This window comes from Pleurodeles waltl, chromosome 1_2 (genome assembly GCF_031143425.1).
Source record: "Pleurodeles waltl isolate 20211129_DDA chromosome 1_2, aPleWal1.hap1.20221129, whole genome shotgun sequence".
In the NCBI taxonomy this organism is placed as follows: domain Eukaryota; kingdom Metazoa; phylum Chordata; class Amphibia; order Caudata; family Salamandridae; genus Pleurodeles; species Pleurodeles waltl.
In genome coordinates, this window is record NC_090437.1 from 305,828,814 (window position 1) to 306,405,529 (window position 576,716).

The 576,716-nt window shown below is 45.1% G+C and overlaps 2 protein-coding genes across 2 annotated transcripts; one reads left to right on the top strand and one right to left on the bottom strand.

Moving 5' to 3' along the window:
* Nucleotides 1-9,638: 9,638 nt before the first annotated feature.
* Nucleotides 9,639-29,235, bottom strand: EEF1AKMT3 (EEF1A lysine methyltransferase 3). Its single transcript, XM_069238516.1, has 3 exons — nt 28,873-29,235; nt 25,175-25,286; nt 9,639-13,593 (listed from the first exon to the last, which is right to left on the bottom strand). The coding sequence occupies exons 1-3, from the start codon at nt 29,017-29,019 to the stop codon at nt 13,202-13,204; spliced, it is 651 nt and encodes a 216-aa protein (XP_069094617.1). The 5' UTR covers nt 29,020-29,235; the 3' UTR covers nt 9,639-13,201.
* A 78,003-nt stretch (nt 29,236-107,238) lies between these two features.
* On the top strand, nt 107,239-455,618 carry SMC2 (structural maintenance of chromosomes 2). Its single transcript, XM_069238504.1, has 25 exons — nt 107,239-107,355; nt 162,727-162,932; nt 169,880-170,029; nt 170,396-170,518; nt 201,078-201,116; nt 202,886-202,996; nt 205,637-205,681; nt 207,830-208,063; nt 236,189-236,338; nt 249,764-249,997; nt 251,672-251,831; nt 256,241-256,358; nt 268,012-268,150; nt 288,103-288,222; nt 295,434-295,638; nt 302,151-302,286; nt 309,950-310,074; nt 310,711-310,904; nt 315,965-316,108; nt 344,675-344,869; nt 377,916-378,116; nt 378,917-379,033; nt 408,400-408,560; nt 431,266-431,413; nt 454,701-455,618. The coding sequence occupies exons 2-25, from the start codon at nt 162,765-162,767 to the stop codon at nt 454,869-454,871; spliced, it is 3,588 nt and encodes a 1,195-aa protein (XP_069094605.1). The 5' UTR covers nt 107,239-107,355; nt 162,727-162,764; the 3' UTR covers nt 454,872-455,618.
* The last annotated feature ends 121,098 nt before the right edge of the window (nt 455,619-576,716 follow it).

Sequence of the window (576,716 nt, forward strand, 5' to 3'; positions counted from 1 at the left end):
TTGCCTAATTGGAATATGTAAATTGTGTAAAAGCATACACTTGGAAAAGGCAAAGAATAATCAGAGGAGGGAAATAAAGAAAAAGGGAACAATTGTTTAGGGAAAATTTGAAAAGGAAACAAGGATTTGAAGGGATTGAAATGACAATGCAAATATTTGTGAGTGATAGTTTAAGGTGATGACATATTTAGTCATCATAGGAGGGATTGCTAAAGCAGGTGTTTTAATAAAATTATTAATGAATTTTCATGTATTTGGAGTTATAGATTTGCTTAGAAAATGTAATAATATAGAGACAAATAATGCACGCATTTGAAAATGTGTCCACGTGAGTGGCCACCAATGTTCACGAAGTATCCTTATTAATGGCTTATTAATATGGAACATGGAGCTTATATTTGATTAATGTAGCAATACATCATATTGAGGGTTATGCATTATGTATTAGCTTTATTAATTGTAGGCCTTAACTTAGCGGAGGACTTGGCCTAGCTGCATGGCCTCATGTCAAGCTGTATTTCTTAAACGTTTAATAAAATGGCTGTTCAGAGAATTAAACTGTGATTTTTCCACTGTGCTGACCAAATATGCTTGTAGCTAAAAGTATTTCTCATGAGAACCACTTGCTAGAAGATGCTGTTATTGCTAAATGTAACAATATCAGTGTAATGTGTGGAAGACTGGCTTTTTTAGGAGAACAATGAAGACACTGACTACAGTATAAGCTGCAACAATATTGTTACCTGACGAGCCGGATGATGAGGACATTACAAGAGAAGCCAATCATTGACATGTGAACCGAGTATTAGTAGAAATTATAGATTTTAAGTTTTATTTTTATTGGACAAAGAGTGAACATGCGATCCCTTGACCAATAGGGACTTGGGAAGTAGTTTTAGGAAATCTAACTTAGAGGGACTGCACCGAGGGAATACAAGCCATTTGCCCATTTTTCTTTCTCACCGAAAGGCCACCACTTTACTGAGTGTCTAGAGGTGTGCCTAAATTTACTGCTTAAAGACTTTGTGTCTTCTGAACTTTGATGCTGAATCCTGATACCTTGCTGACCGAACTGATGTCCTGATGACGAAGACTATCTTAGCTTGCCGGTCCATTTGAGGGGAGGTATATTATTACTGATATGTTTCTTAAGACTGTTTGCTTTTTCTTTCTAGGTACCAACCGCACTATTTTGATAAAGCCATAGTTAGATATTTTCCAAATTTGTGTTCACTAAATCGTTTTGCATGATGTCTAACATGCTGATGCTAATCTGGTGTTAGATAAGGGATCTTTACTAATGAAAGTCTGCTATAGGGAGTAATAGTCAAAGCCTTTTCTTTGCTGAATCTAAATGAATGTGCTATTGTTTGCACAGTTGTTCTTATTATTAATTTGCATTGTAACTTTAGAATGTGTAGTGGTTCAAGCTTTGATTAGATTACGCTTCTTTCATCACTTTGGACAGCCAGTGTTGTTTCTGTATGTTTATCATTTGATTTTTAGATTATATTACGTGACATTAGCATTGTTAATTTAGGGAAATACATATTCTAACTTTTATTCGTGACTGAGAGATCATGGTGTGTGACAATTATCGACTCCATTTGATTTCTAGTGTTATTGATTATCATTGACTACTACTGCTATTGAATATTGATGTACTGGAATTATGGTAGGAACATCTCAAATGCAAGTCAAAAGGTTCAACGACCTATTTGCGTCCCCTTGTAAGTTTACTTATTAAGGTCAGATGCGCTAACAAGGGTGAAGGCACAGAGGCCTCACACGCTTGCCACATAAACAGATTTACTGCAAGGCTAAGTATAGCCTCAGAGGTGTCATACAATCAACATTATCACTTTAGTAAGAGATGCACAGTGTTGTATTGGCGTTATGATTGTGTATATGTATCTTGTTTATTGTTAATGCGGTGTATCTTCTTTTAACCCCTTGTACGCCACGGACGTAATGGTTACGTCTGTGGCAGCTCCCGCTAAGGGCCACCCCCACAACCCTGCAGGTCAGGGTTGGAAGGGGAATCGCTTCCCCTTCCACCCCTGACCCCCCTACTCCCTCCATGACATCATCGCGCGCTGACATCATGAAAGGGTGCAAAGACGCGTTGGAAGCCATTTGCATCAAGAGGAAAGGAGGTAAGTTTTACCTCTGGGCGGGGGGGGGGGAATCCCTCTGAAAGAGGCATCGGGGGAAAGGAAAGGGTTTTCTTTTCCCTCAATGTCTCTTTTAGCATTCCTGATGCCCAATCGCTTTGTGATCCGGCAGCAGGAATGCCCACTAGACACCAGGGAATTAGTGTGTGCGCGCGCGTGTGTGTGTTTATAGTGTGGGAGAGCGACCCCTTGGGCAAGGATCGCTCTCCTTTGGGGGACAATGTATTTTTTGCCATTTCTGCCTCCCTTGGGGGCAGATCGCCCTTTTATTTTTAGGCTGATCTGCCCCCAAGGGGGGCAGAAGGCCACTAGAAACCAGGGATTTTTTTTTTGCTGATTTATTTGTGTTGGGGGTGGCCCCTTGGGCAAGGGTCGCCCCCAAGGGTCAAAAAGCACTATTGGGCAGTTCTGCCTATTTTTATTTAGGCCCATGTGCCTCCAAGGGGGGCAGAATCCACTTAGCGCCAGGGAGTGAGTGAGTGTGTGTGTGTGTGTGTGTGTGTGTGTGTGTACACCTTGAGGGGGGGTGGCCCCTGGGGCAAGGGTCGCCCCCCCAAAGGGGGACATATAATCTATGCCATTTTTTAGGCCCACCTGCCCCTGGGGGCAGCAACCATGAAGATGCCAGGGATTTTCTTTTTCTTTCTTTTGTTTTTTGTGTTGGTGGGGGCCCTCTTGGGCAAGGGTCGCCCCCCCAAGGGGCAAAAAGCACGAATGGGCAGTTCAGCCCCCCTTGGGGTCAGATGGGACTATTTTTTTTAATGCCCATCTGCCCCCAAGGAGGGAAGAATCCACTTAGCGCCAGAGATCATGTGTGTGCTTTGTGTGGGGGGGTGGGCCCTTGGGCAAGGGGCGCCCGCCAAAGAGGCAATAAATTGGCCTATTTTTTTAGGCCCATCTGCCCCCAGACAGAGAACACTAGACACCAGGGAAAATTTAAAAGTGGTTGGTGGCGGGGTGTTTGTCAACTGGCGAAGTATTTGCATTTATGATAATAACAGTTTATTTCTCCTTCTTGTTCTAGCTCAAACCTTTTGCTTCCTTTGCTGTGGCTTGTTGCAGTTTTGGCAGAGGTTGTCCTGCGGTTTGCGTAGTTGCATGTTTTAGGTAAGTAAATAAATTTACTCCAAAGGAGTATTGCTGCCATGCATGAATGACATGTTTGTAGGTGGTGTACTGAATGCAAGACTGTGTGTGAAATTGCCCTTAGATGTATGGACAATGATTCTTGTGTTGTCTTATGTCTAATTTGCTTTTTGTTCTCTTTTCAGTGGGATATCATTGGTGATTGCTGTGGCTGTGCAGAGTAGTTGCTGGTGAGCGGTATAGTTTTTGAGTTTATAACTCTTAGTGATAAAGCTACACTTTGTTACTTATCTTACACAGTGCTGGTTGTTAGTGGTGGTGCATTTGTCCAGTTAGTTTTTGTAGGAAGGATCATAGCTAGCCGTAGGATGACCGCTCAGCAGGTTGTTGGTGTGATTTATGAGTCGTCTTCTGACCATGATTATGAGACTGACTCTGCATCTGAGGCAGAGGAGGAAGTGCAAGATTCTGTAAGTAAATTTTCTGTCATAGAGGAATCATCTGATGATGAAACCACTCCCAGTGCTGATGAAGGGCCTGTTTTAGAGGAGGACACAGATGTGCCAATGGTGCAGCAGCCAGCGGCTGAAAGGCCTCCCATTGGAAGACCTGACTTGTGGGTTGCACCAAACAGGAAGCAGCCCCAGTTGCCTGCGTTTACTTGTTTCCCAGGGTGTTGAGCTAATAGGGGAAACTTTTTTTGAGTTATTTATGGACAGTATATTTTTGGAAGAGGTTGTTGAGCAGACTAATTTGTATGCAGAGCAGTATTTGAGGGACAACGCTGCCAGACTTAGGCCACACTAGCCGGTGGATTCCCACAAATCTGGAAGAGCTGAAAAAGTTCTTGGGTTTAACTTTTTTGATGAGGCTGATAAGGAAGCCATCACTGTCTTCATATTGGTCTACTAGTCCCTTGATGGCAACTGCTATATTTCCTGCAATCATGAGTCGTAACCGGTATGAGCTTCTTCTTCAGATGTTGCATTTGTAGATAATGCTTTAGCCTTCCCACAAGATCACCCTGATTCTGACCGTCTTTTTAAGATTAGACCTGCCCTTGGTCATTTGGTAGATCGTTTTTCAGAGATCTATGTTCCAGGCAAAGAAATATCTGTAGATGAGTCTTTGGTCCTGTTCAAGGGTCGTTTGGTTTTTAGGCAGTACATTCCTAGCAAGAGGGCACGGTATGGAATTAAATTGCATACGCTGTCTGAAAATAGTACAAGATATGTTTATAGTTTCCGGGTCTACACTGTTTGGGATTCCAATATTGACCCCCTCTGGTTGTCCACCCACCTTTGGAGTTAGTGAGAAAATTGTGTGGGAACTAGGTAGACGACTGTTTAACAAAGGTGACCATTTATATGTAGATAACTTCTACACTGGAGTTCAGTTGTTCAGAGTGGACACTGTTGCTTGTGGCACAATCCGCGCTAATTGGAAAGGCTATCCAAGAGAGCCTGTCTGTAAAAAACTTGAGAAGGGACAGTGCAGTGCCTTGCGGAATGATGAGCTGCTAGCTTTGAAATTTGTAGACAGAAGGGATGTGTACATGCTAACTACCATCCATGATGAGAGTACTTCACCTGTGGCTGTTTGGGGTCAAGTTGCTGAAGTGCCCAAACCCTTGTGCATTTTAGACTATAAAAAGCACATGGGTGGTGTTGATAGAGTAGATCAGACGTTGGAACCTTACACTGCTGCTCGTAAGTCTTATGTTTGGTATAAGAAATTAGTGGTTCACCTGTTCCTCTTGGCAACTTTTAATGCTTTTGTTGTGTTCAAGGATAGTTCTCCAGAGTCAAGGTTGACATTTGTGAAATCTCAGGAGTCTATCATAGTGAGCATTTTTGTGCTGGAACACGCAAGAGTTCCTAGAGAAGAAGTGGTGGAGGATGTGGCTAGGTTGAAAGATCGTCACTTTGCTGAGCACATTCCTCCAACGGCCCAAAAAAACGTTCCTGCTAAGGGATGTAGAGTCTGTGCTCGAAGAGGTATCAGGAAGGAGACTAAGATGTACTGCCCTGATTGTCCTTCAAAGCCTGGGCTGTGTGTGGGTGGCTGTTTCAGGAGCTACCACACACAGAAGAATTATTGGGAAATACTGGGAGCATAAACTGCTGTTTTATATTTTCATATGTTCCGTTTCACGGTTGGTATTACTGTCATGTATTCAGTTAGAGCTTTTGTGTTTGTAGTTTTGTACTTATTTATAATTAGTGGTTTCTTTGTTGATTAAAAACAAAAACAAAAAGTGATGGTGGTGTGCGTGGGGCAGCGCTTGGCTGGCAGTGTGCGTTGGGCGGTGCTTGGATGGCGCTGTGCATAGGGTGGCGCTTGGCTGGCGGTGTGCGTGGGGTGGCGCTTGGTTGGCGGTGTGAGTAGGGTGGCGCTTGGCTGGCAGTGTGCGTATGGTGGCACTTGGCTGGCAGTGTGCATAGGATGGTGCTTGGCTGGCAGTGTGCGTAGGATGGCGCTTGGCTGGTAGTGTGCATAGGGTGGGGCTTGGCTGGCGGTGTGTATAGGGTGGGGCTTGGCTGGCGGTGTGCGTGGGGTGGCGCTTGGCTGGCGGTGTAAATATTGACTTGCTATTGGCTACTGCAACACACTGCCAGGAAAACGCCAGTCCACGCCCTCCCATCAGCTGGTGTGATTGCTGTATCAGGCATGAGGGTGTATGTAAGTGCTGGGCCCTTGACTGGTGCTGTCTGTCGATGCAAGTGTTGTAATGTGCTGGGCCCGAGGCTGGCGGCGTGAGTGGTCTTGTGCATGTCGAGTATGAAAGGTGTGTTAACGGACTGTAAAGCGGTTGGTGCCTTGTCATGGCTTTACAGCTCACGAGCTGTGAGTCACTGGTTCAGTTATTTGGCCTTTCAGTTATTAACAGTGCATTTCATTTTTGTGAAATCTCTTGTTAACAAAATTTGATCTACTGAACCATCACCCATCCTCGTGCCAAATCCAACCAGTATGTGTGGTAAAAATAACAAAACCTGCTCTGCTGTAATCAGGCGTCGCAGCACACCCATGACACGCTAAGGGCCATATTTATACTTTTTGACGCAAAACTGCGCTAGCGCAGTTTTGCGTCAAAAAAATTTGCGCCGGCTAACGCCATTCTGAAGCACCATGCGGGCGCCGTATTTAATCAATGACGTTAGCCGGCGTTAGCCGCCGGCGCTGCCTGGTGTGCGTGAAAAAAAATGACGTTCACCAGGCAGCACCGGCGTAGGGGGATATGGAGCTTGGGCGCCAAAAAATGGGGCAAGTCAGGCTGAGGCAAATTTTTCGCCTCAACCCGATTTGCGCCATTTTTTGAGACTCCCAACCCCCATTGAAATGATTCCTGTCTTAGCAAAGACAGGAGTCATGCCCCCTTGCCCAATGGCCATGCCCAGGGGACTTATGTCCCCTGGGCATGGTCATTGGGCATAGTGGCATGTAGGGGGGCACAAATCAGGCCCCCCTATGCCACAAAAATTTTTTTAAAAAATACTTACCTGAACTTACCTTAATGTCCCTGGGATGGGTCCCTCCAGCCTTGGGTGTCCTCCTGGGGTGGGCAAGGGTGACAGGGGGTGTCCCTGGGGGGCATGGGAGGGCACCTCTGGGCTCCTTCCGAGCCCACAGGTCCCTTAACGCCTGCCCTGACCAGGCGCTAAAAAACGGCGCAAAAGCGGCTGGATGTCATTTTTTTTGACCCGCCCACTCCCGGGCGTGAGTTTTGCCCGGGAGTGTAAATACGGCGCACATGCCTCGGAGTCAATTTTTTAGACGGGAACGCCTACCTTGCATATCATTAACGCAAAGTAGGTGTCCACGCTAAAAAATGACGCAAACTCCATGGACTTTGGCGCTAGACGCGTCTAACGCCAAAGTATAAATATGGAGTTAGTTTTGCATCGGAATTGCGTCAAAAAAAACGATGCAATTCCGGCGCAAACAGAGTATAAATATGCCCCTAGGTGTCTCGAGTGGGACCCCGATGATGAAGCATGCCACCAACTTGGATGGTGGGGGAGGGGTCTTTTTAACATAACCCAAGTGTGTTTCTTTTCACAATTTTAGTGTTTGGAACATCACATAAGTACGTGGACACATTAAAATGATCTATTGCAAAACTACCTGTGTTTGTGGGGGGGGGGAGGGGGGCACCTATGTTTTTGGTCCCGGGTGTGGCCTTCATCTAGTGAAACCTACCAAACCCAGACATGTTTTAAAACTAGACACCCCAAGGAGTCCGGGGAGGAGTGGCTTGCCTGGATCCCCCAACATTTTCTTACCCAGACTCCTCTACAAACCTCAAACTTTGCTTAAAAAAGCATATTTTCCTCACTTTTCTTTGTAGGATCACTGCTCCGGCATAAATTTCCTACCACCCAGCGTTCCCCTCAGTCTCCCAAGTAAAATGATATGTCACTTGTGTGGGTCCCCAAAGCAGAGTAAGCCTAAAAGATGTATAAAAGAAAAATATGTGCTTATCAACTCGCTGTGCTAACCCCTCAATCTCTACAGGTTATTGGTATTTTTTCTGTTGCAGGCACCTGGGCCACCCACACAAGTGAGGTATAATTTTTATCGCGGACTTGGGGGAGCACTGAGTGGAAGGAAATTTGTGTCTCCTCTCAGATTCCAGAACTTTGTGTCACCGAAATGTGAGGAAGAAGTGTTTTTTTAGCCAAATTTTGAAGTTTGAAAAGGATTCTGAGTAATATAACCTAGTGAGAGCCCCACAAGTCACCCCATCTTGGACTCCCCTAGGTGTCTAAGTTTTAAAAATGTACAGGTTTGGTAGGTTTCCTAGGTGTCGGCTGAGCTGGAGGCCAAAATCCACAGCTAGGCACTTTTTAAAAAACAGCTGTTTTCTTTGGGAAAATGTGATCTGTCCATGTTGTGTTTTGGGGCATTTCCTGTCGCGGGCATTAGGCCTACCCACACAAGTGAGGTACCATTTTTATCGGGAGACGTGGGAGAACGCTGGGTGTAAGGAAATGTGTGCCCTCTCTCAGATTCCAGAACTTTCTGTTACCGAAATGTGAGGAAAAAGTGTTTTTCCAGCCAAATTTTGAGGTTTGCAAAGGATTCTGGGTAACATAACCTGGTGAGAGCCCCACAAGTCACCCCATCTTGGATTCCCCTAGGTGTCTAGTTTTCACAAATGCGCAGGTTTAGTAGGTTTCCCTAGGTGCCGGCTGAACTAGAGGCCAAAACCTACAGCTAGGCACTTTGAAAAAAACACATCAGATTTCAATGTAAAAATGTGATGTGTCCATGTTGCGTTTCCTGCCGCGCGCATTAGGCCTACCCACGCAAGTGAGGTACCATTTTATTGGGAGACTTGGGGGAAACACAGAATAGCAAAACAAGTGATCTTGCCCCTTGTCTTTCTCTTCATTTTTTCCTTCCAAATGTAAGACAGTGTCTAAAAAAGACTAACTAATTGAGAAATGCCCTGTAATTCACATGCTAGTATGGGCACCCCGGAATTCAGAGATGTGCAAATAACCACTGCTTCTCAACACCTTATCTTGTTCCCATTTTGGAAATACAAAAGTTTTCTTGATACCTATTTTTCACTCTTTATATTTCAGCAAATTAATTGCTGTATACCCGGTATAGAATGAAAACCCATTGCAAGGTGCAGCTCATTTATTGGCTCTGGGTACCTAGGGTTCTTGATGAACCTACAAGCCCTATATATCCCCGCAACCAGAAGAGTCCAGCAGAAGTAACTGTATATTGCTTTCAAAAATCTGGCATCGCAGGAAAATGTTACAGAGTAAAACATTGAGAAAAAGTTTGTTTTTTTCACCTCAATTTCAATATTTTTTATTTCAGCTGTTATTTTCTGTAGGAAACCCTTGTAGGATCTACACAAATTACCCCTTGCTACATTCAGAATTTTGTCTTCTTTTCAGAAATGTTTAACTTTCTTGGATCCAGCATTGGTTTCACACCCATTTCTGTCCCTAACTGGAAGGAGGCTGAAAACACACAAAAAATAGTAAAAATGGGGTATGTCCCAGTAAAATGCCAAAATTGTGTTGAAAAAATTGGGTTTTCTGATTCAAGTCTGCCTGTTCCTGAAATCTGGGAAGATGGTGATTTTCAGTGAAAAAAAACACAAGCCTTCTTCTGCAGCCTTCCCCACCCCCCCCCCCATAAAAAAATTAAAAAAAACACACAAAATGTTTGCTGTATTTCGGCTAATTTCTTGGTCTCCTTCAGGAGAACCCACACTGTCTGGGTACCTCTAGAATCCCTAGGATGTTGGGGGGGAAAAAGGACGGCAGCAGGCTATGCTTTAGTAGAGAATTAAAATGAAGCAATTCCAGTATTACAGCCCATATAAGAAGCAAATGAACTAAAAACGAGTGAAAGAAAAAAATAACTTTATTGAGATAAGACATGATAGCGAAAAAGTAAAGGAAAAAGGCAACTAAAATGTCTATTGATTCTATGCATTCAAATTAGTAAACCAGTGAAAAGGTCATAAAAGCCACATATATTCTATTGCACTTATATTGCCAAATAACCCCCAGGAAACCATAGATTAAAGAACTATTCCTATATCATCAGCCTAGATAAACATAATCTAACTAAAAAAGTAAACATATAAAACACATTTTTTTTTTTAAAACCATCACTTAACACCTATTATGCTGAGCTACTGCTGTACGGAGAACCTACAAAGAAACAATAAAAAAAATTAAAAAAACTTGATTTCAGGCTCTTCAGCGAGAATGTGTTGAAAATGATCCTTTTTAAGTCTGTTCACATCTGACTAAATGCACCCTTATCGTTGGTCCACACTTTCACAACATATAAAAAAGGCACATAAAGGCTTCAAAATAGTTTGTTAAAAAGTACAAAATGGGGAATGTTCAGAATCCATAAGTACAAAATGTCATAGGCTTTACAAGTTAATGGCAGTAAAGGGTGGCTTAATGGGGAGGTCGCAGCTAGTCAGTTCATTTGATACATTTACCATTATTACCAAACACATTCAAGAAGGCCATACAGCTCAGTGGGCTGAAGGGTAATTTAGGATTAGAGGGGGTTCAAGGCATCTTTGAAATCTTGAACAACATTTGTACTAACAGTTGTTGTTAATATGGTTTTCAGTGCATGAGGTCGTCAACGTGCCAACTGCTCTTTTGGAAAACTGGACACCTGCATTCTAAGATCTCAGTAAGTGACCAAGGCAAGAACAACTTGCAGTTCAAAGTCTTTTTTAAATTAAACTATTTGCAGAACACAAACAAACTTAATAGGGAGGGCGAAACACCTATGCTCCCTTGTTGAGTTCTTAGTCCCTTTGTCCAACCCAATTTTTGCAGCAATGGCGGGGTTTCGTTCAGTTCTCAATTTTGAGAGCTGAAATCTTCATATGTCCAGGTTAGACCAAAAGCAACAAGCAAGAAACATAGGACAACTTTCAGAGCGGAAAAAACTGATGTATCTCCCATTTTGGAATGGAATGAACACCTCTGTGGGACTGAAATGCACCCTCAGAGCAGCAATGAGTTTGGTTTACTTTTCTAACTCCAGTCCTAGAATATACGGAGAAAGAGCAAGCTTCCCGCAAATTTTCCAGGAGGTTTATTTTCTATTCTAAGGTCAAGGCGCCTGCAAGTAGTGGGAACTGTAGGGTAAGCTGAATGGAAAAGGACAGGAAGCAGCACATTTGGTAATGCAATAACCTTTCACTGAAGAACCACAAACCTTCCTGGATTGTTCTCCCCTTTGGAAAGAGCAAACAGGCTCTCCTAACCACCACTTGGCAAGGGTTGTCTGTGTTGTGACTGGGGACGAGTATGCAGGCGATAGTTTATACACACAAAACTACCCTGGCGATATCGCCTTTACTGCATTACTGATAACCAGCGCAGTGACAATGTGAACCCCAAAGCGATTCGGCAAAAATATGTAGACTCTCAGCTGGGAAAGCCACTATGATAGCACTGAGCTGGAGAAGTCACTACGATAGCACAAAGTTAGGTGCTCTTTACACAGAAGTGTGTAACCTGCAAGCCACCAATTCAGATCTGGACTGGCACTCTCTGCCATGCATCTTAAATCGATGACATTGTGGCACCTAACATAGCATAACTTGTGTACTGTAAAGCACATGTTCACCCCTTGCGGCACATTAGCACTAACTAGGTGTTTATGGTTACCCAACTCAATGGTACTCGTTATCAATCTCAGAAGGATGAAAGGCTGAGCGAGCCTGCCGGGATTCACACCTATTGCCATGAGGTCAACGAATGATTTATGGAGTGGACGCTTTAGTCTACTGATCCACTAAAACAAACATGAAATAGCACCTAATATTTATGTATTAAGAAAAATTTCAATAGGTGGTTTGACCTTTACAAATGGTCGTTATAACCCAACTCAGCTCTCTCTCATGATCAACTGTTTCAAGAACCTGAGAGTGGTCTAACATCTCTGCTATCAATCACAGAGGCCATACGAGATATCCCCTCTGCACTTTGACATACACATATATATATATATATATAAATATATATACATACACATATATGTATTATATATATATAAATATATATATATATATATATGTTCAAATAAGGTAGCAAGGAGTCACAAGGGAAGATGGGATACTGGCTTCTTTGTTAAACGTGGAGACTAAAGTCCACAGTTCTAATCAGGACTTGACTAACTGTTCACTAAACTGCACCACCTTACTAAAATTAGTAAATGCCCATGCCGCGGTTACCTTAACTGCAGAAATCAGGAGCACTCACGTATAGTAGAAGACCAGCATTGAGCGTGAACACAGACACCTTCAAATTAACACGTTTCTAGTAGTTTGGGGGAGGAGTAAAGCTGGTGGCGCCAACTTGAGTACATTGTTGCACATGTGTACTGAGAAGAATAAACCAGATAAAAATTTGCCAGCCAGGGACCTTAACTGCTGCTTAACCCCAAGCTCACAGTTTCTAGCTGAAGTGTGCTGCTTCCACTCCCTAGGCATTTGGGACTCGGTCTGCAAATGTCCTGTGTATGTTGACTGTGGTATCCCTTACATAAATCGTCAGAACCTTCTCAACTGATTTGGAAAGAAAACAGAACTCCAAAAGATTGACACTGCGCTTTTGCCATCCTTGAGAGCTTGGATAACGTACAGGCTGGGAGAGTGAAAGGTTTCTTACCACAGTGATTACAATGTTTCAAGTCCAGGCCATTCCTTTTACAAACTGTTGTGATATAGGACTCCACTAGGCTTGATGTGACCCAAGAATCTCCCACAATACAATAGTTTTTAAAAATTCAAGTCATGGCTGCCAATTTGGCGTCCCAGGGACATGAAACACTATCCTGAGCTGATTCGAAGGATGACCAGATATCATTTCAAAGCAGGCTCCAAAACATTTTCTTTTACTAACCTGATCAAAATATATTGTGAAAAGAATTTAGATGGCTTACAGACAGCCAAGCACACAGTAGACTGAGAAGGACATCTTCTATGTAGGCTGCAAGTGAACATGTTACACATTTCTCAGGTCCATAACATTGAACGGGTAACTAGTTTAAAATAGGAATCTAAAAATAATAATAAGTCTTCTCTTTATGTGCAAGGGACATTGGTCAATCATTAGCATAAGATTGTTTGTAAAAATATTAAAAATATCTGTTTCAATTACCCTGTTATAAAGAAACAATTCAATTCCCTGGTTATTTTCCAAGAAGTTCATGATCCATTAAAAACTACAGCAGCGAGTTCCTTTCCTCTTTTCTTTGGAATGGTTGATTGACTGAAGTCAGAAACACCCTCAAGAGGGAAGAAGGTATTATTCTAATTTAAAAAAGAAAAAAGCGGGAGAAGGTATATATACTTCCTTCTATCTCTCAAAGCATCTATGAAACCTCAATATGTAATCCAGTCTGGGCAAGGTTCGTGCTCGCCCTCAGCTATCCACTCTCAGGGTGACTTGGTAGATATTGATATCCTCATCTTCCTTCCTATAGACAAGTTTTACGTTGAAATGTAGAGGAAGGAGCCGCTGGTAGAAGTCAACCGTGCCATGGCCCTGGCGCATTTTGGAGGACAGGTAGATGGTGGCACGCGAGCTGCACAGGTGTTGCAGGGTCCTGAGTAGGGCAGGATACGTGTCTTGGAGGTATACAATATCTGCTCCTAGGATTAGGTCATAATCCTTGGGGAAATCTTCTTGGTCTTCTCCCCAACACAAGGCACACACCTGGGTCTTGCCTGAGCATGCTGGTGGCACATTGGCTGCAACATTCTGACGTATCTGCTTCAACGCCTTGGGGAGGTCTGTAATTGTCACGTTGGCACCTAATGAGATAGTAAAAGAGAGAAAGGGCAAACAAATTAAGAAACGTTAATTATGTTTAGAAAAAGTATTCTAAATTAAGTTTCATGTGCTCATTTGAAAGTTTATTATATGGCATCATATTAGAAGAAGAAACTAAAAACAATACAAGAGTGTTAGCAATCAAAAACATATTTTGTTTCTATTGTGCTTCCTGCCAAAGGTACTGCCCTTTCCCAGTGCTGTAAATAACAGATTGTTATACATACTGGGAAATGTATACTTATCTATGTGGGTCGTGAGTGAAAAATGTAGAATTTAGAAAACTAATCACGTGAGGTTTCAGTTTGAGCGAAGTTGTACCCTCTCCTCACTGCTGTCCGGGGGCTGGAGGGGTACCAAACCTGCTATTCATTTACTGCAAGTCTTCATCCTTTCACAGATGTTGTTAAAACCCAACGTGATCGCCATTATTTTGACGTCGAAAGGCTTTTATTGGCCGTGACAGAATCGGAACCAGAAGCGAAAGCTTAACTCTGTCAGCCATCTTGCTGGCTATGTGACGTAAACATATTAAAGCGAAGTGCAAAATACTAGATTCATAACATTTGGATGGCGAAAGTGGATGCAGGCAGACAAACTCTTCTGAGATGGTAGCCTTGCTTCTTTAAAATGTCTGCTTGACTGGAATGTGTGTTGTAAGGAACGCATTCTTTGTCCAGCTGATGACGCACTGAGCCAAGCAGCGCTCTGCGACAATGTCCCAAATTGTGTTTTCCTGTCCGTACGTAATCGGTTTTTATATCGCCTTACCACAGTTCTACATTTAAGAGCTTAAATAACGTGTTACTATTACCCACTTTAATGATGCTCATTTTACCGATGCCAGAATACTGAAAGGTAAAATTAGCCCAGATCAAAATTGAACTCGTGAACTGCAGATTACAGTAAGTGTACCTCACTGAACCAATTTTGGCGCTATCCATATATATATAGTGTTTTCTCTTCTCTCATACCCAATGCCCTCCCTAGAAAGTCTAATTCCTATACAAGGGAAACTCCATGCCAACCCAGTCTGAATTTAGTGTTATATCTGGCTTATTATTCATGAATATTATCCTTCCTCTAACAGTAATTTTTCTCCCAGCTCCCCGGTGTAGGTCCCTTCACTTTATTTGCTGTTTTCGTCTCCACTATCCACACTAAAAGTTTATCAAAGCATCTGTGAAACACAGACCACTCCTTACCCCTGATGTCTCCCCCAACCCCGCCTAAAATCATAGCTAGATAAAAAGGGGGTGCGGGTGGCACTCACGCCAAAACGTGAAGAAATGTAACACTACCACATTTACCGTCACAATTTTAAATGTGTAAAATACAACATGTGTACTATTCATGTCCAACGCATGTCTATGTGCGGCGAAAATATAGGACATAAAAAAGAAAATTAAAAAGATGTTTAGGTGAGGTTGAAATTTGTAATGTATCAAAATAATAAACTACACAGACAAAAATGATGGTGTTGTAAAACTGTTTTGGAAAAGTCATTTTAGAAAAATGCGTTTTGCAAAACGATTTTATCACGTGGAACCACATAATAGACCCTCTTTCACCAAATCACTAATTTTAAATCTCAAAGTTTTAGGTGGCATCGCTTTGTCACCCCAGACCAAAAAGCTAACCTCCACAAAAAGTTCAACTATTACTTTCCAGTATACTTGCATCTTAAACAAGCAAAAACGTATAAAGCACACTATAACTTAAAACGGCATCCTGGTGCTGGCTAAACAGAACTGTAAATGCAAACAAGCATTGGCAAAGTCAATAGGTCTTACCTATGCAAGAGCTACAGGCTTTGCCAGTGTGTTTTAACCATGTTTTTCACCAGCGTGGCTTCTGGTCAGCAGGACTAATAGCTAGTGGCATATAGGACAGTGACTTGGAGTGTCGTAGCATGGAAGGGTGAAGAGTGTAGTCTAGTGGCGTGGCAGAGTGTGTCGTGTATTGGAGTCACATAGAATGGAATACACTCGACTGGTGCAGAGTGCATTTGCGTAGAATGTTGCACAGTATAGCGGCATTGAGTGCAGGGACCTGAATGCCGCGTTGTAGAGTGGCAAAGAGTCAAGTGGCAGAGTGCAATAGCATGGAGTGGTGCAGAGCAGAGACGCATAGAGTGGTGTGGAGCAAAGTGCCATAAAGTGCAGAGGAGTAGAGTGGAGAGGTGTACAGTGGAGTAGAGTCTAGTGGTGTAGAGTAGGATACAATGATGCAGAGTACAGTGCAGTGGCAGGGTAGAGTGCATTGGTTGAGAGTAGATTGTTTCAGAGTACAGTGAAGTGGCGTTGAGCGGAGTGGTGCAGGGCACAGTGCAGATGAGCAGAGTGGCAAAGAGTATAATGTGGAGTAAAGTTGTGTAAGTGCAGTGGCATAGAGTGCAGTGAAGATTAGAGTGGGGTACAGTGGACTGGCGTAGAGTGCAGGGACATGGAGTTGAGTGTTACATAGTAAAGTACATTGGCATAGAGTGCAGTGTTGCAGGGTGGCATAGAGCAGAGTAGCATAGAGTGAAGTTGTATAGAGTAGACTGGTGTGGCCTAGACTGGAGCGGTGTAAAGTGCAGTGTCGAAGAGTGCAATGGAGAGGAGTGCAGGGGTATGGATTTGAGTGTTACAGAGTAAAGTGCACTGGTGCAGAGTGTACTGGCACGGAGTGGTGTGGTGTAAAGTGGAGTGGTGCAAAGTAGAGTGCAGTTGTGTGGAGCAAAGCAGAGTGGAGTGGCATAGAATGCAGTATTCAGGGTGTGGTAGCACACTACCATTTTACAGACAACACATTTTCAATTGAAATGACCATTACATTTGTGCAGACATAGAATTTTACTAATAAAACTATACAGTGCACAAAAGAAAATGTGTGGAAATTGAATCACCTAGTTTAATGATTAGTTTTGAACATATTAAAGTATGTTTCCAACACACTTCAGAAATTAAAAAAATGTGCCTCGATTGTGCTTTCATAATTCTGATATATTCTAAAATACTTACACAGTTCAATTAAACGTTGTTGTGTGCTAGAAAAAAAACAAATCTTTCATACCCCCAGTATCCAGCAAGATTATCACATAAATTCTCTCACTTTGAAGTCAGAGAAAGAAATGTAAACGAGCAACCTTGGAAGACAGTGCTGATATTTGACCTCGATCTTTGAATGCACAGCAAATGTGACGAGATAAGAACAAGATTTAGAGGTCTATTAACAGAAAGCAAGTTAGTGGAAGAATACAGAACATGGTTTAGGCAACAGGAGGGACAAACTAAACCTGAATATTCTAAAACAAATAAAGCCAGCAAATGAAAAGCCAGAAAGTGTGAGTTACAAACCACAAAACCAATAGTAATCAGCAAGCAGAATGTATTCCTATGTCAATTTTCTGAAAGTCCCCAAGATGTCTTTAGCAAAACAGATATCTGCACTGTTTGGTAGGCTGCGGCCTAAAAAGGGAATGAACTTGAAGTCAAGCCATATTTTCAGCAATTTCCTAAAAGCAAGACAATTGATTGGAGCCCAAACAGTGAGGGGCATATTACTCTATATTTAAGCCTTGTGAACCAAAAAGGCTTTTCCTTAAAATGATCTATCTTAAGCAAATTAGTAATAGTGGGCAGGAGGAGTCTGTGAGGAACACTGTGTTGAAATGTTTTTGACCAGCCCAATAAAAAGCCCTGTCAGCCATATATAAAGCCTTAAACTCCCGTGCACTGTGAATAAGCGGAGATCATTCAGTGCTGGAGTAGTGGAGGCTCCACATGGCAAGAACAACCCTAAATTAGCTGCGGCTGACTGAATCCTGGATAGCTGATTAAGAAGGTAAAGACAGGCTCCCAGGAACAGGGTGTTTCCATAGTCGAGTCTACTCACTATGTCACCATGCACTATTACCAGGTGCCGGTGACCGGGAAGCAGATAATCTCATCAGAGAAAAGCAGGAGGTGGACAGTTTGTTAGTATGGTATGCAAGCAAGAGATCACAATCCATTTGCACCCTCAGGTTCGGAACATAGGTTACTACTACGGGTGTAGTACTGTCCTCCAAGGGCTAAAAGCCACTGGGCAAAAATTGCATAGGTTTTCCTATATGGCAGAACATGCTTTTAGTTTGTGTGCTATTAAATTAAGGTGAGTTGGCCTCTAACCATTGCAAAATGTCCCTTATACAGTTGTCAAAGGGAATTATGGACACTGGAGTAGTGTGGTGAAAAGTAATGATCAATTGTGTGTAGATCGAATACTTAGCAAACCTTAAGCCAGGTGATCTCATCACAAGGGCTAATGGTCTAATATAAGACACTGAACAATGTGGGGCTCAAGGTAGAACCTTGAAGTGCCCTCTTTTTGACTGGTTTAAAAATCGACTGATACAGAGGAAGGTGTATTTCCTGCAATCTGCCCTCTAGATATGATTTACACCACATTAAGGCCAGCGCTTTAACTCACACCTCTGCCAACCTGGGCATAAGAGGTCATGACTGACAGTGTCAAAAGCAGTGGGCAGGTCCCTCAGCACAAGTACTACCTGAAGTCCCCAGTCCACTGCCGTGGAAAGGTCACCCAGCACTGTGGTCAAAGCCGTCTCAATCACATGTAATGACCAGAAGCCTCATTGCGCCTCGTCCAGTAACTAGTGGTCCTCCAGGTGTGCCGATATTGCTTGATAACAATAATAAGAATTTTGCCTGGAAACAGCAAGAGTGTTACAGTTTGGTAACTAGTAAAGTCAGTAGGATAGGCAGTTGCTTTCCTTAACAGAGGTAAGTCTAAGGCTTTTTTCCACGCTGCTGGAACTGTAGCTGTTTACAATCAATAATTGCTAATGGTCAGAAGAGGGACGGTTAACTGATCAGCTAACATCTTCCGTTCTTTAGGATGAAGGAGTCCAGCGGAGAGTCTGACAAGACAGAAATCCCAATTTCATTGAAGTCTGTAGTTTTGAGCAAAAGTAGATAATCTAGCCTATTAGATGATGGAGTTAAGTGGGAGGCGATAACATCATCTGAATCAAATCTGGAGGTGTTGATCACATTATGAAAGTCACTGTGTTGGGGTGTGAGCTGTTATAATTCTCGACCTTCTTATCAAAGAGTTCTGCTAGATAATAACAGAACTGTTAAGAAGGTGTAACCATGTGCGAAGTACAAGCAGGCTTATATGTAATCTGGGCAATGGAAAAAAAAGTGAAGGAAAAAACCAAGAACTTCCTAGCCACAATAGGTGCTTCAGAGATTTCATTCGCAGACAACTCTGGTTTAGCTACTCTGATAAATGTTCCTGTAGTTTATCAGAGCTTTTGGGAGTTCTAATTTGTCCTACGGAGAATAATTGTTGCACTAGGCTTTCTCGTCTTTTTTGCAGGACCACTTGTTACTTCCTTAAAACATCACTTACCAGGGTGCAGACGAACGAACTCCAGCAACCGTTGATTTTAATGGCTGTGCCAGATCTAATACCCTAGTAATCCAGGTTTGATAGTTGTCAAACTCATTTTCTGCACAACATGTGGTGTCTGACATAGGTGACAACCTTAATAGCTTCTGAACAGCAGACTGGGGAAGTTTAGTCCAGGGACGTACAACATTGGTCACTTTGTGCTTTGAAAAACTTGAGTCCCTGAGTTAACAGGAAGCTAAACCTGAAAAGAGAATGATAATACTAAACTTGAGGTAGAACGTCAAGCACCAAGAAGAGCCATTTCTAGGCAAAAACAAACAATTAAGTGTATGACCATGTGCCTGGGTGGGGCTAGAGACTAGAGGTTGAAGATTTAAGGCTGCGAGGGTCAAATCAAATGCGGTAGAATTATGAACATCATCAACCCCAAAACTGAAATCTCCGAACATGAAGAAGGCAGTGTGCAATAACATTATGGGGACCACAAATATGACTAAAGTTTGTGTAAAGCCCTCATGTGATCCACGGAGCGTAACAAAGTACCTCAAGGACAGAACAGGAGACTGAGAGTGACTGAGAACCCAAGGAGCTCTGTCTTGTCAAAGTTCCCTCGGTGAAATAGATGTAAAAGTGATGGACCCCACCTCCGCCAAACCCACGGAAGATGTAAGACTCTGTACCATTTGGAACAGGCCATACTTAAATTGGGGTTGGGAAAAAAATATCCAACTAAACAGAAGTTAAGAGACAGTGTGTTTCAATAGTGTGATTCACCTGTGAATGAGCATTTAAGCCACAGGTCATTTGACTAGGCAGCAGACGACTTGCTAAAGGGAGTGGAACCATCATGTGTTAAATATCAGACTAAGTTGTCTGGTTGAAAAATTAGTAAAGTTCCCCAGGTAGGTGGGATCCTGAGGACAGTCCCTATAGCTGTCCCTTAAATTCAGTAACTGAGTAGCATAATGGGTCACTATTGTCCATGAAAACTGACTGTAAATCAAGCAGTAAATGGGAAGCGTGTTTCGCACTTTCAACCTCTTTTGCCTTCCACAGTCCTTTAACATAATCCACAACTTCATTCAAAATTTCATTTCTTACCACCTCCTCACACCGTGGCTTTATATCACTACACACCACTGAATCATCCACCGTGGCGAGGATTCATTATTCATCCTCATTCTCCAAATCCTCATCATCCTTTACTTCCAGGGGAATCCTGGATAGGCAACCCACCCAACATCCTTGCCTCCAGGTATGGAATCTTGTGTCATGCAAATCCCGTTGCAGCACCGGGAAGTGAAGTTGAAGCACTCCATCCTTTAAAGGCACAGAAAACTCCTTCACTGGAAGCATGGTATTCTGATTCAGTGAGGTTACTTGCAAATCTGCAGCATGAGTGCTCACCAAGTGAGAGGTGACAGCTCTAAGAAATACTGCACCATACACGAGGGCATGCCTCCACCTGGGCCTGTAAATGCTGAGGGCCCAAGTTTACTGAGGAAGCATGTGTCAACAGCATTTGCTTGCAGCAAGTGATGATATTCAGACACAAACAAGTGGACAAAGTCAGACCTGTCCTTCAGTACGTGTGCCATTTACAATGACATGCATCTCACGGTAAATGTAAAAGTCTATGAATAGCCTGCAGAACCATCACGCTAAAAAAGAATGACAGGAGAAATGACTACAACTCCATAATCGGTTTACTGAGCACTGCATGCATTCTCGTGGCGTGCTTGAGCAAAATAAAAATAAAAATAGTTCACTAAAAGTAAGGAGTGGAATTATTGACATTCATGACGAATTCAAGTCCAAACAGTACTCCATATCAGCGCTACGTTTAGGTCGAACCTGCCAGACAGAGTAAGATCTAGTCTGCAAAAGACGTACAGTGGGCTCACCCACACAAGGACTTCTAGCCCATCCACTGCTTACCATTTGTTGGCTTTACTGCCACTGCTTCTTATTCACTGAATTGTCCTACAACAGCTTGTCAGTCTTGTGTTTCTTCCTTCTAAGAATAGCCTCCTTACCATCTCTCATGATGTCCGTCTTCCATGCTTCAATTGCCCTCTTTTGGGGAACTATTTTTCCTTTTCGCACTCCTGTAAGCACTCCATGTGACTGCATGTTCTTTCCAGTTTTCCACCTCACATCATTTTCCACCACTCCATTTGCTCTCTTTTGCCTCCATTTCTTCCTTTGTTCCTGTGTTATTACCCTGCATTGCTTCCTGCCCGCTGTGGTGCTTCATCCCTACCTACTTCACGAATCTGCTCCTGCAACCTGTTCAAGCAACTCAAATGCAAGGGTAAGATCCCTCAAAGTTTGGACTTCTGTCTCTGCAGCCTAAAAGAAATAAGAGACTCTGCAGTGTTGGAAACATCCATTTTTATATAGCCAACTTCCTACTGGTTTCAGTTTTATCTTAACTCATGTTTGGAAGGGTCGGTGAAAGACCCGTTGATATCGTGCATTAACACTTTATGCGCCTGTGTACCTCTCTCTTACGGGTAGGGATGCTAGTTGTGGCTGCAAGGCAAATATGTGTTGTCACTTGATTCATTTTCTAAGTATTTGTGGAAAATGTTTTAAGGTACTCATGTAAGGTTAAGACCCATTTTCCATAAATGTCTCATAATTTTGCAATTAATTTTCTGTGATTGGAGAATATTAGCCATTAAAATTATACTTCAGGACAAATGCAGCATTTTAATGAACACTTCATAGAAATACACCCATTTCAATGGAATGTCATGGTCTAAAGTAGACCGCAAACAACCAATCTGGTTGGTTCCAAAGCTGTGGTCTCACACTTGCAATGATGCACTCCACACCTGGCTAGTGGCCAGAGATCAGGGGAGTGATGCAACAGTACCTCCTTAGAATCCCCCAGTCTATGACTAATATCAAGGCACAAATTAAGATGAATCTCTCCCGATAGAAGGCCATGGGGTGCGGTAATAAACTGTTTTCAGTGTTATCTGTGCCTCACAGAAACCCAAACCGAAAACAAACTAAAATAACAAGGAATACAGGTTTGGTGCCACATTTATGAGTAGAAGAGTGGAATTGTGTGTGTGTACATGAGCTGTATGCTGGCAGTCTCGTTTTGTGACAAAGGTTTGGTACTTTGATGTAGACAGTTTCAAAAGCTTGGGCTGAAATTTGATTTATGTACTTTGTGTAATTCTAGGTTGTAACCTACTCTGTCTGTGATGTACTTTGTGCCTTTGTCTTCAATATAGAGAAAAAAACAACAATATATGTTTAAATGAAGAAAACAGAGTTTGTCCATTGTTCTACACAAGGAGGGGGTGGTTGTCAGACCATCTGCCATCGTGGACTGAATATCTAAGCCATGGGTTCTCACCAAAAAAATCCCCAAGGGCCCAAAAGTTTTGTCTGTCCTGTGACCAAGAGTTGCACTGATGCCAGCAGGCTTTTTTTTTGGGGGGGGGGGGGGGTGCAGGGGGAATAATATGGGTACAGGTGAAGTAAAGCATGTACATCTAATGGCTGAAATGCACAATATGAAACCAGAAAAACTGGGATCAATCCCGGCTTCCCCACCTGACCAAATTGTGTGATCCAAGGCAATTATTTTATTTGTTTCCCTCCTTTTTCTTCATTATCACATATAACAGAACATTTAAATACATGTCTCCAGGATTTGTGTTCTATAAAACCTTCTCCTGTGTTTTAATATCTCTCCACTCACCTTCAAATCTGAACCTCAATTTTCATCGGACAACCTCACAGATCTCAACTCCACCGACCTCCTAGAATGTATGGACAACATCGCAACATCGGCCTCACGCAGTTGGTCTCAGACCCCATGCACAGAGCTGGACATACTCTGGACCCCAACTCTATGTCCAGCAACGGAATCAAATTCAGCCACACTACAGAACTTACCTGGTCCAATCATTCAATCGTACACTTCACCATCACTGGAACCCCCTGCACCTCCCTCAACCGCTTCAGCACCCCTCTCCGTAGCTGGACCAAGGTCACCCAACACCAAGGCACAGACGTCCTCGGCTTCTCCCAGCTCAATATCTCCACCAACCTCAACCCAGCTACAGAGAAATTACACGCATGAGTTACCAGTGCCGCCGAACAAGTCACCCTCACCAAACACGCCAGAATGAACAGACCCACCAAACGATTCAACTGGTACACCCCAGAACTCAACGCGGCTAAACGCACATGCAAACAACTGGAAAGAAAATGGCGCTCCACAGGAACTACAGCGATCGAACCACCTTCAAGTCTGCCCTCCACAACTACCACTACCTCCTCAAAGCTGCGAAGAAGGTGGCCCTGACACACCACCTAGAGGCCAGCGCTACTCAGATCAAGGAACTTTTCACCATTGTCAGAGAGTTCACCTGTCCTTCAGCCGCAGAAAACAAAATCCTGTCCTCACAGCTCTGTGATCTTATAACAGACCACTTCCATACCAGAATAGCCACAATTTGCAGAAATTTCCAGCCCCTAGCCAACGACCTCCTCAGCATCTCAAACCCTGCAAATATACCCACCAACAACCCGCTCACCACATGGTAACAGCTCAACACTGCAAACACTAAAGCCCTAATGAACTCTGTCCACTCAGGAGCCCCTAACGACTCTTCAACCTCAGAAGCACTGAGGTCAGACAACAGCTCACCAAACTCCTCAACACATCCATCACCACAGCCACTTTCCCCGATTCCTGGAAACACACAGTGGTATGACCCCTCTTTAAGAAACCTTCAGCAGACCCCAACAACCTAAAGAACTATCACCCCATCTCACTGCTCTCATGTCCTGCAAAAGTCCTAGATTAGTACATCAACCACCAACTCACTGAATACTTGGAAAGATACCACCTGCTAGACCTCTCCCAATCAGGATTCAGAGTCAACCACAGCACCGAAACAGTCCTGATCGCCATGACAGACGGCATCCACACCCAACTCAACAGAGTAGAATCTGTCGCCTTGACCCTAATAGACCTCTCCACTGCCTTCGACACTGTCTCCCACCACACACTCATCAACACACTGCATAAGTGTGGAATCAAAGACGATGCCCTTAGATGGATGGCATCCTTCCTCTGGGGGCACACACAGAAAGTATGTCTCGCTCCTTTCATCTCTCATCCAAAGCACAACATCTGCAGCATCCCGCAGGGCTCGTCCATCAGTCTCACCCTCTTCAACATCTACATGGCGCCACTAGCAGACATAGTCAGAGCCCATGACATCAACATCATCTCCTACGCCGATGACACCCAGCTCGTCCTCCCAACCTCAGTGGACCCGACCACCACAAAACCAACCTTCACAACTGCATGAGGAACGTCTCAGCCTGGATGAAGCACAACTGCCTGAAGCTCAACAAGGACAAAACCAAAGTACTGATCTTCTGCAGCCACACATCCATCTGGAACAACACCTGGTGGCCATCAGAACTCAGACCCACCCCAAAAGATCACGCCTGCAACATCGGCATCATCCTAAACAGCAAACTATCAATGAGAAAACAAGTCAACACTATCTCCTCAGCCTGCTTCCATACACACTCCAGAATTTTCAAATGGCTTCCCTCCAAAACAAAAAAGAAAAACAGTGATGCAGACACTCATCACCAGCCTCTGGACTACAGCAACGCACTCTATGCAGATACCACCGCAGAACTCATGAAAAGGCTCCAGACGATCCAAAACACTGTGGTCAGATTGATCCTCAACCTGCTCAAAAGAACCCACATCTTCCACCACCAGGAAAGTTCGACTTTCTCCCCATCCAGAAGAGATGTAATTTCAAGCTTCTGACCCACGCATACAAAGCCCTACACAACGAAGGACCAGCCTACATGAACCACCAACTAAAATGCCACCAGTCACCCAAAAACCTCCACTCAGCCCACCTCACACTTGCACAGACACCTCACATCTGCTGTTGTCGAACCAGAGGACGATCCTTCTCCCACCTCACTGCCAAATCCTGGAACGCCCTTCCCCTCCACCTTTGTACATCACCCTCACCAGCAGACTTTAGGAAGGGACTCAAGACCTGGCTTTTCTACTAAGACCCTCAGCCCAGCGCCTGAATACACACACAGCACTTTACAAGAACTGACTGAAGACGACATTTTTATTACCTAATAAAACTGCCAAGATTCCCACAATGCCGGTTCCAGCTCCCAGTTCAATGACCTTTTTCTCATGGAAATCAAACTTCTGCTCTTCAAAGTAGCTGCAGAGGGCGAGAGCCTGCAGCAGAAACCAGACAAGAGTTAGTAATGGTGAAGCCTTTTCAGGTCAGTGCACTCTGTGGACTTACTGGCACATTTTTTCTAGAATTCTAGAACCCCAATATTGGACACAAAGAGCAAGGACTGGGGATGCCTTCACAAATATTTAGGGAACCGTGACCAGGGGGTAATATGAGAATATGTGTGTTTATGTAGCACTTACTAATGTCACTACGTTGTTCCATGGTGCTGAAAAACATACAGGACCAGATTTAGCAAAGTTGCCTGCTGCACTGCATGAAAGGGAGGGGGCAGGAATGTGCCATATTTACCAATAGATGGTGCAGACCTGCTCTCTGTCTGCAGTGGCTAATAATCTACTGCCTAGCACCAATGCAGGCACCCTTGCATCATGTTGCAAGGGTGCATGTGAGAGAGCGTAGCTTATATAATCTATATTAACATGAAATGTTTCTGAACTAATTTGTGATAATGCCGCATAGAAATTGTATTAGTATATTTTGTTAAACGTGCACTTGAAATGTGACCACAGGGAGTGGCCGCCATTGTATACGAAGACTAATAAAAATGACTAATGTCCTGTTAAAGAATGTTTTTTTACTAATTATTAATGATTATGTTATTAGAGTTTTTGCTACATAAATCTTGTAGGCCTTAGTTAGCATGAGTCGAGGCCTAGCTGCCTGGCTCTCATATTAAATGTGTTTTCTAAACAGGCAGTGTGCTGACTCGCAAAAGGACATGAACTCCTTGTTTTTTTCCTTCAAACTAGAAGCTGAATGTAACTATAGTAGATCCGTTCTCATGAAATTCATATTGCTTGTAGAAATGTAATAGTTAAAATGCAACAGTGTAGATTAGTATAATGTACAAGGTCATTCAAACCGGTACAGACAATGGAGCTACTGACCGAAGATGTGCAAAGAAATTACAGAAGGATGGAATCATACCAAGCGTGCTACCTCTGAAGACGTCAATCATATGGACCAATAAACTGTCTGAGAACTAATGTGGGGTGAAAGATTAATGACATAATCCGTTTTTTAATTGGCTAAAGATAGTGAGGTGCAATAATTGTCCAATCAAGTTTTAGGGGAATGTACAACGAAAAGTGGATAAAAACCCCTGTCACCAGGAAGTGAATTAGAGAATTAGGGAGCAGGAGACCATGAGAGATTGGTTAGGGAAATGCCATCGATTTGATCCAGAAACTTTGTCACTCTTTTTGGTGACTTATATGGTTTTACTTAAACCATCCTTGTCACGAGACTGTCCATTTTACACTTTACCTCCTTATGAGGGAAGTGCCCCGTTTTCCCCGTGAGCTGAGACTCTGACTGGTGACGAATCAACTGATGTCCTGAAGACGAAGAATGAACCTGGGTGCTGACCTAAACCTTGGAGGGTAACTATGACAATGAAATTGTGATTTGTCTGTTTGCTTTTCCTTTCTAGGTACCAACTGCTTACTTTTGACAGAGACCATAGCTAGATGTTTTCCAAATTGGTGTTCTAAATTGTTTTGCATGAAGCCCAACATGCCAATGCTAATCAGTGGTTAGGACAGGGGTTCACTATACCGACGCAAATAGACAAATGACTGAATCTATGTTTTGTTGAACTGACGCGGTAATGACACTCTGCTAAAGTTGATCTATGTTGACGCTGTGTTATGCTCTAATAATTGCATTCCTTGCTTTGGTTAAGTCTTATTCGAGTTGCCAAATTATGACAATGATATTGAGTGCTTTGCTATTAAGACTGACACACCTGCTTTTAGAATTGTAATCAATACGGAATAAAACTCATAAAATTCTATTAAACAGGTGTGGTTATTTATGACTGAAAGGTCATGGTGGTGTCTTGAGTTGATTAATGTCTTTGACTAAAGTAAAATGCATTATTGTAATAAATATTGATGACATTATTGACGTATTGATTGACATATTGATTAGCTATCTCGTCCTAAGGTGTCTCTCAACTGGGTCAAAAGATTCAGTGGCCTAAAACGAGTCCTAATGTGAAATATTTTATCATAAAGGGACGCGTTAACACCTGCATTGCAGATAGGCTTGTTTTTTGTGGACGAAGGGACACCTTCCTGCAAAAAAACAATCCTCTGATGTTTTTTCCTGTTTCTAAGTGTACTTCAGAATGCAGTACACTTTTAAAAAGAGATGACAACCAGGAGGAAAAAAATATATTTCTCATTGTTGCACTTGCCTGGCAAAGTGTAGCATGTTGACATATCACCAGGTTTACGTGTCTTGGTAAAACTGGAAATGTGCTCAAATCAATGGGTGGATAGGTGCATGAGAACACTTATGTTCTACCTATGTGACTCCTTCACAGGGCAGAGAAACGCCAGGCAGTGACTTGTGCTCCTTACATTACTCTAAATTTGCCAAGCCACGCAGGGCCAGCCAAGATGGCCTTGCTTTGCAAGGGAATGTGTTGACTTTGCGAAATGCTGCACAACACAATCCCTTGATAAATCTGCCCCCCAATGTTAACCCTTCCCACCGCATTGGGTACTGCGCCATGTTTTTGTATTTTCTTCTCCCAGATGAAAGCTGTGTTAAAACCGTTGAATTTCAAACAATGACCATCAGTTTACGCGTAGAGAACAGCAAATCAACCCACTAAGATGTACTGATGCCTTTTACGCTTATGGCTTTCCTGGAGTATCCCGCTATTTGATGCTGACGCTCGACTATGTTTAATAAATACATGGAAGAGACAGCTGCTTAAGGGGCAGCCTCCGACCAGGCGCCTAACCTTGTATTAGGTGCTCCACAAAAGAAGGTAGAGTATTAAAGCCTGAAGTATCTCAGCACATGCAGTCTCGCCTGTGGTAGTAGCGCACAAACTATGGTGGAACTAAAGGTCAGTTACTGCACTGATGCAATGGTGTCATCTATCTGACATGTTTACACAGAGATCGTTTCCGGTGCATAGCAAGGCTTATATTAACGTGCAACGCACGAGACCCTAAGGTACTGTTTAATGCATACTTTTATTTTACATTACAAAAAAGATGAGTAAATATGGACATGAACTATTTACTGATTTTGGGAGCATCCGCAACATACACGTTAAATGTAAATAAAAGTACACCACTCCCAAACATGACTTTGATTACAATTATAAATGCTAGCAGCTTGGTAAAAGGTGATCTACTGTGTTCTCGAATACCTCTACACCTACTACACTGAGATGTATGCATCGCATCTCCTTCGCTGCTTACTACTGTGCAACAGATCTCGATCAAGCAAAAGACTGCACACGTTTCAGCAGCTCAACGTAATGAATATTAACACTTGCCCTGAAGTTTCTCTTTTACCAGAATTCCATGGTCGCTATAATCTGCTTTAAACGTAAACGCAATCCTAATTTCGATTCAAGCACGCAGGGACCGGTTTGCCTATTACTGGTAAATGCACCCATTGCATTGCAGCAGCCATCCGGTGCGCACTTGTCACTTAACTCTACACTCCCGCTGCAAATGTACCCCTTTGCACTGGCACCACAGGCTTTATTTACACCAGTGTCCGTGCACATCTCCATTCTCTCTCAGCCCTCACCGCCTCCCAGACCGGGGCCGCCACCCCGAGGCGGGCCCCGAAGTTCTGGGTAATCCTCAACTCGCGTCCGCAGTACTGAAACCGGCTCTCCTCGCTGTACGAGTCGCAGAAAAGGCCGACCTCCTCCAGAGGAAACACATCCTCCATGCCTGGCGAGGTTTTCGTTTATCAGTTATTAGTGATGCCAGATTGTCAGACAATTCTCTAGCCCAAAGCCGACCAAAGGAGCCCAATATTGCAGCTCTAAGGAAGGAGGGGCCGGGGCAGCGCCAAGCAGGCAGTAAATGGAATCGTGGCCAGAGCGCTTTACAGACGTGTCCCGCTGCCGTCTGAAAATAGGATCCACCCTTGCACGAAAAAGGCAGAAGCAGCGGATCGCAGAGCGCTTTGCCTGCAAAATGTCAGTGTCCTCTTCTCACCAACGTAACTCTTAGCTGTGCTAGAGCAGCTTCAGTGTTCACGTTATCATAGATGGTTTATCAAAGTTGCCCCCACAACTCTGTTTTCATCACAAGTGTTTTATCTAATGTTTATTATTTCGTTGGGTGGATGGAGAATAACTGTTTTACTATAAAAACCGAAAAAGTAGAGACTTGTCATTGTTTTTATCTGGAAAATACTGACACATAGGAGCAGACCTTTTCGAAAAGCTGCGAAGCGATCAAAACGCTTCTCAATAGAATAAGGCCTTTAAAATTGCTTATCACCATCACATTCCTGTTGTACTAAGTATAAGCTTTCCCACAAGGGAACCATCTGGCAGACATTTAAAAAAAAAATGTAAATAAGTAAAAAGGCTTAAAGTGGGATGCAAAAAGTGTGTTCCTGTTTGGGAAGGTGGTCTAAATGGTGCATTGCCTGTGTAATTAAGGGCACAGCTTAACCCCTTCGCTGCCAGGCCTTTTACCCTCCTGTGCTGAGCCTTTTTTTTGGCTATTTGGGGCAGTTCGCGCTTAGGCCCTCATAACTTTTTGTCCACATAAGTTATCCACTCCAAATTTGCGTCCTTTTTTTCCCCAACATCCTAGGGATTCTAGAGGTACCCAGAGTTTGTGGGTTCCCCTGGAGGAGACCAAGAAATTAGCCAAAATACAGCACAAATTTTATTTTATTTTTAAAAATGGGAAAAAAGGGCTGTAGAAGAAGGCTTGTGTTTTTTTCTCTGAAAATTGCATCAACAAAGGGTTTGTGGTGCTAAAATCACCATCTTCCCAGCTTTCAGCAACAGGCAGACTTGAATCGGAAACCACATTTTTCAACACAATTTGGGCATTTTACTGGGACATACCCCATTTTTACTACTTTTTGTGCTTTCAGCCTCCTTCCAGTTAGTGACAGAAATGGGTGTGAAACCAATGCTGGATCCCAGAAAGCTAAACATTTCTGAAAAGTAGACAAAATTCTAAATTCATCAAGGGGTAATTTGTGTAGAGCCTACAAGTTTTTCCTACAGAAATTAACAACTAAAATAAAAGATATTGAAATTGAGGTGAAAAAAACAGCCATTTTTCTCCACGTTTTACTCTGTAACTTTTCCCTGCGATGTCATATTTTCAAAAGCAATATACCGCTACGTCTGCTAGATTCTTCTGGTTGCCGGGACATATAGGGCTTGTAGGTTCATCAAGAACTCTAGGTACCAAGAGCCAATACAGAAGATGCCCCTTGCAAAGGGTTTTGATTGTGTACTGGGCATACATCAATTAATTTGGTGAAATATAAAAAGTGAGAAATAGGTATCAAGAAAACCTTTGTATTTCCACAAAAGATAAGGTGTTGAGAAACAGTGGTTATTTGCACATCTCTGAATTCTGGGGTGCCCATACTAGCATGTGAATTGCAGGGCATTTCTCAAATAGAAGTCTTTTTTACACACTGTCTTACATTTGGAAGGAAAAAATGTAGAGAAAGACAAGGGGCAATAACACTTGTTTTGCTATTCTGTGTTCCCCCAAGTCTCCTGATAAAAATGGTACCTCACTTGCATGGGTAGGCCTAATGCTTGTGACAGGAAACACAACATGGACACATCACATTTTTACATTGAAATCTGACATGTTTTTTGCAAAGTGCCTAGCTGTAGATTTTGGCATCCAGCTCAGCCAGCACCTATGGAAACCTACCAAACCTGTGCATTTTTTAAAACAATACACCTAGGATCATGTTGGATGTGGAAATTAGAGCTGATTCTGTGCTGTGCACACAACGGAAACCATGTTGGGACAGATCCAACTTTCCGTTTGCTTGAAGGAAATCAGCAAGTTCCATGTTGAGGTGTTTTTCTAGCATTTTGGCTTGGATGGGTAAGAGTGAAATCGGGCGTAGATTAGAAAAGTCTGCAGCATCTTTACCAGGTTTTTTAGTAAGAGGGATGACCATAGATTCTTTCCAGATCACAGTGAAACGACCTTCCAGCAGAACCTCCGCAAACACAGGTTTCAACGCAGCGGCAATAAGGGTAGGAGGTAATTTTAAAATGTGCGGTGGGCAAGGATCGTTGGGAGAGCCGGATTTAACCGACAGCAGAAGTTCTGCAATTTTATTGACAGAGAGAGATTGAAAGCTATGTAATTGGTTTCCCTGGTTAGAGTAAGATATAGCCTCAAAAAATTGTATGTTTTGTGCTGTTCAAGAGGAGAAACCACTGCGATGCCGCAAACGACGACGCTGGCCTGCACCATGATCTGCCGACGCCACACGGAGTCGCATTGCCCAGCTTCGCACCGCGACCCTAGTCTCACCGACGCCGTCATCGGATGACTTCACCGAGCCGCTGCTTGCACCGCGACCTGTGGGCCCTGCACTCCAGGATCGCCTGATCACACCGCAGCCTGGGCATCCCTGATGATGCCGCTCCTGCTGACACCGGCGCCGTTGCCTGCACTGTGGCCTGTGGACACGCTTGTGAGGTACACAAAGCTGTCACGAATTACGCGTTGCTTGCGCCTTGAGTCTGCTGAACGAGTGACGAGGTCCTTGTTCTTGAACGTTCTGCCTTGGCCCAGGAAGGGGCGACTCTTTCTGGTAGCCACGGTGCTGCAGGCGATAGGAACGCCAAGGGCAGTCCGTGTCCTTCAGAAGTGGTGCCAGAGGGAAAAAAACTCAAAAGGAAAATTCCTGGAACAAGAGCAAAAATCAATACGTAGGATACAAGACCAAAAATGAACAGGAAAAAACACTGGAACGAAAGCGTAACCAGTATCTGACACAAGATATAAGGAGCAAAGACACCATCCAAACAGAAAGTGTTGCAGCGCAAGGAGAACAAGAATCACAGCCCTTAAATATCCATAGAACAGGCAGCGACCAGCAGGAAGTGTAAGGACACCATATTGGATTGGGAAAGATGCATAGAAAGTAATGGACAAGGAACCATAGTGAGTAGGGAAACCAATGCATGCTGGGAAGAGAGGGGAATAATGGGAAAAAGGAAAAACATAAAGGGAAGAACAAACGGGGCGACAGGAAAGAAGGACAAAAAAAAGCAGGTGAGTGGGGGGGAGGTTAAGTGTGTTTGAAGGTGCGCCGCGCTAAAAAGAAACGAGGCCCCATGCCCAATTTGGGGCCTCGGATACTGCAGAGAAGACTGGGGGCGCGGCGAGTCTCAGTGCCGCGCGCCGCGGCCCGAGCCAAACATTCGGCTCGTGCAGTGGCACGACAGAAGCACCATCCCATCCCTCACTGCAGCCCCGATTCACCGACGCCAGCACCATCGACTCCTGTGTCGTCACCAGGCATCCTGCCTTCACCGTGGCCTGTGTACACCTCTTGTGAGGGTCACGAAGCACCGTCCCGTCCTGCACCACTGGCTTGGGCCTACCGATGACAGCGCTTCAGCCGTGGGCACCGCACGTCACATCGTCCCGCTTCGCACCGTAGCCCCTATGCCATCCACGCCGGCACACCTGACTTCATCAGCCTGGAGTTTGATCTGCAACGCATGTGACCTCAAGGGCCCGACGACTCCTGCACCGACTCTGGAACCGACAACGCAACGTCAGTGACGCCGATCTCCAGAGCTCACCGCGAGGATCACAATGCCCTGCAAATCCAAGGTACTGTTTGCGAGTCTTCCCGAGACCATAGCTGGTTCGCAACGCCACAGCCAGCCGGAACTGTTGGTTTTGTTGATCACGATGCCGTGATAGTCCCAGGTGGAGCTATCGACTTCAAGGAACTGTAGTTTTGAGTAAATCTTGCAGAATTCATATTTTTCTTACTGTATGTTGTTTTTTTTTAATCGTATTTGGTCTTGTTTTACATAGATAAATATTGGCTATTTTTCTAAAACTGGTGCTGTAGGAAGTTGGCTCTGTATATACTATTTCAAAGTAAGAAATAGTGTGCACAGGGTTCCCCTTAGAGGTAAGATAGTGGCAAAAAGAACTAATTCTAATGCTCTATTTTGTGGTAGTGTGGTCGAGCAGTAGGCTTAGCAGAGGGTAGTGTTAAACATTTGTTGTACACACACAGGCAATAAATGAGGAACACACTCAAAAACTTACTCCAGGCCAATAGGTTTTTATACAGAAAAATATATTTTCTTAGTTTATTTTAAAAACCACAGGTTCAAGATTTACAAGTAATACTTCAAATGAAAGGTATTTCACTCAGGTATTCTAGGAACTCTGAATAATCACAATAGCATGTACAGTTTTGACAAAAATGGCAATAAGCTATTTTAAAAGTGGACACAGTGCAAAAATCAACAGTTCCTGGGGGAGGTAAGTATTTGTTAAGTTCACAGGTAAGTAAAACACTTACAGGGTTCAAAGATGGGTCCAAAGTGGCCCACCGTTGCGGGTTCAAGGCAACCCCAAAGTTACCACACAAGCAGCTCAGGGCCGGTCAGGTGCAGAGGTCAAAGTGGTGCCCAAAACACATTTGCTTCAATGGAAACAGGGGTGCCCCGGTTCCAGTCTGCCAGCAGGTAAGTACCCGCGTAATCGAAGGGCAGACCAGGGGGGTTTCGTAGGGCACCAGGGGAGACACAAGCAGGCACAGAAAGTACACCCTCAGCGGCACAGGGGCGGCCGGGTGTAGAGTGCAAACAGGCGTCGGGTTTCAGATAGGAATCAATGGGGAGACCCGGGGGTCTCTTCAACGATGCAGGCACGCACAGGGGGGCTTCTCGGGGTAGCCACCACCTGGACTAGGCAGAGTGTCACCTGGGGGTCGCTCCTGCACTGGAGTTCGGTTCCTTCAGGTCCTGGGGGCTGCGGGTGCAGTGCTGGTTCCAGGCATCGGGTTCCTTGTTACAGGCAGTCGCGGTCAGGGGGAGCCTTTGGATTTCCTCTACAGGCGTCGCAGTGGGGGCTCAGGGGGGTCAACTCTGGCTACTCATGGGCTCGCAGTCGCCGGGGAGTCCACCCTGTAGTGTTAGTTTTCCGCAGGTCGAGCCGGGGGCGTCGGGTGCAGAGTGGAAAGTCTCACGCTTCCGCCGGGAAACGTGGGGTCTTTAAAGTTGCTTCTTTGTTGCAGAAAGTTGCAGTTTCTTGAACAGGGCAGCTGTTCTCGGGAGCTTCTTGGTCCTTTAGATGCAGGGCAGTCCTCTGACACTTCAGAGGTCGCTGGTCCCTGTTGGATGCGTCGCTGTTGCAGTTCTCGTCGAAGTAGGGAGACAGGCCAGTGGGGCTGGGGCCAAATCAGTTGTCGCCTCCGTATTCACTGCAGGGCTTCAGGTCAGCAGTCCTTCTTCTTCTTTAGGTTGCAGGAATCTGTCTTCCTCGGTTCTGGGAGCCCCTAAATACTGAATTTAGGGGTGTGTTTAGGTCTGGGAGGGCAGTAGCCAATGGCTACTGTCCTTGAGTGTGGCTACACCCTCTTTGTGCCTCCTCCCTGTGGGAAGGAGGGCACATCCCTAATCCTATTGGGAGAATCCTCCTCCTACAAGATGGAGGATTTCTAAAAGTAAGGGTCACCTCAGCTCAGGACACCTTAGGGGCTGTCCTGACTGGGGGGTGAATCCTCCTTGTTTTCCTCATTATCTCCTCCATCCTTGCCACCAAAAGTGGGGGCAGTGGCCGGAGGGGCGGGCATCTCCACTAGCTGGGATGCCCTGTGGCGCTGTAACAAAGGGGGTGAGCCTTTGAAGCTCACTGCCAGGTGTTACAGTTCCTGCAGGGGGAGGTGAGAAGCACCTCCACCCAGTACAGGCATTGTTCCTGGCCACAGAGTGACAAAGGCACTCTCCCCATGTGGCCAGCAACATGTCTGGTGTGTGGCAGGCTGGCAAAAACTAGTCAGCCCACACTGGAAGTCGGGTATGTGTTCAGGGGGCATCTCCAAGATGCCCTCTGGGTGTATTTTACAATAAAGTGCACACTGGCATCAGTGTGCATTTATTGTGCTGAGAAGTTTGATACCAAACTTCCCAGTTTACAGTGTAGCCATTATGGTGCTGTGGAGTTCGGGTTTGACAGGCTCCCAGAGCATATACTCTTATGGCTACCCTGCACTTACAATGTCTAAGGTTTTGCTTAGACACTGTAGGGGCATAGTGCTCATGCACATATGCCCTCACCTGTGGTATAGTGCATCCTGCATTAGGGCTGTAAGGCCTGCTAGAGGGGTGACTTACCTATGCCACAGGCAGTGTGAGGTTGGTATGGCTCTCTGAGGGGAGTGCCATGTCGACTTAGTCATTTTCTCCCCACCAGCACACACAAGCTGGCAAGCAGTGTGTATGTGCTGAGCGAGGGGTCCCTAGGGTGGCATAAGACATGCTGCAGCCCTTAGAGACCTTCCCTGGCATCAGGGCCCTTGGTACCAGGGGTACCAGTTACAAGGGACTTACCTGAGTGCCAGGGTTGTGCCAGTGGTGGAGACAAAGGTACAGTTTAGGGAAAGAACACTGGTGCTGGGGCCTGGTTAGCAGGGTCCCAGCACACTTTCAAATCATAACTTAGCATCAGCAAAGGCAAACAGTGAGGGGGTAACCATGCCAAGGAGCCATTTCCTTACAGGTGTGGTGTCCTTTTGTAGTGTTTTCAACTAATTACTGTGTGTTTTTTCTGCAAATACTTTACACATTGCTTCTGAGATAAGCATGACTGCTCGTGCCAAGCTACCAAGGGGGTGAGCTAGTGTCACCTGCACAACACCTTCTTGGACAGAAGTACCAGGTTACTGATGTCAATAACTCCACTTCTCCCCTTAGCTATAGTTCAACTTAATTGGGGTGGAATTACTGGCTCTAAGCAGGTGGAGGTATCACCTAGCTTACCTGTAGATTGTCTCTTAGGGAATGACCTAGAGGCCTCAGGTTGGACTGAGGTAGAGTTTAATACCCATGCATCTATGCTGGGTATCCTTGAGGAATTGCTTTTCTCTCATTTCTGGTGAAATGAAAAAGCAAAGGAGAGAAAAAGGCCTGAAATCTCAGGACCCCTCTCCACCAACAGGGAAAAAGGGTATCAAAGTATCCCTTCCCCACCCTGCCACTAAGGATACCATTCCTGTGGTGGGAGAAACCTCTCCTGGGGTGGAACCTGTACTAAAGGAGCCTTCAGCTACCACAGAGGTACAAGTACTTCTCTGTGGAACTACTACTCCAGATGTGCAAAAATGCACCATTTTAGTAAATATGGAGCATCCCTCCAACCCTCCCAGAGAATCTTTAATGCAGCAGCCCTGCACTGCCTCTAAACACTTAGAGCCCTGTCCTGGTGTGGAGCTTATAGGACAGCAGCCCTACTCCAACTCAAGAGAAACAGCAACCCTGTTCTCTCTTACAGCCATATGGACAAAGTTTTTGCCCAGCTATGGCTTTATTGAGACAGCATCCCTGTCTAGCATACCCTGCAATCCCACTGCCCAACTTTAAAACATATTAATAGGAACTCTGAGAATTTACACTCACACTGTTGGTTAGGTAAAAATCTCCAAACAGGGTGGTTTACATCCCCACAGGGAAGTAACCATATATCTTGGATGATAAAGGGTGTAACCACTCTATTGCAGATCTACTCTCCACTTATCACCACTTAGACAATAAAGTCTCAACTGGCCAAGGTTAGCCTTATTGTCCTTTGTTTGGGGGTGGGGGGGTGGGGGGGTGGGATTGTGTAGGAAAGTAGCCTCTTTCTAGCATGGTTACCCCCCCTTTTGTCCTGTTTGTGAGTGTGTGTCAGTGTGTTTTTACTGTGTCACTGGGATCCTGCTAGCCAGGACCCCAGTGCTCAGAGATAAAAACCTATATGTCAGTATGTTTTGCCTGTCTCACTGGGACCCTGCTAGCCAGGACCCCAGTGCTCATAGTTTGTGGCCTAACGTGTATGTCTGTGTAGTGCCTAACTGTGTCACTGAGGCTCTGCTAATCAGAACCCCAGTGCTTATGCTCTCTCTGCTTTTAAATTTGTCACTGTAGGCCAGTGACTTAATTTACCAATTTCCATTAGCATACTGGACCCCCCTTATAAGTCCCTAGTATATGGTACCTAGGTACCCAGGGCATTGGGGTTCCAGGAGATCCATATGGGCTGCAGCATTTCTTTTGCCACCCATAGGGAGCTCAGACAATCCCTTACACAGGACTGCCATTGCAGCCTGTGTGAAATAGTGCACACACTATTTCACAGCCATTTTCACTGCACTTAAGTAACTTATAAGTCACCTGTATGTCTAACTTTCACTTGCTGAAGGTTAGGTGCAAAGTTACTAAGTGTAAGGGCACCCTTGCACTAGCAAAGGTGCCCTCACATAGTTCTGGGCCATTTCTCCGGACTCTGTGAGTGCGGGGACACCATTACACATGTGCACTACTTATAGGTCAATACCTATATGTAGCTTCAAAATGGTAACTCCGAATATGGCCATGTAACATGTCTAAGATCATGGAACTGTCCCCCCACTCCAAATCTGGTATTGGGGAGCCAATTGCATGCATCCTGAGGGTTCCACCATGGACCCCCAGTACTGCCAAACCAGCTCTCTAAGGCTTGCACTGGAGCTAGAGCTGCTGCCACCTCACAGACAGGGTTCTGCCCTCCTGGGGTCTGGGCAGCCCAGTCACAGGAAGGCAGAACAAAGCATTTTCTCTGAGAGCATGGTGTTACACCTTCTCCCTTTAGAAATAGGTGTTACAGGCTGGGGAGGGGTAGCCTTCCCCAGCCTCTGGAAAGGCTTTGAAGGGCACAGATGGTGCCCTCCTTGCATAAACCAGTCTACACTGGTTCAGGGACCCCTTCTCCCCTGCTCTGGTTTGAAACTGGACTAAGGAAAGGGGAGTGACCACTCCCATGTCCATCACCACCCCTGGGGTGGTGCCCAGAGCTCCTCCAGTGTGTCCCAGACTTCAGCCATCTTGCTTTGCAAGGTGTGGGAGCACTCTGGAGGACTCTGAGTGGCCAGTGCCAGCAGGTGACATCAGAGACCCCTCCTGATAGGTCCATACCTGACAAGGTAACCAATCCTCCTCTCAGGGCTATTTAGGGTCTCTCCTGTGGGTTCTCTTTAGATTCTGCTTGCAAGTTTCCTTCAGGAATCCTCTGCAACAACTTCAGCATCCTCTGACCTCGGTCAGACGCAGCCTGCTCCAAGAAACGCTGTAACTGCAACAAAATGTCTACAAGAGACACTTTTTTACAGCAACGTCAGCTCCAAATCAGCAACTGCAACAGTTTCCAGGGTGTGCATGCTCTGGGGACTCCCTGTCTTCATCCTGCACCAGAAGGACCGAAGAAATCTCCCGTGGAGTGACATAGTCACTCCCCTGCTCCAAGCAGGCATCTTCAAAGGCAACGACCGGTACCCTGGGACTCCTCTCACGGCGACAAGCATGCGCCTAAGAACACAGAGGGTGGACATCATCGACATAGACTGTCCTAAGGTCCTGCTGAAGCAATGTGGAGGAGGTAAGACCTCGCCTTCCCCGAGAACGACGATACCCCTGTGTTTTGTGTCTTCTTCGCATCCTGAGGCCTCTGTGCTCTCTTTGCAAAATTCCTTTGTGCACAGCCAGGCCCAGGTACCCAGCACTTCACCCTGCGTAGCTCAACTCGCTGAGTTGTTCTCCGGTTGTTCTTCTTTTGTTGTGCTCATCAACCGTGTTTTGCACCTCCTTTGAACCTGGATCCTGTGGCCTCTGGGGGTGCTGGCTGACATCCTGAGGGCTCTCTACAGTGCTGAGAGCCCCCTCTTCCTCCTCACACAGAGTTGAAGCCCCCAGGTCCCTCCTGGGTCCATCCCAGATCCATTTTGATGAAAAATTCACTTTTGTCGTAGCCAAGGATTGTTGGCACCTTCCAACACGAAATCTCATCTGCAACGATCTTCACGCTATAGGACATCTTTTGGATCATGCAGTAACCCGCGGGCATCTTCCTAGGGTGCATTTCTGCAGTCTTCAACTAACCGGGACTCTTCTTTTGCACCCTCTTCTGGGTTGGCAGGGGCTCCTGTCCTTCCTGGAATTTCCTTCGACTTCTGGACTTGGGCCCCTTCCTTTGCAGGTCATCAGGTCCAATAATCCAGCAGTTGTTCTTTGCAGACTTGGTTGGCTGCTGCAAAATCCCCAAAATGAGGTGTAGTGTGTCCTAAGGAAACTTGCAGTACTTTACTCCTGCTTTTCTGATCTATGGGGTGGGGTAATTTACTTACCTTTACTGTATTCTTACTCTCCCAGTGATTCTGCACACACTACACTTGTCTAGGGGGGAATTCGTGATTCACCTTCCACTTTTGTGGTATATGGTTTGTGTTGCCCCTAGACCTATTTTCTCCCATTGCATTCTATAGGATTTCCTACTGTTTGCATTGTTCTCTGACTATTTACTTGTCTAATTTTGGTGTCTAGTATATATATTGTGTATAATACTTACCTCCAGAAGGAGTATTGTCTCTAAGATATTTTTGGTACTGTGTCACCCAAATAAATATCTTTATTTTTGGTAACACTGAGAATTGTCTTTACTTGTGTATAAGTACTGTGTAACTATATGTGGTATTGCATGAGTTTTGCATGTCTCCTAGTTCAGTCTAAGCTGCTCTGCTATAGCTACCTCTATCAGCCTAAGCTGCTAGAACACTACTACTTTCACTAACAAGGAATACCTGGACCTGGTGTATGGTGTAAGTACCCAAGGTACCCATTACAAACTAGGCCAGCCTCCTACACCCTCTGACAGGTACTGTGAGAAACTTGCACTGTTTAAGGCCTGAACTTCAGAGTTCTCCATTGTGGCCGTTATAAACATATGAAGGCAACTCAGTTCATATACTTAGAGGAGTAATACGCTACACGAAAAAATACAGAAACATAACATTCTAGAAATAGCTAAGTTCAAGGGAAAGCAAGATTAAGTAAAACGTGACATTTAAGCAGTAACTAAATCACTGACATGGATTACCATGTTTTTACTTTAATTGTTCAGAAATCCATTTGTGGTATTTGACATTAATGTTAAGGACATGAATATGGGGCCTGTTAGAGATCCGTTTTAATGTCCTTTTTAGATGTTGTCTGAGACAGCACTCGTGCTGTCGGCAAAATCTTTTGAAACAACAAAAAGAGCTTAAAACAGGCTTAGTGCCTTCTAATTACTTACCACTGGTTGGCTCTGATGTGACTCTCCTTTTATTGCTTCTTATTGGTTAGTGCACTCTCTTCATCTCCGGCTTCTTCCTGGGGTTTCAGTGTTTGTCTCGGCTGTGAAGCATGGACCAAGTACTGTATTAGGAATTCCACTTGCTCTTTTACATTTAATAATCACCCTATACTCTTAAACCTGGCGTCGAGTCCTTACAAGGGGGTTTCAAGGAGTCACATGGAAAATAAACATAAATATTATATATTTATGACTTACCAATGGTATTATCAAAATCTTCAGGTGACCCTCCTATAGTTGGCGGGCAAAATAACCTTGTTTCCTTTATATGAAATACTGTAATGGACCAAGTACATCTTCATGTCTGCTGCTAGTTTCCTGCCACTGGCCACAAGCACCTTCAGACACTTTTGTTTCATTTTTTGGATGCACTCTTATAAAGTGCATGTGTTTGCAGTCCCTCTCTCTCCCCCACCCTGCTCCTGCTGTTGCTGCTCCCTCCCTCCTGCCACGCACCTGCATTGTGTTTCTTTGCCCAGCCCTCCTCCTGCAGCCCGTTATTACTTTCCCTGCCTGCCTTCCTTCCATTGTCTTTTGTTTCTTTCTCCAGTCCTCCTCCTGCAGGCTGTTATTACTTCTCCTGCCCTCTTCCCACAGTCTTTTGTTTCTTTCTCACCTTACCCCCACTATCCAATGTTGCTTTCTGCATCCTCCTCCAGCTGTCCATTGTTGCTACTCCCCTCTTCCCCTACATCTCCTTCATGTTGCTTGGCTTCCCGTGCTTTTTTGACACACTGCACAGCAGCCTGGGCTGCTGAGCAACATGACTTAAGGGAAAGTAATGCTATCACGTGGTCCACGCTAGTCACATCTTATCACTTTGCTTTACTTTAAGCCATGTTGCACAGCAGTGTGTGCTGCTGTGCAACATGTATAAAAAACATTGACAAAGCCAACAGACCTTGCATAGTCGAAACCTATTGGCTTTTCCCATACTTGTTTAATTACTACCGGGTCTGAGACGCAGAGGAACCAAGCTCACGTGTCGGCCCCAAATAAGTACGAAATTACAACTGGCAAAACAATATACAACCTGAGGGCCTAACAATGATTCTGTCAGTACAAATATTCTAACTCCAGGCTTTGTCATAGGGGATAACTAACACTTAAACCCTTGTCTACTGCAGCAGTCTGTGAAATTCCCTGTGAAAAATGCGTCCAAGTTTGGCTTTAACATAGATTTTTACACTAAACACGTTATGCCTACTTTTCAAAATAAAGAGAATAGACCTGTGACATCTGACATAACTAGTGAACTAACCATGCCAACAGCTTTTATTGCTGGATTGTTACCCTAATCAACTTGAGTCTGCTATTTTGAGCACGAGCTTTCCCACAAAGCAACCATTAGGTATACAGTCAAACAATTACAAATATATATAAAATTACAGCTGGCAAAACAATATACAACCCCTCCTAAAAGGGCCTACCAAGGATTGTCACAGTGCAGATCTACTCTCAGGTTTTGTCAGAGGGATCCACCAACCCCAAAGATCTTTCTTACTAAGGTGTGAGGTACCACCATGCCATAAAATACTGCTGCGGCAATGAGCACAGCGAGGTGGTCTTATTATTGCTACCACTCTGATTTAATTCACTATACACAGATTTTCAGTCAATCCAATAAATTGATACAGTGCATTCATTTGAGTACAAATATTTTTCAATTGGAAGAAATAATTCCACAGAAGAGTAAAAACAAAAACAATCACCTAAATAAATTAGTATTGGAAGCTTGATACAGCCAACACATGTAAAAAGGCTGTAAAAAGCAAATATGGATATCAGATTACTAAACATCCTCCATAAAATATTTGTTCCGTCTATCCATACAGACATACCTATTCCGAAATTAATCACCATTAATAGAATATTACCTTCAATAACTAATGTTAAACTTGATCCCACACATATACTTGGGGAACCTTCCACAGCATAAATAAAAAAAAAATTACAATTCATTTCATTATGTCTTATATAACTGATCTCTTAGTCAAAGTCTGAATGTAAGTGAAGAACCTACAAGTAAATAACATGTGAGTACATCTAAGTATGATGTTAATAATACTATTTCAAATGATTTTTAGATATGCATAGAAATCCCCCCAAATCGATGCTGGCCAAGGCTCTTTTGGATCCCAAGAAGGCCTTTGATTCTCTGAAGTGGCCTTTACTTATCGCAACACTGATGAGATTCGGCACCCCATAAAAATGTCTTAAGCTCACACAGCTATTGTATGGTCACCTTATCATTTGAGTCTGAGTCAATGGTCTAACATCAGACCCATTTCCTATATAAAGAGGCATTCGACAGGGGTGTCCTCCCCTGCGTGCGCTTGCTATGGACCCATAGGCCCAACTCTTACAGCAGCAGCACTTTCACCGTAGCATCCAGTTTAGCAGAGGACGCATCCTGCATTCAGTATATGCAGATGGTTTTCTGTTCACCCAGGACTCATCAGAAAATATGTTCTTGTTAGTTCATGAAATATGAGATTTCGACAGGTGTCTGGTGTATGCATAGATTGGGACCAGACTGAGTGGTTCTTCTTCACCCAATGCACCCAAAAGCCAGCTCTTGAGTACCATATACATTGGAGGGAAGACTTATCAGGTACCTGGCGGTGACCTTCCACAGAAGCCCCCGAAGAAGTCCTTTGATTAAATTATGGCCCGGTTGTTGAGAAAGTGTCCAAACAAGTAGAGTCCTGGACAAATTAACGACGGTCTGCTTTTGACCTATTAAAATTATTGCACTCCCCAGGTTTTTATACCTCTTCACAACTATATCCCAGGCCACTGAACAGGGCATTCTTTCGCACTCGAGCCCACCTTACCAGAATAATCTGGGCTGCCGAGGGTAAGTCTTGACACCATTGAGTTTTCCTACGGAGGGGGTGGGAGGGAGTTTGAGGTTTCAGATCTCGAGTCCTATTACTTGGTGGCGCAGTGCCACAATAGCTGACACTAGTTCCATCCTGACAGGCACATCCCATGTTACTACTTGATTGGGAGTGGGTTGAACAGGTGGCACTGGTGGCTTTACTACCGCTGGGGTGACACATCCACAGCTACCATTAATCTCGATGCTACAACCTGCTGGGTGTTGAGAGAGACTTGGAGTGCCCTTTCTGTAGTCGCCTTCTGTGCAGTTAGCAACCAATTGTAAGACGCTGGCTCTTAATATGATATATAGTATATCAAAATGAGATATATCGTATACAGAGTACAGAGGTTCCACTATCAGAGGACAGGGGCTTGCTCTAGCAGTCCCAAGGTGCTCTTTTGGGGGATAGTGTGGTCAAGAAGACTTAGGCTTATCAGATAGGAGTGCTAGACAACTGCAAATACACACACAGTCAGTAAATGAGACACATGACTCAAGAAAGAGATCCACGCCAGTTTACAAAAATAACAAGTATCTTTATATATGTTTACACATCAGAATCAATATAACCAGGTAAGTAAGTTTTGCAAGAAAAATCTTTACAGTTTTGAAAAGTCACATTGGGCGACACTGGGGCGGCCGGGTGCAGAGGTGAATGATGGCATTGGGTGCCTAATGTTACTCAATAGGGATTGGTCCGGTCAAAAAGATGCTACAGGTGAGGATTGAGAATCCAGTCAGTGGCATCCAACAAGTAGGTTCCAAACTTGAGATGTCTGGGGAGTGGGGACACCTTCAGTCCTCGTCTCCATAGGCCAGGGGCAAAGGGTGCAGAGGTGTCCTGAGGCGTTGTATTTTCTTACCAGGAGCACTCACGGTTGAGGGGGCCTGCGTGCAAAGGCTGCAGGCAGCGTCAGTGAGTCCGCAGTGGGCAAATGTAAGGTGGGCTTTGTCTCTGGGGGGCGGAGGGACCACTTTGTCACTGTTGGCCCACTTCAACTCCGGCTAAGCAGCGCGGGTGCCGTAGTGCTATCCGTTGTCGGGTTTTCTGTGGTCCTGAGTCCTTGCAGTTGTCTTGGAGTGCCTGCAAGATGCAGGGAAGCAGCTCTACTGCTCCACAGGAGTTCCTGGCACTTTGTTGAAGGCAGGTAGGCCTCCCAGGCTTCTGGAGGCAAAGCAGCTTGCAGGACGAGTTGACTTTGGCACAAACTGGCGGGAACAGCAGACAGGCTGGCAGGAATGGGGCCAAGTCAGGTGCTTCTTCCTTGGGCTTTGCTTTTGCAGCTCTTGGGTGTCCATCTTCTTCATAGGTCAGCAGGAATCTGCTGTCCTGGTGCTAGTGGCTCCCCTGAAAACTGCATTTAGGGGCCTTTTGGGGAGTGTAGGATATTATCCCTGGGGCCACTACACTCCCTATATGACCACTTCCTGTGGGAAGTAGGCATAAACCTGTCACAGAGTTCCTAAATCTGCCAACACCAAGATGGCAGATTTCCAAAAGTTGTGTTTACATCAGGTATCTCACCTTTGGGGTGGGACTAACCTGAGGGGCCGGATGCCAAATGGGCCCTGGGGCGGGAGAGTCAGAATCTCTCCTGTAAGTGAAGCCAGATCTGCATACCAATGGTGGTGGGCTTCTTTGAAGCCCCCTGCCTTGGAATGCAGATTTGCAGGTCATCCTGTTGGATGGGAGTGTAAACATCTCTCCCAGAGCAGGCTTTGTGATTGACCGGCCAAGAACAAAGGCTCTCACCCTAGGAGGTCAGACTTGTGTCCGGTGGTGGCAGGCTGGCTAAAACTAGTCCCCACACGGGTAATTGGTTGGTTTTCCAGGGGCACCTCTAAGATGTCCTTTGGGTACACATATTAATGAATCTGTCACTGGCATTAGTGAGGGTTTATTAATACGAGATGTTTGATACTAAACATCCCTAGTTTCAGTGAAGCCATCATGTAGCAGGGGAACTCATAGTGACCAGTGTCCAGCAAATGTACCCAAAATGGCTTCCCTGTTCACTCACTATGTCTAAGAATTGACAAAGACATGGCAGGGGCATATCTGCTCATGCAGACATGTCCTCACACACAATGTAATGCACCCTGCCTTAGGGCTGGAAGGCCTGCTGAAGGGATGACATATATATATTGCACACAGTGTTGGGGGACATGGAACACAGCAGTGTGCCATGTTGTGTTTTCACTTTAAGCTGCACGCAGCTTGCAATGGCAGTCTGTGTGTGCTAGGTGAGAGGTCCCTGCTTGGTTTCACAATTATAAGGCCTAGTTTGTGAGATTAGGCTGACTGGCGATCAGTGTTACAGACAGGCATGGGAGGCAGACTTGAGAGTTGAAGTCACAGATGCAACCTGGAAATATTGCTCTCTTCAGACGCAGCTGGTATCTATATACCGTAGGCATAAGCTACTACATTACAGATTTCTCTGTCGTGTCTATAACACACCTGAGAAACATCATACAACAAACCCAGGAAGTTCACACCATTGTCCTAGCTGCTGCACTGAATATGCAGGCACAGCTCCCATGTCCTGGTCCGTGCATCCTTATACAAGTATTGGGAGGGAGTTTTTGATCACGTAACACAAATTACTGATCACAGCATTAGTCTTGATCCTCTGATTGCACTGCTTAGCTATGTAAAGCTACTTCCAGCTACTTCCAGCAAACAACAGGAGATTTATTACCATGGCCTTATTACCTGCCAAATGCAGAATTGCCATACATTTGAGGGGGCGTACTCCTCGGATATCAAGTTAGCTGTGAGATATGGAGATGTGCAATGAGAGGGCTGAGGACTATGCCACTTTGCAGCCCCCCACTTCTAGGCCTAGAGACATATGAGACCCTCTGGCCTCATTTCCGGTGAGGAATGAGGCCTTGCTGGGTGCGGCTGGCGGGTGAAGCTTACAAGACAGCTGCGACTCTTCAAAAGATGATGCACTTGAGTGAGCACGCTAAGAGTTCCAGGCAGGACATAATGTGCCACAACCCACCCAAGAAAGGATCCTTGCAGTGTTGTGGAATGTGGGGTCATGCGAAGGTCTGGCAGATTTTCCCTTTTGATAAGATACCGTGCTGTTGTGTCGTAGCTGATTCATCTAAGTTGGGGATTTCTGTAAAAATACTGCTCTAATTCTCTGTGTATCAATGTGATGTATCTTGTGACACCATTAATGTGATTTGTTGGTTTTCCTATTCTCTTGTAGTGAAATAATATTTAAACAAAAAAGAGGGCGATAATATGGATAAAACTCAGAAGGACTCGTCCTCCTGCTGCTATGCACCAAGAAACAAAAGAGCCTGTCTGCTTTTAAGTGGACCAACCATCCACACGACAAAGAAAACGCTTACACGCCGGGGTTGGCCCTTGGTGGCATGCTTCATCATTGGGTTCAACCCGTTCCGCTGTGCAATGGGGTGTGCTGCATTCTACGATTTACATGGGAGCACTAACAGAAGTGTTCTAAATGATGAAAAATAGGAGTGGGGGGGTCTTATGTGGATAGTGAAAGTTAAAAATACCTGCCTAGTAAGTAGACTAGTCTGCCTCACAGCGGTATGATTAAAAACAGGGTAGATGGAAAGTGTAGGTGATAATGTACCCGCCTTTCTAGTGGTCTGGTCTACATTTTTCAAGCCAACCCCATGGCTTTTCATCAGGATCTGACTCCTTGGTACCACACCTTTTATAATGATGTATATAGCTGCACACACTCTGCATGGTAATGTTATAAAAAATTCAGCACCTACTAGGTCTTACTCCTTGATAATCTGTAATACATATGGGGAGAATTAGCATGCCAAAGTCTCAGCCGTAATACAGAATCAAAACACACTAATTATAATGAGCGTGTTGTGCTAATAAAGACACCTCATTGTGAAAGGTCTGGTGGAGAACAATACATTGTTGATTGAGGTTAGCACTTCTAGTGAAACTAATGAACCTTGTGACACACAACATAGAGCACAAATGATATGTAGAAACATAAAACATACATAAATAATGCAAAGTTTCTGCATCATGGGTTCTCCGGCGGAGAGGAAAGCTTGTAGTCACACTGCATATAGTGAAAAAAGGTGGGGGCGGGGAGAGAGACATATCGGCATGTCAAGATTGTTTCAATGAGGTAACTTCAAAACAGTAGTTGTGGCGGCTGTGCCGTACTTACTACTCTAAAGAGTCACCTCGGTGCAATGACCTGTGTATGCCAGCCTGGGGCTGGAACCTTACCGTCCATATGCAAATCAGTCTTGACCCTGTTCCACTTGGGAACAGTTAGCCCGAACTGCCAGGCCAGGTCCTCCCTGGACCGGAAACAAGCATCCTGGGACCAGATTTAGGGTGATATCCTTCCTACTTAGCAGTGGCGGTCGGCAGCTTTAGGAGGGAGGGAGGGGGGCGGGCGGGATACACACACACACACTCATTCTTCCACGCACGCATGCACATCCATTAACAACACTCATACTATTCAAACATGCACGCATGCACCAAACATTCATTTTAAAAGATCGCACACACTCATTCTTTCACACACACACGCATGCACATCCATTAACAACACTCATGACACTCAAACATGCACGCACGCACCAAACGTTCAATTTATAACATCACCCACATACACACTTACCTTCAGCCTCCAGGTCCCAGGAGGGTTGGTACTGCTGCCTTCCCTCATTGGCTGACCTTAGGTAAACTGAAGGATAGCATTTACATTCATATTTTTGAATGTATGCACGCATGCAGATCAGATGGGCATAAAAATCTGCTGCAAATACATTCACATCGCTATTTAGATAAGCTACTCGGCTGAAAATTTAATCTTGGAAGAAACTAGCTGCAGATAAAAACATGTTTGCTCTCTGAGACTCACATACACTGGACTTTGTTCTTTCCTCAATCCCTTTGGCCCTTGTTCTGACTAAACCTTAGATAACACACTGAAGATCCTCAGCTTTCTGGTCAGTTGTTGGAGGTGGACAAGGGATAGCCATCGATCTTCTAAGTGGATGGGCGTTGGATTTGTTTGTCGTTTCTTTCTCAGAGTACTCAGATTCTTTTGTGATTCACTGGTTTCTGCTATTTTTTTTACATTTTTTTCGGGGTTTTTTACATTGTATACGACTTGTAGCACTTGTTGTTACAATGCTAAAATATTTGTGCTTTTCACCCATCAGTTTCAATCTTGTGTGAACTTCGTCTTGCTGTATTTCTGCAGCATCTGAAACTCTCTTCAATCCAGCCGCCATTGATGTTAGCTTTTTGTAGGAAGTTGGCTCTGTATGTGCTATTTCAAAGTAAGGAATAGCATGCACAGAGTCCAAGGGTTCCCCTTAGAGGTAAAATAGTGGTAAAAATAGATAATACTAATGCTCTATTTTGTGGTAGTGTGGTCGAGCAGTAGGCTTATCCAAGGAGTAGTGTTAAGCATTTGTTGTACATACACATAGACAATAAATGAGGTACACACACTCAGAGACAAATCCAGCCAATAGGTTTTTATATAGAAAAATATCTTTTCTTAGTTTATTTTAAGAACCACAGGTTCAAATTCTACATGTAATATCTCATTCGAAAGGTATTGCAGGTAAGTACTTTAGGAACTTCAAATCATCAAAATTGCATGTATACTTTTCAAGTTATTGACAAATAGCTGTTTTAAAAGTGGACACTTAGTGCAATTTTCACAGTTCCTGGGGGAGGTAAGTTTTTGTTAGTTTTACCAGGTAAGTACGACACTTACAGGGTTCAGTTCTTGGTCCAAGGTAGCCCACCGTTGGGGGTTCAGAGCAACCCCAAAGTCACCACACCAGCAGCTCAGGGCCGGTCAGGTGCAGAGTTCAAAGTGGTGCCCAAAACACATAGGCTAGAATGGAGAGAAGGGGGTGCCCCGGTTCCGGTCTGCTTGCAGGTAAGTACCCGCGTCTTCGGAGGGCAGACCAGGGGGGTTTTGTAGGGCACCGGGGGGGACACAAGTCCACACAGAAATTTCACCCTCAGCGGCGCGGGGGCGGCCGGGTGCAGTGTAGAAACAAGCGTCGGGTTCGCAATGTTAGTCTATGAGAGATCTCGGGATCTCTTCAGCGCTGCAGGCAGGCAAGGGGGGGGTTCCTCGGGGAAACCTCCACTTGGGCAAGGGAGAGGGACTCCTGGGGGTCACTTCTCCAGTGAAAGTCCGGTCCTTCAGGTCCTGGGGGCTGCGGGTGCAGGGTCTCTCCCAGGTGTCGGGACTTTGGATTCAAAGAGTCGCGGTCAGGGGAAACCTCGGGATTCCCTCTGCAGGCGGCGCTGTGGGGGCTCAGGGGGGACAGGTTTTGGTACTCACAGTATCAGAGTAGTCCTGGGGTCCCTCCTGAGGTGTTGGATCGCCACCAGCCGAGTCGGGGTCGCCGGGTGCAGTGTTGCAAGTCTCACGCTTCTTGCGGGGAGCTTGCAGGGATCTTTAAAGCTGCTGGAAACAAAGTTGCAGCTTTTCTTGGAGCAGGTCCGCTGTCCTCGGGAGTTTCTTGTCTTTTCGAAGCAGGGGCAGTCCTCAGAGGATGTCGAGGTCGCTGGTCCCTTCGGAAGGCGTCGCTGGAGCAGGATCTTTGGAAGGCAGGAGACAGGCCGGTGAGTTTCTGGAGCCAAGGCAGTTGTCGTCTTCTGGTCTTCCTCTGCAGGGGTTTTTCAGCTAGGCAGTCCTTCTTCTTGTAGTTGCAGGAATCTAATTTTCTAGGGTTCAGGGTAGCCCTTAAATACTAAATTTAAGGGCGTGTTTAGGTCTGGGGGGTTAGTAGCCAATGGCCACTAGCCCTGAGGGTGGGTACACCCTCTTTGTGCCTCCTCCCAAGGGGAGGGGGTCACATCCCTAATCCTATTGGGGGAATCCTCCATCTGCAAGATGGAGGATTTCTAAAAGTTAGAGTCACCTCAGCTCAGGACACCTTAGGGGCTGTCCTGACTGGCCAGTGACTCCTCCTTGTTATTCTCATTATTTTCTCCGGCCTTGCCGCCAAAAGTGGGGCCTGGCCGGAGGGGGCGGGCAACTCCACTAGCTGGAGTGTCCTGCTGGGTTGGCACAAAGGAGGTGAGCCTTTGAGGCTCACCGCCAGGTGTGACAATTCCTGCCTGGGAGAGGTGTTAGCATCTCCACCCAGTGCAGGCTTTGTTACTGGCCTCAGAGTGACAAAGGCACTCTCCCCATGGGGCCAGCAACATGTCTCGGTTTGTGGCAGGCTGCTAAAACTAGTCAGCCTACACAGATAGTCGGTTAAGTTTCAGGGGGCACCTCTAAGGTGCCCTCTGTGGTGTATTTTACAATAAAATGTACACTGGCATCAGTGTGCATTTATTGTGCTGAGAAGTTTGATACCAAACTTCCCAGTTTTCAGTGTAGCCATTATGGTGCTGTGGAGTTCGTGTTTGACAGACTCCCAGACCATATACTCTTATGGCTACCCTGCACTTACAATGTCTAAGGTTTTGTTTAGACACTGTAGGGGTACCATGCTCATGCACTGGTACCCTCACCTATGGTATAGTGCACCCTGCCTTAGGGCTGTAAGGCCTGCTAGAGGGGTGTCTTACCTATACTGCATAGGCAGTGAGAGGCTGGCATGGCACCCTGAGGGGAGTGCCATGTCGACTTACTCGTTTTGTCCTCACTAGCACACACAAGCTGGCCAGCAGTGTGTCTGTGCTGAGTGAGGGGTCTCCAGGGTGGCATAAGACATGCTGCAGCCCTTAGAGACCTTCCTTGGCATCAGGGCCCTTGGTACTAGAAGTACCAGTTACAAGGGACTTATCTGGATGCCAGGGTCTGCCAATTGTGGATACAAAAGTACAGGTTAGGGAAAGAACACTGGTGCTGGGGCCTGGTTAGCAGGCCTCAGCACACTTTCAATTGTAAACATAGCATCAGCAAAGGCAAAAAGTCAGGGGGCAACCATGCCAAGGAGGCATTTCCTTACACTTTTCTTTCGGATTAGTTTGGCATATGACACATTTTTCTTTGTTGAAGGAGTCCTCAGACTTTGTAGATAGCAACACTTTGTCAGGAGGTAAAGATCCTCTGCTACCACCTGCTTTGCTCTTGTTTACGAATTTGGATCAATGGAAAACCTGAAACAAAAACAATATTAAACAAAAATAACAATATGATGGCTAAAACGTTTTTGGAAAATGGCAGAAGGGTTGCTCTGAGGAGTTATTTTTTTGTCCCTATAAGACTACTTGACCCCAAAACCAATGTTTTGACATCAAAATTAAGTATAGAGGTCTCATTGTTCCTGAAATATTACATCATCATTACAACACATCCGCAATTTTCAAAAATGTTATCCAAGAATAATCAACCCGGATTAGCAATGTCTACCCAAGCTAAATTACTTCTCTAATGATAAAAAAACACAAATCAAAAATGAAAATCTCGGGACAATTTTTTATGGAGGTAAATCAAGGGGCCACGAATAAATAATGCATCTGCACCTTTGATTACTACTTTTGATGGTCTGATTATATATATATATATATATATATATATAATTGTCTAAATATATAAGATCTTCTTTCTAATAATGTTTCCTTGATTACTGATATTTTATGCCTCCGTTTTGTCACATAGATTTTTTATATATTTTCCGCAGGGGAATGGGATGACCCCAATGATGAATCATGCCAGCAAGTGACAACCCTCATGGGTGAGGGTTATATAAGAAAAACAAACATTTTCTTTATCGTGTGGAGGACTGGTCAGCTTAAAAGCAGATAGGCTCTTTTGTTTCTTGGTAGTAAAATAATAAACAATCTGAACTATGTCAATGGATACTACTTTATTCAAAGAACAAGTTAGGCGCATATCCTTTGTCAGCGGCTTGTCATCATAAACAACTCAGGAATACTGTATTGACCATACAGTTTCACAAAAAGCATCTGTCATGTAAACAGTCTTAAAATTACAAACATGTACAACCTTACAGTTGGCAAAACAATATACAACCCCTCTGAAGATAGGCTAATAAGGATTCTCTCAGTGCAAATATTTTACATCCAAGCTTTCTTATAGGGCAAACAAGACCAAATTGTATTCTAACAAACATAGCTAGACTTGTTGCCTTTGCAGTAACTTTTCATAATAAATAGATCAGACTTAGGACATCTGAAATATCCTTTCCCCAGTAAACAAATTAATCCAACAGCCTTTGTTATTGGCTTGTCACCATAACTGACCCAGGATAATCCATTCTACATTAGTTGGCACCAATTAGGCATCCTGCAATTACAAATATGTACTGTCAGAAATTACTCTCAGAGGGCCACAGGGCACGCAGTGCTACTGGGCACAATGGTGGTGGTTGAGGACATTTGCTCCTGATGTCCCAAGGCCCGATCTACTGTACATCATGAGCAACTGGGCCAAGTACCACTTTTGCATTTGACTTTCAGGAGTAGCTGTGGACGAGCAGTGAAAGGCTTCCTCGGGCAGGGGGTTCAGAGGGGAGGGTGAGCTGAATAGTGTAGCTACAGGTAAGTGAACACGACTCATAACTCAAAGTGCCAACAGTACGAACAATAAATCAATCTCCAGCCCAATATGACTGATGTTATGGCGAGGGTGCATTGCCTTCATCGCTATCCCTGCAGTCTTCGGGAAGTCAGTCTGGTCCAGTGTGCAGGGTTAACCTGCTGGTCACGGAAGCAATGCTTTCACCCAGACCACAACCCGAACACTTGGCCACAGTGGTACCAGCAGCCCCTCCTGGCATACAGTGTTGCTGCTTTACTTACGATCTGGGCGCAGATCGCCCTCCTGGCCTTTGTTGTCACTGATATCAGCGGACACAAGTCTCACTCTCTTGACCTAAATAAGGTTGAACAATGGCCTCCTCTGGCATATGGGGTCACCATGACGAGGCGGTGCTGGACTGACCCTGCCCGTGCGTTGCATCTCTCATGAGTTAGATCACGGTGGCCTTCTGTTGGCATACAGGGGTCGTCAGACTGTTCCTGCATAGGCACCAACCTGATCAGTAGTGAGTCCTTCTCCACACACCTCACTCAGAGAGTCCTTTTGGTAGGGCTCCCCACAGGACCAAACTCCCTCCAATGCTCTCATCTTCCTCACAAGGCACACTAATCTTGGCAAGCAGGCAGGCTCTGGTGCTCCAGGCTTCAGGGCAGGTGATCTTGGTTTCCCCTGGGTGATGTCCCTTCCCTCAGCAGGAAGACTAGCAAATCTTTGCCCCCCAAGGCCTGGTTACAGATAGATGTGTTGCAAAACTTCCCCTTCTCCCACAGCCTGGCTGCTTAACAGATGACAAAGTTTAAGGTCTCAACCTCCCCTATTTATAGTCCATTTGCAGACACAAGAATGAGATTTAAGGTCTGAGCCTTTGAATTTTTATGTTGGGGGTTCCCATTCATTTGAAGTACCCACTTCTCATTTACTTCTTTCCCCTTGAAAGGATGTTTGTCACAGCAGGCAAGACTCCAAAGATGACTGACCCACAACATAATACCTGAGATTGACCAGAGTCTGGATGTCAGCCACAGTGACGTGGGCATCAAAAGGTTAATCCCAGGATTCAAACCCTTCTCTTTATGATTCTCTTATCGGCCTCATCTACTTTCTTAAGATGTGTCCAGGCCCCTTCCTTGGGATCACTAACTGAATCAAACAACAACGTTTTGAAGTGTACAGGAAGGGCCCTTTTCTCTAGTGCTTCCTACCCAGCTCAGAGGAATCCCACAATACACAAATCTGTCTGGGGGGATTCCACTACCACTCATATCTTCACCAGGCAGGCCTTGACTACCCAAAATGCAATGCAAGGTCCTCCATGCTATGTACCATTACAGGCACATTTGCATTTAGTGTTCTGTTCCAGTACACATGCTCTCCAGTAGTATTACCTCCATGCATTGTTCCACTACCAGCACACATACATTCAACCTGCAACGCACTGCTTGGTACTGTAGCTTTTCTGTATTTTACCAGGGTGTGGCTATTTGCAAACACATCATTGCCAGCACACACACTCACCATGTGCGTGCTGCACAACACTTCATTCACCGTTCATGTACTGTACTTCACACAAGCACATATACACCAAGCACATGCCTTTGTTGCACACCCATTGCACAAGGCTACATCTTTTATGTCATGTATTTCTCGCAGGCATACATGCACCAAGTACATGCACTAATCCCACATGTATTACACAGCACTGCTCTACGCCTGTACTTTACTCTTCCAAGGCACACATACATTCAATGCAGAGTCTTTACTCATGCACTGCACACAACTTCACATTTACCTGATGTAGGCCAGCAGTGAGTTAACCACACATCAGCTGAATTTTTAACAAGCATTAGCAAAGCCAATAGGTCACAGCTATGAAGGAGCTATTGGCTTTGCCAATGTGTTTTAGCTATGTTGTTCACCAGCGTGGCTGCTGTTCGGCATGCCTAAACGTTAGTGGCATAGAGGAGTTTGGCATGGAGTTTCGTAGAGTGGAATGGCGAAGAGTGTAGTAGAGTGGAGTGGCAGAGAGTGCTGTGTATTGGAGTGGCATAGTGTGGAGTCACATAGAGTAGCATACACTGGAGTGGCAAAGAGTAGAGTGGACTAGTGTAGAGTGCATTGGAGTACAGTGTTGTAGAGTATAGTGGTGTAAAGTGGAGTGGCATTGAATTCAGTGGTGTACAATGCAGCGTCCTAGAATGCAGTGGCGCAGATTAGAGTGGTGCATAGCAGAGTGCAGTGGTGCAGAGTGGAGTGGCAGAGAGTAGAGTGGGGCAGACTAGAGTGGAGCAGACTAGACAGCAGTGGCGAAGGGTGCAGTGGTGTCGAGTAAACTGGCATAGAATTGAATGATGCAGAGGGCAGTGCAGAGTGGAGTCGAGTGGGATGAAGTGCAGAGTAGAGTTGAGTGACAGAGTGCAGTGATGTAGAGTGCTGCAGATGAGAGTATAGTGCCATCGAGTGCTGTAGAGGAGAGTGGAGTACTGCAGAGTAGAGTGGCGTAGAGTTTGGTGGCAGAGAGTACAGTGTTGCAGAGAAGTGTGAAAGCGCAGTGGTGTAGAGTGGCGTAGAAAGCAGTGGCTTAGAGAACAGTGATGCAGAGTAGAATGCAGTGGCATAGAGTGCAGTGACAGTGTGCAGCTGTGTAGAGTGCAGTGGTTAGAAGAGTGGTGTAGAGTGCAGTGGTGTAGAATGCAATGGTGCAGAGTAGACTGTTTCAGGGCAGAGTGAAGTGGTGTAGAGTGGAGTGGTGCAGGGTACAGTGCAGCTGCGTAGGGTGGCATAGAGTTGTAGTGAAATATGTGATTTTGACCACTGACTTTGTTGCACCACTTTGCACCTGGATTAGCTGTCTAGTGTTCACCAATTGCAGACTACATTTTGTATTCAGTTCAGCTGCCTATTGACTTTATCGTAGCGTTAGACACTGCCATGTTAAATGTGTTAGTATTATTCCACATTGCAAACTGTGCTTGTTTTCGTATTCTTTCTCACTGAAGAGCTAGGACATATTATCACTGAACAGCTAGTACATAATATGGAGGAGGTAGGCAGTCAGCACAATAAGAATGTACCAGACTAATGTTTATAGTGCGAGCAGGGAACGGCTTAGGCTTGAGAGAGACAATTTGGGAAACTGGCCAGTTTCTTTGAACTCTGACCTACATTAGCTAGCATTTTTTAATATTTCTTTTTTATGGGAGGGGTTTTTCCAGAAAGCCCTTCTCTGGTTCTTTAAGATATAAAAAGACGGCTCCGCTCATTAGAGGTGGAATTTCTGAGACCTCGGTCACGATTAGACGTCAAATGCCTGACATCTGTCCCATGAGGGTGGAGATCACTTTCTTGCAGTTGAACGGGGTCATCTTCTTGCTGGCATGAGAAAGATGACGAGCTTGGCAGGCCCTACGGTGATTAATTTTTACTTAATTCTTTGCTTTGCAATTATAATATAATTTAACTGCATATATTTGCTGTGTACATTGTAGTTGAGAATCATTTTGGTATATTTTCCTTTCATTGCTGTGACTATTTTTAAACGTGTGCTTTCAATCTACTAAATTCCTTTTTTAGGAACCTCGTAGTGAAATAATATTAAATGTCTTCTTTGAACTGAGAAGTGCATTCCAGAGATTTTTGTCAGCTCGGTTATTAGTGAAAGCAAAACAAGAGTGTAATGTCATAGAGGAAAGTATTGTAAAGTGCAGTGGTGTAGAGGGCAGTGGTGCAGAGCAGATTAGAGTTGCGTACAGTGGATTGGCATAGAGTGCAGTGGCAAGCTAGAGACATGGCAGGAGATCCCACTTCCTTCTGAGGTTTTCGGACAAAGTTCCCATTGTACTCTTCAGTGTTTTGTTAAACTGCTCCACCAAACCACTGGTTTGTGGGTGGTATGCTTTGGAGAAGTGGCATGCCACACCAGCTTGCTCCCACATCTCTCTCATGTAAGAAGAGATGAAGTTGGTTCCCCGGTTGGAAATCACCTTCCTTGGAAATCTGAACCTAGAAAAAAATTCCTAGGAGAGCTTGCACTACCACCTTTGTAGTCATGCTCCTCAGAGGTACAGCTTCAGGGTAGCTGGTGGCGTGATCCGCCACAACTAAGATGTACTCGCTGCCTGATGGTCTGTGGGTGGAGGGGGGCTTAAAATGGACCAACAATGTATTTTCCCACCTGCCCACATGGAACACCTACAACTGGTAGAGGCACTACTGGTGCATTAGTCGTCCCTCCTGTCTTACCACTCATCTAGAAAGCTGGATAGGTCCTAAAGACCCTCTCTATGTCTCTGCACATCCCCGGCCGGTAGAACAGAGGGTCCACATTATTTTGTGTTTTTCTAATCCCTAATGTGTCCAGCTAGGGGCACTTCACGGGCCAATGACAACAGGAAGTTCCTGTACACTAATGGAACCATTAGCCTCCTGCTAGTTCCTGGCTCAGGATTCATAATATTTTCCGACCACTCCTTTGCTGGCCTGATACTGGGATTTTTTCAAAAGTCCCACAAGCATAGGGCACTTCTTCTGTGTGTAGGAAAGTACCCTCTTTTTGGCATGGTTACTCCCACTTTTTGCCTGCTGTCAGTATGTCTTTACTGGGATCCTGCTAATCATGACCCCAGTGATTGAGTCTCTCCCTCTAAATTTGATTGCCTAGGACTTTGCACACCCCTCAATTGGCATACTGGTGCCCCCATGTAAGTCCCTAGTATATGGTACTTAGGAGGGCATTGGGAGCACCAGGGGTTCCCCATGGACTGCAGCATGTATTGTGCTATGCATGGGAGTTCATGCAAAATGTGTCTGCAGGCCTGCCATTGCAGCCGGTGTGAAAAGGTGCATGCACCTTTTCACTAAAGGTCACTGCACCAGGTCACAGTAAGTCACCCCTATGGTAGGCACTCCTAGCCCAAAGGGCAGGTTGCAGGTACCTGTATGTGAGGGCACTCCTACATGAGCAGAGGTGCCCCTACAAACTCCAGCTCCATTGCACTGGACTTTGTAAGTGTGGGGAAGCCATTTTAACTGGACCTGTTTCCAGCTACATAAAGGTAACTGGGCAGGTTTGGTATCAATCATGTCGGAATCATACCCCAATACTGTTGCCAGTATTGGCTGTATGATTCCATGCACTCTGGGAGCTACTTATAGGACGCCCAGTATTGCTCCTACCAGTCTTTCAGGGTTTTGCAAGCAGCCCATGCTGCTGCCACCCTTCAGACGGGTTTTGCCCTCCTGCTGTTTGACCAGCTCAAGCAGGGAAAGGCAGAACAAAGGATTTCCTGTGGGAGAGGGAGGTATCACCCTCTCCTTTTGGAAATAGGTGTAACATGGCTTGGGAGGAGTAGCCTCCCCAAGCCACCGGGATGCTTTGAAAGGCACATTTGGTATCCTTCTTGAATAAACCGGTTCGCACCAGTCCAGGGACACCCGGTCCTCGTGCCCAGAGTTCCTCCAGGTGGCCACTTGGTTCTGCCATCTTAAATCCAAGGTGGGACCTGGCCCCTGGGAGCATCTGAGTGGCCAGGTCAGGCAAATGGTGTCACAGCCCCCTCCTAATAGGGCTATTTAGGGTCTCCCTCTTGTGTGGGTCCTCAGATTCGACGTGCAAGATTCCACCAGGACTCCCCACTATCGTTTACTTCATCTTCTGGCCACTTGGACTGCAACTGGACCCTCCAGGAACTGACAATCTTCAGCTTCAGCGACTTACGCTCTGCAACATTGTTTCACCAGCTCCTTCCAGCAACTGCGACATTTCCCTGGCTGTGCATCCTCTGAGGATGGCGAGTCTTCAGTCTGCACAAGAAGTAAGAAGGAATCTCCCTTGTAGTGAAGGAGTCACTCCCCCGAATCTGCAGGCACCAACTGCAACGACGACCAGCTGCGTGGATCTGCCCTCCGGAACTGTGTAGATCCTGCATCAGAGGTGGTGGTCTGGAGTGGTCCCCCTTAGATTTCTCTACCAGCTGTCCATTTTGGGAGACCATAAGCACTTGCCTATCCTTGCAGGACAGTACCCCTGTGCGCCATGACTCTTGCAGCTACCAAGGCTTGTTTGCTCCTCCTTCAAGGGATCTTCAGACTCAGTGTAGGTCCGTCCTCCAGCACCTCTTCCAATGCACAGTCTCCTGTCTGCTGCTCCAGTGAAATGGGACAGTCCTCCAGGTTTGCTGAGTAGGCCTCACTGCAACTCCTGTGCCTGCTGCCATTGGGTTACCTGTGGGAGCAGCCTCCTCTTTTTGTGACTCCCCCAGCTGCTAAGGCTCATCCCAGACTCCCCTCCTTCGGTCGGGTCCTCTGGACTTTGCTGGTCTCCTTCAGCCTTGCAAACCTTCTCCATGTTTTGCATTTGCCAAGGCATGTTGGTGGTTTTCCACCACCACTAATCAACTACATCATGACTGCCGACATGGGACATCACTTGCATCACCACTGGGACTCCTCCTCATCTCGGGTGCTGCACTGTTTACCATCTTTGTCCACAATCGATCTGGTCCTGCATCCAAAGAAGGGTGGGTAGTGGCTCCTGCCACAACCGGAGACTCTGTCACACTCTGGACCTGGTCCCCTTCCTTTGCATGTCCTCTTCGGTCATGATCCACTTTTGGGTTCTTCCAGTCTTGGCTGGATCTTGCACAATCCTTTTCCAAAGTCCTCCTGGTGGTTTTGGGGAAAACCAGGTGCTTACCTCTTCTCTCCTGGTCGTGGGGGTCACCCCAGTACTTACCTTTTGAGGTTCCTAGTTCCTCCAGCTCCCTTCTCCTGATTCCACATCCTTGGGTGATTTTGCTCTTCCCCAGTGCCCTCACTATTTGCTATTGCTTTTACCAATGCCTATTGCTTTCTATGTTCTTTACTGATTGCTAGTTTGTATATAATAGTGTGTTTACTTACCTCCAGTTGGGGGATTGCCTATTCAGTATTCTAGTATTTGTGTTACTATAATAAAGTACCTTAATTTTTGTAACACTGTGTGGTTCTTTCATGTGTGTAAGTGCTGTGTCACTGTAGTGGTATTGTATAAGCTTTGCATGTCTCCTATATAAGACTTGGCTGCTCATCCACAGATACCTCTAGAGAACCGTGGCTTCCTAGACACTGCCTACACTCACTAATAGGGGATACCTCGACCTGGTATAGGGTGATAACACCATAGGTGTCCACCACACAGCAGGCCAGCTTCCAACACTGTACCTCGAGGAAATCTCTCTTGTCAGTCCTCCAGTAGGTAAAAACACTCTGCAGCTCTGGAAATGACCCAGACTCCAGGAAATGGTCCACTGAGGGAGCCTCATCCTCCTCTCCCCCTGGAGTAGAAGCTGAGAGATGTTCCCACCCTTACCCTGAAACTGATGTTCAGCCTGTGCTCTGGTCAACACAGCTGACACTGTCCAAGCCATAAAGGCTTCTGTTCCTGGCACGAAGCCAGGGGCAAGCAAATCACTGCCCGAGGGACAACCAGCTACTTGCTTTTTCCCTTACCCCGACATTAATCATGGCCTCCTTGCCATTGAGCTCAATCTAAACCCAGGCAGGTGGATACTCCATGCTCTCTCCACTGGCTACAAAATCTGTATCAGTGGTTCCAGGGAGTGTCAATTCAGGTTTAAGGTACTTTCTGTCAACTATACTATGGAAGGCTCTAATATCCCTCAGGGCAGACACTTTCCTTCCACTGATGCTAACTTCCTGCATACATCCCATTGTATTTCGGATGTATGTGCTTCAGAGCATCCGGGTCCCTCTCCCAAATGTCTATAGCTACTAGGTTGTGCGCAACTAGTACCTTCACTGGTACCTTCACCCACATGTAACATGCTTGCCATCAACCAGGCAACAGGTACACATATTTAAGCATGCAGAGGACATTTCCATCCCAACATGTACAAAATTACAGCTGGCAAAACAACCTCTCTCAAAGGGCTTTTACCTAGAATTATCATATTGCAAATCTTCAATCAAAGAGTTTGTCATAGGAAGAAACCAACATCAAACCTTTGACTATTACGTTAGTAGGTGAGAATCTATATAAGAAAATACCTGCATACAGTCTTTAGCACCGGGTAATAAAAACCCACGCTGAAAGGCCATATGGCTTTATCAAAAGACTTTTACAATGCATAATCCAGGCCTACTATCATTGTAATAATGTTTCATGTTAAACACGTCATTTGCTTGTTTAAATAAACACTTTAGTTCTGCTATTTAGTGCATAAGCTTTCTCCATAGCTGCTATGTTTTTTGTGTCAATGAGTGATGACCTGGTCCAGTTCAGGTTTTTTTTTTCTTAGACTGCTGGGACTTGTAGTCCTGTTTTATAATGGAATTAACAAGACCCATGTCTCAGAATTCAAAGGCAAAACCTGTATTGAGCAGCACATCACATGTGGATCTTGGAAAATTGAAAGGGGTGTTTCCCACAAGATAAAAGTGCAACACACTGACTCTTTTGGCAGTGGAAGCACACCTCTTCTGCTCAATAAAATGCTGTATTCAATGCAATCAACATGTAGGTGCAGCCCCTCTTTAAGAAGTCCTTGGAAAAGCTCTTTTTAGTTTGATCACATATGGTCTAGGGACAACTATACTGTCACACTAGATGTAAAAACTGAATGGGTTACCAGTATGCCCAATTAAGAATATAAATCTGCAGGAAGAGATTACTGGGTGCGAAAATATCATAAATGATACATACAGCACAAGGTAAATATCATATACAACGATCACATGCAATAATGAATGCATTAGATACATCTTCCATGCGGTACATAAAAAAACTAGTACAAGACAGCAACCAGCCTGAAAAGCGTCGGAATTTAGCCGAGGAAAATACTTTCACGCAGAAAGTGATAAATCCCCTCCAGTTCTGTGTTGCATCACCACAAACAAGCCTGAACCGGATTGTTTTTCCAAAATTGCAAAATGGCACCTCTACACAAACACAAAAGCACCTTGTTGCACAACGCACTAATCAATTAAAAATGAAGCCCTTGGAGCTCTGGTCCTGGGCAGGCAGAAGGGGGACAAATCAGTGAAGGCTCCTCAGCAACAGAGACTATGCTTCTCCAGCTCCTTACTGTACTTAAGGCTCTAACACTAGCACAGGATGAAGCAAATCGTAAGACGGAAGTCCAACTCAGCCTCATAAATAACGACATACAGCAATTGAGCAATTGAGCACTCGTGTTAAAGAAGTCGAACAACGAGTATCAGACTTGGAAGATGGTGGATCACACATGGAAGCATCAATTGCCAAATATCAAGCTAACTTGGCCAATTTGCAGATCCGGGTCGACGAGGCTGAAAAATCGCTCCCGCCGCTTCAAGTTAACGTTCAAAGGGATACCAGCAGAGAGAGAGACTGGTCAGACGGTCATTAAATTAATCTCAGATCTGATCAAACAGCATGTTCTAATGGAGCCAGCCAATAGTAAGACGGATCCTACCATTACACATGCCCATTGAGTTCCAGGAGCCCAGACCCCAGGCGCAAAATTTCTTTGGACAATAGTGGTCAACTTTGGAGACTATTGCATTAAAGAAAGAATTCTTTCATTGGCCATCAAAGCAAGGGCCTTTGTAACTCCAGGAGATTACTAATTTAAAATCTTCTCTGATATGTCCGCACTTGCATCGCGTAGACGTTGAGAGTTCAAAGAGCTAATTTAGTTTTTTCAGAAAATAGGGGCACCAGCCCCCTAGTCCAGCAATCAAAATTGAAAGTTTTATATAAAGGACGGGCTAATATATTACATATGGTAGAGGCGGCAAAAACTGTTCTGAATTCTATTCGGAGTGCCGGATGGGAGGGGGTTGTAGAAAATATTGCATAGAGGATTAAATCTAAATGTCAGTAGCAATCTGCCTGCATGCATGGAACTGTGGGGGTTGGGGGGCTTCAGGGGAGGATAAATGGTTACCGTTCTTGGTGTGAAATTGAGGGAATATTCCCCGTGTTCTGTGGCAGGGGGATTATGAGTGGGAATGTATTGATGAAAGGTAATCAGGCGAAAAATGTTTATTTTTTTTTGTGAGCGTCCAAAAGGGGAAAGACTACTATGCCTCCCGGTTGTTTCGGCGTCAACTGTGATATGCCAAGGCACAACAGCAAGGGTAATGGGAGGGGCAGCACAACGGAATAGTAGAGCCAAGGCAGGAACATTGGGTGGGATCAAGAGATAGGAAGGGGAGTGCTCTGAGAGTCTCTAGACGGGAGGGCCTCAAGCCCAGAGCACACGGGGAGGGAGTGGGGAGTATGGGGGTGGGGTCATTGGCAGCGTCAGGGGCAGCATACGGGGGGGATTAAAAGGTTGATGAAATTCAGGTTTTTTCACAAAGTAGCAGGTACTAAGTACAGCTAGAAAAAGTCTACTGCTCACCCAAGTAAAAGATATGGTGAAGCTTAAGAATATTTCCTGCAATGCAAATGGAATCTCAAATAGGCAGAAATATAAGGCAATGCTAAAATGGTTGATATCATTTAGCCCCGAAATCATTTATTTTCAAGAAACCCATCTAAAAAGTAATAACCCCAAAGTATATATCCCAAAACAGTACTCAACAGCTCTATTCGCTTTATCTGGGCTGGCAGTAAGAGGGGTGGCAATATACTTAAGTAACAGAGTTGACTGGATCATAAAGGAGGTTTTCAGAGACCCTAATGGGAGACGGCTCTGGTTAAAGGTCATGCTATCAGGATTTCAAATTAATCTGGTCAATTACTACGGGCCACTCATGGATGAAGTTGAACCATTAGTACAGCTATATAATATAGCAATGAATGACATAGGCTCAGGGCTTAATTTGTGCTTGTTGTTTCTGGTGCTGAGCACCAGCACTTATTTTTGAGGGCCGGGGCTTATTCTTCTGCCTCAAGCATTTGCTGCGAGCAAAAGACACATATGAGAAAGAAGGACGAAGGGAAAAACAAAAAAGCGTCACAAAGGGAAAAAGCTGCAACAGTGAGCTGAAGGGGCAGGGAGTGGCTTTATATGGATTAAAGAGGCTCGAGATAGCTCCAGGATTACGCCGCCTCAGTATTCCATGTTCACACATTTAATTGCAGCAGCTGCATGTTTAAGAGAAGGGCTTTGAGCACCGGCACCTTTTAATTTACAAATTAAGCACTGCAAAGGCCCCTTTATTATTGGGGGGATTTTAACTATATTCAAGATATTATATTAGATACCTTTAATGGGGGAAAAGGCAACTAAAACCCAAAACTAAGAGAATTTTGAATACAATAAAAAGCGATTTTTAGTTAATGGGCCCTTGGTGAGAAGACTATCCAGCAGCCGCTCAATATACCTGCTTTTCACACTGTTATAAAACAGCTTAGATGATAGATTTTTTTCTAGTTTCACGTACACTGAAGGAGGTTCACTCGCACATATGTGCTAATGCTTTTTCTAACCATTCAGCAGTCATGGTGACGCCAGAATTAGAGGTAGGTAGTAAGGAGAGGCCTAGATGGCAGTTCGATAGATCCTTACTTAGTAATCAGGAGTGGGTCCCAGTTATGAGAAAATTCATACAGGAGTTCTTTCAGCGTAATCAGAATTCCGCATCCTTGTTCAACATATGGGAAGTGTTTAAAGTTATAGCTAGGGGTCAGATTATTTCCTTCTAAGCATAGCAGACTTGACAGCGAGAGCTTGAAATTAAAAAATATTACATGGCTATAGATAAGGCTTCAGACGATTGTATGAAAGCAGGGGGGCAGGAAGCGGCAAGATGTAATCTCAATCAAACGAAAGCAAAGTTAAAAGATTTCTTTATTTTTGAAGACGTAGCTAGCTCAAGGGCATACCAGCAGCAGGTTTATGAAGAAAGTCAATAAATAGGGAAATACCTGGTTTGGACCACCCGTATAAAACATGAAAGACAAACATTCTGTATCCCGAGACAAGTGCAATCGTTACTCATGAGAAGGATATTTCCTGGGTATTTATGCCACGTTATTCTAGAATTTATGAGACCAATTATGCTGTTTCACCTGACCAGATAGACCAGTATTATAAGCCAATCATGTTCCCAAAAATGCTGTTAATTGTCCAGAATGATATAGCACAGAAGATTACACCCTCTGAGATTAAGGGAGCTATTCAGAAAATGCCAAGTACAAAAGCTTGTGGTGGAGATGGCTTTTCAATAGAGTTCTATAAAACCTTCTGCGAGGAGCTAGTACCATTCCTAATGGATTTATGCAATGCAATATTCAGGGGTGTAGAAATACCTCCAACTTTCAAAGAATCGACAATTGTCAGTTTCTTAAAAAAAGATAACAGTCCACTGAAATGAGATGCATATCTCCCAATCAGCCTGCTTAATGCAGATTATAAAATCTTAACAAAGGTCTGAGCAGCCAGGATTACACCGGTAGCGCAAAAACAAATAAATAAAGACCAAAACGGCTTTGTAGCTGGCAGACTGAAGGCATCTAAAAAATTTTTATAATACAGGGAGTCGAGTATTTTTTGGTCAATGCTATCCCCGTGCCAATGATAAAGTTAGACGCAGAGAAAGCCTTCGATATAGTGAACTGGGAGGCCCTGCTATACAGTATGACCAAATTTGGCTTTCCCTTGCAATTTATGTTGATGATAAGGCTGCTGTATCAGGGTGCCCATGCCAGAATTGTTATCAATTCAGAGGTCAGAGGCAAAATTCAGATTAAAAGAGGCACTAGACAGGGTTGTCCTCTTTCCCCTATACTGTTTACCTTTTTTATCGTAACTCTAGCCCACATCATACGCAGCTCGAGTGAAATTATGTTGCCAATAACAGCTATGCCAAAAATTAAGCTATTTGCTGACTACATTATTTTATACTTAAAACCAGAGACTGATAACGTGCAAAGGGTGCTGGATAGAATTAATGAGTTTACTCAAATAGAGGGCTATAAAATTAATGAAAACAGGTATTTGGGAATATATATCACAAAGAACTCTGGTCATTTATTTAACGTTAACTATGCCAGGATGCTTAAAAAAGTGCAAGCACTTTTTGACAGATTCATGGTTCTCCCGTTGACTCTGATAGGGAGAGTCTCCTTAATCAAGATGTCTATTCTCCCGCCTTTTCTTCTTTTATTCAATAATGTGCCAATAAGAATAAATAGCTCCTATTTTTGTGATTTGGATTCCATGATACGAAGCTTTATATGGAGGAAAAAAAAAAAACAAGGGTGAGGCTCGCAGTTGTCCAGCTCAATAAAAACCAAGGGGACGTGGCACTTGCTAATTTTCAAGTTTATTATTAGGCTGCATTGCAGGACACAATGGCACAATATTTGGATAGCAGAGAAACCCTCAAAACATTCTTGGTCGATAGGATGGTTGCAAAATCAGCAATAAGTCTCCCAGCATTTATTAAAACCACTAAACTTCCAAAAAACACTCAATATAAGTATATTCACGATCTTAGTAAAAGAGCAGAGATTTTAGGTCAAATACATCAAATAACATCAGGTTATATTTATTTGCAGCTGCAGGAGTGTAAATATTTTGGCCTACACCTTCCAGAAACGATGATAGCTCAATGGAATAAAAAAGGGTTCAAAGAGATCGGGGATTTTCTACTTAGAGGCAGATGCATCTCTTGGGAGGACGTCGCAATAAGATTGGTGAATATGGCAACTAGACTCTTTTTGAGTTTTTTTCAGATCTCCCATTTTCTTAGTACTGATGTACCCAGGGTAATTACCCAAGAACACCCGATAGGGAGGGCTCTAATCAAGAGTAAGGTAGTGGGGACAGGAAATTGGTACAGATTGTTAGTTGGTCAATCCACCTGAATTAATTGCAGACTTCAGGGATAACAGTTTCAGAACAACACAATGTGTAATTTCTAGCGAATATTGGAAAATTATTTCGGAAGTTGGGTACAAATCTTCGAGGGCAGCTAACTATTAAAGAATGTCTTTCCTCTCCAGAAGGATGGCTTATTACACCCCTGAGATGATACATAAAATGTTTCCATCAATTTCTGATCAATGTTTTCGCTGCCATCAGGCGGGACAGGGGATATGGCTACATATATTTTTAGACTGTCCCAAATTAACTATTTTTTGGTTGGAGATAAATAAGGTAATACACTACAGCTCTAACTTAAGGATTGAGATAGAGCCAAGCTTAGTTCGGTTTGAAGTATCTCAGAAAACACGTCAGCTAGCTAAATATCAACAATACTTCATTATGATTGTTGATTGTTTTGCAGTAGCTAGGACGTTGCTATTGCAGTTTTGGTGGACCAAAAATATTCCTACACTGCAGAACTGGTGGGATAAGATGGTAAGAACCAAAAAATATGAGGAGGCCTACCCAAAATGTGTCAGGAGTATAAAAAGGTTTACAGCTATATGGCGGTATTTAGTGGAATAGTAAGCCAAGTACGGCTGTGTAACCAGTTGGAATATTGGGAGTCAAAGTAAGACCGGTTCGTTAATATTATTATTTATGTTAGCTTTACACAAAATGGTTACATTTAGGATGTGTCTATATATTGCAAAGTGATCAAAGGGTCGTTCTGAGTGTTTTGTGGATTCTACAATCAAAGGAAACATAGCAAACATTTCCTATAAATACAACTGATCGACCAATATGAAGGGATTAGAGGAGGATATTGTGAAGTAACCAGCTGAAGAAAATGACTTGCTACTGCTGAATGCTACTTATGTATAGTTTCTGGTTTACTCTTTGTAATATTTGTACCTGAAAAGAAAATATATATCTTTTTTTAAAAAAGAATGAAGTCCTCATGGAGCACCTGAATTGCAGACACCATAGTCACTTAGACAGAGAAGTACAGTGACCCACCCGTGTTCTAAAGAGAAATGCCTGAAAATGAACACAACTAAAATACTGCATGTGAAATTAAAGAGACACGGCACAGTAGTATGCATCATAATTGTTTTAATCCTTTTCTAATCGAAGACTTGAAATATATTGAGAAGGCTATTGTAAGGAAATGTCTCCTTGGCATGGTTGCCCCCTGACTTTTTGCCTTTGCTGATGCTATGTTTACAATTGAAAGTGTGCTGAGGCCTGCTAACCAGGCCCCAGCACCAGTGTTCTTTCCCTAACCTGTACTTTTGTATCCACAATTGACAGACCCTGGCATCCAGATAAGTCCCTTGTAACTGGTACTTCTAGTACCAAGGGCCCTGATGCCAAGGAAGGTCTCTAAGGGCTGCAGCATGTCTTATGCCACCCTGGAGACCTCTCACTCAGCACAGACACACTGCTTGCCAGCTTGTGTGTGCTAGTGGGAACAAAACGAGTAAGTCGACATGGCACTCCCCTCAGGGTGCCATGCCAGCCTCTCACTGCCTATGCAAGTATAGGTCAGTCACCCCTCTAGCAGGCCTTACAGCCCTAAGGCAGGGTGCACTATACCATAGGTGAGGGTACCAGTGCATGAGCATGGTACCCCTACAGTGTCTAAACAAAACCTTAGACATTGTAAGTGCAGGGTAGCCATAAGAGTATATGGTCTGGGAGTTTGTCAAACACGAACTCCACAGCACCATAATGGCTACACTGAAAACTGGGAAGTTTGGTATCAAACTTCTCAGCACAATAAATGCACACTGATGCCAGTGTACATTTTATTGCAAAATACACCCCAGAGGGCACCTTAGAGGTGCCCCCTGAAACTTAACCGACTGTCTGTGTAGGCTGACTAGTTCCAGCAGCCTGCCACACTAGAGACATGTTGCTGGCCCCATGGGGAGAGTGCCTTTGTCACTCTGAGGCCAGTAACAAAGCCTGCACTGGGTGGAGATGCTAACACCTCCCCCAGGCAGGAGCTGTAACACCTGGCGGTGAGCCTCAAAGGCTCACCCCTTTGTCACAGCCCAGCAGGGCACTCCAGCTTAGTGGAGTTGCCCGCCCCCTCCGGCCACGGCCCCCACTTTTGGCGGCAAGGCTGGAGGGAACAAAGAAAGCAACAAGGAGGAGTCACTGGCCAGTCAGGACAGCCCCTAAGGTGTCCTGAGCTGAGGTGACTCTAACTTTTAGAAATCCTCCATCTTGCAGATGGAGGATTCCCCCAATAGGGTTAGGCTTGTGACCCCCTCTCCTTGGGAGGAGGCACAAAAAGGGTGTACCCACCCTCAGGGCTAGTAGCCATTGGCTACTAACCCCCCAGACCTAAACACGCCCTTAAATTTAGTATTTAAGGGCTACCCTGAACCCTAGAAAATTAGATTCCTGCAACAACAAGAAGAAGGACTGCCTAGCTGAAAACCCCTGCAGAGGAAGACGAGAAGACACCAACTGCCTTGGCTCCAGAAACTCACCGGCCTGTCTCCTGCCTTCCAAAGAACTCTGCTCCAGCGACGCCTTCCAAAGGGACCAGCGACCTCTGCATCCTCTGAGGACTGCCCTGCTTCGACGACGACAAGAAACTCCCGAGGACAGCGGACCTGCTCCAAAAAGACTGCAACTTTGTTTCAAGAAGCAGCCTTAAAGAACCCTGCAATCTCCCCGCAAGAAGCGTGAGACTTGCAACACTGCACCCGGCGACCCCGACTCGGCTGGTGGAGAACCAACACCTCAGGGAGGACCCCCGGACTACTCTACGACTGTGAGTACCAAAACCTGTCCCCCCTGAGACCCCACAGCGCCGCCTGCAGAGGGAATCCCGAGGCTTCCCCTGACCGCGACTCTCTGAAACCTAAGTCCCGACGCCTGGAAAAGACCCTGCACCCGCAGCCCCCAGGACCTGAAGGACCGGACTTTCACTGCAGAAGTGACCCCCAGGAGTCCCTCTCCCTTGCCCAAGTGGAGGTTTCCCCGAGGAAGCCCCCCCTTGCCTGCCTGCAGCGCTGAAGGGATCCCTTGATCTCTCATAGACTAACATTGAAAACCCGACGCTTGTTTCTACACTGCACCCGGCCGCCCCCGCGCTGCTGAGGGTGAAATTTCTGTGTGGGCTTGTGTCCCCCCCGGTGCCCTACAAAACCCCCCTGGTCTGCCCTCCGAAGACGCGGGTACTTACCTGCAAGCAGACCGGAACCGGGGCACCCCCTTCTCTCCATTATAGCCTATGCGTTTTGGGCACCACTTTGAACTCTGCACCTGACCGGCCCTGAGCTGCTGGTGTGGTAACTTTGGGGTTGCTCTGAACCCCCAACGGTGGGCTACCTTGGACCAAGAACTGAACCCTGTAAGTGTCTTACTTACCTGGTAAAACTAACAAAAACTTACCTCCCCCAGGAACTGTGAAAATTGCACTAAGTGTCCACTTTTAAAGTAGCTATTTGTCAATAACTTGAAAAGTATACATGCAATTGAAATGATTCAAAGTTCCTAATGTACTTACCTGCAATACCTTTCAAACAAGATATTACATGTTAAATTTGAACCTGTGGTTCTTAAAATAAACTAAGAGAAGATATTTTTCTATAACAAAACCTATTGGCTGGATTTGTCTCTGAGTGTGTGTACCTCATTTATTGTCTATGTGTATGTACAACAAATGCTTAACACTACTCCTTGGATAAGCCTACTGCTCGACCACACTACCACAAAATAGAGCATTATTATTATCTATTTTTACCACTATTTTACCTCTAAGGGGAACCCTTGGACTCTGTGCATGCTATTCCTTACTTTGAAATAGCACATACAGAGCCAACTTCCTACATTGGTGGATCAGCAGTGGGGTACAAGACTTTGCATTTGCTGGACTACTCAGCCAATACCTGATCACACGACAAATTCCAAAATTGTCATTAGAAATTGATTTTTGCAATTTGAAAAGTTTTCTAAATTCTTAAAAGACCTGCTAGGGCCTTGTGTTAGATCCTGTTTAGCATTTCTTTTAGAGTTTAAAAGTTTGTAAAAGTTTGAATTAGATTCTAGAACCAGTTTTAGATTCTTAAAAAGTATTCCAACTTTTAGAAGCAAAATGTCTAGCACAGATGTGGCTGTGGTGGAACTCGACACCACACCTTACCTCCATCTACAGATGAGAGAGCTAAGGTCACTCTGTAAACTAAAGAAAATAACAATGGGCCCCAAACCTACCAAAATACAGCTCCAGGAGCTCTTGGCAGAGTTTGAAAAGGCCAATCCCTCTGAGGGTGGCAACTCAGAGGATGAAGATAGTGACTTGGAGGGAAATTCCCCCCCTCCAGTCCTACTTAGGGAGAGCAGGGCTACTCAAGCCCTGACTCCACAAATAATAGTCAGAGATGCTGGTTCCCTCACAGGAGGGACCAACAACTCTGAAATCACTGAGGATAACTCCAGTGAAGAGGACATCCAGTTAGCCAGGATGGCCAAAAGATTGGCTTTGGAAAGACAGATCCTAGCCATAGAGAGGGAAAGACAAGAGATGGGCCTAGGACCCATCAATGGTGGCAGCAACATAACTAGGGTCAGAGATTCTCCTGACATGTTGAAAATCCCTAAAGGGATTGTAACTAAATATGAAGATGGTGATGACATCACCAAATGGTTCACAGCTTTTGAGAGGGCTTGTGTAACCAGAAAAGTGAACAGATCTCACTGGGGTGCTCTCCTTTGGGAAATGTTCACAGGAAAGTGTAGGGATAGACTCCTCACACTCTCTGGAAAAGATGCAGAATCTTATGACCTCATGAAGGGTACCCTGATTGAGGGCTTTGGATTCTCCACTGAGGAGTATAGGATTAGATTCAGGGGGGCTCAAAAATCCTCGAGCCAGACCTGGGTTGACTTTGTAGACTACTCAGTCAAAACACTAGATGGTTGGATTCAAGGCAGTGGTGTAAGTAATTATGATGGGCTGTACAATTTATTTGTGAAAGAACACCTGTTAAGTAATTGTTTCAATGATAAACTGCATCAGCATCTGGTAGACCTAGGACCAATTTCTCCCCAAGAATTGGGAAAGAAGGCGGACCATTGGGTCAAGACAAGGGTGTCCAAAACTTCCACAGGGGGTGACCAAAAGAAAGGGGTCACAAAACCTCCCCAGGGGAAAGGTGGTGAGACAGCCAAAAATAAAAATAGTAAAGAGTCTTCTACAGGCCCCCAAAAACCTGCACAGGAGGGTGGGCCCAGAGCCTCTTCACAAACCAATCCTGGGTACAAGGGTAAAAACTTTGATCCCAAAAAGGCCTGGTGTCGAAACTGTAGTCAGTCTGGACACCAAACTGGAGACAAGGCCTGTCCCAAGAAAAGTTCCACTCCAAACTCCAATCCAGGTAACACTGGAATGGCTAGTCTCCAAGTGGGATCAACAGTGTGCCCAGAGCAAATCAGGGTCCACACTGAAGCTACTCTAGTCTCTGAGGGTGGGGTGGATTTAGCCACACAACTCCCTGGCCTCCTAACATGCAAAAATACAGGCAGCAGCTCTTTATTAATGGGACAAGTGTAGAGGGCCTGAGGGATACAGGTGCCAGTGTCACCATGGTGACAGAGAAACTGGTTTCCCCTGGCCAATACCTGACTGGAAAAACTTATACAGTCACCAATGCTGACAATCAAACTAAAGCACATCCCATGGCAATGGTAACTTTAGAATGGGGAGGGGTCAATGGCCTGAAACAGGTGGTGGTCTCCTCAAACATCCCAGTAGACTGTCTGCTTGGAAATGACCTGGAGTCCTCAGCATGGGCTGAGGTAGAACTAAAAACCCATGCAGCCATGCTGGGTATCCCTGAACTGGTGTGTGTAAAAACAAGGGCACAATGCAAGGCACAGGGTGAAAAAGTAGAGCTGGAGTCTGGAAAAATGGCCCAGCCTACCAAGAGAAAAGGAAAGTCAGTTGGGAAACCAACTGCAACACAGTCAGAAAAAGAGAACCTCTCTTCTCAGGAAGAAGTTCTGCCCTCTGAGGGAACTGAGCCTTTGGAGCTTGAACCTTATCAGGTTGAGCTCTTAGGCCCAGGGGGACCCTCAAGGGAAGAGCTGTGTAAGGGACAAGAAACCTGTCCCTCTCCTGAAGGCCTTAGGCAGCAAGCTGCTGAAGAGTCCAAGGGCAAGAAAAATGGAACACATAGGGTCTATTGGGAAGATGGACTCCTGTACACTGAGGCCAGAGACCCCAAACCTGGTGCCACTAGGAGAGTGGTAGTGCCTCAGTCGTTCAGAGAGTTTATTCTGACCTTAGCCCATGATATTCCCCTTGCTGGGCATTTGGGACAAACCAAGACGTGGGAGAGGTTAGTCAACCACTTCTACTGGCCCAATATGTCCCAGAAGGTTAAGGAGTTTTGCCTCTCCTGCCCCACCTGTCAATCCAGTGGTAAGACAGGTGGGCACCCAAAGGCCCCCCTCATTCCACTTCCAGTGGTGGGGGTCCCCTTTGAAAGAGTGGGTGTGGACATAGTTGGTCCACTGGAACCTCCCACAGCCTCAGGAAATATGTACATCCTAGTAGTAGTGGATCATGCTACTAGGTATCCTGAAGCTATTCCCCTTAGGTCGACTACTGCCCCTGCAGTAGCCAAGGCCCTCATTGGTATCTTTACCAGAGTGGGTTTCCCTAAGGAGGTGGTGTCGGACAGAGGTACCAACTTCATGTCAGCATACCTAAAACACATGTGGAATGAGTGTGGAGTGACTTACAAATTCACTACACCATACCATCCACAAACTAATGGCTTAGTTGAGAGATTCAACAAGACATTAAAAGGCATGATCATGGGGCTCCCAGAAAAACTCAAAAGGAGATGGGATGTCCTCTTGCCATGTCTGCTTTTTGCTTACAGAGAGGTGCCACAGAAGGGAGTAGGATTCTCCCCCTTTGAACTTCTGTTTGGTCACCCTGTAAGGGGACCACTTGCTCTTGTTAAAGAAGGCTGGGAGAGACCTCTTCATGAGCCTAAACAAGACATAGTGGACTATGTACTTGGCCTTCGCTCTAGAATGGCAGAGTACATGGAAAAGGCAACCAAAAACCTTGAGGCCAGCCAACAGCTCCAGAAGTTTTGGTATGACCAAAAGGCTGCACTGGTTGAGTTCCAACCAGGGCAGAAAGTCTGGGTTCTGGAGCCTGTGGCTCCCAGGGCACTCCAGGACAAATGGAGTGGCCCTTACCCAGTGCTAGAAAGGAAGAGTCAGGTCACCTACCTGGTGGACCTGGGCACAAGCAGGAGCCCCAAGAGGGTGATCCATGTGAACCGCCTTAAGCTCTTCCATGACAGGGCTGATGTGAATCTGTTGATGGTAACAGATGAGGATCAGGAGGCAGAGAGTGAACCTCTCCCATATCTTCTGTCATCAGACCCAAAAGATGGCTCAGTAGATGGAGTGATCTACTCAGACACCCTCTCTGGCCAACAGCAAGCTGATTGTAGGAGAGTCCTACAACAGTTTCCTGAACTCTTCTCCTTAACCCCTGGTCAGACACACCTGTGTACCCATGATGTGGACACAGGAGACAGCATGCCTGTCAAAAACAAAATTTTTAGACAGTCTGGCCATGTTAAGGAAAGCATCAAGGTGGAAGTCCACAAGATGCTGGAATTGGGAGTAATTGAGCGCTCTGACAGCCCCTGGGCTAGCCCAGTGGTCTTAGTCCCCAAACCTCACACCAAAGATGGAAAGAAAGAGATGAGGTTTTGTGTGGACTACAGAGGGCTCAATTCTGTCACCAAGACAGATGCTCATCCAATTCCTAGAGCTGATGAGCTCATAGATAAATTAGGTGCTGCCAAATTCTTAAGTACCTTTGACTTGACAGCAGGGTACTGGCAAATAAAAATGGCACCTGGAGCAAAAGAGAAAACAGCATTCTCCACACCTGATGGGCATTATCAGTTTACTGTTATGCCCTTTGGTTTAAAGAATGCCCCTGCCACCTTCCAGAGGTTGGTGAATCAAGTCCTTGCTGGCTTGGAGTCCTTTAGCACAGCTTATCTTGATGATATTGCTGTCTTTAGCTCCACCTGGCAGGATCACCTGGTCCACCTGAAGAAGGTCTTGAAGGCTCTGCAATCTGCAGGCCTCTCTATCAAGGCATCCAAATGCCAGATAGGGCAGGGAACTGTGGTTTACTTGGGCCACCTTGTAGGTGGAGGCCAAGTTCAGCCACTCCAACCCAAGATCCAGACTATTCTGGACTGGGTAGCTCCAAAAACCCAGACTCAAGTCAGGGCATTCCTTGGCTTGACTGGGTATTACAGGAGGTTTGTGAAGGGATATGGATCCATTGTGACAGCCCTCACTGAACTCACCTCCAAGAAAATGCCCAAGAAAGTGAACTGGACTGTGGAATGCCAACAGGCCTTTGACACCCTGAAACAAGCAATGTGCTCAGCACCAGTTCTCAAAGCTCCAGATTATTCTAAGCAGTTCATTGTGCAGACAGATGCCTCTGAACATGGGATAGGGGCAGTTTTGTCCCAAACAAATGATGATGGCCTTGACCAGCCTGTTGCTTTCATTAGCAGGAGGTTACTCCCCAGGGAGCAGCGTTGGAGTGCCATTGAGAGGGAGGCCTTTGCTGTGGTTTGGTCCCTGAAGAAGCTGAGACCATACCTCTTTGGGACTCACTTCCTAGTTCAAACTGACCACAGACCTCTCAAATGGCTGATGCAAATGAAAGGTGAAAATCCTAAACTGTTGAGGTGGTCCATCTCCCTACAGGGAATGGACTTTATAGTGGAACACAGACCTGGGACTGCCCATGCCAATGCAGATGGCCTTTCCAGGTTCTTCCACTTAGAAAATGAAGACTCTCTTGGGAAAGGTTAGTCTCATCCTCTTTCGTTTGGGGGGGGGTTGTGTAAGGAAATGCCTCCTTGGCATTGTTGCCCCCTGACTTTTTGCCTTTGCTGATGCTATGTTTACAATTGAAAGTGTGCTGAGGCCTGCTAACCAGGCCCCAGCACCAGTGTTCTTTCCCTAACCTGTACTTTTGTATCCACAATTGACAGACCCTGGCATCCAGATAAGTCCCTTGTAACTGGTACTTCTAGTACCAAGGGCCCTGATGCCAAGGAAGGTCTCTAAGGGCTGCAGCATGTCTTATGCCACCCTGGAGACCTCTCACTCAGCACAGACACACTGCTTGCCAGCTTGTGTGTGCTAGTGGGAACAAAACGAGTAAGTCGACATGGCACTCCCCTCAGGGTGCCATGCCAGCCTCTCACTGCCTATGCAAGTATAGGTCAGTCACCCCTCTAGCAGGCCTTATAGCCCTAAGGCAGGGTGCACTATACCATAGGTGAGGGTACCAGTGCATGAGCATGGTACCCCTACAGTGTCTAAACAAAACCTTAGACATTGTAAGTGCAGGGTAGCCATAAGAGTATATGGTCTGGGAGTTTGTCAAACACGAATTCCACAGCACCATAATGGCTACACTGAAAACTGGGAAGTTTGGTATCAAACTTCTCAGCACAATAAATGCACACTGATGCCAGTGTACATTTTATTGCAAAATACACCCCAGAGGGCACCTTAGAGGTGCCCCCTGAAACTTAACCGACTGTCTGTGTAGGCTGACTAGTTCCAGCAGCCTGCCACACTAGAGACATGTTGCTGGCCCCATGGGGAGAGTGCCTTTGTCACTCTGAGGCCAGTAACAAAGCCTGCACTGGGTGGAGATGCTAACACCTCCCCCAGGCAGGAGCTGTAACACCTGGCGGTGAGCCTCAAAGGCTCACCCCTTTGTCACAGCCCAGCAGGGCACTCCAGCTTAGTGGAGTTGCCCGCCCCCTCCGGCCACGGCCCCCACTTTTGGCGGCAAGGCTGGAGGGAACAAAGAAAGCAACAAGGAGGAGTCACTGGCCAGTCAGGACAGCCCCTAAGGTGTCCTGAGCTGAGGTGACTCTAACTTTTAGAAATCCTCCATCTTGCAGATGGAGGATTCCCCCAATAGGGTTAGGCTTGTGACCCCCTCTCCTTGGGAGGAGGCACAAAGAGGGTGTACCCACCCTCAGGGCTAGTAGCCATTGGCTACTAACCCCCCCAGACCTAAACACGCCCTTAAATTTAGTATTTAAGGGCTACCCTGAACCCTAGAAAATTAGATTCCTGCAACAACAAGAAGAAGGACTGCCTAGCTGAAAACCCCTGCAGAGGAAGACCAGAAGACACCAACTGCCTTGGCTCCAGAAACTCACCGGCCTGTCTCCTGCCTTCCAAAGAACTCTGCTCCAGCGACGCCTTCCAAAGGGACCAGCGACCTCTGCATCCTCTGAGGACTGCCCTGCTTCGACGATGACAAGAAACTCCTGAGGACAGCGGACCTGCTCCAAAAAGACTGCAACTTTGTTTCAAGAAGCAGCCTTAAAGAACCCTGCAATCTCCCCGCAAGAAGCGTGAGACTTGCAACACTGCACCCGGCGACCCCGACTCGGCTGGTGGAGAACCAACACCTCAGGGAGGACCCCCGGACTACTCTACGACTGTGAGTACCAAAACCTGTCCCCCCTGAGACCCCACAGCGCCGCCTGCAGAGGGAATCCCGAGGCTTCCCCTGACCGCGACTCTCTGAAACCTAAGTCCCGACGCCTGGAAAAGACCCTGCACCCGCAGCCCCCAGGACCTGAAGGACCGGACTTTCACTGCAGAAGTGACCCCCAGGAGTCCCTCTCCCTTGCCCAAGTGGAGGTTTCCCCGAGGAAGCCCCCCCTTGCCTGCTTGCAGCGCTGAAGGGATCCCTTGATCTCTCATAGACTAACATTGAAAACCCGACGCTTGTTTCTACACTGCACCCGGCCGCCCCCGCGCTGCTGAGGGTGAAATTTCTGTGTGGGCTTGTGTCCCCCCCGGTGCCCTACAAAACCCCCCTGGTCTGCCCTCCGAAGACGCGGGTACTTACCTGCAAGCAGACCGGAACCGGGGCACCCCCTTCTCTCCATTATAGCCTATGCGTTTTGGGCACCACTTTGAACTCTGCACCTGACCGGCCCTGAGCTGCTGGTGTGGTAACTTTGGGGTTGCTCTGAACCCCCAACGGTGGGCTACCTTGGACCAAGAACTGAACCCTGTAAGTGTCTTACTTACCTGGTAAAACTAACAAAAACTTACCTCCCCCAGGAACTGTGAAAATTGCACTGTGTCCACTTTTAAAGTAGCTATTTGTCAATAACTTGAAAAGTATACATGCAATTGAAATGATTCAAAGTTCCTAATGTACTTACCTGCAATACCTTTCAAACAAGATATTACATGTTAAATTTGAACCTGTGGTTCTTAAAATAAACTAAGAGAAGATATTTTTCTATAACAAAACCTATTGGCTGGATTTGTCTCTGAGTGTGTGTACCTCATTTATTGTCTATGTGTATGTACAACAAATGCTTAACACTACTCCTTGGATAAGCCTACTGCTCGACCACACTACCACAAAATAGAGCATTAGTATTATCTATTTTTACCACTATTTTACCTCTAAGGGGAACCCTTGGACTCTGTGCATGCTATTCCTTACTTTGAAATAGCACATACAGAGCCAACTTCCTACAGCTATCCTTTTCTATAATAGTGAAGTTGTTGTGTACAGACCCAGGGCAAGAGGCTCATGAATTACAATGTATCTGGTCCTGTTAATTTAACAGTGGGTACCAGATATGGCTGCCCCTGCCTCCACTGCTAATCACTTGCTGTTGAGCTGCTTGCCTGTATGCTGCATGAGAAGCGCATGAGAAAGAGGATATATTTCAGGGGCTGGTCAGTGCTGTTCTGTAAGTTTGCAGACAACATTTTACTATATATTATACACTCAGCAAATCTACAACCAATAATGGATTAAATGCTTTTCTGGTTTGAAGGTCAACTCAGAGGTAATGCTCCTGACAACATTGCCACGGTGACTGCTGGAGATCTGGGCTTCATATGCAAAACCGACTCCATTCACTACTTTGGAATTAATGCTAGTCTAGAGTGACCATCTGGCATGGAGGCACATTATGGACAGGACTGTAAACAAATAAGCACAAAGGGTCAAAATTCAAAACAGAAATTCACAACAAAAGGTCATTTTAAAGGCCACATCCTGGGAGAGGCAATTCCCCACTGCTTGCGTTTGTTTACTATTTGATTTATTTGCACTATGTTAGACGACTCAGCCTTAGGCTGATCTTCCTCCAAACCTTCTGCTTTCACTCCTCTTATTTGTCTGAATTTGTTTTTGTTGGCCTTAGTACTCTGTGCACTTTACCACTGCTAACCATTGCTCAAATGCTTGTGCTCATTCCCTAAACAAAGGTATAATAGTCTTCCAACTGATTGGCATTCTTAATTTAATTATTAGTCCCTAGTAAAGTGGTATACCATAAACCTAGGGCTGATTAATTAAATGCTACTAGTGAGCGTGAAATACTTATCATGCCATCCACTTAAGTAGCCCCTTAAGATATATCCTAGTCCCGCCATTGCAGCCTGTTGGCAGTTTTAAATTTCGTTTTGGTAAACTATCCCCCTTGCCAAGCCTTAAAATCCTTTTTTATTACATATAAGTCACCCTTAAGGTCGGCTCTAGACAGCCCATATGGCAGGGTGCATTGTAATTAAAAACTGGGACACACACTTTTAGGTTTTACATGTCCTGGTAGTGAAAAACTCACAAATTTGCTTTTCCCTACTATGAGGTCTACCACTGCAATAGGATAACATTGGGGTATCTTATTACATTTAATATTTGATAGCTTGATTAGAAAGTAGAAAAGCCATGGTTGGTGTCTGAGGAACTGTAATTTAAAATCTTCTTTATTGGCAAAGTTGGATTTTAGGTCACAATTCTCTCCAGCTCCTGATAGGAACTGAATCAGTGTGACATGCCTAGGCGCAGGATCGCACACAGCTTCTCTGGATGGCAGCTGCCCGACACAACAATCAACATCAAGGAAATTAGGTAAAATTCTCAGCGGACCTCACCTGGTCAATTTATCTAGCTCTTGCTGTACCACAATCAGCCTGAACTTGTGACTGTCCGGGTTCGGCATATCCAGATAGCCACAGATTTACAAATAACACTTGTAGAACCCAGTCTCCCTAGGAGCCCAGGTAATGTAAATTATAACATACAAAAAGGTTGTCTCAGGGGAAGCTAAAGACTTTGCTTCCTAGGTTAAAGAAATGAAAGCGGTTTTGAGCTGACTAAAAAAGGACCATCTGTTTAATGAATTCCCATATGTTTGAATGCACAAGCCTGTGCAGTCGTTGGATATAAACTTTACAAGTAATAATGATATTTACACAACAATTTTCTGGATAACAGTAGGTGCTTCTTTTAAACTGGGGCAGTGTTAGCAATTGTTGTGACAATGGTGAAAATAGTGCACAGTGATAAATACATGAAAAAACTAATTGTTGACTTAGAATGCATAAATCAGGGAAATTCTGGCACCCAGGTCTCAAGTGCCCATATGGGTTCCACCCTTAACACACACTGATTTAAGTCAACATGTACGTCGATGTTTCAACCCCAAAGTTTCAACTTGTAAAACAGTCTTTATCAGGACATAAAAGTAGACACCTACAAAAATGTTAATGACATTATACCTGCATTCATTGTGTCTCAAAAATCACAGTTTTCAGCCAGTCAGAAACTTCAATATACACTGAGGTAATCTTACCGCTTCCTTAGCATTTTATTAGTAATGCAAAAAAATCTTGAATGAAACAGAATATGCACACCGATCTAGAAGACAGATACAATAACAAAGAGAGTTGCATTTAGAACCTAGCTAATGCCATATTCTGGTATTAAAAATAAATGATTGTACCCTAAAACCCGAGAAGACACTCACTGGTGTCACAGATAACATTTCCAAAATGTACCACATTAATACCCTAGGAGAAGCCACTGAGAGGCAAATAGAATGTGAAGCTGATATAAAAAAAATCACGTAGTGAAACCATTCTGGAGAAAAAGAGATATCACTACTAAGGGGGTCATTCTGACCCTGGCGGCCGGTGACCGCCAGGGTCACCGACCACGGGAGCACCGCCAACAGGCTGGCGGTGCTCCCGAGGGCATTCTGACCGCGGCGGTTCAGCCGCGGTCAGAAAGGGTAAACCGGCGGTCTCCCGCCGGTTTACCGCTGCCCCAGTGAATCCTCCATGGCGGCGGTCAGACACCCCCTACCGCCATCCTGTTCATGGCGGGAAACCCGCCATGAACAGGATGGCGGTAGGGGGTGCCGCGGGGCCCCTGGGGGCCCCTGCAGTGCCCATGCCAATGGCATGGGCACTGCAGGGGCCCCCGTAAGAGGGCCCCAAAAAGTATAGCAGACACTGAAATACGCGACGGGTGCAACTGCACCCGTCGCACCCCTGCAACTACGCCGGCTCAATTCTGAGCCGGCGTCCTCGTTGCAGGGGCATTTCCTCTGGGCCGGCGGGCGCTCTTTTGGAGAGCGCCCGCCGGCCCAGAGGAAATGTTTGAATGGCCGCCGCGGTCTTTTGACCGCGGTGCGGTCATTTGGCGGCGGTACCTTGGCGGACGGCCTCCGCCGTCCGCCAAGGTTAAAATCACCCCCTAAGTGTTCATGAAAAGATGCGCTTGGGCAGACAAATGCGGGAAAACTTACGCCCGTATTAGATACAGTGTATAAATGCTACATCGTCTGGCCTGTGGGAAAATAAAAATTGGATCAGGTGGAACCATCAAGGCAAAAAATTTAAAAGAAACCAAAAATGAAAAACTGTAAAATGTTGCCATCCAGCAGTCAAACAATACATCAGCGCCGGGGCTCGTCAGTCTCTGAATGTGAGCATGCAGTTACAGCGCGGCCATCCACTTCCTCATTAAATAGGCTGTGCGCCATGTAGCTTGCAGGTGAGATCTCAAAGAAAAAAGAACCTTAGAAAAATCAGTAAAAAAGGTGGAAATGTGTTTTCTATTGAACCAAACCAGCGTAAACACCAAGCTGTTATTTTTTAAAATACAAGTCCTTGTGAGCAAAACGTCACGGGCAATCCACCTCAATTCTCTGTTCATAGTCCATATGTCCTTAGTGATCAAGATGTCTAACATGACGTGCATCCTGATGAACAGAGAACTGAGGGGGATTGACCGTGTGGATTCTATAGCAAAGGGACTGAACAGCCTTGAGGATTGGAGGCAGACCACTTTTCTATAACTACTGCATAGCTCTTATGACTTTCACATGAAAATTCGACATTATCTTTTTGCTCACAATCACTTGTATTTACGAAATTATTAAGATCTTGTGTTATCGCAATGTATACCTTGGCGGTGGTTAGGCACTCTGCATAGGCATGAGAAGGGAATTTTGATGTAAATTTAATTTTGAAAAAGATTATGAAGTATTTGTGATACGTCTTGACTTAATTAGGTTATACATGCATTTTTGATCTGTGGTGTTCCAATGCGCATTTTTTAATTACCAACAACTGAACAATTTTCATCACAGTTCTCAGACGATTCGGGTCTGATTGTGTGGGTACCTTCTTTCTCAGTTTCTGTGTCCGCTGTTTAAGTACCATATGGTCCCCTTTTATGCTTTATTAACCAGAGTCTTATTCCATACTGGGATTCTCACTTTTGCTTTCAGATCTTAGTCTTTGTTCAATTACCATAGCAGTTTTTCTTGTACTTCAGATACTTCTTTCCCATACTTTTTCCTATTTTTAGGAACAACAGCTTGGTATTTACAAGCTCGTTTGGTTTTATAAAGGGCATAATTCCCCCTTTTTTACCAATTTGCCTAAGGTACTTTTTCTTTGAGATCCCAAGTGCAAGCTACGTGGTGCAGTGTCTTTAATGAGGACGTTCATGGCGTATCCAACGACTGCAAATTCTTGTGCATTCAAACGTATGGGTATTAATTAAACAGCTGGAGCATTGTGTTTTTAAGCACTATTTTTACCTAACTTTAAAAAGCTCGGACATATCTCTGGTTCTGCTTCTAATTTTGTTGTTCTAGTGTCAAATAATTTATTAAAATGTACCCTATATTCTAAATTGGTGTAGGATTTTTCTTGTGTTGTGTTTTTACTCTGTACTGTTTAAGTACTGCATCAATACTCTACAAATTGTTTCTAAGTTGAGCCTGACTGCTTTTGTGCCAAGCTAACAGGGGGTTAAGCACAGGTTAATTTAGTGACTTTTTGGGGTACACCTTGACAAGGGTTGTGGCTTTTGCTTGAATAGGGTTTCTCACCCCCCAAAACCCAACAATCAACAACCTAATTTCTCACCGTTCCTATAAAAATTGCCCCATTTGAAAACAAAAACAATAATACATTCATGATATGTTACATAATTACTGTCCTGTTAACAAATTAGGGGCAGACTTGCTCTATAAAACAAACTGCATGATTTATTACCCACAGAATGAAGTGACAATTTGAATGCAGAACAAGGCTTCTGAATTTAAAATAAAATCACAAGAGTCAAAATTCTATTTATTTCCAGTTCTTACCAAAGATGATTTGCCTCTGGATTTAAGACATGCAATAAAAGAGGAAGTGTGGGATTTTACAGGCAAAGAAATTGAATTAATATTGGATTAATTAAAAGTGCAGAGCCTGTGAAAATTACAGTGAAACCAGGTGCAGCTTTTCCTCAACTTCCTGAGTACACACTTACAGGAGAAGCACATGGCATGAAACAAACTTCTGAAAAGATGACTGAGGAACGCATTTTAAGCGAAAGTACTAGTTAGTCCCTGTGATTAACCAATCAAGGGCTTAAAGAAACTGAGTGGGAAATGGAGGATGGTCAAAGATCTGTGCAAAATTAATAGTCCCATGTAACTGAATCCTTCTGTGATTTTGTTTCAGATTCCTGCAGATAAAGAATGGTACATCCTGTGGCTTGTGCCAAACGTTTTTTACATTCTTCTTAATGAGTTTAGCCAATATCTATTTGCACTCACATTTTTTAAATACAATTCTTGTGTGGTGTTGTATCCCACAACTGTATACGGAATGCTTCTCCATATTTAGCTAAATTCTAAAGAAATAATTGGTAAATCTGCAGCCACCCTGTAACTCAGTGCTGGTGCAATAGATAGACAACTGAATGGGTTGCATCTAAAACAAAAGAAGATTGCAAGTTGGATACAATTGCACTCTTGAACCATCTTGCAAGTAATGGGCATATGGTATTGCCCACAAAAATGCAGTAATGTATGAAAGAAGTTATCTATTTCAGATACCATACTGAGAAGGGGTGAGCAAATTATCTAAATAACTTGTTTCTACAATTTTGAGAGTGAATCCACCACATATGCAAAGGGAAGTGAAAATCAATGTTGACTGTAGCCAGTAGATTGCATACTTTTCTCTGATTGCAAAACCTTTACTCAGGCTTATTCAGAGTGATGTAACTGATCAGGTGCCATTTGATATTGCATGCATGAGTGTGTTCTTTGAGCTCAGAGAAAAACTCTGCAGTGCATCCGCTCTAGGAATGCCAAATTACAAGAAAGATTTTTATTTGTTCTGCCATGAAGGAGAAGGGTGTGCACTGCTAGAACTCAATCAAAAACATTGCAAAATTAAGGACCTGTGGCTTTTCTTTTCTTCAACATTGGATCCAATACCTGCTGTATTTCCTGGTTGTTTAAAATCAGTAGCAGCAGTTTGTCTGGTAACTCAGCAAAATGAAAGAATTGTGATGGGTTACACACATAAGTGGTCATTATAACACTGGCGGTGAGTGATAAAGTGGCGGAAATACCGCCAACAGGCTGACAGTAATTACCGCCAAATTATGACCATGGCGGTGAGAACTCCCATAGACAGCCAATGTACCACACCTTCCGCCAGGGCGTTAACACCACTTACCACAGCGGTAGCCAACAACAGCCAGGTGGAAGACAAGGTACCGCCCACCATATCATGACCTTGCAATCCGCCACGAATTCCAGGGCGGAACCAACACCATCAAAAGCCTGGTGGAAAAACTGCACAGAAGACCACCATCAGAGACACAGAGAAGAACAACGCTGCCATGGAACCGGAACTGCAAGTCTTCCTGATGCTTTGCTATGCCATGCTTCACCTGGAACACCAACCCTGACGAAGACGACGACAGTGAGTCAGCCGCCTAGCACACAAGGGAGGAAGGGAGGAAAAAGAGAGTGACATACACACGCACAGCACACACCAGACACGCACACCATACACACAACCAGCTGCACAGAACTTTGCAGGGGCATCATGATTGAAGTGGGCAGGCACCTTAGAGGGAATGGGGGTAGTGGGCACCTCAGCTGAAGTTGTGAACTCGCCCACTGGTTCTGGAGGGGGCTCCATGCCCATTTTCCTTTGCTGGGGAGTGCAAGGTCACAGTCTCTCAGGTGAGGAACTCGCCCACTGGTTCTGGAGGGGGCTCCATGCCCATTTTTCTTTACTGGGGAGTGCAAGGTCACAGTCTCTCAAGTGGGGAACTCGCCCACTGCTTCTGGAGGGGGCTCCATGCCCATTTTTCTTTGCTGGGGAGTACAAGGTCACAGACTCTCAGGTGGGGAACTCGCCCACTGCTTCTGGAGGGGGGTCCATGCCCATTTTCCTTTGGTGGGGTGTGGAAGGTCACAGTCTCTCAGGTGGAGAACTCACCCGCTGCTTCTGGAGGGGGCTCCTTGCACAGCAGTCCCTGGAGGGTGGCCTACATGTCCGCTGCTAGAGGAGAGGGCTGCATCATCTCAGCTGGCGGTGAGGGCTCAGTGACCACTGGTGGTGGTAGTGATACCCTGCCAGCCTCTGCTGGATATGACGGCTGCTGTGTCTCAGCTGTGGAATGTGCCTCCTGGGCAGCCTCTGCTGGAGGTGAGGGCTGCTGTGTATCAGCTGTGGACGGTGCCTCCTGGGCCACCTCTGTTGGAGGCGAGGGCTGTTGTGTGGCAGCTGGAGATGAGGGCTTCTTCACTTCCCTGGCAGGAAATGAGGGCTTCTTCCCTGTCCTGGCTATTGGAGTGAGATCCTTTCCCTTCCTGGCTGTTGGAGTTGGATCCTTCCCCTTCCTGACTATTGGAGTTGGATCCTTCCCCTTCCTGACTGTTGGTGTGGGATCCTTCCCCTTCCTGGCTGTTGGAATGGGATCCTTACCCTTCCTGGCTGGTGGAGGGGATCCTTCACTGTCTTGCCTCCACGACTAGGAGGGGCCTCCACTGTACCCGTGGACTGTTTGGCTAAGGTGCTGGGCTGGCTCGTTGGGACCCTACTCTTACGGGCAGGATGGGGGGGGGGGTAGGGAAGAGGTCAAGTTGAGCAACAAAAAGCTTCTTAGGGACGGTGGGGCGGGATGAGGGAGGAGGGATGGGTGTGGAGGTTGAGAGAGTGGTTGCTGGAGGAGTACATCTGCTAGACTTGGGTACAAGTGCATGGGCAGTGTGCTGCTGTGAGGTGGATGGCTGTTGGGTGTCTGAGTGCCTGCGTTTGTATCCTTTAGGAGGGGGGGAACAGAGAGGGTGGGAGAGGAAACAGGGGACGTGTGGATGGATGTTGTGGAGGTGTCTGCAAGTGAGGTGTGTGAGCTGCTTGGTGTGGTGATGCTGGTGGTGGATGTTGAAGCAGTGCATGCAGGTGTGAATGTGGATGTGACTGTGAGGGAGGTGGAGGAGGAGGGGGGACAGTGGATATGGTTATGTCTGCAACTGTCTGGTGTTTGCATGAGTGCTTGTGGGCTGAAGTGTGGTGCCTGTGTTTGACTCTGCCACTCTTTTGTGATGTCTTGTGTGCATGCTTGTCTGTATGTGTGCATGGGATGGGTTGAGGAGATTGGGACTGGCAATTGGTAGTTGGAGGGGGATGATAGGAACAGGGACAATGGCTGCCATCAGAGAGGAGGCCAGAGCATGAATCGATCTCTGTTGCGCCGCCAGTCCGCCGTGGATGCCCTCCAGGAATGGATTGCATTGCTGCATCTGGGATGCCAGCCCCTGAATGGCATTCACAATGGTTGACTGCCCTACAGAGATGGATCTCAGGAGGTTAATAGCCTCCTCACTGAGGGCAGCAGGGCTCACTAGGGCAGGGCCTGAGGTGCCTGGGGTGAAGGAGATGCCCACCCTCCCGGGTGAGCGGGCACGGGCAACTTACTGAGGGGCTACTGTGAGGGTGGTGCTGGTACAGGGGGTGGAGGCTGTACCGGCAGCTGGCGTGGTCACAGAGGTGTCCGTCACCATCAGGAAGCTACCATCAGAAGAGGTATCTGAGTCAGTGTTGTCACCTCCTGTCTCTGACATGGTGCTCCCCTCGCCCTCCGTCCCACTGGTTCCCTCGGCATCAGTGGACTCTGCCTCCTGGGTCCTGTGGGATGCAGCTCCCTCTATCGCCAGTGCCCCTGCTCCCCGCCAGATGATACTAATGCACACATGGACAGGATGACAGAAGAAAAAAGGGGGGGAGAGAGAGAAAGGGAACACTGGATCAATTACAGCACCAATACCACAGTTGGCATACACAGCACCATCACACACAGGGATCAGGATTGATCCTATGCATTGCACAGCTATCGATTTGGCTAGATGCCACAGCAAGATGAGGGCCAAACACCGCCAACTGCACCCCACCTGGGACCCACTAAACCCTGACTGACATGGAATGCAAACAAGCTAGGCTACCTGCATTTACCATAAACCCATTACTCTTGAGCTGGATCACGCTGCAATGTCTGGCCAGGCATTAAGGGGCTCCCACTATCTTACACGCACCATACTGATCCCATGCCATCTACCAATTATTATAGTAATGCCCACTGTATTATCCCCCTTGTGGCTGCTGTGATGTCCTCAAGCACCCATCCAGCTCTGGGTAGGCCACTGCCAGTATGCGGCCCATCAGAGGGGTCAGGTTCTGACGGGCACCCCTTCCTTGTTGGGTGGCCATCCCCAGCTGGGTCTCCGCGGTCTTCCGTGCCCAGCATCTCAGGTTCTACCACCGTTTCCTGCAGTGGGTGCTCCGCCTGCTGTAGACCCCCAGGGTCCGCATGTCCTTGGCGATGGCACGCCACAATCCCTTCTTCTGATGGGCGCTGACCTGCAGAGGAAACACAGATAGGTGGACACCATTAACCATACAATTCAGCCTGTCACACATATGGCCCACCAATCCCGTTTCCATCACCATTGGCACACACATCGTCCGGCGCCCACCATGTACACTACCACCAGATACCCCCGATGACACGATGCTTGCACACACATCCTCATGCATCCTTCCCACATGCATTGTGCCCACGGGGTACTCACCTGTTGGTCTGGAGGCCCATACAGCAGTCCATACTGGGGTAGGACCCCCATCCACCAGTTGCTCCAACTCCTCCGAAGTGAAGGCAGGGGCCCTTTCCCTGGTCACACGAGCCATGGTAGGTTCTAGACACAGGTCACAGCAGCACATGTAGTGTAGGTGTCGTCCTGTGAAAAGTCGGGAAACAAGTGAGGATTTGGAGATAAAATGGCAGTCACGTCCGCGGGGGTGTATACCGTCACTGCCGGCGCAGATCCCCACTGGCCACTGTACTCCATAGAGACCCATATTATCCAATGAGGAATTGCACAGCGATGCAAGAACGGCAATCTGCCACGACACCAAAGGTCGGGCAGAGTTACCTCACTTCCACCTGTCCCAAAATACACGACAGGCGGTCGCCATTTCATGGTGGTGGACAACGATCAGATAAACCATAACTGAGTCATTGCATAAAATAGCACATACATTGCCATTCCCTCTGTCTCATCACATTGATGCTGTATGTACAGCGAAGTGGTGGTTCTTTTGTTCAAATTGTGACAGCCTACTCACTCTTGTGTCCCTTAGATACCTACCGCTGCAGATAAATAGCAGGAGGAGACAAACCCCTGTGTACAGACTCCTTGTAGACTAAGCTACGCTGGAGGACGGGCACATTATACTCACCTATAGACTGGACGGGGCCACAATCACAGAGCTGTGTGCCCAATGGGAACCTAACCTGATATCAGCTATCCATTATCCCACTGGGATCCCCCTCTTGTGCAAGTGCCATTAGCCATTTCCTGGCAACTGGTTCTTTCCAAGTGACAGAGGGCTTCGCAGCCGGAATGTCACAACCAATGTTCTCAATCGTGCTGGCAAGGGTTCTGGCTGCCCTGGTGAAACACATGTGCAGCTACATTGTTTTCCCCCACATTGAAGATTTGGCCACTGTTAAGGCAGGATTCTATGCAATGGGCCATATCCCCAATATTATTAGGGTGATTGACTGTACACATATTGCGCTAGTCCCCCTGCCAGAATGAACAGGAGTTCAGGAATCAGAAGAGTTTCTACTCACTGAATGTGCAAATGGTGTGCCTGGCTGACCAGTACATCTCCCACATCACTGACAAGTATCCTGGGTCAGTGCAGGACGCCTTTTTCCTGAGGAATAGCAGCATCCCAAAGTTGATTGGCCAACTACAGAGGCACAGGGTGTGGCCAATAGGTGAGCCAGAGTCCCTACCCACTGTATGTCAGTGTATGCCTTGAGGTGTTATCCCCATAGGATTGTGTAAGGCTAAAGTTTGTCCCTCAGTATTTGCAGGTGACTCTGGCTACCCAAACCTTTCATGGCGCCTGACTCCTGTGAGGAATGCCAGGACAGGGGCTGCGAACGGTTATAATGAGGCACATGGGTGAACCAGAAGAATAATTGAAAGGACCTTCGGCCTCCTGAAGGCCAGGTTTAGGTGCCTCCATCTGACAGGTGGATCCCTGTGCTACTCACCCGGGAAGATCTGCCAGATAGTAGTGGCATGCTGCATGTTGCACAACCTAGCCCTCAGATGGCATGTGCATTTTCTGCAGGAGGAGGAGACTGGAGATGCCCCTGTGGCAGCAGCAGACCCTGAGGAAAGTGAGGATGAGGAGGCAGAGGATGAGGATGTGGACAACAGAACATCAGTTATACATCAATACTTCCAATAATACACAGGTGAGACAGTGGAACTGATCATTGCTCTGAATATTGATTTTATCTGTGTGACTGTGGCATGATGGCATTTGCTTCCTTTGCATCTAAACTTACTGTCACCCATGGCTTGTAATCGTACAGATGTTGGTGATATGACAACAGTGTCCTGATGTGATTACTAAAGACAAATACAGGCCATTAATTGTATGCTATCACAGTGTCCACATCATTTACACCAGATGTGACTGTTCCCCTAAATGCACATTTTCAACACATAAAATACTATCAGTCAAGTTATGTTCAAGATTGTTTATTGTGGTGATATAGAATTGAGGGTAAATTGCAATGGAATGGGGTGATGGTAGAAGAAAGTCCAGGGTATTGTTCCAGTCTGATTGTAGCACAGGTGCAGTATCCAAGGGGCCATAGGAAGGGGAGCAATGGCAGTTCAAGGTGGACAAGGTGACAGGGTTGGACACAAGGGGGACAATCAGGAGAGTCTCATTTCCTGGCAGTGGTCTTGGTCTTGGCAAGTGTTTCTGGCTTCTGTCTGGGTCACAGGGAACTTTTGCGGGGTGGTTCACCTTCTGCAGTGGGGGGGTGCTGGTGCCCTGTGGCGGGGCCTCCTGCCCACTAGTTGCAGCGGAGGTTGTGGGCTGGTTAATAGACTGGCTAGTGGTAGGGGCCCGCTGGTGTGCTGTCAATTCCCTTATGATGCTGGCCATGTCTGCCAGCACCCCTGCTATGGAGATCATGGTGGTGTGAGAGCCTGCAAGTCCTCCCCGATCAACTGATGATGTTCCTCCTGCAGCCGCTTGTTCTCCTGCATGTTGTCAAGGATCTGGCCCATCGTGTCCTGGGATTGTTGGTAGGCACCCAGGATCTTGGTGAGTGCCTCGTGGAGAGTCGGTTCCCTGGGCCTGTCCTCCCTCTGGCGTACAGCAGTCCTCCCAGTGTCCCTGTTGACCTATGCCCCTGTCCCCTGAACGATGTGCCCACTGCCACTGACCCCAGGTCCCTCATTGTCGTGGGTGTGAGGTGTGGACTGGGGTCCCTGTACAGGTGGGCACATTTCTGATTGACATGTCCTGGGGACAAAGGTGTGGGGACACTGGGTGGGTGCTGTGATGTTGGATACTGATGGGGGATGTTCTGTGGTGGACTATGAGTGGGCTGGGGTGACCGACTCTCCAGTGGTCCCTGATGGGCCAGGTTGTTGATCCAGATCCTGAAGTCCAGAGTTACTGTCATCACTGGGGGCAGCTTCTGTTGGGGGACTGGTTTGTCGTGGCACCTCCTCTCTGATGACATTGACTGGGGCACCTGCGGGTATGTAAGTGATGTATTATGCTTCATGCCTGTGACATGTTGTACATCACTAGCTTTCCCTCTATCGTTGCTGTTGCCATGCCACCTTTGTATGTGTATGGTGATGTATTGTGGGATTGTTAGTTCCCCTATGCTGTCCATGCAGGGCTGGGAAGGCTGTCCATTCAGGGCTGGGAAGGCTGTCCATGCGTTGGCATAGCATGTAGGGCTGGGCATTTTGGTTAGTCATAGGTGCAGTGTGTGGGATGTAGTGGAGTGATGGGAGTGAGGGTGAGGGGGTGTGATGGCATGCAGGTACTGGGGGGCTGATAAGTAGTAAATGTAGACTCAACAGTGTCCAGTCCTCCTGCAACTCCAGTGAGTCCCTCAGGATGCAGGATTGACAAGACTTGCTCCTCCCAAGCTGTGAGCTGTAGGAGGGGAGGTGGGGGCCAACCACCAGTCTTCTGTATGGCGAGCTGGTGCCTTGCTGCAATGGAACGTACCTTCCCCCGTAGGTCATTCCACCTCTTCCTGATGTTGTCCCTTGTTCTTGGATGCTGTCCCGTGGCGTTCTCCCTGTCCACGATTCTCCTCCATAGCTCCATCTTCCTGGCAATGGATATCTGCTGTACCTGTGCTCCAAACAGCTGTGGGTCTACCCTGACTATTTCCTCCACCATGACCCTCAACTCCTCAACTGTGAAACGGGGGTGCCTTTGGGGGACATGGGTGTTGTGTGGTGTGTGTAAGTGTGTGGGTGTTGTGTGGTTGGGTGTGGGATGTGGGGTATGTGATGGATGAATGGGTGTTTGTGGTGTGTGTGTAGTTGTCTCTGTGATTTTTGTGTCGGTCTCGTGGCAATTTTTGGTGTTCGTAAAGGGCTGTGGGTGTGTGTTTTATAGTGCTGTGAGTGGGTGTGTGTGTGTATGAGTGTCAGATGTGTGTTTTTGGTATTGGCCAATGTTGTGTAGTTTAGTATTTGGGTTTCCATTCTAAGCGCGCCAGTGTGTACCGCCAATGGTTTACCGCCATTGAATGTCCGCTGTGGTGATTCATGGGTTATGATGTAGTGGGCACTCTTTTGTTGGCATTACAGTATGGGTGTTGGTACCGACACTTTAGCACTGACCTTTGGACTGTGCGGATTTGTGTATGTGGCATATTGGTGTGTGTGTCATAGTATGGAGAACGGATATTCGGCACTGCGGCGGTATGTTGGCGGCCGTCACTGTGGTGGTAAATGGGATTTACCACCAAAGTCATAATGAGGGCCATAGTGTGTTAGTCCCCCAATCAGTCAAATTTTGATGACTCATACTCAAAGTCAGTATGTGACAAACAGCTGTTGAACTCAACATGAGAAGACAATCGTAGCAGCTATTTCACTCCGAGGATGCAATGCCCTCAATCCTGCAATGATTTTGCCAATGGCAGACAGAGATAGTGATGATGAAGATTGCAGTCATGATTTCATTGATGTAGCTGAATTGTGCACCAAACCAAGACTATTAATACAAGATGTATTACTTAAACACACTAATTTGATCCTATTTGTGGAAGACGTTTGTCCGAGAGACCATAACAAAACACTGAAAGTGGCTTATGCAGTCTGCACCATATTGAATATCATGTAGCATCATACTTGTGTGATGCAATTTCATTACAAGTAGCAGAGTGGTTTGCCTTGACAAGAGCATGATGCTTAGCTGATGGACTGAATGTTACAATTTACACCAACAGCTAGTATGGGTTTCGAGTGGTCCACAAAATCTGACAATTGTGCACACAAAGGGCTTTAATATATTCTTTTAGTATCCTGATCCGAAATTTGACACATATTTTGAATCGGTTAGGAGCATTACAGCAACCTAAAGATAGTTCAGTAGTGAAGTGTGCTGCTCCTAAAAGTTGAAATTCCATGATCACTTTGGGAAATACGTATATGGATGAGGTTGTAAAATAGTATGCTCTTGAATCAGTAATAATACATTCAAAGGTACAAGAGTAATGTCAAAATGAAAATGACAATGTACAATGATTTGTGTTAACTGCAGCCCAAACACTGAGTGAGCTTAGAAAGCTCCAGGACAGGGCACTAGAAGATGAATGGAGAAGATGGAAAACAGCAGAGTGTACAAAATTTGACAAGCAGTATGTTTACCTAACTCAAAGCTATCACCAATGTCCTGGTTAACACATGGTCTTACATGTGCTGGGAGTGGACAGTGGTTAGGCTCCTTAACAAATACTGGTATAATCCAGGCTTTTGATCTGCAGCTGTGTGTTTGTATAAGAGTTGTGCTACCTGCCAACAAGTCACAGCAGGGAAAAGAACAATAGTGGCAATCACACAGGCATCTCCAGGGGTCCATTCACCAGAATGTATCTAGATTTCACAGAAATGATTGTCAACAACATCCTTTGGTGCATTCTAGTGAGTGCATGCTTATTACCTAGGTGGGTTGAAGCATACCCATCAGGGAAATGCAACAACATAACAGTAGTCAAACTACTGAGAGAACTGGTCCCTAGCTTTGGTTTGACAACTTCTTTAGAGATTAAAGGAACTCACTTTAATAGTCTAGTAAGGAATTTATTGTGCACAGCTTTCTACATGAAGCAGACGTTCCACTGTAGTTAAAGAGCAGAGGCATTAGGAGTTGTAGAGTTAATGGAAGTCTAAGTAACCAAAGGTTTGTGCCTCAACATCACTGAAGTGGCCAGATGTGCTAACACTTTTGCTCATGAGTCTTAGGAAAACTCCATATAAAAAGACAGGTCTGTCCCCCCATGAAGTGCTAATGAGGAGAGCCGTGCAAATGTCTTGCATTCTCTCAGCTGCACTTTTATCTACAACTACAACTAAAGATATTGGGTTGGTTCAGCCTGTAGAATGGGGCTTGGTGAAGAAGCACATTTGCAGGTCTTGCCTGGAGCCAGAAAGGAAAGGCATGTATCATATAATCTTTAAACCAAACAGTGTGTAGTGTGCCAGAATGCCATAGTGTATCCATTCATCTCAAACGAAGCCTGCATATGAAGCAATGGTGACAAGAACCACTGGCTTACAGTGTCAAGCTTGCATTCGCTGCGTGGATCCTGATTTTAAGACTAATTATTCAGGGAGGGTGAAGAAGGGTCCTGTGCACGTGAGGGAAGGGGGATAGGGTAATGACCAATCCTACAAATGACATGTGAGTATGCTTGTGTGGTTATGGGATATCACACTTAGGTAGCCTCTCCCCTATGTGTACTGTCTTTGCTTCTCCCCTCCCTCTTTTTCCGTTCTCTTGGGCCACCAGTGCCAGGCCTGGCCATGTACCTTGTCAAGCCATGTACCTCCTGAGACGTGGTTGGAGAATTTGTGGTGGGGAGTCTCTGTTGTCCCTGGAGTACCTCGTCCCTTCCGTCTTCACTTTTTCCTCTCCTCTCGGTGGGTTCTGCGATATCTCCTTCTCCTCTCTCCACGTCTTCTTCTTCTCCTTTCTGCTGCCGCGCTGTCTCCTTTACGCCGATGTCCACCTCCAGCTGCTCTGTGTCCTCCCTCAGCTTCCCCGTGTTCTCCTTTACCTTCCAGATCGTCTGCAACCGAGAGGAACTTTTGGGGGAGCCGTGGCTCTCCTGAGTGCCCCTGAGGTACTCTTGTAGTGGCCCTGAGGGATGATATGGAAAACTGCTGTCCCGTGCCTTGGATGGCTCTCTGTAACAGGGGCCTCCACCAGTTTCGTTACGTCACTGATTGCTACAGTAGTACCTTGCACCGAACAAAACTTCTTTGTGTGCCAATATGCTCCTTGTGAAAGAGCAGAATGCGATCACTCACATTAAAGCCAGCAGATAGAGAGAGAAATAGAAGCTTAATAAAAACAAAATGTCTTTAACACCAAACCTAATTAGGGACCCTATTTTTTTTAAAAAAGTCACAAAAGTTTACCCATGGTATATGTCTTTGAAGTAGTGGCTTTTATTAATTCACAAGAACTTACAGAAGTAGAACAGGAAATTGTACTCCTAAAAAATATTTGTGAACTTTATTTTAGCACGAGCAAATATGCATGTGTAGATTTGGTCATGTGAAAATCTATTGAGCGTTTACAAGGTCATTTTCCCTCCAAACACTTTTTTCCTAACCCTGGAAAAACTTCTGTCATTGTCTGGAGCAAACTTTCAACCTTTCTCATTATGGGAAAAGATTAGAGAAGAGCTGGTGAAAATCCTTAAAACATGCAAGTTAGTAGGTTTGCAGACGCAAAGGCAGTTCCAGCCCTGGAACTATTGATTACTGCTTCCTCCAGCCCCAGTATGTAGATCTGCTGAAAGGTGGCAAAAGAAGAAAAACGCTATAGTAGGGATTGAAACAGCAAGTGTTCAAGCCCTGCTATAGTAGTAGCCCTGGCATAATGAGAGCTCGTACATAATGAGATTGCTGCCATAATTTGTTGCTGCAGTGCAAGGTTCCAAAGGGACAAGTGGATTTCTTATAGGACAAGTAGATTTAGGAAGCAACCTGTCCCATGGACAAGTAGATATTTTATTAAATTCCACACCCCTGATTTTGGCCTCACCAATTGCCACCGTCCGGAATACCACCTACCCATATTGAGTGGATTGCGCATCTTGAAAGGTAAGCAGATGACAATTTTATTAAAGTTCTGCCCACTCTCGGGGATGGATATGCCTCATTAAGGTGAGGACAGTGGGGACTCCGATTCCTTTTATTTTATAAGTCAACATTTGGCATTGTAATATGGATAATTTTAGTTCTCGCATGCAAGATTGTGTTAGAATTATATGACACAATATTTAGGCATCCTGGTGGTAAGGCCGGAAGATACAGGGAACTCGACTAAACAGTCTAAAGTGGTCAAAAGCAGAGTAGGACTTGAGACTGGGTCTCCCAGTGTATGTTTTATCATTTTGGTAAAGGGACGGCTGTGCCGGTGTAATCAGGCTTTACAGTGGGTAAGAACAGAACACTTAGGTAATTTTGCAATCCCAGACCTTAAGTCTGGAAGTCACAATTTGTAGTTACAAATAGTGAAAGTTTATCCCCTCTATGACTGCGAAGGGAAGTGACCAATGATTATTTTCCAAGTATGTAGTTTTAGAATTGCTGAATATGTATATGTACATGTAAATAGAAGGGTGACTGGATCCCCCAGTTCTTTGATTTTGTTGACTATAATTCCTTGTTTCCTTCTTATATCTTTTCTGTTTCTTTGAGTTTTGTAGGAAGCTGGACTGGTGTGTGGTGATCACCTATGGTGTTATCACTTTATACCAGGTCCAGGTATCCCCTATTAGTGAGGTGTAGGCAGGACCTAGGAAGCCAGGGCTCTCTAGAGGTAGATGACCAGCCAAGGCTTATCTATGAGACATGCAAAGCTTATGCAATGCCACTACAGTCACATAGCACTTACACACATGAAAGAACCACACAGTGTTTCAAATATAAAGGTGCTTTACTAAGGTAACACAAATTCTAAAATACTGTATAGGCAATACTCCACTAGGAGGTGAGTAAACACGTTATTATATACACATTAGAAGTCAATGATTAGCATAGAAAGCAATAGTAAATAGTAAAACAATAGAACATAGTGAAGGCCCTAGGGGGAGACCAAACCATATACTAAGTAAGTGGAATGTGAAAGGCGGTCCCCCACCCAAGGAAGTGGAATCTGTAGAGGGGAGCTGGAGGAACTATGAACCCCGAAAGGTAAGTACCAGGGTGCCCCTCCCCAGCAACCAGGAGAGAGGATGTAAGTACTTGGCTTTTCCCCAAACCCACAGGAGAACTTTGGAAAAGGACTGTGCAAGACCCAGACAAGACTGGAAGAAACCAAAGGTAGATCCTGACAGAAGAGGACATGCAAGAGAAGGGGACCAGGTCCAGTTCAAGTTAGAGAGCCCGGTTGGGGCAGGAGTCACTACCCACCCTTCTGGAGATGCAGGATCAGGTCGACGAAGGAGAGCACTGGAGCAGGAGAAGAGTTCCGGAAGTGATGCAGGAGATGTCCCACGACAAGTTGTAGTGACAGTGGTGTTGGAAAACCACCAACAAGCGTTCGCAAAAGTAAAAGAAGAGTTGCAGAACTGCTGGGGACCAGCAAGGTCCAGGGGGACTCAACCCAAAGAGGGGAGTCCCAGGTGACCCTCAGCAATGAGGAGAGCCAGAAGATGAGGATGCAGCCCCCACAGGCAAATGGCAGAATCAAGTGGCCACCTGGAGAAGCTCTGGGCACCACCCCTGGGCTGGTGATGGACAGGGGAGTGGTTACTCCCCTTTCCATTGTCCAGTTTCACGTCAGAGCAAGGACCTGGGGTCCCTGGACTGGTGCAAACCGGTTTATGCATGAAGGGCAACAAATGAGCCACTCCCAAGCCATGTAACACCTATTTCCAAAGGAAGAGGGTGTTACCTCCCTCTCCCAAAGAAAATCTTTTGTTCTCCCTTCCTCTGCTTGAGCTGGCTAAGCAGCAGGATGGCAGAAACCTATCTGTGGGGTGACTGCGGCGCGGGCTGTCGTGAAAAATCCAGAAGACTGGTAGGAACAATGCTGAGGGTTCTCTAAGGAGCACCCGGAGTGCATGGAATCATACAACCAGTACTCACAACAGTATTGGGGTATGATTCTGACATGTTTCGTATCAAACATGCCCAGGTTCTAAGCTGCCATTATGTAGCTGGGCACAGGTAGTGACCAGTGTCCAGTGCACGGGTAAAATTGCTTCCCCGCACTTACGAAGTCCAGGAAAATGGAGCAGGAGTTCGTAGGGGCACCTCTGCTCATGCAGGGGTGCCCTCACACCCAGGTACTTGCACCCTGCCCTCCGGGCTAGGAGGGCCTGCTGTAGGGGTGACTTACAGTGACCTGGTACAGTGACCTGTAATGAAAGGGTGCATGCACCTTTTCACGCAGGCTGCAATGCAGGCTTGCAGACAAATTTTGTATGTGCTCCCATTGGTGGAACAATACATGATGCAGCCCATTGGGAACCCCTGCTGCCTCAATGCCCTGGGTACCTAAGTACCATGTACAAGTAATTTACATGAGGGCACCAGTATGCCAATGGTGGGGTGTGCTAAGACCTAAGCAACCAAATTTAGAGGGAGAGAGCACACTCACTGGGGTCCTGGTTAGCAGGATCCCAGTGAACACAGTCAAAACACAGACAGCAGGCAAAAAATGGGGGTAACCATGCCAAAAAGAGGTTACTTTCCTACAAGTTTGTCTACACCTCTCTGGCACATTGACCTCCACCCTCACCCTGTGATGCAATTTGACCTGACATGGTACCCGACAGTTAAGGGTCCTTCACTTGGGTGTCTGGATGTTACTGTGTCAGACTGGGTCATGGATGAGTCCCTGGTCCTCAGAGGAGTGTGTTTTCGGTTTCATGGTGGTCTCTCCCAGCCCACCGACTTGAGTTTTCCATTGGGTTAGTCCTCTCATATTCATTGCACTTGTTGGAATTGCTAACGGGGAGATTTACATTTTGTTGTTGATTATGTCTTCCCTACATTTTAGATATGTACCTTTTAATATTTTCACTATCCCCACATGGCACATAGTGTTTATGTATTTCCCAGCAATTGTATATTTTCCTCTTGGTAGGCGGTAACTAGTCTTTTCTTCCCATTATTCCCCGGGATAGGGCTTTGGGACTCTTTGGTGTGTGAGTAGGACACACTTAGGTCGTTAGGTTAGGGTCACTCCCTGCCTCCTTGTGTATGAAAGTATATGTGAAAGAAAGAGAATTCACCTCCAGGCATTTCTAATTTTGTGTTGAGTATGCACGCTATGGTGAATTGATATCACAAGACCCAGTCTCAGGAATGTTGGTTTAACCGAGTGCTTCTCTTGCTTACTGCTAATAATATTGTGCAGGGCTGAATGCATAAGAGATTAATGGGAATGTGATTTCCCAGTGTCATCCATGGGTATAAACTCTTGGAACCAGACCTAGAGACATCCTATTGCATCCTTTGTCCAGTGTGGGTGAAAGTTTTTGTTATGCTATAGGGACAGTTACTATATCAATGACTAAGGGGATTTTGGACACTACCAAGAACAGTCACGAACCTTGGCATGAGTATACTGGTTTTACTTCTTGAAACATTGCATACTGTTTGTGTGGATGACGGACAGTTTCAGAAGGTGGCAAGGGAAGGAAGCTACTGCACAGATCTGTTCATCTCTCGCACCTTAATGTGCACAGGGGTTGGGAGACAAGAGTGGAGGTCATTTAGTGGCATCAAAGAGACCACCACCCTACTCTAGGGTGCCAAATTTGAATCCAGTAACTGTGTTTTTAATTATCCGATAAAGAACTTGCAATTAGCAACTTACAGTTTTAGTGCATGAGAATACATTATCCAACATATTTCAGGCTGCTTATAGAAACCTGACAGATGTTCATCAAGTTCTCTACAATACTATTCACTAGTGTTCCAGAAAAGGTGTAATAAGTCCCTCCTGTGTGACTCAGGGTCTCGTCTGGCCTCAGAAATATGATCATCCTTATTTCCTGTCCCCAATGAAGGCCTCTGCGCTTGTCTAATTTTGGAAATGGCTACTTAATACAAGAGTGGCATATGTATCAGTATAATTTATTCCATAAGATAAAAGAGGCTCGCCATAATAAAAAGGATCAAAATGAAAGTGCAAATTCCTTTCCCATACAAATGCTTGCCCGTACATCCACACCAGAATGTACAGAACTGTTAGATAAACTTACTGACTTACAACTTGAAATTGGGTAATGGCCTCCTTCTGTGAGCTCCCAAACTGAGCTGGCTTAATTACTGTTCCTCGAGTGTGACTGGGCAGAAGACTCTTGTCCCTTTTATGGCCTCTATGACCATTACATCAGAGTCTCGGGAATTCTGTTAGAAAGAAGCCTTAGAAACAAGAACATACCTGATAAATATAATGTGCCATCTAATGTGTGTTGTTTCACTGCAAGTGAGTTAAGGACATGGGAATCAGCAAAAATACTGTCTCAGTTTCGGCAAGCGGGAGTACAAATACGAATGTTTAGAAAATATATTCAAGACGTTAATGGCCAAATATTTCAGTTACAAATACAAGAATGTATACCCCCTGGCACCTTGGTTTTGAGAAATATAGAGCGCGAAACAACAGATCCGAAGTGTTCTCCTTGTCTTAGTATTTGATGAAGAAAGAACGCTATTCTCCATCTCAAGAACATTAGAACAGTTGGGGGCCAGGTGCATAATGCATTTACACTCATGTTAAGGGATACCTAAAAGAGTTGCTGGAATGTGTTTCAAGCTTCAGCTGCTTTTGCGGTGCTCGCAGTAGGAGGAAGGAGTAAAGGTGCAATACCATAGTTGTAGAAAAAGGGGAAATGGTACCCAACGCTGTCGATGCCTACAGCGCACAGCCTCTCTAGCCTCACAGCAAGAAAGAAGTACATGAGAGGGAACATCTCTACCCCATGCTTTTGCTGTTATCCATTCGAAAGACTGGCGGTACACAATTCCCCACTAATGTGAATAGTGTGATAGCCACCATTCATACAATGTGAAATTTATTGTGACATTAACAGAATTTAAAAATACAGACGCTTTTATGTTAAACTATGTCAGCAGAGCTTAATGTCCCTTTTAAAGCTCACCACACACTCTGGGCTCTGCTCCAAGAGCAAGGCCACAGATTGTTGCAATATCCTGTGATTGGACAATTAGGAGTGCTGTGCACAATAGATACCATAACCTAACAGGTTTAGGGTTTGTTCGGGTAGTGGAGAATGCACAACATGCACCATGAATGTAACAACTGAATGTTGATAGCTACTAAATATTTGGATTATATTAATTTTAAGGTTTATATGTTTTTTCCATACACTCTGGATGCAGGTATGTGTATATACAAATATTATTGATGGTTAAAATAATTGGTTGGTGCAAAAGTATTTTTCCTTCCATGTTTTCCCTAGTTTTCGGAACATGGATGCTGAGTTGTATTTTTATGTATATGTTCGTCTGCGCTCAGTTTTATGTTGTTTTCATTGTTTATGGGAGTTTTTGGGGTACATCTTTGTATATCAAGTACAGTGACATGGAACGGGGAAGAGAATAACAGTATACTCAGACTCAGGTGATGTTACAACCACAGTACATTCAAGAATCATGAGGTGGAATAGGAGGGGGGGTTCTTAAACCAAATGGCAGCCCCGTCAGATAATGCAACTTTCTGGGAGTCTTAATAGAAGCTTTACCCCTATCAGAAGCAGGTGCAGAGATCAAATGTGCTGCACACACAAACGGTCAGTACTTCAAATCCAGGGAGATGCCAGAGCAGAATGGGCTGCTAAGAATGCAGCATTACAGCCATCACCTTGCCCTCCCACCAGTATCCCTACCATGTCCCTATACTACTTGCCATAGAAACACAACAACCAGCGCCTTGCCCAGATCCTTCTACACCTTTCACCAACTCTGCACATTTGCACCTACGTGAATTTCAGGAAAAGTACCCCTGAACATGGGAAGCAGCTGTGGGAGTCCACGGACTGCTCTCAGACAGCCCCAGACCTCAACTATAGGCAAGTGTCCACGGACAAATCTGTTATTCCCAAATCTCTTTTCTTCATTGTTCTTAACCTTCTACACCTTCCCCCACATACATTAAGGGACAACATATCTGTGATCACACAACAAGATTGGTCTGCTCCCAATTTCCATGTGATGATCACAATGTACATACACACTTGCACTGTGAGCCAGCAGTGTTCACCCAAACTAACCTTGAAGGCAGTGGTGGCTGCCGCCAATTAAGGTATCGGGGCAGGGGGAGTACTGTCGGTGAGGGGGTTTAAAAATAATGTTTAAAAATATGTACCTGCCTACCGCTCCCGTGACGCTCCTCTTTTCCCGGCACTAGGGCCCAAAGCACAAGCTTCCAATCCAGACGTTGCTCTCATGCTATACCAAGCATGAGAGCAGCGTCGGGATTGGCCTGAGCGGGCTGGTTTGACACTCGTTCAGACACAATGTGCCGGTAACATTTCACCAACCCGGCTGTGTTACAAATTTAAGTGCAGATGTCAGTTTGGCCAGCCTAAGATGGCCGCTCAAACTGATGTGCGCACTTACAAGTGGCCACCACTCCTCCCTGCCATGGCCCCGCCCTAGACTCCCATGGCTCAGTCAGACAGTGACAATTATTTGTCACTGCCTGACTGAGCAGGGGGCGACGCTCCTCCTCTGTGCTCCCTCCAAATAACTCTGTTTTATGAGGAACACCCCTAGTTCCGATCATCAATCAACTCCACATCAGATAGTAACAGGCAGGACAATGAATACTAATGTCCCAGAGACACGAAATAGATTGCAAGCTGAGAGTGCATCTGAAGTTGTACAAGATGAAATGACTGTTTACATGGTGAAGCTAACAAAAGCCGCTAGGTTTTTATCTAAACAGGTTGCACGTGCATCGGAAGAGCTTCAACGCACTTCCTGCAGATGTCCCAAGACCAACGCTACCACTGGGCAGTCCTATCTACATCAGGAACTTTGTCAGGAAGAAGTGGAAGGATCTTAAGTTTCAAGGACCCTTCCCCGTTACTGAAAGCACAGACACTGCTGTGAAGGTCTAAGGCCACAAACCATGGATCCATCTGACAGACATCTGCCTGGACCCAGCCGGACCGTCCACCCCTTTGGACACCAAGCAAGAAAAAGAAGGGGGAGAGCAGGAGAAGCAACCGGAGTAAAGTTCCCCACTGCCGCTCCCATAAGAGACAATACGTATTTCAAGTTAAGTATTTCATTTTTAGGCCCACATTCACACACTTTATTGTATGGTAACTGCACCACAAGGAGGGGAAACTATGCGCTTTTGTTTTTGAGAACTGCTATCATATTTCTGCGAATTGATATATCTACTTTTGTTATTCGTATATCCTCTTTAGAAACTGCTTGCATCACAGATGGAACTGGAACCTTTCTCCTGGTATTCTTTCTGTGGTTTCTCAGCATAAATACAGCTGCTTCTAAGCACTTCATCTGACATCAGATTGCATCTTCATGGAGGTGACTGATCTCCCCTGCATTATCTTAGTAAACCTATAGAACTTTGTCAACAGCGTCTTGTTTTTTCTTTCTCAGATTGCCCTTGAACACTTTAAATTCACAATATAAGGGCAAATAAATGAACTGAACTTTGAAAAAAGTTTTATTCTTAAAATTTACACTTTAAAGTTGGTTGATTTTTCGTTTAGAATTTTCCAGAACAAACATGGCAATAAACAAGCAAGGGCGCTGCTCAATTTTACTGATAGTTGTATTACAAATAATATTTGTAGTTGGCTCACTGTTGTGTTTGATTTCACCAGCTGGGTATGATTCACCACTACATATAATAGTATAGAAGACAGAAAATTAACAAAGATAAGTTTTCAGTAATTTTAAAGAGAACATCTATTCAAAATTATTCTCTGAATACGTGGATATTATGAAGGTTTTTAACTGCTGTTTGCACACTTCTCCCAGCCTCTGTTCCAGAGGGGTTACCTATGTACAGCTTCCTCTGACTTATTCTTTAATAAGCAATGTGCCTGATACTGTTTGCTGTGACTGCAAATTTCTATCACCCAATCTTACAGACTATAAAGTTTTTTGCAACAGCTTCCTAAACTGAAGATTTAAAATCTATTTCTAGTTATGTAGATTGATTATGCAACCAAATTTAAAATCTGATATGACTAAAAACAGGTTTGGTTGTAAATTGTGTGATATGAAGTATAAATTTGTTAAACAATTTAATGAAAGATGATGATTAGTAGAAATTTGGAAGAAGCAAAATAACTTAAATTACAAGAAGAGGCAGAAAAAATGCAAATATTCAAGAAGCCATCATAGGCTAAAAGTGAAGCAAGAAATGAAAGGGGCAAGATATATGGTATGTGAGTAGTCTCAGAATGAGTCCATAAAAACGGCTGGTAACAGTGAGCGTAATGTGAGTTATGTGGTTGATGATACAATTTTCACTGGAAAAGAAAATAGAAGCAATTGTCTGTTGAAAACTGCTTATTTTAACTGCCCACATAATTGGGTGGGTAGGTGCAAGCTTGCTATAGTTTCTCCTTGTATTTAACATATGGGTGACCTGACTGAAAGGGGTGATATGAGTTTCAGAAGAACGCAACATGTTTTTGTACAAGTCCTTTTGGATGTGTTTGGAGTTTTGTCACCTCCTATAGTTGTGGCCTTGAATAACGTTAAAATTAGAAAGTTGTCTAGTCTGGTGGATCACCTAGCTACTAATACTGCTGCTACATAAAATTGCATTATTGAAGAGTTAATGGCTATGCGTACAATGGTAATGCAAACTTGTCTTGCATTCTAAATTTTTCTTACAAAAGAGGGTGGAGTCTGTTGTGGGTTCAGCAGTCCTGTAATTTCATACCAGAAAACAGCAAGCTCGTTAATAATTATATTAGTAATATATTGTAAAGCAAAGAATCTTGAACAGCAAGGGTTGCAGGAGTCAGATGGTGCATGGTGTGGTGAGAATGGAAAGGGCTTTGCAAAGGTTGGTTAATGGTTTGATAGCATAGGTTGGAGTTTACTTGAGAAAATAGTAATGTCACTAGGTCTTCTACTTCCCTGCAAAATTAGTCTCATTCTTTTGCTTACATTTCTTGAGGTATTTTGTTTTAGAAGGGATTTTGATTGCAAGTGTGAGAAGAGGGTGCAAGCAACGAAAAAAGAGAGATAGAAATTACAATGATCTTGAGAATATCAATGCTCATGTTTATGAAAATATAACGGTTTTGGAAGAATTTAGACACAAGAAGCTCAAGATGATAGAGTCAGTATTATAGTAAAAATTGTGATTATTTATGGTCAAAGATGGGATTTGTGAGAGGCGTTTCTATTGATAAATAATGTCTGCTTAGTGTTATTAACGTTTTGCACAAAAGTCAGTTCATTATACTCTACAGTATATTTTTTATGAGATTGGCCAAAGCAGGCCTAACTCCAGCTTGAATTTCAACATGACTGTGGTTTCATCTCTTTTTTTCCGTGTGCACACAAAATGCGCACTAATGAAAAGCTGTGTGAAGACATTCTGTTCTTGGTGAACTCGGGTGGAAACTCGCCCTTGCCATCAGATTGTAACTGTTTAAGGTCCTTACTGCTGATGGCTCTATAGGCCTATTCTTTTTACACATTTGTCCTTGTTTTATGTGTGGAACTAGATTTGTACTTTCACATCCGTTGATATTAGGTCAAGAGCGGACTAATTATTATTTAGTTTGATATTGTTGCATTTTATTGTACTGTGATTGGTTGTGCCTATGAAACCATTCACTTTATACTGTATGTAGGACTTTTGCTGTCTATTTTCATATAAAAACTGATTATTTTGGAAGTGAGCGGAGTTTACTTCGACTTTTGGAGAAAAGACCTGACAGTCTGTCTCTTGCTTAAAACTTACAATTATTTGATCTGTGGCTTGCCCCTATGTCAGACCTCCTGCTGCATTTGACTGAGCCTTATGCTAATGGACTAAACATGATTTATTATGCATTTAACTGATCTTGAGACTAATCATATTTTTGCTTTCTGCAATATATTTTAATTAATGTCTCGAGAAGACTTTTTTGATCAAGCTGTTTGATTTTGCTGTCAATGAGTTTTGAGCCTATTTATTCATATGTTTTTGAGGGCGACATCGTCACAATCCTGAGTAGGCACTTTAACTTTTATTATCAGACAAGACAGGGTCAACACTACTTATATGGAAAACATCATTAGTACTGTACATCTCCTATGTATTTTAGTACTGTCAGCTCACACTCTCTGAATTTTCCATTATGCCCGATTTATTTTTTTAACAAAGTAGAATAGCGTCGTACATTTGTACCTATGTTTGTTCCTGCAACACTGCTTAAAGGTCTAATTTCTTATTAGAATGCCCTAACAGCTAAACGCTATTTAAGACCTGCAGAGTCGCAAGAATTCCTGAATACCACGTTTTCTATAATTTTATTGCTGCTATCCAATAACCAAGACCAAAAACTACACATCTGAATTCTATCATGCTTTTACGTTATCACTATGGTCTATACCGTGACACCATTTCATTACTAATGGAAACCTTTGGTGAAATTGTGTTCATATTAATTGTATAAATCAATAACAACATTTGAGAAGAAAAAACATTAACGGTGTGAACATGGGTACGAATGCCAAAATGCTCAGAAACCAGGACTCTATGACCTACTCGGGCATGAACTCGGAATCTTGGCATTTCTGCGAAATGTAGCCGCATGCTTGGTCATATTTTAGAAGGACCATCGGGCTTCCTCTTTCAGTTGAGAAACTGTCAACATATTTAGATCTGATGTTTCGGATCATACGAAGAATGACAACCGACTGTGCGAACACTATGGAGTCATTCAACTTATACACTTGAAAACCTAAAGACGCTCAAGCTCCTACAAATTCCTATTTAATACAATACCCCAAAACAACTGACCCACTTAACCGTTCAACGGGGCAGGATACCCTTACTACCCAGTCGTAACCCCAGTCACCCTACGTCAACCCACCTCAACCTCTACTGCTTACAAGAGATAACCAAGTACAGAACGTGACGTCACCCGCTCCATTCGAAGCCGGAAAGGAGGTGAGGAATAATCTCAAGGGTAGCCAGCCTCTAAGAGACACTTTACGGAGGCCACTCAAAGCAGGCCGAATTAAGTTTCCCTTGCCGGAAGAGTCTATCTAAAACAATTACAACAGTTTTCATAATTCATATACTTTCGTAGACTATATTTGATAAATGATAACGGGTATTATTTAACTTAATAAATGTAATAAAAAAATGTGAGCACCTACAATGTTAATCATACTGCTTTGCGATTTATTGAAAAGTTTCGGAAAGAACAGCATTGCGGCTTTGATGTCATAAAAATGACTGAAAATCATACCTCTCTGGCATGGCTGCTGTGTTGTGCCTTGAGCGGGGAAAAGGAGGGTCTTTGCAAAACTTCTGTTTACACTCGCGAAAGGACCCCTATCAGGTCTTGTAGCGGTCCAACTGAATGCCTGAGTGTACGGGCACGAACTTGCTCTCTTAGCCTTTCTTTAGATTCTACAAATTACTATAAAGTGTCTCGCTTGTGGCTCGCTGCTCATGATTTATTTGATTTCCATGCACAAAACAGAAAATAACTTTGGAAGTGGGATGTGGGCGTTCTGGCGCAGAGTAGGCAGCGTAGCCGAGAAAACGGCTGGCGTGCTCCGGCGCCAATTTTCAAGTTTCCAAACCGGCGAAGGAGAAACCGGGAGCCGAGACACAGGGTGACGGTGAGTGCTTCGGTGGAACGTCTACCTCCACTGTATGAGAGGGGTCATTGGGTTGGCACGCAATGCAGCGCTAGCAGAAACCAGCGGGGTCCCTCTGTGACTATATCTTAAGTGGTTGCTGTCCTATGTTTATCCGGGATGTACTCCGATGGCTCAGACCTAATTCTTTAGTTGAGTGCAGTCCGTGCTTCGATCCCTACAAAGGATGAGCAGTAGACAGCATTGTCATATTCTGACTTAATTACTTTAGTTCTCAAAAATAACGCTCAGTAGTGCCATGTCAGACACTATCTACATACTCACGCATCGAGAGCCAGCTTGCACTCCATTTGTTATGGAATACTGTCTCCAGGCCACCTACCCTAGTGACAGCGGCGTACTATGCAGTTATTTACAATCTCCGTTTGTGAGCATACATAGGTGACAATATTTTACTTTGCGTATATGCAACATTTCTACGTTCTCAGTGTGTGTGGGGAATTTTAATGCCATATGTGTGACACTTTGAGTGACACATTACCGCAAGTAGTCAAAGCAGTGATGAGTACACGATGTAATAAATTGCATAAAAAACACCGGCTGCACAATGTGATGGTTAACAAAGTTCCTCAAGTGCATATGCAGAACTTGGAGGAGAGAAGAGTGTCTTGGCTGTCGATCCTGTTCCTTGTGTGCATGTCTAAAGCAGCAAATGTTCAGGGTATCTTGAATATGCATTCAGAGAAACAGTGTTGTAAGTTCCATAAAAACGTCTTAAAATTACTGAGCATGCTACATTAATAACAACAGAAGAATAGCTGCTTGGGCATTGTATTTAAAAAGCATGCTTCTAATGCTGTACCCACAAAACCTTCCAAGAGTAAGTCAAGGCTCTTCAAACTTGCTGTATTAAGCAAAACTTAAAGATGAGGTACTTGTCAATCCACTGAGCTCATGATAATACCTGGTTCTTGTGTTTAAATGATGGCGGTAATACTTATGATTACACCACTGCCTTCAGTTAACACCGTTTCTTAGAGCTAGCCTGTTTCAGGGCACACACAGGTCAAGACCCCATACTGATCATATATACTAGCCAGACAGATTGCAAAGGTACCACTGGCTGAACAGGCCACATAACATTCCCAGGCAGTACACATCGCAGAGCATGTAGAAAACAATATGAACTCGATACCTAAGGCATATAGAAAGCGCAGGATGTTAAAAACATACAGATAAACTAAGGTGCATTTGGTTCACGGGTACTTCAGGCTATACTGATAACCCAGAACAAGCATGTAGCAAAGGCATCAGTTAAAGGAAATACAGCTCGCATTGCAAATGATATGCAGTATTTATTGCAAGCTATTGCAATTCCAAAGACCCTTATTAGTGTATGATTCAATTGGAGATTGGCGGTAATGAAATAGGGTTCCTGTGTAATGTACGTTGCAGGTGTATACTAAGATGAGGACCCCCCCTCCATTCTCCGCCAAGAAGCAGCACACCGCTCTTATTAGCCTTTCCCACCTTCTCATATATGTGCCAGTGCACCCCTATTGACCTGCACACCCCAAGCACCATCACCCGAGGCTGAGCAGAGTGTACAAAAAGTCAAAATTGAACATCCCCTGCTGCGAAAACATAAAACTGCACTAAAAACTTCCAAATTCAGCGTTTCACTATGCAACTGAAAAGTACAAGGTAATTAACAAATTGTTCGGAAGCTGAGTGAGGTTAAATTCTGAATTAAAGTTTATTCTTACTAAAAATAGGAGCCCACAGCGTAACAACCTCTTCCTGTGCCCTCCGAGTGAAAACTGTCAATTTCACATTCGGAACGCACAGGGAGTTAAACACCGCGAGCCAGAACACATATTCAAACAATTACAAATATGAAAGATAACAACAGGAAATTCTTAACATGCATGTGTACATGACCTCATACGAACCTTGACTGTGTATTACATTACATCTTCTTTCCCTTTTGCAAACAAAACATTCTGTTTTATTGCACATTAGTACAGAAAGAAATCTTTGTATCTTGACGGTACAGAAACATTACGTGATGTCCTGTAAGCTTCATCATGAGAGTGAATACTTTCTTTGGCAACCTGTGAAGACTCTGCAACAGAGCGATTAAATTCTGAATCACAAGAACTTGAGTCTAAAATTTCTACACCATGCTCTAATGAATGAAAAGCTTCCGAACCATTCAGTACATCAACACCTTGCTTATGATTAAAAAACAGATGAGATGTATCTTGTAAACCATCTTCCTGGATGTTTTTGTTATCCAAAATCTTTCTTGCTTGTTCATAAGACAGTTTAACTACACATCTTTTACTCCACCACCCCTTTTTATCGAATAATAAGGACCCTTTAGATACCTTCAATATGCGTACTGGTGAATAAATAGAAGATCCTTTTTTAACTCTAACAGGACTTTTGATTAAAACCCAATCACCCACTGTAAAACTCTGTTCTTTTACACGATGCGTGGCATCAAAATGACTTTTCTGCAAATTTTGTTTGGTTGTTGCATTAATTCTCATTCTATTTGAATCTAAACAAGAATAACATTTTGGTTGCCCTGCTAAGTTTTTAATCCAATCAAGACAGAGTACAGTCCTAGTATCCCTTTTCCGTAACAGCCTAAACGGAGTAACCCCTGTAGTGGAATGCGGGGTGATCAAATAATACCAAACCTTTTTATTCAGAAAATTTTCCACCGATGTATTAATAGCAAGCGCAGTTTGTATCCCCTCCTTCAAAAATCTGTTCATTCTTTCTACCAGACCATTTGAAGAAGGGGAATACAATACAACTCTGAGATGTTTAATGTTATGTGAATCTAAAAAGTTTTTCATTTGAGTTGAAGTGAAATGTGAGCCATTATCAGTAACCAATTCTTTTGGTGCCTCTTCAATATTAAAAATCCTGTGTAAAAACTTTATCACGGAGGCTGTGTTGGGCGTATAAGTGAACTCAAAATAAACCCATTTAGAATAGTAGTCAACCATTACCATAAGAAATCTTTGTTCATGGTGTAACAAATCAAAAGGACCTGCAATATCCAATGCAATTTTGTTCCAAGACTCAACAGGGACCGGAACGCAATGTAATGGTGTCTGTGAAGTTTTCCAGTGTTTATCAGATAACAAGCAAGTTTCACATTTGTCAATCCATTGAGACACCATCTTATCCATTGAAGGCCACCAAAAATATTCTTTTAAGATTCTACAAGTTCCTCCAATACCTAGGTGCCCTTGATGAGCAGACTCAATTAAACTACTGCGTAAAGATGCTGGTGGAATACAAAGATCTGCACGCATCAAAACTCCTTCTACTATCGAAAGTTCAGCTGAAATTTGGGCAAAGGGTTTTAAAGAGTCAGGCAAAGAGTGTTCTTTTGGCCACCCTTCTCTTACATAACTTATTGCTTTCTGCAAAACTGCATCCTTTTGAGATGCATCCATCCAATCTTTATATTGAATACTACCCACAGAGTCCAAAACATCCTCAAGGATTGCCACAACTGCTTCTGTTTCATCATCATCATCATCTAAACCAACACTTTGTAGTGGCATTCGGGACAGGCAGTCTGCCCTGACATTTCGACCTCCAGAAATATACTTAATTTCAAAATTGAACTCTTGGAGCCGAGAAAGTAACCTAACCAATCTGGAAGACGCTTTACCAGTTCCATTTCCATTTAACAAATGTAATAACGGTTTATGGTCTGTAAAGATTTCAAATCGAGTACCCCATATAAAAGTTTTGAACTTTTCAACAGCCCAAGAACACGCAAGAGCTTCTCTTTCAATTTTACTATAGTGAGATTCTGCCAGCTTTAAACTCCTGGAAGCAAATCCACCACTGACAAAGAACAGCACCCAACCCTTTTTGACTAGCATCAACCGTGATGGTACATTTATGACCCGAAATATGATGATAAGACTGGTGCCTTTATAATCAATTGTTTATAACTGTCCCAAACAAAATATATGCCCTTTTTAAGCAAAGACGTAGAGGTTGTACTACTTGAGCATACCCTGGAACAAATCGTGAATAATATTCTGTCATGCCCAGAAACAACCTAAGTGTATCTTTATCTTTTGGAGGGTCAACTTCAGTGATGGCTTGAGTAAGTGATACTTTAGGTTTAATGCCTTCTGAAGAAATGGAATGACCTAGATAATCCAACTCATTAGTTAGAAATTTACACTTTTTAAGTCCTAAAGTGATACCAACTTTTTTGAACAAGTTCAAAACTTTTCTTAAAATGACAAAATGTTCAGCAACAGAGTTTGAAAAAATGAGTACATCATCTTGGTAAGCCTGCACTCCCTCAATTCCTTTCAATATGTAACCCATAAATTTTTGAAAGACACTGGCAGCAGAAGCCAACCCAAAAGGCAATCTCAAAAACATATATGCTCCAAATGGAGTCACAAACGTAGTGAGATCAGTTGACTCTGGTGCTAAAGGTATTTGGTGATATGCTGATTTAAGATCCAATAAACTAAAATATTTTGCAGTACCAATATTTGTAAGAAGATCTTGAATCTTTGGTAAAGGGTGACAATCAACTAAGATATTCTTGTTAAGAGATCTCAGGTCAGCGCACAAACGAATCTCGCCACCCTTTTTGTGCACAAGAACAATAGGACTGACCCACTCAGAAGCATCAGTGGTAGTAATTATACCTTCACGGATCAAATCATAAAAAAAAAATTTAAGATCCTCTCTCACACTTAACAGAACAGCTCTGACCTTATGAGCTACAGGAATAACATTCTGCTTCAATTTTATCACATGCTCAAACTTGTCTATTTTTCCAATTTTAGAGTTAAAAACATCTTGAAAATCATCTAGCAGTGATTTTAAAGCACAATCATCAATAGTATCACCAATGTAAGAAATCTGAGTGTCATTGACTTGTACAGGTTTCTCAGAACCGGGAACAAGTTTCAAACCCATCTTAGCTAGGTCTTGCCAGCCCAAAATATTTTTGCCTTTGACAGCTACATAAATTTTAGACGTAATTTGTCTACCCAAACATGACAAGGTTTCAATGAAAAATCCTAACATATCGATATCATTGTCCCCATATGCCTTTGGAGAAATATCAGTTTTATGCAAGTGAAACTTATCAGACCATTGAGCATAATAAAGCTGATCCGAGATAATAGAGACTGGTGCACCAGAATCAGCCATCATACTCAATGTGTAGCAATTAGCAATGATAACTTCACAAAAAGGACCTTTATACTTGAAACCTTGTAGGATAGAAACAACAGACTCAACGGTTAAAACCATCTTATCAAAATCATTTTGCAGAGTGACGATATCATCATGCATTTGAACACTACTAACTTGAAGTACACTCTTACCTCTACACACAGATTGAAAATGACCTATTTTGTGACACTTAATACATTTTTTTCCTAAAGCCGGACATTTAGGACTGTTGCCTACATGCAAAGTAGAACCACATCTGAAACATATTAAATTTGTTTTTTTATATACCGGTTTGACAAAGTTATTTTTGAGCGCAAGCGCATTAATTGAATCAGAACCTTGGATGGAATTAATCACACAGTTACTAGAAGACACAGAAGAAATACATTTTGATGAAACCATTGCTCTTTCAATGCTTTTCGCCATATCAATTACTTCAGAAAGAAGAGGATCCCTGCAACTTAAAATCCTCTCTTGTATTTTCTTAGAGAAACAACTGTACACCACAAATTGATCTCTGATGTAGGTATCTAGCGCTGAACCAAAATTACAATTTGCAGCCAAATTTCTCAGAGCTGAAATGTACTCCTCCACAGTCTCGTCCACTTCTTGTTTCCTTTTCATGAAATTGAAACGTTCCAGCATCACGTTTGGCTCTTCCAGAATTTTTTTATTTAACCTTTCTACTGCTTCCGTATACACAGACCAATTATCTCCATCTCCAGATGTAGGTGTCACAACAGGTAAGTTATAAAAAAAATGTTGACCTTCTGTGCCAAGATAACCAAACAATAATGCCAGTTTTCTTTTAGGAGTATAATTTTCAGCATCAATAGCAATTAAATAATTTTCAAATGAGCGATACCAAATTCTCCATGGTATTTTAGGTTTCCCAGGTAGAGGTAAAAATGAAGGAAGTTGAATAACTTGTTGAGAAGAAGCCATAACTACAACTATATAAATATTTATAAAATCTGTTTTTAAAAAAATGTAATGACTTCTTTTAAAAAAAAAAAAAATGAAAATTGAGACTTCTTCTTAATACTGGATCCAATGCAAAATGGCAATAAACATAAGTGTCACAAAAAAAAACGCTTAAAAATGGAACAGACTCGCATTTGCTGATTCCTTGACATTTAAAATCAGTCTAAACCACTTCACCAAATGAATACTCCCTCATCCAATATGGCAGCTAAAGTTGCCTCACAATGTAGAGAGGAGTAAATCCCCTAATCCAGACAAATATATTGAAAATCACCTCACTTGAGTCCGCAATAGATCAACCGAAGCACAGGCTCCAACAAAGGTGGACGGAAAAAAAGGGCTGGTGGGCTCCTGAACATTACCAAGTACCTCGCTCGTCGCCAGATGAAAAGTACAAGGTAATTAACAAATTGTTCGGAAGCTGAGTGAGGTTAAACTCTGAATTAAAGTTTATTCTTACTAAAAATAGGAGCCCACAGCGTAACAACCTTTTCCTGTGCCCTCCGAGTGAAAACTGTCAATTTCACATTCGGAACGCACAGGGAGTTAAACACCGCGAGCCAGAACACATATTCAAACAATTACAAACATGAAAGATAACAACAGGAAATTCTTAACATGCACGTGCATGTGTACATGACCTCATACGAACCTTGACTGTGTATTACATTACAGCAACCCAAACATAAAATTGGAACGGCCAAAGGGAGTAAATGAATTACAAGTATTTATTTTGAAAAACAAATCCCAGACAGCAACAAGTTATATTTTCCAACAACAAAAAGCTAATTTTTATAGGCAACATTTCTGTGCCACCAGCGGTTGCACATATTACTCTGGTCCTTTAATGTAACAAATATATCACAACATATGTCTCGGTAGAGTGTATTTCAACCACAGCTCAATCACTAACTGACATTGTATCCTGTGAACACCATGTACCATCTCATGCCACACATAACTATTGCGCACTTGTAGTAAGTCTGGAAGGCATAAGGCCTATCCATTTCCATTGTCATTAAAAACGCATTCAACACTTGTTCAGTAGCAAATGAAAAGGCATACGCCTAAAAGAGCAATTGGATATCTGCCTAGCCTAAGTTATACGGCATAAAACGTATTTCAAGACACCAATAATGATTATAAGTCACAATTTACACACACCGGCTCGTACATGCCGCTGTATGCAGCATATATTGATTTTTCTGTTCCAGTCGCCTCATGTAAGAGCAAAGAAAAGTCTCTCCCTGCCACTGCTACACATAGGAGAACCCTGCATATGACCAGCATAACAGCTCGATTAAAACAATTGCTGCTCTTTCTAAACCTGTGCATCATACAGAAAATGCTAAATGAAACACCACGAAAAAGCAAAAGTGTACTATGCATAGCAATTATAGGTGTTTTGCATAAATTACACATTTGAATGAAACAATAACGGCCATAATGTGTGTCTATGTACATATATAGATAAAAGGAGGTAACTTGCGTAAAAGTACTTGACATTTGTTCCAAGGAGCAGCTCACGTGTTCACAACTTTCCTTAGGCAAGTAAGCACACAGGCCTTCATTCACTGCACAAACTAATTTGAGGACACTGTTTCTCATTTTACAATCTAAACTGCACAGCAGAAGCTCTGAAAGGTCAATGAAAATAACACTGTGGGCCAGGTGGAGATGTAGGAGATACCTGTCCAAGCCCTGTTTGGAGGCCTAAGAGCCAACCTTAAAAGAGAACCAAAAGTTGGAGTCCGATGTCTTGAAAATACTTACTTCATGCAGCAGTACCCACGTCAGAGCAGAGTTGAGAGGGGCTGAAATCACCCTCTACCACGTGATCACAACAAGCCCTTGCCTTGTTGCATCCATGGCACTGTCACCTCTTTATGATCCGAGGCTTTCTTACTGCCTGGACACCGAGAACCAGTACAGACTGATAGCTCTCGTTGCATCTTGTATTGCCACGTTAACAGCGCCTCAAGGAATGAGACAACCATGTGGACCTTTAATCGTGTGACAGTGCATGTCTTTACAGTAATTCGGGGACATGTAGTGAAATACGTTAACGTAACCCGCAGTGCATGGCATTTTGCAAGTCTGGACATCTTAGGGCTCTTTCGACTGCGCATGGGTTGGGATTTTTTGCTAAGGTCTTACAAGGAGTCATTCTAGTGTGCAAGTGTGTGAGATTTGTATACCTGAAAGACCACTGTAACAGGACCAACGACAAATAAAACCAACGAATGATTGGAGCAGTAGCTTGGTTCTGAGCGGGGAAGTGGATTGTTGCTGTGTTGTGATTTAGAGTTCTTTATCTAGGTGTTCCTCCCCCTCTTTCCCCAGAGGCGTTATTGATGTACATGCGATGTCACAGATCATGGGTGCTTAGATGGAGAAGCCCTGTTGGCTTGCATTGATTTCTTTGTGCGCTCTTTGTCTCCAAGATGTTTTATTGCATGTTCATTAGCTGTCCAGCACCAGGGTGCTGTCATTTATTGGTTCTTAGTTCGGTCTCTATCAGAGAGGACTAGTGACCAAAGCTGAAACGAGACTTGTAACTCACGTCAGTGTCTTGACTTTACACTCTCCTCTATGAAAAAACAGAAAGTGCAATGACCTTGACAGATGCTGGTAAATAACCGCTTAACAATTCTTCATTTTCCCATGGAGCATGTTAAATATGTAAGTGCTTCTTTATGCTGCTGGCAGCAAATTATTTTTCATCTTTTTTGTGAGATAGTCGTATATGTTAAGGGGTAGCTGCCCCCCTGCTTTATGTAATACTAACCCTATGGGCACTTTTGTTTTGTGTATGAGCAATGGTTTCGAACCCCTGAGCTCAATAAGAATGTAACACCATCAACAAACGGAGCCACTTCCCAAACGTTCGATCACTGGGTCTCCTAAATTCACAAACGTTTTTCTTTAATGTTTTAATAGTCCTGTTCTGTCCAGTGTTAAAAGCTTGTTTGAATCCTATGTGGTCAACATGCTTATTCAGAAAGGTAGTAATTTAAGATCCTCCAAGTTCATCAGGTTTTGAAACCACCCTTTCATACTCTACTAAACCGTTCTAAGAATACACTCTTAATTAGGGTAATCTTCAAATCTAGAGCATGTTGTACTTCATAGCTGCAAACTCATGACTGGACATCTGGCTGCGTTTTGAGTAATGTAAATAAAATGATATTACCTTGTATTACATATGGGACCTCGTTGTTGGACTTGGCTGTTTCTGCGGGGCCATCACCAGACTTTCTGCCTTCACCCTCCTGTTTTCTCAACCGTTTTTTTGGCATTTATAACTCTGCACACTTTACCACTGCTAGCTATTGCTAAAGTGGTTGTACTCCCTCCTTAAAACATGGTACAATTGGCTTACACCCAATTGGTATTTTCCATTTACTTCAAAGTCCCTAGAAACATGGTACTAAATGTACTCCAGGCTGGAAATTTAAATGCTACTTGTAGGCCTGCAGCACTGATTGTGCCCCCTATTTAAGTAGCCCTTTCAAACATGTAAACGTTTCTCATACCTGCCATTGCAGCGTGTCTATGCACTTTTAAACTTAAACTGCCATTTCGACCTTGAAAAATAAACCTTTTTTGCCAGGCCCAAACTTTCCTTTTCAATACATATACGCCACCCCAAGATAGACACTGGAATGCCTAGAGAGCAGGGTGTAGTGTATTTCAAAAGTTTGACATGCACGTTTAAGCTTTACGTGCCCTGGTAGTGGAAAACCCCCTAAATTCATTTTCCACTACTGCAAGACCAGGCTCTCCCATAAGATAACTTTGGACTTATCTTATTAAATTTAATACGCTGTAATGTCCAAACTGTATCAAGTAACTGGTTCATGTTTGGTATTTTTTAAAATTGTACTGAAAAATGCTCTCTTGTAGCAAAGTTGTATTTTAAATAACAATTCTGAAAATGACACTCTTAGAAAGTTGGCATTTTCCTGCTTTAGCCATCTAGTATCTGCAGCCTGCCTCTGGGTCAAGGGGCTGTGTGAAACTGACAGTTGTATTTTTGTGTATTTCACCTATACAGCCACACACGATAGAGCTTAGGTATGCATGGATGGGCCATCACTAGCAGGATGGAAAGGCAGAGCTGGGCACAGCCCTACTTACAAGTGGACAGGCTGTGTCCTGCCTCCTCACTAAGGACTGCATACTCCCTCTAGTTAGGAACCAGAGCAGAGGGGGCAGGAAACCATTGCCTCTTGAAAATTCTCCAACTTTAAAGGCGGCACTGGGTATAAATATTGGAATTTTGGCACCAATGTTTCAGCACACTTCTGGAGGGACTTCCAGAAAGGAGGACTGTTGTGAAACTGAAAGGATTGCCACTCTGCTGGACCTCTGCCCTGCTGGACTACGACCTTGCTGGATTGCTGCCCTCCTGCCTGGATTGGACCTGCACCTGAATCCAGAACAGCCAGAGTTACTTCAAGGGCTGCTCTGCAGACTTCCTGTTTAGAACCAAAGGGACATAACAGGCTCCCAGCCACCTGAACCAGCACTCAGATCCAGCTGGAGCAAGACCGTGACCCCCAAGCAGTGCCCCTCAGGTCTTGGACGCTTGGTGTGGTATCAATGTAGCTTAATTTATAGTTTTTTGGCTTTTCACGACCCAAATGGGCCTGTTGGCGCCAAAACTTTGCTGATCGGTCTGTCTGTCAATACGAAGTTCCGTCATTTCGCTGTTCATGATGCCATGGTTTCTGCAGCAGTAGCACCGCCATGAAAACCATGGCGGTAGGGCTACCGGTGACAGGGAATTCCTGTCACTGGTAGACGGCCTCCTCACCCCACCTTCCCCAGCAAGCACCTGATTTCCCTCTCATTCCCCCTTCAGTCACAATGCCCTCTTCCCCCACTCACATAGCACCTCCCCAATTACATGACGCTCCACCCCTCCCTGCATACATGCTCACACGCACCACGCATACACCCACTCACCTACACTTCCAGACATGGATGCACTCACACTCATCCATACACACATTCACTCACAAGCATTCAGGCATGCATACACACAAACATCCAAACACGCATACTCACACGCATACACACTGACATGCAGACACACACTCAATTCAAAATTCATACACGCATTCACTCATGCATACAACCACACATACACCACAACTCAGTCACATTCACACATGCATACACACAAACATTCATACACACACACCCAACACCCCCCACCCTCCCACACAACACCCCCCAGTCTCCCAAACCCCCCCCCGCCCACACAACAGCTCCCACCCCCCTCCCCTGTCAGATGCCCAACTTACCTTGTCCGGTGAGGAGGTCGTCTGGCAGGGAATGGGAAGGGGCGCTGCCACTGCTGGCAGCACCCAGCCAGCAGGACACCACCAGGCCGTCTTAAAGGTCTTAATATGGTTGGCAATGTCCTACTGGTGGGGCGGTGAAGGTGGTAGCAATGCCACAGCGCCACCGCCCGCCAGCATGGGTACTGTTGGATATCCGCCCAAAGTGTGGTGGAAATCCGTCAGTACACATTATGTGGCGGGCGGAAGACTGCCAGCACTGGCGGTCTTCTTGCACCCGTGGCTTTGGCTGCCTTGCTGAGACTGCCAAAGTCCTAATGAGTGCCTGAGTCTTGTCCTCTGAGTGAAGTATGCTGCATGATATTCTTCTACACTGAAATAGTCTGACTGGTAGGAACAATATCAATTGTACACCTTAGTTATGCAGGTCAATTTAGTGAGATTCAAGAGTTGTGTGTTACCTTTAAAGTAGTGGTAATGTTCAGTATAGTTTATTTATAAGTTACAGAACATCCCCAACCGTGTGGAAAAATAAATGCTGCTCTTGTGCTAAATCCTTTCAATTGTATAATTTTAGATGCTTTTATATAACACAGCTTACACATTTACATGACTGATGATTATGATCATTGTTTTAGCAAGCTTGTTTATAGGCTGTTCTTTTGGAGTAGGTGTCTGTGAGGGCTTTAGTCTTGTGAACATCAGACTCAGCCTGTGTTGCTGCTATTACCTTTGCTATTGATGTGCTGTTGGACGCGATGTAACATGTGGTCACATGACTTAATGCTATCCCACACTAGTAAGAGTTGTGATTTGTTTCCATACAGTTGATCCTATGGTTAGATTTTGCTCGCAGTTTTTAATTAAGTTCGTACTGGAGCTCGATCCTGCTTCCTGCAATGAACACTGCCCCGTTAAATGCTTCTGCAAATTACTCCAGTCGAGACAGTCTGAGCAGTATGGATTTCTAAGAGAGTGCATACCTCATGACTGTGTCGGTCAGCAAAGATTGCTTAGCATGAATCAAGGATAGTGTGTCCTTGGTGTTTGTGCTGTAGTTTTCTACGCTGCCATGCCCGCATCAAAATCTGACAGATCTTGCCATCTACTGCTCTGCCCCCTCCTTTTTTCCCCAGGGACAGTTTTAGCTCTGTTGTCTAAAGTAGTGGGCTTTGGGCAGTCCATTGCGTGTGATTATATGACTTTCCTTTCTTCCTCAGATCCATGCTCCTTATTCAAAGACTTTCTTCCCTTTTCTCATGTTTGTCCCACCTCTGGAGAATAGCTTCCTTGCATCAGCTCTAGTTGAAGACTTGAATCCATCCACCGTTCTTGTGAGGGGACTATTCTTTTTCCAGAACTCATTGGGAGTAGATTGATGTCCTCACACTCTATCAGCTCGTTGTCACCCCTATAATAACCCACCACTGCTCGTCAGTTGCTCCCCCACCCTTCTCCACTCCCTTCATTTTTACTTTTTTTTTCTTCCTGAAATGCATGTGACGTCCGCCAGTTGCACTCTCCTATTGGGCCACTCATTTTCCCAATTGCTCTGATCACCAATTCTCGCTTCCCACAATCCCACTCTATCACTTTGTTGAAAAGCGGGGCCTGTATTTTCAAGACCTATTTAATATAAATGTCTTCGCATAGATTTACCATATTGTGTTCTGTAAGCACCTTATTTTTATATATATATATTTTTTTATATAACTTTCCCATAGTAAATGGCATGGTATAAGCAGTCTGAAAATATCCATTAATGCTATTTATTATAATTGGTGAAAGAAGGGAGGGGCGTTATGATCCCCCTCAGACTGATTGCTTCTGTGTGCTGTGACTGTATTCATACACAGCTGTATCTGAATCTGTATTCTGTTTAGAAGTTGATATTCGTGTTGATAAGCCTCTATTTTGTTTTCATTTATTCAGCAAATTCACCTAATGTCTGGTAGTTGTTTGCACTGTCCATACTTTGTGTGAATTTGCCCATGAATTCCAAAATTATTGCACTGAAAATTCTTAGTTTTATTTTTGCTCTCAACGGTTCCCCAAAACACCACACAAGCTTGGGGATAATTATTTTATTTAATTTACTCTTTGTAGGCTTCTCTCCTACAATATGGATAGCGCTAAGACTGATTCACAGCATTCCAAAATCAAACACACCTAATTAATGTTAATTCTTTGCGTACTTTAATGCCTCCTGTCAGAACCTCTTTCAAAGGGACACTAGGCACTCGGGCTTCACTCAGACCTACTGTGGTGTTTGAGGACTTTGACTCCGGATGTCCTATGCCTGAAATCATGGATCCCAAGAAACTGGGCCAAGTACCCGTTCTGCACTTGACACTTAGTGGTAGCTGGGGTTGAGCCATCAATGTTCTCTTTGGGTAAGATGTAGATACAGGTAATTGAACACGACTCTTAGTGCAAACAGTACAAAAAATAAATCAATGTCCAGTCAAATACTCGCTTTTATATGAAAAAAGTGTTTGCATGTGCAGAAATACAAATAAAAGGTACTCAACATTGAGAAGCAACAACACAATCCCCCTTGAGGTTGGGGCTCTAGTAGTTGTCAGGCAAATCCCTGTCCCATCATCCTTTGTGTAACATGTGCGGCGTTATTCCCTTTTTATTGTTTGTCACATCTGGGGCATGCTCACTCTTACATCGTACTCAAGAGTTCCCCTTTGATCCTTCAGGTTTTAGTCAAGTGTCTGTTGCTGCAGGACCGTTAGCAGGGAGCCCCCCTGGGACCCAACTGGCCTAGTATCTGCGCTCGTAGCTCCTGACTGTTGATTCTCTCTCCTGAGCAACACTAATGGAGTTCTAAGTTGTCTAAGCAGCTCTCAGTTCACGAAGACGCAGCAGTAAGTTGTCTTTACCCAGTGTAGGAATCCTTCTTTCGGCTCCCGACTGGAGGCCTACGAGGGTGCCTAGTTGCCCACGGCAATCCTCCGTGTTCGGTTAGGGCAGTTCCTGTGCAGTGCAGGTTCAACCCACTGAACAAAGTCTGTTTCTCCAGGCATGTACCTGAATCCCTTGATGACGGTCGTACTGGCAGCCCCTCCTGCCGAAGGGGTTGATGTGGTTCTTGATGTATATACATAGAACCTTTCTTCCTTTTCTGCAGGCTGTCCTTTAATTTGCAGGTGACTCCTTCCATCTGCTTGATTTCCTGCCTTGTTTATTCACTCTTTCAATGGCCTGTGTATTTGACACTGTGTTGCCTCATTTTAGGTGTGGCTGGCCCCATCTTGACAGTCCTACAGTGGACCCCATTCTGAGTCAATTCGCATGTTGAGCATCCTCCCTATTACTTTATTGGGCCCGCACTTGTTTGGCCGTAGGCACTTAACCATGGTCATTCTTTGGGAGTACGTACTACTTTAAATACATACAATTTACACATGGTGGCAACTAACCCTTTCACTTTTTTTGTCTTCCTTTTCTTTCCGCTGTTCCTTTTTAACATTGTATAATACTTCTCAGGCATCGTATATAATGTCCTGATGATGATCCTGTCATGATTATAGGATAAAAATGTAGTTGACTCTTGTGCACTGACCTTAAAAAAAGTATTAAGCGATTAACATCGGGGCAGGATTGTTGCTGTAGATTTATTTCTGACTTGCATTCTTTTGTTTTGTCACATTGCCTGAGTTTTTTGTTGATTTAATTTTGTCCTGTTTTGATGTTTTCACCCACCAGTTTTTGAATCATTGTGTTCAATGTTTTTAACTGTTCTCTTGGACATTAAGTCTGTGCATAATTGTTTCTCCCAGTAAATTCTTACCAATTGTAGGCTATAAGAACCACTGTTACTATAAAGCATGTGGTTCTTGGCAGCATGGGTGCAGACTGTCTTGATGTAGGTGCCCACACCAAGATGGTTGTGAGTCTTGGTTTTTCTTGAAGTATGGGTTTGTCTAGTTCTGCACAGTGTTTAACTCGTGTCTCAGTCAAAATCAGCCCTCTCCTGGCACACTGGGCTCACCAAGCTAACACTGCACAACGACCCCATTGGTGCACAGCCTCACACTTTGTACAGGGAATACTCTTGCAGGATTCCACTCTGGAGCTCACTCCCTCCAATGCTCTCCTCTTTCTCACAGGAGACACTGAACTTGGCAAGCAGACAGGTGCCGGTGTTCAGGGCAGGTGATGTTCCCTCACACAGAAGGGATACTGGCAGACCTTTGCCCACAGTCCTGGCTATATGCAGAATCTTGTACAGCTTCCCCATCTCACACAGCCTTTGTGGCTGCTTGGCAGATAAAAAAAAAATTGGGGTCTCAACCTCCCCTTCTTATAGTCCATTGCCAGACACCAAATACAATTGAGTGTGTGAATCTTTGAAGTTTTATGTTGGGGTTTTGTTTTTATTTTTTCTTCTTTTCATGAAAGATTGTCACAGGTGACAAGACTCCGAAGCTGATTGGCCCACAACACATTTCATGAGGGTGACCAGAGGTCACATCTGGATTTCCGCCCCAGTCACATGTGCTTCAAAAGGTTTATTACACCCAGCCCTACTGTTTAGGGTTGCCCCATCTCCTTTCCTGGGATGTCTATGCCCCTTCTTTGTGATGTATAAGTGAATCAAAGAGCAGTCTCTTTAAGTGTAAAGGGAGTCTCTTCATTGTGTTCTCTCCAGTGTGACCCACCCAGCTCACAGAAATGCAGCAATAAAACAATGTCTTGGGTGTGGGGGGGCGATTCCTCTCCACTTCATGTCTTTACCAGGCAAGCATGAACTTCCCAAAATGGAACCCGTGGTCTACCATGAAATGTACATTTCAGACACATTTAGTGTACGCTCACAGCACACTTACTGTCCAGCAAAGTTACCTGCAAGCATTGTACTCTTACTTGTACACATGCATTCAGTGCACAGTCTGCATGCACTGTTTATCACTAAAGATTTTTTAGATTTAACAAGGATATGCTGTTTACAAAGACATAGACTGCCAATACACATGCTTACCATGTCCACACTGCCCAACTCTTCACTCTCCATTTATTGTATTTCACAAAAGCACACATAACCCCAGCACTTGCTTTCATTGCGCACTTACTGCACAACAGCTCTCATGTCATATATTCCTTACAGACCTGCATATACCGAGTACATGGACTTACCACATAAGTACTGCATAGTACTTCTCTACATGTACTGTACTCTTCCGAAGCAAACATAAATCCAGCACAGTCATTACTCATGTGCTGTTACCTGCCTGATGTAGGGTGAATTAAACACAAAGCAGCAGAACTTTTAAAACTGTGAGTGAGCCTTTAGGCCTCACTCCAGTGACACAGGGTTAAAAGGTCCTGTTCACTACTAAGGATCACTGCATGGTAAGCTGCAATCACTGTGCTCTCGTACTGCTTAACTCCTGGTGAAGGCAGTATCCTTCTACCACTGTGGGTAGCCCTTTGGGCACCCCTCCCAGTCTAACAAGACAGCAGTCTGTGAGACAGGCCTATGTCATGGCAAAAACGAATGATCCACGTTCCTCCATAACAAGAAAAAAAATCAATTTGTAGAGGCTACCTCAATTTTGTAGCCCAAGTTTCTCTGAGCCCCAAACAGCCACGTGAGCAAGGGTGGGGAAGTTGATAAGAACACAGACATTGTCCTGTGCAGTTTGAAACTTCAAAACTGCTCTTCACCTATATCTGTGACTGTTTTAAATTTCTCTTGATTTCTGTCCAATTTCTACTTTTAAAATTGCTGTGTGTTCTACCAGTGACTGCGTTCATTTCTCTCCCGGTTTGTCCCTAAACTGTACTGTATTTCAGTAGCTTTAGATTTGGACCTTACCTGAAAAGTTAAACAGGAATTAGAAAGTGTGTGTTGAGCCTGTCTGTGTGCAAGGTGTGATTGGCCCTCAGATATCTGATCAGGGCTGACTCTGACCCCCACCCCCAAACACACAAACCTGCATATTCCCTTAAGTTTAAGGTCACATGCCTCTGTTTCTTATTGGTTGTTGCATTCACTTTCTGACTAGTTCCTAAGGCCAGGGTTTCTATTGGGTGTAGGGCTTAGGACTTGAGTTTTGGTTGCTAGGGATGTTATTGATTAATAGGGTTGGGGCTCGCATTGGCTCTAGGGTTTATGGCTAGGGTTCTGATTGGTGCAAGGTCACCTGATCTAGGGCTATTTATCCTTTGGGCTCAGGGCTTTTCAGTCCAGGTGCTGAGGATAAGGGCATTTGTTAGACCTAGGGCCAGAGACGCTGCCCTTATTTCAATTGACCCACAACAACCCTGAGCCATCCTCTTCCTCAAACATACAAACACAATCTCCGCAAACATACACTCATCTTTCACAACAAATTAACACTAAACACATCTTGGTGTCTCCACCATCTCTACAAAACCTCACAAACCACATCTATACACCCTTCTACCCCTACTGCCACGCAAAGGCACCTCCACTCACATAAATCACCACTCTGTCCTATACACACAAACCCAAATTAAACATAACCTTAATCCATTCAAACTCCCTTTTCTTACAAAACACCAGCTGTACACTCTACTTAATCCTAATCTATCTTTCCATCACCACCAGCCCTATACCCAGCCCTCTCATATCATCCACCAACACCTTCCTCTTCCTTACCAAAAACACTCAACAAAACAGTCCTTACACTCTACTTCACCACACATTACATTCTTCTTCACCAAATGTAATTCAAACACGCCTAGCCCCTGTTCATCTCCTCTCACACACCATAAACTCTTCTCCAACGCATACCACCAGCCCGTTTACCATTCAACTTCCACTTACCAACAGTACTTTTACATTCAAGTTCTTCACAGAAATTTACTATATCACTACATCTCACTTCGCCACAAAAAACGAAACATAGCATAAGCACATCAAATCTCTCACACACAATCTCACACTACATTTAATCGCAAAATAGAAACACCCACTTTAAGCCCATGACTACTGAAATACACAACCTAAACCAATTTTACTCACAAATATTCTATCCTCACCTACCACTAACACCCCAACACAACACTCATTCACCCGCCTTGCATCCGTTGCACAACTAAGGGCCTTAAAACCTGACCCACTTGCTCCACTACAACCCCCAACTCATGCACAAGGCTACTGGAATTGTGCAATTGTGTGGCTGCTGCAATTTTTGCATAATTTTAAGTTTGCGTATTTTCTAAATCCATCATCTGCCGCATAATCTGCAGATTTTAATAAAAAAATGGTTTCTAACTCAAACGGTTCAAAAGTCACTAAAAATGTGGCAACAGGTATTGCTGTGCCATGGAAGGGCCTTTGCAAAGCTGCACTGCTCACCTTTCTGTTGCTTATTGCTATATCTTTGTGTTAAACTGTTACTAATAAGATGAAACCATTGCCCAAACAGTTCTACCATTTAAAAAAAATGATGAAATAAAGTTATACCATTATGGGATGTGCCCCAGTTTGCTTCGTAACTTGCATTTTCATGGTGCATGATTTACTCAACCCTGCCTCATAATTTGGCCGTGTCCTGCATAATTCCAGTGGCCCTGCACATACACATTCCACCCTAAACAGACACAAACCAAATAAACAACATACCACTCTTCACCTCTTCGTATCTCCTCGCTATTACACAACAAGACTACTCTACAAAAACAACACAGCCCACCAACTCACTCTCAACCATCATCTCCACCACCTGCGCACACAGACCCAACAAAATGCCGTCTAAGCCTGCTGGACTAGGATTACGATATATACAAATGCTATTGACATCCTCATACAATTAAAACCCACCTTAATAATACACCTTCTACCGGTTTAAAGAATACTACTCCCTCTTGAAAACAGTCAGACCACCACCAAAACACAATCTTTAGATTGAGCGTTTATTGGGGGGGGGGCAATCACTCTAAAAACAAGCACCACATGTACACGTTACTCACTGACACAGAACCTGACTTACTCTTCATAACAGAATCATGGTTGGGAGATGACATTCCTACAGTATTGCATGAAGCCGTTTCTCCAGGCAATCAAACTGTCACCCAAAATTGCTTAGGTAGAAGAGGAGGCATACCAGATGTTACATTCACAGAAACAAAGAATCTCTCCAAAGCAGACTACTTTTCTATACAAAGTTGGGAAGCCCTCATCACTAGATGCAACCCTACACCAACTTCCTCCTTCACAGACCACCAACTAGAATTGCAGCATTCGCAGACAGGTTTCTAGACACAGTTTCAAACCTTATGATACTACAATCAAAGCTATGCATCCTTGGTGACCTATACATATAGTTTGCCAAACCAAATATGCCCCATCAAAGAACTATCATCACTGGCCTAAACACACTGAGCCTCCATCAGATCATCACCAAACCCACAGACGTTCCTGGACACATCGTAGATGTTATTTTTGCAAATCAGCAATTAGTTATCTTTCAAAAGATTACTCCAGTCACATGGTCAGACCACCATCTGGTAGCTTTCCAACATAAAACACACAAATCACTACACCTAAAGCCACCGTACATGCAGCAATGTATTGACTGTGGAACAAACTCTATTTTGATTACTTAGAAACTCAATTAAGACCCAAAACAGACCTAGGCACAATATATTCAGTTCAAGAACTCTTATCTGTGGCTCCAGAGAACTTTTGAGATCCTAATAACACTAAAAACAACAAAAGGACAAATGAAAATAAGCACCTTGGATATATGCAGAACTCTAAAAAGATAAAACAACAATTTGCAAAGCAGCAGTGCACCTGGCTCAAAACAAACAACACTCGAGACAAACTTCAGATACACAAATAAACCGAATATACAACAATCAAAAAAGCTTGAAAAAATTGCCATTCAATTCAAAATGCTAAATGTGCAAAAGAATTTTATAACATCTCACTGAATTTCGTAAACCTAAATGCACAAAAAAATCATCTTGTTTCTCAAGAATTTCCTGACAAACTGGCAAATCATTACAAAACCAAAGCAGACATGTTGGACCCCTATTTAAAACAAAGGAAAACCACCAGCACCAACCCATTTCCAACAATTCCCTCAGAGTAATCTGACCCAGCCTCTACATTCCTTCTAACAACTTACAGAAGCTGAATGAATTGATCTTGTCAAAGCAAGCAGTTCAGCCGACTGCCCTTCTGACCCTTTTTCATCACAAATCTTTGAGCACTTTCTGAATTGCTGCCATAGCAGTCAGAAGAATCTTCAATAATTCTTTAAATACAAGAGTCTTTACAGAAGATTTTAAAATGGCATACATACGCCCATTTATTAAAGAAAGCAAACATGGACCCACGTCACCCAAAGAACTGCAGTCCAATTACAAATGTACCTATCCTGGGCAAATTGATAGAAAGAGCAGCATTCACTCGGATGTCACAATTCACTGAAGACAACTCCATACTTTCCTTCTTCCAAACAGGATTCAGTCCAGGAAGAGGCACAGAATCTTCCCTCATCCCAATCTGGGATGACCTTAAAAACAAAGTAGTCTGGAACAGGGTTGCTGTACTACTACGTTTTGACCTGTCAGCTGCCTTTGACACAGTTGCTCATGACACTCTAATCCAAAGACTCTATGAAGCCGTCGTAAAAAGGACTGCTTTCGACTGGATCCTACCTTCAAAACGGAATAAATGTTATCCATACTTCCCCTTTCTTATCCAGGCTGTACTTCACAAAAGCAGGGGCCCCTCAAGGCTCTATAATCTCACGTAGGCTTTTCAGTATCTACATGACATCATTACTGGCAATGATCAGTGAATTTCAGCTTACATGCTATAACTAGTCAGATGACCCACAGATACTTCTTAAACTGCAACCCTCCTTCCCCCCCAAAGACATTGAAAACTCCGACATCTTCAGTTGTCTCGGAACCGTTGATCAGTGAATGACATCGATCCATCTCAAATGGAATGCGACCAAAACTGACATACTCACATTTTGCGGTTGGAAAAATTATGATTCACTGCGCCTGATCTAATGATCTGGGACCACTTCCTAAAGTATCAGACTAAGTAAGAAACCTTTGAGTTATCATGAGCTCCAAGCTGTCAGTGGATAATTTTGCAAGATCCTGCTTCATTACTATAAAAAAGTCTGCAACACATCTTCCCCACCTAGGATTTTCCCTCAGGGTCCAAGCTACTATCACTCTCCTACTGTCTGAACTTGATTACTTTGGCTTCTACTACATATCATCTTTTTCAACTATGAAAAAGCGACCGCAAATTCAAAACTCCGCTGCCAGACTACTCCTATATTAAAGCCACAGGCCCACATCTACTCTGCCTTGTGGGCTCTACATTGGTTAACGGGTGCCACAACATCTAACTTCAAGCTGCTTTGTATTGCCTAAAAGCAATAACCAATTTTCAGGAGTAAAACAATCAAATACTTAAAAGAAAGAAACTTCTGTTCCAGATTGGATCATGCCTCAAAATCCCAGCAAGATAAAAACCATGGATGGTAGCTTTTTCTCTGCTGAAGCAGCCAAACTACGGAATTCACTACTAAGGCCCCCCCCTCCCCCAAACATAAGGTCCAGGTATTCCTATCTTCATAAAACTATTCAAGAGTTTGGTCTTTCCTACTTGACCATCATACTGAAAAAACAAATGTGCAGCTTATGCCAGTGTATGTAAATATGTATAATTTGTTTATATGTATCCAGTTAGATATGTGCATTTCTTTCTTAAACTATATACTTTAAAAAAAATATATATTCTTATGTCTCTGCTTAACGAATGTATATATTAGTTATGAATAAAATGTTTATGCTTAGCATGTGTATATAGATCACTGCACAGTTGACATATGTTATTTGATTATATCGTTATGGGTCTCTGTTTTATTTTTTCTGTCACAATGTGTAAATGATTATAATTGTATCTAAGAGCTTTACTATTAAAATATTAGGGGGAAATATAAAAATAATATAAAAATTAGCATCATGTACAGCAGCATTTGAAAATCGGAGTTTCTGACTAGTTCCCTTTACATGTACTTATGGGACTTTATATACTATAACTTTATTTCTGTTATTTTCCTCATACATTTATACCTTTCTAAGTAGTTATTTACCGATTGTTTTTTTATTTTATTTATTTTTACTTATACTGTAGGAAAACAATTCTCTCTCTCTCTCTCTCTCTCTCTATATATATATATATATATATATATATATATATATATATATATATATATATATATATATATATAAATATTCACTACCCCATCCTATACATCTTACAATATACCCTGTATCTCCACTCACTAGCTTATCCCAAATCTTATTGTACTGCTATGGTCTGCCTAGTAACACTTTCTAGACTCTTCCCTCCTTTGAAGTATCCCAAACTTTATTTTACTATTATGATCTCCCAAGTAACTTTGTAAACTCTTCCCAAATCTCATTTAGTATTATGATCTACCTAAAAACGCTTCTTTCCTCTAGTCCTCCTTCATCTTATTCAATTCAACCAACGAGCTCACATGTGCGCTGCTTAAATTATCATCTTAAATTTCCCTACTCTAATCCACTTTGGATTCCATAGTAGGGTGCTACTTGCTGAAAAGCACTTCCACGCCTCATCAGGGGGTGTAAGACCTTTATAAATACAATAACAATTGGCCGTCCAGAGAACAGTACAGTTGGGCACTGCGGGCAGGGGTACACGTCTCTATCCATGAGGACCTTTCCGTCCCTATGCCCACCATCAAAGTGATGGATTTGAGTTGAAAATCTACATGTGTATTGTCCATAATGTGCACTTAAATGTTTTTGTCCACTGGGGGATGTTTTCTTTTGGAGAAACCATTTTTTTGCTGTACTACCTATAATCAAATTCGTTTTTGTGTCACATTTTTGTATGCCTGCTTTAATCCAACATTTTTGAGAATTGTTTTAGCTGTGTGGGTTGATGTCTAATGATCATTTGAATTGTAAATACTGAAACAGTTATGCTTTTGTGGCTGTTTATCATTCCCACGTATCTAGCCTTTCCTGGTTTAACACCTGCTGCCCCCAGGGCCCTCCCTCTTATCCTTTCATCATAAGCATGGTTTTCGTTCATAAAATTCCACTAATCTAGATTCTGGGACTTATGAATGAAATTTTGATTCTTCACGCTGCAAAGTGATCCTATGCTGCACGAAAAGGTTGTGAATATTAACAAAGGTTTTAGAGGCTTTCGTCTCCATGTGCTCCCTTCTGTAAGAAACTACTCACAATGTTAAAATGTATTGGCACTGCAGCATTGGGGTTGCTGCTTTTTTTTTTTTTTTTAGGGCATTAGGCATAGGGCAGTATTTTCACCATATTAAAGTTTGGTTCTAGTTCAACAATCCAGAGATATACTGATGGCACAGGTGTGAAATTATCCCCTTTTTAGTCATGTTGACCTTTCCAGTAAGGCTTCAGCATTTAGCACCCGACATTTTCAATTGTCTTCTGTCACTAATTCAGGAGGTGGTACTCTTTCCCTTTGTTTGCAGATATTCCTATACATATACATACATGCTTTGCATCCACTAAGTGATTGGTTTGGAAGTTGGAGGCTTTTCATGCCAGTGCTTTTTCTTGACAGAGCAATAGAAAATCCATTTCATTGGATACCCACTTTGCATTTAAACAATAAATAATAAGCATGTAGAACATAGATTCAATTATAAAGCAGCAAAGGACTTTCTTCTAGTGAGTTGCGGATCAAAATGAAACCCTCAGACTGGCATTTCGTTCTATTCTAGATCTCAAAGGGCCCGCCCAGTGAACTCCGTGTGTCTCAAAACCCATGCAAACCTCAACCAAAGGAACATTCTAGACCAGTGGTCTTCAAACCTTTTAATGCCGCGCCCCCCCAAGTTTAAAAATAAAAATCATTGGGCCCCACTCAGAATTTTTCACAATTATTTTAGAAAGATAGCTATGTTTAAATAGGTCTAAACCTATTTAAACATTGCAGTTCGGTACCGTTACCTTTTTAAAACTGCAATAACATGCTTCTGCTTGAAACAAAGGCATGTTATCTGTATAATATTTCTTTTGGCCAGAGTTATGCGCCCCCCCTGGGATCACTTGAGGCCCCCCAAGGGGGGCCCGCCCCCCAGTTTGAAGACCTCTGTTCTAGACTGTCAGTTGTTGGTGATTGTTAGCAGTGAACGATTGGGTAATGAGAACCGTTTTTGTTTTTTTACTCTACTGGGTGGTCCCTTTAAAGTGAGTAAAAAGAAAACAAATCAGAACGTTGGTGTCAATCCAGATTTTCCCCTTATCTGCAGCAAGAAGGCCAAATGTATATTTTCATGTTTCTATAAAAAGGCAGGAGGTCCTTTGAAACCAGGTGTGGAAGAAATGTGCATGGCTGTGATATCAGCATTAACCCACGCTAGATAGACTTATCAGGGTTTCTTCCTCCAATATTTAGGATTTACGGAAGGCAGTAGGCCAGTTACATGATCTAGGTCTTCTGTTCTGAATCCTACTAAGTGTATTCTGGACTTGGGTGCTGTACTGGACATGGCAAACTGAAAATGCCTGTCAGAAAGGAGATGTTGCTCCATTGAGCATAAATGTCATAAATTTAATCTGACTTTTTTTTTTTTTTCCTTTCTGTCAGATAAGTATCTTCTATTATGGACTTCCTTGCTTTGGATGCCCTATTATGCCTAAGCCTCTTCCAGAGTGCCTAGAGGACCAATGATGTCAACACAAAGATGATGATTAAAAATCAGATATCCTCCAAAGTGCTGCAGTTATGTCAAAGAAGGACACTCCTTAGTTTTCATTTTTGTCATATCTGTTCTTTTATCCATGGCTTAGAGTGGCAGGGACCCACACAGCAGTCTCGTAGCTCCTAAGATGTGGTCTCCGAAGGAAATGAGATCACACCAATATATTTGAATGCAGATCTATACTGTCTTGGTGTAATTACTTCCAAAGATCAGGTTAAATTAATTTATTTTACAAACTATAGCGACACCAGTATGTTATACTTATATCAGGCACTATGCGTTACAGGGTTCTTTTCTGGTAGCTAAATCCATTTGGCATTGAATGCTGGTGAGGAAAATCGAACTCTAAGCAGTTCATCTTACAGGCATGCAAAACACAAAGGCAGATAAATGAGCTGTCGTATGCTAGAAAGGCATGAGTAATGAGGAACAATTAAGTGGTCTCAGAAATAATCTCCTATTACAGGCAGCTATACATCCACCTTTTGCCACAAAAGGAGCAGCAGGTCTCCCCTTTTCCCGCAGACTCCTAAAACCACAGTTTCTAGTTCTGGTAAATTGGATGACATGATTGCTCAAATTCTCCTCTTCAGTATGAGCAGCAAGTCCATGCACGGCCAAGTAAAGATGATTCTTGTAGCTCCAGACAGACAATCAGTGGTGCTTTCAGGACCGTCATCAGATGTAGTTTCAGTTATATTTTTTATATCATACAGACAGGATTTGCTGTACAGGGTATCAGGAAAGATTAAACATCTCAGCCTTCCATTGCTGAAATTGACCATCTAGTTCATGGGTTCTGTAGTATGGGCACTTGACTGCCTCCCCATTGTGACAGAGGTTAAACCTCTTGTAAGTTCACCCTTGTATTTCTTCCCTTTTCACCCTGTTTTGAAGCCTACTGCAGTGCCTTCTTCACCCTCACCTACACCCCTCATCCTGTGCCCTTTGGTACATTCTATTTAGAATGTTGGACTGGGAGTTGATGTTCGAACGTTGTGTGAGGTGCTAACAGTTTTTTAGCAGGGGGCTGTGAAGACAAGTTGGAGATGTTCAGTTTTCCAATAAAACGATTTCCCTTGTTTAAGGAGGCTGGCCTGGCTTATAGTGGGTACTAATGGTACTTACACCTTGTGCCAGGACCAGTTATCCCCTATTAGTAGATTAGTAGTGTTCTAGCAGCTTAGACTGATAGAGATAGCTATTACAGAGCAGCTTAGGCTGAACTAGGAGACATGCAAAGCTCCTACTATACCACTTATATCCTATAGGTACTATATCATAAGAAAGACAATACTCCGTTACTAAAAATAAAGGTACTTTATTTTAGTGACAATGTGCCAAAAATATCTCAGAAGATATGCTCCATTAGGAGGTAAGTAAAATACACCAAATATATACACAAACAAAAATCAGGTAAGTAAAACAGTGAGAAAGTAGTGCAAACACTGTAGAATACAATAGGATGCAATAGGCCTAGGGGCAACACAAACCATATACTAAAAGTGGAATGCGAACCACGAATGGACCCCTAGGCTAGTGTAGTGTGTAGAGGGTTGCTGGGAATGTAAGAAAACACTAAGGGTGCCCAAGATACCCCACCCCAAGACCCTGGAAAGTAGGAGTAAAGTACTACTATTTCCCCAGAAACACACTAGAGTTGTGATAGAGGATTTTGCAAAGACCACAACAGACTGCAAAGCACTGAAGACGGATTCCTGGACCTACAAAGGAAGGGGACCAAGTCCAAGAGTCGCAAAAGTGTCCAGGGGGGACAGGAGCCAACTAAACCCCGGATGAAGCTGCAAAATGGCTGCCTCCGGTTGGAAGAAGCTGAGGATTCTGCAACAACAAAAGGTGCTAGGAACTTCTCCTTCTTGCAGATGTCGTCCCATGGAGTACTGGAGGATGCAGAGTTGTTGCTTTGGCAAAATACCGCAAACAAGCCTAGCTATCTGCAAGAGTCGTGGTTGAAGAAAAAGGGTGGTGCCCGGGCCCAGGACGGACCAGGACGTCGCCACTTGGGAGAGGAGACAGAGTGGGCCCTCAGCAACGTAGAGAGCCCACACTCAAGAAGGTAGCACCCGCAAAAGTCCTTGAACACGGGTTTGTCGCGTGGGCTCTCATTATCCTAAATGAGACTACTGGATTTCTAGGTAACAGGGTTGTTCCTGGTGTGGGGGACTAAGTCTTACCCACTTGGAAGGACCACTGTCACCCCAAATCGGGTTTTGCTCCGGCTAACTAGCAGTGCCTCATCTCTCCCACGGGGAAGAGATGATTGGGCAGCCGAGCGCATGACATCTTTGGAACTTCTCAGGGAAGTCGTGGTCACTCAGATCCAAACCAACTCTCTCATTTACAGTATGATTTCATATACAAATGGCAAAGGCAGTTTGAGTTTTATAGATTGTTTTAATAAAACGACTGCATTTTAGATATTAAGGCGTGAGCCGCAATAACCTGAACCTTACAACACAGTAGGATTGAAATAGTCACGAGGAGAGTGAAACATAAGAATAACGCTATCATGGTGTTAATAAATTCTACTCTCTCTGTTAGTTCTATTTCGAGCACAGCATGTTAAGCTTCTAACTTTTCAGATTCCCTGGGAAGCCATCAACCCTCATAACTGAGCAAAGGCCTGTGATCTGGTTCAGCATCTGCAACGAGGCAGTCAGCGTCTAGTTGTGGTTCCCTGGTCGGAATCTCCCGTGTATTAGGACAAGGAAGTGTTTTTATAACTAACATGTCAGTGTGATCACAAAATGTCCCTACGCAAGAATGCCAAAGACTAAACTCCTACCACGTCTATCGGCAATGTACCAGACTGTATCCTTGACTGAAGCACAGAGTGAACAAGAATGTGTTATTGAAAACTCCAGTGCTGAAGTAGGCTAAACAGTGTGATATAAAAAATAAAACAGACCGTAGAACTGGCAATTTGAAAAATAACAGTACAAAGCTGAATAAAAAGCATTTAGAGCAAAGTGCGCAGAGGCTCTATGCTGCGAGCAAAGGAATAAAATACATCCAGGGCAAAGTGCACAAAGGCCTAACGCCTGAAGCTAATGCGCAAAGGATACATAAAAGTGACCACACTACACCCTCCCCTTGTCGGTAGCAAGTGGTTCTAATAACATAAAAATATGCCCCAGATACAAAAAATATACCAAATATATTTCGACAAGTCCAGAGGACATCAAAGCAGAAAACTAATTTACATTTGTAAGCATGTGACTGTATCGAATTTGGCTTTACCATGTCAATTACAAAAAATCCAATTCTTAGACGGAAGCCACGGAAAGCAGGAGGTCCTCCACTTCGACAGATGTCAACACTGGAAAATCCACGCCAAAAACTATCATGGAACAGGTGTGTTCCAAAGCCCCAGAACCATCCAGGGCGGCACCCCGTGCAGGGCCTATGAATGAGACAATACCATCTTCCTCCAGGAAGGGAATCTCATAAACTGCCTCACGAAGCAAACGCAACCGCAGTGCACAAGTCTGGGAATGAGGCCTAATCGGGAACATCAACAGATTAGTATCAACCACCGGGGGGGCACTGTAGTGAGAGACAGAGAGCCAGTGCATGTTCAAACGACCACCAAAGGCACCGAAACACGGGTTGCACACAATCCAAAACCGGTCGGAATGACCGAGACCAGTCACACTCCAACTGTCCTAGGAGTGTTGCTCCAAAATGCTGCATCATGCGTTCACGACACAGCTGCGCTGACGGGAGTGCCAATATTGGATCTCGTTGCGGTGGGACAGCCATTGCAGAAGAACAGCAGCAACAGTAAAACCCCAGCCAACAAAGCCAAAGTAATCGGAAATCCCCCAAAAATGCTTCAGAAAATAGAATGAATAGCCGAAGGTATCAAACCGAATATGGAAGAGAAGGCATGAGCAAGACCAACAGCTTTGAAAAAATTTGCAATTCCAGCAGTGCTGGACGCATTAAATATACGTCCCACGAGTTCACCAAAGTGGCTCGGACAGTTAGTATTTAATAGGGACTGCATTTCTGCTGATGACCTCGCCACCTGAAGTGCGTAGGTCTTGCGTGCAGATGTAAGGGCCACATGCTTTTGAAACAATAGAGCCTTCAGTCGACTCAACTTGTCGAAATTCACCTTGGAAGTAGCAATGTGAGGCCAGATGTCCGCTACCTCCCTAAATTGATTGGGGGGAAACAACACATTCCTGCAGCATGTAACGGCCTTGGTGACAACGACTACGTAAACTATTCCGGCATGCATGCCACAACAGGCTTCACTGTTAAGAAGGACGTAGCTGCCGTTTGAAAGCACCTGGAAAGTGTTTTTTATTACTGGGACTGGAACTCCCTTAAGATAACAAGCTAAGTTAGCAATCGAGGCATTACATGCCCCATGCAAAGACAGCTGCTTACAAACCATCGAATGGCTGACAGAAGTTTCGCATTCGCTACCGCTGATAAAAACCTCCCTCATACCATTAAGACATCTGTATAGAAAGGGAAGCTCCCACACCTCATGTATGTAACGGTCTCCCAACTTCTCATATCTGGCCACCGGAATATTCTTCAAACAAGAAGTGAATTGCAGAGTGGAGATAGGCAAATTGATAACCCCGTGAATCAACCATTCAGCTGACGGAATCTCAGCCACAGTAAAAGGCAACTTCTCCAACTTTTCAATATTTAACATAACATATGTTGTTTCCTTTTTAGCCATGAGCTGTTGTTGACGTGTCAAATTAAAGGAAATAAATATCTCCCTGGCTCGGATGTGCTGCCACGGAACGCGACCTGCCTTTAATGTCTGTAGAGTCCAACCCAACTGCATGATGGACCGCGTTTGACTCTGCCCATGATATAAAGATGACATATCTGATTTAATAATGTCTATAGCGGAGGAAACAATGTTGTCAATCGTATATACACGGTCGGATAGGGTATGCATTCCATTATCCACAAAAGACAATGCTTGTTTTAAATTCTCCTGATCTATCTGCCTTAACTGGGCCGCCGCCTCTTGTTGTGAAAGTTTCCAAATCTCATTGTATACTTCATACAAAAAACATTTCTTCCGGGGTACTCTTGGACCTGACAAAAAATCTTGCAAGTCAGTAGTATTAGACAGTAACGTGAGATGTGACTTAACTGCATCTAGCGTGGATGACTTTAACCATTGTTGACAAAGTTTCCCCACGCTATATGTAGTAATTATATCAGCATGTTGTGGTGATATGTAGCGAGGGTCTGCCCTACTAGTCCTGAAACCCCCCGAAGAGGTGACAAAACGTTGATGACACCCATTAGTGTCTATGGGTCACAATAACCACCCGCCCGGACGTGTCAATGAAGTGTTAAGTGTACCATTCTGGACCCAGTCTGTAAGCTCCGTAAACGTGGCATTAATATATTGCTGCCAATTTTTCAATTTGGAAGGGGCAGGTATGCTAGGCAAATTCAAGTCTCTAATTGTTGCTAAGCCCAAACAGCTAGTCTGTTGTACAATGTCATTTAAGAAAATCATTTGGACAGGAATAATACACGCCCTAAACAAAGTGTCCCTACCCCGCATTTGCCAATTTTTCGTTCCCCAGACACTTTTCAAATCAACAGTTTTGGACCAGTATTCATACCCCTCAACTGAAAGTTTGGATACAAACAAATTTGAATACAGTAATTTAGGATCAGCCAATAACATTTGCTTATTAGCATGCGGAGTAACCTTATAATAGTAAGACTTAGCACTCTGTTGATTATGCCCAGAAAAATATGCAAATTTATCAGAATAAGTTTTTACAACTCCCCTGTGGAGGAGTCGGGCAATGTTCCCATTGCATATACTCAAATATTGATTTAGGGCTACTAGCTTTATGAATAAAGTGGTGTCCATAATAATTGTAGCAAAACATGTCACCATAATTATCTCTAAATTGTTAAGCATCTTCATTTTCATAGACAGTATAATATTGTAATTCTGTCAACATAGAATCTACCGTCTTTACATCCCAATCATCAGAAACAATGCCTGGTATAACGATATCATTCATTGACAATTTGAGAACATACGGTATTTGAATTATTTCAGTGGGACCATATATATCAAACATTACTCTATCCCACACAATCCCATCTGGAATTGGTACAGCAGAAATGTTCACAAAGGACAAGTCTCTTCTAACCATATGTGATGAAAAATGTGGTTTCAACACCTTATCCACGTGCTCAATCTCAGATCGTTCAGGAAGAAAATGACCATGTATCACCAGAAAAAAGGTAACTACAAACCCCAGCCATAGGAAAAAGTCATCATTCCTAAAAAGCCACAGATAGTTCCAAGGAACAACAAAATATGTATGTTTGAGCCAACACAGCAGCTTACGTGGACCCAGGGCTGGTGTTGAAGAGGATGAGGAGTCTGACACGGTATCATCAGTGGTGTTAAAGCAGCCGGAGGTAGTTCTCGCAAAAGGTGCAACCGTAAACAAAGAAGCAGATGGTGGCTCTCGCCTTGGCATGATGTAGACCACATGTTCAGCAATATCAGTAGAACTTACAGCAACTTGATCAAAAGATTCCAAATTATTCGCCGTCAGTGGAACAATCGCAAGATCATCTTCCACCCTCCCCAAGCTCGGAGAGGAAATAGCGTTGGTGCAAATCACCTGCAGCAGAACTTCGTCCCCAGTAGTGAGAGGGATTCCGGAACTACTGGGCGTCCCTCTTGGTCTGCTGTGCAGAATCGGCCACATGTTGTAACTTGACATTGTCAATGGAAACAAAGCGATTTCCTTTGGCCCCTTGCAGCGGTGGCAAAATCACAGTTCTTGTGCCGTGGATCCCTAGCACAGGGACTGGCACTCGATATGAAGGGCCAAATTCTTTTTTCACGGCGACCTTTTCACGCACAAGATCCCCAATTCTGGGAATCCAACCAGTAGGCGTTACTGGTTCATCCTTAATTCCTGTGGAGGCAGCACTGGCAGAAGAGTTATCTTCTCAGAATTGTTGTAAATCCTGTAAAACAGGTAGTCTTCTTGCTACTTTGTTGCAGTTTTGCTGGCGTCCTGGAGCAGTCAGCGGTCGATCCTTGGCAGAAGTCGAAGAGAGAGGTGCAGATGAACTCTGGTGAATTCTTGCAAGTTGTTATCTGAGGAAAAGTCCTCTGGAGAGACCCTAAATAGCCCTCAGAGGAGGATTGGCTGCATAGTCGGGTAAACACATATCAGGAGGGGTCTCTGACGTCACCTGCTGGCACTGACCACTCCGAGTCCTCCGGAGTGCCCTCACACCTCTGGAAACAGGATGGCAGAAGTCTGGGACACACTGGAGGAGCTCTGGGCACCACCCCTGGGGTGGTGATGGACATGGGAATGGTCACTCCCCTTTCCTTTGTCCAGTTTCGTGCCAGAGCAGGGACTGGGGGTTCCCTAAACCTGTGTAGACTGGCTTATGCAAGGAGGGCACCATCTGTGCCCTTCAAAGCATTTCCAGAGGCTGGGAAAGGCTACCCCTCCCCAGCCTTTAACACCTATTTCCAAAGAGAGCGGGTGTAACACCCTGCTCTCAGAGGAAATGCTTTGTTCTGCCTTCCTGGGACTGGGCTGCTCAGACCCCAGGAGGCCAGAACCCTGTCTGTGGGTGGCAGCAGCGGTAGCTGCAGAGAAAACCCCAGACAGCTGGTTTGGCAGTACTCGGGGTCCATAGTGGAGCCCTGGGGATGCATGGAATTGGCTCCCCAGTACCATATTTGGAATGGGGGGGACAATTCCATGATCTTAGACATGTTACATGGCCATATTCGAAGTTACCATTGTGAAGCTACTTATAGGTATTGACCTATATGTAGTGCACACGTGTAATGGTGTCCCCACACTCACAAAGTTCGGGTAAAAGGCCCTGAACTATGTGGGGGCACCTTTGCTAGTGCAAGGGTGCCCTCACACTTAGTAACTTTGCACCTAACCTTCAGCAAATGAAGGTTCGACATATAGATGACTTATAAGTTACTTGAGTGCAGTGAATATGGCTGTGAAATAACGTGTGCGTTATTTCACTCAGGCTGCAATGGCAGTCCTGTGTAAAGGTTTGTCTGAGCTCCCTGTGGGTGGCAAAAGAAATGCTGCAGCCCATAGGGATCTTCTGGAACCCCAATCCCCTGGGTACCTAGGCACCATATACTAGGGAATTATAAGGGTGCTCCAGTATGCCAATTGAAATTGGTAAAAGTGGTCATTGTCCTATAGTGACAAATTTAAAGTCAGAGAGAGCATAAGCACCGAGGTTCTGATTAGCAGAGCCTCAGTGACACAGTTATGCACTAGACAGGCATACACATTTAGGCCACAAACTATGAGCGCTGGGGTCCTGGCTAGCCTGATCCCAGTGAGACTGGCAAAACACACTGACCAATAGGGTTTTCACTATGAGCACTGGGGTCCTGGCTATTAGGATCCCAGTGAGATAGTAAAAACACACTAACATATACTCACAAACAGGCCAAAAGTGGGGGGTAACAATGCTAGAAAGAGGCTACCTTCTCACACTTGTTGTTTATTCAGCGAGGTGTATACAGATTGAGCACTGTGCAGGCTAGGTTACCCTTTCACCTGTGGTTCATAGTCAACATACTACCCATGAAGTATATTGTATAGGGTTAATGTTGGTCATAACACAAGCTTAGGGGTTGTTTGTATGATAGCAAGGATGCGTCGTATTATTTAAAGCTATTTTGCACTTCATTTCATACCTCTAATGCTATACCCACTTGTATAGCCATGTGTACAAAAGAAGCTTTGAGGAGCGGATGTCATCAGTGAAGTCCTCAATGATTTCATTTGAGACGTCATCAGTGATGTCAAAAAACTTCATTAGTGATGTAATATGAGGTCAATGGCAGTGCCTGGCAAGGGAGCAAGCTATAGTTAGCTCTGCTAACTATATTTGGTGAAGTTCATTTTTTTTTTTTTTTGTAAGTTCAAAACGTTAATGTTGGCAGACATATTCACCTAACTATAACATTACTTTAACATTTCAGTTTTTTAAAGTTTTTTTTATGGAAAGTAAATTTTTACCCTAGGTAAAGCCAAACCCCCTCCTACAACGCAGTGAGGCGGTGACCACAGACTCTTAAGTTTCTTAAAGGGGAGGGGGTCCACGTCCCCTCCTCCCAAGCCTTATTATGTTTGGGAATCCCAGCCCCAGGGGGGCTGGGGCTGGGTGTGTGTGTGTGTGTGTATATATGTATGTGTGTATATATATATATATATATATATATATATATATGTATTTGTATGTGTGTAAATTAATATCTATTTATCTCTAGTGGCAGTCGCCATTCTGTAGTTATGGTTAGGACCTAGTTTCTGTAGGAAAAGTGTTTTTTGTTTTGCTAATAACTTTGACGCTGGTTGATGAATCTTTATAGAATTTTCCAAGAAATTACGACGCTCCCTTCAGCATCTGTCAGGAAAGTTTTGGGGTGATCTGTAAAGCAGGGGCCGAGAAAAAATGGGTGGGGGGGGGGAATCCCAAAATGCCTTTTCCCCATACATTTTTCCATAGGGATTTTGAACTGGAGTAACGCCTGAACCAGTAGACGGAATTGCACCAAATTTGGCAGAAAGGTATCTCTTAATCCAGAAAATGCCCTTTTGTTGTTTGGTGTAAATCCATTCAGTAGTTTTTGAAAAATTAAAGAAAACCCTGATTTGTATATATGGAGAGGCAAAGGCTTCGTGAACCCTCCTGATCTCGTTCTCAGATTTGATGGGCTGAAACACTTCAACAAAGAAGTGCTGACAGCCATGTTGGAACTGTGCTTTAGTGGACTCTCAAAGATTAAAAAATAAAAAATAAAAAAAAAAATGCCTGTGTAGGGATTCCCTGACCCCTTAGCTCTGGTGCTGGGGTCATAGCAAAAAAGCATTAAAAAAAAATAATTAAAAAATTGAGTGGGAAACACAGGGCATCCTCTGAACATTTAAAGAAAAACAAAGAAAACCAAGTCCGGGCTCTGTGCATGTTTCAGTGAAGCACCTGGATGGGCCAGTTCCCAGGGGGATTTAAATTTTGAATGCGGGGGGAGGAGGGGTAAACACGCCCACCCCGAGCCCTGGGGACCACCACCTCCCCAAGGCTTTACACATAAATCAATGCGGGGGGGCTCATCCTCCCCACCCCCCCCACCCCTCCCCCACACAGGCCCAGGGACTGTGACCTCCACTGCACTAAAGTAATTATGTATGGGCAGGGGGGTGGTATCCTCCTCCATGGGGCTATCATCAAAGTAAATGCGGGGGGGGCTGCCTGATTCCCCCTCCCCGCAGCTGTGGGGACCGCGACCTCCCTGGAGCTTCAAAGTAAATAGATGTGGGGGACTGCCTGGCTCCCCGTGGTCCTCTCTGGGGCTATCATCAAAGTAAATGGATATGGGGGGAGCTCCCTTCCTCCTCCCCCCGCAGCCCTGGGACTTCCACCTCCCTGGGTTATTTTACATTCAAGGGGGGGACCCTGCAGCCCCCTTGAGGTGCTATAGATGGCCTTGGGGAACGCCACCCCCAGGGCCGGCTTCTGCTATGTGCCGGGTTGCACTCCCCGGGGACATTGCTGTTTGCCCGGACTTAAAGGAAGCTTTGACAGCTACTGCCAAGTCAGAGTAAACATTTCACTTTGTGCAAGTGAGAGCTGTCAACAGCTCTCACTTGCAGAAAGGAAAGGAAACAGATGAAAACCTTACTCCTGCAAGCAGGGAGCTGCTATTTAAAGCAGCCCCTTTCTTATGGGGTCAATGCCAGCTCCTGCAAGATGAGGGGGAGCCGGCTAGGTCTGTTGGGGCCTTCAGGCTCCCTCCCCCCAACCCCTGCAGTCCTGTCACTCTCTCTTCCATCCGATAATGGGATGGAAACGAGCGAGAGAGAGATTGTTATTGCAATGGTCCATACAGTGATGTCAATGAATCAGATTAGCAAGATGTTTGGATATTTGGTGAAAATGTTCTAGTTAGGTTAGGTGGCAGAGCAGAGTCACTTCTGGCCTAATGGTCAAGGTCTTGTACTGTCACTCAGTAGACTGAAGGTTCCAATCCCAGTATTGCTTGGCAGTGTGTTTGGTTATTTACTTTTGTTTTGACTGTTAAATCTTCCTATTGATAGAAAATTCACGTTTTATTCCTGTCACATGCTTGGGTTGAATGTCAAAGGTATGTCTGGAAACAGCATAGTAAGGACTCACCTCTGACCTGATGGTTAAGGTCACAGACCCTTGCACTGATAGTTGAGGGCTTTCCTGTTTTAGTTTCTTTTCAACTATAAATATTTAAGTTACATACTGAAAGATGATATCCCTCTTTTTAATTGACAAAAAACATTTTTCTTTCTAATTTTTCCGTAAATATCTGTAGGAAGTTGGCTCTATGTGCTATTTCAAAGTAAGGAATAGCATGCACAGAGTCCAAGGGTTCCCCTTAGAGGTAAAATAGTGGTAAAAAGAGATAATACTAATGCTCTATTTTGTGGTAGTGTGGTCGAGCAGTAGGCTTATCCAAGGAGTAGTGTTAAGCATTTGTTGTACATACACAAGACAATAAATGAGGTACACACACTCAGAGACAAATCCAGCCAATAGGTTTTGTATAGAAAAATATCTTTTCTTAGTTTATTTTAAGAACCACAGGTTCAAATTTAACATGTAATATCTTGTTTGAAAGGTATTTCAGGTAAGTACATTAGGAACTTTGAATCATTTCAATTGCATGTATACTTTACAAGTTATTCACAAATAGCTATTTTAAAAGTGGACACAGTGCAATTTTCACAGTTCCTGGGGGAGGTAAGTTTTTGTTAGTTTTACCAGGTAAGTACGACACTTACAGGGTTCAGTTCTTGGTCCAAGGTAGCCCACCGTTGGGGGTTCAGAGCAACCCCAAAGTTACCACACCAGCAGCTCAGGGCCGGTCAGGTGCAGAGTTCAAAGTGGTGCCCAAAACGCATAGGCTTCAATGGAGAGAAGGGGGTGCCCCGGTTCCAGTCTGCCAGCAGGTAAGTACCCGCGTCTTCGGAGGGCAGACCAGGGGGGTTTTGTAGGGCACCGGGGGGGACACAAGCCCACACAGAAATTTCACCCTCAGTGGCGCGGGGGCGGCCGGGTGCAGTGTTAGAACAAGCGTCGGGTTCGCAAATGAAGTCAATGAGAGATCAAGGGATCTCTTCAGCGCTGCAGGCAGGCAAGGGGGGGGCTTCCTCGGGGAAACCTCCACTTGGCAAGGGAGAGGGACTCCTGGGGGTCACTTCTGCAGTGAAAGTCCGGTCCTTCAGGTCCTGGGGGCTGCGGGTGCAGGGTCTTTTCCAGGCGTCGGGACTTAGGTTTCAGAGAGTCGCGGTCAGGGGAAGCCTCGGGATTCCCTCTGCAGGTGGCGCTGTGGGGGCTCCGGGGGGACAGGTTTTGGTACTCACAGTCGTAGAGTAGTCCGGGGGTCCTCCCTGAAGTGTTGGTTCTCCACCAGCCGAGTCGGGGTCGCCGGGTGCAGTGTTGCAAGTCTCACGCTTCTTGCGGGGAGATTGCAGGGTTCTTTAAAGCTGTTCCTTTGGATAAGTTGCAATCTTTTTGGAGCAGGTCCGCTGTCCTCGGGAGTTTCTTGTCGTCGTCGAAGCAGGGCAGTCCTCAGAGGATTCAGAGGTCGCTGGTCCCTTTGGAAGGCGTCGCTGGAGCAGAGTTCTTTGGAAGGCAGGAGACAGGCCGGTGAGTTTCTGGAGCCAAGGCAGTTGTTGTCTTCTGGTCTTCCTCTGCAGGGGTTTTCAGCTGGGCAGTCCTTCTTCTTGTGGTTGCAGGAATCTAGTTTCTAGGTTCAGGGAGAGCCCTTAAATACTAAATTTAAGGGCGTGTTTAGGTCTGGGGGGTTAGTAGCCAATGGCTACTAGCCCTGAGGGTGGGTACACCCTTTGTGCCTCCTCCCAAGGGGAGGGGGTCACATCCCTAATCCTATTGGGGGAATCCTCCATCTGCAAGATGGAGGATTTCTAAAAGTTAGTCACCTCAGCTCAGGACACCTTAGGGGCTGTCCTGACTGGCCAGTGACTCCTCCTTGTTGCTTTCTTGGTTTCCTCCAGCCTTGCCGCCAAAAGTGGGGGCCGTGGCCGGAGGGGGCGGGCAACTCCACTAAGCTGGAGTGCCCTGCTGTGCTGTGACAAAGGGGTGAGCCTTTGAGGCTCACCGCCAGGTGTTACAGCTCCTGCCTGGGGGAGGTGTTAGCATCTCCACCCAGTGCAGGCTTTGTTACTGGCCTCAGAGTGACAAAGGCACTCTCCCCATGGGGCCAGCAACATGTCTCTAGTGTGGCAGGCTGCTGGAACCAGTCAGCCTACACAGATAGTCGGATAAGTTTCAGGGGGCACCTCTAAGGTGCCCTCTGTGGTGTATTTTACAATAAAATGTACACTGGCATCAGTGTGCATTTATTGTGCTGAGAAGTTTGATACCAAACTTCCCAGTTTTCAGTGTAGCCATTATGGTGATGTGGAGTTCGTGTAAAACAGACTCCCAGACCATATACTCTTATGGCTACCCTGCACTTACAATGTCTAAGGTTTTGCTTAGACACTGTAGGGGCACAGTGCTCATGCACTGGTACCCTCACCTATGGTATAGTGCACCCTGCCTTAGGGCTGTAAGGCCTGCTAGAGGGGTGTCTTACCTATACTGCATAGGCAGTGAGAGGCTGGCATGGCACCCTGAGGGGTGTGCCATGTCGACTTACTCATTTTGTTCTCACTAGCACACACAAGCTGGTAAGCAGTGTGTCTGTGCTGAGTGAGGGGTCTCTAGGGTGGCATAATACATGCTGCAGCCCTTAGAGACCTTCCCTGGCATCAGGGCCCTTGGTACCAGGGGTACCAGTTACAAGGGACTTATCTGGATGCCAGGGTGTGCCAATTGTGGAATCAAAAGTACAGGTTAGGGAAAGAACACTGGTGCTGGGGCCTGGTTAGCAGGCCTCAGCACACTTTCAATTCAAAACATAGCATCAGCAAAGGCAAAAAGTCAGGGGGTAACCATGCCAAGGAGGCATTTCCTTACAAAAAGTCAGGGGGTAACCATGCCAAGGAGGCATTTCCTTACAATATCTAATTCTAAATATATCATTAATCAAAGCCTAGACCTTGCGCTCTCTCAAATTCTCACTTTAACTCTCTCTCTCTCAGGGTTTGGTGGTTATGGGGGGGTCGGCTGTTGGGACCGGCACAAGCCTAGCCCTGCGGCCAACCCCACCGCACACCACTGAAGGCTCTGCGCCCCACAAGGTTGGGTGGTTATAGGGATTTGGCTACATGGCCTCACCACACACCAAGCCCTGTGGTCAACCGCCACCACGCATGGCTGAAGGTCATGCGCGGCAGTGGTTGGATTAACGTATAGTAATAAAAATTACTTTGTGTTTATATTTTTATATATAATATCTAAAAGTTGAAGTTTACTGGGGAAAAAAAAAACAAAGGTTACAGGGATGTTATATTTAGGCTCACATTTTAATCATACAAAACCGTAGAAATTCCCGTTATAGTTTATCTCAAGTCACTATAGCTTGTGACATAAGGTAACTATATCTCGCGCCCTTGCCAGGTACTGCTAATTATCCCACAGATTACAGCACTTATGACATCTTTGATAACATTGATACTATTGCTGTAATATTTGAAGAACAGTTAAGAAAAAAGCTGTGCATGGTGGGGTGCGAGTTATAGGTACTATAACTCGCGCCCTAAGGTAACTAACTTGTGCCTCCGCCATGCACAGTTTTCTCATTAATAATGTTATTGCAAATGTTGCAGTGATAATATCAAGATGCCACAGAAGGTGTCATCAATTATGTAATATGTGGAGTGATTAGATGTGCATGGCGAAGGCACGAGTTACAGTTACCTTAGGGTACCATAATTATAACTGCAGAATTTCAATAGTTTTGTGGGAGTACATTCAGAACCTAACTTTAACGTCCATGTAACCTTTGGATTTCCATTGCATTCTTATGTTTATACTTATGTATGTGCATGCTAAAAAAAAAAAATCGGCGTTGCACACGGCCAAAGGAGTGGGTTGGTCAAAAGGCCTGGCCTATGGCCAGACCCAGCAGCCAACCCTCCTCCATGCACCCAATTCAAAGCTGCTCACGGCCTTCAACATAAGGTTAGATGTAGTGGGTGTTATTATTATATATATATATATATATATATATTATTTTTTTAACTTTTCTCTGGGTTCCACGGATAATGGATCTGCGGATTGGCCCCCCAAAAATTGGGCAATTTTGGGGAAACCTGTATCCTGACCCCTTATGTGTTTTTGCACTCTTATTCCCCTCCCCACCCCCAAGTTGATGCGAGAAACAAAATATCATCCACAACTTTTCTGTAAGGTTATGACCAGCCAATCCGGACCTTGCTTTTCTCCCTAAATATCTATATTTTTTTAAACTCTAATATCTCAAACTACTGAACAAATTTACACCATATTACAAAAAAGCGTAATCTACATACCAAGATCTAGCTTTCTGCCTAATTTGGTTCAGCAGTTTGGACTGTAGGCGTGTCTAAAGATCCTATTGGAAAATGAGTGGGGGAAAAGCATTTTGTCTCCCCCCCCCCCCCCCCCCCCCCAGCCCCCCAATTTATTGGCTCCTGCTTGAAGGATCACCCTGAAACTTTCAAGATAGCAGCTGAAGTGCCAAAAGTATATGTTTTGTAAATATTGTCAAGATTCGTCAAGCGGCGCCAATGTTGTTAACAAAACAAAAAACGCCCTTCCTACGGACACTAGATCCTAACTATAACTACATACTGGCGACTGTGTGTGTGTGTGTGTGTGTGTGTGTGTGTATATACAGGGAGTGCAGAATTATTAGGCAAGTTGTATTTTTGAGGATTAATTTTATTATTGAACAACAACCATGTTCTCAATGAACCCAAAAAACTCATTAATATCAAAGCTGAATATTTTTGGAAGTAGTTTTTAGTTTGTTTTTAGTTTTAGCTATGTTAGGGGGATATCTGTGTGTGCAGGTGACTATTACTGTGCATAATTATTAGGCAACTCAACAAAAAACAAATATATACCCATTTCAATTATTTATTATTACCAGTGAAACCAATATAACATCTCAACATTCACAAATATACATTTCTGACATTCAAAAACAAAAAAAAAAAAAATCAGTGACCAATATAGCCACCTTTCTTTGCAAGGACACTCAAAAGCCTGCCATCCATGGATTCTGTCAGTGTTTTGATCTGTTCACCATCAACATTGCGTGCAGCAGCAACCACAGCCTCCCAGACACTGTTCAGAGAGGTGTACTGTTTTCCCTCCTTGTAAATCTCACATTTGATGATGGACCACAGGTTCTCAATGGGGTTCAGATCAGGTGAACAAGGAGGCCATGTCATTAGATTTCCTTCTTTTATACCCTTTCTTGCCAGCCACGCTGTGGAGTACTTGGACGCGTGTGATGGAGCATTGTCCTGCATGAAAATCATGTTTTTCTTGAAGGATGCAGACTTCTTCCTGTACCACTGCTTGAAGAAGGTGTCTTCCAGGAACTGGCAGTAGGACTGGGAGTTGAGCTTGACTCCATCCTCAACCCGAAAAGGCCCCACAAGCTCATCTTTGATGATACCAGCCCAAACCAGTACTCCACCTCCACCTTGCTGGCGTCTGAGTCGGACTGAAGCTCTCTGCCCTTTACCAATCCAGCCACGGGCCCATCCATCTGGCCCATCAAGACTCACTCATTTTATCAGTCCATAAAACCTTAGAAAAATCAGTCTTGAGATATTTCTTGGCCCAGTCTTGACGTTTCAGCTCGTGTGTCTTGTTCAGTGGTGGTCGTCTTTCAGCCTTTCTTACCTTGGCCATGTCTCTGAGTATTGCACACCTTGTGCTTTTGGGCACTCCAGTGATGTTGCAGCTCTGAAATATGGCCAAACTGGTGGCAAGTGGCATCGTGGCAGCTGCACGCTTGACTTTTCTCAGTTCATGGGCAGTTATTTTGCGCCTTGGTTTTTCCACACGCTTCTTGCGACCCTGTTGACTATTTTGAATGAAACGCTTGATTGTTCGATGATCACGCTTCAGAAGCTTTGCAATTTTAAGAGTGCTGCATCCCTCTGCAAGATATCTCACTATTTTTGACTTTTCTGAGCCTGTCAAGTCCTTCTTTTGACCCATTTTGCCAAAGGAAAGGAAGTTGCCTAATAATTATGCACACCTGATATAGGGTGTTGATGTCATTAGACCACACCCCTTCTCATTACAGAGATGCACATCACCTAATATGCTTAATTGGTAGTAGGCTTTCGAGCCTATACAGCTTGGAGTAAGACAACATGCATAAAGAGGATGATGTGGTCAAAATACTCATTTGCCTAATAATTCTGCACTCCCTGTATATGTGTATATATATGTTCGATGGCATGTGTAGCTGCAGATACATATGTTGTGCATTATCCTGCCATCTAGTGTTGGGCTCAGAGTGTTACAAGTTGTTTTTCTTTGAAGAAGTGTTTTCGAGTCATGAGATCGAGTGACTCCTCTTCGGTTCCATTGCGCATGGGCATCGACTCTATTGTTAGGTTGTTTTCTTTCCGCTGTCTGGTTCTGATGTGTTTCCTCTCGCTCCTTTTCGTCGGCATTGTCTCGATCGGGTTTATATCTTCCATCGACACAGAGTACTGTCGGGAAAACAACTTTGTTCACCCTTCAAGGGGCGTGTGCCCAACTTTGCCTTTCCCCGGATCATCAGGAATGAAATTGTGAGGCCTGACGATCCTTCCAATCGAAAAAGACTCTTCGAGACAGGAGGGCAGGAAGACTCGAAATGGCATCGAGAAGCAGTGAACATCTCGACGTAGAGGAAGAAGAACTGATGCAAACAGCGTTCTCGGTTCACGATTCCAAATCCGAACAGGAATCAGAAGACAGACCGGTCATGGCAGGACAACATGCGAGTACGCCTGCACCTGTACCCTCACAAATGAAAAAACACGAGGCCTTGGGTACGCCACTGCCGTAAGGCCATGGCTAGGTCTGAAAAAAGACTAGCGGTGACCAACTTACCTGTTCGCCACCGAAAAAGGCCCCTCCTCCGAAAACATCTGAGTCAACAAAAAGCTCTGTGTCTGACTCCAGTAAACACCATTTCTCTGAGTCGAAAATTAGAAAACCACTTTCAGAGCTGAAACCTTCGTCCGCATCATCTTTTTCGATTCCCGAAAAAGCATGCTTCGGAGCCGAAAAGGCCAACTTATACAGAGGAACATGGACTTTCAAAAAGACTTAAAGAAAGCCACAAAACCTCCTGAGGAGGAGTTTGAAGTACAGCCAATACTTGAAGTTATGGATGAAAGGCAGTCCAGGATCCACATCCATAAGGAAACATGGAAAATTCAAACAGGACCTCCTTTGAAAACAAAAAGAAAGCTAGCCTTTCAGGAGGAATTGGACACAGTGCAGCCTCCAGCAAAAGTGCCAAAGCAGAAGGAGAAACCATCACCTCCTGAATCTTCTCCTCCTCATTCTCCTCCTCACTCTCCACACCTACCTACCTCTCCTCCTACTAGTCTTACACCAGTGCAGTCACCCACTCACTCTTCTGACTCAAAAAAAGACAATGTGGATCCATGGGACCTTTATGATCCAGATCACATTCCTAGTCATGATCCAGACAGCTATCCCTCTAAACCATCACCACCTGAGGATAGCACGGTCTACAACCAAGTTATAGCTAGGGCTGCAGCATATCATGGTGTCACCATGCATACAGAACCCCTAGAAGAGGATTTCTTATTTAACACCCTATCCTCAACACACTCTAAATATCAATGCCTTCCCATGCTCCTAGGCATGGTAAAACACACGGATCAGATATTTAGTGAACCTGTTAAGGCACGTATAGTAACACCTAGGATAGAGAAAAAATATAAACCTGCAACCTCTGACCCTGATTAAATCACCCATCAGGTACCTCCAGATTCTGTGATAGTTAGCGCTGCCAGAAAAAGAGCAGTCAGTCAGTCATCAGGAGATGCGCCCCCACCTGATAAGGAGAGCAAGAAATTCTATGCTGCAGGGAAAAGAGCTGCATCCCAGGCAGCAAATCAGCAAATCAGCGGAGGATAGCCAACTCACAAGCACTATTAGCTCGCTATGGCAGAGCCCATTGGGACGAGATGCAAGATATAATCCAACATCTCCCCAAAGACCACCAAAAAAGGGCACAACAAGTAGTGGAAGAAGGGCAAGCCATTACTAACAATCAAATACGATCTGCCCTAGATGCAGCAGATACCTTTGCTAGAAGTGTCAATACTGCAGTCACAATATGCAGGCATGCATGGCTCAGATCTACTGGATTCAAACCAGTTGACACAGCCATAGAAAAATTGAAAGGATTCTGACACATGAAAAGCAATGGGCACACACTACTCTGCACCATACATTTAGAAAACTCAGTTTCGAGGTGGGTTCAGACAGCTGAGGCATCCACATCACAGGCAAAGCCAACCTACCAGAATACCAACGGGGTGGTTTTAGGGGCACATATAGAGGACAGTACCCCAGAAATAGAGGAAAATTTCAGGCCTCAAAGCAACCTCTACAGCACCCAAAACAGTGACTTCTCTCATTCCCTTCCGCTGCACACCTCTCCTGTGGAGGTGAAGACTACAACTGTTCCACACAAATTGACAAAATATTACCACAGACAGTTGGGTGCTATCAATTATCTGCAATGGCTACTGCCTAGAATTGATACACACTCCTCCAAATATCCCACCAAGATCACACAAACTATCCACAGAACACATCAGTCTGTTGCAAGAAGAGGTACATTCTCTACTACTCAAACAAGCAATAGAATTGGTGCCACAATCTCAAATAGACAGGAGTTTACTCACTATAGTTTCTAATTCCCAAAAAAGATGGCACCCTCAGGCTAATTAGACCTCAGGACCCTCAATCTTTACATCCTGTCAGAATATTTTCACATGGTAACTTTACAGAATGTCACCCCACTACTAGAAAAACAAGATTTAATGACAGCATTGGACCTCAAAGATGTGTATTTCCATATACCCATCCATCCTGCACACATAAAATATCTCAGGTTTGTCATTCAAGGAAAGCACTACCAGTTCAAAGTGTTGCCCTTTGGATTAACAACAGCTCCAAGGGTATTCACAAAGTGCTTGGCAGTAGTCGCAGCCTACCTAAGAAGAAAACATATACATGTCTTTCCATATCTAGACCATTGGCTAATAAAATCAAACATTCATACGCAATGCCAAAATCATATGCATTATGTAATACTAATCTTGCACACACTGGGTTTCTCAATAAACTACCAAAAATCACACCTTCAACCAGCACAAATGCAACAGTATTTGGGTGCAATTCTAAATACTCAGCAAGCACTCGCATGTCCAAATACACAAAGGATATAAGCTTTCCAAAATATAATCACACAAATGCAAACAAATCAATGATACACTGTCAGATTTGTCATGAACATTTTAGGAATTATGGCATCATGTATTGCAATTGTTCCACACGCAAGACTACAAATGCTGCCCTTATAACGGTGCCTTGCACAACAATGGTCACAGGCACACAGTCAACTTCAAGATCTAGTGTTGATAGACTGCTAAACATGCATGTCCCTTCTGTGGTGAAATTCCACAAATCTAAGCAAAGGGCGGCCATTTCAAGACCCTGTGCCTCAGACCATAATTACAACAGATGCATCAATGATTGGTTGGGGACCTCACCTAAACAATCACAACATTCAAGGGCAATGGGATATCAAACACAAACAGCTACACATAAATCACTTGGAGTTATTAGCTGTCTTTCTAGCACTCAAAGCTTTCATCCCAACTCTCCCTTCCAGCCCAGAAAATTTGGAAATGGGCAATCCACAACCAAATTCATCTGTTAGCACAATACATTCCAGGGATAGACAATTAATTGGCAGACATCCTCAGCAGAAATCACCAACAAACACACGAATGGGAGATTCATCCTCAAGTACTTCAAAAAAACTTTCAAAAGTGGAGAACACCAAACATAGATCTGTTTGCAACAAGCGAAAACACAAAATGCCAAAACTTCGCATCCAGGCACCCACATCCCCTATCCAAGGGCAATGCTCTATGGATCAATTGGTCAGGGATATTTGCATGCGCTTTTTCCCCCTCTCCCACTCCTTCCGTTTCTAGTCAACAAGTTGCGTCACACTTCACTCAACATGATACTCATAGCACCAACATGGGCACGTCAACCGTGGTACACAACATTATTAGATCTGTCCGTAGTACCACACTCCCAACCAGTCCGGATCTGTTGACACAAAACAGAGGTCAAATCAGGCAACCAAATCCCAAAACACTCAATCTAGCAATTTGGCTCCTGAGGTCATAGAGTTTGGATATTTACAACTCCCATCAGAATGTATGGAAGTTATTAAGCAAGCAAGAAAACCCACTACTAGACAGTGCTATGCAAACAAATGGAAAAGATTTGTATATTACTGGCAATCCAAAGATATTGACCCTCTTACAGCGTCAACACAAGACATTGTATGTTGTTTATTTCATTTACAAAAGCAAATTTAGCATTCTCTTCAATAAAAATTAATCTTACTGCAATTTCAGCATATTTACAAAATAGACAACATAGCTCTTTATTTAGGGTTCCTGTCATTAAAACTGTCATGGAAGGTTTAAAACCCATCATTCCACCCAGAACACCACCAGTTCCTTCTTGGAATTTAAATATAGTTCTTAAATGACTTATGGGACCACCGTTGGAGCCTATGCACGTGTGCCAAATTCAATTTCTAACACGGAAGGTTGCCTTCCTAGTTGCAATTACTTCTTTAAGAAGAGTAAGTGAAATCCAAGCCTTTACTCTTGAAGAACCATTATTCCAAGTATTCAAGCATAAAGTTATACTAAGAACAAACTATTTTTTTTTTTAACCAAAAGTGATATTACCGTTTCATATAAATCAAACAGTGGAACTGCCAGTATTCTTCCAACAGCCAGTTGCTGTGGCAGAAAGAGCTCTACATACATTAGACATCAAAAGAGCTTTAAAGTACTTTAGAAAGACTAAACAACTATTTGTCGCCTTCCAAAAACCTCATACAGGCAATCCCATATCAAAACAAGGTTTAGCAAGATGGATCGTAAGATGCATTCAAACATGCTATATTAAAGCCAAAAGACCACTCTTAGTTACTCCTAAAGCACATTCCACAAGGAAAAAAGGCGCGACAATGGCTTTTTTTTAGGAAATATACCAATGGCTGAAATATGTAAAGCAGCCACTTGGTCAACGCCACAAACATTCACTAAACACTACAGTGTAGACATATTATCACGACAACAAGCCACAGTAGGCCAAGCTGTACTAAGAACATTATTTCAAGCAACTTCAACTCCTACAGGCTAACCACCGCTCTTTTATGGGAGGACAAACTGCTTTGTAGTCTATGCACAGCATGTGTATCTGCAGCTACACATGCCATCAAATGGAAAATGTCATTTACCCAGTGTACATCTATTCGTGGCATGTTCTGCTGCAGATTCACATGCACCCTCTCACTTCCCTGGAAGCCTGTAGTCGTTTAAGTTACAAACATTTGTATAGATGTATATATATTTATATTAGCATGGACATCTCATTTTTTACCTATATACTCTCACGCCTTCCTGTACCCTCTGCGGGAAAACAATCTAACAGTGGAGTAGATGCCCATGCGCAATGGAACTGAAGAGGAGGAGTCACTCGATCTTGTGACTCAAACGCTTCTTTGAAGAAAAACAACTTGTAACACTCAGAGCCCAACACTAGATGGCAGGATAATGCACAGCATGTGAATGCAGCAGAACATGCCACGAACAGATGTACACTGGTAAGTGAAATTTTCCATATATATACACATACACATACACATATGCCTGCCTTATTAGGCACTGTGGATATCATCCCCCAGGGCCTTTTATTTAATTAATTAATAAATATATATATATATATATATATATATATATATATTTATAATAATAGTATAAAAAACAAAATAGTGGAGAGGGGCATCTTTGCCCCTTCTCCCTGAGCCTTATTGGGCCCAGGGGACACCAGGGCCCATTGCTCCCACCTCAAGAAGGGAGCAGTATTTTGATTTTCCCTGCTTCAGCGCGGCAGGGAAACAGATCAATAGTCTGCTTCTAGCTGGCTGGAGAATTTTCAAAGCTTCCCGCCAGTTGGAAGCAGACTTTGTGTTTGCTCCCGCTTGGTGGGAGATTCAAAAATGTTCCTGCCAATTGTGAGCAAGCAGAGGTTTCCCTATCTTCGCTAGTGTGGGCAGGTAATCCAGTATGTCTCGGTGGTGGGCTTTCCAGGACGTAACGTGAGCCAGCCCTGGGTGATCTCCCAAGGGTCTCTCATGGTTCGGGAAGGGGGGTGGGGGTGGGGGCACACGTCCACCTCCTACCCTTATTGAATACAGCCCCGGGTGGGCTTCCAGAGGCTTCTAACTAATCAATGCGACCTGACCACCATTTTGTGTTTTGATTTTGCCCGCGGGCATTCCCTCTGGGTCCCCCTCCCTCCCCAAAATGGGACCTGGGGCTGAGGGTCAGGGTATCCCTACCCTGCCCCCTTAAATTACTTTTTACTTCAGGACAAGGGGACTAAGTCCCCAAGTCCTTTAATGGCTGCAGCAGCATTCTTCTGATTGCTCAGAGTGCTCACACCCGCTGGAATCTGATTCCTGCGGAAGCCAGGTGGCCCAAGGGAAATAAAGCTCCCTGGGTCAGTCGGAGCACTCCATTTTTAAGTTTTCGCTCTTGCTAGAGTCTATTGACCCTCTTACGGACCCAACCGTTGAGATATACAATTCTTTTTTTAACCTTAACATCTCAAACTACTGAACAGATTTATACCAAATCACAATAAGCACAATCTGAGGACCAAGACCTAGCTTTGTGACAAATTTGGTGTAATTCCATTGAGCAGTTTTCGCAGTAGCCCTTCTTAAAGAAGTCTATAGAAAATAGATTAGGAGTTTGTGTTTCGGGGCCCTCCTTTTTAGGTTGAACCTAGACAGCATATGCATTGTCACTTAGCGACATGTTGTAGATGGTTTGTGAGATTAAGCTCTACCCAGTCATAGTGATTTGTGTATGCCAATGTCTTTTGAAAAAAAAATCCTTGCTAATGGGTAACCTTATTCTTTGTCCCACCTTTTTTCTTTTATTATCTTCTCCCAGGAGATGGGACCAACTGCTATCTAAATACACTGCTTACCATTTTAAGATATGTTCAAGGACTACTTTGATCGTTCATCAGGAGCACTGGGGAGGAGGGCTAGTCTTTCTGAGCTCTGCTGTATACCGAGTTGTAAATCTTATCTGGTCACATTTGCTGTGCATTCCAAGACTTTCCTCCCTCTTCCATGCTGTATTACACTTTTGTTAATTTTTATTTCACAAAATGCTCCATAGTGATGCCTCACTACGTCTTAGCAAATTGCCTTTTCTTGCCGCTAAATTTGTCCATCCAAAGACGCGTAATTCCAAATGCTGTGAGCACTAAATGTGTTGACAATAAAATAAGTGATTTGCACACTCTAGAGTTTACATTCGTTCTCAATGACTCACTGATGAATAAGGCTTGGAGCCTCAGACCTTGGAATTAGCATTATGTTGTTTAAACATTGACTTTCTGTCCAAAACGCTCATGTGCCAGAGCCACACTGACAATCTTTCTGTGTATTGTACTAGGCACCCATCACGGTTCAGGCAGATCTCAGTAGCCTGTGACTGGTGTGAGCCAATGCCACATCATTCATAAATCCTTTAGGCAATGCTGAAGCTGCTTCTCTGGTCCACGTGGTAATCCATCATTCTAAATCCTCTGAACAATGCTGCTAGCTGCTTCTCTGGTCCAGTTGGTAATTTCTCAATCTTAGTCCTGTCAACAATACTGCAGCTACTTCTCTGGTCTCAGCGGTAATTGCTCATTCTAAAAGTTCTCTATACCATGCTGCAGCTGCTTCATTGGTCCCAGTGGTAATCCTCATTCCTAATCCTATAGGCAGTGCGGCTGGCTTTTTGTCTAGTTCCAGTGGTAATTCCTCATTCTAATTCCGCTAGGCAGCGCTGCTTCTCTGGCCTCAGTGGTAATTCCTCCTTCTTAATCCTATAAACAGTGCTCCTTGCTGCCTCATTAGTCCTGTTGGTAATTCCACATTCTGTGTCCTCTAGGCAATGCTGCTAGCTGCTTTTCTGGTCCCTTCGGTAATTCCTCATTCTAAGTTCTCTAAGCAGTGCTGCAGCTGTGACTCTGTTCCCAGTGGTAATTCCCCATTCTTAGTCTTCTACAAAGTGCTGCAGCTCCGTCTCTTTTCATATATCTACTACACTCCAAACCAAAACACATAGGTAAAAGACATTGTAATTTACAGCAACAATAGCTCTAATTCTTACGAATGCGAGACCTATTGCAGTGCAAATGCTTGTTGTCCAGTGCAAATGCTTGTTGTCCTCTGCACCTGCTTGGTGGATCACCGTAAAGCTTTTCAGACACAAACTGGTTAAGAAGTAGCACCTTTTTGGAAAGTTTTGTGGAGATTCCAACGGGACCAAAGTTATTAGCAACAGAAAATGCTTTTCCTGTGGAACAGCCGACCTAATTGTAACTACCCAGTGGCGACTGCCACTAGGAGATATTGAAAAAAACAAAGGTTACTGGCCGTTAAAGTTAAGTTCTCCTTTTTATCCACACAAAACCATAGAAATTCACCAGTTAGTTATATTTATAGTTTTACTCATGTTAAGAAATTATAACTCATGGCCGAAAGTTACTTAACTATAACTGCTAAAATGCTATGGTTTTGTTGGGGGTAAAACTAGAGCCTAACTATTACAGCCCTATAACCTTTGGTTTTTCCAGTGAATTATTTTTGTTTTAATTTTTTTTTTTACGTAAACCAATATACAATTAACATATACATTCATACAACCAACGCCCCAAACAAAGGCCAGGCCCTGCATACAACCACTCCCCTTCCCCCCAACTGCATGCAGCGATGTGCTACGGGGGTTTAGGTGTGTTAGGTTTTTTTTTTTCACTGTTCGAGGATTGTTCGCAGATTGGGCAAGTAAAATATAAATTTGGCCTAAATTTGGCCCAATATTGGCCTTTGAGGGGTCCCCTAGTATCCTTACATGTGTTCTATGGGGTCAGGATACCTGTATCCTGACCTGTTATGTGCTATTAGACATTATTCCCTCCCCGGGGCAAACAAAAAAGAAATCTGTGGCCGCAACTTTCCTGTCACATTGCAGCCAGCCTTGATTTTTGTCTGGATGCGCAGATCCACCCTGGGTGGATCCACATCCCTAAATGTCTATTTGTTCTTTCCTTAATAACTCTAAACGTGCTAAACAGATTTACACTAAAGTAAAACAAGGGGGCTTTCTGGATCAAGACCTGGCTTTCTGCCGTACTTGGTGTAATTCCGTTCAGAGGTTCGGGCTGCAGTCATGTCTAAAAACTCCAAAATCCTTATAGATATTGCTTAAGGGGAAAAAGTATTTTGGGACACTCCTCCACCCCATTTTCTCGGCGCTCGCTTAACAAATCACCCCAAAACTTTCCATATAGCAGCTAGAGTGAGAGGCAAACCACTTTGAAAAAATTCTTGAAGATTTGTCGTACAGTGCCAGTTAGTAGCAAAACAAAAAAAAAAATGCTGCGTTTATAGGAAAGGTTGGTCCTAACAAACTATTGCCAGAAGGTAATTTAAAAAAAATATATATTTATATTTGTTTTGCTTCGTTTTATTTGGGGGGGGAGGGGAGACCCTAAACTCCTTTTTTTATTTTTTATTTATTTATTTTTATTGGAAATAAACTACCTTGAATATACTTAGATTTTTCAAATACCACTGAGTCTCTTTTCACGTAACCCTTTTCCTCCCTTTGCTTATTCCTGAATTCTGAAATAAACTGTTATGCATCTTTACCTCTACCCACCCCGGATCCCTAAAAATCCCTTGGCCCTCTTTGACTGCCCACTCACCTAAAACCCCTTTACCTACATTTAAACTTGAAAAGCCTTTGCCTCTACCTGACTTTAAACATTAAAAAACCCATATCTCCCTTTACTAGCCCCTGGACCCTAAAACCTCTTACCTCCCTTTATCTCTACCCGCCCCTTGAACCCTTTTAAAAAAAAAAAAAAAAGAAAGAAAAAAACTCTCAACCCCCCTCATCCATTTTTTAAAATTGCGTTAGAGTAATGAAAAAAATGCTCATATGTGTGGTAAAGTACAGTGTTGTAAAGAGTGCTAAATTGTTTTACGCTCTGCTTACTTGCATTATGCCCTGAGTGGTAAATGTTACATAACCATTGAATGGTGTATCTGAATGTAAAGCTTGCTCTATTACACTGTCATTGAGCAAAGGGTCTCTAAGTTAGCCAATGAAGTAGAGGATGCTAAATATCTAGTAAGATATCAAGGAAAATAACACCAAAGGAAAAATGGAAGGAAGTTCCATATGCTTGATGATCCAGGAACATAATATATCAGCCTAAACCCACCTCAACAGTGATAGCACTAGAGAAGGAAACTAGTGATTGAACTGCGCTTTTTGGAAAAACATTAAGCTATGCGATAGCAATAATTATGGCGCAAGGGTCTTCAGTAAAGGCAGCACAAGTGTGGATATTGTTTATACACATGATGGCTGTTCCTCTCCTTAGTTTTAATGGAGGGAATGAAGTAGGCACATTCTTTGCTAGTAAATGTAGAACACAGATGGTTATATCCTGCGTAATATAATTTATAGTGGAACATGACAAATGTCTTCTTTGCTTAATTTTGTCACTTTTTAATGGGGGCATATAGAGGTAGAGATGGATAGATGGAAACAGGCAACATGAGAATGTGGAGCAGCCTTCTCAAATGAGTAGCTTGTGAGCTACTTGTAGCTCTCAAGGTTCGCCTGTGTTCAGCCTAGATTGAAGTTTGTGTTTCGTTTAATTTGTGTACACCAAAAATTGAAAAGCATATGTTTTTGAATCAAAGGCTGATGTGTGGAGAACAATTGTTGAATTTAAGTGAGTAAAATCGGACTGTGTTGGAGAGATTAATTACTAATATTAAATTGATGCCAGAGGCATTGCACCAATGGCTTGTGTATTACCCATGTCAAGGCATTCTACATTGACAAAGCATTTTTTACAATACTGCTAGCAACCTTGCCTGATGCACTGAAGTAATCACTGTTGGTAATCTCTGCATATGAAGGCCACTAATGTAGTCATTTCCGACTTGGTAACTTACATGTCTAAAAATATTAGTAGCTCAGATGGACTTTCATTGAAAATAAGTACCTCTTCTTACAGAATAGGTCAGAGACCCCACTGGTATAGAGGAATTCATCATCACTGAGTGTTGCCAGTGCGAGCTGCGCAGCTGGGTCTACAAATATAAAAGGCCTTGTTTGAGACCGCTGAAAAACGTAAAGCAGCTTTGGCAACAAGGCAGGTCTGCTTCATAGCTGCTTCCTATAGAATAGATTTGTGGCAACCTTAGTTCAAAAGGCAGAAGTTTGTGTTTCAGCTTCATACTAGAAGCCGCCCATTTCTAGATTGGCTGTGACTATTCGGCTTAAAAAAATGTAAAGGGGCAAAATTCTGTGCATGACTTATAGGCTTGTCTTGCTAGTAAATGTACAATAGACAAAACGTTTTATTGTTTTGTAGTGTTATCTGGCCCCAGTGCTATTGACTTCATTTTACCTGAATCAGTCGAGCTTTAAAACGATATTACGGGAAGAAACTGTGCCAGAGTGGCTCCTTGACACACTGTGCTATATCCAGTCTTTTGTGGATAGGCTGCTAAAATGCTAGCCGGCTGTAAAGAGAAGTTGTGACTGAGCGAGGACCAATGATGCTACAAAGTGGAGGACTCTCCCCTGCTGAGAGCCTGCAGGATAGGGTACTTAATGGTAGGGAGTGGGGAGGTTGTTGTTCCACCTGCAGTAGAAGGGCAGATGAAGTGTAGTCTGGGCCGCGCTAGCAGAAATTAACCAGGAGTGTCTGAAGAAACAAATGGAGAGATGTAATGTAATCACATGCTAGGGCTTGTTGTTGGCCGAACAGAAGCACGTGAGTTATTAATGCTGGTTTTGAAACAGTTCTGCTTGTCTAAGACAATACCCCTGGGAATATTTCCAGAGTCTACTAAAAATCGTACAAAACTAATTTAATCTGAGAAAGTAAAAACTGAGAATCTTAAACATACGATGTAACACAAGGTCTGTGGTGGGATATTGAGCTAGGTGTTTGCTGATGTAATGGACTATTATGCATCGACCCTGTTACTCTTTCCAACAGAGTGATGCTAAAAGATCGAAGAATGGTGATTCATCTAATACAATTGCTGATGTCCTTTCTTTGGATGGTAGCATGGCTTGATAAACGTTTTAGGCCAAATGGGGTCACCACTACTAGCAGCGAAGACGGGATACTTATTGATTAGAGGAAGATTTTGACAGCGTTTCCCTATCACATTTACCCAATTGGTTGGCAATCCAAAATTCACAGTAATACAGAGGAACATATAGTAGCGGGAAGTGTAAAGGATGTTCAGTCTGATTTTACAACACTATAATGGGCGATACAGCCCTGGTTATGGATGTTTTAGTATACTTTTATAAGGTATCTGAAAAAGTGGAAATGTGCGACTAAGGCTAAAAATAAAATGACCCCAAACTATTTTATTAAAGTTGGATCAGAGCAAGAGTCTTATTTCACACAGTTTGCATTATGGGGTTGGGAACTAGAACAAAATGTAGGGTGTGATCAACAGTTAATGTGCAAAATTACCAGATTGTTAGTTGATGCAGACCACGAAATGGAGTTGTGATGTAAAGCTACAGAGAAGGGGTTTTGTGAATCCTTGCATGATGCTTGGCATCCAGAAATCTTACTTGTGATCTACATAATTTGTGCTTTCTTTCTTTGCCCAGGTAAGCAGCTTGTTCGAAGCCAGCACAACAGTTCGAACATGCATGTCAAGTCCATCATCATTGACGGATTCAAGTCATATGCACAGAGAACGGAGATCAACGGCTTTGACCCTCTCTTCAATGCCATCACTGGCCTGAATGGGAGTGGCAAGTCAAACATCCTTGACTCTATCTGTTTCCTTCTGGGAATCTCCAACTTGACCCAGGTACATAGTCTTTTATTGGCAATTTGGTGTCCTGCATTTGTGAGGTAATAGCTGAGATTTGTTTTATTGTGGGCTATAGAAGCTTCAATATACCAGCACCTGATAACATTGGAGAATACATTTGTTTGCTGTTTACCCCAGACATATAAAAAATTCGTAGGTTACAACATACTGATGAATAGACAACTTCCCCAATCTGCTTCCAGTGGTAAGCATACTTAATGGCATTGAAAAATATATTAATATGCCAGTAACACTTATTCATTGAATGATGGATTCGTTATTTTTTTGCAATGAATCATGTGACTTACTTTGCGAAGTTTAAGAGGAGTTTTGCTTTGTGCAGGAATCTCCCAAGCATTTCTTAACTTAACTGACTTTCAGCATTTTATTATACTTAAGAATAGGTGCCTCCTGGTCCTCTGGTGAGGTACATTTAAATTTGTCAATTATGGTGCTTGGCTTGAGAACACCTTGGCACTGTTGTTTAAATGCTTTTTAAATTGAATCACGAGAAAGACCATTCTGGGGATTAGATTTTATGGTTTTACATCAGGCAGGGAAATAGGAAGACTGATTCTGCTGGACTTCTCTCCTTTCAATGTGGATTTTTCTGCTCTCACCCTTAACGCCATTCTCAAAAGGGCAACATTGAAAGTCGGGAAATTGTTCCTGCATATGGAGCAATTTGTGATTTTTAGGAATCTGTGGTAGTCTTAGATGGTGTAATTTATATCCAGTACCGTTTGCTTATGCAACATTTTTATTTGGTGGTAAATATTGAATGCATATGTTATGCCAGTAGTATTTGCACTTTACACCTTTTTTCCCACCTACACTGATAAACTATTTTCCTCATGGAAAAACCCTTTCCTGTTTCTCCCTTAAGTAGGGAGTTTTGACACTTCGTCCTTATCCTGAAAACCCACTTACACATTCACTGTAGTGACATTGTCTCCATTTTCATGATAGGAAACACTCCTCAAGAGGTAAGTGTGTCCCCATAAACCTACAAGTTTGTGGATGTTGGCCTGTTTGCAGGTTAGCTTACCCCAGAAATTTCTCACAATACCCAACAATCTCGCTAAATTTGAGGGTCCAGAAATTATATAATTTTAAAATTTGACAAGCAAGAGTAAAATCATGCCAATTCTTGTTGTGTGAACCAGGGTTTTGCCCTTAACAGAATTTAGGTGTTCAAAATGGTCTTGCCAAATCAAAATTGTAAGAATGTGGCCCATTGGGTTATTGTCAAGTAGTAACTTGCATCCTTGGTACAGTTTGATGGAACATTGTCTTCATTAGCATGTGCTGCTGCAACACTTCTTTTTCGTGAGTATTGTCATTGTGAAAGTGAGAGGTTAAGGCAGCATTTTTTAAAACTCCCAGTCTAACTGCTAACAAATGTTTGTTGCATTGTTTAATATGTTGTCAACATGAGACCCCGGAAACCTTGCTTGTAAGGCATTTGTATTTCACTACTCGCTGGTCTTGAATTTAAATTGTTGGTTTGGTAGATAATATCTAAACGCTAAATAGATTTATTGTGAAACCATCTTATTTGACCTGCCTTAAGACTTTTTGCCTCCTGGAAACTCTAGATTTAATGAGTATTCACAACCTTGTGGGCTTTGACATGGAATTACTTTATATCGGTTTGCCTGAGGGAGAACCTCTTAGAGCTACTGAAAGTCAGTCACATGCCTCCTACTATTGAGTATATGATTCCCATCAGACTTTAGTTGATTGTGGTGACCTGGCTATGAGGAATAGGTATATTTTCGAACCACTGGGGGTAACCTTACTATGAGGAATAGGTATTTCTTCGAGCCACTGGTACATCAATGGCGCATTACGTTTACCATCCAGTATAGCGCATTTATAGATGCCAATTTGAGGTGACTTTTTCACCTATGCATCTATTATTCCCTTCCGCAACAACATTAAAGTATGGAAACCATATATTGATGATATTTTGAATGTCTGACAAGGGGACGAGAAGAACAAACTATTCTGTGCTACCTGGCTTAATATATTCAACCTCCTTCTCTGATTTAGCCACCAGTACAGCAAGCAGAGCCTCCTTTGCCTAGACCTTTTACTCTACCCTGAAGGATGCCGTTTAGTTTTGGAGATTTATAGGAATCCCAAAGATATGAATTCCCTGTTCCAGTTTGTCCTGAGGCACTTAAAGATAGTGTCCCAGTTGGCCAGTTTCTGTGTCTTCAAAGAAACTGTTCCAACATGGAAACATTAATAAAACATGCTGACCTACAGACTGCACAATGGAGAATTCTCCACTAGAGCTTGCAAAAATAAAGGCCAAGAATATAGGGATACCCTTTTTGAAACCCATTGTAAAACTTTGGTGGATAGACTGACATGTGCCAGCCTCTTCTAGTTTTTCAAATGACATAAACTGATCAATAAGTTTTGGCACACACTCAACACTGGGACTTTGTTTTCATAGAAAGCATGGTTTGCCTTTAGAGTGAACCAAAACGTATTGGACCTACTGGTGCACAGTTCTCCCAGGAACACATCTTTGCACATACTGCAACTGCTACGGGGTTTACTTAAGATTGTGGGATCCTTTCCAAGTTGTCCCTGTTCTGTTTGCAGATTCACTGACTGCAAGACTCAAATCAGTTTGGGCCTCCGCAGCTCTTGGAAATTACAAAAACATACCATTGGTAATAGTGAAGGGGTTTTCTATATAATAATCTGTCCTTGATATTTACCTTACATAGGCATAACAACCAGCAAAGTATGCACAAAAGTCACTGAACACAGGAGCATTATAGGGTGTACCGTTTCACCAATAGTATCACCAATCACTTTGTACAACAGGGACAAGCAAAGATGACATTATATTGAGTCATTGATAAACTCAGCTTTTATAACCACCCACCCGTTAAATCCAGTTTTCTCTTGTGGAGTTAGATCCAATTTTCTCTTGTGAAGTTAACATATCTGGGTTTAAAGGTTATTAGCAGCGTCAATGAACTCAATGACATTCCATGGATGATTTTCACTGACTCGTTAAGAGAACCTGCCCACCTCCAGTTCCTTGTCTTATATCAATAAGTGTTAAGACTGAGAACATGATGTGCGACATCCAATAAGATGTGTTCAGCCTCCATTTGTGGTGCATTTACATTTGCCGAATTGATACATGCTTACACAGCATATCTTGCCTCGCAGGAACTACTGTTCCAACGAGGCCCTGGTTCTTCTTTACACATGCTTCGCCATGACATTTTGAGGCGTGCACATTCCTCTTACCGGGTAGCCTCCATTTAAGAATCTGCTGTGTTCCCTGCTGCATTGCATCTTCAAGGCAGCATGCTCAGCTGGGGCACAACGATTCAAGGTAGGAGAGGATGGGAATTAGTGCATCTGGGTTTTTATTAGTTTCACATCCTAATCTGTTGAATAATGACCTATATTCACCTGAAATAATACCATGAAAATACCCTGCTACTCTGATTTGTATATTCTTTTATACATGTACCCTTGTTAAATACCTAATATGTACAAAGTCCATGACATGAGTATTTCAGATGGCACAAGGACTACCTATATACGTTGTTTTCCCTAATGTTTGCTCTACTTTTGATACTGTTGCCATATACATAGATCCATTGTCGTCTTTTCCGTGAATGTTCTGACGTGCTTTTCTCTAAGACCGTAGTCTTGCCTGATTACACAGCTTGGAGGCTTTTCTAAACACAGTCGGGCAAAAGATGTATGTGATTCCCTAATTAGGGATGTGTGTGCTGTTTAGCTACCCTCATACACTGTGATCTCACTGAAGTGCTCACCTTTTGCAACTTACTCTTTCCAGCAGATCAAATATTACTATCCTGGTCTACATACCACCTTCAATATTATGTTCTTTATGATACAGGACGCTCAACCACTTGCACCAATTTGAAGGCTCATAAGGCTGGTGGTATTAATTTTACATTAATTTACTTATTTCCCATATTCAGGGAACATCAGCAGGGGAGGATGAATAGACTGTCCTAATGAATGCCTTTACTTCACTTTTGAGGGGGTCTCAGAGAAACCTCGCATCAGCACACTCTGGACTGGTGTAAGTAGGTGCCCAATTATGAAGCATGGCACCTAAAGGTGGGCGAATGCCTTAAAAAAGGTTTACTTTCGTTTTTCCTCAGGTTCCAATGAGGTTTTTCCCATTCTGACTTCTCATGTTCAGCACAGGAATGTATGCCGGAACGACGCCTGCCGGAACGACGCCTGCCGGAACAACGAGGTCGGAACAACTACCTCTTTGTTACCACTAATGCCTTTACCACGAATGCCTTAACATCGATTTTTCATTGTAAAGGCATTAGTGATAGGCATCCATTGTTCCTGCATGCGTCCCCCCTGGCCCCCACCCCTAAAAATGACCGCAACCCACCCCCCCATAAACCACACCAACCCGCCACCCTTGCCCCTAAAACTACCCCACCTCCCTAAAATTACCGCGACCCCCACCCTACCCCCAAAACCTAAAACAACCCCAACCCCCACCCCAAAACAACTGAGCCCCCCACCCTGCCTCTAAACCCCCACCCCGCCCCTAAAATTACCTGACCCCCCAACCCACCCCTAAAACCCCAACCCCCACCCGCTCCTAAAACTGACCCCCACCCTACCCCCAAAACCTAAAACACCCAACCCATCCCTGAAACCTAAAGTACCCCAACCCCCACCCCTAAAACTACTCCAAGCCCCCCACCCCACCCTAAAACAGAAAATACCCTACCCCCCACCCTTAAAACTAAAACCCGACCCCCTGTCCCCACCCCTAAAACGGAAAATACCCCGACCCCCACCCCTAAAACGAAACCCCGCCCCACCCCTAAAACAGAAAATACCCTGACCCCGCCCCTAAAACTAAAGCCCCGATCCTCCCACCCCCAATCCTGCCCCTAAAACAGAAAATACCCTGACCCCTCACCCCCGCCCCTGAAACAGAAAATACCCGACCCCGCCCCTAAAACGAAAAATACCCTGACCCCACCACCCAGCCCCTAAATCTAAAACCCCGACCCCCCCCCCCCCCCAACTGCCCTAAACCTAAAACCCCCACCCCGCCCCTAAAACTAAAACCCCCACCCCACTTACCTGAGTCGTTGCGTTGTCCTCCGCAGCCGACTCCCTTGTTTGTGCCTTAACCACACATGTGCGTTGTTCAGCACATGCGTGGTTAAGGACCAAAATTACAAAGTCGTGGTTAACGAAAGCGTTGTTCCGCTTTCGTTAACCAGGACTTCGTTGTTCAGGAGTCGCCGTTAAGGCAGTTTCCCCAGCACAGATTACGTTTGTGGGGCAGTCGCCGTCTGGGGGACATATTGACTTGCGTTTTCTTCCACTGTGGTCTGACTTCTTGTGGAGAGACCATTTGTTGAGGAACAAGTGTAGACCCTTCCGGCATCTTTTCAGTTCTCTTAATTGAATGAGCTGCTGCACTGCTGGGAACCTAAACAGTCACTGAACATCTATGTTCATAGAACCAGGGAGCACTGCTTGGCTGATAAGATGTCTCTTGACTTTGGGGGGGGGGGGGTCATAAGAAGGGCAAGGAAGTAAAGGCAGTTTCTTGCTAAAGAATTCTCTGGATGAAATTGTGCTATGCAATGGTTGTGAACCAACTACAAAAGGGTATGAGGGCAAATTCCTTCTGGGTGAAGGAAGCTTGTTCAGAATTGGCCAGGGAAATTCTTGCTTTGGGCTTCAGTGTACACCTTCACAAGGCACTACTAGGTTGACTCTCAGGTCAACAAGGAAGGTTTTTTTGACTAGTGCAGACTTTTTACTCTGTCCCTTTTAGGACCCATCACCTTGTGTTATTACTTTGATATTGATTCAAAAGATGAGGAATCAGCAGGTGCCTGTATCCATCGTAACTATCATTCAAGTGAATACTTGTTCTAACTGTAGATTCTTCACTGCCCATCAGCCTCCCTGTTCTGGGGAGTGGTCTTGAAGTTTATTGCTAATAATGTCCTAAGTTAATTTTGATGTACACTGATGGCGTCATTCATTGTGTTGGTCTTATCTACATCTTTGACGGCATGGGGAGAAAGGACTGGAACTGACCTCAGCATATGGGGTGGTGCTTTTTATGGCTCTCCTGTACTATATTGGGGGAATTTGGGAGACTGTAGCACTGCGGCGCTGATACTTATTTAAAAGTTCCTGATTCAGTCTAGTGCCTCTAGGAGGTTAATCCGTAGTTGGCAACTGCCAAAGATGTCTTCATGATGGCGCTTTACAAAACATGTACTATGCCTTTGTATTATTGTGCTTTCTGAAACACATTTTACATGTATCTATTTACTTTTCCTGGAGTAACTACCAAGGGTTATATGAGCTGTAATTTAATGTAGTTTTCATCTCCAGCCGTTTTATATTGTTGCATTGGCAAGTTCATGTTCTACTCGTTTGAGCTCATTATCCAGGGCACTGGTTTATGATGTTTCTTGTAGCTTGGTTTTATATTCTCTTGGTCTAGGTTCACCTGCAAGAATAGGTCTATTCAAGATCAAAAACAAACAACTTAGGAATTTTTAACTTGTTTATAAATTTGCTGTTTTTATAGCTCACGTTGGTGTGATGCAATCTATTCACTTTGATTGGTTAGTTGTTTACAACTTTCATGCAGTCTATTGTTGGAACTTGTGTGTGTATAATCTTCAGTTTTCTTTAACCATTTCTCAGTATTTGGCTTTTGTATTTTTTGCAGTGGTTAAAAATCTGTTTCGGACAAATCCGCTGAAGTTATATAGTTATATAGTTAGAGCATGAACAGCCTGGTAACACTAGCTGCTTAGAGTGCAATATCTTCTAGAGTCTTTTGGAGTCAAGTGGGGAATCTTCATAGTAACCTTGTCAGTGTAGTTTACATTTTTCTCTGTTTCCTTGGTTTGCAGGTGCGAGCCTCCAATTTGCAGGACCTGGTTTACAAAAACGGCCAGGCTGGAATCACCAAAGCCACTGTGTCCATCACCTTCGATAATGCCGACAAGAAGCAGAGCCCCCTGGGTTTTGAAGCCCATGATGAGATCACTGTTACCAGACAGGTGAGATTTCATATTAGCTTATGTGGTATCAGTGAACACTTCCTACAAAGATTAAGTTTGTAAATGTTTTCACACTTAATTAAGATTACTGTTTATAATTTGTACATCTTATTTGAGTTCTGGCTTCACACACTCAGCATTTCATCTTCAAGACAATCAACCAAGTTCCTTTGTGCTGAAAATTAATACTAGGCATCATGCTTGCCATATGTACCATCTAAACATTTACTTTTAAGTGCTTCTGGTATGATCAATAAATGCATGTGAGCTCTCCAGCACCCTGTCATATTAATCACCATGTCATATTAATCACCCTTTTTCCCAACATATTAGAGTGATCAACTTTTTCCTATTTTTTTTCTGTAGGTGGTCATTGGTGGTAGGAACAAATATTTGATTAATGGTGTTAATGCTAACAATACACGAGTGCAAGATCTCTTCTGTTCAGTTGGACTCAATGTGAATAATCCTCATTTCCTTATTATGCAGGTAAGGCATCAACATTCAACGTGATAGATTTGCTTAGGTTGCAAAGGCCTGTCACAAGTTGAAATGACAGTACATTCTATTAGTGCTATGACTGCAGTCTAGGTGTCTAAGACCTCATAATGATTACAGTGAGTGTTTAATGTGTGAATCTTAGTTTAGTATTACATGTATAATGTGTGGGTTCGGCGGCTGCAGAACAATTGATCCCTTTATATGGGAAGTTAAAATGTGATAGCAACAGTCTTCTGAAACTGTTTTTATTATGAATAACTAATAACTTGTTTCCTGGGCTTAAAAGTAATTGTTTAATTGAGTGTATGAATAAGGTATGAGGCTGGGGATAAGTTGGGATTTTTCAGGGGGATTCTCCGATTGCGTACCACAGGAACCTGGAGGACCTTAACCTGCTTTCCAAATCCAGAATTTAAGCAATAGCTGACAAGGGTTTTCTCCCCTTATTTATGTTCTGAAGCCTTTTTTCTTTGCTCTACGACATGTTTTGTGGGAGAATGCTGTAGTCTACAGTCTTCACTCTGTGTTTCTTAAAATGAACTCAAAGAGGGAGACGTTTATCACATAGGTTGTCTAACACTTTGATAATGCAAGGATTCTGGAAGGTGGTGTTTTGCTTTTATAGCTACCTGTCTCCAGGATGCAAAATGGAGAGGTATGATTACAGTGTTTGTGGCTAAGTAGGTTCTACGTAATACGATAGAGATAAAAATGACAAAAAGAAACTTGTTAGACTTTTTATCCGCTAGCTGTTTTCTCAGATTTTTCCCCAATGAATTACTTTCCTTGGATATCAGATCAGTGCTGGTGAACAAATGCCTTCATGTTGGAAGTGTCCTTAAGTATTTTTCCCCTGAATCATCTAGATCCATTATTTCCCTTTTACGGTGAGAAATCTTACAGACCCTCCTTCGTTGACTGTTACTTTGCTTGCTGATGTGGTAAAGCACTGCACTCTTCTCGCTTACTTCATCCCTCTTCTAGGATTCCCTTTCTCCATGAGCTTTTTCTTTTTAATTTACTCTAGTCCTCTACAACTGTCTGTGAGACAGGGCCTCTTCTTACATGGTTAGCCCCCACCCCCACTTTTTGCCTGGTGCATGATGTAGCCTAGAAATTGTTAATGCCCAGGTCTCTTGCTAACCAGGTTCCCTGGGTCAGAGCTCTTTCCCTAAAACTGTTGTGATGCATTGGCACAATTGGAGACCCCTTTATCTGCCCTATGATCCCCTAGTAAAAGGTACTTATGTGCCCAGGGCATGGGTTACCAAGGGTAGGCCCCTGAGAGCAGCAGCACTGATTGTGTCACCCTCTAAGACTATGCACCCAGACACACCCACTCATACCATTGTAGGCGGAGTACTCTGGGCCAAACCAAAAACACAAACTCAACATGGCACACTGCCTCAGAATGATAAATCCAAACTGGTACCAGTATCGGATTTATTACTAAATATGCCCAGGGGTCACCTTGGAGGTGCCCCTTGCTAAAGCTAACTACCCTGGCATGGTTGTCGACTGGTCCTATACAGCCTGCCACCGCCAGACAACCAATCTACAACCTTGGGGTGAGTGATCCTTTTCTCTGGGTTGCAGAACCAAGCCCTTCCTGGGTGGAGGTGCTAACACTCACTCCCTCAGGAATGTGCACTGCCCGGGCAGTGAGCTTCAAAGTTCTTACCGCCTTTGAGACGCAACACCCCACAGGCCTACTGCTAGCAGCAAATGGCTGGTCCAATTCTAAACCCCCTCTTTTGGCAGGAGACAAGGTGTTTCTGATCCACCTCATTGATGAAGCCCATTGACTCTATTGCATTTCCTTTCAGTCCAAGAAAGCTCCTTGGCAGCATTGTTGTTTCCGTTACTACTTACAAGTCCAGTCTTTATTTTATTTTTTATTTAATCCTATGTTCCGATCTGCTGACCTGTGATTTTAAATTTTCATCTGATTACAATTTGTCTTTCCCTGTCATGCCAGCTACATCTTTAGGTTCTTCACACATCTTTAACATTTGCTGATCAGCAATCCGGTTCATGTGAACCGTGGAACCAAAATGGTGATAAAATTCATGTAAATGTTTTGGTTGTTGAAAGTAGTCTTTATAAACTACCAAATTCGTGCAGCCAGAGCATTATGTTGGTTTGGAATGACCTTCCACATGGACCGATTCACACTCTGTACCTTCAGTGCCCAAAACTTTGGAAGTCTGATATCGGGCTATGAAATGGTAAGCCTTTTATGTTTAATGGTAACCTATTGGCTCAGTCTACTGTAAACCGAAGAGGTTTGGGCAAGGCAAATGGCGCACACCTCTACTTTCCAAGCTCAGAAAAAGGTAACAGAGGTATTGAAAAACCATGGAAAGAAAAGCTATCCAATGCCTTGACAAATTTAACAAATTTCACACTTTGACACTTAGCGAGTTTTCCTTGAGAAAGTTTCTATGTGGTCGGGTATAAGTACTTGAGGCGATCAACTCCACCAGGGAGCTAGCCAAGGGGACCAGCAAGGTCCTTAGAAAGTTACCTCCACAAAAGAAGCAGTCTTTGAGCAGTTCCAGTTACTTTAATTGCTTTGCAGTGGATTCCTATGGAGTGGTCCTGATGCAAGGGATGAAGGATGCTGAAGATGCTCCAAGGATGCTGTGGATGCGACAGTTGATGGGAGTCTTCTGCGGGGATTCCTCAGTCCACAAAGATGTTGAGGGAGTCCTGGTTGATGTCCCACGAAGTCCTCTTTAGTCAGGCAATAGTCCAGATGACATTGGCTTACCAGTCTCCTGGTGTTGCGGTCACAGGCAAATCCTTCCTGTGTCACTAAATTACCTTCTGAGGGTCCCAGCAGCTCCTTGGCAGAACTCCCAGACTCAAAGAACTCAGGTGCAACTCTGTACGTTGAGCCTTGGTCCTTAGTGCAGCACAGTAGTGGTAGTGGCTGGAAGACTAGGATACCAACTTGCCCCAGTAGGCTTCTTTAGCTGTTGCCTCCCTATGCTGCAAACAGGACGCCAGTCAGCTGACTCATGGAGTCTCTTTGCTTCGCTCTGGAGACTGCTTCTCCCTTGAGCAGGACATGGTGGCACATTCCCTTCCTTCACTAGCTTTAATGTGCAGCAGGTGCTGTCTTCTGCGGTGCTGCCTCTCCTTGTTGGTCCCTCGATGCAGCAGGGCGGTCCTCCTTGAGTCATTCAGTTGGTAGAGCTGTGACATCAGGGTGCAAGAGGTGCCCCTTTTATGCTTTTAAAATGTCCCAGGACAGGATGCCATTGGGAGCCAATGGACTACCAGGTTCCCTCTCACCTAGTGAACATTTCCTCTGTCATCAAGCTATCCCAGGATGCACCATTTTGCACACTCCCAAGGTGAAGAGACCCCACTGTGTTCAGACATCCCTAGGCCTTACCTAGGGTGTGGCTTCCTGAGAGCTACACACCCCTGCGGAAACCTGTTTGGCAACTGGTTTCTCCTCTGCACCCTATGCCAGCCTGTCTGCCTAAACAATGGGTCAGCCCTTTCCCCTAGGGGCTTCTCCTTTAAAGCCTGTCTTTTGTTGCTTACACCCAAGTTGCTTCCTGCAGGAAGGAGGTAGCTCCTTCCTGCCTGCAATCCCTTATTCTCCTTCCTGAGAGAGATTGGCAAGTTTCTCCAGGAGCACAGAATGCCGTTTCGTTGAACAGGCTCCATGTGTTGTTTAAAACAACAAGGTAGCAGCCTTGTAAAAGCTGCACACAGCAAAGAGTTAACTTAATTTCGACTTGAGATACAAGTCTGGCTTAATGTAACAAGTTATTTGATACCTTGCAGTGCACACACAGATTGCATCGGTCAGGAGTTAGCACAGTTGAGGGATCAGCGTTTAATCCTGTACTGGCCAATTTGGCAACCAAGTCTTTCCTCAGTAAAAACAGTGTGTTTGCATGTTTACTGTAAGGACATGCAAACTACATGCCCTGCTGTGTTGCATGTTGCATCCTGCCTTGGTACTCCGTAGTCTTGCCAGAGTGGTGACAAACACAGATTTACAAATTAAATAGTGGCTTTCTATTGCTTTCAATGGCAGAGTCGGACTAGCATTGCACCACTGCTTTGACAATCTGCAGTGGCGCACTGGGTGACTCATTTTACTCTCAGGACCTCCAGGGTGACAAAACCAGCGCTGCAAATCCTGGGGTACCCCTCTTACGTACCCCATTAGGGACTTACAGGCAAGTTAGCCATTTCCAATCGGGCACAGCCAATTTGACATATACTTCAGGGTCAGGGACCTGCCACTGATGTGTGCCTCAACAAAACAAGCATTGGCGGGTAGAGACAGATTTAACCTAAGTTATAAGCACAGTCTTGAATTCTGTTACTATTGAGTTTATTTCTTACTCAGAATTATTTCAAAACCAATTATAATAGTCAAAAAACGATAGGGAAATTAGAAAAATGAAAAGGCTTGTATACAATACAGTGACTGAAAACACATAACAAATTGTACTTTACTAGGTATAACAATCGACCTACACAAACACAGGACTTATACAATCACAATTAATGATATTACAGGAGGACAGAAACACAAACATGAGCCCTATACATTTAAATAGTGGTCACCATTAACATTTCACATGTAATCCACTTCTGCATGCTAAGGTACTGGGCTTCTGCGTACACTTACTAATCTAGTGTTAAATATTGCTTTCACACTAGTGTATTCTAGTGTACCTACACTCTTTATATTCTCATCAAGTATTTAATAAACCCAGTGCTCTTGCACTCTATAAAGTCAACGCGTTTCGGCCTTTCAATTTAAGGCCTCATCAGGACTGGAAAAGGGCAGAAGGAATTCTAAAAAAAGAAAACCAAAAAGAATTCTTACAAATGTGCCTACCACATGTCATTTATAACCCAATCACCAAAAGTGTATCATACATATATACATCACATCTACAAAATGTTTTTATTTTGTGTTAAAAACTTATTTAAGATCTATCTAAAATCGATAGTGCCCAGGTATTTGTAGTGTGTCCTACTACACCCAGAGAGTCAATTAAATGGCTTAACTGCAGAAAAAATTTTTTTGGAAAACATTCTAGAGCCCTAATTATTAACATTATCTCTGCTGGATAATTTCTATATTTCAAATATATCTCTACTTAGTTTGCACAATGAAATATAACACATATTTACCTTAGTTCTTGTTGCCCACATCTGGGGAACCGAACTTGTTTAAAATCAATTCCTGTTAAGAGCCGACTGAAGATGCTTCTAGTCGCCTTTCTCTAGCGAAAAAACGAGTGGTCTAGTCAGTATATATTTTCTATGGCTATATTTCAAAACTGTCACCGAAATCAGAGCCACTTCATTTGTAAGACTTTCGGCTTACCGTGACCGGCGTCTAAATTGGGAACGCTCGCATTTAGGAACACGTGCAATTTTGAAGCCGTGTTCCGTGCAGCACTCGCTACTCGGCGGCCGGCTGCTCGTGTCCTTAACTGGCGTCTTTCCGTTTACTGTCTGGTTGCCTTGGCGACCCCATAGAATTGTGGGAACTCTAACCCTTCTTAACAAACAACTAAATCCCGGCGGCCATCTTAACACTATTAAACTCGTAAATCTTCTAATGATTATAACTACCAGAAGGTAACTAAAATGCATCTTTTAGTGATATGAGGTGGAGAAACTGCTTTACTATCTATATGGCTGTTCAAACGTTTCATTTTGTCATAATTGACTGAATTTGCCAAGTTGTCTGAGCTGGTCTATTATTGGGGACTTATATGATTAACACTGCTCTTTTTATGTTCTAGTCAAACACGAGCATTTCATCCTTCTTCAAACTAGCTGCCTAGCATAAATTTAAACCAATTGTCTCGGCAAACACTAAACTGTATGCCCATTGATCTGCTTATATCTCTGATATCACATATCTCAATTTGCGCATTCTTTAATAAAGCAGTAACCCCAACATAATTTATGAATTTCTGGCAATAGTTACCATTTTTACTTAATTAGAGCCCATATTTCATCAGCATCATTAAGTCCTGTTTTTGCAGTTTGAAATTTTTCTATCAATCTTGCTTCCATTCGTAGAAGGTTCTTAGTTGTCAATGCTCCGTTGGGTTGTATTGTCAGTAGAACTGTCCACCTGATATCTTCCGCTGTATGCAACCATTCTTGGAAGTGTTCCACAAGAGGGGCTCCCTTGACTCCACACTTGATTCTCGACCGATGTTGGAGAATTCTGGTTTTGACTACTTGTGAAGTCTGTCCAATATATGCTTTCTCACATGGACACATAATGCAATAAATAACATTTTTCGAATTACAATTTGTGAAATCTTTCTGTACATGTGTTTTCCCATTTATTTTAACCTCTTTGGTGTCTTGTGTAAACTGGCAAGCCACACATTTTCCACATTTATAATGCCCTTGGACCGCTGGCAGTTGTAAAAGCGTCCTTAGATCTTTCTTTCTATCAGTTTGAGGCTGTTCTGCCTTGACCCATTGCTCTCTTAAGCTGCGTGCCTTTTTGAATGAGACCAGTGGTTGATCTATGCGCAAGTCACCAATGATTTTCCAATTACGTTCAATGATTGATCGTATTTTATTTGCCTTAGGGCTAAATGTGATCACACATGTAAGCGGGAGCTTTTTTGATTTCTCTTTAGGGACCAGCAATGTTTCTCTCGGTATAAACCAAGCTCTTTTAGCTGCATTTTTAACTAATTTCCTGGGGTATCCCCTATCGGTAAGTTTCTTAATCAATTCATCTGCATTCTCCAAGTAATCAGTTTTTTCTGTACAATTTCTCCTGATCCTTAGGAATTGTCCAAAAGGTAGGTTTTGTTTAAGTGAGCGTGGATGTCCACTTGAGAAATGCAGGAGAGTGTTACGATCAGTAGGTTTTTTATATAGCTTGACGGCTGGATTGCCATCATTATTCCATAACCATAGGTCAAGGAAATTGATTTTTTCTTTATCCTTATTCATAGTGAAAGTGAAATCCACTGTGCGATGGTTTAGCCATTCATGGAATGCATCTAAAGTCTCTTCTGGCCCTTGCCAAATAATCAGAATGTCATCAATATAGCGGAACCAGTGATTAATATGCTTTCTGAATGGGTTAGTTTGTGGGTAAACCCATTTTTGTTCGAAAAAATCCATTACCAAGTTTGCGACCTCTGGGGCAAAACTGCAGCCCATTGCCACACCTTTAACTTGGCGATATAGTTGATCATCATATTTGAAAAAGTTATGTTTCAAACACAATGTGGCCAATTCAACTAAAAATTCTGTCGGAGGGGTATGCAATTGACTATTGTTGTTCAAAGTATGTCGAATAACTTCAATTGCTTCATCTTGGGGAATATTCGTATATAACGATTCAATATCAAAAGTCACCAGAAACTGGTTATTTTTATCATATGTTAAATCCTCCAGCTTGTTGATAATATCCATGGAGTCTCTTATATAAGCCGATGTTTTAGTTACAGCTGGTTTTATGAATACATCAACAAATTGGGCAAGAGGTTCTAAAATAGATCCACAGGCTGATACTATTGGTCTGCCCGGTGGGTGTTCTAAATTTTTATGTATTTTGGGTAAAATATAAAAACAGGGAATTCTTTCATCGGACTGATTTAAAAAATCATGTTCTTTTGTACTTATCCAACCCTGTTCTTTTGCTCTTGCAGTAAGCGTTTCAATTATGTTCTTGACCTGTTTAGGTATATCTCTTTGTATTACACGATAATGGTGTAAATTACTCAATTGGCGCATGGCTTCTGAGTTGTAATGTTCTTGCCCCCAAATCACAATCCCACCACCTTTATCAGCCGGTTTTATAATGATTTCTTGGTTATTAGCCAATTTTTGGATAGCTTCTTTCTCTATTTTAGAACAATTGTCATTAAAAATTTTTTTGGGGGAATTGAGGTCATCTAGTTCTTTCAAAACTAGATTTTCAAATATTCTGATTTCTTCTGGTAGATCATTTTTATCTGGTAAGAAACTTGATCGAGGTCTGAGGCCACTGTCCTCTGTACTATCTTGCATTGGAAATGCATTAAAGAAAGCTCTCAATCTGACTTTACGAAGAAATTTTAATACTTCTGTTTTGCTTTCCACTGGATCTGGACTTCTGATTGGGACAAAGGATAAGCCTTTACTTAACACCTGTTTTTCAATTTCTGTTAAAGGATGTGTTGATAAGTTGTAAATGGGAATTAAATTGTTAGATTCCATTATTGTCGTCTGTATGCCCTCCTTCTGGTTCGGAAAAAATTGTGATCTTGAAATTGGCCCCTGAAATTGCCTCCCCCTCCTCTTGAACCTCTCCGAGTACCTCTGCCTAAAAAAGGTTGTGGCACTGGATAAGTCCCTTGTATATCTGGTTCGGATTCAGAGGATGTATCTGAGAAAGTGATGAATTTTTTCCGCGATCTTGTTTGGGATAGCAAATTGAGGTTATTTGGATTATTGTTTTTGTAGAAATCTTCTCTTAAGTAAGGGTAAGTATGTAAGATGTCAAAATTCTTTATATCTCGAGCTAGTTTAGTTGTTTTTTGGCTAATCGTGTTAGTTTTGAAATCTGTTATGATTTTATTAACTGTATCCAACAATTGCTGGACATTTTGTATCGACTCATCTGTTGATATTTCTTGTTCAAGGGTGGCAATTTCTTTTAGTTCACATTCACTGATCCTTAACGCTGTTTCAACTGATAGTGCTAGCCAATCACGGGAACACTTAGTGCCCACCCCGCTGAATTGTGTCAAATATTTAGGGTCGCTTGTGAAGATTACAGGAATATTTTTTACTTGTAACCCATATGGGATTGTGTTATTTTTTAGATGTTCAAGTAGTACCTGTGCATGTAATTGGGTTCTAGTGTTTTTCTTTTTAAGCTGCTTCAATCTCTCTATTTTATCCAATTTGGGGGTCTCACTCGGTGGCGATTCCCCACTTAAGAGAGAAGGTAATTCCAAAAGTTTCGATATTTGTTCGTCTGTGTAGCTGACTGTTTGATGGTCTGACATTATCTATATCTAGAATATAGAGGACACACTTCAATGTTTGATTTATTCTCTAGGTCATATCACCTCACTAATTTCGTCCTTTTTTGACCAACAATTATAACTAACTTCTCCTCCAAATCATGGAGTTGTGTGAATTACTCACTGTTTTCCCTCACACCTAACTAGGTGTACCATAGAACAATTAGCAAAAAGGGGGAACCCTTTAACTCAACCCAGCCTAGGGTAAATAAAGCATCAACAAAACAAGCATTGGCGGGTAGAGACAGATTTAACCTAAGTTATAAGCACAGTCTTGAATTCTGTTACTATTGAGTTTATTTCTTACTCAGAATTATTTCAAAACCAATTATAATAGTCAAAAAACGATAGGGAAATTAGAAAAATGAAAAGGCTTGTATACAATACAGTGACTGAAAACACATAACAAATTGTACTTTACTAGGTATAACAATCGACCTACACAAACACAGGACTTATACAATCACAATTAATGATATTACAGGAGGACAGAAACACAAACATGAGCCCTATACATTTAAATAGTGGTCACCATTAACATTTCACATGTAATCCACTTCTGCATGCTAAGGTACTGGGCTTCTGCGTACACTTACTAATCTAGTGTTAAATATTGCTTTCACACTAGTGTATTCTAGTGTACCTACACTCTTTATATTCTCATCAAGTATTTAATAAACCCAGTGCTCTTGCACTCTATAAAGTCAACGCGTTTCGGCCTTTCAATTTAAGGCCTCATCAGGACTGGAAAAGGGCAGAAGGAATTCTAAAAAAAGAAAACCAAAAAGAATTCTTACAAATGTGCCTACCACATGTCATTTATAACCCAATCACCAAAAGTGTATCATACATATATACATCACATCTACAAAATGTTTTTATTTTGTGTTAAAAACTTATTTAAGATCTATCTAAAATCGATAGTGCCCAGGTATTTGTAGTGTGTCCTACTACACCCAGAGAGTCAATTAAATGGCTTAACTGCAGAAAATTTTTTTTTGGAAAACATTCTAGAGCCCTAATTATTAACATTATCTCTGCTGGATAATTTCTATATTTCAAATATATCTCTACTTAGTTTGCACAATGAAATATAACACATATTTACCTTAGTTCTTGTTGCCCACATCTGGGGAACCGAACTTGTTTAAAATCAATTCCTGTTAAGAGCCGACTGAAGATGCTTCTAGTCGCCTTTCTCTAGCGAAAAAACGAGTGGTCTAGTCAGTATATATTTTCTATGGCTATATTTCAAAACTGTCACCGAAATCAGAGCCACTTCATTTGTAAGACTTTCGGCTTACCGTGACCGGCGTCTAAATTGGGAACGCTCGCATTTAGGAACACGTGCAATTTTGAAGCCGTGTTCCGTGCAGCACTCGCTACTCGGCGGCCGGCTGCTCGTGTCCTTAACTGGCGTCTTTCCGTTTACTGTCTGGTTGCCTTGGCGACCCCATAGAATTGTGGGAACTCTAACCCTTCTTAACAAACAACTAAATCCCGGCGGCCATCTTAACACTATTAAACTCGTAAATCTTCTAATGATTATAACTACCAGAAGGTAACTAAAATGCATCTTTTAGTGATATGAGGTGGAGAAACTGCTTTACTATCTATATGGCTGTTCAAACGTTTCATTTTGTCATAATTGACTGAATTTGCCAAGTTGTCTGAGCTGGTCTATTATTGGGGACTTATATGATTAACACTGCTCTTTTTATGTTCTAGTCAAACACGAGCATTTCATCCTTCTTCAAACTAGCTGCCTAACATAAATTTAAACCAATTGTCTCGGCAAACACTAAACTGTATGCCCATTGATCTGCTTATATCTCTGATATCACATATCTCAATTTGCGCATTCTTTAATAAAGCAGTAACCCCAACATAATTTATGAATTTCTGGCAATAGTTACCATTTTTACTTAATTAGAGCCCATATTTCATCAGCATCATTAAGTCCTGTTTTTGCAGTTTGAAATTTTTCTATCAATCTTGCTTCCATTCGTAGAAGGTTCTTAGTTGTCAATGCTCCGTTGGGTTGTATTGTCAGTAGAACTGTCCACCTGATATCTTCCGCTGTATGCAACCATTCTTGGAAGTGTTCCACAAGAGGGGCTCCCTTGACTCCACACTTGATTCTCGACCGATGTTGGAGAATTCTGGTTTTGACTACTTGTGAAGTCTGTCCAATATATGCTTTCTCACATGGACACATAATGCAATAAATAACATTTTTCGAATTACAATTTGTGAAATCTTTCTGTACATGTGTTTTCCCATTTATTTTAACCTCTTTGGTGTCTTGTGTAAACTGATGTGTGCCTGAGCAACATGGCTGAATTCCCTGCCATTTTCCTGGGTGGTATGGATGCCATTTTCCACATCCTGACTCATCTGCAATTGCACTGCCCTGGCTGTGGTCTTCTCCGAGTGGCTCAGGGCGGCGGTGGGATTGAATAACTGTGCCGATGACTGACGGGAGCTGCGCGGCCTGAGCTGTGTCTCGGAGAGCTGTGGAGCTGAGCTGGAGGCTTGGGCTGCCTGACTGGCCAGACGAATGACCGGCCCAGCGAGCCGGGAAGCTGGCTCCTCATTTTCCTCCCCCTGGGAGGGAGGGGGTTGGGGTGGAGGACTGGGGCCACAGGCTGAAGTGCTCCCAGCCGGGGTGAAGTTGGCCAGGCTCGGGGGCTCTGAAGCATGGACTGCTGCCAGGAGAGGGGTCCCTGCAGACTTTCCACAGGCCAAGGCTCAGCCTGAGGGTGACCAGGTAAAGAGCCCTACACAGACCATTGTGGAGCCAAGGTTTATGGAGCCCCTGTGGGGTGAGGGGCTTCTAATTTGCATTCTCGGTCAGAGGCTGAGCACTTACAGGCTAACTGTGTGGCCCTGGTCTGGAGTCTGAGGAAGGTCTGCGGGGGCCTGTGGCAATTCCTATACCTCCTCCTTTCGGAGTGTGGAGTTGCACTGAGGTTCCTTCCTGTGCAGCCTGGATGTCTGCCTGCAGTCTGCCAATCCTTTTGATTCCGGGGACCTTTTTTCTCCTTCTCCATTGTTGAGACTCAGGGTGACACTCCTCTAGTCTACATCTCCTTGCTGCCTAGAGTAGACTAAGGTATGAGGCAGAATCATGGGAAAAGACAAAGTAACGGGCTGCGCAGCAAGCCAAGGAGGATTAGTTTGCAGAAACCCCTGCGACATATGTGCAATTGGCCTCTGGGAAGCCGCCTCTGGGGCACAAATCCTGGCAGCCATTGAAAAATGGATGCAATCTCTATCGAGGTTCACCTACTTTGCACCAATCACTGTAAGGTCAATGAGCGTGCCACAAAAATGAAGGGAGCAGTGAATAGAATGCAGCAGGAAGTGGCTGATCTACAGATTACGGTCCGCACTTTGTCCACTTTGGTGGATAAATTTGACGCCTGGGTAGAGGATGTTGAGGGCTCGGCGAGGAGGAGCTACTTGTGCTTTTTTTGGTCTGACGAAGCAGGTGGAGGGCTGCTATCTGAAACTTTTCCTGGAGCAGTGGATCTGGGATACCCTCGTTCCTACAGGTCTTTCTTCCTTTTTCTTTGTCTAGAGGGCACATAGGGCATTCACACCCCTGCAAGCCATCATTTGAAAAAATACTGTTCGACTGAGACATTATACTATGGTGCTCACAGGAACTCTCTGGTCTCCTACGTAAAGGCATTGCGGTTCTAATTTCCCTGACTCCACCCAAAAAGTACAGCACCAATGGTGCACGTTTGTGCTGGTGACACAAAAGCTTTGCACGCTGGGCATGTAATACATGCTCTTGTTTCCTGACAAACTCTCTCTGCAGTATGCCAGCAGGGCACACTTATTCACAACCCCCATGGAGTATTTGAATGGCTGGAGACAGTGGATGCTGTGGGGGTTGCATCACTGGAAGTGAAGGCAGCACAATCTGGCTCCTGTCCCACTGGATCCAGACCGGGTCCAGACTGGGTCGCAGAACACAGCGACAGAACAAAAGGAGATTGTGGTTGCTGGTGGTGGGCCAGGATTGTGCGCTCTTTGATTGCAGAAGTGATCCACAGGAGGGGTGCTCGTCATAGACTATGGCTGGATGGGAGGTGGACTGGTCGCAGGCTGTGGTAGTCTTCATGCCCCTAAGCATGTCCTATGGTTGCCGTTATTTTTTTTTTTTATATGCATTCTCTGGTGATGTTTTGGGAGAGTGGGGTGGGGCTACAATTGCCCCACCTCCTCCCCACCTTTTGCCACTGTTACTGAGGTTTCTCAACTGAGGTGCACTGGGTACATGCTAAACAAGTCCCCAGTACCAGTGCTCCCTCCCTAAAACAAGGTAAAAGGTTTAACTGTGTTCCATTGGCACCTCGTCTGGTACCTCTGTAAATCCCTTATGAATGGTACTCCTAGTACCAAGGTCTGGGTACTAGAGATGTCCTTAAGGGCTGCAGCATGGATTGTTCCATCCTAAGGGATCACCCCTAAAAGTTGCACACAACATGCCATTGCAGACTGTGTCGTGGTGCAAGCCATGACTGAAAACACGACGTGGCACACTCAGTGTGCCATGCCCAAGTCACTGCATCTAATATATGTAAGTCACCCCTAAAGCAGGCCTTACATCCCTAATGCAGGGTGCATTGTATTTGATGTGAGGACATATTTGCATGAGCAGATATGTCACTGTAATGTCTAGTATAATTAGACATTGCAAGTGAACCCGGAATCCATCTTAAGGTATGTACTGGGCAGCAGTCAACACGAGTTACCCAGTTACATGATGGCTCCACTGAAACCCATAGTGTTTTGTATCAAAAATCTTGTCTTAATAAAGCCATAGTGATTCCGATCTTGGATTTAGTATGACATGCACCTGGAGGCCTACTAGTCCTCTAGTATGCTGGCTGACTACTATCGACCAGTTTGCCACCACAGACTTGTATCTGACCTCCTGTAGATGAGAGCCTGGGCTCTGAGGCCAGAAACAATGCCTGCTCAAGAAGAAGGCATTATCATCAGGATGGCTAGTGAATTTGCATACCAATGTAGGGGCTTCAAAGTCCCTGCCGCCTTTGATATGTGACTCCGGCTTCCCCCAGTCCTGGGACCAGGACAGGCGGAAAATTTGTTATGCAGTAGGTGTATTCCACTATGAGGTTAGCCACACCCATAAGGTGGGCTGCCAAATGTGCTCCACTAAGAAAAAGTTCCTCCATCTTGTTTTTGGTGGAAATAGAAATTTTGAGACCAGGTTATGCCCACTCCGCACAGGAAGTAGTGATGTAGGGGGCAGTTAACCCAGGGATAAATAGCCCATTGGCTACTATCCAATACACTCCTAAATGCCCCGAAATTGAGTATGTATTTCTGCAACCCCCTGACACTAGAACAGATTTGTCTGACAAAAAGATATGAAGGACCAAGAACAGCCTAAGAAGTAAGAACTGAGGACTGCTGGTGGACTTTGGTGCAAGACCATTCCAGCTTACTTGCTCCTGTCCCGACAATCTGACTCGTCGTGCAGCTGTGCATCCTCCAAAAGCTTTGAAGGGCCTCCAGCACTTAACCAAGCCTTCAGCATATCGCTTGAAGTGGATGAGTCACTTTCCTGCAGGCACCCTACCATATATTTCCACTTACTATTCTGCTCACCACTGAAGCAGCAGCCGCCCAGGAGGAGGTCACCGTGCTCCAGAAGGACCGACCCATCTCCCTACCAAGTGAGAAGACCACAGGACCTAAGGGAGCCATCCTGCACCAATACCCGGTACACTGGATCCCTTGCAACAACCAACGTTTATTTGAGCCAAATCTGGACTCCAACGCCGCTAATTGAAGGACGTCCTTATCGCAGAGACCAGCACAAAAGTGGGACAGCTGCCATGTTTTTGTCCCCTTCAGATCCAATCGAGATCCGTGGGTTTCTTGATGCTCGAGCACCCAACTACCAAAACCCGCTCACCCGAGCTCCCCGGCCTGAGTCCATGACGAATGACTGTGAGGGGAAACCCGTAGACTTACCCTGTCTGGTTGGCAGGGACTGATCTATCTGCCCGATCTGTCATGACATTCAACATATTGACTTGGAACATTAGAGGTCTGGGCAGTTATACCAAACAGTCCAGGGTACTTTCCTACTTGCGGCATCACAAAGTTGACTTTACTTGCCTGGAAGAAACACACCTGACAGATCCAGAGGGGCACAAATTATCTAAGAAATGACAAGACAGCTTTACTCTACATATTCCTCTTATGCCAGAAGGGTGTCCATTTGGATTTCGTCTGGAGTCCCCTTTAACCTGATGTACTCCGAGACTGACATTGACGGGAGGAAATTGCTAAATGGCCTTCAGCACTTCACATCTGATCAGAAATGGCAGAATGGGGAATTGGAGTGGGGGATGTTACTCATCTGGTGTCCCTGTATGCCTTTGTTGCACAGTTTATACTGCGTCTCCTGCGGTTATCAGTCCTATCTTGTTACGGTGTCTGGAATGCTTTTGGAGGCTCTCTGGTCTCCATACCAATGTTCAGATTAGTCTCCTTTTCCTCCTGGGAAGACTGGTTTCTTGGCTACCTCATGAGCTCCAGGACTTAGGTCTCAGTTGAGAACATGACAAATTACTATATCTGAAGGTAGTGGTGGCTCAGACTTGCGAAAGACAATATGACTATAATGTGGGGAGAGTGTATAAAGTCCACGGACGTCAATTGACTTCTGAATATCGCTACCACTCTGTCATGTGCCGGGTGGCGGTGGCAAAAATGGTGGGCCTGCCGTTGTGCCTTTACAAAGTGTGTGTTTTTTTTTTTTTTTTTTTTAATTTGTCCTCGCCCCTTGTACAAATTTAAAACACTTGCTAGTCTACTGATCAAACTAGTGTGGGTAGGCAGGTGAAATACAGCCTCCTTAGCTTTATTAAAGAGTAATCTGAAGGAGGGAGGTCTGGGACTTCAGGACTTGCAGGCTTACTGCTATGCATCCCACATATAGTATGCCAGTAAATGGGTGACTGAGGAGGACAGCTGGGAGCGAAGATTAAGGGGAATGCATTGCGATGATTCACTAGTTGAACTCCTTACGATGTGCTCCTGCATACCGGCAGAGTACCCATACATTAGTAGTCAGAGTTGGGTTGTCTCGGAGCAGGTTGTCAAAAGGGTGCTTCAGAGGCTGTTCTTTGCCAGACCTTTGAGTTTATGGTGCTCCAACCATTTATACGAATTCTGGAGCCATGTCAAGATGGTGTTGGGGTGGTTGTGAGACCCTGGGGCTGTGCACCCGACTGATACCTTTCTCTCGTTCCTCCAAGCACAAGACCTGTTTTGTATGACCACTTGTCAGTTTCTCCCATACAAGAGGCAGCAGAGGACAACTAGACATCTGTACAGGGTGCCTGCTGCCTACCCCCCCCTTCCCACCCCACCCAGCAGACACTAAAGGCGATCCTGCAACTGAGCACCTCGCTGCACAACATGTCACACATGTACAGAACCCTAAAGGGTGATGCTTCTTGAGGACAGTGAATGGGGAAGTCCAGGTGGATAATTAATAAACGGGTCCAGCTCACGGATGAGGTGTGGAATAGGGCATGCAAGGTGCAAGTGTCCTTGAGTAACACAAGTTTGAAGCTTATAATATTACGTTTTTTACCTCGTATAAACTTGGTTAATGCAGTAAGGAGCCCTGTGTGCCTCAGGTGCTTGGACGGAGGGGGCTCCTTTCCTACACCTTTCTTGGATTACCCCTTGCCCAGTGCTGCGTTACTGTGAGTCTGTCTTTGCTTATTGGCAGTGGTAACTGGCATTCCACTGGAGCCCAGGCTGCTGCATGGTAAGCTGATGTGGCCCCTAAGAAAACAGAAGAAAAATGCAAATTAAATTCTTGAACCTAATGCTGGTATTGGCTCACAGGTGGTTTGTGACCTGCTGGTGGAGTAGCAGGAACCCTCATGGTACAAAGATGTTAGGGAATAGACCATAGCAGAAGAAAAGCACATAAAACAATCTAGAAGAGCTGACAAGGTGCAAAAGGACTTGCAGAAGTGGGCGGGGGTACTGGAAAGCTTTGCTTGAGAGGTGGATAATGTAGTGGGACTCACCGAAGGGAAGAGTTCTCCGACCAGTGAACGCACCTTGACTCCACCTGCCACTAACCGAAGGCAGTCCGTAGTCCCTAAGGTGATGCTACTGTCTTTGCATGGGGATTGCAAGCAGGTGGGAGGGCTGTATGTACGAAGCTGGTCCAGTGTGTGGTGGACTCCTATGGTGTTATACGTTATACTAGGTCCAAGCAAACCCCTAATTGAGAGTGTTTGTGTCTAGATCGCCAGGGCTCGCTGTGGTGAGCAGCCAGGACTTCTTTAAGAAGGCATGTGAAGCACTTGCAATAGTCATACAGTCACTTGTCACACATGCAAGGAACCACACAGTGTTGCAAAAATAAACATACTTTATTATACGCACACCAGAGTAGACTACCATAGGTATACTTCCCCTGGAAGTATGAACACAACAAATATGCACAGGTTAGAAATTAGGAATAGCATAAATTAGCAAGGGCCTTTTTTTGGGGGGAGGGGAACCATATACTAAAAGAACGGAATGTGAACAGGTGTCCCCCACCAGAGTGTATGGTGTAATTAAACAATCTCCGGGAGAGGGTGGAGCCCCAAAAGGTGAGTATCTAGAAGATCCCCAGCGACCAGATGCGGAGGTAATTTACCTGGTTTTCCCATAGGCTAACATGCAGACTTCGTGGTTGGAAATTGCAGGACAGGACCAGTGGAACCCAAGGGCGGATTCTAAGGGGATGACCTGCAAAAGGGGACAAAGTCCAGTCCAGGAGCCAATACCCACCCTTAGGTAGCTAAAGAGCTGAGTTGATGGTGATGGATGAAGTCCAGATGTGGGGTCCAAGAGCTGCAGAGGAGTCCCTGAAGTCACCTATGAGCTGTCCCTCGTCTTTCGGTAGATTGCAGACAGGTCAGCGGTCAGGATGGGCACCAAAAAGTACATGCAAATACAAGAGGAGCCGTTGGAAGTTTTGCAGAGCTGTGGAGGGTGAGCAAGGTCCTGAGGACTCAACCCTTGGAGGGGAGTCCGGACTGACCCTCAGAAGACAGGAGAGCCAGCAGAAGCAGTCTGAGCCCTCACAAGCAACCCACTGGCAGGTGGACCAAATAAGTCGCAGTGAGGCCCATTCAGCACACCTGAAAAGGAGTCCCTTGCCCCTGGAGCAGCAGAAACTATCCTTGCAGAGGTAGAGGGTCAGGAGCTCCTTGGTGCCTGAAGAACCCTCGGAGCAGGAGTCAACAAGTCTTGGTTGCTGCAACAGCTGCAGTGCGTAGGGATTCTGTCCTTAAGGAAGAGGCAAGGGCTCACAGTTTACGACCCAGGGGATCCCTCAGATCCACCACCTGTGGTGGAGAATCTTTGCAGATTTGGAGAACAGAAGATCCCACCAGCCAGAACGTTATGTTCGATGGCATCTGTCGCTGTAGATACGCATGTTCTGCAATAGCTCGCCATCTGGTGTTGGGCCGGAGTGTTACAAGTTGTTTTTCTTCGAAGAAGTCTTTCGAGTCACGGGACCGAGTGACTCCTCCTTTTGTCTCCATTGCGCATGGGCGTCGACTCCATCTTCGATTGTTTTTTTTCCGCCATCGGGTTCGGACGTGTTCCTGTCGCTCCGAGTTTCGGAACGGAAAATTAGCTAATTTCGGAAGATTTTCGTCGGTATTGTTGCGTTCGGGATCGGCGTACTTAGATTCCACACCGCATCGAAGATCGAAGAGCTCCGGTGCCCTTCAGGGTAGTTTTTTCAATCCCCCGTCGGGGCCTGGTCGGCCCGACCGCGTGCTGAAGAACGCCGATGGAACGGACCCCGTTCCGTTTCTGCCCCAAATGCCACAATAAATACCCCTACACAGACCAACACTTGGTCTGCAACCTGTGCCTGTCACCTGAGCACAGCGAAGACACCTGCGAGGCCTGTCGTGCGTTCCGGTCCCGAAAAACACTCCGAGACCGTCGAGCCAGAAGACTTCAGATGGCGTCCGCACCGACAGCCCAACAGGAGTTCGAGGAACAGGAAGAGGAAGGTACCTTCTCGATCCAAGACTCAGACTCCGAAGGATTCGACGATACACAAACCGTGAGTAAGACGTCGAAAACCACACAGAGACACATTTACAAGGCCCAGGGGACGCCACTGCCATCCGGCCATGGCTCCACCCATAAATTCGGTGACCGACCGTCGGCACCGAAAAAGGCCCAAACAGTGCCGAGGTCGTCCGACTCCGGTCGAGACACCGGCACGCAGCCTTCTCGGGACCGAGAAAGTGCTGGAGACAAGCCTCGACACCGAGATGCCGGTGTGGACACGGCTCGACGCCGAGACAGCGGCACCGAAGCAGATCGACGCCGAGAGGTTTCGGCCCCGAAAAAGAAAAAAGTCACCTCGGAGCCGAAAAAACACGCAGACAGGGTTTCGATGCCGAAACAAACTGCAAGCGACCCAGCTTCAGGCTCTTATACAGAAGAGCACTCGCTAACCTCCCAAATGCAAAAGCATAGGTTTGAGGAAGAGCTACAAGCAACTGATGTGGACCATACGCAAAAGCGTATCTTCATACAGCAGGGGACAGGAAAGATAAGCACCCTTCCCCCTATTAGGAGACAGAGAAGGTTGGAGTTCCAGACTGAACAGACACCACAACCAAAAGTGGTGAAAAGAGTTACCCCACCACCCTCTCCTCCGCCCGTGATTCACGTCTCACCAGCACAAACTCCATCACTCTCCCCAGCTCACACCACCATGAGCCAGGGTGACCAAGATCAGGACGCATGGGACCTATACGACGCCCCAGTGTCAGATAATAGTCCGGAGGCATACCCTACGAAGCCATCTCCACCAGAGGACAGCACCGCGTATTCTCAAGTGGTGGCTAGAGCAGCACAATTTCACAACATAAGCCTCCACTCAGAACAGGTCGAGGATGATTTTTTATTCAACACACTCTCCTCCACCCACAGCTCGTACCAAAGCCTGCCTATGCTCCCTGGTATGCTCCGGCACGCAAAAGACATCTTTAAGGAGCCGGTCAAAAGCAGGTCAATCACACCAAGGGTGGAAAAAAAGTATAAGGCGCCTCCTACAGACCCGGTTTTCATCACTACACAGCTGCCACCAGACTCTGTCGTTGTAGGAGCAGCTAGGAAAAGGGCCAACTCTCACACATCTGGAGATGCACCACCCCCAGTTAAAGAAAGCCGCAAGTTCGATGCAGCTGGTAAAAGAGTCGCAGCACAAGCTGCAAACCAGTGGCGCATCGCCAACTCCCAGGCACTACTTGCGCGCTATGACAGAGCCCACTGGGACGAGATGCAACATCTCATTGAACATCTGCCCAAGGACTTACAAAATAGGGCAAAACAAGTGGTTGAGGAGGGACAGGCCATTTCCAACAACCAGATCCGCTCCTCCATGGACGCTGCAGATACAGCTGCACGGACAATTAATACATCTGTAACTATCAGAAGGCATGCATGGCTCCGAACGTCTGGATTTAAACCAGAGATTCAACAAGCAGTTCTCAATATGCCTTTTAATGAAAAAGAACTGTTCGGTCCAGAAGTGGACACAGCGATTGAGAAACTCAAAAAAGATACGGACACTGCCAAAGCCATGGGCGCACTCTACTCCCCGCAGAGCAGAGGGAATTACAGCACATTCCGTAAAACGCCCTTTCGAGGGGGGTTTCGGGGTCAGAGCACACAAGCCAGCACCTCACAAGCAACACCGTCCAGTTACCAGGGACAGTATAGAGGAGGTTTTCGTGGACAATATAGAGGAGGGCAATTCCCTAGAAATAGAGGAAGATTTCAAAGCCCCAAAACCCCTACTACTAAACAGTGACTCACATGTCACTCACCCCCTCCACACAACACCAGTGGGGGGAAGAATAGGTCATTATTACAAAGCATGGGAGGAAATCACTACAGACACTTGGGTTCTAGCAATTATCCAGCATGGTTATTGCATAGAATTTCTACAATTCCCTCCAAACATACCACCAAAAGCACAAAATTTAACAACACACCACTCCAATCTCCTGGAGATAGAAGTGCAGGCACTATTGCAAAAGAATGCAATCGAATTAGTGCCAAACACACAAATAAACACAGGAGTTTACTCACTGTACTTTCTGATACCAAAGAAGGACAAAACGCTGAGACCAATCCTAGACCTCAGAGTAGTGAACACTTTCATCAAATCGGACCACTTCCACATGGTCACACTACAAGAAGTATTGCCATTGCTAAAACTACACGACTACATGGCAACTTTAGACCTCAAGGACGCTTATTTCCATATACCAATACACCCATCGCACAGGAAATACCTAAGGTTTGTATTCAAAGGAATACATTACCAATTCAAGGTACTGCCTTTCGGATTAACAACCGCACCAAGAGTCTTTACCAAATGCCTAGCGGTAGTCGCTGCACACATAAGAAGGCAGCAAATACATGTGTTCCCATATTTGGACGACTGGCTAATCAAGGCCCATTCGTTCATAGAGTGCTCAAATCACACAAATCACATCATACAAACCCTCTTCAAACTCGGGTTCACCGTCAACTTTACAAAATCCAACATTCTGCCGCGCAAGGTACAACAATACCTAGGAGCCATAATAGACACATCAAAGGGAGTAGCCACTCCAAGTCCACAAAGAATTCTAAATTTCAACACCATCATACAACGCATGTATCCAACACAAAAGATACAAGCAAAGATGGTATTACAACTCCTAGGCATGATGTCTTCATGCATAGCCATTGTCCCAAACGCAAGACTGCACATGAGGCCCTTACAACAATGCCTAGCATCACAGTGGTCTCAAGCACAGGGTCACCTTCTAGATCTGGTGTTAATAGACCGCCAAACTTACCTCTCGCTTCTGTGGTGGAACAACATAAATTTAAACAAGGGGCGGCCTTTCCAAGACCCAGTGCCACAATACGTAATAACAACAGATGCTTCCATGACAGGGTGGGGAGCACACCTCGATCAACACAGCATACAAGGACAATGGAATGTACATCAAACAAAACTGCATATCAATCTCCTAGAACTTCTAGCAGTTTTTCAAGCACTAAAAGCTTTCCAACCAATAATAGTTCACAAATACATTCTCGTCAAAACAGACAACATGACAACAATGTATTATCTAAACAAGCAGGGGGGGACGCACTCCACGCAGTTAAGCCTGCTAGCACAAAAGATTTGGCGTTGGGCAATTCACAACCAAATTCGCCTAATAGCACAATTTATACCAGGGATCCAAAATCAACTCGCAGACAATCTCTCTCGAGATCACCAACAGGTCCACGAATGGGAGATTCACCCCCAAATTCTGAACACTTATTTCAAACTCTGGGGAACACCTCAGATAGACTTGTTTGCGACAAGGGAGAACGCAAAATGCCAAAACTTCGCATCCAGATACCCACACGAACAATCCCAAGGCAATGCCCTATGGATGAACTGGTCAGGGATATTTGCTTACGCTTTTCCTCCTCTCCCTCTCCTTCCTTACCTGGTAAACAAACTCAGTCAAAGCAAACTCAAACTCATATTGATAGCACCAACTTGGGCAAGGCAACCCTGGTACACAACGCTGCTAGACCTATCAGTGGTACCCTGCATCAAATTGCCCAACAGGCCAGATCTGTTGACACAGCACAACCAAAAGATCAGACACCCAGATCCAGCATCGCTGAATCTAGCAATCTGGCTCCTGAAATCCTAGAATTCGGGCACTTACAACTTACCCAAGAATGTATGGAAGTCATAAAACAAGCTAGAAGGCCATCCACCAGGCACTGCTATGCAAGTAAATGGAAGAGGTTTGTTTGCTACTGCCATATTAATCAAATACAACCATTACACACAACTCCAGAACATGTAGTGGGTTACTTGCTTCACTTACAAAAATCTAACCTGGCTTTCTCTTCCATTAAAATACACCTTGCAGCAATATCTGCATACCTGCAGACTACCTATTCAACTTCCCTATATAAGATACCAGTCATTAAAGCATTCATGGAGGGCCTCAGGAGAATTATACCACCAAGAACACCACCTGTTCCTTCATGGAACCTAAATGTGGTCCTAACTAGACTTATGGGTCCACCTTTTGAACCCATGCACTCCTGCGACATACAGTTCCTAACCTGGAAGGTGGCATTTCTCATCGCCATTACTTCCCTAAGAAGAGTAAGCGAGATTCAGGCGTTTACAATACAGGAACCTTTTATACAACTACACAAAAATAAAGTCGTCCTAAGGACCAATCCTAAATTTTTGCCAAAGGTTATTTCACCGTTCCATCTAAATCAAACAGTGGAACTTCCAGTGTTTTTTCCACAGCCAGATACAGTAGCTGAAAGGGCACTACATACTTTAGATGTCAAAAGAGCATTGATGTATTACATTGACAGAACAAAAAACATCAGAAAGACTAAACAACTATTTATTGCATTTCAAAAACCTCATGCAGGAAACCCAATATCAAAACAAGGTATAGCCAGATGGATAGTTAAATGCATCCAAATCTGCTACCTTAAAGCTAAACAACAGCTGCCCATTACACCAAGGGCACACTCAACCAGAAAGAAAGGTGCTACCATGGCCTTTCTAGGAAACATCCCAATGCAAGAAATATGTAAGGCAGCCACATGGTCTACGCCTCACACGTTCACCAAGCACTACTGTGTAGACGTGTTATCCGCACAACAAGCCACAGTAGGTCAAGCCGTATTAAGAACATTATTTCACACTACTTCCACTCCTACAGGCTGATCCACCGCTTTTGGGGAAATAACTGCTTACTAGTCTATGCAGAACATGCGTATCTACAGCGACAGATGCCATCGAACTGAAAATGTCACTTACCCAGTGTACATCTGTTCGTGGCATCAGTCGCAGTAGATTCGCATGTGCCCACCCGCCTCCCCGGGAGCCTGTAGCAGTTTGGAAGTTACCTTCAATTATTTATATATGTATCATCTCAACCTTAAATAGGTGCATACTTAGTCACTCCATTGCATGGGCACTATTACTACAATTCAACTCCTACCTCACCCTCTGCGGGGAAAAACAATCGAAGATGGAGTCGACGCCCATGCGCAATGGAGACAAAAGGAGGAGTCACTCGGTCCTGTGACTCGAAAGACTTCTTCGAAGAAAAACAACTTGTAACACTCCGGCCCAACACCAGATGGCGAGCTATTGCAGAACATGCGAATCTACTGTGACTGATGCCACGAACAGATGTACACTGGGTAAGTGACATTTTCATTCTTGCAGGTGCAGGGGAATTACTCCTTCACTCCAAGGGTAATTCCTTCTTGCTTCGTGGTGCAGCTGAAGTCTTGCCACCTCCAGAGGATGCACAGCTGTGGAAATGTTGCAGATGGCTGACAGGAGCAGCAGAAACAATGTTGCAATGAGAAGTCTTCTCAGGCATTGCCGTCTTGTCCAGTTCCTGTGTTAACCAGCACCGGTTCTATAGAGCAGAAGCAGTGTTTGCAGAAGAGTCCTGATGGAATCTTGTACGACAAATGTGGGGATCCACCCTCCAGGGAGTCTCTACTTAACCCAAAAAGGGGGATTGGTCACTCTCTGGAGTGACCACCTATCAGGAGGGGTCTCTGACATCTGGCACCTCGCCTACTCGGTCAAATTCTCCCAAGTTGCCACCTGGAGGAGCTCTGGGCACCACCCCCAGGGCTATGCCCTGTGGACACTCACCTTTCCTTTGTGTGTTTTGCACCAGAGCAGGGACCAGTGGAAACTGGATTATGTAAGGAGGCCACTAAATGTGCCCTTTAAAGCAAACAGGTGGCATTGGAAGGCTACACTTCCCAAGCCCTGTAACACCTATTTCCAAAGGAGAGGAGGTTGCACTTCCCTCCTACAGGAAATCCTTTGTTCTGCTGTCTCCTCCTTGAGTTGGTCAAGCGGCAGGAGGGCAGATTCGTGTCTGAGGGGCTGCAGCAGCGTGAGCTGCCTGCAGACTCTGGAAGACTGGCAGGATCACACTGGGGGAAATCTTCTACGGAACACCCAGAGTGCATGGAATCATGCCACCAATACTGGAATCAGTATTGAGGTATGATTCCAACATGTTTGATACCAAACATGCCCAGGTTAGGAGTTACCTTTATGTGACCAGTGCGTAGCTAAAATGGCTTCCCTGCACTTACGAAATCCAGGAAATTGGAACTGGAGTTCTTAGGGGGCACCTCTGCACAAGCAGGGGTGTCCATACACACAATGAACTGCACCCTGCCATGTGGGTTGAAAGGGCCTGCCATAAGTGTGACCTACAGGGATCTGGTTTAGTGACCAGCCATGAAGGGGTGTATGTACCTTTTGATGCAGGCTGCAATGGCAGGCCTGCAGACAAAATTTGCATGGGCTCCCATGGGTGGCATAATGAATGCTGCAGCCCATGGGGGAGCTCTGGTGTCCAGTGCTCTGGGTGCCATAGTACCATATTCTAGGGACTTACATGGGTTCGCCAGTATGCCAATTATGGGGTGTAAGATGTACCAAAGCAACTGAATTGGGAGGAGAAAGCAGTCACTGGGGTCCTGGTTAGCAGGACGCCAGTACAAACAGTCTAAGCACACTGACATCAAGCAAAAATTGGGGGTAATCATGCCTGAAAGGGGGACTTTCCTACACTGTGTGCACGTCCTGGATTGTCCTGCCAGTTCTAAGCAGGATTTTAAGACTGGGGAACAATGATGTATGTTGTGCACACTGCTGTATAATCTATAAAAAAATTTAATAAAGTAAAAAAAAAAAAAACTAAAGAACCTAGACAGGTCTGTGCTTCTCAGACTGGTTTATCAAGACACAGCTGTTCCAGACAGCATCTCTTCCTTACTGGAAGAGAATGGCTATCTAGCAATGACAGACCTTTAGAGGTGCATATTTTTGCATACCGATGAATCCAGCATACCACACATACCTGATTTGTATTAAAAGTGGTTCATTACCACTTCAGAGTTATACTCTGGCATAATGTCCTTTCCAAACTTTTTTTTTTTTTTAACAAGACAATCATGGCAGGATTTGTTCCAGTAATGCCAAAGACATCCAGACATCTGTGGATTCTCTTTCAACTTTAAAGAAATAATCTTCAATGCCAGAGAAAGTGAAGACTTTCCCGTGGGCCACATTAGATACATTATCAGTGTGTGTAGCGAAAAATATAATAAGTAAGGTAATGGCATTACCTGAACTGATTGCCCTTCCTCCGACATGTCTGTATCTGACAGTGAGGAATGTAATGAAACTGTGAATGATGGCTTCTTGTATTGAGCTAATTCCAGATACGTGTGAGAGCAATTAATAAGCGATTAAACAACCAGTGGTTGCAAACACAATAATATTTTGTTGAGCTAGTGCTTGTTGCAAGCTATTTAAAAAAGAAATATAACGGTGGAACATGGAGCACATGCCAAGGGAAAGACAGTATGAATTACATTCCCCTAAGACTATCCTGATAGATGCACCATATCACAAATGGGGTGACCCTAAGAACAAGTCAGAGTAGTGGTTGGGGAATGTTGCAGTAAGATAAACTTTGGAGTTAAAAACTTTCTAGCGTAAGAAGCTTTTCAAGGACAAATGGCATACAAAGATGTGTATTTTCTAATGAACAGCACTGTGTTTAATCTCAACAAGCAACAGAGAACATGGACTTTTCTGCTATCACAGATCACACAAGATATCTGGAAATGTGATTTATTTTGCAGTTGCCCACATCTCAGACATGGTGTAGTAGGTGCGGACAAAGTGCAGGCAATTGCTTAAGCAGACAAAGGGGAATGACACATGAATGGGAGTTGAAACAAATGGTACTTGGTGTCTATTTCAACATGTGGACAAAGCCCATTCTCAAACTTTTAGAAAAAAACAAAATGCAAAAGCTTTGTATCCAGGCATTATATCTACAATTAAGTGGGAAAGTACTGTGGAAAGGTTGGTATGGAAATTTGCGTGCACCTTTACTTGATCGCTTATCAAGGCTGCAATAAACAAGTTCAAAATATTAATGATGACCCTAAAGCAAGTAGCTCCCAGATGGCCACGCCATATATGGCACTCTTATCTCAAGGTGATCTCCGATTAAAATGTAATCAAAAGTCTGTAAAACAATGATGTACTTTTAATGGGGGAAATATTTTTTACCCAGAAGCACAGGCTGTACAGCTGGGTACATGGCTCCTAAGCTGCTGCAGTTTGGACTCCTACGTTTGATGGATAGCTGCTAAGTAGGCATGAAAGCCATCCACTAGGAAATGTTATGAAGTTAAATTATGGTGATTTATCAATTGATGTGCAAGAAACAATACTTTAGGAAGATTAACTAGTGAAACGATAATTCTTCCTTTCTTGACATTTCTATTGGAAGCAGGACTCCGTTATCCATTGATATGAGTGCAGTTATCATCCTTTGCTGCATAAACGAAAGGTACACCATAAAAAACAAATCTTTGCAATACTAGCCATTAAACAGTTCCTGGAAAGGACCAAACGGCTATAGCCCCCACAAGAAGTCCCACCACCCTAGTGAGAAACCCAAATCTCGTTCTAGTGTGCCAGTTGAAACCTTTAAAACATTACATAAGACTACATCAAAGTATTTTATGTTAAAATCAGGTTTTCTAGTAGTTAATCTATCTGAAAGAAAAGTGATTTAAAAGCACTAAAAGTTAAGCAGCCATACTTAATTGTTCATAACGATAAAATGAGGATGAGAACAGGGGTTTGGACTTTTTTTTAAATTATCTACATGTATAAGGGACAAAATGCTACAGAAATCTACGTGTCCTTTAAAATCCACTTGTCCCACCTATTCCCTACATTAATTATATGGGCAGACTGAGAAACATTATTATTTTATTAATGCTGATAAACCAAAGCAGTATTTAGTAATGACGCTAAACCAAAAATTGATAAAGTGATATATTCAAACGTACAGAAACTCAACTATAAATGAGTTCACATGAGAGACTCCTCTAAGACTATACTGACATTAACCAGTGAACCAGATTTAGTTCAGTGTGTGCAGTGCTGTGGATGGAATTCAGAACCTGGCTACCCAGGGTATCATGGTCCTACCCTGGCAGTCACAGAAGCTTTTTCACACAAGAAGGAGTCACAGATTACTCCATTTCCAATCTATCGTGACACAGACTGAGACTAATCATCTGCAGCACAGGCAATGCCCATCATGTGCCAGACGGAGCCTAACTTGAGCTCACTGTCCTGATGAGTCCCAAATCCAGCACACGTCAGACTTACCTTTTAGAGGCAGTAGCTTGCCAAAACATGGACTTCAAAAAGGACTGGAAGGTGTTTCAGCAGGAGACAGTCTACAAATGCGAGACCAGACATCTGCAGGCTGAGTAGCTTTTAGAATCGGGGTGGTTCTATTGTTCTAGGCTCCATGACAAAGTTGCCCCTATGTAGGTCCAGGTAGGCTGGATCCATTCCAAACTTTAAGGATAACAACTTGCTTTGAAAGAGAGTTCTAAAATGATTAATTGTATGCAGATTTATTTCATGTGCTAATTAACTGAAAATCAGATACGGAGTTGGCCTTCCTGGGCCTACGTTGGAAACAGTTGAAACACCAGTCTAAATCCTTACTACCACACGCTGTTCCAGTGTACCAGAGGCACTATTAGTTTCTTCATCATGTTCCCGAGCATCATGCTGAACGTGACTCAAATCGAGTAACAGACACATTCTACAGCTACTCCAGAAATTGATTTATTAGTTTGCCCAGGGTATTTCATCCAGTCTAAACTAGCAAAATGAAATTCATAAAGTTCTGGTCTGCGAGCACAAAAATGAGATAGTGCTGTTGGCATGGAGGAATAGCTGTTGCTCTTTTATTCTACATAAACTTGTAGTCAGTGCAGGTTTATTCAGTATTTAGCTCCTGGCCCAAGTAGTTCAGATCAGTGCTTGAAATGGACAAATATAAGTGCAGGTACTCTGTACCAGAGTAACTGTTTATTTCTGAGAAGTGCCGGTACTCTCAAATTAAAAGTATTATATTTTTTCTTAAAGTGCAGGTACTCTCCCTCTCAAAATAAAGCGCTGGTACTCTGTACCGGACAGTACCGGACCATTTAAAGCACTGGTTCAGACTCCAGCTGACACTTCCTCTGATTGTTTGAGATTGAGAGTGATATTCAGATTCATTTTAAACAGCAAAACACCTCCGCACCAGGGATCGGGGTACTGCTTTCTCTATGACCTTGTTCTAGGATGTAGCACAAATTCAGGCATGCAGAAATACCAACAAGGGCTCTGACCAGACTGACGTGCGAACACGACAGCAGAGTGCCTCGATCTCACTTATGAAACAGTATGCTCAATAGTCACCTATTGCAACAAGAAAACCAATAAAATAAAGCTTAGAAATGTTAAGGAAATACAGATAACAGCACAACTACATTTCTGCGATTTTTAGCTAACCAGAGGCCTCCAAACGTTTCCCATGTTTGAGATTTCTTTCAGCCTTTTCGATTGGCTGTGAGCTCCAGGAAGTTACAGATCTTACATAATTTACTATAATAATTTATTGTGTAGTTGTCCATCGGACAAAATGGATGTTAAATCTTCTTGTCCTCAATAAAATTCAACTTCTCTGGCATCTGGCGATATGAATCCTACATCCCAGGAACAAGCCCTCCTTTGATTAGAAATTTTAAAATTAAGCCATTCTTCATGGACATGCTCCCCAAGGGCTAGTGATAGCCGTATCCAGAGTACTTTAGCAAGTTGGATTTTACCAAAAATTAAATTTTCCTTAGCGAAAACAAAGTAGGGCATTAAACCAAAGACACGTGCTATAGGAAGAATGGGGCTATACCAGCTTAATTTTTTTGTGGGAAGAATGGGTCCTTAAAGACTAATAGCAAAGTGGTCTTCTAGACATTCAATACAAAACGTTACTATATAGATTTCTAAGCAGAAAAGGAGACAATACTAAGTTGAATCATCTTAAAGCACTTGTTGGCCCCTGCTCCCGCCATAGGGGGAAAAATACCACTACTCAATCTAAATACTATGCCCACCCACGTCCAATGCCCAAATGAGGGGAATAAGGGCAGGGATGGTGGGGATGTATCGGGTAGGAAGTTTGGGGTGGGGGGCTGGGTGGGGTTGGGGGGATAGAATGTAAATACCATGCCCGCCCAGGTCTAGTGGCTAAATGAGGTGAATAAAATATGGAGAACACTACCTTAACCATCCACTAGATGGTATAATAATGAACAATAAGGAATGTGCTGCAAAACCATTGATTGATGTTGCAAAACCATTATTACAAAGTTAGAAATTGGTATCATATGAGCTAATTGTGATTGCTGGCTTAAGGCTGTTTTTTTCCCACCCCCAGGGACGAATTACAAAAGTTCTAAACATGAAGCCTCCAGAGGTAAGTTCATTGTATACCAGTGCAATGTTTTTTTTTTTTTTTTTTAAATTAAATATTATAAAGTACAGTTAAATGCTGTAATGTTCAAAATGTCCGCAGATAACTGTGTCATCCAACAAAGCTGCAGATTAGGGCCTCTCTTGAGCATTGGTTTCTGAAGCGTGAGATTCTTAGACTTAATGGAGGACAACTGCTGTTATATTTATATATCTTATATATATTTATATATCCAGAGTGCAGGCTTTTCTTTGAAGGGAGGAAGGCTTGTGTATATATATGTGTGTGTATGTATTTTCTATAGATGATATATATCTATATATAGATATAGATATATATATCTATATCTATATCTATCTATACATCTATATCTATCTATACATCTATATCTATCTATCTATCTATCTATCTATCTATCTATCTATCTATCTATCTATCTATCTATCTATCTATATTCTCTCCCTCTAGTCTTGGATTTCATCAATCCTCAGACAGTATCTCCACCCATGCTTTGATGTGATACATGCTGATACTCTACAGTTTTAAGTAAAGGGCTCAGCTGCCACCTGAAACTAGGTCTTGGCCACATAAATACCCAATATAATAATAATAAAAGTAGATATAAAATTAAATCAATCCAAGATGTTGAAACAACTGCAACCTTGTAGACATTTGCAAAATGTTTTTACTGAAGTCGTCTTGTATATAATTTGTTACTGGGAAGATTGAAGTTTTTCTGTTTTGGCAAATTGAAATATCAGTCTATGCTCTGACTACTGCAAGTATTGTGGGAGTTGTCTCTTTGGTTCACCTAGAGAGGGCCTTTTTGTTTTGCACTCTCTGCTTCTCCCAGTACTGATCAGAGATCCTAGGATGCCCCTTTGGATATAACTTCCAATGGTTAGAAAACTTTCTAGAGGTCCCTCTTGAAACTGTGGCCTCCAATTTGAAACATCAGCCTCTGGCTAGTTTCAGAACTATTTCTTTGGTATCCCTTAGTGTTCCTGGGCTCGAATGACTAGGCAGTAGAGAAGGTAGACAATCCCTTCCAGAAGTTTGGGCTATTAGTTTGCTATGTTACAGACAGTCATAAACGTCCCTTTAGCATCCCCGGTATATTAAACATCTTATAAGCTTGCCTCCAGTGGAAGGATGGATGCTTCCTTTACTCTGATGTGGCAGTTTACCCACAAATGTATGTGGTTTTTTTTTTCTTTTCTTTTTTATATAGCGCAAACTCGACCCAAAGGTATTGGAGTGATTTACAGGAGCACCAGTTAGGTTGCACAAGGATACATTCATTTTAGGTAGGCACGAGGAGATTAAGTGATTGCCCAGAATCTGAGGATGTTGAGCCAACGCCAAGACTCTTATCTGGTTCCCGAGCTCCAAAGTTGTCAGCTCTGGCTGTTATGCCACAGCAGAAATTGTAGAATGAAGAAATCAGTCTACCAGTTAATGTGTAAGAGCAGTAATAGTAAAAACTGCTACAGACATGGCCCAGCTCTAGAGTTGGTGACTCTGGAACTAGGGAGCCAGGTTAGATCCCTGGCCTCTGCTCAACATCCTGTGATGCTGGGCAGATCGTTTAATCTCCCTGTGCCTAAAAGTGAAAAAAAGTGTAACATCTGGTTTTCTTGTAAAATTTTCTTTGTCAGGATCGCTCTATAATAACTGCAAAAAAATAGTAACAATGAGTTATGAATGCAACAATTTAGAAATGTTCTCTTTAGTTGAACTTACATACCAGCAAATGACCTCTTTCTATTAAGATTTTAGCAATGATTGAAGAAGCTGCTGGTACCAGGATGTACGAGTGCAAGAAACTTGCAGCTCAGAAAACCATAGAGAAGAAAGAAGCTAAGCTGAAAGAAATCCATACGGTAAAATATATATATATATATATTTTGTTTTATGTTTTGTTCTCTCTGTTGCCTGAGTGATAGCAAAGAAGTCAATTTTAGACTGATTTCACAATAGGTGTCTTTTTAGTAGCTTGCTGAAATTTTAACTTTTGCAAATATATATATCTGCTGTTGAACGGGGTCCAAGGAGCTAGATCTGTTTAAACTTAGATAATGTGTGCATTAAGCATTGCATTGCAATGCAAAGTAATGTATGCTGCTACTGCCTAAGAGAGTCTGGTTGCACTTAAACAAGAAAAGGAGGCATTTTGATGTGTCTCGAATAGTTTGTCTTTTATGTATCCATTTGGAGAAGGTAAGTACAGCATTACCTGTAAAGGCATTCCATGGCGTCAAGGTCAATGTTAAGCCTTGTTGAGCAGTAAAGGAAGCCTTTCTGATAGTTTTGTGTCTCTCCAATACCAGGCCCATTTTAAGTGTTTTTCAGCATCATCTTAATGCACGTTAATATTGTGAAAAGGTGAAATCTTTCTCTCTGTCTGTCCAAGACCACTTTTTCATAGGTAATCCATGTTTTCTGGCAGGTGCAATCAAGCTGACTTACCTGCTGCCTCCTAGACGCCTTTCTTCCCTGGCATTTGCTGTAAACATTTGATTTTGCAAAAAAACTCCATACATGTAATATGCATACTTATGGTAGCTTTTCGCCAGCCCTCTTCATCCATTGGTCTGCTATAGTGTCAAAAAGAAAGTGAAAGAATATTATCGTAATTACGAAAAATAAGAAAAGTTGATTCAAAAACTAATAATAAGCACCAGATCAAAAGTAGATTAAAGTAACACCTGTAGTCATGGATTCTGTCTAATTATATATTTGTGCAATTAATATTAAGCTTAACATTACCGACATCCTTTTTTCTTTCTTTTTAAGGAATATTATATGTAGCAAATGTATAATGACTAAGTTACCCTTTCATCTTAGGTTGTCGCATCATTTGAAATAGCAGATGGCTTGTCTTCATACTTCCATCAGCAGTGGGTCTCCCACATATGTAGCTTTGTGATTGGAGTAATTAAAGGACCATCAAAACTTATTTTTCTTCCCAGAACCCATTATGCACAAACTGCCCTCTTCAATGAGTCATTTCTCCTATAGGACACAGCAGTGAACGTAAGCGATCTGATATATTTCACAGTTTGCAGCCCACAGCATGCACCAACAGCTAACAGGGACCATTAAATAACGAAATATATTAAGAACCTGAAACTCTTAGTACAGAAATCTTCTTGTTGATATGATGGTACATCAGTTTTAGAGGCTCATATGGGCGGTCAATTCTTTCTAATTGCAAGCAATCTCTTCTTGGCCGTTCCAAAGAGCTGTAAATGTTCACCCAGCAATCAAACCTACTGCCTGGCACTATTGTCTGCACCTTTAATCATCCTCATTAGAGGACTCTGCCTCCCTTTGTCAGTAAGGGTTCGAGAAGGCCCTGGGGCATGCTTTCGGGTGCAGTATTTCACAAGTCATTCATCCTTGCATTACAATATGCCATATCTTTTTGTCATGCCTCTTCTGTAGGACATCTGGAGGCCATTCAATGTATCACCCCCTGTCTCTTTGCTAAAAGGCTGATGGAGACCAATCTACATGCCCCACTTGGAATGCTTTCAGTAAATACCAACAGTGCCATTTCTGGAGATGGTTCGGTATCCAGTTTTGCCATTTCATCCAGTGATTCAAACATTCTTTTCCAGTAGTTGGTCAACTCTGGGCAAACCCAGGCAATTTGTAAAAAGACCACAATTATGACCTAGAATTGTTTTGCATTTGACAATTCTTCCTGGATTAAACTTAAATGTAAACTGTGGTGGCGTATAATATAATTGATGTAGCATCTTAAAATGTATCCACATATGCCTGTAATTGAATAGGATGCCTTTGACCTGCACATAGCTGTGGCAACACTGTACTGATACCCGTCTGGGCACACATTCCTCCGTTGTCCCAAAATTACTCACGTCTTCCCAAACATAGATTTTTATAGCTATAATCGTTTTTTGCAAATGAACTGGCATTTTCGGGGTGTCCCAGCCGTAGATATCCAGATTCTTGAAACTTAGAATTACATGCTCTGGTCACACGTTACTCCCTCATAGAAAGGTACTTTCCCATTTTGTGGGCTAGCTGGCTTCAGTGCTGCTTACACACACAGCTATGTTCGGATGAAAATTAAAGGAAATAAGAGCTGGTGTAGAAAATACACCCAATACTAGAATAGCCATTGCTGGATTATTACTAGTTATATTAGCAAAGGTACTAGTATTACTTGAACTAAATGTGATGGATGTAGTCTTCAACTTGTAAATAGCTCTTGTCAGAATCCAAGACTGTAAATTGTTTAGCCAAAATTGTAACTGAGGTTATTTTAGTGTCACACAGCTTTAGTTCTGGAAGTATGCCAAATTTGTATGTGCCAACCATTTAGCACAACCTATGTCCTGGCTTGTTGATCTCAGTCATTCTGATTATAAAAACTCTGGTCTTGTTGTATTGTCCTTGCCATCTTCTGTAAATTTCTGATGAATGCATATGATTGAAAATAGCTAGAGTATTTTTCAAAATTTGTTTCACTGCCCTGTGCTTTGTATTTTCAGATTCTGGAGGAAGAAATTACGCCAACATTACAGAAACTGAAAGAGGTATCCACTCAGAATAGAATGTTTCTAGTTGGCCAATGCAATAAAATTATTTCTGTGTATGAGCTGTTATAGGATGTAGGTTTTGAAAGTTGGTGTTGTGAATACCCTGGTATTTCGATGTGTTAGCACTGACTTTCAAACTTTGCAAAATTCACAAATGGTAAACCTAGTTACTTTAAAATAAAATAAAAAAAGGAGCTATTTTTAGATGAGATATCTTAAGTGTTTCTAAAGAGTCTGCTTTTTTGACAGTTAAATGGAAAAAAAAAAAACAAAACTATTGGGTTGTAATGCCATGTCTGGACCTCTGTTGTTCATCCTTGATTTGAAAGGGAGGTGGAAGATAGGATGCTTTAAAGACATAATGGTGGTGCCCTGGGATACCATGTTAAGGTACCCACCAGAGAAAAAAAACATTGATCACATTCATTGTTCCAGAATCCCTACCCGTTAGATAAGCCGGCTCTTCTGTGTGTCGCACATCATGCTTCACTCTATATTCGGACTCACAAATTTGCAATGCACACTATATCTATCAATCTATCGCAACCTCCTCTGACAGGCTGCAACAGCCAGCAATAGATGTCATGTTTAATGAAGGATGAGAACGTGCAGTGTTCGTTTATCTGAAAATGCATTCTTAAAGACCCAGCAGATTATTTGACACACACTCCTGTCACTTCCCACCTTCGACTTCTCAGGTGGACTCTTTCAGTCGAATCTACAGACCCCAAGCCAAATAGGAACTTAACTAAATTTATTTTTAGCCCTTATCACCATCTCTTGCATTCAGCATGGCACCCCACATTCCATTGAGACATCAACCTCCCTGATGAATAAAGCACTGAGACAATGAGATGGTTCCTCCCCGTACGATTCTTAATACTCTGGATATCAGTTCACATCTGGACCCACCAATTTCAAAGCCTGTATTCTCAGTTTCACCATGGACAGTCTCTCACCATCAATTCTCTACAAAACCCAGTGTCACTGTGTCTACTGCATCACCCCTACGGATCGAGGGGGAAAAAAAGCATGCATATTCTGTTCAAACACTTCCTAACAGATGCCTTTGAAGAAACCAATGTGCTTGTCAACATGTACAACATTGTCCTGAAAAAACATATGGAACTCGAAGTACCTCAGTAAGCTGTATCCTTTGCACCATAGCACATCTACATGACCTCTCCAAACTCCTCGAACTCTACTTTTCAAGTACATCCTTCAACACCATCACTACTAAACTACCTTCAACTCAACAACTAACAGAAACAAATCACTCGTCATCTCTGTCAAGCACTGCATCATTTCCCTCCCAGACCCTCCAATCAAGCAGCCTGTTGACAAGTGGAATCGTCTTTATGGAGAGTATTAAAAAGAAAAATCTGATTCAGCCAGTTCTCCATTGTTTAGCCCTCATGTAGACGTCCTCCTCCCACGCTGAGCTCACTGGTATTAAGACACTGAGGGCTTACTTCTTGGAAGATAATTTTCTAGCATCAAACTCTGTGACATCACTTCATGGAGATCCCCTCAATCCACGCCCCTCACCTAAGGTCATCAGCTTCCCTGTCTTAGGAACCCTGCCTAACCACCACATTACAAAGCAGATCTTCCCTTGCTGAAGAAACCTAAACCCAAACATTCTTGTCAATTACCACCTACCTATCCTTGGGGTAAATTGAAAAAATCTAATTCCAGGAATGGATCACTTGAGACCTTTCCCTTGAGGTGACTTATATGTGTGCCTTATGGATGTTTGAGTGATTTACATTTTTAACACAACTCTGCAACCATATATATAAAGTAAATGCACTTCATAGTGGCGAAGTGCCCAATATTATATTACTCCTTCAGCTAATCTTTTTTTCTTATCCCAGAGTTGTTTGTGTTCTAAGGCTTAGCAGCCCACACCTAGGTGGGGAAAATGTAAATGCATACCCTAGAGTGCTGTTGATATAATACTAGGACTTGCTGAAGACGTTGCATGATATGGGATGGTGGGGTCAGTTGGAAGATGAGCATCTTTAATTATTTGTCATTCTGTGTATATTCGGATCCCTCTTCTATTGGGTAGCATAAAGCATATCCTCAACCTCCCCCTGCCTTTTTGCTTTGATCTGATATTTTCCCCTTCTTTTCATATAGGAACGCTCTTCCTATTTGGAGTATCAGAAGATCATGCGAGAGATTGAACATTTGAGTCGTCTGTATGTGGCTTATCAGTTTGTTTGTGCCGAAGAGACTAAGGTGCGCTCAGCTGAAGAGCTAAAGGAGATGCAGGATAACATTGTGAAGCTGCAGGAGTCTATGGTGGAAAATGAGAGGAAGGTGAAGGAACTTGGCAAGGAAATTGCAGAGCTGGAAAAGAAAAGAGATGGGGTAAGTAAAGAGAGACATACTGAGTAGGCTTCGTAGATTTTTTTTCCCCTTATCAATTCAATGGTTTTTGATTTGTTTGGTCTTGGTTTGCTGGGTGTTGCATTTTTAATAATAAATAATGGGAAGTTTACTGTGACACCCAAAGTGCTTTATTATTGAATTGTATTTGTAAAAATGTTCCAAGACTGAGTATAACCTTGACCTTCCAATACCTGCTCCACTGAAATGTTTTCCATTCTGGACCGACCACATATTTCTACACATTGTATAACTCCTTCTCAGCTGTGCCTTCAGTTGTTAATTTTCTCCCCCATTTAAAATCTTATGTCTGGATAAATAAACTCCCCCTTCGGGTCATGACCCTTGCTTTTTAGATGCATCATTTTTCAAGATTTAAAATGTTATGTGCTTAAGTTCTTTTTTTTGGTCCTAGAGTGTTCTGTTATTTTATGATCAGTAATTTATTTTTTCTAATATGGCTGTAACTTTTTTTTTTATTTTTTTTAACCACCCTGGTAGTTTCATTTTCCCTTAATCAGTGTATTTGTAGAGTGCGGCTATTCACCCATTAGGGTCTCAAGGCGCTGGGGGGGGGCAGTAAATGAAGGTCAGAGAGGATCAGGTGAAGAGCCAAGTTTTGAGGTCCTTTCTGAATTGTTATAGTGGGCGATCCTCTATGGTGGATAGGAAGGGAGTTCCAGGTATTGGGGTTGTGGTGAGAGAAGGACTTTTCTCTGGCTGTGGCCTTCTGGGCGCATGGGACGATGGCAAGGTCGGGGGAGCGGAGTTGCCTGGTGGGCGTGTAGAAGTGGAGTCTTAAGTTGAGGTATGCTGGTCCAGTGTTGTGGAGGGCTTTGAATGCGTTCGTGAGAAGTTTAAATGTGATTCTCTTGTCTGTTGGGAACCAGTCCAGGTCTCTCAGTAGGGCAGAGGTGTGGCTGTGTTTGGGGGGGGCCTTCTTGATGAGACGGGCTGAGGCGTTCAGGATGCGTTGTAGTCTTTTCTGTACCTTGGTGGTGGTTCCGGCGTGGAGTGCGTTGCTGTAGTCCAGGCGGCTGCTGACGAGAGCCTGGTTGACTATTCTTTTGGATTCGGTTGGGATCCATTTCAAGATCTTTCGGAGCATGCACATTAAGATCATAGGGATTATCATCAGCCTTTTCTATATTGTGTTGATCTATTGTAATAACTAGAAGTGTTTCTTTATTTTATTGTTGGTAATGTATTTTTTCTAATATGGCTGTAACTTTTGTTTTTTTATACCACTTGAGTGGTTTCATTCTCTCAAGATCATAGGGAATATCATTAGTCTTTTCTATACTGTGCTGATTTATTACATTAAGTAGAAGAAGAATGCACAATATAGTGTGATTTAGTGATCTTTGGCAGAATGTAGAGACCTACAAGAAGTGGTTACATTCCCTTTGACATTTCTCTTAACTTTCACTGCAAATTGTGTAGGGTTAGAGGGCTTCCTGCAGTGTTTTTCATGAAGCATGAAATTCACAGGTTTAAATACTATTACGTTCTCATGTGATTGTCTTGATCCCTTTGGTTGACATAGTGCTGAAAACCTAGGAACAGTAGAATGATTGAAAGATAGCACTTGGTTTAGGAAAATGCATTTTGCAGAAGAAAATGTATTCAGAGGAATAAGGACAGTCAAGGGGTGTGATTGGATGGAAAGGAGGCATTGTGATTGACGAAAGAGAGAACAATTCTAAATTTACAGGTTAAGCACTTAGCTAGAGGAATCTTTCATGCATATTTTCCTTGCCAGAAGGGTATGGCTATGTGTCGATATGGGAGGGGAAGACTCTTCCAAATATTAGACATAACTTTCTTGAAGGGTTGTCTTGAAACTTCATAACAATTGAGAGCTCTAGTTTTAGAGAACTTTTGCTACTGAGACCTTGTGCCACCTGTTACGGCGAGACTTCTGGCTAGAGGAAATTGTTTATGTGAGATACCACAAATAAAATAGGAATATACACAGAAAACCAGAAGCCTCTGGCTCCTTCTAGCCAGGGATCTGACCTCCAATCGTTTTTTAGGCACCATAGTTACCCTAAATTTGTGATCTGGGTGATTGTAACTCTGTAGGGTGTTAGCAGTGAATTCCAGACTACCTGAGGAAAGCCATCTAAGTTTGCTTTGCCAGCACCCGGCTAGAGTTTAAGGAAATTGACCATTCACTCTAATGGAAACACTTCACAAACTGTGCTCGCATAAATCAAAATTGAAATGCTTACTGCAGCCAGCAGTCAGGCACTAAGAGTTGTGCTTCTATTCAGTGTTCCAAAAGTATTTGAGAGTTGGGTGCACCTGCACCCAAAAACATCCTGGCCTTAAGTGATCAAAAACTAAACCAAAATTGCCAGAACATCTCCCCCCTCAGTGCCTGGTTGACCACATGTAGGAAGCTAGCTATCTATGCTGTGTACCAATATAGGAGTACACTATGCAGACAGTACAGGCAACCTTTATTGGCTTACAGGCGTTTAAAAAAAATAACCCTGCACTTTTATGAGGTAATGCTTTTCTGTGGAGAAAGAAAGATGTACTGCATAACTGGTATTCGCAAACTAGTTCCCGTGGGTCACCTTTATGAGTTGGGGTGCATGGGGTGAGAGGATGGAGGGAAACATCAAAGGAGTCCCCAGAAGTTCTAGTTTACTGCCCTTGAGTGTCAGGGTACAGGATGGATCTGTAGCCTTGTGCACTGCATTGTTGGTGAAGAAGGGGTTTGGGGGGGGGGGGGGGGGGGCTGGGGAGTCGTCATCTAGAAATAGGTTGCAAAGGTGGGCTTGGGGACAAGTCTGGAAACTCCCAACTGGGGGAGGCCTATTTTGTGAGGGTCCAGGGAGCAGAGGGGCACAGTCGATGTTCTTGGCCCTGGGCTGGGGAGCTCGGGTGCAGAGGGTTAGGTCGGCTGTTCATGTACTTTGAAGGTGCTCACAGTGCTTGGTCAGACCTGCAGAGGGGGAATTAAAAACAGCAGGGCCAATCTCTGGGCCAACCTGGTCAGTTTTGTCATCCTTTGTTGACCAAGTCGGCCTAAGTGGTGGTGGTTGTGGTGTCTGGACGAGAGACAACAAACATTGGTTGCAGCAAATGCTCCGGTGCCCCAGGTATCGGTGCTGTGAGGTTCCTGAAGGAAGCAGCATCTCAAGGCGTGGTAGAAGCATTGGGGCTGGTCTCCAATTCACATAACAGCCTCCTCCTGGCGAGTTGCTCCCGCTGTGTGCTCGCCCGGGCAAGTGCGGTCTGTGCCTGGCTCCTCAACTCCAAGGGAGGTGCAGGCTGGTTATCCGGGTGCTGGCAGGCCCCCCCCCCTATTGCCCCCCCAAGGCTTTTGAAAGGTGCACAGCAGCAGGACGAGGCAGATTCTTGTGATTGTCAGGACAGCAGCGGGTAGGTAGGGTCTGGTGCCAAAAGTTCTCAGCTTGTCCATAGTTATTGCGTTGGTCTGCTTTTTTTGTCCTCTTCTTCATTCAGTTGAATCAGAGTTCCTGATGTCAGGGGGCCACCTGAATAATCAATTTAGTGGCATTTAGAGGAGTATTAGCTAGTAGCCAATGGACTCCTTATTTAAGGGGTGACTACACCCCCTTTATGACCACTTCCTGTGGGGCCCAGAAACCCAAATTCCACCAAAACAAGATGGTGGAACCCTTCCTTTGTGGAGCACATCAGGCAGCCCACCTTATGGGTGTGACTAGACTGGTAGTGCGACATGCCTCCTGGGATACCTCATTTTCAGCCTGTCCTCGTGCCAAACGGCGGCAAGGCAAGGGGTGACATCTCCCAGATCAAAGGGAAATTTGGGGTTGCATATCAAAGGCGGTAGGGACTTTGAAGTCCATAGCCTTGGTATGCAGATTCACTAGCCATCCTGCACAGGTACAGGCATTTTCTGGCCTCTGGGAGTGCAGACTCTCACCTCCAGGTGGTCAGAAACTCATCTGTGGTGGCTGGCTGGTAACAGGCAGCCAGCTCACTAGGGGGCTAGTAGGTTTTCAGGGAGTCCCTCTAAGGTGCCCTCTGGATGCATGTCATAATAAATCCAATACTTGCATCTGTATGGATTTATTAAGGTGAGGTGTTTGATACCAAATACCATAGGTTCCAGGGAAGCCATTATGTAGCTGGGTAACTCGTAATGACCAGTACATAACTTAAGATGGCTTCCTTGGTCACTTGCAATTTACAGTAATAGAACCAGACATCACTGGGCATATCTGCTTGTGCAGATATGTTCTCATTTCAAATATAATGCACCCTGCCTTAGGGCTCCAAGGCCTGCTCTAGCGGTGACTTACATATATTATATGCAGTGACTCTGGTAGTGGCCTTGCATTGTTTTAACTCATGGTTTGCACCCTGTCAAGCAGCATGCAATGGCAGTCTGCATTAAATTTGGAAGGGGGGGTTCTTTAGGGTGGCATAATACACACTGCAGCCCTTAGGGATACTAGTACCCATGCCCTAGAAACCAGGAGTACTGTTTACTAAGAACTTACAGGGTGCTAAAGTGTGTGCCAATTGTACAGTTTAGTTTACCTTGTTCTCCAGTATTGGTATCTTTCATAGATTCGCATGCTTGAATCATCCCCGTCGTCGAGGTGGGAGCCTCACGGTAAGTTTAAATACATAAAGCAGTAAGTCAGTAAGTGTTAAACAAGTAGGCCCCAGTAGGCCTCATAGAGTATTTTACAGTCTATCCACTTTGTTTTGTGAAAAGACCCAAACTTCAGTATCAACCAATCAGGATTCAGCCCCTCCCAAACACTCCCAACAGAGGCTGAATTCCCTCAGATTTTCTACCGTACGTCGTGTGAAGGGAGTCTCCCTGAGCTCTGCTCAGTTTTTTCCTTATTTCTGACCGAAGATTGTTTCTCTCAGGAAACTATCTCTACAGCTTTACCATGTCTGAAAAGACAAAGAAGGGTCTGTTCAGAGACTGTGACAATTGTGGGAAGAAGAGACTGCATGTTGATGACCCCCACAAGAAATGGATCTACTGCCTCCATCCAGACCACAAGGTGAGAGACTGCAAAATCTGTTGCAAATTTAGTCAAAAAACCCTCAAGGACCGTGAGGGTAGACTTCTCTTATGGCTGCAAAAACAAAAAGCCATAGAATATCCTTCCTCAGACGACAGCGAAGCGTCATCTCAGGCTTCTCGCCCTCAGAAAAGAACAGGTGAGAGAAGTAGAGGGTCTGATGAGCCACCAAGGAAGGTGCCCAAAAAGGCAAAACAAGTCTCTACTGAGACAAAAAAGGATGTTTCCCACTCAGAGACACTAAAACATTTGCCAAAAAAGGTTCATTCAGAGCCTACTACGCCTTTGCATCGGGAAAGCACCTCAAAAAGGTATCCCTGTCTGTCACCCCAAAAAGAGCCAGAAAAAGCCTCTTCAGGGAAAAAACAACCGTCGACGACTGTGTCGACGGTAACATCTACTACGGTGTCGACGTTCACAACAGCGGTCTCACCGATGATTGACGTCGTCGCCGTTATTGTCGACGACGATAATTACGGCAATTGTTTTTTAAGAAGGCTTCGTCGGCAACCACATCGTCGACGGCGGAGGCCTCCTGGGTTCACCAATCGACCCCAGGGCACTCCCATCTATGAAGCACCTCTCAATGAGGTTTAAAAAGGCACTGCCGACGACGGAACCTACAGAGGATACGTCGACGAAGGAGCCCGTCGACGAAGGAGCCCGTCGACGAAGGAGCCCGTCGACGAAGGAGCCCGTCGACGAAGGCGCCCGTCGACGACGGATCCGTCGACAATCATATCGTCCACAGCACTAACAGTGTATAAACCATCGACCTACCTGGATACTTCACCGCACCATTCCTCATATCATCAGGACGACTCCTCCAGGTTCTTACCCCTTTCACTTATTACCATGTGGGACAAAGCGTCTAATATTCTGCCAATGCATACCTCACCAAGTAAAGTGTTGCCATACCCACCACAACATCTTTTAGATGATGATGACGATGATGCATACTCTCAAAACGACGGAATGTTTGGGGCAGCTAGTAGCCCGTCCCAACTCCATGTCAAATGCCAAGATTTTGATGAGGAGGAACAGCATTACCAGCCTAGTTATGCCTCAACATCCTACCCACAGTCAGAACAACCATCGCCCCTCTCCGTGCCTAGCACACTAGTAGCAGACCTACAATATATGTTGAATGACTACTATAAAAGGTTTCCACCATCAACTCAGACCACGCCACCTAGACCTGAAAGCTACCAGACACCTCGGCAAACCCAGACTACTAACCTTCCGGAAACACCACAGGCTAGCATACCAGTAACTAGCCAAACTCAGGAAGCTCATCCCTCGTCAGACGACGAAAGGGAAGAGGGTGAGCTAAGAGCTTGGGCGGCTAGTGAATGGGATGATTATCTCGTCCCCACACGATCTCCACCGCCAGCAGGTCCAGTAGATCCTCCTCCAGAGAACATAGGAGGCTTTCATAATTTAATAGAGAGAGCGGCAAAACGTTTTGGCCTTTCAATTGTCTCTCATGAAACCAAATGTTTTTTGTACGACTTCAAAGAGCCATCAAAGAGATTGGTAAGAGCTATACCCATAGTAGATTTCTTATGGCAGGAGGGTTTGATGGCAATGAAAAATCCTGCAACCGTGCCTTCACAAATGCCAAGACTGGAGAAAAAGTACAAGGCCCCAGATGATTCTCCGGCCTGTCTAGTCTCACAGCCAAAACCTGATTCTGTCATATCACAGGCGGCGCAGCGACGTTCCAGAAACCCCTCCACACCTATAGCATCTCCTCCAGACAAAGAAGGAAGGAGATTAAACATCATCGGCAAAAAATTCTCCTCTGTTGCAGCGGTCACAGTTAAGGCGGCTAACTCCCTCGCCATCCTGGGAAGGTATGATTGCCAAATGTGGGCAGACATGTCTGCCTTTTTGGATCTACTGCCAGAAGACGTCAAGATGGAAGCAAAAAAGGTGTTGCAGGAGGGAGAAAGTGTTTCCGCAGAGATTATAGACAGCGCAATAGACATTTCTCTAACTGGCTTCAGGCAATTAGCTGGCGCAGCAGTCCTGCGCAGGCAAGGATGGCTTAAGGCTACTTCATTTAGACCGGCAGTCCAGAGTCGTGTTATCGACATGCCTTTTGATGGAGAAAGTTTGTTTGGGAAGCATGTCGACGACATGTTGCAGGCTATCAAAACTGATACGGATACGGCAAAATCTCTAGGTACCCTTCAAAATAAAAAACAACCTTTTCGTGGAGCAAGGGGAAGAGGAAATTACTCCTTTCGAGGTGGATACCAACAATACAGATCCCAATATCAGTCTTGCTCCACAGGATCACAACACCAGTACCACCAGCAACAGCAGCATAATAGGTTACCACCGGCCGCAGTTTACAAACATCCAGCTAGAGGAAGAGGAGCTGCCCGAGGAAGAGATACGGGCAGAAAACAGTGACCCGCCGGTCATCTCAGCACTTCCCCACCCACCAATATCGAGGGTCTGAGGTCGCATCACTTCCTATTTTCCCCCAATGGGAGGCTATAACATCGGACAGATGGGTACTCGATGTAGTGGCCAGAGATCATACTCTGGAATTCACACAAACACCACCAGTTGTTCCTCCATCGGGCCCACCACCCCGAGGATGGACCAACTCCTCAAGGAAGTAAGAGTGATGCTGAGAAAAGGGGCAGTAGAACCAGTCCCTTTCTCTTAAAAGAACAGAGGATTCTACTCCTGCTTTTTCTTCGTAAAGAAACCCTCAGGAGACTGGCGCCCCATCCTGGACTTGAGAGCACTAAACAAGTTTCTAAAGAAACGGTCGTTCAGGATGGTAACACTTCAAGATGTCCTGCGTCTTTTAAATGCTGGAGATCTGATGGCATCCCTAGACCTCCAGATGCTTATTTTCATATCCCCATATATCGCAACCACCGCAAATTCCTAAGGTTCAGAGTGGGGGGTATGCACCTCCAATTCCGAGTTCTCCCATTCGGTCTCAAATCAGCCCCCAGAATCTTCACAAAAACGTTGGCTCCGGTAGCAGCACATCTCCGCCAGTCAGGTATCCAGGTCTTTCCTTACCTGGACGACTGGCTTATAAAGGCACCCTCAAAGTCGCAAGTAATAAGTCATATCTCCTATTGCCTTCAATTGTTACACAGCCTGGGGTTTGTAGTCAACTACCAGAAATCTCAGCTCCACCCCAAACAGGTATTAAACTTCTTGGGAGCAATACTAGACACAGTCCGCAACAAAGGGTACTCATCTCACAAGAGGAAACAAAAGTTAACCTCCTTGGCAGGCAGGCTCTCCAGAAAAAAGTTTGTTTCAGTCCGCATCTACAAGTCATTGCTAGGGATGATCTCCTCTTGCATTCCGCTAGTCCCAGATTGCAGGCTCCATATGCGACCCCTGCAAGAGCAATTGGACATACAATGGACCCAGATCAACGGTTCCTTCAAAGACAAGATTCACATAACGCCTCTAATGAAAAACACCATGAGGTGGTCGGTGACTCTAACCAATTTTTCAAACGGACTGTCATTCCTTTATCAAACACCCAGTTACATAGTAACAACGGATGCCTCTCTCGAAAGATGGGGTGCACACTGCCAGGACCTGCAAATCAGCGGAATCTGGAATGCGAAAGAGGTTCAGCTCCACATCAATTACCTAGAACTCAAGGCAATACACTTAGCTCTAAAAGCTTTCTTGCTAAAGATACAAAATTCAAGCGTCTTAATCTGGACCGACAACACAACCAGCATGTTTTATCTAAACAAGCAAGGAGGCACGAGATCCCTACAACTCTCGCAGCTAGCACAGCAAATCTGGACATGGGCCATCAAGCACAATATTTCACTCAAGGCGAAGCATGTGCAAGGGCAAACCAACATTCTAGCAGACACCCTGAGCAGGACAGTGATTCCTTATCACGAGTGGGAGCTAGACCAAAAAACTCTCAACAGCCTTTTTCTATTATGGGGCAAACCGAACCTAGACCTATTTGCCACTCTCGAGAACAAGAAATGCCAGTTCTACGCAAGTTGGCTTCCCCAGAAAGGTTCGTGGGGGAATGCGTTTTCGATGAGATGGTCCGGAGTTTATGCCTACGCTTTTCCTCCGATCCCGCTCATTCCGAGAGTCATCAACAAACTAAAGACGGAGGGGTGTTGCCTCTTGTTCATAGCTCCCAGATGGCTCAGACAAGTCTGGTACACGGAGCTCCTCATGCTCTCCGAACGGCCACATCTGCAACTCAGAGTCCGACTCTTTTAACGATGCACCAGGGACAAGTCAGACACCAGATCCGTCATCTCTTCATTTGTCGGCTTGGCTCCTGAATACAATGAATTCTTGAATCTCAACATTTCCCCGGAGTGTAGAGACATCTTGGCACAAGCTAGAGCTGACACTACCAACAAAACCTATAGACTTAAATGGAAATGTTTTTGTATATGGTGTGCAGCAAAAGATCTACATCCTTTGTCCGCTCCTCCAGAACAGGTACTTCCATATCTCTTGCTCTTGGCAAAGTCAGGACTTTCATATTCCTCCATTCGAGTACATCTGGCAGCAATCTCCAGGTACCGCAGATCACCACACAGAGTCTCATTATGTTCCACAAGAATTGTCAAGCAATTCATGAAAGGCCTTTTTTGGGTTTTCCCGCCAGTTAGAAAACCTCCGCCGTTATGGTCCCTGAATGTTGTATTCATGCAGCTCATGAAAGCTCCTTTTGAGCCGATCCACAAAGCTGATCTAAAATTCATCTCATGGAAAACAGAGTTACTGCTAGCTCTTACTTCAGCCAAAAGAGTCAGCGACATTCAGGCTTTCACTGTCAAACAGCCTTTCCTCCAATTCACAAACTCAGGTGTGATCCTGCGAACAAATCCTAAATTCATCCCGAAAGTTCCCTCAACGTTTCACTTGAATGAACCAGTCATCTTAAAAACCTTTTTTCCAAATCCGCAAACAGTAGCCGATAGGACATTACATTCCCTTGATATTAAAAGATGTTTAAAGTTTTATCTACAGAAAATGCAAACCATCCGCCAGTCTGATCAATTATTTGTCGCATTTGTCGGAACAAGAAAAGGGGCATGCAGTGTCCAAATAGACTATAGCAAGATGGATTGGCCTGGCAATTCAATTCTGCCATGCAAAAGCAGGTAAACCGCTCCACACCAAGGTGAGAGCCCACTCTACAAGATCGGTAGCCACTTCAGCTGCACTCTTTGCAGGGGTGCCACTACATAGCATCTGTAGAGCAGCCACATGGTCCAGCCAGCATACATTTACAAGACACTACTGTCTTGAGGAAACTAATAACGTTGATACAGCAGTGGGACAGGCAGTGCTGAGGCATCTATTTCGTTAAGGTGAGCCTCTTACACATCCCACCACCACACTCAAGGTATGTTCGATATTGGTTCTCAGTTTCGTTACTATCTAATTTTATATCAGTGTGGTTTACTCTAATAATGCTCCTTCAAATTATTCGCTTTGTTATATTGTGTTAACATGTTGTAGACCTCAAAACAATAACAAAACAGATTGTGTCAAAACTTTCTGCCACACAGTTTTTCTATTGCTCTTCTATTGCTCTTCTATTGAGATATCTATAGATATCGAGATATATATAGAGATATATATATATATATAGAGATATATACGTGGATGTATAAAGCTGAACTAATGTGAGTCACATCGCTTAAAGAATTACGATTAAAATTACAGTCAATGTAATTCACTAATTAAGAAGACATTACTGCTCGTTATTCTGATTCAAGCATGTGAATCTATGAAAGATCCAATACTGGAGAAGAAAATTAGTTACTTAACTGTAACTGCAGTTCTCCAGTATTGGTATCTTTCATAGATTCACATGCGACCCACCCTCCTCCCCTTAGAGGCTCCCCTATTATACAGATATTAAACTTCACTCTCCTACTAGAAAATCTGAGGGAATTCAGCCTCTGTTGGGAGTGTTTGGGAGGGGCTGAATCCTGATTGGTTGATACTGAAGTTTACGTCTTTTCACAAAACAAAGTCGATAGACTGTAAAATACTCTGAGGCCTACTGGGGCCTACTTGTTTTACACTTACTGACTTACTGCTTTATGTATTTAAACTTACCGTGAGGCTCCCACCTCGACGACGGGGATGATTCAAGCATGTGAATCTATGAAAGATACCAATACTGGAGAACTGCAGTTACAGGTAAGTAACTAATTTTCTTTTTGTGAAAGAGCACTGGGGACCTCATTCGCAGGGACCCAGTGCACCTTCGGTCGAAAAGCCTCAGTACCAGTGGCAAAAAGTGGGGCTGGCCATGTCAAAAATTGCACTTTTCTACCACACAGAGTTGCAAAAGTGATAGAGGGGCACCATTCAATAACTGATCATAGTCCCTTGGAATCCACCAACCTAACAGCTACAGTGGGAAACAAAAAGAGCTAGTTGCTTGTTGAGAAAAATCCCATTGCTTGTAGTCCAATACTTTAGGGCAATATAACTTCGAAAATAATTGCAGTTGGCTTTTTATAGTGCCTGGGTGCCCAGTGAACCTGGGTCTCGCCACACAAAGCTGAAAACCTCACTAGGGTTTCAAAGGATAATGTATCTGTAACCTTTGAACAGTTTGATGTGGTCATTGCTTCCTTAAATGGTGATCCTTCCTCCAGCTTCCTTTCTAATAGTCCCTGGCTAAATGAAGATTGGATGGGGATGGAAGTGATCTTCAGGGTCTGCTAAGGCAATTGAATGGTACAGACAAGTTTCTGTGCAGCATGCACGGGTTGGGGACAAAGTAGGCTCACCAACAGAGGCTGCAAGCAACAAATCTTCTTGAACATCAGATGGTGCAGACCGTTGGAGGGTTAGGGTGTCCTCAAGGATCTAGTCAGGGAACATTATGCTCAGTAGTTGGTGCAGTCCCACCAGCTAGCTCTTCTAGAAGTCCTCCAACATCCATATCTGGTGATGAACTTTGCCATCAGGGCCCTTGGGAACATTCATGTTGCAGTTGAGAGGATGCACAAGTTTAGTCCTTGACATCCCTTGAGCTCTCTAGTTTCCTCTAGAGGTTTTGAGGATTCCTCCCATTCCATCTCCGGATTCAGTGAATGAACTAGAGGAGGTCACTGGGTACTGGAATGTTTGACTTTCTCTTTCGATGACAAGCGTTTCAGGATATATTCACAAATAAATCCATGGTCACTACAACAGCAGATGTATTATCTGCTGCTCTGATCTTGATGGCTTTGGTGGTCAGTCTGTGGCCTTGGATCTATGAACATTCTTGCCACCAGATTTAATTGACTGCGACCGGTGGCTTCTGCTTTACAGCCATTTGTACCAACCTAATAGATAGTGTTCTGGCATCGGAGCTAGCTGTTGCCCTCAGTAAACTAGTTGGTTGTAGTGGGACTCCATTAGACTGCAGATACACCAGGCACTAGACCCTATGTCTGCGCTTCTAAAGAGGCTGTTAATCTTGGCAGGCTTGCTTGCAGGTTGGGTCTGGAAGGTTTTGTGGCAGGTGCAATAAAAACCTATTAACATTACAGCACCTAAAACCAAAATTCAGTAGAGTAAAAAAAAGTAGCAACAGACTTGCACTGGGTTTTGAACTACTGTTTGGTAGTTTGGTAGGTCTTGTGTTTACCAAGGAAGTATTGTGTGTCCACATAAGTTTAGAAGTCTCAAGCGCGCACTTGAACAACCATTGGTCACTTGCCCCATGTTAAACTATACACAGTGTTAAGCTGTACTCTATGAAATATAATTTGGGATCACATCATTGCCAAACAAGAAGATAGGTGCGTATGTTCCCCTTTGATAAACAGTTTAATGTACCCAAGGAAAATATGCAACAGATAAAGTGGTACGCATCAAAAGACTGACTAGGACAATCATCCACAAAGCGGCTGTTAAGTGATCTACTATATTGTTTTAAAATAAATCACCTCTATGATTAAGGCTTGGACAGGTTGTCTTTACTTTCTTGAGATTGTAAAGTGCTGAAAGGGAGTAGCTGTTCATAGAATTTGCTATACAGTTTTGGGTGGCCCTTTAATGATGTCTGTCTTGGTACATCAAGTACCATATCACAGAATAATTGTAGAGTTGAAAATCGGTGGCCAGTTATCAATGTTGCAAACTGCTTTTCATTTTATAACTCACAGGACCAGTATGCTTACCACTGTGGAAACTGCCTTAGCAGCAGCCCAACTTCTCTATGGTCCCCACCATTTTGCAGTTCATTATGTTCCACACAAGTTTCTTGGTTCTGCAGAAAAAGTTTTACTCTGTCTTGGATACTAACTTTTTGTAAGCAACCTTCAGTGATTTGACAATGTGTCAGCATGACAATTTCTACATAAGTTAGAAGACTGTGTGGACCAGCTAATAACCTATACACATGCTTATTTTGCTTGAGAAGATGGGCCATCTGTAAAGTTTTCACTACTGTATAAAGGGAGGCAGATATTCGAATGTTTAACACCTTCAGATCTTGGTTATTTATTTTTTTGTTTTGTTTTTAAGGAAATAGTGTCTTTTGACAACTGTTGCCTAGAGTGTACACTATTCCTAGTGGACTTTCTAATGCTCTTTGGTGTGTTTCTTACAAATTTTCACTGTTTTCAAACAGTGTGGTATAAATTAAAGACTTCATAGGGTAAGCACTTTTTACAGTACTGAGTTCTCTACTGCTTTCAGCTTAATTTCTCACTATAGGTTCAGTGAGCTTCAGTTGTTTAATATTAGTAAAAACTATCCGTAGTAGGTTATTTGTTTTGGAATTGATGTCACTATTTTTAGGAACTAGGTTTTCTCTTAACAGTTGTGTACACATCGAACATCGTACTCAGTGAGGGTTTCCTATACATCTGTGGTTGCTTGTTTGTAGGAAGTTGGCTCTGTATGTGCTATTTCAAAGTAAGGAATAGCATGCACAGAGTCCAAGGGTTCCCCTTAGAGGTAAAATAGTGGTAAAAATAGATAATACTAATGCTCTATTTTGTGGTAGTGTGGTCGAGCAGTAGGCTTATCCAAGGAGTAGTGTTAAGCATTTGTTGTACATACACATAGACAATAAATGAGGTACACACACTCAGAGACAAATCCAGCCAATAGGTTTTTATATAGAAAAATATCTTTTCTTAGTTTATTTTAAGAACCACAGGTTCAAATTCTACATGTAATATCTCATTCGAAAGGTATTGCAGGTAAGTACTTTAGGAATTTCAAATCATCAAAATTGCATGTATACTTTTCAAGTTATTCCCAAATAGCTGTTTTAAAAGTGGACACTTAGTGCAATTTTTACAGTTCCTAGGGGAGGTAAGTATTTGTTAGGTTAACCAGGTAAGTAAGACACTTACAGGGCTTAGTTCTTGGTCCAAGGTAGCCCACCGTTGGGGGTTCAGAGCAACCCCAAAGTTACCACACCAGCAGCTCAGGGCCGGTCAGGTGCAGAGTTCAAAGTGGTGCCCAAAACACATAGGCTAGAATGGAGAGAAGGGGGTGCCCCGGTTCCGGTCTGCTTGCAGGTAAGTACCCGCGTCTTCGGAGGGCAGACCAGGGGGGTTTTGTAGGGCACCGGGGGGGACACAAGCCCACACAGAAATTTCACCCTCAGCAGCGCGGGGGCGGCCGGGTGCAGTGTAGAAACAAGCGTCGGGTTTGTAATGGAAGTCAATGGGAGATCTAGGGATCTCTTTAGCGCTGCAGGCAGGCAAGGGGGGGGTTCCTCGGGGAAACCTCCACTTGATCAAGGGAGAGGGACTCCTGGGGGTCACTCCTCCAGTGAAAGTCCGGTCCGTCAGGTCCTGGGGGCTGCGGGTGCAGGGTCTCTCCCAGGTGTCGGGACTTTGGATTCAAAGAGTCGCGGTCAGGGGAAGCCTCGGGATTCCCTCTGCAGGCGGCGCTGTGGGGGCTCAGGGGGGACAGGTTTTGGTACTCACAGTATCAGAGTAGTCCTGGGGTCCCTCCTGAGGTGTCGGTTCTCCACCAGCCGAGTCGGGGTCGCCGGGTGCAGTGTTGCAAGTCTCACGCTTCTTGCGGGGAGCTTGCAGGGTTCTTTAAAACTGCTGGAAACAAAGTTGCAGCTTTTCTTGGAGCAGGTCCGCTGTCCTCGGGAGTTTCTTGTCTTTTCGAAGCAGGGGCAGTCCTCAGAGGATGTCGAGGTCGCTGGTCCCTTTGGAAGGCGTCGCTGGAGCAGGATCTTTGGAAGGCAGGAGACAGGCCGGTGAGTTTCTGGAGCCAAGGCAGTTGTCGTCTTCTGGTCTTCCTCTGCAGGGGTTTTCAGCTAGGCAGTCCTTCTTCTTGTAGTTGCAGGAATCTAATTTTCTAGGGTCCAGGGTAGCCCTTAAATACTAAATTTAAGGGCGTGTTTAGGTCTGGGGGGTTAGTAGCCAATGGCTACTAGCCCTGAGGGTGGGTACACCCTCTTTGTGCCTCCTCCCAAGGGGAGGGGGTCACAATCCTAACCCTATTGGGGGAATCCTCCATCTGCAAGATGGAGGATTTCTAAAAGTCAGAGTCACCTCAGCTCAGGACACCTTAGGGGCTGTCCTGACTGGCCAGTGACTCCTCCTTGTTTTTCTCATTATTTTCTCCGGCCTTGCCGCCAAAAGTGGGGCCTGGCCGGAGGGGGCGGGCAACTCCACTAGCTGGAGTGTCCTGCTGGGTTGGCACAAAGGAGGTGAGCCTTTGAGGCTCACCGCCAGGTGTGACAATTCCTGCCTGGGGGAGGTGTTAGCATCTCCACCCAGTGCAGGCTTTGTTACTGGCCTCAGAGTGACAAAGGCACTCTCCCCATGGGGCCAGCAACATGTCTCGGTTTGTGGCAGGCTGCTAAAACTAGTCAGCCTACACAGATAGTCGGTTAAGTTTCAGGGGGCACCTCTAAGGTGCCCCCTGGGGTGTATTTTACAATAAAATGTACACTGGCATCAGTGTGCATTTATTGTGCTGAGAAGTTTGATACCAAACTTCCCAGTTTTCAGTGTAGCCATTATGGTGCTGTGGAGTTCGTGTTTGACAAACTCCCAGACCATATACTCTTATGGCTACCCTGCACTTACAATGTCTAAGGTTTTGTTTAGACACTGTAGGGGTACCATGCTCATGCACTGGTACCCTCACCTATGGTATAGTGCACCCTGCCTTAGGGCTGTAAGGCCTGCTAGAGGGGTGTCTTACCTATACTGCATAGGCAGTGAGAGGCTGGCATGGCACCCTGAGGGGAGTGCCATGTCGACTTACTCGTTTTGTCCTCACTAGCACACACAAGCTGGCAAGCAGGGTGTCTGTGCTGAGTGAGAGGTCTCCAGGGTGGCATAAGACATGCTGCAGCCCTTAGAGACCTTCCTTGGCATCAGGGCCCTTGGTACTAGAAGTACCAGTTACAAGGGACTTATCTGGATGCCAGGGTCTGCCAATTGTGGATACAAAAGTACAGGTTAGGGAAAGAACACTGGTGCTGGGGCCTGGTTAGCAGGCCTCAGCACACTTTCAATTGTAAACATAGCATCAGCAAAGGCAAAAAGTCAGGGGGCAACCATGCCAAGGAGGCATTTCCTTACATTGTTAATGTGAAATATTGTAGCTGTAAAGTGTATGGTATAGAGTCGTTGCACATACGGCATGCTTTTTACACCTGTATTTTCCGGCGTATAAGACGACTTTTTAACCCCTAAAAATCTCCTCAAAAGTCGGGGGTCGTCTTATACGCCGGTATACGGTGTGCTGAAACTTCAGGGACAGGCGCCCTGTAGCTGAGCCACCGTGCGTTGCATTTGGAAATCGATTCCAAGCGTATGATGGGTTCCGCATCCCACAAGATTCAGCTACTTGTGGACACAGAGCTGATTGGTCATCCGTGAGTTGAGCTGTCCTTACCGTGTGCCGCAATCCTCGCTGGCAGTTGTCTGGACAGGCACGTATTCCTGCATGTGCTCCAGGCTATTCCACTTGCACTGTTTTATGTTTACATGTTTGATGACAAATAGCCTTCTGTTTATAAGTGACAGTTTTCCTACTAAGTACCTGCATGTCATAAGCATTTGAATTAAAATTACCATGTTAAAATCAAATCTGATGTTTTTAAATTTTTATTTGGTGTGCGTTGGAAGAGGAGTAGTCTTATACAGCGAGTATAGCCCAAACCCTATATTTTAACATGAAAAGTAGGGGGTCGTCTTATACGCCCAGTCGTCTTATACGCTGGAAAATACGGTAAGTTTTATCTCTGAAGCAGTAATGGTGGCTGATATTCTCCTGAGCTATTTTGTACTTACAAGCAGGCCTCTAATGCCATAGTAATTTATAGACCAATATGCAGGAAAGCAAAGCTTGGATGATGTCATCAGTAATGTCTTTTGAGATGTCATAACTGATGTCATAAGAACATATCATGAGTGTATATGTGAAAGCATAAGTGGGGGTTCCAGTTATAGTTAGTGCTGCTAGCTAAAGCTGGTGAATTTCAGTGTTTTTTTTAATTTTGTTTTTTTAAGTTCAAAATGTTAATTTGGGTAAGAAGTTTGACTCTGTCTTGGATACTAACTTTTGTAAGCAGCCTTGAGTCCTTTGACAATCGTGTCAGCATGGACCAGCTACTAAGCTATTCCCCCATTCTGCAAAATCTTACTGTCCCATTGTTTTCTTTGACTTATTAAACCTACTCTGTCCTAAAAATAAAAACACATTTTAGAATGTTGCAAATTTCTTTAAAATGCTCTTTAGTTTAAATTTGAATTACAATAATATACATAGTTATATATAACACATTTTAAATATTCGCATATTATCCCCAACAAAAACACACAATCGCATTCTGAGGCAAATAATGAAAAGTAAATGGATGGCTCTTAAATGTTCAATCTTTCTAAAGAGTACTAAAATCAACTAATTGTGTAGTATAAAAATTAATGACGAGTAACATGTTATATTGGCCTGTTTTGCCATCATTGGGTTCTGGTGAGATTGATAAAACACTCCGCCTTTGACCTCATTCATAAATGTCATCAGAACACCTCAATGGCCATTAAGATAGAGAGAGAGAGAGTGTGTGTGTGTGTGTGTGTGTGTGTGTGTCTATATATATATATATATATATCTCCAAAGGTTAGAGGGACATTCTCATTAGGTTCAGATTTTACGTGCACAAACCCATAGAAATTCAACAGTTGGCGTTCTTATGTCAAACTACAACTCATGCCCTAAGGTAACTATAACTCGTGTCCCCGCCATGCACAGTTTTCTCATCAGTTGTATTGCAAATTTTGCGGTGATATTATTGATGTCATACAAGATGTTATGAGTGATGTAATGCGTGGGGTAATTAGAAGTCCATGGGCACCTCAGGACATAGGGAGCTGGCTGTGGGGCAGTGACTGGCCCTAGGGCCATTAAAGGCTCCTAGAGGAGGGCCCCCTCCAATATTTAGGACAGGGCCAGCCCTGGGGAAGTGGTGGTCTTCAGGGCCTAAAAACGCAGGCCCCCTCCCCCTTGAAGAATTTCCTTTGTCCTGGGGAGATGGTGGTCCATGGGGAAATTTATCAGTATAGACGGTTGTCTGCGACGCCCCCTCTTTTTTTTCTTTTTTTTTTTTTTTGCAGCAGCAACGCCCCAGAGAGGTGGCAGTCCCTTGGGCCTTAAAGGCTCCTCCACCTTATAATTGTATATTGGCCTGGTACCTGGGAGGTTACTGTCCCTAGGGCCCATATTGGCTATTGGGGGGCGGGGGAGCGCGAATGCATCTTCCTCCTCAATATATTTATTAACATATGGCCCCAAGACATGTCCCACCGGGAATTAAAATGCAAACAAGCGTGGGAGTCCACGCTTGTATTTTTTCGTGGGTTACCGAAACCAGAAGAACAGTCACCCAAGCCCTCGTAAGCAGCAAGCTGGACTACGGCAGTGCCCTCTATGCAGGCCAAACTCCAGAAGAGGCTGCAACGCATCCAGAACGCCTCCCCACGCCTCATCCTGGACATCCCCTGCCACGGCCACATCACAGACCAGCTGAAAAACCTGCATTGGCTCCCAGTCAACAAGAGAATCACCTTCAAACTCCTCACCCACGCTCACAAAGGCACTGCACAACACCGGACCAAAATACCTCAACAGACTCCTCTCCTTTTACACCCTGACCTGGCATCTGTGCTCCGCCGACCTCGCAACCACCCCGCTTCCACAGAACTACAACTGGCGGTAGATCATTCTCACACCTCGCTGCCAAAACATGGAACACTCTTCCCACCCACCCAAAGACCACCTTACCTTCAGGAAACTTCTCAAGACCTGGCTGTTCGAGCAGTAGCAGCACCTCCTCTCACCCCCTCCCCCCCTCCTCATCAGCACCTTGAGACCATCACAGCTGAGTAGTGCGCTTTACAAATTCCAGATTTATTGATTCCTGATTGATTGGGTATTTGCGGAGCCTGCTCGAATTTTGTCAATTTTATTTTTTAAATGCTTTTTGTACTAGTGCCAGGCCTAGGAGGTGTTCCTGCCCTTCCCCCTTCCCTTCCCCCCCCCTTTTTTTTTTTCTGGGACTCAGCTGAGTCAGAGTCCCCAAATGGCTGCCCACACTTGTTGGTTGAAGTGTTGTAAGCCAATCACATGTCAGCATGAGATCTACCTACTGTGGCCTGCCAGTAGGCTATCAATCTATCTCCCCATCTTTTGAATATTTACCAGGTGTCTGACTGGATCCGGAACTTCAAGCAGTACGCCTGTGTGCCATTAAATGATGTCCTGTGGCTCTTACTCTGGAAGCTGTGGCTGTTACTCTGTAAATAACTTGTGGAAGCGCTTGGAGACACCTCTCTCACAGGCTGATGTCAGTTACTTTCTTTCCAGACTCTAATCTGGAGCTGCCACACTTCTCTTTATGAGACCTTTGCCTCCAAGAAATTGTTAAAATTTCAGTGTACAAGGAGAAATGTCTTTTCACAAGACTATGGGGCTTAAACCTTTTTTAGACACTGTTGCAAGCAAGTGTCTGACAGATCCGCATCAGGTTTGGTTGTGCTGCATGGGATCAGTACGTGACTCCAAGGCCTGCAATGACTGCCTTTTGAATCCTCAGGCTGTCTGGGATGTTAAAGCTGTAAGTTGCCAAGCACAGAAAGGTTACACATTGTTGGGTGAAAGTCGAAGGGGAGGTCATATTCCAGCTGTCAGTCGTTTGAGGCCGATCAGTTGGGTAAATTAAAGAAAAAACATAGTTCAAGCAGGACTTGGCACCTTCCTGTGCTCTTGAACTCTGGAGAAGGTGCAAGGGGGCTAATATTCTCCCAGTGTTGCTCCTGAAACCATTACCCTTCGGAGCACTTGCTTAACCCATGTCCCACAGCTACCCAAATTTCTGGAGTCATTGGTGACGCTTTTGCAAATTAAAGAAATTGAAAACCTGTTGCATGTCTCTTTAGCACTTTATCGGCTCTCACTGATGTGCCTCTGAGCCCCCAGGAATTGCAGTGGCCTCTACCTGGGATTCTGGCTGCTAGTCTGCCCTATGCTCCAGCTTTACCCCCTACAGCCTCTGCACCGACTTAGTTGCTCACTCTGATCCTGACGCCATGACCCAAGACTGACCATAGGGGATCACGCCGATCTTCGCTGGATGAACAAGTGTCCCCTTTTGTGCTTTCCAGCACTGAGTCGATACCACTTCGACCTCGACCAAGGCCAAGCCCTGATATCCTTGGGCAACACCCTTGGGTAACCCATCAAACTCTTCATAACTTTTATGGAACAGATTCCGATGATTCATTTAATGCTGGGGAACAGTGTGCCCAACCATATACAGAGGACAAGTGGTATGAGGACCTTCAAGACATCAGTGGCCTGGACACCTTGCCAGACACTGGGCTAGTTTTGCCTCTGTACCCTGCCACTGAAGAAAGTTCCTCCTTTGCAAAGGTCATGGAAGGGCAGCAAAGGTTCTTGACCTTCAGTTACATTTATGGAGATGAAAACTAACGTTCTTACTGAAGTACTTCTACCTGGTCAAAGAAATACTAAGCCTCTACTCCAGTTTAATGAAGCCCACACAGACGCCTGTTTCAGGGCTTGGGCATACTCTCGCCCCTTAGGACTTGTCACTCAACTCTTATCCACTGTCCCTTACCCAGGTTAGTTATCCAAAATGGTCACAACAAGGCAAAATTTACGTTATGTTGTGATTTGGACACCGTCGATTCCAAAGGCGGGGCGATTGATGTCTGTATTGCACTCATGAAGCATGCCTGGATTAGGTCTTCTAGCTTCTCCCGTGACATCCAATCCTCATAAAGGACCTGCTTTTCCAATGGCTCTGAACTTTTTTTAGTGAGAGACAGAATTGGTCTGTGAGCGCTTTAAGAATGGTAGGCCAAGGCATGCTCCTTGGTGTAGGAAGCTGACTATGTAGTGTACCAATGTAGGGTTACACCATCCAGATGGTCCAGACGACCCTTATTTGGTTTACAGTGCTTACATTAATAATCCTAAATGCTCTTTATGTGGTAGTGTGGGCGAACAGTTTAGGCTTATCAGAGAGAAGTGTTGAGCATTTGTTGAACAGTCAATAAATGAGACACCACCATTTGAGAATAAACTTGAGACCAATTTAGAAAAATACCATAGATTTTTATATTAATTTAGACACCAAGATTTTCAAGACCAGGTAATTACTTTTCGAGTTAGCGGAATTTAGGAAAACAGAAAATACAGGTGTCAGCTTTGAGGCATGAGCCTTGAACGCGATAATGTTATCCTATGGGAAAAACATACACTACATAGGATCACTTGCAAACAACTCACAGGACTGTTCTTCTGGGCTTTAGGCAAGTAGGAACCAATGTCCAAATAGCACCAACAGTGTGGGTTTACCTGCCCTGGTGTGCCCGGGTGCAGAGGTGCTACCAGCTGTGGTCTCCTAGAGCGCTACACGTTGGAGTCAATGGGGTAAAAGTAGCTGTAAGAAAAAGGTATCAAGTGGGGAATGGGGGACCAGTCCGGGAGAACCCAAAGGGTGGCTCGGCTCTAGAGGGTTTCAGGACCGCAGAGAGACAGTCTAATTCAGTGGACTCGGTGGGGGGCTCGGGTGTATAGGGCTTTTGTTTAACAGGTCAGTGAGTTTGAGGCTTTCACAGTTCTCAGTGTAAATCCAGAAGAGGGGAAAGAAACACAACAAGTCGACTTCTAGCATGGTTTTGGCCTCTCTCCAAGTCCCACGTTGTACAGGTAAGTTTTGATGGCGGTGGTGCTCGGACTGAACACAAACAAACATTGGTCCCTGCAACTGGCAGTGGTGCCCCAGGTACTGGTGCAGGGCAGGCTCAGTGTCTCGAAGACTGGATGGGTTGACAGGGCTGCACTCCTTGGCACACAGGATTCTCTTCCTGGCAAGTTGTTCCCTTGGTGGACCCGATGGTCCGTAACGCGGGCTGTGGTGGTTGGTGCCTGCTGGCACAGGGAAGTGGCTCCTCCACACCAATGGGGATGCTGATTGGTGAAGTCCTGGCAGGCCGCCAAGGCTTTGGGAGGATGCACAACTGCAGGACGAGTTTGGTCTTTGCAATTGTCAGGACAGGAGCAGGTAGAGGCAGTGTTTGATGTCAAAGTCCACAGCTAGTCCACAGTTCTTGTGCTAGTCTGCTCTTTGTCCCTTTTCTTCTTGTAGTCAGACAAATCTAAGTTTTTGGTGTCAGAGGCCCACCTAAATACTGAAATTAGGTGTGTTAAGAGGAGTAGCCAATGGGCTATTTGCCTCTGGGTTGATTACACCTCCTAAATGATCACTTCCAGTGAGATGTAGGCATAATCCATCCTAGAGTTCCTAACTCCAACAAAAACAAGATGGTGAAGCCTTGGGGTGACTACATCCCTATATGACCAATTCCTGTGGTCGATGGGCACAATCTGTTCCAGAGTTCAGAACCCTTCTTTCGTGGAGCACATCATTTAGCTCCCCTTACTGGTGTGTGTATCCTGGTGGTGCAAAAACTTTCTGCATAGCCAATTGTCCACCTTTGCTGGACACAATTGGCCCTTTGGGGGGGGGGGGGGGGGGGGTAGGGGGGTTTCTAGAGCTGGTGCAGCAGGGGCATGATTCTCGGTAGCAGATTCACTACCCTTTTTGCTGGAGGTGGTGATAACACCTTCACCGGGGCAGGTATTGTTACTGGATACTGAGTTCGATGACTCACCTACTGGTGGCAGGCTGGTCAAGACCAATCACCTTGCTCACTAAAGCTCATTTTTAGAGAGAGAGCACTGGCACAGTGGCCTGGTTAGCAACAATCCGGTGCACATCAGTCAAACATTAATGCCAGTGGAAGAAAGTGTAGCTGGCATGACAAAAAGTGGCACTTTTCTACCCTTGAGACTGTTCGCCTCGCCACATCAGCCGCACCGACTGTTTGCTCCTTTTTGTGGCTATGGTAGGGGGTTTCGAATAGTCATCAAGTCCAGCCTGACTTTTCGTGGCCAGTTTACCTACAGACCAGGAGGACAACAGGGGCAGTATGCAGCACAGTCCTTCACCCCTCCTGCCTGCCTCAAAACCACTTTTGCTTATCCTCTGACAGAAACAACCATCCTGTCGGAGGCAGAATCTGCTATTTTCTTTCTATGTTGCAGGAGATAACATCGGTCAAGTTAGTCCTACAAATTGTCTAGCAGATTTATGCCCTTCCATTTTTCAGAAGTAAACTTTAACCATTACTGCTGCTACTATTTGGTTCCGAAGGAGGACGGAGGCCGCCTTCCTATTTTAAACCTTCTCCCCCTCGATGCTTACCTATGGAAGGACAAATTCAAGATGCTAACCTTGGCCCAGGTTTTGTCTGCCCTTGACAGTGGATGATTGTGTTGGACCTGCTGGACATTTAGATTCACATCCTCGTCCTGCGGGCCCACAAGTGCTTTCGAAGTTTTACCGTGGAGCATGTGCATTTTCAGTTTGCTGTGCTATGGGCTCAACAGTGTCCCTCTGAAATTCACAGAAGTGATGGTAGGTGGTTGCTTCACATCTTCGAAGGTCAGGGATACTGGCCTTCCCCTTCCAACAGCGACTAGATGTTAGACAGGCTCACTCCACAGTCAGTCATTGTCTACCTCCAGACTTCAGTAGACCTCATTTCATCGGGGTTCACTATAAAACATGTGCTGAAGTCACACCAGAGTTCTTCTATTGCCCCCTTCATCGCAGCCATCCTGATCACCAAGCAGTTTCATAATGTGTTTTTTAGAAAGATTTGTTTCCACCTTTCGCTTTATCGTGCGACAGAAGGACCTTAATGTACTTCTGAACCACTGTCCTTTGTGCCTTCTTACCCTCAAAAGTATTCATCATCGGCATAACATTGGTGCAGCAGAAAAGTGAGCCACCAGATATTAGATTTTCATTTTATTTAAACACCTAAGTATAACATCACTTAAAATTGATTTTTTCATAAAACTCCTATTATCCAAAATTTGACAGAAAGAACTTTAATCAGAAAGCATGGTTTTTGTTATTTGGTGTAAATCTGTTCACTTGTTTTCGAGAAGTGTGCAAATCAATCAAGGATGAATATGTGATTAATTGAATACATATTTAGTTTATAAGCTGTGTGATACTGACAATATATTCAAGCAATATTTTATTACTTAATTTAAATACTGAATGTCTTTTAGATTGTTAATGATTACTGAAGAGTTTCTAGAAGATTGATAACTACTTGAAAGGGCATCAAACCATTTATGACTGTTAATGATAGGATTTGTAGCAACTGCCAGAATGCTATCAAAACTGAGCACAGAGAAGGGCTAGAAGAACCTCCAAGTGACAACTGGACAGGCTGTGCAGAATGTGATTTTTAAGTGTAGGCTCCTGGGAATGTAGGCACTTAGCCTTCGCTTGCTGAACTTATCAGTGTAGTTGGCCTCAAGCGACAAGAATAGCAGGCCTTGCAATTATATTGAACAAAAGCCCTTTTGTTTAAACATGTATTTGGGTGTGTACCATCTAAAACTCAAATGGGGTAGAATTCATATAAACTGTAACTGCAGTCCTTCAAAAACTATATTCCAAGGCACACCACATCAGTTCAGAAAGTAGGGGATTTTATTAATCCGATACAAAGTAAATCCAATGGAGCAACACAGTTGTATTTATCTATTGAATATCTCATGCTTTGGCAACATCAAACCTACCGGCTTCAAATTTTTCCTGGATGTTGGGAATTTGTCAGCATTTGTGGAACTTGTGACTATACCCATACCTTTGTCTTGAGAAAATCATATTGACTAAACATGTGTCGGCTGTTGTGTCAATGATTTGGCTGCTGTTCCATTGGATTTACTTTGCATTGGATGAATAAAATCCCCATGACGTACACTTGTTCATAATGTACTTCGAGTGACTTATCTCGTTAAGGATTGGACTTTCTGAACTGATGTGGTTTGCCTTGGTACATAGTTTGATTGGCATGTCTTAGTTGACCCAACTGCACCTGAAGTGGTTGGGTGCTGTACCAGTTTGGCACCCCTGGCAGTACCATCTGCCTTAAGTGGACATTTTGCTTTTTCAGCTTACTATATGTATACATAGGAGGTGTGAACCATAAGCATAGCCACTGTATCTGTAATGTATGTAACTGCAGTCCTGTTGGAGTTTTTTTAATTTTAATTTTTTACTATTTTAGCTAACGTTGCTTGTGCCGTTTTATTTCTTTTTTTTGTGGTTACAATTAATATTGTGTGCACTATATTAACATTTTGATTTTTAAAATGGGTTCTTTTGTTTTCTAGTGTAAATCAGTATGTTCTTAATGAATGAGGCTTTAATGATTTACTAACTATCCCTGTAATTTCTCATGGGATTATTTGTCACCAGAATCACAGCTCACTTAAAATGGTTCAGTGGACTTTGAGATGGTTTGCATTCCAACTGGTTTCTGTCTCTGGTTGGCACATTGTGTGAGTCCTGAATGCCAGGGGGGTCTAGAAAACCAGCCTCTTCCTTTCTTGATCAATCTAGAAAACGTATCTGGTTTAAACCCCCTACTGCTTGCTCCTCCCACCTTATAAACAACAAAGGAGGCAGTCATTAGTACTCCTCAGCTCTCGGGCAAAGCAAGAAGTGCTTATTGCCCACTAGTGCTCGCGATTTGTCATGTATCCTGGAAAAAAAAAAAAAAAACATGGGGCCAGGCAAGCTGCCAGATGTCATAACCTAATGAGCATGCCATGTTTAAAGGCTTGTAAAAATATAAGTGCCGCACATCTATTTACAAAAACGAAATAACATTAACAAACAAAAGGTAAAGTGAAGTTAAAGTTCAGGATGTGTCAGTGGCTACAACACAAGCTAAAATGAAATGCATTAACTTTTTAAAGTACTACCTTAACCCTAGCTGTCACCCTCATCATGCTCATTTAAAATTAACTGAGTCCCATAATGCCACACCTTCAACAGCACATGCCACACATGTACAGTATTATGTCATGATGTGCATGGGTTCATTACCTCTCCAGTGAGAAGTCATGGATGACCACATTTTCACAGATAAGCACTTTTATACCCAGTTCAGTCCGGAAAGTATTATTGTTTACTGCAACATAATGAGCACACCCTAACATGCAATTTACACCTCATGATTCACAAGGAACTGAGCACTGATGTCCTGAATCTTTTACTCGTAGAACACTCACATTTCTGAACCCCATTGTGTAACCTCTTATATACACATCCACATTCAGTCTCGTAAGCATCACTGTTTTGTCCTCCACAAATGATCGTGACTGGTAGTTAAAGTGAAATGAGCATGACATTGGGTTAGAGCAAGGCTTAAGGTGGTAACCTAAACGATTTTCATGCCGTTTGATGCTTTGTACTCTGACACTATTACACATCCAACTTCAGTTTTAATTTTGTTCAGGGAACCTTAATGGAAATGTTTACTTTCCATAACAGTTTGGGCTTTATATTTATTGTACTGGTGTATATATGCTGCAACAGCCTGAATTTCCCCCCCACCCCATCCTCCAAGAATAAGCATTGCTTGCTCCACCTTGCTACTACCTGACTGCCAAAGCCTATAAATGAAGTATTTTGCAATTCATTGAGCTTGAAAGAGTAACTGGTTACTGTGCTTTCAAAGATAACAAAAGTATAAATGGAGTAAGCCATGTGAGCTACCCAACACATTTCTTGAACAGTTGCACAATCTACTGATTTACACATTGCTGGACAAAAATGTTCTATTGTTCACTTATATTTCAAGGGTAGACACAGGAAAAATGTTTGAAGGGGTTAGAGTGTCAGCAAAAAGTGGCTATGTGGCAGAATTCCCCCCCCCCACCTCCTTAAGATGGCAGTCACCAAACCTTAGCGAGGCAAGGACAATGAAACACACCATTCAGTAGAAATGGATACTCAACACTAGCATTGGCCATGTGGATAATTGAAGGATCCAGAGCTTCAGACGTTGGTGTTACTTTGGCCTAGTTCTGAATGTTGTGCTACCCTGCTCCTCTTTCTGTCTATCCTGCTGTTTTTTCCCCCCCTCGACTGTACTTTGCAGTCTGGGTCCACTGGAAATGCTCTATATTTTTACTGACCGTCAGCAACATGTATTAGGCTGTTCTGTTTGGCAGGGGTTTGGAAGGAACCATAAGTGTACCACATCCTTATTGCTCTTGCACTCTCGAAATCTATATTAGATGGCTGATAGCAGTGGCTTCGAGTTCAGGTCCACAGGCCTTCTTTCTTGTACCCATATATGGGAAAGCTTTTATCAGGACCCAGAGACCCGGGCTTTCCAGGTGCCATCAGTCTGAAAAAGAGACACAGCCTCAAAGTCATGAAAGCTGAATTCTGAGCTATATATAGAATGACTAATGATGTTCTCTCTTGAATTGCAGAATGTGCAAGAAGCCATTTTAATTTATTATTGGATTAAAATATACACAACTGGTAGACGTCTCCCTGACCAAACTGCCTGAGATAAATGATAGAATGATTTTTTTTTGGTAGATCGAAAAATAATTTTTAAGGCTGTAGTGAAACATTTCTTGCAACTGTTTGCCACAGGAAATTGGTGGTGTACTCCGTGGATTGGAAGAAGCTCTAACAGAAGTCCAGAGAGAAGACACGAAAGCTCAGAGTGCCCTTGATCTGAAAAAGCAAAATATGAAAGGGGAAGAAAAGAAGCGTAAAGAACTAGTGAAAAGCATGGATGAGGTAAATAATTGTTCGTGTACTAAAGCAAAAATGTTAACAGATGTGCAAGTGAAAAATAAGCCTCTGTTTTGATCTTTGAGATCTGCCTTGAGTTCTAAAGTGGTGGTTCTCTTCCCATTTACAAAGGCTATGAGTGTGTATGTCTATGTCCCTATTCCACAGTTGTCTGGTTCTTTTTGTATAGAGGGTCTTGGGCAAAAGGAACCAGAGACGACTTGTTGGTATATGGGCTCGCACCAGGAACCCGAGTCTCCAAGTCCTTAGTGCTCAGTGAGAGTGAGATGGATATAGACAGGCAGACAGAAGAGGCAGGTAGACAGTATTCAAATAGGAGATTACTTCTGGCCATAGGTAGCTCAGTGGTGCAATGCATAGCTCTGCTATGCCTGTTACTAGTAAAGTATAGCTCTGCTGTGTGAGGAGATATGAGGCATCTCTGTTGTCATAGTTTGCTGAGGAATCAGTTTTCTGTCTGCACTCTGTAAGATATCAGCAAGCCTAGTGGGGAATTATGCCCAACACTGGCGCATAGCTGTGCTGACTGCACCAGACAAGAGTATTTCCACAGCCTGTGACAGATGAGAGAGAGAGAGGTCTACTGTCTTTATTGAGGGAAGAGTAAGTTAGCAGCCATGGATCGCTATGGTAACAGCTAGGAGACTTGTATTCTAATGTACCTCTCTGGATGGGTGCTAGTATATTCCTTACTTTGTCATATTTTCAATACTCTTCCCTCAAGGACTGCAAAGACACGTGGGTCTCCTGTTGTCTCTTACACTAATGCACACATTTATCTGCATGCAAAACCTTGCCTGTCTTCTGCTCCTTGCTAAAGAGTTGCATAGAGACCTGAAATTAGGGGCTGCTTCCCTGTAGTTTATGCGTATTCAAGGAGAGTGACTCAAGTGAGCCTGTAGACTATTGTCAAGTTGCTAAGAGACAGGGCCTCACACTCTGATCCAGGCTCCCCCAACAAATAGCTCGTGAGCTACTGGTAGCTCTTCGGCCACCTGGAAGTAGCTCTCCAATGTGCAGCACATCCTACTAAATTAGACAGTTTTGTGTGGTTGAACTCATAAGCATTGCTTGCTCCACCTTGCTACTACCTGACTGCCAAAGCCTATAAATGAAGTATTTTGCAATTCATTGAGCTTGAAAGTGTAACTGGTTACTGTGCTTTCAATGATAACAAAAGTATAAATGGAGTAAGTCATGTGAGCTACCCAACACATTTCTTGAACAGTTGCACAATCTACTGATTTACACATACTGAGTCCAGGCAACCCTTAGTGATAGTTAGTAGGTGTCCAGATAGCAAAAGTTCTCTAGGGGTAGCTGAGGCGAGCTGCTGACGCTTGTCCAGGAGGAATGTAAAACACTTGCAATACCACAGTAGTCAGACAGTAACTGACAAAGAACCACACAAGTGTTGCAAAAATAAAGGATTCTTTATTACACCACTACTACTAGACTACCATTGATATATCGCCCTTTGGAGATATCTGCACACAATATATATGCAAAATGACCAACAGAAATAGCACAAAATATATGGCGTTGTATGGAGGAGGCCAAACCGTATACTGATAAAGTGGGATGCAGAATAGTGATCCCAATGAAGGTAAGTGTGGTAGTTAGCTAGGGGTAGATGGAAACACCTGAGGTAAGTACAGTAAGTGTTCCCAGCGACCAGGTGCAAGGTAGTTACCCACACAGTCGTCCCATAGGGTAACACAGGGAGTAGTGGTTGGAGTTTGTGGGATTCAGGACCGTTCCCGGTGGACCCTGAGAAAACCAGCAGACAAGAGGAAGGTTGGACATTGCCTCACCCCGTATACTGAGAAAACAGGAGTACCTACACAGGGTAACCTGGATGCAGAGGAGAGAAGTCAGTGGATGCCTTGGATTGTCCAGCTGTTATTGTGGCCCGTGGACTAGGCCGGTGGAACCAAAGGAAGGATTCCGGACGTGGAGGACCTGAAAAGGAAGGGGACAGAGTCCAGCACTCTTTGAGGTGCCCAGGTGGTGCAGATGGCACTGCCCACCCTCCTGGAGGTGAAGTCCTTGCAAGTCGGTTGAGGAGTAAGTCCAGCTGCAGGGTCCAGGAGCTGCAGAAGATACCAGGAGTCACCTCCGAGATTCCCTTTGATGGTCGCCGGATTGCAGTAGGGGCAGTGACCAGCCAGGTCACCAACAAGCACTGGCAAGTGCAAGCAGGAGCTGAAGAGGTATTCGCAGAGTTTTGGGGAGCAGCAAGGTCCAGGAGATTGTACCTTTTGAGGGGGAGTCGGGGATGGCCATTTGCTTGCAGTAAGGCTAGCAGAAGTTGTTGGAGCTCCCATGAGTGATCCACGGGTGAGGAACACAGAGGCCTGCCTCACCAGCACAACAAAACAGAAGTCCCATGTCTCAGGAGGTGCAGGGCAGGGGCTGATCTTCGAGTTGCAGAGTGCTGGAGGTCGGGGCTTCTTGGCACCTGAAGATCTCCTGGAGGAAGTGTCACCAAGCATTGGCAAGTGCAACAGTCGCAGTGCACAGGTGTTCCAGTCCAGTGGCAGGAGCAAGGGCCCACAGTCTCCCGGGTTGGTCAAAAGACAAGCAGGGCTCAGAGGAAGTCACAGACTCACCACTTGTGAAGCAGAGCCTTTCAGTGTTTGTGACACAGCATACCCCACCAACTGGTCGACGCCCTCAGGGTCCTGCAGATACAGGGGAGTGACTCCTTCACGCCAAGGGCGATTCCTTCGTGCTTCCAGGTACATACAAAGTTCTTGTGACCCTGGAGGATGCACACTTTTGGATGTTGCAGATGTCTTGCAGGATCTGGAGAAACAATGTTGCAATGGGAGCCTTCCCACCAGAATCAGATGTTTTGGTTCCAAAGTAGACCAGCAGCAGTTCCAGGGGCCAGGAGCAGATGATGTCTTGCAGAGAGTTCCTTGGAGAGTCTTGCTTGACGAATCTGAGGACCACCCACAGGGGAGCTCTTACGTAACCCTAAAGAGGGGGTTGGTCACTCTCTGAGGTGACCCACCTATCAGAGGGGGTCAGGAACGTCATCTACCTGGGCTAACCAGTCAGATGCTCCCATGGGCCTCTGCACATGTTATTTATCGCCAAGATGGCATAATCAAATGGCCTTCTGGCAGAGCCCTGTGCACCTCCCTAGAGGATGAGTTGGACAGGGGGGTGGTCACTCCACTGTCCTTTGTGCAGTTTTGTGCCAGAGTGGAAACAGAGGGTTCCTGAACTGGTGCAAACTGGATTATGCAAGAAGGACACTAAATCTGCCCTTCAAAGCAATCTGGTGGCACTCGGAGGCCACCCCACCCCAGCCCTTAGACACCTAATACACAGGGTAAGGTGGTCACACCTCTACCTTGCAGGAAATCCTTTGTTCTGGCTCTCTGGCCTGAGCCAGGCTCACCAGTAAGAGGGCAGAACAGTGTCCTGGGTCAGCAGCAGCGTGGGCTGGCAGCTAGACGCCATAAGGCTTCGGAGGTAGAACTGGGGGGCGGGGGGAATACTTTAAGGAGCCCCCAGATTACATGGTAACACGCAATTCGCACTGCACTGGAATCTATGTAGTTGCGTGATTCCAGCATGCTTGATGCCAAGCATGCCTAGGTTCGGAGAAGCCATTATGTAGTTGGACCACTCATGTTAACCAGTGTCCACTACGTACCTTAAGATGACTCCCCCAACACTTAGAGTCCAGGAAAGGAAGCCGGGAGTCTGTAGGGGCACCCGGCTCATGCAGGCGTGCCCTCACACTTAGGGACATACAGCCTGCCCTTAGACTGAAGGGCCTGCCAGAGGGGTGACTTACAGTATCTAAGTGTAGTGACCAGGATACAAGGCAAACCCTATATCTGTAGCAAAAGGGTTTTTGCACCTTTTCACGCAAGCTGCAATGGCGGGCCTGCAGACACAGTTTTCATGGGCTTCTATGGGTGGCACAATACATGCTGCAATAGGGGACCCATTGGTGTACCAATGCGCTGGGTACCCAAATACAATATACTAGGGACTTGCATAGGTGCACCAGAATGCCAGTTGTTTGTGTAAAAAGTTTACCAGCAAGCACATTTAGAGGAGAGAGCAAAGCCACTGGGGTCCTGATTAGCAGGATCCCCTTGAACTACAGTCTAAATACATTGACATCAGACAAAATGTGGGGGTAACTATGGTAGAAGGATGGCACTGTCCTACAATATTTGCACACATACCTTAATTAGTGTTCTTGCTTCTCCACTGTGCTTAATAATCCCATCTTGGCTCAGCTGCACGTGCTTCCTGGTGTCGGAGGCACCAGGAGCTTTTATTTATTTATGTAGATATTTTGTTTTTTTAAATAAAAGAGAAAAGGGGTGAGGTTGAATAGCACTTTTATTGTGTAATTCAAGACAGCAGGCAATGTGAGTTTAATTAATTACATCACACAGTTTACAGACAAAATTATAGCAGCTCATATTGCAATAATCAATACTGTGATATCTTTAAATAATACTTGTTCTCCAACTCTGATTTCTTTTGTCCTTAGTTATCCCTATTAATTTGGGAATATTGTCACACCTAACTTCACTGCAATAATGCAGCATGTTTAGAAGGGAGTCGGATCTCAGACTGAAGTAAGCAGTCCGAGGAAAATGCTGCAGGCGTAAAGGGGTAGTCTACCGAAAGAAGGTGCAGATAGTAATGATGTGTACACTTTAAAATGAAAAGGGAGAGATACAATTGTGAGAATAATGGTGTACTAGGTTCCCTCTAGGTGCATGCATTCTGGATGATGGTATTACCTTTTTTGATATCCCTTCAGTTATTGGGGTTCAATGTCTTATGTCTTTAGAAATTTTGTTAGTGGTTATGGAAGCCCATTTTGTCAGATACTTTATCACGTGGGTGTTTTCTCTGAGTTTATGCTTAATGTCTCTGCTATTTCTGAATGACATTGCTATAGTTTTTATTGCAGAGAACAGGGCTGTGTGAATCCTTCACTTCTCAAAGTAGGACACTTCCAGGAAGGGGATGGCAAGAGTGAATACCAATGGGTGATGGATTTGAGCTTTGCACAGTAGTTGACGTATCCATCACCTCCTTCTGTAATTATCCATGGCAACAAAGCTGATTTGACAATAACTCCACTCTGTTGAGCTTACATAAATCAGATAGTCTTTTTAAAGTCATTTGTACTTCTTAGCACTAAAATACTGATTATTGATCCATAGCATATTTAATATGTTGACCACCACCCCTAAATCACTACACAGTGCTACTGCTAATATTGGGTATCTGATAGAGACTTCTAGTTGCAGGATCCTTACCTTAGAATTTTCCCCAGGCATCAGTCTGGATCGCGAGATTTTTCTTCGAGCAGTACCCTTGCGCATCATCAGGTGGCATCAGTTGACTCTGCGTAAGTCATTTGCGTCATGTTTGCTGTGATTACGTTGTGGTCCTATATCCGTGCCACCCCAGCACACAGACCTCATTTCTTTTCTTCGTGTACCAGCCTACTCGCAGATCTGGAGAGCGCTACCCTCATTCTTTTTTTTTTGACTGACTTAGACTGTTTTATCCAGTTTTATTTTACACTTTTTTTGGTGCGTCAAGCAAATCATGTAAGACTGGTTTCAAGCCGTGTGACTCCTTTCACCGCATGGTGACGGATCCACACCTTGTGTGCTTGTGGTGTCTGGAGCGCTACCACATCCCCTAAAGTTGTGCTCCGTGTGCTGGATTATAAACCCGAAGGCTTTGATAGAGCGGACCCTAAACCTCCTGGCATCCCGGTGCTCAGTTCCACGTCGCTACCAGTCTCGTTTGAGAGAAGGGTCACAAGACAGCTCGCGAAGCTTCAACACTCTTCTTCTTCCTACTCTAAGTCCTCTGGACATTCGGGTCACAAGAAGTTGTTGAAGAACAGACATTCTTCGACTTCACCCTAGTGCTCGGACGATGAAATGCAAGAATAGCATCAACGCTCTAGGCCTCCGTTCTCTGAGCCTGCTTCTGGGTCGGCTCCTCACCTCTGTAAGTTGCCAGAGCTACCCCTGCCCAACTCAGTTTTATGAGGCTATGCGCCTCATTTTGGGGGCAGACTGACCCTCCCATGACGTCTTTTGGCCTAGTAGAGTTTGGTTCTGTGCTGGCGGCTCTGAATCTTGAGGGCCCCTGAGGATCTGTTATCGGATCTCTGCCAATGCTGGTCATGCCAACGTGACCTACGCCGACAAAGATGCTGAAGCTTCCGACGTCAGTTGGGCACACAATCAATGTCGATCATATTCTTACCTGACTCCCACCTGGAGCCGGACCAATGTCCCTTCAACACCAGTTCCGTCTTTGATGGCCAAACCATATACTAAAATAGTAAATTTTGAAGGTAGGTCCTCCACTCAAGGGTGTGGAGTAGTTAGTAGGGAGCTAGGGGAACTTGGAACCCCCCTAGATGACCCCCAGTGACCAGGAGAGCAGATGTAAGTTGCCTGGTCTTCCCATAGACTAGCAAGGGGATTGGAAAAGGAAGTTTTCAAGTACAGGATTATTCTAGTGGAACCCAATGGTGTATTCAAAGGACCTGCAAAAGAAGGGGGACAGAGTCCGACCCATGCAGGAGTGTCCAGATGGGCCAGGAGCCACTGCCCGCCCTTCTGTGGGTGTAGATCTGGGTCGACTGTGGAAGATGAATGTCAGCTGTGGAGTCCAGGAGCTGCAGAGGAGCAGAAGCTGTCCCACGCCAGTTGTAGACAGGTCAGTGGTCAGGAGAACCACCAACAAACCTTGGCAAGTGCAAACCTGGACAGGAGAGGATTTGCCTTGTAGCACCTATTTCCAAGGGAGAGGATGTTGCATCCCCTCTCCCACAGGAAATATTTTGTTCCGACTTCCCCTGCTTCAGCTGGTAATTCAGCAGGAGGGCAACAACCTGTCAGAGGGCTGCAGTAGCTTGGGCTGCTTGCAAACCCTGGAAGACTGGTAGGAGCAATACAGAGAGGGGTCCTCTAAGGAGCCCCCAGAGTGCATGGACTCATGCCACCAATACTGGCAGCATGGGGGTATGATTCAGACTGGTTGATACCAAACATGCCTAGGTTCGTAGTTACCATTATGTAGCTGGACCTGTAGCCGTTACATGGGTAAATGGCTTCCCTGCAATTGCAAAGTCCACTACGTTGGAATGGGAGTTCCTCGGGGCACCTGTGCTCATGCAGGGGTGCCCTCAAACACAGGAGCCTGCACCCTGCCCTTTATCCTGAAAGGGCCTACCATTGGGGTGACTTACATTGACCTGGTGTAGTGACCAGTAGTGAAAGGGTGCATGCACCTTTTCACAAAGGCTGCAATGGCAGGCCTGCAGACACATTTTACACGGGCTCCCATGTGTGGCATAATAGATGCTGCAGCTGATTGGGGTGGGGTGGGGTGGTGGGAGGCTCCTTGGTGTACAGATGCCCTGGGTACCAAAGTACTGTATACCAGGGACTTAGATGGGTACACCAGTATGCCAATTTGTAAAGGGTACAAAGGCAACCGAATTTAGAGGAGAGTACAATCACTGGGGTCCTGGTTAGCAGGATCCCAGTGAAAGCAGTCTAAGCACACTGATAACGGGCAGCAGTTGGTGGTAACCGTGCCAAAAAGAGTGACTTTCCTACACTGGACCCTTTAGAATTCCAGCTAGAAGACCCGGAGGACAGGGCACAGTAATTGGGCAAAGCTTGTGGTCTAGATACCTCTCCTGACACTGGTATGCTTTCTCCCTCTACCGTGACTACGGAAGAGGGAGTGTCGTATTCCATGGTGGTGAGAAGGGCAGCTGAGGTCCTCTACCTTGAGCTACCTACTGTGGCTTTCAGGACTAACCTGCTAACTGAGGTGCTTGAGTCTGGGACATCCAACTCAGAACCCCTTTTACCATTTAACACAGCCCTTGCTGATGTCCTACTGGGTACCTGGTCCAGACCCAGCACAGGAGCTCCTTAGAACAGGACAATCACCCTCCGCCATCGGCCTGCACAGAACGACCCTAAATTCCTGACCCAACACCCTATGCCTGAGAGTTGTCATCCAGGCTGCTTCTTAATCAGGTGCAATCCCGTCTGCATCCCTGGTTAGGGAATCAAAGGGACTGGATCAAATTGGGAAGAAATTGTTCTCTTCCTCCAGTTTGGCATGGCAGTCTGTGAACACCGCATGCCTTTTGGGCCGCTGTTCTCAAACCTTATGAGATATGGTTGTGCAGGTGCTGCCGCATGTGCCGGAGGAGGCCTGGGCCGTTCTCTCCCAGTCGTTCCCACCTGAAAAACCTATTCACTACCTGTGTGTGCTGACTGACTAGTTGTACCCATCTTAAGGTATGTACTGGGGACTGGTCAAAACAAGTTACCCAGCTACATGATGACTTCACTGAAAGCTGAGGTGTTGGGTATCAAACACCTCGGATTAATAAACTCACACTGATTCCAGTGATGGATTTATTAATGCACGCACCCAGAGGGTGCCTTAGACGTGTCTCCCGAAACCTACTAGTCCTCTAGTGTGCTGGCTGACTGGTGCAGCCCAGCCTGCCACCCCAGACCTGCTTCAGACTCCCTAGGAGATAAGAGCCCTGCTCTCAGAGGTCAAGAATAATGCCTGCTCTGGGAGGGGGTATTTTCACCTCCTCCTGCATGATGGCTAATGAATCTGCATACCAAAGGACATCAAAGACGCTGCCTCCTTTTGATATGTGACCCTGGCATCTCCCAGACCTACAGGATTCGACCCCCTGCCCTGAGACCCATTTGGCACCAGGACATGCAGGCAACTAGCTATGCTAGGAGTTATGGAGTACACCAAGGTCAGACAGACCCCTAAGGTGAGCTTCCTGATGTGCTCCACTCGAGGAAAACTTTGCCATCTTGGTGATGGCAGAATTGGGAACTCTGGGACAGGGTTATGCCCACTTCCCACAGGAAGTGGTCTTAATAGGGGGGTAGTTACCCCCAAAGGCAAGTAGCAGATTGGCTACTACTCTTTACTCCCATTAGCACCCCTAAATCTAGTGTTTATTGGAGCCCTTGGCACCAGAGAAACGAATTCACATGACTTAAGGAGGACGACACTGAAGAGTTGCAAGAACTGAGGAGCAGCAACTGACTTGGCTCCAATCATGCCAGCTTATATGCTGTTGCAGACAATTGCACCAAAAACAATTCGTCCTGCAGCTGTTCAGCTTCCAAAAGCCTAGGAAGGCTGCCAGCATCTCCTGTGGAGTTGCAGAGTTACTTTCTTGCACTGTGCAAACCCAAAACACAAGCTCCGGTTTACCGAACTACTGACCTCTGGCCTCCCTGGTGCAGCAGACGCCCAGGAAGAGAGGTGCTCAGTGCTGTTAGAGGTCAGTCCCATCGTCTGAGTAAGTAACAATACGTTAGAATGTCCAGGAGCACAGCAGCACCAATACCAGGGGGCACACCTGGTACTCTTACTTCAGCTAAGAATTGTTGATCGTCCAATTCTGACACTGGTCCCATAGAGACTGACCAGCAGACAAGGGACGTCAGCCCCTCAAACCATCAACCACAGGGCCCCAACTATTCTCTTCACCTAAAACAAGTGCCTTTGACCGCTGCAACCTGACACCCCAACGCACCTGTGCACTTAATCCCTGCACCCTGAGTCCAAGTCAACCGCTGGTGTCCCTAGGAGGCAGAAACCCCCATCCACCCCCACCCCCCCATGCCAAGATCTGAACTCACCCTTGAATTCCCCCCCACCCTATTCCACCAGGTATCCTGAAGCAATTCCAAGTCAGCCAAGAGCTCCATAAGCTCTGGTATGAGCAAAAGAGTGCACTGGTGGAGTTCCAACCTGGGCAGAAGGGATAAGTGTTGGAGCCTGTGGCACCTAGGGCCCTCGAAGACAAATGGAGTGATGCTTACCCTATCCTTGAGAGGAAAGGTGAGGTCACCTACCTGGTTGACTAAGACAGTTGCAGGTGCCGTTACAAGGTGATCCATGTAAATCTCCTGAAGCCTTACTGTGACAAGGGTGATGTGTCCATGCTGATGGTCATTGATGAAGGTCAGGAAGAAGAGTGAACCTCTCCCCAGCCTCCCCTCTCAGTCGTAAAGTCTGTTGAAGTTGTCCTTTTCTCAGGCGCCTCTGCCCAGCAGCAAGTTGACGGCAGACCAGTTCTGAGGCAGTATGGTGGGCTTTTTTCCATAATATCTAGTCACACAACCTGATGTACCCATGATTTGGACACTGGAAACAGCCCACCTGTCAAAAAAAAAATATACAGACAGTCTGACCAAATGAAGGAAAGCATCAGAGCTGGGGTCAGAAAATGCTGGAGTTAAGGGGGATTGAGCCCTCTGAAAGTCCCTGGGCTAACCCAGTGTTCTTAGTCCCCAAGCCTCATTCCAGGTTGGTAAACCAGAGCCAAAGAACTCTGTGTTCTTGAGTCCAGATGAGCACTATCAGTTCACTGTTACTCCCTTTGGATTAAAGAATGCCGCTGCCACCTTCCAGAGGTTAGTGCAGCATATCTTAATGGTATTGATGTCTATTGCTGCACTTACACGATCACCTGATGCACCTTGGCAAGTTTCTTGAGGCTTTGCAGAGTCCAAACGATGTTATCAAGGCAAGCAAGTGCCAGATAGGGCAGGTATCTGTTGTATACTTGGGCCACCTTGTAGGTGGGGGCCAAATTCAACCCTTGCAGCCCAAGATCCAACCTATTGTTTAGCTCCAACCACCCAGACTCAAGTCAGGCAATTCCTTGGCCTGACTGGGTACTACAGGAGGTTTGTGAAGGGGTATGGTACCATTGTGGCTCCCCTCCTGGAATTAACCTCCAAGAAAATGTCATTACAAGTGAACAGGGAAGCCATCTTACAGTATGTAGTGCGCATTGGTCAAAAGGAGTTACCCAGCTACATACTGGCTTCACTGAAAGCAATGATGTTTATCAAGCACCTTGTATTAATAAACCTACACTGGTTCCATAGATGGACTTACTACATGCACCCAGAGGGCATTTTAGAGGTAGCCCCTGAAACCTATTTCTCTGGTGTGCTGGCTGACTGGTACAATCTAGCCTGCCGCCACAGCACTGCTTCTGACCCCCCCTAGGAAATGAGAGCCCAGTTCAGAGGTCAGGAACAATACCTTCTCCAGCAAGACGGCTAGTAAATCTGCATACCACAGTCAGGGACTTCAAAGTCCATGCCACCTTTAATATGTGACCCTGGCATCCCCCAGACCTAGAGGATGCCGCCCCAGTCTAGACAGGAAATCAGCTATGCTAGGAGGTGTGAAGTTCAGGTCAGACATTCCCCTAAGGTGAGCTGCTTGATGTGCTCCAGTTGAGGAAAATTCCACCACCTTGGGGGATGGCAAAATTAGTAAATTTGGGACAGGGTTATGCCCATTCACCACAAGAAGTGGTCATATAAGGGGTGTAGTGAACCCAAGGGTTAAGGAGCACATTGGCTACTATTCACTCCCCGTAGCACCCCTCAATCTAGTATTGAGGGAAGGCCCTGGCACCAGAGAAACCGATTTACCTGACTCAAGAAGGAGGATACTGAAGAGCTGGAACAACTGAGGAGCAGCAACTGACTTGACACCAACCCTACCGTCCTACCAGCTGTCCCCAACAGTTGCACCATAGACTGGTCGCCCTGCAGCTGTTCATCCTCAAAACCCTGGGAGGACTGCCAGTACTTCACAAAATAGCCAGCTTCTCCCGTGGAGTAGCACCCTGCAGGCACCAAAACGCAAGCTCCGGTTTCCCGAGCTGCTGACCTCTGGCCTCACTGATGCAGCAGCTATCCAAGAGTAAGAGTTCAGTGCCTCAGAGGTCTTCCCTGTCTCTCCAGCGAGTAACAAGATGCTAGACCCTCCAGTAGAACTATAGCACCAATACCAGGGGTACCAGACCCCTTGCAGCAGACCAGACTTGTTTGTGGTCCAATCCAGAAAACGACCAGCCTACGATGGTAGTCAGCCCCGCAGAAGCCATCAGTTAGTGGCCCAGCTGTCCTGTCCTGTTAGGACCCACTTCCAAGCCGTCACCCGAAGCAGTGCCTCTGACCACTGCGACCTGACACCTCAAAGCATCTCTGCAGCTGTTGACACAGCCCTAGTTCAAGTGAACTGAAGGTGTCCCTAGCAGCCAGAGACCCCCAAGACCTGAACTCACCCTTGAGGTCTGCTGGACTCCCAGTCTCTGCCTGCAGCCTCTTTCTGCGGGCACCCCAAGGCCGAATACTTCTGACGACTGCGACCCGACAGCCAAAAACCATTGCACACGATCCCCAGAGCCTGAGTCCAGCGCAACGGACGGTGCATCCCTGCTCCAGAGATCCTAAAGACCTGAGCAACCCCCTAAACCCCTCTCATCCCCCCTTTTGGGTTCAAAATAGCTGATTCCTCATTCATGGCCTGCAGCTTCGTTTTACAAGTACTGCCTACTAGTGACTTCAGCGAGCCGCCCAACACTAAAAAGCACCTCTGCACAGGGATGCCCCAGAGCCATCTGAGGTGTCCTGTTGGTGATACTTTGGGCCTTGGCCCCGACTTACCTTAAATCCTGAAGAACAGTCCTGTAAGTCGTTGACAGGTGGCCTATGCAGCGTATGTTTTCCCCGTAGGTTAACATTGCCTCAAATTCAGTATTGTCTATTTGAATGCTGAAAAGCTATCTTGAAAAGTACTTACCTGATTATAAAAGGATTTCTTTGAGTATTTCATTTATTGTGTGTGTGTGTGTGTGTGTGTGTGTGTGTGTGTGTGTGTGTGTGTGTGTGTGTGTGTGTGTGTGTGTGTGTGTGTGTGTGTGTGTGTGTGTGTGTGTGTGTGTGTGTGTGTGTGTGTGTGTGTACACACAAGTACTCAACACTCCCCTTTGATTCACCTAACCTGCTCGACCACACAAACAGAGCAAGTGGGATTTTTAAAGAAAGCCCTGCAGCAATAAGGGTTGTCTGGACTCAACACTGTACCTCATTTTAGTGCATTATATATAGCCAACTTCCTATAAAAACGGTACACAGCGCAACTGCTTAGTCTTGAATGCGTTGCAGAAATAGCAACACTGCACATGGCTTCCTTCTTGAGGAACATAAATTTATATATTTCAGCTTACCAAATAATACCACGAAATGATTTGTTTTAACTATTTTCTGAAAAGAACATATAGAAGAAAAACTAATTTTTGTGATTTTTAAAGCCACATTTTCTGTCAGTGCAAAAGGAGTATTGATGCAGATTGACTTTGGCCTAGTCATGTCTTGTAAAGCCTTTTAAATCAAACATCATTACTTGCACTCCTTAATATCTGAACTTAAAAGCACGCAGCTAGAGTGTTGCATTGGTTATCAGAGTTCATAAAAATGTTCTAATGATTGAGTACATTTTGTTACGCACAAGGATTGCAAGACTTTGGTGGCCAAGGAGAAGGAGGTAAAGAAAATAACAGACAACTTGAGCTCAATGCAGGAAGCTGGTCAGAAAGATGCAGATGCCTTGACTGCTGCTCAGCAACACTTCAATGCCGTGTCTGCTGGCCTGTCCACCAACGAAGACGGAGAGGAAGCAACACTTGCTGGGCAGATGATGACCTGCAAGAATGACATCAGCAAAGCAGAAACGGAAGCCAAACAGGTATTTTTGCAACAATTCTATCTTTACTATTGTATCATTTTATGTAACTTTAGAGTTGCATCAAGAAGCTGGATGAAAAAGGAAAGGGGAAAAGCAAGCACAAGATGTAGGCTGAAGACATGTAATCTGTCCCCCCCCCCCCCCCCCCCCCCCCCCCTCTCCCCAATATGTCTTGTTGGATAGTGGATAGCTGACATTAGGCAACTCATCAGAAGTTAATGAATGAGAATAGCAGTGGCAAGTAGGTGCCATGGTGCTAACGGGGGTGCGGGAGAAAGGAAGAGTATATAAATTGGGATAGAAGGGGATCTGAACTTGGTATGTAGTTAGAAGTAACAGCATGCAGAAACATCACCTGGGTGTTGGGCCAACTCATGTGAGGCATGGCACAGCCCAACCCCACCAGAGAGGTCTACAATTGTATCTTTCAGACATCCCTTACTCGTAAGTTAAATTTAGGATTACAGTTAAACAGACCGATAAATGACTATAGTGCTAGAGGCTATGAAGTCCTCTTCCATCATTTCTTTTGATCCCCTGTCTTCACAAGGATTGAGCAGCCATAATTCCAATGATGTTGAAAGTTTGGTCATCATCTAGCTTGCTGTACTAGGCTTCTGGAGCTTCGGGATTTACCATGTTGCATCTCTGGCTGCTCCAGTTAAGCACCTGTGCTGCTAGCCCACTAGGGGCTTTATCTGACACAGAATACAGTGTGCTGAATCTTAGTTGTTTTATTCCAAGGTTTCATGTGCCACAGCAAAGAGAAAGATTAGCGTTTGCATGCTGAGTGTTGTCTCGCATCGGTCTTCAGTGGCTAGATTTAAGATACTAATAAAATACATACATAGGCACCTACTGCTAACAAGAGTCCTGTTTTGAAGATTGATGGGTGGCTAAGTAAAGTAATTTTTCTAGCTGGATGGGTGTGGGGCTGTCAACTTTAAAGTGGTGGTTCACTCTAATTGCATGGCAAGCGGGGTAAGTGTATGCTAACGGTCTTACTTAGATCTCAGAAGGCAGTGTTGAGAAATTGATTTTAAATGTATAGAGGGACTGCTGGAACTTAGACATTTGTGGCAGTAATTGGTTTTCCCTACATTTCTACAACTTAGATTCATTAACTTTGTGCAGCACAAAGTATGTGTTAACTTAGCACAGGCCATATTATATATAGTGCCTGGGTTGTGCAATAGGGTATGTTGCTCCTTTTTATGCAGCTGGTAAAATTTGGTATTAAGAAAACATCCACAGAAGCTTGAGGCTGATCTGCAACATGGATTGTGCTACTATGAGCCCTAGGGGCATTCTCATTTGTAAGGAGGTGTAGCCCAAGCTTCATAGGGGCACGTTTCCCTTTGTACCTATGCTGTATTAGAGGGGCAAATAAGCAATCAGGAACCACACTGATTGCGTCATAAACGGTAGTGCACAGCAGATTAGACTTTGGGGACGGGTCATGGGGACCCAAGGACATCTTTGGCATTTCCTTCCCTCACAGCCGGGTGCAGTCGTAGACTGGTGCTTTAACCTTCTTCGGTACACTCTCCTACTCTGAATCGGGCACACCCAGTTAAAGATTCTAACAGAGCATGGATCAGGAATGTGTGTCCACGTGTATTAGGGTCCAGTTGGATGATTTGTTTTGCAAACTCTATCCTGTCATTCTTATAGGCTCAAATGAAATTGAAGCATGCGCAACAAGAATTGAAGACAAAACAAGCTGAAGTTAAGAAAATGGATAATGGCTACAAGAAAGATAATGAAACATTTGAAGCAGTAAAAAAGGTCAAAGAGAAGCTGGAAGCGGAAATGAAAAAGTTGAACTATGAAGGTCTGTGTTCCCAATTGTCTCTTCTAAAATTGCTCACTTTTAAATTTTTCCGAGTATGTTGTTTCATAATGGTGGTTTAAGTTAAATCATGCAGTGCACAGAAAGTTACTGCAAGTCCACTGTTAATGTTAGTAAAGGAGACAGAACTGTCTCAGATGTATTGTTCCTGACAACCTTGCTATAAAAGGAACAAAAAACGCTCCCCACGCATAGTGGCAAAAATCATTATTTGGTCTGTTTCTTCACATAATGCAGTTATTCAGAATGGGCTCACTCAAAGCCATAGAGGTGGTTGTGATTTTTTTTGTTTTTTTATTGTTTTTTGTGAAACTTATGATGAATTGTGGACTTGTTCCTTTCTCCGAAAAGCAATCCATATTCCTGTGTTGATTGACCTCTGTCAAAAATTAGCTGTGTCAGTCAATTTAGTCTTTGTTAATACTTCCCTACTACAGTAAAAACCAGTTAGTGATTCTAGGTTCTTGAAGGTTTTTCCTGTATGCCATTATATTTCTGCCTCTTATGTATTCTACTGCTAATGGGTATGCATCAGGGCACCCATCCTAATGTCTTGATCCCTACTCTGGACCCCGTTGCAGGGCGTGATTAGCAGGGATGAAAAGGATAAATACAACTGGTGGGATACCAATACAAAAGGATGATGGAAGGAGTGCTGAAACATTTCAAGCACTAACCCCCAGTCGCAGATCTGGGTTGAATCTGTTCTCTTGCTCACCATGCCTCCACAGTTTGGACCCAGCCATAAGCAAATCAGTCTTTACCATGATGTTCCCTCATAGGAACAGTCCAGGTCCTCCCTGGACCGTAAACCAGAGTCCTGGGACTGGTTTCAGAGTATAACCCCCTTTATCAGCCAGGCTAGCTTGTATCCAGTGGCACAGTGAGCACGGGACCAACTTCTGGGCATACCCTTCCCACTTAGGGCAACTTTAGCAATTCAAAAGGATGATGGACTGAGTGCTGAAACTTTTCAAGTACTTACCCTCAGTCCTAGATCTGGGTTTAATCTGTTATTTTGCTCACCATGCTACCACGGTTTGGACCCAGCCATATGCAAATCAGCCTTGCCCCTGTTTCCCATGGGAACAGTCCAGCCCGAACTGCCAGGCCAGGTCCTCCCTTGACCAGGAAACAAGTATCCTGGGACCGGTTTCAGGGTATCTCCCTTCATCAATCAGGCTAGCTTGAATCCACTGGCACAGTGAGCATGGGACCCACGTCTGGCAGTTTGGGCTGAACTGTTTCCATGGGGAACAGGGTCAAGAATGATTTGCTTATGGCTGGGTCCAAACTGGTGTGACGTAGCGAGCAAAATAACGATGGATTAAACCCAGATTTGTGACTGGGGGTGAGTGTTTGAAAAGTTTCAGCAATCGGCCCATCATTTTATTTTGTTTTGTGATGTTACCAGGAATACGAGACATTGGAGAGACTTTATCTTGCAAAGATTTCATGGACTGTTTTAAATGTATGTTTGTTCCCTAGGCAGGAAGGGACTGATCTGCATTAAGGCAGTTTTGACCTCCCGAGTGTCAAGATGTGTAGGAAGTTGGCTCTGTATGTGCTATTTCAAAGTAAGGAATAGCCTGCACAGAGTCCAAGGGTTCCCCTTAGAGGTAAAATAGTGGTAAAAAGAGATAATACTAATGCTCTATTTTGTGGTAGTGTGGTCGAGCAGTAGGCTTATCCAAGGAGTAGTGTTAAGCATTTGTTGTACATACACATAGACAATAAATGAGGTACACACACTCAGAGACAAATCCAGCCAATAGGTTTTGTTATAGAAAAATAACTTTTCTTAGTTTATTTTAAGAACCAAAGGTTCAAATTTAACATGTAATATCTTGTTTGAAAGGTATTGCAGGTAAGTACATTAGGAACTTTGAATCATTTCAATTGCATGTATACTTTTCAAGTTATTCACAAATAGCTATTTTAAAAGTGGACACTTAGTGCAATTTTCACAGTTCCTGGGGGAGGTAAGTTTTTGTTAGTTTTACCAGGTAAGTAAGACACTTACAGGGTTCAGTTCTTGGTCCAAGGTAGCCCACCGTTGGGGGTTCAGAGCAACCCCAAAGTTACCACACCAGTAGCTCAGGGCCGGTCAGGTGCAGAGTTCAAAGTGGTGCCCAAAACGCATAGGCTTCAATGGAGAGAAGGGGGTGCCCCGGTTCCGGTCTGCTTGCAGGTAAGTACCCGCGTCTTCGGAGGGCAGACCAGGGGGGTTTTGTAGGGCACCGGGGGGGACACAAGCCCACACAGAAATTTCACCCTCAGCGGCACGGGGGCGGCCGGGTGCAGTGTTAGAACAAGCGTCGGGTTCGCAATGTTAGTCAATGAGAGATCAAGGGATCTCTTTAGCGCTGCAGGCAGGCAAGGGGGGGCTTCCTCGGGGACCCCTCCACTTGGGCAAGGGAGAGGGACTCCTGGGGGTCACTTCTGCAGTGAAAGTCCGGTCCTTCAGGTCCTGGGGGCTGCGGGTGCAGGGTCTTTTCCAGGCGTCGGGACTTAGGTTTCAGAGAGTCGCGGTCAGGGGAAGCCTCGGGATTCCCTCTGCAGGCGGCGCTGTGGGGGCTCAGGGGGGACAGGTTTTGGTACTCACAGTCGTAGAGTAGTCCGGGGGTCCTCCCTGAGGTGTTGGTTCTCCACCAGCCGAGTCGGGGTTGCCGGGTGCAGTGTTGCAAGTCTCACGCTTCTTGCGGGGAGTTGCAGGGTTCTTTAAAGCTGCTTCTTGAAACAAAGTTGCAGTCTTTTTGGAGCAGGTCCGCTGTCCTCGGAAGTTTCTTGTCGTCGTCGAAGCAGGGCAGTCCTCGGAGGATTCAGAGGTCACTGGTCCCTTTGGAAGGCGTCGCTGGAGCAGAGTTCTTTGGAAGGCAGGAGACAGGCCGGTGAGTTTCTGGAGCCAAGGCAGTTGTTGTCTTCTGGTCTTCCTCTGCAGGGGTTTTCAGCTAGGCAGTCCTTCTTCTTGTTGTTGCAGGAATCTAATTTTCTAGGGTTCAGGGTAGCCCTTAAATACTAAATTTAAGGGCGTGTTTAGGTCTGGGGGGTTAGTAGCCAATGGCTACTAGCCCTGAGGGTGGGTACACCCTCTTTGTGCCTCCTCCCAAGGGGAGGGGGTCACAATCCTAACCCTATTGGGGGAATCCTCCATCTGCAAGATGGAGGATTTCTAAAAGTTAGAGTCACCTCAGCTCAGGACACCTTAGGGGCTGTCCTGACTGGCCAGTGACTCCTCCTTGTTGCTTTCTTTGTTCCCTCCAGCCTTGCCGCCAAAAGTGGGGGCCGTGGCCGGAGGGGGCGGGCAACTCCACTAAGCTGGAGTGCCCTGCTGGGCTGTGACAAAGGGGTGAGCCTTTGAGGCTCACCGCCAGGTGTCACAGCTCCTGCCTGGGGGAGGTGTTAGCATCTCCACCCAGTGCAGGCTTTGTTACTGGCCTCAGAGTGACAAAGGCACTCTCCCCATGGGGCCAGCAACATGTCTCTAGTGTGGCAGGCTGCTGGAACTAGTCAGCCTACACAGACAGTCGGTTAAGTTTCAGGGGGCACCTCTAAGGTGCCCTCTGTGGTGTATTTTACAATAAAATGTACACTGGCATCAGTGTGCATTTATTGTGCTGAGAAGTTTGATACCAAACTTCCCAGTTTTCAGTGTAGCCATTATGGTGCTGTGGAGTTCGTGTTTGACAAACTCCCAGACCATATACTCTTATGGCTACCCTGCACTTACAATGTCTAAGGTTTTGTTTAGACACTGTAGGGGTACCATGCTCATGCACTGGTACCCTCACCTATGGTATAGTGCACCCTGCCTTAGGGCTGTAAGGCCTGCTAGAGGGGTGACTGACCTATACTTGCATAGGCAGTGAGAGGCTGGCATGGCACCCTGAGGGGAGTGCCATGTCGACTTACTCGTTTTGTTCTCACTAGCACACACAAGCTGGCAAGCAGTGTGTCTGTGCTGAGTGAGAGGTCTCCAGGGTGGCATAAGACATGCTGCAGCCCTTAGAGACCTTCCTTGGCATCAGGGCCCTTGGTACTAGAAGTACCAGTTACAAGGGACTTATCTGGATGCCAGGGTCTGCCAATTGTGGATACAAAAGTACAGGTTAGGGAAAGAACACTGGTGCTGGGGCCTGGTTAGCAGGCCTCAGCACACTTTCAATTGTAAACATAGCATCAGCAAAGGCAAAAAGTCAGGGGGCAACCATGCCAAGGAGGCATTTCCTTACACGATGTGTTCATGGTGTTTTTTTTTTGTTTTTTTTCTTCTTTTTTGTATACATTGGTACACTGCAAAAGGCTGCCTGATTTGACGCAGAACAGAATGACTACCAGTAAATGTACAAACGTATGTCGCACTCACAGAATTTTACTTTTTGCAATTTTAGATGGCAAGGAGGAAAACTTGTTGGAAAGACGGAAAGAACTGTCTCGAACTGTTCATCAGCTGAGGGAGTCTTATGAGTCGCTGATGGCCAGATTTCCAAATCTGCGATTTGAGTACAGGTAATGCACTTGGAAGATAAGTTAAGTTAATTTGAGATTGGTGCAGTGAGTAAACTAGATGGTCTAGTTTAAAAGAACTGCCCCCTTAAAATCTATAGAGAAAATTCTTGCATTACTTGTAGCTTAATTTATAAAGATGTATTCAAGTAAATCTCATTAAGATCTTGAGGATCTGTGCAACATCTGAACTCTACTACAGAGTGGAATAAATGACAGGCCTGTGTTTTTATGAGAATGAGAAAGTAAATTAGTACAGTTGTCTAGTGCTTTTATTTCACGTGGCTGCCTCCAAATGTGCTGCTTTAATAGTAAAATGTTTAGCTTAAAGTAGAGAAAATATGCACGAGCTCCTTTTGGCTGTAAATTGAAAGGCACTAACCACTGGAGTAATTGCCAGTAAAGAATGGTACTATGAGGTGGTGTAAATTGCATCTTTTTAACCTTCTAAGGTTCGGTTGCCCATCTAACTATATTTTTGGAAAATACTGGCAGATCTAGCTCTGTGTTGACACTCTTAAGAGCATCTAGACTAGCTAGCTACAACAAAATGTTTTTTTTTTGCCAGCACAAACTAAGGTTTAGCAAAAAACAAAGTCCAGACACAATTGTGACCTCTTTATACACAAGTAGGTCTTCCACCATATTTCCCAGAATTTCATGCCTTTTGAGTGGTAGCACACAGTGCTCAGTTTGGTCTCTTGTTGTGGAAGAATCTTTTCTTGTAGACGAAGTGTGCCTTTGTATGTGTAGCATGTGTGTCTTTTCCTAACAGACGATCACAAACACCCATCTTACAGTAGATGATATCCACAAAAAGGTAAGATAATTCACCACAAACTCCTTCCTCTACAGGGATCTGTGTAGCTAAGATTACCAAATGTTTGCTGCTAGTAGTCCCCTCCCATTAGTGCTATCAGGTTGGTGGCTTATAGCTACATCAATGTTCACCGCATGTTGGAAGCCGATACTGCCCTACTCTGCCTTAAAACATCTCCTGTTGACTCCAAAAAGGTACCTGATTGGATGGCACCATTATGTTGAACATTGCAAATGCCAACAGCCACTGACTGAGGTGAGGGCTGCTTACCAGTGACTACTGACTGATTTTTTTTTTTTTTTGTTGAATGCTCCCCATCTTCTCTTGGTAGTGTGAAACCTGCCATTATCGAAACCCTTATGCCTTTTCTGCAGTAACTGCAGTCTACCTGCACGGAGAAGCCTAGCGCTATCACACATGTTGAAAGGGACCTATGCCCATTCATTAGTGCAGAAGTGCACATAATTTACTTGCTTATTGCCGATCCATGTCACTGATTGTTGCTACAGGAGCACTTGTTGACAAAACTGGCTTCTCTAAAATTCACTTCTGGCTTAATTCTAAAGTAATTATATTACCTGGACAACAATGTGGGCTCACAGGAGCAGTGTTAAACATCATTGCTGTTACTAAAGAGGAATACCTCAGACTGCTCCCTTTAGATTTGCTGGATAGGTTGCTATTGTAGTGTTGTACAACAGGGCTTGACCGACAACAGTGTCAAAACCAAGGATGTGGTAGTTGTATCGAAGTAGCTGCACTGCCAAATGGTTATAATTATTTTTCCATTAAAGTCACCTACCTTGATTATTTAGGGGAACCGCTTTAAAACAATGTGTGCTGGATGCCTAAAACCAAAAGAATCACCAGGTTTGGGCCCAAACTGCTGGGGGTGTTCTTTGCCCTCACTTAAGCAGATCAAATCTTCTTTCATATGTTCATAAGTTTATCCATCTTGCTTGTCAGTTGCACTATATTCCTCTCAAGGAGCTTTTCCATCTGTATTTATTACATCAGAGTGTAGATTTTATTAGCTTAGTTAGTTAAAACCAACGCAAATTCAATTCAATGCATTGCATTTGTGAGCAATACATACACACAAACACATATGCATTAATACAGTTAGAACAGGCGATACAAACTGGCCGGGTGGGTTTGCCCCACCTGGTTTTCTTAAAACAAAGAGTTGAGAATGGATTCAACTTAAAACAGGAGAAAGTTGAGGATGAATCCTCGATTCTGATCTTAATTTTGCAGTGTCAATGCAGCATTGACTATCATCCCGAAGTCTGGTAGTGTTTGGTTAGACCTCTTACTGAATGTTGGACAATGACGCCACTATCAATCCTGGATTTGTGCAAACCTTTCAGCTACCGATTTGGCTGTATTTGACAGATTTATATGCCTGCACCATAAACTTTATCCCCCGGCAGGCAAAAGGAATCGAAGAGCTGCTTAGCCAGCTGATAACAGCTGGTCTGCAAGAGCATATGCCAAGGGCCGTGAAGGTGCATTTCAGAAGTATTTTCCTTTGATCCAACAGTGCAGGACGTACACAGAAAAGATGCACCAGGGACCCTTGTTTGTACCTACAAAGACGACACACTTCCGACCTAAATTGTTGTTTCCAGGAGGGAACCATACCTTTGGTGGCAATCGACCCAAAGCGCAAAAGCATAAATTGTCATTTCAGCGTTTTCCTAAAAAAAAAAAAAAGCTGATAGATATTCCTGGGGTCTGAGAACTTTGTATGAAGGTAGCACCACTCAGACATGTCGTCTTTTGGCAAGTATGTTCTTATCAGTGATGAGTGACCGGGTTGAAGCGTTGACCATACGGTAAAACTCCCCTTTACTCAAGCTCATGCCCCAGACAGTGTCCAGGCCCAGATCCTTTATTGAGTTATTAGGATGGTTTCCCTATGAGCCGATGATATTACGACACTGTTGTTCCTTGATTTCAAGCCAGCATAGGTTGCTTATTGATCCTATTTCTGCGGCTCGCAGTCGCCAGCAGAGTTTTACATACGCATTCTTGCTCTGGAATATAGTTTTTTAACCCAAATTCTAGGCGAACCTGAGCTGGTGAAGCGGAATTAGGAATCTGGAACACTGCTTTGTAGGCCTTTGTTTGAATTTGATTAAAGACTGCTGTTTCTTTACCCGGCATTGTCTCGGCCCCATAAGTGACTGTTTGCAATAACTGTGCTGTCATAACGGAGAGCAGATGATTGTATGATGGACCGCTGAGTTTTTGTTTTAGTGTCTTGAATCTATATGTCAGGGCTTGTGCTTTTGCTGGAGCAGCAACCAGGTGGGTTTTGAAGGACAGATTTGTATCCACCATGAGGCCTAGATATTTGTAAGTGGCAACGACCTCCACCTGGGTTCCATCGGTGAGCCATATTTACGTTTCAAATCCACCAGTCTGACCACTTTGGTTTTGTTCAGGTACAGTTCTAAACCTTTGACCTGGTGATGTAACCAATAAGTGCATTAATAGTTCGCTGCAGGCCAATTGGAGTTTGACTAAGAAGCACAATGTCATCTGCATCCATGCAGATGGAGCTTTTCCATCTGAAATTGTGCTCTGAAATACACAGAAAACTTGAGTTGGTGGTAAACTTGATAAATAACTTAACTGCCTTAAAGCCACTCTTGTGTTAAATAATCAGTGCGCAATTTGCACAACTGATTATCCTTTTGCACATGACAGCCTTTGGTTGCTTAAGATCCTTTCATTCTCCAGTATTGGATCTTTCATAGATTCACATGCTTGAATCATCCCCGTCGTCGAGGTGGGAGCCTCACGGTAAATTTAAATATATAAAAAGCAGTAAGTCAGTAAAAATAAAACCAGTAGGCCCAAGTAGGCCTCATAAGGTATTTTACAGTCTATCCACTTTGTTTTGTGAAAAGACCCAAACTTGAGTATCAACCAATCAGGATTCAGCCCCTCCCAAACACTCCCAACAGAGGCTGAATTCCCTCAGATTTTCTACCGCACGTCGTGTGAAGGGAGTCTCCCTGAGCTCTGCTCAGTTTTTTTCCTATTTTCTGACTGAAGATTGTTTTTTCTCTCAAGAAACTAGTTACAACTTTACTATGTCTGAAAAGGCAAAGAAGGGTCTGTTCAGAGACTGTGACAACTGTGGGAAGAAGAGACTACATATTGATGACCCCCACAAGAAGTGTATTTACTGCCTTCATCCAGACCATAAGGTGAGAGACTGCAAAATCTGTCGCACCTTTAGTCAAAAAACCCTCAAAGACCGAGAGGGTAGACTTCTCTTATGGCTGCAAAAACAAAAAGCCTTAGAGCATCCTTCATCAGACAGCGAAGAGTCACCACAAACTTCTCGCCCTCAAAAGAGAACAGGTGAGAGAGAGAGAGGTGCGGATGAACCACCAAGAAAAATACACAAAAAGACTAAACAAGTCTTAACTGAAGAGGCAGTTAAACATGGACCAAAAAAGGTTCATTCAGAACCTACTACGCCGTTACACCGGAAAAGCACCTCAAAGAAACCATCCCTGTCTCTGTCACCACAAAAAGAGTCAGAAAAACTCTTTTTGGTGAAAAAACAACCGTCGACGACCGCCCCGTCGACGACAGTGTCGACGGTAACAGCGACCACGGTATCGTCGACGTTCACAACACCATCCTCACCGATGATTATGACGTCGTCACCTTTGTCTTCGACGATTATTACTGCAAAAATCTTCAAAAGAGCTTCGTCGGCAAACACATCGTCGACAGCGGAGGCTTCCTGGGTTCACAAATCATCCAGGGCACTCCCATCTACGCAAACTACGTCGGCGAAGCGACCGTCGTCGCTAAAATACCCGTCGACGAAGGGACCGTCGACTAAGGAAAAGACGCAGTCATGGACGGAAGCGTCGACGAGAGACCCGTCGACGAGAGACCCGTCGACGAGAGACCCGTCGACGACAGTACAGTTGACGACAGTACCGTCGACGAGGGAGCCGTCGACGAGGGAGCCGTCGACGAGGGAACCGTCGACGATGGATCCGACGATTACCACAGCATTAACAGTTTACAAACCTTTGGACATTTCATCAGCTCATTCCTCATACCATCATGAGGACTCCACCAGATTCTTACCCCTTTCCCTTATTAATATAGGAGACAAGCCATCTGACATTTTGCCGATGCATACATCACCAAGTAAGGTGCTGCCATACCCACCGCAACATCTTTTAGACGATGAGGATGAGGACGTTCAAGGCATGTTTGGGGCAGCTAGTAGCCCGTCCCAACTAAATGTCAAATGTCAAGAGTTTGATGAAGAAGAGGATCAACATTACCAGCATAGTTATGCTTCAACATCTTATCCACAGACAAACCAACCATCGCCTCTAGCTATGCCTAGCACATTAGTGACAGATTTACAACATATGTTGAAGGACTACTATAAAAGGTTCCCACCGTCAACTCAGTCCACGCCACCTAGACCTCAGAGTTACCAGCAAGCTCAAACTACTAATGTTTCCGAAACGCCTCAGGCTAGTAGACCTGTAACTAGCCAAGCTCCGGAAGCTTACCTCTCGTCGGACGACGAAAGGGAAGAGGGCGAGTTAGCAGATTCAGCTGCTAGTGAATGGGACGACTATCTCGTTCCCACACCATCTCCACCTCCAGCAGCTCCAGTGGATTCTCCTCCAGAAGACATAGGAGGTTTCCATAATATCATAGAGAGAGCGGCGAAACGTTTTGGCCTGGAAATTGTTTCCCATGAAACTGAGTGTTTTTTGTATGACTTTAAAGAGCCATCAAAGAGATCTGTAAGAGCCATACCTATTGTGGATTTTTTGTGGCAGGAGGGTTTGAAGGCAATGAAAAACCCGGCAACAGTGCCTTCACAAATGCCAAGGCTAGAGAAAAAATACAAGGCCCCAGATGATTCTCCGGCCTGTTTAGTCTCACAACCGAAACCTGACTCGGTTATATCACAGGCGGCTCAACGACGATCCAAAAACCCCTCTACACCTATTGCGTCTCCCCCAGACAAAGAGGGAAGGAGACTAGACAATATTGGTAAGAAATTCTCCTCGGTTGCTGCAGTAACGGTCAAAGCGGCAAATTCCCTCGCCATCCTGGGAAGATACGATCGGCAGATGTGGGCAGACATGTCCGTTTTTGTAGATTCACTGCCAGAAGATCTCAAGGTGGAGGCAAAAAAGGTCTTGCAGGAGGGAGAAAGGGTTTCCGCAGAGATAATAGACAGTGCAATAGATATTTCCCTCACTGGCTTTCGACAATTAGCTGGAGCAGCAGTCCTGCGCAGACAAGGGTGGCTTAAAGCTACTTCATTCAGACCAGAAGTCCAGACTCGTGTTCTCGACATGCCCTTCGATGGAGAGAGTTTGTTTGGCAAACATGTCGATGATATGCTGCAGGCTATCAAGACGGATACCGATACGGCAAAATCCCTAGGTACCCTGCAATATAAAAAACTACCTTTTCGTGGAGCAAGGGGTAGAGGTAATTACTCCTTTCGAGGTGGATACCAACAATACAGGTCACAATATACATCTTCCTCCACAGGACCAGGACATCAGCACCATCAACAACAGCAGCATTATCGATTACCACCAGCCGCAGCTTACAAACATCCGGCTAGAGGAAGAGGAGCTGCCCGAGCAAGAGATACAGGCAGAAAGCAATGACCAGCGGATAATCTCAACACCTCCCCAATCAATATTGAAGGTCGGAGGTCGCATCAATTCTTATTTCCCCAAGTGGAAGGCTATAACATCGGACAGATGGGTACTAGATGTGGTGACCAGAGGTCATACTCTGGAATTCATCCAAACACCACCGAGTGTCCCACCATCGGGTACACCGCCTCTGAGGTTGAGCCAACTTCTCAGGGAAGTAAGGATAATGCTAACAAAAGGAGCAATAGAACCAGTCCCTTTATCTCAAAGGAACAAGGGATTCTATTCCCGGTTTTTCCTTCTCAAGAAACCCTCAGGAGACTGGCGCCCCATCCTGGACTTGAGAGCACTAAACAAGTTTCTAAAGAAACAATCGTTCAGGATGGTAACGTTGCAGGATGTCCTGCGTCTCTTAAACACGGGCGATTGGATGGCATCCCTAGACCTCCAGGATGCTTATTTTCATATCCCCATATATCGCAACCATCGCAAATTTTTAAGGTTCAGGGTAGGAAGTATGCACCTCCAATTCCGGGTTCTACCATTCGGTCTCAAATCAGCCCCCAGAATCTTCACAAAAATGCTAGCTCCAGTAGCAGCACATCTTCGCCAGGCAGGTATCCAGGTCTTCCCTTACCTGGACGACTGGCTTATAAAGGCACCCTCAAAATTCCAAGTAACAAATCATATTTCCTATTGCCTTCATTTGTTACACAGCCTGGGGTTTGTAGTCAACTACCAGAAATCTCAGATATACCCCAAACAAGAATTGAGTTTCTTGGGAGCAATTTTGGACACAGTACGCAGCAAAGCGTACCCATCACACGAGAGGAAACAAAAGTTAACCTCGTTGGCAAACAACCTATCCAGAAAAAAGTTCGTTTCAGTCTGCATTTACAAATCATTGCTCGGAATGATATCATCGTGCATTCCGCTAGTCCTAGATTGCAGACTCCATATGCGACCCCTGCAAGAGCAATTGGACATACAATGGACACAGGTCCTCGGCTCCTTCGAAGACAAGATTCGCATAACGCCTCTAATGAAGAACACTATGAGGTGGTGGGCGACTCCAACCAATTTCTCAAAAGGGCTGTCTTTTCTTCTTCAAACACCAAGTTACATAGTAACAACGGATGCCTCTCTCGAAGGATGGGGTGCACATTGCCAGGACCTGCAAATCAGCGGAATCTGGAATCAGCAAGAGAGCCAGCTCCACATCAATTATCTAGAACTCAAAGCAATACACTTAGCTCTAAAAGCTTTCTTGCCAAAGATACAATGTTCAAGCGTCTTAATCCGGACGGACAACATGACCAGCATGTTTTATCTAAACAAGCAAGGAGGCACAAGGTCCCTACAACTCTCGCAACTAGCCCAACAAATTTGGACATGGGCCATCAAACACAATATTTCACTAAAAGCGGAGCATGTGCCAGGACAGATCAATGTTCTAGCGGACACCTTGAGCAGGACAGTAATTCCTTATCACGAGTGGGAGCTAGACCAGAAAACTCTCAATGGCCTGTTTCTATTATGGGGCAAACCGAACTTAGACCTATTTGCCACTCTCGAGAACAAGAAATGCCAGTTCTACGCAAGTTGGCTTCCCCAAAAAGATTCGTGGGGGAATGCGTTTTCGATGAGATGGTCAGGAGTTTATGCCTACGCTTTTCCTCCGATCCCGCTCATTCCGAGAGTCATCAGAAAAATGAAGACGGAGGGGTGTCGACTTCTACTCATAGCTCCCAGATGGCCCAGACAAATATGGTATACGGAGCTCCTCATGCTCTCCGAACGACCACATCTACCACTCAGACAGAGTCCGACTCTTTTAACGATGCACCAGGGACAAGTCACACACCCACATCCGTCGTCTCTTCATTTGTCGGCTTGGCTCCTGAACACAATGAATACTTAAATCTCAAAATCTCCCCAGAGTGTAGAGACATCTTAGCAAAAGCTAGAGCTGACACTACCAACAAAACCTATAGACTTAAATGGAAACGGTTTTGTGTTTGGTGTGCAGCGGAAAATATACATCCTTTATCTTCTACTCCGGAACAGATACTTCCATATCTCCTGCTCCTGGCAAAATCAGGACTTGCATATTCTTCCATACGGGTACATCTGGCGGCAATCTCCAGATACCGCAGATCACCAGATAAACTCTCTTTGTGTTCCACAAGAATTGTCAAACAATTTATGAAGGGCCTTTTTCGGGTCTTCCCGCCAATTAGGAAACCCCCGCCTCTATGGTCATTGAATGTTGTGTTGATGCAACTCATGAAAGCTCCTTTTGAGCCGATCCACAAAGCTGACCTAAAATTCCTCGCATGGAAAACAGCGTTACTGTTAGCTCTTACTTCGGCAAAAAGAGTCAGTGACATTCAGGCGTTCACCATCAAACAGCCGTTCCTCCAGTTTACAAACTCAGGTGTCATCCTGCGGACAAATCCTAAATTCATTCCGAAAGTTCCCTCAACATTTCATTTAAATGAACCAGTCATCTTAAAAACCTTTTTTCCAAATCCGCAAACAGTGGCGGAAAAAACATTACATTCTCTCGATATTAAAAGATGTTTAAAGTTTTATCTACAGAAAACTCAGGCCATCCGCCAGTCGGATCAATTATTTGTAGCGTTCGGCGGAACAAAGAAGGGACACGCGGTGTCCAAACAGACTTTAGCAAGATGGATTGGCCTGGCGATTCAATTCTGCCATTCAAAAGCAGGAAAGCCGCTCCACACCAAGGTGAGAGCCCACTCTACAAGATCGGTAGCCACTTCAGCGGCACTCTTTGCAGGTGTACCACTACATAGCATCTGTAGAGCAGCAACATGGTCCAGCCAACACACATTTACAAGACATTACTGTCTAGAGGAGACAAACCAGGTCGATACAGCAGTGGGACAAGCAGTGCTGAGGCATCTATTTCGTTAAGGTGAGCCTCTTACACATCCCACCACCACACTCGAGGTATGGTCATTAATGGTTCATTTTCTTCTACTGTTTAACGTGTCGTATTCTCCATAATAATAGCATAAACTGTGTCAGGATTTCTGGCCACACACATTTTATTGCTTTTATATTCGTATGTTTGTGAATATAAATATAATTATATGTAAGTGCATATTTAAAACTGAACTAATGTGAATCACATCAGGTATAGAATTACGATGGAATTACAGTCAATGTAATTCAGTAAGTAAGAAAACATTACTGCTCGTTACTCGGATTCAAGCATGTGAATCTATGAAAGATCCAATACTGGAGAAGAAAATTAGTTACTTACCTGTAACTGCAGTTCTCCAGTATTGGTATCTTTCATAGATTCACATGCGACCCACCCTCCTCCCCTCAGAGGCTCCCCTATTATACAGATATTAAACTTCACACTCCTAATAGAAAATCTGAGGGAATTCAGCCTCTGTTGGGAGTGTTTGGGAGGGGCTGAATCCTGATTGGTTGATACTCAAGTTTGGGTCTTTTCACAAAACAAAGTGGATAGACTGTAAAATACCTTATGAGGCCTACTTGGGCCTACTGGTTTTATTTTTACTGACTTACTGCTTTTTATATATTTAAATTTACCGTGAGGCTCCCACCTCGACGACGGGGATGATTCAAGCATGTGAATCTATGAAAGATACCAATACTGGAGAACTGCAGTTACAGGTAAGTAACTAATTTTCATCGTTTGATTTGAACTACTTGTTGGGATTGACAGAGGTAATGGTACTTGTGGTTGTAGTGTTCTGAGCAAAAGCATATTGGGATCAAAAAGAGAAGACACTGAAAATGCTAGTGTTTCTTACAGGTTAATCATTCTTATTTAACATTCAGGTATTGACTATAGAAATGTATTTGGATAAGGTTTCTCCTCCAGGCCTTAAAAGTTATGTTCTTGAAGTTGGTAACCATGGCTCTTGCAGTAGTTTCTGCTATGTGATCTAAAAGGACAGATCTTTTACATTACCTTGGGTGTGACTAGATTTCATTTGAAATTGAAATGTATACATTTTTTATTGTTTTTATGTTGTCATTTCATGGTGTGTTGCACATGTGTTTCCTTAGCCCAGTTTTTAAAGTGAAGGTACTAGAACTGTGAAATCCACCTAGATATTTACATGTTGTAATGCAAAGTCTCATCAGTTTTTTGTAGTCCAACATGTATTAGTGGTGGGATGAAAGTAGGAAGATTTTAAATATCATTATTTTGTAACAGTCTGCTTTTGAAAAGCATGCCATTTAAGAATACTTAAATGTATAGTTGCATGTGATAATGAGGAGGTGCAGTTTGTGCTGTTTATTGTATTGTTGGATTTTAAGTGCTAAATGATTGTGATCCTTTAGCGATAAAATTATGAATTGGCTTGTGTTGTATACCATCCTTACTAGTCAAAGGAAGCACAGACAATATCTGGACCTAAAATGAAGTAGCATCTACTGTGCAAAAGACTTCCTAACAGTTGTGGTGAGCATTATTGACTGCTTGTCATCAGTTTGTTATTTGGAATGCATATTTTTTTTTTGCTATGTAGATTTTTATCCTTTTTCGACTCCATGTATTGGTTAATTAGCCTCAAGCACTATGTCTAATATATGATTCATTTTCTGCAAATCAGCCTCGAGAAAGGCATCCTCTGGATTGCAAAGAGGTTAATCTTTATCAAAGTAGGTTTTCACTACTCTAGTGTGCAAGTAGAACTTCATAAGACTGTAGAAGTTGTTATGAAATTGGAGATTTATGGTCTCAATAATGGCAAGGCTACAGGAAATAGGCTGTTTGTTCAATGACATTTATAGTTGAAGGAAATAATACATTGTGGTCGTAATCAAGAAAACAAGTTACCTCGCACTCAGAATACTCCTTGTACATTAATTTGTTTGGTACTCTATAGATTTGCTTGTTTAAAAGAGAAAAAAATGTGTCCTGGCCTCCATTAAATGGCAGTGCGTTCAACATTGTTGTTTCACTAAAAGCATTCTCGCTGTTAGCAAACATGTTTCCGGAAAACATTCTCCACTAACTTGGTGGGGAACTATGAATTTGGTGTTCAGTTGTAAAATGCCTATATGGTGATGATCTTATGTATGCTAGTGTTTTGTAATTATGATTTGTAATTAATATACTACTTTGATTCAATTGTAGGGATCCTGAAAAGAACTGGGACTCGAACCGTGTTAAGGGGCTTGTTGCTTCTCTGATCTCTGTGAAAGAAATATCTACAGCAACTGCTTTAGAAGTGGTAGCCGGAGGACGCCTTTACAATGTTGTGGTTGATACAGAGGTAGGTACTTTGACCATATAACTTGCAGGACATATCTACCTGTTTTTGAATGAAAATAATCTGATTGATAAGGCACAAACGCTTTAACTTCTAATTTAATTTTTCTGAAGTGGTGCCAAGTAACTGTAGCACCTTATCTTTTTCCTAAGACTATATAGGAAATGAAGCACATAAGCCTCTATTTGCACAAATCTTATCTAATCTTCTGTCTTGATGAAAATGATTTTTTTTTTTATGTAGGCAGAGGTGTGTTTCACTGGTGACCTTGCACTTTGGGTGAGCAAACTATTCTCACTCTGTTAAATTGACCTTCAGTCAGTGGACAGTAACATGGCATTGTGCAGATAGTTTGTGAGTAGACAAGCATGCCTACAATGATATCATTCTTTGCCTTCATATCACTTTTCAAAAGGTATATCTTAAAGGAGAAAGTGATATATTCAAGGAGATCTGTGGTTTCTGTCTGTTACAGTTCTGTTCTCATTTCAAATGAAATGCAGTTCTTATGTTTGCTAATAACCTTTGACCTGTTAGATGAATGTTCATGGGATTTAGCATTAACTTAGCCCTCCACCTATGGTTTTCAAATTTGGTCAGTATTGGTCACTATGATTCAAAGTTACTACGAGGAAACTCTTTTTAGGCCTGTATGTTTGGAGTCAAGGGAAGTTACAGGTAGAAAGGTTGCGTCAGGGAGGTAACATTAGGTCATCCTTTGAGTGTCCTCTGTCTCTGGCTGAAGGTCAGGTTTTCTCTAGTGGGTGGTCCTTGCTCAGTACAGAAGGCTTTTGAGAAGGGGAATGCTGCTCAGTCTGAGAAACCTCCTGCAGATAAGTGAAAGATGTTTGCTGCCTCATATGCTTGGGCTCTCTCTCCCTATTATACTTTCCCCAGCACAAGCTGCAACAAAGACAGGAAGTCTAGTTTGTCATCAGTAGCAGTAATGTAAAGAGATTTCTCTGACTCCACAGCAAATACACACCCATGAGTATTGCCTATACCCCCTCCTCTTTCCAATTCTTTGAGGGGAGCGGGGCTTAACACTGGACTCTTTAGTCTGTTGCATGTTCTGCGGCCACAGATGTCATGGCCCCTACTTTAAGCCCCTTTCTTCACCACTCCATCACTTCAGATTTCCCCTCTAGATTTCCCACTGTTTGTAGGGAGGATGGTGCTCCAGTCATTCAGTCCTCTGTGCTACTGAAATGCTTAAAGCCCACAATCACCCACCCATCAGACAAGGGAAGCCACATGTACTTACACTAAACCATTAATGGCTTTATCCTTAAATGCATCAACACCTCTTGCTGAGCCTGAAAGCATCCACGGACTGCTGACAGCCTCAACTCCTCTATCAGTGGTGTCTTGCGCCTCCCCCATGCCTCAAATCCTCATACAGGCTGAGGTAATCTGCAAAAGTAGCACTAAGCCAGCTTTGTACAAGTCTAGAGAACAAATATGAAGTACTCAATGAATACAGCACCCATATTTATGGCAACGCTTCAGGTCAGTCTGTTATGGCAGGTCCCTAAAGAGCAAGTTTTCATCCTCTCATTGTGAAGGACCAAAACGTCAGGAATTCTATAGCAAAAAGATATATGGTTCTGTCATTCAGGCATGCCAGTATCTGTCCATTCATGGTAAAGTACAGACTACAAGTATTGCAAAAGCTTGACTGCTACATCATCTTTGTCCCAAGCAGGGATTGTAGATTTGTGCTTAACCTGGGCTAAGGACAAACTTAGCAGAAACTTGTGATGTCCACTAACCTCTTTGATTGCAGGACCTTAAACCTTAGGCTTTCCTTGTGTTGAAAGCATCCATTTTGACTGTGAGAAAGCCTTTGTCCTTGAGCTGGGAACTTTTTCATATTTTCCAAAGGAATACTCTGCCACAATCTTTTTTATTTTTATTTTCTTTTCTTTTTAGTCTTCCAGGGCACTTCAGTATTTTGTGGTTACAGTTCTGGTGGCTGCCTTGTCTTCATAAGGTTCAGAGTCAAGTTCAAATGGAAAGGCTTCAGGTGAAGCACCTTACTGTTGCAGCTGGCCCTTTTTGCAGGGTCATCCCTAATCTTTTTGCCTCCTTCCTAATTTTTTGAACAGTTTTTGTTGGCTTTAGGATTCTGGGCACTTCACCACTGTTAAACAGTGCTAAAGTGCATATGCTCTCTGTTTAAATTGTACTGTTGATTGGTTTATCCATAATCTGCATATTTGAATTACTGGTAAGTCCCTGGTAAAGTGCACCAGAGGTGCCAAGGGCCTGTAAATCAAATGCTACTAGTGAGCCTGCAGCACTGGTTGTGCCACCCACATTAGTAGCCCTGTAAACATGACTCAGACCTGCCACTGCAGTGTCTGTGTGTGCAGTTTTAAACTGCAAATTCGACTTGGCAAGTGTACCCACTTGCAAGGCCTAAAACTTCCCTTTTACTACATGTCAGGCACCCCTAAGGTGGACCCTAGTTAGCCTCAGGGGCAGGGTGCAGTGTAAGTTTAAGGTAGGACATATTCTAGTGTGTTTTATATGTCCTAACAGTGAAATACTGACAAATTCGCTTTTTACTGGGCAAGGCCTATCTCTCTCATAGTTTAACATGGGGGCTGCCTTTAAATATCCTTAAAGCGCAGATTCCCCTTAAGAGCAGATACAAATGTGGAGTTTAGGGTCAATGAACTCCCAATATAACAATATATCTGTTATTGAAGTTGGTTTTTAAATTGTCTGTTTGGAAATGCCACTTTTAGAAAGTACGCATTTTCTTGCTTAAACCATTCTGTGACTCTACTTGTTTGTGGTTTCAGTCTGGGTCAGTTTGGCAGTTGGGCTGCTTTGCACCTCTCTGGACAGTGACACAAAAGGGGTGGTGGTGTAGCTTGCATATCCTGATGATGGAGGTTGTCATTCACACCTGAAAGGACTGTGCTTGCCCTCACACAATGCAGTCTCCGACCCCGGGGTGTGTGTTTGGGGCCTGGCCTGGACAAGGAAAGATCTGTCAAACACTTAAGACTTTGCTTTGAAGTTTGCCAACTTCAAAGGCAGACATGGGTATAAGAGGAAGACCCAAAACCCCAGACTTTTAGAATCTTTCTGATATTGAGAGGAACCTCTACCAAGGAGAGGCGCTGAAGAGCTGGAGGAGGAGTACTCTCCCTTTGATGTGCTGCTTTGCTGGACTGGCCTGCAGTTGCTGCTTCAGCCTGAAAAGAGTGCAAAGGGTGAACTTTGCTGTGTGTCCTGCTTGAGAAGGTTCTCCAAGGGCTTGGAATAGAGCTTGCCTCCTGTTGGAAGTCTCAGGGACACCAAAGACTTAGTTTCCTCGACCTGCAGCACTGGGAACTGTGTGTTTTTTTGCTGTTCAAGAGGAGAAACCACTGCACCGTGACCTGCCGACGCTGCACGGAGTCGCATTGCCCCACTTCGCACCGTGACCCTGGTCTCACTGACTGTGTCATCAGATGACTTGATCAAGCGACCTGTGGGCCCTGCACCCCGGCATCACTTGCTCACACCGCAGCTTGGGCCTCCCTGACAACAACGCTCATGATGACACCGATTCGTGAGGGTCATGAAGCACCATCCCTTTCTGCACCACTGGCTTGGGCCTACCGACAACAGCACTTCAGCAAAAACGCCGCTGCTGCCTGCACCTTGACCTGTGGACACCGCACGTGGCACCACCCAGCTTCATACCGCAGCCCTGGTCTCACCAATGCCGCTGGATGCCGTTACCGAATCGCTGCCTGCATGAGACCTGTGGGCTTCGAACGTCGCATCGTCCCGCTTCGCACAGCAGCCCCGATGCCATCGCTCCTGACTTCATCAGCCTGGAGTTGGATCTGCAACGTGTGACTTCAAGGGCTGGATGACTCCCGCACGGACTCTGGAACTGACACCGCAACACCAGTGATGCCGCTCTCCGGAGCTCACTGCGAAGATCACGACGCCCTGCAATTCCAAAGGTACTGTTTTGCAGGTCTTCCTAACACCGGAGCTGGCCCGCAACGCCACGGCTGGCCTGAACTGTTGGTTTTGTTGATCACAACGCCGTGATAGCCCCAGGTGAAGCTATTGACTTCAAGGAACCGTATTTTAAGTAAGTCTTCCAAAATTCATATCTTTAACACGGTCTGTTGGCGTTTTATCGTTTTGGTCTTGTTTTTCACAGATAAATATTGGCTATTTTTCTAAAACTGGTGTGGTGTCCTTTTGTAGTGTTTTCACTTATTACTGTGTGTTATGTGCAAATTACACATTGCTTCTGAGATAAGCCTGACTGCTCGTGCCAAGCTACCAAGGGGGTGAGCAGGGGTTATCTTATCGGGTATCTCCCTTATCCTGACTAGAGTGAGGGTCACTTCGTAGACAGGGTGCAAATCGACTGCCAACTAGAGACACCATTTCTAACACTATCTCCTTCACCTCGGGAGACTTTATGAAGTATGTGCTATCACCATGGATCCTCCTCCTTTCTCCACACCATCGCTGTAAGCCCACTCCTCCTTAAGTAATGCTTTTCATCCATGTCACCAGCTAATGACAATCACAATTCAAAAATAAGGACTTTTGTTGGTGGTCTTACAGGACATGTACTTGTCCAACAGTACAGCACTGACCGTAACACTATTTTTATTGTGGATAACCAAAAGTTTGTAAAAACACTACCTTTTGACTTAAACAAGAATCCAGTACTCTTGCTTCACTTCCACCCATTCTGAGTGTGCAGAAGGCCTACTACTACCCTTTCTACTCAAAATAATTACTGGTAGCTTCATAGACTATTCTGTTTCTTTAGCCCATTCAAACTCTGAAAGAATTTACTTGCCTCAAGGACAAATATTCGCCATCTGCTATACAGTATACAACTTGATAAAGTTCTATTTTTCAGATAAAAAGATATTTATCAGAGAAGTAGCTCAAGAGGTTCCTAGGCCTTAATTATTGTACAGTATTATGTTTAGCCCCATCTGTAGTTTTGTATTCGTCCTGCACTTCCTCTTGGTATCAGTAGGTGAAAGGCCAGCCCAACCTTTCCCAATCTATTAACCTACAGTGCGATCTCTGACATCTCTAGGTGCCACACCCTTCCATCTACTGTAATTGTACATAGCAGTTTCAGTAGGAGGCTCATAGCAGGGATCTCTTGTGCTAGGCTTTGAGAGTCAAATTAATTAATAACCCCATAATCTTTATGCTATAGGTGGTTTTTGAATAAGAGTAGATTGATACAGACAGTACCATAGTGTGTGTGCTGTGTTTAGAAGTAAGTGGACTGTGGCTCACTACAAATTGGTGGCATCTAATTGTGCTGTGATAATCTACCATTTATATAGCCGTCTTACTCCTGGATGCCCTAATTTGCGGAGGTTAACAGCTAGATGGCAGACTGCTTTGGCGGGTGACATAATTTTGCTCACTAGTGGGAAATTTGCAGGAAAGTCCTCCATCTTTGAGGCCTGGATGCATTCATCTGTTGAAACCCACCAAAACTACAGATGCGAGCAGTATGCCTTCTTGATGGGCTGGGTGTTAGATTTCCTGGGAACTGCTTAATTCTTAATGGAGGTTTTTTTTATGCCTTCTTTCTAATCCCTGTGGGTCTCCAGAATGTATGGGAGCGCCTCATTCTCAGTCAGTTATGGCTCCTGCATGATCAGATATGCTTCTGTTACTCTGACCATTTCTAGAGGATGAGCTTCTGCTTTCAACAGAGCCACAGAGGAGAGATTGTCTCTCTAGATGGATGAAGGGAGAGGGTTGCATCACTCCCTGTCATTGCTCAGCTTGAGTAGCTAGTTCCTCAGGAGTTATCCTTTGACCCAATACTCTGACAAGAGACGAAAATGAACAATGTGCAGACTACCAGGATGATGTCCAATAGAGCACAGTACAAGTCTAAGTGACTAGGTCTCTGACTTCGGGCCTTGCAAAATTAAAGAAACTTTGTGTTACTGAAACTAGAAAGGTTAATCAGTCTCCACTGCCAGTAAGGTTGCTGTGCAACATCTGATCAATTATATGGAAGCGCCAGGGAGAGGTCCCAGTGCTTCTCCGCTTTGCCTCATCTAGACTGATGGACAAACCCTCTGTTCCATTTTCCCTCTGAGACTAGAACCACTCTAAAAAAAAATTCCTTTCTGGTCTTTTCTAGTCACCATAACTTTGTCCAGACATATTACTCTGTCTCTGTGATTCAGGCAAGGGTGCCTTTAATGTTAGACTAGTATTTGTGGTAGTGAGATATCCTTAGGACCCATCCTGTTTTTGATCCTAAAGTGTTAACTAAGTTTGTTTCAAATTAGGAGCTCTTTATTCCTATACACATTCTACCCCTACATGTCTATGGCTATGTAGATAGTGGTCAAGTTTGATTTGAAGCACCTTGCCTTTTAATTGCATATAACCAGGGCCCTGCGTTCTACAGATCAGCAGTCTGGCATTTGATAAGTCTTTATGCTGATTGAGCTGTTCATAAGTTCTCCATTTCTAGATGGGTTACAAAGGGTAAGATTGTATCAATCCTTTCAGGTCTATCAGTTAAGAAATCCTGTTTTGGAAAGGAGAGAAACCTTGGTGGATGCACAGAAAATGGCTGTAGACCTTGAAGTAAAAACTTAATTTGTAATGTCTAAATCGGTTAAGATTAATCTTACTGGTAGGAAGAGTTAAGATGACAGACTGAGCGGACACGCTCACTCACTCACACTCTAATTACTGCCAATTACCGCCACCCTTGATTTACTGAGGCACCTAAAAGCGGCACTTTCAGTACTTACTGACTAAGGGCCGTGGTGAGGACATTGCTTGATCAAGGGCAATGGCTGGGATAGTAGTGTTTACCAGCAATCTAAGATACCATGGACCTAAGTTTGACTTAGCGTCGTTCATTTAGCACAATGCTTTGAACTGGATCCACTTATCCACCGGAAGCCAGTGGAGGTCTCAAAGAAGAATGGACGTAGGTGAATTTGTTTTGGGGAGCTGGAATAATCTAGCTGGTGCTTTCTGGGCTATCTGCAGACGTTTTTGTGATGCCTTGGAGGCCCCAAGATAAAGAATGTTACCATAGCCCAATCTAGAGAGACTCAAACCCTGTATAACTGTTCATTGGGTAAGAACAGGCAGTAATAATGGCATTTTCCTTAGAGACCTCAGAACAACAAAACAAGTGGAAGCTACCTTCAAAACTTGATTCATAGAAAATGTACCATCAAGCCAAAAACCTAAGTTCTTAACCACAGAAACAGGAGAAGTACCAAGAAACAGCTTGCAAGTGATGAGGTTGCCAGAGCTGAGAGTTGTTGCCTACTAATAACTTTGGTCTTATCTCAGTTTAATTTGAAAGTTGTTACGCATCCAGACAGCCAACTTTAAAAGACAGGTGAAAGGGAAAATATAATTTGGGTATCAGCATAAGAAAAGGGAGAAACCTCAGCTTTCCAGAGTGTTTACTAGGAGGCGTACATAAATGTTAAGTAGCATAGAGCTGGGAGCCGACCCCTGGGGTACACCTGAGGATAGAGTATGGGAACTAGAGGCATGGAAAATAGATGTGACTGCTACAGATAATCCCATTTTGTGCCAGCGGGTGCCCCACGAAGGAGAGACGCTGAGATTATTTTTCCGCCAGAAGTAGGGAGGGACTCATAAGAGTGATATACTTACTACATTTAAATAGGAGAGGATTCTCATCTTCACTAGGATCCCTGCTTTATCAATGATGTGGAGCCCCAAAAGAGACTTGAAAAAAGCTTGAACACAAAGGATCCAAAGATATCCCAGTGATAGAGGCAAAATATATATATTGAGCAGAAGATACACTGCTTCACTCTCAAGTGACGTAATGAAATAGGAGATCCCTTTGCCATTAAGTTGCACTTAGGCTTAAGCAGTGGCAAAATAGGCTAATGCAGTCATTAAGAGCCAAATCCTTCCTAATACCAATGTTTTGACCTACATGTTTTTATTAATTGAGGTATTCCAGCAGTAAGACTTCCCTTGTAAGTGTCATTGTTTAATTGATACTAGGCAAAATTCTACCTTAAGCCAAGCATGTAGCGAAAGTCTTAATGAATGTATTTTGAAATTGGAGTGGACAAGCCATTTGGAGATTAAAGGCTGGGGAATTCCCAACTGCAGCTTCTCGTGTGTTAGCCATATGAATATTTATCATATGGTTTAGTGCCTGAACTGACCATTGTCGTCAACTATGCTACAAGTGACAAGTGTTTTTTTTCAAGAGTGATGACAAAATCTTATATTGCACACTTAAAGAAATCTGACGGACCCTCTGTAATGTGATGGTTACAGTTCAATATCCTTAACTTTAATGCCAGCCTTATTACTGGAATATAGGCTGCTATTCTGGGGTCCGTGTTCATGGAACTTGTTCATCATGACCAAGATAGCCTCATCAAAGAAGCATTGACAAAGCCAATAGATCTCGCTTATACAAGAACTATTGGCTTTGTCCATGTGATTTAGCCATGTTGTACAAGAGCGTGGCTGCTGTAGAGAATGGCTCAAATTTAGTGAAAAAAGTGATGCTGCAGATTGTGCTGGCCACGTCTTAGTTTTTTGTGTCTGGTGGCAGTGGTCCAGACTAAGAGGAAACAATGCCAGGTTGGATGGGGTGAAGTGGGGTCTGGAGAACAATGACTGGTCAAGCAAGAACACGGGGGGGGGGACAAGGAAGCAGTACATGGGACAAGGAAGCAGTACTTGAGACATGCTCCAGGGGAGGGACAAACACACAAAGAATAAGTGAAGCTGGGGCACGCTGATCAACGAGAAGCCAGGAAATGAGTGAGTGTACTGATAGTCAGCCAATTGACGGGCTCTAAGCACTGATAGTAAAGAATGTTTCACAATTGGCAGCAAATGTGCTGTCTGGGCCAGACCTAAAAATTAAAAATTAGCGGGGTGGGGTAGGGCCGGGTGGGAATTTCCTGTTACTCAAGAGGTCACTTATCTAGAAATCTTATCTCTGTATCTCCCGCCTCTCTGCTACCTTCTCCTGCTTGTAAGACTCAGGTCTGCTGTGCCCCAGTGGGATAAGCCACCATGAGAACACCTCTCCACAGGGATCCAGGTGTATGGAGTTCTCTGTAGCATTGCAATATGTAATCATTCACCAGGAACCAGTTCAAGCTCTGGGCCCTGAATCATCCACTAGCAGACAGTTTGGTAACTTGAATATCGGACCATGTGCTGCAGGTGTGTGTGTGTGTGTGTGTGTGTAAGGGACCTGAAAGTTACAGCCCAAATGCCATCCAGAGGTCAAAGAAAAAGTAGGGTAAATGTGATTGAAAGGGGAGTGAGTTGTTGAAACTTGAATATTATAGATTCCTCTCAGATCAGCAGCAGCACACATGAAAAAAGTGCAAGTGTTCAGGAGCTATGCATTAACCGCAAAAATAAATTGCAGTTACTTTCACAGTCCTGCAACAAAGTAGTAGTAGTGGAGGCATTTCCAGTAAACATTAAAGAGGGGTATCTTGGTTCCTGACTGTTTGCTTGCACTTTGACCTCGGAATCCATGGGAGAAGGTATAACACTCATTCGGACTTCAGCTTTCCCATGGCTGATGTTGCAATTTAAGGAGGGAGAAACACTTGTTTGCCAGACAGGTACAGTATAGTAAAAGGCACAGAAACACCCAGCAAATAAGTATTAAAAGGAAGAGATTTTACAAAAAGAGGAATAGAAAACGGCACTCCATTTCTAAAAAGAAAAGTCCTCCTGGAACCTGAGTGACTGCAGCCCCCAGAATGTTTTGGATCACATACCACATGATGTGCTTTGCAAATAGGAAAGTACCTGTATCAGTTGGACAGTGGCAGGAGGCAATGGGGGTGTTCTCTGTCCTCGAAGTGTAAGCATCTGAGGAGAGCATTCAAAATAACTATATAGGCCGTACAGACGACCCTGGAACCGCAGAGAAGCTCCATAACAGGCAGCTTAGTACCAAGCTGCGAAGGGAATGATGTATGCGTTTTATTGCTGTCAGCACAAGAATCCCTTTCACATACAGATAAAATACAAAAAAGTTACATTTTTGTTTAATTATTGATCAATACCGTTTTGTTTTGTGTGTCGCTCGTATGTAAAATTGAGATCTAGTTTGTATCAGAAAGCAACAGATGTCGCTGCCTTTGACTTCTTGAATCAGAAGCATCCATATGTACGAACAGTCTGTGCCCTTTCTCCCACCACCCACACTTGTATTTTCCCCCTAACCACACACCCCCAAAAATCCAGGTGACTAAGGGCACTGAAACGATGAAGAAATTGCATTTGAATTCTGTTGTGATCCCGTTTTGTCATTTAGCTGAAGATACTGTGTGATCTTGTCAATACAGCTGACATTTTCTTTTGTGCAGCAAACCCACAGCAGTGGCTTTAGGTTCAGCTTTTTTTCTACATTTAATATACGCTATGTGATGAGTGCCATTTTTCCCGCTGGCACCCATTGGCTTCCTTATTATAATGAACACTAAAACTACTGATTATCAGTGCACAAAAAGTTATTTTTTCAAAAAGGTTATCAAAGAAACTATAAAGCCTGAGACCGTGTGCAAATGGCCAATATGTATAATTCACTGCATCCTGTTTTTTCACTGCATTCTGGTCCTTGTAGTCAAGAGAAAAGGAAAATCCAGCTACCATAAAGTAAAGATTTCCCTAAACAAGAATAATCTCTCACACAAATACTAACTCCTTAATGCAACAGCAGATGTGGGGAGGCGCATATGTAGCAAACACATACCACAAGTACTTAGATTTTCCTTGGCTATGGCCATAAAGATTTCATGACTTGACCCGGGCCCCATAAATATACCATTATAACTGTATTTCCCTAGCTGTTGAGTACAACCTAAACCGCAATGATTTTTCCGACACAACCCTAAAGCAAACCTCAAGGCTCATAAAACACTGCTCCGCTGAAGCATTTGAGCCAGAACAGGATATTTTCCCTACACAAACATGGTGTTTTACAGTCGTAGGCGCTACAGAGAGATTATCGCATTTCCTTGCTTTTTGAGCTTTAATGTTGGTAGAAGCCTGAGGCTGAGGGCAGCTACTAGCCGGGTGCACATAGTTGTGGATCAGCCACAGCCTGTCACTGGAAGGTAAGAGTGCAGACGAAGTAAACAAGGCAAGAAGCATGGGCGTAGGAAGTGTGGGGGACGCGGGGGATGTATCCCCCCCCAGATTTTGGAGGGTGGGGGACACGGGGTACGAAGGTGGGGGGGACAAGGGGACACAATAATTTCCCCTCTCACATCTATTATTTAGAGGGCCGTTAGCGCACAAAAGCGCTACTTATAATAGCCCTGTAGGGACCATCCTCCAATCTGATGGTAACAGAATGAATGAGTCAGGAGGCCCCCTGCGCCCTCTGCTCTTTTGTTTGTCCTGTTCACACCTGTGGGCATTAAGGGTGCTCATAAGAACAAAGGGCACGAGGAGGAGAAGAGTTTTGGATGATTACTGTCTGCATCACCTGCCGCCTTGAAGAGGAGCACTGCAGGACGCCTTCAAGAGGAGCTGCAAGACATTGAACAAGATCTAAAGAGAGAACAGAGTCCCACTCAGCCGGACACCTGCAGGCTAGAAAGGAGACTCTGTGAAACACAATGTTTGTTTTTGCCTAAGATCACACCAGTTGGTGAAACAGTGAAGTCGAGATTGGGCCCAGATTTTACCTTTTCACACAACAATTTAGCTATTAGAAGGGTATATTTTTCTAACATTTATGTTTAATGTTTTGTTATCTTGGTAATGAAGAGCTTGATTATAGAGTGGCTAACAGGGAGTAGCCATATTTCATTTTGGGCCATTATGTCTAGCGTTATAATTTATGTTGTTGTTATCGTTACATGCTTCAGCATATTGAAGTGTATTATCTTTTCTTCACTGTACTCTGAAACAATCTACCCTATGCCACTGCACCCTACACCACTTTTCTCCACTCTGTGCCACTCTACGCCACTGCAATCTATGCTGCACCACTCTACTCTACACCACTCTACTCTGCAGCACTCTACATTACGCCACTGCAATCTATGCTATTCTACTCTAACCATTGTACACTACACCCGTGCACTCTGCCAGTGCACTCTTCACCACTCTACTCAAAACCAATGCACTCTATGCCACTGCACTCTATGCCAATCTACTCTGCACCGCAGCACTCTATTCCACTGCTTTCAATGCCACTGTACTCTGCGCCACAGCACTCTAGGTGACTGCACTCTATGCCACTCTACAATACACCACTGTACTCTGCGACCCTCTAATCTGCAACATTGCACTCTGCCACTGAACTTCACGCCACTCTACTCTGCACCACTGCATTCAATGCCACTGTACTCTGTCCCACTGCACTCTTTTCTGCACCACTGCACTCTAATCTACTCTACACCACTCCACTGTAGGCCCTTCACTCTACTTTGAAATCATCTCCTCTATGCAACTGCAATCTACGCAACTCCACTCTATGCTATGCCAGTCTAATCTACCCTGCACCACTCCAATGTACCCTGCGCCACTCCAATCTGCTCTGCACCGCTCTATGCTACTGCACTCTACATCACTATGCTCCACTCTGCAACAATCTACTCTTCACCACTATACTGTACTCTGCAGCAATCTACTCCATGCCACTGCACTCTATGCCACTCTATTCTACTCTGCACCACTGTGCTCTAAGCCACTCTTCTCTACTCTGTATCACTCTACATGACTGCACTCTACACCAATGCACTCTATGCCACTCTACTCTACACCAATGCATTCTATGACACTCTATTCTACACCACTGCCCTTTATGACACTCTACTCTGCAACACTGCACTCTGCCACTGAACTATACTCCTCTCTACTCCGCACCACTGCACTCTACACCACTCAACTATATGCCACTCTACTGCACTCTACACAAATGTACTATATGCCACTACACTATGCCACTCTACTCTGCATCACTGCACCCCACCATTGCACTCTACACCAGTCTACTCTACCTTGCACCACTCCACTCTACCATGCACCGCATCACTCTATGACATAGCACTCTGAACAACTGCAATCTATGCAGTGCCACTCCACTCTACTCCCCTCTACTCTTCACCACTCCACGCTACTGCACTGTACGCTAAACCAGTGCTGTCTTCGTCAATGCACTCTACACCACTTTACTCAAAACCAACGCACTCTATACCACCACACTCTACGCCAATCTACTTTGCACCACCGTACTCTATGCCATTTCACTCTAGACCACCCAACTCCACTCTGACACTTCACTCTGACATTACACTCCATGATACTAGACTCTGACACTCTATTCCATTAAACTCTAACACTATCTCCACTCGGTAACTCCCTACACAACTCCCTGTACGCCACTCCATTCCACTTTACTCCACTCTATGCCACTCTACACCACTCTATGCCACTTCAATCTACGATACTCTACTCAACGCCACTGCACAGCCCTCTATGCCACTCCACTATTCAACAATGTACTATGCTCAACAACACTCTACCCAACTTTCTCTATGCTAGTTCATGTTACTTTACTTCGCTCTACTCCAGTTCACTCTTATTTATGCCTTTCCACTCTACAACACTCTGCCACTCCACTCTCTGACACTCTATTACACTGTGACACTACTCCACTCTACAACTACTTTATGGCATTGGCGCTTGATTAGAGATTCAGATCTCCACTGATTGCCTTGTCACTCATATGAGACGTGAGTCAGATGTATCTTCGCCGTTTTGGTTACAAGCACTATGTAACCCTTTTAACTCTAGCTTAACGAAGGCTTAGGATGATCCTGATACCTGTTTAGGGGATCGAAATCTCATCGGCCAAAGTACCTTGACTTGAATTTGTGATATTGTACATAAGTTGGCATAAGCATAGGTACTATGAGCTAATGACTTCTTGATTCAATATTTGAGTCATTCATGTAAAAGTGGGTGTATAACAGCATGTAAATCACTATTGTGGATGCTAACCTTGTAGGAAAGTAGCCTCTTTCTAGCTTGGTTACCCCCACATTTGGCCTGTTTGCCAGTGTGTTTGAGTGTCTCTACTGGGATCCTGCTAATCAGGACCCCAGTAGTTATGCGCTCTCCCTTAAATTATGGTTGTTGCATACTGGTAACCCATTATTTCACCCAAGATTGGCATACTGGTGCCCCCTTATAAGTCCCTAGTATATGGTACTTAGGTACCCAGGGCATTGGGGTTCCAGGAGTTCCCTAGGGGCTGCAGCATTTTTTTTGCCACCCATAGGGAGCCCATGCAATGGCTTCTACAGAACTGCCATTGCAGCCTGCGTGAAAAGGTGCATGCACCCTTTCACTGCCAGTTACACCGCACCAGGTCACTTATAAGTCACCCCTATAGCAGGCCCTCCAGCCCTGAGGGCAGGGTGCAGAGTACCTGTGTGTGAGGGTACCCCTGCACTAGCAGAGGTGCCCCCACGACCTCCAGGGCCATTTTCCCAGACTTCAGGAGTGTGGGGATGCCATTTTACATGTGTACTGGAAATAGGTCACTACCTATTCCCAGCTACATAATGGTAACTTCAAACATAGGTATGTTTGGTATCAAACATGTTGGAATCATACCCCAAGGCTTTTGCAAGCATTGGTTGTATGATTCCATGCACTCTGGGGGCTCCTTAGAGGACCCCCAGTATTGCCATTCCAGCCTTCTGAGGTTTTCCAGGCAGCCCCAGCTGCTGCCACCTCTCAGACAGGTTTGTGCCCTCCTGTTGGTTGAGAAGCTCAAGCCCAGGAAGGCAGAATAAAGGATTTCCTTTGATAGAGGTGTGTTACACCCTCTCCCTTTGGAAATAGGTTTGGAAGGGGTAGCTTCCTTCCCCAGGCCACTGGAAATGCTTTGAAGGGCACATTTGGTGTCCTCCTTACATAATCCAGTCTACACCGGTTCAGGTACCCCCAGTCCCTGCTCTGGCACGAAACTGGACCACCACCCCAGGTGTGCTGCTCAGAGCTCCTCCAGAGGGTCCCTGGGTTTTGCCATCTTGGATTCCAAGTTGGCAGCAAACTCTGGGAGCATCTGAGTGGCCAGTGCCAGCAGGTGGTGTCAGAGGCGTCCCCTGATAGGTGCTTAACTGTTTATCTGACCAATCCCCCTTTCAGGGCTATTTAGGGTCTCTCCTTTGGGAGGTTCTTCAGATTCAGTTTGCAAGACACTGCATCCTTTACTTCACTTTCTCACCTAAGAAACTGCATCTGGACCCTCCAGGAGCTCCACAAACTGCAACAACGAAGCAAAGAAGACTTCTGCAACATTGTATCTCCAGCTCTTGCCAGCAAATGCAACTGTTTCCTGGTTGTGCATCCTCAGAGGACAGCCTGTCTTCAGTCTGCACCAGACGAATGAACGAATCTCCAGTGAAGGAGTCACTCCCCTGCTTCAGCAGCCACCTCTCTGCAACGATGACCATCTGCATGGGTCCCCTCTCCTGACGAGTTGCATGGATCCTGCATCACAGGTGGTGGACTGAAGTGGTCCTGATGGTCCTGACGTCCTACTGTCCAACTTTGGTGGAGGTAAGAGCTTGCCTTCCCACGCAAGACAGTACTCCTGTGCACCACGTGTTTTTCAGTTGCCAAGGCTTGTTGGCATCCTTCTATGAAATTCTTTGTGTACCATGTAGCTTCGGCCCCCAGCACTCCTTCCTGAGATGCACCGCTTCCTGAGTGGTTCTCTGGCGGTGTGGGATCCTTTGTTTTTGTGCTGTGTGGGCCTCCTTTTGCAACTCCTTTGTCCTCATGCTGGGGACTCCTATGTGCACTGCCTGGTATTCCGTGGGCTCTCTGAGTTGCTGAGAGCCCCCTCTGACTCCTCCTCCTGGGTGGCCATTTTCCGCTAACCATGAGCTTTGCCTGTGCCAAGGCTTGTTGGTGGAATCCAGCGATGCAAACCAGACTGCAATCATCTATCCGGTGTGGGATATCATCTGCACCAACCACGAACCCGCATCCATCTTCTTGGGTGCAGTACTGATTGTTGTTCTTCACCAGTGGTTCTTCTTTTGCACCTTAATTCGGGTTAGCAGGGGCTCCTGTCCTCCCTGGACTCTTCTGTGTTTCTTGGACTTAGTCCCATTCTTCCACAGGTCTTTAGGTCCAGGAATCCACCCTTTGTGTCTTGAAGTGTCTTCTGGTTCTTGCATTATCTTCTTTCTCGTGTTCTTGTGTGTTCTAGGAATGTTACTGTGATTTACTTCTGCTTTCCTGGGCTCTGAGGTGGGTTCTATTACTTACCTTTGGTGTTTTCTAATACTCCCAGCGCCCCTGTACACACCACACTTGCCTAGGTGGGAAACCGGCATTCGCATTCCACTTTCTTAGTATATGGGTTTGTGTTTCCCCTAGGCCCATTTCTAACCATTGTGATTTTCACTAATTGCACTGTTTTCTAACTGTTGTTATTGCTATTGCTGCATACTAGTGTATATAATTGGTGTATTACTTACCTTCTAAAGGAGTATAGTCTATGGTATTTTTGGCATTTGTGTCACTAAAATAAAGTACCTTTATTTTTGTAACACTTAGTATTTTCTTTCATGTGTGTGAGTACTGTGTGACTACAGTGGTATTGCATGAGCTTTGCATGTCTCCTAGATAAGCCTTGGCTACAGCTACCCCTAGAGAGCCTGGCGTCTAGACACTGCCTACATGTCACTAATAAGGGATAAATGGACATGGTATAAGGTGTAAGTACCATAGGTACCCACTACAAACCAGGCCAGCCTCCTCCAAACCACTGTACTATATAGGTTACTTTTAAAATTTTTCTTGTAATTGGTGACATTGGGTCATCCAGATAACTTGTGTAATGCCCGAATACCAGTCTTTCTCGATTTCCCTGTTGATGTTTTCCCACTACATTTGGGGCCAGATGTATGAATCTGGCCCAGTGCGATTCGGTAATTGCGATTTTTAAGAAATCGCAATTACCGACTCGCAAAGGGCCATGTATCAAATTGCGATACTGGTCCCATTCGCAGCTATGGGCCTGCTGGCCCATAGCTGCGAATTTTTTGCATTTCGCAAATTGTGATTTCTAAAACAGAAATCGCAATTTGGGAAAAGCAAAGGGCCAGGGTGCTGGGGGCCTAAGGCCCCCTCTCCTGCACCCCATTTTTTTTTTCCACATGTAAAGTACACACATGCCAAAAGGACGTGTGCTTTACATATCAAATTTAAAAATGCAGTTTTACTGCATTTTTTTATTTTGCACCAGGTTACCACCTGGTTGCAGGTCATGGTATTTTGCACTTGCAAAATACCATTCTGCAAAAAATCGCAATTTGAGATTTTTTGCAGAATTGCATTGCGACCTGGATTTTGCGAATAGCAAATTGCGATTCGCAAAATCCAGGTCGCAAAACAGAAAATCGCAACTTGATGCATTGCAGACCCTGATTTTGCACTCGCAAACGGCCGATTTCGCTGTTTGCGAGTGCAAAATTAGATGATACATCTGGCCCTTGATCTTTTATATTTTGATTGAATAAATGCATAAAACATTCCATTTGCATACTACTTTAATATCATTGTTTATGGGAGTGGTGTTGCATTTTATTCAAGGGACCCCTGTTCCTTTAAAGTTAGTTTACTGCTCCATTCTAGGACACTCTACTTACTCCATGATACTACGCCACACCAGTCGATGACACATCATTCCCCTTTATGCCATTAACTTTCACCCATGCTGAATAGTAGTCTCACTAGTGTACAGCATGGCTAAAACACATTGGCAAAGGCAATATAACTTGCATAGGCGAGACCTATTGGCTATGCCAATGCTTGTTTATAAGGTATGAACTTTAAGGTGACTTGCAATATCCTTATGTACACAGGGGGTATTTTACCCCATATAATACATGGTCACACCACCAACTTTCTCACAAACCACTTAAAACCCTAGTGCATAGCTTCTGTCATTCCAAGCTATTAAAGTACAGCAGAAGAAAGAAGAGCAACATTATTTTTTTTTGCTTTAAACAGCTGCATTAATTATGCTCTGTGACCTGATCTGCCTTTTACCTTGGCTGCTAGCTCTGGCAGAAGACAATGTAATGTCAGAATTCGACTGTAATAACCCTATCATAGTCATTTTCTGATGTCTTTTCTTTATAATCACTGAATGTCTTTTCTTTACACGCAGTGACTTGGTGCTTCACAAACAGCCGTTTCTAAAGAAATTAGTGACTGTAGTTTATACAGAGATTAGAGAATCCATGTTTATATAGCCTGTAACTCCAAGAGCTTCTTCAGTTGAAATGCTCCTAGTTATGATTGATGTGGAGCTGAGCTTCCCAAGATCACACAAAGGAGCAGAAGTGTTATTAGAACTATGGTTTCCGAGCACAGTTTACAGCTGTTGTAACTAATCGCTTTTGATCTCTCCAGTGCGGTTCCAATTGGCATGATGGGAAGGGCATGATGGGTGTGGGGCGCAAAGAGTATGTTCTTCCTTTTTACCCTCCTACCTTTATTTGCTTGGTGCATGAAGATGCAAGGTTAATCAACATGTTATTTTCACATTTGAGCTAATTACTTTGAAAGTATCTTTTATTGTTATTTACATTCACAGACTGTGAAAACATGCCTTCCTTTCTCCCTATTTCACTTCCAATATATATATATATGATTGTGTATATTTATCGGAGCCTGCAGTTCGTAAACAACGAGCGATTTGTATAGGGTTGATTAAAAGTCCCCCAAGGCTGTCCCTGTCCCCCCCAGAAATTTATTGTCTCCTACACCCCTGGAAGGGGCTGTGAACAAGGTGCGGGCTGTAAAAGCATCTTTAAATACCAGAGGCACAATCAATAGTTACAACCCTAAAATAAACAATGGCAGTGAAAAAAAAAACGGGAAAAAACAGCCAGCTTTACGGAGATGGTGATCAATACAGTACAAAGGAGAATCACAATGCCTTTAAGCTATCAGGAGGAACCCACCAAAAACTAAAGCTAGCCAGAGACTAACACATTAACACCAAAGTGGAAAGAGCCCAGTAGTTAGGCACTGCTCCATGAAAGATTAATCACTAGCAAGCAAGCCTTTATAAAGAACAATCAAATTAACAAATAAAAAGAAGTAGGCCGGCTATAAGCCCACAAAATGTGTACAACCTGTCTCGAAGAGACAGCGCAATCGCTGCCAAGACCTAAAAAAGAAGTAGGTTGCTAATGATGGACCTAATCTATTTTAGTAAAAGCAAATTGAGTCATCTCCTTGTGAGCATAGATGCAAAGAAAAGCTTTGATAATGTGCAATGAAATGACTTCAATTAGGTTCTTTCAGAATTAATTTTGTTGCCAACTTTATTTCTGCTTTGAATTTGTATACCCGTTTGGTGATTATCATCTGTATTCCAGTAATACACCTGTTAGCAAAGGTACCAAACAAAGCCGTCACCTATCCATGTTTGGTTTGGCATTAGATCTTCTTGCAGTTAAAGGCTGATAATAGTAATGTACAAGGGGTGTATGTGTGCTTAAAAGTATACAAAGTGTTTCTGTATGTGAACGATGTGCTCTTATTCTCCCTCCATAAAGCCGTTGAAAAATGTTTTGCTTCAGGTCACAAAGTTTGGTGTTTCTGTGTAACTCAAATAAGTCTAGTTTAATGTCCTTACCCAGAATGTATGGACTAAAATCACTTTAGATGGGAAGCAAAACACATAACATGGTAACATAGAATCTTGCTACATTAAAAGAAAATGTAAAGGATTAGCTGAGCTTAATGTAATCTTAATTATTAGTGACTGTGTTATTATGCATCTCAAATTGTCTGAGCTGGTATGTTCCCTTCACTTGGGAGGGTAGGGACTTATAATTATCAGCCTTAAACAGTTTGTTTTTGTGTTCTCATTGCAGGTTACTGGTAAGAAATTGTTGGAAAAGGGAGACCTGAAGAGACGATATACTATAATCCCATTGAACAAAATATCTGCCAGATGTCTAGGTGCTGACACAATAAAGGCAGCCAAAAGATTGGTAAGTTTGTTTTTGTAACTAAACATTGCATTTGTATTTTAATAATTGATAAATAATTTATAAGTTGCTGTGTGTTTTGTCTGGTTTGATTATTCATGGTAGTTCATAGCTGACAACATTTACCATACAGGATAATTGTCTAATTTGATTAATGTAAGTGTAATATCTATTTACACTTACACTGGTTAGGCAACTTGTTTCCCTTCTTTTCTCAGTGCCAGCTCGTTTACCTGAACAAAGAGGCAGCCCCTCTCCAGCATGGATGCCATTTTCGCATCAAAGCCTGTTACTCCTTTGAAGTTGCCCTGTAAGAAAGTGCCTCTTTTGACATGGTTCACCCACTGCTATGTCCCACCCACCCACACACACACATTTGTTGCCTGGATTCTGGTGCACTTTCAACTGAAATTCCTGATGACCTAAGAAGAGCCGGACACTACAGTTACACCAGCAGAGAAGACTACAGACACCAACTGACTTGACCCCAGCCCTATCGGGCTGTCTCCAGCTCTTGATGGTCCTGCTCCAAAAGACTACCTGTTCTGCAGCCTAGCCACCTCCAAAGCTTTGGGCGGACTGCCTGCCTTCAACAAAGATCACGATCTCTCAAGAACAGCGGATCTGTTCAAGAAGAGACCAACTTTAAAAAAAAATAAAAAAATAATGAAATCGCCCCTGAGGAACTGTGAAACCGCCTCTGCACCCGATGCCCCCGGCTCAAGTGGCCCACCGGTTCTGTGAAGGTTTCCCAGCGATTAAGAGTCCACTTTGGGCTCGTCCAAGCTGGACTCTGCCTCAAAGCTTGCAGCCTCAAACCGAAGACTCCCCTGCACTGGGAGTCCCTGGGTATTTGAGAACTGGGCCATCAGTGTCCCTACGTCCCCTAGCAACATAACGTACCTAGGCAGCTGTGTTTTCTTCGTTCAGCCTCCTGACTCGAGCCTGCAGCCTTTTTCTAAAACTGATCTCCCCCATTGGCTTGCATTGGGCGCTCATGGCACACTGCACCTGGCCGCCCCTGTGCCTCTGAGGGTGTAAGTTTGGTGCTCCTTGTGGCCCCCTTTGTACTTATCTCAACCCCAGGAGATTGACCCCTGACACCGCTTTACTCAGCTGTGAGCAGCGCATCTTTGTTCACCCCATCTCTGTTGGTTAAAATTGGGCACCCGACTCTGAAATTGACGTCTGCACCTGGCCGGCTGCCCCTTTGCCGCTGTTGGTGCACTTTTGGTTCTGATTTGAACATTCTCTAGTGTTGACCTAAAACTCAGAAGACTGGATTTGTAAGTCTTGTATTTAAAAACAGCGTTCTTTTCCTCTTATAGGTTAACATTGCTGAACTGAAAAATTGCACTAAGTGTTGATTTTTGAAACTGCAAAGTATTTATGCTTAAAAGTCTACATGACTGATTACGAAGTTCTTGGGTTTGAAGCATATATAAATAGAAATGTTGATTTTCGAAATTGGTCTCGGATTTATTCTTTGAGTGTGTCTTTCATTCATTGCCTCTGAGTACAACAGATACTTAGCACAACTCTGATAGCCTAACTGCTTGCCCACACTACCGCAAAATAGAGCATTAATCCTGTCTTCTTTTGCCTCTGCAATACCAATTGGGGTTCCACTGGACTCTCTGCACAGTGTACTTCATTTGCAGGGCACTATATAGAGCCAGCTTCTTACATGCCATTTTGGGCCAACACCCTCTGTGGCTTCCTGCAAGGGGGAGGAAACACCTCCATCTGCAGCGGGAGTCTCTTGTTCTAGGCCTGGGGAGTTGTTAACTCTACTCCCCAGGAGGGGAGAAGTGTGTCTGGTGTCCAGCAAGTGGGCACTGGAAGAAATGGGCCACAGAGGCAGATTTCTAAGATTTGCCTTTGCTGAACGGTGACCCTAAATTCTACTTGGGCACCAAGTCTGATTTAATACCACAATTACTTTAATAACTTGAAGTACCCTTTTTGTGGGTCTGTTCATACGTTCGACAGCTGACTGGTCAGTGTGTAACTCTATGCTATCCAAGGGGCCCCCCATGTTGCCAACAGTGAAAACAGCAGCAAAGTTGCACCTGCAGTTTAAAGCTGTCTTTTCAAACTGCAGTGGCAGGCTGGGAACCATTTTGTACTTGGCCACCCACAGGGTGGTACAACCAGTGGAGCAGCCCTGTGGATGCTTTGTCTTACAAGCCCTGGGTACTCTTGGGACTATATTATAGGGAATTTATAAGTAAGTTAACCTACACCATTTGGCTGTAGACCCAATTCAGCATACAATTTGAAAGGGTTAGACCACTGGTAATGAGGTCTGGTGAGCAAGTGTACTCTGAACCAAAACATCCACGGCATCAGTCCAAACCTTTGGGGGTGGTCATGCAGCAAGAGGCATTTCCTTATAAGCACGTTCAAGTTTCAAAAGCAGTCGATAATGACCATTCTCATGTACAACCATCAGTGAGCCAGTTCAAATTTTTTTGTTTTCCGTATGTTGATGGATGTTTCTTTGGTATGCTTATAAATAGTTTGTTTGCTTTATCGCTTACTAGGTTCTGTAATCTTTGGGGGCAATAGGTATGTGACTACCTCCAAAACAATGAAAACAAATTACCTTCTCAAGATGAGTGGCTAGGTTCACCATAGACATATTCAAATTCAAGGGCATAATATGCACTCATGTTTCCATATTTTATTCCATTGGTGGCATTAATCTGTTTAGTCCGAGAACCATTGTTGTTTGTCTGAACCTAGATGCATGTCTCTGATTCTAAGGCTATTATCATGGATAGAGGGCAAGTCTAAGCATGTCTCCAACTTGTCCCCTAAAATATAATTACCAGTCTTGCTGAGGGCTGCACTGCAGTTGATTATTTAAAAAAAAAAAAAAAAAAAAAAGTATTTTGAAGTATTTTGTTGATTGCATTTGAAACCAGCTCAAACGATGTATTGACACTGTCTGCCATTGAGGCTGCTTTACGAAATCCATTCTGTACAACCGGTATTCTATCCTTATTGTCTGACAATTCGTCCAGTTATAGCAAGAACCCTTTATAGCCTTCTTACAACATTAAGTACAGCTATAAGTAAGAAGTTGGCCTTTATGTGTGAATTTGTTCTATTTTCATACATTGTCAAAGTGATGGGAGCTTCACGGTTCTGAATACTAATCAAAAGCGCCTTAACGAAAATGCTGGTTTGGCTTTTATTTATTAATTTTGCAATTAATTAACTTGACCACTCACACATAAGGGCACATTTAGGCCGTACTTTTTTCACTTTAAATGGTTCTATAAAGCCATACAGGGTAGTTACGTGTAACTGCCACATTTTCATGGTGATATTCCTATCAGAATTCTGCCTTTCTCCTAAACATAACATAATTTGTTATTGTTTTGTTGCTCCCACAACATAGCCCACTGGTATTATCTGTACGAGTTACTGTAGGGCAGTATTTATGACTTGATTCAGAGACTATCTGCTTTTTCTCTGTGGCTTCCAGGAACTTGCCACTTTTTTGGTTTGTGTTAAAGACAATTTATTTTTACAATATTTATTAAACCATCTTTAGCTGTAGTAAAAGGGAAGTTTACAGCAGAGTGAGAGTTTGTTTTCCCACTCTGTAACTATTTCTTTCCAATCCTCAAGTGTTATAAATTGGGTTTCAGGTTGGCAGTGGTATGCACCCTGTCCAAGCAGGAAGCACAGTCCTCGTCAGGGCAAGTCAGATTCACACCCTAAATGAACCTGTACTCACCCTCTGGTAGCTTGGCACAGCACAGGGAGGTTTAACTTAAAAGGCAATGTGTAAAGTATTTGTGCAACACTTCAAACAGTGAAAACCCCACATAAAAGGATACTACACCTGGTTAGAAAAATCGAACATAATTTAATAAATAGAAGACCAAAACAACAAAAATCGAAGAAGTGGAACTTGAGAGATGTATTTTTAAAGAATAAATTTTAAGATAGCGCTTTGAAGCGAGAAGCGCCAGACAGGGATATCTGGTTGCACTGGACCAGGACAAAGTGAATAGGTTTGTCTGACCCTAATGGAGCACAGGCCTGCTATAGGGCTCTAGTAAGGTCCGCTGAGCAAAAGTACCTTAATCCTGCTTGTGTTAATGTCGAAGATGCGGGGAGCAGACTCGAGCGATGCGTTGGTGTAGATTCTCGCAATGGAGGCGATATGTCGATCCTTTACACGCAGTGGTGAAGATGCATCAATATTCTCTATGCAACAGTGGTGATGCATTGGGTCCGTGATGCGGCCATTTTGAAGGTGATGCGCTGAGGTCGATCGCCGCTGAAAAGGCGATGCGTTGACTCTGAACCACACCCTGGGGCCAATGTGCCAATTTTGATCCACACAACAGTGGCTATTTGCAGCTTCTGATCCATGGAGTAGAGAGTCCTTGCTCTTACTACCCAGGCTCCAGACTCATTACGGGGTTTGGGGAGGGGGAGGAATATGTGGCCCTTTGTGTGGGGACAGGACACAGCCCATTCAGGTGTAAGTATCAGCCCCACCCTCCCATTCTGCCCAAGATGGCTTATCAGACTGTGGATGGCCCATCAGTCACACCTAAGCTCCCTTTGCGTGTGGCTGTCTGGAGGGAATGCACAAAGCCCAGCTGTTGTCCACTCTAGATGTGTATTCGGAGTCAGGCAGATGGCACCAGTTGGTTAAAGTAAGAAAATACTAACTTTCTAAAAGTGGCATTTTCAGAATTACAATTTAAAATCTGGCTTCACTATAAGTTGTGATTTTTAAATTCTGTTTCCAGAGACACCAAACCTGGGGGTCCCATCTCTTCCCAATTGGAAATTACACTTATAAAATGTAATAAGGTATTCCTAATTTTATCCTCTGGGAGAAATAGGCTTGGCAGGTGTGAAAAAACAAATTTCAATTTTTCACTAGTAGGACATGTAAAACTTAAAAGTACATGTCCTACTTTTTAATACATTGCACCCTGCCCTTTGACTGTCTAGGGGCTACCTTAGGAGTGACGTATGTAATAATAAGAAGGAAGGTTCGGGGCTGGTTAGAGGGTTTACTTTCTAGGTTAACATGGCGATTTGAAACTGCACACACAGACTAAAAGGCAGGCAGGAGGCATGTTTGGAGGGCTACTTTAGTGTGTGGCACAATCAGTGTTGCAGGCCCACCAGTAGCATTTAATTTACAGGCCTGGGGCACAGGTAGTGCTCTTTTCTAGGGACCTATGAGTAAATTAATTATGCCTATTGTGAATAAGCCAATGTTAAGGTGTTTTAAGCGGAGAGCATGTGCACTTAAACATTGTTTAGCAGTGTTACAGTGCCTAGAGACCTAAAGCCAAGAAAAGCGAAGTCAGCACAACAGGAGGTCTGAAGGTAAAAAGTCATGGGAAACCACACCAGTTAAATCATATACCAGGATATTGATATTGCACCCAAAATACTTTGTTCTATTTTGTTTGCCCCTTATTGCTCAGATTAACTGAACTTAGCCTAACTGGCTAAAAATGAATGCCACCAAAACTGAAGTTTTATGTTTTGGACCTGGAAAGAATTTGTGGAACTCACGGTGGTGGCCCTCTGAATGTGGTAACTGCCGTGTGCCCACTACTGGTACCAGAAACCTGGGCATCTTGTTCGACGAACATCTGTCTTTTAAAAAACAGATTAATCATGTGGTAAACATCAGTTTATGGTCAATTAAAATGCTCAGAAAAATCTTCCCCTATCTGTTACATGAATGGAGAGTATCTGCTATCCTGGCACTGGTGATGTCCAAGATAGACTACTGCAGTGCACTGTTCCTTAATTTGGATAAGGGGCTGATTAAAAGACTCCAATTAGTTCAGAATTCCACTGTCGGTGCGATCCTTAATCTCCCGTGATGCATATCAGTCAGAGAGAGTCTCAGGAAATTACATTGGTTACCAGTGGCGCAGCGTATCCAGTTTAAGTCGCTCTGTCTCACTTTTAAGGCAGTTCATGGAACAGGACCACGGTACTTGACTTCCAGACTCCACCTGCATGCACCTAAAAGAAGCCTGAGGTCTTCCCAAGCTCACTTGATACAGGTCCCTCGCACACATAAAGCCAAATGGGGAGACAAAGCTTTTACAATGGCTGCTGCCAGAGGATGGAACTCTCTCCCTCTGAATATTAGACAAGAACCAGGTTATATGAAATTTAGGAAAATGGTAAAAACTTGGCTCTTTCCTCGTTAACTTTTTGGTACATCAAGATCAGGGTGTTAAATTATTTTGGTTTTGTTTTCTTTACTGGATGCTTTTCTATCTTTACTATTCGTTATTTTTTATTCTACTCTTATTTTTTACTACGTGCTTTTTTCCCAGGTCTTCGATGCTCTTTGAGTAGGAACGCGCTTTATAAATCTCTCATTACAATTTACAACATTGAATCCTCTTTTGACAGTTTATTGGGGCTTAATCTTCAGAAAAGGAGCTGACGTTGAAACAGTTTGCACAGTACCCCAACATGCATTGGAGAGGATGATGATCACTCAATAAGTGGTTTAAAACAGTAGAATTCTGATCCAAGGTGCCTGGGCCAATATTTAGTCTAAGCATTATTGGTCCCACTACAAGTTATATGGATCATACTATACACGTTCTACTTTGAATTAGCGTTGGTGGCATGCGTGAATGTAGGAGCTGTGTTTCAGTACAGTTGCCTTAAGAGATCTACCACTCTTCTTCATACTTTAAAGTTGTGGTATGGATCAAATAATGTAAAAACTATGCTTTTACTTCCCTCCCTGAGCGTTGCATGACAGTGCGGTGCTACCAGGGACCGTGTGGCTTAGAGTTGAATAATTTTCACTTATACATAGTTAAAGTTCCACCAGAATACGGGAGCACAAAACAAGTATGTAATCTGCATGGCTGTGAAGTGTGCAACGTATGGAAATCAACACTGATTGTATTAAGTGAAAAAATAAGCAGACATTTCCACAAATATTTTTGACCATTTTAAATATGTACACTTGTTTTATTCACTTATGCCTTTTAAAATATACTTCATTGTTTGGTGGCCACAATAGTTTCAGGTTGATTCAATGCAATTTTAGTCAAATTTGTATATGGAGATTGCTCTATCATTATTTGCACTGAGTTCTGTTTCCTGTATATCAAATGCAATGCGATTTTTGCATCCTGGATATGAAAAAATAGAAACTTAATACACAAAATGTTTTATTTTAGGTTGGTGAGGACAATGTGAATCTGGCCCTTTCATTAGTTGGATTTGAAGCGGACCTGCGGAAGGCAATGGAATATGTGTTTGGGACAACACTTGTTTGCGACAGCCTCGATAATGCCAAGAAAGTAACTTTTGATAAAAATGTGATGACTAAGACAGTCACTCTTGGAGGAGATACTTTTGATCCTCAGGGAACTTTAAGCGGAGGTAAACTCATCACTGTTTTCTCCTATTAGAAATCCTTAGTCGCAAAATGGAGAAGGAAAAAGTGATTGTTAGTGCACTTCTGTATCTATGTAAATCAATAATTTTTAATAGGCTGATCTGTTAATTTGCTACAAATAATCATTTTGGCACATAGTTGGGCAATGATGCGAGTTTCTAGAGGTAGCCTGATTGTGAGTTGGGTGTGACACTTTATTTTTTTTTTATTTTTTTAAACAAGATTTTGAGGTAAGAGTGGGTTACTTACAAAGTTAACAGTGTTAATAAAATATTATCTTTAACTGCCAAATTTTAAGCCCTTGTCAGTTGTAAGGAAATGCCTCCTTGGCATGGTTGCCCCCTGACTTTTTGCCTTTGCTGATGCTATGTTTACAATTGAAAGTGTGCTGAGGCCTGCTAACCAGGCCCCAGCACCAGTGTTCTTTCCCTAACCTGTACTTTTGTATCCACAATTGGCAGACCCTGGCATCCAGATAAGTCCCTTGTAACTGGTACTTCTAGTACCAAGGGCCCTTATGCCAAGGAAGGTCTCTAAGGGCTGCAGCATGTCTTATGCCACCCTGGAGACCTCTCACTCAGCACAGACACACTGCTTGCCAGCTTGTGTGTGCTAGTGAGAACAAAACGAGTAAGTCGACATGGCACTCCCCTCAGGGTGCCATGCCAGCCTCTCACTGCCTATGCAAGTATAGGTCAGTCACCCCTCTAGCAGGCCTTACAGCCCTAAGGCAGGGTGCACTATACCATAGGTGAGGGTACCAGTGCATGAGCATGGTACCCCTACAGTGTCTAAACAAAACCTTAGACATTGTAAGTGCAGGGTAGCCATAAGAGTATATGGTCTGGGAGTTTGTCAAACACGAACTCCACAGCACCATAATGGCTACACTGAAAACTGGGAAGTTTGGTATCAACTTCTCAGCACAATAAATGCACACTGATGCCAGTGTACATTTTATTGCAAAATACACCCCAGAGGGCACCTTAGAGGTGCCCCCTGAAACTTAACCGACTGTCTGTGTAGGCTGACTAGTTCCAGCAGCCTGCCACACTAGAGACATGTTGCTGGCCCCATGGGGAGAGTGCCTTTGTCACTCTGAGGCCAGTAACAAAGCCTGCACTGGGTGGAGATGCTAACACCTCCCCCAGGCAGGAGCTGTAACACCTGGCGGTGAGCCTCAAAGGCTCACCCCTTTGTCACAGCCCAGCAGGGCACTCCAGCTTAGTGGAGTTGCCCGCCCCCTCCGGCCACGGCCCCCACTTTTGGCGGCAAGGCTGGAGGGAACAAAGAAAGCAACAAGGAGGAGTCACTGGCCAGTCAGGACAGCCCCTAAGGTGTCCTGAGCTGAGGTGACTCTGACTTTTAGAAATCCTCCATCTTGCAGATGGAGGATTCCCCCAATAGGGTTAGGATTGTGACCCCCTCCCCTTGGGAGGAGGCACAAAGAGGGTGTACCCACCCTCAGGGCTAGTAGCCATTGGCTACTAACCCCCCAGACCTAAACACGCCCTTAAATTTAGTATTTAAGGGCTACCCTGAACCCTAGAAAATTAGATTCCGGCGACAACAAGAAGAAGGACTGCCCAGCTGAAAACCCCTGCAGAGGAAGACCAGAAGACAACAACTGCCTTGGCTCCAGAAACTCACCGGCCTGTCTCCTGCCTTCCAAAGAACTCTGCTCCAGCGACGCCTTCCAAAGGGACCAGCGACCTCTGAATCCTCTGAGGACTGCCCTGCTTCGACGACGACCAGAAACTCCCGAGGACAGCGGACCTGCTCCAAAAAGACTGCAACTTTGTTTCAAGGAGCAGCTTTAAAGACCCCTGCAACTCCCCGCAAGAAGCGTGAGACTTGCAACACTGCACCCGGCGACCCCGACTCGGCTGGTAGAGAACCAACACCTCAGGGAGGACCCCCGGACTACTCTCCGACTGTGAGTACCAAAACCTGTCCCCCCTGAGCCCCCACAGCGCCGCCTGCAGAGGGAATCCCGAGGCTTCCCCTGACCGCGACTCTCTGAAAACCTAAGTCCCGACGCCTGGAAAAGACCCTGCACCCGCAGCCCCCAGGACCTGAAGGACCGGACTTTCACTGGAGAAGTGACCCCCAGGAGTCCCTCTCCCTTGCCCAAGTGGAGGTTTCCCCGAGGAAGCCCCCCCTTGCCTGCCTGCAGCGCTAAAGAGATCCCTTGATCTCTCATAGACTAACATTGCAAACCCGACGCTTGTTTCTACACTGCACCCGGCCGCCACCGCGCCGCTGAGGGTGAAATTTCTGTGTGGGCTTGTGTCCCCCCCGGTGCCCTACAAAACCCCCCTGGTCTGCCCTCCGAAGACGCGGGTACTTACCTGCAAGCAGACCGGAACCGGGGCACCCCCTTCTCTCCATTCTAGCCTATGCGTTTTGGGCACCACTTTGAACTCTGCACCTGACCGGCCCTGAGCTGCTGGTGTGGTGACTTTGGGGTTGCTCTGAACCCCCAACGGTGGGCTACCTTGGACCAAGAACTGAACCCTGTAAGTGTCTTACTTACCTGGTAAAACTAACAAAAACTTACCTCCCCCAGGAACTGTGAAAATTGCACTAAGTGTCCACTTTTAAAATAGCTATTTGTCAATAACTTGAAAAGTATACATGCAATTGAAATGATTCAAAGTTCCTAATGTACTTACCTGCAATACCTTTCAAACAAGATATTACATGTTAAATTTGAACCTGTGGTTCTTAAAATAAACTAAGAAAAGATATTTTTCTATAACAAAACCTATTGGCTGGATTTGTCTCTGAGTGTGTGTACCTCATTTATTGTCTATGTGTATGTACAACAAATGCTTAACACTACTCCTTGGATAAGCCTACTGCTCGACCACACTACCACAAAATAGAGCATTAGTATTATCTATTTTTACCACTATTTTACCTCTAAGGGGAACCCTTGGACTCTGTGTATGCTATTCCTTACTTTGAAATAGCACACACAGAGCCAACTTCCTACATCAGTAATCTCATACTGTCAATTAATGCTTGTATCAATGCATAAGAATAAATCACCAGCTTTCTTCTTTCTTCAAATAAGCGATGGAGAATTAGCTTAAAAAAAAAAAAATGTTATACTTGCACAGGCAGACTACATGATAGGTTGGCTTCCGGCACAGTTGGCTAGTATCTTGTCTAGCTGCATCAGATGTGATAAGTTCTGCTTATCCCTTCCTGTCTTCAGATTTACAAGTTTAAAGTGAAATTTACTTGTAAACTAGTTGAACTCGCATGTTGTGGTAACTTTCTGCAAACCTATTGATAAAAATAAAAAAAATGGAATGCATACTTCTATCTATTGATTGAGCTCTTATGGAGTCCATTTGCCCATGCAAAACACTGTTCAAAAATAAAACCAAACTTAGCTAAAAATTAGCAGAGAGAGTCCATAGTACGACACAAAAGGACTAATTCTCAACCAATTCTGAAAGTTTGCTCTCCAAAGTTCCATTATTGTTCTGTTTGCAGCAAAGGGCAAGCTGTGGTGTTGCTTATGATTTTATAGATGATAATAGTGAAGATGGAGTAATAACATAGACTGGTGGCGTTGTCATATCAGATCCTGGGTGCAAACTAACGGGGGACATGAATGAATGAAAGAGTATTGGGTGAATATTATGAGTTGACCAACAGTAAGAGGAAAGAAAGTACAGAGGAGGCTCTGACTCCAAGGGAGATTGGCCAAAGTGTTTCGGTCTTATAATAATATAAAAAGATTTTACTTTTATTTATGCCCATCTTTTTAAGTTTCATTTGAAATTGATGTCACCGAAGATATGGATTGATGTCTAGAATATTTGGTTTAGAAGACCTAGGCATCGTTAGCAAAAGGTTCATATAAAGCAGTGTATACTCACTTTCTAAACATTGTGCTTATTAACACACATTGGCAGTAGATTAGATGGTCCAGAACTGTTTACTGCGGGGAGATGCAAATGCGCCTGTGCTACTGGCAAGATAAACAAGCATGTGCAATGCAATAGGTCTAGCATTTGGTCGCGTTAGAGCTATTAACATTGTAAACTTCTAACTGGACTTTTCTTGCTACATAAACTGAAAAGTGATAGTTTCACATAAGGAAGCAGATTCAAAGCACCACACCAAGAGCGTGAAGGTGACTAATCAGAAGAAAGTCAGGTCTGGTTTCGCCTTTGCAAAGTTAAAAAAAAAAATATAAAAAAAAAATGCAATTGCGCTTTGTAAAACCTTGAGTTCGCAAAGGAGCGCTAGGATAAACAACAGAATTAAACTGGAAGTCATGATAAGCACTTGATTACTGCCTAGTTTGATGGCGTTGCCTATAAAATAAAAAGTAGTCCAGAAAACATACGTTCAACATGGAGCCTCGTATGTTTTCAGTAGTTGGCCGGTGCGCTTGAGGAGGGCTAAACACCAGAAAAGGCATGACGGATACACGCCTTTCACTAATGAAATCAAGGGAATTTTAAAAGGCGAAGTGATGGGCGTGGTTAAAAGCCCACAGAGAGATTATAACAGGGGGTCTGACAAATGCGCACTCGACCCTTAGAACAAAGTAGATTTTAATTATGGACTCTGCATGCAATCTTGTTTTACTTTGGTGACCACAGAATGAGATTAATGTTTAGAGTGTATCTCCTGGACTTGGTGGGTTCTTACACCACTTTGGAAACTACTTTTGACAGTCTCATTCATTTTTCACCCTTATAAAGTCATTGTTGTTGAAAAATGGTGCCAAATGATGTATGTCTAATGCATGCATACCTGAAGCTAGTTTGATGCTCTAACCGTTGTTTGGTCAAAGGCCCGAATAATATAAATAATGTTAAAGAATGTGGTGGTCAAGTATTTGCCTCCCGTGAACCCTAATTATGACTTCATTGGAGGAAGTTGATAGACCTTACAAGCTGTATTCTGTCCTTTTTTTTTCTTTTTTTTTTCTGGCACAGTTACACCCTACGTGCAGAATGCCTGAGTAAACATCACAGTGATTACGCATGCTGCTTCATCACTTGTAACTGCCACAGTCCTCTGTTCATTGATTGACAGCTGGACCCTGAACTGCTTGGTAACCTGCTTCTTGGTGTTTTCCATGCACACACTCCACAAAGTCCCACCTCTTTCTGCAGATGTGAAACGTTTTGCATGGCTTGCTGACTTCTGTGATGATTTTACCCCTTTTAATACTTAAGTAATAGATTTTTCAATTTTTTTAAATTACTTTTTATGCAACTCCAATTCGAAGTTTAAGAATAAGATTCTGAGCATCTATCAAGCCTTTGATGCAGTTCCCGTTAGCATTCCTCTTAGTTTTACCAACAGCACCAAAGTCTTGCTTTGAGTATTTTGCACCAATCTCTCTAATTAAAACCGTGATTTTGTTTAACTCTACTAAGTCAGGTTACCTTCTTGATGCCTGTCAAGTCCACATTACCACAAAAAGGCTAGAAACAGTTTGATTATTGGCCCATCTTAACCATGTTCTGTAATCGCTATCTGCAAAGGTGCTGTGCTTCCTAATTGGAAAAACCTCTCAAGTAAATTCCCTTAAAATAAAAAAATAAAACCCTCTGCTGACCCTATGAACCTTACTGAATTTCAGTGCATCTGCATCTTATTCCATCTACCTACCAATATTCTGGAAAAGGAAATCTACAGCGTTTGGATTCTTACTCTCTGGTTCTTCTTTCCATGCTGGCTTCTGCACATGACTGAAGTAGCCATATTTTACATCCTTGATGATGATCACCTTATGTTTGATTAGGGTGGTCTCACAGACCACATACTTATACTGTTGTATTTGAGCATGGGATTTGACCTTATCCCAAACTATTCTTAACAAAATAAATAATTTTGATATTTGAAACTTAGCTCTTCCATGGATCCCTTCATTGCTGTACTACAGAACACCGTTTGCCTGCTCCCTCCTTCAGCTCCTCCCCACCAAAGATTAGTAGATTTCCACCCTGAACCTAGTCTGAGTATCATTGTCTGAACTGCTTTTCAGGGGCACGTGCCCTTTGTGCCTATCTTCAAGCCAGATATCAAGACTCCATATGTTTTCTGTAAGCACTGTTTTTCTAGTTCAGTCTTTCCCCGAATTTGGTTAGGCCAAAGGGAAAAACATAAATGGCTGAATTTCTTACAAAAACTCTGCCCCATACAGTAAATCAAACTTGAGAACCGTCCTGCAAAGTATTGCCCCATCTCCTCAACTCTACACTTAACGTAGTGTACCTCTGAATTGGGTATGGTTAGAAGGGACTTAGCCGAGAGGAGCAGGGTGTTTTGGTGGGTGTAGGGCTTCGCAGGAAATGGAGTCACTCAGTGTTTCTTTGCATTTACCATACTGTCCACACACTTTAGTAATATTGCATTGGTGTGACAGTTCGGTCTATGGGACGAATATTGCAGTAGGTGTCTGTGTTTCTCACAGCTGCGGCATAATGTTTTCAATTCGATTCTTTCCTTTACTTAGGTGCTCGTTCCCAGACTGCATCTGTGCTGTCTAAGCTTCAAGAGTTAAAAGATGTGCAAGAGGAGCTGAAAACCAAGGAAACTGAACTGCAGGCTTTAGAAAGGGAACTGAGTAGTCTAAAAAACACAGTAGAAAAGTAAGTACATGACAGTCGTTTTATGTTTAACTTTCAATGTTTAGAAGGAAGGAGCCTTAAAATCATGAGAAGATATCGATGTAGTGCATTACAAAATCTTTGGATTTTAGAAAAATATTGTTTTTGAATGGAAAATAAAGTTGATGGGTGTGTCAATGTCCTAAAAGCCTATCTGTTTCTGAAATAGCCAAGATGAGTTGGAACAAGTTTTTCTCTCTGTGCCATGAGGCCACATACACACCAAAGGTGCTGCTTGGACGGTGACTGTGACAAAGGGTGTATATAGCATCATCATGCCTTCGTCTTTACTTTTTGTCCCAAAAAAGCCTTACTACTTCAAAAGGTGCTAGTTAAGTGATTAGTTGCACTAACACTTATGTGTAACTACATTTTCATCAAGTTTGAATAATGTGATTTAGGCAGCTTTGTAGAGCCAGAAACTCAATTTTACGGCTGTATAACATGCTACTTGTGGGGCCTGTTGTGAATGTGGGGCCTGTTGTGAATGTGGGGCCTGTTGTGAATGTGGGGCCTGTTGTGAATTTAAGAGAAGCAAGTCTATGCACAAGATTCAGAACCTGCTCACAAATGTGCATTTCCAACCCCTTCCCCAGTCAGGGCCATTCTGCTTTCTATAGTCCAGGAAAATGACTTATAAGCCTTTCTTCAGATCCGGTCTTATCCACAGAAATGAAACCATGAAAGAATAGATATATTTACAAGACGGCGTGGTTATTGTGCCATGGGTGGGGAGGGGGGGTGAGGCAAAATGCTCCTCAGGGGTGATGTCAAAAGAGGCAATCATTAGCAGGGGCCTGTTGAACCCTGGCAGATATGGTTTTAAATACCTCTGAATTCTGTGTAGAGTGAAGTGAGAAAGCGGTAATTGGTCTGACCTTTTGTGCTCCTTAAAAAACTAAAAAAGATACTAAATATTGCAGTTTAAAGCCTGTACTGGCTAAAAAGCCATAGGCTATGAAGGGGCACTAATGATAGTCCTGTACTTTCATTGTGTGTCAGCAAGCCTGACCCTCAGCAGCGGCATAGGGAAAGGCCTTCGACCCTCCCCAGACAACTTTGGAAGATAGAGCCAAGTCTAATAACTCACCAGAATGTCAAAAATAAATGTGTTAACCCACGAGTATTATAGACATTTAAAAGACCCATGTATACAATGTCCTTTGGCTTATTCTGTTACAAAATGTATATAGCATCATCCTTCATTTCTACATTACACTTCCTTTTATGCACATTGTCAGTCATACCTTTTGTCATCAATAACCCCCTGGAAATTGAGGCTGACCTCAAATTGCCAACTCAAGTTAGGAAGTCTAGCAGACAGCCAACGTACCACCCTTCGTCTACTTGATGGTGACACATCTCAGTAATTCAGTCCTTGGAGAATACACGATCATCATTTTTAGTGAGGTCCATAGTCCCTTTTCCCTCATGCATGAACACACAACAAATCCATACTATATATATTTAAAAATGCTTTAATAACTAATGCCCTAATCCAATGCATGTTATATGAATTACTACAAAAATAAATACAGTTGTTATAATTAAATAGACCATTCGACAATATGTAAAAAGTATTGCTACTTATTAGATGGAATTTACATGATGTAACTTAAATCAAAGCGTTGAGAGATTGATCCATCCTACAGAAAAAAACACCATCTTTTCTAACATCTAGTTAAACCGCGCTTTGCACCAAAGCTCACACCTGAGATTTGGACATTGCTTCCAACACCCGTACCTCTGCTGGATACTAAAGTTGTTTTTGATCAGATACTGTGCTTTTGAGAAGGTTGTGTCTTGGCTCCTTTGTTACTTTGAGCTGCGAATAGCCCAGATAAGGCAGGCTGTGCCAGTCTGTGGCCTTCATCTAAAATGTCTGTATCATGTAGATTGCTGTAAACTCCCAAATGAAGTTGAAGCTGTATCTTTTCAAAGATGCCTTTATATCAGATGTAAGTACCCTCCTCCAATTATTATGCAAAGGATTGAGTTGATTAATGATATGAAATGCAAGTATTGGCGTATATTTTCTATTGCATATTTACATTTACTGAAACTTGCACTATGATTAATATTGATACATCTTATATAAGCAATTGATGCACTATCAACCTATAACAAAGCAAATGCATGATAAGCCCAATTAACTAATACGTAAGTAAAACCTGTTTATAAATGAAAACTGCATACAAAGTACAATTATGAACAAATTGCTGTGAGGGGCAGATAAGCAGGAAAATGAGAAGCGTGCACCAGCCCCGAACCCAACTTAAAGATCCAAGCTGCACATGAGGACTGACTAGCCAACCTATCTAATGCAGAGACTAACAAGCACAGTAATGGGAAAAATCATAGAAGGTGCTTTGTCCCACATATGTGCTCCGCAGTCAGTGGTATCAAACACTTCACGCTGTAACTGTAGATGCATTGCTTCATACACATTCTTAAGAAGGCTGCAGGGTACAAGTTTAGTTCAGGCATGTGCACTATTCTTTTCAGCCTACCAGTGGGAGAAAGTCTGCTGCAAGCAGAAAGAAGGGTTCCTTTGTAGAGTGAAGCATGAAGGCTGTGACCTGTTTCACAACATAGGAACCATAACACACCCCTATTAGAGAAGTGAGGAGCACAGCACCTGGAAAACACACGTGTCCTAAAACATGGTGCAAATCCTTTAACTATTGGCCCTACCAGACTAATGGGAGCTCCTGCTTCCTTATTGCTGCTTTCAGCCAACAAATTACAGAGACTGCTTTACAGGGCAAAATAAACAAAATTCCAGCCAATAAACGACAGATTACACGCACTCTGTTCTATCTTTTTGACACACACGAGTGACACATGCAAGCATGCACACAGACACTTAGGCAATTACCTCAACTCTACCTTGTCTCTTCTCGAGTCAGGCTATTAGGTAATAGCAGGCCCATTTCTTCATTCTGCATATCCACATGCGAGGCCTGTTGCTGCACTCACATGTTCAGTCTGACTGACGGTGCATGTGGCTTGCTACAGATCTGAATAATGGTGTTTGGCTGTGTAGCAGGCCCTGCTTATGTTGCCAATCATACTTTGGCTAAGCAATGGGTCTGGTTTTGCGGCATGTAAAGTTCAGTGGTACTATATGTTTATAAAGCCTGTAAAAATACCTTTGCCATGAGCTGGTACAAGAGTGCATTGATTGCAAGGGAAGCTATGGGTGTGCCCATCCTCTTGGTCCCTCTATTTCTTATGTATAAGAATTTGTGTAGGAAAGAGTTCATTTGACGATATCTACTCATTATTACATTTCTTTGTTGATTTTGATGAAATTGAATATTTCTATTATGAAGTGGTGCTTGAATATAAATATTTTTTACATGGAAACACAATGTATTGACAAGTCTTTATAAATGTTGAATGTATATTTATAAATCATGTAACTTTTTCTACTTGTGCGGTGTTGCTATTCTACATTTTTTTTCTTCTTTCAATTGCAGATGAAGAAATTTGTATTAAGTCACATACCACATTGAAAGTTTTCTCAGTGTTGGAGATTGGAAATTGGATGGTGTCCCTTGACCTGCAGGATGTGTACTTCCACATCCCTAGCCTGCTTTCTCATTAGAAGTACTTGCGATTTGTGAAGGGTTCACACACTACCAATTAGTGGTACTACCCTTTGGTTTGTCATCAGCACTTGACGTTTCACGAAGGAGATGGCAGTGTTTGCAGGCCATACCAGACAGGCATCCCCATTTTCCCATAACTGGATGACTGTCTTCTCAAAGCCAGTTCACTGTAGATGGTGTGCCTCCTGCAGTCGAAGGCATCTCTGTTGTTTTGGCCTTGGGTGTTTGATTAACGAGCCCAACAACTCCAGTTCACAGGGTTGTTGTTGGAAATCACCCTCCTTTTTACCCTCAGATTCTGAGACATCCTGGAGATGGTTCCATTCTCCCACCAAGGCACGAAAGTCCCAGTCCTATGAGTCTTGCAAAATCCTGGTTCTCTTGGTTTCCTGTATTCTAGTCACAACTCACATTGGCACATGAGGGCCTTGCTCTCATGCCTCTGCAGGCAGTGACTCCCAGATGGGGAGAACTTGTTGAGCTCCATCATGATGTCCCCCAGCGTTGTGGCAGAAGTGGCTTGATGGGGGAGCAAGGCAAAACCTGAAACATGAGATGGCCTTCACAGCTCCTCCGGCTGTGACAACGGTACTGACAGGTGGCTCCACCCTGGGGTGAAAAGCTCATTTGGGGGATTTGGAGATCAGGGGCCTCATCTCTGGAGAAGCAGGTGCTTCACATCAACCTGTCAGAACTGTGAACAATTTGACTGGCACGCCAAGCCTTCCTCCTCCATCAAATGTTGCTCTGTCCTGATCTTGATGGACAATATGACTGCGATGTGGAACGTCAACAAGCAAGGGAGAATAGAGTCTAATCATCTTTGCCAAAATTGTTGAATATAATTCTGGGCTTATTGCCAGGGCATATGGCTTATCGCCAATCACCTAGCGGGGTCTCTAAATGTCAAAGCTGAAAGCCTGAACCTCTGTTATCCTGCCAGTCACAAGGGGCGTCTTCTATTGGAGGTAGTCCAGGACATCTTCAATCTGTGGAGCACTCCTCAGTTGGTCTTATTTGCCTTCTCGAAAAATGTTCATTACCAGCAGTTTTGCTCCTTCCAGTATCTGTTGAGAGGAGCCTTGGCAAACGTTTTTCAGTTGAAGTGAAACTTTCAGCTGCATTACTTGTTCCCCCATACCTGGATTCATCGAGTTCCAAGAAAGAGTCACCAAGACCATGGCCAAGGCATTCTCATTGCACCGGATTGGCAGGGAAGGGTGTAGTACTCAGACTTTCTGTGCTTCTCTGTGTCCCCCGCTTCTTCTTCCATTCAGGCTGGACCTACTCTCCCAGTCAAGGGGGCTAGTTCTGCACCCCTATCTGAGACCTCCAACTTCATGCTTGGAGATTGTGCTTGAACAAATGACCTCCTTTGAGCTGCCTAGGCGGTGTTGATACCTTTGCAGGTCAAGTTATCCAAAGTGCTGTAGTTTGCTCTTTCTGTGGTTCAGATGAATGTGTCATTGGAACTGTGAAGGACTATCTAGCAGCCTTGTCTGCTTTCTTCTCTGCTGACTTAACCATCCTTGTTTAAGTCCCCTTTTGTCATGCATTTTCTTAAGGTCCTGACTACTGTTTTTCATCCTACCCCCTTTGGGGTTCTTCAGTGCGACTTGAATTTGCTTCTGATATTTTTTATGGTGACTCCTTTTGATCCCCTGCATAGTTTATACCCTTTCCATGTTGATCCTCATAACAGTTTTTTTGGTTGCCATCACGTCTGCCAGAGGGGTCAGTGAGGTGCAGGCCCTTAGCTGTCGCCCTCCGTTCACTACCTTCCCAGACAAGTTAGTGTTGCGAACCAAGGCTGGTTTACTTCCCAAAGTGATCACTCCCTTTCACCTTGACAAATCTCTTACCTTTCTAACCTTCTACTCCCCACCTTAGCCTACGAAGGAGGAGGAATGGTTGCACTGGTTGGGTCCTAGGCGGGCGATTAACTGCTCCCTGGACTGCCCCAAGAAATACCAGTCAAACCACCAGCTCTCAGTGGGCTCTTCGTTAGCCAAGAAGGAGGGAGATGGTACAGGAGACGACCTGATACCGAAGGATTATCCTCTGCATTAAGACCTGCTACGCCCCTGCCAAAAAAGCAGCCATCCGACAGGATCAGAACCCATTCCACAAGGGGGAAGTCCACCACTTACGCACTCTGGGTGTCTCAATTGCAGTTATCTGTAAAGCTGCAACATGGGCTTCCCTGCGCACCTCTGCATAGCGTTACTGCCTTGGTGCAGAGGGGTAGACACCTCTCTAGACCAGTCTTGCAGGATTTCCTGGTCTGAATCATCCATCAACCTGCCTTAGCGGCAGGGTATTGCTGTGAAATCTGTTAAACATATGAGGAATCTGCTGGTAGAAGCATCCATCAGAAAAAAAGTAACTGTGCTATCTTTGTGATAGATGGTCTATCTACCTGCAGGTTCCTCACAGGCCCACCTGCATCAGTTTGATGGATGACTTATAGGAAAAGTTAATACGATTCCACCTCAATTGTTTAGTATTGCTATTCATCGATGTCTGTACACCTTCTCGCCTCCGTGGCTTGGAAAAAATAGAAAGGAGCTGATGTTGATACTCAGGGGGTGAACTTTATGGCATTGGTGGCATCATCTGATGCCACTTCTGGCACTGTCTGAGTCAACACTCTCTGCCTGCGACTTTGTTACTTTGAAGTTTCATGATTCTGCCTGACCCCTGAGGATTGTTCTACAGCTGAGGAATCTGCAGGTAGGATATCCACCAGAAAGCTAGTTACCACAAGTAAGTAACTTATTTTTAAAAAACATTACTGAGAATCCTATACGGCCTACTGAGAAATCTTCACCTGTGAAAGTAGAGCACTGGCTTTCAGAGTGTATTTGACTAATAGAAACATATAGTTCAGTGGTGTTTTGCACTTATCCTTCCCTCTTAATATCTTAATAGTTGGTTGGCCCAACCAAGCACAACAAAAATGTTAATAATAATAAAGAATGTTCTTCAGGCCTGGCTGAGACTAAATGAGCCATGCCTCAGATTATTTTTTAAATGGATGTTATTTACTGTGCAGGTTGTTTATCTTTGACAGAGCCAAGCTGACAGCGTATCTACCTAGAAAATGTTTCTCCAAGTGCTGTGAAACCCTTCTACTCTTCCAGGGTGTCAGTCTGGAATTAAACTTGGGAAACCATTTTGGGTGACACCAAAGGGTAGAAATGGTTGCACCTGCCACACTACTTTCCTTTTCTGCATCATGGGGTGATCTTGCCCAGCTTCAAATCTCGTGCTGAAGAAGTTCAGCCCTACGGGTGGGAGATGCATTTCATGTATCCAGTGGTGGACTCCAATGATGGTGTACAGCGTTAATGCCAGATAACTGGCAAAATATATTTCCAGCTTTGCCACATGATAATGAGTTGATAGCAATTGTGATTTTGTCTCTAGTATTTTAGCTTTGAGGTCAAAGTGGCATATATTACTAATCAGCAAGATACCAGTAATCCCTGCATCAACTGGTTGAGAAGACAATATAATAAATGTTAGAAGTCAAGGCAAGAGACTTGCCGCATGTGTTACCAAATACATTTGGTACTAATTGGCAAATGTCTTTTGTCATTGTAGTTTAGATTTTAAAATGTTACCTGACTAGTGTTGTTGCAAATATAGTTGTCTCACTGTTGATTGTATTTTAAAGGTATAAATGCAATACCTCTAGCTCAAAAGCAAAGTGTTGTAAAATAGACAAGAAATAATTATTTCTAAGCATTCTAAAATACATTAGAATGAAGACACTGGCAGGCTACCTGGATAGAGACTTGACCTTGAGATAGAATGAAGTGCAGATTAAAATTAACAAGCAAATAAGAGAAAAGGGTGTTGAATCCTGTGAAGTTTATAAATTGTTTTCAACTTTATCTGATTGGTGCAATATGCTGGTTCGTAAGGTTATCGTGACACTCACAGGTTTTGCTTGAAGGAAATCTGTTCTCATATCTATAACTACTGTACAAAAAGAAACAATTGGATAATTATTTTTTTTTTTTTAGATATCGTCAGCTAAAGCAACAATGGGAAATGAAGTCTGAAGAAGTTGAATTACTACAGACTAAATTGCAACAAAGTTCTTATCACAAGCAACAGGAGGAACTTGAGACACTCAAAAAAACTATTGGTAACATGAGTGTATTATTGCATTGTTGAATGTTTAAAGCTTGCATCTTATGGACTTTAATCTTATGGAATTTTAAAACTAAAGATGGGCCAGTTAAAAGAAAAGTGGCTTTCTGGGAGTTCATATTTAAACGTAAGGCAGATTCACCGGGATAATTAGTAAATCACAAAACATTTGATTTGGTGCAACTTTGATTCTTTACATTTCTAGAATCTGATATAGCTGTTATAAGCTATTCCATCAGCTTCTTGAACTTTAAACTACAGCTTCACCCGTTGTGCAAGAATCCTTACTTTGTGGTTGATTGTGAAAGATGATGCACCACAATGTATAAGTGGATTGGAATAAACTAGTGTGCCCGGTTTGCGTCACAATATCTATTTAAGTGGATTGGAACTAAATAATGTACCTTCTTATTACTGTGCTTTGCACTAGCTGCACCAGAGCCTATTTTTATACAAGAAAGCAAATGGCTTCCAGCAAACTTTTGAGGAGCTGGACTGGAAGCAGACCTTTATGGAGTCTAACCTTTTATTGTTTTCTGGTTACAAAACGTCATGCTCTGTCCAATAGTGTTTTTCAAAAGTCCCATTAAATTAAACTTATAAATAATCAAATGAAACTTTCTGATTTCAGAGGAAAGTGAAGAAACACTGAAGAAAACAAAAGAGGTTCAAAAAAAGGCAGAGGAAAAATATAAAGTGTTGGAGAATAAGATGAAAAATGCTGAAGCTGAGCGAGAGAGAGAACTGAAGGAAGCTCAGCAAAAAGTTGATGCTGCAAAGAAAAAAGCAGATGCCTTCAACAAAAAGTTTAAGGAAAAGCAGCAGGTATAGATATAAATAAATGTGAAAGCTGAGTGTCAAATCAAAGTGGACCAAGTGTGTGAACCAAGTGTGACTTAAAAAGGTCTGTTCTTTTTCTTTAGTTCTCTCTGTTTTAATGTATCCTGCTGTATGGGCTAAAAGTCTTAGATTGATCTTGAGACTGAAATCCTGTGAGAAAATGCCTCTTTTTGAGTGGTCAGCTCCATTTTTTTTGGCTGAATTTTATTGCTGGTCTTTAAACTGCACATTGGGGCACTGCTGTCCAGTGCTAAGTGTATGTGCTCTGGCCCTTAAACATGAAGGAATTGCCTAATTCTTGATTGTCATATTTAACTCTCCTATAAGGCCATAGTATATGATGGAGAAACTACTCCCGTAGCATGGAAAGTTTAAATGTCACCTGTGGACTCCAGCACTCCTGCCATCCACTAGTGTGACAAGTGAAAACATAGATTTAGGCCTCTGTGTAGCCTGATAGCAACTTAAACCCAAATGTACAGACCTGTCAAAATCACTCTATGGACAGGTAGGAGAACCTGATTTTATATATTCAATAAGCCAGCCCTAAGTGTACCTTGCTGGCCCCCAAGGTGGAGTGCATAATAGGAGTGGAACATGTTTGACCTTTAGAAATGGCATGTTCTCTCCATCGTGATTAGGCCCAAAACGACTTTGCCACTGGTCTGGCTGATCTTTATCTTTTGGCCTGTAGCATCAAAGTAATACATTCAGAGATTTAATTTTTATAATTTATAAAAATCCAATGTAGTGGTTGGCACCAAAAGCAGTTGGAGGAAAGCTCCTCCCAGAACCAGCTTTGAGTAATCCGAGAACAGGACTGCTCATTACCCCGGACACAAAACTGGGTTGAGTACACAGGCTCTCTGCACAAGGCCAAAAGGGTTGATCCATTTTTGATTTTGAGATTGAGGAGCACTGTGGGATTGTTTGCAGAAGGGTAAACAGGAACTGTTGATAGCATGGGTAGGGTTACCTCTGGGGACTTATACCACATTGCCTAGGAAGTACACAGAAGTCGCTCCCTCACAAGCTAGTGCCAGGCATAAATGTGGCACCTACCCAACACTTTCTGGACCTCCAGAAGAGGGCCTGACCTGTTGTCTGTGACCTGAGGGAAGCCCTGAAGGACTGCACCTGCTTATTCTTGTAACCTGGACTAAGAAGTAGTCTCAAGGATCATTTGGTTGACTTTTGTGGCTACAGGGAGACCAGAATCTCCAAGAGGCATTTTCCCTGAAGTGGCTTCTAGACCAGTAGCAACTGGGCCTTGACTGTACCCTCTTATGGCCTCTGCCAGGCACCCTGTGAGCCTTTAAGTGCCTCCCTTTGGGTCTTAAATGTGTACTTCTGTGGTTGTTTGTGCTCCCAAAAAAGTTTTGAAACTTTGTGAGGTACCTGGCTACTGAGGTTACCACCAAGATTGTGAAATCAGTACATTTACCTTTTATGTTTTCTTTTCTTTTACCCATAGGGTAAACTATTAACTCTTAAAACAATCCTTTTCCAAGTAAGGTCCTGTTCTGTACTGTAGGAAGTTGGCTCTGTATGTGCTATTTCAAAGTAAGGAATAGCATGCACAGAGTCCAAGGGTTCCCCTTAGAGGTAAGATAGTGGCAAAAAGAGATAATACTAATGCTCTATTTTGTGGTAGTGTGGTCGAGCAGTAGGCTTATCAAAGGAGTAGTGTTAAGCATTTGTTGTAAATACACACAGGCAATAAATGAGGAACACACACTCAGAGACAATTCCATCCAATAGGTTTTTGTATAGAAAAATATATTTTCTTAGTTTATTTTAAGAACCACAGGTTCAAATTCTACATGTAATATCTCATTTGAAAGGTATTGCAGGTAAGTACTTTAGGAATGTTGAATAATCACAGTAGCATATATACTTTTTACATAAAACACATTTAGCTGTTTTAAAAGTGGACACAGTGCAATTTTCACAGTTCCTGGGGGAGGTAAAGTATTGTTAGGTTTTGCAGGTAAGTACACCACCTACGGGGTTAAGATTGGGGTCCAAGGTAGCCCACCGTTGGGGGTTCAGAGCAACCCCAAAGTCACCACACCAGCAGCCCAGGGCCGGTCAGGTGCAGAGTTCAAAGTGGTGCCCAACACGCATAGGCTTCAATGGAGAGAAGGGGGTGCCCCGGTTCCAGTCTGCCAGCAGGTAAGTACCCGTGTCTTCGGAGGGCAGACCAGGGGGGGTTTTGTAGGGCACCGGGTGGGACACAAGTCCACACAAAAAGTACACCCTCAGCAGCGCGGGGGCGGCCGGGTGCAGTGTGCAAACAAGCGTTGGGTTTCCAATGGGAGACCAAGGGGTCTCTTCAGCGGTGCAGGCAGGCGGGGGGGGGGGATCCTCGGGGTAGCCACCACCTGGGCAAGGGAGAGGGCCTCCTGGGGGTCACTCCTGCACTGGAGTTCCGATCCTTCAGGTGCTGGGGGCTGCGGGTGCAGGGTCTTTTCCAGCCGTTGGGATTTTAGAGTCAGGCAGTCGCGGTCAGGGGGAGCCTCGGGATTCCCTCTGCAGGCGTCGCTGTGGGGGCTCAGAGGGGACAACTTTGGTTACTCACGGTCTCGGAGTCGCCGGAGGGTCCTCCCTGAGGTGTTGGTTCTTCACCAGTCGAGTCGGGGTCGCCGGGTGCAGTGTTGCAAGTCTCACGCTTCTTGCGGGGATTGCAGGGGTCTTTAAATCTGCTCCTCTGAAACAAAGTTGCAGTCTTTTTGGAACAGGGCGGCTGTCCTCTGGAGTTTCTAGTCTTTCTTGAAGCAGGGCAGTCCTCTGAGGATTCAGAGGTCGCTGGTCCTTGGGAAAGCGTCGCTGGAGCAGGTTTCTTTAGAAGGCAGGAGACAGGCTGGTAGGACTGGGGCCAAAGCAGTTGGTGTCTTCTTTCTTCTTCTGCAGGGGTTTTCAGCTCAGCAGTCCTCTTCTTGTAAGTTGCAGGAATCTAAATTCTTAGGTTCAGGGAAGCCCTTAAATACTAAATTTAAGGGCGTGTTTAGGTCTGGGGGGGTTAGTAGACAATGGCTACTAGCCCTGAGGGTGGGTACACCCTCTGTGCCTCCTCCCAAGGGGAGGGGGTCACATTCCTATCCCTATTGGGGGAATCCTCCATCTGCAAGATGGAGGATTTCTAAAAGTTAGTCACCTCAGCTCAGGACACCTTAGGGGCTGTCCTGACTGGACAGTGACTCCTCCTTGTTTTTCTCATTATCTCTCCTGGACTTGCTGCCAAAAGTGGGGGCTGGGTCCAGGGGGCGGGCATCTCCACTAGCTGGAGTGTCTTGGGCCATTGTAACACGAAGCTTGAGCCTTTAAAGCTCACTGCTAGGTGTTACAGTTCCTGCAGGGGGGGAGGTGTGAAGCACCTCCACCCAGAGCAGGCTTTGTTTCTGTCCCCAGAGCACAAAGGCTCTCACTGCATGGGGTCAGAAACTCGTCTCTCAGCAGCAGGCTGGCAGAGACCAGTCAGTCCTGCACTGAACAATTGGGTAAAATACAGGGGGCATCTCTAAGATGCCCTCTGTGTGCATTTTTTAATAAATCCAACACTGGCATCAGTGTGGGTTTATTATTCTGAGAAGTTTGATACCAAACTTCCCAGTATTCAGTGTAGCCATTATGGAGCTGTGGAGTTCGTTTTTGACAGACTCCCAGACCATATATTCTTATGGCTACTCTGCACTTACAATGTCTAAGGTTTTGCTTAGACACTGTAGGGGCATAGTGCTCATGCACCTATGCCCTCACCTGTGGTATAGTGCACCCTGCCTTAGGGCTGTAAGGCCTGCTAGAGGGGTGACTTACCTATGCCATAGGCAGTGTGAGGTTGGCATGGCACCCTGAGGGGAGTGCCATGTCGACTTAGTCTTTTTATCCCTACTAGCACACACAAGCTGGCAAGCAGTGTGTCTGTGCTGAGTGAGGGGTCCCCAGGGTGGCATAAGATATGCTGCAGCCCTTATAGACCTTCCCTGGCATCAGGGCCCTTGGTACCAGTGGTACCAGTTACAAGGGACTTACCTAGGTGCCAGGGTTGTGCCAATTGTGGAAACAATGGTACAGGTTAGGGAAAGAACACTGGTGCTGGGGCCTGGTTAGCAGGCCTCAGCACACTTTCAATTCAAAACATAGCATCAGCAAAGGCAAAAAGTCAGGGGGTAACCATGCCAAGGAGGCATTTCCTTACACACATCTCATCACCCTGAGCAATAAAATCATTTACTTCAACTTAAACCTCTATATTGCACCACTATTAACAACATTTAATGCGGTCCACCATTGTGGACCGTGGATGAACTTTAAAAATAACTAATACTAGATAGAACTCTTAGCAGCTCAACCAGTAAACCTATTTATGTCATCAACCTAATGCTAATCCCTACTTCTTGAGCTTTCAACTCTTTTATAGTTAAATGCTGAATGTATGGAGACTATGCTCTAACTATTCTTAAATGTAAAAACCCAATCAAATTTTCGGAAACGTAGACTCATCAAGTGCTGCAGGCAGTTGAAAACAGATCTTAACCTGTGTAACATGAAAAACCAATTGTAGTTTGGCCTAAGGGGCTTCATTTAACATATCGACACAAGTACATGGGTATGATTATGGACTCCATACTCTCAGACCCCCAAATTGCCAAGTGACAAAAGCCATCTTGGAGGAATTGATGTTAGCTCCACTTTTTCAAATGGCTGCGTATACATAACATGATTTTCTGCTTATTGTGATTATCTGGAGGGCTAGTCTTTTTGCAACTGATAAGCAAAATTCATATCTGAACCTGCAAGAAGTTGCACTCAGCTAGTAGCCCCCAGCTTTTACCATATATAGGTTATTTTACAAAAATATGAAATAACAGCAATATAGATTATATTTACCAAGAATTATTGCATTACCAAGCAAAGACACGTGAAATTGAATGGATTGGTTAGTATTTGTAATATTATGGACAATTGAGAGAAGATTAATTGTAGACTTTAACTGTATGGAAGTACAGATTCATGTTATAAAATGTTAAATTTTATTTTCACAGGAGGTTGAAGCTTTAGTTTTGGAACTGGACGAGCTAAAAAGAGAACAGACTACCTATAAAACGCAAATTGAAGCTGTGGACACAGCTATTAAGGCGTACCAGGAACAGATTGAGATTATGACAGCCGATGTGTTGAAGAATAAGGTGAGAATCAAGCCAAAGCTGTCCTGACTACAGATTTCTGCAAAGCAGAGGTGCATTTGTAGTCTGTGATTTATATAGTGGTTTCAGAATACAGGATTACACCCAAAGCGCTGTCCAGTACTTATCAGTTTTTTTTTTTTTTTTTACAACTGTTACTAGAGTGACTGGAGAATGTCTGTCTGCCCTATGTGGGGAGCATTAGTTGTCAAGCTTGAGGGTGCTTTAGTCCTGTGACTGTCAATTTGTTGTTACACTTAGGCATGCAAGTGATACTGAAGTGTGTATGAGTTAGTGACATTTGCTGGTTTCTACCATATTAACTAAAGGCTGTAACATTGGTTGTTGACTTGGATGCCAATCTATTACAATGAAACAACCACATATGACACTTTCCACACATCTACTAAATGGGAACTCACTACATTACCAGAAATATTACAGCACAAGTAAGTGTGTGTAGGTATAGATTTTTTTTTTTTAAGTGCACATAACAGCTAACAGTGTAATAGTGGTCAGTAATACCACCATGGGACTCTGGTGACATCATAGACCACAAGGCCAAGTAGGTTGTAAATGTTTCCACAACCCCCCGAGATGGTGGTATTTGACCATTTAATTCTTTACATGTTGTTTTTTGGGGTACTTGGCTCAAAACATTAGTTTTCTTCAAAGTGCAGCAAGCAGTGGGCACAGTGGGTCTGCTGTTTCCCTTTTTTGACTGGCCTTTTTTTCAACTTTGTGTTGAAGATTTTCAAGTTTTCAAATCCTGGTGCATCAAGGATGTCATTGAAGAAGATCCGGTTTAAGCCCTGCGTTTGTCATAGGGCGATGTCCGTGAATGATCTGCACTTCTTGTCTTTGGTGCCTGGAGCACGACCACGCCCCAAAATCATTCTCAGAGTGTCAAGCCAAGCGTCTAAAAACTTCAAGAAAGCGGTCCCTGAAGCTGATGGAGTCCCAAGTCGAGGTTCCGGTCGAGAGGAAGGTCCGGTACCAGTCGCAGAGTCCTCCATGTTGTCCAATCCCGATAGAGTGAACCAAGGCACAAGAAGAAAAGCATAAAGTAGAAGCGTTCTTCGGCTTCTCCTCATCCGTCAGCCGGATGCTCCCAGCGCCGCCCATGCCCACTGGCAGTGCCATCCCCTTTCTCACTGCTGACTCCGACATGGAGCCAGATGGGCATTGTACGACTCGGACGCTGGCAGGAGCCTAGCCTCCTATGTTGAATTCTGAGCCCCTTTTATTATGGGCTACTTAAGGTGACGAATAGGGAGAGGCTGAGGCCAGCGGACTGGAAACTTATCCAGATAATGGCATGCTTTCTTCTCTTACCTTGGCTACGGAGGAGGGAGCTTCCTATTCCATGGTGGTAAGAGAAGAGCAGCTGAGGTCTTGGACCTTGAGTTGCCTTCAGTGGCAGCCAGGATTAACCTCTGGACAGAGGTTCTTCAGTCTGGAACTCGTGTAGGAAGCCGGCTCTGTATCTACAATACCAAAATGAGGTATAATGTGCACAGTCCAGTGGACCCCTAGAGGCTTAACAGGGGCTAAAGTAGATGATTCTAATGCTCTCTTTTGAGGTAGTGTGGTCGAGCAGTTACAATCATCAGAGGGTAGTGCAAAGCATTTGTTGTACACACAGTCAAGAAATGAAGCACACACTCAATGACTTATTGTAGGCCAAACTTTTTTATATAGCAAAAATGTTTTTATTTTATTTCTTGAACCGAAAGATCTTTGTTGCAGGTAACTACAGTTGTAAGTTAGTATCAAGCATATGTATCAAATGTACTTTGTTTAGATTTTGCAGGTAAAATAGTTTGAAAGTAATACTTTTTTAAATTTCAAAAGTTGACACTTAATGTAATTTTTCATAGGAACCAATGCAGTCCTAGGGGAGGAAAAGTGTTAGCACAGTTTACAGGGAATTACTTGACTTACGATCCCAGTCTTCGGGAGTTAGTATGTCCACAGGTCGAAGTTCAAGTTGACCCCAAAAGTGCACCACCAGAAACACAGGGGTAGCTTGGTGCAGAGGTCAAAGTTGGTGTCTGTTTTTTTAATGGTATCCTATGAGGATTGGGGGCACTTGGAAGAAGACAGGTTGAAGGTAGTTACTCGTGACTTGGGGGCAGACCTGGGGGGTTTGGATGAGCACCAGGGGTGAGTGAGAAGGGGGGGCACAGGTCAGCACCAAACTGACATCTTCAGCGGCATAGGGGTGGCTGGGTGCCGGGTGCAGTCACAGCATCGGACGCCCAATGCTTTTGCAATGGGGGGGTCCCCATTTTGGGAGTGGGGGCGGGGGTCATACAGATGCTGCAGGTTTGGGTCCAGGGAGCGGGTTGTGAAAAACTAAAGGCTGGATAAGGAAGAGAAGCACCCGCTGGACTGTTGGTCGGATTCCCCAAGGCCAGGGGGCTGTGTGTGCAGGGGTACCTTTGGGTGTTGGGAATCTTTGTAGGATCTGGTCGTGGTTGGAGGCAGGGTGGTCATCCAGATTTAGGCTGCATGCATCATTGTGTTGGTCAGGAAGGGTCAATCCAGGATATACTCGATGTCTGACCTCCCCTGGACTGATGGGCCAGCAGGACATGGCTCTGGGCGTTAGGTGCAGAGTGAGCAGGACTCGCGGATCCTCGGAGGCTCTGTAGTCCTTTTGGAAGTTTTGTTCTGGACATGGCCGCTGTCTTCTGGAGTTCTTGGTTCTCTGCTGGGCAGGCAGTCCTCTGGGGGTTTGTAGAGGTCGCTGGTCCTGCAGGATGTGTCACTTTTTTTTTTGCAGAAATCTTTGAAGCTGCAGACAGGCTGGTAGGGCTGGGGCCAAGTCAGTTGTCATCTGGAGTCTTCACTGCCAGGATAGGAAATCTAAAAGGTTGGATACACTTCAAAAGGAGATATTGTTTTTCTTCTACCAGCCTAGCACTGCGGTCCGTGGACACGGAATGCCTTTTGGGCCATTATTCCCATACTCTGTGGGATACGGATGTGCAAGTGCTGCCACAGGTGCCGGAGGAGGCCTGGACTGTACTCTCAGGCAGTTGCTGATGGGAGAGAGACAGCAAAGATCACTATTCGTTGTGGACTGGACACGACTGACTCGCTAGGCATTTTTTCGAGTGCTTGCTGCCCAGCCTCTGCATGGCAGAGGGCTTGGGATCCACAGACCTTGTGAATCAGTGGTCTGGCTTGTCCACCATCCTGCCTGCCTACGGATGTTACTTGTGGTAGACCACGGGCACTTTCAGTTCACTCTGCTTGCCTTTGGCCTTAACAGCACCCCTTGGGTGCTCACTAAGGTGATGGCGGTGGTCGCAGCGCATCTGCACAGATCAGGGGTTTCAGTCTTACTCGATCTTGACAATTGGCTGTTGAAGGCAGGCTCGCCCCAGGCTGTCGTCTCCCATCTCCAGACTACGGCAGACCTCCTGCATTCCCTGGAGTTCACTATAAACATGCTGAAGTCACACCTGACTCCCTCTGACCCTCTCTTTCATAGGAGCTATTCTGGACACATTGCAATTTTGGGTTTATCCTCCTGACGAGTTCAGGATGTTAAGTACCTGCAGTGGGACCTCAAGTTGCAATGGGTACATTATCCGAGGAATCTCTATGACAAGGTCCAGATCTCGAAGGGAACTGTGCAAGATCTGCAGTGGCAGTTAAACTGCAGTTCGGTCAGAGGCAGATCCCTCTACCTTCTCCACCAAGATCTGAGAGTAGTGACGGATACATCACTCCTGGGATAGGGTGGCCATCTTTGAGCGGTGGAGATCAGAGGTATCTGGTGCAGTCCGGACTCCGCATCAACCTGTTCTGTGCAATCCGGCTAGTACTGAAGGCATTTCTTCCCTCTGTCAAGGGAAAGATGGTGCATCTGTTCATAGAAAAAACCACTGGCATATGGTACTGCAAGAAGCAGGGCAGGGTAGGGTCGCGGACCTGTGCCTCTAGACGTGGCTGGAGCAGCAGGGCATATCTCTGGTGGTCCAACATCTGTTGAGCTCACTGATCGCCAGAGCAGACAAACTCAGCCAAAAATGTCTACTGGATCACAGATGTTGCCTCCATCTGGAGGTGGCTCAAGATCTCTTTCAGCAATTGGCAGAGTCTTGGTTGCCTCTGTTCGCCTCCACAGAGAACGCACAATGTCAGCATACACTTCATCTCTGGTGGAACTCTGGCCCCTTGTACGCTATTTCACCCATACCACTTCTGCCCAGAATTCTCAATAAGATCAGGAATGACCACGCACAAGCAATCCTTGTGGCTCCAGACTGGGCACAAAGAGTCTGGTATCCCGAGCTGTTGATCATGTCCCTCGATCCTCCGATCAGATTGCCCCTTCTGGGAGGATCTTTTGTCTCAGCAGCAGGGCGGAGGGTTCTGCACCCGAACAGGTCAACTCACCCCCTTCTTGCCTAGAGATTGAGCAGCAACAGTTGACAGCTTTTGATCTTTAGCCCAAAGTCTGTAACATGATCTTGGCAGCCAGGTGCCCCTCCACCAAAACTGGAAATACCTGTTTTTGGAAGGCATTTGTTGCATGGTCCACAAATAACTCTGACACCCTTTCTGCCCCTCTCTCTGAGTTCCTATAGTTTTTTCCTTTCTCTGGCCAGCAAGGCTCTGCTATGGCCACTCTTAAAGGTTGTCTGCCACTTCTGCTTCGTTTTTTTTTTTTTTATTCTTTTTTAGGTTTTGAGAACAAAAAATGAGAGCCAGCTAGAAAGTCATATCACCATGACTGTCAAAGGGATATAGTAGCAGCACAGAATATAATCACATTTAGCAATGCAATGAAAAGCGGGTGGCATATAAAACCTGCACGGTGAATGAGTGGAACATAGGTGGCAATGAAGCGGCATGTATAAAGGGGGAGGGGGTAGGCCTAATCCAATGATTCCTGCTTGAGAGTGCGCAGGTAGTCTTGGAAGGGCTGCAAAATATCTATGGGGTGAGACATGGGAAGGGGGAGAAGGGAGGGGAGGGGGTAGAGAAATCCATGGTCATCGCTAACCCTGTCACAGAAAGTCATGGTTTTGAGACACTCCGAGGAAGTGGGAGTCTTGCAACCTCCCCAATGTAGCGCAATCTCCCGTTTGGCTAACAAAAGGGCCATGGAGGTAAGACAACAAATCAAATGCAGGATGTCTTAAGTATAGGCCAGGAGAGCAAGAAGGGGGTCGGGCACTAATTCAGGATCTAGCATAGCAGAGACCTGCGTAAAGACAGAGGCCCAATACTTAAAGATCTCCAGACAAGTTCAGGTCAAATGTGCAAAGTCTGCTTCTGGAGAATGACACTTAGGGCAGTGGTCACACCTATTGGGATCGAATTTGGCAATGTCCGGTAGAGAGAGAGAGAGAGAGAACTGTTGAGGAATTAAAAATGCAGTCACTTTTGCCTGTAGTTAATCGAAACGCGCTGGGTTTGGGAGCAACAATATGTCCAGATCTAGTCTTTAAAAGGGGTGCCCGTCTCCCCCTCTTGTACCTCCCGGACCCGACCAGTTGTCTGGTTTCTTGGCAATGCACAAACGGTATAACCTTGAGATCACCTTCCCCATCCGGGACCGCCTGTCAACCGTGGGAAATCCTTGTGGACCAATGGATATGAAGGAAGAAGAGATCAGAGGTTACTGTGTGTTCTCTGAAAGACGAAGAGGTACATGTAGGGAACACTCCGCATGTGCTGATCTGCAGTGGGTTGCACAACATAGCCATCTGGGAATAGGTCTCCCGTACTAAGAAAGTTGTCAGTGAAGCGTATGCTGCACTAGTGTTTTCCGGGTGAGGGGGGAGCCACGGGAAGTGGAAGGGCAGCAGAGTAAAGAGGTCCTCCATCCAGCATCCGTTGCAGCCAAGCGCAGCAGGTTGTGGACATGGTCTGGAGATTGTGGGGATACAACGGAATGCCCTTGGACAATAGTTGTTAATGTAAGAGCCCATCCAATTGATCCTGCTCGGGCCTCAGGTACGGGACGTGGGCATCTGGGTGATACCACCAATGTAAGTATTGACACTGGGCAGCGAGATATTAAACATAAAAGTTGGGGACCCCAAAGCTGCCACAGTGAAAGGGAAGGGTGAGAGTATCTTAGCAGACCAGCGGACGACCCCCTGCCCAGATCGGGCGCAGGAGATGTTTACGTAGTGTATGAAAGAAGGCCAATGATGGTGTATTTGGATGTTCAAAAAAAGGTATAAAAATCGGGGGAGAACCATCTTAATGGCCACCCGCCCGCCATGGATAAAGGGAGTTTAACCCATCGGGTCACCTGAGTGTCTGGGTCTGCCATTGCTGGGCCATAGTTTAGTTGTAGAATTTGATGCTTGTTCCCAGGAATTCAAATGGCTAGGTATTTGGTATCGTCAGCAGCCCATTTGAAAGAGTACTCAGCAGGCACATGCTGGGCAGAGTCAGCTAACAGGAAGAGCTCTGATTTGGCCCAGTTGATCTGCAGACCCAATAGCTTCCCATAATGGGTAATTTCCTGCATGATGGGGGTCAAGATTGTCCAAGGGTTGAAAAAATGAAGAGCAGGATGTCGTCTGTATAAAGAGAAAGCAATAAGGGGCCCTGAGTCAGTTGAAGTCCCCTATGAGCATGGTGGTCCTGCAAGCAATGGACGAGCGGTCCATCGCTATAATTTAAAGGAGGGGCGACGGGGGCATCCCTGCCTGGCACCGCACATAATGGGGAATGCATCAGTAAGCGTGCCGTTCACCCGAAGGTGGGCGATTGGGTTGGAGTAAAACAGCATGATCAAGGATATGAAAGATGAGGGGACTCGGAGCCGAACCAAGACTGCCCTCAAGAAGAGTCACTCCAAAGAGTCGAAGGGCTTTTCGGAATCTAGGACGGCTACAACTGTGGGGGTGGATGGTGATATCCTGTGGAGGACTGCAAAAATAGTGCGCAGGTTAAGGGAGATTGACTGATGAGGGACAAAGCCAGATTAGACCGGCGATATATTCTGCTCCATTAAGAGTGACAATATGGTGGCAATGACCTTGGTCAATATTTTGTTTTAGGTTAAAAAAAGAGAGTTCAATAAGAAGCACAGAGGAGGGGGTCCTTGCCAGGCTTCAACAATAAAGTAAAGACAGCCTACTTTAGCATTGGGCGTCAGAGTACCAATGGCTAGAGATTCATTGTACAGTGCCAAAATGTGGGGAGCCAACTGATGTTTAAAAGCCTTGTAGAAGGGCTCTGTAAAGCCGCCTAGTCCCGGTACTTTGGAGCCATCAAGATCATCAGTGGCCTGGGCCACCTCCTCTAGTGCAATTGGTTCATGCTGCCCATCTGTGAGCCATACCAATGCCACCACAAGATAAGAAATTGCAGATTGATCATCTGACATGCGAAAGGCATCGAGGCATTTGAATAACTGCTGTAACTCGTCCAGAACATTAACACCAACCACGATGCACTCCCGTTGTCCGCCCTCAATTCTGTAACATAGTTATGGAATCGATTGGGGCACTTCAACAGTGCAAGGATGCCACCCGGGCTTTCTCCCTCCCCATATCGACGTGCTCTAACATCCTTCCTCAAATATGCAAGCTCCCTATCTGCAAGGTCAGAAAACTCCATTAGCATTACGGAACCTTGGTGAAATCAGGGATCCCCATCAGCCCACGCGGCACTGTTGATATCCCGCAGGCTTGCTCGAAGCGCTGCAGTTGTATGAATATCACTTAGGCTGCCCGCATGTTTAGAAATGCATATGCCTTGTATAAAGGCTTTGAAGGCCTCCCAGAGGGTGGCCTGTGTTTAGACCGTGCTGACATTGAGCGTGAAGTATTCCTTTACTGATGCAATGACCTTACTGACAAACACTGGGTTGCAGAGAGCCTCACTGTGGAACCTTGGGCTGCATCCCAGGCTGCACTCATAGGGGATCCGCAGCTTAAGGACAGGGCTGTGGTGTGACCGCATCAGAGGAAGGACAGCTACCTCAAAGACCCACAGGCATGCATTTACGGAGAGGAACCAATAGTCCAGCCTCGTGCACACCGCACGGGGGCTAAATAGAACATGTACCCCGGGGTAGATGGCTCAAGCATCACGAAGCCCATAGGTGTCAATGATATGGTGGAAGGTGTACTGGGTGTGGGGTTTATCACTGGGCTAGGAGCTGGTAGTGTCGACTTGCAAGCATTGTGACGTGTTAAGGTCACCCCCTAATATCACATGATCAATGTGTATCCATCCCATGTGGAAAAAGAGATCCTGGCCGAAAAAAAAAATCATATACGTTGGGGGCATATATGTTCAGCTGGGCTGCTGCAAGGGGATGTGGCCACCTAACAGATAGGCTGAGGTCTGTGCCCACGGATGGCCCAGCTTCAAAGGGTTATTGCCTCTGAGAGGCAAATGCAAAGTTGCACCGTAGGTTGCCTGCTCCTTTGTGTAGGTAGACGGGCTGACATCTCCTCCATGGGGGGGGGGGGGGTAAAACCGGTTTGACAACCGGTTTTCCAAGAAGCAGCTAATTATGCTGGACACACTTCAGCGGTGTACTCAGCGCTGATCCAGAAAGGAAGGGTACCAGCATTTTTTTATTCGGTCAGGGAGAGGCAATGTTGGATTGTTTAATGCCAACCCCACAAGAAATCATGTAAACTGGATTGTGTTTTCCTGATGGCATTGTAGCCCCATTGGCCAAAGAGTCCACCCATTGACCAAACAGTCCACCCCTCACACAAACTCAAAATTGGCATAAAAGTGGCAACCCTGCCTTCCAGGCTCAGAACACTGGAAGTCTGCATCTGCTGAACGAAGATAGGACTTCAGAAGGAGAAGGGCTGCTCCTACTGTTCTCTTTGTGGTTAGAGACTCTGAGGGCTGGACCTGCTCCCATTTGTGCCAAAGAACCAGTGAGCGGAGTCCAAGGGTTAGGTCGATCGCTTTCTGTTAAGCTTCATGGACATTAAAGCTAATGATGCGTGTAGGGACATTAAAGTTAGACACCCTCAAAGTGGGCCAGATGACCATAAACAACTGGACTTGCTCTGGACTCCACTTGTGAAGCCATAAAATTGAGCACTAGTCCATAAGGGGTTCCTCTGAGGTCCTGTACCCTTGGCTGGTGCTAGGGTGTTATCTCCGCGCGCCCCCCACCCCCAAAAGAACTGCAAGTTGCAAGACAAAGGCAAAAGAAAACGGTTTATGAGCACCGAGTTCGAGGTTCATCTACTACTGCTACTTGGTGGTTCGGGATAGCCTCAAATGTAGTTGAGAACCAAGACTTCACCAGAGTGCTGGGCTTAACCTAATGTTCAGCACAACGCGGCCTCCAGCTCCAAAGGACCCTGCCAACCTCACTGCTGACGAGACAAAGAGCCAGAAGAAAGTTTATAAGCTGGAAGGTAAAATCTTGTTGTGCGCCCCTCTCTGGGTCGGACATCGAGCCCACAACTGAACAGTGCCATGCAGGACCATTGCTGCCTTCAAGCCATGTTAGGTGCCTACAAAAGGCCTGGCTACAAATGCCCACATAAAATGCGACTTTCTTCCAAGACCTCTGGCCCTCGCACCCTGCCACTGAAAAGTCAGCTGGCACTGAAGCCAACACCAGTGCTGACACGGAGGACACCATCGCTAGCGAGTTCTGAGAACTCAAAACAACCCATTCCTCAATATGTCCAAGATGAGCTTGAGGCTCACCAGAAAAGACCTGCAGATGGGGAAAATTGCCACCAAGCCTCCACCAAAGTCTCAGGAAACGTTTTCAAAGTAATGTAATCTGTCCTTTGAGAACCAGCTTGTCCCAAAGCACAAACAAGAGGGTGGATCCAGCCCCATCCCTGCTTACCCTCCACCCCCACACACGCAACCACCAACTGTCTCCTGCTGCCACCTTCCTGCCACCACCACACATTCCAAAGCATAGCTGAACCTTATGCTGCTTAAAACCAGGAACGAGGGATGACCTGTGTTATGACTGCAGTTTGACAGTGTGTGGCTGATTGACACAATGAGGAAAGAGTGGCACAGCAGTTTTTTTGCTCTTGTTGTCCTGGGGCTGCAGAGTCCCTTGGTCTTCAGCACGGTTGCGTGCTGTGTGCACTACTAGTGAGTCAGGCAGAGCATGCCTTCAGATATAAGGCTGGTTGTTAAGCAAGGCTTTATACTCTTTATCCACTCTGGGCGTAATAATCCAGACCTTGACTGGCTCCTGGGATGTCTTGGACCCATTCTTGAGCTGCCCAAGGAGCATGGAGAGAAACCTGAGGGTATGCTGTGTCTAAGAGCATTTTGACCAGGAAGTCATCATCTTCCTGGGTGACATGGATATCTACCTTGTGATAACTTACCACTCCATGGATAACCTCATGATAAGAGGTCATTGTTTGCCACTGGGCTGTTAACTAATGGATACATCTCCTGATAAAATATTTTCCAGGAATGGACAATGACTATACAGATCTGCTCTGCTAGATTTGGCACAAAGTTTGGGTGAAAAATCCACCCACAAGTTCTATTCCAGTGCTTCCACTGAATGCAGTGAGGAGGGCAGGGGAGGCGGTTACCTGATGCCAACCTACTCGCCACCTCTCAAAATACCAAAGCTTCGCCTTCAGGTTCCACACTCCCCACTAATCCACTATGGATGAAACTTCTGTTGCGCTTATCCTTATCGCTCCTGTAGGAAAGTGCCCCTTTTGGCATGGTTACCCCTCACGTTTTGCCTGATATCTGATGCTAACTTAACTGTGTGTGTGCTGAGTTCCTGTTTACCAGGCCTCAGCACCAGTACTCTTTCCCTAAACTGTACCATTGCTTCCACAATTGGCACACTCCTGGCACACAGCCAAGTCCCTTGTAAAAGATACCAGTGGTACAAAGGGCTTTGTGGCCAGGAGGGGTCCCTAAGGGCTGCAGCATGTATTATGCCTCCCTAAGGGACCCCTCACCAAACGCATGCACACTGCTGTTGCAGCTTGTTTGTGATGGTGGGGAGAAAAAGGTAAAGTCAACATGGCATCCCTCTCTGGGTGCCACACCCACAAAGCCAATGGCAGTGGATTTATTAGAAAATGCATACAGAGGGCATGTTATTGATGCCCACTGTATTTCACCCAACTCTTTAGTGTGAGGCTGACCGGCCAGCCTGCCACTAACAGACAAGTTTCTGTCCCCATCGGGTGAGTGCCTTTGTACACTTTTGGTGGCAGGTCCAGTGGGTAAATTAATATTCACCAGGAGGCGTGTCTAGTCCAGCTGGGACCACCCCTTGGGTGTCCAAAGCTGAGGTGAACCCCTGCTAGCAGAATCATCCATCTTGCTTTGGAGGGTGCTAGCCAATAAGGTTAGGAGTGTGTTACCCACCAAAGGGAGTGGGCACAGGAAGGGTGTAGCCACCCTCAGGGACAGTAGCCATTGGCTGCTACCCTCTGACCCCTGTAAGGCCCCTAAATCAAGTATTTAGGGGGCACCCCTGAACCTTGCTCTTCAGATTCCTGGCGACATAACAAGGAGGACTGAAGAGCCGCACCAGCAGAGAAGGCTCCAGACGACTACTTACTTGGCCCCAGCCTTACCGGCCTGTCTGCAGCTTCAAGAATCCTGCTACAAGACAGCGACTCGTCCTGCAGGACCACTGACCTCTACAAACCCCCAGAGAACTGCCTGGCTTCCCAAGGACCAAGATCTCCTGAGAACAGCGGCCCTGTCCACCAAGAAACCTACAAGGACTCCAGAACCGCCCCTGATCCACGAGCCCTGCCCACTCTGCACCCAAGGCCCGTGTCCAGGTGGCCCTCAAGTCCAGAGAAGGTTCCCAGGGGGATTCTGACCTCATCCACCCTGGATTGATCCTTCCTGACCAACACGACGACGCCTGCAGCTGAAATCCAGAGGAACCCCCCTGACCACGGCCGGCTCTGGTGAAGATTTCCTGATGCCTAAAGGTACTAGGTCTTGGGGAACCCAACTGACAGTCCAGCAATGCCCGGTGGGATCTCTGCTTACCTGTCCAGCAGTTGATTTTCTTCAGTCGACTCCCTGGACGACACCTACAGCATCTTTGTGACCCCCGAGGTTCCCTCATTGAAAAGTATTGGGTGCCTGATGCTGTGTTTGCACGCTGCCCCTGTGCTGCTGAGTGTGTTTGGTGCTGATCTGTGGCCTCCTTGTGCTGATCTAAACCCCCCAGATCCGTGCCCTGAAGTCACAGGTGCTTACCTGTCAGCAGTTTCTCTCTGAGCGCCCTTTGTCTCCATTGGACTATTTACCTGCAACAAAGATGCTTTTGGTTCTAAAAATAAAGTAACAAAGTATATTTTTGATACATAAAACAATTGACCTGGTGTTAGTCATTGAGTGTGTGCCTCATATCTTGACTGTGTGTTCAACAAATGCTTAGCACTACCCTTTGATAAGCCTAACTACTCGACCACACTACCACAAAAGAGAGCATTAGTGTTATCTACTTTTAGTTTCTGTTAGGCCTCTGGGGATCCACTGTGCACACTATACCTTACTTTGGTATAGTATCTACAGAGCCAGTTTCCTACCGCTCCCTTTTTGGCCCGACAACCATGTTTAACCCTTCTGGAAATGTCAGTAGATCCCCACCTCCTGGGCAATCTGGACTTTGTCACACAGACCACAGCAAGATCAGACATCTAAATTCCAGGCAGCTCAGTCTAGTGATCTGGATCCTGCGATCCTGGAGTTTGGTTACCTAAATCTCACTCGAGTGCAGATTCATCCTCAAAGAAGCATCTAGACCGCTACCCGGGCCGCTATGCGAGCACGTGTAAATAAAGGTTTATCCACTGCTCCATTCTTAAAAATATAGACCCCTTAACCCTGCAGTACAATAAGTCATTTCTTACCTTCACTTGCAAAAAGTAGACCTTGCATATACATCCATACTCCTACACCTGGCTGCTGTAGCTGCCTACATGCAAAATGGAGAACTCACTGCCTTATTCAGAATACCTGTGATCAGACCCTTCATGGAGAGTCTAAAATTGGTTATTCCACCCAGAGTTGCCACCATCCAAGTCTGGAACCTTAATACTATCCTTACCAGACTAGTGGCCCATCCTTTGGAGCTCCTAATTCGTGCCTTTTACAGTCCCTCTCCTGGATAGTAGCATTAGTAAGTTACAATCCCTCACTCTCAATGAGCCTTTCTTTCATGTTCACAAGTATAGCGTTGTCCTTAGAACTAGTTCCATATTTGCTCCTAAGGGGGTATTTTCCATTTCATCTCCAACAGACCACCAATCTTTCAGTGTTCTTTTGATTGCAGGACTGTAGAGCGGAGAGGGCAGTTCACAATCCTGATGTAAAGCTGCCATTTACTATATCGATAGAACTAAATATTTTTGTAAAACTCTGCAGCCTTTTGTCACTTTTCCTTGTTACCTTTTTGCTCTCTGAAGGGAAGATGTAGCTAGATGGCTTGTCAAGTGCATGCAAACATGCTATGCGGAAGCTAGAAGAAATTTGCCTGTCCAACCCAGGTGGCATTCCACTCGCAAGAAAGGAGCCTCTGTGGGGTTACCAGGAAACATACCCATAGTGGACATCTGTAAAGAAGCTACCTGGTCCTCTCTCTACACATTCCCTAAACACTACTCTGTGGATATCTTGGCACCCCAGCAAGCACAAGTTGGCCAAGCTGTCTTGCAAATTATTTTCCAGTCGTATGCAAAATCAGCTTGCCACTGCTTAATGGATTACTTCCACAGTCTTCAGAGCATGTGTATCTACTGCCATACATGCAACAAACAGTATGTCACTTAACATGAAAGCATCTGTTTGTGGTATGTAGTGCTGTAGGTTCAAATGTGCCCACCCACCTTTCTGGATGCATTTGGCTGTTGCGTATACATTTTTTCTTTATTCTAATTCTCTTACCTCTTGCATGGCCACTGTCCTTTTTACAGTACGTTCCATCTTTGTATTCACCTAGTGTGCGGAAAATGATCTAACAATTGAGCCGGTGCCCATGCGCTTTACCATATGGGATTTTTATTGTCTTATTTCTTATTGACTGTTTTGGATAAATGGTTTATACTTGTTTTCCTTTTAGTTAAGTCTGGCTGTTCTGTGCTGCTGTTACTCAGGACTGAGGTATGGTTTGATTTAAAGAAACCTAAGTGGACCTGATACAGAATAGTGATATTATTACTTGGTGAGGCCACCCCAACTCATCTACTTTTTTAACTGCCTTCTTAGCCCATAGCGCATGATGCCAACTGTAAATAAGGACGTTTTACTAGGGATTGATTATACTCCTTGCAGATGCAATCCAGTGATAAGTGCTTCAAGGCAGGTTGTCTTCTCACCTTATAGCACCTTCAGTACTTCCATGCGTTCTTTGGCTTATCTGCTGTACAGCTCAGTACAGTGGCAACCATCTGGGTTTGTCTCGTATGTCGATTCTTCTATCCTGCCCTTTTGTGCAAAACCACCTTGATTGGTGAAAAAATGTTGAAAAATGTAGATGGCAGTACCTAACTTTCCTATAAGGTCAGGTCTGGCCACCGACGTTCACTGAAACTTTTTAATTCTGGGATAGCTCTTCCAATCCTAGAGGTGCATGACCTCCAGGAGATCTTGGTTTAGGCTAGGTAGTGAATCACTACACCCCTCCTTGTCTGATTTGAGACTGTTCAAGTTGTATGGGTATTGGCAACCAACAGGAGATCCCATTTTCCCAGAATGCAGGTAGGAGTAGAGGGAAGTACAAGTTCCTTCTGGCAGAGGAAGTTGAAACTGTGGCTGATCACAATGGGCACTTGAGATACCTCCCTTACCCAGAGAGGGACATATCTTTTTCGGTGACTTACAGATCCAGGTTGATCCAGGGCTGTCCTTTTCCATGCTTCTCTCGTCAGTCTGCATATATGTGGAATCCAGCAGACGTCTCCTTTAACTCAGCCATGCACGCAGGAAACTACACATTTATGTCCATGTCTGCAAGTGTGGACACTTAAACACCCACCGTACATCTCTGTACGTGTGGAACAAAGACCCAAAGTTTGGTGAGACTTGTAAGGAAATGCCTCCTTGGCATGGTTGCCCCCTGACTTTTTACCTTTGCTGATGCTATGTTTACAATTGAAAGTGTGCTGAGGCCTGCTAACCAGGCCCCAGCACCAGTTTTCTTTCCCTAACCTGTACTTTTGTATCCACAATTGGCAGACCCTGGCATCCAGATAAGTCCCTTGTAACTGGTACTTCTAGTACCAAGGGCCCTGATGCCAAGGAAGGTCTCTAAGGGCTGCAGCATGTCTTATGCCACCCTGGAGACCTCTCACTCAGCACAGACACCCTGCTTGCCAGCTTGTGTGTGCTAGTGAGGACAAAACGAGTAAGTCGACATGGCACTCCCCTCAGGGTGCCATGCCAGCCTCTCACTGCCTATGCAGTATAGGTAAGACACCCCTCTAGCAGGCCTTACAGCCCTAAGGCAGGGTGCACTATACCATAGGTGAGGGTACCAGTGCATGAGCATGGTACCCCTACAGTGTCTAAACAAAACCTTAGACATTGTAAGTGCAGGGTAGCCATAAGAGTATATGGTCTGGGAGTTTGTCAAACACGAACTCCACAGCACCATAATGGCTACACTGAAAACTGGGAAGTTTGGTATCAAACTTCTCAGCACAATAAATGCACACTGATGCCAGTGTACATTTTATTGTAAAATACACCACAGAGGGCACCTTAGAGGTGCCCCCTGAAACTTAACCGACTGTCTGTGTAGGCTGACTAGTTTTAGCAGCCTGCCACAAACCGAGACATGTTGCTGGCCCCATGGGGAGAGTGCCTTTGTCACTCTGAGGCCAGTAACAAAGCCTGCACTGGGTGGAGATGCTAACACCTCCCCCAGGCAGGAATTGTCACACCTGGCGGTGAGCCTCAAAGGCTCACCTCCTTTGTGCCAACCCAGCAGGACACTCCAGCTAGTGGAGTTGCCCGCCTCCTCCGGCCAGGCCCCACTTTTGGCGGCAAGGCCGGAGAAAATAATGAGAAAAACAAGGAGGAGTCACTGACCAGTCAGGACAGCCCCTAAGGTGTCCTGAGCTGAAGTGACTCTAACTTTTAGAAATCCTCCATCTTGCAGATGGAGGATTCCCCCAATAGGGTTAGGATTGTGACCCCCTCCCCTTGGGAGGAGGCACAAAGAGGGTGTACCCACCCTCAGGGCTAGTAGCCATTGGCTACTAACCCCCCAGACCTAAACACGCCCTTAAATTTAGTATTTAAGGGCTACCCTGAACCCTAGAAAATCAGATTCCTGCAACTACAAGAAGAAGGACTGCCTAGCTGAAAACCCCTGCAGAGGAAGACCAGAAGACAACTGCCTTGGCTCCAGAAACTCACCGGCCTGTCTCCTGCCTTCCAAAGATCCTGCTCCAGCGACGCCTTCCAAAGGGACCAGCGACCTCGACATCCTCTGAGGACTGCCCCTGCTTCGAAAAGACAAGAAACTCCCGAGGACAGCGGACCTGCTCCAAGAAAAGCTGCAACTTTGTTTCCAGCAGCTTTAAAGAACCCTGCAAGCTCCCCGCAAGAAGCGTGAGACTTGCAACACTGCACCCGGCGACCCCGACTCGGCTGGTGGCGATCCAACACCTCAGGAGGGACCCCAGGACTACTCTGATACTGTGAGTACCAAAACCTGTCCCCCCTGAGCCCCCACAGCGCCGCCTGCAGAGGGAATCCCGAGGCTTCCCCTGACCGCGACTCTTTGAACCTAAAGTCCCGACGCCTGGGAGAGACCCTGCACCCGCAGCCCCCAGGACCTGAAGGACCGGACTTTCACTGGAGAAGTGACCCCCAGGAGTCCCTCCCCCTTACCCAAGTGGAGGTTTCCCCGAGGAATCCCCCCCTTGCCTACCTGCAGCGCTGAAGAGATCCCGAGATCTCTCATAGACTAACATTGCGAACCCGACGCCTGTTCCTACACTGCACCCGGCCGCCCCCGCGCTGCTGAGGGTGAAATTTCTGTGTGGACTTGTGTCCCCCCCGGTGCCCTACAAAACCCCCCTGGTCTGCCCTCCGAAGACGCGGGTACTTACCTGCAAGCAGACCGGAACCGGGGCACCCCCTTCTCTCCATTCTAGCCTATGTGTTTTGGGCACCACTTTGAACTCTGCACCTGACCGGCCCTGAGCTGCTGGTGTGGTGACTTTGGGGTTGCTCTGAACCCCCAACGGTGGGCTACCTTGGACCAAGAACTAAGCCCTGTAAGTGTCTTACTTACCTGGTTAACCTAACAAATACTTACCTCCCCTAGGAACTGTGAAAATTGCACTAAGTGTCCACTTTTAAAACAGCTATTTGTGAATAACTTGAAAAGTATACATGCAATTTTGATGATTTGAAGTTCCTAAAGTACTTACCTGCAATACCTTTCGAATGAGATATTACATGTAGAATTTGAACCTGTGGTTCTTAAAATAAACTAAGAAAAGATATTTTTCTATAACAAAACCTATTGGCTGGATTTGTCTCTGAGTGTGTGTACCTCATTTATTGTCTATGTGTATGTACAACAAATGCTTAACACTACTCCTTGGATAAGCCTACTGCTCGACCACACTACCACAAAATAGAGCATTAGTATTATCTATTTTTACCACTATTTTACCTCTAAGGGGAACCCTTGGACTCTGTGCATGCTATTCCTTACTTTGAAATAGCACATACAGAGCCAACTTCCTACAAGACTGAAAAGACTTGGACAGCTGCTACTGATTACACCACTGTTAATTTCACAGCCTAGATGGAGAGGACAGGTAGCACAGTTGACTAGATGCACATTTTGGCTACATCTCAGGATTAGAGCCACATCACAATGTCACTCGCCATTATATATGGGAGAGCCCTTGTGGTGCTCCCATGATGGACTTACAAGGGGGAAAAAAAAGCAGGACAGTTCTATTTGGAATCCCAAACTGTTGCAAAGTGGATTATGAGGTTTGGTTGTGAGACCTCACCATATAATGTTACATCCTGTATCCGGTCCAGTTAAGTTCTTCAGTGAAACTTTTAGTTCAGTTGTGGGTAGCTGTGGCAAAGTGTGTATGGGCTTAATCAAAGTGTAAAGCATTTATAAGTACTAAAGCAGTCAATAAGTCAGACACCCTACTCAATAAAAATCTAGTACAAATTTATAAAAAAAAAAAAGAATAAAAGAATATCTTATCTTTAGAGACACTAACATGACAAATCTATTGGGCAAAGTTAAGTTAAATCATTGTAGTTCCAGCTTTAAATTGCAAACAATCATTGCCAGTAGCTGAACAGTTTTGAGCCAGCAAGGTAGAACGGATATTAAAGCTCTTTGGTCGGGCCACAATGGTTTTAGAGCCAGTCACAGGCACCACTCAGGTTTAGACAGACAGTCAGGTCCTAGGGTTTCTTAGTCCTCACTTTCTCCAGTATCCTGGTCCAGCAAAGAAGTGCTCCTGATGCTGGGGATTGAGGATGCTGAAGATGTGCAGTGGGACTTCCTGGAGTCACTGTTGGGCCCATGAATGTCTGGTGTCATCTCAAGATTCACTCCCATAATGTACCAATGTGCTGCAGCGCAGGTCTAGTCTCAATTGGTCTCCAAGCTACATCTTGTAGTAAGCTGGGTTCTGGTTGTAATACTTCCCACTTTTTGCATGCTGTCAGTATGTTTTGGACTGTAATGCCCTGAGATCCTGCTAACCAGGGTGCCAGTGCTCTCGCCCCTAAATTTGGTTGCTGGTAAACCTTTTTGCACCCATAATTGGAAAACTGGGTCACCATGTATGTCCTAGTATATGGTGCTTAGGTTACCCTGGGCATTGGTACTCCAGGGGTCCCCCTTGGGCTGCAGTATGTATTGTGCTGCCCATGAGAGCCCATTCAAAAACTTTCTGCAGGCCTGCCATTGCAGCCTGCGTGAAATGGTGCATGCACCCTTTCACCACCAAACCTGGTCACTGCAGTTCCACATTAGAAGTCTCTCCTCTCATAGTCCCTTAAGCCCAAGGGTAGGGTGCATGTCTCTAAGTGTGAGGGTACCCCTGCATGAGCAGGCTGCCCCTACAGACTCCAGGCCAATTCCTGGACTCTCTAAGTGCAGGGAAGCAATCTTAAGGTTTGTAGTGGACACTGGTCAACCTAGTGGTTCAACTAAATAATGGATTTTCGGAACATGGGCATGTTTGGCATCAAACATGTTGGAATCATGTGACTATACAGATTTCAGTGTTCCATGATACCATGTACTCTGGGGGTTCTTTAGAGGACCCCCCAGTTCTACCTGTGGAACCTTACTGGGTCTAGCTGCCAGCCCATGCTACTGATGACTCCAGACACTGTTCTGTCCTCTTGCTAGTGAGCCAGGCTCATGCTGGGGAGGCAGAACAAAGGATTCCCTGCAAGGGAGAGGTGTGACCACCTCCCCCTGTGTATTAGGTGTCAGAGGTGATGGGGTGGTATAGGAGCGCCACCAGACTGCTTTGAAGGGCACATTTGGTGCCCTCCTTGCATAACCTGGTTTTCACCAGTTCAGGAACCCTTGGTTCCCGCTCTGGTGTGAAACAACACAGAGGGCAGGGGAGTGACCACCCCTCCTGTCCAGCTTCTTCCCTAGGGAGAGGTAGCCACTTGATTCTGCCATCTTGGAAATAAGATGTGCAGCAGCCCATGGGAGCATCTGACTGGTTAGGCCAGGTAGATGACGTCCCTGACCCCCTCTGATAGGTGGGTCACTTCAGAGGGTGACCAACCCCCTTTCAGGGTTACTTAAGAGCTCCCTTGCTGGTGGGGTCCGCAGATTCATTGAACAAGACTCTTCAAGGAACTCTGCAAGACATCTGCTCCTGGCCTCTGGAGCCTCTGCTGGTCTGCGTTGGAACTAAACAAGTCTATTTCTGGTAGGAAGGCTCCCATTGCAACATTGTTTCGCCAGATCCTGCAAGAATTCCGCAACATCCAAGGCTGTGCATCCTCTATGGCCTCAAGGATTGTTTGCATCTGGAAGCATGAAGGAATCTCACTTGAAGTGAAGGAGTCACTCCCCTGCATCCGCAGGCACCTCAATGTCGACCGGTTGGTGGGGGTCTGCTGTCCTACAGACATCTGAAGATCCTGCTTAACAGGTGGTGAGTCTGTAGCCTCCTCTGGGTCCTGCTCGTCTTCCTACCAACTTGGGAGACTGGGCCTCTGCTCGTGCCACTGGACTGGAAACACTGCATCGCGACTGCCGCACTTTCCAACGCTTGTTGACTCTTCCTCCAGGAGATCTTCAGGCGCTGAGAAGCCCCGGCCTCCACCACTCTGCAACTCAAAGATGAGCCTCTGTCCTGCAACTCCTGCGACGTTGGACTTCTGTTTTGTTGTACTGGCAAGGCCTCCTTGTGACTCCGTGTGTCCTTTGCCTGTGGGCCACTCTTGGGGGCTCTTAACGACTTCCGTTGGCCTTCTGGCATGCTGAGGGCCAGCCCTGACTCCCCCCCTCAAGGGGAGAGTCTCCTGGACCTAGCTGGTTCCCAAAACTTTGGAAATCCTGCTGCAACTACTGCTTGCATTTACAAGTGCCTTTTGGTGACCTGGCTGGTCACTGACCCTCCTGCAATCTGGTGATAGTTGAGGAACAGCTTGTAGGTGACTCCTGGGATCTGCAGCTCCTGGACTCCGCAGCTAGACGACTTCTCCCATGACTTGCAGGAACTTCACCTTCAGTCGAGTGGGCATTGCCACCTGCACCACCTGGGCACATCCAAGGGTGCTGGACTCTGTGTCTCCTTCCTTTGCAGGTCCTCTACGTCCAGAATCCGTCCCTAGGTTCCACTGGCCTGTTCCAGGGGTCGTGACAGCAGCTTGACAATCAGAGGCATCCACTGGTTTCAGAGAGAGTCCCTTCTCCCCTCTGCATCCAGGTACCCTGGTGTAGGTACTCTGTCTTCTGGGTATCCTGGGTTGGGGGGTCCTCTCCAACCTTTCTCTTGTCTGCTGGTTTCCTCTGGGTCCGCTGGTTTCCTCGGGCCCACTGGGAAGGGTCCTGAATCCCAGTCTGTGTTAGCCTGTGGGACAACTGAGTGGCTTAGCTACCTTGCAATTGGTTGCTTGGGACACTTATAGTACTGCCCCCAGCTAACTACCACTCTTACCTTGGTTGGCTTCACTCTTTCACATTCCACTTTTTTAGTATATGGTTTGGCCCTCCCATAGGGCCCTGTCTGTTTTTAGGCTATCTCTGTTGATTATTTTGTGTATATATTGTGTGTATACATCTCCAAAGGGAGGTGTGCCAATGCTAGTCTAGCAGTAGTGCTGTAATAAAGTATGCTTTATCTTTGCAACACTTGTGTGGTTCTTTCTTGTGAATGAGTTACTGTCTGACCACTGTGGTATTGCAGGTCCTGGATAAGCTTTAGCTGCTTGCCTCAGCTACCCCTAGAGAACTTTTGCTGTCTGGGCACATATTCACTATCACTAAAGGTTGCCTGGACTCAGTATAGGGTGCCACACTATATGTGCACACCATAAACTGAGCCAGCCCTCCTACACATCTGTCTCAGCGTATCATTACAGGTAAGGGAATCTTTTTTTGTTGGTGGTCCACTGTGCACTCTGATCTTTGTCAGGGGGTTCTACAGCCTTGGTGGCACTTTGTGATAGAACTGTCTGACGGGCTGTTCTTCACTGTCCTTCAGTGGGTAGGTGTTCCTAGGCAGCTAGGACAGAGTTCAGGCTTTACCTTTTGTAATCCCAATGCCTAACAGGGGACCAGCTTCCTAGCATATGGAATAACTACTTCTGTCATGGCACAAGTGGAGTTCTAACATAATGAGCCAGACCTCCTGGACAACAGTTTGTACAATGGGTTTTCAACCTCTGGAGGTCAGGCAATTTGTGAACAGCATTTGCTTCACTGAGATGGTAGCCTCTTTGAAACTGGGCTCTCTGTGACTACTGCCCGGTAGCCATCCTGCTGGAGGAGATCACACCAGCAGTTCTTTGTTCCTGGGAGCGCTTTACACTTACTAGCAGGGGCAACTTGTTGTCTCTGACAATGGCTGAAGATAGTCAGAAAGGGCTACCAGAGGTTTGGGAACAACGTCCTGAATTTCTAAAGTCACTTTCCTTTTAAAAGTTACTTTAAAATTGTTTTTAAGTAGTGAGTTTTGTTTAATATAACAATTAATTTGATATCTTTGAGTAGTATCTTTGGTTGTCCCAAAATTGAAGCTACCACCTAGCGTGGGGCCTAGTGTAACTCCATGTTAGCCAATGGGACCACCAGCCTTACTACACTGGATATGGCAATTTCGAGTTATCCAGTACTGCTTGAATCATTCCTAGTTGTCGAAGGGGGAATTCCACGGTACCTTAGAAAAGTAGTATGTAAGAATCACATAGGCTATGATGGCAGCAGCCATCAATTGAATTGCTAATCTGTCCTTTTGAAAAAAGGAGCCAAACTTGACCTATGACCAATCAGGCGCCACCACCCTCTAGAATACTCCAAAGAGAGAGGCTCTTTCTCCCTCAGATTTTCTACTGCACGTCATGTGAAGGGAGTCTCAGAGCTCTGCGGAGTGTTTTCCTGTGGAAACTTTATTTTCTTCAACATAGAGATGTCAGAGCATTCTTCATTTTTTTTTTTTTTTAAAAGCCTTTTGTGCCCATGTACATCCTGTGGCAAGAAAAGGCTTCATATTGATGGCCTTCATGAAGACTGCCTCTATTGCCTATACACTAAATGTCAAGTAAAGGACTGTAAGATCTGACGCACTTTCCCATCCAAGATTCTGAAGGACAGAGGAGGAAGATTTCTTTTGTGGCAACAGGCAAACTCCAGTTCTTCAGGTGAGTACAGTGGCGATGCTTCAGAACCCCAGAAAAAGTCAAGATCTGCTTACTAGGGTCATTAGGAGGAGAGCAGGAATCCTGGTAAGATTCACCATGAAGACCCTTAATCAAAAAAATAATTTATTCTCCACTGGGTGGTCCTCCTCACAGCCGTCCACTCCATACTCCTCATCGTTCTCCTCCTCTGAGCCCTCGACATCAAGAAAACCACCTCCCAAAGTCCATTCGATGACCACCACAGCTACCATGAACAGTGTCTCGTCTACAAGGCCATCGTCGTTGCTAACATTGTTGATGAAGGCTGTACGGACTCCAATATCCTTGAGGACAATAGGTGGCACAGGTTCTTCTGAAATGGTGGATTTAACATCACCACCAATGAAGAAAAAACCTCTGTCGACAAAGGTATTGTCAAGTTCGTTGACGAAGACAGCTTCACCGTCTGTATCTCATTCCATCAACAGTTGCCGAAGCCATCGTCGATATCCACGGCTAATAAATCATTGTCGGTGACAGCACAGTCGATAGTGTTACCGACTACACTATCTATAGGAAATGAAATACCAGGGCCGCAATACACCGTTACTGCCGCCACTTTAAATCTTGCTGATCCTTTTACCACAATCTGAATTACCAAAGTAACAAGGTCTGCCTTGCATTTGGAGGACACATCTCCAAGCAAGGTGTTCGCCTTACTGCTCAGCCACCTCTTGGATTAGAAGAGTCTGAGGAGGAGGGGCCATTTTGAGATGTGCACTGTCAATCAGAATTGCACGTCAAATATCAGGATGGCGAAGATGAATATGACCAACAAGACTATGAATCTTATTATACTGCTCATGGCAGACAATATGAACCATTCCAATAACCATAGCCATCCAATACAGTTCAGATGCCTATGTCTATCATTCAAGACCTTCAGGCCATGCTTCAGGACTATAAACATAGATTCCCGGATCCTACTCCGGACCAGCCACAAAAGCCTACACAACCACATCTTCCTTCTCCAGCCACCCTAAAAAGCTGGCTCCACCTCCAACAACTCGGAGATTAACATCAACATCTGCAATAGCCGTTCCCCCACACAGATGACAATACCTCCTCTGAAGAGAGGAAAAAAGGGAGAGGTTGTTGGTCCTCAGCATGTTCATAAGTGGGATGATTATTTGGCTCCTACACCATCACCTTCTCACCCATCAGATTCTCCACGTGAGGACATTGGAGGGTTCCACAATCTGAGCGCTAGAGTTGCTATGCGTTTCCATCTACCAACATCTGTCACAGATTGCTTTTTACATAACTTCAAAGAACATGCCATAAAATCTGTAAGGGCTATCTCTATAACTGATTATATATGGAGTGAGGGATTTAAAATAATGAAACATCCAGCCACAGCGCCTCGTCTGGGGAAAAAAAAAAATACAAGGCTAAAGATGACTCTTTAGCATGCTTAATAGACCATTCAAAACCAGACTCTGTTCTCACAAGCTGCCCAAAGGTGCTCTGAGAATCCATCCACCCCACTATTGGCTCCACCGGATAAGGAAGGGAGACGTCTAGGCATTATTGGGAAGAAATGCTCCCTTATGTCAGCCAATACTGTCCAGGCAGCTAATGCTTTAGCGATATTAGGTCGCTATGACCGACAAATGTGGTCTGATGTGAGTCCCTTCCTTTGTCTCCTTCCTGAAGACAAACAACCCGAGGCTAAGAAAATACTACCAAAAGGTGAATACACTTCCACAGAAATAATTGATTGTGCCTTGGGAATTCAAATGCTCCCCAAAGGAGCAATAGAGAAGGTTCCCTCATCAGAAAGGCCTAGGTTTCTACTCCTGATTATTCCCGGTGAGGAAAAAAGACCGGAGAATGGAGGCTAATTTTAGATCTAAGACAACTGAACAAGTTTCTGCACAAACAACCTTTCCGGATGATAACCCTCTCAGACATCTTACACCTTTTCAACAGCAGGGATTACATGACATCATTGGATCTCTAGGATGCCTATTTTCACATTCCGATTCATTCCTAACATAGCAAATACCCGAGCTTTACTGTAGCTGGTACCCACTATCAATTCAGAGTTCTTCCTTTCGGGTTGAAATTAGCTCCTCAAATCTTCACAAAATGCCTTGCACCAGTGGCTGCCGGAGCTTCGTCAGAAAGGCTTTCAAGTCTTCCCCTATCTGGCCGTTTGACTTCTCAAAACTCCAACATCGCAGCAGGCTTCCTACACCACCAGCACCTGCTTGACGTTAATTCGCAAACTGGGGCTGACTGTGCACCACCAAAAATCTATCATCCTAACATGCCAGATTATATTTTTGGGTGCAAAAATCGATAGTCCAGGAACAAGGCCTATCTCTCAGAAGAAAGACGACAAACGTTAACTACCTTGGTTCTAAATATATCCAGAAAAAGGTTGATTTCTGTGAGGCTCTTTAAGTTGCTGGTAGGGATGACTTCTTCACCAACAATAAGCCTAGTACCTGTAGCACAGCTAAAAATGAGGCTGCCGCAGGAAGAATGCTAGCTCCAATGGATTCAGTCTCCAGGGTCCTTGTTACATCAAGAATAAAGGCTTTGCAGTGGTAGACCCACAGCAATCAAATTTCCCAGGGTTCAACATTTCTTATCACAGTTCCAGACTTCACCATTACTACAGATGTCTCTCTAGAAGACTGGGGCAGTCATTTACAGGATATGTGCATACAGGTAAAGTGTCCAGAAAAACTAAAATCGATGCACATCAGTCTCTTGGAATTGTCGGCCATTTTTCTCACGCTAAAGGCCTTTCCTCCACGGATCTCAGGTTTATCAGTGCTGGTCCACAAGGACAACTTGACCAGCATGTATTATATAAACAAACAGGAAGGAACACCATCCTTATCCCTCTCACAAGAAGTCCAAGCACTCTGGGATTGGCTTACACTGAACAAAATTTCTCTCAGGGCAGAACACGTTTGGTGTCAACAATGCTCTTGCAGACACGTTCAGCAGGACAGAAGACTGTTGCCAGGAATGGGAGCTGGATCAACAGGAGGTGAACAGGATCTTCCTGTGTTGGGGTCTCTTTGCTACAAGCGAGAACTCCAACTGCCAGTTTATGCCAGTCGATAGCCACTCCCGGGATCGTGGGGAAATGCCCTTTCGATTGGATGGTATGTGATCTTTGCATATGTTTTTCCCCTTTCCCGTTGATTCCCAGGGTTCTCGGGAAAATGAAAGCAGAACATTGCCAGCTCATCTTAATAGCTTCCATATGGCCCAGACAACACTGGGTCACGGACCTGATTTTCTTGTCTTGTGCCAAAACCCATTCCTCTTTCCAAGAAGCTGACACTAGTGATGAAGAACCGAGGTCAGATATTGCATCCGGAACCAGCCTATCTCCAGTTGCACATATGAGTCCTGATTTCTTTAAATTCAGAATTCTGAATATTGATCAGAAATGTAGAGATACTCTCCAGAGCATGAGCCAAAAGTATAAACAAGACTTATAGGCAGAAGTGGAAGAGATTCTGTGCTTGGTGTAAAAAACAAAAAAAAAAAAAAAAGATTTGCATCCATTCGAGGCTTCATCTGAACAAATCATGACTTAGCTCCTCTCGCTTGCCAAACCTAGACTTGTGTTTGCTTCTGTGAAAGTTGACCTGGCGGCAATCTCAAGATACTGGCATTCTGCAAATCCTATTTCCCTTTGTTCTGCCATGCTCATCAAACAGTTTATTAAAGGGTTATTTCGTACTTTCCCTCCTGTGTGCCCACTTCCTCTGGGATGGCATCTCTACATTGTTCTTGCACAGCTTATGAAATCTCCATTTGAGCCGATACATAAAGCCAAGCTAAAATGTCTCACATGCAAGGTTGCTACTCCTCTTTCTCTCACCTCTATCAGTAGAGTCAGTGACGTACAGGTTTTTACGATCCATGATCCTTTCCTGCATTTCACAGATTTTGTGCTTCTCAGAACAAATCCAAAATACATACGAAGGTTCCATCTCAGTTCAGTCTCAACAAACCCATCATCTTGCTGACATTCTTTGCAAACCCAACTACACCAGATGAAGGAGCTCTACATTCACTATGCATCAAACGATGTCTGAAGTTTTATCTCTGCTGCACTAAGCGGCTCAGTAAAACAGACCTATTATTAGTACTCTACAATCAAGGACGTAAGGGAGCTTCTGTGAGAAAACCAAGAATAGCACGGTGGATTTCAGTGACCAGCAGTTCAGCCACTCTAAAGCTGGCAAACAACTGACCAAGAAACCTAATGCACATTCCCCAAGGGCAGTTGCAACCTCTGCTGCTCTTTTTGCAGGCATATCATTGGATAAGATATGCCAGGCTGTGACATGGAAGACTATCCATTCCTTCATGCAGCACTACTGCCTGGAGTCAGCACAAAGCATTATTTGGCAGCGGGTACTGCGCAATGTATTTCATTGAGGTGAGTCAAATTTTTAATACAAACTGTTTTCATGTTCTCTAATGCTTGTTTTGCTTTTGTGTTTAAACAAGATATTTATATATAAAATATACTATGTATGCAGAGTTATTGTATTTCTTCTAGAGGCTATTGTGAACTGTTTTTCTATTCACCCAGCATTCACTAAGGGTTGTAATACTGGCATTCTTAGCTTCCTTATAAGTCCCCAGTATATGGTACAAAAGGTAACTGCCGCCCCCCCCTTGTGAGGCTCACCTTTTACCGAACTGTATACTTTACTCTTGTGCTCGAAAATGTTAGGGAGAGAACTTCTTTGGGTGTATTATAGAGGGTGCTGGCACCTGATTGGTCATAGGTCGAATTTGGTAATTTGGTTCTTTTTTCAAAAGGGCATAAATAGCTAAGGTTTTGCTGTGGTAAGAGGGTTTATTTTACCATGAGTTAGCAGTTTGGCAGCTGCCTAACTAAGCTGTAGTGGCAGGCCTAGAGTCATGCTTTCATTGTAGTGGTGCCACAATTAAATGCTGCAGTCTACTAGGGACATTTAACTGACCAGCCTTGGGTACCTATTGTACCATATACTGGGGACTTATAAGGAAGCTAAGAATGCCAATCGGGTATTACCCAATTGTATGCATACTTTGAGAGGGTGGAGCACATCAAGGTCAGAAAACCAGCATGCATCAAACCAAAACATGGGGGATGATCATACAAAAGAGACACTTATCTACACAAGCCACTGAGAACTTTCATCCCAACACTTGAGTATCTAGCCATTGTAAGCTTTCATGGTGTCTGGGGCATGCATAATGAGCTTCTCGGATAGGAATGTGTGGCAGGGGAGTAGACTTGTTTGGATGTGCAGTTTCACATGTATCTAAATGGGTGAGTACATTAGACTGTCTGGATGCATAGCCTTTGTTCTATCCTTCGAACATCCATCTCAGCCCTGGGACCCGCATGTACACATCTTTTCTTCTCCAAAACCACTTGTTTACTGTTGAGAAGCACTTGTGAAATAACTGGATTTGAAAAGTCTTCCTTCAAAATGTAAATCTAGAATCTTGTCACATTTTTTTTGTACTATTGTTAAATTGCCTCCAGTCTGTACATTAAATGTATAATTTGTGTTTTTAACATTGTAGTTTGTTACTCCATTAAGAACTGTATAGGCTTTTTCAGTAAATATGCTTTCTTTCCACCAAATAAGTGCAGCTTTGTCCTGGTAATCTAAAAAGAGAATTCCTAAATAAAAACTCTTCACTTCTCCCCCTACGTAGGAATCTGTGAAAAATGCCCAAGGTGAGCTGACCAAACAGAAGGAAGTGATCATGGGCCAAGAAAAAGAAATAAAGGCAAAATCCTCAGAAGCTGCCAAGCTGCGGGAGCAAAACAATGATCATCAGCTAAAAATTAAAGAGTTAGAACACAATATCAGTAAACTCAAACGTGACAGTGCAGAGGCTGCTGCTAAAGTAAGCATTAATTTATATTCATTACATTTCCTATGCCTTGGCTACATGCTTTGGCTGCAGTGGTCTTCATGAAAGAAATGTTGGAAAGATTTGCACACTTGGTCTTTTAATGAGGACTTGTTGGAGTGTAAAACAGAAATGATTTGCAACATTATAAGATGTGACTTTTGTCCTTTACACCATGCTAAGTTTACCAGCACTGGATCTTTTATGGTTTCCCATGCTTTAATCATTCATTATTGTTGAGCCAGGAGGTCACACAGAAACTTTCATATAGCAGTAATAGGATTGTTGTGCCTAGCAGTTCTAAAATCAATGCACATTTAGTATCTTACAACTTCATGTTAAATAACTAAATTACAACCAATGATGAGTAAATTAAGTTAACTTTCACCGTACAAAGATTTTCTGCCTATAGTATGTGAAGTGTTGCTCTTCAGACCTTCACTTGTACAAATAAGTAAAAAAATTCTCCCAAGAATGATCTTTCTGCCATGCAAGAACAGTGGCCAGAAGAAATTCTTCAGTTATTAGATTGCCCTCTCAAAGTGTAGTTACTGCTTGTACTCCATCATAAAGCCGGCTCTGTGTCTCTACTATGGTGCAATTACTTACTTTGCTATTCATCTCAAATAATATCAAATTAGTTTTGGTTTTCTATTTTTAATACTTGTAATTTCAGATGAACAATAATAGATGCATCTGTTCTAATTTTTGTGCATTCCTTCCCTTAGCATTGTTTCAGGATCTACTGAGCTGTGGTTTAATTTTTTTGCATTTTTGGCTTGTTTATTTTTTCCAAGTGAACCCCCATGCCTTATTAAAAGTTTCAATTCCAAAAGCTAAGGCTTTTAAGATTGTTACATATTCTCTATTAAAACACTGAGTGGCAGGATGTAGATTTCCTACTTTCTAAAAGAAGCTCCTTCCAAACATTTACTCTCTTAAAATGCCTTTAAGGAGCACTCCTCATACACCCTTCAAAAGACACAAAAAGAGGTAAATTCGGGTCTCTAAGGTGCCTTTAAGGATATCTTCTTTGGAGCATGTGTCCTGCTCTCTAAATCCTAGTCTCCGAGAAAAGGAAAGGCAATCTAATTTCTCCCTAAACTTCGTGAATGAGACTCTTCACCTGTGGAGTCTCTAAAGGACAGACTGATAATGCCTTCTATGTGGATATTTCCTGCCTCAATGATGATTTATTCTTCATAGGCCTTTGCTGATACCTTAATGCTTCCTGTTTTTATTAGTGTCCCCTGCCCCCGCTGTCATCAATGCCCACTTCTACTGTCCTTTCAGTGGTGTATCAGTTGAGGATGGGATGACAGACAACTGTTCTGTCATGACTAATGGACGAAGGTAACGGGACCAGCTAAAGAGTTGCCTCTAAAGTGTTGACTGTCTCCCCACTCCCAACCCCGAGCCCCCCCCCCCCTAACCCATGCAAACTTTGACATCACATGACACTAAAGTGTTCACATAACGTTCCGTTCCACCCCCCACCCCCCCCCCCAAAAAAAAAACCGGCCTGCCCACTACATTGTCCTACTCCAAGAGCACAGAACTAGTGGATAAGTAAAGGTATAAAAAGTTTAGGAAAGTATAGGGCTCTACAACTTCACCTCATCCGTCGGCTGACAAGACGAGGGAGCGGGAGCATCATCGATCTAGGTCTCTCTGCGAAGCCTGTATGTGGGCCGACTCCTCACCTCCCTGAGTTTCCGGGAGGCAGAGCGACCTCAGCCAAACTCAAGGATTTTTATGAGCCCATGCGCCTCATTTTTGGACAGTCTGACTGTGCTGGTGCGCCTAAGATATCCCATGGAGTAAGAAGGGGCCCGTTGACTTCTGTGCTGGCAGCTTTGGCCTCAGCTCCAAGAGGCACCCATGGATCCCTTGCTGGATCCAGACCGACCTGGGTAGTACCACCTACACCTTCCCCGGCACCAATGTCGACACTCCCAGCGATGCTCCCATCTTTATTTCTGACTCCAACATGGAGCCGGAGACGAGTTGTATGATGCCAAATATGGCACTGACAGAGGCCTTGCCCTCTTTCGGATGCTGAGCCTTATTAGTATGGGCTAGTTTACAGTGAGCTAGTGGAGAGGGTCGCTCTACCATTTAGAATACGAGCTCCAAGACCCAATGGACTGGTGTATGAACTTTGGTGAAGCCAGTGGACTGGATAGCTCAGCAGATACTGACATGCTCTCTCCACTACCGTGGCTACAGAGGAGAGAGCTTCATATTCTGTGGTGGTGCAGAAAGCAACCAACGTTCTGGACATTGAGCTGCCTTCGGTGGCAGTCAGAACTGACCTCCTGACAGAGGTGCTTCATTCTGGGGCTTCGTCCTCTCAACTCCTGCTTTCCTTTAATAAAGCCCTCACAGATGTCCTACTGGGTACCTGGTCCAAACCCAGCACTGTACTTTCCCAAGCAGTTGCTGATGGGAGAGACACAGCAAAGATCACAATCCAATGTGGACTGGATATGACTAACTCACAGGGCAAAATTGTTGCATCAGCACTGGCCCTTAGGCACTACGCCTGGTTGAGGATGTCGGGCTTTTCGAGGGATGTCCAAGCCAATCTTATAGACATGCCCTTTGATGGCACCAGTCTCTTTGGAGAGAGAGACTCTGTGGTTGAGTGCTTCAAGTATTTTCATGCTATGGTCTGGTCCTTGGGCCTTGTGGCAGCTCCTAGTCTTTCTCAGTCTGCTTTTTGCCCTGTTAGTGGCTACGGAAGGGGTGCCCAGCCACATCCGTTTCCCTCCAGCCACTGTGCTGTGCATGTTGCCCAGCCTCTGCATGGCCACAGACATGGGATCCACTGTCCTCGTTGATCAGGGTGCCAGCAGCCTGTTCAGGTCCTTGGGCCTCGCAGCAGCCCCTTGTCTTCCTGAGTCTGCTTTTTGCCCTGTTCGTGGCTACGGAAGGGGTGCCAAGCCACGTCTGTTCCCCTCCAGCCACCGTGCTGCCAGTGTTGCCCAGCCTCTGCATGTCCAGGGATCTGAAATCCACTGTCCTCATGGATCGGGGAGCCAGCAGTCTGTCCAGTCTACTCCCCATCCTCCACCATCCCGTGCAGCTACCTCCATTCACCACCTGGAACCAGTCAGAGGTAGGATCCGCAGTCACTTGCTCTGCCTGCAATCCATGTCAGACAGGTGGGTTTTGCAGATAGTGCGGAGAAGGTACCACTCCACCGATGCCACCATACTGCGATCGGATGACAGAGGATCACTTGGCACTTCTCCGAGAGGAAGTTATGGCTGTCTTGGCCAAGGGAATCATAGAGAAGGGTCCCTGTGCCATAGGTAGGCCATGGTTGTTATTCCGCTACTTCCAGGTCCCTGGACTCAGGAGACTGGATGATAACGTTGGACTTGCAGGACACGCATTTCTGTATCCCATCCTGCCTGCCCACAGATGTTACTTGCGGTTCATGGTAGGCCACGAGCACTTTCAGTTCACCATGATTCTTTTTGGTCTAACCAGCCCTCGGGTGTTCACCAAGGTTATAGCGGTGGTCGTAGCTCATCTGCGCAGATCATGGGTTTGTCTTTCCCTATCTCGACAAATGGCTGTTGTAGGCGAGCTCGCCCCAGGCTGACGTCTCCCACCTCCAGATTACGACAAACCTTGTGCCAAAGTCACACCTAGCTCCCTCTCTGATGGTATCTTCCATCAGATCTGTTCTGATCACAGTGCAGTTTCTGGCCTATCCTCCTGAGTGGGAGTCCAGGCTATTCGGCTATTATACCGATGTTTCAGCATCTATCCTGGATTTCAGTGAGAGACTGAGGTTGCTGGGCCTCATGGCCTCCTGCATCCTGCTGGTGACACATACCAGATGGCATTTGTGGGCTCTGCAGTGGGACCTGAAGTTCCACTGGGTGTAGCATCAGGGGAATCTGTCCGAATAGTCCAGATCTCTGAGGGAACTGCATGAAATCTTCAGTGGTGACTAACAAACAGTGATTGGGTCAGAAGCAGATCCCTCTTCCTTCCCCAACCAGACCTGACAGAAGTGACAGATGCATCACTCCTGGGATGTGGTGGCCACCTGGGACGAGGACAAGATCAGAGGCATCTGGTCTCTGGCAGAGTCAGGACTCCACATCAACCTGTGTTGGCTGCTTGACTACAAATAGATCAGCGGCAAACCTCCTCTCCCTGCCCTTCCCAATGTGACAGATGCTTAATTTCTGGGTTTAGGTCGTCAGCTCTGGGAGTTGGAAATCACAGGACTCTGGTCTCCAATGGGAATCCGGACTTCATATCTCCCTTTAGGAGTTGCTGAGCATTCATGTGGAATTGATGGCCTTCTACGGGCAATCAAGAGGAGCTGGTACAGGTTCTCGCAGACCACGCCACTGCTATGTGGTACTGCAGAATGCAGGGTGGAGTGAGGTCCTGTGCCAAGAGGCTCTGCTCTTCTAGAGCGGACTAGAACGTCAGGACATCTTTATGATCCTGAACCTTATAGCAGTATCTTTAAATGCCAGGGTGGATCAACTCATCAGGCAGCACCTTGTATATCTCAAATGGTGTTTGCACCCTGATGTGGCACCATGGACTCTAACAGAGGGGAAAACTATGGCTGTATTTTTTTTTTTTCCTAGAATGTGCAGTGTCAAAACTAGTGTTAGAGTTCTCAAGGACGCTCTCTTGGAGACTCATTCTGACTAGAGTGGAGCACAGGACTTCCATACTCATTTCCACCATTATTTTTCCTACCGAGAGTTCTGAAGATGATCAGTGACTGGGCCCAAGTCATACTAGTGATTCTCGATTCGCCTGGAAGAGTGTGGTGCTCAGAACCTCTGGGCGTGAGCTGCGGTACTCCAATCAGACTACCACTTCTGGAAAATCTTCAGTTTCTGCAACCGGGAAGGGTTTTGCACGTAAACCTGCGTAATGCTAAATTCGTGCCTGGTGTGGAGTGTGTGAAACCCACCCTTTTGCGAGTCAAACTGTTGGATGTTTTGTTTTGTTTGTTTTGTCTTTAGCCCAGCAAGACTTTGCAGGGGACACTATTAAAAGTTACTTGAGTTTGCCAGAGGAGTTGTCCCTGTTTAAATTGCCTATTCGGCGGTTTCCTAACTTTTTTTTATTTTTTATAACTTTGTTTATTAACATTTTCCAACTTGGCTTGTACAAACATTTTCACTTACTGCATACATTAATGTTATTGCATTTAAGGGTGACCACGTGTTTCCCGTTCTATTTTCGTGGTCAGGCGATTTATTTATAAGCCCACATGTATTCCCTGCATTTGTGTTTTGCGTGAACTCTTCCCTGTGTTCTACTTACTCAGTATCTTCATGTGGTCATGTATTATGCTTTTATAACATCCTGTCTCTGCGCCACACCAACCTGGTGCTTCTTAACTATGACAACTGTCAACTAGTGGTGGGTCGCGGTGGGGTGTAGCTAGTGACCACTACCTCGCTGTGGGGTGCGCCGCAGGCCCGGCATCGGAGGGGACCAGCAGCCCGAGGCATCTCCTTCGCTGCTACGCATCTGTCTCGGGGTGCCCTGGAACTGGGATGGGGCAACCCTGTACCTCCTAGTCTACCCGATGGGGTCCATGTCCTCTGCTATTCTCCAATTCTGCCCGCCTCCTTCCTTTACCTTATCCTTGACTACTTCAAAGGAAGGGTGTGGTCAACTGTATCCCTCCATGCTATGGCTCGGTGTGTTCCACCTGTACCGGTTCCTCTCCTTCCTCTCGGTATCTGTTGGATCCCGACCCTCTTGTCTGTGGTCCCTCCAACCTTCCCATCTGATCAGGACTTCCTCCCATGCAGGGGCTAGGGGCTCCAACGTTACCCCTCGAGGCTCCTCGCGTCTCAGAACCTGTAGTTCAGCCTTTGCCCATTTTATTAAGTCCTGTCTCCAATCTTCCAAAAGAGGGGGCCTCGACAACTTCCATCCAGACGTGATTGGCCTTCTCAACAAGACTAAAACCAGGCTTAGGAATCGGTTGCCCACCTTTCCTAGTGAGGTACCAGTGTGCAGGCCCAGAAGGCACATAGAGGGAGTTGGCTCCAAAGCAACACCCAGCAGACCCTCCAGGTCAGTCAGTGCTGCCCGTCAGCTCCGCTGGAGCCCAGGGCAGCGCCATATCATATGTTCCAGGTCCGCGTCTACTTCACGGCATCTAGGGCAACCCCGGGGTTCACCCTCATAGATTAGGTTCAGCCTGTGCGGAGTGAAGTATGTCCTATGTATATAGTTGTATTGTATGTATCGTAGTCTGGTGTTTTGTGAAACCACCCGCAGATGTGCCAGGACCCCCCTCCACTTGACCGCCGTTAGATCTTCCCCTGGTGTCTTTTCCCATCTCTCCTTCAATGTCTGCAGTGGGTCTAATGTGTCCTCGCAGTGTGTCTTATACAACCCGGACACTAGGTGTCGGTCGGTTCCTGATGTCAGCAGGAGGTGTAGGACTCGCTGTGCGGGAGGTTCTGCGTTAATTGTGTCCCAGTGTGTCTTTATGTTGTGCACCAGGTGATGGCGTAGTAGGAATTGGCTGGATGGTATTCCCTTCTGTTTGGCCATTTCAGTGAAAGTTCTTAATATCCCATTATTGAAGAGGTCCCCGATATTTTCTACTCCAGCTTTGGCCCAGACCCCCAGTCCAGAACCCAGAAGGACTTCTTCCTTGGTGCCCTGGGTCATCGCACCCAAAGGCAGTGCAGCAGAGTAGGGGTGCCCGCCCCCCATGCGTCTCAGGCATCATTTCCAGCACGCCAGGGCTACCTTTGTCATAATGGTCTCCTCCTGCGCCTCCACTCGTCTGCCAATCATTTGCGCTATAATCCGTTCTATCCCTATCTCGCCTCTGCTATTGCACCTGTCCACCCGGCCCTCCACCGAGCACCACCTGGGAACCCACTGTAACTGTCACGCCAGATAGTAGAACTCAAAATCTGGAACTCCCAGACCCTCCCTCACTGGTCGGCCTGCTGTATGTCTGCGTCCACCATCCCATATGAGGTCTCTGAGGAGGCTGTTCAGTTCCCTGAACCACGACTGCGGGAGTAATACTGGCAGGGTGGTAAAGTAGTAGAAGAGACGCTGCAGCATAACCATCTTGGACAATGCCACTCTGTCCATTATGGACAGTTTAAGAGATCTCCAGAATCCCACAGAAGCGCGGAGCAATCTAAGTGCCCTTCCCACATTGCCTTCCCTTAGGCCCCTGAAGTTGTGGAACACCTTTATGCCCAGGTATTTGAAGGTGTGCGGCGCCCACACCATATCTTCCGGGCAGGACTGGGGACGTGAACCACCCGCCACCAGAGGAAATACAAAAGTCTTACTTCTGTTAAGGCGCAGGCCGGACAGTCTGCCAAAGCGTTCCAGGTTTTTAAGTGCCCACGGCAGTCCCGTGCCACGTCTCTTAAGTAGATCAGGATATCGTCAGCGTAAAGGGATACAATGTGTTCGTCCTGTCCCCATTCAATCCCTCTTCCCTTACCTTCCATTCTTAGCCGCGCCGCCAGTGGTTCTATTGCCAGCGCGAACAACAATGCGGAGAGCGGACACCGCTGCCTAGTGCCCCTATGAACAGGGTAGGTTCCCGATATCATCCTGCCCGTCCTAACTCTAGCCAGTGGGGCCTCATATTATAGGTCTACCCACCTCACCCAGTCCTCCCCCAGCCCCATCCAGCGCACAACAGTCCTCAAATAATCCCATGCAACCGAATCGAAAGCTTTCTCGAAGTCAAAAGCCAGGAGCGTCCCCTCGGGGTGGGGGGGGGCTCTCTCTCCAGGCGGCATGTGCAGGATGGCGAATAGCCGTCTAAGGTTTAGTGAGGTATTGCGTGTGGGTACAAACCCATTCTGGTCCTCATGGATCAGACTAGATATGTGTGGTAAGTTGGTTGGCCATAAGTGTGCTGAGGATTTTGAAGTCATTATTCAGCATTGATAATGGGCGGAAATCGGTCACTGAAGCAACATCTGAGTCTGTCTTGGGGAGAGGGATCACCAATGCCTCCCTCATCATGTCTGGCAACTGGCCCCTCTGAAATGCCTCTGTGTACAATTCCACCAGCTTGGGCGCCAGCAAGGTTGAGTATTTCTTATAGAAATCCATTGGGGGAAGTCTGTTCCTGGGGTCTTCCCTGTTGCCAATTGTGCAGTGGCTTCTTGTACTTCCCCAGGGTCACCGGTCTCCCCCAGGTCCTCCCTCCCCCTTTGGACCAGCCTGTTTAGGGGCACTGGGTGCAGGTAGGCATTAAGCGCTTCTTTGTCAAGCGCCTCTGGGCTCCTATAGAGAGAGGTGTAGTATTCTCTGAAGGCATCGTTTATGGTCCCCTGGTTGACTTCTATGTTCTCCCTTCATATCTCTAACCCCCACAGTGGGTTTCTCCCCTCCTCTTGGTCTCACCAGCCAGGCTAACATCCTACCCGATCTACCCTCTTCCGCCTGTACTGAGGCCCAATATCTCTGTATACTATGGCATCTCAGCTGCTCCTCGACCTGTGAGTAGTTCTTAGCCTCAATGAATCTTTCCCGATCAGTTACCTCTTCGCCCCTCCCTGTTTCACCTTCATGTATAACCTTCACTAGCTTGTTTAATTCCCTCTCCAGTGAGCGTCTGATTCCAATTGTTTGTCCCAGACAGAAACCCCTGTTCGCTACCTTAAGAGCCTCCCACTCCACGTACCACGCAGATGACGTACCCTTGTTAATGGTGATCTGGTTCGCCAGGTGGGATTGTAGCATCTCTCTATACGCTTGGTCTTCTAGTGCTGTCGGGGACAGCCTCCATATTGGGATTGGTGGTCTGTCCCTAGTTGCTTTCCATGTAAGCATGAGGGGGCTATGGTCAGAGAGGGTGCGCCCCAGGTATTCTGAGCACGTCACCTCTTGCGCAATTGCGGTGGAACAAACTATCCTGTCTATCCTGGTGTGGACCCGGTGGAGGTAGGAGTAAAAGGAGTAATCCCTATCTTGGGGGTGTGGACTGCGCCAAACGTCCACCAGTTCCTAAGCCTTCACCCACTCTCTCAGATTCTTAGCTGTTTTATGTGGCAAGGCACCCACCAGTGGCGGGGTAGAACGATCCAGGTCAGTGTCCATTGTGCTGTTAAAATCCCCTCCAATCAATAGCTCCTCCCCTTGTCTGCGTATGATATGGCCCGATAGACGCTGCATAAAGGGGATCTGATCCTGGTTAGGGGCATAAACACTGGTTAATGCTATCGGGGCCCCATGTAGCTCCCCCCTAACCGTCACAAACCTGCCCTCCTGATCAATATCCGTCGAGGTGGCCTCAAATGGAACCCCCGCTCTAACCCACACAAGAGCCCCACTGGCGAATGCCGAGTATTTGGTGGCGAAAATCTGCCCCCTCCACCTCCTCCTTAGTTTATCAATCTCAGTGGTCACGAGGTAAGTTTCTTGTAATAGGGCCACATGTATGCCCCATCTTTTTTAAGTAGGCTAGTACCCTATATCTTTTGGTGGGTGACCCCATTCCTCTTATATTCCATGTCAATATGTTGTAGTCTGTCATAGTAACATGTCCGTAGCAGGTCCTGTGTCCCCTGCCCAGCCGGGCCCACCGGCCAGCCCCCAGTCTGCATCCCCCCCCCCCTCTCTCTAAAAACATAAACTCTTAACTCCCTTTCCCCAGGGTGCCTCTCAAACTGTAGGTGGCCCATGAAAGAGCGCAACAGTGCGACTTAGTCAACATGTTAAATTTAGGTCTCGCCATCCGCATTTGAGTGGACGAGACACCTGTGGGGGGTGGGAGCTCCATGCCCGCTAGGGCCTGCTGTTCATACTGTACTTATCACCGCAGGACCTGTTCATGGGTTCGTTTATCCTAGTTCGTCTGCCGTTTGGGGAGTCACTCTCGGAGCGGGCAGGGAACAACCAGAGTCCCCCACCGAGGACACAGAGGCCTGGCCCGATTCTCCTCTGCTGCTGTCCCGTGATATTTCCTTGTTGATGGAGGCCGCTGCCTCTAAGGCCGCCCTCTTACTGAGTTCCTTCTGCACCCTAGTCGGCTCACCCAGTGCATGGTGCTTGTTCCGTGGTCTCTTCCGTCCTCCACGGGGGCTCCACCTGGCCTGGGCACCGCTCCCCCCCTCCTCCCGATCCTCGGGACTCCGAACCATTCTCATGCTTCATCAGGTTGCAGAAAAAACATGGTTTTGACGTTGACTATTGTAGGAAGTTGGCTCTGTATGTGCTATTTCAAAGTAAGGAATAGCATGCACAGAGTCCAAGGGTTCCCCTTAGAGGTAAAATAGTGGTAAAAATAGATAATACTAATGCTCTATTTTGTGGTAGTGTGGTCGAGCAGTAGGCTTATCCAAGGAGTAGTGTTAAGCATTTGTTGTACATACACATAGACAATAAATGAGGTACACACACTCAGAGACAAATCCAGCCAATAGGTTTTTATATAGAAAAATATCTTTTCTTAGTTTATTTTAAGAACCACAGGTTCAAATTCTACATGTAATAGCTCGTTCGAAAGGTATTGCAGGTAAGTACTTTAGGAACTTCAAATCATCAAAATTGCATGTATACTTTTCAAGTTATTGACAAATAGCTGTTTTAAAAGTGGACACTTAGTGCAATTTTCACAGTTCCTAGGGGAGGTAAGTTTTGATTAGTTTTTCCAGGTAAGTAAGACACTTACAGGGTTCAGTTCTTGGTCCAAGGTAGCCCACCGTTGGGGGTTCAGAGCAACCCCAAAGTCACCACACCAGCAGCTCAGGGCCGGTCAGGTGCAGAGTTCAAAGTGGTGCCCAAAACACATAGGCTAGAATGGAGAGAAGGGGGTGCCCCGGTTCCGGTCTGCTTGCAGGTAAGTACCCGCGTCTTCGGAGGGCAGACCAGGGGGGTTTTGTAGGGCACCGGGGGGGACACAAGTCCACACAGAAATTTCACCCTCAGCGGCGCGGGGGCGGCCGGGTGCAGTGTAGAAACAAGCGTCGGGTTTGTAATGGAAGTCAATGGGAGATCTAGGGATCTCTTCAGCGCTGCAGGCAGGCAAGGGGGGGGTTCCTCGGGGAAACCTCCACTTGGTCAAGGGAGAGGGACTCCTGGGGGTCACTCCTCCAGTGAAAGTCCGGTCCTTCAGGTCCTGGGGGCTGCGGGTGCAGGGTCTCTCCCAGGTGTCGGGACTTTGGATTCAAGGAGTCGCGGTCAGGGGAAGCCTCGGGATTCCCTCTGCAGGTGGCGCTGTGGGGGCTCAGGGGGGACAGGTTTTGGTACTCACAGTATCAGAGTAGTCCTGGGGTCCCTCCTGAGGCGTCGGATCTCCACCAGCCGAGTCGGGGTCGCCGGGTGCAGTGTTGCAAGTCTCACGCTTCTTGCGGGGAGCTTGCAGGGTTCTTTAAAGCTGCTGGAAACAAAGTTGCAGCTTTTCTTGGAGCAGGTCCGCTGTCCTCGGGAGTTTCTTGTCTTTTCGAAGCAGGGGCAGTCCTCAGAGGATGTCGAGGTCGCTGGTCCCTTCGGAAGGCGTCGCTGGAGCAGGATCTTTGGAAGGCAGGAGACAGGCCGGTGAGTTTCTGGAGCCAAGGCAGTTGTCGTCTTCTGGTCTTCCTCTGCAGGGGTTTTTCAGCTAGGCAGTCCTTCTTCTTGTAGTTGCAGGAATCTAATTTTCTAGGGTTCAGGGTAGCCCTTAAATACTAAATTTAAGGGCGTGTTTAGGTCTGGGGGGTTAGTAGCCAATGGCTACTAGCCCTGAGGGTGGGTACACCCTCTTTGTGCCTCCTCCCAAGGGGAGGGGGTCACAATCCTAACCCTATTGGGGGAATCCTCCATCTGCAAGATGGAGGATTTCTAAAAGTTAGAGTCACCTCAGCTCAGGACACCTTAGGGGCTGTCCTGACTGGCCAGTGACTCCTCCTTGTTATTCTCATTATTTTCTCCGGCCTTGCCGCCAAAAGTGGGGCCTGGCCGGAGGGGGCGGGCAACTCCACTAGCTGGAGTGTCCTGCTGGGTTGGCACAAAGGAGGTGAGCCTTTGAGGCTCACCGCCAGGTGTGACAATTCCTGCCTGGGAGAGGTGTTAGCATCTCCACCCAGTGCAGGCTTTGTTACTGGCCTCAGAGTGACAAAGGCACTCTCCCCATGGGGCCAGCAACATGTCTCGGTTTGTGGCAGGCTGCTAAAACTAGTCAGCCTACACAGATAGTCGGTTAAGTTTCAGGGGGCACCTCTAAGGTGCCCTCTGTGGTGTATTTTACAATAAAATGTACACTGGCATCAGTGTGCATTTATTGTGCTGAGAAGTTTGATACCAAACTTCCCAGTTTTCAGTGTAGCCATTATGGTGCTGTGGAGTTCGTGTTTGACAGACTCCCAGACCATATACTCTTATGGCTACCCTGCACTTACAATGTCTAAGGTTTTGTTTAGACACTGTAGGGGTACCATGCTCATGCACTGGTACCCTCACCTATGGTATAGTGCACCCTGCCTTAGGGCTGTAAGGCCTGCTAGAGGGGTGTCTTACCTATACTGCATAGGCAGTGAGAGGCTGGCATGGCACCCTGAGGGGAGTGCCATGTCGACTTACTCGTTTTGTCCTCACTAGCACACACAAGCTGGCAAGCAGTGTGTCTGTACTGAGTGAGAGGTCTCCAGGGTGGCATAAGACATGCTGCATCCCTTAGAGACCTTCCTTGGCATCAGGGCCCTTGGTACTAGAAGTACCAGTTACAAGGGACTTATCTGGATGCCAGGGTCTGCCAATTGTGGATACAAAAGTACAGGTTAGGGAAAGAACACTGGTGCTGGGGCCTGGTTAGCAGGCCTCAGCACACTTTCAATTGTAAACATAGCATCAGCAAAGGCAAAAAGTCAGGGGGCAACCATGCCAAGGAGGCATTTCCTTACACAACCCCCCCCCAAACGAAAGAGGATGAGACTAACCTTTCCCAAGAGAGTCTTCATTTTCTAAGTGGAAGAACCTGGAAAGGCCATCTGCATTGGCATGGGCAGTCCCAGGTCTGTGTTCCACTATAAAGTCCATTCCCTGTAGGGAGATGGACCACCTCAACAGTTTAGGATTTTCACCTTTCATTTGCATCAGCCATTTGAGAGGTCTGTGGTCAGTTTGAACTAGGAAGTGAGTCCCAAAGAGGTATGGTCTCAGCTTCTTCAGGGACCAAACCACAGCAAAGGCCTCCCTCTCAATGGCACTCCAACGCTGCTCCCTGGGGAGTAACCTCCTGCTAATGAAAGCAACAGGCTGGTCAAGGCCATCATCATTTGTTTGGGACAAAACTGCCCCTATCCCATGTTCAGAGGCATCAGTCTGCACAATGAACTGCTTAGAATAATCTGGAGCTTTGAGAACTGGTGCTGAGCACATTGCCTGTTTCAGGGTGTCAAAGGCCTGTTGGCAGTCCACAGTCCAGTTCACTTTCTTGGGCATTTTCTTGGAGGTGAGCTCAGTGAGGGCTGTCACAATGGATCCATATCCCTTCACAAACCTCCTGTAGTACCCAGTCAAGCCAAGGAATGCCCTGACTTGAGTCTGGGTTTTTGGAGCTACCCAGTCCAGAATAGTCTGGATCTTGGGTTGGAGTGGCTGAACTTGGCCTCCACCTACAAGGTGTCCCAAGTAAACCACAGTTCCCTGCCCTATCTGGCATTTGGATGCCTTGATAGAGAGGCCTGCAGACTGCAGAGCCTTCAAAACCTTCCTCAGGTGGACCAGGTGATCCTGCCAGGTGGAGCTAAAGACAGCAATATCATCAAGATAAGCTGTGCTAAAGGACTCCAAGCCAGCAAGGACTTGATTCACCAACCTTTGGAAGGTGGCAGGGGCATTCTTTAAACCAAAGGGCATAACAGTAAACTGATAATGCCCATCAGGTGTGGAGAATGCTGTCTTTTCTTTTGCTCCAGGTGCCATTTTTATTTGCCAGTACCCTGCTGTCAAGTCAAAGGTACTTAGAAATTTGGCAGCACCTAATTTATCAATGAGCTCATCAGCTCTTGGAATTGGATGAGCATCTGTCTTGGTGACAGAATTGAGCCCTCTGTAGTCCACACAAAACCTCATCTCTTTCTTTCCATCTGTGGTGTGAGGTTTGGGGACTAAGACCACTGGGCTAGCCCAGGGGCTGTCAGAGCGCTCAATGACTCCCAATTCCAGCATCTTGTGGACTTCCACCTTGATGCTTTCCTTAACATGGTCAGACTGTCTAAAGATTTTGTTCTTGACAGGCATGCTGTCTCCTGTGTCCACATCATGGGTACACAGGTGTGTCTGACCAGGGGTTAAGGAGAAGAGTTCAGGAAACTGTTGTAGGACTCTCCTACAATCAGCTTGCTGTTGGCCAGAGAGGGTGTCTGAGTAGATCACTCCATCTACTGTACCATCTTTTGGGTCTGATGACAGAAGATCAGGGAGAGGTTCACTCTCTGCCTCCTGATCCTCATCTGTTACCATCAACAGATTGACATCAGCCCTGTCGTGGAAGAGCTTAAGGCGGTTTACATGGATCACCCTTTTGGGGCTCCTGCTTGTGCCCAGGTCCACCAAGTAGGTGACCTGACTCTTCCTCTCTAGTACTGGGTAAGGGCCACTCCATTTGTCCTGGAGTGCCCTGGGAGCCACAGGCTCCAGAACCCAGACTTTCTGCCCTGGTTGGAACTCAACCAGTGCAGCCTTTTGGTCATACCAAAACTTCTGGAGCTGTTGGCTGGCCTCAAGGTTTTTGGTTGCCTTTTCCATGTACTCTGCCATTCTAGAGCGAAGGCCAAGTACATAGTCCACTATGTCCTGTTTAGGCTCATGGAGAGGTCTCTCCCAGCCTTCTTTAACAAGGGCAAGTGGTCCCCTTACAGGATGACCAAACAGAAGTTCAAAGGGTGAGAACCCTACTCCCTTCTGTGGTACTTCCCTGTAAGCGAAAAGCAGACATGGCAGGAGGACATCCCATCTCCTTTTGAGTTTTTCTGGGAGCCCCATGATCATGCCCTTTAATGTCTTGTTGAATCTCTCAACCAAGCCATTAGTTTGTGGATGGTATGGTGTAGTGAATTTATAAGTCACTCCACACTCATTCCACATGTGCTTTAGGTATGCTGACATGAAGTTGGTACCTCTGTCAGACACCACCTCCTTAGGGAAACCCACTCTGGTAAAGATACCAATGAGGGCCTTGGCTACTGCAGGGGCAGTAGTCGACCTAAGGGGAATAGCTTCAGGATACCTGGTAGCATGATCCACTACTACCAGGATATACATATTTCCTGAGGCTGTGGGAGGTTCCAGTGGACCAACTATGTCCACACCCACTCTTTCAAAGGGCACCCCCACCACTGGAAGTGGAATGAGGGGGGCCTTTGGATGTCCACCTGTCTTACCACTGGCTTGACAGGTGGGGCAGGAGAGGCAAAACTCCTTAACCATGTTGGACATATTGGGCCAGTAGAAGTGGTTGACTAACCTCTCCCACGTCTTGGTTTGTCCCAAATGTCCAGCAAGGGGAATGTCATGGGCCAATGTTAGGATGAACTCTCTGAACAGCTGAGGCACTACCACTCTCCTAGTGGCACCAGGTTTGGGGTCTCTGGCCTCAGTGTACAGGAGCCCATCTTCCCAATAGACCCTATGTGTTCCATTTTTCTTGCCTTTGGACTCTTCAGCAGCTTGCTGCCTAAGGCCTTCAAGAGAGGGACAGGTTTCTTGTCCCTTACACAGCTCTTCCCTTGAGGGTCCCCCTGGGCCTAAGAGCTCAACCTGATAAGGTTCAAGCTCCAAAGGCTCAGTTCCCTCAGAGGGCAGAACTTCTTCCTGAGAAGAGAGGTTCCCTTTCTTTGGCTGTGTTGCAGTTGGTTTCCCAACTGACTTTCCTGTTCTCTTGGTAGGCTGGGCCATTTTTCCAGACTCCAGCTCTACTTTTTCACCCTGTGCCTTGCACTGTGCTCTTGTTTTCACACACACCAGTTCAGGGATACCCAGCATTGCTGCATGGGTTTTTAGCTCTACCTCAGCCCATGCTGAGGACTCCAGGTCATTTCCAAGCAGACAGTCCACTGGGATATTTGAGGAGACCACCACCTGTTTCAGGCCATTGACCCCTCCCCATTCTAAAGTAACCATTGCCATGGGATGTACTTTTCTCTGATTGTCAGCGTTGGTGACTGTGTAAGTTTTTCCAGTCAGGTATTGGCCAGGGGAAACCAGTTTCTCTGTCACCATGGTGACACTGGCACCTGTATCCCTCAGGCCCTCTATTCTAGTCCCATTAATTAAGAGTTGCTGTCTGTATTTTTGCATGTTAGGCGGCCAGACAGCTAGTGTGGCTAAATCCACCCCACCCTCAGAAACTAGAGTAGCTTCAGTGTGGACCCTGATTTGCTCTGGGCACACTGTTGATCCCACTTGGAGACTAGCCATACCAGTGTTACCTGGATGGGAGTTTGGAGTGGAACCTTTCTTGGGACAGGCCTTGTCTCCAGTTTGGTGTCCATGCTGTTTACAGCTATGACACCAGGCCTTTTTGGGATCAAAGTTTTTACCCTTGTACCCATTGTTTTGTGAAGAGGCTCTGGGCCCACCCTCCTGTGCAGGTTTTTGGGGGCCTGTAGAAGACTCTTTACTATTTTTAGTTTTGGTTGTCTCATCACCCTTCTGCTGGGGAGTCTTTGTGACCCCTTTCTTTTGGTCACCCCCTGTTGAAGTCTTGGACACCCTTGTCTTGACCCAATGGTCCGCCTTCTTTCCCAATTCTTGGGGAGAAATTGGTCCTAGGTCTACCAGATGCTGATGCAGTTTATCATTGAAACAATTACTTAACAGGTGTTCTTTCACAAATAAATTGTACAGCCCATCATAATTACTTACACCACTGCCTTGAATCCAACCATCTAGTGTTTTCACTGAGTAGTCAACAAAGTCAACCCAGGTCTGGCTCGAGGATTTTTGAGCCCCCCTGAACCTAATCCTGTACTCCTCAGTGGAGAATCCAAAGCCCTCAATCAGGGTACCCTTCATGAGGTCATAAGATTCTGCATCTTGTCCAGAGAGTGTGAGGAGTCTATCCCTACACTTTCCTGTGAACATTTCCCAAAGGAGAGCACCCCAGTGAGATCTGTTCACTTTTCTGGTTACACAAGCCCTCTCAAAAGCTGTGAACCATTTGGTGATGTCATCACCATCTTCATATTTAGTTACAATCCCTTTGGGGATTTTCAACATGTCAGGAGAATCTCTGACCCTATTTATGTTGCTGCCACCATTGATGGGTCCTAGGCCCATCTCTTGTCTTTCCCTCTCTATGGCTAGGATCTGTCTTTCCAAAGCCAATCTTTTGGCCATCCTGGCTAACTGGATGTCCTCTTCACTGGAGTTATCCTCAGTGATTTCAGGGTTGTTGGTCCCTCCTGTGAGGGAGCCAGCATCCCTGACTATTATTTGTGGAGTCAGGGCTTGAGAAGCCCTGCTCTCCCTAAGTAGGACTGGAGGGGGGGAATTTCCCTCCAAGTCACTATCTTCATCCTCTGAGTTGCCATCCTCAGAGGGGTTGGCCTTTTCAAACTCTGCCAAAAGCTCCTGGAGCTGTACTTTGGTAGGTTTGGGGCCCATTGCTATTTTCTTTAGTTTACAGAGTGACCTTAGCTCTCTCATCTGTAGATGGAGGTAAGGTGTGGTGTCGAGTTCCACCACATTCACATCTGTGCTAGACATTATGCTTCTAAAAGTTGGAATACTTTTTAAGAAACTAAAACTGGTTCTAGAATCTAATTCAAACTTTTAACAAACTTTTAAACTCTAAAAGAAATGCTAAACAGGATCTAACACAAGGCCCTAGCAGGTCTTTTAAGAATTTAGAAAACTTTTCAAATTGCAAAAATCAATTTCTAATGACAATTTTGGAATTTGTCGTGTGATCAGGTATTGGCTGAGTAGTCCAGCAAATGCAAAGTCTTGTACCCCACCGCTGATCCACCAATGTAGGAAGTTGGCTCTGTATGTGCTATTTCAAAGTAAGGAATAGCATGCACAGAGTCCAAGGGTTCCCCTTAGAGGTAAAATAGTGGTAAAAATAGATAATACTAATGCTCTATTTTGTGGTAGTGTGGTCGAGCAGTAGGCTTATCCAAGGAGTAGTGTTAAGCATTTGTTGTACATACACATAGACAATAAATGAGGTACACACACTCAGAGACAAATCCAGCCAATAGGTTTTTATATAGAAAAATATCTTTTCTTAGTTTATTTTAAGAACCACAGGTTCAAATTCTACATGTAATAGCTCGTTCGAAAGGTATTGCAGGTAAGTACTTTAGGAACTTCAAATCATCAAAATTGCATGTATACTTTTCAAGTTATTGACAAATAGCTGTTTTAAAAGTGGACACTTAGTGCAATTTTCACAGTTCCTAGGGGAGGTAAGTTTTGATTAGTTTTTCCAGGTAAGTAAGACACTTACAGGGTTCAGTTCTTGGTCCAAGGTAGCCCACCGTTGGGGGTTCAGAGCAACCCCAAAGTCACCACACCAGCAGCTCAGGGCCGGTCAGGTGCAGAGTTCAAAGTGGTGCCCAAAACACATAGGCTAGAATGGAGAGAAGGGGGTGCCCCGGTTCCGGTCTGCTTGCAGGTAAGTACCCGCGTCTTCGGAGGGCAGACCAGGGGGGTTTTGTAGGGCACCGGGGGGGACACAAGTCCACACAGAAATTTCACCCTCAGCGGCGCGGGGGCGGCCGGGTGCAGTGTAGAAACAAGCGTCGGGTTTGTAATGGAAGTCAATGGGAGATCTAGGGATCTCTTCAGCGCTGCAGGCAGGCAAGGGGGGGGTTCCTCGGGGAAACCTCCACTTGGTCAAGGGAGAGGGACTCCTGGGGGTCACTCCTCCAGTGAAAGTCCGGTCCTTCAGGTCCTGGGGGCTGCGGGTGCAGGGTCTCTCCCAGGTGTCGGGACTTTGGATTCAAGGAGTCGCGGTCAGGGGAAGCCTCGGGATTCCCTCTGCAGGTGGCGCTGTGGGGGCTCAGGGGGGACAGGTTTTGGTACTCACAGTATCAGAGTAGTCCTGGGGTCCCTCCTGAGGCGTCGGATCTCCACCAGCCGAGTCGGGGTCGCCGGGTGCAGTGTTGCAAGTCTCACGCTTCTTGCGGGGAGCTTGCAGGGTTCTTTAAAGCTGCTGGAAACAAAGTTGCAGCTTTTCTTGGAGCAGGTCCGCTGTCCTCGGGAGTTTCTTGTCTTTTCGAAGCAGGGGCAGTCCTCAGAGGATGTCGAGGTCGCTGGTCCCTTCGGAAGGCGTCGCTGGAGCAGGATCTTTGGAAGGCAGGAGACAGGCCGGTGAGTTTCTGGAGCCAAGGCAGTTGTCGTCTTCTGGTCTTCCTCTGCAGGGGTTTTTCAGCTAGGCAGTCCTTCTTCTTGTAGTTGCAGGAATCTAATTTTCTAGGGTTCAGGGTAGCCCTTAAATACTAAATTTAAGGGCGTGTTTAGGTCTGGGGGGTTAGTAGCCAATGGCTACTAGCCCTGAGGGTGGGTACACCCTCTTTGTGCCTCCTCCCAAGGGGAGGGGGTCACAATCCTAACCCTATTGGGGGAATCCTCCATCTGCAAGATGGAGGATTTCTAAAAGTTAGAGTCACCTCAGCTCAGGACACCTTAGGGGCTGTCCTGACTGGCCAGTGACTCCTCCTTGTTATTCTCATTATTTTCTCCGGCCTTGCCGCCAAAAGTGGGGCCTGGCCGGAGGGGGCGGGCAACTCCACTAGCTGGAGTGTCCTGCTGGGTTGGCACAAAGGAGGTGAGCCTTTGAGGCTCACCGCCAGGTGTGACAATTCCTGCCTGGGAGAGGTGTTAGCATCTCCACCCAGTGCAGGCTTTGTTACTGGCCTCAGAGTGACAAAGGCACTCTCCCCATGGGGCCAGCAACATGTCTCGGTTTGTGGCAGGCTGCTAAAACTAGTCAGCCTACACAGATAGTCGGTTAAGTTTCAGGGGGCACCTCTAAGGTGCCCTCTGTGGTGTATTTTACAATAAAATGTACACTGGCATCAGTGTGCATTTATTGTGCTGAGAAGTTTGATACCAAACTTCCCAGTTTTCAGTGTAGCCATTATGGTGCTGTGGAGTTCGTGTTTGACAGACTCCCAGACCATATACTCTTATGGCTACCCTGCACTTACAATGTCTAAGGTTTTGTTTAGACACTGTAGGGGTACCATGCTCATGCACTGGTACCCTCACCTATGGTATAGTGCACCCTGCCTTAGGGCTGTAAGGCCTGCTAGAGGGGTGTCTTACCTATACTGCATAGGCAGTGAGAGGCTGGCATGGCACCCTGAGGGGAGTGCCATGTCGACTTACTCGTTTTGTCCTCACTAGCACACACAAGCTGGCAAGCAGTGTGTCTGTACTGAGTGAGAGGTCTCCAGGGTGGCATAAGACATGCTGCATCCCTTAGAGACCTTCCTTGGCATCAGGGCCCTTGGTACTAGAAGTACCAGTTACAAGGGACTTATCTGGATGCCAGGGTCTGCCAATTGTGGATACAAAAGTACAGGTTAGGGAAAGAACACTGGTGCTGGGGCCTGGTTAGCAGGCCTCAGCACACTTTCAATTGTAAACATAGCATCAGCAAAGGCAAAAAGTCAGGGGGCAACCATGCCAAGGAGGCATTTCCTTACAACTATTATCCTCAGTTTGGCCGGGAAGAGTAGCGAATACTGGATCCCCTCCTCCCTCAACACTCTTCACTGCCAAGGAGGCCCTTTTGGTTTGCACATCCAGCCTGAAGTCCGGGAACAATGTCACCTCCCCGTTTGCTACATTGAAGGGCCCAGCCTCTCTGGCATGCTGGAGGAGGGTATCTCTGTCTCGGTAGTGCAGTAGCTTGGCCACCACCACCTGCGGTGGTCTTCCCGGCTCCAGGGGTCTCGAGGGCACTCTGTGCGCTCGCTCCAGGGTGAAGAAAGGTGAGAGGCCCCCGGGGGCCACCACCGTCCGCATCCATTTCTCCAGCAACCCCACCATGTCCTTCCCTTCTGTACCTTCCGGGAGATCCACCACCCGCACGTTGTTCCTGCGATTTCTCCCTTCTGCGTCTTCGACCCGCCTCTCCAGGTGCAGTACCCGGTCGTTCAAGTGGGTTATCGTGGCTTCCAGTGTCTCCTGTTTCGGAGCAACTTCCAAAAGCTTATTTTCAGTCTCACAGACTGTCGGACAGCTTCTGGTGGTCCGCTCTCAGGAGGCCCACCTCAACCTGATTGATGTCATGTTGCAGGGTTGTTTGTGTCTTCAATGGCACCTAGTATTTTATCGAGTGTGGCTTGCACTGTTGGGTGGTGTGGGTCTCCACTGTGCTCACCACCGCGTTCAGCTGGGGTTCTGCGGCTCGCCATGTTACCTCTGTTCTGGGCTTTGGATGGCATCTGCAGGTCGCGGCTATGACTGATGTACCTGTTCAGGGGGGACCTCTGTTATGGGCTTCGGGGCTCGGTCTCCTCAGCGGCCGCTGCCAGGGCTCTCCGCAGCCGCTGCCAGCTCGCCGTTAATTGGGGGGCTCCTACTACTCCACTCCTCGGGGATCCGGAGCACAGTCTATTTGCCCCACGTGTCTCTACAAGCTTCCTGGTGTGGGCCAGTCTCCAATCCCCGGTTCCCTCTGTATGTGCACCGCTGCCCTATGTCCTTGGGGTGTAGTCGGGGCCCTAGACCAGCCAGTCAGTCTCGGCCTAGACTTGTCCACTTCTCATCGGCCCCCATCTCAGCCACCGGCCGACCATCCCATGCCACCTCTTCTGTGTTGCTCCAGCACCCCAGTTCTCTCGCGGTGTGGGCCAGGGCTGACAGCCGGTCCGCTCGTTTCAGGAGGGGGCCCCCTCGCTGTCCCATTGGTCCCCCACAGACCCTGCTGTCCTCTCCATGCTCTGCCACTTCCCACCCGGACCAGCACCCCCCCGGGGAGCGGATGGATCCGCCAGTTCCCCGTAAGGGGTGTAGCCACAGGATAAATTTGCAGGCCCTGTCAGAGCTACGCAATTATGCGTCCGACATCTTGCCTGACTCTGCCTCACCCCCAAGCGGTTTCCTAACTTTAACACATGATCCATCCCAAAAAGTTTGTGAGGCCACAGTGGGAACTTAAGTTGGTCCTGATGTTTCGCATGTGCTTCTAATGAATGAACAGCTTCTTGTTGTCTTAAAGTCTCATTGTGAACACTTCAGCTCGTTGTGTGAGTGAACTCCAGGTTCCATCGGAACAACTGTCCTACACCATCTTTTTACCAGACAAACTGGTGCTGAAGACTTGGAGGGCCTTCTTTCCAAAAAGCATGACTGCTTTTCATGTTAGATAGTCCATCACTTTCTCCCAGCTTTCTTTGCCTCAGTCTTAGAGGAGAGCCTCCATTGGCTGGACCCCAAAAAGATTTGTGACCTATTATGCAGCTCTGCTGCATCACTTTCTGGGCAGAACAAAACCAACGCCGAGCCAAATAGCTCTGTCTTGCAGTGCACAGGAGTACTGCTCCGAAAATATCTGGATCCAGTCTTGTGCCTCAGGGATATTTTACAGGTGAGGAATGCGCAGTTAGATGTATCCACGATAGTGTTCATTTTCCCAAAATATTTTGCACATTACCTCTCTCTGGGTGGTGTACTTCTTACCACTCCTGTCAAGAAGATAAGAGGCCTTACCCTTTGGCAGCAAAGTGTTTGAATACATTCACAGATGATCGTCTTAATTGATGTAACAATTATTGTGGTAGTCCAAATTTATTAATTTCTCTTATTTAAGAGCTACATGTAATTTGGTGCTGAACCCTCCTGCCATGAGAGACATTAGTGATGACATTTGGCATGAGTAGCCAAATATTAAAGAAAAACCGTTTCCTGTCCTTTCCTAAGTCTTTAAAAGACTTTTTTTGCAGATATCTCGAAGACGGCATGTTCAATCTGGGTATGTTTGAAGTGATAGTCTATGGTGGTGGATCCACTTTAATTGACTGACCATGCATTGACAGCGTTTTCTGGTAGTGCCTGTTGCCAGTGCAAGGTGTGGATCTCATGCCTACTAATAAGAGTTAAAGCTGCTTTGATATGTGTAAAAATGTTTTTTCTTCTGACTTGGCAGCCTTGAAACACATGTTACAACCAGTGAGTTGACTTGGTAGCAGAACTCAGTCATGTAATGTAAAGAGAAGGCAAGTGACCCTCTTTCTAGATGGCAGAACTGAGGGTTTGAAACTTATAGTGGCTGATGAGGTAGAATTGGCACAGGCCTGCAATCTGTGGAACCTTTTGTCGGACAAAAAGTAGATTAAACTTAGTAGAAATGTAACAACTCCATGGAGGCATCCAGGTTTTAAGATTTATTTGCTACTCATTGGTCTTTCTAACACAGCTCAGCCCTATAGATCAGTGCTTCAAGATTGATACAGATGAGTTTTTTAAGGTATCCATGATATATGAAAGGTGCTGGAGAGGAGAACATAATGAAGCAAAAAATGTGTAATTTGGCTTCAGTTATAACTGTGGTTCTTTCGTTCCTTGGAGAAGCCATTTACATCACAGGTTGATGTTATTTGTTTTATATTTTCTTGAGCTGGAACACAGTATAAATCCAAATAGCTGTTGCAAGATTGTAACATCAATATGTTGTAACACACCATGCATGCCTCTCAGGCTGTCCTCCATTCCCACCTACAGTACTGCTCAAATATTGCAGGATTATTACTAAGCTACATCAAATTGGTTTGTAAGACTTCACAGTATTACACCACAGCTCTCTGAGATGCTATCAAATAATTGCTAATGTTCATTATAGCAAACGGTTGAAACTTATACCGTTGGTCTTTTCACCAATTTCTCACCAAACTGTTGTTATTCAACTGCTGGGTGCATTTGGCTTGTACAAAAGAGCCCTCAGTGATGTCAAATCAGAGAATAGAGAGGAGAGGTTCAGATGGGGCATGGTATAGACTGTGCTGGCATTGTTTTTGTTTTTTGTTTTTGTGTCCTATCTATCTTCATCTGTGTGTAGTCATCAGTTTTAATCTGTTTACAAATATGGTGCTTAACCGAGCAAACATCCCTGTACTAGTAGATGCATTTTTTATTTATTTATTTTCTTCATTTTTTTTACCCTCAACGTGGAGCGCCTTAACTCAGTTAATGCCAGAAAATCTTGGATTATTGTGGTAGGCTGGAATGACCTTCCATTTCTGCAGTGAATGAAGGGGAGATAAAGGCTAGTAATCATTATTGAGGATTGGATGGATGAGGTATGTTCCTTGCTTTAGAGGCTCAAAGGAAAACATGTACGCTTTCCTTTCCTCTGTTAAGTCAAACCGCATAACTTTATCCTGTGAACGATGCAATAATGGATAGTGACTACTGGTTAATTTTCTTTTCAGGCAATACCAATGTGATCAACATCCTGATTTTAACTGAAAACACAATTATTCCTGAATGAAATAGAAACATTGTTCGCCCTGCAAGTTCTTTGCTCTTTATGGGTAGTGAGTAACTAGCCAAAATACCCTGTCATCGACTCGCTATATAATTTTAAACCTGGGTCCTCAAAGCTGTATGATCAAGGTGAAGCTGCATTTCCCCTGAAACTCAGCTGCAGAGGCTGTTAGTTTTATTTTCATTTCTTACACAGGAGCTATTGGAGATTCAACAGCCTTTTTAACTGTGGCCACTGTGGGGCTGACAGGGTCGCTGAAGAAAACCCATATCTGTTAGTTTCACTGTAGACATGCAGAGGTCTATACCTAAATGTTGCTGTTTAAATGAAGAGCTGTTAGGTGACTCGACTAATTACTAATGTATAAAAATGAAATCTGCATGCCATGATAACATAGAACTGAAATTTGAGAAATGCAACAACTCAAGACTTGCTTATTCATATATTTCCAGAGTTCTGGGTGTTCAAGCCCAACTTTGAAATTTTAAATAAAAAAAATATAACCTATTTCTAACTAAAAGACATCTACTTTGGGAAGTCTGACAGCAGATCAAGAATGCAATTTAAATACAGCAAGTCCCATATTAAACTATTTTAAGGCATGCGTTCCTGCCTCATTTCTGTAAGAACTGACAATGGTACCATTTTTAAGCAGAGATTCAGACATTTTGGAGTTGTACACTTTTCATGCCAGCACGACATCCCTGAAGAACTTTTATATTTGAGTAGCATTACCCGTTTGAGGTTTAACATGGAAGCATAAAAATAATGCCACAGTTCAGAAAACAAAGATTCTGGAAAGAGCTGTTGAAGGAGCATTTCACCCCATTGAGCAACTTCCAAGCTACTGCTGTCTATCTGGCACAGCTGTGCAACGCTAAAGAGTTTTCAGACCTAAAGGTCTGGATTTGGGCTTAATGGCCTCTCTCGGTGTATGCTTGAAACAGTGGGCCTGTGCCTGGGGCCGTCTGTTCTCCATGTATTAAATGATCCATCAAGATTTCCCCCTCTCCGCCTCTTACGTTTGGTCCTCACAAAGGATGTGTAAACCTAGGCTTTTCTACAAAGCCACGTGTTTTCCTCCAAATGCTGTGAAGGTGTTACATGGTTGCCATGAAGTCTGGGAGGAAATTTTGAAGTGCAACTCTTATTCAAAGCTAATCTGCCTTGGTAAGGACTCCATTTTGGACAAAATGCATAACCTCTTTGTACCTCCTTTCATTAACATGCATTATATCCAAGAGTGTCTTGTTGGTTCCAGAATTATTTAGGAGCAGGTAACTAACTCCTTTTTGCAGTGGGTATCATTTTCTACTAAGTCCCTTCTTTTCATTGTTGTTTATGCATGCAAAAGCAATGCAAATCACTAAGAAATGTTAGTAATAAATTGAGTTTTTTTTTTCTTTTTTTTAAACATTGTTATAAAAAAAAAACACAATGCCATTCATTCAGATTTGTGCCTCTGGCTGCATATACAGCATCTTAACTAGCTGGAGAAAGGTGTCTCCGTGACCGATACGGCGTAAGACTGCCTGCATAAAGCCCCACTTCACGGAGTCAAAAGCTTTTTCTAAAAAGACTAACTGCCTTAAGGTCCTGGCCTGTATGTTGCATCATGCCAAATAATGTTTGAAGGTTAAACGGTAAATTGCGTCCTGTTGTTTCATACCCACGACCAGGGGTAATAGGGGAGCAAGTCTATTCACTAGTATTTTGGTGTACCAATTTGTGTCCACATTCATGAATAACAACGACCTGTACAAAGAGCTACGGTCCGCTGGTTTACACAGCTTTAATAGGATCACCAACAATGTTTCACGCATGGCGAAAGGCATGCACCCATCAGCAGCCATGTCCTCAAAGAGGGTGACCAGATGTGGTATAAGTAAGTCCTGGTAAGCCTTGTAGAAGGTCAACGTGAGCCCATCAGAACCTGGCGCCTTACCAGAGTGCATATCTTTTAACGCGGCCCTAATTTCTTCTGGTCACAACGGAGTCGTTAATCTCTCTATTCTCTGTCGTGAGCCATGACATGGTTATGTGGGTAAAGTAGTCAGTGACAGCCACCTCATCGAACTGCAGGTGTGATTTGTATAAGTATGTGTAGTAAATACGGAATCGCTCCACGACCGACACTTTCCCAGAATCGTCCTCGATCTGAAGGATCATGGCATTGTCACGTTTGGGGTGCATCAGTGTCTAGCATAAAACTGGACAGTGAAAAGAGGAGTGACAACGTCCCTGTCCATCACCACACCAGGGGTGGTGCCCAGAGCTGCTCCAGAGGGTCCCTGGGTTCGCCATCTTGATTCCAAGATTAGCAGGGAACTCGGAGCATCCGAGTAACCAGGTGAGGCAGGTGACATGATAGGCACCCTCTGATAAGTAGTTACTTGGTTAGGTGACCAAGCCCCCTCTTTGGACTATATAGGGTCTTCCTCTGGGGTGGGTCCTCAGATGCGGCTTGCTAGATTCCAGCAGGACTCGTCTGCAATCTTTACTTCGACTTCTCGTATCCAGCACCGCGACTGGACCCTCCAGGAACCCACAAGCTGCAGATCCACAAGGAAGACTCTTCTGCGACATTGTACCCAGAGTTCCTGCCAGCTTTGCAACAGTTTCCTCGCTGTGCATCCTCAGAAGACTGCAACTCTTCATCCTGCACAAGGAGGAATCTACCTTGGAGTGAAGGAGTCCCTTCCCTGCAACCGCAGGCACCTACAACAAGCGACGACCGGCTGCGTGAATCTCCTCTCCTGCTGAGCTGTGTGGATCCTGCATCACAAGTGGTGGTCCGGAGTTGTCCTCTTGGTCCTCTCTGCCAGCTGTTGAACTTTGGTGGAGGTAAGCCTTTGTCTTCCCACGCAGTACCCCCCATGCACTGTCACTTGCAGCTGCCAAGGCTTGTTTGCGTCTCCTCCAAGGGATCCTCAGGTGATGTGCAGCTTCAGCCCCCAGCACTCATTCCTGCAAATCCCAGCCTCCTGCGTGTTTCTCCTGTGGCATGGGATCCACTTTTGTAGTGCTGTGTGGGCTTCTGTGGCTTCATTCTGTGGGACTCCTGTGGGTGCTGCCTCTGCACCTGTGGACTCTCTGCAACGCTGAGGGTCCCCTGTGACTCCCCTTTCTGGGGTGAGTCCTCCTGGGCCTTGCTGGTCCCTGGCAGCACCTCTTTTCCACTAACTGCGAGTTTGCCTTTGCCAAGGCTTGTTGGTGGAAATCCTGCACAGACACCAGTCTGCTATCTTCCTTCCGGCGTGGGACATCTTCTGCATCCATCTGGAACTCCTCACTGGTTCCTGGGTGCAGTGCTGACCTGTTCTTCAGAACCGTCAACCAAATCCTGCCTCCACTGCTGGATGGGTAGTTCCTTCTGGACTCCACTGTGACTCTGACTTGGTCCCCTCTCTCCACAGGTCTTCTTTCTTCAGCAATCTACATCTGGTTTTCGTGCAGTCTTCTTTTCCTCCTTTTGGGTGGTGTGGGGAAAATCTATTACTTTACTTCTGCATTCCTGATCACTGGTGGGTACTGTGTTACTTAACTTTGCGGTTTTCTAATACCCCCAGCTTCCCTCTACACATTTTACATAACTAGGTGGGGTTACATGGTTCGCATTCCATTTTTTTTTTAGTATGTGGTTTGTGCTCCTCCTAGGGTCACTATTGGAGATTACTGTTTGCACAGTTGTAAAGAAATGGCTCCCTGTTGCAGTTACCCCCCACTTTTTGCCTGATACTGATGCTGACTTGACTGAGAAGTGTGCTGGGACCCTGCTAACCAGGCCCCAGCACCAGTGTTCTTTCACCTAAAATGTACCATTGTTTCCACAATTGGCACAACCCTGGCACCTAGGTAAGTCCCTTGTAACTGGTACCTCTGGTACCAAGGGCCCTGATGCCAGGGAAGGTCTCTAAGGGCTGCAGCATGTCTTATGCCACCCTAGGGACCCCTCACTCAGCACAGACACACTGCTTGCCAGCTTGTGTGTGCTGATGGGAGAAAATGACTAAGTCGACATGGCACTCCCCTCAGGGTGCCAAGCCAACCTCCCACTGCCTGTGGCATAGGTAAGTCACCCCTCTAGTAGGCCTTACAGCCCTAAGGCAGGGTGCACTATACCACAGGTGAGGGCATATGTGCATGAGCACTATGCCCCTACAGTGTCTAAGCAAAACCTTAGACATTGTAAGTACAGGGTAGCCATAAGAGTATATGGGCTGGGAGTCTGTCAAAAACGAACTCCACAGCTCCATAATGGCTACACTGAATACTGGGAAGTTTAGTATCAAACTTCTCAGAATAATAAACCCACACTGATGCCAGTGTTGGATTTATTAAAAAATGCACACAGAGGGCATCTTAGAGATACCCCCTGTATTTTACCCAATTGTTCAGTGCAGGACTGACTGGTCTGTGCCAGCCTGCTGCTGAGAGACGAGTGTCTGACCTCATGCGGTGAGAGCCTTTGTGCTCTCTGAGGACAGAAACAAAGCCTGCTCTGGGTGGAGGTGCTTCACACCTCCCCCCTGCAGGAACTGTAACACCTAGCAGTGAGCTTCCATGTCTCAAGCTTCGTGTTACAATGCCCCAGGGCACTCCAGCTAGTGGAGATGCCCGCCTCCTGGACCCAGCCCCCACTTTTGGCGGCAAGTCCAGGAGAGATAATGAGAAAAACAAGGAGGAGTCACTGGCCAGTCAGGACAGCCCCTAAGGTGTCCTGAGCTGAGGTGACTCTGACTTTTAGAAATCCTCCATCTTGTAGAAGGAGGATTCCCCCAATAGGGATAGGAATGTGACCCCCTCCCCTTGGGAGGAGGCACAAAGAGGGTGTACCCACCCTCAGGGCTAGTAGCCATTGGCTACTAACCCCCCAGACCTAAACACGCCCTTAAATTTAGTATTTAAGGGCTCTCCCTGAACCTAGAAATTAGATTCCTGCAACAACAAGAAGGACTGCCTAGCTGAAAACCCCTGCAGAGGAAGACCAGAAGACAACAACTGCCTTGGCTCCAGAAACTCACCGGCCTGTCTCCTGCCTTCCAAAGAACTCTGCTCCAGCGACGCCTTCCAAAGGGACCAGCGACCTCTGAATCCTCTGAGGACTGCCCTGCTTCGACGACGACAAGAAACTCCTGAGGACAGCGGACCTGCTCCAAAAAGACTGCAACTTTATCCAAAGGAGCAGCTTTAAAGAACCCTGCAATCTCCCCGCAAGAAGCGTGAGACTTGCAACACTGCACCCGGCGACCCCGACTCGGCTGGTGGAGAACCAACACCTCAGGGAGGACCCCCGGACTACTCTACGACTGTGAGTACCAAAACCTGTCCCCCCTGAGCCCCCACAGCGCCGCCTGCAGAGGGAATCCCGAGGCTCCCCCTGACCGTGACTCTCTGAAACCTAAGTCCCGACGCCTGGAAAAGACCCTGCACCCGCAGCCCCCAGGACCTGAAGGACCGGACTTTCACTGCAGAAGTGACCCCCAGGAGTCCCTCTCCCTTGCCCAAGTGGAGGTTTCCCCGAGGAAGCCCCCCCTTGCCTGCCTGCAGCGCTGAAGAGATCCCTTGATCTCTCATTGACTTCCATTGCAAACCCGACGCTTGTTCTAACACTGCACCAGGCCGCCCCCGCGCCGCTGAGGGTGAAATTTCTGTGTGGGCTTGTGTGTCCCCCGGTGCCCTACAAAACCCCCCTGGTCTGCCCTCCGAAGACGCGGGTACTTACCTGCTGGCAGACTGGAACCGGGGCACCCCCTTCTCTCCATTGAAGCCTATGCGTTTTGGGCACCACTTTGAACTCTGCACCTGACCGGCCCTGAGCTGCTGGTGTGGTAACTTTGGGGTTGCTCTGAACCCCCAACGGTGGGCTACCTCGGACCAAGAACTGAACCCTGTAAGTGTCGTACTTACCTGGTAAAACTAACAAAAACTTACCTCCCCCAGGAACTGTGAAAATTGCACTGTGTCCACTTTTAAAATAGCTATTTGTGAATAACTTGAAAAGTATACATGCAATTGAAATGATTCAAAGTTCCTAATGTACTTACCTGCAATACCTCTCAAACAAGATATTACATGTTAAATTTGAACCTGTGGTTCTTAAAATAAACCAAGAAAATATATTTTTCTATACAAAACCTATTGGCTGGATTTGTCTCTGAGTGTGTGTACCTCATTTATTGTCTATGTGTATGTACAACAAATGCTTAACACTACTCCTTGGATAAGCCTACTGCTCGACCACACTACCACAAAATAGAGCATTAGTATTATCTCTTTTTACCACTATTTTACCTCTAAGGGGAACCCTTGGACTCTGTGCATGCTATTCCTTACTTTGAAATAGCACATACAGAGCCAACTTCCTACAGCAGTTTTCTAACCTTTTCTATGCCTATTTCTGATTACTAGTGCATATATTGAGTGTATTACTTACCTCCTATGGGAGTGTTGCTCTTCTAGTATTTTGTGGCATTGTGTTCCAAAAATAAAGTAACTGTGTATGACTGAGTGTTTTCTCTAGTGTGTAAGTGCTGTATGACTACAATGGTATTGCTTGAGCTTTGCATGTCTCCTAGATAAGCCTTTGGCTGATCATCCACAGCTACGTCTAGAAATCCTGGCTTCTAGACACTGCCTACACTTCACTAAGAGGGGATACTTGGATCTGGTATAAGGTGCAAGTACCTTGGGTACCCACCACACACACCAGGCCAGCTTTCTAAACTCTATAATCGAGTCTCTCTATTACGGAGCATGGCGGGACATGCGTATGAGGTGCCAACGCGCGATGTGCTCGCTCCACTACAAAAATAGCAGAGAAAGTCTCACGGCCCAACAAATCGGTCAGCTACTGCTTCATATTGCTCCATACATTGTCAACACAAGTGGATTCCACTACACCTACAATTTGAACATTATTCCTATGGGATCTGGCCTCCAAATCTTTTGCTTTAGACTGGAGCGTGAGTAGGAGCTTGTCCACCTTCTTCTGTGCTGATCCTAATGTGATCTGCTCATCCTCGGCATCCAATACCTGCCGCTCTACCAAATCAAGGTGCTCAACATGCTTATCCAGCCTTTCATATGTACGGTCCATTCTGTGTGTCAGGCCGTTCATGTAGCCAAATCTTATGAAGATTGATGTGAAGATTGAGACCACTATCTGCTTCAAATCCGCCTCAGACTCTGCGGGTGCCCCTTCATGTGCTGTATCGGGTGCCTGTGCTCGATCACCGCAAGTTTTTGGGGTCTTCCATAGATCAAATTGCAGCTTAGTCTGCACTCAGTCTGCCTTTCCCATAGCTGCACTTACGCAGTGAGCGTGCAGTTCTTCTGTACACTGTGCGCTTACCTCACCGGGACCTTAACAGTGCCTCTTGGGTAATTGCCGCAGCCCCCTTTTGTGGTGCACAGGGGGGCACCTTAGTAGTCTTCAGGCCAACCTCCCCCCTCTGCCTCATCCATAGAGCGATGGGCACATGGAGCTCGCCTCAACCATAGAAACCTGCGGAAACTGAACGCTGTGACCACTGCAGGGCTGGGATGGAAGCAGATAGTTCACCCAGCGCTCTGAAGTTCTTTCCTGCATGCACCTCCCTGGTGTCCAGAGGCCATGCTGCTCTATGCTCCTCAAACATCCATCTGTCCTTAGCAGCACAGAGTGCCCCAGTCCACCAAAACACCACTGAACAGCTGACACAGGCACCTCAAGGGCCAGTCCATGGTACCGAAGCTTGGCGGCTCACTCAGTTCTTAAGTTCTTCCCGCCGCTGTACAAAGCTTGGGGAGGGACACCAGGCACACCACTGCAGGCCAGGGAGCTATATGCAGTGGGTTTTGACAATAAAGGTGTCATCTCACTGCTTAGCCAGGATTCACTTGTAGATATGCAAGGCCCTCGGTTGCACCAGGCACAGTCTGCTTCAGTTAGGGTGTGTCCGGCCATCCACTGCACAGGAGCCACTAGGCCCTCAGTCCCCTGTCAGCGGCTTCAGCCCCCTGCTGGCCTCCTGAGAGTCGGCGAGCTACCGACACAGTGCTGACACTCGGCCGGTCTGCTCCTCTGGCATGGCAGCACCAATGTTAAATAGGCCGCACCACCTCCTCAAAATTCAGGACGGGGACGGCGGTCAGAAGGCTGGTTAAGGGCATCGGCCTTCTGTCAGCGTGCCATAGACTCTACGATGCTGTCAGATCTATTCATTGGCCAGAGCAGCGCTCGGCATATGTGCCCATTTTCTCACTCAGCAAGCTTAGCCCCCCCCCCCCCCCCCCCCCCCGCCCCATATTGAGTGCTCTTTCCACCTTCAAAGACGTTTATGCCATATTTGTTTTCTATGTGGACATTTTTTCAGTGGGTTGTTGGTAGTGTTCCAACTAAACATTTTCAATAAGTCTTTCAGTTTAGCATCCTCAAGGATAGCATTTTGTGTGGGGTTTTCATGTCCTATCGCATGTCTGGAATTGCAGTGATATTTCATTTTAGAGTAATGTGTTTGTGAGGTTCAAATAGGTGTTTTGAAAGTGTAAATTATGACCTTTGACAACTGTTTTGGATTTCATCATTGTGTTTATACACAGTGTAAGTCTCTTCATTTTCTGTGCTCCCAGGTAGCAAAAATGCTGAAAGACTACGAGTGGATTGCTTCTGAAAAGAACTTGTTTGGCCAGGCAAACACAGCTTATGATTTCAAAACCAACAACCCTAAGGAAGCAGGTCAGAGGCTTCAGAAACTCCAAGAGAAGAAAGAGAAGCTGGGGAGGAATGTCAACATGAGAGCCATGAACATGCTAACTCAGGCTGAGGAAAGGGTATGTTAATTTTAGGAAATGAATGAAAAATCTGTGAATTCACCTAAGGTTAGAGGGCATTGTCAGCATTTCCAGAACAGGTGTAGAATAATGAATCCAATAAGTATATTAAGTGACTTGTTTTTGATAATATTTCTTTTAACTATACACTCATGGTTGCATCAAGTGATGATGGTGCCCGAAATGCATCATCTTGAGTACAGCATGTATCTCCCAATTCTTCACATTGGTGTCTATTAATAGATTCACATTTTTGAATAATTCCCTATTAGTGGCTGGGGCACCCAGCCTGACCACGGGAATGAATTGTGTGTAACTAAATAGATAACACTAGAGAAGTGTTACATCAAGTAACTAATTTCCACGGAGTAGCCCACTCCTTGTATACTGGGGCTCAGTGGCAATATTTTAGGGTCTTGGTTTGCAGTGCTAAAAATAGCTGAGGCAGGGTAGTGACTTAAAGAATGAATATGTGAAGAGGGGGGGGGCATGGCTTCTGGCCTCTCAATACTCTCAAGCCTCCTTTTCCATTTTTGTTCCTCATGATTCAGTCCTTCCTATTAGAGGACTGATATCATTTAATTTTAAAAAAGGAATGACTTCTTAGAGTACTGGGTTAAAGATAATATTGAGTGGTTTTAAAGTAAATGAATCTATGCAAGTCATTGAATCACTTTTTGTTGCTAGTGTCTGCCTGCGACCTCAGTTGCTAAAAAAGAAAAAAAAAAAAATCACAATAGAAGTATATTTTTCCTTTCAACGTGTTATGTGCTAAATTAATACATTTCCTTTTTTGCCAGTACAATGATTTGATGAAGAGGAAAAGAATTGTTGAGAACGACAAGTCAAAAATTCTTTCAACTATTGAAGAACTTGATCAAAAAAAGAATGAAGCCCTTAATATTGCATGGCAGAAGGTATGCTTGATCGAGTTATCCGTTACATATTTCATTTGTTTTTTTATTCTGGTGTGGATGTTGAGTTAATGGCTGTTACTCCTACTGTGCATTTACTCCTGCTCCATTCCCCCCTCCCACTCTCCAGACAGTTGTGAAGGGGAATCTACTTTGCCTTCGGGTGCTTAAACATTTTCTCAACATAAAATGTTTGTCCACATTTCTTTACTCTTTTCCTTTTTGTCATACCCTTTACACCTGAGCCACGTTGTGTTGAGCTGGGTTCTGGTTACAGTGTTGTTTCCTGCCCACACACCCTTTTGCCTGGTTTTTAGAGGCAATTTTGACTGAAGTGCACTGGGTTCCTGCTAACCAGGTCTCCATTGCCAGCGTCCTTTTCCCAAAACAAGACACCTGGCCACTTGATCCCCAGGCCCTTCAGCCCCCTGTAAGTCCCTAGTAAATGGTACCCCTGGTACCTAAGGCACGGGAACTGAAGAGGGCCCCTTAAGAGCTGCAGCACAACTTGTGCTACTCTTAGGGATCCAGCACCAATCGCAGACTGTCATTACAGGGTGCGTGGCAAGGTCTTTGACGATTCTCAAACCCAGTAGCTGACCAGGGAAGTCGTTTTAAATGCATGTGCTGACACTGGTCACTAAGAGTTCCCCAGCTATGTTGGCTTCTCTGACATTACCACAAAATAGAGCATTAGTCCTATCTGTTTGCCTCTGCAAACCAATTGGGGATCCTCTGGACTCTCTGCAATGTGTACTTCTTTATAGTGCACACAATAGAGAGCCAGCTTCCTCCACACGACATGACCCCTGTCTGTCTATAATATATACATTCTTTGCAGCAAAAATGCTTTGTAAATGACTCTCATAAGGCAAGTGTCCCTCGGTAAAGCAACCACAATCCAACAAATTCCACCAAGATGACAGCCCTGCAATTGTACCAAGGTCCCTAGGAAACTATCAGGCCTGGGCAGATTTTCGGTTATACCCAAAAAATCGGAGTAATTCCACAGTACTTTTAGGCATGGAATTACCAATAATCATGCAATTACTCCAGCTCTCATAAAATGGGAGGGGGGTGAATCCTACCATGCAGGCACATTTAGCGAGCAGGTGCTCGCTATTCATGCTCTGCATTTTGCACTAAGAAAATAGCACTAATTGCAGATATTAAGTTGGGTGAAAATCTTACCCCAATAGCACATTTAGAGAGCGTCTGTTAATGCTCTGTTTGTGTACTGTTGCTTTTAGCGCTATTTCTGATCTCATCCATCCCTTTGTCCTAATCCACATTTGTAGGAGGCTGGCTCAATTTATGCTGCACACCTATGGTGTGGCATCCTATGCTGAGTCCAGGCAACTCTTAGTGATGGTGAACAGGTGTCCAGATGGCAAAATATTTCTAGTGGTAGCTGAGGTGAGCAAATAAAGCCTATCCAGGAGGAATGTAAAGGACTTGCAATACCACAGTAGTCAGATAGTAACTCACTCACAAGAAAGAACCTCACAAATGTTGCAAAACTAAAGGATACGTTATTACAGCATCACTACTAAACTAGCATTGTTTTATCTCCCTTTTGAGATATATGCACAGTATAATCAGCAGATTTTGCATTACAAACCAAAAAATACACAGGGCCCTATAATAAAGGGGAATGTGAAACAGTTACCCCAACCAAGGTAAGTGTGGTAGTTAGCTAGGGGCTCGGAACATTCAGGAACACCATAGTTAAGTACAGTAAGTGACCCCAGCAACCAGGAGTAAGGTAGCTACCCACCCAGTTATCTCATAGACTAACACAGAGTAGTGGTTGGAATTTGTGGAATTCAGGACCCTTCCCAGTGGAGCCTGAGGAAACCAGAGGACAGATGGAGTGTCCCTACCCCAGGATACCCAGAAGACAGGAGTACCTACATCAGGGACCTGGATGCAGAGGGAAGAAGGGACTCTCTGAAGTCAGTGGATGCCTGAGATTGTCCAGCTGCTGTCACGACCCATGGACCAGGCCGGTGGAACCCAGGAATAGATTCCAGACATGGAGGACCTGCAAAGGAAGGGGACAGAGTCCAGCACCCTTGGAGGTGCCCACCCTCCTGAAGGTGAAGTTCCTGCAAGTCAGTGGAAGAAGTCTAGCTAGGGGGTCCAGGAGCTGCAGAAAATCCCAGGAGTCGCCTATGAACAATCTCAATGGTCGCTGGATTGCAGGAGGGTTAGTGACCAGCCAAGCCACCAATAAGCACTGGCAAATGCAAACAAGAGCTGAAGTAGAGTTTGTACAGTTTTGGGGACCAGCAAGGTCCAGGAGACTTGTGGGGGGGGGGGGGGGGGGGTGTTGTGGTGCTGGGGCAGAGCTGGGCCTCGGCACACAGGAAGGCCAACAGAAGTTGATGGATCCCCCACGGGTGACTTGCAGGCGCTGGACACAAGGAGGCCTGACCACCAGATGTGCCTTTCAAAGCAGTCTGGTGGCGCTCAGAGGCCACCCCAACCCTTAGACATATAATACTCAGGGAGAGGTGGTCACACCTCTCCCTTGCAGGAAATCCTTTGTTCTGCTTTCCCGGCCTGAGCATGGCTCACCAGCAGGAGGGGGTAGAACAGTGTCTGGGGTCAGCAGCAGCGTGGGCTGGCAGCTGGAGCCCGTAAGGCTGCTCAAGCAGAACTCTGGGATCCTCTAAGAAACCCCCAGAGTACATGGTATCATGCAACTAATACTGGAATCTCTGTAGTTGTATGATTCCAACATGTTTGATTCCAAACATGCCTAGATTTGAGGTAGCCGTTATGTAGTAGGACCTCTTGTGTTGACCAGTGTCCACTACATACCTTAAGATGGCTTCCCCGCATTGAGAGGCCATGAATTGGCCTGGCGTCTGTCGGGGCACCCTGCTCATGTAGGAGTACCCTCACACTTTGAGACATGTACCCTGCCCTTGGGCTGAAGAGCCTACCTGAGGGCTGACTTATAATGTCGAACTGCAGTGGTCAGGTTTGGTGGTGAAAGGGTGCATGCACCATTTCACACAGGCTGCAATGTCAGGCTTGCAGTCACAGCTTTCATGGGCTCCCATGGGTGGCACAGTACATGATGTAGCCCATGAGTGACCCCTGGTGTACCAATACCCAGAGTACCTCGGTACTATATACTAGGGACTAATATGGGTGCACCAGTATGCCAATTGGGTGTGCAAAGTCCTAAGCAACCACATTTAGAGGGAGAGAGCATGGTCACTTGGGTCCTGGTTAGCAGGATCCCAGTGAACACAGTCAAAACACACTGACAGCAGCAATAAAGTGGGGATGACCATGCCAAAAAGAGGGTACTTTCTTAAAGAATCTTCACACTTACACAGCTGGAGAGCAAACTAGTCTCACAGTGAAGGAGTGTTAAGTTGATGAGACAGTAAATCTAGAAGTGGAGTGCGGAGAATCATTGAGACAGGGCTATTGAGTCCCTGTAGCCACTCAACGTTTCATGTCACACCTAGCAAGGACTCTTGGGCTCAGTCACAGTAGAGTTGGAAACACTGCCCTGGCCTCTTGGATAGTCAAATGCTACTGAACAAATGAAGTTTGGTTATGTTTCATATACCAGCGTTTAGAAATCCAATATTAGCTGGGCAACTGAACAAACACCCAAAAGCGCCACTACTTTATTTTACTTTTCTCTGTCATTGTGGCCTGTGACAATCATCTACCTCTTGCTACAGCCCCCCGTCTGGTATTCCCCTGACGGGCCAGGAATGGTCCTTATGAAGAAGTGTGTGGAGATAATACTAACACCACAAGTAGAGCATGATCAACACACTGCACAAATGCACGTCTTACCCTTCTCTCCCTGTTCCCTACCGCTAGCCGCACAAGGTATAAATGTTTTAAAATTCGGACGGGCCCACCATGTATAGTGTATTGTATGCTCTAGCAATTGAGGAGATGTACACCTCCCAACACATCTCCTCACAATGTTAGACAAATACAATACAAATGCACTGGAGAGGGAAAAAAGTATACTTCTATTAATAAGAACATAGAGCAATATGTACAGCATCTACTGCTGTTGGTTGCACGCGCAAAGGCCCTCCAGTAGAGGCTCCCACCCTTCATTCCAATTCAAATGTAATCACAATGAGATACAGATGTGCTGCTGTTTCTTCACAAAAGGCACATCTTTAACCAGAAGCAGTTTGGGAGTCTGCAAAAAAAAACAATTGCATAGTAATTTGGGAATTGGTTGAGTCTTATCAGTTGCATGACGCACTGTGAGGCTGTGCATTTTGCCTCAGTATTTCTTCAACAACTTTTGCAACCAGAGTTTGTGTTGGAAATAGTCCTTTTTTGCAGGGTTATCCCCAAACTCTTTGCTTCTGACCTTCTGTTGTTGATCCTGTGCTGAATTTAGTTTTTGCTGGCTTTAGAACTCTGGGCACTTCACCACTGCTGACCAGAGCTTAAATGCAAGTGCTCTCTGTCTAAATTGTATTGGTGATTGATTTTTCCATGAGTGGCATATTTGATTTACTAGTAAGTCCCTAGTATAGTGCACCAGGTGTGACCAGGGCCTCTAAATCAAATGCTACTAGTCAGCCTGCAGCACTGATTGTGCCACCCCTATGAGTAGCCCTGTAAACATGTCTCAGACCTGCCCCTGCAGTGTCTGTGTGGCCATATGTAAACTGCCATTTCTACCTGGCAAGTGCAAGGCCTTGACATTCCTTTTTACTACATGCAAGTCGTCCCTAAAGTAGGTCCAAGGCAGCCCCATGGGCAGGGTGCAGAGTATTTAAAAGGTAGGACATGTATTGGTGTGTTCATATGTCCTGTGTAATAGTGTAATTAGTGTAATATTGCTAAATTTGGTTTTCACTATTGCAAGGGCTATCTCTCCCATAGGGTAACATGGAAATTGCAGTGAAATATCTTTTCAGTGTCCTTTCCCATTGGGAGCAGATAGAGATGTGGAGTTTGGGGTCTCTGAACTCACAATTTAAAAATACAACTTTTGGTGAAGTTTAAGTCTGAAAATGCCACTTTAGAAAGCAGGCATTTTCTTGCTTAACCAGTCTGTGCCTCTGCCAGTCTGTGGAATACAAGTCTGTGTCATGATGACAGTTGGGCTGTTTGTGAATTCACTCTAGACAGTCACACAGAGAGCTGAGGTGTGCCCTGCATTTCCTAATGGGTCTTCCTGAGCTAGAGTGGCGGGTGGAGCTGACACTTGTACCTGAATAGGGCTGTGCCTGTCCTTACACAAAGCAGTCCCCGCCCCCCTGGTGTGTGTCTGGGGCCTGTGTAGGGAGAGGCAGGGTCTTGTGCACTGCAAAGACTTCTCTTTGAAGTTTGCCTACTTCAAAGACAGAAATGGATATAAGTACTGGACCTCTGACACCACATAGTTAGATAACTTCTGGACTGAGGACATTATGCCAGAATGAAGAGCTGGATGCTGTAGGAGGGACTGCAACTCTGCCTGTCCCTTTGTTGTGCTGGCCTGCTGCTTCTGTCCAGAGAGTGAAAGGATGACTTTGCTTTCCACGTCTGGCTTTCCAAGGCTCTCCAGGGTAATCAAAGACTGTGTCTGCCAGTGCCTATGCTCTCTTGCTGAGAGTCCTGACTTGCCAAGTGGTGCCAAATCCAGTCCCTGGGCCCTTGAAAGTGGAAACTGGTGACCTGAGGGAGAAAATCCACGCACCAATGTGCCAAACAACGCAGTTCCTGCCTTGCGGTAGAAGAGTCGACGCAGCACCTGCTGGATCAACGCCACACCTGTTCCACCGCAGCTCCATCATCACAGCTTGTCTATTTTCTACACATCGTTCTTGGATGTCACTTCCTCATCAACCCCACAATAAGGAACTGAGGCCTCATGACCAGAAATCAATGCATCGCTTTGCCTGGAAAGACAGTCAACGCATCACCAGTAGGGAACTGATGCATCGCCTCACCTGCGAGGAAAGGATCAACTCATCGCCTCACCTGTGAGGAAAGGATTGACGCATCACCTCCCCTGCCAGTAAGGAACCAGCGCATCACCTCCCCTACCAGTAAGGAACTGACGCATCGCCTCACCTGCGAGGAAAGGATTGACACATTACCTCCCCTGCCAGTAAGGAACCAGCACGTCACCTCTACTGCGCAGTAAGGAACCGATGCATCGCTTTGCTTTATTGGCGCTTCACCTCCTCTGTGGCCCGCATTGTCTTTGTTCTTGACGTATCCAAGGTAGTGTGTTAAAAAGATACAACCATTGATTACTATGGATTGACTCATCTGAACTTTATAAAAAAAAAAAATGCTATCTTTAGTTGTGAATGTGGGATCTTTGTCCTTGTGGTCTTCTTTCGCTCAGATATATATTAGCTATTTTTATAAACCTGGTGTTTTGTGGTGTTTTCAGTCTGTGTATGTATGCTTATATATGTATGTGTATATATATGTAAAAATGTTGCAGGGTGCTCCTTACTAGAGCAGCTCTCCACCTAAAATTGGGAACTTCCCAGAGTTCTCCTTCGTTTTTTGCATAATGTATGCGTCACTCTATCCCTGAAAGGGCCTTGGTTTGATATATACACTCTTCGGCACCAAAACACCGGGGGTGCCGAATACAACGCGCGCCACAGCGTCTGTTATTGTCCCTTTCCTCCAGGATTCCCAAAAAGGATATGGCACTCCAAAGTTACTGTGAATCGATTTATTGACTCGCAACAGAATGCGTTTTGGCGTTTACCGCCTTTGTCAATCTTGCGGTTGCCATTTTGTAACCTCTTTATATACTGCGTACTCGTGCACATCATGCAAATCACTTCCCAAATGCAAATAATTTTTTATCACAATGGCCACCTTAAATAATTATCGACTATTCTTCAAATAATCGCAAACTTGTTATACATTTCAATTAATTCATAAAATTATTTTTGTCAGTCTTAACCAAATACACATAACGTTGTCAAAAGGTTAAACAATAAAATGGCAACATCGCCATATTGGACTTTCAATTACCATAATGCATAATTACCTGTGTGATTCATATTACTTGTACTTATGCTTGTACCTTTAATATATTTTGAACTATGATGGCCAGCTATAATCACTACCGTTTACTTCATTACAGTTTTTTCAATTTTATACAACTACTTCCATACGATAAAACATTATGCATGGATGCCCATCACACATGGAAAGAATATAAAATTATACTATAATGAACCAAGATAGAAATAAAAATATACATAAAAATACAAATAAACATAGAACAAGCCTTAATGACTGGATGAATGAATCAGTACCCTTATAAATTATCATTCTGAATCTAATTGACCAAACATATTTTAAGAGTGATCATGAATATAATATTTTATATGAATTTAACAACAAATTATAGTGACTATCTGCCACCTTTAGCAACATATATATTCTAATAATTCTTTCATTGTTCTAAATAATCCATCAATATTATACAAATACCTGCATTTAAATACATTCAACCTGCTTATTCCCTTAGATTAGTACATAAACTCACCAATAAATGATAAAGTTGCCAGCCAATATTCCTATTATAAATGTATTGATAATTCTTCATTCATGTTTAATCCATTTGTTTCCTTGGTATCTAACTTATATCTTGATTCAAAAATTCTTAATGTTAGTTCCCTGTTGCCTTAGTAATGCCATCTATAATAAAATACAGTATTTCTTCAATTCTTCCTTTGTTTCTGCTGCATATGACGTGCAATAGGGTACGTATCATCATTATACTGTATGGCTCTTAAGTGTTGCGAAATTTGTTTATAAGCTTGCAATTTAGTACTTCCAACATACATTCTAGGGCAACTGCATCTTAAAACATATACAACAAAATCACTTTTGCAATTTTAATGACACACATACATAAACATACTGTGCACATTACCTTTGAAATAAGTCTAGCTTCTTGAGCCAAGCTACCAAGGGTGTGCAGGGGTATTTTAGCTGTGTGACTCCCTTACCCTGACTAGAGTGAGGGTCCCTACTTGGACAGGGTGCAAAACCGCTACCAACTAGAGACCCCATTTCTAACAGTGTCCTATTTCTGACCAAAGGCAGAGAAAGTAGACATCTTTAATGTTGGATCATCATGGAAGGGTGTGAGTGAGCCACACACTTAAACTTATGGTGGCAGCAGGTGTATGAACCCACTGAGCTATTTTTCATGCTCATTTTCCCGTTCCTGTAATCCTGTAGGTGCTGTGTTCTGCATGTTGAAGGGTAAATGACGGAGAGTGTTAAGTGCTTTGACCTCTACTTAAAAGAAACCATAGCCCGAGTTTATGTAGCAGGTGCACTCACAGGCTGTGCTTTCTTACTGATATGTGCTCTTACCTCACACCATAGAATGACCCCTACCATCCCAATGTATCTACAATACACAAATGTTGAAAGGACACTGGACCAGAGCACAGTGTTTCTTGTTTAGATGGGAGCAAGACAGTCAGAACTGGCAGAAAGGTCTGCACACGTGCTCAAGAAGTGAATGTTTTAATTGTTGCAGAAGCAATGGGGCCGAAAGGCCAGTACTCTGCTGCAGCAGTAAGTAAATACAGTGTCTGTGCCTCTGCACTCTCATTGCACATTTGTGCCAGGTCATCGGAGGCTGTAAGTTTATTATCTGTTTCAGGGCTCTGAGTTCTCAGAACTAATCCCAGCTAAGAGTGCATTGCAGGAACAGTTTTCTGGCCAATCACAGGCTGTCACACTTCATATATTGATGGGATACATTTTAGTGATCCTTATTGGCTGTAAGCACAAAGGTGCTTGTAGGAAGCTAGCCTGGTGTGTGCTGGGTACCCAAGGTACTTACACTTTATGCCAGGTCCAGGTATCTCCTTTTAGTGAAGTGTAGGCAGTGCCTAGCAGCGAGGTTCTCTAGAGGTAGCTGTGGATGAGTAGCCAAAGGCTTTTTTAGGAGACATGCAAAGCTCATGCAATACCACTGCGGTCACACAGCACTTACACACAAGAGAAAACACTCGGCTGTACAAAAATAAAGGTACTTTATTTTTGGCACAGATTATCACAAATCACTCGACGGGTGACCCACCCTTAGGAGGTAAGTAATACACTAAATATATACACTATCAATCAGAAATAGGCATACAAAAAGTTAGAAAACAGTGCAAACAGTAATAACCAATAGTGACCCTAGGGGGAGCACAAACCATATACAAAAAAAATGGAATGGCAGCAAGGTACCGCCACCTAGGTAAGTAAAATGTGTAGAGGGGAGCTGGGGGTATTAGAAAACCACAAAGGTAAGAAACACAGTACCCCCGACCAGGAATGCAGGAGTAAAGCAATGTATTTCCCCAAACCACTCAAAAGAAGACAGAGAAGACTGTAAGAAAACCAGTGGTGGATTCCTGAAGAAAGAAGACCTGTGGAGAGAGGGGACCAAGTCCAGAAGTCACAGTGGAGTCCAGGAGGAGTAGGAGGTACTACTAACCCAGCTGTGGATGCAGGAGTTGGTCGACGTTCTGAAGAACAGGTCAGCAATGCAGCCCAGGAGCCGGTGAAGAGTTCCAGATGGATGCAGAAGATGTCCCACGCTGGAAGGAAGATTACAGACTGGTGTCTGTGCAGGATTTCCTCCAACAAGCTTTGGCAAAGGCAAACTTGCGGTTGGTGGAAAAGAGGTGCTGCCCCGGACCAGCAAGGCCCAGGAGGCCTCAACCCAGGAAGGCGAGTCACAGGGGACCCTCAGCGTTGCAGAGTCCACAGGAGCAGAGGCAACACCCACAGGAGTCCCACAGAACAGGGACACAGGAGCCACAGAAGAATCCCACACAGCACTACAAAAGTGGATCCCCACACTGTCGCCTGAAGATCCCTTGGAAGCGATGCAAACAAGCCTTTGCAGCTTCAAGAGACGCGGTGCACTGGGGTACTGTCCTGCTTGGGAAGGTAAAGGCTTACCTCTGCCAAGGTTGGGCAGCTGCAGAGAGGACCAAGAGAACTACTCCGTACCACCACCTGTGATGCAGAATCCACCCAGCTCAGCAGGAGAGGGGATCCATGCAGCCAATCGTCGCTTGGTGTAGGTGCCTGTGGTTGCAGGTAAGTGACTCCTTCACTCCAAGGGAGATTCCGTCGTCTTGTGCAGGATGAAAAGTTGCAGTCTTCTGAAGATGCACGGTGAGGAAACTGTTGCAAAGCTGGTAGGACCTCTGGATATAATGTTGCAGAAGAGCCTTCCTTGTGGATCTGCAGCTTGTAGGTTCCTGGAGGGTCCAGTCCCGGTTCCGGAGGCCAGAAATCAAAGTAAAGGTTGCAGAGGAGTCCTGCTGAAATCTTGCCAACTGAATCTGAGGACCCACCCAAGAGAAAGACCCAAAATAGCCCTGAAAGGGGGATTGGTCACCCAACAAGGTAAGCACCTATCAGGAGGGGGCTCTGACCTCACCTCCCTGGCCTGTCCACTCAGATGCTCCTAGAGTTCCTGCCAACCTTAGAATCCAGATGGCAGAACCCAGGGACCCTCTGGAGGAGCGCGGGGCACTTCCTCTGGGGTTGGTGATGGAGAGAAGAGTGATCACTCCCCTTGCCATTGTCCAGGGTTGCGCCAGAGCAGGGCCTGGGGGGGGGGGGGGGGGGGGGGGGGGGGGGGTCGTCCCTGAACCGGTGTGGCCTGGTTTATACACGGGTGGCACCAAATGTGCCCTTCAAAGCTAAACCAGTGGCTTGGGGATGCTACCCCTCCCAAGCCAGTGTCACCTATTTCCAAAGGGAAAGGGTGTTACCTCCCTCCCCCAAGGGAAATCCTTTGTACTGCCTTGCTGGGCTTGATCAGATCAAGCAGCAGGAGGGCAGAAACCTTTCTGAGGGGTGGCAGCAGTTGGGCTGCCCCAGAAACCCTGCAAGACTGGTGGTAGCACTGCTGCGGGTCCTCTAAGAAGCCCCCACAGTGCATGGACTCATAGAACCAACACTTGCAACAGTATTGGGGTATGATTCTGACATGTTTGATACCAAACATGCCCAGGTTCGGAATTACCATTATGTAGCTGGAAATAGGTAATGACCTATGTCCAGTACATATATAAAATGCCATCCCCCCACTCAGAGTCCAGAAAAATGGTGCTGGAGTTCGTGGGGGCACCGCCGCTAGTGCAGGGGTTTCCTCACACACAGGTACCTCCACCCTGCCCTCTGGGCTCAGAGGGCCTACTATAGGGGTGACTTACAGTGACCTGGTGCCTGCACCCGGTTCACGCAGACTGCAATGGCAAGCCAGCAGAACTCTTTGCATGGGCTCCCTATGGGTGGCAGAATAACTGCTGCAACCCATATGGATCCCCGGAAACTCCAATGCCCTGGGTACTTAAGTACCATATACTAGGGACTTATAAGGGGTGACCAGTATGCCAATTCTGGGAAGAAAAAGTTACCAGCAACCAAATTTAGAGGAGAGAGCATAGTCACTGGGGTCCTGGTTAGCAGGATCCCAGTGAACACAAACACGCTGACAAACAGCCCAAAGGTGGGGGTAACCAAGCTAGAAAAAGGCTACTTCCCTACAGTGCTGCAGCTCAATAAATGTTCCTTTTAATTTAAGGCCTTCTAGTCCCGTGGACAAAAAGGAAATAAACTTCTTGCCCCAGGAGGACATCCCAATATCTCAGGCGTTGGGCGATAGAAATCCTGAATCCATGGGGCATCTTTTTTTTCCACACAGCCATGAAGTTATCCTAAATTAAACTCTCAACATCATAACTGATTTTGTGTGTTCTCCAGACAAGTTATGTATTGAATACAATTTTAAGTGGTGCAGACGGCCCAGTGCTCAAGGGTGTAGTGATGTGAAATATTACAATTGAGATGTTGCACAATTTATACAGATCCGCATTTCAGTATACATTCTTATTACTGTCTTAGTTCATTGCACATAGGACGACCCTTATATACTGTGTACACGTTTTGACCAAAGTATATGTGCGTCTCTTCTGGACATAAACATGCTGTTTGGCACATCACCTATTGGAGTACCCAGAGGTACTGCAAGATCTCTTCCTCACCTGAGAAGAACATTGGTTCGATCTGTTAGCCACCACAGGCAACATGCATTATCAGCACTTCTGTGCATTGGAGATTCCAAGTCGTTTCTCACTGTGATACGTGTTCTGCCTCTAGTGAAATTTGGGGTTCCTGTATGCCTTTCCGCTGATACCACTCTTGCTCTGAGTTTGCAAGAAGATCAAGATGAATCAGGCTGGAGTTATCCTTGTGGTTCCAGATCTGGCCCAGGTTGTATGGTATCCAGAACTCTTGGGCTTGAGCCTATGTCCTCAGATCAGGCTGCCTATCTGGTAGGATCTGCTGTTGCAGCAATAGGGCAGAGTTCTGTACCCGGCCCTTCTCAATTGAACAGCAGCAGCTGAACACCTTTGATCTTCCTCTGAAAGTGGTTGATGTCACCTTGGCAGCCAAGCATCCCTTGACGAAGGCTGTATATGCCTGTTTTTGGAACAAATGTGTGGCTTGTTGCGGCACACACCAGGCTGACCCCCTTCAGGCCAAATTATGTGACTTTGTTGATCTGATAGAGACTTCCAGCTGCAGATTCCTTGCCCTTGTTTACCTATGTGTCAAGCGGTATCTGGAAACTTTTGCTGAGCAATACTCCTTGCGCCTGCCGTCTGGCGACTCCATTCAGATTCACTTGGTGCCTGAAGTGGCGTAGGACACACCTGTATAGGTGCCACCCTGGTGCACAGGCATTAGTTCTTTTCGCATCAGCTAGCACAGATCTGGAGCGAGCTACCCCTCTTTTGCTTTTTGACAGGCCTTTTTTAGACTTTTTGTCAGGATTTTTTTTTTCTTTGTCGATGTCTTCAAGGAAGGCTGGATTCAAACCGTGTGGTGCCTGTCATCACCCCATCTCGGTCACTGACACTCCTTCACACCCCTTCACCCAATCTCATTTGCCTTTGGTGCCTTGATCACAACTCCAGGTAATGCTCGGACAGCAGGGCCATGACGCTGAAAGCTTTGAGAGAGCTGTCCCTAAAGCTACTTGCGGCCCTGCAGTCGGCAACACCAATGGGCTTGACTCCGAGAAGGTCTCAGTCCCTGTTGTGAAGGTCACAGGACTGATCTCAGAGCCCAAAGTCCTCCTCTTCCAATTCGAGGTACTCTCAAAAGAGGCATAAGAAAATGAAGTCCAAGAGGACTTCGCCTCGTCCGTCAGCTGTCTAGACGAATGGAGAACATTGGCGTTCCTGGCATGGTTCTGCGGAGTTGTTAGCCAGTTCGACTCCACGCCTCCCACCCTTCTCGGGTGCCAGCTCAAATGGAGTTATATGAGGACATGAGACACGTATTTGTGTGGGCTGACCCCTCGGTGTGCCTTTGGGCCCCACAGGGTCAGAGGAGACTTCAACTGGATCCATGCCAGCGACCTCGGCTATGGTGGGGTCTCCTAGATCCGACTCTGGATCCGGACTTGTGCCGGTCGTACCCAGGTGACCTTCTCTGGTGCCTGTCACAATGCTGAAGCTCCTGACGCCGTCAGCTCCCACTGGTGGCGCCAGCCCCGTTCTCATATCCAATGAACAGGAATGATGTTGCCGATTCAGGGTACGCTGGACATAGGTGTGGTCTCTTCAGACAGAAGTTACCTACCACACAGCCCCTGGCAGTTGCAGCCTCAAAGCCCTCCTAGTTTGGATCTGCACAGTTGGAGGGCGAATACACCATCTCCTCCATTGGAAGTCTATAACACCAGACACGTGGGTACTGCAGATCGTCAGGAAGGGCTATGTCCTGCCTTTTCAATCCTTTCCTTCTCCTATTCCACCAACATTCGAACAAGATCTGGCGGAGGATCATTTGTCGCTACTCTGAGAGGAAGTTACGGCTCTCTTGGCCATAGAAAAGGGTACCATACTTTCCAATACCTGATAAGAACAAGGGTCTTCGCCCTATTCTAGAGCTACGACCATAAAACTCTTCCCCCAAGAAGAAGTTCAAGATGGTCACAATGGCTCAGGTCTTGCCTGCCCCGACTTAGAAAACTGGTTGGTAACGCTGCAGGATGCTTATTTTCAGATCCCCATCCTGCCAGCCCACATGTGTTACCTGCAGTTCAAGGTAGGCTATATACACTTTCAGTTCACCTTGCTTCCATTTGGTCTTACCAGCGCCCCTCAGGTGATCACCAAGGTGATGGTGGTGGTTGGAGCTCATCTGTACAGGTAAGGGTTTTCAGTCTTCCCCTTACCTCGACGACTGGTTGTTGAAGGCGGGCTTGCTCAAGGTTGTCATGTCCCACCTCCAGACTACGGCAAACCTCCTGCATTCTCTGGGGTTCACTATAAACGTTTCGAACTCACACTCCCTCTGACAGCTCTTTCATAGGAGCTGTTCTGGACAGTGCAGTTTCGGGCTTATCCGCCTGAGCAGTGAGTCCAGGATATTCAGGCTATGATCTGATGTTTCAGCCTCTGTCCTGGATTTCATTCAGAATAACTCTGAGGCTGCTGGATCTTATGGCCGCCTGCATCCTACTGGTAAAACATGCCAGATGGCATATGCAGGCTCTGCAGTGGGACCTGAAGTTCCAGTGGGTGCAGCATCCGAGAAATTTCTCCCAGATGGTACAGATCTCGGAGGGAAATGCAAATGACCTGCAGTGGTGGTTAACAAGCTGCAATTGAGTCGGAGGCAGACTCCTCTTCCTTCCTCAACCAGACCTCACATTAGTGCCAGATGGATCACTCCTGGGATGGGGCAGCTTTCTGGGAGAGGTGGTGATCAGAGAACTCTGCTCTCTGGCGGAATCCAAACTCCACATGAACATGTTGGAAATCAAGGCGATACAATTAGCATTGAAGGCATTTCTTTGCTGTTTCAAGGGGAAGATAGTGCAAGTGTTCACGGACCGCACCACTGCCATGCAGTACTGCAACAAGCGGGTGAGGTCATGGACCCTTTGTCAAAAGGCTCTGTGTCTCTGGACATGTCGAACAGCAGGACCTAACCCTGGTGGTGGTTTAACACCTGGCAGGTTCTCTGGAAGCCAGGGTGGACAAACTCAGCCTTCGATGCCTAGCGGATCACAAACAGCATCTCCATTCGGTGGTGGTGCAAGGTCTCTTTCAACAGTGGGGAGACCCTTGGTTAGATCTGTTCACCTCTGAAGAGAGCACACAATGTCAGCAGTATTGCAAGTTGGAGTTTTGAAGGCGGCAATCACTCAGCGATGCTTTTCGTCACCTGTGGAGCTCATGTCTTCTGTACACCTTTCTGCCCACACCACTCCTGCCCACAATTCTCAAGAAGATCAAGAACGACTGGGCCCAAGTAAACCCTGTGGCTCTGGACTGGGCAGAGAGAGTCTGGTATCCCGAGCCTCTGAAAATGAGCATTGATCCTCCAATCAGGCTGCCTCATTTGGGAGGATCTTCTGTCACAGCAGCAGGGCAGGGTCCTCCAACCGAACCTGTCAACTCTGCACTTTCATGCTTGGAGATTGAGCTGTGGCAATTTTCTTGGCAGCCAGGCATTCCTCCTCCAAAATGGTATGCACCTGTCATTGGCAAAAATTTGTAAGATAATGTACAGAGAAGTCTGTAGATCCTCTCTCTGCTTCTCTATCTGATAATCTTCTCTTCATTCTTTATCTTACCCAACAGGCTTCCTTTCTTGGGGTCACGGAAGGGCTATCTCTGCTCTACCAGCCTTTCTCCGGCTGCCTGATCAACCCTCTTTTTAGGTCCCTGTAGGAAGTTGGCTCTGTATGTGCTCTTTCAAAGTAAGGAATAGTATGCACAGAGTCCAAGGGTTCCCCTTAGAGGTAAACTAGTGGTAAAAATAGATAATACTAATGCTCTATTTTGTGGTAGTGTGGTCGAGCAGTAGGCTTATCCAAGGAGTAGTGTTAAGCATTTGTTGTACATACACATAGACAATAAATGAGGTACACACACTCAGAGACAAATCCAGCCAATAGGTTTTGTTATAGAAAAATATATTTTCTTAGTTTATTTTAAGAACCACAGGTTCAAATTCTACATGTAATATCTCATTCGAAAGGTATTGCAGGTAAGTACTTTAGGAACTTTAAATCATAAAAATTGCATGTATACTTTTCAAGTTATTGACAAATAGCTGTTTTAAAAGTGGACACTTAGTGCAATTTTCACAGTTCCTAGGGGAGGTAAGTATTTGTTAGGTTAACCAGGTAAGTAGGACACTTACAGGGCTTAGTTCTTGGTCCAAAGTAGCCCACCGTTGGGGGTTCAGAGCAACCCCAAAGTTACCACACCAGCAGCTCAGGGCCGGTCAGGTGCAGAGTTCAAAGTGGTGCCCAAAACACATAGGCTAGAATGGAGAGAAGGGGGTGCCCCGGTTCCGGTCTGCTTGCAGGTAAGTACCCGCGTCTTCGGAGGGCAGACCAGGGGGTTTTGTAGGGCACCGGGGGGGACACAAGCCCACACAGAAATTTCACCCTCAGCAGCGCGGGGGCGGCCGGGTGCAGTGTAGAAACAAGCGTCGGGTTTGTAATGGAAGTCAATGGGAGATCTAGGGATCTCTTCCGCGCTGCAGGCAGGCAAGGGGGGGGTTCCTCGGGGAAACCTCCACTTGGTCAAGGGAGAGGGACTCCTGGGGGTCACTCCTCCAGTGAAAGTCCGGTCCTTCAGGTCCTGGGGGCTGCGGGTGCAGGGTCTCTCCCAGGTGTCGGGACTTAGGATTCAAAGAGTCGCGATCAGGGGAAGCCTCGGGATTCACTCTGCAGGCGGCGCTGTGGGGGCTCAGGGGGGACAGGTTTTTGTACTCACAGTCTTAGAGTAGTCCTGGGGTCCCTCCTGAGGTGTTGGATCGCCATCAGCCGAGTCGGGGTCGCCGGGTGCAGTGTTGCAAGTCTCACGCTTCTTGCGGGGAGCTTGCAGGGTTCTTTAAAGCTGCTGGAAACAAAGTTGCAGCTTTTCTTGGAGCAGGTCCGCTGTCCTCTGGAGTTTCTTGTCTTTTCGAAGCCGGGGCAGTCCTCGGAGGATGTCGAGGTCGCTGGTCCCTTTGGAAGGCGTCGCTGGAGCAGGATCTTTGGAAGGCAGGAGACAGGCCGGTGAGTTTCTGGAGCCAAGGCAGTTGTCGTCTTCTGGTCTTCCTCTGCAGGGGTTTTCAGCTAGGCAGTCCTTCTTCTTGTAGTTGCAGGAATCTAATTTTCTAGGGTTCAGGGTAGCCCTTAAATACTAAATTTAAGGGCGTGTTTAGGTCTGGGGGGTTAGTAGCCAATGGCTACTAGACCTGAGGGTGGGTACACCCTCTTTGTGCCTCCTCCCAAGGGGAGGGGGTCACAATCCTAACCCTATTGGGGGAATCCTCCATCTGCAAGATGGAGGATTTCTAAAAGTTAGAGTCACTTCAGCTCAGGACACCTTAGGGGCTGTCCTGACTGGTCAGTGACTCCTCCTTGTTTTTCTCATTATCTTCTCCGGCCTTGCCGCCAAAAGTGGGGCCTGGCCGGAGGGGGCGGGCAACTCCACTAGCTGGAGTGTCCTGCTGGGTTGGCACAAAGGAGGTGAGCCTTTGAGGCTCACCGCCAGGTGTGACAATTCCTGCCTGGGGGAGGTGTTAGCATCTCCACCCAGTGCAGGCTTTGTTACTGGCCTCAGTGACACAAAGGCACTCTCCCCATGGGGCCAGCAACATGTCTCGGTTTGTGGCAGGCTGCTAAAACTAGTCAGCCTACACAGATAGTTGGTTAAGTTTCAGGGGGCACCTCTAAGGTGCCCTCTGTGGTGTATTTTACAATAAAATGTACACTGGCATCAGTGTGCATTTATTGTGCTGAGAAGTTTGATACCAAACTTCCCAGTTTTCAGTGTAGCCATTATGGTGCTGTGGAGTTCGTGTTTGACAGACTCCCAGACCATATACTCTTATGGCTACCCTGCACTTACAATGTCTAAGGTTTTGTTTAGACACTGTAGGGGTACCATGCTCATGCACTGGTACCCTCACCTATGGTATAGTGCACCCTGCCTTAGGGCTGTAAGGCCTGCTAGAGGGGTGTCTTACCTATACTGCATAGGCAGTGAGAGGCTGGCATGGCACCCTGAGGGGAGTGCCATGTCGACTTACTCGTTTTGTCCTCACTAGCACACACAAGCTGGCAAGCAGTGTGTCTGTGCTGAGTGAGAGGTCTCCAGGGTGGCATAAGACCTGCTGCAGCCCTTAGAGACCTTCCTTGGCATCAGGGCCCTTGGTACAAGAAGTACCAGTTACAAGGGACTTATCTGGATGCCAGGGTCTGCCAATTGTGGTTACAAAAGTACAGGTTAGGGAAAGAACACTGGTGCTGGGGCCTGGTTAGCAGGCCTCAGCACACTTTCAATTGTAAACATAGCATCAGCAAAGGCAAAAAGTCAGGGGGCAACCATGCCAAGGAGGCATTTCCTTACACAACCCCCCCCCCCCCCCCCCCCCCCCAAACGAAAGAGGATGAGACTAACCTTTCCCAAGAGAGTCTTCATTTTCTAAGTGGAAGAACCTGGAAAGGCCATCTGCATTGGCATGGGCAGTCCCAGGTCTGTGTTCCACTATAAAGTCCATTCCCTGTAGGGAGATGGACCACCTCAACAGTTTAGGATTTTCACCTTTCATTTGCATCAGCCATTTGAGAGGTCTGTGGTCAGTTTGAACTAGGAAGTGAGTCCCAAAGAGGTATGGTCTCAGCTTCTTCAGGGACCAAACCACAGCAAAGGCCTCCCTCTCAATGGCACTCCAACGCTGCTCCCTGGGGAGTAACCTCCTGCTAATGAAAGCAACAGGCTGGTCAAGGCCATCATCATTTGTTTGGGACAAAACTGCCCCTATCCCATGTTCAGAGGCATCAGTCTGCACAATGAACTGCTTAGAATAATCTGGAGCTTTTAGAACTGGTGCTGAGCACATTGCTTGTTTCAGGGTGTCAAAGGCCTGTTGGCATTCCACAGTCCAGTTCACTTTCTTGGGCATTTTCTTGGAGGTGAGTTCAGTGAGGGCTGTCACAATGGATCCATATCCCTTCACAAACCTCCTGTAATACCCAGTCAAGCCAAGGAATGCCCTGACTTGAGTCTGGGTTTTTGGAGCTACCCAGTCCAGAATAGTCTGGATCTTGGGTTGGAGTGGCTGAACTTGGCCTCCACCTACAAGGTGGCCCAAGTAAACCACAGTTCCCTGCCCTATCTGGCATTTGGATGCCTTGATAGAGAGGCCTGCAGATTGCAGAGCCTTCAAAACCTTCTTCAGGTGGACCAGGTGATCCTGCCAGGTGGAGCTAAAGACAGCAATATCATCAAGATAAGCTGTGCTAAAGGACTCCAAGCCAGCAAGGACTTGATTCACCAACCTTTGGAAGGTGGCAGGGGCATTCTTTAAACCAAAGGGCATAACAGTAAACTGATAATGCCCATCAGGTGTGGAGAATGCTGTTTTCTCTTTTGCTCCAGGTGCCATTTTTATTTGCCAGTACCCTGCTGTCAAGTCAAAGGTACTTAAGAATTTGGCAGCACCTAATTTATCTATGAGCTCATCAGCTCTTGGAATTGGATGAGCATCTGTCTTGGTGACAGAATTGAGCCCTCTGTAGTCCACACAAAACCTCATCTCTTTCTTTCCATCTTTGGTGTGAGGTTTGGGGACTAAGACCACTGGGCTAGCCCAGGGGCTGTCAGAGCGCTCAATTACTCCCAATTCCAGCATCTTGTGGACTTCCACCTTGATGCTTTCCTTAACATGGTCAGACTGTCTAAAGATTTTGTTTTTGACAGGCATGCTGTCTCCTGTGTCCACATCATGGGTACACAGGTGTGTCTGACCAGGGGTTAAGGAGAAGAGTTCAGGAAACTGTTGTAGGACTCTCCTACAATCAGCTTGCTGTTGGCCAGAGAGGGTGTCTGAGTAGATCACTCCATCTACTGTGCCATCTTTTGGGTCTGATGACAGAAGATCAGGGAGAGGTTCACTCTCTGCCTCCTGATCCTCATCTGTTACCATCAACAGATTCACATCAGCCCTGTCATGGAAGAGCTTAAGGCGGTTCACATGGATCACCCTCTTGGGGCTCCTGCTTGTGCCCAGGTCCACCAGGTAGGTGACCTGACTCTTCCTTTCTAGTACTGGGTAAGGGCCACTCCATTTGTCCTGGAGTGCCCTGGGAGCCACAGGCTCCAGAACCCAGACTTTCTGCCCTGGTTGGAACTCAACCAGTGCAGCCTTTTGGTCATACCAAAACTTCTGGAGCTGTTGGCTGGCCTCAAGGTTTTTGGTTGCCTTTTCCATGTACTCTGCCATTCTAGAGCGAAGGCCAAGTACATAGTCCACTATGTCTTGTTTTGGCTCATGGAGAGGTCTCTCCCAGCCTTCTTTAACAACAGCAAGTGGTCCTCTTACAGGATGACCAAACAGAAGTTCAAAGGGTGAGAATCCTACTCCCTTCTGTGGCACCTCTCGGTAAGCGAAAAGCAGACATGGCAAGAGGACATCCCATCTCCTTTTGAGTTTTTCTGGGAGCCCCATGATCATGCCCTTTAATGTCTTGTTGAATCTCTCAACTAAGCCATTAGTTTGTGGATGGTATGGTGTAGTGAATTTATAAGTCACCCCACACTCATTCCACATGTGCTTTAGGTATGCTGACATGAAGTTGGTACCTCTGTCAGACACCACCTCCTTAGGGAAACCCACTCTGGTAAAGATACCAATGAGGGCCTTGGCTACTGCAGGGGCAGTAGTCGACCTAAGGGGAATAGCTTCAGGATACCTGGTAGCATGATCCACTACTACCAGGATATACATATTTCCTGAGGCTGTGGGAGGTTCCAGTGGACCAACTATGTCCACACCCACTCTTTCAAAGGGAACCCCCACCACTGGAAGTGGAATGAGGGGGGCCTTTGGATGCCCACCTGTCTTACCACTGGCTTGACAGGTGGGGCAGGAGAGGCAAAACTCCTTAACCATGTTGGACATATTGGGCCAGTAGAAGTGGTTGACTAACCTCTCCCACGTCTTGGTTTGTCCCAAATGTCCAGCAAGGGGAATGTCATGGGCCAATGTTAGGATGAACTCTCTGAACAGCTGAGGCACTACCACTCTCCTAGTGGCACCAGGTTTGGGGTCTCTGGCCTCAGTGTACAGGAGTCCATCTTCCCAATAGACCCTATGTGTTCCATTTTTCTTGCCTTTGGACTCTTCAGCAGCTTGCTGCCTAAGGCCTTCAAGAGAGGGACAGGTTTCTTGTCCCTTACACAGCTCCTCCCTTGAGGGTCCCCCTGGGCCTAAGAGCTCAACCTGATAAGGTTCAAGCCCCAAAGGCTCAGTTCCCTCAGAGGGCAGAACTTCTTCCTGAGAAGAGAGGTTCCCTTTCTTTTGCTGTGTTGCAGTTGGTTTCCCAACTGACTTTCCTGTTCTCTTGGTAGGCTGGGCCATTTTTCCAGACTCCAGCTCTACTTTTTCACCCTGTGCCTGGCACTGTGCTCTTGTTTTCACACACACCAGTTCAGGGATACCCAGCATTGCTGCATGGGTTTTTAGCTCTACCTCAGCCCATGCTGAGGACTCCAGGTCATTTCCAAGCAGACAGTCCACTGGGATATTGGAGGAGACCACCACCTGTTTCAGGCCATTGACCCCTCCCCATTCTAAAGTAACCATTGCCATGGGATGTACTTTTCTCTGATTGTCAGCGTTGGTGACTGTGTAAGTTTTTCCAGTCAGGTATTGGCCAGGGGAAACCAGTTTCTCTGTCACCATGGTGACACTGGCACCTGTATCCCTCAGGCCCTCTATTCTAGTCCCATTAATTAAGAGTTGCTGTCTGTATTTTTGCATGTTAGGCGGCCAGACAGCTAGTGTGGCTAAGTCCACCCCACCCTCAGAAACTAGAGTAGCTTCAGTGTGGACCCTGATTTGCTCTGGGCACACTGTTGATCCCACTTGGAGACTAGCCATACCAGTGTTACCTGGATGGGAGTTTGGAGTGGAACCTTTCTTGGGACAGGCCTTGTCTCCAGTTTGGTGTCCATGCTGTTTACAGCTATGACACCAGGCCTTTTTGGGATCAAAGTTTTTACCCTTGTACCCATTGTTTTGTGAAGAGGCTCTGGGCCCACCCTCCTGTGCAGGTTTTTGGGGGCCTGTAGAAGACTCTTTACTATTTTTAGTTTTGGTTGTCTCATCACCCTTCCCCTGGGGAGTCTTTGTGACCCCTTTCTTTTGGTCACCCCCTGTTGAAGTCTTGGACACCCTTGTCTTGACCCAATGGTCCGCCTTCTTTCCCAAGTCTTGGGGAGAAATTGGTCCTAGGTCTACCAGATGCTGATGCAGTTTATCATTGAAACAATTACTCAATAGGTGTTCTTTCACAAATAAATTGTACAGCCCATCATAATTACTTACACCACTGCCTTGAATCCAACCATCTAGTGTTTTCACTGAGTAGTCAACAAAGTCAACCCAGGTCTAGCTCGAGGATTTTTGAGCCCCCCTGAACCAAATCCTGTACTCCTCAGTGGAGAATCCAAAGCCCTCAATCAGGGTACCCTTCATGAGGTCATAAGATTCTGCATCTTTTCCAGAGAGTGTGAGGAGTCTATCCCTACACTTTCCAGTGAACATTTCCCAAAGGAGAGCACCCCAGTGAGATCTGTTCACTTTTCTGGTTACACAAGCCCTCTCAAAAGCTGTGAACCATTTGGTGATGTCATCACCATCTTCATATTTTGTCACAATCCCTTTGGGGATTTTTAACATGTCAGGAGAATCTCTGACCCTATTTATATTGCTGCCACCATTGATGGGTCCTAGGCCCATCTCTTGTCTTTCCCTTTCTATGGCTAGGAGCTGTCTCTCTAAAGCCAATCTTTTGGCCATCCTGGCTAACAGGAGGTCATCTTCACTGAGAGCATCCTCAGTGATTTCAGAAATGTGGGACCCTCCTGTGAGGGACTCACTATTTCTGACTAACACAGTTGGAGACAGGACTTGAGGGGTCCTGTTCTCCCTATTTAGGACTGGAGGAGGGACATTGGCCTCCAAGTCACTAATTTCTTCCTCTGTGAGGTCATCATCAGAGGGGTTGGCTTTTTCAAACTCTGCCAACAGCTCCTGGAGCTGAATTTTGGTAGGTCTGGAGCCAATGGTTATTTTTTTGATATTACAGAGAGACCTTAGCTCCCTCATCTTAAGATGGAGGTAAGGTGTGGTGTCGAGTTCCACCACCTGCATCTCTGTATCAGACATTATTCTGCTAAGAGTTGGAATACTTTTTAAAGAATCTAAAACTGTTTCTAGAATCTAATTCAAACTTTTAACAAACTTTTTAAACTCTAAAAAGACAATGCTAAACAGGGACTTAACACACAAGGCCCTAGCAGGACTTTTAAGAATTTAGAAAAATTTCAAATTGCAAAAATGAATTTCTAATGACAATTTTGGAATTTGTCGTGTGATCAGGTATTGGCTGAGTAGTCCAGCAAATGCAAAGTCTTGTACCCCACCGCTGATCCACCAATGTAGGAAGTTGGCTCTGTATGTGCTATTTCAAAGTAAGGAATAGCATGCACAGAGTCCAAGGGTTCCCCTTAGAGGTAAACTAGTGGTAAAAATAGATAATACTAATGCTCTATTTTGTGGTAGTGTGGTCGAGCAGTAGGCTTATCCAAGGAGTAGTGTTAAGCATTTGTTGTACATACACATAGACAATAAATGAGGTACACACACTCAGAGACAAATCCAGCCAATAGGTTTTGTTATAGAAAAATATCTTTTCTTAGTTTATTTTAAGAACCACAGGTTCAAATTTAACATGTAATATCTTGTTTGAAAGGTATTGCAGGTAAGTACATTAGGAACTTTGAATCATTTCAATTGCATGTATACTTTTCAAGTTATTGACAAATAGCTATTTTAAAAGTGGACACTTAGTGCAATTTTCACAGTTCCTGGGGGAGGTAAGTTTTTGTTAGTTTTACCAGGTAAGTAAGACACTTACAGGGTTCAGTTCTTGGTCCAAGGTAGCCCACCGTTGGGGGTTCAGAGCAACCCCAAAGTCACCACACCAGCAGCTCAGGGCCGGTCAGGTGCAGAGTTCAAAGTGGTGCCCAAAACGCATAGGCTAGAATGGAGAGAAGGGGGTGCCCCGGTTCCGGTCTGCTTGCAGGTAAGTACCCGCGTCTTCGGAGGGCAGACCAGGGGGGTTTTGTAGGGCACCGGGGGGGACACAAGCCCACACAGAAATTTCACCCTCAGCAGCGCGGGGGCGGCCGGGTGCAGTGTAGAAACAAGCGTCGGGTTTGTAATGGAAGTCAATGGGAGATCTAGGGATCTCTTCCGCGCTGCAGGCAGGCAAGGGGGGGGTTCCTCGGGGAAACCTCCACTTGGTCAAGGGAGAGGGACTCCTGGGGGTCACTCCTCCAGTGAAAGTCCGGTCCTTCAGGTCCTGGGGGCTGCGGGTGCAGGGTCTCTCCCAGGTGTCGGGACTTAGGATTCAAAGAGTCGCGGTCAGGGGAAGCCTCGGGATTCCCTCTGCAGGCGGTGCTGTGGGGGCTCAGGGGGGACAGGTTTTTGTACTCACAGTCTTAGAGTAGTCCTGGGGTCCCTCCTGAGGTGTTGGATCGCCACCAGCCGAGTCGGGGTCGCCGGGTGCAGTGTTGCAAGTCTCACGCTTCTTGCGGGGAGCTTGCAGGGTTCTTTAAAGCTGCTGGAAACAAAGTTGCAGCTTTTCTTGGAGCAGGTCCGCTGTCCTCGGGAGTTTCTTGTCTTTTCGAAGCCGGGGCAGTCCTCAGAGGATGTCGAGGTCGCTGGTCCCTTTGGAAGGCGTCGCTGGAGCAGGATCTTTGGAAGGCAGGAGACAGGCCGGTGAGTTTCTGGAGCCAAGGCAGTTGTCGTCTTCTGGTCTTCCTCTGCAGGGGTTTTCAGCTAGGCAGTCCTTCTTCTTGTAGTTGCAGGAATCTAATTTTCTAGGGTTCAGGGTAGCCCTTAAATACTAAATTTAAGGGCGTGTTTAGGTCTGGGGGGTTAGTAGCCAATGGCTACTAGACCTGAGGGTGGGTACACCCTCTTTGTGCCTCCTCCCAAGGGGAGGGGGTCACAATCCTAACCCTATTGGGGGAATCCTCCATCTGCAAGATGGAGGATTTCTAAAAGTTAGTCACTTCAGCTCAGGACACCTTAGGGGCTGTCCTGACTGGTCAGTGACTCCTCCTTGTTTTTCTCATTATCTTCTCCGGCCTTGCCGCCAAAAGTGGGGCCTGGCCGGAGGGGGCGGGCAACTCCACTAGCTGGAGTGTCCTGCTGGGTTGGCACAAAGGAGGTGAGCCTTTGAGGCTCACCGCCAGGTGTGACAATTCCTGCCTGGGGGAGGTGTTAGCATCTCCACCCAGTGCAGGCTTTGTTACTGGCCTCAGAGTGACAAAGGCACTCTCCCCATGGGGCCAGCAACATGTCTCGGTTTGTGGCAGGCTGCTAAAACTAGTCTGCCTACACAGATAGTTGGTTAAGTTTCAGGGGGCACCTCTAAGGTGCCCTCTGTGGTGGATTTTACAATAAAATGTACACTGGCATCAGTGTGCATTTATTGTGCTGAGAAGTTTGATACCAAACTTCCCAGTTTTCAGTGTAGCCATTATGGTGCTGTGGAGTTCGTGTTTGACAGACTCCCAGACCATATACTCTTATGGCTACCCTGCACTTACAATGTCTAAGGTTTTGTTTAGACACTGTAGGGGTACCATGCTCATGCACTGGTACCCTCACCTATGGTATAGTGCACCCTGCCTTAGGGCTGTAAGGCCTGCTAGAGGGGTGTCTTACCTATACTGCATAGGCAGTGAGAGGCTGGCATGGCACCCTGAGGGGAGTGCCATGTCGACTTACTCGTTTTGTCCTCACTAGCACACACAAGCTGGCAAGCAGTGTGTCTGTGCTGAGTGAGAGGTCTCCAGGGTGGCATAAGACCTGCTGCAGCCCTTAGAGACCTTCCTTGGCATCAGGGCCCTTGGTACAAGAAGTACCAGTTACAAGGGACTTATCTGGATGCCAGGGTCTGCCAATTGTGGTTACAAAAGTACAGGTTAGGGAAAGAACACTGGTGCTGGGGCCTGGTTAGCAGGCCTCAGCACACTTTCAATTGTAAACATAGCATCAGCAAAGGCAAAAAGTCAGGGGGCAACCATGCCAAGGAGGCATTTCCTTACAGTCCCCCATTGTAAATAGGTTTCTTAAAGTGCTTGTAAATGTTTCCCCCTGCACCCTTTGTCATGCCTCAGTGTATCTCAATCTAGTTCTCACATACTTCATGTGTGCTCTTTTCGAGCCACTACACAAGTGTCCCCTCCAGCTGCTCACCATCAGGACAGCCTTCTTAGTGGCAATAAAATCTGCCCGGAAGGTGAGTGAGATACAGGCCTTATTATCTAAGCCGCCATATTTCATGGTGTTTCAGAGAAAAGGTAGTGCTGTGCACCCGTACCTCTTTCCTTTGTAGGGTGGTGACTCCATTCCATCTGGTTCAAACTGTCACCTTGCTCACCTTCTTTGCTCCTCCACATCCCTCTAAGGAGGAGGAGCGACTCCACCGGCTGGACCCAAAACGAGCCTTGTCGTTCTACTTTGACCACGTTGTCGTTCTGCCTTTACCGCACAAAAGAGTTCCGAATGGATTACCATCTCTTTATGGGGTATGTGGGAGCAATGAAGGGACGGACAGTACAGAAACTGACCATTTCGTTCTGGGTCATTTTCTGTATTAAGATCAGCTACACCTTGGCTAAGAAGCAGACTCCCAAGGGCTTAAGGGCCAATTCCTCCAGGGAAAAGCTGCAACTACCGTATTAGCACATGAAGTCCCAGTCCTGGACATCTGCCAGGCAGCAACATGGGTGTCACTGCACATATTTGCCAACCCTACTACCTGGAGAGTCTGGTCCAGAGGGTCGGGCATTTCGTCCGTTCGGTCCTACAGGACTTTTTAGTTTGAAACATTGTCTGCAGCCCACTGCCAGGATATAGCTTCGGCATCTAATCCAAGGTAAGGAATCTGCAGCTTGAAGTCTTGATCAGATAAACAAGTCACTTACCTTTGGTAATGCATTATCTGGAAGCGACTCTATCGAGGTGCAGATTCCTTACACCCACCCATCCCTCCCTGCTCTGTGGTCTTGTTTCTAGGGTTACGGTGGTCCCTTTTTTGTGGTCCTAGTTTTGACACACATTGCACCAGTTCTTGTCCTGGCTCTGCACTTCTGGTGTGGAACGTTACGACAAAAGTAACTGATGCAAGTGTGGCGTCTATGTAGGTTGCTGCAATGTCACTTCTGGGGCCAACAATGTCACGTGGAGCCGAATGGAGCCACTAGACAGCGCACACGAGGGTGTTGCTCAGCAAAGCTTCCAGATCCAGCCTAACGCCTGGGAAAATCAGGTAAGGAATCTGCAGCTAGTCTCTACCAGATATTGCGTTACCGAAAGTAACTTGTTCTTTTTCGGCATGGTTTTGCTTTGGGCGTGGTTAAGGAGTATCTCTTGGCTTGTTTGGCTTTCTTGTGGTTGCCAGATCAGTTCCCTGTTTAATTAATCAGTTGTGATGCAATTGTTTGTATTTTTGTTTTTCTTTTAAATACTGCTGCAATGTAGGTTTCCTACTTCTTCCTTTGTAATAACCCAGTGGGACTTTAATCTGGCCCTTACCCTTAGATGTGAACTCTGTTTGAGCTGCTTCACAGCTTTTCCTTACAGCTCATTACTACTAAGACTGTTCCTCGGCAGCAACACATTGCCATGATGTGAGTTTTAGGCTCTGTCAATCCACAATACACTATCTTCTTCTCTGAAAAACTGCTTCTGTGGACACGAGCAACATTTCTATCAAACGTTGTGTAGCCATTCCATGCCTGTGAAACTATCTTCCTACCGAGGCTGTATGGTCCCACCTCACTCATTCTGAAGAGGTGTTGAGGCACCATCATTTGGATCCCAGAAGAACACTCCAGTTTTACATTGATCTTATTAAGGAATATCAAGTGGACGATCAACACTATATGGGGATTTCTGGAGTGGAAAAAAGACAAGTCAGTGCAGAAGATGCAGAAGAAAAACATCTCCTGCTGGATTCTCCTCAACCCCCACCCCATCCAGGAAGGACTGAATGCTCATTCTACCAGGGTCCAATGCTGCTACCACTACATTAGCACACTGATTCCCTGTCCTAGACCTATGCCAGGCAGCTACGTGGGTGTCCCGCCACACATTCATGGAGCTATTGCCTGGACGGTCCGGTTCATACAGAGGGACATTTTGCCCTCTCAGTCCTGCAGGACTTTCTTGTGGGTCCATTCACACTTGCCTCCAAATAGTTACTGACTTAATATTTATTCAAAAGGTGAGGAATCTGGCTAGAAGTGTCTATCGGAAGAACAAGTTTCTTACTGTTGGTAACACCCTTTCAGGTAGTAACTCGTATCCCTCACCGATCCTACCTTCTTTATTGTTCTGGGATTGAACCTTTTACATCTATAAGACCCCTAGTCTAGGAATCAGAACACTAGTGACTTTCAGCTTGCTCCTGTAGATTAGTGTCTAGGGATGTGGGCAGCCTCGAACAACTGGTGTCATTGTACATGGATAGTGCCTTTATAGGACCTAAACAGCTATTTTGGAGCAGAATAGCATCAATGCGGAGGTGCACACTGCTACTGAATCCAGTCTGGCACCTGGGGAGTATACAGAAGGTGAGTAATCTGCAGCAAGATGGTCTCTACCAGAAAGAGCATTACTGAAGGTAAGCAACTTAGTTTGTACAAACTGTTTAGGTTTGTGTGCATTAAAGCAATTTTTGTTTTTAAAGTTAAAAGCACTGACAGGTCAAGTATTAATTGTTAACTGAGTTTCCGTCCCGCTTCTTCCCCCTTAGGTAGCCATGCACTGGTTTGAAAATCAAGTACTAAAGGGGTGGACACCTGTATGTGGTCATGTACCTTAGATAATACAGTTGGGATTCAGTAGCCCTGGATGTCTGGCCTAAATCCCCACCCAAAAGTCCTCACAGGTGTAAGCCAACCTTGACCGCCTAGACCCTATTTTCAGACCTTTCACTGTTAACCGCAAAGGGCTTTCTTGTGAGTACAGGAAAAATTCGGTTCCATTTGCTAAATCTTGCACCACCAACATTTACTGATAATGTCTCTTTATCTGCTGTCTGGTTCTGTGATTAGATATCATGTTGTTGGCCCCATTTTCATTGTGGGAAGTAAACATTGTGTTAATCTGTTAATTATTACATATTATTGTATTTAAAATGGAATATATCTCTCAAATTCAACTTTCATTTGGATAACCTAGGGTGTTACATTTTTCAGGTGAACAAAGATTTTGGATCAATTTTCTCGACTCTTTTGCCAGGTGCCAATGCTATGTTGGCGCCACCAGAAGGGCATTCGGCATTGGATGGGCTGGAGTTTAAGGTCGCCTTGGGAAACACTTGGAAAGAAAATCTAACTGAGCTTAGTGGAGGCCAAAGGTGAATATATGTTTCATTTGAAATTTAATATTTTCATGTATGCTTTTATACTGTATTATGTTTCTTCATTTGTATAGCGCTTTTTGTTTTTGTTGAAATTATCAGCGATTTGCAAAGTTACTCAGTTACTTTTTTGAGTTGGCATTCAAGATGTAGGAGCTCATTTATTCTCTTATGTAGTTCCATTGATGGTCAAGAGACCTCAGACACCATGTGTTACCAGTCCCTGCTCTGGTGTGAAACTGGACAACGGAAAGGGGAGTGACCACTCCCCTTTCCATCACCACCCCAGAGGTGGTGCTAAGAGCTCCTCCAGAGAGTCTCTGGGTTCTGCCATCTTGTTTCCAAGGTGGGCATAGACCTCTGGGAGCATCTGCGTGGCCAGTCCAGGCAGGTGACGTCCAAGCCTCCGCTGATAAGTGCTTACCTGGTTAGGTGACTAATCCCCCTTTCAGGGCTCCTTAGGTGGGTCCTCGGATTCGGCTTGCAAGACTCCAGCAAGATTCCTCTGCAACCTCTACTTTGACTTCTGGCCACTGGAACTGTGACTGGATCCTCCAGGAACTGACGACACTGCAATAAACGAAGAAGACTCTTCTGCAACTTTGTTTCGGCGCTCCTTCCAGCTTTGCAGCATTTCATCAGTTGTGCAACCTCTGAAGACAGCAACTCTTCAGCCTGCACAAGAAGGAGTCTCCCTTGGAGTGAAGGAGTCACTACCATGCAACCGCAGGCACCTACAGCAAGCGACGACCAACTGTGTGGATCTCCCCGCATCTTGAGCTGCGTGGATCCTGCATCACGGGTGGGGGTCCGGAGTAGTCCTCTTGGTCCTCTCTGCCAGCTGTTGAACTTTGGTGGAGGTAAGCCTTTGCTTTCCCACGCAGGACTGTACCCCCATGCACCACGTTTTTTGCAGCTGCCAAGGCTTGTTTGCATTTCCTCTAAGTGATCTTCAGGTGACGTGTAGCTCCAGCCCCAGCACTCTTTCCTGCAAAGCTCAGCCTCCTGTGTGGTTCTCCGGCAGCGTGGGATCCTCTTTTGTAGTGCTGCATGGGCTTCATGAGCAACTCCTGTGTCCCCATCCTATGGGACTCCTGTGGACTCTGTAATGCTGAGGGTTCCCTGGGTTGTCTGTCCCCGGCAGCACCACTTTTACACTAACCCCCAAGTTTGCCTTTGCCAAAGCTTGTTGGTGGAATTCCTGCACCGACACCCGTCTGCAATCTTCCTTCCAGTGTGGGACACCTGCATCCATCAGAAACTCTTCTACGGCTCCAGGGCTGACCTGTTCTTCATCACTGTCAACCAACTCCTGCAACTACAGCTGGGTGGGTAGTAGCTCCTACTCCTCCTGGACTCCACTGTGACTCTTGGACTTGGTCCTCTCTTCTTATTTCAGGAATCCACTGCCGGTTTTCTTGCAGTCTTCTCTGGGTGTATTCTTTTTCTCCTTTTCCAACTTTTGGGTGGTTTGGGTAAAATACAGTGATTTATTCCTACTTTTCTGGTCGCTTGGGGGATGGGGTACTGCTAATTACCTCTGTGGTTTTCTAGTACTCCCAGCTCCCCTCTACACATTCCACTCACCTAGGTGGGGGTCCTGTGTTCTCATTCCATTATCTGAGACTTCTAGTTGCAGATTCCTTACCTTAGAATTTTTCTCCAGGCGTCAGACTGGATCCGGAGATTTTTTCTTCAAGCAATACGCGTCAGTAGGTGGCTTGACTCTGCGGGCGTTGTTGGCATCTTAGTTGACGTGATGACATTGGGAGTAGTACATAGATGCTGCCTCAGGGCAGTGACGTCAGTTCCTTTCTTTCCGCGCCATGTGCTGATCCGGAGAGAGCTACCCTGGTCTTTTTTTTGACCAACTTAGACCGTTTTGTCTAGTTTTGTGGTGAGTTTTTTTTGGTGCATCGAGATATCCCTGAATACCGGTTTCAAGCCGTGCGAGGTCTGTCATCGCATGGTGTCGGTGAGTGATCCGCATCGGGTCTGTTTGTGGTGCTTGGACCTCATGACGGCCCGGCGCTCAACTAGGGCGTACGTCCCGGTCTCGCTCGAGAGGAAGGTCTGGAGACTGTTCGCTGAGCCACCACCATTCTTCTTTCTCCAAGGCTTTGGCACAGGTAAGAAGAATAAGTCGAAGTGGCCCGGTCGCCCTTCGACTTCACCCCATCGCTCGGCTGATGCGACATGGGAGGAGCCCAATTAAAGGAGTTTTATAAGGCCAGGCGCCTCATTATTGGGTGGACCGACCCCCAATAACGTGCCTTCGGGCCCAAGGGGTTCGGACAACGTGCCTTCAGATTCTGATGCCAGTCGTACCACTGAGACCTTCCCCGGCGCCAGTTCGATTTGTCTATGCTCCCGATGTCGGTAGTGCCCACCATCGACGTCAATCCGATCGTTATCCCCGACGACTGAGTCGGAGCGGCATCGGCTGCCGCCTCAGTCTTCGATGGGGCCTACTCAATCCCAGGATGGATTTGGACCCTTTTCCTTATGGGTACTAATTCGGGGAAGGATTGGAGGGGTCCCTGGACCCTTTTGAATACCAGGATGACCCATCTTTGGACTGGGCACTGGAATTGGGTGAGGCCAGTGGACTGGACACTTTTCCAGACACTGGCATGCAGTCTCCTCCTACCATACCTACAACTGAGGGAGTGACTTATGCTATGGTGGTCAGTAGGGTGGCTGAGGGGCTTGGCCTTGAGCTGACTGCTGTAGAGGTTGGGTCTAATCTCCTAATGGAGGTGCTTCAGTCAGGGGCTTCCACATCTGCGCCCCTTTTGCCATTCAATGAAGCCCTCACCCTTTGGGTACTTGGTCCAAACCTAACACGGGGGCTCCTGTGAACTGGACTATCACACGCTGTCATCGGCCAGCACCAAACAACCCTAAATTCCTGTCCCAACACCCCACGCCTGAGAGTCTTGTCATCCAGGCTTCCTCTTCCTCGGGCGCATTCCTTTCTGCACCCAGATAGGGAATCAAAAAGGCTGGAATAATTTGGGAAGAATGTTTTCTTTCTCCAGTTTCGCGCTGCGGTCCACGAACACTGCATGGCTTTTGGGCCGCTATACCCACTATGTGGGATACAGTCGCTGAGTTCTGCCGCAGATACCGGAGGAAGCCCGTGCTATCGTCTCCCAAGCTGTCAATGATGAGAGAGATCCGGCGAAGTTCACGATACGATGTGGGCTGGGCATGACCGACTCTAGGCAGATCGGTTGCTATGACAATAGCCTTGAGACGTCACGCCTGGTTGCGTACTTCTGGTTTTTCAGGGGATGTCCAACAGTCTTTAATGGACATGCTCTTTGATGGCTTCTGTCTCTTTGGAGACAGTGTGGACTCGGCCTTGGAGAGATTCAAGGACTCCCTGGCTACAACTCGGTCTCTTGCTTTTCTGCTGCCCTTCGCCCCCCGCAATCCGCCTTTTGCCAATTTTGTGGCAACGGAAGGGGCTCCCTGTCGCATCCGCCACCCATGCTGTTCAGCCGCTGCCTGGCTAGGGACACGGAATCCCGCAAGGGACAGGGAACCAGAGGTCTGCCCAGTACGCCCCTGCTGCAGCCTCCAAACCCTCCTAGTCCGTCCCGTCACTCTGATCCAGTTGGCGGAGGATTCGCCATCACCTGCCCCACTTGGGAATCCATCACTCCAGACAGGTGAGTATTGCAGATAGTTCGAGTGCTCTATTCCCTCCCTTTTGAATGTGCCCCACCAGCCATGCCTTCATCATTCAGCCAACTCCCAGAGTATCATTTGGCACTTCTCTGCCCGGAAGTCACTGCTCTCTTTGCCAAGGGAGCCATAGAGAAGGTCCCTATTCCAGAATTAGGTTGTAGTTGCTATTCCTGCAACTTTCTAAACTTTTCACTACTTGATGAAAAAGGACAAGGGCTTACGTCCTATCCAGAACTTTCGGGGTTAACTACTTCCTCAAGAAGAAGAAATTAAAAATGTTCACCCTTGCTCAGGTCCTGTCTGCCTTAGACCCAGGAGACTGGATGGTAGCAATGGACTTGCAGGAGGCTTATTTACACATTCCCATCCTGCCTGCCCACAGACGTTACCTGCGATTCGTGGTAGGTCACGAGCACTGTTGGTTTACTGTGCTTCAGTTCGGCCGTACCAGCACCCCTCAGGTGTTCACGAAAGTAATGGTAGTGGTTTGCAGCTCATCTGCGCAGGTTAGGGGTCTCAGTCTTTCCCTATCTTGATGACTGGCTGTTGAAGGTGGCTTCAACCCAGAAAGTAGTCTCCCACCTTCAGACTACAGCGAGCCTCCTGCACACGCTGGGGTTCACTATCAACGAAGTCACATGTGACTCCCTCTCAGATGCTCCCTTTCATCGGAGCTGTTCTGCACACAGTGCAATTTTGGGCTTATCCTCCGAAAAAGTGAGTCCAAGATATTCAGGCTATGACTCCCATTTTTTAGCCTCATGGCCTCCTGCACCCTGCTAGTGACACATGCCAGATGGCATATGCAGGCTCTGCAGTGGGACTTGCAGTATCAGGGGAATCTCTCCGACATGGTCCAGATCTCGGAGGGGACTGCAAAAGACCTGCAGTGGTGTCGCTCAAATCCTCATTGGGTCCACGGAAGATCCCTCTCCCTTCCCCAGCCAGATCTATCCATAGTGACAGATGCGTCGCTTCTGGGTTGGGGCGACCAAATGGTAGAGACGGAGATAAGAGGCCTCTGGTCTCCGGCGGAGTCTGGGCTCCATAGCCGTCTGCTGGCGCTCCGGGCGATCAGGCTTGCATTGAAAGCATTTCTTCCCTCTCTCAAAGGGAAAGTAGTGCAGGTGTTCACTGACAATACTACCGCCATGTGGTACTGAAACAAACAGGGCAGAGTGGGGTCCTGAACCCTTTGTCAGGAGGCACTACGCCTCTGGACATGGCAGGAACATTAGGGCATTACCCACCTCTCAATGGGTACTTTTTTGCATCAAGATGTGCTACACTTTGGCCAAGAAGCAACCCCCTGAGGGCTTGTGCGCTCATTCCACCAGAGCGACTGCTGCTTCCACTGCGTTAGCACGTGGAGTTCCTGACCTGGATATCTGCCAGGCAGCTGCGTGGGCATCCCTGCACTTGTTTGCTAAACACTACTGCCTGGACAGTCCGGTCCGTCGGCATGGCTACGTTGGTCGTATGGTCCTGCAGGACTTTCTAGTGTGATCTTGGTTCGCAGCCCACCTCCGATGATGGCATTGCTTGGGTATCTATTCTAAGGTAAGGAATCTGCAATAAGAAGTCTCTGTCAGATGTACAAGTTACTTACATTCGGTAACAAAATATCTGGTAGAGACATATTCTAGTTGCAGATTCCTTACGGGCCCACCCATCCTCCCCACTTGCGAGCTGATTTCTAGGGACAGGGATTCCCCTTTCAGGTCCTTAGCTCTGGCACACCAATCTCAGTGTTCTTAGTGGCTTTGCGATTTGGCGTGAAAAGTTGTTCAAAGAAACTGAAATCACTGCGCTGAGGTGGCGTCTACTTACTACTCCCAGAATCATCACGGCGACTAGGACGCTAACGATGCCCGTGGAGTCGACCGACGCCACCTACCGACGCGCAAGGGTATTGCTCGAAGAAAATATCTCCGGATCCAGTCTGACGCCTGGGGGGAAAAATCTAAGGTAAGGAATCTGCAACTAGAATGTCTCTACCAGATATTTACCTAAGGTAAGTAGCTTGTACTTTTAGTATATGATTTGTGCCCGCCTAGCATCATTATTGGTTATTGCTATTTGCACTGTTTTCTCACCTTTTCTATGCCTATTTCTGATTGCTAGTGTATATATCTAGTGTATTGCTTACCTCCTATGGGAGTGCTGTACTTCTAGTATTTTGTGGCATTGTTCCAAAAATAAAGTACCTTTATGTTTGTACAACTGAGTGTTTTTCTCTTGTGTGACTGCAGTGATATTGCATGAGCTTTGCATGTCTCCTAGATAAGCCTTGGCTGCTTATCCACAGCTACCTTTAGAGCTTCTAAACACTGCCTACACTTCACTAAGAGGGGACACCTGGACCTGGTGTAAGTACCATGGGTACCCACTACACACCAGGCTAGCTTCTTACAATCTTTACCTTTTAAAACTAATGTAAACATTCAGGGGCAGGCTTGTTGTAAGTTTTGTAAAGATAATCTGCCACTTTCTGCCAGAGGATGAAGGTGGCAAGCAGGCTGGAACACATTCGTCAAAGTGCCAGTCCTGCTGCCGCAATGTCCTCCACAGCATTCTTCCTGTGATGATTTGACGGCAAACAGCATGTGCATTGTATGTTGTCAGCTGGATTAGGTGAGTAATCAACTCATGTTCTGTGCAAGTTTTATGATTTGCATTACATGGCTGAAGTACCTGTCCATTTTTATCCACCCTGCCCATTTTTATCCACTCTGCCCAAGTACTTGTATATATTTGGGCTTATGAACTTCTGCCAATTGACCCAAAACCGTGACTGGGAAGTGCTCTCAATGTAGATTGTAGTGAGTATGGGTGCATCCTACCAATCTGCGAATTTGACTGTGAGTAGTTAGGTGGACCACAATGGTTTGCTGAGCTTTTTGGAGCTTCTTACAAACAAGCTCCTTTAGGAGTCTACTATGGTGGCATAAAACTGTCCTGTATGCCACAGTAACAGCTTTTTTTTTTTTTTTCAGTCCTCCTATACAACAAAAGGCGGGAGGTGTAATCCGGGAACCTCATAACTCCATGAGACTGCTAAGGGTTCAGCCTCCTTCACACAGATGAGAGGGGTTATGTGGTAGCCACCGCTGCACTCCTCTACACGGAAGTTTGTCTTAGTCCTTGGATGCCATGATATAAGATAAGCCATTACTTATGTGCCGATTGCCCACACCTCTGAGAAGACTAGTTACCCTGAGCAAGAAAAGAGAGCTTCCCACATTTCCCTTCTCTTAGTAGAGCCATTTAAACAATCCAACCTGCCAATTTGTTTTGCAGAGACCGGCCAATCCTAGCAGGAGGGTAATGTGTCAGAGATCCATTTTCACATATTCTCTGCGGCTATAATTCTTAATATAAAAACCAGATAAGCTTGTATTCTCCCACTTGCAAAGGCCCTCCCCCTTCTGAAATCCCCAAAATAACCAAAGGGAGTCAGAAGAGATGGATACCTGGACACTGCCGCAAAAGATGTACATCGTCTGTGTTTTCCAGGGAACATATTGCACAGCAGCTTTTTCTCCCTGCACCCACATTCGCAAGCTTTTTAGGTGACCAATATACCCTGTAAATGGTAAATAAATGGTTTCTCCCTTGAGGTGCAGCTCTCGCTGTGCCCCATAATGTTGCCCTAGGCACTTGCCACAAATGAAGAATTTCTGACGTCAGCAGGTCCACCTTCCATATCTCCTCTGGCAGAGTTGGAAGGGCAATCTCCACCTTGAACCAAAGCCCAATACCACTTGGACACTTCCTTTCTGTATATCTGAGCATTCTGTAGTTCTTCCTCCCATTCTGTAGTTCTTCCTCCCATTCTGTTCTACTCACTAAATTAAGTTGACCTCAACACCAATTTACAAGTTGATGATATTTGAATCTTGAGAGCTTATTGTTCGTACCTTCTGATATGGAGTCCCATAAGATCATTTATCCTTCTTCAAATAGCTGACCTCATCTTATGCCTACAGAGTGCAATGGGGTGGCTAGGGCATCTTGTAAGCATGGAGGGGTCCTTGGAGATTGCCATAGTGGGCCAAACTGCTATAATATGGGATTCCCAACACTCTTCGAACTTGAATCCATACTTTACATGCTGTAATTAAAATCTACATTTGATCTTAAAGTATTTAGGATGTCTGAGCTTGTAGAGAAAGTAACTTAACTTTATCTGGAAGATCATTTGTTAATGCTGTATAGCTCAGAGATAACTGCTGGTAACTATTAGTGGGAGTCTTGTGTTCTTCAGGAAAAAGGACCAATAGTACAGTTGTAAATCAGTGACTGCTATACTTCCATCTGTCTTGTTCCAGGCTATCCTTACACTTTTATACACCCGTATAAAACTACTTAATTCACGGTGTAGATTTTCAAACCACTCTGTTTTAAAATGGAATGGAAGTTTATTGAAAATGAAAGTCAATTTTGAGAGAATCATCTTCACTAAATGCGTTCTTCCTGGAATGGAGAGGGGAAGATATGCCCACAATCGCAGCAGCTTCTTGGTTTCCAACATGAGCCTGCCGAAATTAATGTGTGCCATTCTGTTTAGATCTTTTACTACACATACTCCTTGATATCTAATTTCTGATTTTTTTTAATAGGCCGTCCCATGACCCTTTCCAAGTCATGACCTCTGTTTTCTCGTTATTCACCAGATAGCCTAAAACTCCCCCGAAATCATTTAGAACATCACTTCTGGGAAAGGAGGAATTGAAGTCTTGAGTATAGATTATTAAGTCATCCTCATAAAAAGCTTTTTTTTTTTAATCCAGTCTAGATATTGAAAGGGGAGAATCTTCTGTTCAGACATAATTCTTCTGGCCAATGGCTCTAAATAAAGGTTGAATAGAAACAGGGACAGTGGGCATCCTTGTCGAGTGCCCCTCCCTATTTGAAATTGTGGAGTTAGAGAACCGTTGACCAATATCCTGTCGGCGTGTTACAAATAAATCCTATTGCTTTAAGGACATTTTCCCCTTAGCCAACTTGCGTGATTACTGTATAAAAAGGGCCAGCGACTCTATCAAAGGGCTTGTCTGGGTCTACCACTATTACAGACAAAGGAGCTTTAGTCATCATGGCTACATTAATGGCATTCACCAAATCGTGAGTCAACTGATAGAGCTGTGTTTCATAAAGTCCTTTTGATTTTTGTGCGCAGTTTCTCCTAATGCCTTGCATCTATTAGCTAATATATGGGTGTATATCTTGTAATCGTTGTATAGCAAGGATATTGGTCTATACAATTCACATTTCTTGGGGTCTTTATTACGTTTTAAGATCATTGTGATTATTGCCACATTCCATGACGTTGGAAGGGGTAGATGTTTTATATAGATGGTGTTCATTAGGCAGGATAAAGCAGAGGTAAGTTCTTCCGTTAAGATCTTGTAGAGCTCATTTGGAATGCCATCAGGGCCTTGCGCCTTCCCCTACTTAACCCTTATAATACTCTATCTACTTGAAATGTAGTAATTTCTTGGTTAAGTGAGAATTTTGTCCTGACTAATCCTAGGCAGGCTTTCCTGCTTCAACCAGCCCTTGACCTCTGCATTAGTTGCCTTCAAATCATCAGTGTATAAATCTTGCAAAAAACCCATGAAGGACCTCCCAATATCATGGTCTTCTACGTAATGTTCTTTACGAATGTCAATCTCTAGTTCCTTGACCACATTCAGAACACTATCTTGCCTTGTTTTCCAGGCCAGAAGTTGCCAGCACCCTTCACCATACTCGTAATGTGCCAACCAACTTACTGGCCTTCCACCCACTCTGCACTCTTCAATCCAAGTATTCTGCTAAATGTCACTCGGCCTCCTTTTATTTACCTTGTAGCTCTGACTCTACGGAGCGATGAGCACAGTCTGCCAACTCCCTCAGGATTGTCTCTGTTCTCAGTTTATAATCTCTAAGCTTGTTTTTACTTTCTCTCTTTTTGTGTGCAGCATAGTTTATCAGCCTGCCACAAATAAAAGTTTTAAATGCATTCCAAACGATATGCCAGGGAGCGGAGTCCTTATTTAGATTTAAAAAAAAACTACTGTCTTCCTTCAGTGCTCTTATGATTTCTTGCTCCCCTAATAAGCTTCTAAGGTCCATCTGGTAGGGATTTAGGAGCACTTCAACGAGAGCTCCAATTTTACCTCAGCCTGATCTGAAAGGTGCTCTGGTTGATGTGTTATCATTCTTATACTTTTCCCCTAACTTTTTGTCTAATAAGAAGTGGTCTATTCTAGAAGCGTGAGCATATTTTTTGTTATGGTAAGTATACTTTTTCCTCAAGCCCGCCCCTTGCCTCCAAATATCTATCAGACCCAGATTTTTCATAAGCGGTGTGTACCCTCTCTCACTTTTGCCGTATTTACCATTGGTCTGGTAGAGGATTTGTCTAGTGCGGAGACCAATAATGCATTCAAATCTCCACACATAATTGTGGTCCCTAGTGCCGAGCAGATGCTCATGTAATTCCCTAAGTAGAGAGAGGTCATCTATATTAGGCCCATAATATCCTACAACTGAGACGGCAATGGTAAGAATTTTGGTGTTAACAATTCTCTTCCAGGGGATCCTCATCAATAGTCATAAACATTGAATATTCCCGCCCTTGTGCGGGGACCCCGGAGCATATATCAAATATACACATATTATACATGTGTAATAAATAATCATGCAGGCTATCATGTTAAAAACAGGCTAAAAATGCTTTATTTCTATGAAGTTTTTTTTTTTTAATATTAGATACTACAAAAGAGTTGGTTATGGTTTCAAGATGTAAATGATGTGCAAGAGATCTACTGGTTATGTATGCAGATAAGAGCATATAAAAGGGAAGTGCTCCTCTCTAACCCCTGCAAGCTGCCCTTCCACATTACGAATCAGTGCAAAGATTGTATGGGATCTTGTTTAATTTCTCATTCATAAAGGTTAGAATCTTTGTGGACAACTTCAACAAAGGATCCTAGCTGCACAAGGGCTGGTACCGCGTCCAGTTAGTAGGTGGCTAAGGATAAGTTACTTACCTGTAAATCCTAGTTCTCTTCCAGGGGTATCCTCATCAAAGTCATAAACATTGAATATTCCCGCCCTTGTGCGGGGACCCCGGAGCATATATCAAATATACACATATTATACATGTGTAATAAATAATCATGCAGGCTATCATGTTAAAAACAGGCTAAAAATGCTTTATTTCTATGAAGTTTTTTTTAATTTTTATATTAAATACTACAATAGAGCATAAATATGTGCCCAAGCTCCTAAAACTAGGATTAGTGAAGTGAGCAGTAGCAAACTCTAGAGAAGAAATAGAAAAAACTGCATTGAAAAACACTGAAGCATTCTTAGCCAATAGGCTGCATGCAGGTTAACACAGGAGAACCATAAAAACTTTGGCACCATGCCTTTAAGACCCTGAGCACCTCCAGTATCCCACCATGCCTCAGGGGTGAAGGAAAGGTGACAGTTGGTTCACAGTTAGGTCAGTTCTTTTTTCCGGCTTCTTCTGAGAGGATCCTGGAGCATTGAGCTCTCAGTTTTTCTGAGTTTTTCTCAGAAAAATTATTTAAAAAAGCGTTTTTTCATTTTTCACTCGACAAATAACATCTTTGTCTGAGCTAGGAAGGTTTTTTCTGACAGAAAAATGCCTTCTCTTTTTGTCAAATGCCCTGTTTGTGGGAAGAAGGCCCAGTCAGATCCCCACTCTCTGTGCATAGTGTGCCTGCCTCAGAGTCACTGCCCTGACACTTGTAAGTACTGCAAGAACATGTCTAGGAGGACTCTGAAAGACAGAGAGAAGATCCGGCTTCATGGGCTTCAGGAGAGGAAAAGAACATCGTCCTCCTCACTTCCCAGACATCCAGAAGGCCATTCTCAGGAGAAAATGGCCCGGTTGACGTCGACAGGTAGGAAAGTACCTGTTTGTTCACCGTCGACGTCGTCGCTACGACCGTCTCACCGGCATAGATCGCCGTCGACGGCGACACACCCGACGTCGAAGGGAACGGCGTCGAGGGAACATCAGAGCAGGGGCAGGTCTCCGTCGACGGCAGCCCGCCGATCGACGTCGAGCCATCGCCGGCGTGCCCGGTCGCCGCCAAAGGCTGTACGCCCCCCCGACGTCAGGACACACGGCGTCGTCATCACCACGACGGCACGAGAAACATCCACCGTCAACCTCCCATCGCTCCACGGCGAGGCACACGACGGCGAGCAGGTCGAGGTCAAAGGATCGCCGTTCGACGTCAAGGCACTCTACGTCGAGGCACTCAACGGCGAGACAGGAACAAACGGCTGGGCGCCCCTCGACGTCGAAACAGCCATCGACGTCGAAGCAGGTTTTACCTGTCCCACAGGGAGCAGAACATCGCCCCACGCCAGACAAGGCACCATCTCCAGTGGTCTCCATACCGAGCAGCTCTTCTCGGTCTAGAGCGGCATCATCTGGGCATGTCTCGCCCACCAATCTATCTCCGAGATGGCTGGAGAGCCTCAACAGACCAGCGGCATCCCCAGATTCGCAGTATTCACGAATGTATTCACCTACTGCCTCCCTGCCAAGAACGCCATCACCGACAGCCAGGGCAGAACGGGCTCATTCAGCTCCTCGCCAACCGACCGCGAGGCCTAGACGCTCTGCTACAGCGTCTCGCAGCAGATCTCGCTCTCAACGGAGATCCAGGTCGCGGTCAAGAAGATCATCACCCTCTTGGTCTTCATCAGGTTCTTCTGTCGGGCGTTACTCACCCACCCTTACAGATTCACCACCTGCTAGAGTCTCACCGGTGGATGATATTACCACATTCAACGAGGTGTTGCTAAGAGGAGCGCAGAAACTCAACATAGAGGTTCCAGAACCATCTACCTCCTCATCGATCATCTTTGAGACTCTACAACAGAGATCAGCGTCGAAAAAGTTGCTGCCTCTGGTGCCTGGCTTGCTGCAGCCAACTATGGACACTTTTCTGGCCCCAGCCTCGCTTAAGTCTGCACCGGCTAGGATTCTCAAGAAATACAAGGCTCCAGAACAAGACCCTTTATTCCTTAGAAAAGATCCGCCACCGGACTCGGTGATCATAGCTGCCGCCCGAAAGACCCACTCGTGGCTTCTTCATCCACGGTACCCCGGATAAAGAGAGCAGGCATTTAGACTCTCTAGGGAGAAAGATATGCGGGACGGCGGCTTCAGCAATGAAGGTCTCCAGTGCGTCTGCGCTCCTGGGCGGGTACGATTGTTTTCTGTGGGATTCCCTCAGTAGATTTACAGAAAAATTGCCCAGAGAAGACAGGCAAGATTTCCAGGAGATACTACAAGAAGGATGCCTGGTATCCAACCAGGTTATCAGCGCGGCAGCGGATGGGGCGGATTTGGCTGCTCATGGGTACGCACATGGTATCGGTGCGAGGAGAGCTTCCTGGCTGAGGCTCACAGGCTTGAAACAGGAAGCACAACAACGCATCCTGAATCTCCCATTTGCCGGGAACTCTCTATTCGGTGCCCATGCAGACGAGATGGCCCGCATGAAGACCGAGGTGGATATCTTGAAGGCGGTGGGCCTCGAAAGAAAGAAAGATTTCAGGCGGAGGTACAGGCCGTATGATAGGCGCCCTTTCCAGCAGAGGGTTCAAACCCCTCATTGGTTGCAAAGGTCACAGCAGCGACAGGGACGCCCTCTTTTTCAACGAAGAAACACAAGGGAGCGAGGGTCAAGCAGACCTCAACAGTCCACTCCGAAAGCACCCACCAAGCAATGAGATCTCGCTTCCCTCGACACTGTACACCACTCCGGTGGGGGGAAGTATTACGGCTTATCTTCACGAGTGGCACTCTATCACAAGAGACAAATGGGTGCTCAATATTGTCGAACATGGCTATTCTCTTCTTTTCAAACAGCCTCCACCACGCTTGCCACCAACCAAGGGCAATCCATCTCATCTCAGCTTGCTACGCAAGGAGGCTCTCGCCCTCCTGAGAAAGAACGCCATAGAAAAGGTTCCACCTGCACAAAGAGGACAGGGGGTCTACTCCCGTTACTTTCTAGTGGCAAAGAAGGGTCGAGAGGGCGTTTTCAGGCCAATTCTGGGTCTACGGCTGCTGAACAAATACATAAGGAAGCAGAGGTTCAGAATGCTAGCGCTTCACCAGATTTTCCCTCAACTGCATCAGGGAGACTGAATGTGCTCCATCGACCTGCAGGATGTGTACTTTCACATCCCAATAGCTCCAAAGCATCGGAAATTCCTGCGCTTCCGAGTAGCGTTACAGCATTACCAGTTCAGAGTTCTACCCTTTGGCCTGAAATCTGCCCCAAGAGTTTTCTCGAAATGTATGGCAGTGGTGGCGGCGCATCTCCGAAGATAAAGGATATACATATATCCATACCTAGACGACTGGCTACTAAAGGCTTCTTCTCCGGAGCAGGCGAGAAGCCATCGGGACATTGTACTAAGAGTTTGCGAAGCTCTAGGTCTTCAGGTCAATTACCAGAAGTCAACCTTGACTCCAACGCAGAATCTTCACTACCTAGGAGCTATCATAAACACAGAAATACAAAAAGTGTATCCTTCGGAGGAACGACTATCCTCAATAAACAAGAAGTGCCAAGACTTGTTGAGAACCAGCGCACCTACGGCACGTCAGGTGACATCACTACTAGGCTCCATGGCATCGTGCATTTTTATTGTCCCAAATGCCAGACTCCACATGAGACCCCTCCAAGAGGCATTGGAGACCAACTGGAGCCAAAGAACAGGTCGCTGGGAGGACACGGTGCGGCTACCGGAGGTAGCACTTCAGTCATTGAGATGGTGGATGCACAGACCTCACCTGTCAGTGGGTGCTCCGTTTCACCAGGTGCTTCCATCCGACACCCTAGTAACGGATGCATCTCTTCAGGGATGGGGGGCTCATCTGGGTCCTTTTCAAGCGCAGGGTCTGTGGTCAGACGAGGAAAAGCAGTACCACATCAATCTGCTAGAACTCAGAGCGGTCCATCTCGCTCTCAAGTCTTTCATACCGCTAATTCAGGGGAAAACTCTCTTGATACAGACGGACAATACAACCACGATGTATTACTTGAACAAACAGGGGGGAACGAGGTCCCTACCCCTATCGCGAGAGTCCCAAGCGATATGGCATTGGCTCCTGGCCAGAGGAATGTCAATTACAGCAGTTCACCTGCCAGGTCAGCAGAACGTGGAAGCAGACTTTCTAAGCAGACACCTGGAGGACGTTCACGATTGGGTCCTGCACGGCGAAGTCGCAGAATACATCTTCGCGCAATGGGGTCGGCCTCAACTGGACCTCTTCGCAGACGAAGTAAACAAGAAATGCCCAGACTTCGCATCCAGGTTCTAGCGTCCGGGATCTCGAGGGAATGCCCTGTTGATCGACTGGTCAGGGATATTTCTTTACGCCTTTCCGCCGATTCCCCTCATTCCGGCAGTGATCAGCAAACTTTACAGATCCAGGACCAGAATGATTCTTATAGCGCCGCAATGGCCCCGACAATTCTGGTACACGGATCTCCTCAACCTGTCGGAAGAACCTCACAGGAGGCTGCTGTGCAGACCGGATCTTTTGAGCAGAATGGAGGGCAGGATTCTACATCCCAACCTACCCTCTCTGAGCTTAACAGCATGGCTCCTGAATTCCTGCAGTATGGGCACCTAGGGCTCTCACAGGAGTGCATGAGCATCTTGAAAGAGTCCAAACGACCTTCCACGCGGCGTTCCTACGCTTTTAAGTGGAAGAGATTCTACATATGGTGCTGTCAGCAAGGTCATAATCCCATACGGGCGCAGGAGGATGTCATACTATCCTATTTGCTTCATCTAGCGAAGTCCGGTCTGCAGGTATCATCTATTAAGGTACATTTGTCTGCTATTACTGCCTATCGCAAATCGCCTTCTCAGGAATCCTTTACAAAACCTGTAGTCAAGGATTTCTTAGAAGGTTTGAAGAAAGTTTTTCCGCCAATTCGGAGGCCTTCTCCTCCGTGGGAACTGAACATAGTCCTGGCAAAACTTATGGGCCCTCCTTTCGAGCCTATCCATAAGGCCTCTTTACAACACCTTACGTGGAAGGCGGCTTTTCTAGTGGCCATTACTTCATCGAGGAGGGTCAGTGAAATCCAGGCCTTGTCTGCAAAAGAACCGTACACGGTTTTTCATGACAATAGAGTGGTTCTACGAACTCACCCATCTTTCCTTCCGAAGGTGGTGTCAGAATTCCATATTAATCAGACCATAACTTTACCAACGTTCTTTCCCAATCCGGAGACTCCGGCAGAGAAAGCATTGCACTCATTAGACTTAAAAAGAGTGCTAAAATTTTATCTGGACAAGACGAAGTCGATTAGACACTCTAACAGTTTGTTTGTAAACTATGGTCATTTAAGGACAGGAGAGGCAGCATCTAAACGTACAATATCAAGATGGATAGTTTCTTGCATTGTTAATACTTATCAGCTAGCCAATAGACAATTGCTAGCGCGGCCTAAAGCGCATTTCACAAGGGGTAAAGCGGCTACTGCTGCTCTCCTTAACAATGTTCCAATATCTGAGATTTGTAAGGCTGCTACATGGAAGTCTGTCCATACGTTTACAAGACATTATTGTTTAGGCTCAGATGCAAGAGCGGATGCCCAAGTGGGGCAGGCCTCTCTAAGAAATCTATTTGCGTAATACCTATCTATTCCTGCACTTCTATCGGACAGCCCGCTGGGTTTAGGGATGGGCTTGCTAATCTATTCAATGTTTATGACTATTGATGAGGATCCCCTGGAAGAGAAGGATAAGTTACTTACCTGTAAATCCTAGTTCTCTTCCAGGGGTATCCTCATCAAAGTCATAAACAACCCACCCTCCTCCCCGGACGCACGTCTCCTAGAAGTGCAGGACAGACTGTGTTTTGAATCAGTTATGAAAATTGTCACCGTAAAAAGAACTGACCTAACTGTGAACCAACTGTCACCTTTCCTTCACCCCTGAGGCATGGTGGGATACTGGAGGTGCTCAGGGTCTTAAAGGCACGGTGCCAAAGTTTTTATGGTTCTCCTGTGTTAACCTGCATGCAGCCTATTGGCTAAGAATGCTTCAGTGTTTTTCAATGCAGTTTTTTCTATTTCTTCTCTAGAGTTTGCTACTGCTCACTTCACTAATCCTAGTTTTAGGAGCTTGGGCACATATTTATGCTCTATTGTAGTATTTAATATAAAAATTAAAAAAAACTTCATAGAAATAAAGCATTTTTAGCCTGTTTTTAACATGATAGCCTGCATGATTATTTATTACACATGTATAATATGTGTATATTTGATATATGCTCCGGGGTCCCCGCACAAGGGCGGGAATATTCAATGTTTATGACTTTGATGAGGATACCCCTGGAAGAGAACTAGGATTTACAGGTAAGTAACTTATCCTTAGCCACCTACTAACTGGACGCGGTACCAGCCCTTGTGCAGCTAGGATCCTTTGTTGAAGTTGTCCACAAAGATTCTAACCTTTATGAATGAGAAATTAAACAAGATCCCATACAATCTTTGCACTGATTCGTAATGTGGAAGGGCAGCTTGCAGGGGTTAGAGAGGAGCACTTCCCTTTTATATGCTCTTATCTGCATACATAACCAGTAGATCTCTTGCACATCATTTACATCTTGACACCATAACCAACTCTTTTGGTTGGTATGTACTCCAAGAACAGCACTCACACTTTATTCAGTATTAAGGACTCATCTGCTGCATTCATTCCAGGCGTATACATTTTTGGAAACCTGCCAGACAAATGTTCCAGAACAGGATGAATCTTGAACATCCTGCTTGGTCTGGTTGGTCACGGGGCAATACTGAAGTTACTGAAATGCACCATATGCTGCAAAATCAAAAATGTGTCTGCTCATGACCATTGTGAATCTGGGTGTTGCCCAAATAGTGCTAGTAGTCCTGCTAGACTCTGCACTTGGTTTGTGCACTATTGCCATCTTGAGCGGAATGCCCAGAAAGGTTTTTTAGCTCCCCAAGTGAAGTGAAAGCCCACCGGTGAGCCCTAGAATGAGATCCTAGAATGCCTCCTGAGAAACTTCGGCAAGCAGATTTGTTTGGTACACTATTTCCTCAAGGAAGTCTGCACCCAGAAAGAGATGGACGTAGTCAATAGGCAAAAAGTATTCACTTTACATTCAGCCTCTATATTGAATGGAGGAATTTGTGGCTGAAGTAAATTGGAGGGCTGCTAAGAGGTAACTGCCTGTGTGTGTGTGCGCCATATCTGCCTGCTCTCTGGATTGGGCTACCCCGCTAGTGTCTTGCCACTGAATGAACTCGGGTAGCAAAAAGACATCATGACTGCCAATACCATGTGCCTCATGATTCCAGATTCTGTTCCATTATCCTTTCTCTTTAATGCGATCTCAAAATCATATCCTCCCTTACAGCGGGCCTCCATTACTTAAGTTAGGGCCTGGGCAGCAGTAATCCACCAAGATGTCATCTCTGTTAACAGTCTTAACCTTTTATCTTGAAATACTATGTCCTACATAGAAGGCAGAAGTGTACTTGCAAATCAGTGCATGGGTGTGTGTTAGATATGTAAAGAAGTGGAAAAGCAAAAAAACACTTGCCTCTCAATGCTGGAATCCAAAGAAGCTCTCCAAAAACATAGAGACCAAAAGAAAAAAGTACTACTTAAACTTGACACATATGGAATACCACAGCATACATTATCCACCCCAGCCACTAGTCATCTGTTATGGCATTCACAGGGTTGCAACCTTTTTTCCACAAAACAGAGGATACCAGCCATGTATTAATGTTTTTTCTATACCAGCTTGTAAATTAAAATAATATAATTTTTTGTTTTAATATCACATTTTGCTATGAACACAAGACTAATGCTAAAAAAACAACAAACAGTGGATTATCCACTAACCTTGGTGTAAGAAGCTGGCTCTTTGTGATATATTGGTAACTAGATATACCCTGTAAACAGTCCAGGGATTCCCTCACAAGTGGACATAGGCTTGCTATGCAATCCCAAAGTGCTCTATTAAGAGGTAGTGTGATCGAGCATTAGGCCTAACACAGATGAGTGAAAGACATCTACAAATACACACGCTAGTCAGTAAATGAGATGCACGACTCAAGGAGGAGATCCACGCCAATTTATAGAAATAGCAAGTATCTTTATATACGTTTAGGCATCAGAGAAAAAATTGTTCAGGTAAGAACATTTTTAAATATAAACTCTTTTCACTTTAAAAAGTGGACACAGTGCAATTTCGGCGTTCTGCAATGTATTCTATGCAAAAAGAACATGTTCTACAAACAGGTATAATACAACAACTTACAGGACCAATGTGTCGGAGTTAAGTTGAGGGGTGGGCAAGGTACAAAGCAGAACCAGCAGTACACCACACCCAGCACGGGGGCAGCCAGGCGCACGGTGCAAAACAGCGTCTGGTGCCCAATGCCTTTCAATAGAGATTGGATTCTGTGGGGAAAAGGCTGCAGGCTCTGGCTAGGAAGCCAGTCGGGCTGAACAAACAGTGGGGCTCAGGCCCCATGATGCTCAGGTACGGGGGACACCCTTGGTTTTCCTCTCCACGGCGTGGGGCGACTGGTGCAGAGTGTTTTCAGGAGTTGTTTTTTTCTTCTTTTTTTTACCAGAGTGGTTGCGGTAGAGGGGGCCTGCGTGCAGATGCTGCAGGGATCGTCGGGAAGTGCAGGAGGGGTGAAACCATGGTGGACTCGAAGTCTGCTGGGATGGGGGACCTTGCTGGCATTTCAGCTTGGTCCAGGGGCAACAAGTGGCATGGTGGCTTCAGGTGTCAGGATTTGGCAATTCCGGTGGCCTCAGAGTCTTTTTCTTGGAGTTTGTAGGAGAGCAGGTCCACTGATCACAGGAGGTCTTGGGCCTTTATCGAAGGCAGACAGTCTCCCCTGTGTTTCTAGGGCCAACAGCTGCAGGACGAGTGGACTATGGTGCAGTTTTCGACCCACGATGCAGACGGCCAGCGGGGTTGGTTCCAGATTAGCTGCTTAATCTCTTTTCTCTGCTTTTTGGCTCTTCAGTGTCCTTGGTGGTCTTAGGTTATCAGGATATGTTTCTCTGGTGCCAGGAGCTGTTTTAAATATTGAATGGAGGAGCATTAGTGGAGTGTATGGCAGTAGCCAATGGGCTACTGACCCTTGGGGTCACTATGCCCCCTATATTACCACTTATTGTGGGAAGTGAGCATGCCCCTGTCCCAGAATTCCTAGGTATACCATCACAAAGATGTCTACTTCAGAAAAATCGTGTTCACCTCGGATTAGCCCACCCTTAGGGGTGGTATTACAATAAGGGTGGCACGCCTACCTGACTAGCTCATTTCCCAACCTATCCAGGTGCCAAAGGGGGTCTGGTGAAGGCGGTCAGTTTCCTCCCCTATGAGGTGGAGCCAGGTTTGCATTTCAAAAGCGGCCACCCTTTGAGGCTTGCCGCCTTTGGAAGGCTGATCAGCAGGTCATCCTGTGGGAGGGGGGTGTTACACATCCTGTTTCTGGACAGGCTTGGGCTTCCTGAGAGCAGAACGCTCTCACCCGAGGAAGTCAGAACAGGTTCGCGGGTGGCAGGCTGGCAGAAACTAGTCAGCAAGCACACCATAGGCTGGTAGGTTTTCAGGGGGCACCTCTAAGGTGCCCTCTGGGTGCATGTATTGATAAATCCATCACTGGAGTTAGTATGCGTTTATCAATATGAGATGTTTAATACCAAATATTCCTCTTTTACAGTGAAGCCATCAAGTAGCTGGGGAACCTGTTTAAACCAGTGTCCAGTACATGGTTCAAAATGGCTTCTCTGGTCATTTGCACGAACAGTAACAGAGGCATACCTGCTCATGCAGGTATGTCTTCACATTTAATAAGCAATTGCCTTAGTGCTGTCAGGTTCTGCTGTAGGGGTGACTTTCAAATATTACATGCAGTGATAGAGGGACATGGCACACAAGGCTGTCTGACATGTTGTGTTTTCACTTTTGTCTGCACCCAGACACACATCCTGCAATGGCTGCCTGGCATTTGCCTAGTGAATGGTCCCTTAGGGTGGCACAATTCATGCTGCAACCCTTAGGGACCCTGTGAGGGTGCTAAAAGATTTGGCAATTGGGGAAACAGTTGTACAGTTTTAGAAAAGAGAACTGGCACTGAGGACCTGGTTAGCAGGAACCCAGTGCACTTTCAGTCGAAATCGCATAATGTCCCAAGCAAAATGTGGGGGTAACCATGAAAAAGAGCCACTTTCCTAGACTTGGATTTAAGAGCAGCATGATGTAAAGTGATTCAATGCCGCACAAGGGTTAGTAAGCACTACATAAATGCAATTAAAACAGTTTCATTCATGCCAACATTTTAAAACTTGGCAGAGGGAGATTTTGAGCAACAAAAAATTGTGGAAATCTTTTTTCTCCTATTGACTTATATTGTACAATTTTAGGTAGCCAACAGTTTAAAAAATAAAAAGCATTAACAGCATCGGCCTGGGCTAGAAACTGGACCTAGGCATGAAAACTGGCACCGTTAGCAAACCAGGTAGCTAAAAAAGTGGCCCACATTTGCACATTGGGGTAGTTTTGAGCTGTTAAAGGCCCTCTGTATAGGTGTTTTGCAAGGTATAGAAGACTACACTCTTTTGTGCTTGCTGCAGGCAATGTTGGAGTATCCGGGAAATCAATAGTAAAAACCGGACCAAACCATAAAATAGGCCCTCAAACTGCAAAAATAGGCCTAGACACTCATGAGTCAGACCAGGACCTTTGGCATTGCCAGATCACCCTAGGCCAGTCTGATCCTTGCAGCCCTTTTGGCCACCTCATCCCCTGGGGCCAGTCATAACTTTTTTTGGGGGGGGGAGGAGAGGGGGTGAATTCAGCCCACAACCTGGGGAAACCAAACACTTCTTTGATGATAATGATGCCACCAGAGGTGCACCGCAAGCTCAAGTGTAAATCATACCCCACCCCTCCCATCCAAACAAAACAAAATTTCCTGGTGGATCAGTGAAGTTTGACCTCCTTTTTTTGCTGGCTGGTAGATGGTGCTTCTGTGCGCCACAAGCAGGCATTTGATTTGAGGAACGTGGGATGGCTGCCTCTGGGATGGAACTCCACCAGACGTGCAGGAGCAACTCTCCTGCCCTGTCCTTGCCTCTCTGTTGGGAGTTTGCTAAATCAGTGTGCCTAGCAGCGTGCTGATATCACAGAAGGTTGGGTGGGAGCCAAAGTGGAAGTGATTCTGCTCCAAATTTAAATAAAACAAAAGCCTCCGGTTCTAGCACCAGAGGTTTCTTTCCAAGCCTCCACAGGGCCTGCATAAAGCAGCACTTTGGAGTTACACCCACACTGAATAGGTTGTTAGTAGATAGTACGCAGCAAAAGTAGGAGAGCTCTAGTTTGTTCCTTGGGCTGATAATTATTAGGTGTTTTTTTTTTTTTTTAAAGCTACTAATTTTTGGCACTGAAGGATTAGCAACAATGAACAGGATCTCATGGTATGCATTGCGAATGACTGACTTGCAGTCACTGAGTTGGGGTTTAGAGGGGCAAATCACAAGCATGCTTTACTGTATGACTTGTCTTGGAGACCAATTATGGAAAGGTGTTTGATTCTAGGTTACAGAGTACACATTTAACTCTACATTAATCAGGCTTGTCAAACTGTATTTTGTATTCTTGAACAATGCACATGTTGGGATGCTTCAAGGAAATATTTTTTAGTTCCTGACCGTGTTTACTGTATTGCTAAACATAGCAGATGGTTTGACATGTGCGTAATAGCCATTGTGCTTGCTGGTGAAAATGTAGAGCTTCCAAAATGAGTATATGTTTATGAAAAGCTTTATTGTTCTTCCCTCTATGCATGTTGAATGAGAAAGGGTTGTTTAAGATAATTGTCTTTATTCATTGGATTCATTATAATGTGCTACTAATGTCACTTTTATTTTGAAGGTCATTGGTTGCCCTGTCGCTTATTCTCGCAATGCTTCTCTTCAAACCTGCTCCCATTTACATCCTGGATGAAGTGGATGCTGCTCTCGATCTCTCCCATACGCAAAACATCGGTCAAATGCTTAGGACACATTTTAGGCATTCACAGGTATGGTAACTGAAACAGCCAGAAGGGTAATTTTGAACATTAATCAGTGTCTGGTTTGTTTGTTGCATGTCTATTTTCAAGGTTCATCTGCTATGTGGACTTTTTCTAGTAGTGATCTTCAAATAGTGATCAGTGGTGCAACATATTGCATGTTTGTGCACCTGTAGACCAATTGAAGTATATCCAGGAGCATGCAGTGTTGCTGCCATTCTATTTAGAAGTTTGACAACATTTTATGACCTCAACCATTGTGAAAGTTCAAGCAGCATCAAGCCTGTGTTCAACAAGTTACTTACCTTTGGCAATGCGTTTTCTGGTATAGACTATCTAACTATAGATTGCCCAGCTCAGAATATTCCCCAGGTGTCACACTGGATCAGGAAAATCTTGAGCCGGTCCTCAGCGCACTGGTAGGTGTTGTTCTGCTTGTGATCCACCTAAATAGGCACCACCCTGGTGTGCTGACATCTATTTTTTGTGACCATTTCCATGCCAAAAACAGAGCCATGTAAAAAAAAAAGAAAAAAAAATGTATATTGAAGACCAGTGTGCAGATTCTGAGTATCTTTTGGATGTCAGCCCATTTTGCAGTCTCTCTCCCAGAAAACGTGTTACCAAAGCTAAGTAATTTGTTCTCCTGATAGACTTCAGATTCTTCATCTTAAAATTGATACTTATGGAGTATCTCCTTGGTGTTGGGACTGCGAACTGGCTACGCCTAAAAGTCCTCGAGGATTGACTGGGCAAAATCCATATATCTACTTACCTGGCTGTTGAAGCAGTAGTGCTTCATGAGTGCCTTCAGGAGGTTGCTTTTTCACCTGTGCATAGCAGATTTTTATGCAGAGTACAGTCCATTGGGAGATGGTCAGTTTCTGCACGGCCTTCCCCTTCACTCTGGTAAACTCAATGAAGAGGTGATCGTCCACCCGATAGTCTTTGGTGCAATCAATGTAGGAGAGAGCTCTCTTTAGGTCCAAACAATGGAGTCTCTCCTTCTAGGAAGGAGGAGGCAAAGCATAGAAAACAGGCAGAGTGATGCGCTGGCGACACTAAAGGGAGTGACCCTCCTGGCTGATGTGATGCCATCAGGAAAGCTATATGGTCAAGAGCCACAGAGGGCAGCTTGCAGGGACAAAAGAGAAAATAAATCAGGTAAGTAAGAATCAACATAAGGTCTCATTGGGGCATAACAAAGGAGGCAGGCAGAATGAGTGTTGCAGGCCCTTCAAAAAAAAAAAAAAAAAGTCCCAACCAGAGACTTAAACAGAGAGAGAGTTTATCCGACAACTGCAGAAAAGCAAAGTTGTCTTATAATTAACCCCCAGTAGTGCTCAGGGCAAGGCCTTGCCACGCTAAAGAAAAAACAAGCAACAAAACCTTTAACGGGCTCAGAAAGGGGATTAACCTGGAATGAAAAACACTGAGCCACAAACCTATCTAAAGGCATGTTAGACGGTCTTAGTCCAAGAACACCTGGCTACAAGGATGACATCACAAACCTCAGGAGGGAGATAAGAAACTCACAACTGCATGAAGGTGGGTGGTGTGCAGGCTCAGGTCAAGGACCCTGCCGCAGCCTGACTGGAGGAGTGAAGCTCAGGCATTCTGGATACCACACCCTCTTAGCTCAGTCCGGTGCCCATAGGATGACTTTGGCCCGGATGGTCATGATCTGCTTGAGAACTTAGAGCAGTAGTGCTATTGACAGAAAGATGTACAGGAGTCCTGAGCCCCACTTGAGATGGCATGTGTCTCCGTATGGGAGCTGTCTTGGAAAATCCAGAGCGCAGAAGTGCAGACATTGCACGTTCTTAGCGGTGGTGAATAGATTAGCCCTATAACCACCTCTGGATGCAGACGGCATTCGTGATTTGCTAGGCATTGATGGCTGAGCTCGCCCTCCCTGGTACTGAAAGAGCCTGCCTGATGCATGACTAGGAAGATGTTGTGGTGCTCTAGGCACATCCAGAGGTCTAGAGACTCCTGGCACAGGCTCCACAATCCAGCCCCACCATGTTGTTGCAGTACATCGTGGTGGTGTTGTCCGTAAACACCTGAACCAGTCTTCCCTTGATGAATGGAAAGAATGCTTTCAAAGCCAAGCAAATTGCACTCAACTCCAACATACTGATGTGGAGCTGAGGCTCTGCTGGACACCAGAATTCTCTAATGTCTACCTCTCCAAGTTGGCTGCTGCAGGAGTGATGCATCTGTCACCACTTTTCTGCGGGTTGGGAAGAGAGATGGGACTGCCGTTGACCCAATTGTGGTTTATCAGGAGCTACTGCAGATCATTTGCAGTACCTTATCTGGACTAGATTGAGGAGACTCCCCTCATTTAGAGCCCACTGGGACTTCAGATCCCACTGCAGCACTTGCATATGCCATTGGGCATATTGACCACCAAGATGTAGAAGGCCATGTGACCCAGCAACCTCCAGTCAGTTTCACCAAAATCCAGGATAGAGGCTGAAACATCAAAATCATAGCCTAAATATCCAGGACTTGTCTCTCCAGAGGATAGGCACGGAATGCACTGTCTAGAATGGCTCTGATGGAAGGGAGTGTCTGAGAGGGAGTCAGGTGTGACCTTGGCATGTTGATAATAAACTCCAGCAAATGCAAGAGGGTCACTGTAGTCTGGGGGTGGGTGAGTACTACCTGGGAAGATCCTGCCTTCAGCAGTCAGTCGTCTAGGTAAGAGAAGACCAGAAATCTTAACCTCTGTAGATGGGTTGCAACCACTGCCATCATTTTCATGAACACCCGAGGAACACTGGGGAGCACAACGAACTGAAAATGCATGTAGCCCACTTTGGACTGCAAGTAATATGTCTGTGCCGGCAGGATGCGGGTGTGAAAATAGACGTTCTGCAGATCCATCACTACCATCCAGGATCTAGGGCGGATACGATCAGAGCTAGCATGAGCATCTTGAATTTCTCTTTTCACAGAATGGTATTGAGAGGGCATAGATCTAGGATCCAGTGGAGGCCTCTGTCCTTTATTGGCACCAGGAAGTAGCAGGAATAACTACCACGGCTTTGTTCTAGCATTGGCAACCTCTCAATGGCTCCTTTAGTCAAAAGAGCCTGCATTTCCTGATGGAGTAAATTGAGATGTTTCTAGGTCAACAGTTCATGAAATGGTGGCAAAGGCTGGGGCTTGGCCACAAATAGTAGGGCATACCCCTTCACGATCTGAAGCACTCGATTGTCTGATGTAATGGAGGTCCTTTGGGGCAGGTGGTGCCTGATCCCATTGCCAGACAGGGTCTTCCTCCAACGGACCATACAGCTCCTCCTCATCACCCCCTTCAGGATGGTAGGGCCTGCCAATGGGCGGAAACTTAAGAGGATGGTAGGGGCTAGATGGCGCTAAGGTGGCACAAGATCAGTGTTGGGGAGAATGATAGTCTCATTGTGAAGTTGTGCTAAATTGAACGGAGCTGTGTCCAATGGAGGCATGAACGGCACAAACGGATCCTGAGGTCCCGGCTGGAGTGTACTGTAAATCAGCACTGCCACCACACGGCTCCGTGGGACTCGAAGGCACACCAGAGGGAGTCAATGGGCCAAACATACCATGCATGGCGCGTAGAACTTAATTGCACAGTCATCGCTCTGGCTCTGGGGAACTCAGGGTAGCTCAAAGCAGACCCTGACTCCGCCTCACCTGGTGGAGAGGGGGAGGCACAGGGCCTAGAAGCACGAGGTCAAGCGGATGAAGCCAAACAGTGCTTTGACTTTTTCTTGCATTTCTTCAATTTGCCTGACTTAGACAAGTATGTCTTGGAGCAGGAAGGCTGTTGTCTGTGGGAACAGCTTCTGGAACAGCCCCATGATCTTCAACGAGATCGGGACCAAGAACAGTGTGGGGCTTTCTACTGTGCCGGCAAGAGCTTAATCGCCTACTTATTAATCGCCATCATGTGCATAGAGTTAAACTTGACGCAGTCACCAGAGACAGGCCTGGTGGGGGCTGGACACAGACATCTGTCTGTAGCAATCCCTGCAAGGTTTTTACCCGCAAGGCTTAGTAATGGACATATCCCTAGCACACTGGGAGCAAATCAAAAAACAAAAATTTAAATAGCAAAAGTTTTTTTAAAAAAAGTTGTCCCAAAAGTCACTGAGGTAGCTCACATGATCCATGCTGTTGGCACAGAAAGATAGGAAATGCCAGTGCACCGGTGTGGCACCTATATTAGCATTGTGACTGCACTTTCAATGTGGAGCCAAATGACTCCACCTACCAGCGTGCAGCTGTGCTGCTCAACATTTTCCAGGTCCAGTACACCGGAGAATTTTCTGATTTGAAGACTCAACAGTCAGAGGTCTCTATCAAAAGCTTTAATATCAGTCTCAGTAGTTGCTGTTCGCTTTAGGACTCTGAACAAAGGGAGAAATGTGTTTTATGACCTAGTCTCGAGTTGTTGATCAGAGTCAACAGGAGTTTAATAATCATGAGGGAAGCTTCTAAATACTCGTTAAATTGTAAGTCATTTGAGTCTCAACCATGGAATATTTCAGGGAAATCATTTTGACATCTGTTCCTTTCTTTCTGTGCCTTCCAATGCAAATCTGCAGCACCTATTTAAGTTTTGTTAGTTTTCCTGTAATTTCTGAGTGTTTCAAAGCCAGTGTTCTAAAGAACAGTATCCCGTCCAATGACAAATAGTATGACAGCCGTGCTGCGACTGCACGGTGCAGATGTCAGTCAGAAACCTGCTGACTGCATTTTTGGTGCCTAGATTCTGGCCAGGACTCGTACAATAAGTGTGACCTCATGCACTGAGAGGTAAATAGAGACCGGGAGGTGGAGCTGTGCGTTGCCAAACAGAAGTCGTGGCCTTCCCATAAGCCCTTCAACCACTCTGCTTCACGCTCAAACTCTTCCAGTAAGTCCATGTTCAAGCACAAGACATGAAAGCAGGTCTTGAGCGCATCTAGCCTCGAGCTACACACGAGACCCTGCTACACAGATTCCACCTATGTCTAACCATGAACTGACTTTGGTCCAAGCCCTGCCGATGTTGTGCTTGAAATTACAAAAGCAAAACTGTCATCTTGCAGCCTGACTCCAACCCAGTGCCTCTGCCACCTCACACCTACTAGAAGACTTCAATATCCTCACATAGACAAGTCAGTGCCTTTCTTTCTGGGCCTTGAAACATGAATACAAAAGTCTGCTGCCTCTCATCAGTTGATAGACCTGCATGAAGTCTGCCTCTGGTGCTTAGGGTTGGGGCACATTAGGAAACAGTCTCTTTATATAATGGACCAAAAAGAGGTACTCTGTGTAAAGACTCCAAGCAAACCCGTGAGGAATTAGAGGCACAAATGACAACCTGAAAGCTCTTAAGTATACAGAGTGTAGTGCTAAGCATGTATTGCACATACAAAGGCAGTAAGCGAGACACTCATTCAAGAAATCAGACACCAAGTTATAAAAATAACACATTTTATATAAATTTTTATATCAAGATAATCTGAATCGGGTGAGTATTTTTCGAGTTAGGAATTTTACAAAAGTTGACAGTACACTTTTTGGAGCGGTAACGCTATCCTATTGGGGAAAAACGTATACTGCATATGGGTACATAGCAGCGACTTACATGACCCATTTTCTAGAGTTAAATATGGGGCAATGTCCAAGGCAGCACCAATAGGTTACTTCTGGATGCATTGAGGCGTCTGGGTGCAAAGGTGCTTTTCAGCTTCTGGTGCCCTAATGTTATCCTATTGGAAAGGAACGGACTCTGCATATGGGAACTTAACGATTTACAGGTCTGTTCTTCTCGACTTGAGGCAAGTATGGGGTAAGGTCCAAGGCCACACCATCAGTTCACCTGGGAGGTGGGAGGGGCTCTGTGGTGTCAGAGTGCAGAGGTGTTACTGCATTGGGTGTCCCATTCACTTAATTGGAAATTGGTTTGGTTAGAAAGAGGCTGCAAGCAGGGACCTGGGCAGCCAGTCCAGGGGAACCCACAAGGGGGGCTCGACCCTTGAGATCCTCTGGCACATAGGGACACTGTTGTCTGACTTCTTGGGCTGTGGGGCTCGGGTGCAGTGTTGTCTTTTGGCATCTGGTTCCAGTGCAGGAGATGCTTGCGCTTGGAGGGGGCCTGCATAGGGAAGGTGCAAGCACCATTGGGAACTCCACAGTGGGTGAACTCAAGCTAGGCTTAGTCTCTGGAGGGCCTTGGAGCCACATTGACACTGTTGGCCCAATTTAGCTCAGACTAGGTGGGTCGGATGCAGTACTGATGTCCGGCGTCTGGTTTTTGGCGGTCTCGCAGTTCTTTCTTGGGTTACCTGCAGATGCAGGAAAAGAGCTCCTCTGCTTCAAAGGAGTTCTTGTCGATTTACAAAGCACTGGCAGCTCTGTCTTTTGGATGCTGCAGGTCAGTTGCTCCTCAAGGGTTGGGTGCAGCAAGCACACCGGCAGCGTTTGCGCTAAGTCAGTTGTGCTCCTCTGTTGTCAGATCAGCAGGCTTCTTTGTCCACTCCTTTTGTGCCCAGTGAAGATCTAATGTCCTGGTATTAGAGGGTCCCCTAAATATTCAGCTAGGGGGCATTAAGGGGAGGGAATGGTAGTAGCCAATGGTCTGCTTACCTTTGGGTCACTACACCCCCTAGAGGACCACTTTCTTTGGGGAGTGGGCATCACTGTGTCCCAGAATTCCTAATTCCACCACACACAAGATGGCAGAATTCCTGGGGGGAGAGTCCGCAATACGTTTCGACTCCTTGTCTGAAGGAGTCTTGACTAACTAATGTGTATGCGAATTGCTAATAGTGGTCTGCTTCCAAACTCCCAGGAACTTGATGCTGCGTAGGAAAATCTGAATCGCCAGATGATGGTCTGTGTTGTCTGGCCATTTCCCTGTCCACTGGTGAGAAGAGTAAGGTTTAGCCCAGGTGCCGGTCAGATGTCATCCAGGTTTCAGAGAGGTCTCCACAAACTGGTGGCTGCTTGGCTTCAACCTTACCAGTAGCAAAACCCTCTCCTTTCGGGCACCAAGATCTGATGGCAGTGGCCGAGCTGGACAAAAAAAAAGTTCTATACATTGTAAAGACATGTTCCCCCGGCCTGGAGTGCTCAACTGTACTGTTGTCTAGATCACTACATTTTCTTTTTGTCATAGGCGAACATGGATCATGCATGTGCAGCATGACAGCCTGTCTCACGGATTGAGATTTTACCCAAAGTGCTACCCTCATGATGGTGGAAGTTTACCGCCTTCAAAGGAGTTAAGCAGTACAAGTGAAGCGGTGGCAGCATACTGTGTAGTAATCTAGTAGTGAACAGGGCCTTTTTACCCTGTCACTGGAGTAAGGCTTACAGGCTGATTTACCCCTTTAAAAGTTCTGTTCCTGTGTTCTTAACTCGCCCTTGGCCGACATCGGGTAGCTGTTTGATAAAGACATAGAACTGGAGTAGTGGGGCTGCACTGGTTGGAAGTGGGCTTTCGAAGGGTTCAAATCAGGGATAGAGCAGTACTGTGTATTACATGTGAGATTAGCATGTGCGGAGTATATGTATGCCTGTGAGGAATACATGACGTTAAAGATGTAGTGGTGTGCCGTGCATGCGCAAAGAGAGCATGTGTGAGTGTATATGTACTTGGGTGAAATACAACACATTAATGGTGAAACGTTGGGTAGGGCGCACATGATTGAGTGTATGTGCTGTATGGGTGTTTGTAAATAGCACATCCTGGATAAAGATAGAAAGGCTTTAGTGCTCAACAATGCGCCCAGATTGTATACTTAATGCATATGTACAATCATTGGTGCAATGCATAGAGATAAGTGTGCTATAAATGTACGACTGAGTGTGCCTGCAATGGTACATTATATGGAGGACATTGAGTTTAATTTTTAGAAGCTCTGGCCAGCCTGGTGCTGACATGAGAAGGGGAGGAATCCCCACAAGCAGATTTGTTGATTGCTGCATTCCTGTGAGCTGGGCGGGGCACACGCTGAAGGGAAAGGAGCGCCTTCCTTTGCACTTCAAGAGGTTGCTCTTTCATTCAGTGATGGATCACAAGTATGTGTCCGGAAACATCTCAGAAAGGGAGATGGGGCTGGCAGCCAGGGATTAACTTTTTGATGCATGCATCCCTGTGGCTGACATCCAGGCCTTGTCTGTGCACTCTGGTCACTCATGAATTGTGCCATGGGTCACGCCGCTTCGGAGTCATGCTTACTGTGACAGACATCTTTCATGAGGGAAGAAGGAGAGAAGAGTCCACTTTAAAAGATATAATGAATACAAAACTTCAAAAACACAGACCCTCACATTTGGTTTCTGGAAAAGAACAATAAGAAGAGGATGTTAAGTCCCCAAACATTTGACATCTGCCAAGCGGCCAGATTAGCTGATTGATATGGGGAAGCTCTAAATTACTTCTGCCCGGGAATGGGAACAAGCCCTGCTAGTCTCTCTACTGAGTGAAAGGATATCACCCAGGGAAGCCAAGAACACCTGCCATGTAAGCCTGTGCACCAGCCCCCACCTGCTTGTCAAGGCCACTGTGTCCTGTGCGGAAGAGGAGAGCACTGGAAAGAGCAAGGTCCACTGGGTAGCCCTACTGATGGGATGCGAGGTTTGAGGATTTGGTTGTGCTCCAATGGGGCTGTAGCCCTTGTGCAAGACTGTTTTTGGCAACCCACATATGCTAGGAGAGGGCCGCCAAGGACTGTGCCAAGTATCGAATGCTGTGCGAAGGGCACCACGCCCACACAGCCTTGTTGCGGTGACCCCGCATGCCATGGGGGCCACCATTGCATTAGTAGTATGACCAGTGTGCAATGAATTGTGAACACCTGAGGACTCTGTCGCATCTGGAAGGTCCTGCAGCAAATCTGTGTGCCAGGAGGGGTTGTTGGGACCACATTACCAAAGACTACGGGCCTCTTTCCGAGACTGGAGTGAGGCTGTGACCTGCGGGTCCAGCTGCATCAAAAGAACTGCCCTGACTGACCCCCACAAGGACTAGGTGGACGTTGAAGAGGGTTACTCACCTTTGCTGGACTGCAGTCGAGAGCCGAAGGATTGAATTTCCCCACTGAGGAGAGCTTGATTTATCTAGTCACTAGTGAGATGAAAGCTACTCCTGTTGCTGGGGAGAGCTGGCTGCACCACTCCAAAGAGTGAACCTGCATTTTTCTGACACTGCTGTGTGTACAGCAAGCACCCTGACTTCTCTGAACAGGATCTGATCTTGCAATTGCCCACACTGAGGGTATCCTCTATAATGCTGAATGCTTCCATGCTACAGGAGCGGGTAAGACTTAATGTAGGGCCTGTGGGACCTATAGGATTCGATGAGGACGGTGCTACAGCACCATAGACACTTTTGACTAAAATCCTGAATAGTCAGGGAACTCTGGAGTACAACCTAATAGTGTGCATTTCCTGGATGTGGCCACCAGTGAATAAGTAATAACCCTGAGCCTGTTTCACGAAGGAGAGTGGGACAAGGTGTGTCTGACAACTAATAGAGCCCGACCTTAAGGGGGGATTGTGTTGTTGCATGTTAATGTTGCATTCCTCTGCATGTGTAGAGTTAGAAATAAAATACTTTTTCTTATGGAAGCAAGTATTTGGCTTTGCATTGATTTGTTGTTCAAACTATTTGCAATTTGAATTGAGTCATGTTCACTGACCTGTATCCAGAACCACCCCCCCACCTCCAAGGGAGCCTTTACTGCTCGACAACAGCTACCACTGAGAATCCAGTGACAAAGGGATACTTGACCCAGGGAGCAGTATCCATAGTAAGTCAGGCCCGGGACATCCGGAGCAAAAGGCCTCAACCAACACTTGTGGGCTTGTTAGCCCCTGTGTGCCTCCTGGGCCTCTGAAAGGGATTCTGACTGTGGAGATCAGGGGACTCTGGTCTCTGGCAAAAACCGGCTCTGTATAAATCTTTCAGAGCAATGGGCCATTCATCTGGTATTGAAGACCATACTGTTGTCCAAAGAGAGACCAGTGCAAGTTAACACTGGCAACACCACCATCGCCCTCATTTTGATTGCTTCAGCACTTTGCATGATTAAGCTCCAGGCTTTCTCAGTGCAGATGTCCTACACTTCCTTCCCTTCCAGAGAAATTGGTTTTAAAGACCAAGGTTGCTTTTTTGTGTAAGGTAATGAGAGCAATCCATCTTCCTCCCAGGATTCTTTGCTTCTCCTCTCCTCCTAAAAGGGGAGGAGAGACCCCATTGACTAGATCTCAGAGAGCCTTTGACTTTTACATGCATCACACAGAGGGCCATTAAGTAGACGATCAGTTTTGTGTAGGGTTCTCGGGACTAAAAAAAAAAGGTAAGGTGGTGCAGAAAAGACTCTGTCAAAGTGGATAGTCCTGCACTTAGATTTGCTATGTATTTGCCAAGAAGCAGCCTTTGGAAGCACCATGGGCTCATTCCACTATGGCCACGGCCGCTACCACTGTCTGTTCTTGACATCTTTTGGGCCATGATTTGGTTCTCAGCACACACATTCACGAAGCACTGTTTTTTAAAAGCCACATCTGACGGGAAAGACATTTTGCCCATTCGGTCCTGTGGGACTTTTTGGTTTGAATCACCTCCACCTTTGAGAGGTACTGCTTAGGTATGTATTCTAAACATGAGAAATCTGCTGTTTTGAGTATCCCTCAACAGAACTAGCTGCTTACCTTTTGTTAACCATTTTTTCTAGTGGCTACTCCGGTTCCTTGCTGCTTTTTTTGCTCAATATCCATGTAAGCAAAAACAATCGAGCAACTGTCGATGCGCAGGGTTGCACTTATAAGCATCTCCATTGTGTGACTTCTGGGGTGAAATGAGGCAAACAGAGCTGCACAACGCTGCCTAGTGGCTCGCAAGAGCAATGCTGTGAAATCTTTCAAACCCAGTGTGGCACTTGTGGAAAATTTTGTAAAGGTGAATAATTTGAAGTTAGTTGTGGCAATCACCAGAAAGAGAATTACTGAAGGTAAGTGAATTGTTAATCTCACTAAGCATCGCACTCCAGAGAGACTTATTCTGCAGGCCTTAACCTGTAAGATGAATAGTAATTAATTGTCAACTACTTCTCCACACAAGGAATCAGAGGATTGAGGCTTTTGGCAAACACTTTTTCCTCTGCTAGTCTACCACTGTGATCTGTAAATACTGTTTAGTTGCTAGGTCACAGCACACAGGTCCTTTTGGACATAGGCAGCAACATCATAAAGTTTATAGGCTATTACAGGGGTCTGGCGTATACGCAGAGTTATGGTGTGATTACAAGTTTGGCGGTCCCAGAAAGACTGCTGTGGTGGCAGTCTCTAGACCTTTGTATTAGGATTCATGCAGACTGAACAGCTGCCAACCAAGGACATCAGGAAGAGGTTGAACGATCTGACCTGGAAGGTGAGTTCCCTGGCCTTCAGGCAACACATGGAGACTTTGCGGCTGCCCCAAGTCTGCCTTTTGTCCCTTTCGTGGTTATGCCCATTTCTGGCCAGCCACTGCATGACCAAGGGTGTGGGATCCACTGACCTTGTGGATCAGGGAAGGGAGACCGTGATCTGGCAAGTCCCACACCCCTCGTACCCCCAAAACGCCCAGCAGCCTCTAAGCCTTCCTAGTCTGACTCCCCACCAGGGACCAGCAGAAGGCAGGATTTGCCATCACCTGCCCTGCTAGCAGTCTTCTGAATGCAGGTAGTCTGAATGGGCTGCACCCTCCCCTTCGAGACTAACCCTCCATCCATGCAGCCATCATAGGATCGGATGACGGAGGATCACCGGTCCCCTCTCTGCAAGAAAGTTTCAGCTCTTTTGGCCAAGGGAACCATAGGGAAGGTCCTGGTGCCAGATATAGATTGTGATTGGTATTCCTGCTATTTTCTGGTTGCGAAAAAGGGCAAGGGCCTCCACCTTGTCCTTGATCTTCGATCACTCAACCTCTTCCTCAAGAAGTTGTTAAAAATGCTCACTCTGGGTCAGGTTTTATCTGCCCAGGAGACTAGATGGTAACCATGTATGTGCAGGACACTTATTTTCATAATCTGATAACCATCTAGTTGCAGATTCCTCACCTTAGAATATTCTCCAGGCGTCCGTCTGCATCTGGGGGGTTTTCTCGAGCAGTACCCTTATGCGCCATTTGGTAGTGCCAATCGGCTCCGTTGTCTGTGCTGGATATGACATTGTGGGTTCTATATAGGCGCCGCCCCAGCACATGACACGGCTAACCTGAAGAGAGCTACCATTCAGTTAATTTTTTACTACCCTTTTTTCGACTTTGTTTTAACCTCTGGTGTGTTGAGGGATGTCCTTGATTTAGACTGGGTTCATGCCCTGAAGATCCTGTCATCTGGTGATGTCCGTGATGGATCTGCACCTCGTGGGACTTTGGTGCCTGGAGTGCAACTACGACCTGAAGTCGTGCTCAGAGTGTCGGCCATGCGCTTGAAGGCTTTGAGGGAGCAGTCCCTACAATTGATAGTGACCTGGCACTTGACTCTGCAAGTCTCCGAGAGGAAGTTCTCTGCATCAGTCACGGAGCCTCCCTCTCGTTGTCCCTCTCTAAGTCCTCAGGACAACCGGGTAAGTCTAGGCATAAGTCGTTAAAGACACAACGATTTTCTGTGGTGGTGCGGAGAGCAGCTGAGGTCCTGGACCTTGGGATGACTTTGGTGGCAGTCAGGACTAACCTGACAGAAGTGTTGCAGCCTGGAATGCGTCATCCTCCAAACCCCTTCTTCCCTTCAATGAAGCCCTTACAGATGTCCTACTGGGTGCCTGGTCCTAACCCAGCACAGGAGCGCCTGTGAACAGGACAATTGCCCAGCACAATCACCCTGCTCCGGGTGACCCAAGGTTTGCAGCATGAATCCGTTTCTGGATTCACATGCTGTGCATTATTCTGCCATCTAGTGGTTGAGTGTGACATCAGACAGCGCCCCGGACGTTCCTGTGTGTGGTAACCATTTTAAGATTATTTTTCTGCCATTGGGTTTTGAAACAAAAGGAGGAGCTTCAAAGTTTTTTGGAACAACATCGAAGAATCCTGAAAAAAAGTGAATTTCTTTTTTAAGAAATTGCCGAACGAGAGACTAAAGGGGACCTTCCCTTACATACTCCAGAAGAGGACCCTGCTGGAATTTAAATATGGCTGGAGAATTAAGCAAGGTAGGGGTCCTGGAAAACACCCTCTTTAAATTCCACCCAAACTACCATCACAAATTCGCACAGCATGATCTGCACAAAGTTTGTAACCTCTGTCCGCTGAGAGACCAAGGGGACGAGGACTGCCAGGCTGGTGCAACATTCATGCCGAAGACTGTCTAGGTGTGCCGAAAGCAGAGAAAAGAACACCCACCAGCAATGTACAGCCAGAAACCACAGGCGTCTCTGAAGGACCTGGGCCTTTCCAGTGATAATGAAGAGCAAGTCGGGGTGCAAAATCAGCCGACTGAGGATTGGACATAGAAATCCTCGAGGGTGCACAGGGAACAAAGTGACGAAGACTGTTGAAAAGAGAATAAAAAAGGTAAGGGGAAGGGGCTGCAGGGGGCTTTGAGGATGAATGAAGAACCTTGAGACAGAGCCCAGAAGAGGAGGTTGACAACTACCCCTCGAGACCCTCACCTTCTGACGGTATTACACTCTGCAATAGCCTGATAAAGAGGACAGCTGAACCTTATGGAGTGCCTCTAGCGGAAGAGAAGGGAGACTTGTGTTTTTTTTCTAGAAATTCTTATGCTATCAAGTAAGAGAAATCTGTATCTCTCAATCCTACCCAGCATACTTGACCAGGGCAAGGAGGCCTTCAAAGAACCTGCTTCAACTAAAGGTGTGACACCAAGGGTAGAAAAGTAGTATAAACCTTTTTCAGAGGACCCCAAATACATCCAGGGGAACGCGGTGACAGACCCTATCATTGTCACTACCGCCAGAAGTAAAGCAAGGGGCTGGATATGGTAGGGAGGAAGAAGAAAGGAGAGGATGTAACTCAATGCCCTATAGCGAACTCGAACGCTCTCAGCAGATATGGCCACACACAATGGGACAGGACTGTGGAGCTAATGAAGCTCCCGGAAAATAAGAAAAGGGCAAAAGCAATCATCCAAGAAGGGAAGAATATCGCCAACACTTGTCTGAAATCAGCACTGGATGCGGCCGATATAGAGAGCAGGCATATGTGTATGGACCTAACTGCTAGGAAACATGCTTGGCTCAGCATCTCAGGCTTCAAGCCAGAAGCTCAGGCCTCCATTGTAAACAAACCTTTACTGGAGATGCTTTGTTTAGGAAAGAGGTAGACTAATCCCTACAGCAGATTAAAAAGGAAAACAAGACCGCAAAGGCAATGGATGTTCTTAAATAGAGAGGCACTTTCAGAAGGAGAAGAAATATGCCGAGAAGGCCCACAGGAAGGTGATAGTTTACAACAGGACAACAGGTCCAGAGCGGTACACACCATGCTAGCCAACAAGCCGGATACCAACAGTGGCAACATCCAGCAAGGCAGCCCTTTTGTGGTAGAGGGAGAGCTAGGGGACAAACCTCCAGAGAAGGAGGGAACTCCAAGTGACTCAAAAATAGCCTCAGGCCCACACACAACACTAATGGGAGGAAGAATAGCGCAATACCCACAGGAATGAGCAAAGACCACCACAGAAAATTGGGTTTTAAACATGGTATGCCACGTCTACTGTATAGAACTCACAAGCGCTCTACCACCAAACCCACCAAAGAAGAAAAGGTATCGGGAAGTAGAACTGGTACAGCTAAAGAAGGAGGTAAAAACTCCTGCAAAAATATGCAATAGAAAGGGTGCCAACAGAGTTGAACAGGGGAAACTACTCACCCTACTTCCTGGTGTCAAAAAAAGACCTTACGTTAAGGCCAATCCAGGACCTCGTATTCGTTTAAAAAAAATCAAAAAAAACATTTGCACACTAAACTTCAAAATGACGACGAGGTAATCCCATTTCTACCAAAAGGTAATTACATGGCAACCATAGGTTTAAAGGACGCCTATCTACACATACCCCGGAATCAGGCACACAAAAAGTACCTTAGATTCGTACTCAAAGGTACACTATCAGTTCAAGGTCTTGCTCTTCTGCATAAAGTCTGCACCAAAGGTTTTTGCAAAATGCCTTGCAACAGCCGCACCATTCTTAAGAAGAAAGGCGATTCACATCTGCCCTTACCTGGAGAAATGGCAAGTGAAGGCAAATACCAAGGAGAAATGTCAAAAGGACATGTAAACAGTGATCACAACCCTACAAAAGCGGGGGTTCTCCATAACCCACAAGAAATCATCCCTACAGCCACAACTGGATTTTTTTTCCCTAGGAGTAAGAATGGATGCGAAGAAAGCGCAAGTGCTCTCCTCGAGAGTAAGTACAGACATGCCTTTACTAGAGGGAGCAATCTCTGACAGTGAGGACAGTCGCAAACCTAATGGGCATGATGGCTTCATGCATTCCCCTCATAACCCATGCGAGACTCCACACACGCCCATTCCAGGAATGGCTATGCAACATTTGGTCACAAACCACCAGGAGTATGGAGGATGTAGTGGTTGTAACACAGCCAAGGGTACAGAAAGAGTTACAATGGTGGGCATCCAAAGACATAACCCAGGGAAGACCTTTCAAGACAACAACTCCATCGGTGACCATTATAACAGATGTGTCTCTAGAGGGATGGGGAGCGCACACTGGCAACTTGAGAATTCTGGGCCAGTGGGGAACAACACAGATTCAATAAAGCACATCAACTTCCTAGAGATTAAGACATTGCTACTAGTCCTGAAAGTTTTTCAAACAGAAGTAACACAGGAAACCGTACTTATCCAGACAAACAATACAATGTTTTACCTGACCAAACAGGGGGGCCACAAAGTAATTCACCCTAAGCAAACTAGCCCAAAAGACAAAAGGATCAACATAAAGACAGTACACCTGCCAGGGAAGGACAACATAGAGGCAGACAGACTGATCAGACAGGAAAGGAGCTCATGTGAATGGAAAATACAACACAATAGCCTAGAAAAGATCTTCAGGCTATGGGGCACACCAACAATCGATATGTTTGCGACAGCAGAAAACAGGAAATGCCAACTCTTCACTTCCAGATTTCAACACCACCAATCCGAAGGGAATGCCCTGTCACTAAACTGGTCAGGGAGATTTGCCAATGCCTTTCCACTGATTCCCCCTAATACCAAGGTTACTTGAGAAGGCCAGACAACTAGGGACGAGTGGGACCTGCCCACAGTGCATAAGGGGCAAGTGTGCCACCTGGAACCAGCAACACTCCGTCTGGCAGCCTGGCACCTGAATACATAGATTTTGGATACCTAAACTTGTCACCTAGAACCATGGAAATACTGAAGGAGGCTAGAAAACCAACAAGAAGACAATGCTGTGCAACAAAAAGGAAAAGGTACCCTCTATGGTGCACAAAGAACAATGGCTTTGAGACCGTATCTAAACAGGAAACAGTTGTGGCCTACACAGGGGAGCATCATGTAAAACGTTTTTTCTCATCCCCTTTGATAAAAAGGTTCCTAGAGGGTTCCAAAAAAGTTGCTCGCCCAAGGAAGTTGCCTGCCTCAATGTGGAGCTTAAATGCAGTATTAACACAGTTAATGACAAAACCATGTATGAAGCTGAGCTCTGTTATACCACACTAAAAACGGCCTTCCTGATAGCTATCACATCTCTTCGGAGAGTAAGCGAACTCCAGACACTAACAATACAAGAACCGTACTTACAAATTCACAAGGACAAAGTAGTCCTTAGAACAAACCCTCAGTTCCTCGCTAAGTTGGTGAGCAAATTTCACATCAATCAAGGCATTCAGTTGCCAGTGGTCAACAACCCACAGAGACAACTGGAAAGAACATTATATACTCTTGATGTAAGGAGAGCACTAATATACTACCTACAAGAAACTGAACAATAACTCAGTGGGAACCAACTGTTCATATTCTATTCCATATCCAGCAAGATGTCACCCGTCACAAAGGAACAATTGCACAATGGATTGTGGTAACAATATAGACATGCTACACCTCAGCAGGAAAATCTACCAAATCACCCCAAAGCACACTCCACAAGAAAGAAGGGTACAACCCTGGCATTTATTGCAAATGTGCCCATAGACTTGATCTGCGCAGCAGCAACATGGACGCCTCTACCCTAGACTTCGATGAGAATGACTCTGGCTGCTGGGCCTCATGGACTCCTGCATCCTGCTGATGACTATGCGGGCTCTGCAGTGAGGCCTGAAGTTCTAGTTGGTGCAGCATTGGGGAAATCTCTCTGATATGGTCCAGAACTCAGATGGAACTGCCCAAGATCTGTAGTGGTAGCTAACAAACCGTGACTGGGTCAGAGGCAAATCCCTCTCCCAACCAGATCTGACAGTAGTATCCAATGCGTCACTCCTGGGCTAAGGCGGCCATCTGGGAGAGGTTAAGATCAGAGACATCAGGTCCAGACTCCACATCAACCTGTTGGAGCTCTCTACGATCAGACTAGCATTGAAAGCATTTCTTACCTCTCTCAAGGGAAAGGTAGTGCAGGTGTTCACGGACACCACCGCCATGTGGTACTGCAGCAAGCAGGGTGGGGTCGTGGACCCCTTTGTCAGGAGGCTCTGCATCTCTGGATATGGCTGGAACAACAGGGTATTTCCCTGGTGGTTCAACATCTGGCGGTTCAACATCTGGCGGGTCTTTTTGAACGCCAGAGCAGACGAACTCATCTGGCAACGCTTAGTCGATCACAAATGGCGTCTCCATTTAGAGGTGGCGCAAGGTCATTCAGCAGTGGGGAGAGTCTTGGTTAGATCTGTTTGCCTCTGCAGAGAATGTCCAATGTCAGCATATTTGTGCATTGGAGTTCCCTAGTTGGCAATCGCTCTGCAACGCTTTTTGTCTCAAGTGGAACTCAGGCCTCCTCTACGCATATCCGCCTTTGCTATTCTGTCCAGAGCTCTCAAGGTGATCAAGAATGACTGGGCTGAAGTCATTCTTGTGCCTCTGGACTGGGTATGGAGAGTCTGGTATCCCGAGCTGCTGAGCATGTGCATCGATCCTCCAATCAGAGTGCCCCTTCGAGGATCATCTGTTGCAGCAGCAGGGAGTGGTTCTCCACACAAACCTCTTTAGTCTCTGCCTCCTTGCGTGGAGATTGAGCAGTGGCAGTTGACAGCCTTTGACCTTCCACCTGAAGTCTAACATTTTAGCAGCCAGGTGTCTTTCCACCAAACAGTATATGCCGGTCGGAAGACATTTGTGGCATGGTGCCCCTCACTCTGAGGTTCTGTTTATCCTTTCTTTGGCCCAGCAGGGCTCTGCTATAGACTCTCAAAAGTTATTTATTTTGCAATTTCTGCTTTTTTGAGGTTGCCTGATCAACCTTCTTTGTTTAAGTCTCCTTTGTAAATAGGTTCCTTAAAGTCTATACACGTTTCCTCCTTCCCCATTCATTATACTCCAACAGATTTGGTTATGACATTTCTGATGTGCGCTCCTTTGGGGCCTCTCCATAATTGTCCTCAGGCTTCTGTCTTTAAAAACAGCCTTCTGTTGGCGATTACATCTGCCCAGAGGGTGAGCGAGTTGCAGGCATTGTCATCTAAGTCGCCCTACCTGCCAATTTACCCTGACAAACTGGTGCTTCACACTAGGACCTCTTTTCTGTCAAAAGTGGTTATGCCCTTTCATGTAGGCCAGTCCATCACCTTGTCTACTTTTTATGCACCCCCACATCCTTTCAAGGAAGGGGAGACACTCCAGTGCATGAACCCAAAAAGAGCTTTGGCGTTCTACCTTGATCGTATAAAACAGTTCTGAGTAGTTGACCAACTCTGTCAGGTTTTTGGATGCGAAGAAGGGTGGGGCAGTGCAAAAGCGGACTATCTCCAGATGGTCGCACTCTGCATTAAAATCTGCTATGCTCTGGCCAAGAAGCAACCCCCTGAGGGCTTCAGTGCTCATTCTACTCCAGCTAGAGCTGCGACCACTGCGTGAGTACGCCGAGGTCTAATCTTAGATATGTCAGGCTGCGACGTGGGCATCCCTGCACACGTTTACCAAACACTAGTGCCTGGCCAGTTAAGTCCGTAGGGACGGGTACTTTGCCTGTTCGTTCCTGCAGGACTTTCTAGTATGATCTTGGTTCGCAGACCCATCTCCGGAGATGGTCAAGGAGCTGGTGCTCTCTAGAGGTAGCTATGGATGAGCAGCCAACACATCTAGGAGACCTGCAAAGCTTATGCAATACCACAATAGTCAAACAGCAACTTGTCACACATGAAAGAACCACACAGTGTTACAAAAATAGGATGTGGAGTTGTTAGAGGGGAACTGGAAGGACTAGGAACCCCAAGAGGTGAGAACCTGCGTGACCCCAGGGACCAAGAGAGCAGAGGTAAGTACTTGGTTTCCCCAAAGAATAACAGGAGGACTTAGAAAAAGGATTAAAAGAAAAAGGGAAACTGGACCAGTCTAGGAGAAACCAGTGATGGATTCTGAAAGAAGAGGACCTGCAAAAGAAGGGGACAGAGTCCAGTCATCGATGGAGTGTCCAGCTGGGGCTTCTGCTACCCAGAAGAACCAGGGTGACGAGGAGAGATGACCAGCTGTGGAGCCCAGGAGCTGAAAAGGAGTCTTTGGGGCGGGGCAGATGGTGTCCCACGTCAGTTGTCGGTTTATAGTTGGTCAGTGGTGTTGGAGAGCCACCAACAAGTCTTGCAAATGCAAGAGGAGCAAAAGAAGAGTTGCAAGGCTGAAGAGGACCAACAAGGCCCAGGGGACTCGACCTTTGGAGGGGGGAGTTTGGGGTGGCCCTCAGCAGTTGAGAGAGCCAACAGAAGCAGTTGCAGCCCTTACTGGCAGCAGGCACAGTAAGTTGTAGTAAGGCCCAGTTAGCACACCTGAAGAGTCCCATGACGCTGTAGCAGCAAAGAGTAGACTGCTTGACAGGAAGAAGTGCTCGGGCCAGAGCTACTCAGAGCCTGAAGATTCCTTAGAGCAGGAGGCAATAAGCCTTGGTCACTGCAAGAGTCGTGGTGTTCAGAGGTACTGTCCTGCAAGGAGAGGCAAGGGCTCACCGTCTCCCAAGTTGGACAGCTGGCAGAGAGGACCAAGGGAACCACTACAGACCTGTGATGAAGGATCCACACAGTTCCAGGGGAGAGCAGATCCCCACCTCCAGTCGTCGTTGCTGTAGGTGCCTGCAGATGCAGGGGAGTAACTTCTTCACTCCAAGGAAGATTCCTTTTTGCTTCTTGGTGCAGGCTAAAGTCTTGTCAACCTCAGAGGATGCACAGCTGGGGAAATGGTGCAGTTGGTGGAAGGAGCCGATGAAACGATGTTGCAAAGCGAAGTCGTTGCCGGAGTTGCAGCCTTGGTGGTTCCTGAAGAGTCCAGTTGCAGGTTCCAGTGGCCAGAAGTCGAAGTAAACGATGCAGTGGAGTCCTTGTGGAGTCTTGCATGTCGAATCTGACCCACATGCAAAGGAGTCTCTAAATAGCACTAAAAGGGGTATTGGTCACCTAGCCAGATGACCACCTATCAGGAGGGGGCTGTGAAGTCACCGGCTTGACCTGGCCACGCAGATGCTCCCAGGGGCCTCTGCCCATCTCGGTTTCAAAATGGCAGAATCAAGTGGCCAACTGGAGGACCACTGGACACCACGATGGACAGGGGAGTGGTCACTCCCCTTTCCTTTGTCCAGTTTCGTCCTGGGGGTCCCTGGACTGGTGCAAACCAGTTTATGCAAGGAGGACACCAAATGTGCCCTTCAAAGTAAACTGGTGGCTTGCGGAGGCTACCCCTACCAAGCCTTGTAACACCTGTTTCCAAGGGAGAGGGTGTTGCCTCCCTCTCCCACAGGAAATCCTTTGTTCTGCCTTCCCCTGCCTGAGCTGGTCAAGCAGCAGGAGGGCAGAAACCTGTATGACAGGTGGCAGCAGCACGGGCTGATCGAAAAATACCAAAGACTGGTAGGAGCAATATTGGAGGTCTTCTAAGGAGCCCCCAGAGTGCATGGAATCATAGAGCCAATACTGACCACAGTATTGGGGTATGATTCTGATATGTTTGATGCCAAACATGCCCAGGTTCGGAGTTACCATTAGGTAGCTGGACACTGGTAGTCCAGTACATGGGTAAAATGGCTTCCCCGCACTTACAAAGTCCAGTTCCATGGAACTGGCGTTTGCAGGGGCAACTCTTCTCACGCAGGGGTGCCCTCACACACAGGGACCTGCACCCTGCCCTCTGGGCTAGTAGTGTCTACAATAGAGGTGATTTACAGTGATCTGATGCAGTGCACCTTTTCACGCGGACTGCAATAGCTGGCTTTCAGACCCATTTTGCATGGGCTCCCATGGTGGGGGGGCCATTATACATGCTGCAGCCTATGGGGAACCCCTGGTGCCCCAATGCACCAGGTACCTAAGTACTACATAACCAGGGGCTTATTAGGGGGCACCAGTATGCCAATTGTGGGTGCACAAAATCCTAGGCAACCAAATTTAGAGGGAGAGAGGACAACCATTGGGGTCCTGGTTAGTAGGATCGCAGTGAAAGCAGTCTAAGCATGTAGGCAGCAGGCAAAAAGTGTGGGTAACCATGCCAAAAAGAGGGTAGTTTCCAACACACATTCCTTACCGACCCATCCATTCTCCCTGCTTTGTGAACTGATTTAAAGGGCAATGGACTCCCCTTTCAGGGCCAGCGTTTTGACACACCAGTAGTCTGTGTTCTTCATGGCTCTGTGGAAATCGTGAAAAGAAGCTGATGACAGCCCAGCCGTGGATGTGCATTTATAGGAACTATGATGTAGTATCTGGCACGAATGACGGTGGACAGGGAGCTGATCAACGCAATTTAATGATGCCCAAGGGTTTCTGTTCAAGAAAAATCTCTGGATTCAGACTGACTGGGAAAAAGTCAACTGTAAGGAATCTGCAACTAGAATGTCTCTACCAGATCAGGCGTTACCGAAGGTAAGTATCTTGTACATTTGTTCACTCTTTGAGTTGATGCATACCTGCTTGTTTCATCTTGTGACTTTAAAGACTTTTCCTCGTGATTACACCAGCTCAGTGCGTGCAGATGTTAACCTTTGGATGTCCTTTTGCAACATGGGTGTCTTTGCACATATTGTTACATAGAATATCCACTAGAAAGTGTTCCCGAAGGTAAGTAACTTGCTCATCTCAGCAGAAGGGAAAAGTGTCAGATCAGAGTCAGAGAAGGAAGAGGCAAGTCTGACTCATTCCGCCTTTTCTGATGAAGTAATGGAGGTTGTCTTGTGTTACATAACATAAGAGTCCTTTTCAGTTATTTCTGCATTCCTCTGGTTGTCGGAATATGATACATTTTCAGCTTATTTTTGTAATGTTTCCCCAAAGGGTTGCAGAATACGTTTCCACCCCTTCCGTTGGTTTGTAGCATTAATAGTATATTTTTCATAGACGTTAAATTTGAGACTATACATTTATCACCAGTCCTTCTTGTACAATGTTCCTTCCTAACAATTCTATTGAAGGTTGGCCCTCCTTTCACGTACACAGTGAGTTCTACATTGCATGTTTCATTGGAAATTGCATTGCATATCTTTCCAACATCCCTTTCGTCCTTTGAAAGCAATGGTCTGTGCAATGTTGTCCTATTATACAGATGCAGACCTTACAGGACTTTCTTAATGGAGTCGACATTTTCTGGACTGCCACTTAGAGCTCAAGTTTTGCTGGAACTGATTATATTGTCCATGCAACCAACTGCTCGTCCATGAAAGGATGATGTCCTGATTTTCTTTTTGAACAGAAATTGAAGACATGAGAAAATGAAATTACCTTTTTTATTTATGTATTTATTTATAGCAGTACCATATTGTCGTGTAAGGTTCACTTCACCTTGTAATTGGATGTGCAATCCGTGTACTTTCAGTTCATTTTGAAGGAGGATCCCTTGGGAGTGCGGGGGACACTCTTATTCACCTGGGAAGGCATTGTGATATGCACTCCTGCTTAATCTAGATTAATGTTATACTTTGGGACAAGAGTGATTTTTGTTTACGTACTTCTGACTTGCACTATATAACAACTCTTAAAGTGCATTTGAATTGCCACTGCCACCAAACCCTAGTATAGTGGGGGTTAATAATTACTTTCTTCATTGAAAGAGTTTCGATGTTGTCATTTTTTCCTCGTTTTTGAAATTTAATGACACATTTTGTTTCTCCTCTCTTCCCTTTTGTAGTTCATTGTCGTGTCTCTGAAAGATGGAATGTTCAACAATGCTAATGTGTTGTTCAAGACCAAATTTGTGGATGGAGTGTCCACTGTGGCGAGATTTGCACAGAGTCAGAATGGAACGGTGGGATCGGCCGAGAGAGCAGACAAGTCGAAATCTAAGGGAAAGAGGAATTGAGCACACCCATGCTTCAAATGGTGCATACAGCATCTTCTGGTCAAAAACATGTGCACTTTGAAGATTTAAAATGAGTTGTGTGTAGCAAGCCCTCAGAGTATAGGGAAGAACTTAAATTGGGAGTTCAGATACTTGTTCATCCGTATTTACAGATGTCTTGAAGCTATTTCATGTTTGTCTTCTCGTCTGATTGCCTTCCCGCTTCCTGTTGTGCTTTCCTACAGATGCCTCCTTTTAAATGTTATGTTTTTATACTATTTATCTTGCTTTCCTCTCGCCCTGTTTAATATACGTCATCATGCGTGTGGAAAAGGGGGTCAGTCCACTGGCGTGCCCATGCTGAAGTGTTTTTGCTTCCCGGTATCAGATATGTCTAGACGGAGATAAATACAAGAAACTATTGTTGTACATGGATGTAATTGAAAGAGAATCGGATGTGCAATTCTGTAAGCATGAGCTGGAAGGCCAAACAGCCACTAATCAGTGCGCTTTTGGCAAAACTGGATCTTGCCAGTTGAAGGGTATATTGAATTCTCTGTTTATTTTGTGTAAAGAGAAATTGCGCATGCGTTGAATGGCGTCAGCACGCTGTTCAAGTAGACGTCTGCACTTGACCATTGTACATAGCTCAAAACGTATGGCAAAATGTATTATACTTTCAACTGTAGGCCATTTTATAGCTCTCCGCAATGTTTTTCTGTACCTTTTAGACTTTTTTATGTTAATAAATAAAATGTTTCATACAGAGTTTCGTTTAATGCGTATTTGGCGGATTTGTTTTCCTTTTTACCATTACTTTTTTTTTTTCATTACTTTTTAAAAACAAGATTGAGCCACGTCCTGGGTTGTCGTACAGCACTCGGGATATGTTGACGATGCTGTAAAATCCCGTTTATTTTTCAGAAGCAACTGTGGCTCTCAAAGGTGTTCAGAAAATTAATTTGAACCTCACGTGACCGCGCATCCAAAGAGTGGCTTGCCTCTGACCACTTTTAACGTTCTGAAGCCACAATCTCTCAGATTATTCACATACCTAACATTTTGCTTCGACTTTAACACAATCAAGCACACAACATACGTTTAGCGTGTTATTTTATAGCACCCCCTACCGCATTTCTGTCCTTTTCGTAAATAACAGTTAATATTACCCACTGTAATGAATTTTCTAACATCGGAAAAGCTGAGTTGGCGTTCAGAATTCTAAACTGCCGATCATCGGAAAAGCCGGACAATGAGTTTTCACCTCACTGAACCACCATGCTGGCCTGCCATGCAGCTTGGCAGCATAACCGTAGATCAGCCAAGCATAGCTTTTGCCATCCATTCGTCATCAAGAAAACAGATTACCAAGAACACAGCTCTGCAAACACACATACAAATAGATCATTTGGCATGCAGTCGCACATACACAGAGATGAAGGAGCATATCTGCTGTTATGTTGGTTGTTGGAACAAGATGTGACCTGAGATCGGATGAGGGGAACAGGCTATGGCGGGATGAAGGAGTCTTGAGAGTGGGTTCGTGTCCCCCTAAAGGAAGTGGTAAGCTGACCCTTAGCTGTCTTGCTCGAGAGGGAGGCTTCTGGCTTAAGAAGAGAACCAGATCTACAAATCGAGGAGGGCCAAGTGTGATGAATCTTGGGCTTGAGGGAGAATTAAGAAATGTGGTGGCTATTTGAGAAAAGCCAGATTCCCATGCCTATAAACCAAGGCACATACGGGGACACAGTGATATATATGCAGGCTACTTACACAACACCGATATAAGCAGACAACACACAAATAGATGCTGATAAATTAACTGAAATGACAGGAAGAGGTTTGGATTGATGCTGGTTTGATAGCCATTTGATTGTTAACCCTTTGATGGCAAAACAGAATTTAAAGCAAATGAACTATTGGTACACAAGGCTGTTCAATCCTTGCTCACACATTTTAGAAATAGCATCTCTTTGGTAAATATACCCGAAAGTCTGTGCTTTTGTGTCAGTATCAGTGCAGCACTCTGCATACCCATTCCATAATTCACCCACCCCTTTGTTGCATTGATACATGTACGGCACTGCAAATTGCAATTCATTATCTGAATTTCTTTAGTACAAACATATGACACGCCTTGGTTTGCCAGATGGATCCATTTACACCACACACTGTATCTTGTCCTAGACTTTTAGTTTGCAGGTCGGTGGTATCAAATACATTGGTTTTGCAGCGTGGATCTTTTCTGGATGCACATGCTCTGCATTATTCTGCCATCAAGTGGTTGGGTCCGAATTACTTTAACCCTCTTTTTTTTTTTTTTTTTTTTTTCGGAAGGGGGGGGGGAGAGGAGAGTGTCGTCTTCTCTCATTTGGTGGTATGTTTGCCCAAGATGACTGCAGGCAAGCCATCTAGAAGCCCCTACACTCTGTCAACATCTTCAGGTTCTTTTTTCGACTGTTTGGTCTGGAAGCAGAAACTGAAGCTCCACAATCGCTGAAAAAGAAGTAAGAACATTCAGTGGCTCATCAAGCGTATCTGCTAGAAAAGCAGTAATGAAAGGAGACATATAGAGGATAAAAACCAAAGGCACAGAGAAACATAAAAAACATTGAGGAAGAAGATGCACCCCTCGAGCGACCACAGAACGCACAAGTGGGGAACTGGAATTGTCAAGAGTTGGACAAAACAGCCTTTACATTCTGCTTCAAGTGCCACCATAAATTAGCCCAGATGTATAATTACCAGATGGCAACCTCTACTTACCATGGGATCACCGCGCCAAAGTCTGCAGGGAGGATTCGAAGTTCCAGCTATAAACTTCCTGAAAAGGGGAAAGACAACAGCAGGCACACTATGCCACAATGCAAGCACAGAGTGAGAAACCCTTGAGGGAGCGCTGATTGTTGAGCGTCGAGTATCAGGAACACAGTTGGCACAGGGGAAGACTCGGACACCAAGGGGAAGTTGTTGAAGTCGATCTAGAACCTCCACCAAAGAGACAGCGATGGAGAACTGAAGTAATGCTTATGTAACACCTAACAAATGCAGCCGAGCCAAAACACTCTGACTCGAAGCCTCACAAGTTCCTCTGTGCTGAATTCTACATTGTCCAAAGGAAAGTCAAAACAGCGACAACCAAAAGGGTCCCAGCAGAAGGACACCTCTGAGAAACCCTCGCTGCAGACTCGGAGGACAAAGAAGTTGAGGCAAGATGCCCCAGTGTGGAAGGAAAGACATCCACTTGCGCTCAGTGCTCAATGTTGAGTGAAAGGGCACCTCGAGACCTAAGTGGTAGCAATTCTTCAGGAAGAGGGAGTTTGCTGAATCCCTTCAAAGCTACCGAGGAGTTGAGAGGAGGAAGAACACTGTGAGCTCGTACCACAGTCCATTCCCAATCAACAGAAAGAAGAACTGGAGATATTCCTCAAGGAAGAGGACATATATGGCCAAGAGATGTTACATGACGTCGAAAATGCACAGAAACAGAGGCTGGACGCAGACTCGCCAGTAGAGGGAGTGCGAATACCCATTCCGGCCATCCCCACCAGGTGACATTGCCATGCATAACTTAGTAGTAAAGAGGGCAGGGGACAAGTATTGGGCGCAGGAAAGAGCACAGGTCTGTTGCCTGCTGGTGACCGTTCTATCATCACGTAGCAGAAGTCACTACATCTCTATGCTGCCAAGCATGTTGGATCCAGGAATGGTGGCATTAGGTGAGCTGACAGTTGCAAACCAGTCCATCCACGAGTTCCTGTTGGAATCTCGAGCCCTATGTCCACCAGGGGTACCGAGTAGTGGGTCCTCTTGGGGAACTGAACCCTAGGCCCTCCTTGGGTGTACTGGGCAGTAGGTCCCTCCCAGTGTACTGAGCAGTAGGGCACACCATAGGGTACCGAGTAGTGGGTCCCCTGGGGATACAGAGCCCTAGGTCCCATGGTGATTCTGTGCCCTAAGTTGCCCAGGGTTCAAGTACTAGGTGCCTTGAAGTACCGAGCACTGGGGCCCCCAGGCATACTGCACCTTATGTGCAGGGCTGGCTTTTGGGCGGTGCGACCGCACCGGGCGCTGACCTCAGGGGGGGGGGGGGGGGGGCGCTGTGCTTAGCAATAACTTCCAAAACTTGCGATTTCAAAGCACTTGCTGAAAAGTTCCTTGCGTTTAGCCTTCAAGCAGCAATTAAAATGTCAAGATACCTCTTGTGATTAGTGTTCCTGCAAGGGAGAGAGATGGGAGTTTTTTCTAGTGGCAGCTTTGACTCAACATAAAGTAGCATGGAGGGTTAATATGCCTGCTGCAAAAAACAGAACTATAGGCATATTTAAGAAAAGAGGCCCTGCACCCAGTGCAGCACCGCTTTTCTTGCACCCCTTAGCACCCCCCATCCCCCTCCCCCCCCCCCCCTATGTGTGCGTCATATTTAAAATACAGTGCACCATGGCGGTAGTTAGGGGACTAGCGTCAGAATTTTTTATGCTAGTCCAGCGCTCTGCAGGATTAGCATAAAAAATGTTGACGCTAATCTTGCAAAGCACCCAGTGGCCCATTGTAACCAATGGAAGCCTCCTTTTAATGCCTGCTCTGAGCAGGCGTTAAAAGTGCTGAAAAAAATGACGCAAAGAAATCTGACAGAATTCTTTGCATCACTTTTTTGGCTTCCCCTAACGGGGAAGGGGGTAGGGTGGGGATGCCCCCTTTGCATACATTATGCCTGGCGCAGTTATAATGTAGCGCAAAGGGTTACAAAGTGGCGCAATGCATGCATTGTGCCTCTTTGTTAATATGGTGCAGCGTTTTTGGTCTTCCAACGCCACCATTAGTGTAAAAAATGGCACTAATGTGGCGCTAGAATGGCACTAGTGCTCTTAAATATACCCCTACGGCAGAGCTTAATTTGTGCTTGTTGTTTCCGGTGTGGAGCACCAGCACTTATTTTTGAGGGTCGGCGCTTATTTTTCTGCCTCAAGCTTTTACTGCGAGAAAAAGACACATATGTGAAAAAGCGTCACAATGGGAAAAAGCTGAAATCCGCAAGAGCGAGCCGAAGGGTCAGGGAGTGCCTGTAAATGGATTGAAGAGGCCGAGATGGCTTTAGTATTACGCTGCCTCTGTATTCCATGTTCACACGTTTAATTGCAGCAGCCGCATGTTTAAGAAGAGGGCTTTGGGCACTGGCACCTTTTTATTTACAAATTAAGCATTTCCCTATAGGGCATATTTGAAAAAAGTGGTGCTGCACCACTTTTCTTGCGTCCCATAGAACCCCCCCTAATGCCACCATGTGTGAGTCATATTTAAAATACGGCGCACCATGGAGGTAGGTAGGGGACTAGCGTCAGAATTTCTTATGCTAGTCTGGCGCTTTGCAGGATTATCATTAAAAATGTTGATGCTAATCCTGCAAAGCACCCAGAGGCCTATTGTAACCAATGGAAGCCTCCTTTTAATGCCTGCTCAGAGCAGGAGTTAAGTGGCGGAAAAAAATTACACAAAGAAATCTTTTCGATTACTTTACGCCATTTTTTTGGCCCCTTTAACGGGGGATTCCCCTTTGCATACATTATGCCTGACGCAGGCAAAATGTAGCGCAAAGGGTTACAAAGTGGCGCAATGCATGCATTGCACCACTTTGTAAATATGGCACAGCATTTTTGGCCTTCTAACGCCACATTAGCTTTAAAAAAAAATTACACTAATGTGGCGTTAGAATGGCATTAGGGGCTCTTAAATATGCCCCTATGGGGCATATTTGAAAAAGTTGCACTGCACACAGTGCTGCACCACTATTCTTACGCTCCTTAGTGCTCCCCTAACGCCACCACGTGTGCGCTGTATTTAAAATACGGCACAACATGGCGGTAGTTAGGGGACTAGTGTCAGTATTTTTTACGCTAGTCCGGCGCTTTGCAGGATTAGTGTAAAAAAATGTTGATGCTAATCCTGCAAAGCACCCAGAGGCCCATTGTAACCAACAAAAGCCTCCTTTTAACACCTGCTCTAAGCAGGCGTTAAAAGTGCCGGGGAAAATATGACGCAAAGAAATCTGTTGGAGTGCTTTATTACGAAGTCATACTGCTAAAGTAATAGCATATGTGACTATTCTGCAGCAAAAAAGCTCTCGATCTGTTGATTAAAGGGACTATGGGAATAGTTGTTCCAGAGAACACGATCAAGGCAGACAAAAGGCAAGGCCTTACTTAAGGGGTACCGGTGACCTCGCACAACAAAAACCCTCACCCCTCCTGTTTTCTAAAAAAAAAAAAAAAAAAAAATGCCGTCTATAGTCCTAGAATACAACATGAAAAGCTGGTTTTGACTTAAAACTTCGGATGGTCACCTTTTCTGTTTTCTTTTTTAATGGCTCCTCCCCCTCCTCTCTGAGCACAACCTTGTCTTAAGTTACAAATGTTTGCCTTATTCTCTTAATGTATTGCCCACGAATAATAAAAAATCACTACTTCTCTTTTTTATTATGAAGAGATACACCTGCAACCGAGCACTACCTGACCTCTGTCCCATCTATAAACCCCGCCAAACATCGGCCTGAACCCACATTTCCCAGTTTCCCCACTGATTACCACACCGAACATTAATTATATTAATCGGCTATAAAATAAAAATAAAAACACATAAGTTGATGCATAGAATGCTTTCCTTTAGCACACAAAATTAATTCCAAAAACAATCACACCGGACTAACCACTTGCCTTGGGTTCCGGAGCAGTGTGCTGCCCAAGTAAAGCGCTTCAACTCCTTGTCAGGGGCAGTAAGCCCATGGGCGTAGGAAGTGTGGGGGATGCGGGGGACGTATCCCCCCAGATTTTGGAGGATGGAGGACACGGGGGACGAAGGTGGGGGGGGACAAGGGGACAAAATAATTTCCCCTTTTACATCTATTATTCAGAGGGCCATTAGCGCACAAAAGCGCTACTTTATAGCCCTGTAGGGACCATCCTCCAATCTGATGGTAACAGAATGAAGGTGAGTCAGGAGGCCAGCTGCCATTTTGTTTGGCCTGTTCACAGCTGTGGGCATTAAGGGTGCTCATAAGAACAAAGGGCACGAGGAGGAGAAGAGTTTTGGATGATTACTGTCTGCATCACCTGCTGCCGCCTTGAAGAGGAGCACTGCAGGAGGCCTTTAAGAGGAGCTGCAGAACAATGAGGAAGATCTAAAGAGGAAACCGAGTCCCACTCAGCCTGGTGCCTGCAGGCTAGAAAGGAGACTGTGAAACAGTGTTTCTATTTGCCTAAGATCACACCAGTTGGTGAAACAGTGATGTCGAAATTGGGCCCAGATTTTACCCTTTCCCACAACAATTTAGGTATTCGAAGGGTATGTTTTTCTAAGATTTATGCTTAATGCTTTTTTATCTAGGTAATGAAGGGCTTGATTATAGCGTGGCTAACAGGGAGAAGCCATATTTCATTTTGGGCTGTTATACCTAGCGTTATTCTTTATGTTGTTGTTATCGTTACATACTTAAGCACATTGAAGTATATTATCTTTTCTTCACTCTACTCTGAAACAAACTACCCTATGCCACTGCACCCTACACCACTTTTCTCCACTCTGTGCTACTCTACGCCACTGCAATCTATGCTGCACCACTCTACTCTGCAGCACTCTACACTACGCCACTGCAATCTATGCTATTCTACTCTAACCATTGTACACTACACCCCTGCACTCTGCCAGTGCACTCTTCACCACTTTACTCAAAACCAATGCACTCTATGCCACTGCACTCTATGCCAATCTACTCTGCACCACAGCACTCAGGCGACTGCACTCTATGCCACTCTACAATACACCACTGTACTCTGCGACCCTCTAATCTGCAACATTACACTCTGCCACTGAACTCCACGCCACTCTACTCTGCACCACTGCATTCAATGCCACTGTACTCTGTCCCAATGCACTCTTTTCTGCACCATGGCACTCTGCCTACAGTGGAGTGGTGTAGAGTAGATTACTTTACTCTACTTTGAAATCATCTCCTCTATGCCAATGCTATCTACGCAATTCCACTCTTTGCTATGCCAGTCTAATCTACCCTGCACCACTCCAATGTACCCTGCGCCACTCCAATCTGCTCTGCACTGCTCTATGCTACTGCACTCTACATCACTATGCTCCACTCTGCAACAATCTTCTCTTCACCACTATATTGTACTCTGCAGCAATCTACTCTATGCCACGGCACTCTATGCAACTCTACTCTGCACCACTGTACTCTAAGCAACTCTTCTCTACTCTGCATTACTCTACATCACTGCACTCTACACCAATGCATTCTGTGCCACTCTACTCTACACCACTGCCCTTTATGACACTCTGCTCTGAAACACTGCACTCTGCCACTGAACTATACTCCTCTCTACTCTGCACCACGGCACTCTACTCTGCACCACTCAACTATATGCCACTCTACTGCACTCTACACCAATGTACTATATGCCACTACACTCTATGCCACTCTACTCTGCATCACTGCACTCTGCACCAGTCTACTCTACCTTGCACCACTCCACTCTACCATGCACTGCATCACTCTGACACATCACTCTGAACCACTGCAATCTATGCTGTGCCACTCCACTCTGCTCCCCTCTACTCTTCACCACTCTACGCTACTGCACTGTACGCTAAACCAGTGCAGTCTTCGTCAATGCACTCTACACCACTTTACTCAAAACCAACGCACTCTATACCACCACACTCTACACCAATCTACTTTGCACCACTGTACTCTATGCCACTTCACTCTAGACCACCCAACTCCACTCTGACACTTCACTCTGACATTACACTCCATGATACTAGACTCTGACACTCTATTCCATTAAACTCTAACACTTTCTCCACTCTGTAACTCCCTACACAACTCCCTATACGGCACTCCATTCCACTTTACTCCACTCTGCCACTCCACACCACTCTATGCCACTTCAATCTACGATACTCTACTCAACGCCATTGCACAACCCTCTATGCCACTCCACTATACAACAATGTACTATGCTCAAGAGCACTCTACCCAACTTTCTCTATGCAAGTTCACGTTACTTTACTTCACTCTACTCCAGTTCACTCATATTTATGCCTTTCCACTCTACGACACTCTGCCACTCCACTCTGACACTCTATTACACTGTGACACTACTCCACTCTACTACTACTTTATGGCATTGGTGCTTGATTAGAGATTCAGATCTCCATTGATTGCCTTGTCACTCATATGAGACGTGAGTCAGATTTATCTTGGCCGTTTTGGTTACAAGCACTCTGTAACCCTTTTAACTGAAGCTTAACAAAGGCTTAGGATGATCCTGATAATTGTCTAGGGGATCGAAATATCATCGGCCAAAGTACCTTGACTTGAATTTGTGATATTGTACATAAGTTGGCATAAGCATAGGTACTATGAGCTAATGGCTTCTTGATTCACTATTTGAGTCATTCATGTAAAAGTGGGTGTATAAAAGCTTGTAAATCATTATTGTGGATGCTTACCTTGTAGGAAGGTAGCCTCTTTCTAGCTTGGTTACCCCCACATTTGGCCTGTTTGCCAGTGTGTTTGAGTGTGTCTACTGGGATCCTGCTAATCGGGACCCCAACAGTTATGCTCTCTCCCTTAAATTATGGTTGTTGCATACTGGTAACTCAGTATTTCACCCAAGATTGGCATACTGGTGCCCTCTTATAAGTCCCTATTATATGGTACTTGGGTACCCAGAGCATTGGGGTCCAGGAGATCCCTATGAGCTGCAGCATTTCTTTTGCCACCCATAGGGTGCCCATGCAAAGGCTTCTGCAGGACTGCCATAGCAGCCTGCGTGAAAAGGTGCATGCACCCTTTCACTGCCAGTTACACTGCACCAGGTCACTTATAAGTCACCCCTATAGCAGGCCCTCCAGCCCTGAGGGCAGGGTGCAGAGTACCTGTGTGTGAGGGCACCCCTGCACTAGCAGAGGTGCCCCCACGACCTCCAGGACCATTTCCCCAGACTTAAGGAGTGCGGGGATGCCATTTTACACGTGTACTGGGAATAGGTCACTCCCTATTTCCAGCTACATAATGGTAACTCCGAACATAGGTATGTTTGGTATCAAACATGTTGGAATCATACCCCAAGGCTTTTGCAAGCATTGGTTGTATGATTTCATGCACTCTGGGGGCTCCTTAGAGGACCCCCAGTATTGCCATTCCAGTCTTCTGAGGTTTTCCAGGCAGCCCCAGCTGCTGCCACCTCTCAGACAGGTAGAACAAAGGATTTCCTTTGGGAGAGGGGTGTTACACCCTCTCCCTTTGGAAATAGGTTTGGAAGGGGTAGCTTCCTTCCCCAGGCCACTGGAAATGCTTTGAAGGGCACATTTGGTGCCCTCCTTACATAATCCAGTCTACACCAGTTCAGGTACCCCCAGTCCCTGCTCTAGCACGAAACTGGACAAAGGAAAGGGGAGTGACCACTCCCCTGTCCATCACCACCCCAGGTGTGGTGCTCAGAGCTCCTCCAGAGGGTCCCTGGGTTTTGCCATCTTGGATTCCAAGTTGGCAGCGAACTCTGGGAGCATCTGAGTGGCCAGTGCCAGCAGGTGGTGTCAGAGCCGTCCCCTGATAGGTGCTTACCTGTTTAGCTGACCAATCCCCCTTTCAGGGCTATTTAGGGTCTCTCCTTTGGGAGGATCTTCAAATTCAGATTGCAAGACTCCAGCAGGAATCCTCTGCATCCTTTACTTCACCTTCTCACCGAAGAAACTGCATCTGGACCCTCCAGGAACTCCACAAACTGCAACAATGAAGCAAAGATGACTTTTGCAACATTGTAACTTCAGCTCCTGCCATCAACTGCAGCTGCTTCCCGGTCGTGCATCCTCAGAGGACAGACTGTCTTCAGTTTGCACCAGAAGAATGAACGAATCTCCCTTGGAGTGAACGAGTCACTCCCCTGCTTCAGCAGGCACCTCTCTGCAATGATGACCATCTGCATGGGTCCCCTCTCCTGACGAGTTGCATGGATCCTGCATCACGGGTGGTAGACTGAAGTGGTCCCGATGGTCCTGACGTCCTACAGTCCAACTTTGGTGGAGGTAAGAGCTTGCCTTCTCACGCAAGACAGTACCCCTGTGCACCACGTGTTTTTCAGTTGCCAAGGTGTGTGGCATCCTTCTATGAAATTCTTTGTGCACAATGTAGCTCCGGCCCCCAGCACTCCTTCCTGAGATGCACAGCTTCCTGAGTGTTTCTCTGGCGGCGTGGAATCCTTTGTTTTTGTGCTGCATGGGCCTCCTTTTGCAACTCCTTTGTCCCCATGCTGGGGGACTCCTGTGTGTGCTGGCTGGTATTCTATGGGCTCTCTGAGTTGCTGAGAGCCTCCTCTGACTACTCTTCCTGGGTAGAGTCCCGGGCAGTGCCATTTTCCACTAACCATGAGCTTTACCTGTGCCAAGGCTTGTTTGTGGAATCCAGCGATGCAAACCAGACTGCAATCATCCATCCGGTATGGGATATCATCTGCACCAACCCGCATCCATCTTCTTGGGTGCAGTACTGACTGTTGTTCTTCACCAGTGGTTCATCTTTTGCACCTTGATTCGGGTTAGCGGGGGCTCCTGTCCTCCCTGGACTCTTCTATGCTTCTTGGACTTAGTCCCATTCTTCCACAGGTCTTTAGGTCCAGGAATCCACCCTTTGTGTCTTGAAGTATCTTCTGGTTCTTGCATTATCTTCTTTCTCGTGTTCTTGTGTGTTCTGAGAAAGTTACTGTGATTTACTCCTGCTTTCCTGGGCTCTGAGGTGGGATCTATTACTTACCTTTGGTATTTTCTAATATTCCCGGTGCCCCTCTACACACCACACTTGCCTAGGTGGGAAAACGACATTCGCATTCCACTTTCTTAGTACATAGTTTGTGTTTCCCCTAGGCCCATTTCTAACCATTGTGATTTTCACTAATTGCACTGTTTTCTGTTTTTATTGCTATTGCTGCATACTAGTGTATATAATTGGTGTATTACTTACCTCCTAAGGGAGTATAGTCTCTATGGTATATTTGGCATTTGTGTCACTAAAATAAAGTACCTTTATTTTTGTAACACTGAGTATTTTCTTTCATGTGTGTGAGTACTGTTTGACTACAGTGGTATTGCATGAGCTTTGCATGTCTCCTAGATAAGCCTTGGCTACAGCCACCCCTAGAGAGCCTGGCGTCTAGGCACTGCCTACATTTCACTAATAAGGGATAACTGGAAGTGGTATAAGGTGTAAGTACCATAGGTACCCACTACAAACCAGGCCAGCCTCCTCCAAACCACTGTACTATATGGGTTACTTTTTAAAATGTTCTTGTAATTGGCGACATTGGGTCATCCAGATAACTTGTGTAATGCCCGAATACCAGTCTTTCTCGATTTCCCCTGCTGATGTTTTCCCACTACATTTGATCTTTTATATTTTGATTGAATAAATGCATAAAACATTCCATTTGCATACTACTTTATTATCCTTTTTTTTGGGAGTGGTGTTGCATTTTTTTCCAGGGACCCCTGTTCCTTCAAAGTTAAGTTTACTGCTCCATTCTAGGACACTCTACTTACTCCATGATACTATGCCACACCAGTCGATGACACATCATTCTCCTTTATGCCATTAACTTTGAGCCATGCTGAATAGTAGTCTCACTAGTGTACAGCATGGCTAAAACACATTGGCAAAGGCAATAGAACTTATATAGGCGAGACCTATTAGCTTTGCCACTGCTTGTTTATAAGGTATGAACTTTAAGGTGACTTGGAATATCCTTATGTACACAGGGGGTATTTTACCCCATATAATACATGGTCACACCACCAAATTTCCCACAAACCACTTAAAACCTTAGTGCATAGGTTCTGTCATTCCAAGCTATTAAAGTAGAGCAGAAGAAAGAAAAGCAACATTCAATTTTTTGCTTTAAACAGCTTTATTAATTATGCTCCTTGACCTGATCTGGCTTTTACCTTGGCTGCTAGCTCTGGCAGAAGGCATTGTAATGTCAGAACTCGACTGTAATAACCCTATCATAGTCATTTTCTGATGTCTTTTCTTTATAATCAGTGAATGTCTTTTCTTTACACGCTGTGACTTGGTGCATCACAAACAGATGTTTCTAAAGAAATTAGTGACTGCAGTTTATACAGAGATTAGAGAATCCATGTTTATACAGACTGTAACTCCGAGTTTCTTCAGTTGAAATGCTTCTAGTTATGACTGATGTGGAGCTGAGCTTCCCAAGATCACACACAGGAGTAGAAGTGTTTTTAGAACTATGGTTTCCGAGCACAGTTTACAATTATTGTACCTAATCGCTTTTGATCTCTCCAGTGCGGTTCCAATTGGCATGAGGCGAAGGGCATGATGGGTGTGGGGGGCAAAGGGTATGTTCTTCCTTTTTACCCTCCTACCTTGATTTGCTTGGTGCATGAAGATGCAAGGTTAATCAACATGTTATTTTCACAATTGAGCTAATTACTTTGTGAATATAAATAACAATAAAAGATACTTTCAGACTGTGTAAACATGCCTTCCTTTCTCCCTATTTCACTTCCATTATATATGATTGTGTATATTTGTCGGAGCCTGCAGTTCGTAAACAACGAGCGATTTGTATAGGGTTGATTGAAAGTCCCAAAGGCTGTCCCTGTCCCCCCCAGAAATGTATTGTCTCCTACGCCCCTGAGTAAGCCCTATATAAATGCAACTACGTTACCATGGATGACACCTTTGTTCCATCACTACAGCACACATACCCATGTCTCTTCATTTTTTTACCCCCACTTGTTCTTTAATTTACCCGCAATCCAATGCCAATGCCCTTAATCCTCAGCCCACAATTACCATCGCAAATAGTACTTCCTGTTCTACCATTCTCAAAGCCCAGCAGTGGCTGTTTTGCTGATTAGCGGGTACAGCCTTCCATTTAACGTGGTAGTACACGCACCCTCGGCTTCCTTTTCTGGCTTCCTATTGCTATGCTCAGTGCTTTAAATGGGCCGGTACTCACCGGTACTGAGTACCGGCACTTTTTTTTTTTCCTCCCAAGAGTACCGGAACTTCTCCGTTACAAAGGAGAGTACCGGTACTCACTGTAACAGGCCCGCATTTAAAGGGACAAATAGTCATGTGAGAATGCACCACATTTCTACAATGCGGCGCATGCTCTCATGATGGCCATTTCACACTGGTGGTGACGAGTCACGGCAGAGCAGCGTGTGACGTCACCCACCAGGTAGCTGTGTGGCGGGAAGAAAAGAAAGCCCTTTAAAAAGCGCAATTTGCGCTGGCTTTCACTTTCTTCTTTGCCAGCAGAGGCACAGCAGACGGAAAAAGCCATCACCAGACAAGGGGCAGAGGAGAGCAGCTGCAAGCAGGTTTGCTGCCAGATTGAGGACCCAGCCAGGAGTTATCAAGCAGGACAGGTCTCTGTGTGATTATCGAGCGACATGGAGTTTCAGCAACTGGACCCTCGTGCCATCCAGAAACAGATTGCTGCAATGAAAATTCTTCAAGTCTTTTAATGTTTGTCAGTAGCCCGCCCCAAGCCCCGCCTCTAGCCCCACCTCCTTGCCACGCCCCCAACCAAAGCTCAATATGATGAGTACCTGCACTTTTTTTTTTTCCATTTAAAGCACTGGCTATGCTGGAGGTAATACATGCAACTGCAGGTGAATCCAAGGCACTAGTGTATGCATTTGATCACTTGCTCGCACTTTTTGACCTGAGCTCTGCTCTACCAGTGCTAATCTCCCTGGCTGGAACCATCAGCCAGTCTGACTTAACTCCTGCAAGCTACAAGCCAAAACTCTACCTAGGGGCCTTTAGCTATTGCTCTTGACTTTTTATCACATACCCCAACAACTTCAAAAGATGGAGTCTCTAACCAAATGATCGAGTTCGCTCCCCTTGTGGGAGATACCTGAATGAGACATTTCGGGATATTTGTGGCTGGGACTACTTTTAAAGCTCCTAGAGCAGTGGTCTTCAAACTTTTTAATGCCACGCCCCCCAATTGAAAAATAAAAATCATTGGGCCCCCCCTCAGAATTTTTCACAATTATTTTAGAAAGATGGCAATGTTTAAATAGGTCTAAGCCTATTTAAACATTGCAGTTAAGTATTGTTACCTTTTTAAAACTGCAATAACATGCTTTTGCTTAAAACAAAGGGATGTTATCTGTATAATATTTCTTTTGGCCAGAGTTTGGCGCCCCCCCTGGGAGCACTTGAGGGCGCCCGCCCCCCAGTTTGAAGACCTCTGTCCTAGAGTGTCTCAGCCAAAGTGGCAAATCCTGTTGTGTGTGGACAAATGGAACCTGGTGGGACACTGATAAAAAATTAAAACTTGATCCCCTGATGCACACTGGTTTTCAGATTGGTGATCGTAGCTTTTACTGAAGTGCCTGGTGAACCAGGGCTAATGTTATGGTTGATTTGTTTAATGGAGGGTATATGGAAATGTCCTCTGCCCTTTGTGGATAAGCCATCCATCCCTTTGTAATGGATGCCTTCTTTAAGCCTGCACCTGAATACCTGCCTTCATCTCAGTAACTGGCTGTTGGGCCTGTTTCCTGTTCTAGTTTGGTGAGAGATGTCTGCTTTAGTCCGTTAGCGTTGGACATTGATCTGGTCTCGTTTGGTAAATTCAGTTCGGTATCCTGCAGGTGATGTCTGTAAATAACCTGCACGCTCCTGTGGTAATTTTTTTCTGGATAGTTCATACCACAGGTTTCTTGTGACTTGTGTGCTGCATTGCAGAGTAGGGATCTGAATTCCTTTGACCACCTATTATGTCCTTATCCCTCTGTGTAGGACTCGATCTCTTAGAAGACACTCCTGTTTCTTTATCCCCTGGCTATGATGGATCTTATTTTACTCTGATGTCCTTGCTTTCGTATCAGAAGCCATCCTATGGACCTTCTTTAGTTGTTTTGTGAGGTCCGTAGATAGTTGGGGGTAGATTTAATAGTGTTTCACTTAATGTAGCAAGACAATTTGCTGCACTGCGTGGAAGGGAGACAGAAATGTGCTGGAGCTCCTAAGATTGGGGCATTTCTTCTGTCTCCTAGCACTGGTGAACTTGCAACAGCCTAGAGCCAATGCAGGTGCTCTTGTGCCATGGTGCAAAGGTGCCAGGGTTACAGGCTTGATTGTTACTGTGAATGGATACTTTCCTTCACAAAAACAATCCTGAGCCATTTTCCTCTTTGCATCACTCATACAAAGAGGAAGTTAACAAGGAGAAATTAGGATAATTCTCCTTGTTGCGTCCCAGTCAGGGAGGCATAGCTTTTGAAGCAATGCCAGGTCTACTTACCTTAGTAAATCTGGGATTGAATTAGACTTCATGATTGGAAGCATGGAAACAACCATACTCCACCCATTAAGAGCTTCCATAATGCAGGGCATCGATATGTGCTGCACTGTGTTATTCTGGACTTACTTAACCGATCCAGAGCCATGCAAGGTGGCTTAGTAAATCCCATGTGTGATGCAATGGCAACTTAAGGCCTTGGTAAATCTGGCCCCTGATGTCTATTGTAGTTTCATTGCCTTCTGCAAGGACGCAAGAACATTTTTTCTACTGTTAGTCTCTGTTACATGACCCTGAATATCATGCAGTAGTGAGTAAGAACAACGGAATGGTTTTCACTGCAGTTTTAAAAATGCACCAAGGAGGCAATATGCTGACTCAATTTAGGATCCTGGTGGGCTTTAGGATGCCCACCTCTCCAACAGTATACTTGTGAGCACTCTATGTATCATTCGGTGGCTTATATGTTGGTCCAATTCTTCACCCAGTATAATCTGCTCAATTCAGTCTCTACTGAGGTTAGAACAGACTACTGTTGGCCGTACATGCACAAAGAACTTGCCAAGCAGATTCCTTTTGGGTGTAGGCAAATATATAGTAACATGTAATTGGGGAGATATTTTCACTTGCAATGCTGCTACCTACCAATCGCCTAAAGTCCATCCAGAAGAAATCTATAGCCCCACAGCTTTGCTCGTGTTAAATTGCAATGTACTCTTATGTGTCTTTCTAGTGATGCTGGGGGGGGGCAGTTCCTGCAGTGCTTCTCCATTGTTACGGCTAACCCTAGTGCCGGTAGAACCTACCACAAACCACCTCAAGGGTGTTGAATACTCTCAAAGTGTCACTGGGTACCAGACTTGTAAGGGACAGGCTCACCCCTTGAGCATGGCTATGCAATCCTCACCTCGGAGAAGGCTGCAGATCTTTCGCTGAGCGAGGCTCACTGATTTTCATATTTTCAGGACCATCATTATGTTGGTATCCCAGATCTTGGGGTTCTTTGCTGCTGAGGTCGGGTGGAGAAGCCATAATCACTATAGAAACACCACACTAGGTAAATCAAAGAGTATTAAGATTGGCAACTTGGACTTCTGTTGCTCCAAACTACCTGAGTCCCATATGGATAATCTGCATTTCTACATCGTCCCCTCACAGGTTGGCTAATGTGCAGACGTTCTATGTTTCGTTCTGAGAAGGGCCCTTGAGCTGGAAGTCTAATGTGAATAAGACAGATAACCATTGATGGATTGTTGCGTCAAGGTTGACGACATATTCACATAGTTGAGGGGATTGGCATCTATCCGCATTATGAACATACCCTTTACAGGCAATCCTATTCTATCATGACTGCCGGCTTCGGAGCCCAAACGTGGACATAATTTCTATCTGAACCTGACAGCCTGTCACTGAAAAAGACCATGTGCTTCATAGGTCCCTCCTTGGGAAAGCTTGACCTTCTCCCCTTGGAAGCTGGCATCAATGTGAAGCAAGTAGAGCGTTCTGAGGCCTTTGAAGGCTAGAACAATTATAGTGGGCAGTCTGTTGTTCAGAATCCTGAACACTTGTACAAAGTCAATGGGCCCGATTCACAAACTCCTTTGTGTAGTAAGTAAAGTTGTAGTACAGTAGGCCTACTTACTATAAAATTCAGTTAATAAACTTACATGTGTAAATCTCCACCACCTGCTTTTTCTATGGGAAGATCCTCACACATGAGTTTACTACTTAGTAGTAAATGTGGGAGGGTCCAGTGGGAGTGGCTGAAAAAAGGATATTCTACACACAGCACTCGAGAGGGATTAAGGGAGAGGTATTAACACCCACAAAAGAGTAAGCACATTGCTAATCACAAACTGCATTTATAAAGGTACTGCTGCCAAAAAGGGCCCAAAACAGTAGTAAATGTCCTTCACCTTAGAACTGGAGTGAGGCCAGCCCCGTACAAGGCCAACCACTGGCATTGCAATACCCTCCGATAGGAAATAATGGGGGTAGGGTCTTAAAATAAAACCCCACAGGATATATTAAATGATTTAAGCTAATTCAAAATATGAATGAATTACATTTTATGGTAAATAAAGTAAATCATTTTACTTTAAAATATTTTAATAACCGTATGTCAATTAAAAAATGAATGTAACTTTTAAATAAGTTGGCACTTCACTTAAAAAATGTCAGTACCTTAAAACTTTTTTTTTGTTTTTTGTGGGATTTTTATTTCTAATTTAAATTTCAGAACAATAATTTAAATTTAATATATTCAAAATAATTACCGTTTGAATTAAAATGAAGTTTATAGTGCTACATATTTTTTTGTTTTCTACATTTAAAATACACATGTACATAAAAATAGTTTTACAACTTCTTTTCAAGTTTTAATAAACTTTTATGCTTTTCTCTATACTTTACCACATGGTAAAATATTTTATTTGATAGAGACATCTAGTTGTAGATTTCTTACCTTAGAATTTCCCCAGGCGTCGGTCTGGATCTGGAGATTTTTCTCAAGCAGTACCCTAGGTGGCGTAGATCAGCTCCGGGTCTGTCATCTGCGTCGTGCACGCCGGAAATGACATTGTGGGTCCTATACAGGTGCCACCCTGGTTCTTTTCTTTCCGTGCCAGCCAGCTCTGATTCAAAGTAAGAGCTAGCAGTCAGTCATTTTTTGACTGGTCGTTTTTTTTTATTTATTTTTTTAACTTTTTGTCAAAGTTTTCTGATTGCCTATACTCCTGGGGCATTGAGAGGTGTCTTCTTGCAAGACAGGGTTCAAGCTCTGCAGGTTCTGTCATCCGGAGATGTCAGTGACTGGTCTGCACCTCGTCTGCCTTTGGTGCTTGGAGCACGACCACAACCACCATGAGTGCCATAAGACACCCATTTTGGCATCAACATGGGCCGTATCCCTATGTTGCATTCTGACCCTTATTCCAATGGATTAGGTTCCGGTGAGTATTGGGAGGGGTTGCTGGACCCTTTGGAATACCAGCTCCAAGACTCCATGGACTGGCATATTGACCTGGGTGAAGCCAGTGGTCTGCATACCTCATCAGATACTGGCATGCTATCTCCCCCTTCCGTGGCTACGGAGGAGGGAGTGTCCTACTCAATGGTAGTGTGGAGAGCAGCCAAGGTCCTGGATCTTGAGATGCCTTCGGTGGCAGTCAGAACTAACCTCCTTACAGATGTGCTTCAGCCCGTGTCTTCAACCTCTGACCACCTTCTCCGATTCAATGGAGACCTTACAATGTCCTGCTGGGTACCTGGTCTAAACTGAGCGCAGGAGCCCCTGTGAACAGGACAATTTCCCACCGCCATCGCCCTGCTCCAGGTGACCCAAGTTTCCTGACGGAATATCCTACCTCTGAGAGCTTGATTATCTAAGCCTTCATCTCCCAGGGCACGTTTCCTTCCGCACCCCAGATAAAGAATCCAAGAGGCTGGACACACTTAGGAAGAAGATGTTTTCTTCTGCCATCCTGACATTGCAGTCTGTAAACACTGCATGCCTTTTGGGTCGTTAATCCCACACGCTGTGGGATACAGTTGCGCAATTGCTGCCACAGGCCCCGGAGGAGGCCTGGGCTGTACTTTCCCAAGCAAATACCAATTGCTTGTATGGGAGGGATGCAGAAAAGACGCAGAAAAGTTCATGATCCATTGTGGACTGGACATGACCGACTCACTAGGCAGAACGGTTGCTTTGGCAGTGGCCTTGAGGCGTCATGTCTGGCTTTTTGGGGAATGTCCTCTCCAACCTTATAAACATGCCCTTAGATGGCACCCATCTCTTTGGAGAGAAAGACTCTGCGCTTGAGCGCTCCATGAAAGCTAGGGTCAGGTCCTTGGGCCTTGCAGCTGCCCCTTACCACCGCTTTTCCCTCCAGCCACTGTGCTGCGCATGCTGGCCAGCCTTTGCATGGCCAGGGACGTGGGATCCACATGCCCAAGGGAGACAGCGGTCCAGCCAGTCCACCATCCCCCCTCTGCAGCTGCCTCCAAACCCTCCTAATTTGACTTTCCCTCACTAGGGGCCAGTCAGAGGCAGGATTCGCCATCATCTGTTCTACTAGCAATCCATCACATCAGACAGGTGGGTTTTGCAGATAGTCCAAAGAGGTTTACGCCCTCCCCTTCAAGACTGCTACTCCATCCATGCCACCATCCATGATGGAGGATCACTTGGCACTTCTTCGCAAGGAGGCTATGCTCTCTTGGCCATGGGAGCCATAGAGAGGGTCCCTGCGCCAGAAGTAGATTGTGTTTATTTCTGGTACTTTCCGGTACCCAGAAAGGACAAGGTCCTCCAACTTACCCTAAACCTTCGGTCCCTCAATCTTTTCCACATGTGGAAGTTCAAAATACTCATTCTGTCTCAGGTTCTATCTGCCCTGGACCCAGGTGACTGGATGGTAGCGTTGGACTTTCAGGACACTTACGTCCACATTCCTGTCTTGCCTGCCCACCGACGTTACTTGCAGGTTATGGTAGGACACAAGCACTTTCAGTTCACCATGCTTCCCGTTGGCCTTACCAACACCCTCCGGGTGTTCACCAAGGTGATGGCAGTGGTCGCAGCTCATCTGCGCAGGTCAGAGATTTCTATCTTCCCCTATCTTGACGACTGGCTATTGAAGGCGGGCTCGCCCCAGGCTGTCTTTTCCCACCTCCAGACTATGGTGGACCTCCTGCATTTGCTGGGTTTCACTATAAATGTGCAGAAGTCACACCTGATTCCCTCTCTGACGCTCCCTTTTATCTGAACTGTTCTGGAGACAGTGCAGTTTTGGGCTTAGCCTCCCAAGCAGCAAGTCCAGGATATTCAGGCTATGATACTGATGTTTCAACCTCTTTCCTGGATTTTGGTGACAATGACTCTGAGGCTACTGGGCCTCATGGCCTCCTACATCCTGCTTGTGACACATGCCAGTTGGCATTTGTGGGCATTGCAGTAGGACCTGATGTTCCACTGGGTGCTGCATCAGGAGAATCTCTCCAACGTGGTCCAGATCTTGGAGGGAACTGCATGAGATCTTCAGTGGGGGTTAATGAACCTTGATTGGGCCAGAGGCAGATACCTCTCCCTTCTCCAACCAGATCTTGCAGTAGTGACAGATGTCAGTCCTGGGATGGGACAGCCATCTCAGAGAGGCAGAGATCAAAGGCATCTGGTCTCCGGCAGAGCCCGGACTCCACATCAACTTTATGGAACTCTGGGCGATCAGGCTACCATTGGAAGCATTTCTTCCCTCTCTCAAGGGAAAGGTAGTGCGGGTGTTCACAGACAACACCATGCCATGTGGTACTGCAACAAGCAGGATTAGGTGGGGTCATGGACCCTTTGTCAAAAGGCTCTGTACCTCTAGACATGGCTGGAACAAGAGGGCATTTACCTAGTGGTTCAACATCTGGCGGGCTCTGAACTCCAGAGTGGACAAACTCAGCTGACAGTACTTAGTTGGTCATGAATGGTGTCTCCATCTGGAAGTGGTGCAAGGTCTTTCAGCAGTGGGGAGACCCTTGGTTAGATCTGTTCGCCTCCACAGAGAATGTGTAATTTCAGCAGTCTTGCGCACTAGAGTTTCCAAGGCGGTAATCGCTTGGTAATGCTTTGTCTCGAGTGGAACTCTAGCCTCCTGTATGCCTTTCCACACATACCACCTCTGCCCGGTATTTTCAAGAAGATCAAGAACAACTGGGCCCAGATAATCCTTGTGACTCTGGAATGGGTATGAAGGATCTGGTATCCTGAGCTTTTGAGCATGACCATTGATCCTCCGATCAGACTGCCCCTTTCGGGAGCATCTTCTGTTGCAGCAGTGGGAAGGGTTCTCCACCAGTACCTGTCCAGTCTTATTGCATGGAGATTGAGTGGTGACAGTTGACAGCTTTCGACCTTCCGCCCAAAGTCTGTAACGTAATCTTGGCAGCCAGGCGTCCCTCCACCAAAACGGTATATGCCTATCTGATATATACTTCTAGTTGCAGATTTCTTACCTTAGAATTTCCCCTAGGCGTCAGTCTGGATCGCAGATTTTTCTCAAGCAGTTCACCTGCACGCTGTTAGGTGGCGTCGGTCAGCTCCGCATCTGTCATTGTGCGTGCCGGATATAATGTTGCGGGACCTATATAGGTGCCACCCAGGTGCACTGAAGTCAGTTCTTTTCTTTCCTCACCAGCTTACACGCAGATCTGAAGAAGAGCTACCCCTAATGTAATTTTTTGACCGGACTTTTCAACTTTTTCGCGAAGCTTTTTTTTACACTCTGGTGTGTCGAGATGTCATGGAAGACCGGGTTCAAGCCTTGCGGCTCATATCTTCGGATGATGTCCATGACGGATCAGCACCTCGTTTCTCTGGTGTTTGGAGCCCGACCATGACCCGAAGTTGTGCTCCTGATGCTGGGCCATAAATCCAAAAGCTTTGAGTGTGCCGTCACTAAAGCTGCTTGTGGCCCAGCGCTCGGCTCCGCTCTTAGATGTTCCACTCAAAGTCCTCGGGACGTTCGGGTAAGCATAAGAAGCTATTGAAGAAGAGCAAGTGTTCTTTGTCTTCTCCCCATCGGTTGGCTGATGCAACACAGGAAAAGGAGTGTTGGCGCTCTAGGATCTCCCACCCGCCTCCTCCGCTCCTCTGGCCTCGCACTCGCTGCTGTCCCTCGCATCCGCCGCTCCACGGCGGGTGGGAGATCTTTCTCCTTCCTGGCGGCCAAGACCTGGAACTCCCTCCCCACCAGCCTCAGGACCACTCCGCTTTCCGGAGACTCCTAAAGACCTGGCTGTTCGAACAGCGATAACCCCCCCCTTTTTCCCCTAGCGCCTTGAGACCCGCACGGGTGAGTAGCGCGCTTTATAAATGTTAATGATTTGATTTGATTTAGGCCTCTGTCCTCGGAGCCTGCGTCTGTGTTGGCTGCGAACCTCCCCGATTTTTTTGGGAGGCCCAACTATGTGAGTTCTATGAGGCCATGCGCCTCATATTTAGGCAGTCCGACCCTGCTGGAGTGCCTCTGAGCCCGCTGGGTAGGCAGGGACCCTCAGATCTGCACCGGTGGCTTCGGCCTTGGCTCTGGAGGGCACCCAGGGATCCGTTCCCAGATCCGAACTGGCATTGGTTGTGTCATCTCGGCCTTCCCCTTCGACTGTTCCGACGTGGACGTTCCTGATACTGCCCGTGCCCATGGTCAGCATTGACCCCATCCTCAATGCCAACTCCGACACAGAGCCGGACCGGCATCGAGCGACACAGATTCAGTCTTAGTTGGGGACCTTGCTCCCTAGGTCGGATCCTGACTCTTATGGGTTGGGGTACGGTGAGGATTGGGATGAGTCGCTGGACCCTGTAGAGTACCAGTTTGAAGACCCTATGGACTGACGTGCGGACTTGGGTGAAGCCAGTGGTCTTGACACTTCCCATCACGCTGGCATGCTTTCTCTCCCTATTGTGGCTACTGACACACCCCACAATCGGCATACTCGTGCCCCCATAGAAGTCTCTAGTATATGGTACTTAGGTACCTAGGGCATTGGGGCACCAGGGGTTCCTTATGGGCTGCCGCATTTATTTTGCCACCCTTGGGAGCACATGCAAAATGTGTCTGCAAGCCTGCCATTGCAGCCTGCCTCAAAAGGTGCATGTACCCCTATGGCAGGCCCTCCTAGCCCAGAGGGCAGGGTGTAGGTACCTATGTGTGAGGCACCCCTGTATGATCAGAGGTGCCCCTACGAACTCCAGCTCCATTTCCCTGGACTTCGTAAATGTGGGAAAGCCATTTTACCGGTATACTGGACACACTACCTGTGTCCAGCTACATAATGGTAACTCTGAACCTTGCCATGCTTGATATCAAACATGTCTGAATCATACCCCAATACTGTTGCCAGTATTGGTTTGATATGATTCAATGCACTTTGGGAGCTCCTTAGAAGACCCCCAGCATTGCTCCTACCAGTCTTCTGGAGTTTTCTGGGCAGCCCACACTGCTGCCACCCTTCAGACAGGTTTCTGCCTACCTGCTGCTTGACCAGCTCAAGCAGGGGAAGGCAGAACAAAGGATTTTCTTTAGAAGAGGGAGGAAACACCCTCTCCCTTTGGAAATAGGTGTTATACGGCTTGGGAGAGGTAGCCTCCCTAAGCCACTGGTATGCTTTGAAGGGCGTTCCTTGCATAAACCGGTTTGCACCAGTCCAGGGACCCCCGGTCCCTGCTCTGTGTGAAACTGGACAATGGAAAACAGAGTGACGACTCCCCTGTCCATCACCACCTTAAAGGTGGTGCCCAGAGCTCTTCCAGACTGAGCATCTGAAAGGGCAGGTGATGTCACAGCCCCCTTCTTATAGGTGGTCACTCTGCTAGGTGACCAATCCCCCTTCCTGGGATATTTAGGATCTCCTTCCCGGGTGGGTCTTCAGATTAGACGTGCAAGATTCCAGCAGGACTCCTCTGCATCGTTTACTTCATCTTCTGGCCACCGGGACTGCAACTGGACCCTCCAGGAACCGACAATCTGCAACTACAGTGACGACTCCGCTCTGCAACATTGTTTCTCTGGCTCCTTCCAGCAACTACATTTCCCCGGCTGTGCATCCTCTGAGGGCGACGAGTCTTCAAGCTGCAGAAGAAGTAAAAAGGAATCTCCCTTGGAGTGAAGGAATCACTCCCCTGCAACCGCAGGCACCAACTGCAACAATGATAGCCTGCAAGGATACTGCACCACAGGTGGTGGTCTGGAGTGGTCCCCGTGGTCCTCTAGACCAGCTGTTCAACTTGGGAGATGGTGAGTACTTGCCTCTCATTGTAGGACAGTACCCCTGCGCACCACAACTCTTGCAGCTACCTAGGCTTGTTTGTTCCTCCTCCAAGGGATCTTCAAGCTCCATGTAGCCCCGGCCTCCAGCACTTCCCTGCAAAGCACAGTCTCCTGCCTGCTGCTCCAGCAATGTGGGACTCCTCTCCAGGTGTGCTGAGTGGGCCTCACTGCAACTCCTGTGCCTGCTGCCTGTCGGTCGCCTGTGGGGGCTGCCTCCTCTTCTTGTGACTCCCAGCTGCTGAGGGTCACCTTGGACTCCCAAACTTGGGTTGATGCCCTGGGCCTTGCTGGTCCTCTTCAGCCTAGCAAAACCTTCTTCTCTGACTCTTGCATTTGCCAAGGCTTGTTGGTGGTTTTCCAGCACCACTGACTGATGGCATCACGACTGCGGACATGGGACATCACTTGCATCACTTCTGGAACTTCTGTTCTGCTCCTGTGCTGCACTGCTGACTTTCTTCATCCACCGTCGACCAGGTTCTGCATCCACAGAAGGGTGGGTAGTGGCTCCTGTCACAGCCGGACACTCCAACTTGAACTGGGCTTGGTCCCCTTCTTTTGCAGGTCCTCTTTTTTAAGGATCCACCTTTGATTCCTTACAGTCTTGTCTGGGTCTTGCACAGTCCTTTTCCAAAGTTCTCCTCTGGGTTTGGGGAAAAAACAGGTACTTATATCTTCTCTATTGGTCACTGGGGGGCACCCTGGTAATTACCTTTTAGGGCTCCTAGTTCCTCCAGCTCCCCTCTACTGATTCCACTTCCTTGGGTGGAGGACTGCCTTTCACATTCCACTTACTTAGTATATGGTTTGGTCTTCCCCTAGGGCCTTCACTATTGGCTATTGTTTTTATTGTTTGCTATTGTCTTCTGTTTACTTACCTCCTAGTGGAGTATTGCCTATACAGTATTTTAGCATTTGTGTTATTATAATAAAGTACCTTTATTTTTGTAACACTATGAGGTTCTTTCATGTGTGCAAGTGTTGTGTGACTGTAGTGGTATTGCATAAGCTTTGCATGTCTCCTAGATAAATCTTGGCTGCTTATCCACAGCTACCTCTAGAGAGCCCTGGCTTCCTAGACACTGTCTACACTTCACTAATGGGGGATACCTGGACCTGGTATAAGGTGATAACACCATAGGTGCTCACCACACCCCAGGCCAGCTTCCTACAGGAGGTACGCAGCAAAGGTCACGATACGATGTGGACTGGATACGACATATTCACTAGGTAGATCCGTTGCATCGATGGTGGCCTTGAGGCGCCATGCTTGGTTGAGGACATCTGGCTTTTCAGGACATGTCCAGTCCGCACTTATGGACATGCCCTTTGATGGCACCCATCTCTTTGGAGACAAAGCTGACTCTGCTCTTGATTGCTTTAGGAGTCCCAGGCTACGGCCAGGTCCTCAGGACTTGCAGCTGCTCCTCACCCAGTCTGCTTTCCGCCCCTTTCATGGCTACGGAAGGGGGCACCCAACTACATTCCTTTCCCTCCAGCCACCGTGCTGCTCATGCTGCCCAGCCTGTGCGTGGCCAGGGACATGGGATCCAACGTCCTCATGGATCAGGGTGCCAGCAGTCTGCCCATTCCACCGCCCCTCCTGCTGCAGTCTCCAAAACGTCCTAGTCTGATGCTTCCCCACCAGGGACCAGTCTGAGGCAGGATTCACCATCACCTGCCCTGCTGGCAATCCATCACAGCAGGTGGTTTTTGCAAATAGTCTGCAAGGGCTACTCCCTCTCCTTCAAAACTATCCCTCCATCCATGCCACCATCCTCTGATCGGACGACGGAGGATCACCTGGACTTCTCCATGAGGAGGTTAATGGCTCTCTTGGCCAAGAGAGCCATAGAGTACCTGTGTCAAAAGTAGGTTGTGGTTGTTATTCCCAATACTTTCTGGTACCCAAAAAGGACAAGGCCCTCCGTCCTATCCTAGACCTCGTGTCCCTCAATCTCTTCCTCAGGAAAGAGAAGTTCAAAATGCTCACTCTGGCGCTCAGGTCCTATCTTCCCTGGGCCCAGACGTTACCTGCAGTTCACGGTAGGCCACAAGCTTTTTCAGTTTACCATGCTCCCATTTGGCCTTACCAGTGCCCCTCTGGTGTCCACAAAAGTGATGGTGGTAGTTGCAGCTCAGCTGCTCAGGTCAGGGGTTTGTCTTTCCCCACCTCGACGAATGGCTGTTAAAGGCGGGTTCTCCCAAGACTATGGTCTCCCACCACCAGACTACGGCGGACCTCCTGCATTTGCTGGGGTTCACTATCAAAGTGCTGAAGTCACACCTGACTCCTTCTAAGATGGTTTCTTCCATTGGATCTGTTCTGGACTCAGTGCGGTTTCGGGCCTATCCTCCTGAACGGTGAGTCCAGGAAATTCGGGCTATGATATCCATGTTTCAGCCTCTGTCCTGGATTTTGGTGAGAATGACTGAGGCTGCTGGGCCTCATGGCCTTCTGCATCCTGCAGGTGACACATGCCAGATGGCATATTCGGGCTCTGCAGTGGGAACTGAAGTTCCCATGGGCGCACAGCATCAGGAGAATCTTTCGGACATGGTCCAGACCTCGGAGAGAACTGTGCAAGATCTGCAGTGGTGGCTCTTGAACCACGGTTGGGTCAACGGAAGATCCGTCTGTCTTCCCCAACCAGATCTGACTGTAGTGATGCGTCACTTCTGGGATGGGGCGGCCACATTGAAGAGGCAGAGATCAGAGGCTCCTGGTCTCCGGTGGAGTCTGACTCCACATCAGTTTTTGGTGCTCTGGGAAATCAGGCTAGCAGTGAAAGCATTCCTTCTGTCTTTCAAAGGGAAAGTGGCGCAGGTGTTCAAGGACAACACCACCGCCATGTGGTACTGCAACAAGCAGGGCGGGTTGGGGTCGTGCTCCCTTTATCAGGAGGCTCCGCGCCTCTGGACATGGCTGGAACATTAGGACCATTCCCTGGTGGTTCAACATCTGGTGGGCTCTCTGAACGCCAGAGTGGACAAACTCAGCCTTCAATGCCTGGTCGAACACAAATGGTGTCTTCATCCAGAGAAGGCACAAGGTATCTTTCAACAGTGAGTAAAGCCTTGGTTAGATGTGTTCGCCTCTGCAGAGAATGCACAATATCAGCTGTTTCGCACATTGGAGTTTCCAAGGCGGCACTCGCTCAGTGACTCTATTAGTCTCGAGTGGAACTCAGTCCTCCTGTACACCTTTCCGGCCATATCACTTCTGTCCAGAGTTCTCAAGAAAATCAAGAATGACCAGGCCCAAGTAATTTTTGTGGCTCTAGACTGGGCACGGAGAGTCTGGTATCTAGAGCTGCTGAGCATGTCCATCGATCCTCTGATCAGACTGCCCCCTTCTGAAGGATCTTCTGTCAAAGCAGCAGAGGACGGTTCTCCATCTTAACATGTCCAGTCTCCACTTTCTTGCATGAAGATTGAGCGGTGGAAGTTGACAGCTTTTGACCTTCCGCCCAAAGTCTGTAACGTTATCTTGGCAGACAGTCGTCCCTCCACCAAAATGGTATACATCTGTTGTTGAAACAAATTTTTGGCATGGTGCACAGACAAGTCTGTTGAACCCCACTCTGCCCCTCTGAGGTCTTCTTGTTCATACTTTCTTTAGCCAAGCAGGGCTCTGCTTTGGTCACCCTTAAAGGTTTTTTGTCTACTATCTCTGCTTTTCTGAGATTACCTGAACAACCCTCCTTGCTTAAATCTCCTACTGTTAGTAGATTCCCAAAGGCTCTTAACACTTTGTTTCCTCTTTCACTGTTCATAATGCCCCAATGGGATTTTAATCTGGTTCTTACTTTTCTAATGGGTGCCTCTTTTGAGCCACTTCATAACTGTCCGCTCCTGCTTTTAACTTTAAAAACACCCTTCCTTTTGGCAATCACTTCTGCCTACAGGGTGAGTTGCAGGCCCTTTCTTTGAAGCCACACTTCATTTCCATCTATCCTGACAAGGTGGTGCTTCCTACCAGGGCTTATTTTTTGCCAAAAGCGGTCAGGCCCTTTCATGTGGGCCAATCCTTCACCTTGCCTAATTTTTACGCACCCCCACATCCTTCTAAAGAAAAGGAAAGACTTCACCGCCTGTGCCTAAAAAGAGCATTGGCGTTCTACCTTCATTATAGCAAAGAGTTGTGGGTGGGTGATCAACTCTTTCTGGGTTATGTGGGTGCGCAGAAAGGTCAGGCAGTGCAGAAGAGGACCATCTCCAGATGCGCCGTTCTCTGCATTAAAATGTGCTATGCATTGGCTAAGAACCGACCCCCGGAGGGTTTGTTGGCTCGCTCTACCAGAGCAACAGCTACAACCACTGCATTAGTATGCAGAGTTCCAGTCCTGGACATTTGTCTGGCAGCAACGTGGGCGTCATTGCACACGTTCACTAAACACTACTGCCTTGACAATCAGGTCCGTAGGTACGGGTATTTTGCCCGTTCGCTCCTGCATGACTTCTTAGTATGACCTTGACTCGCAGCCCCACTTCCTGGAATGGTATTGCTTTGGTATCTATTCTAAGGTAAGGAGTCTGCAACTAGAAGTCTCTATCAGATGAACAAGTTACTTACCTTCGGTAGCGCATTATCTGGTAGAGACATGTTCTAGTTGCAGAAATCCTTACTGACCCACATATCCTCCCCGCAAACTGATTTCTAGGGACACGGACTTCCCTTTCAGCGCTCTAGTTCTGAGGCACCAGTGGTCAGTGTTCTTCATGGCCCGGCGCTTCTGGTGTGGAAAGTCATGAAAAGAAACTGACGTCAGCACGCCAGGGTGGCACCTATATAGGTCGCACAATGTCATATCCGCTGTGCCAGATGACGGACGTGGAGCCGACCAAAGCCCCCTAAAGGTGTGCATGGGTGCTGCTTGAGAAACATCTCCCGATCCAGACTGATGCCTGGGGGACATTCTAAGGTAAGGAATATGCAACTAGAATATGTCTGTACCAGATAATGTGTTACTGAAGGTAAGTAACTTGTTTGTTGTTAGAATAAATTTGTGGCATGTTGCACATACAAGTCAGTTGACCCCCTTTCCACCCCTCTCTCTGAGGTTCTATTGTTTATACTTTATTTGGCCCAGCAGGGCTCTGCTGTGGGCACTCTCAAAGGTTATCTGTCTGCCATTTCTGCTCTTTTGCAGTTGCCTGATCAACCTTTGTTTAAATCTCCTATGGTAAATAGGTTCTTTTTTTAAAATTATTTTTATAAAACAGCTTTATTGATTTTATTACCGAACAAAAAGCCAACACGGCAGAACACCACTGGCCACAATACACTTCCTCTGAATGAGCACTGCACTGATAAATCATTTGCACTGGACTTACAATCCCCATATATTCTGCATTAAGTCTTGGGTGTGCTACCCCCCATTCACGCCTAGGGACCACACCCTAAGTCTTTCTCCCAGGATTCCGTCCATCTCCCCCCACACCTGCTCATATTTAGCCACACAACCCTGTGCTTCGTACACCAGTTTTTCTTGAGAGGCACACCAGTCCATCCCTCGGCGCCACTTCGCCAGCGTAGGGGCTGACTCCGCTCTCCAGCCTGAGGCAATGTCCCTTTTGGCCACCAAACAAGCCATCCCTCCAAAAGTGCGTTCTGCCCTGCTGGAGCCCACTCCCTCGAGAACTCCCAGCAGGACATGTATGGGGGCGGGCTCCATCTCTTCCCGCGACACCCTGAACACCTCTGCTAACACTGCGCGCCAGTAGGCAACGATCTCGGGGCATGTCCACACCATATGGAAAAAGTCTGCAGACGGGCTAGCACACCGTGGGCACTCCGCTTGCTGTCTAAGGCCGGCCGCATGCAGCCTTCCAGGCGAGAGATATGCTCCATGAAGAAAATACGTCTGCACCAATCTCAATTGTGACGACATAGTCAACAGTCTCGGAGCCATCAGGGCATCTCTCCAATCCTCCTCCATCATCGGACCCACCCAGTGTTCCCATCTAGCACGAATCATGTCAAGTGGCTGCGATCTATCAGTAGTCAACATGCGGTATATACGCGACCTCCCCCACCCCCCTTTGCCAAGGTGTCCCATAAGTTTCTTGGTTTCCATAGGACTAAATTCTGGGAGAACCGCCCCCGCCCCAAGGTGCACCTGAAGGGCATGACGGAGCTGCAAGTATTTATTGAACTAGGTCTGGCTGAGCGAGAATTGCTGTTGAAGTTCCTGAAAGGACCGCATGTGCGTGCCCGCCCAGATGTCTCCGAGTACCGATATGCCGATGAGATCCCACCTATGGAACCCCCGGAGCGCCGAGAGATCCCTCAGCCAAGCACCCTGCCACAATGGGGTTTGTTGGGTAAGCCGACGCCACCACCCCGCCGCGCGCTGCGCCGCCCTCCACACTATAAGCATCACCCTTGCCACCTCGGGAATCCCACGAGACACAGGGGCCCCATAGAGCATCCCAAACAAGTCAGGGAAACCAATGGACAGGGGCTCCAGCTGATAGCTGAGGTCCGACCATCCACCACCCAGCCAGTCGTTAATTACCAGCAGGTGCATTGCCAAGTGATAAAGGTGAAGGTTGGACATCCCCATTCCACCCTCGTAGACATCCTGCTGACAGACCCGAAGCGCCGACGGGACCCGTGCCACAAAAACTGTTAGCGAACCACAGTCTGGGTACGTGATAAGGGAAGTTTTGAAGCAGGTAAAGAAACTGGGGGAGGACCATCATCTTATAAAGCGCAATCCGCCCGAGGGTATTAAGCGGAAGGGATCTCCATCCCTGGAGGTCCTTCCTGACCCGCCTGACCAGAGGCTTGACATTCAGAGCCCATGGCAACTCCGGCAACAGAGCTATGTGGATCCCCAAGTACCGAAAGCTATTTAGTTTGATAGGAATTCTGTGCTGCCAGTCGTAGCAATCCCTAGAGTGGTTGAGCGGGATCAATAAAGATTTACTAGGATTAACCGCTAGACCTGACGCTTCTGCGAACAGCCCCAGAAGCTGCATCACCCTGGGACCACTGCTGGCTGGGTTAGCCATGTACAAAAGGACATCGTACGCATACAACGCTATATGGTCCTCCCTCCCGGTGGGCCACGACCACCAGGAGCGGGCGCCCGCCTCTCCCCGTTCAACCCGGAGGAGCTATTGCGGGCCACTCGGTGCTCCTCTGTAAGCCAGTCCCAAGCCTCCTCCGGGGACTCAAAGAAGAAGGATTTTCCGTTGTGGAGAACCTTGAGACGAGTGGGGAAAAGGAGCATGTAGGTCAGCTGCATCGCCCTGAGTTTCTGTTTGACCCCTTCATATGAGCGCCTCCTGGCCTGCACCTCCCGGGTGTAGTCGGAAATATGAGGATCTTATGATTGTCCCAATGAAGGTCCGGTTGGGCCCTCGCATCTCAGAAGATGACGTCTCGATCCCTGAAGTTGAGGAACCGCGCAATCATCGGTCTCCGGGGACCGCCCGGCGGGGGCCTGGGCATCAGGGCCCTGTGCGCGCGTTAAATGGCGAACCAGGGGGAGAGTTTCTGGGCAGGGACCCACGACTTTATCCAGCTCTCCAAGAAGTCAACTGCGCACCCTACCTCTGCATCTTCGGGAAAGCCCACAAAACTCAGGTTGTTGCGTCTAGCTCGATATTCTGCGTCTTCCGCTCTGTGATGCAGCTCACCAGTACACGTTTGCAACCTTGACTTTACGATCTGCGATCTCATCTTCGGCCTGGGAAACACGGTCTCCCATCTCCTTGATATGACCCACAGCGGCTCGCAGATCTTGCCGCAGCAGGTCTACCTCCTCATGCACCGCTCCGACTTTGGTCTTGACCGCCAACTGCAAGGATTGGATGGCCTGTAGGATGGTATGGACCCCATCTGTAGCCATCGTCTCGGGGGTCGCAGCAACCACCTCCTGCGAAGGGATCTGCTTGGCAAAATGGTCAATACGCTGCTGGGACGCCGGAGGCTGTTTACTTGCTTTGTCCTTCCCCATCGCCGTCTCCAAGTCAGTGGCTGTTAAACACGCCGAGCTCTATCCAAGACCCCGAGACGGAGCCCGAGGCCTCCACAGAGTCCGGCCTGACTCCCCAGGGGCCACCAAAGATGTTCCCTCGGCCGTTGGCCTCTCGCCCCCGGGAGCCAGGGAACCACTCCAGGTCGGTCCGGGCCACCGCGGCCTCCTCGGGGACCCACTCCTCCCCACTCTGGCGCCAATCCAGCAGGTGCAGGTCCCTTCCCAGATCACGGTCAACCGCTGTGTCTCTCCTCTTGCAGCACCAGCAGCCCCGCTCACCCCTGCGCCTCACTCCATGCCGGCGTCGTCAGAGCGCAGCAGCCGATCCGTTGTCCGATTGTGCCGCCACTACACCATCCTTCCGGCTCGACAGGGGGCCCGAAAAGCCCCTGGACCCGGCCCAAACCTGCCACTGCCTTACTTTGCGTGTCCTCCACTGTTACCGCAGCGAGGCCCTCCTCTATCCAGGCTGTGCCGGAAGTTAGAACGCCAGGGGCCCGACCGCGTCCCGTGGTGCGGGCCCCCACTCCTCAGGCCTCACACAGCCCCCGGCCCGCGTCCACGCTCTGGGGGGGGTTGGGAATGGAGAGAAGAAGAAGAATGGGGGGAGGGGGCCCAGGTGCCCCCGGGCCGTCGTTGCCTCATTCCGCCACATGGGGAAGCCCGGGAGCAGGCACTGTCCTCTGCGCCCCTCCCCCAGGCCACCATGTTCAAAGAGCCCCCCACTCGTTGGGGGGCCACCTGCCCAACTCACTGGCGCGGCCTCCAGGCCCAGCAAGCCAATCGGAGGGGCCTGACCACACACATGGTGCGGGCCGTGGCCCCTCTGCCTCCGGATCCCTCGCTCCCGGGCAGCGGCACGGACCGCCTCACGTGGCCCCAGCAGATCTCTGCGCCGCCTCCCCCGGCTGACACGGGACGCCGCACGAAGGCACCTCTGCACCACCTGAGGGCCGCTGCACCTTGGCAGGAGCGCTGCGATCCCCTAGGCCTCCCAGGCGGCCCCAGTGCAGACCACATGCTGAAAAGCCAGACACGCGCCTGGGCCCCCCACAAGGGACCCTGGTCTGCCGTTCACCTCCACTGCTCCTCGACTCACAGAGCTCCGATCAGGGCACAGGAACGTCTCGGGGCGGCCGGCCTGACAGGGCGGATGACGGAGGGGTCCGGAGCACTCCTAGAGTGTGTCTGCCATCTTGACGCCCTTAGCCACGCCTCAAATAGGTTCTTTAAAGGCCTTATTCATATGTTTCCTCTGTCCCCATTCATTATGCCCCACTGGGAGTTGAATTTGGTTTTGACATTTCTGATGTGCATTCCTTTGGAGCCTCTCCACAATTGTCCTATCAGGCTTCTCACTCTGATAACAGCCTTCCTTGTGGCCGTCACATGTGCCTGCAGGGTTAGTGAGTTGCAGGGATTGTCATATAAGCTGCTCTACCTTTCCACCTATCCTCAAAGTTGTGCTTCGCACTAGGGCCTCCTTTCTTCCGAAAGTGGTGATGCCCTTTCATGTAGGCCAATCCATCACCATGAGGGTTTGTTTGCTCATTCTACCAAAGCTAAAGCTGCAACCACAGCGTTAGCATGCAGAGTTCCAGTCCTGGACATCTGTCAGGTGGCAATGTGGGCATCTCTGCACACGTTTACCAAACACTACTGTCTGGACAGTCAGGTCTGTAGGGGCAGACACTTTGCCTGTTTGGTTCTGCAGGACATTCTAGTGTGATCTTTTGCAGAGTGACCTCCGGGATGTCATTGCTTGGCTATCTATTCTAAGGTAAGTAATCTGCAACTAGATGTCTCTATCAGATGGACAAGTTGCTTACCTTTGGTAATGCCTTATCTAGTATAGACAATATTTGCAGATTCCTTACACACCCACCTATAACCCCTCTTCTGCGAACTGATTTTTTTGGACAGAAATTCCCCTTTCAGGGCCCTAGTTTTGATGCACCAGTGTTCATTATGGCTCTGCGCTTCTGGCGTAGAAAGTCATGAAAAGAAACTGACGTCAGGGCACCAAGGTGGCACCTATATAGGACCCAAGAAACCCTTTCCAACGAGGACGACTATGGATGCGGAGCGAATTGACACTACCTATGTGCATGGGTACTGTTTGAGAAAAATCTCTGAATCCAGACTGACGCCTGGGGAAATTCTAAGGTTAAGGAATCTACAACTATATATTGTCTCTACCAGATAAGGCGTTACCAAAGATAAGTAACCTGTCCATCATGAAATGTACTATTTAATTAGATGTAATTAAAAAAAAAAAATTGTGTGTGTATTCACACCAAAAGAAATGAATTTTACATTTCCTATAGGTTTCTGTTTTAAGACCATGTTTCTATTTTGCATTATCAGTGGTTGACCATGTGTGGTGCTGGACTCGCTACAGCTCTTTTTTGACAGTAGTAACTTATACTTGTATATTTAGCTGCACCCACTCCTTCAGGGGGTGGAGGCATGTCTATGTTTTTAAGTAACTTCACACTCGTAAATGATGAATAGCCAAAAGTGTAGGAGTAAACATATATATGTGATTTACTCAGAAGTGTAAGATACCTTTGTGAATAACCTTAGTTGTGTTCAGCTTTAAGAGCCTCTTGCTGCTGTAGCCTTGCTCACACATACTACTCCTGTCCCTCCAACCATGTTTTCTTTATATTCTTTACATATCCATCCTATCTATCCACTCGTTTATTTAAACATTCATACATGCACCCAGTATGTATGCATTAATTCAACCACTGGATTATTGTCAGCCATCCTGCACACTTGTGATCATTAATAAGTATTTACCATCTCTCTCAATTGACTGTCATTTGGAGGGTGCCTCCAACCTTGAGTCAGCTTTACCTTCCCAACAACTGAAATGACCATACTCCCCCCCCCCCCCCTTGACTTGACCAGATCACCCACCCTGAAAAATGTCTTCACCCTCCTAAATATTTTAAATGTCCACAATTTCAGTTGGCTCTACTTCCAAAACCACTTACCTCAAGCTCCTTGAAGAATCATGGGATTGAAAGGAAGGTATAACTTCAATTTATAAGCCTGGCCTATTGGCTTTGCCATTACCTGATGAGTAAGTAGATAGGAGAGCTCCACAAGAAATACACTGCAGTGTCAGGACGAGTAAGTACACTTCAAATCTAAATTTTTGATGGAGTGGAGCAACGCTTAAGCAACACAACCAAAGTTGTGCTGTGTTGCTTGAAAGGGAATTAGCAGAACATTGCCATTTTTATTAAACATGGCACTGGTTTTTCATTCTCCCTGTGCTGGTGCATTTTAGGCTGCCGTGCACCAATACAGAGACGCAAGAGGTCCCATAGGAAAGTGACCTTTCTCTCTAGTTCATTTCCGTGTATTTTTGTACCTTAATCCTTAGTGTGTCGTTCAATATTAATAGCCAATAAATGACTTGAATTTTCAAATAGATGGGTAATAAATGTCAAAGTTGTTCCAAACAGAGGCCCCCAAAATCCTTAAGATGACACTGCACCAACGCACACACGAATGCACTTTAGTGAAGGGCGTATGTGATGTCAAGCATAGGTTTTGTAATGAAAGAGAACCCTTGCTTTGACCTAGTTTAACACTTTTATAGCTTTGTATGTGTGATGCACACTGCAGCCACCATACAAAGTTCGAAACATTTTGTGAAAAGAACACTTTTCTCTTACGCATTCCTCGTGGATGTGTTTATTTTTGGCACAAATAACTGTTCACCAACGTTAGTAGATGAGGATTTGCTTCAAAAACCATGATTGGTTACATGGCAACACCATTATACCATTCATGTGCATCGTTTAGACACTTTGTGCTACTTTGCTTTAGTTTGGGGCTACTTTCCAATGCAAACATGTTTTGTGCTAGAAAGTAACTCCCAAAATCAACACTTCGCAAACAATTGCGTCACTTTTGTGACAGAATTGCAACATAAAGGGCCATATTTATACTCCGTTTGCGCCGGATTTGCGTCGTTTTTTTTTACGCAAATTCGATGCAAAACTAACTCCATATTTATACTCTGGCGTTGGACGCGTCTAGCGCCAAAGTCCATGGAGTTTGCGTCACTTTTTAGCGTGGACACCTACTTTGCGTTAATGATATGCAAGGTAGGCGTTCCCGTCTAAAAAAGTGACTCCGAGGCATGTGCGCCGTATTTACACTCCCGGGCAAAAATGACGCCCGGGAGTGGGCGGGTCAAAAAAAATGACGTCCAGCCGCTTTTGCGTCGTTTTTTTAGCGCCTGGTCAGGGCAGGCGTTAAGGGACCTGTGGGCTCGGAAGGAGCCCAGAGGTGCCCTCCCATGCCCCCAGGGACCCCCCCTGTCACCCTTGCCCACCCCAGGAGGACGCCTAAGGATGGAGGGACCCATCCCAGGGAACATAAGGTAAGTTCAGGTAAGTAATTTTTTTTTTTTTTGTGGCATAGGGGGGCCTGATTTGTGCCCCCCTACATGCCACTATGCCCAATGACCATGCCCAGGGGACGTAAGTCCCCTGGGCATGGCCATTGGGCAAGGGGGCATGACTCCTGTCTTTGCTAAGACAGGAGTCATTTTAATGGGGGTTGGGAGTAAAAAAAAATGGCGCAAATCGGATTGAGGCGAAAATTTTGCCTCAGCCTGACTTGCCCCATTTTTTGGCGCCCAAGCTCCATATTCCCCTACGCCGGCGCTGCCTGGTGTACGTCATTTTTTTTGACGCACACCAGGCAGCTCAGCCGGCTAACGCCGGCTAACGTCATTGAATAAATACGGCGCCCGCATGGTGCTTCAGAATGGCGTTAGATTTTTTGACGCACAACTGCGTTGGCGCAGTTGTGCATCGAAAAGTATAAATATGGCCCAAAGTGTTAATTTGGCCCTTAAGGAGAGCTTTTTATGTAAAGGTGACAGAAGCATATGTGTACTGGAGTCTGGATACTCAGAGGGGCAGCGAGGAAGATGAGGAAGAGCCAGCGTGTGTAACAGGATTTCCAACAAATCTATTTTTTTTACCTGAATGTGAGACATAATGAAACCGACTACTTCTAAAGGGATTCCACATGTGACTTGTTTGGCCAGTGGGTGGCAGCGTCTCGCCGCGAACAATCGGACAGAGCGACAGTATTGCTGGACTTCCCGGAGACTGTCGTTAAATTTAATTGTAATATCGTAGGTAAGATAGCTAGGAGAAGGACTTATTTCCAGACGCAGTAAGAAACCTTAATTGTAAGATGTGGTGGGCAACTCGGATTCATGGCCCGCTTTTCAGTGACAATTTAAATAGCTCCGTAGTAATAAACTAAATGAAGACCGCACATTAAAAGTATAAGAAGGACCTCGGTGCCTGCAACCGAGACTCTGTGCCACCAGGGGGCAGTGTTGACGAATTTACTCTACTGAAATTACCAGAACTACTAGAAATGGTACGCGTTGTCATAGTGAAAACGTTGGCAAAGGTAGATTATGAGGTGCGTGTATTATTCAGATGGTGAAAACGAAGTATCTATATCCAGTAAAATATCTAAGAATGAATAATTCATAACCGCAGGCGTGGCGTGCTGTACTGTCGAAGAGCAGAAGTTACATGCAGCTGTGGCTCACCATAACTCACTTCTAGCCCATTAAAAACAGGCAATGAGTACCTTGCTCCGCGTTTCTACATGTTCAGGTGATACGCCCAAAGCGACTGGTCGCTAGCGTGTTTATACCGCAGCTCATTTACAGATACATTTTGCTCAGCTTGAAACAAACAACATTATAATGAACATAAAGTATTAGGCCTCGATTGTTTCCAAAGCATTTGAGACCATAAAAGGACATTTTTTCTGGGCCCTTTTGGTAAGCCCATTTAATACCTGAACATTAAAAAAAAGAGAGCATGCAACCAGGGTTGGGAAGAAGGGGGATCCCGCTTTATCCAGATTCCGGCAGATGTCTCTTGACCGAATCTGGGTTCCGGCCGACCCAGGTTAACTTGTCTTGGCGTAATTTTATGATATTAAACCGCACCACTCACTGTCTGCATTGTGGGAGCAGTAGTCTGCAGGCAGCGATGGGCCTTTCTTAATTTAACAACTGCTGGGCTCAAGACAAAGGCCTGATTTAAAGGGACACCAGCCCTCTCTTTGTTCAAGAATGATACTGTCAGAGAGCCACCTGGAGCCTATCTCTAGCCGCCAGTGCAATGGAAGGGTACAAAAGCGCACAGCTTATCATCATTTCACAAATACATAAGACAAACTATGATTTTGAGGCATATGTTAAACTTTGTTCAAATCAGCCTGTAAGAAATATGCTTGCACTGTAAGAATGTAAGATTTATCTGTATGAGTAATTAGAAACATTTGAATTGAATGGCACCTACTTTTAAAAAAAATGTAATTCCTTTATAGCACTAATCATTCCGTCCCTATACCTGGGTCTGATCTGTATCTCCCTGAATTTCCCTGAACTGGCGTGACCCCCACCAAATTCAGGCCCATATTTATACTTTTTGATGCTAAACTGCGCTAACGCAGTTTAGCGTCAAAAAGTTTTGCGCCGGCTAACGCCATTCTGCAGCGCCATGCGGGCGCCGTATTTATTGAATGGCGTTAGCCGGCGCAAGCAGACCGGCGCTGCCTGGTGTGCGCGAGAAAAACCACGTACACCAGGCAGCGCCGGCGTAGGGGGAAAATGGCGCATGGGCGTCTTAAAATGGGGCAAGTCAGGTTACGTCGAAAAAATCGTCGTAACCCGACTTGCGCCATTTATTTTCGACGCCCATCCCCCATCAACATGACTCCTATCATTGTAAAGATAGGAGTCATGCCCCCTTGCCCAATGGCCATGCCCAGGGGACTTCTGTCCCCTGGGCATGGTCATTGGGCATAGTGGCATGTAGGGGGGCACAAATCAGGCCCCCCTATGCCACCAAAAATTATAAAAAAAAAATAAAAAAAATACTCACCTGAATGTCCCTGGGGTGGGTCCGTCCAGCCTTGGGTGTCCTCCTGGGGTGGGCAAGGGTGGCAGGGGGGGTCCCTGGGGGCAGGGGAGGGCACTCTGGGCTCATTTTGAGCCCACTTGTCCCTTAACGCCATGCCTGACCCAGGCGTTAAAAAGCGGCGCAAATGCGCCGTTTTTAGCAACGCCCACTCCCGGGCGTCTCTTTTGCCCGGGAGTATAAATACCACGTAAAGGGCTGGGAGTCATTTTTTAGACGGGAACGCCTCCCTTGCATATCATTAACGCAAGGAAGGGGTTCACGCTAAAAAATGACGCACATTCCGGGAACTTTGGCGCTATTCGCCTCTAACGCCATAGTATAAATATGGCGTTAGTTGGCGTTAGTTTAGCGTCGAATTTGCGTCGAAAAAAACGACGCAAATTCGGCGCAACCAGAGTATAAATACGGCCCTCAGAGTTTTAGGAGGACATGCACCTCATATTTGGGTGACTGCATCCCTCTAGAGTGCCTTTGGGCCCCACAGGTTTGGCAGGTGCCTCAACTGGATTTCCATCGGTGGGCAGCTGAGACCCTCTACCTCACACTATACTCAGTGGAAGTCAAGCACAGTGTCTTGAGAGAGGTATTTCTGCTAGGGGTATCCTTCACAAAACCTCTCCTGCCCTTCAATGAAGCCCTCTCTGATGTGATGCTTGGGGCCTTTGCCAAGCCTGGCACGCGCACTCCTGTGCACAGGATGATCGCACAGTGCCATAGTCCTACTCCTTGGGATCCAACCTTTCTCACCCAGCAGCCCTCAACCTCCAAGGTGAATCCCAGTTCATTCCCTCCCAATCGATAGGGAATCCGATATGCTGGATACCTTCAGGAAGATTTTCTCTTCCACCAGCCTTACACTGTGGCCAGTGAACACTGTATGCATCTTGGGCCGAAATATTCCTGAGGTGTGGGACTCTTTTACACAAGTGTTGCCTGTGGTCTCGGAGGAGGACCAAGCTATCCTGACCCAGGGTAGTGTCGATGGCAGGGACGCAGCAAAGCTTGCAATACGAAGCGGACCTGACACAACCAACTTAGTGGGCAGGTCCATTGCTTCTTCGGCGGTGCTACCAGGACTGAGATCGACTGGTTTCGGGGTGGATTTCCAGAAATCCCTTTTGAACATGTCCTTCGATGGCACTCAACTGTTCGGCGACAAGGCTGATTCTGTGCTTGAGCACTTTAAGGAGCATAGGTTCATTGCCCGGTCGTTGGGACTCACCACGGTCCTATGCCAGCTGCCTTTTTCTTTTCGCCTGGTCAGTGGATATGATAGGGGCTACCAGATGTCTCCTTTTCATCCTAGCCACCATGCCCCAACCCCCGGTCCTTTCATGGCAGCGGACATGGCTCCCATGTCTTGTGGGAACCAAAGCCAAAGATCTGCCCAGCCTGCCAGCCCCAAGCAGATGCAGCCTCCAAACCTCTTCAGTGTGCCCTTGCAGCAACATTGGCAACCTGTTGGTGGCAGGATGAGGCACTACCTGCCCCAGTGGCAAGTCATAACTTTGGACAAGTGAAGCTTCAAATTGTTTAGCTGGGTTACGTCCTCCCATTAACATAATCCCTGTCACCCTTGCCTCCGTCCTCAAATTGACTGACGGAGGACCACCTCTCCTTGAGAAGTGCAGGCTCTTTTGGCCAAGGAGCCATCGAGAGGTTGCTGGACTCAAAAGTACATTGTGGTTGCTATTCCTGCTACTTCCTGTTGCCAAAGGACGATGGAGGGCTCAGCCCTATCCTGAATCCACACCCTCTTTTAGCCTTCGTGAAAAAAGGCGAAATTCAAATGTTCACACTCGTTCAGGTCCTGACTGGTAGTGCTAGATCTGCAGGGCGCATATTTTTCTATCCCCGTACTGCATTACCATCGGCATTACCTGTGGTCCACAGTGCGGCAGGAGCATTTTCAGTTTGCTGTACTCCCATTTGGCCTCACCAGTGCCCCTTGTGTTTTCACAAGAGTGATGGCAATGGTTGCACCACATCATCCGGGGTTCCAGTATTCTCCCTTCGTAAGCGACTAGCTGCTGAAGGCAGGCTCACCACAGACATTTGTCACCCACCTGCAGACCACAGTGGACCTCCTGCATTCGCTAAGGGTCACTATCAACATGCCAAAGCCCACTGGAGCAGCGAGTCCAGGGCTATGATCCAGATGTTTTAACCTCTGTCCTGGATTTCTATGAGATGGACATTGATACTGCTAGTTTTGATGGTCTCCTGCATCCTGCTTGTCAAGGACGCTCAACGGCATATGCAGGTTCTGCAGTGGGATCTGAGGTACTAGTGGCTGTAGCACCAGGGGAATCTCTCGGATGTGGTCCATGTTTTGAAGGAGACCTCAAAAGGCCGGCAGTGGTGGTTAACTAACTGGGATTGTGTCAGCTGCAAACCCCTCTCCATTCCCCACCTGGAGCTGACAGTGGTGAACAATGTGTTGCTTGTGGGCTTTGGCAACTATCTGGAAGAGGTGGATCTCAAGGGCCTCTGGAGGAGACTCAGATCCACATTAACCTTCTAGAGCTGAGGAAGTTTTGCTCGGCAATGAAAGCTTTCCTGCCGTCCATCTAAGGGAAGCTGATCCAGGTGTTCATGGACAACACTATCACCATGTGGTACTGCAACAAGCCTTGTTTAGTGGAGATGTGGACCCTGTGCATAGCAAGAATGTCAGGACAATTTCCTGCCTGAAGACTTCTTCAATTTCTTGTGCTTGTGGAATGTGACTGGTTTTCCCGACAAGTGCAACAACGATCGTTGGGTGCTGCTCAGCGAATGGTCCCAGACTTTTCGCGTGATTGATATCTAGAGCGTCACGGAGTTGTCCGATGTCACACAAAGAGGAGCTTGGGGAATTTCTCCCTCAGCGCCTTTGGATACATGGCTTAGAAGTCCTCACAGGTCTTGGAGTTGTGGTCCCTCTCCAAACACCATAAGCACACCAAATGTGGGTCTGTCACAGACATCTGCCTGTGACAGGCACCAAATGATCTTAAACCAGACTGTTTCTTAGGGGACATCCTTGCACCAGGCAATAAAATCTCTCAAAAAAGTGTTGACAAAAAGTCTAGAAAAAGTCAGTCAAAAAACAACTGAGTAGCTTTGACCGGAATAGCGCTATCTGGTGTGGAAAGGAAAGAACTGACATCAGCACGCTCGGGTGGTGCCTTAATAGGTACTGCATACATTAGTTCTGGCAAGGACGATGCTGACGAGTCAGAGCTGAGCGATGCCACCTACAGGCACGCTGGGGTTATTGCTCAAAAACCTCCGGATCAAGTGTAATGGCTGGGGATTATTTGCAGAAAGGGATCTGAAGCTCAGCAGTGTATCTACCACATATGGCTTTACAGAAGTTAAGTAACTTGTTCATCTGCTCCTCTGAGAAAGTTTAATTTCACAGTTTTATGCAGTTCTGATTCATTCTGTGCCAGTCAAGTTTTATTTACTTCTGTTCACTAGTTGATCTGTCTACATGTTGTTCTATACCTGAGAAATGCTTATCTGTTCACATACTACTAACCTCCAAATGTTTCTGACACCCAGGACAACTGCAAAGTGTTATATTTTCCTGTCTTGTAATAGCTTAAGGTTCAAAGCTTGTCTTTTTCAGGAGAGGACAGCTGAGGTCTGCAGGGAAATTCTGCTGAGTTGTGTTCTTACTCTGGAAAGTCTCTGATTAGGCCTTTTCTAATTTGTTTGAAACTAATGAATGAAAGACAAGAAGTCTAAAATTGTGCATGTTTCATTGAGCATGTAGGAAGCTGGCCTGGTGTGTGATGAGCACCTATGATGTTATCACCTTATACCAGGTATCCCCTATTAGTAAGGTCTGGCAGTGTCTAGGAAGCCAGAGCTTTCTAGAATTAGCCGTGGATGAGCAGCCAAGACTTATCTAGGAGACATGAAAAGCTTATGCAATACCACAATATCACACAGCACTTACACACATGAAAGAACCACACAGTATTACAAAAATAAAGGTACTTTATTAGAGTAACACAAATACTAGAATACTGAATGGGCAAACCCCAACTGGAGGTAAGTAAGTAAACACACATTTATATACACATTAGCAATCGGTAAATAGCATAGAAAGCAATAAGCATTGATAAAAGTAATAGCAAATAGAGAGTGCCCTGGGGGGACAAAACCATATACTAAAAAACTGGAATGTGAAAGGCAGTCCCCCAACCAAGGAAGTGGAATCAGTAGAGGGGAGATTGAGACTAGGAACTGCAAGAGGTGATTACCAGGGTGACCCCCAGTGACCAGGAGAGCAGCGGTAAATACCTGGTGTTCTCTAAAACCAACAGGAAGACTTTGGAAAAGGATTATGCAAGGCCCAACCAAGACTGAAAGAACCCAGAGGTGGTTCCTGACAGGAGAGGACCTGCAAAGGAAGGGGACCAAGTCAATTTCGTGATGGAGTGTGCGGTTGTGGCAGGAGCTACTAACCACCCTTCTGTGGATGCAGGACCAGGTCGATGGTGGATGAAGAAGGTCAGCAGTGCAGCACAGAAGACGGAGAGAAGTTACAGAAGTGTTGCAAGTGATGTCCCACGTCGGCGGTCAAGATGCAGTTGGTTAGTGGTGCTGCAAAACCAACAACAAGCCTTGGGAAATGCAAGTGATGGAGAAGAAGGTTTGCAAGGCTGCAGAGGACCAGCAAGGTCCATGGGACTCGACCCAAGGAGGGGAGTCGGGGTGACCCACAGCAGCTGGGAGAGTCACAAGAAGAGGATGCAGCCCCCATAGGCAACCCACTGGCAGCAGGAACAGGAGTCGCAGTAAGGTCCACTCAGCACACCTGAAGAGGAGTCCCATGTCACTGGAGCAGCAAGCAGGAGACTGTGCTTGGCAGGAAGGAGTGCTGTAGGCCGGGGCTACATGGAGCCTGATATCTCTTGGAGGAGGAGCAAACAAGCCTTGGTAGCTGCAAGAGTCGCGGTGCACAGTGGTACTGTCCTGCAGGAAGAGACAAGGTCTTACTGTTTCCCAAGTTGGACATCTGGCAGAGAGGACAAAGGGGAACCCTCCAGACCACCACCTGTGATGCAGGATCCACGCAGCTCCGGAGGAGAGAGAATCCGCGTAGCTGGTTGTTGTTGCTGTTGGTTACTGCAGATGCAGGGGAGTGACTCCTTCACTCCAAGGGAGATTCCATCTTACTTCTTGTGCAGGCTGAAGACTCGCGTCCTCATAGGATGCACAGCCAGGGAAATTGTGCAGTTCCTAGAAGGAGTTGGAGAAACAATGGGCCATATTTATACTGTTTGACGCAAAACTGCGCTAACGCAGTTTTGCGCCAAAAAAATTAGCGCCGGCTAACGCCATTCTGAAGCGCCATGCGGGTGCCGTATTTATTCAATGACGTTAGCCGGCGTTAGCCGCCGGCGCTGTCTGGTGTGCGTTAAAAAAACGACGTACACCAGGCAGCGCCGGCGTAGGGGGAAAATGGCGTATGGGCGTCCAGAAATGGTGCAAGTCAGGCTGAGGCAAAAAAATCGCCACAACCCGATTTGCGCCATTTTTTTACGACGCCCATCCCCCATTGAAATGACTCCTGTCTTAGTAAAGACAGGAGTCATGCCCCCTTGCCCAGGGGACTTCTGTCCCCTGGGCATGGTCATTGGGCATAGTGGCACGTAGGGGGGCACAAATCAGGCCCCCCTATGCCACAAAAAAAAATAAAAAAAAATACTTACCTGGACTTACCTTAATGTCCCTGGGGTGGGTCCCTCCATCCTTGGGTGTCCTCCTGGGGTGGGCAAGGGTGGCAGGGGGTGTCCCTGGGGGCAGGGGAGGGCACCTCTGGGCTCATTCTGAGCCCACAGGTCCCTTAACGCCTGCCCTGACCCAGGCGCTAAAATCTGGCGCAAATGCGGGTTTTTTAGACCCGCCCACTCCCGGGCGTCATTTTTGCCCGGGAGTATAAATACGACGCGTATGCATCGCAGTCATTTTTTAAGACGGGAACGCCTACCTTGCATATCATTAACGCAAGGATGGTGTTCGCGCAAAAAAATGACGCTAACTCCATGAACTTTGGCGCTAGACGCGTCTAACGCCAAAGTATAAATATGGAGTTAGTTTTGCGTCTAATTTGTGTCGAAAAAAACGACGCAAATTCGGCGCAAACGGAGTATACATATGCCCCAATGTTTCAGAGCGAAGTCATCGCTGAAGTTGCAGATTGTCGTTCCTGGAGGGTCCAGTTGCAGTCCCAGTGGCCAGAAGATGAACTAAATGATGCAGAGGATTCCTGTTGGAATCCTGCAGATCGAATGTGAGCACCCAACCAAGAGGGGGCCCCTAAATAGCCTAGGAAAGGATATAGGTCCCATAGCAGTGTGACCACCTATCAGGTGAGGCTCTGACCTCACCTACCTGACCTGGCCGCTCAGACGCTTCCAGGGGCCTCTGCCCACCTTGGATTCAATATGGTGAATCAAGTGGCCACCTGGAGGAGTTCTGGGCACCACCCCTGGGGTGGTGATGGACAGGGGAGTGGTCACTCCCCTTTTCTGTGTCCAGTTTTGCACCAGAGCAGGGACCAAGGGTCCCTGGATTGGTGAAAACTAGTTTATGCTAGGAGGGCACCAAATGTGCCCTTCAAAGCATACCGGTGGCTTGGGGAGGCTATACCTCCTAAGCCATGTAACACCTACTTGCAAGGGAGATGGTGTTATCTCGCTCTCCCACATGAAATCCTTTGTTCTGCCTTCCTCTGCCTGAGCTTGGTCAAGCAGCAGGAGGGCAGAAACCTATCCAAGGGGTGGCAGCAGTGCAGGCTTCCCGGAAAACCCCAGAAGACTGGTAGGAGCAATGCTGAAGGTCCTCTAAGGAGCCTCCAAAGTGCATGGAATCATACATCCAATACTGGCACAGTATTGAGGTATGATTCAGACATGTTTGATACCAAACATTCCCAGATTGGAAGTTACCATTATGTAGTGACCTGTGTCCAGTACACGGGTAAAATTGCTTCCCCGCACTTACGAAGTCTAGTGTAATGGAGATGGAGTGCATAGGGGTACCTCTGCTCAAGCAGGAGTGCCTCACACTCGCGTACCTGCACCCTGCCCTCTTGTCTAGGAGGGCCTACCATAGGGGTGACTTACTGTGACCTGGTGCAGTGACGTGTAGTGAAGGGGTGCATGTACCTTTTCACGCAGGCTGCAATGCAGGCCTGCAGACACATTTTGCGTGGGCTCTCCTGGGTGGCACAATACATGCTGCAGCCATTGGAGAAACCCTGGGTACCTAAGTACCATATATTAGGGACTTATACAAGGGCACCAGTATGCCAGTTGTGAGGTGTGAAAAGTCTCAAGCACACAAATGTAGAGGGGAGAGCACAATCACTGGGGTCCTGGTTAGGAGGATCCCAGTCTAAACACACTGACAGCAGACAAAAAGTGGGGGTAACCATGCCAAAAAGAGGGTACTTTCCTACATAGCGGAGTTGCTGGCCTGAAGTGTACTGGGCTCTCTGCAGTGCTGCAAATAAATAAATACGATTTGTTTCCACATCTGCATTCTGTCCTATTTGTGAGCAGTGACATTATTTATGCTCTTGCACCTCAAACTTTGCAGAAAATGCAAGTTATTATAATTTTGGCTAAATTTAAGTCTCATGACTCTATATGGCATGATTCAGGTTTGATCTAGATGGACTAGATCTATAATCAGTGGTGTTAATCTATTGGCCAGCACTTTGGCCAAGACTTTAGTTTCGCTGTTGATCAGTGAGATCAGACGTTACGGTGCTCATTCCTACTTTCCTTTCCTTGTGGGTTATTTGTAGGTAGAGCATCCTATGTAATGAAATCCAGAATCATGTTCAGCATCAACTTAACTGTTACTTCGACTATATTTTTGTAAGAAAGTGCTGGTTCCGCATTTGGACCTTGTGTCTTTCTCGACTGCAATTACGACGATGCTAACATTACTTCCTCAACAGTAACACCCCCTACTACACTCAGTCTCTACTCCTCATTTAGGCTACACATTGGACAGTCACTCACATTGAAGTTGATCATCACAATGAAAGAGGTATTCATAAAATGATTAGAAGTAATCCGGAAAACCCACTGTCACAGCCTTATCATCCTCTCTACTTTCCCTAACATTTGTGATGTTTCTCAGTCTGTCTCAAGCCTACAAAAGCTTCCCTGACTTCTTACCAGTCTCATAAAGTTCCATGTTTTCTGTACTTTGCATGTGCCTCATTAACTAGCAGTGATTTATATTTGGAGAGACAGGAAATTATACATAATAAAATCCATAAACTATACCGTAAGGTCCCATGGTGCTTCGGGATCAAATAGATTTCCTGCCTTTTTACATAAATCAGTCAAAGAATTTTGGATCTTCAGGCTGCACAATTTATATAATGCCTGGTACTTCTTAGCGATGTCCCCAACATCTTGGAAGGTATCTATCCTCTGCTTATTAAAGAAAATGGGCTCAATAGGTTACCACATGGGCACTACCACTAAAGTTTAATTAAATTGTCAGTCTATGATTTTGTCAGTCTGATATTGGTGTAATAAATGCAAAAATGGAGAAACATCATGGGGTGTGTAAGTTATACCATTACAGACAGGAAAGACTGGTACATTTGTTATGCTGTTGCCTAAGCGTTAGGCTGAATATGTCAATTAATTCCATCATTTCAGAGCCTGGGGTCCGAAAGTTTGCTAGCACCGTAAAAGAAAAATGTCAATCTGAGACATGCAATTGGCCAGTGGCCTAGTAAAATATATGAAAGTGATTATAGATAAGCTGACTACTGAGCGCCAAATAAAAGATCATTAGTATCTTCCCACAGATAATTATCTTTAATATCTTGCATTAAGAGCTATTGGCACATAAAACTCTAGACAGCTTTAATAATTACTCTGTTCATAAGAAGGAAACATTTGGTCATCAAAGGCTCTTATCTATTCTTGAGGTTTGGTACGATGAATTAATCCCACAGGGAACTTTATTATATTTGGCTATTTCTGCATATATTTTGTATAGTTCGGTAGGTTGATCAATCCACTAGTAATAGATCATTAGATTCAATAGACCATGCTCACAAAGGTAAATTTACACTTGTGGATTTACTCAGTTGTAAATTTACTCTTAAATCTAGGAGTAAATTTACTGCATTTCGCTATATACCATTTCCAAGTGTAAACTTACTCTTGGGTGTACAGTTATGTCTCCACTTCTTATGTTCAGGGGTCAGTTCAGGGTGTGGAGTCTGCATAAACGTAATTTCTAATCTTAAAATTACAACTGGTACAATTTTGATGTATTTTAGATTGCACCACCTTTTTGGTGGAGACCCCCACAATCGTGCCTGATATCTTAGAACGCAAGAGAGTAATCTCTGCCTGCATGAGGGATATCGCTGATTGGAAGGAAATAGAAGATTGCATACACCTAAACCAGTTCATACACATGTGCAACCCATTCCCTTCCAACAACCAAAATACTGCCCACACCATTGGCTCTGCTTTTTTCCACTTCGTCTTTCACATCCTACAGCCAACACATTCTTCTGGGGGGAAAAATGCAGACCTCCAATTTTGAAGGAGATAAACTTCCATAAGGAGTAGATATGCCTTCTGGTTAAAATTGTGGTAAAGTGCTGCAAACAACTTCATGGGCAGTATCCATTCACCCTCAATGCAACACAGAAGGCAACCTTATGGCAGAAGGTGACAAGCAGTATCAATTCATTGGGGGAGAAGGTACCTACAGCGAGGGATATTAAATGAAGATGGTGGTAAGAGGAGAGAAGGTGGGTGATGTAAAATGTATCCAGGATTCAGCAGGCGCAACACTTCCTAGTGCAGCTCCTGGATTTCATCTCTATCTCACATCCCTCAAGAAGGGTTTTCTCTCCACATGCACCCCGGCCTGCTGTATGGGCTGCCTCTTTCTGACAGCACTAAGGTGTTGCCTGGTAAGATTGTAAACCTCTCTTACACAAAAACCAAACCTACAATTATTTACCCATATCTGTCCTTCCTCAATGTATGTATTAGGCACACATCACAGGCATACCAATCAAAACACCCTCTAGTACATACCCTATAAATATGTTGATTATATTTTTTTTAATTCGTCCTCTTTTAATACAGCTCGTCTTTCAAGTAGATTGGTTGCTTCAGCTGGGTCAGGATTAATTGCAAATGCAGCAGGACAACACATTACAGTTAATTCAAGGCAATTCAGCCACACTCACAGGTATGCATCGTCCTACCTATGGCACTACTACCCTTTAGGAGATTTCCATCACTTGGTTTGTTGCAGCCGAAGGCTATACTTAACAATTTGTTTTTAATGACTTATAATCATAGTTGAATCTGACCTTGGTTTTTATATTGTTAAACCATTGCTAATACACTTTTTTTTCATTTTTAAGGCTCTGTGTTGTTGTCCCATCCACCACCGACTACAACATCTACTTCTGCTCCCAACACCCACACTGACACAATACAGCAGATGGATATAGAACCAGGAACGTTAAATGTCCACTGTTTTGGGTTTGGTTCTAACCGACAAACTGACCGAGTAGCTGTTGTATCACTATTTGCACCCTGGTCAATATGTAATGCAATTGTTGTATACTTTGTCCTATAGAATTGCTCTTAGACTTGGTGTGGTAAGAGAACCACCTTAGGAAGTCTGGTAGTCCTTGTCTTAGCTTGCAGGAGAGGAATCTTTTTAAGTCTCAAACTTTATTTAATCCATCAAAATATCATCAGCATGTATGACTTATGATGGTTTTCTTCTGTCAGCTTCTGTCATACAACAGCCTCCGGTACTCAACTGTGAACAACACCAGTGACATCAAGGGGCATTCTCGTTGTAGCAAATAGGCCCTTTACCATCGGTAGTAACTCTAATCTTCACTTCTACATCTCATCATTATTCCTTTCACTAACTTACTTTTTACTGTTTTTTTATATAAAAAATGCATTTACTTGTGTTGATTGTTTTACTTTCATTTATGGTGAAGAGCACTTTTGCAGTCTGCGATTGAACACGAGTCGTCCATAGCTGCCAAGTTTTTAGTTGGCCTATGTGGGACATTTGTTATTTCTTAAGTGTGCATGTATGTGACATTTTGGCGATTGAGTGACTCTGGGTGACACAATATCGCAAATCAAAGAAAGCATCACGTCTATGTAATGAGATTAGTTTCAGAAATGCTGCTTTTTGCTCAGTGTAGACATGATCTTAGAGTTGTAGCAACACTACCGAAACCCTCATGCCAGGATACAAACCTACCTCTGGAAGCAATTGCAGCCATAATACTAGTGTACTGTGTATCCCTGTATCTTAGGCCCAGGCCAAAGAAGTAAAGACAAACTTTATGTACTCCACAGTCGCAGGTCTAACTTACCTGAGACAAAATATTGGTCAATTTGTTCTTTACTTTACTCTGACATTTGAAACCTCAATCCAGCATGAGCAAGAATGTTCACTGGTGTGCATGGAGTGTCCCAGCAGCCAACCTTGGCCTGAAATCAGTAATCAATCAGTTGAGAAATGGGACATTGGAACACTGACTAATATATGCAAAGAGTGCAACGTATGTCACAAACGTTTACCTGTTTGAGAATCTAAAAAGAGAAGTAGGGTTCAGTTAATATAATCTACCCACTTCTCTTGCTGCAGGCACTGACACAACAGCCAGACGAGGTGCCCTGTAAAAAAGATGGGGTCGAAAGTGGGCACTTAATAGTCCCAAGGGCACTGTGCGGGCAGCACCCTCGGACTAGTGAAACTGTATTCGAGTTCTCTGTGGGGGTGGAGGGGTCAGACTGCTCACAATTTCCTCAGGAGGATGCAGCCACCCTTCTGTTGTCTATATACACCTGGGCTGCAGATAATCTCTCCGTCATAGCCCTCAAACTTCTAGAAGTTATCAGTCTGTCCTTCACTGTCCCTCCAAATGACGTGTCTTCTGTCTGTTGTTCTCCATGCCCCCTTATCCAAGGTAAACAGTAGTGTGCAGTAAGTGTGTCATGGTCCCCAATGCAAGCAAGGTAGTGGAAAACGGATGGAAGTCTGGAAAGGGGCTCAGAATGTATTTATTTAATATGGTTTTCACAAAATCGATAACACATTTGAAATACCTCCCACCCCAAACTACCAGCCCGGACCAGTTATAAATGCTGTGGCCCTATTACTGAATGCGCTTGTCATTACTGTAGTCCTAGTGCTTTTCCAGACGTTGCAATTTCTGTGAAGGGCTCAGTGATGATGAAAAGTTAAAAGGTGTTATATACTTGAGGTGCGACCTTATCCCCAAAGCTGAGCGTTTTGTAATTATGTCGGATTTTCACTCTGGAGACGGTCGCTCCTGTAAGATGCCATTAGGCTGCTTCGCGGTCATCACACAGTTTTCATGTTCGACCTCTTTTTCCAAGTTCTGTCAGGTTTACGGATGGGCAGGTGCTCGAAGCCGTCAGTGCGTCATTCATGTGCAATAGCAAAGGTGTGGCACATCTCACTGTCACTGGGCAGAGGGTGGTAATTGAGTGAAGGGGTAACTTGGAGCCTCAGCAAGAGGCAGGGACGTTTAAAATGTGTATCAAGCAGGTATGTCTGACTCTTATGGACAGCACATTTGTGTTCATCAAAGGTCCCTCTTGTAAATATTTCACAAACATTTTTCATCTAAACGCTAATCTTCAGGCAGATAATAGAAGACTTTACTCTCATTGCCATATTTATACTCCATTTGTGCCGAAATTGCGTCGTTTTTTTTGACGCAATTTCGACGCAAAACTAACGCCAACTAACGCCATATTTATACTATGGCGTTAGAGGCGAATAGCGCCAAAGTTCCCGGAATGTGCGTCATTTTTTAGCGTGAACCCCTTCCTTGCGTTAATGATATGCAAGGGAGGCGTTCCCGTCTAAAAAATGACTCCCAGGCCTTTACGTGGTATTTATACTCCCGGGCAAAAGAGACGCCCGGGAGTTGGCGTGGCAAAAAACGGCGCATTTGCGCCACTTTTTAACGCCTGCTCAGGGCAGGCGTTAAGGGGCCTGTGGGCTCAAAATGAGCCCACAGGTGCCCTCCCATGCCCCCAGGGACCCCCCCTGCCACCCTTGCCCACCCCAGGAGGACACCCAAGGCTGGAGGGACCCACCCCAGGGACATTCAGGTAAGTTCAGGTAAGTTTATTTTTTTTTTTTTTAATAATATTTTGTGGCATAGGGGGGGCCTGATTTGTGCCCCCCTACATGCCACTATGCCCAATGACCATGCCCAGGGGACAGAAGTCCCCTGGGCATGGCCATTGGGCAAGGGGGCATGACTCCTATCTTTACAATGATAGGAGTCATGTTGATGGGGGATGGGCGTCGTTAAAAAATGGCGCAAGTCGGGTTAAGACGATTTTTTCGACGTAACCTGACTTGCCCCATTTTAAGACGCCCATGCGCCATTTTCCCCCTACGCCGGCGCTGTCTGGTCTACGTGGTTTTTTCCCACGCAAACCAGGCAGCGCCGGTCTGATTGCGCCGTCTAACGCCATTCCATAAATACGGCGCCCGCATGGCGCTTCAGAATGGCGTTAGACGGCGCAAAACTTTTTGACGCTAAACTGCGTTAGCGCAGTTTAGCGTCAAAAAGTATAAATATGGGCCTCAGAGTCTCTGGTGTCGTTTTCTCGTGGCCTGCTCTCAATGGTTCCCGGGCTTAGAATGGCGAGACTCAGGCACAGTCAATGAGCAGAATAGGTGCTGGGTGTGTGAGTCGTAACCCTGCGCACCCGGGGTGGAAGACGTCCTAATTAGTGACAACAGGAGGCTCCGAGGACGTAGCTCAGCCCTGCTGTGCAGACGACAGCATAACACTGCCCTTGCAGACAAGCAGGTGGCGCGTGAGCGTTAATGACATCAGAAGGCAGCAATGAGCAGCCATGTATTACTTCCGGGTCGCTGCAGGAGCTGAGCACTGCTGCAGATACTGAGGCCCGTATTTATACTCCGTTTGCGCCAAATTTGCGTAGTTTTTTTCGACGCAAATTCGACGCAGAACTAACGCCAACTAACGCCATATTTATACTCTGGCGTTAGACGCTTCGGGCGCCAAAGTGCCCGGAGTGTGCGTCATTTTTTAGCGTGAACCCCTTCCTTGCGTTAATGATATGCAAGGGAGGCGTTCCCGTCTTAAAAAATGACTCCCAGGCCTTTACGTGGTATTTATACTCCCGGGCAAAAATGACGCCCGGGAGTGGGCGTGGCCAAAAACGGCGCTTTTGCGCCGCTTTTTAACGCCTGGGTCAGGGATGGCGTTAAGGGACAAGTGGGCTCAAAATGAGCCCAGAGTGCCCTCCCCTGCCCCCAGGGACCCCCCCTGCCACCCTTGCCCACCCCAGGAGGACACCCAAGGATGGAGGGACCCATCCCATGGACATTAAGGTAAGTTCAGGTAAGTATTTTTTTTTTTTTTTTTTGTGGCATAGGGGGGCCTGATTTGTGCCCCCCTACATGCCACTATGCCCAATGACCATGCCCAGGGGACAGAAGTCCCCTGGGCATGGCTATTGGGCAAGGGGGCATGACTCCTATCTTTACAATGATAGGAGTCATGTTGATGGGGGATGGGCGTCGAAAATAAATGGCGCAAGTCGGGTTACGATGATTTTTTCGACGTAACCTGACTTGCCCCATTTTAAGACGCCCATGCGCCATTTTCCCCCTACGCCGGCGCTGCCTGGTGTACGTGGTTTTTCTCGCGCACACCAGGCAGCGCCGGTCTGCTTGCGCCGGCTAACGCCATTCAATAAATACGGCGCCCGCATGGCGCTTCAGAATGGCGTTAGCCGGCGCAAAACTTTTTGACGCAAAACTGCGTTAGCGCAGTTTAGCGTCAAAAAGTATAAATATGGGCCTGAATGGTTTTTGGCATCGAGCTTATAATAAGTGCGACAATCTCAAGGACTTTCGGAGATGTAAGAAAAATAGGAAATGCGTTAGTCTGGCCCAAGATGCGTGGCACTTGGCAGGGCTGTTTGGCTCTCTATTGCTGCTTTACCAGGAAATGTCTTGGCAACACTAGCTACGAGGACACTGGCTCAGAAGCTATCATCAGGGCTGTCACCCATAAATGAATCATCTGTGGCTTGAGCTGTTGAGTTGACATTGTTGAGATATAATTCTATGCATGACTTGACCCTTAACTTTGTATGTTTAGGTTTATATGGGACTACAGTCCTTCACCCTTGGACCCTGTTCATCTCATGAGCTGGTATTCAGAGGTGCATGATGTACTTGTTTCAATTCCATGTCTAGATATTTAGTAGGCAGAAATACATATATTTCTACTCAATGATGATGGGGTGGTTTAGTGCCTTTTTGTTGTCCCATTGTCTTCTATTGGTGGTTCCTGGCAGCAGTGATCCTTTAATCTCCACCTCTATGCCCCTGGGTAGTTCTGTTCAGTCTAACTGTGGCACAATGGTAATGCATCCATTTCCCTAGAAAGTTCAATTTACATGTGTAAATTGACTGCAGCCAGAGAGAAAGAAAGAAAAGAGGCTGCCAGCAAGCTGCCTACTTCCCACTCATGTCGAGGACATTTGCTGTGATCAAAGACCATACAGAGACCCTCTCATTGACCTGTTGGTTTTTTCACTCTCCTTTATTGCTTTAAAAGCCTTCTGGGTTAACACCATAACTAATATGATAAAATATGGCCGCCAAATATTTGCAGTCAAGACTGGCTGTGATGAGTTTCCAGGAGAGCTCATCATGTTCTCTCCCAAATTTTCTCAGGTCTTTTTCTCAGCAAAGCACCTGCTTAACTTTCAAGTTGTCTCACATTTCTGCGGGTGTCCAGCCATTGCTTCCCACTTATGGCTGGTACCTCCAGCATGCTGCTCTCTCTCTAATCTCCAGCTCTCCTCCCAGCCACTTCCCACGACCTCGGCCTCACAGTGGGCTTCTTGACCTGAATCGTTCTGTCTTTCTTGTTCTCAATGGTCCCAGCAAATGTTGGCCATGCAGTACATGCACAGATACACAAGGGGAAAGAGGAGAACTTGATTCAACTTTGGTCCATTAGTTTCTGGCACCATGATTCCAAGTTCTTTCACATGCCTGCTGCTCCACAGGCCTTCTGGAGCATCTCCTCTCTCCATTTGGTTATATTCCACAGAGTCTTGGGGGTTTTATTCAGCACAGCTCAGGACTTCCATAGTCTGCAGCCACCTTTTTGATTGCTGGCCAGGCCCCACACAGTTTACATATTGTTGACTTGTTTTTCAGTCTAATTGGTGACATATATGTTTGTTTATATAAATATATGTATATATAGTATAACATAATGACTAAAAATATATATTTTATATTTTATTATTCTTTGACATTTAAAATATATTACTATGAAAACCACACACACACACACACACACACATATATATATATAATAATATATATACATACAGAATGCATACACTAAAAACATACAAATATAAACAATTAAATAACAAATACATTAATTAATTTAGCCAATTTATAAAATATGAATCATTTGAAACCCCAAAACACATTTTAAAAAATACTATAAACATTAAACTAAAAAAGACATTTTAAAATAAAAACAAATAACATAAATTAAAACATTTTTTTTAGAAATCTATGTAATCAGCAGTAGGAAAACCACTGGAGTCTAAAGCCCGTATTTATACTTTTTTTGCGCCGCATTTGCGTCGTTGTTTGACGCAAAAACGGCGCAAACTTGCCAAATACCATTGTATTTTGTAGGTTTGCGCCGTTTTGCGTCAAAAAGCGGCGCAAATGCGGCGCTAAAAAAAGTATAAATACGGGCCTAAGAATATTAAGTATACTATTCCCACTCCAGCTTATGCAATAAGCTCAAGATTGCGAAACTTGTAATTAGGCCCTAAGTAAGAGTAGGGAAACTGTTGGACTTCTGAAAGGGGAAATTTGCTAATCCCAAACCAGTCCAAGCAACAGTGGGGAAAGCATTGGACTTCAGAGGGGTTACATTTAGTATTCCTACTCCAGTCTAAGCATCAGTAGGGAAAGCGCTGGACTTCGAAGAAGTTAAATTTACTATTCCAGTCAGCGCAACAGTAGGAGAAGTGCTGGAATTCAGTGAGGTTAAATTTACTATTCCCACTCCAGTCTAGGCAACAGTAGGGAAAGAGTTGGACTTTGGAGGGCGTACATTTACTATTTCCTCTCCAGTCTAGACAACAGTAGGGAAATTGTTGGACTTTGGAGGAGGGAATAGATTTGCATTTCCCATGCCATTCTAAGCAAGAAGAGGGAAAGTGTTGAACATAAAAAGCATTACAATTCTATTAAATTGTTTAAAAAATTTGAACACTTACTTCAAAACATTTTTAAATTAGAGTACACAAAAATAACTATGTATATTTAGGAAAAAAGTTAACAAATAATAAAGAAAGAGAAATCAAAATTGTGTATGATAATATCAAATTCACTAACTACAAAAACGTGAATCAATAATGAAATCATCACTTAAAAGTTTAATTAAAATTAATAAATACAAAATAATTTTAAAAACCAATAAAAGCTCAGAATAAAAATCTCAGGAACCCCTACCATTAAATATATATTTTTGAAGTAATAAGCATATAAACATTATACTTAATTAGGTTCCAATTAATAAATTACATAAATATATACATTAATATAAAAAGTGTAATATATTTCTATTTTCTTAGCAGCCATTTCACCTACAAAAATAACACAGCATTAAAAAGTACATGTTCAATAAACGTATAAGAACGAAAATACATAAAATAAATACATTACAATAATTACACAATAGTTAATGATGTAAATAATACACATAGATAATAATCAAATAAAAATACTTTTACAAAAACCGAATAAAAAAAACCCATCTAATTTAATTCAACTGCTCATCATATTCCCCTACAAAGCCAGCAACCCACAACCACAATATAACTTAAATCAGTATTACAATATTTTCGTAATTAACAATCAATAAAACAATTAAAAACGAATTACTAATAATTTCTATTTTTTTTAATAACTTAATAAAATCCCTATGCTGTATCCCTACAAATCCAACAACCCACGACTAATGTATAACTTAAATACATAGGTAATAAACTATTTACATAATTAAATTATATAGCTAACAATTAAAAGCTATTTACCAATACATTTGAATTTTTAATAACCTAATTACCTTTCCACCCTTTACTCCTAGAAACCAAACAACCCACTACTAAAATATAACTTACTGTATCAATCAAAACGTATCAATAATAAAACTAAAGTACACATTTAAATGTAATATATAGTATAACACTAAACAATCAGCATAATAAATAATCATTCTAAAATTAATGCAAGACCAAATGAACAAACAATAAGTTAAACATATTTCTATTTTAAATAACTTCCCACCCTGTCCCTCTATCCTGAGAGCTTGCAATTATATATTATTAAATAACATTAGACTTGAACTGGAGCTCGAATCATTGGCCTCTAGATTAAAGCCACTCGCTCAATGTGTCAATATGCATGTGGAAAATAAGGGGAAGAGGTTAGTGCAGCGGTTCTTAAGCTTTTGAAAACCACCAGTGAATCACTACTGGAGACTGGTGACCCCTGGCAAATTAATTTCCATGATTAGAGCCTCAAAGCAAAACACAGAAGCAAGTGTGTCTCAAACAAATACACAAATTATGAAGTATTGTATTTAATTAACAAACAAAAACATACACAAATCTGAATTTTAATCAGAAGGGTGAAGTTTTTTTTAGTTCTTTTTTTCATTTATAAAAAGTAGAGCGATATGCTGTTTGCCAGCCCATCATTTTCTCTATTTTGATCCCATTCTTACTCTCTTTTTGTAGGTGTATCTCAGTGCTTCAGTTGAGCTCACCAGTCATCTGAACTACGTCCATTTGGTGCACTTCTGCTGGTCCCACAAATTAAGAAAGTTATACCAACTTAAGTTTTTAAGTATCTAATTTCAAATTTCTTCATATTTACAGAGTGTTTTAGCATTTTCAATGTTCCTTTGTTGTTTTTTTCATGCATACTTTAATAAGCTCCTTCTTTTTATTATTCTAAACAGCAGTGAACCTCCTGAGTAGGCTTCGCGGACAGCAAGGTGTTAGCAGATTACAGGTTAAGAACACTGGGTTAGTATAAATACCTTGTGTTGAGAGACTGTGTCTAAAGCTTACCCTTTAAGGTTCTATAGGTCGGGTTAGGGTCATATTATTCGGGGTTCATTTTTTAATGTTATAGTTTGCCTTGGATTCAGGTATGTAGTCTAATTAATTTCTTTTTCCTCTGGTTTGTTGATTTATCTTCCCTTGTTTCCTGCTATGGTATTCCATTTTCCTGGGAAAGGTGCAATATTTCCTTGGATTTACTAATTCTTTCCCTCAGTTAATACAGCCTCTAGACCTGTAATCAGGCATCATACTCCAGAGATCAAACCAATTCTACGGTCAAAATCCTTTGCTTTTGGCATTTTCTCCTTTCTATTCAAGGACGTGTGTTTTGACGTAGGCTGCTATTGGGTAATAAAATAAGATGTCTTGTCATGACACACTGTCTTGCTTGAACTATTGAAAACATCAGCCAGGTGTGACACAGACACATTACACCTAGTACTCACCCACCATCATCATCATCATAACTACCACATCTTTAGCAGTGTTAAACCCCCTAGGTGTCCAAGCGCTCCACGGAAAGTTGATCAGGAGCTGAAATAAGAAATGAGACATTTTTGTCTGCCTACTAAGTAGAAAATACTTTTAATGGACATGAAGTGGCCCAGGTAGTTTGCTCCACAACTGTCAGATATGAAAACTGTTGGGGGCAGATTTATGTGTGCTGCACAATGCAGCACACATAGAAAGAGCAAAAAAACGAGGAGGAATAAAAGTATTCCTCCTTGGTGTGCCATGCTAACACCACCCCTGTGGTGGCGTTAGTTTTTGGAGCTGCCTCAGATTTACGCCTTCTTGTAAATCTGGGGCAGCAATCAAAAGCAATGGGTGATGGGGCGGAACGCCCACAGCAAAATTATTGCACGTCCCTCAGATGCAGAAAACTGCCTCTTTGGGGTGCATATTTACAAGGAGGCGCTTACTTTTCTTGCGCCCCTTGGTGCCTCCTTAATGCCACCATGCGCGTGCCGTATTTAATATACCGTGCACCATGGTGGTAGTCAGGTAGATAGTGTCAGCCCAGGTAGTGGGCGGGTTTGAGCAACACTGCTTCCCGCAGTCCCTGCCCTGCAGCAATTGTGACAGACCTGGTGTCTTCGGTGCACCCTGCGTTTTCAGATAGGATAATTCTGGGCCCAGACACACTTTGAATTGTGACTTGGAGTATTTCACCCAAAGTTATTGCTTATGGTGAAATACCCCAACTCATAATGATGGCATAAATGCATCATTGCACCCACACATTTTATATTCCCAGCACAGAAATAAGCACAAGTGGAGTAAATGGTTTTGCTTATTGGACATGCCTCCTCTCACAATGGATGGACTCCACTTTATGATTTTTGCTAGCTTTTTATGTCAGGCATTAGCCAAGAATTTTAATTTTTACCAAAATCATATGTATAATAAAGTAATTCAGCTAGTCCTCTTCATCCATTGGCTGGTTATTGTTTCATCCATATTTCTTTCCACCCACTACATCATTCAGCAAGGGGCAGTGGGCCAGCAAACGTCAACCACAGGCCAACTTCATTGTGAGTGACAGCCCTTTCACAATGAGCACATCCGTGCACAAAAGAGTTCCTTTAAGTGCCGAAGACTGCTAAGGCAAAGTGTTCTTTTGATACCAAAGTAAACTTTGGCTTATAGCCAATGTTGTTTTGATTGATTCAGGCCTCGCATCGTTTCCATCAATAAAGTTTTGCAAAACACATGAAAAAAAACACATCAAGTACTGACAAAGCCCAAAGGCTGACAGCCAGTCGTAGACCTAATTTACTCCGCCACTGCTTCTTTTTAAACTTTGTTGTAACATTCGCCACCAACTTCTATTTCATGGCATGGGCTTCTGAGTTCTGGGGTTTTTGCATCACATATTTTGTACGTGGAAATGAATAGGCTGTTAGAATTTTAAATCCATCTTCGCCGCATATGTTTCTCAAAGCAGATGTTTAGTTTGCGTTTTCTTTATTGCCTCTGTGCCAGTAAGGACTTGATTTACAGAAGAGGCCTTGGCTGTTTTCATTGTTGTAGTCTACCCAAAAGCATACCTTACCTCTAAAGGGTGCACTGGGTGAATTATTGTGACCTAAGTGTATATTTGGTGTGTCTCAGTAGCGTGGCAAGTCCATTTTATTGCTGTTTAATTTAGGTCTGTTTTTGATCTCTGTTGGTGACGCAGCGCTTGGATCAGAGAGCCAGAAATGTCTGGACAAACCATCTGTTGAAAATCGAGAGGAATGTTTTTTTTTTTTTATAAACACGAGTACTGATAGCAAACAAAGGGGCCAGATTTACAAGGTCCGAGTGCGATAGGAGCGTCTCCGGTGGTGGTTTTCACTGCGCCATATTTACAAGGAAGCGTTAAGCCACTTTTGTGGCTTAACACCTCCTTGTAAATATGCACCCCAAAGAGGCAGTTTTCTGCATCTGAGGGACGTGCAATAATTTTGCTGTGGGCGTTCCGCCCCATCACCCATTGCTTTTGATTGCTGCCCCAGATTTACAAGAAGGCGTAAATCTGAGGCAGCTCCAAAAACTAACGCCACCACAGGGGTGGTGTTAGCATGGCACACCAAGGAGGAATACTTTTATTCCTCCTCGTTTTTTTGCTCTTTCTATGTGTGCTGCATTGTGCAGCACACATAGAATGATTAAAAGCCATGAATGATTGCTTATGTGCAGGAAGGTGTCCCTTCAGGCACATAAACAATCATTTCAAATGATGGTTTGGTACTTCTATTAATCTATCCCCTCTATGCCGATAACCTTGCACTATTGTGCAAGGATGCCTGTGTGTACACAGGCAGCTTAATTCAGCTGTGGCGCAGGGGGAAACACAGGGTTGTGCCATATTCTTGTAAATACCGTGCATCCCTGCGTTTCAAAAGTGGCACAGTGCGCCCCTACTACTTTTGGCACTCCACTGCGCTGCACCACTTTGTTGTAAATCTGGGCCAAAGAATGAGTCCATATCGCCTGGGCTGGGATTCGGTCACTATCTAACATTAACAACTCTGAGTATGGTTTATAAAACTTTACTTAGTGTCCGGGAAATTTGCAAGCACAAAATTCAGTGGCTGTAGATAACTTCAATGAAAAAATAGTTTTGTGATTCAACACTGAAATGAGACCCAGATTTATTATGTGTGTGAGCGAGTAGTGCAGAAAGTTGAACCTTGCCTAGAGATGAAGGCCCGTATTTATACTCCGTTTGCGCCAAATTAGCGTCGTTTTTTTCTACGCAAATTCGGCGCAAAACTAATGCCATATTTATACTTTGGCGTTAGACGCGTCTAGCGCCAAAGTATGGGCAAATAGCGTCATTTTTTTGCGTGAACGCCTTCCTTGCGTTAATGAGATGCAAGGAAGGCGTTCCCGTCTAAAAAAATGACGGCGACGCAAATGCGTCGTATTTATACTCCCGGGCAAAAATCACGCCCGGGAGTGGTCGGGTCAAAAAACCCCGCATTTGCTCCACTTTTTAACGCCTGGGTCAGGGTAGGCGTTAAGGGGCCTGTGGGCTCAAAATGAGCCCACAGATGCCCTCCCCTGCCCCCAGGGACCCCCCCTGCCACCCCTGCCCACCCCAGGACGACACCCAAGGATGGAGGGACCCACCCCAGGGACATTCAGGTAAGTTCAGGTAAGTATAATTTTTTATATTTTTTAATTTTTTTTGGTGGCATAGGGGGGCCTTATTTGTGCCCCCCTACATGCCACTATGCCCAATGACCATGCCCAGGGGACATAAGTCCCCTGGGCATGGCCATTGGGCAAGGGGGCATGACTCCTGTCTTTACTAAGACAGGAGTCATTTAAATGGCGTCTGGGCATCGAAAAAAATGGCGCAAATCGGGTTGAGGCGATTTTTTTGCCTCAACCTGACTTGCCCCATTTTAAGACGCCCTAACGCCATTTTCCCCCTACGCCGGCGCTGCCTGGTCTACGTGGTTTTTTTCCACGCACACCAGGCAGCGCCGGTCTGCTAGCGCCGGCTAACGCCATTCCATAAATACGGCGCCCGCATGGCGCTTCAGAATGGCGTTAGACGGCGCTAAATTTTTTGACGCTAAACTGCGTTAGCGCAGTTTAGCGTCAAAAAGTATAAATATGGGCCGAAATGCTTTACTCCACGCTAATTCATGCAAAGTGTGGGGGGAGGGGAGAGGAGGATTCTCTGCGGTGGACTTCCACAAACTTCCTGGGTTTTGACGAAATGTTTGATCAAAATTAATGGCTGACTTGGCTTTGTATCAAAAGCAGGGCAGAGTAGAAAATACTGATGCAGTACTGTAGTCAAATAAGTTGGAAGTACATTGCCCTTTTCTTAGGTCTTTTCTGGCCTAAATTGTATGTTGGTGATTAAGAGTGCGTCCTTTTGATGACTCAATTTAGGTATTTCACATTTGGATGCCTAGTTGGGTATGAACTAAATTACATTATTGACAAATGGATGCTGCATACTGTGCCTTGATTTTTCTTTGTATAAATGAGCTTATAAGCTTGCTTGCCCTGAAGATGGTTCTAAGCATTAAGCGCATTAGACTCGAAACAGTGATGACTCCGGCTGGACTGAGATGAGTAAAAGAAGAGGGGTAGGAAGTTTTAGATGGTGTGTTTAATTTGGGTTATTTAGAGATTAATTATATTGGTATTAGTTTGTGTACGGCGGAACATATTCCTTATTTGAAAAAAGGGACGATTATCTCACTCATGCTGCTAACAGGTAAAAAAGCTAGTGTGTTCAGCTGGAGAAAGCCAAGATGGCAAGCGTTATTGATTAGTGCCAGAAAATATGTCCTCTTTTAGACAGGGAAAGATCTAGGGGCATATTTATGAAAAGGGGGCTGCACCTAGTGCAGCGCCACTTTTCTTGCACCCCTTAGCGCCCCTCTAACGCCACCATGGTAGCGCCGTATCTATAATATGGCACACCATGGCAGTCGTTAGGGTGACTAACGTCATAATTTTTTACGCTAGGGGCTTTTCAGGACTAGCGTAAAAAATTATGATGCTAATCCTGCAAAGCACCCAGAGGCCCATTGTAATCAATGGGAGCCTCTTTTTAACACCTGGATTTAGCAGGTGTTAAAAAATGTCAATAAAAATGGCGCAAATAAACCTCATAGATTCCCTTGTGTCATTTTTTCGCCCCCCCTAGTGCCGGAATGCCCCACTTGCATACATTATGCCTTGCGCAGCCATAATGTGGTGCAAGGGGTTACAAAGTGGTGCAATTCATGCATTGCACCATTTTGTAAATATGGAGCAGCATTTTTTTCCCTTCCAACGCCACATTAGCGTTAAACAAATGACGCTAACATGCTGTTGAAACGATGGAAGAGATCCATAAAGACTATAGGATTTTTGTGGTCCTACAGTTTCCCTTCTAAGCCTTAGTTTTGGAGGAGTTCATTCAGGCAAGTCATTTGAGAATACCATTGCATGAAGCTCTAAACCATGGATACTGTGAGAGAGGGATAGGGACAATGGTGCAAGCAAACAGAGACCTTGGAACAAGGAAGCACAGGTACAGGGGATAGAATCAGCTGGACTTGTAAACTTTGAAAGTGGAGATGCTAAACATCTTTGTGAATTGGAGGGAATGAACCTTGTCTCATTTACTGTGGTAGGTGAAGTTTTCCCCTCAGAAAATGTTTAAAAAAATAAACTTGGCCTGATGGGGCAATTTACAGCTCACTTTTCAGATTGTTTGGCTGAAATTCAGAGGTTCTGAAACAGCACTAATGAATTATTCAAATTTTTTGTAGTGTGCCTGGCTTTTACTTCCCCATGGTACTGCTACTCCCTCAAAAACGGTGTCAGTTTAGAAATCAACACATAGGTTTTTGAAGTTAGATGATACTGGATCACCAATCTCTGATATAAAGATCAGGCACCAACTACCTGAAACAGGACAAATCACTCAGCTCCTAAAAGACACAGAATGCTAAAGGACGTGAAGCAGTGTACAAATACAACTCACCATCTTACTGGAAGGAAATTAGTAGATCATTTCCCTATTTGACCTTTCTCTTGACTCAGGCTCGGTCTTTCTATGCTGGAAAAAGGTATTAGTGCTTCCTCTCATAAAGAAACCCAACCTGGAGTCTATACTCCCAGTTAGCTACAGACCTATCACTATTCTCCCGGTTTGGGGAAGCTGTTGGAGTCTCCCATCAACCGCCAGATTACCTGGTACATTGAGCAGACTAACGTTTTACATGCCTCACAATATGGCTTCAGCACAGAGTCAGCACTCTTAGAAGGGACTGATTTAATTGAAATTCAACTTGACCTAGGCACAAAATTCATGGTCATTTTGCTTGATTTATTTGCTTCTTTTGATACGGTGTCATATGACATTCTACTGCAATGGCTGTAAAACGCTGGTATAGTCTGCACCGCATGGAAATAGTGAAAATCTTTCCTTGCCAACAGAAAGCAAGCAGTACACCTTCCCCCTTTACCTCGGGCTACCGTGAGGTTAATTGTGGAGTGCTGCAGGGATCAGCCCGCCGCCCTATTCTTTTCTACATCTATATATTCCCCCTTGCCTCCATCATACAATCTTGGGGGTTTGAACGTGGTATCCTATGCAGATGACACTCAGTTGATGTATGCCTTCAACCAGCAGAGACCTTATTGCACAAAGTGCCCGGGGGCGCAAGGGCATATGTGCCAGCTGTGCATGCCCCTGTGGCACTTTCGGTATTATACAAGGGTCCGCTGATGCTTGTGCGGCCCCTTCTGTAATACAGATATCCCTAGTGCTATCAGAGGGTGTTCCCTCATTTGCATGGTGGCGTGGCCCAATGCAAATGAGGGAATTTCTTTGCCTTTGTGCCTACGTCATATTATAGATGTGGGTGCAAAGGCAATGAAGCCATCAGAAGGCACACTGACAGTGTGCCACAAAAAGGTGGCGCACTCTCAGTGCGCCCCCTGATGACAGCCCCCTGGAGGGTGTGAAAGGGGGTCCTATGGACCCCCAGAAATCCCCTTGCAGGCGGGGCAGTCATTAACTGCACTGGCCATCAAGGGTATCTCTCACCCCTCTCAAAAGTGCAGGCAGGTTGCCGCCAGCATAGTGAACACGGAGTGACTGCTTCAAAGCCCCTCTGTATTGCACTTGAATGCATTGCTCCAAGGGTAGCACATGTTCATGGCTGCCCTGTGTGCAGTGCATTCAATCTAATTTGGCACATTCTCCTTGTTGCGTCGGGTGCACCCTTTGAAAGGTGCCCTTGCGCAAGCGAGCAAAGTGTATGTGTAATACGGCCCCTGGATGACTCTATCATAGCCATATTTCAGGATTGCCTATCGGCAGTAGCTGAATAGATGCACAACAGTTGTCTCTGCCTGAAATCAGAAAAATCCAAGGTCCTAGTATTTGACACATCCTCTATATTCGACCTGACCTGACCTGGCCCACAGAATTGGGCCAACCTCCAGTACCCACAACCACTGCAAAAACCCTAAGGGTAAAATAGACACTGCAATATCTTATAAGCCACATGGGAAAGCCACTTCAGAAGTCTGTTTTTCCCTGGTGAAATCTTTAAGAAAGACATCTAAATTTCTGCCTGTGCACACCTGTAAGATCATCATCACCCACGCTCTACTCACTTCAATAATTGACAATGCAAACATGCTGCTTCTTGGTTCTCTTCAAGAGCTGAATAACAGACTACAGTGGGTACAGAATGCAGCAGCTAGACGGGTTTTGAACATTCCAAAACACCAATCAGTTTGAAAGGGCTTGAGAACCCTCCACTGGCTACCTATTAGCCAAATAATAAAATTCAAAACTCTCATGATCACGTTCAGGGCACCTCAACAGATAGGCCCCTTATACGTATACGACATGATTAAATGATATCATCCCTGCAGAGCCCTACAAGCTGCTAAACGAAATTTGTTATGCATCGCCAAGTTTAATAAATCAAGAGCAGGAGGCCACTCTTTCACTTTTTTAGCCCCAAAACTGTGGAATTCTCTTCCTGAATAGATTAGGAGTAGAACATCAGAGGCCACCTTTAATGCCCTCCTGAAGACACACATCTTTAAATAGATGTGATTAGGCTTGCTTTGTATAGTTTCTGAGAGTTCTCTCTTGCTTTCTTGCTACAAGTCGGCACCAGGATGCTCCTGTTGGAGTAGCTATCACGTTTTATAAATTTAGTTTTTTCCGTCTTTCATCTTCCATCTGGCTTCACATATCACACCAAAGCTGTTTGATTTAAATTCATGGATAATGCCCTCCACATTTTTATAAAAGAGGACCCATTGCTCTCACATTCTCCTAGATCTTACGGTAAATAACAGCTCAAATCAGAGAATCCTAGAAAAGAATGGGCAACAAGAATACAGTCCTCATATGGTTCTCATAATTTCTTGAAATTCTCAGTCACTTTTTCAAAGTTGCCTAGTTAACCACCAGTGCAGCTAAGACACACCAATAAAGTCCACAAAGCTAGACACTCTCACTCACACTATTTAACATCTACACGGAACCTGTCACCTCTCTCCTGTGACAGTCAAACATTGCCCAACATTTCTACTCTTACATGCACAACTTTGCCTCAACATCTCACTTGAAGATATTAATAAACTGTCTCAAGATTTCTATGAGGTGCAACCTTGGATGTCTCTTACAGCTGAAACTAAATTGCAGTAAAATGAAATTCCCCCTCGTCTCACCACCCAACTGCATCTTGCCAATGGAAACTGGATCAGGTAGAAGTCATTCATTAACTGCAACCCAAACAATGTAGACTTTGCAGAATCCTCTGGATTCATCTTGGGTTAGTGCCTGAACCCACAACAACACAATACCAATTTAGCAAAGGAGGCACAATTCCAACATGAACTGCTCAAAGGCATCAAACAATTCATCCCAGAGCATGACTTCAAACATGCTGCCCACGTCCTAGTATTAGCAAACAATGAAGGGGTGAGAGGGAGTTTTATTGAGACCTATGAACCACCTTCCCCATTATTTACCAGAACAACATAGAAGACAGACAGATCTACATTGCATGTGAAGAGGTGGTATGCCCACTTGCCCCTACTGACTAGTTCTACATAGTTAAATCTTCAAAAGGATGTGAAACAACCACTCACGTCTGTGGCATGTTTCATCATCAGGTTCCTGATTCCAATTCCCAGATGTTGATGGTGCTCAGGAGTCTTGGTGTATTCTTGTTTCATCTCCGATTCACATCACTTTAAACTGGCTAGTCACAGGAGTAAGGAGTGCACACAAACTGATATGCATCACGCATAGAGCATTATATGAAAGAACACCAATATACCTTGCCAGGAAAAACTGTGGGCCATATTTATACTTTTTGACGCAAAACTGCGCCGCCACAGTTTTGCGTCAAAAATGTTACCGCCGGCTAACGCCATTTCGATGCGCCGTGCGGGCGTCAAATTTATACTTTGACGCACGGCTGCGCAATCAACAGGTGGGAGTCATTTTTTTTGACGAACATCGCGGCGTCAAGTCGTAAAGGAAAACGACGTTAACGCGACGTAAATGACTGTGGGTCGATTTACGACACCGCAACCCGGATATGCGCCGTTTTTTTTGACGCAATAGCGTCAAAAATACCCGCGAACACTGCCCTTTCAGCAGAGGAGAGCCAAAATGGATCCCAGATGCCACTACAGACCCGAGGAAGATGACAGCAGACCAGGAACCAGTCAGGATGATCCATACAAGAACCAGGACATATATAGAAAAAAAAGAAAGTGTCGCTTCAGTGCAGAGAAGCAGGAAATTCTGGTTAAAGAGGTGACGGAACACCAGCACCAACTGTTCATCACCTCTAAGTTGCCAATCAGTAGGAGAGAGGCCATATGGCAACAAATTGTTGACAAGATCAACAGTGTGGCAGAAGTACGCAGAACAGTCACCGAGTGTAAGAAACGCTGGCATGACTGCAAACGTAGGACAAAGGAAAATATGGCCAGGAACAGGAAGGCAGCACTGCAGACAGGAGGTGGGAGTCTAGCACACCAGGAGGCCCTGGACCACATGGAGGAGATGGTCGCAGCCGTCATCCCCGAGATCGTCACAGGGATTCAAGGACAGGACAGTGCAGACTACCACGAGACAACGCACATGCAGGGTAAGTCGCATGGGGATTAAAAATACTATAATGTTGACTGTAAGCAGGGGGGGAAATACCTATTACACATTGCATGTAAGTCATCATATACATGGAGTGGCATGGGTAAAGGGGTACGGCAGGGGGGCATGCCCTGCACATACAGAAGCTGGGGCACAACATAACACAACACCAACAACAGTCCCATGGGGGCATCCTGTCATGACAACAATGGAGCAAAGGGAAAGCCTCGACAGGAGGGAAGGCCACTACGTCAAACTTACATCCTGGCACTCGTCAGCCAAAATATCTCCTACATTAACTAGGGCCCTATCACCAATCCTCTAGCCAAAACAACAACTGCAATGTAACTGCAACAACAGTTGACACTACCACCTCTGATCTCTGTGCAGCTATAGTAGCCAATGGCAGTAACCTCCCCATGGAACATACATACCTAAATTAGGGGGTGAGGATGACATCTGCAACAATCTCCTGAAACAAGACAACGGCCCCAGTACACTCATATGTCAATGCCCATAGTTGTCACATACATCAGCCAAAGTAAACAGCAATAGGAGCGACACAGCACTAAGGACACACACATGCTGCATATGTCAGGGTCCTTCCCGTGCCTGGCTAACAAGGCAACATCACAAATGTAATACTCCTCAGACAACAGCATTGAGGAGGGGACACATGGAACTGGTCACTTAAATACACCTGCACAGTCAGAGGACCAAATAGGACATTGATACGATAATCAGGGCAATCCAATGTAACACACATTACCCAACATCAGCAGGACACATTAACAATGTCTAAATCCATATCACATCATAACATTGCCATGCATAGGATATGCCACATGTCAATTACATTAAAGTCAATGTGAACAATCAGGGATTGGGGCAGGTCCTGAGAGGCAAGTGTGCTGCCAGGGCAATCAGAACACCCACAGCCAGTGAAAGGTCTCACCATAAGAATGGATATACACGGAGGGTTGAGTAGGACAAAAATATGGCTATTCCCTATTTGGTACAAAGCAACACCTAGATGCGATTAGGCAGACAAGTCTGATAACTCAATATCATACATGTGACACACAGGTGGGCCATAGGCCTATAACAATGCCCATATGAAGGACAGCAGATACCAATACCAAACAAGATCACAAAGTAAATTCATCAAAAGGCTGGCATGTTACGTCAAAATTGTCACAACACAGACACACTAATTGTACCCTGTTTCATTGCAGAGGAACATGGATCTCCTGCCGATATGCCTGTCCCTGATTTCCCTGATGACATGGATGACGAGCCCATAAACATTCCCCAGGAGATCATTCAAAAGGTCCTTGAAACCCTCCAGACCCCACCTTCAGTCACAAGGAGGAGCACAGTACAAGCAGCTATCACAGAAGAACCACCCACCACCCCAATTGCAAGACCTGCCGGCTTCTACACAGCTGAGGACTCTGACGACACTGGCACCAGCTTTGAAAGAACCGTAGTTGGAGTACAGCGGGAGCTGGCCAAGGAGGTACGGGTGGGGATGCAAAATATGGCAGCCAGCCTGGAGGGGGTGCGCTCGTGCATGATGTCATCTGCAGATCAGGCAGCAGTTATGCAAGCCTTAACATCCATACTGCAAGGACTACAAGAAACTGTAAAGGAATTCAACACTGCAGTAAGGGAGTTGCCACAACACCTCGCACCCCAAACTTTCCACTGCATGCACGAATGCAATCATGACTCCCTCAGGGCCGACCTGGCTGCCTACCATTGTGATGTAGCTGCTATTCTAAAAAACCAGCAGGCCCTCCTTGCTGCAGTACTGCCCTTAAGAACTTCACAGGGAGCAGTCACCGGGATGTCTGACTCCACGTCTTCTAACACTGAGGTGTGTGTTGCCCCTTCACAACCAACAACAACAAGGACAAAGCAGGCAACACACACATCAGAAGAAGAAGACATGGAACAGATCACATTCACACGGAAGAGTACCCGGAAGCACTAGTCCCTGCACCATGGCCTACTTTGACCAAGGTCCTACGTTTTGTCAATTGCCAGTCTCACTACAACTATACTCAAAGACTGTTCTGCTAACCACTGTATGACTTGTCAGCATTGCCAGTGAATGTCTCTCTCCTACTAATTGGCAAATCCTGTCCCTCTGCACTGTTGGTAACATCACCCCAGCATGTCAGGAGCATCATCCACACCCCTTCTGTAGGATCACCATGTAAGATTGCACTAGAACGGACTCAGCAAACATGGACAATGTACATTTTGCACTACAGCACCTATCAATAAATAGCACTTGCACACCTAATATGTCTCTGTGTAATTTGACACATCAACTGTGCAGTAGATAACTCAAAAGTGCCTGTGTGACAACCATGTAGCTTGTCAATACAACTGTCCTGACATCATGTAGTCTGATACATCTGTGCAGTGGCCAGGATTGCATCATAGCCTGACCATCCAGAGGAGAATAACTGATGAAGGGAGAAACCACACACAATCATTCTGTGTTGGACAGAATAATACTCCATCAATAGCAATCAAAGTCAACTAATGGTGGCTGATAAATGTGGGCACCATGCAATACTAAAACATTAAATCATACAGTCTAATCTAAGCAAACACAACTAAACACATCATCAATCACCCTTTCTGAGTAAACTTCGAAGAAGGGAAGTCATGATGAATTGTTGCACACATGATCTATGTCAGTAATGAAGACAAGAAGACAAGAGTGTTAACAACACCGCATCTACAAAGATGTCCCTGAACATCACACTGCAGTCCGACCTAAAAAATTCCTCACAATACCAAGTCTGGAAGCACACTATGTGATGTTGAAAACACACTCATCAACACAAATCCTTTGTGATCCATGTAAACTCCAAATGGTGGTTCTATCAAATGGTGGATACTTACCAAGTTAGCACAGGGGTAGGCGCCATTTTAAACCTCTTATTTCTTTGGTTTGTAGCATAGGACACAAATGTCATAGAACAACAATCACTACACTGATGGCAAGGCCATGATCAAGTAGCAGTTAACACATAATGCAAAGGGTTAACTATATATTTATTCATAAGTATTCACACCAGAGGCAACTAAGGGAAAAGTCATACCTACACTAATCTAACCTGACTTCTCCTAACCCACAACTGTCCCTAAATAACCTAAGCTAAACTTACTCTACACATATAACGAATCGATCTAAACATCAACCCCCCACCCACCATTATGAGACAGGACACATGCAGGACAACACATACTAACCTACACACATACTATACTATCCTAAACAATCATATATTTTTTGGTATTTTTAAAAAATATATTTTTTTCTTTTTTCTTTTTTTCTAAACAGACAGGAACCCCAACATTGACCCCCACCCACACACTCAATAATGAAAAATAGAAAGAATAAGGACTCCCCACCCTCCTCCCTAACACTAACTAAGCTAACAACCTATACTAACCTAACACTAATCCCCAAAACCCACCTATCATGATAAAAAGGAAAGAGGAGGGAGGGGAGGGATAAATTAAAATAGACCATATAAGTCCTAGAGGTTGGCCCTCCGTAGGGTCCGCCTGATGGACCTGACCCGCTTCTTTATGTAGGCCACATCCTGGCTCAGCTTGTCCACCTTCCTAATGAACTTGTCCATTTTGCGGTCTAAAGCCTGGAATGCCGCAGGGTCAATTGGAGGTGTTGCTGCTGTCTGTGTGCCGGCAGATGGGAGTTGATTGTAGCCCACTGGACTGTCCTGCAGCTCTTATATTGCTGGGTCCTGGTCGTGCTGCAGAGGCAGGGACAACTGTCCTCGCCGTTGCTGGGGCCACTTGGGGAGAACTGGTGGTTGTGGTGGCTGTAGTGGGCAACGTGTGGCCACCCTGTGTGAGGCCCACCATGCTCCGGAGGCCCGATCCGCCTGGTATTTTCGGGCCATCCGTCGGAACCCCGACTGCACCTGCAGGATGTGTCGGTACCTCATGGCCCGCCTCTCAAATTCATGCCTCTGTGCGGCACTCATGTTTGCTGCTGTGAAGAGAAAGGGCAACTATTTACCATAGGAAATGCATTGGGTGCAATAGCACAATGGGTCAATTGGAAATTACTTTTACTGTAGTAGTAACAGCTCATATCACCATATAGATCATTGAAACTCTCAGAGGAAGTACATGGGAAGCCTGCATACAAAGGGCATCTCACACATAGCATATACAATTATCTACATGATGGGTGACATCAGCCTAAACTTCTCATCATAAAAATTACTAATGCAGCTGACATTATGGCTGCACCTCCTCCGCCTATTGCCTGGACTCCATATGTCAGTGTATGTGATAACAATCACAACCCTCAATATCTGCGATTTGTAATTGGATTTGCTAGTATAGAACTCATGTGCCATAACCAAGTGTGTACACTAGGTTCAAAACAAAGTTTCAAATGGTCACAAGTATGTGTAACATACTGGTTGCTACAGTCCTAGGTACCCTATTCCCAAACACATGGCTGACTTTGAGGGGGGGTGGGAAGAACATCCAACAATCCCATAATCAATGCACACCCAGGAGTGTATATAAAGCTCAACATGTTTTTGCCTCCACACACACGCACCACCAGTGAAGGGCTAGCAACAAATCAGAGTCAGCTAAACCTTGTCCTATCCAAGGTCCACACATGTCAAAATGTACTGACTTAGGCCAACATCACATACTACCAGTGAGGCATATTTTTCTACAGACACAGAGGAGCAATAACACCCATGATCATGAGTAGCATGTACACCTAGGCTGTTGCACTCTAGTCCCACACACTTCTAGTACAACTTGTGGAAGTACATGCCCCCGGAAGATCCAACCTACAGTGTACTCAGTCCATCGTTAACTAGGGAAGCAGCAGATGTCCGACAAGCCATTTGCAGAAGCTATCTGGGAGAATGTCAGTCTGAAATGCAGACTCAGTCCGAGACAAGTCCCAGAGCAACTCTTACATTAACTAGTGTATTCCACATGACTCACCCCATTCCCCATAGCGGGCCCTACAGGAATGGCCTACAGACCCAAAGTCAGAGAAATGGATAAGCATAGGTCAACTCAAAATGAAGTGATAACTGAAATCCCAATAATGGAACAATACTAATGAATGGGCAGCGCATCAAACCTTGAAATCTGTTGAACACACAGTAGTCCATCATGCTTCACCAGCAAACATTAAAAATACCACACATGCAACACTCACTGTAGGTGTCGGGGTCCTCAAAATGAGCCACCTCTCCCACGGTGTACGGTGCAGGTCCACCTGTAAAGCATGGAAGGAAGAATATACTCCGAATCCATGCACTGACGAACAATTGCAATTACAAAGACAATGTGAGAATATGACATGAGTAATGAAACCCTTTCACACATGTTCATACTGCATGGAATTATTAATGCGCAACATTTACATCGGATGAGTCTCCTGCTACAGTTACACACCCTACTACACACATGCAGTGGCCTGGACAGTCATGTGGTGGCAAAGATGCACCTCCATTAGTATGCTGCAACAATATAGGGGTGCATTCATCTCATCATGTGCATCCAACAGAGACATCCAAAAGCTGGTTACTTGAGGACTGCCTGACCTCTCAAACTCAAACAGCCTATGTGGTCATGACACATATGTGACTGATAGGTACATGGTACAGAGGGCCAGGTACTTTGGCAATACCTCATGTTGTTACAGTTTCATACATTGATGTGTCCTAACAATAGTGATTGGCACCAAACATAGATGTTTGTACCCTAGTCCATACCTTTGGACTGCAATCCCTATTCTGATTTGGGCACAAGTGTCAATAAATACCAGTCTAAAATGTTAGCTGAGGGCACCTGAGTCCTTAACAAATATGGTTCATGCTCAGATCAGGCATGTAACAATTAGATGTGAAGGAGCACATTTATCACGACAAGGCATGGCATTTCCAAGAACATTTTCCATACACACCAACCAGACACACATGTGACATATGTGTGGACAGCATTGCTAACTTCAATTGACGTGAAGACAGCACTCATTTTCAGCATCATGTAGGGTTTACAAATGTCAGTCTAGCTATGGCGTCTACATATGTAGGTATGATGTTTCAACATCCATTTTTCAATGGCTATTGTGACCTGTAGAGTCCTAATTGCGTCATTAATTTGTCGCTTGTCTGACACAAAGGCAGCACTACATTACATTCTGCTACAGGCAACCGGTATGTGTAGAAAACATGAGCTACCTGACTGCTAGCATTTGTCTTCCTTCACATTGTGCATCAATTACCCAGTAGGTTTCCCTAGCATTACACACAGTCAGCTACTTATCTGGCAGATTGGGTAACAATCATCACATGTCACCACACAGCTTTAAATTGTGCACATGTAATTGATCTGTACTCACCAACATGGCCACCAATCCTGATTCCCAGGTGGTCCAGCAGATCTTGCTCCCTGGATATCAGATCAGCCCAGCGGTCCTTCAATTGATCGTCATTCCTTTGGCTACCATATAGACAGACCAAGTGATGGCGCACCTTCCCCCACCAGACTTTATGGGCCTCCGTGTGATACCCCTGTATCACCCTACCCCCAGCCTCCAGCATGAGTGGGAGGAAATGGCAAACAAGCCATATAAACCCCAAAATTCATGTCAGCACTGACAAAGGGGAAAAAGTTGTAGAAAAAGGAAAAGGGGGAAATGGGGAAAGGTAGAGTGGTGAAATACAAAGAAAACTTAAGAAGAAGAGCCCAACTATCCCCTGTATTACAGTACCCACAACAGACTCCCACAGACAATAAATAAAACACTGGACTTGACAAAATAATACAACACAGACTCAGACAGTATTCAACAACAAGATAATGATGACAAAAGCACAATTGAGATGGTACACTGGACACAAAAGCACTAATACACAGGACAACACTTTGCACACAGCCACACAGTCTAGAATAATCTGAGACTGCAAAGTGAAAGTACACCCACTGTACAGAATCTGTAAACAGGATATCCTATTACATCACATCCTGCATAAAATGGCCGCCGTTTTTTTCCGCTATGCGTCATTTTTTCACGCATACAGCTTGTGCGTCATATTCTTTGACGCATAGGAGTGCAAATAATGCAGAGTCAAAAAAAATGTCTTCATTGGTCGAATATATTTCTTTGAGGCATATTTTACAGTTCTAGAGTTGAAAATTAAGCCGCTGGAAAATATGATATCTAAATATGAAAAATATTCAACACACACAACTCATCTTTATTATTTGAACAATGTTACTCAGCGTTTGAACAGTCAGGGTCCTCATATGTGTTGACTTTTCATGGACATTATTTGAGGTTGCTGGTTTGGATGGAGGCCACTTACACCATCAAACACTATGGTCCAGGTCCACTGTCACACTTTGTAGTTTAGGCATTAATGAGGGCCAGACAACGGAACGGCCAAGATTTAGCTATTCAAGGGCACTGTCACAAATCTGATACAAATAACAGTCAGATGATGCAATACTATGTATTTGAGTATACATTGATGAGGCTAATGACAAATTAGTGTCTGAGGTACAAGAGGTTTTGGACAGCACGTGTGGTCCATAGGTGGACCCCAGGTATCTTTAGAGTGACCCACGGACAGGTGCCAGTCAGGCTGACAGGATGCTGGGTCAGTCAGGAGCAAGTTCTTTCAGTAATTACATGATCAGTATTCTGACTAGGACTGGTCAGAGGGAGCAGTAGACAGTTGACATGTCACACTGTGTATGTCCTGTGTTGTTTTGAAGGTGACACATGAACCCTGATAAAGTGTTCTATGGCAACATTAGTAGCAATGCTTAATGATGTAATAGCTCAAATTCCAACATGTATGCAGTAGGAGGCATCAGCAGGGACGGGGCATGTACATTTGGGTGGTGTGCATGGAGGGGATCACTGGTGTGGCCTCCATCAGTGTCTCACTAGTCCTGTCAGATGGGATTTGCTGAAAATTTGCCTACAGTACCTTTCACAGAAGAATCAATCTACAGGTGATTCCAGGCCTTAAAAACTCCAAGCCAGTGTATTATATGAGCTGAGTTCCATGCAGTGAGATGGTACTATGACAATGGTAGGCATAGGAAAGGGTGTGGCACACTGGATGACTCTTGTGAGTGTGTGTGTGTAGATGAGGGAATCTCAGTGTACACAAATCAGCATTCCAGGGACCTCTTCAGACAGGTGGGGTGTGACCAGCTGCAAGTTTGTGTAATGTTTTTAGAAAAGGGCTGACATGTAGATGGGATGTGATGTGCTGGATGCTTGTCATAGGTGTAGCACTTGTGCTGTGTTTGTTCTGCTTATGTGTAACTCTAGTGACAGATAGTCATTGCAAAGATAGTAAGTAGTTGGAATTACTGTTGGCAAGAGTCTAGTACTACATTCCTGTTCCTGAAGCATTAGCATGTGAACTGCCTAATGTATGAGGCCTGTTTTCCCCTAGTTGAGTGATGGTGTTTTAGTTGTGTGCCATCTGCTGCGATGATCCATGTTTACTACATGTATGTGTGTCATATGTGTGGTCCTCAGCTATTGCCCTTCAAAGGTGAACTGTACAGGATGTCTGTCATTTACATTGTGTGTGTATGTGACCATTGTATGGTGGCCATTACATTTGTGGTGTACTTTTTTGTGTCATGATTGTTATGTCATTATTGCTCAATGAGATGACATTCTTCTTCAGATATTTCAAGCTAAAGGTGGGCAGAAATGGATAGTCCAAACCATAATGTGGTGTTTGTTATCAGTGTTTATTTACAATAGTGCATTAAGTGGTGATGGTGATAACTATGCAAAGAAATTATTTACAATGTGTTGGCGCCTACGCACTCCAGCAGCCGTGTTTGGTTATTCCCCCTCCTGTTGCAGGCCAGCATCCTCCTCTTCTTCGTCTTCAGGCATGTATGGGTCTGGTTCGAGGAGGGGAATGTTCCTTTTTACACAAATGTTGTGCAATATTGCACATGTGAGTATGATCCTACAGACCATCTCAGGGGAATATAGTAGGCTACCGCCAGTGATGTCGAGGCAGCGGAACCTTGACTTGAGGATCCCAAAGGTCCGCTCAACAATGCTGCGTGTCCTCTTATGGGCGTCGTTGTATGCCCGCTCTGCAGCAGTACTCGGGTTCCCAAATGGTGTCATTAGCCATGGCTGGATGCCATACCCCTGATCAGCTGAAAGAAAAACACAGAATGGGATCATGTTGATGTAGCTGGCACTATTGACAAGACCTTTCATGGCAGTAGTTGGCTTGTGTTGTCTGTGACTCTTTTGTGTACTAATGTGACATCCTATACTTGTAGGCTATACCATCTGCATTGTGTTGTTTCCTTGGCTGAGCAAGTGTTTGTCTGCTAACCATTTGTCAGCAGTATGTTTTGGGATTTTCAGTACAGTGTGCCCTCCCTAGCATTGTGACTTGTGATACAGGCATCCGTGTGTCTTCACTGAGGGTGAGATGATAGTTCCATGCACAGTTAAAATTGAAAGTGTTGTTAACACGTTCATATCAAAGTACCCTGGACATCCCATACCTTGAAACTTATGCAATGTATTAATGTAAAGGTCATTGGGACACTTACAATTTGCAAGGTGACATTTAGGCAACCACACTCATTAATGTCTTCACATTAGGCTGTACAGTAATTTCCGATGTGTGACAGGTTCAATCGTGAGTTAAGAAACATGGCTAGTGATGTCAGGACCTCAGTGTGTTCCTGTCTAGATGTTGCTGTTGTGGTGTATGTGTTGTGTGTCCTAGAGGGTTGCTGTGCAGTGTGTATATAAGTAGGTTTTTGTACTTACCAACAAGTAGTCCATTGCCCTATCGTCCATCCTGGAAGTGTTGGTTGATGGTAGAGTGACGGAAGATGAATGAGTCATGGACACTCCCAGGATATTTAGCCACGATGTTGGTGATCAATCCCTGGTGATTGACTATGGCCTGCACGTTGATGGAATGTGTGTGCTTCCTGTTGCGGTAGAGGTGTTCAGTTGCAGCAGGTGGTACAAGGCGTACATGTGTGCAGTCGATTGCACCAAGGACATGTGGGAAGCCACTGATTGCGTAGAACCCCTGTTTAGTTTCCTGCTGCTTCTGCAGTGTGTTAGGGAAGCAGATGTGGCTGGGTGTCAGTTGAAGGATGGCCTCCAGTACTTTTGGCAGAAATGCGGAGAATGATGGTTGTGAAATTCCGCCAACCAGGGCACCAGTTGTTTGAAATGAGCCACTTGCCAGCAGGTGAAGTACGGCAAGCAGCTTTGTTTCTGTTGGTATGGTGCGGGGTGTCACCAAAGTGGTGGCCAACTGCTGTTCAATGTTGCGCAGCAGCTGCTGGATGGCCTGCCAGTTCAACCGGTACCTCTGGATGATGTCATGTTCCCTGAGGCCCGGAAGGGTTGTTCTTGGGCGGAATATCCTCTCCTGCCTTCTGCGCTGCCTTTGGGGTCCCTGCTGGTGTTGTTGTAGCTGCTGTTGTTGCTGCTGGGCTCTGCGTCTACGTGCACGCTGGATAAGAATCACCTCCATGTCTCCCTGTTGCTGCTCTGCTGCTCTGCTGTTTGTTCTGTGCGTTGTGATTAAATACAGGTGTGTTTGCCCCATTTTAACGCCTGCCGTGAACCAGGCGTTAAATTTTGACGCACATCGGGCTCTGCGTCATTTTTTTGCTCTGCCTCCCGGCCGAGAGTCATTTTTGCCCGGAAGCATGAATACGACGCACGGCCGTTTGCGTCGTTTTTTGGACGGGAACGCCTACCCTGCATATCATAAACGCAGGGCGGGTTGCCGCATCCAAGAAATGACGCACACGGCGGAATTTTGTCGTCCGCGGGCTCGGGCGTCAGAGTTTAAATATGGGGCAACGTTTGCGCTGATTGTGCATCAACTTTTTTGACGCACAATCGGCGCAAACGGAGTATAAATATGCCCCTGTATGTCAGGAGGACAACCACAACCAAGGAGCTCCGAATCGCTTCATGTCAAGGTTTCGGCTCTGTGGAGAGCCAATGAGTCAGACCTCCCTTGGTACATCAGGATAATGGCGGCCTAATAAATGATTAAGTTGGAATTGAAAAACCCTATTTGACCGCCACGGTTGCCCAATATGTCATAACCCACAGACGTGCTCATTGTACACAATAGCAGGAAGTCAATCTTTGCAATCATGTTCTCACTTCATCATAAAACACCTTTAATTGAAGAACTTGTTGACATAATAATGGAACCTGAAATGCGCTCCTACAAATTCCCAACCACAGCTTCAGACCTTCACTAACTATATAAACTGAACGACCTATGTTTAAGTACACTTTCAGATAATCGTTATGTCTGCTGTTAACATTCAGAACTATTAGTGGTTTCTACTCTCCCCTCTCCATTATTGTGACTCCTGGAACCTTATCACGCTTCCTATGTAAGGCACTCTGACACCGTTGGCTCTGCAGTATATAAAACCACTAAACAAATAAATTAGAAATTCTGGTGATCCAAAATCACACAAGAAATCATTTTTTCCCAAATGTTTTAATGCATTTTTTTATTTTCCTTTTTCCACCCATAGGCTTCCAGCTATATTCTTATTCATATCATGTAGCCAAGATTCTACAGGGGTAGGCCCGGGTAAACATATCAAAAGCTGTACACGTTTTTCAAGAAAAACAGAGATAGGCAAATCTTACAGACTCATACATCATGTTGATATCCAACAGACAGGTTACACTAATATTACATGTTCAAAGATAAGACAGCAGTGATGATGACATCAAACTGCTTTAGCAATATACGTGATGAAATGCTCCTACCCAAGTCATGAAATAATACCCTCAGCAGTATTTGCCTTCTCGCACCAAGGAACGAATATCAGAACTAAGTCCCCCAAACTCGGTGTGAATTATCCTTCAGATATCAACTTTAACTATGTTTTAAAAATAAAGTCATTTTGTCTGCAACATCAAGATATACGTGTCCGAAAATACAAACATTTCTTCATGAAATACAAGTCTTCGATTTGGGTAAATAAGATCAATTCATCTAACAGACGTCTGTCAAGGAAAAATAGCATTTTGTCCAGATAAACGTGGGATATACATTTCTAAATATATGTTTGAACACCAAATATCAGCGCCTAATCTTTACCAAACACTCACATTTACTGCCTTTCATGTTTATTTATCATAAAATGCCTGACATTTCATCTTATGGCAAGGATTTTCACCACCATTATGCCAGGAATAGTAAGAATTAAATCAAGAAGAATAGCCACAATAAATCAAGGATTGGCTACCATTATGTCCGGGATGGTCACATATTGCCAAGAGTGCCCAAAATATGCCATTTATGGGCCACTACTATTGCATGAGTAGTCATGGGATACCACAAATGTCCACATATATGTAGCTAATAGGCCATCATTATGCCAGGGATTTTTGTCATAATGGCAATAATGCCCCTATAGGTGTCTTGGACGTGCCACTATTTTCAAGAACTGCCAGCATGCCATCAAAAATTCCAACAAAGCGTTATGGATGGACCACGATTATGTATGGGTGGCTACAATGTAGCCAAAAATGACCACAAATATATCAGTATGTTATGGATAGCCTCTGCATATCGCAAAAATGCCCACATAGATGTCCTTAATGTGCCACTATTTTCATAAGTAGCCTTCTTATCCTCAGGAATATCATCAATATACCATAGATGGACCACCATTATATCAGGAAGCCACCACACTCCCAACCATAGCCACATATGTTATTTGTGGGCCAACATTATGTCAGGGATAGCCAATATGCTTTAAGGAATGCCCAATGTATTCATCACAAATAAACATTTGCATGAATAGCCAGCATGTTGCCAAGAATTCCCAGTTTGACAAGGATGTGTCACGTTGATCATGAGAGCGCCTCCATGCCACCCATCCAAAAACACACTTACATGTTCAGGCATGCTCACACACACTCACTCATTCACTCAGGTTAATGCAACACATGCAAGACATTTACTTACACACACTCTCTCACATACATTCACACACACAGATGAAGAGACTTACAACCCTAGGCTACCATCCTCTTCTCACTACCAACATCCCCAGCATCAGTAGTGATATCAGTGTATGAAAAGCAAGGGGATGGAAGTAAGAGGCAGAGGTGATGTAGGAATGCATGTTGCATTCTGTCAATCTAACATCCTACCTTACCTTCTCATTGGCTGCCTCTCTGAAGAATCAGCGAATGCGAGGAGGTGGTGGAACCTAGAAACCAGATTCTCTTGTGCCACGGCCAGCCAATTGCTCACGCTGGCTCAGGAAAAACTGCTTTTCCTGGTGTTCGCCTGAACTCATTGCTGTTCTCAGAAACATCTTTGGCTTTCGAGATTAGGGTGAAATTGAAGATGCCCACTCTTGCACGCCCAATTGTCCAGTTTCAGTCTTACTGCACTGCTGTACGTTTGCTGCAAGGCTTGCAGCACAAGTAAAGCTGACCAATATACCAGTCATTCCCCCTTCCTCTTCTGTGGCTTAGTGGGCCACCATTCCAAACACTCTCATAGAGGACTGATCCCAGGGCATAAATGCACTGACTCAGGGACCATGAATAGAAGATAGACACGCAAGAACACAGGAACAGGGCAGTACAAGAACTAGGACAAGTAGACTCAGCTACTCAGTTCGTATTACATTGCATACAATCTGGACAGTGAAACATACATTTCGGAACAGAGAGATACTGAGAAGGGACTCAGGTGATGGAAAATGGAAAGAGAATTCCATCACAGACACTCCAATCAGGAAATCCATATGCATGAAGAAACTCACTCAACAGATAGTCCACAGCAAAACAAAGCCTTAATAATGAGTTATGTGTACTATATAAATAACAAGCAACATGACAAATGCATTTGGCAACTACTCAGTAAACATTTTATTCCAACATTCTGTTTTTACTGAGACCAATGTTGCTACATTTACCTTTTGTTAAGTGCACTTTTCTTAATACATTGTTCACACCTGAGCGATGTTTTATAGTAACTACAAATTTGTGGCTGAGTAAAAGAAACAAAGCACACCTGATAATCCAAATTTAAATAAGGAATTTGTGAGCCCAAACTCCAAAGACTTCTTTCTTAAGGGATAACCATTTGCATTGAGACACTTCTGTGTTGTTGAAGCTGAGCAAATCTTGACACTTCTCTCAAGATCACATGTACAATATCCATCTTTACCTGCTAAATAGCACCCAGAACTTGATGGCAATCAAGACAATATTTTAAGTTTGTGTGATCTGCATTCATGAATTGTATGTATACAGAGTCATGGGCTTTTCCCACCCCCCTGTTCAGGTTGTACACAATTTATAGAATTGTACCAATCCGAATCAACAACATTACTTTATTGTGCGGTCCTCACTGGCCTCCCCAAATCCTCCACTGCTCCTCTAACAAGCATTGGCATAGCCAATAGGCCTCACCTTTGGGACCTTTTAAGTATTTAGCCATGCAGAAAATTACACCTTTCTTAGAAATAAACTGTGTTTGCGCATTCCTTCATACACTTGGCATTAGACTGTAATGGTCAGAACAACCCTTAGAGAGCACCACAGTAAAAATAACATTTGAAAGAAACATGGTTATCTAACCACATAATCAGCTCCAAGAGGGTATAGCCACATGAAAACAGAAGAGCACAGAACACTGCAGTGTAGCTATACATTGAGCCCCTAGAGAGCATAGAGCTTTACATATTTTCAGGCCTAATAAAATATTATTACAAACAAGGCTGTTAGAACATAAACTACTCCCAGCTGTAAAACAAAAGGTCCAGCCACAAGAAAGCTTAAAATGACACTAAATAGTGGGAGAGGATATGATTTTGCCCCCTCGCCTAACCTAGTGTGAGGACCAAGCAGATGAGATGGACAGGAAAAACACGTAGTGCTGAACATTTTGGTGGTGGCCCCATTGTCCCTGGACTACCACAGGCTGAGTTATGGGCAAAAATATGTTGTAAAAGGAATGCCCTGCAAAGCATTGTGGGGCGAGTTTCTTGATTGCAGTGAACATTGTAGTATTGGTTGTCCTACTGTGCTGGGGAGAGCACATTTAGGGGCATATTTATACTCCGTTTGCGCCGGAATTGCGTTGTTTTTTTTTACGCAATTTCGACGCAAAACTAACTCCATATTTATACTTTGGCGTTAGAAGCGTCTAGCGCCAAAGTCCATGGAGTTAGCGTCATTTTTTAGCGTGGACACCTACTTTGCGTTAATTATATGCAAGGTAGGCGTTCCCGTCTAAAAAATCGACTCCGAGGCATGTGCGTCGGATTTATACTCCCGGACAAAAATCACGCCCGGGAGTGGGCGGGTCAAAAAAAATGACGTACGGCCGCTTTTGCGCGGTTTTTTTGCGCCTGCAAAAGGCAGGCGTTAAGGGACCTGTGGGCTCTGAAGGAGCCCAGAGGTGCCCTCCCATGCCCCCAGGGACACCCCCTGTCACCCTTGCCCACCCCAGGAGGACACCCAAGGCTGGAGGGACCCATCCCAGGGGCATTAAGGTAAGTTCAGGTAAGTATTTTATTTTTATTTTTTTGTGGCATAGGGGGGCCTGATTTGTGCCCCCCTACATGCCACTATGCCCAATGACCATGCCCAGGGGACATAAGTCCCCTGGGCATGGCCATTGGGCAAGGGGGCATGACTCCTGTCTTTGCTAAGACAGGAGTCATTTCTATGGGGGTTGGGAGTCGTAAAAAATGGCGCAAATCGGGTTGAGGCGAAAAAATTGCCTCAACCTGACTTGCCCCATTTCTTGACGCCCAAGCCCCATATCCCCCTACGCCGACGCTGCCTGGTGTACGTCGTTTTTTTTAACGCACACCAGGCAGCGCCGGCAGCTAACGCCGGCTAACGTCATTCAATAAATACGGCGCCCGCATGGCGCTTCAGAATGTCTTTAACCGGTGCTAATTTTTTTGACGCAAAACTGCGTTGGCGCAGTTTTGCGTCAAAAAGTATAAATATGGGCCTTAGGGTTTCTGTAGTGTTGTGTTTATTACTAAAACAATATTGTAGGTAGTGTTTTGTTGTGGGACTTCTATGTAGGGTTTGTGTTCCGTGTTTGGGGGGTATTTGTATTATGTAGAATTTATTTGGTATCTCCCAGCTCCACCTGTGGCATTTAGTATCTTCCTCAGCTGGACTGCATTCCGTGCTGGACAGTTGATGGTGCTGGAGGTTTTAGTTGAGGCTAGAGTTCCTGTTATTATTTGTGAAATACTACTGAATTAAAAAAGCTGATATCTACTTCATCTGCGTGGACCTGCACTCATCTTTTGATTTGATACCACATTTTGGCGACGAGCTGGCAAACAACGTACCTGCAACAGGAACTCTAGTCTATTTTGGCCCTGGTATTGTTAGTCACTTCATCTCACTTTATCTAGTACTAGGTATTTGTACAATCTATTTGGTCTGTTTCTTTTCATCTTTGTATTCTCTCTCCTACTAATCATCTTTCTTCTTTTCTCCTCTTTTCATTTTTTTATCCTGCTCTTCTTTATTTGTTACTTTTTTTTTTTCCTTCTTTTCTTCTATTTCTCCTTTTTTCCCATTTACATACTATTGTTTCTTCGTTTATTTGATTTATTTACTTAGTGCTTAGTATTTTAATTGCGTGCGCTTTTCATTTCTTTTGTTTTTATTCAAAGCCAGCTGTTCACGCTCTCCTCCGCGCTGGTTGGCCGCACGTGCGGTTACCTATCAACGTATTTCTTCTGGCCTGGTTTATGTTCAACTCTGCGCACACATTCGTGCCGCTTGAGTGAACTTTTAAATGCGCGCGTGTCCGTGCGCAGCCGGCTTTCCTTCTCCCCTGCCTTGTTTAAACTCTGCGCACGTACTTGTGCTGCCAGAGTAACCTTTCCAGTGCGTGTATTTGCGCAGCTGGTTAATCTTTGGGGCGACTTTTATTGATGAAACCGGTGCTTCTGCAAGCGCTTTGCCGGTTGATCTTTCCATCGGGAAAGCGTGTAAAATGTATTATTAATATCTTGCTATACATTTTATTTTTAAGCCGCCTATTATGATAACATTGAAATACTTGGTGTTACATTTTATTTTCAAGTTGGAATTGATACATGGTATTGTATTTTAAACGGCACAACTTTGTTCTGTTTAAAATTTATGGTGCTACTTCGTTGTACTGTTATTTCTTTTAGTTTCAGCACCATTGTACACCTCCTGGGCATTGTTTTGTTTATCTCTGATATATATATATATTTTCTTTTATTTCACTATTCTTCTTTTCCTTCAGTCCTGTTTGCATGATATTTCTCCTCCTCCTTTTTTCTTGTCTTCTCCTGGTGATCCGACAATTCCTTGGCCAAAATGGAAAAAAGTTTTTTTTAACATACTTAAACGTTTGCGGAACCAATTTATCCATTGAAAGAAAAACATCACTTCTTCAACACTGTTTAGGTGCGGAAGGGCAAGAGATATTAGACACCTTACCTGCGGTGTCAAATTTGGATGGAGCTGTTGGTGATGCTCCTTTGAATGACTTTGATGAAACTCTTTTTCGTCTTGACACACATTTCTTACCTAAAGTATCAATTCTTCTGCAAAGGTTTTATTTTGGGAAATGCAAACAGATGGATGAAGAATCAATAGAAGATTATATAACGAAACTTCGTAAACTAGCTTCTCTTTGCAATGTTGGTGCTAATATAGAAGAATTTATGTTAGAATGCAAATGTGATAAAATTAGGGAAGCTCTATGGTCCAAGAGTGATCCATCTCTTGATGAAGTGTTGAAAGTTGCAAAATAAAGTGAACATTCTCAATCTTGTATAGAAACTTTAAAGAATTCTAAAGCTTCTTCTTCTTTAAACAAAATTGATTCAAAGCCTAAAAGCTCCATCAACATAAAGAACAAAACTAAAACATTTTGTTTTAGATGTGGCTCATCTTCTCATCTAGCGAACTTTAAAGACTGTCCAGCTATTCATGTTGTCTGCAACAGATGCAACAAAAAAGGTCATTTCGCTAAATGATGTAAGTCCGTAAACAAAAGCAACGTAAAAATTAATGAAGTGACCGATGACAATGATAATCAACCGTTCATTCTACAAATAGTAAAACATGTTAACTGCATTTCCACCATTCATTGTGAGTACCCAAGAGATCTTGTAATGATAAATGAAATCCCTATCACTATGATGATGGACTCTGGTGCAAAGCTGTCTCTTGCGTCTGTGCATGATTATGTAACATCGTTTGAGGGCAAAGTTGATCTACTGTCACCTGATGTTTTGCCTTTTTCGTATGGTGGCAAACCTATAGAATTAAAAGGATACTTTAACCCAAGGATTAATTTAAAAGGAAATGAGATAAGAGGTAAAATTTACGTTCCTGTGGTTGGAGATACCATTTTAAGTTGGCCTCATCAGAAAGAATTGGGGATAATTTTGAACCCTAATGCAGTACCACAAGTTATGGTACAAGAGGTTTCGGATTTTGAACGTCAATTATGGAATGAATACCCGGATGTATTTAATTCTAATGTAGGGTGCATAAAAGGCTACAAACATCAGATTGTTTTGAAAAAAGATGCACAACCTATAGCTTCCAAGGTGCGGAACATTCCTATAAGTTTAAAAGGAAAAGTGAAGCAAGAACTTGAAAGGCTTAAAGACAGTGGAATTATTCAGGAAGTAGAAGCAGCACCTTGGATAGCTCCGATAGTGGTTGCGACCAAATATTCTGAAGACATTAGACTGTGTATTGATCTGCGCAACCTGAACAAGCAAGTCGTTGAAGATAGGTTTCCTTTACCGAACATCAATGAAATGATAAGCTCATTAGGAGATGCAAAGGTTTTTTCTACCCTTGACCTAACTTCTGCGTATCATCAAGTGCAACTGACTGAAGACTCTAAACTTCTCACCTCTTTTATTACTCCCTTTGGTGTTTTCAAATTCAATCGTATGCCTTTTGGTTTATGTTCAGCTGCAGCTGTTTTTCAAAGACTAATGCAAGATATTTTAGGGGGGGGGGTATGTTTCTTCCAAGATGATGTTCTTGTATTCACTAACACTCATGAAGAACATATTAAGAAATTGAGAAATGTGCTTTCGTTGTTCAGGGCTAAAGGAATTACACTAAAAAAAGAAAAGTGTAAATTTGTTCAGTCTCAAATAACATATTTAGGACATGTTATTTCAAGTGATGGTGTTAAGCCGAAAAGTGATTTAGTACGTACTATTACTGGTTTGTCTACTCCAATATGTATGAAAGTTATTCAGACCTTTTTGGGCATGGCAGAATTCTATGCCAAGTACATTCCCAACTTTGCTAAAAGGTCGAACTCCATTAGATCTTTGCTCGGGAAGGGTAGTGAGTTTGTTTGGTCCACAGATTGTGAGATGGAATTTCAAGATCTTAAGGAAGCGCTCACTTCTACCCAATCCCTTAGTAGTTTTCAACCTGGTCTTCCGTGTCATCTTATTACTGATGCATCTGATAAAGGTTTAGGATGTGTGTTGAAGCAAGTAAGGAACGGGATTGAGACTACTATTGCGTTTGCATCTCGCAGTCTAGGTGGTGCAGAATTTAATTATTCTACTATCGAGAAAGAAGCACTGGCAATTTATTGGGCTATTAAGAAATTTAGACAATTTCTTTAGGGGATTTCTTTTGAGGTACGATCCGATCATAAACCCTTGCAAGAGATCTTTGGGAAGAAAGGTTTAGATAACGTATCTTCCCGCATCTGTAAATGGATAGTCGGGCTCCAAGATTACCAATTTACGGTGAAATATGTTCCAGGATGTGACAACAAGACGGCTGATTGTTTGTCTAGGTTAGTTTCTGATGATGTGCTTGATGAGTGTGTTAGCATGTCGTGGTGGACAGACGAAGAAGAACAAGTTTGTAATATAACGGAAGGGTGTGTTTCAGAAGGTGAATGGCGTGAAGAGTTGAGTAAAGATGAAGATCTTTCTAGAGTAATAAATTTGCTGGGGTCGGGGAAATTGAAGGATTATCGTGATATTTCAATTTCTCCTTACAAGAAGGTGTGGGATGAGTTGTGGTTACATGAGGGTTTGTTGCTAAGAGGTAACAAACTTGTTCCTCCGTTATCTCTACGTGACCAGCTCCTTGCCCTCTCACATTCTGGTCATCTTGGTACAAGCAAAACTAAGGAAAGAATGAGGGCGTCATATTGGTGGCAAGGAATGGATATTGCTTTAGAAAGGAGGGTACGAGATTGCTTTGAATGCTGTTTGGCGGACAAGACGCTTAAGGTGAGGACTCAACCGTTAGTACTTAAAGAAAGTCCAAATGAAGTATGGGAAGAAGTTGCTATTGACATTATGGGTCCGGTGTCGTCAGGGTCTAGTTCTAAGTATATCATTGTGCTAATGGATATGCTTTCTCGTTGGCCGGAAGTTCTCATAGCCTCTGAGATCACTTCAAAGGTTGTTGTGGACTTTCTTTCCAAAGTTTTCAGCAGAGAGGGGAATCCTGGCGCGATTCTGTCAAAATTTATGAAAGATTTCCTTTCCTCTAGGGGTATTGTTCACAAAAAATTTGCACTTTATCATCCAGAGACCAATGGTATGGTGGAACATTTCAATAGAACATTGAAAGAAACCATACAATTAGCTAAAGTAAATGAAGTTGGTTGGGAGAGTTGGGTGGAGACTAAAGTTGAGGAGTACAGGTTCACTCCACATTCCAGTACGGGCCAAACCCCTTTTTTATTGTTTAGGAAGGGTGTGCCACATACTAAAATCAATCCACCTTGGCTTAAGAAACATCTTTCATGTGTTGTGGATAAAGAGACTATCGAAAGTAATGCTAAAGATAAATATCACCGACTAAAAAGAAAAGAAATCTATGATGTTTGTAAATCTGTGAAAAAATGTGAGGTATGTATTGGTGACAGTTCACTTCTAGATTCAGTCCTATACATGAAGTTGTTAAAGTGTTTAAAGGAGCTGTCAAACTTGATGATGAGCGGATCTGGAATTTGAATAGAATTGTTGTGATATAATTTATATAGGGAGGTGGGTGGTGTAGTATTGTGTTTATTACTAAAACAATATTGTAGGTAGTGTTTTGTTGTGGGACTTCTATGTAGGGTTTGTGTTCCGTGTTTGGGGGGTATTTGTATTATGTAGAATTTATTTGGTATCTCCCAGCTCCACCTGCGGCATTTAGTATCTTCCTCAGCTGTACTGCATTCCCTGCTGGACAGTTGATGGTGCTGGAGGTTTTAGTGGAGGCTGGAGTTCCTGTTATTATTTGTGAAATACTACTGAATTAAAAAAGCTGATATCTACTTCATCTGCGTGGACCTGCACTCATCTTTTGATTTGATACCACAGTTTCACTTGTGTTTGTTTTCTATTTAAAAAGTGCCAGTTTATATATTTTGCAATTGCTAAACTTGGGAAGAATTTAGGAATGCAGCTGCAAATTTAACTGGTGCTCATGTAAAGCGCTCTAATCTTGTAAAGCGCTCCAATCTTCTGGTTGAGTTTGCACTAATAAATGAATAAAAAAGAATCCCCCTCCAGCTTGAAGCCTTTGTCTGGTGCAGACACCGCAAAGAAACGGCAAGATACCAGAGGAAGAAACAACATACCGCCACCAGCACAAAGTAGAGAGGCAAAAAAAAAAGTAGTGCACTGAGGTATATGGAAGGTCGTAATAATCCATGTGATAGGGTCAGTCTCCAAGGCAGTAACAAAACAGCCTCAAGGAGGGACAAACCAAAAGCATTTACATAACAAACCAAAGGAATTTTGGTAGGCAGGCCAAGTAACGAATGAAGGTGATGGGTGTGTGATGAGCATGGTGAAAGCCCACAAAATTAGATTACAGCATATTGATGACAACTTTTACCGTCGACAAATTCAAATACCGCCAAAGAAACCTGTTTATACGATATGGATAACGCAGCAGTAATGGCACAACACCAAGCAGTGGTTTGGACTGCTGCAGTTCAGCACCTATTGTTGCTTCACATTGGCTTCCAGGAGCTCTTGCTTCCTATTTTCAGCGGTGTTATTTGACATTATAAAGTATTGTGATGTTAACCAGTCCCTTGACAGGGTATAAACATTTTCACTATCCACAAATGTCAAATGGCGTTGATTTAATGTGCTTTTGCCTTTTCTTTGGAATGACCTAACACTCATATTTGTCATGAAGCCAAATTGTCTAGTTTTGGCAGTTTGTTTATTGTAACTGGTTTTGCACAGACTCTGCCAGCAGCAGCTGAAAACAGGTTCGAATTAAGATTTATTCATGCTTTAGAGATCAGCCCTAAATATTCCCAGCACTTTTTCTTGAAAGGTCTCTTTGATGTTCTCTGAAGAGTTAGCGAAAGATGTGATGTGTTTTGCCTTGGCCTGTTTTTTTTTTGACTGCCTACTCTTGTGTGGTGGTTTGTGATCTGTCCGCACCTTAGGCCTGAAATAAATTGCAAGTGCTGATGGTTTCTTTTAAAGGAAGTCTGTTGTTTGCCAGACAAAGTTTGACACGACGGGCTCAGTTATGGATAGCAGGCTGCGGATGGAGAGCCTTGAAAAAGTGAAAAAGAATTATGGACGCGTGGAGAGATCACTTGGATGGATCAGAAGAATGAAACAGATGGCCAGTCATCTGACTGTAAAAGTATCCTAGTAACACATTTTTGTTATGAATGGAAAGAAAGAAGAGGTCAAGGGTGAAAATCGTGTTTACGAATGTATGCTACAGCAATCACTGGCAAAACAGAAATATTTTAACATATGATCCTATTATACAGGGGTAAGTCAGTGGTTAAAAGGTGGTTCTCAGGTGTGAGCCTGTCTTTTAACACTAGTGCCCCAAGATATTTTGGTATTATTGCTCTTCTGAAAAGTGCTAAAGGCTCCTCTTTTAGGCTGGGCTTTCTGTCTGAGCACTGAGCTGGAACAGTCAAGGCGTTTCTGTGGGTATTGCGTAGAAAAAAATTAAGATCTCGCCCAGGTCATAGTTTAGAACATATATAGGCTTTTGTTTACATTATAGATCAATGCCACCATGAAAAGGGTGACCAAAAAACAAATTAAAGTGTCCTAAATATTTCAGAGGCTGAGATAACCCCCCCAATTTTATTATAGCGCAACATCTTCAAGGGGTTACAAATTCTGTTACATTGAACGCAGACACCCACTTAAACTGCAGGGAAATGCAGATCATATGCACATTCTCATGGTGCTACTGTGCAGGTGACTGCCCTCAGGATATTCAAATAGTCTTGCTCACTGTTGACTCACATGCATACGTCTACAGTATATCCGATTCGGCCATACAAAGAAACGCCAAGTTGAAATACAGGCTTTTATTACAAGCTCAGACTCAGGTTAATGTAAACAAGTCTCAAGACAAGACTTTAAAGATGCAGAATTTCTATGGATGTCCTATTCTTTGGAACAATGGAAGCTTAATTAACATCCAACAGACTAAACATTCTATCAATGCGACACAAAACAAAAACACCAGAACCGGATGTTCTGAAAAGAAACATTGATCAGTTCTTCTAAGCATGTGCATAAATCTCAATTATCCAATTAGTTCTCCAAACAATGGGGATCCCTTAAAGGTACACAATGTCCAGTTCCTCCTAGTGCTGGGCTACAAAACCTAGGGACAAAAGGTAAAAAGGAAATAAAGGACAAAAAGAAGTTGGAAACACGACACCTGGGGCAAGATAAACTAACTAAAGTTGGTAAAAAGTAAGTAAAAAGGGAAGGTGTCAGCATTTCAAAAGCTTGGTCAAGAGTCTTTTCATGGGACAGGAAAAATCCTATGTCTTCTCTTAGCAGGCATTAGGGAGGTGAGGAGCAAGGGCAAATAGGTCTGTACCTCTCAAAGTCCAAAGGATGTCATCTGAAAGTCCAAAAGGAGTCTGACCAAAATCCAATTTGGGAATGGTAAATTAAAGTCCAAAATGAACAATGATTTTTTCATCCTTCACAACACATTGATCGGAAGGTTTAATTGTCCAATCATAGTTCATCGTATAACAGTCATCTACAGCATCAACAAACATTCTATTACCTGGGAAAGGCATCCATCCTTTCTCTCCTGTGTTTGAAACAATTGTATAGTGTCTCTGTCCACATTGAAGACTATATGACGTTCATCTTCCCAGTCTGCCCTAACTGTGAGTAAGGGGTATTTGCATGTGTGTGTGAATCCTTTTCTACAGCCAGGTCACTAATATCCTCCCATGTCTCATTTTATGCAATGCCTGCAGGGCTGCATGTGTGGGTAGCTCTTGTCGAGATGCCTGCCATGCCTGGTGTAGTGCCAGTTATAACCTGCCATACATAAGGAACACCCCAGCAGGGAATTCAATGCGAATTTCACAGCCTCAAAGTGAAGGAGGAGACCATCCTCACAGAGGTCTCTCCTAAAGTGCATAGGCCTGTGGTCTCCCAGTGCGACAAGTTGGCTGAGTGACAAAAAGTAGGTATTGATAGAGCTTAAGAAATATATGATGATACAACCATTTTTGCAATATCTTATCTCTAGAAATCAAATACAAAAACTTGGTCTTGGCTAAAAAATATACCATATGCATGGAACAATACTTTTCTAAATTCAACCATGACAAACTATTTACTTGTTTTTGAGATACGTCTTTATTACTGTTTAAAATGAACAAGAATTGCATTGATGCTAGTATGCATGAGCTCCCAGCTGTTTAGCAAAATCCTGCTGCACTTTTGTCAGTCTCATCATAGGATTTCCAGCCCTGGCAAACGACTGGTGTGAAGAAACGGGGAGATGTCATGGCTTTCACAGACTATGTATACTTTGAAGAGATAAACAGCATTTTATTTTTTCTAGGAGATGACTCTTTATTTAGCTATTGGCAATTTAAGAACCTTATTTAAGGCTTTTGTTTGTTTTGGTTGAAATTTTGAAAATAAACCTTTAATTTCAACTGATATTTAAGATCTCCAAGTCCTGCGTATCCCTACATGAGTAATCAGGCAGGAAGGTACTCAATGGAAAGACAGAACCACAATTGAGATCTATAGGGTCGTCTTCCACAATATCAAGTTTTTGATATCAGCCTGCATAATGACTGCAGAATAACGACTACTATTATGGTCCAGATTGCAAATTGAGTGGAGCAGAATCACTGCATGAAATTCTGCTATGGTCAATCATGACAGGCAAAATGGAACCAATTTTAGCTGCTGGAAACTTCTGCCAGTATAATTGCCTTCACATGGGCTGACATGCATCCAGCACCATCCCCTTGTCCCTGTCTGGCCCCCTTCCTAGGTATAGGGGAAACATGCAATGATGCAATGCTCGTTGTGGCAAACAACAGTGTCTTCTGTTTCCCTCTTCTATCCCCAATCCCCGACCCACCAGCTCCTTCACCCACATGAAATCCCTACTCACATTTATCACCTGCTTGGAGCAGCTGGTAAATGTGAGCATTAATCCAATTGGAAATGTGAATAGCGTCTGAAATTACCCAGGGTTCTGACAGTTATTTCCCATTCTCTGGGGATTAGCACATAATTGCACAATACTGTGGGGTGGTACCCATAGTGCTGGGATTTAATGGTGCCAGATGCACCACCTTGCCAATACCATGTAACTTGTCTACATAAGAAATTGGGTTACTGGTTGAAGGGGGAGGATCCCTACTCAAGAAGCAACGACAATCCTTCTCAGGGTGAGGCACAAGCAAACACCAAATTAACCCGTGCTCAACCCTCTGGTAGCTTGGGACACAGCAGTTAGGCTTAACTTAGAGGCAATGTGTAAAGTGTTTATGCAGCACGTCAAACAGTAATAAAGTGAGAACACAACACAAGGAAAATCCAACACCAATTTAGAAACAGAGTAAATTTTAAATTAATATATCAACATTAAAATGACCAAAATCCAATCAATAGAACCAGAAAAATGCATTTTCAATGGTTTCAAAGAAAATCCCACCAAAAATCACAAAGTGCCAACTGTGAAAACCTGGTTGCGTTGGACTGGGACAAAGCCACAAGTTCAGGCCAAGTGCGATGGAGTGTGGGTCTGCTACAGGGACCCAGTTAAGCCCACTGAACAAGAGTACCTTAAGTCTTTGTTGCACAGCAGGCAGCAGTCCTTCAGGGCAGCAGTCCAGCAGAGTGACGGTCCTTTCAGAAGCACAGCAGTCTTTCCTGGCAGAGTATCCACTGGTCCAGAAGTGTACTGAAGCGTTGGGTTCTGAGGTACAGCTTTTATACCGGGTGCCCACTTTGAAGTGTTGGAAGCTTCCAAAGGTTTCCACCGCTCTGAAGTGTTAGGCATCCCATATTCTCTGTCCTGACCCAGCTTGTCTGGAGTCACAATAGACTAGTGTCAATCCCTGTGTGAGAGTGCTCAGACATGGCCTTTGTGTTGTGCAAGTGTGGTAGGTAATAGCTCCTCAACCTCATTAACTCAAGAGTGGCCCATCCTACCAACACCTACCTTCCCTTTGCCCCACTATCTGGGAGCAATGCACAAAGACCAGATGCCACCTACACAGTCATGTGACCCAGGAACAAACTGTAGGCACCAAATGGTTAGGACAAGATAATGTCAACTTTCTAAAACTGACATTTTCAGAATTGTTATTAAAAATTTGACTTTACCATTAAAGAGGATTTTAAATACAATTCTTTAGACACAAAACTCAATTTGTCCACCTACTCCTAATTGGAAGTTACGATTTGTTAAATGTAATAGGGCAATCCAACATTGTCCAATGGCAGAGGTAGGCCTTGCAGTAGAGAAAAACGAATTTAAATTGTTTTCACTAGCAGGACATATATAACTTAAAAGTACATGTCGTACCTTTGAAATACATTTCACACTGCCCTCCGTCCATACAGGGCTTTCCTTAGTAATGACATATGTATTAAAAAGGAAGGTTTGGGTCTGGCAAAAGGTTTATTTTGCCAGGTCGAAATGACAGTTGAAAAACTGCACACACAGGCTGTAAAGGCAGGCCTGAGGAATGTTTAAAGGGCTAGTTAAGTGGTTGTCACCATCAGCGCTGCATGACCACTATTAGCATTTAATTTACAGACCGCATGCCTTGAAAATGATCCAGAAATTAATTTTACCTTGATGATTTCTGTAAACATAGGAAACAACCTGCCTTTGCAGAATAACGAAACGAAGAAGTTAATAAGAAAAATAATAAATACAATGTGCCAAAATTGAATCAATAAACAATGGACATTTATTCATATCATAAAATAAATGGGGTCCTCCTAATGATATCCCTGACGGACAATTCAAAGAGCCCCAGGGGAATTCTAAGCATTACGTGATCAATTGTAATCTTTTATATGATGTCTGATAAAGAAAATCATCATCGTCAGGGTAAGCCAAAAAAGGGGGACAGCTTGATGATTAGATTATGAGTGGGCATGTGATTACAATGAATGTCCAGGTCAAGAAAGGGGTCCCTAGATTGATAAAGAGAGAAAACTAGGGAATCAAATCAATTTTAATACAAGTGTACTTCTCTCCTGCAGGTTTCTATATGCAAACATCAAACACAAATCTAACTCCTGAAAAGAATATACATTTATTTATTATTATACAATCAAGAACAAATTGTTTTTCAAAAATATCAAACCAATGCTAATCACTTACAGAAAGACACAAAGACAAACAGTTAATGATAAACACACATTCTCACTCAGACATACTCACAATAGATCAACAGATAAAAACAATCAACATTTCTAAAAACCTAACAAAATCTCATATAAATCTATAACAATATATAGCAAAATCTCATATTTTTTGACTCTTTGTTCTTTTTATCGAAACTCATAACATAGGGCCAGATGTAGCAAAAATAAAAATTGCGACTTGCAATTTGCGGGTCGCAAAATGGGGTCGCACCGGATGCGACTCACAAACGGGTCCCATCGCTTTTTTGCGAGTCGGAAATGGGCTTTTTGCATCCCATTTCCGATTTTGCACTGTCGCAAATTGCGATTCGGCCCGTTTGCGAGTCGCAATCGTTTGCTACATCTGGCCCATAATTCTTTAACCATTCATCAAAAAAATGTCCACATATTTTATTTTCCTGACCAGCCTTGATCAAAGTCCATGAAGTCGTTAGGCCGGCCGCAAAACAAATAACCAGAAGTCAAATATATCAGACATCCATTCTTAATGCTCCATATTTGCGAGCCACAAATTCAACTGCCGACGCACGTTTTGGTGATCTCCAAAATTATATTTAATACTTTATGCCACCTTCATCAGGGCCACAGAGCAAATCTGTCAGCAAGCTGGACTCTTGTTGTCAAATTGTTTAGGTATATAGCTTGAGTTTCAGGATATCAGACCGCTGTAGTTCAAGGCTTCCATTATTTCTCTTTAACGTGTAAACGCCGTTCGGTCCTGTCTTCCTTCTCATTTATTGGCGTCTCTGTGTTGGGCTAGCCCGCTATTGTCCCGCTGTACAGACTCTGCTTGCGACGGGACAGCAGGACTGTGCTCATCACCTCCCTCATAATCAAGAGGAGTTATCGAATGGGACTCCTCTGACTGAAAAATCACTCCAAGAGTCTGTGCCATTGTCCTATCCCTCAGATGCTGTCTCAGTCTCTGATCCTACGTCAGAGCTGTCCTCTATAACGCAAGTGAGGGCTTGAGCAGCAGTCATCCAACGAGATGCCATCTCTGCTACTGGCTAAACTGTTGCTCTAAAACACTAGCCTAAGTAGACAGTCACAAAATTGCTGGTGTGTGTGGGTGTGTGTGATACTTGCAACAGTAGAGGGCACCTTACCTTCGCTTCTTCCCTCAATCAGCACGTTCTTTCAAAACACTCAAAAAAAGACACACTATTACTTCACCTTGTCACATACCAATCATCACAGTCTTTAGCGCCTCTAGCACCCAGCCCAACAATTATTACTGATGCTCCGAATCCCATGACCTCCTCCTCGGATTCCCTCAATACCACCCAGCAAAAGTGCCCTTCATCTCTCTATAGCCCCCGCACATACATTTCATTTGTATTATAGCGCAGGTAACGGCTGACTTTACTAATCCACTCAGCTATTTACATAAAATACAGATTTGATCTTTGCAGTAGGCATATGAACCTTCTGCGCTACTTCATGGCATCAAGACTGCCACTAGACAAACGTCAGATCCTTTTGTAGTAGAAACATAATCACAAGACTTACTTGAATTTTTTATTGCTGCCTAAAAGCTACAGTTGAAATGCGTCAGTTGAAGTATGTGCATTGCTTTGAAGACACAAGCTGCAACTGCAAGAAAACTGGTGACGAAAATATATATATCACTTTTACATGTGTTTGTGGTTTTCCTGGGGAGCGAACGCAACCCCCAGGGAAACCACACGTGTTGACAAAAGTGATCGCTATATATATATATATATATATATATATATATATATATATATGTATATAGACATCTCTCTCTCTCTCTCTCTCTCTCTCTCTCTCTCTCTCTCCATATATATATATATATATATATATATATATATATATATACATATCTATCTATCTATCTATCTATCTATCTATCTATCTATCTATCTATCTATCTATCTATCTATCTATCTATCTATCTATCTATCTATCTATCTATATATATTTATTAGCTGCATGGCTTCCTTGGGGTCTACTATGGTCTTCAGGGAAACTATCCAACTATTAAAAAAATTATTGCCCCCCACAGGGGGTCGCCCTCCTCACGGGCGACCCCCTGTCAACTTCCTTTAAAAAAAATAATAATAATTGTAAACCCCCGGGGCGTAATCGCGCCCCCCTCAGGGGTAAATCTAAATTTTTTTTTTTTTAAGTGCCCCTTGGGGGAGGCGGCCCGTTTGCCGAGGAGACCGACCCCCCCCCCCCAAGCGAAACCCCTGGTGTCTAGTGGGGTTTCCTGGCCCTCGATTGCAGCTGCACCGCGATCGAGGGCCAGGAAACCTGTTCAGGAAGGCCTTGTTTGAAAGGGAAGAATCTCCCTTTTAAAACAAGGCCTTTCCCTGCTCTGATCGGGAAAACAGATAGTGACATCAGCGCGCCGCAAAGGGGCAGGTGGGGGTACACACGGAAGATCTTCTGTCTCCCGGGGGTTTTTATATTAAAAAAAATCCTCAAATGAGATGCATCTGAGGATTTTTTAACGCCCCTCCCTGGTGTCGGCCACTGGTCGTGACCCGCAGCATGGAGGTAGTGTGGGCGTCAACCAGTGGCTGACGCCCCCACTAAAGAGGTTAAACTTTCTTGTAGACAGCTCCCTAGGGCATGTTTCCAAGGGCAAGGTGTGTGCTTTTAATTGCTTGTGAGCGGCCGTGTCTACTGTCTGAGACTGATTTGCATGCAGAACACCCGCTTTTTAATCCTGTTTCATCAATTTAACCAGAATTATGTGATTGTTTACTTAACTCAAATCGTTGTAAAGAGCAGCGCCTCTGTGACCCCGGAAGCATATGAATCAGGATACCAAATATGTAAGTGAGGTGTAGCACATGCCAACTTCAGTCAATATATTTGACTCGAGGAATAACTGTGCAGGTCTTTTTTCACAAAAAGTGAGTGCACACTTCAGCATCATAAGTATTTTTATAAATAGATATATAGCTCTCTGGACAATTTTATAACTGTGTTCTACTCAAACCCTATTTACTCCACTTCCACATGGACAGCATTCATTAAATAGTTTTAAGTAGAACTCAGCTTTGGCCAGTCAGTATGATGAAGCACCCTCCCCTCTTCATCCACCCGCTCCCCGGTGTTCTCTGCTCCCCACTGCCCCCCAAGGGCTGCCATGCCTGCTGGAATAGGAGGTATCTAGTCTGCATTGTTTAGTCCGTTGGGTTTTACAGTGTTTCCATTTAAACAGTGCAGAACATTTTGCCTCATATTTGCGGATCCTCTGTGATTTTGCAGCCCAGAGGACTCCGTATGGGAACCCATGGCCCTGCCCCCTTATTTTTTTTACCTTTTCACCTTCTTTCTTGGGACTCAGCCTCCTTCGAGTCCCAAGATGGCTGCCAACACTTCTTGGTTGAAGTGTTGGCAGTCTATCAGATATCAGCGCAGGGACTGTTGGATCTGCAGATAATCCACGTCGCTAGGTATCTATATTTCTTTTTCCTTTAGTATTCCAAAAACTACTGAACAAATTTGCACCAAAAAGTATGCTTTCTGGACCAAGAGCTAGCTTTCTGCCACATTTGGTGTAATTCCATCCAGAAGATTGGGCTGTAGTTGTGTCTAATATCTCTATGGAGAATTGCAGCAGGAAAACACACTTTGGGACACCCCCTTATTCTTGGCCCTTGCTTCAACGATCACCCCAAAACTTTCAAGACAGCAGACGAACTGACTGTTGTATTAGTTTTGAAAATTCAGTGAAGATTTGTCAAACAGCGCAAAAGTTATTGGCAAAACAAAAAACGATTTTCTTATGGAAGCTAGGTCCTAAATTTAACTACCTACTGGTGACCGCTTTATATATATATATATATATATATATATATATATATATATATATATATATATATATATATATATATATTCACTAAAGAACATGGGTTACAGGAATATTATAGTTAGGTTCAGATTGTACACACAAAAAAACATAGAAATTCAGCAGTTATAGTTATCTCGATTATCTCAAGAAACTATAACTCGTGTCCTAAGGTAACTGCAACTCGCACCCCTGCCGTGCACAGTTTTCTCATCAATAGTTTTATTGCAAATGTTGCAGTGATATTATCAGTGATGTCATAGAAGATGTCATGACTAATGTAATATGTGGGGTTATTAGCAGTGCAGGGCGAGGGTGCGAGTTATAGTTACCTTAGGGCACAAGTTATAGTTTCTTGAGATAGCTATAACCATAACTGTTGAATTCCTATTTTTTTGTGTATAAAATCTAAACCAGTAACCTTTGATATTTTAGGGAATTTCTAAAGTTTTTTTAATTCTATTTCCTAATTAGAGCATCCTTGTAACCTTTGTTTTTTTCAATGAATTTCTAGGTTTTTTTTAAATGTAAAGTATTATTTTTTATACCATACATTAATTCAACCGCCACGGGGCTGTGGCTGAGTGAGGTGGGGCTTTGGTGGTAGGGCCTGGCCTGCGGACAGGCCCTGCACCCAACGCCCTGCATGCAACCAACCCCACACTATGCACGACCTTTGTCTATGCACGGCAGAGAAAAGGCTATTGAGGCTGGCCTGTGGCCAGGCCCTGCAGTCAACCCCCTGCATGCTGTCAACCCCATGCTGTGGTTCTGTGTGTGGGTGGGTGTGTGAGTGGCTGTATGGGTGTGTGACTGTAGGTGTGGTTGTGTGGGTGTGCGAGTGGTTTTGTGGGTGTGTGAGTGGTTTTGTGGGTGTATAAGTGGGTGTGTGAGTGGCTGTGTGGGTGTGTGAGTGGGTGTGCAAGGGGGTTTTGGGTCTGTGAGTGAGTGTGTGAATAACTATACGTGGGTGTGTGAATGGTTGTGTGTATGTGTGAGTGGGTGTGTGAGTGGGAATGATTGGCTGTGTGGGTCTGTGGCTGGGTGTGGTAGTGGTTTTGTGGGTCAGTGAGTGGGTGTGTGTGGGGGTGCATAAGTGGTTGTGTGGGTCTGAGAGTGGGTATGTGAGAGGTTTTGTGGGTCTATAAGTAGGTGTGTGAGTGACTGTATGGGTGTGTGAGTGGTTGTGTGTGTATGTAACTGAGCTTATGAGTGGATGATGAGTAGCTGTGTGGGTTTGTGACAGGTTGTGGTAGTAATTTTGTGCGTCGGTGTGTGAGTGTGAGTGGGAGTATAAGTGGCTGTGTGGGTCTGTGAGTGGGTGTGGTGTGGTTTTGTTGATCTGTGAGTAGGAGTGTGAGTGGGTGTGTTTGTGTAAGTGGGTGTGTGAGTGGCTGTGTGGGTCTGTGACTGGGTGTGGTAGTGGTTTTGTGGGTTTGTGAGTGGATGTGTGACTGTGTGAATGGGTGTGTAAGTGAGTGTGTGTATGCTTTTTTAATTGGTATCTAAATGCTGAAGAGGATCTGCAGATCCTCGTGCGCCCCCAAAAAAAATTCTTGCCCATGAGCGGTCCCTCACTGAGCCCCTCCATCAGTCCCATGGCATCAAGTTTCCTCTACCCTGACCCCTTCTCACTTTTAACTTTTATTCAACCCAACCCCCCTCCGCTGGGACCAAGTTCTTATACACAAAATGGTGGCTGCAGCTTTTTTCTCAAGTGTGGCCAGCCAGCATTGCTTTTTTTTCGCATGGATCCGCAGTGGAGCTGCACCAGCCAGCTATACATTGTTTTTTCTTTAATTACTCCAGAACTACTGAACAGACTTACCCCAAATTACAAAAATAGATCTTTCTGGACCAAGATCTAGCTTTCTACCAAATTTAGCATAATTCCGTCAAGGGGTTCTGGCTGTAGTCGTGTCTAGAATCCCTATGGAAAATTGCATGTGGAAAACATGTTTTACAACCCTCTTTTTCTTGGCCCTGCTTGACAAATCACCCCGAAACTTCCCAAAGAGCATCTGAAGTGAGTGGCAAACCAGTTTTGAAAATTTTGTGACGATTCATCAAACGGTACTTTTTAATGTTATAAGATAATTAAAAAAATATTTTTGTATTGTAAAACATAATAATATACTTAATTTAAAATTGCATTCAAATTATACTTTTAAAAATAATTTAACATTTAACTTTAAACAGAACTTGAATACATGATAAATATAAATACAAATGGTACTGTGGTAGGATTTTTTTAAAATTAGTCTTTAGGAAATGTTATCTATAAACTAAATACATATTTTAAAAGTAAGTCCTTATTTCCTACACATTTACTTTATTGAGTTAATATGGTGTAGCATTTTATTTCATTAGTTATTTATTAGAAATACATATTTTAAATATTTGACATTCATATTTTATATTAAAGTATATTTATAGTTTTATAAAGAAAAATACACTTTAAGAATTTTTCATCCACTTTCCTGTAGGGAGATTGCCGCCATGGAGGTGGTAATCTCCACCTAGGTGTGAAAAGTCACTAGTAGTAACTTTAAATTCTGTGTGAGATGTCTTCTTCTTTTGAATTAATGGAGTGGAGACATTTAAGTCTACACTTAGGCATACACCTACACTCAGAAATGGTGACAAGGACCAAAGTGTAAATTTAAACCATAGTCCAGGAGTAGATTTAAACATGAGTAATTTTACACATGTTAATTTATCTTTGTGGATAGGGCCCAATTGACTTATGACTATCCTTGAGTAGATTTCTGAATTTATTGAAATCATCAGTGTATTGCAAGAGTACTCCAATGCAATAATATTTCCTCTTTCTGCAATGTAATAAGTGTACATTTCTGAATTCATAAATCTACTACATCAATTTATATGCACTCAATACAATGGGGCCATTTGCATTTCCGCTCCCTGATTCCTCTAACCTTCCTCGTTTTCTACTCTTTCCATCTCCTTCATACTACATCATTTCCTCTTCCATTTGTGGGTGTGATTGGTTTCACTAAATGGAGTGGATGTGTGATGAGGGGTGCTATGGGAATGAACACTTCATTTAGTACATACGCATACAGGTTTTTGAAAATGTTTTGACATTTCCTTAATATATCTTGAAGTTTTGTTTCTGTGTTGCACATTTGTTTCCACATTTCCAAAGTATTTCTTTGTTCTTTGGCCTTACTTTGCTTGAGTGGGTTTGGATGGTTTTATGAAAGGTTTTTTTCCTCATTTTGACCTGTGTTTTGAACTATATGTTATCGTAACTTGTGACTGTTTTTATTGTTTCCTCTGCCTAATGAAAAAAACTCAGATTTTTGGGAACTGGTGAATCTGTATAAGAGAGTCAACCGATGTCATTTCTTGGAACATAGGGATTATACGGTAGAGGGAATTCTGCCAGTGGAATCTCCCCTGGAAATATCAGTGCTTATTCAATCAAATTATTTTTTGTTACCTCCAGACACTAATTCCATCCCTTCACCAGGAATTGCTAGGCTCGCAGTTACTTTTTGTAAAGCTCAAAACCCCTTGACATTTTCTAGTCTTAACTGAAAAGTAATTGCACAACTATGTCAAGAGCACCCTTTGGATGATTTTGACATGTTGTAGATGTGATCCAAGTAGACCCTGTTTTCGCAGGGATGGAAATGACATTTTTGCGGAGATGTCTGCATCCACTGCATCAGTCATTTCGGAAGAGTGGAACCTGACGAAATTTACTGGGAGAAAATGGCAGGTAAAAGCGGGTACATGCGGATTTTAGTGCTAATGGGTGCTATTTCCCACAGTTGGAAAATACCAAACCCTGGGGTAATGGATTGTACTGGGTGCAAAAAATACCGATGACGAATCCGGTAAATCACATTCATTTGCTATTGTGTATAAAAAACATGGAACAAGTAAACTAGGCTGTCGTGAATGGCGTTTAAAGAAGTAGTTGGCGTTCGCAGATGTGGTACTTACCAACCATGACTACTTTACATTTCTGTTTAATGTTCTGTGTTTATTAAAGGGACCTTCTGGTGTAATACAGAAGAGGATCTGTTAAGCTGGCGTTTTTTTTAGAAAAAGAATTGAAGGATCCATCCTTTGCTCCCCGGGGCTCATGTAGTGAGTTGAAGAGACATGTCTGTCATCACCTTCGACCCGTGCACGTCTCAAATGGTAGTGTAAGTCTCTCATTTCACATTAAGCTGTTAAAGCCTTGCCTGAGGTTTGGGATGTTGCCCAACATTCATCTCTCCGACCAAGAGGTGTCATTGAATCAGCCACCAGAACCACACACCATCTTGATTTTGTTAGTCGGCCAGCCTCTCTGATGGATGAGGCCTGGGTCACAGTGTCCGTGTTGGTATTCACGAGGTTCCATGTGAATTAATCAGAAATTGAGAGGGTTTCTTTACTGTCAATCGGACTCGTTTTCGTTCCTTCAGCCCCCCAGCAATGAACGCCTTGACTGGAAAGGTTGCACTTCTGCATTTGTCTATATATATTCGGTTAACAATTGAAAGGATGTGCACAGATTTCACGACACTTTGAATACTGTGCTTCTTCAGTTATTGATCATAAACAACTTACCCGGAATTTCTCTATTAATTTATTTATTTGTGTAAATGCCGGACTGGGCCCTTCAGAGTTTGAGTTTTACACAACACTGTTTCTGTAATAGAAACGAGGAGCGGTTATCCATCCCGGGGGTGAGTATCAAGGCCAGTTTCAGAGAAGGTAGGTTTATTTCAAAGTAATAAGGGTCCTGCGAAATCCACTAAATTGCCACTCCAATACTCTTCGCACTTAACCAGTGCAATAAATTGCATTATTCTCCTTACATTCTCTAATTTGCTCCGTTAGTCTCAGTTAAAACAGGACCAACATTTATTTATACGCTAGAGCTCTGGGTATTTTTATGCATCTGTTCAACCTTTCGAAAATTGATTGACTACCTTTAGTCGATCATGTTTACATATGTACATATACATTTGAGATGATTCTAGATGATTAGTTGTTCTGCTGCTGATTGCTTAAACATACGAACTTTCTTCCTCTGTTAGATGTTTGCTTCCTTTCATTATTTCTTTCCATTTAGGTGTTTGTCAGTGCTTTTTTCACTCATTCTCTTGTTGCAGTGAACCTTTTGTAAAGGTAAGGGGCTTCAGAGCACAGCTTCCCTTCCTACCACTGCCATAAAATATAGAAGAATCGTGGAGGTCAGTAAAGGGTAGCCCGGAGTAGCAACATCCATCCATGCCCGTGCCCTTGGCACTGTTCTTTCTACCTTGCAATGATAGGAACATAAACTAGATTTTAAAGATCCTATTTTCTTTCTATGGTTTCCAGTTCACGCCCTTCCTCTAATCTTTGAGAAGCAAGTTTCAGATTGTTTGGTGGTTAAGGGCCTACCCTTGGTAGGTAGGTGGTGCAGGTGGTAGAAGGAAGAATGGTGGGGCCCCTCTTTCTGAGACTTACCACCCAAGATGATGGTGGTTGGTATCATCATGGACACATCAGAAGGGATCTACAAGGGGTCATCCTTGTCGTAAGGTATCAACCGATGCATGATATTACTTTCACTACTGCTGCCATTCTGGTAAATTAATGTCATTAAGGAAACCAGGTCTCTGCACTTATGTTTCTGATCATGCATAAAAAATAATTTTATGTCAAGAGGGGTGACCCCATTATGTGTTAGTTTCTTGCGATTTATCACTATTTTCCTGAGACAACTTTAACTCAGCGGTTTACCCGCCACTCTCGCCTATCTTTTTCCCTCAGGGCATTTGCTTCTCTGAAGTGCACTTGCTTGTCCTTTGGGGTCTTCCTTTCATGTGCCCATTTCGTCAGCCTCAAAGAATGATAAACACAAAGCTGTTTCGAGGAAGTGTTCTGTTTTCATGTCTTCATGCTTCATTCAGTCCTCCAGTCCCAGCTTCTTTTCAGGCATTCATGTGCCAAATATTGATTGATAATTTGAGCACGTAGGCAGAATTCCACCCATAGCAGATAGCTCTCCAGGCCTAGTATTATGGGGTCAGCAGACTGTGGACCTGAATCCTTCTCCCTCCACATCCCCTGTCAGCAGTGGCGGCTGCCACTAAAAGGGGGTGGCAGGGCAGGCATTAAAAAAAATAAAGAAAATAAAAAGGAAAATAAAAAAACACCTGTTTCCTACAGAGACAGGTTTGTTTCCTCTGTCCGTCCTAGCGCACAGGCTCCAAGACTTCCCTCAGACATTTAGAAGTGCCAAATCGCCATTATAGATTGTTTATGTGCAGGAAGGGACACTATGGTGCAAGGATGCCTGCATTGGCACAGGCAGCTTAATTCCGCACCTGCGAAGGGGGAAATGCAGGGGTGTGCCGTATTCCTATGAATACAGCGCATCCCTGCGTTTCAAAAGCGTTGCTGCATGGCACTGCTATTTTTGGCACAGCACAGCGCTGCACCACTTTTGAATAAATCTGGGCCTAAATCTTTCTCCTATTCCTGCAGCATCTGAGTAAGAATAGCTTTGTTTGTAGATAAATGGAAAAGATAACTTCATAACCTTGGGTTTTAGAAACAGTAATGCTTTATCAAATCGACTTTTAAGAAATACAGATTATAACTTCTTTCCACATCTTTTAAAAGGTGCTGTAGAAAGTTCCAAGTAACATCCCAGAGACATCCTGCGCAACACTTTTTTGTAAAAAAATGGAACATGAAGAAATTACATTGAGCAATTCACCACCTTAAAAGGAATCTTTGTTATTTTAATATGATTCCTTTAGATATGAACAGAAAAAACAGAAACCTCTTGGTTACTGAACCATTTTTATGAGTGGAACAGAATATTAATTTCCAAATCTGTTACTGATCTACCCTTAGAGTCAGATGCCTAGTTGTCAGGTCTTGTTGCTTGTTGTGTCAGTTCTATTCTGGCAGAATGAGGTCACATAGGTACTCCAGAATGTACATAAACTGTATAGAGTTGCTTATCGTCTTGTGTGGTATTAGTTCTTCACAAAAAAACTGCGACAGTTGCTTTCTGTGTACTAAATGGACAACCTTGCAGTGGTCCAGTACATCACTCATTTCAGGATAACGCAGTCTAACTTTTTTGCTGTTCTCCAAAATAATTCTCTGAGTTCTGTTTTATTCACAAAACTTAAGGTAGAGACATACATGGAGAAGATACACAATTCAATAGCACGTGGACACTCACCTTTTGCCACAGACCTATTTACCTGCCATTGGAATACTCAGCTTCACAGGTTTTTCAGTAAGAGGCTGAAGCTGTCAACGCTTACAATTACCGCATTTATGCATTTCTGGTCTCCTAGCCTTTTGTTTGGCTTTACTCATGATTTCTTGGTGCATGTCCTTGTAACCTCCTTTTGGAACTCACAAGTTTGTGGGCCAGACTTACTGGAGATGGCAACAGTGATTCCAGTTCTCTTTTTACAAATCCAGTTTTTTTTCCTCACCCCAAGAAGTTTCTTCCTTAATACAATCTGGAGTTCTTTGATGGTTTGGAGAGTTTCAGACCAAAATGGTCTCTCTTTGGGCCTTCTGCAAGATGCTATCTTGCTCATCTGTAGTTCCTGGACCCCTACAACCATCAAGGACAACAAATCTGCTTGTAACCTTTGGTCGGACTGGTGCTTGCAATCGGGTATCAATCCCATTCAGCTTACCTTTGTAAACCATGTTTTGAGCTCTTATGCATCTCAAGCTAACTTTTACGGCACTACCAATATTCATAGGTCTTTAGAACATGGGTTGGTTACTGCCAATTCCATTGAGTCTCATCTTTTCATTTGTAGGCTTTTAAAAGGAATTTGCTTACCCATTCCAAATGTTCTGCTTCATGGTATAGTAATATAGTTTTTCAACTGTTTAATGACGAACAATAATGAGACTTTTTCTTGGAAGATCTTACCTGCAAACTGTACTATTTTGTTATGCTGTGTGTCATTTAAACACAGGCACAACATCCTCTAGGCATTTTGCTCCTTTTGAGTTCTGTTCATTGTTTCTACCCATATTAAGAACTTGTCCTTCAGAACTCCTTATAAAAAACACATTTTCATGTTGACTATAAAATGTGAGTGTAACTAGCACATGAAGTGCAATACTTAGGCCCCGATTTAAGAAAAGTGGTGCTTCATGTAATCAAGTGCCACCTTTCCTGAGGCCCATTGCGCCCCCCCCCCCCAAAGCCTCCATGTGTGTGCCGTATTTAACATACGGAGCAGGTTATCGTCATCATTATTTATGCTATTGTTGCACTTTGCAGGACTAGCGCCCAAAATCTGGGCACTAATCCTGCAAAGTACAGGAGGCCCATTATAAATAATAGTGTGCCTACTTTTAATGCGTGCTCTGTGCAGGCGTTAAAAAATGCAGCAAAAAATGGCACAGTGGAATCTCTAATAGGGGAACGCCCCCTTGCATACATTATGCATGGCACAGGCATAATGTGGCTCAAGGGTTTACAAAGTGGCACAATGCAAGCATTGAGCCACCTTGTAAATATGACGCAGCGTTTTTGTCACACTATTGTCGCATTAGCATAAAAAATATTGACGCTAATGTGGCAATAGTTGGCGCTGGGCCCTCTTAAATTTGGGCCTTAGTATATTAATTAACACCAAATTAGAATGCCTGCTTCAGGCTGTGAGCATTAGCTTGCCCAGCTAGAAACAGCACAATTAGAGTCATGTAGGGTTGGCCACAGTGGGAGCCGAAGTCACGTGCAAAGTGCATGCAAAGAAGTGATGCTTGACCTACTTTTGTCCATAGCAACGCCACAGGGCCCCCCTTTTTGCTAGATCTACCATATATTACAGTATTGATTTCCTATACAACGCCTGCAGTCATCTTTTCTGCAAACAAACAGCACTGACGAGAAGGGCTGTAAGACTGAGCAGTGTCTGTGGAAGGGAATTAGAGACTGATGATAAATCACATGCTGGTTAATGTGTTTTAAACAGAGTGTCATGCCTGGAACTCTCTGCACAGTTAGTTTTATTTGCTTACTTTTGTGAACAATTTAGAAGTATGTGAAGTAGTGTAGGAGGCTGGTCCTCTATGTAGTGTGCAAAGCTAGGCACACTGTCCAGTGGGTCTAGGCAACCACACGTTGGTTTACAGTGGTAGAAACTAGATCACCCAATGCTCTAGTTTTTATGGTAGCTTGGTCGAGCAGTTAGGCCAATCTTGGAGAAATGCAAAGCATTTGTTGTACTCACAATATCAATCATGCAACTCACACATGCAACTCACACATTCAAAGGAATAAGTTGAAACCAATTTATAAAAATACTTCAGATTTTTATATAATTTTTAAGATCAAGATTATCAGAACTGGTTAAGTACTTTTGAAGATATGGATTTTTGAAGTTTAATAAAAATAGTATTTCTTTCATAATTACGCACCATGGGAATCAATGGAAAGTCACCTTTAAAAATACATATAAAATCACACAGTTACTTTACCAAGTTCTTCTTTTGCAGGTTGGTTGAGGTCTTCGGTGGGCACACTGTGCCAGCTGTAGAAGTTTAGGCAGCTCCCAATTCCGGCGGGAGCAGCAGGGAAAAGGCCCTGGAGCTGGTGCAGGGCCACTACAGGGGATCACTTAGAAAAGGTCTGTGCAAGTAAGTTAAGAGGTGGTTCACTGGGGTCCCCTAGGAGTTTCAAGGTCCCAATGGGTGAGGGACCATTAGGGCATAGCAGGTTCTTTGTTGCAGGGCACAGGGCGGCTGGGTGCAGAGCGAATCGGTGAGCCAGGATCTGTGTGCAAAGATTCCCTTTGGATCTCAAGGTAAGTCAATTTAAGGGTCACTTGCAGGACAACGGGGGCTCTCTGGTGAGAGGTCCAGGGTGTTGCTGAAGTCCTTTGAATGGGGCTTCCCCCTGGTCCCAGGCGGACTAGTTTTCTTGGTGTCTGAAGTCAGCTAACCAGTCCCCAGGGTTTTGGTACAGTTCGGCCACTGGAGGGTGCAGAGCCACCAAACTTGGCACACTTGCTGGGGTTTTCCATGTGGTTGTTGGTGTGTTGTTGGGCCAGGCTGTGACTTCTGGTTCGGGAGTTAGAAGCCAGTCAGTGAAGTGACTCTCACTGGCTTGCTGGTTTCTTCTTTGTTGCAGAGTGGTACCTCCACTTTGGAGTGAGTTCTTGGGTGATTGGTGAAGCCTGGAGGTCCTCTGGGTTTCTTGAGGTCAGTCCAGTTGTCCAACAGCTCTCCAGTGGTGATTGTCAGGTCCTGGGTGCAGCAGGCAGGATTTGCGCCTTTTCTTTGTGCAGCAAGTCCACAGTTCTTGTGCCTTTGATATTCTTTGTGGTGGTCTTCTTTGGGTCCTTCGAATCTGATTATCTGGTCTAAGGATGCCCACTATATACTGAACGTAGTGGGCCTTTTAGGGGGAACCTGGTAGTGTTCAATGGGACACTTATTTTTTGGTGGCTACACCCCCTAGAGTGACCACTTTCTGTGGGAAGGGTCACTTTACTAACCTGATTGGCTATTTTCCTTCCATCCAAGATGAAGCAAAATGAAATAGAGTTTCCACCTCGCAGGCAACACCTGAGGGGTGGTGCATGCCAGGTGGGGCCACTCGTCCTACCCTTTGTGTGGTTTCCCCCCTTTGCTCCCACCAAAAGTGGGGGTTTGCAAAGGGGCTGACCATCTGCTGCTAGCAGCAGGCCTGGGGGTCGAGTTTCAAAGGGGGTATGACCTTTGAAGCTCGCCACCAGGGCACAGCACATTCCTGAGGGAGGGGTGTCAGCATCTCCACCAAGGAAGGGCATTGTTTTACAAACCAGAGAGACAGGGCACTTCCCCAAGGTTTGTAGATTGGGTGTTTGGAGGTGGCAGGCTGACTAGAACCAGTCAGCAACCATGCCAGGGTAGTTAACTTTTGCATAGGGCACCTAAAAGGTGGCCCCTGTTTATATTTATGGGTAAATCCAATACTGGTACCAGTTTGGATTTATCATTCTGAGTTGTTCAATACCAAATAACCCAGGGTTCAGAGTGGCCATCATGCAGCTGGGAAACTCCTGTTGACCAGTGTCCAGCACATGTATTAAAATGGCTGCTCTGTTCACTCACTATGTCCCAGGTATGGCAAGGACGCAGTGAGGGCATATTGCTCATGCAGTTATGCCCTCACATATAAATATATGGTGCACCCTGCCTTAGGGCTGTAAGGCCTGCCAGAGGTGTGTCTTATGCATAGTAAATGCAGTGTATGGTGGACAGGGCACACAGGCAGTGTGCCATGTTGAGTTTGTGTTTTAGGTTTGCACCAGGACACTCAGCCTGCAATGGCAGCGCTGGGTGCATCTGGATGCACAGCCCTAAAGGAAGGCACATTCAGTGCTGCTGTCTACAGAGGCCTACCCAAAGTACCTTATGCCCTGGGTACCTAAGTATTCTTTTACTAGGGACTTATAGTGGTAGCTAAGGGTGTTTCCAATTGTGCCAATGCATCACAACAGTTTTAGGGGAAAGAGTTCTGGTCCAGGGAACCTGGTTAGCAGGGGCCCTGGGCACTACAATTTCTAGGCTACATCAAAGATCAGGCACAACGTGTGGGCAAACATGTCAAAAAGAGGTATTTTCTCACAAGTAGCATCAAAGAAGAACTACATCACTTACCTATAAATGCCTTTGTGAATTTGCACAAAATGTCCAACTCTCTAGTAGTAAAAGTACACAGAAGGTACAGTTCTTTCAAATTGTACTATTTGTATATGAATATCCCATGAAAAGTCCCTGAATCATCGCATTCAGATGTGTTTTTCATCAACCCAAGAAGTCTCCTAGTTAATACAATCCGGAGTTCTTTGATGGTTTGGAGAGTTTCAGACCAAACCGGCTTTTAAGAGTATATGAGTACTAATTCACTTACTCATAAATGCCTTTTCTTATTGTATCTGTTATGTGGATAACTCTCACATGGGCAGCTAGTGCACCACATCGTTCACAGCATTATCGAAGTAAGTATATGCATTCATTCGGGAACAAGCTTAGTGTTTGCAAAAACTGACAGAGGATGCTAAGAAGCAATTTTTTAGGCAATCAAAAAACATGAACAAAGTTCAAATTAGAAAAGGGGATTAGATATACTTCATGCATTATTATCAGATCACTACTTTTTAATAAGTAAGACTGCAGAAACCACTTAAACATTTATAAAAAGTCATTTTTTATTTCACATTTTAAAGAAGTTCATATTTTCGAAACTGGATGGACAGTTGCCTCCAGAGAATCCCAAGGTTTCCAGAAGTGGGGGCTTTCTGGAATCTACTCTAAACTCTTAGACTCTGCACACCATCCTTTCCTCATCGAGGGCCTCCAATGATATTGTCCATAACTGATCCATTGATTGCTGTTTGTTCAAATTAGCACATCAAGATCAGACTCCCTACTGTGACCTTCAGTGTACTCAAAGACTCCATCCTGTCACGATTCATCCACATGTCTACATGGAAATGCTTGGAGTAGTGCATGTTTGCTGAAACATCTATATCAATCACAAAGTGGACACCACTCGGCTCTGCTTGTGGGTCTTATCTGATAGTGACATCATAAGCCTGTAAAATTGACTTTTCACAAGTCAAGCCTGGATACCAAAAGCCTACTTTAAACTGAACCTCCTGTAAATGGAATTTCTCTTCACTGCCAGTGACATTGAGTAGCCTAAATTACCGGAATGTCTCACAGCAATGAACCACTATGGATTCATTCATTCGCTCTAACGTAGTCTTAAGTCTCTCAGATACCACATCAACAGCAGTCTTAGATTCAACACACATCACTAAGACTCAGACAGTCAGGCACCAGGTCTCTCTTCTTCACAAAGTTAACTATTTCCTCTAAGAATATGACTCCAGAGCAGCCCTACAAGCATTGGACTTATCGTGCCTGGATGGTGAAAATGTCCTACTCACTGCCATCCAAGACACCTTTGAAGTACCATTCGTAATTGGCAATTCCACACTTCATGGAAAAGACAATGCACTGTTGCTTCAGAAACTACAGTGGACATCCCTGTCCTTTCACATCAAATGCAACATCTGTTGCACTACTCTCAAATCGATAAACTCCAACATGTCAGCCTAACTAGCTGAGAAGATGAACCTCTTTAGTGGGCAACCCAACACCTATAGCAATGAAGTCACCAGGCTTGAAAGGCCAGAAAGAAGGTTTTTATTATGCTACTAATCTAGGATCTGGAACACTTTCTAACCCACCAGGCTCCACCTCTCCTCCATTTCTGGAGGGAATTGAAGACTTTTCTTCAGGGAACACCTTATCCCCAACTAACATTATCTTCTACATCCCCCTCATGCATGCCATCAATCAATCAGGGGATTTGTAAAGCACACTACTCACCTGTGGGGGTCTCAAGGCGCTGAGGAGGGAAGGTGGGAGAAGGTGGGGGGGGGGGCAGGTGCTGCTACTGCTCAAACAGCCAGGTCTTGAGAAGTTTCCTGAAAGTAAGGAGGTCTTTGGTCTGGTGCAGGTGGGTGGGAAGAGTGTTCCATGTTTTGGCGGCAAGGTGTGAGAATGATATACCACCGGTTGTAGTTCTGCGGACGCGTGGGACGGTTGCGAGGGCGAGGTCGGCGGAGCAGAGATGCCGGGTCGGGGTGTAGAAGGAGAGTCATCTGTTGAGGTATTCTGGTCCGGTGTTGTGCAGTGCTTAGTGAGCGTGTGTGAGGAGTTTGAAGGTGATTCTCTTGTTGACTGGGAGCCAGTGCAGGTTTTTCAGGTGGTCTGTGATGTGGCAGTGGCAGGGGATGTCCATGATGAGGCGTGCGGAGGCGTTCTGGATGTGTTGCAGCCTCTTCTGGAGTTTGGCGGTGGTTCCTGCGTAGAGGGCATTGCTGTAGTCCAGTTTGCTGCTTATGAGGGCTTGGGTGACTGTTTTTCTGGTTTCGGTGGGTATTCATTTGTAGATCTTTCGGAGCATGCGGGGGGTATTGAAGCAGGAGGAGGAGACGGCGTTGACTTGCTGGATCATGGATAGTGAGGAGTCCAGGATGAATCCTAGGTTGCATACGTGGTCGGTGGGAGTCAGAGCGGTTCTGAGAGTGGCAGGCCTTGGTGAGGGAGAGGATCAGCTGGGTGTTGTTGGTGTATGAGATGATGTTGAGGATGTGGGATCGGGCGATGCTAGCGAGTGGGGCCATGTAGATGTTGAAGAGGGTCGGGCTGAGGGATGAACCCTGGGGTACACAGCAGATGATTTCGGTGGCCTCTGAGCGGAATGGGGGGAGGCGGACTCTCTGGGTTCTGCCGGTGAGAAAGGAGGTGACCCAGTCCAGGGCTCTGTCATGGATTCCAGCATTGTTGAGGCATGAGCGTAGGGTGTGGTGGCAGATGGTGTCGAATGTGGGCGAGAGGTCCAGGAGGATGAGGGCTGTGGTTTCGGCGTTGTCCAATATGGTACTGAAGTCAGAGGCGGCAGCGATGAGGGCGGTTTTGGTGCTGTGGTTGCTGCGGAATCCGGATTGGGAAGGGTCCAGGGTTCTCCTCTAGGAAGCGGGTTAGTTGTCTGTTGACGGCTTTCTCGATGACTTTTGCCGGAAAGGGGAACAGGGAGATAGACTGGAAGTTTTTGAGGTCCTTTGGATCCGCCTTGGGTTTTTTGAGGAGGGCGTTGATCTCGGGGAAGGTGGTGGATCAGAAGGAGCTGTTGATGATCTTCCGTAGTTGGGGTGCGATGACAGAGCTTGCTTTGTTGAGGATGTGGTGAGGGCAGGGGTCAGATGGAGAGCCGGAGTGGATGGTGTTCCTGATTTCGATGGTGTCGTTGACGGGGGTCCAGGAGAGCAGGAGGTTGGTCTGAGGGGAATCTGTGGTGTTGGTGATTGCGGGGGGTCTGGGTTCTGAAGCTGTCGTGGATGTCTGCAATCTTGTGGTGGAAGTAGGAGGCTAGGGAGTCGTAGAGGTCTTGGGATGGCGGGATGTCGTTGGCATTGGAGCTGAGGTTGGAGAGTTCCTTCACGACGTTGAAGAGCTCCTTGTGGCTCTGTGCATTGTTGTTAATTTGGTGTTTGAAGGCAGTTCTTTTGGCGGCTCGGATGAGTTGGTGATGTATGAGGATGGTGTTTTTGAAGGCTGTGTGGTTGTCCAGAGTCTGATCTTGACGCCACTTTCTCTCGAGTCTTTGACAGCTTTGCTTAGATCCGTGGAGGTTGGCGGTAAACCAGAAGGCCTTTCTGTCGGTGCGTCTTTTGGAGGGATTCTTGATTGGGACGAGAGTATTGGCACAAGTGTTGACCCATTGCCTGAAGTTGCGTGCAGCTGCATCAGTGTCGGTGGTGTTGATGAGTGGGTGTGATTTTTCTTCTTGTACGTGACTCTGTTTCACCGCTACTGAATGGATCCACATTAATAAATATATGGGCATTGGGGGAGGAGACAGCAAGTGTAGTGAATTTGCTGTGTGTTCACCATTGCTGGTTGACCAATTTTGCATAGTAGTGTGGTGAGTGCAAATGCGATGCACCCTTTGCCTACCCGGGATCTGTGATGCATTTTTAGATCACAGAACTGGTGGAGGCAGACAACACACTGCTTAGATTTGGTTAAACATTTTGGCTTGGGGTCACCCCAGCTCTGCCTGAGAACTAGCAAGATTTTGGATGGAAGATTCCTGGTAATCTGCATTGACTTGGATGGAAGGTAGCTTGAGTGGACTAGCAGTTTCTTTGGGTTGTGTATCCTTCTGCCACTAGTTTGCCCTGCAAAGTCAATTCTTGCAGGCATTACAGCTGAGCCCTTGATACCCTGAACATGTACAACACTATACCCTTGTTCTACAATATTTTTTAATATGTGAAATCATGTATAGGTTTGTTGGTGCTTTAACGTTTTATAATAAACGCTCAAATGCACAACAGTTGGGATGACTTCTTCTGTCCAGGTAGTCCACGTAGCAGTTTAGTTATAACTCCAGGCCACTGTTTTCCTGGTTCACCCGAAAAAGAGAAAAAACACAAATTAACATAACTGAGACATGGATTTTGAGACATATTTTCAAGAGGGTGTGCATGTTAAACACATGCCTAGACATTGGCTCACCAGATCACCTGGCTTACAACTACGTGAAGTAGATTTTTAGAAACTGGCAAACCTAAGAAATATGTCACACATTCTATAAAACTGAACTTTATTCCTAGTGCCAGTTGCAGGAATGCCCACTAATAACACGTGGTCCAAGGCCGCAGGGAACATCAATGGTCGATGGTTATCTTCTAAACTTGTGGCATAGAAAAGAGTCTCATTTTATCCTCTCACTTTCCTCAAATAAAAAAAAAAATGCATTCGCAATTTTTCATGAAGCATTTTTGGGAAATTATGTTGTCCTATTTCTTTACCAAGCATCCATTGCAAAATTAACCGTCTCTAGACGCAGATGATTTTACCTTGTAAATATAGAGCCTGGCTCACAAAGATTTTACGGATATCTGTGTTACTTACTCCTGGAAAAAGCCATAACACACATGCATTACTTAGACGTAATTCACATCTAGAAAGAGTAGTGATAGAGCGGAACGGGGTAACAAATTTTACCTGCGTTCGGACGCTCTTTAGGCGGATTAATCTTTTGACTTAGTGGGAACTCTCTGTACTCTTATATCGATCAGTCGCATCAAATCAATAATCAATAACGAACATAAGCAACACCTTGAACAACATAACACTTTACAATTAATCCAGAATACATTTCGGCGAACCCTGACCTTTCAGTCAGGAATAACCACACCAGTTTATTGCAAAGTTAGTTAATTTATTTCCCTATATTAACAAAGCTAGCACAATATAAATGTTTCTCAACACCAAATGATAAACATATATGAACATTAATAGCTGTCCATAACGTCGAAACAAATGTAATCTATGTAGCATTTGAATCACAAGGCATTCGATAATGGCAATGCAAAGCACTAAGACGATAATCTGTAATGAACTAATTGCGTACATTTAGTCAGCATAACAAGACCTCAAATTGCATCGTGCGACATGTGGAATCCTCGTCTAACCTCAAATTAGCATCAGCATGTGGGTCTTCATGCAAAAAACAATTTAGCAACATTAATTTAGAAAACTCCTAGCTAGGGCTCTTACCAAAATCAGCAGTTGGTTACCTAAAAGAAACACAATGCAATTTTACAAATCCTTCTCATATTTACCAATTACGATCAGCATACAAGGAAGTCTTCGTCTCACAGGTACCGTTCTTCGATCAGCATGGGTACCGTTTCGATCAGCATAGGACGGGACAAAGGGGCAGGGGTGAACGGGGCAAATGCCTCACGGCGGCAAGGTAAAACTATTACTTCATGCAAAGGGATCAGATCAAAGTTACAGTCTCTAGGGCAAGAATCATTCAAAGTCTCTTTCTCTCGATTAGAGAAAGACTCAAAGTCTCTCAAAATGGCGTCGCAGCAAAGTGGGCCATAATAGCTACGAAGTCAAAATGTCCGTAATCGCGGGCAAAATGGCATACCTTCTTCTCGTGCACCTGATTTTTATAGACAACAGTTCAAGTCCTGTAGGGTCTCCATTGGAGGGTTCATAGGTTAGCTTCAAATTGACCAATCAAAAACGACAGTTCTCAAGCTTTTACTTAAGCATACATTATCCTTGGAGATGGGTACGCAACCCGCAACATTGTTTCCCAATTAGCTTACTCTCAGAGCCTCCATTGTCCGCACCTGCAAGTCGACCTTGAATTAAAGAGAAAATATGCCAGGCTGGCACTAACTTTAAGATAAGCATGTGAACGGTTTCTGTGGAAAAGTACAGCTTCAAGCAAGAATACACGTTTAATAGCACAGTGGAAAAATACGAACATCTAAACCGTGAGACCGGGCAACTAGGCCAAAGCCTCTGCTAAAGTAATGCTAAGCTAAAACATTTCAAACAAGCAAATCGTAGCACACGTTTATGATTATGTCGGATTAGTGCAATTCTAATTCACCACGTTATATAAAGCACGCGTATAAATGATGGCAAACTACTCTGAGGGCACATTTTGTCCCCGTACAATCTTAATTAGTTCGGTTAATATCACACATGATTATTTCGGCACTACGTTTAAGCGTTAATAAATCAAAACCTTCATTTTCTGCTTCATCAATCCCTCCTCTGATGACTACTAGTCATCACACAAATTTAGCCCACAAATTTTATTCCATTAAAATTCTGTCAGTTCCCTTTTCCTTTTAATTCCCCTAGTTTGCGCTTTGTATTCTTCTGCCATTCTTTTCATAATTTTCTCTTCTTTTCTTCTTTTAATTCTTTCCATAATCATTATTATTCCCCTTTTTATTCCCCAAATTCCAAATACACAAATTATTACTATTAATATTCCTTCTATTATTTTCAATAGTATTCCATTCCAAATTCCCCCAATCCAATGTCCCACTGAAGCTATTCCCTTTCCAACCTTCTCCCACACTCCTGGTTCTTTCAGTTCTTTCAACTCTGCACTTTCTTTTGTTAGATTAGCAAGCATAGTTTTAATCTTCACACTATTATCCGGTATATAGGTACAGCAGTGACATGCACCAATCATTTTGCAAACGCCTCCATCCTTTGCTAAAAGAATGTCTAAAGCAAGCCTATTTTGAAGAGTCATAGCTCTTTCCGCTGCAAGCTCAGCATCTATCAGGATTATAGCACCTGAAAACTTTGTCAGCATGTTATCCACTATAGTAGACAACTTTCGTATCTTGATGGAATTCAACACAACTCCCAATGAAGGAATCATGGCTCCAAATATGTCACCTACCACAGCAGCTGCGGTCTCTCTTTTCTGGATACTATGAGATCCAGATGTCTTTTGAATCATCGATACGTCATCCAGCTGATAAACCTTTGGGAAGACTATACCCAAATAACATCTCCCCCACCATCCCTTTGGAAGACGATAATAGGCATTATGCCCACAAATGTAATATACACCTGGAATGACAGGGTCAAGTCCGTCCATCATGAATGTCCATTTGGCCTTAAAAATAAACGTATGTTTGCACTCACTCGCTCCTACAAAAATATTGTCATAATAAGATTCACCTCGATATATACAAAATTTCCCTACATGCCAAGCATCTAAAGCTATTTTCCCCTGTGTCTTTATAGCAGCAAAATCATAATTATCTACTGAAGTCCTCTTATGCAGCTCTTTTTCTAATTTCGCCTTCATCTGTGCCCTTCTATAATCTGTGCGATCTAAAAAGCTTATTTCTGCAGCAGAGACTGAGCAAGTAAGGTTCTCCCTATGAGCATGAGCCGTTTCAAAAGGTTGCATTGGCTCGAAAAATTCCCCCATAATTTTATAATCCCAATATTTTGCAGTCTGGCTTAGCTGCGCTATTATAGGAACATAAGCAAAGGTAACATCATAATTCGAGTAAAAATACTGTATGTTAGTTTGACCATAAAACCTAGACATTACTATACTACACGTAATCCCATATGTAAGAGGCATGTGGTGATATGTCACCCCTTCCTTGACTGATGTCGGTATCTGGGTACACACATAACAATCCTTCGCATCCATAGTCTCAACATACTCTGTTAGCAAGCGATAGAAAACGTTATACGAAAGCTCTTTCTTATCGTGCAAGAGCCTCTCATCCATTGCTAGTCTTTTCAATGGGGTTAGTTCAGTGACAGTAACAGGAGTAATAGTAGAAGCAGTAATAGTCTCATTCTCACCCTTTCCATGCATTCCAAACACAATTGCCATTATTATTATTACACATGTAATTACCAAGCCTATACACACATATTTACAAAATTTCTTTCTATTGTTTGGCGCCATGATCTGTATAGAATCAGAGAGCTAGAAGCACTTATAAATGAAACTATTTAGCAAATCAGTTGCAAAGCTGAACGAGCACAATGTTCACACCGTCTTCTTCAAAAGGCCAGTCATTTATCGGTTAGCAGCATTTGTCTCAATTCGGCAATAACTCAGTCTTTATCAGTTTAGCAAATGTCTCATCCGGTTCAACAATGTCTCAGCTGGTTGTTTTCTTTCACGTTATATTGTAGCAAGCAATGTCATTTACTCTTTCAATCGACAGAGTCTATGAAACTTTTCTTTTCAATTGGTATCTCTTCTTCTTCTTCGTTCTCGATGCTTAGAGATACAAACTCGTCAGTCCAATCATCATTGATTGCATATGCCCATTCAGGACCGGAATACCTCCTGTTTGGTATTCTTTTCCTTTTCAATTTTGCTTCTCTTTTCGACTCTGCTTCGCTGGTACTTTCCTCTTTTGTCAAGTCTTTTTCTTCACTTGACGATTGATCCACAACAGTCACTTCTTTTCTTTTCTCTTTCACTTTCGGCCTTCCTCCTTCGTTCAAACTTTCTTTACCCTTCTCTTTTATCGGTGAGATACTCAGTCTTCTCTTTGCACCATGTCCATTTGATGGACCTGCTGTCTTTTCTGTGGAAGCTTGAACCTTTTCGTTCTGTTCTGCCTCGTTCCCTCCTTCTGGGGAATCAACCACGTTCTCCTTTTCTTTCTCTGTATCGTCTGCTTCTGGGAAAGCCCTCCTCTGATCAGGCTCTCCTACTTTTTCACTTTTCTCGAGCCCTTCGTCACCGTTACTTTCTTCAGGCTCTTTATCACTTTCAGCTGCTTCAGGCTCCTTGTCACCTTCAGC

What these genes read in the sequence shown, in the direction of transcription:
- EEF1AKMT3 (XM_069238516.1), bottom strand. Translation starts at nt 29,019, where the DNA reads ATGGAGGATGTGTTTCCTCTGGAGGAGGTCGGCCTTTTCTGCGACTCG. An exon ending in CGGCCCCGGTCTGGGAGGCG is followed by an intron (nt 25,287 to 28,872) that starts GTGAGGGCTGAG and finishes TTTCTGCTGCAG; the next exon opens with GCTCTCGCCCTCTGCAGCTA. An exon ending in AATCTTGGCAGTTTTATTAG is followed by an intron (nt 13,594 to 25,174) that starts GTAATAAAAATG and finishes CTATCTCATTAG; the next exon opens with GTGCCAACGTGACAATTACA.
- SMC2 (XM_069238504.1), top strand. Translation starts at nt 162,765, where the DNA reads ATGCATGTCAAGTCCATCATCATTGACGGATTCAAGTCATATGCACAG. An exon ending in AGATCACTGTTACCAGACAG is followed by an intron (nt 170,030 to 170,395) that starts GTGAGATTTCAT and finishes TTTTTTCTGTAG; the next exon opens with GTGGTCATTGGTGGTAGGAA. An exon ending in TAACTCAGGCTGAGGAAAGG is followed by an intron (nt 378,117 to 378,916) that starts GTATGTTAATTT and finishes CTTTTTTGCCAG; the next exon opens with TACAATGATTTGATGAAGAG.